This window comes from Ursus arctos, unplaced genomic scaffold (assembly GCF_023065955.2).
Source record: "Ursus arctos isolate Adak ecotype North America unplaced genomic scaffold, UrsArc2.0 scaffold_17, whole genome shotgun sequence".
In the NCBI taxonomy this organism is placed as follows: Eukaryota; Metazoa; Chordata; class Mammalia; order Carnivora; family Ursidae; genus Ursus; species Ursus arctos.
Genome location: NW_026622841.1, coordinates 32,559,042 through 33,135,757, shown reverse-complemented (window position 1 = coordinate 33,135,757; position 576,716 = coordinate 32,559,042). Strand labels below are relative to the sequence as shown.

The following is a 576,716-nucleotide window of genomic DNA, read 5'->3' as shown; positions in this document are numbered from 1 at the left end:
GGCAGAATTCTCTAAACTCAGCTGGATAGGTTACTTTGCAGAAAAATAACAGTGTTCCCTGTTTAAATAAGTTTGTGAAATGCTGGTTAAACAAAGATGAATGAATTTCTTTTCCAAAGAACTCCTCAGAGTCTTTGAAGAGTGATTTTCAATGTATATTTTCTTTCAGTCACTATGGTCCCTAGGTTACTTCTTAGGGTCTCATGGTTAATTTTACTTATCCATGGAGGACTTGTTCTGTTAGAGTGGACAAATGTTGACCTTAACTACTTTATGCGAAAGACTATCTTTCCCACATTACTTTCCTCAAGAGTTTCAGAGATAAAAATTTTTCTTTTCTCCCCCTCCTTGTGAACTCTGTACTTCCTCACATTTTGCTCAATTGTGTAAGGTGGGCTTTGGTACTAGGCTGCCTCAGGTGGTGCAACTATCCTACTACCTAAGTTTTTAGAAACTTCAATTTGAAGAGTCAAAGTATAGAGCTTGTCTCTGAAAATTTAAGATGATATCTCATCCCATCCCTAAAAATAAGAAATATTTGCTTTTACCTTTTGAAATGTCTCTTTAAAGATTTACTTCACTGTTTCTCGTGAAAATAGCTGAGCATTTACCTTTTCCCATATTGTCAGTAGCAAATATCTTTTCGAGTAAAATTTATCAATTCTTTAAATATTTGTGTATTTTATTATCTAAAATATTTAGAAATGTCTATATCCAACATAGATTGGGCCACCTGAAATAAAATAACACTTTATTCTATGGACATAAGGTAGATGGCTAGAAAAGAAATCACTGCTTACACTCTTGAGAGAGGGGATGTTAGGTAGGGTGAGGAGGATAGAGACTATATGAAAATGTCAAATAGCACATCACCTGATAAAGAACAAAGAGCTGTGTGTGGTTTTGTGACACTACTGAAGAACAGTTAGTTCATGTTAATTGTGAAAGGAGTAAAGAATTGGGGCTGGACCCTGAGAATGAATAGAGCATGGTCTGGGTGTAGGAGGGTATTTCAGGCAGTGGAAATAGCTGGAATGAAATAACGCCCAGAGGTGTGAAGATCTATGGTATGTTTGAAGAATTTCAAGAAGTCTGGTTGGGGTAAAATAGCATATATACCGGGATAGTGGGGTTAAAATATGGAGTTCCAGTCCTAAAAGCTGAATTCAGGGCATAATGTGAAAGCAATGGATTGCTGAGAGAATTGGCTTTTATTCTGCAGGTGGAGTTAAACAAAATGAGTATGGAGGCAGGCAGGTTTCATGTGCAGATGCATATCTGACTGAGGGTTCTGAAGTGGAAACAATAAAAAAATGAATTGAGACTAACTTATTAGAGCAAGAATAAGATATTGAAGTTCTTTAAATTATTATAAACCTTGATTTATTTGTGACCTGGATAACTCCTTTATGTTGCATTGCATTCTTTTGTCTTGAGATGTCCCCATATTTAATATGTTAGTTTTATGAAATTTTAGTCCTAATATGATGTATTTATATTGGACATTTAGGGAGGCTTGCATGAATCTAAGCAATATATTGGGTTCCGTGATGTCAGAAACATCTAGTATATCTCAGAACTTTCCAGGACAGTTGGTTTATGTCATAAGAAACTAAAACACCACAGGACGAAGGTAAAATAGTTAGATGAGCTCTCTCAGAATAAGCATCTCTGAACTGGTAGTGAACATCACATTTGGCATGTATATTGCTTGTGAGAATTATACAATACTCTCTCCAATTATCATGCAGTGAGGAAGCACAGAATTGGAAGAAGGAAGGAAATGAACTAGTGATGCAATGGAAAAACTTCAATATATCTGAGATTTTTGTCATCAAAATGTGTGTCATGAAGATGAGCATCTTGCCGTGAACCAAATTTTCTGTGAATCTGAAAGCCAAGCTAGTCTCAGTCCTCTTTATGTCATACCTAATAAAGGAGGATCATCATGTCTTATCTGTTTTATAGCGGAAATCTTAGGCAATAAAGAGAGGGAAGAAAACAAAGACTGTAAGATCAGTTGAGATCTGGGGCAGGAGTCATCAACTAATTCTATTAAGTTACTTGACAACTGTTTCTTAGTTCGTGATGGTGTGTTGTTATTACTGGTATTTCTTTGAACTTTTGGGGGCTGGCATTTCTATGAAATTGTAACAGAAGGTGGAGAGTGTACATTCAGAAATATTCAGAGTGAATATTCAGAAAGCAATGGGAAAATAATGGAAAAACCAACTGCTTTGCATCACAGAAAATGACATTTGTACTGAAATTTAAAATACGAATTGAGTTTTTCCAGATGGACAAAGGGAGGGAATAGTGAATTTCCTGAAGGTTTAACGTGGTGTTTTCTAAAAAGGATGCATAATGGGAAGTCTGGGTGGTTCAGTCAGTTAAGTGTTCAACTCTTGATCTTAGCTCAGGTCTTGATCTCGGGATCATGAGTTCAAGTCCCACACTGGGTTCCACCCTGGGCATGGAGCCTACTTTAAAAAAATAAAAATAAAAATAAAAAGGCTGTATAACAACAATGGGGCAGCTAAGCAAGGCTTAAAAAAATTAGGTGGGAGCCATGTTAAGAAGAGCCATGTCTGCTAACACGAAGACTTGGAATGTTTCTCTGGAAGCCATAGGAAGGCCTTAGAGATTTTAACCACTAATGTGACATGGTAGCAAATTTTTGTAGAGTGTGGAACGGTTGCACAGAACTATAGAAACACTAACTGTTTGATATACACAATTATAAATACAGCACCATCATTTATCTGATAGAATCTTCTCTTCTTCCAGACCTACTACAAGATAAAACAATAAGAGCACCACTTGACAAAAACAAAACAAATCAATCATGCTGCTAACTGTCATAGTCTATGGGTTCTTGAAGTGAAAATGATGATTTTAGAGTATCTCAGAATATACATAACATTCTTTCAATACATTAAATTTGATTAAATTCAACATACTTTTGAGTGTGTTACCATATGATGGGCACTGTGCTGCAGACTCCCAATAAAATACTGAACAGGACACAGCCCTTGCCACCAAAGAGCTTCAATGTATTGGTGCAACTAGGTGAGTGATGAGGAAATCTTCAACCCCGTGTAGTCAGTGCTGTAATAAGGATGAATAAAGGGAACCCCAGGGAGAATTGTGCATCCCTGTTTTCTTTACTTTTTTGTGGGGAAAGGGAGCCGGCAAAGTGAGACTTGCTGAAGGAAGGATAATTCTAAAGACCGGTAACACTAATGTATTAATAATAAAATTATAAAGTACATTAGTTTGCTAGGGGTGTCATAACAAAATACAACAGACTGGGTGGCTTAAACAATAGAAATGTATTTTCTCACAGTTCTGGAGGCTGGAAGTCCAAAATCAAGATGTCCACAGGTTTGGTCTCTCCTGAGGCTCCTCCTCTTCTTAGAAGGACTTTGGTCCTCTTGGTTTAGAGGCCCACCTTTATGATCTTATTTAACTTTAATTACCTCTTTAAAATCCATACCTCCAAAGACAGTTACATTATGAGGTAAGGCTTCAGCATATGAATTTCTTTGGAACACAATTCATAACAAAGAAATCAGATACTTCTTTTTTATATATCTCATTTCACTAAAGTTTAACTCAGTGATTGGACACCTAAGTTGATAAACTAATTCACGGGAAGGTGTTAACAGGTAACACAAATTTAATGTATAATCTCTCCTGGCAGTATTTTCTAAAAAATGGGGTTCTTTACATTTGATGTCTAATATGAGAGCTCCTGGTTTTAGGACAAACTGAGGCAGAAGGCAGTTTAAGACAAAGGATGGATTCTGATGATACCCCAAGTTATACCCACCTTATGAGCAATCACCTGAGAGTTTATGCAAAGGGCCAGTCCTACACACATGTGCTGTTCTGACAAAAAAGAGAATTACAACACATAGGCTCCATGCTTAACCTATTCTGAGGTGTTGTGACTGCCTGTACACTATTTACTCAGAGATTTGAAATGGAAAAACATATACACAAATACACACATAGACATGAACAACAAGAGCTGAAGGCAGATTATCTGTGCTTCCTTTCTAGGCGTTAGGTTGTCACAAACTCACAAAAAATACTCCTAGGCTAAAGAGCTAGGTAGAGGGCTGGCTCTGTGGGTGGAAAGAGCTGTATATGGTGAAGGGGGGAGAGACAGAACCAGACTTTCTCACCTGCTTACAGACAACAGCTATCCCTCAGACTGATCTTGGAGGGTCACTGAGGTTCTGGGAACCTGTTCAGGGTGTATCACAAAGCCGTGCTAGTTTGTTTCAGTCAGAGCACAGGTTTCCATTGATTTACCAGTTAGGTGTCTGGCTTCAGTGTCATTTGAATACAGACTAAAGTCTTCTCAATCACGAGTTATAAAACCAGGTTCTCAGGAATTGGGGATTAACTGAGTTAGGTAAACTCACAGGTGTTCTGAGAAGTAGTTAAGGGGACAAATGGAAAGAGGAGTGGTCTGTTCCATGGATTGCCCCTCCACTCTGGCAATTTAAAACCTGCCCATCAACTCAAGATTCACTTAGGACCCGCCTCCATTAATATGCCTCATCTTCATAGCCTCTGAATCTGCAGTACAGCTCTTAAACCCTAATCACCCACAAACTACTTAATTTCCAGTATGAATCTGCCTCCACAATCAGACATAGTTTTCTGTGAGGCAGGAGTCATATGTTTCTTTTGTTGGTATCCCCACTGGGCATAATATTTTGCCTGACATGTGGCAATCCATTCATTTATACAGGCATTTAACATATATTTATTAGGCACTTACTATTTGTCAAGCACTCTTCTAGAGTCTGGGTTTCTAAAGTTGAATAAAATGTTCAAATTTCCCCTTCTCATGGAACTTACTAAGAATGCTTGACTAATTGATATTTATGAGGTTTCCTGTGTAATAATATCAGTGTTGCATCCTATAAAATCTAAAGTTTACAATTTATAGCTAAGAAAGTAAGCAAAGGATAGCAAGACTCGCTTTCTGATGTTTGCACAACCCAATTCCTGCCTTCTTTCCTTTAGCACATGACAAAACTAAGGGGCCTCCCAGGGGCAGAAAGAATCCATCACAAGGGACCTGGAGTTATGTTGGAAAGAATTCCGACCAAAGAGATTTATGAAGCAGTATAGTCACTGCTCAGGGGAGGGGACGGCAGTGCTATAGCTTAAGATGTTTAAAACCTGGCTGCAAGAGAAGAAGGAAAATGCACCACGGGGAACAATTCCCTGCCAGGTTCTGAGGGATGGAAAAATGACTTAATGGCACTTTCACTGTCTTAACTTAGGTGATTTTTTTTCTAGTAAGCAGACATCTTCTATAATTCCCTTTGTAAATAGACTCATAAGATATAGATGTGCCTTTTTCTTATGTGACTTATACAAACCACTGTTTTTGTTGTTGTTGGCTCACAAAGAGTTGGAAGTTCATGATTAAGTGATGAAATAGGCTACATAGGCTAAACTGAAAATTATTTCTTCACCCAAGTCCTGGGTCAAATCATGCCCAATTCCAGAGGCCAACAGACACTCTGGGGCTTTAGAAACTCAAAGGCTCAAAGAGTCAAAAATTTGGAGGGGACCCTGCAGGTTATCTATTTGAACCTTTGACGTTATACGTGAAAGGGCTGGCGGTCTCCATTAAAGCATGTATGGATGGAAATAGGTTATTGGAGAGGGAAGAATTGTATATATTACAGGTTCCCTGGGCATCTGACTCCAGTCTTTCATTCTAACATTGTACCCCTCAAGTGCTTTTTCAGTCTTGTCAGAATGTCCTTTATTGCCTCTAGTCAATATCCCAACAGCAGTTCATACTTACAGCTAAGGTGCTCTTAGTACTTCTCAGCTAGGCTAGCCTGAGATTAAGCTCAAATCCTCCTCGTTCAGAGAAAGCAGAACAAAACAAAACAAGGAACAACAACAAAAAACTTTCCAAGCCGAAGAGGCCAATACTATTAGCTAATTCTTTTCAATTCCAATAAAATGCATTGTGTGTCCCACCCATTTGGGCTTAGAATAAATTGCTTTGTACACCATCTTTTTTATGTGGACCTTCTATGACCATTTCCTATGTCTCTCTAGTGAATTCAGCATGGTAGAGGCTTGATGGTACTTAGTAGATTATGGGGAGAAAGTAGTTTTTAATCCTGGAGAAACTGATTAGAAATACAAAACTCTGGGAAACAAACTGAGGGCTTCAGAGGGGAGGAGGGTAGGGGACAGGGATAGGCCGGTGATGGGTATTAAGGAGGGCACATATTGCATGGTGCACTGGGTGTTATACGCAAATAATGAATCATGGAACACTACATCAAAAACTAAGGATCTACTGTATGGTGACTAACTTAATAAAAAATTATTATTAAAAAAAAAGAAATACAAAGCAATTTGGTTGAGAGTACTGTGAGTTGATTTATCAAATCTTCAAGGGACAGCAATATTTTCATGAAATCTAAATTGTTCCAGATTACAGAGAAAAATGCATTTTTTCCAGTTCATTTTATGTAGCAGGAATAAACCTGACACCATGCTTGGTAGAGAGCATGTGTGTATGCAAACACATATGCATGCACACACAGATTGCAGAATAATCACACCTATAAGTATAGCTGCAAAAATGCTAAGCAAAACTTTAGCAAATTAAATTCTGTGCCATATCAAAAGAATAATATACCATGGTCAAACAACATTTTCTTCAGGTGTGCAAGTTAGGTTCCCCGAGGGTGCCTGGGTGACTCAGTCAGTTAAGCGTCTGACTCTGGACTTCGGCTCAGGTCATGATCTCTGAGCATGGAGCCAGTTAAGATTCTCTCTCCCTCTTCCTCCCACACCTCCCCCCAAAAAATGGGTTCACCTATTAGGACAGCAATAAATATAATTTTTTCCATCAATAGGTCAAAAGAGAGACAAAAACATGATTAACCTAATAGATGCCAAAGTACATTTCAAAGTACATTTCACAAAGTTCAAATCTATTTCTGTTTTTAAAATAAACAGATTAAAGTGAAAAAAAAAAGAAACTTCAGAATGAACAAGGAATATGGATAAAAACTTGTTTTTGAAACTATGTGTACCTTATTTGACTACACAACTCCAGAGGCATTCCCAATAAATTCTGGGAAAAAACGGAGATGCCTGCTAGCACTGTTATTATTCAAAAGTTTCCGAAGTTCTACCTGATGAAATAGGATAATAAAAACATAGAGCTATAAATACTGTAAAGGAAGTGACAAAATACCATTACTTACAGATTATAAGAATGTCTACTCCAAAAACTGAGTGAATCAAAGAAAAATTATTTTGAGCTAACAGTGAAATACACTAAGGTTTACAGTTACAAAATAAGTAGAGAACTCGAAAGCTTTCCTATACAGTGGCAATAACCACTTAGAACATGTAAAGGGAAAAAAAAAGATTCTTTTTTACATTGCAAACAAAATAAAACATATCAAGAAGTAAGCAAAAATGTATTAGTCAAAGAAGTCTATAAAACTTTACTTAGGTATATATTTACATATCTACATGCATGTGTTTGTGTGTGTGCATGAATAAATAAATAGAGTGATATCCTATGTTCCTGGAGGGAAAGATACAATACTGTAAAAAACTTATTCTTCTGAATTAAACTTTAACGGTTTCAGTTAGTTTTGCAAATATTTAACTTGAATAAAAACATACTATATTTTTGGGCGCCTGGGTAGCGCAGTCGTTGGGCGTCTGCCTTGGGCTCAGGGCGTGATCCTGGCGTTGCGGGATCGAGTCCCACATCGGGCTCCTCGGCTGGGAGCCTGCTTCTTCCTCTCCCACTCCCCCTGCTGTGTTCCCTCTCTCGCTGCCTGTCTCTCTGTCACATAAATAAGTAAAATCTTTAAAAAAAAAAAAAAAAACATACTATATTTCTTCTAACTAAATGACAGAGTAGCTCATTTTGGAAAAAAAAAAGACATAATTAGTTCATTGTCTTATTATTTTTTACAACTTCAAAAATTAAAATAGTATGATGCTGGTACAGAAACAGTCTAATAGATCAATAAAAAAGAGTCTAGAAATCAGCCATACTTCATATCAGAACTTAGTACATGATACAGAAGCAATCTCAAAAAAGTAGGAATGCATTATGTTTATAAATGCAGATGGCAAAAAACCAAACAAACAAATGCAAAATTGGAATATACTTCACATACTACACCAAAATGAATCAAATAATTTACACACAGATTTCTTAAACTTCAAATAGCAGAAGAAATATTAGTGACCAGTCATGTAATTTTAAAGTGTTTTATATGATCCTATCACCAAAGAAGGGAATCAAACAGGAAATACTGGTAGATTTTACCAAATAAAATTTTAAGAGATCTGTAGAGAGAAGGAAAGTAACCTCAAAAAATGTAGATAAACTAGTACAAATATTTTCAATATGTGCAACAATCACACATATAAAGGTTAACCTTTGTTATATAAAGTATGTTTTCTAATCAAGAAAAAAGTAAGAGAGAAATGGGATATAGGCATGAGTAGACAGTTCATTAAAGAAGATGTAAAAACAGTTCACTATCTGAAGTATATAATAATTTCCCTCGGAACTTCCACTCCTATGGTTTTGTTTGTTTGTTTGTTTGTTTGTTTGTTTGTTTTTCCTGAGAGAATACAGATGCATACATCTGTGCTCACAGGCTGATGCAGGTTTAGGACAGCATGGTTTGCATTAGTAAACAACCATGGAAAGCCTGAATTCCATAGGCAAGAGGGCCCCTGAACAAGTGATGGGTTGTTCTATCATGGATTAAGATTTTATTTTAGATGAAAATTAGTGTTATGAAAGTTGTCTATGATTTATTTTGAGTAAAAGTGCAGGTGGCAGAACCACCTATAGTAACAGGCCATATTTTTGTTAAAAGTTGTATATGTTCACACATACATATATGCATATAATTCTTAAAGATTATAGTTCATAATATTAACAATGACTAGATCTCTGTGGAATTATTGAATTATAGATGTTCTTTTTATTATCTGCATTGTTTACTATTATTGCTTTTAAATAAATACATTACTTTTATATATTTGTTTTTACTTTGGAAAAAGAAGTTTGATTTGGACAAATTCGATTTTGGACAAAAGCCTGAAACCAAAGAATACTCTGTTTTTGTCAAACTTTCTGAATCCCTTCTCTAAACTACTACTCCCTTCCTCTAGTCTAATTCCTTGTAAGATTTCGAAGGCTTAGCCTTGACCCTAGGCATGCACTGGGCTCCAGCCAAATTTCCAAACAGTTCTGCTACCCACACCCACTATGGTATCTCTAAAAAACAACCAACCACAAAATTTGTACTATTAGCTCAGAGAAGTGGATACAACTATATAAGCTAATCTTCATTATTCTAGAAATTCGATAGAACATGTTTTCTACTCATAAAAGAAAAGGAGACCGTTCTTTCATCTGTGAATTACAAAGTATACTTTGCCTTAAAATTAGGGTATCTAGACAAACTGTTCATCCAGATGATAGGCACAGTATCCAGTCCCTACTATACAGTTAGTAGTTCATGAAATGTTGAAAGAGCTTATTGAAAAAATGAGACCACCAGTTGACCAACAAGCTGGCCCAGGAGAATCAGATACTCTTTGCCCCCACCCCTTTCCTCGAAATATACTTTCTGCCCACTATTCCCATACTAGATGCTATTTGAAGGACTTGGCCTTGAGAGACTAATGTGTTGTTGACACCATCTGAACTAAATATATGCGTGAACCCAGTTAAGGCCTCTATATAAACTTGAGATTCTGGCTGGTGGGTGTAGAGATCTACTCATCTTGGAGCTGCCCCAAGATAAGCCTCATATGTAAATTCACTTCCTATTTAAAAGTGCCAACTACCAATTTGGAGTGGCTTGCCTCTTCGGTCTCTCCTTGCCCTCTGTCTACAGAGGGCCACTTGGCAAACTAACATGAAAGTATTTCAATTTTAGTTTCTTTCACAATTAGAAGATAAAAGCAAATATAATAAATAATTATAATCATTCCATCATCAATCCAGCCTGGATTATATTTGTCTTTATAACAACACAGTCATTAGATAGATAGACAGAGATGTGTAAATGTATATATTGAGAGAGGGACCTATGAAGGAAAGTGCCTAAGATCCTCCAAAGTCATAATATGGTTCTGAGTTATCCCTAGTTTGAGTAAAATGCTGAGGTTCCAGAGGACTTCAAAACTATCTGAAGGCTAAAGAATGTCACTACCTCCAGAAGGCTCAGTGGCTGGCTACTCCCTTGGCAGACCTAAGTAATCGACTCCTGTCTGCCTTCCACTGGAGTCTGAGCTCAGCCTCAGAATCCTTCCCAGAATATGGCAGCCACTAACAACTTCTACTTCACCACCAGGCAGGGTTTTCAGTTTGCCTGTTGTAAACCATTAACGATGGAAGTTCATTTAGTATTTCTTAAATGGATCGAAAATATCAGAGAATGTGACTTACAACTAAGATTTTTTTTAAGATTTTATTTATTTGACAGAGAGAGAGAGACAGCCAGCAAGAGAGGGAACAGAAGCAGGGGGGTGGGAGAGGGAGGAGCAAGCTCCCAGCAGAGGAGCCTGATGTGGGGCTCGATCCCAGAATGCCAGGATCACGTCCTGGGCCAAAAGCAGACGCTTAAGGACTGAGCCACCCAGGCACCCCTGTTTTTGTTTTTGTTGTTGTTCATTGTTATTATTTTGGTGATAGCTGCTTAGGATTTTTGAGAACTCAGAGGTGAAAATGCTGTGTTTAGAGTTGAATAAAAGGAGTTGAAAATTCAAGAAAACTGAATCCTCATCTAATGAAATATGATTTCAGTGAGATTCCATGTAAAAAATTAAATTTGAGGGGTGCCTGGGTGGCTCAGTTGGTTAAGCTTCTGCCTTTAGCTCCTATCCTGATTCCAGGGTCCTGGGATCATGGAGCCCTGAGTTAGACTCTCCCTGCTCAGAGGGGAGTCTGCTTCTCCCTCTCCCTCTGCACCCCCCATGCTCTCTCTTAAATAAATAAAACCTTAAAAAAAATAAATTTGCTAAAGGCCAATATCAGAAGATAGATTCAAAGTCAGTATTTTGGAAGGAGGAAATGTATAAAGGAAAAAAAAATGTATAAATTGTCCAATAAAGTACAAACTTTTATCAAAAAATGAGTGTATGTGTGTGTTTCTGTGTGTTTACATGCTGGGTCTCAATGTAAAATGTATTTCATACTGTGGGCCATGGTCAAATAAAGTTTGATAAAAGCACTATCAGGGAAAGACCCCATTCAAACTCAGGCCTTTGTCCTGCCCCAGAGGAAGAAAAAGCAGGGGAGTGGGGGAGGAGAAGGAAGAGGAGGAGATAAATGACAAATGTCAGGGCTTCTTCTGATCAAAACATCTGTTTAAAAAAAAAAAATTAATCCAGTGTCATTTTTCTTGAGAATAAAACCAAAGCAGACCCTGAAATGGCACTGACATTGGTGGCCCAAGTGTCCCCTACTGCTTTCTATTAAGTCTGAAAGAAGAGGAATAAAAGCTCCATGAGAGACTTCAGTTTCATTATGTTCCCTGCAGTCTAAAAAGCAATGGTAAGTGGCGTCAAGGTCTTTAAAGAAATCTGAACAATCACAACAGTTTCCAAAATGTTTACTTTGAAGGAAGGAACATGTATTTTTCTCCACATGAAAACAACAACAAAAGAAGCCATCATTCCCAAATCTGAGTGCACAGATGAGGAAATGTGGGAAATGGGCTGTCAAGGCCTTGACCCCTCCCCCTCGGAGGACTATGTTGGTGATGAAGCAGATAAGCCCTCACCTTCTCTGAAAACACCTGTCCTGTTTCACACCAGCTCCCATGTTACACATAAAAACCTAAAATGTGTGCATGTGTGTTTTTAATTCACTATTTAAAATGCATCTGTGATAATCTCTTTGGAATTCCTGTTCACGTTTTATAGTTTTTGTTTATAAGACAATGTAGTTTCTGCATCCAGACTATAAAGTCCCAGTGAGATGAGGCTATTTATGGCTGGCTTTCTTCAGTGCATGACACTATAACGTGGGGGCTCAAGAAGATGCTACTGAATGAATGAATGAATGAATGAGAATTCCATTAAAAAACCACCACAAGCATTCTTGTTGGCCTTAATTCTTTATGTTTGTTAATTCCAATTAAACTCTATCTAGGTCTCATTTTCCTGAATGAAATGGGGAGTAATTCATATATATATATATATATTTTTTTTTAATTTTTATTATTATTTTCTTTTTTGCAGAGGGAGAGGAGAAAGCAAAGTCAGAGGGAGAAACAGACTCTTCACTGAGCAGGAAGCCTGATGCGGGGCTTGATCCCAGGACCCCGAGATCATGACCTGAGGTGAAGGCAGACGCTTAACCGACTGAGCCACCCAGGTACCCCAGGGAGTGATATTTGATCATCTCTAGTCTCTCCATCCTATTAAATGTTACGAGTCCTACTTCATGCCACATGAAAGGTTTCTATGTGATTGGGGCAGAGGATGCCCTAAACACATTTGAACTTTATTGTCTACAGCATTATTTCTCAAAGTGTGGTCTGAGGACAGGTTTCAGCAATATCACCTGGAACACTTATTACAATGGGGGCAGATATCTGCATTTATAATAGGCAGTATAGAGGACTGTTGAACAAAAAGTTAATTAATGCATTAGAACACAAATTTAGGGAAACCTAGACAGTAATGGATCTGGGGGAAGAACAGCAACACAGGAAATGGAGGTATTGGAGTTCAAAGTAAACATGTCTGGTCCTCTGAGTTACAGTGAATTTATTTCACTAAAGGAATGGGCAGATGGGTCCACAGTAGGGCTGGGGGTATGTTTTCCTTATGTCTAGCTTAACAAAGTTCTCCTATTATTTAGGACAGTCCAAGGAATAAATTCCTGAGAGTCTGAAGAACATCACAGGCTTTGGAGTCAGACTGGTTATTTGAAGGTAGCCTGCACAGCTTCAGGTATACAGTCAGTATTCTTAGAATACAAAGTTACAGGGAGAACTCTATTAAATCTATGAAAAGCATCTAGTGAAGAGCTGATGCTCCTGTTCTAGTGTCTACTTACATGTACTGCTATCTTTATTCATTTATTTATGTATCTGGATGCATTATCAATTAAAAATTGAGAAAATATAAATTATACCTAATACTTAGAACTCTACACAGTTTTACAAACATTATCTTCTTTACTCTTCATAATGCCCCAAGACAGAAAAATTATCATCCACATTTCATGCGCAAGGGAATTGGAACACTGATAGGTGACATAACTTTCCCAGTGTTATCTGGATTTACAACATACAGTCTCCGACTTAAAATTGTTTGACTTGATGATGGTGGGAAAGCAATACACATTCAGTAGAAAACATACTCTGACTTTTGAATTTTGATCTTTCCCCAGGCAAGCAATATGTGGTATGGTCCTCTCTTGTGATGCTGGGCAGCTGCTCAGTACAGTCACACGATCATAAGGGTAAACGACCAACACACTTACAATCATTCTACACCCACATGGTCATTCTGTTTTTCATTTTCAGTACAGTATTCAATAAATTACCTGCGATACCTTCATTATCAAACAGGCTTGGTGTTAGATGATTCTGCCCAGCTGTAGTCTAACGTAAGTGTTCTGAGTATGTTTTAAGGTGGGCCAGGCTAAGCTGTGATATTCAGTAGGTTAGGTGTATTAAATGCATTTTTGGTTCACGATATTTTCAAACTACAACAGGTTTATCAGGACACAACCACATCGTAAGTCAAGAAGATCTGTATAATTAATACAAAATAATATTAGTATGTTCCAAGGGTTATGAATAGAAAACTATAAAAGTTCTGGGGAGGAAGAAGTCATTTTCAAATATAGTAATAGGGAAGATTTCAAGAAAGAGATGCCTTTGAAATGAAGCCTTGAAAAATTTTTCTGGTAGGGTCTGGCAGGTAAAGTTGTAGAAAAGGTCCATTAAAGGAAAGGGCACAGCAAAAAATAAAGTTGCAGAAATGGAAAAGCACAGAGTATAATGGAAGAGGAATAAAAATTCCAAAAGTAGAAAATGTATGGGCAACAAGGTGAAGAAAAAACAAAATGACATTCAATAGACACCCTAAATATTTATGAAATGAATACAGAGTTAATTTGAAGCCACTTGAGAAAACCTTGAATGTCAGGCTAGGGTTTAGACTTTACTAGCAGGCACTGGGTAACCACTCCAGATTTTTGAGTCAGAAATGACATGCTGAGAGCATACTATAACTTTGGAGGCAGTTTTAGAATCGCCCAAAGAGTCGGGAGAGACAAGAGTAGTGATGAATCGGAAGCAATCCTACAATTACAGATAAAGGTAAGTTTTAGACATACAATGGTACTGGAGGTCATTGAGAGTAAAGAATGAATGGTAATTTAAGATTTTTTCTTACATTTAGCATATTAACTTATTTATACACAAAAACACAGACACACACACACCTCTACATTACAGCTTCTTAACACAGGACTCAAGAAGATAAATACATTCTCCCCTCGGGAAAGTCAGACCAATGCATACCTTCTTTTTTTTTTTTCTTCATTTTCCCATTAATTTTAATTACAGAAATGGAATGTATTATGTTACCTTTAAAACTGCATATCATGGATGCATGCTGAGATCCCTTTCAAACTGCATTTCAAACAATTCAATTTCTAAGGTCTGTGTTAAACGAGATAGGAAGGAACTGACACTATATAGTTTACATATCTGCATTTTAATATGAATTTTCTTAAAGCCACCCCCCCAACAAATTACATCTTTTGAATCCTTTAAATAAACATTTTTGGGGTTTGTGTCCTAGGGGAGAAACCTGCTTGGCTAGAAAGACAATAGACTAAAAGCACCAGGCCTTACTGTCAGCTTTCTAAACTTCCCCAGTGTTTGCAAAGTATTGGGCTATTTCTGAACCAGTAGGTTTTGTAGGCTCCAACTGTCACCAGCTGGGAAATGTGTTGCTCACCTTCCCTTCCCTGTCCCTGAACACCTTGTCCTGCAGCATAGATTTCTCCAGCACAGACAGAAAATACAAAATGCATAAGTCCTAGTAATCATACAGAGGAAGGGCTCCCCATTTGCATACCCTTCATAATTCAATTTAATCTTTTTTTTTTTTTGTCAAGAGTTCTGAATGCTTTGTGTTTGCTTTAATCAGAATGTTGACATTTACACTGAAGCCAATTTCTCTTTTTCTCCTCCGTGTTTTGTTTAACCACGACAAGTGACAGCAAACTGGAAAGAACAGACTTTTTAAATTGGCTCCTTGCCCGGAATGCATCATTTCTCTTGTAGCTTTTCCCCCCTTCCTATGCATCGCAAGAGGCAATGTGAAAACATACTCTACGAACACAAGAGTGAGGTGTTACTGCTTTTAGATAAAGATTTGTGTTGTATTTTAAAACTAGATTGCTGTACAGTTTCAAGCTATTAGCAGGAGCCTATTACATCGTGGCTCTGGGTCCTTGGAGAGATACGCTTAGTATATTTCAGAATTCAAGGCAAATAGGAAACTACATATGAAAATATTTAATAGCAAAAGCATCAACTGCTGAAGGTTGCAGGAAGCAATGAGCAAACATGGCACCTGCCATTAACTCTTTCCAACAATATTTTCTCTGATCTTTTCCTGTCATGCCCCAAATGGTGGAGGGAAGCACCAATGTGAAAACGAATCTCTGGATGTCAGCCATTCAGAAAAGCCTCAGTGTAACAAACACCCTGTCTCCTTAGCAGAACATGCTATTTTTGGGTTTCACACTTGATGTCGAGCAGTTCTATGAGAATGTAGCTTATATTTGAATTAGAATTTGTCTATATATTTGATTTGATGGTTTAAACCAAAACAAAGTTTATAAGTGGCTTTTATCAAACACAGAAAAAAAATAGCACCAAAGATCCAACTGGTTGAAATAAAATGTGCCCCTTTATGAAATTTAATTCTGTCTCAACAAAAGGACAGCAAACACTGGGTTTCAAATAATGAACTAATAGATTGCTCTCATATAGTGTAATTTGAGGAGACAAAAACCCCTTCAATAAATCCCTGACAATATGTCTTCTTCCTGTGTTACCAGAAATCTGAACTAAACAAATAAATTTCAGAGAATTAACTGAAGGGAATTAAAAGTTCTAATGAGAGAGTAATGCACTCTTCTTGACTTTCTACTGCTTACCGAACGTGAGAGATCCCACACAACAGTCATCAGAAAGTAATCAAAAAGAACACAAGTCACCTGCACAGTAATCTTCAAACTGTGGATGATGATTTCTTACGTGAATTTATTTAATTGCTCATGAACATTGTACTCTTAACTATAAAACACAGAATAGAATAGAAAATAACAAGATTTACATCTTAGTAAACTAAGCATTGTTGCAGGAAACTATTTTTTTTTCTTTTTTTCCAATTAGATCTGTGTGTATATGTAAGTGAATTTGGTCATGATGTAAAAAATACTTCTTACTATCAGTTAGCAGTTGAAAAAAGTTACAAAAACACTAAAAATGCAAACATACCCAATTATACCTAACCTGTCCACTTGCTATTGTGCCTCAGAATTCAACACTGCAATTTGTTGAAAATGAGAGGAAGTCTATTCCTGAACACTAAATATGAGTTTACTAAATACTTCTTTTTCCATCAGAGGTTCCTAGAAGAACATAAGATCGCTTGGTACTTTAGCTAAGATATGAAATAGTCCCTGGTCTATACAAAATAAAAAAATGAGTGAATAACTGTTAATATGGAGGACAGATAAGAAAGGAAAGGTAAGAGTAAAAGAAAATCATCCCAAATGTTACTAGTTGCTGACAAGGAATCTTTTAAATGTCTGTGAAAGGGCTACGAGGTTAATATGACTGGAAGGAGAGAGGCCATGGTCAATTGAGAAACCTAGGATTTTTGAGAAGTTATTTCAGGCTAAGGGTGGAATATATTAGTTTCCTAGGGCTGTCATAACATAGTACCATAAACTGGGTGGCTTAAAACAATAGAAATTCACTCTCTTACATTTTTGGAGGCTGGAAAAAAATCAAGGTGTCAGCAGGACCATGCTCTCTCCAAAGTCTATAGGGAAGAATCTGTTCCATGGTATTCTCTTAGTTTATGATTTTCTTGGCACTCCTTGGCTTATAGATGCACCAGTTTAATTTCTGCCTCCATTGTCACAGGGCACTCACACTGTGTTCCTGTGTCTGTTTCTATTCTCTTCTTATAAGGATACTAGTCATATAGAATTAGGACCCACCCTAATGGCTTTATATTCATTTGATTACATCCTTAAAGCCCCTATTTCCAAATAAGGTCACGTTCAAAGATACTAGGGTTAGAATTTCAACATACCTTTTCAGAGACACAATTCAACCCATAACAGGGGGAATGATTAAAATATTTTCATACCTAACCATTTTCTGAGAAGAGGAGGAGGAGAAGAAGGAGGAGATGGAGGAGGAGCAGGAGGAGTAGAGAGAGTTGTGTATTTACAATGAAAATTGTCTGTCAACATGAAAGCCATATGCAAGACTGTGGAAAACAAAAGTATTCTTAGAATGGAAGTCTAGGTAATGGAGAGCAAAACAAGTAAGGCTGGGAAAAAAGTATTTTAAATAAAATGTTTGAAATCATCTGTTTACAAAGAAATGGAGAGTTATTACAGCAAGAACTGAATGAAGAAAGAAACCCAGAATTGAGATTGGTATTTGAGGTTGCTTTTCTTCATAGTGTATCTGCCACTTCTAGAAGAGGAACTAGAAGGCTAAGAGGCTAAAATCTTGAAAATTGCTTATGGTGGACTCAGGGAGCTTAGGATAATTGGAATTCAAAGCCTACCAATAGAGTCCTTGGTAAATTAAGCCCACCGAAACTTTCAGTTGAATTCCTAAGTGCTTCAATTTAGGAATAGGAAGTGAACAGAATAGCCATTGGGGATATTAGAGTTCAGCTTTAAATCATCTTAATGCCCAGTTAGATTAAGGTGCTGTAGGATTGTTAGTTCTACCACGACCTGCCAGAAGTAAATATAACACTCCATGTAAGAAGGAAACATAATCCATGGTTTCAACAATCTCTAAATTTTATAGGCATAACATCGAGCACTCAATGGAAAATAACCAGGTATAAAAAAAAAATGCAAGAAAATGTGACTGAAAAATAAGAGCAACCATGTACAATGAAAAAGCCAATGATCAACACAATGGAGTTATTACACATAAACTTTAAAATGGTTAAATACAGTAGGTTCAAAGAAATAAAAGGAAAGATGAAGAACTTAGACAAGAAGAAACTATGAAAAATAAATGTACATTTTAATTAAAAGAAATGAAAATTAATTAAGTATTCTATGGATGGAAAAGAAACTACAGAACTAGAATAGATTAAAAAAAATATTCAGAAACAAAAACAACGTAGAATGTTTTCATAAAAATGTGAAAGAGATTGAAGCCATAGAGAATTCAGCAAAAAAGTTCTAATGGAAGTATAATTTGAGATCCACAGGAGACAAGGGGGAAAAGAAGTTTAAAGAGATCATGGCTGAGAATTTTCCAAATTGATGAAAAACATCAATGTACATATTCTAAAAATGCAACAAAAACTAAACTGGATTAATAAAACAAAATCTTACTTAGATACATCACAGTAAAATGGCTTGAAAACAAACAAAAAGAATCTTAAAAGCAGGAAGGGTGGAAAGAAAGGGCATATTTTCTCGAAAAGAGCAACAATAAACACTAAGACTAAAAATAAATGTCTACAGAACAAGGAAGCTAGGAAGAAAGATGGAGTCATGTCATAAAAGTATTAAAACAAACACAAAACCTCTTAAACTAGAGTTCTACAACCAACTAAAACATATGTTAAGAATGCATGAACTCTATGGGGCGCCTGGGTGGCGCAGTCGTTAAGCGTCTGCCTTCGGCTCAGGGCGTGATCCCAGAGTTCTGGGATCGAGCCCCACATCAGGCTCTTCCACTGGGAGCCTGCTTCTTCCTCTCCCACTCCCCCTGCTTGTGTTCCCTCTCTGGCTGGCTGTCTCTCTCTGTTAAATAAATAAAATCTTAAAAAAAAAAAAAAAAGAATGCATTAACTCTAAATGGAATAAATACCTCATATGAGACAAAGATTTTCAAACTGAACCAAAAAAAGGGCTCATTAAATGTTGCCATTTTACAAAAATACATATTAAAATGTAAATATGAAAATATTAATATTAAAAGTGGAAAATTATGGCATGGATATACTAAAAGAGAGAACTGTTATACCTATAGTGCTATAGATGAAGTAAGTTTAAAAAACATTACTAGAGAAAAAGATCTTTCATAATGATTATGTGTATGTGTGTATGTGTGTGTATATTCATATAGAGTTTTAACATACCAAATCATAGTAATTGAAAGAACAAATGATGAAAAATAGAATAGAAATTTGAAAAGAATATTAACAAAGTTCACCTAATGAACATGTATAAAATACAAAAACTGCATAATAAAAGATTATTTTTAGAAACACTGGGGAAAAATTAATCAAAATTAACTATATACTAGGTGGCAAAGTGAGTCTCAACAAAATTCAAAGGATTAAAATCAGACTAAATTTATTCCTCTGACCACAGCTAAATTAAGCTAGAAATTAATTTAAAAATAGATGGTTAAAATAAATAAATAAGTCTTCATGTAATGAAAGTTTAGTAATATACTTCTAAGTAATCCAAAATCAAAGACAAAGTCACCACGGTATTTAGAAAGTATCTTCAATTGAATAACAATAAAAAATGGACATATCAAAATTTGTGAGTTGCATTATAAGCCACGATTAGAAGAAATTTATAGCTTTCAGTTACTATATTTGAAAGGGAAAAAAGTACCTAAAATCTAATAATTGAAGCATCCATCTTAGAAAATTAGTTAAACTGAGAAAATAAAGAATGAAGCAAATATTAAAGATAGAATAGCAATTAATAAAATGAAAAAACAGATCTGAAATAGAGAGCATCAACAAAAATAAAAGTTAATTCTTTAAAAATAAAATTTTAAAAAAACATTCCAGTGAAATACATTAAGAAAAAAAGAGAAAATGCACAAATAACCAATGTCAGAGTTGTAACTCAAAACTTAAAACTATAGATCCTACAGAAATCACAAAGATCATAAGAAGATATGATAAGTATTTTTAAACAAATTTCAGGAGCACCTGGGTGGCTCAGTCAGTTAAGCCACTGACTCTTAGGGTTTAGGCTCAGGTCATGATTTGATGGGCTTATGGGCTGGACTCAGTGAGGAGTCTACTTGAGATTCTCTCCCTCTGCGCCCCTCCCACCGCCCACTGCATGCTCATTCTCAAATAAATAAATAAATAAATCTTTTTTTAAAAAGACAAATTTCAAAATTCAGAATAATACTTAGAAAAACACAGTAAATCAAAAGACATTCAGAAAGTATAAATACTCTCATAAGCACTAAAATAATGGAATCTATAATTTAAAATCTTCCACAAAGAATAATCCAGGCCCAATTAACTTCACCTTGAATTTTATCAAAGATTTAAAATAGAAATAACATTAATCCTACAAAAAAATGAGTTCAAGGGAAGACTTCAGTCATGAGGAAGTGAAAAACTTGAAAAATCCTTACCCAAATAAGCAATGGTAAAAATAGAAAAACTTTATTTAGAAATCCACCATATTTTAGAAATCAACTAAAGGCATACTACAAATTGAGAGATGTTTATTTAAGAACAGTAGGAGTCTCTGGAGTTTTAGCCTGAGATTGCTTCCTTCTATTAACTCCATCAACATAGAAATTCAAGTATGGCAGGGAAAGCTGTGAAAACCAGCAGCTTCCCTGCTAAAAGAGGCTAATGGGAAATGGAACAGAAAGAAGAACCCCACACCCAGAGGCATTGTTGAAAACAAAATTAATCTCATTGTCAAATAAATGGAGAAGACCAATGTCCTTGCATGTAGCCTGAGGTTGGGGCCAGCAACACAATGACAGAATGGCCAGAATTTTAATATGGAGTGCTAGGAAATGAAAGCCATCCAAGGCCTTGAAAAACACTCATATATTTCTGGCAATCTGGAAAGCTCACACATGTGCAAGCCTGCAAAATCTCAGAAGAGATAAAAGATGGCCCTTGCTATTTATAAGTTGCTTGCTGAATGCAAGGGCTTATGCATGTGTAGATGAGACACCACAAGGCCCTGCAGAAAGTAAAAGCTGGGGAAGATTTCTAAAGTGCTTGAACACTGAATGAGTTCCAAATAAAACTCAGCTCTCTAGGCAAAGGACCGAAGTCTTATTTGTTCAATGTGTTTGAGCACAACCCCTGACCAATCATTAGCTGACTACAAAACTATGTTTATCCATGAGTTATATCTAGGGAGCCCAACTTAAAAATGAAAATGAGTAAAAAAAGACAATTTGGTGACTGAAGACTGGGATAAGTAGGATCTACAGAATGAGTCCAGACAAATCATTAAACAAACAAACCAAAAAGCAGCAACAACAAGAATTCTGGAAATGGGGAACGGAAATCTATAATTGCTACAATATATTATGTAAAGTGTCCAGTTTTCATAAAAAAAGTGTATGACATGCAGATTTGAATTTCTGACCTGTATACTTTTGTTCTCTTTGAAGAATTCTTTTAATATTTCCTGCAAGGCAGATCTACTGGTGATAAATCCCTTTAGTTTTTGTTTGAGAAAGTCTTTATTACTCTTTCACTTTTGGAAGATAATTTCACTAGATGGTGTTTTTTTTTTTTTTTCTTTTTTCTTTTCCTTTTAGTACTGGTGTCATCATTTTACAAATTTGAGTGAAGTAGATAAAGCTTAGCTCCTTTATGTTCCTTTACACTTTATACTATTACAGGAGTATAATATTTAAGTATTTTCTCTACATACATGTAAAACCACATTGGACATTGTTATGATAGTTACTTTAACCAATTTCAGAAGTTTACTTATGATGTGTCTTATGTCTTGGCATGGATTTCTTTGGGATTAACCTCTAGGGTTCACTGAGCTTCAATCTATAAATTTGTGTCCCTTGCCAAATCTGTGAAAATTTCAGCCATTATTTCTTCAAATACTTTTTCAGTCATGCCATATTTCTCCTCTACTTCCAGAACTCTGATGACATAAATGTTAGATCTTCGTTGAGATTTTCTGTTTTCATTTGCTTCAAGTATGTTTTTCCTTGTTGAAGAATTTTTGTAATGGTTGCTTTAAAATCTTTGTCAGATCATTCTAATATGATTCCAGAGTATTCTTCATTCGATGTGAGATCTTCCTCATTTTGGTATGACTAGTGAGTTTTGATTAAAACTCAGATCTTCTTTGTATTATGTTGAGACTATTCAGCCTTCCTATTTAAACCGTTTTGCTTTAGCTGGCTTTTTTTTTTTTTTTTTTTTTTTTTTTTTTGGCAACACCATTCCAGCAAGTACTGCCTTCTTACTCCCAGGTGGAGATAAAGTCCCACTCAGCCTACATTAACAACTGAGGGAAGGTTCTCTTCATTATTGACTGCTGGGGAGGATGGGAGTCCAGTGCCCATGTGCTCTTCACAGATAATGCATGTAGAGGTGGGTGTGGCCTTGTTTATTGCTCAGTGATGGTCAGTGTCTTCACTCTCTGCTAGGCCTCCTTTGGCCTCATCTCATCCTGAAATGAGGGGTGTATTATTAATGTCGAGTGGAGGTGAAAGTCCAGACTCTTCATGTGGTCTCAAGTGATACCACTGTCAGGGGTGCTCATTACTAGCCAGCCAAAGGACATAAAAGTCCAAGCTCCTTACTTGATCTTCTCTGACACCACCCCAGTAGGAGTTTTAGGGTTCCTTGTTACAGTCTCATGAGTTTGGAAATGGAGGTTTCCCACTCAGGCTTTGCTGACCTGGTTGGAGACCCAACAATAGTTCTGGGTGATTTGTTTCTGTGGTATTTGGCTGGAGTAGCGCACTTACTATCTAAAAGTTTCCTCTCTTGCTAGGTTTCCCGTTTTTCGGTCCTTTGGCTAAAGAGAGCAAGCTTTTGTTGGGACATTTCTGTGTGTGTCTGCATGTGTTGGTATTTATGATTTGTTAGTTTCTTCAGCCCCAAGTCTAGAATGCATGAGGCAGAAATAGAAAATTGAGGCAACTCACCATTCTATTGTTACTCAAGTCCTGAGTTCCTTAATCTATCTTATCCTCTCTACATTTCAGAACCATCTTATGTTCACCGTATTTAAAATGTCCATGGTTATTAGTCATACTTGGCAGGAATAAAAGTAAAAAGTATGTCTATTCCAGCTTCCTGGAAGGAGAAATCTTCCTGGTCTTTTTGTTGTTGTCATTCCTCAAATAAACCAACCTGTATCTCTCTCATGGATTTCTAGTTGATATTTTCTCTACCTAAAACTCTTTCCATGTCGTTATAGGGATGGACTCTCAGCTTAAATGTGACCTTCTTGGATGACCACAATAAATTAAGCAATCTAACGCTGTCTTTTGCAATACTAGTCTTCACAACATAATACTGTTTAATTTTATTCATACTGATTAGATTTATTCATGTTAGGTTTCTTTTTTTATTTTGGTACCTATTTCTGGTCACTGCAATATAAAATTCGTGAAAGCAGAAACCTGGTCTATGTTGATAACTACTGTCTCTACATATTTCTAAAATAGTCCCTGGCACAGAGTAAGGATTCAACAGAGATTTGTTATATTTGAATGAATGATACAATTGTTTTCATCTTACACTTTCCTGAGTTAGTCTCTCATTATGTTGAAGAAGAAATGTATTTCATCACATCAATAATGGGAACTCCTCTTTGCCTTTCTTGATAATCCAAAGTTACTGGCAAGCAGGAGCAAAGGCCTGAGTGACAGGCTTATGGCTTTGTGGTTACATCCTGAGGATAATTAACTCTCCTAGGCCAGCTGTGACCCCTGCTGGGAGTCAGCCTGTGCCTAACATGATGACAGAACTGGCCCCAAATGAGGCCACTACACTTGAGGCTCTGTAGTGACTCCTGAGATTTTAATGAACCTAAGGTCCTGCCAAATATGAAAACTAAGGCAGAATTTAGGGACCGATTGACTCCCTAGAGAGCCCTGCAAATGATTTGAATTTTAGAGAGCAGATTCTGCGGTCCCTCTTGCCAGTTTGAATGATTCCCAACAGTGATAATATAGCCCTTTCATATTTCCTTGCACTTTTTTTTTTCATATTTCAGTATTTCACTATGTCTGAGTTCAACAAATAGAAACTTATTATCTCAGTTTTAGGCTTTTCTCACCTTTTAAAATACAAATACTTCAGGGAAGGGGAACAGCTGGTCAGTCATTTTGATCTGAATATAATGAGTTTATTAGAGCCAGTCTGGAGAGGGAATTCTGACACAGTGCATACTATCTATCCCACAAACATGGCTCTCTTTTGAAGCTTGCCAGCACTGCAACATTTCCCTACGGGAGAATTTCTCATACATGTAGCAATGTGGTAGCTCTAACACATGCAGATGGAAGGCATAGCATGGGATATGAGTAACTGGATCTCAGAAGAAACTTCCACTATAGATAACTGCGTTATTTTTTGAGAGGTGCAGGAACCCTAAATCTTCATCGCGCTGGATTTCACATAATGAATGGCCAATGAGTCCAATGAAAATCTTGCTTAAAATCATATCATTTTAGATAGCAAAGTCCTATCATTTAAATATCAGATTCATTGTATAAATAAAATAAAAATGGACATTGCAGTTGAGAATGACATGGTAAGCGATAACATTAGTTTGCTTAGACAGGGATGGCTACCCAAAAAAGGTGATATATTAACTAAAATCCAAGGCCATTCCTATGAAGATGTAGGAAAGCAGAGAAAATAGCAAACAGAAATCCATGAGGTAGAAACCAGTTTAGTCTGTCAGAAGAATAAAATGAAAGGATAAGAATATTGAAGGTAGGAGTTTTTAGAGTTGTATGATCCTTAAACTGTATTTTCCAAAAATAGTAAGTGCAAATGAGTATTTGGAGGGATAACTGAACAGACAATAACAGAGGGGTAAAATCTTGATTATAAGAAGTCCCAATTTGGAGTTTTGTGAATGCCATTGCTAATATGAATATTATAAATTTTTGTGCTTAAAAATAATTGTTTACTAGAAAAAATTTTATTTACTTAAATAACTCCTGAACAGAATGATAGCTGATGTCAGGAGCCATATCTATCATCTTTGGCTCTGGAAATTTAAAACAGTGTGTAGATCTCGGCTTTAACAAATGAAAATGGGCAAACCTAATTTTTGTGGGGAAGAAAATTAGAATACCAATAAAAATAACCTTGATTTAAAATTAACTCCCTTTTCCTTACTTTCAAGTCTTATTTCCTTGATAGGTGAGCAGCTAAATGTTCTCCATCATCCTCTTAACCTGGAAATCTATCACAGGTACAAACCACAGATGGTTTTCCATATCACAAGAGTGTAGAAACACTTGCCTCCAAGCCCTTTGATGGGGCACCGAAATGTAACTACATGAGACACTTCAGTTTATGGGGAAGGAGATAAGACAACAACGTGAAAACTTCTCTGTAATTAGCCTAACCAATTGATGGATGGCTGCTGAAGGGTTTAAGCATCCTTTTCCATTTGCCGAGTATGGAAGGGGGAATAAACATTTGTCTAAATACCTGTCTGATGGAGCTTTTCCATCTTAATAAAAATACAGAGGTCCAAAAATGACAATATTTTAAGTAGGCAAAAGCATACTTTTCCAAATGTTATTATTATAAGATGTATGTTAGGACCTGGAAAATAACATGAGAATAAGGCCCACATTACACTCCCATCTCCTTCTCCATCAGAGAGGCTGGGTAAATGGGAATCAATCCAGCTTGAGCCTTATGGGACCCAGGCATCCTATCAGCATTAGTACAGGGATGTAACAGCAGGATACACAAGAGACTGAGCAAAGGCAGTGCAGAGAGGTCCTCCCACTCAGTTGGCATATCTTGGGCTCTATGGTAGGTAGTGGAAGCCTGAGAGTAAAGCCCAGAAATTGAGGATCAGGGATATTGATTCAAAAGTGATGGGCCACAGAGGAGTAGTGAAGCCAATGCCAGGCAATTGTTCCTTCTGTGGAGCTTTTACAAGATACACAGATAAGTCATTATGTAAATATAGGAGACAAACTACTATCTTTTCCTCTCTCACCCTACCTCTTCTCCATCCCTCCACTCAGCCGTATTGCATTCTGAGAGGTTGCTGGAGTCAGCAGCAATGGAGGGATTACTTCTAATGAAGACATTCCGCCAACACTTAAGTCCTAAAATAGCCCAAATATTGTTCTCTATCCAGTAGGACTTCCATAAAGTACTCAGGTCCTTGAAAAGAGAGTAGAGTAATATATAGGATATATATGCTTAGGTTTGGAGCACATAAAGCAGGGACTTGAGCTAAATCTGTGATTAGGTCAGTAGGTACCAAAAAGCAAGAGCAAACATGCTTGGTAGGATAAAAGACATGGTACTATCTCCTTTACCTGGGTTTCTGTGAATGGACAGGTGAGTCAGGAGACACCTTTCTTGTCTTTAGCTTTCAGTCAGAGAGGCTTCTCGATCTATTCTCCATGCTCCCTACCCTCTCCAGAGGTCAGACTGGCTTAAAGCCCTAGCCTTGTAATGAAATGTTTGGTCTTCCTGGTGACCAGCCCATCCTGAATAATCTCATCACTTCGCATAAACTCAGGTGTGATCTAAGGGGCTCAGGAATAACAAAAACGCTTTTATCACTCCAGAAATTCCAAGGATTTAGAGTCTCCCTGCCAGAAACCAGTGACAAAAGCCAATTCATGACATAACAAACTGAAAGAGAGAAAAGAGAGTAAATGCCTAGATCTGCTGATCCAGGACCCACTTTCAGATCAGGAATTACAAGAGGTCCACGTCATTCTTGGCCAAGATTACAGTTTTACCAAGAAGTTAAAGATAAAAAACAAGTAAATATTAGTAGTTTGGAAGATTTTGTTCTGGTGCATTTTCTTCTGTAAGGTCCCATGGCCTTGAATTTGCAAACTTAAGCAGCCTTTCTCATAGCATGAGACTTATTTGAAAAACACCTTATTATTTGTACTGACTTCTTTTTTGTTCGCATTATGTTCTCGCATTTAATAAGTGTTTCTTTATATTTTCACAATCATGCTAAAAAGGAGTGCAATAGAGTAGGCAGTTAATTCTTCGTGGTATTATGTTAATTATCTAAAATCATACGGGTGGGGAATAGCAAACTTGAGCCATATTATTACTCAAAGTTCAGTGTTTGTTCCCTGAAAGCCTTCAGTTTGTGCCTCCTTACCTGATTTCAGGACAGGTTTAGTCTTTTATTTATTTATTTTTTTCTTTTTAACATTAGTCTCTAATCTTTAAAATGGGAATCAATTAACGGCGGCGCAAAGCAAACCTCAGCCCTGGACGTAAAACCCGCGATCCGGATGTAAAACCGAAGCCCAGACACAAACCGCGTCAGGAGGAAAAACCAAGGTCCCAAACGTTAAACCAGAACCTCAGGAGTAAAACCCCGGCCCAGACGCAAAACCGGGGCCCAGTAGCAAACTGGGGCCACAGAAGCAAAACCAAAGTCTCAGCAGTAAAACACAGGACCCCGTTTCAAACTGGGACCCAGACAGAAACCGGCTCGCAGGCACAATTCTCACAAGTAAAACTGGGCAACTCCAGCCGAGCCGCGTGGGAAGCCCCGCCATGACGCGGCCCTGGAGCAGGAACAGCGCAAGGACTCTGGACCTGTGAGCCCTGCAGGAGCCCTCAGTCACTGCTCTGCCAGCAGATACCACCCACCGCCGCCTGGTGAGTCCCCCGGGGTTGGGGTCTCGGGGAGAGGCCTGGGGTCTCAGGCGCCGTCCCGGGTTTGCGGAGCTAGAGGTTTGGGGGCTCATTCCTCAGGCGCAGGTCTTAAAAGCTGGGGAGGCCGAGTGGGCTCCCAGCCTTGCGTCTCACGGCCTCAGTTCCCTCCTGCCCCAGCCGCAGGGCTCACGGGCACCAGCTCCTACCTGCTTCCAGGCGCCCTCAGGCCGCTCCAGGTGCTCCAGTCCCCGTCGTTCCACACAGAGCAGAGGCCTCGTGGCCCCGAGCGCTGCCATCTTGAGTCGCAGCTGCGGAAGTGGGTCGGAGCCCTTGGTCCGGTGTGCAGGGCGGCCCTGGCCCGCTGCAGAGGGTCCGGGCGCAAGGACCCCTCCGGTCGGGCGCTGTGGAGTCCTGGCATTCTCACGCTCCGGGTGCTCAGATTTTCTAACCTAATGTTGGATTGTGTGTCCCCTGTATGTATCGGAGTTAGCAAAAGGGGGGCCAAACCTTACTGAGGACGAGCGTGCGGGCCAAGGTGGGCCTTGAGCCCCCTGGAAACTAAAGGCGGCCTCGGGGTGCACTTTAACGGTGTAACGAAGAAATAATCTCAAGAGTCTCTGAGAAATGACTGTACAATCATAGTTTTATCAAGTGAAAACTGCCTTACGATATGATCCTATTATGATCTTTTTCTGAGGGTTCTTAGATTAACCAAAGAATATTTTTGATCTAGATTTCTTAGGATAAGAACTACTATTTATCGGTTGTAGAGCAAAACCCGTGTAGTAAAGACCAGTAGAATTTTAGCTGGTGGAGAGCGGGGGTCGGGCTGCCCTTTCACAGCTGTTAACCTGCAGCCGGAACACTGTATGTCGACGAATCGGGGACTAGCTCCTTTGGGTACTTGATATGGGACAGCCTCTGCAGGTAACACACGTTCCGCCTGTCCAAGTTCCCTCACGCTGCACTAGAAGTAGATGTGAGCCTGCTTTCAAAGTCATGAGGAAACCGATTCCAGGGTTCTGAGTCATTTGCCTGAGATCATCCAATTAGTGAGAGTTAGATAAAGGCTGCGTGGGAATCTTCACCTAAATGCCTCACCTCATGGCCACTGTGAGAAGGTTCCCCGACACAGCTTAGAAGTCACCCTCTCCCGCTGGGACATGTGCCTTGTGATTCCGTTTTTATAGATCCTGTTCCATTTGATCTATTTTGAAGTGTTACCTAATGGACACTTCTCTGTTACTGATGTGTATCCTTGCCGTGGTGTATTTGAAATCTTTGAAAAGGTAATACCTGGATCATTGGAAGATGGAAAGATGGGAGTGAACAGCTGAGAAAAGATGGCTGAGCTGCACTTCCTGCTCCACTGGGAGCTCTTTCCAAATGGGCTGATAGGTGAAGGTGGAACAAAAGTCTGCTCTTCGAAGACTCTGCCCCACGTGGAGGGCAGATTCACCCCTGTTTTTATCTTAGAGATTGTGGTGTGTTCATATTTATTTAGGGAGGAGCTCTTAAGCAAAAGCAGTCGTCAAATATCTAATTGGGGAAAATATATTGACATCCCTACTCTAAGTCAAGTGATGTATTTGATATCATTTTCTGTAGGATTATTACAAAGCAGAGTGTGCAGTGTGTGAAGTCAATTGACACATTATTCTAGCTTTGTTTAGTGTTTACATGAAACATGCCAACTATAAGAATAACTCCCGGTTTGAAAACATATTATTTTTTACTTGGCGGTACACTAATTTTTTTTTTCAGATTGCAAAGTATATTTATTTTAGTAAATTTGGGAAATACAGAAAGGAAAAAGTAATAAAAACTGCTTGAAGACCCAGAATCCACAGGTGGCTTCTATGAATATTTGGTTGTATTTCTTCCTATGCCTATATGTCTATTATACTTGAATTCAATTTAGGTCATGATTTTTTTCCCCTGAACATTAGATCATGGGATAGTCCAATTTTATGTTAGCACTGTCCAGACGCTATTCAGTATAGCTGTAAAATGTACAGGAGCTGGATTTCAGATTTGTTTTTTCTAGAAAGTAATTAACATTCTTGTTGAGAAATTAGACAATGAAGTTAAGGAGAAGAAATTAACATGTCTTATTCCGTCATTTAGACATGAGGACTGTTGTTTTTATTTGTTTATGTGTATATACATTCTCTTTCTGTGCATATGTGGGTATTTTTGTTCTTTAATGACATCATTTTATTACAAGACAATATATCATGGAATAACTTTATATACCAAATAATTATATCCGACTTTCACTTTTTTCTTCTAGAAGCATTTATTTTTAATAACAAAGCAATGAAAGCATCTTTCTTTTCATTTAATAAGAAGTCTAATGGCATAAAAATGATTACTGAAGAAAAAACAGTTCCCTTAGTTTATCAGAGAAAAAATAAGCTAATATAAAATTCCACCATTCTAGTATTTTTCCCATATATTGTATGCATATATTTTTTCTCACAAAAATAGGACTATAATAGATACTATTCTGTTACCAGCCAGATACTAACAATAAACATACTTGAAGTTAAAAGTAAAATAAAGTAAAATAGGATGCAATAATACTCTGAACCCTTCTTATTGCTCTTAAAACCTCTGTGATGGTACATGAAGCATGTAGAACATTTTTCATAGAGCTTGGCATATAATAAACCTTCAATAAACACTGCAAATTAGCTATTATCCACTGATAGTTAATAAAACCCACAACTGATATCTAAAGATTTTTCCCAATTCACTGCCGTTGAAAAGAAAAATATATGAATATTATTGAGGAATTACTGGGCTGGTAGGTTCTTGTTCTTTTACCTCTTAAAAAGGTAAAGACATGTGAATATCCTTATTGTTTGATTTCATAGATCCTCCACTTTGAGGCACTATGTCCAGAGAAGGAAATCAGAAAATTGTTTGTCTGTTTGTTCCCAGACATCAGATTTGCTGAATGTGACAACTCAAGAACACCTCAGATCAGCTGCACATGAAATCTTCATTTTGGAGCTTTTTGAGTCTTGCAATTTTCAGTTTATGCCACCTCTTCACAGCGACTAATTCCAAATTCCTATGAGCAATAGTAAAGTCGGACAGCCTTATATTTTTCTTCCTATCACTAGTGCTTTCTCCACTTGAGATGTTTTGGGATCTGACCACCCAAGTTGTGGTTTTCTCTTTTGTTTAAGGATCTTATAAATTTTGTTCTGTGCCCTACTAGCCATGTAAACTTTTTTCTTGAAACCACTTAACCTTTTATTTCTGTAAATGTGTTTTTATTGAGCTTTAAAAATATCTTCCAAGAGGTGTTTGGCCTGAATCCAGTCCATGCAGATTCTTTGAAACAATTAGCAAATGAATCAGAATACTTATGAATGAGATAGTTCCTTCAGAAAGGCACTGACAACTATTTTAAGGATAAAAGAAGAAAGCATGGATGAATGTTTTTTAACTACAGAGAAATTCTTAACTTGATATAAAACCCTAAACCCCACAGAGCACCAATAAAGTTGAAGATAGGAAAATTAGAAGGAAAAAAAAAAAAGGTGTGATGAAAAACACCATAGGCAAAATCAGATGAGAAAAAACACAACACAGTACTCAAATTACAAAAGGCTAATTTCCCTATTGTATGAAAAACATTCTCAATCAGTAAGTGAAAGACCAATAGAAAAGTGGACAAACTATATATTCTACAAAAAGAAATGTAAGTGGCTTTTAATGTATTAAATAATGATAAACATAGCTCATAATAGAGAAATGCAACTATAACAGCTTTGAGATACCATGCTCAGTCTATTAGATTAGCAACGATGTAACAAAACAAAAAAAAAAAAAAAAAAAAAAGAGAGAGAGAAAAAAGTCATGACATGCTGCACTGTGAAAGTATGGGGGAATTCTCATTGCTTGTGAGCATAAATTGCTACAACCTGTATGAAGAAGAATTTGGCATTAGCTGTCAAAATTACAAATACACTTACTTTTTGAGGAAGCAATTCCATTGCTCGGGCTATATCCTGTGGGCACTTGTTATTAATTGCAGTTTGCCTCTAATAGCAAAAATTTGTAACAATTTTAATGTGCATCAAAGAGAAAACAAATAATCATCGTAGACCTATAAAGGAAATAGTGTGTAGCACTAAAAAAAAAAAAAAAAAAAAAAAAAAAAAAAAACTGTAAAAATAAAAAAAAATAAAAAAGTCTCTGTACTGGTGGAAATGATCTCTAAAATACCTTCTTAATTGAAGAAAGGAAGGTGCAGAAGTATCGGAAAAATACTATAGTCAGCTATCTCTATATAACAAGATAGCAAATGGAAGATGTTTATTTATACATTTTTTTTATATAACTAACTTAAATTTGCATGACCTGTCACTGGAAGGATGCCCAAGGGCCTGAGATCATAGGCTTTTGTGGTGGAGGGAACTAGTTTTTGGCACATGAGTTCACATGGAGACTATTCACTGTACTTTTATTTGTGTCTTTGATTTTTGATCCGTTTTAATCTCTTGCCTACATAAAATGTTTTAATTAAACTTAAAAATAGACAATAAAGATGTCTGTAGTTATTTAAAAAAATTTTTTTAGTTAAAAAATAATAATCTTCTGCATTATTTTGATGACTATTCTGATAAATGAATAAAATACTGGATACAGAGAGAGGTAGGGCAAGCAAAAGAGAACATAAATCAGCCTTATAAGACACTCTTTAAAGAGTTAGTAGAAACAAATATTTATCAAAAGGTTATCTAAATTAAAATGAGAATTCCGTTTACCCACCTTCTGCAGAACAGAGCCTCCCTGCATACTGAAGAGTCCAGATTGTCTACACAGAGCATCTGAGGAGGCAAGTCCAGGTCCTGTTAGGAGCTGGTGCCTGGATATCTCTCTACTAGGTGACCTTGAACAATTTACTGAATTTTCCTAATTTTTCACTTTGGGTTCCTAATGGGAACCTTTCATATGGGGAATTTTAATAGGAAAAAAAGGATCATATATTATTTTAGGAAAGAAGACCTCTTCCTCATTTACCTGTTTCTTAAAGGGAGGGGTAGAAGGGCCATCCATTAGGATAATAGGCTAGAACGCTTTGTAGCACTCCATTCATTTACTCACTAATTTATTTTTCCATTCCTGGCATCTCTCTTCTTCCCTGGGCTTCTGAGGGCTGGGAAAATAATGCATGTAAGTCGTGTCACAGGCACACAGAGACCTAGAGCTTCTTTCCTTATTCTCCTTATGAGTGACATAGCAATACCAATGACATTTTCCCTGTCCTATGCTATTTTTCATCTCCCAGGTACTGCATGTGGGAGAATCAGGTTCAGTCTTCTAGAATCTCACTTATTGCATCTAAATAGTTAACTATTTTGCATTCTTTTTTATTTTATTTTATTGAGGAATAATTTGGAATATCTGACAGGTATTATTGTATATATTTTAAAATATTTTCCATTCTTATTGTCATTATTAATGAAGTAAGAGGGCAAAGAAGATACAACCCAAAGCAATATTTTAGGAGCTCTTTGGAGCAGAAAGCTATATACAAATGGAGAAGTAGGTGACAGTGCAGAAGGAGGGGTTGGAGAATTACAAGAGAGCTGCTCATTTCATCCAGAAAAGTTAGGGACATTGGCAAGTTGGATAGCTAGTGAATTGGTTATGGGGCCAGCATAAAGTCACGAAAATCTAGTTCTCTCTGATTCTGGAGATGGTACTAAGGCTCCAACAAAACAAAGGACAGAAGAATGTTTTGCAAATATGATGCAGAATATGCCTTAGCATTTTAGGAGTGTCTGGAATGATGGGTGCTGCCAGTTAGGTTCCTTGGGAAACCCACTCTGAGACAGAGATTGACACAGTTACAGTCCCCTGGAGAGTGCTCTCAGGAGCAACACTTGTGGGAGGGACGAATGAAGGATGCAAGGTTGGCCAGAAGGAGAAGTTGGGCTGCAGTGCAATAGCAACAGAAGACTAAGCAGATTCTGTGCAGTCTGGCATTGGCCCCTGAAGAGTTATCTGAAATTAGGGCAAAGGTGCCCAGTTTTTATCCCCTTCAGTGTTTTACTCTTACCTCCAGATAGTAAAGGAGAACTGTCCCCTGGGAAGCCAGTACGATCTTGGACAAAGCTGCTCTCTTCAGCCAAAAGCTAATTATGGAAAAGGACAGACTGGGCTGAGAGCTGTCCACACTAATACTCCCGGCACTTAGGACCTGGGGAAATAATGCTTCAGTTCTGACGGTGGGCACCTGGTCAACTGCCACAGCATCCAGTTCAAATGGGGGCTGACCAGGTTAAGGATGTGATTTTACTCACCAGCTGCGACATCTAACAAAAATTCAGTTCAGACGAAACACCTTTCTCTAAGAATGATGTGGATAGACCCATTGCATCTCTTCTCTGAGAAAGAACACCATGTGACCGCTGTGAGTTATTCTTACAGTCATTTCCAGGATTTCTCCAGAATCTGATAGAGGAGGATTTGTGTTTGGCACTGGCATTAACCTATATTCCTGGCACAGGTCTTCATCCCCTCAAACATGCACCTGAGAACTCAAATGGCTCACAGTTGGAACTGCCTGCAGTCTTACTAGTGATAACAAAATGGAAAGGTTCAAGCCAAGAAAATTTTAAAAAGACATACGGCATGACAGATGATGCCTCACACCAAGAATGCCAAGGGCAAGTTAATCCACCCTTACCTGAGGGCATTCAGATATGAGGAAAAGTGTGTACAAAATCACAGCTGAGCTCTTCCCAGTCAGCAGGACCAGAAGCAGGGCTGGCCGTATGCATAGGTGGAGAAAGTGACTGCCTATACAGTGATTTTGAGGGCCCAGCAAAGCTTTACGTTTTCAAAATACTTCAGATGTAGTTGATTTCCTGAAATTCTATCATACCTTACTTATGACTCTGATTTTTGTTAAAAATGTAACTGTGTTTATAATCATCAATCCTAAAAAGGTAGGGACAATGAGAAGTGGGTTCATTCTAACCATACTTGTGACCTTCTGTAAGACTATTCTCTTTGGGACTTGGATTCTGTGATTTGGTGCAGTGTCTGTAGTAATGATGCCTTTGTTTTTTCTTAGTGTATGTGTGACTTCTGGCTATTGCTCATTCCAGGCCATCTTTGTCATTATCACCACCTACTTTGAAAATTCTGTTTTGGTTCCATTGCTGCTAATGGATATCTGACAACTGTCTTAAATGTGACAAATAAATGTCTTCTATCTTAAACGCAACAAAATTTTTGGGTCATGGAAACAGTATACTCAGGTCAGGAAAAGTTCTCTGCCTTTTCCAGGAACCCTTCCATTAGATTTAGTGTTTATCTATATGCGTGTGTGTGAGTGTATGTGTGCTGGGGGAGAGAGGGTAGAATATGTAGGTGTCGCCTCTAAGTGTGAGTTCTAATCCCATTCTCTACAGTCTCTCTGCATATTCCCTTGTAACTCCACCAAGGCAGCTGATCCAGAAACCCTCATGCAGACAGGAAGGCTGGTAGTCTCTTTGGGTATTCAGTAGTTCCAGAGTGTGGTGCAGCCTGGGCCATGTTACAGTCCTTTCAGTTCCCCTTCTTATTTGCACCTCAATGTCCCAGCATAGTGACTGGTATGTTTTAATTTGAATAGATGGTTAAATTAATAGCTGAATGGGCAAAAAGATTGAATGAAAGTGAAAGACAATTAGCCAGCTTCCCTGCAGAAACCAACAGGCATGGGATTCTAAGGAATATTATTTACTGAACAAGAGTAAGGAAATCAGCAAGGGGTGTTGAGGCCACTGGGAATTAATGAGAGCAAGAAGCCACTACCTTTCTTCAGGCTGAAGGGGAAGGAGGAGAACCCCTGGGCAGGGTCTGTGGAGAGAGGTACTGCCACTACCAGACCCTGATGACAAAGCAGGGAGGGAGCAGAGGAAGACCCGCCCTGGAGTCTTTCTCCTTTTTTCCTTCTATTTCTTGCTGGTGCCTCCTACTGTCCAAACCTAACTAGAAGCCAGAATGAAAAGGGCAATACCCAGGATTTAATCTTTAGAGACCAGCCCCCAGAGTCCTAGAGGACAGATAAAGGGGATTGTAAATGGGGGATACAAATGGAGAATGGTAGCCCAAAGGATATAAGATGATTTTTCATGGAGGGGAAAATGCAAGCAGGCATAATGTCCTAGAGGGAGAAGAAGGATTCATTAGGAGAAGGGGAAAAAAGTATGTGAAGATGCTGGAGACAATGACAACTAATTCTAGTTATGTGGGATTTGGAAGTGAACAGTCCTTATGCCTTTAAAGAATCTTGGTTCTTGGGGTGCCTGGGTGGCTCAGTCGTTAGGCGTCTGCCTTCGGCTCAGGGCATGATCCCAGGGTCCTGGGATCGAGGCCCACGTCGGGCTCCCTGCTCTGCTGGGAGCCTGCTTCTTCCTCTCCCACTCCCCTTGCTTGTGTTCCCTCTCTCACTGGCTGTCTCTCTCTCTGTCAAATAAATAAATAAAATCTTTAAAAAAAAGAAAAACTTGGTTCTTTTTCTACCCAAGATTTTCTGAAGTAGTATTCCTTTTTTTTGAGAGAGAGAAAGAGGGGGGGGAGGATGAGCTGGGGGAAGGGGCAGAGGGAGAAGGAGTGAGAGAATCTTAAGCCAGCTCCATGCTCAGCATGGTGTCCAACTCAGGGTTCAATCTCATGACCCTGAGATCATGACCTGAGTAGGAATTAAGAGGTGGACGCTTAACTGACTGAGCCACCCAGGCGCCCCTCAAGTAGTACTCTTTAGGGTAGTTGTGTTCTCAAAATAGATAAACTTGGTGCACGTTTTAGAATAAATAATTTAAAGAACTGTAATAATCATTTCCTAGCTACTTTATTTTTATCAGGTGTTGTGCCAAAAGCTTTATATAATGATCTAATTTCATTCTCACAAAATCTATGAGATATACTATATATTATAATCTTTATTTCATAGTTGAAGAAACTGAGGATAATGGTAGAACAACTTGCCCAAAGCTGTATTGGTAGGAAATGAGAGAGGGAGGCAGGTCTGTGTGACTTCAAAGCCCATTCTCCTAAGCACTGGTTAGCTACTTTGCCATGCGGGTTCGTGAGTAGAGCATGTGCAGGGACTTTTCTTTTCTTTTCTTTTTAAAGATTTTATTTATTTATTTTTTTTATTTATTTGAAGAGATAGAGACAGCCAGCGAGAGAGGGAACAGAAGCAGGGGGAGTGGGAAAGGAAGAAGCAGGCTCATAGTGGAGGAGCCTGATGTGGGGCTCGATCCCACAACACCAGGATCACGACGCTTAACGACTGCGCCACCCAGGCGCCCCATGCATGGACTTTTCTTAAACTTGAATTTGAGCTCGAGGTTTCAGCTAGGTTTGTTCTTGCTGGCTACTATAGGCAGTTAACAAGTGGTATTTTAAAGCTCTGTTAGAGGGCCAAGAAGGAAACTCAAGTGATTCACATAACTGTTGAGAAGATCAATATGATCAATCAATTCAGAAAACCAAGTTTGTTATTTATTACTCTAATGATGTAGAGATGGTGGTACCCCAGATACCCTAGGATCCTATGTTGCATATGAAGTTATTTAGAACCTAACCTATACTACAGCTTCAGAACGAGGCCACGGAATAGGGGCCAAAACTGCAGGAAGGGGAAAAAACTGTGAAGGGAACTGAGGTGAGTAAATTTCACTCTTTGCTTGTATCATCCAGAAGGGTGTCCTTTCCACCATTCAGCGTTCTCTTGCTGCCCACAGGTAACCTCCTTTGTGTTTCCTTTGTATTGCTCTCTACCTTTATGATGGGTATTAAAAGATAAACTAAGATGTATTAAAATTTTAAGAGTTTATTTAAGCAAAAATGAATTTGAATCAGGCAGCATCCAGTCTAGCAGAGAGAAGGGAGCTCCAAGGAGTTTTACAAAATGAAAGATTTTTATAGCCAGAAGGGAGGAGGAACAAGGGAATTACACGAGGCAAAAAACATGTGTTGGTTATTGCAAAGTTACTTTCCTTTAGGGGATGGCAGGGGTCTATCAGGCAGGTTACCTAACTGGTGTTGATCATTTGATTCCAGAAAGACTGGTTGAAAATTCCATTGCTGAAAGAGCCGGAACTATAATTAAGTTTGGGTTTGGTGATTGGGACTTAGATAAACAACTCCATTTTGGGCCTTTTGTCTTGTTCTCAACACAGGACATTATCACACTGTGTTCTAAATATTTACCTCACTTTCTTTGTTATTAGAACATAAGCTTCTTGAAAGCACAGCTTGTGTCTTTTACTATCTTTGAATTTTTAACCCTGGCACCCTATTTTTATCTTCAGAAGGCAATCTTTAATTGGATGGTGATGATTGATTAAAATCAATTGATTTTAAAGCCTTATAGGCTTTAAAAAAATCAAAATCCCTATTCAGATGTAAGTTATTGACCTTGTGTCATTTAAAAGCATAGTTGAACTCCTTCAACTTTCTTTGTGGACTGAATTTTTGTATGTCACATTATCATTTAAATGCAGAGGAGAAACTAGGTATTTTTAAGGAACATTTTGGTGAATACTCTTGTAAAGGAAAGAATCACCTTGGAGTTTAAGAGAATTCTGATTTCTATACATCAGGTTTGCTTCAAGCAGTGAGGATCTGTATGTGGCAAGATGGAGAAAAGCTGGGAAACATAGTTTTGGGGACTGGAATAGAATTTAATATGTATTTTAAAATACAAATTGCATCTTCACATGGTGAAGTCCATGTTGCAATGATGGAAAGCAAATCTGTATTTTTGTAGCCAGGTTTCCACTACAATAATCTTAAAACTACTATAAATTGGAGGTGCCGATAACCATGTGGGTATAACAGGAAGAAAAATAAAATCACACGTAACTTCTCATTTTCTTGATAATGACATCCTTATTTTTCTGAGTTTATTCCCCTTTAACTTGGCTTGAATAATATTACATATGAATGTTTTAGGGATGAGGGTTTTGTTTTGTTTTATTTTCTTATCCCCTCCACTATCACACCAGACCGTAAAAGTGAAGTGGTGGAAGGCATAGGACTGGTTTGTAGGGGAATGGATTCAGAATTGGGGGCGGGGGTTAGAAAGGAGACCAATCATAACAATATTCAAGTCTAATGGAACAGACATGCAACACTGGTAGAAAAAAAAATATCTGCATCAGTTGTTTTTGTGGGGTTTTTTTTGTTTTGTGTATGTGGTTTTTTTTTTTTTTTTTGGAGTGAGGAGTTTGATATATAAGATAATTATTCTCTGATTCAGTGACTTAACAAATAATCAATTACTGAATAATCACTTGTTTGGGGCAGTGGGAATAGAAAAGTGAGCAACACTCAGGCATGGTCTTGTGATGTTTAATGTCAGCCTATGAAGGGAGATTCCTCCTTTCTGGTAGGTGCTGAGTGTCGTTCTACAGCATTGTCTAATCAATTTATTCAGCTGCTGTATCTGTGAGTCCTCATACACGACTTATGAAGGGTGAGGTAGGGTAAGAGATGAGCTGCCCCTGGGGTAAATCCTGGAAGGGAGGGCACGTGCACCTGGCCAAGTACCATAGCAGGAGTTCCCTAAATCCAAGACACGGCATGGGAACTTCGTGGGAAACACGCGTACATCCTGACTGATGCTGTTCTAGTTTAGTCTGACTATTTGCTCACATTTGATAGGTAGGGAAACAGAATCACCATCTTCTCATATTATAAAGTCATTGTATTAATATTATATAATTCTCTTTGCATACTAATGATTAGTGTATTACATTAAATTCTGTTTGACTGTAGAAATGACTGGTTCATGCACCTTTATCACACTTCCAGATCTTTCATAAAGACATAAAAACCACAGCGTTCCTCTTCGCTATTGTCTCTTGTGGTTCCACCTGCAGTCTCAATCAAAAGAAAAACTTCTGAAAGGGTATATACCTCGAAGCCTTGAGAATCTGATGTGCTCACAGTGACAAGCTTTAGTTTGCTATTCTATTTTTCGTACTTAGCTAAACCCACTGCCCTCTTTCTGACATCTGCCCCGGTAACATACTGCTGAGTATTTTCTATTCACAGTGTCCACAGCCCTCCTCAAGCTCACTGACAAGCACCTCAGACATGGGAGCCGATCTGGCCCTTTTCTGCCCCTTCAGGCCCTGTTCCCAAATTTCTCCAAAGCACAGTTACTCTGAACACAGACAGTAGCTGCTGCCGCACCAGGAAGCATTTCCTTCCCAGCTACCAGAGGCTCTAGTCCCGTTTTCTCGCCAGCTGGTGACAAATGTTATCATAAGACCCTTCTGCTCACTACATTTGACTTTACCTTGACTCTTAAAATATCCATCAAGGATTACTTTTTTTTTTTTTCTTTTTTTTTTAATGAGAGTGACTTGATGCCTCATTGTTCTTAAAGGTGGTAATGTTGATTCCTGAGCCAATGGGAACTGAGTAATGGTGCGGAGGAGAGGGTGCCGTCACAGCTCATTAAAATTATTACGCATTTCAAGCGTTTTTTCCTGAGCGTGATTGGATATCTCCAGTTGACAAGGAATCAGTGCAGGGTTCATTTTCTTGCTGTCTTTGTTCTAGCTGTTCCTAGTCTCCTGACATTTCTCCAATAGGATATAATTCCAGAGCTCTTATGTTTGATCATATTTGTTCCCCTATATACCCAGTTTTTAAATTCCCCCAGAGAGGTTGATCTGAGTTCAAAGTGAAATATGGATGACTTAACCATATTCCCTGTTGCTCTCAAATTAATGCTGCTGGCTGCTGAACAACATGGGGCTTTTCTGGTGGTATCACAGAATCAGATTGTATTCTATAGGAGACCATAAGAATCAGTGCCTCCAATAGCAACATGTTTATATAATGAGAAAACTGAGGCCTCCACATGCTAAAATATTAGACCAAGATTATACAGCTACTGGGTGGTAGTCCCAGGAAGGTAAGCACCTGACCCCTAAACCAGGGCATCTCCTAGCTCATCGTTCTATCTTTCTCTTCCTTTTATTTCATATCACACTGAATTCTAACTGTCGCATTCACTCGTGATAACAGCAGAAGGAGGGGAAAACATATACTTATGATTCAACTGAGAAATATTAACTTATGCCTCATGTGACTCACATATGAAGAGTATTTTATTATATGCCTAGGGCGGTGTAATTAAGACCACAGTCGGTCCAGTCAGGCTGCCTGGGACTGCAGGCTAGCTCCACCAATTACTAGCTGTGTAACCTTGGGCAAGGTGCTCACCTTCCCTGTTTGCTCATCTGTAAAATGGGGATAATAATAATACTTCTCTCATGGGTTGTTGCCAGGACTAAGTGAAATAATCCACATAAAGAGTGAGAACAATGTTTGGCATGTGGTAAGAGCAGGATACAAATTGATTATAATTACTATCTGATAAGTACTTTCACATTGAGAAAACTCTAGGTAGAAAAAGTCAGAAGAAAATATCTGAAATATCACAATTGCATTCAATTTCTGTCTTCATTCTGGCAATTATCTGCCTTGTACTCTTCAACTGTTATTTCTCTTTACCTAGGTTTGAACCCTGGAATCCATGTTTATCTTTCTTTTTTTTTTTTAAAACCTGTTCATGTACTTAGGACCAAGACTGCTCTCTCATAAAGCGTGTGCTCAGAAGATGTGTGGTCAATCAGAGACTGTGGCTGGGGAGATGCTAGGTATATGTGATTTAAGGTCGATAGAACAAAGCTTGAATACAAAACAGCATATTCATCTCATTTGGGCATTACCTTTCTGTTATAATGATATTCGAAGACATTGGTTTGACAATTATTAAGTATCTAGCATGTACTAGGCATTCTTTCACAACAGTGAACTATGCAGATCAAAATCTCTGCTCTCGTAGTGCTTACAGTCTAGTATGGGAAGATATACAACAGAATAAATTAGAGGTATGCCAAAAAAAAAGTGCAAAGTGCTATGAGAGAAAATAGAGAAGAAGAGGTGTGGAGGGTTTTAGGGGAGTTGGCCTTAGCCAGGATGAGAAAGGAGGGCCTCCCTGCAGAGGTGGCAATTGAGCAGTCTTGCAAGGAGCCTAGGGAACAGGCAATGCAGGGCAAGAGAAGAGAAAGTGAGGAAGCCTGGGGGGAAAAGAGCTTGGTATGTTTAAAGGTTAGCAAGTAATACTAGTGGCTGAAACTCAGCAAGTAGGGGTAAGAGTGGTCTGTGGTCTGAGGTACCAAAGCGTACCAGGGGCCCAGGTCATGTTGGGACTCACAGGACATTGCCAGGCAAATGGGTTGTTTTGAGCAGGTGAGTAATGTGATCTGACTTACATATAACAGAATCACTCTGGTGGCTATTTTGAAAATACACTATGCTAAGTACTTTGTGAGCAACATCTCATTTACTTACATAACAGCCCTGCAAGGATTATTTTTTTCTGAGATGAAAACCGAGGTTTAAAGAGACTTAGAGTGGCACATCCGTGATTCAAAATCAGATATGCCTACCTCCAAACTCTATGTTCTTAACCATTAATTCTTGTTTGTCTCCTATATTCTGTTAAACCTTAGTCGCATTATGGCTGTAGAGGAGCTTTTACTCTTTATTTTTCAACAATCTCCTTTTCCTTGTTTCCCTTAGTATTTGTGAATTACAGAAGATCTGTGTGTTTCCCCCACCACATATGAACCTGGGGAAAGCCTGTGTGGAAACCAGATGTCAGGTCTCCAGGTGCATGCGTTAGCCTGACAAACTGACATGAATCACATGAGTTGATGTGGGCTATCCTGAGATTATCCCGAATATAGATAAACATCGAGAGGACAGGTTGAGGCAAAGTGAGGGCTTAGGGACATACCAAATTCATCTTCTCCAGCGAGGGCATCTCTGATGAGAGCCTCATCTTAGAAATAGGCTCCAAAATCAGTTATTTGCTTGTAACTTAGAGGAGAGTATCCCCTAGACAAGGTGTTAGGTGTGTGCACAGAAGCAGTCTGTTTAATTAATAACACCTCTGTGTTGTAGCGGCCTTCACTGTAGCTTCTTGAGTCACCCCTTCTCCTTCACCCCAAAAGTCTGTTGTCAAGTCAAGTAAATTTTTGTGCTTTTCAGTATTTTTTCTTTTTTTTTAAAGATTTTTTTTTAAGATTATTTATTCATTTGAGAGCGAGAGAGAGATCAAGAGCACACGCAGTGGGGAGGGTTAGAGGGAGAGAGAAGCAGACTCCCCATGAGCAGGTAGCCTGATGTGGGGCTCAATTCCAGGACCCTGAGATCATGACCTGACCCAAAGGCGGATGCTTAACCAACTGAGCCACCCAGGCGCCCTTCAGTATTTTTTTCTATAAATATATTTCCTATTTTATTTTTCTTCTATCTCCAGTCTTTTATAGATATTATTATTCTTACCTAAACTCATTTAAAAATCACCCATTTTTTTTCTCCTAGCCTCTTCTCACTTTAATTCCTCCCCTTAATATGTTCTTCAATAGATGATTATCTATTGCCAACAGGATTAAGTATGAATCCAGTGTTAACATTCTAATCTATGTCTTCTGGCTTATTATCTACTTCTTACTATATTCTTGTCAAATTTAATTGTTCATTTCATCCCCAATGAAAATGACACTTTTCCACTTTTATGATTTTGCCTGTGCTTTTTTTTTTCCTTTAAAAATTTTCCTACCTCTATCCGCTATCAAGATCTTTTTGTAAAAACAATACCTCACAACACCTCTTTCATTGTTTTAGTTAGAGCAGGCTTATAATGCAGACAAAAAAAAAAAAAAATCAGTTGCTAAACACAATTTATTCCTCATTCATGCGAAGTCTGTTGTGGGTGTGGGCCACTCTTTAGGGCACTATCCTTGTGATGTCTCAGTATCCAGGGAAGAACTTGTTGAAATGACGCCTCCATATCAACAAGGACTTCCACAATTGCATTGACAGAGAGGCTGTCACGTGGGCAACTACATACTCTGGCCTGAAAGTGACACACAGCAATTCTATCCATAACACACTGACTAGAGCTAGCCACTTGGCTCCACCCAGATAATGTAGAGTCATCTCAGAAATGGGTCCTCTCATTAGTTTAGAAGAAGAGAAGACCAAATATGGGTAAGCACTAAGCTTCTGTTACATCCATAGAGGCTTTCTATGTCTCTTTAAATAGTAATAATAATAGAGTTATTTGTGAATATGTCCTCTACTAATAGGAAGGCAGTACCTTTTAGTTGCATTTAGGTGAACCTCAAGGAGGTATATCCAAGATTATTAGGAAGGCCCTACTTTTTCTCTCACCTGACCAGATATGCAATAACATCCGTAGAGATGGCAGTTTCTGTTTCTGAACTCCATTCTTAAACCTGTTACCTGGATATGTTCATGGCTTTAGAAACTGATACGGAAATATGATTAATGCTTTGTCTTACAGGGATCCTCAGAGACATTTTGTTAATTGGAAAGCTTCCATATAGACTCTCCTGTGAAAGTAAGAATATACTTTTTTCTGTGTTTTGCCTCAATTATGAATTGTGAAAGAGCTTAGCTCTTTATGATATGGTGGACAAACAGCCTTTCCTAAGATAGAATCCCAAATATTCACAGAAATAACATAGAAAATGGGAAAGGTACCATAAATAACAACTTGGGAAACATTTCTAACTCCAGAGCCCTTTCCTGTGTGAAGTGAACTAAGAAGCAACTTTACTCTGACTGTTATAGAAGTTATTCATCCAGCTAGATTATTTTTGGAACTATTATGCTGAGAGCATTTCTGGCAAAGTGGGTTTTTGAATATGAGAAAACAATGGGATAATATTTAGCCCAGATACTCCAGACAGAATTTCTGATGGAAGCTTCCTTGTCCTTGTACCATCTTGGAACAGAACTCCAGATAAGCTGTTGTGGTTTCCAGAGTACACAATGTTTGAGATTTATATTGGATTTGGGCCTTTAGACCGAGTTATAACCCACTTGTCCTAAACCTCTCTCCAATTAACTAAACTATGAATCTTAACATCAATTTTGCATTTTGAGAGACATCTTCAAGCAAAATGTCAACAGAGTATAAATAGCAAGTATTTACTCAATAAGGATTCTCCAAGATGCTCTAGAAGCAGTTAATACAGATTTTAAGATGTGGTCTTAGACTCCTCATTTAATACTAATACATGTGTCTTCAATTATTACTTTCACTTTATTGCATCTCATAGGAAACAGTCGTATGGTCTCTGGAATACAAATAAGACAAACTGAGGGCTTCAGAGGGGAGGGGGGTGGGGTACTGGGATAGGCTGGTGATGGGTATTAAGGAGGGCACATATTGCATGTTGCACTGGGTGTTCTACACAAATAATCATGGAACTCTACATCAAAAACTAAGGATATACTGTATGGTGACTAATATAACATAATAAAAAATTATTATAAAAAAAAGATTCCTTGTGTCTACACCATTGGATTTTAAACATTTTTAGATCATAGCTTTTTAATTTTTTAAACATATTTATTTATTTATTTATTTATTTGAGAGGGGGAGAGAGAGAAGGTGTGAGAGCACGAGATGGGGAAGCACACAGGGAGAGAATCCTCAAGCAGACTCCCCACTGAGCCTGGAGCCTGACATGGGGCTTGATCCCAAGACCCATGAGATCATGACCTGAACCAAAACCAAGAATCTGATACTCAACTGACTGAGCCACACACAGAATCTTTAAGGAGATTCTTTAAAGAACTATTAAGATCTTTTTGGATCTTATAGGTCTTCTGAGAAGATGTTATGGATCTCCTACGTAGAAATGTGCAGACAATTTGAATACATTTTTGAGAGGTTTATAACCATCTGAAGCACCAACCGAGGTCCATGGAACTAAGATTAAAGACATTAACATCCACCAACAGCCAGTCCCAACAATCAGTCTCATGATGGTACATACAGAAATAAATCTATCCTGCAAATAGGTACAGTGGGAAAAATGAGATACTGCTCTTTCCTACACTCCCCTAAAGGTCGCAGAGGAATAGACAATGTCATTGCCAAATGTGTGCCTTCCCCAGCTTCTCATAACTAATGCCCACAACCTATGGACTCAAAGCCATTTCAATTCATTGATTCAAACTTAACTGCATCAGAAAATCCTCTAAAGGGACTTAGTTAATTTTTTAAAATCTTTTTTTCAAACGTGTTTTTCTGCCAATCAATTCTTGCCTTCTGATGACTTGAAATGAGTAAGCTATGTTAATTCAAGGGTTGGTAAATTTCGTGCCAGCCACCGTGGTCATACGATTAACCCGAGTCTTGAAATTTTAGCTCTCAGATCCCACTAAAGCATTGTTTTGTTCTGCCTCAGTTTGTAAGATTGGGCTTTTGCTTTGGTCTCAGCTTCTTTTATTTCTACCCTATGTTGAGCTTCAGTTCTTCTCCAGATGTGCAGTCCAGTGGTGAGATCCAGCCAATTGGTCCTCCAACAAGGATGTTCAGGCTAAGATATAATGATACCAACCTGTTTATTGTGCTCTAAACAGGTCTGTATGTCTTTGCTTCATTGTAACTCTGTCTAGAATGCCTCTCTCAGCACCCTTGTTTTCAGAATCATACTCTTTACCCCCTTAATAACATTGTGGAGTAGCTGGTGTATTTAAGCCAAAGAATTTTTCCTGAGATTAACTCATCAAAATTACTTTGGCTCTACTGTATTCTTTTATAATCTCTCTACACCTTGATCATAGCACTTGCTGCGCCATATTTAAATGACCTCTTTATGTGCCTGTCATGCTTTTAGATGATGGCCTCCCATTTACATGAATCATGACTTAGTCTTCCTTTTGTCCTGAACTTATTATGATAATGTGCACTTCTAGGTGCATCTAGGTGTTTAGAACAAAACGATGCAACAGACAGCTGGACATCTCTAGGCATCTGTTTCCTATACCCCCAGATTTGGTTCTCTATCCACCAGTATATGCTGCTTGATGATGATGTCCCAATTGGTGATAGAGATATTATGATCCTTCGTACACTGTGTCTTTTGTGGTCAGCACTTCCTTCAGGGAACCTCTTTATAACTTGAAAATTTACCTCAGTCATGAATAATTGAAAGTGGCTGCCTTGAGTATATGGTGGAAAAGGCTCAGAAGAAAGAAGAGTTGAGATTCGTCAGTAATGTCACCTGGGGGCTCTAAAGTGTAAACCAACAAGCCACATGCCAATATTAATCCTCCCACAAAGTGAAAGAGTTTTATGATAATCCCAACACTGTTTTCTGTTCATCGTGTTTTGCTGCTGTGAATAGCCCAAGCTATCCTATGTGAAAATTATCTTCAGTCAGGACATCAGTGAGAGCAGTGTTAGTGCTAGGAGAACCAAAGGAAGAATGTGGTGAAGCCACAGGTGAGGGGGGACCTGCAGATTTCCACTGTCTGTTATCTTCTCACAAGTACTGGTCTTCTCTCCATAAACCTTAACCATCACCAGGGAGGATTGGGGCTGGACAGAGCTATCCCTGCACTGCACAGTTCTAGGAAGTACCATTCACAAATGTGGTTAGAAAATAACAAGGTGTTCCCAAGTAGCTGCTTTAATATAATGCTTATAAGGTAAAGGGAATGTTAGTTAGGGACTTCCCAAATATCATGGATAAGGAATTTGTCATGGGACCCATTTTTTCTTCCTTCTTATTCCCCCAGTCATCTTTAGAAATTCAGTCTCATCCCGTCATATTTCACCAATCCTCAGAAGGTCAGCGATTCACTAAATATTTGCTATGTGTGGCTCGCTAGTCCATGGTCTAGCAGTGTACTTTTAAAGACAACGCATGTAGTTTTTTTTGTCTGAAATTGCCTACAGTCTCATTGTAATGTTGATACATACAAATAATACCATGACTGTAACACAGTGGCAGTATTCAGTGACATTATAATTTTTATGGCACAGATTCTTACTGCTGTGAGAATTCCAGGGAGGAAGGAAACCATGTAATAGAGAAGGTTCTAGAAAACTAGGTGGCACTTGACCTGCAACTGCAATATGAGAGAGAATTGCCCTGATATAGGCTACCATACTTCATGGTGAGATTTTAAAGGCGTATGGACCTATATAACTGGGTTCAAATTCTGTCTCTGCTCTGAAACTTTAAACAAAGAACAAAAGCTTATTTTCATCTGCAAATAGTTCTAATAATAATATAGAAAGATGAACTGTGAAAACAAATGGGTTATCATATGTAAGATTTATAACATGGTTTTTGACAAATAGCTGATGCTCAGTCAAATTAATGTAATTTCTCCTCTTTTTTTTTTTTTTTTCTTTTATAACCTGTGGGAAAAATATCTATCATTAGCCTGAGGATATCCCTGGGAGTAGGAAAACATTAATTTGCATTGACAATGAAATATAATTATTGATATTAGATCTTTTCTTCATAGACAAAGAGGTGGTAAAGGAGAAGGGTATGTTGGCACTGAGCACCCAGAGGGGATGGGATACCATAGGGAGACAAAATGACATGGATACGGGGAGAATACTGACTTTCCAGTCTTGCCTGTGGCCATGATTTCTTAGAGAATGAATGATGGTCACACTAGGAAAAAAAGGGGTTGGGGCATTTCTACCACAAATAGAGCCCACAGTGCTTAGAGGTAGCAGGAAACTAATTGGGCTGGAGTGTTAGGTAGCATATTTTGAATCAAAATATTTCAGTAGAAATAAAGAGGCAAATAAAATAGCCCTAACTGAAAGCAAGACACATGGGTTCCTAAAGTGAATAGTTACCCATTAGAACCAAGTGGAGGTGGGGGAGTTCAATAGAGTAAGGACATTTTAAATTTCACTGGAAGGTTGAGTACTTTGTCCAATATATTTACAAAGCCAGGTCATGCAATGGTCTCCTAAAATCAAGGCTTAAAGCTCTAGCAGTTTCATATCAGAAAAATCAAAAAGAGAATCATAGTCCTTGAGAGGGGAAAGGAAAAGGAAGGGAAGGAGGAATGGGAAGGGGAGGGGAGGAGAAAGGCCAGGGGAGGGGAGGAGAAAGGAAAGGGGGGGAAGAGAAAGGGAAGGGGAGAGGAGGAGAAAGGGAAGGGGGGGGAGAAAGGGAAGGGGAGGAGAAAAGAAAGGAGAGGAGAAAGGAAAGGAAATAAAGAGAAGAGAAAGACAGAGGGAGGAAGGGAAGCAGTAAGGAAGGAAGATGGATGGGAGAAAGGAAGGGAGGAAAATTTCTCCAGGCAATGACACTTTCCAACATCGTTGTAAATTTTCCTCTCAAGAAAGTTGACTTAGTAAGTCTACAGAACTTTTTTCCAGCATCTGAGTATTGTGTGCCAATAAGCATCTCTCACCATGAAAGGAATTCTTGCCCTCACTCCTGCAGATATCACAAACTAATTTTATATACAGCTAGGAACACAAACAAGGAGAGAATGTCTCCCATCTCTTAAGACCTGTACTGTCATCAGTGCTCCAGCAGCTACAGTGGCTGTGATAAAGTCGGATGGAAACTTCCTGGCAGGTCTGGGGTATTGAAGAACATAATGATGTATGGACGAGGGGAGATCAGCTCTTCTTGAAAGATTTACCTGCCCCTAACCACCAAGTGTTAGAATATGACATTTACCTCTCAGGCTTGGCAATAGTGGAATTTCTTAATCAGAGCATGGCAGTCGTATAGGGGTTACTGGGTGATGATTTTGAGTGGTGTGCCCATTAATAATATAAACAGTGGCTCAAAAGGGGGCTAGAGGCATGTGTCTAGGTCAGCCTGGATCTGCAGGTATAACAGATGCTGATAAGCTGGGAAGGAACAGGGACCTTTGGTCCTTATGTAGGTTCATGCTCTGACAGTGAGGAAGAGAGAAGAGGGGATTAATCGAGTTGGTCTGCTCTTCTGGATTGCCTGTCTTCAGCTGTTTCATAGGACTCCTCCTCAATAGATGCTTTGTGAGTGCCTACTCTAGGATAGATATGATGCAAGTCTTTGGGATACAGAGTGAGACAAAATAGGTAAGGTCCCTATCCTCTATAACTTTATCAGCTTCATAGTTTGGTTTATTTGTTGCTTACAGTTAGCAGACTATAAGCAACAACACTTTCTGAAATGTTTTGTTTTCTAAAACTTAATTTTCTTCCTTATGCTTTTCTGCATACCATTTTTCACACTTTGAAATCAGTAGGCAAGTGACTATGTAGGACGTGCCTGAGTCCCTGGTATAGCCTATACTTCCTGAGGGCAAGCCCTGAATCTGTTTTTTATCCCCGAGACCGGTACATACAAATTCACTCCTTTAAGTAAATGAGGAAGAATTTCATTTGAGTCTCTATTAAAACTCAGCCCTCCCCCATACAGAATGTAATGCAGCTGTGTCTAAAAGCACACAATCTGGGACCAAGAGTGCCGGATTTGAATTCTGAATGACTCATAGCAGCTCTCTAACTCTTTGGTGCCTCAGTTTTCTCATTTGTAAAAAAGAATGAAAGTAGTGCCTACTTCATAAGCCGTTCCTGGAAGAGCGGATGGCACCTAGTCAGGGCCATAGAGGTGATTGCTATCAATATTATATTATTATTATCATTTGCATGACATCCCTTCTCTTATCCAAGCTGACACACACGGGACTTGAGATGCATGTTATCCATACACTTAATATTTTTCAGGGAACTCTGTTTCAAATAACCTGTTCTCTTATCTCCTTAAAAATTTAGAATTTTATGTGTGCCCGTATATGGTTGAGAAAATGTGGCAATGGTAACCATGTAACATAGCAACAGTGCCTTCCTTTTCTAGATCATATGGCCTTTTCTGTACAAATATTGACCAACTTCTGACTATACGAGTATCTCCAAACCATATTTTTGGAAACAGTAGGGGAGTTATAACAAAAATAGCAAGTCACTAATGATGGTTTTACATATAATTTCTGATAGTTAGGAATTGACCATTGCTCTGGAGTTACCTTAACTATAGCCAAATGATTCTCTCCATTTTGTGGATGGAGACAATGGGCACTCAAGGGGTCGTCATAGAGGTAATCAGTTCTTAAAATTCTGTTTTTTCTGCAGTATTAAAACGTGTCTGTACTTTCTTTTAAAAATTCCAAACTGCAGAGAACTGAAAACACAGCCATAGGACAAAACAGATTATGACTATGGTCTTGCTCCAGATCACATCAAAATGAATTTAATTGCAGTCTCCAACAATGAGATTTCATTTGGCATGGAAGTGGTCTTGTCACTTTTGTGATTTTAACAAACACTAATTACAATTTTGTAGCTAGTGAATGATAATGGAAAGTTATAATATTTCATTGTTTTAGTAAATATATTATGAAATTCTCTATGTTTAAATGTCTAGCTCTATTTATGCAATCCTGGAAAAAGGGTCAGATTTTATATTTCAACTCCCCATCCTACAAAAATAGTAGAATACATCCTTGGGGCCAATATATACCTAGAGGAATGCAGATTAGAATTTAGATATAAGGTGTTCCAGCCCACTTTCTACCTGAGCCTTTCCTAATTTATACTAATATTTCAAGATCATTCAAGTACTTAAAACACATTAAAAGCTTATAGTTATATTGAACTTATTATATGCTGGGCAATATTCTGAGGACCGTACATCTATTATCCCATTTAACCATGTGATTCTCATGATACCCCTATGAAGTAGATATTGGTATTACTAGTATTTTGTGCATAAGGAAAGAGAGACACAGAACAGTTAAGTAACATTGCCAAAGTCACACAGCTCCTCAGTGGCAGAGTTCAGAAACAAACTTTGGCCAGCTGGCTTCAGAGTCTGTGCTTTACAGCCGTGCTTTACTACTTCTTAAAATGAAGATCAACATAATCATCAACTATATTCTGATAATCATTTTCAGCATATTTTACTTTAGAAAAGTATTTTTTAAAAGTTAAATTGAGCCAGCTTTCAGGTAAGCTGTAAATTGGATTTTTTTGGTTGACAAGCTTATGTTTCTGGAACGGCTGAGTTAAATTCAGTTTACTGCCCCTTATTGTATTTTCCTAGCCTTTATCATCCCTCCTTTTTCATAAAATTTTCCTTAATTCCCCCCCCCCCAAGATTTTCTTAGGCTTCTCGCCTTCACTCAAATCTCCTCGTATAGATTTCAGAACTGTGAATTAATTTCAACATTAACCTACAACCTAAATGATAAATAAATTCAAGGGTGCATGTGATTAAGTTCCAACATAGAGCAGCAAGAGACTTCTCTGTTCAGGAAAAGGAAAGGTGGCATAATCTGGAATTCTTTGGGAATGCTTCCTGGAGGAATCCAGATACACATAGAAGCCTGAAAAGTGGATAGGATCTAGATTTGGAAGAGTGAGAGAGGGTGCCACATATAGACAGATCCAAGCTCACAGACCATTCTTCATGGACACCGAGATGACCACTGGACTGCTGGAGCTGATGGCCACTGTTGAAAAGCAGTGGATAACTCTAGCCCATATTTTTCCCTCTCCTCTAACCTACTCTGTCTCTCCACAACACAATCTAGAATCTTATAATGCCTGTTCTACAGTTACCTTGCATTTTAGCACCAATAACACTGTTAACCTATGCCATGGCCTAGTTTTCAAAATATAAATAAATAAATAAATAAATAAATAAATAAATAAATAAATAAATTCTGGGTTGCAGAATTAAGATCTTTGTGGACATGGGCAGTGGTGGTGGTAAATTCATGCTTGGCACATACTAGCTATCAAAGCTCACATCTCTGAATTCTGAGATAAATGGATGACTACAGCAGGTAGAGACTGACAAAGTGTAGAATGCTTACTAACAAATTCTGTTTTCTATAGTGCAAAGAGGCCTTGAGTCATCTTGAAGATGGATCTACATGCCAGATGATTTTCTGAAATATTCCCATGATATGTGGGTGTTTCTTATGGTCCATTCTTCTCCATATAGTCCCTGGATTCAAACTGAGGTCTTTTAGATACTCTGGGTACTGAGAGTAAAGGAATTTGACAGCTTAATTCATTGTAATAATTTATTTGTTTAATCTTTCTTTTTAAATGAGCCCCGGGGTTCTGCAACTGGTGTATACAGTATTTATAAACACGATTAATATGGTGTCCACTTTCTGGAGTGGGATCAGACAGAACAAGAGAAAAAAAAAAAAAACACAACATTGAGTCAAGCAAAAGCAGCTGGCTGGACTCTGTTGATGAGTAACTGGGGCTTTGTTGCCTTCATTCAATAGATATGTGGAGTCAGAAAATCATGAAACCTTTGGGACTCAGCTGGCCCAGATCTGTACTTTTAGATAGGTGAATGTCTGTCCAAAAGGAATAGTCTGGAGTTCTAGTCATTCAGGTGTGATAAGCTCTTTTAGATAGAGCTGACATTGCTTCAGATATCAAGATTATTTTGTATTCTATACATGTATGGTATTGAGACAGCCCTGTGGTAGGTGAATGCAATTATACATTGTATCATCATCCTTTCTTTTGAAATGCTTGAAATTTAGAGTTTGAGGTATGGTAGGAACGGAGTGTACACTCCCCTATATGACCCCAAAACTAGCAGGATAAAGTAGCGATAGTTGTTCCCAAATGACTGGTAAAGGCATTTCTCATATTGAGAGGGCTGTGAGTGCTGACCTGTAGAAAGAGGCCAACACCAGGTGATGGAGAGCTACCATCAAATCTGTTTTGGTGCAGTATGAATAAAACCCCAGACTCTGGCCACCAACATCCCCAGCATGGAGAGGCATCTTTTGGCCTGAACCAGGAGCATCTATTTCAAAATAACCCGGTTCTACATAAGCTGAGTTTTAAGCCTCATGAAGTGTACAAGGACCATCATAGAGGAAAAGAGTGTGGAAAGAGCAGAGTGAGGAGGGAAAGGAGTTAGTGATGAGAGCTGGGCAAATCACACTTTACATCTCCCATCAATCCGATTTCCTCCAACATCTGGTCATCTTCAAGGGGAAGAAAAACTTCATACAAAGCCTTGAAGTATGTGTAATCAAATGTCAACATGCAGCTAACGCTTCACAAAGCGTATTTAGTAGATAAAAAAGAAAAAGTTCAATGCCATCACGGATAACCATGAAAAATACATTCATAACCTTGGAAAAATATAAAATAGATAAAAAAAAATTATGAGCAAGTTACACTACCTTGTTAAGCAGACAAACATAAATGTAAGCATTTTAGCTGATAGCTGCCATTTCAGAAATTAGGAACATCTAGACCTAACAGTTGAATCCTTTAGAATGAGGATACAAATTAAGTAGCTACCTATAAATGTAAATCTTGAGGGGATGTAATGAATAACCAATAAATACCTAAAACTCTAGTTATAAGGCAAATAGCACTTTTTCTTTTTTCTTTTTTTCTTTTTTTCCTCTGACCATTGGGCTTTCTACTATACCACAGTGGTGAGCTAAGAAGATTCACAGGGGGAGTTGAATGAAATAAGAATAATTCGACCTAAGAGTGGCCAGGATTCATAAGAGATAGTGACTCATGACATTGAAAATCATAACGAAATGGCCCTTTATTATAGTAAGAAAATTTTGACCAGATAGAAGGAGGTGGTTTCTGGGAATGAGACTCTGCAGTAAACCTATTCCACGGGAATACGTTTTACATAATAGAACTGGTTATCCAGTCACCAGTCCCGAACGATTAAATCTAATCCTGCCTAAAAACAATGTAAAGAATTGGTTGAGATTGTGAGCTGGAAAGAATGAAAACATACGCACTTCATGAAAATCCCTGTTTCTTTTCCCCCTTTTCACTGGCGATGGGACCCTGGAGGACTAGGACACATGTTCCAACAGAAGTTATGCTGATGGCATTTCTATAGAATTTTTTCTCCTTAAAGAATCCGAGATACAAGCACTAGAACAGACCTATCGCTCCCTTCTTCTGTTCCCCAGAGGCCTTTGCAGAATTGCTTCCAAAGTCCTTTCCTGCGATGTCATCAAGTATTAAATAAACCAAGAAACAGAGCATCCTTGGGGGCTGCTGGCGAGCTCTTTTGACATCTAATAGATCTTCTATTTAGAATATTTTCCTCAAAACAAACCCGTTGCAGAAGAAAACCATCCCATTCCTCTTACCAGTCTCCCCTGAATTGCTCACTAACTTCTTCCGCATCATTGGCCAGGGTTACCAAAGGAATCTAATCATGTTGATGGTCTTGTCAGCCATCTAGTTCACAAATGGAGTTTTATCCATTTTGATTTTTCAGCCATCCTCTCTAGGTGGCCTCTTTGGCACCATTTCTCTGAGGCATGTGGATTCCTACAACATGGCCAATGCCACTTGGTAACGCTGGGCTGTGACCTGGATGGATTAAGGGAGGTGTGAAGGAAGAGGTGCTGCACTTGGCATCAGCTGATTCTCTGTTTTCAGGCAGATGACACAATCCAGACTGCCTTTCCTGCACCCACAGGGACTGTTGCTGTTGCATCTCTTTAAATAAATATTTTGTAATAAGTAAGAGAAAAAAAATCAGTCCTATTAATTTCTTTGTGCTCAGATGAACCTAGCTGATCATTACAGCCTGTGTGCTGTGTATGTGTGTGTGTGGAGTTATAGTTATATATAGTTATATATTTTGTTTCTTACTAAAGGAACGGTTGAATAGAACTATCTGGTTTAAAGGATGAGCCTGACTGATTACTGTAATTCATAGGGCCTTAATTAGCTGCACAAACCATTAGCTACAATTAGACTATTATAAAACACTTGATGCGCTATGTCAACCACGGGGCCTCATTTATTCTTGTGGCAGGGATCAGGAGGGGGGAGGGCAGGCACACTATACTGCCAAGCATGCTAATAAAGAATGATTTTTGATTTAAGATGTTGCCGATAGTGCCTCAAAATTAATCTCAATAGCTGTCTAATTTGTGTCGGTGGATGGTATATTTATTGTAAAATGACACCAAAGCTAAATGAGTTACCTGAAGCAGGAGTGTTAATGTCAGTGCCTGGAGATTCCACTCCATATGCTGGGATACTGCGAGACGCTGGTACCGAGTGCTCCCAGCGGACCACTTGGCCTCATCTGTCTCAGAAAGCTCAGCAACCTGACTTCCACTTTATGATCCTTAAATAATAATAATAAAAGAGAAAGAGGGTGAAATGGACAGACACTATCTAGAACAGGAAGAGACAAAGAGAGGTGAGAAAAGGAGAGAGAGGGAAAAAAATCCCCCAGCAGAGAGGCATTGTTACAATACAGTTTCCTAGGGCAAAGTTTAGCTCTAGATAATTATGGAAATGAAGGAGATAGCAGAGCCCAAGGTGTCCTTCAGGAGGGTTTCCATTAAAAAAGAAGAAATGAAAGGCCAGGCTAGTGGGTAATAGTCTCCCAGAAGGCGGAAGTGGAGCAGAAGATATCCTCTTCCACTGGAAGACTATTTGATGGGAATTCATTTTATAAGAGCTCTGAAGCTTCATGCCTCGTCCCCGTGCATTAGAGCTTCCCAACAAGTGTGGGAGTCAGTTATGGTGAAGAAGCTTTGACTGGGGGGACAGAGGGGGCATGCACCGTCACAGTTACATGGGCAGCCACAAACAGCAGCGGGACGAGAATTCAGATTCCTAAGTGGGTGCTCTTTGCAGAATATATTCTCACGGTGGTTCCCAAACCTGACAAATCTTCAAAATTCTTTAAAAAAAATACATGAATAAAAAGTTTTTCTCAACCTTCCTCAGACTTTCTGGATTAGAAACTGGAAGCATCAGTGAAGCTGAGGAATTTCTATTTCCAGAAATTTCCCCACATAATTCTGATGATCAGACTGGGAAACCACTGCCTGGACCAGTGGTTCTTAAACATGGGCATGTCTCAGATTCAGTCTGCTGCTGGACCCCACACCAACCATTCCCAATTCAGAAGTTTTGGGGATCTGAAAATTTACATTTCTAATAAGTTTCCAGGTAATGCTCAAGTTGCTGGTGTGAGGGCCAGATTTCAAGATGATTTTCAACACTGCCCGCATATTAGAATCATCTAGGAATCTTTAAAATATCTAATGCCTAAACTTGCCTCCATCCCAGTAAGAAACTGGGGTAGAACTCAGGTATCTGTTTTTTATCAAGCTCTCCAACTGATTCCAGTGTGTAGCTAAGCTGAGAACTGCCTTTGTACTAAACCATCTTTAGTTAATTCAATTCAGTTAGCATCTGTTATGGGCAAGACATGTATTGATGTCTTCTACATAATGACCCATGTTATACATTACTCCTTAAGTTTAGTTATAGGGACTTTAAAAAGTTTTGCTGGTTAATAAATACACTTTTTTTGGGCAGAAAATAAAAATGATAGAACTCAAAATGCCAGCCTCAGCCCCTAAATTGGCCTTTTTCGACAAAATAATTAGCATTTTTTTCCCATACTTGTCAATGGAACACTTGAATCAGAATATCCTCTGGAAATCAAAATGCAGATTAATAGGCTGTGTCTCAAATTGTGTGAATCAAAATTTGTCACATATGGCCCCCAAAGTCTGCATTTTTGAGGAGCACATGACTGGTTTAAATACCAAATGCTGCAATTCGATGAACTCAACTTCTGGAAATATCTCTTTTTGTATCTTGGAGGTGCCTGTTTTAAAAATCAAGTTTATCTGTAATATACCTTTACTATCTAAGGTATCCCCAGATACATTCTTTTTCTGTGGATCATGGACCTTAGAGGTAATTCAGACTGGAGTTCTTTATTGCCATATGTTACAGAGTATTCACTGGATCTGGGATCTGGCTAGCTGCTGTAACAAGGAAGCCCCAAAATGTATAATAATCCGAACACGATAAAGATTATTTCATACTATCTCTATAATTCAAGCAGGCGTTGCTAGTCAGTGTGAAGTTTTCCTCCATTCATGATTCAGTAAGGAGGACTCATTACAGCTTGTAGTACCATCCCCTGGGGCTTCTGCATTATTTCCCTCTAGTCAGAGGGAGAGCAAGAAAGCAAAGAGTATGAAGGGGTCATGCCCACTTACAACCATTGGCCTAGAATTGGCACCAACACTCTATTCATATTCTAAAGGCTAGAACACAATCACATACCATATTCAACTACAGTAGGGGCCAGGAAATGTTATATCACACTGTGTTCAAGAAGATAAGAAAATAGATTTTTGATGAGCAACGTTCACTTATGACCACAGTTAGCCTCTTTGAAGACATCATAAGCAGTTGGAGAGAATGAGGCAAACACACCAAAAGAGACTGAGTCAAAAGGAAAGGATAAAGAGAATTAATTCAGACATAATGTTTTGACTTTAGGAAGGTATGCCTGGGGGTGCCTGGGTGGCTCAGTTGGTTAAGTGTCTGACTCTTTGATTTTGACTCAGGTCATGCTGTCAGGGTCGTGAGATAGAGCCCCACAGCCTGCTTAAGATTCCTTCTGCACCCGTCCCCCATCTGCCCCCCGTTAAAAAAAAAAGTTATGCCTAAAATTAGATTTGCCTTTGAACTTCAGAGCCACTTGAACCATTTTCCTTTTTTTATGTAAGCTAGGTTACTTTAATTCTTTAAAATATTTTATTTATTTATTTGTTTATTTGAGAGAAGAAACCGTGCATGAATACAAGCTGGGGGAGGAGCAGAGGGAAAGGAAAAAGCAGACTCCCCACTGAGTAGGGAGCCAATGAGGGGCTTGATCCCAGGACCCTGAGATCATGACCTGAGCTGAAGGCAAACACTTGACCACTCAGGCACCCCAATAAGGTTACTTTTCTGTCAACTAAAATGATACCTGATAAAGTAGAAGAAGGGAATACTTTGTTTTCTGGGAAGATGATATAGAATAAATATCAATGATATAAAATAATAGTCATTCTTTAAAATTTCCTTTTCTGTCAGTCTGCTGATAATGATGGTGTATGCTCATTATGGCAAGACTGTAAACTAAACAGTCAAATCTCTTAGAAGTCTGTGTGATATAACGTCAGAAGTTCCTCTGCCCTGGGTGAGGCCAAAGAAGATATGCCCCAAAGCCAAGAAGATATCCTAAATCTCCTAGGATCTCACAAGCAATTCTGGTCACAGCACTTAAATGTAGTAGAACTAGAGAGGTTTCAAGAAATGGACATGGAGACCATTAAGGGGAGTTTGAGGGAATCATTGCTTGATAAAGACTGAGATATGTAAGGAATGCTTAGATAGGAAAGAGAGAGACATATGGAGAAGGGCAGCATGTTTGAAGGCCATATAGTGATGAAGGGGATGCTTAGCAGTTCACTTACAATTCAAAAATACTTAATGGATAATACCATGTGCCAGGCAGCGGGCCAGATGTTGGAAGGTACTGTGATGACTCCTCTACTGGCCCTGGCCTCCCTTTCCCAGGGAAGATGTTACGGTGTGCCAGACCACAGAGTTTGGTGTTTTCTTCAGACATCTGGAGCTGACTTTTGAAATCTAGCCCTACCCCCACTGGTTAACACACTTAAGAAGTTTTAACTGCCATGAAAAGACTTTTTTTTCATCTGTAAAATTGGAGATAAAAGTAAATATGTCATATGACATATGCGTCAGTGTTATGAATGCTGATCCTTACAAGAGGATTAAATTCTATTATAAGTATGGCAGTAACCCTTGAAGCTTGAGGTTTAAAGTTGTTATAATCTTACTAAACAAAGAGAGAGATAAACTGATGAGATGTGGTGGTCAAAATGACAGATGAGAGGGCAGGAAATATATAAACATTGCTTTTCACATTATACAAATGGATGGATTCTTAAGAAAAACAATGTGTCTTGTCCTATCATAACACTTTAATGATGTTCCTTGATAAAAGACATTTTTGGGAACAATTGTCAATAAGAGTCACAAAACAAAATTTAGATTTTAATAGTGTGTTGTTAAACACATTTATGAAATTTACTAAACCATATCCAAATCCCCTTTTCTCTCAAGTTTATAAATAAAATCTGTGGTAGAGGTAGATGTGGACTGGCCCCTCTGATGTCTATTAATATACAGGGAAGACCCATGAGACCCTTAAATAGGAATCTATTTCTTTTACTCCAATCCACTTAATAGGTATATTGGGCATAATCTGCCTCTTTCCAACTTTCTCTCTGAATATTTTGTTTTATGTCATATAATAAGCAGCATATATTTATATAAAATAAAATATGTATGGAATATGTATTATATTTTACCCTTTGTTTAATCTACATGCCCAACAGTGGCAAAAATCATCACTGGAGATCCAATTCTGGGATTGGCATGTTAGCCTACTTTTGGAGGATCTCTATGCTGTGAAATAGTGGGACAACTCTGTGTGCATCTGCTTGAGACAGTTTTCATGAAAAGATTCCAAACCAGTGAGTTAAGGGAATAAAGTTAATCAACAAAAATACGGTACATTTAATCACCTTAGTCATTATATATGGAGATGAATATGAGTTTGAGACACAGAAATGCTGCTAGAATGGGATTGGAAAGTAACTTTGAGGAGATCATCCAAAGAAATCAAAACTGGAAAGGACCTTAGAAGTTGTCTAGTCCGCTACCCTGTTTTAGAACTGAGTAAACTAAGCCCTAGAGAGAACACTGAGGGGCTCTAAGGCTCAGTTTCCTCAGTGGCAAAACAACACAGTAAGTTAACACTGAAGTCATGATGATCTGTAATGGGAGAGTGACTTAGATATGATACCTCAGTTTATATACACCTAGTGGAAGAAATTTCTAGATGTCCTGTCCGTTGTATTGACCAATTTTCATATATGTCACAGAAGCTTAGTGATTCTTACATTAAATAAATAGGTGTAAATTATAATTTATAAAAAAGGAATTAAAGGGTAATTTTTGTTTGTTTTACAAATTGGCACATGACAGAAGTTTTTTCATTTGTTTGTTTGTTTGTTTTTAAGTAGCAAACTCAGAGGCACCTGGGTGGCTCAGTCAGTTAAGCATCTGCCTTCAGCTCAGGTCATGATCCCAGGGTCCTGGGATCAAGCCCCACATCAGGCTCCTGCTCAGTGGGGAGCTTGCTTTTCCTTCTCCCTCTGCCTGCTGCTCCCCCTGCTTGTGCTCTCTCTTTCTGTGTCAAATAAATAAAATCTTAGAAAAAAAATAGCACACTCCTCTCATATTTGCAGAAAATTTAGTTGCATATGAATTTTTAGCAATGTAGTAATTCTGTAAAATTTAGATAGTCTCTGGAATGTAGGAAGCAATTTATATTCTGTGAGGCAAACAAGAAGAAACTCCTGATACAAAATTGTCCCTCTCTTGCTAATCTTTCAAGTATGAAAGTCACCATACTTAAAGAAATCCCAATTCTATAATATTTCCTTTCTCCTCTAACCTCCCCAAATGAAAAAAAAACGCTAAACAAGATAGTGGAACGTGTCAAATCAGCATTAATTTTTGGCCTCTGCTCATACACGATGGCACCACTCTATAATTACAACTAAGAACATAATCCCAACTTCAAGAGATAACATTTAGAAATAATACTTCACTGGAAGAGGTCGTCTCAGCTGTAAATCCAGGTTTATCGAGGGCCACCCCACAACCATCACACAACGTAGGCGCCTCTGTCGATGAACTGCAGAGATACTGCCAAAGATGGGGAATTATCAGGATTCTTCTGTGCAGTGCCAGGCGATCTGCCACTTTTAAGTTCTAATACCTGCAACTGTTAAGCAAAGAAAGGGCAGGTAAAAAGGCCGCAGGAGGAAAATAACACTGGTGTTCTTTGTTTGAGGGACTGGGCTCAATGCTCATAAGTTCCTTTAATGCAATATTTTTGCTCCTTCTTGTTCTGAAAGAAAAAAGATCCCTTGGATCCAAATTTATCACAATCGAAATAAAAAATGTAAAAGATCAGTATAAAACATTTAACAGCAACAGTTAATAATGTATATGATAACATATTGCACTAATATATTGACAAATGTGGCAATAAAGTATTAATGTGATTATGTATCATCAAATATACCAGCCATTCATCCTCTCTTCTGTTTCAGTTTAAAAACAAAGCAAATCCTAAGACTATAAAGTGGAGATAGAATCTCCAAGTGTGATTTCAATTAAGCACATCTCTGAGAAACTCTACCCACAAGCTCCTAAACAGGCAGGTTGTTAGTTTGATTATGACAAAGTGTCTTTAAGAGTGGTGACCAAAGCCACAAGAAAATGACTTCCATATTTCAATCCAAATTTGAAATCAGATCTGGCCGGCCTTGGGCAAAGCTGAGATGTCAGTAAAGTTTGTTTTCACAGCCTCTCTTCCCTATTTAGGGCCTGTTTTCTCCATCCCTAGGGTCGCTGTGTATGATGGTCGGTTTTATGTATCAAATTAGCTGGGCTCTGGACCCCTTCAGCAATCAAACACTAATCTAGATGTTGCTGGGAAAGTATTTTGAAGATATGATTAAAGTTCATAATCAATTGACTTTAAGTAAGGCAAATTATTCTAAATAATCTCGGGGGACCTCATTCCATCGGCTGTAAGGCCTTAAGTACCCAACTGAAGTTCTCTGACAAAGAAGAGGAGATTTTGCCAGTGGTCTGCAGCTTCAGCTCATGCTTGAGAGTTTCAGCATGCCCTTCTTGACATTCTGCTCTACAGATGTGATGCTTGCCTGGCCAGCCCCCATAATCAATAAGCCGATTCCTTATAAACGCCTTAAATGTGTATCTCCTACTGTTTCTGTTTGTCCAGTTGAACTTTCTGGATACACAAGGTTTCAGAAACTCATTGTTACACTTAACTGCCCCCCAAAAAGGACTTCAATTATCAGGGAATAATTTATCCCCAGTTACCTTGATATCTGGGCTTTTATGAAATCAATACTTTTGTTATGTGCAAAATATAATTGCAAGCATCCATGAACAAGTAATGGGTAAAGGATAGAAGTTACAAGCATTACATCATTCTACCTACAATTTAGGTCTATAGGTAGCCCTCTAGTTTGTTTATAGGTCAGGCTAGACCTGAAATCATATTTTTAAAGGGATTTCCAATATTTTATTAATTTTCTTTTCTTTCTGGGATTTTCTTCATACAGAGGTATATTATTAAGGATTCTGAAATATACAATACCATTTGGAATTATATTACTTGTATATTCCTTTAGATTTTAGCCAGGATGGCAATGTCCTAGTAGTCAGACCCTTGACCTATGAAAAAGTCTATGTCAAATCATATAAATTATATAAATAATAGAATAATAATATGTAGTCTGATTTTAAGATATGAATTAAAATTACTATGGTAGATTGTTGTTTCAAATTCTTCAGTCCCTCTGTTATAGCATTAAATATCCACCTTCTTTGCCGTGTAACTTCGGAGTACCTTCCACCAGAGAGGAAGAGTGTATTTTTTCCACCTGTTGGTAGTGATTAGGCAATGTGACTTGCTTTGCCATACGGAATTTTAACAGATTTGATAAGAGCAGTGACACTAAATGGGCTTTAATGATTTACTTTTGTCTCTTATGCTTCTGAGATCCACTCTGAGAACATGTCCTAGGTCACATTGGAACAAGGAGAAGAATAGGATACATGTAGAAGTTCTATATTTATTGTGCTTCTTGGAGCCATGTTTAAATGTGTCTAGTTGAATCCAGCCAAGCCCAGTTGAGATCAGGTATTCAACAGCAAGAAAAATAAATATATTTTTTAAATTTTAAGCCACTAAGATTTTAGTGTTGTTTGTTACTCATTTTTCAGCAGCAAAGGACTATGCCTACATAAACTACTTTTCTTCATACTGTAAATTACACAATTTTTTTTTAATTTTAGTTTTGCGTCATTGTTTTGGTTTTGGTCAGTTTTAGTCAGAATTTGGCCCCTAAGACCATTTTAAAATAAATTTTTGGGAAGGTAGATAATAAATAATATAAATATAGTTTCAAAAATTAAATGATAAAGGACAAAATAGATTAGATCAATTCATCCATTAGAAACTAATCCTAAATGCATTGAAATTTTAGGTTAGACAGATTGATTTCCTAGTGGATAGGCAATCTCTAGTTGACAATTTAAATATCTCATTAGTTTGACCAAAATTCACCCAATGGTGCAAAACTCTGTGTATAACCCTGTCTGATACACCTTTCTTTAGCCATTCTCCTACCTAGATTCTTGCCTAAAGTGGTATTTTCTTATTCTCTTTGTAGGAAGACACATTGGTCTGCTGATTTTTTAGAGTAATTTGACAGAGGTTGCCAAAATGTAGAGTGCACATGAACTTTGACTTAGCCAAACCACTAAAAATTATTCTGTATGTATACTCAAGGAAGGTACCAAAATCGTAGTGCCCATCAAGATGAAACTAAATTAATTATTAATAATATGTATGTTGGAACATCTTGTGGTCCACAAAAGGAGCAAGATCTGTATGTAGTGCTACGGGAAGGTTACCTAGATACAGTGTCATGGAAAAACAATGTGTAAAAAGTGTTTGAACAGTATGACTTCTTTGGTGTGTGCGTATATTTAATATATACGCATAGAGTTATGTGTGTCAGCGCTTCACTCTAAAGAGCTCCACAATCTCATTTGTGACTGTTGCTGGGGAGAATAATGTGTGTGTGTGTGTTTTTTTTTTCCTCTTTGTATCTTTCTGTATTCATATTGCATCTTCTTCCCTTCTATTTCCCACTTTCTTTTTTCCTCCCTCCCTCTTTTCCTTCAGTTATTTCTTTTCTTTTTAAGGGAGTTGTTTAGCAAAAGGGAATTAATGATACTTCTGCTGTTGTTGCGTGTCTGCTTATACTTTGAGTTTTATACAGCATGAATACATAAAATAAGTAACAAGGCCCCTCATTTTGAAGACTTATTTCAAGACGCTTCCTCTGTCCCTAACTTCCCAAAGCAAAAGTTCTCCCTTTCATGTTCTCTCTACCATTACTACCTGCCCGTGATTAAGTTATCGTGTCTGTTATTTCGTAGATGTCCTATTGGGGTTAACAACATTATTCATAGGATTTAGAAAACACTGGGAATTGGTTCTGAATTAGCTGACAACCAACTGCTTAACTCGGAAAATTTTTTCTACTTCTCTGAGCTTTAACATTTCACCGGAAAAAGAAAAAAAAAAATAGAACAAGGGCAAGCAAAGTTTTAACAGCTTACTACAAAACCAAGGACAGTATGTATTGAGTGTCTGTTATATGCCAGGTACTTCCACACATATGAACTAATTTAATGCCTTTAATAAACTTTTTTCTGCTATTTGTAGAAAAGCACATTGAAGCTTAGTAACTGTTAAAAGTCAATCAGCAAGCAAGGTCCTGGGATAGGGTTCAACCCTACATTTCTTTGAATCTTATGGGTATGTTTGTTTTTTTCCCCCACTATTCCCATCACCTTTTTCATTATAATATAATAGGCTTTGCCCCTATTTAATATGATTTATGGCGGGAATAAGTGGCTTAGGTAGAGGTAAGAGGTAAGAGTAGGGACCCTGAAGTCACTAGACATGAGGATATAGTTGCCTCCTTTGGCCACTTACCTTTAATATCTACTGTGAGTGATGGGGAGTTTCCAGACAGTAAACTCAATAATCTACCACTTTGAAGTATATGTGTGCTTCAAGTATAGGATCTGGTTAATTCACCATCATTAAAAAAAAAAAAAAGGGAAGAAGATCATGGACTGATCCTTAGGCTGAGCATTTCTTTCCACTCGTATGTTAAAATATTCTTCTCTACAGACAGTTTGATGGTTAAATTGCCTCCAAACATGAGTGAAGGCATCTCTAGCTGCTTTATCAGTTTAGCCATTAACCCTTTACTTACACTAAAAAAGATAGTTTAAAGCTTTATCATCTAAGAAGTTATATGCCTATTTCAGCCATGTTGACGGTACCTTGAAAATTTCAAGGTACTTGCTGAAAAGTAGCCTTGGACTTCCACAGCAGCTATTTTTTTCTGGAAGGTCTAAAACTTCAACAAGTTTCAAATGTTTATTTAATCCAGAAAACAATAAAGTCTAATCCTAAAAGTAGAGTGTGGGTTATAGAAAGGCCAGTTAATAACAAACATTGTTTTCTTCTAGCATTCTCAAGATGGTGGTGCATATATTGGAGAAGACAGTCAGGATATGGAACAAAGAAAACTGGGCTCAGTGTCAGAAATCACAAATTGTTGTCAGGGCTCCATCATTTATTTTTCTCTGTGATACTGCGAAAATATCCTCCTTCCTCATTCTCAGTCTGGTTATAATGGCAGCTTTGCATTCTTGTAGAAAATATTGCTTAGAGAGCAAACAATAATAATACTTAAGATCTCATTGTCTTTGCAAAGTCCTATCATAAACATTGTTCCTAGGGCAGCTTCCTTTTTTTTTTTAAACTTCTACTTTAAAGTGTGACTCAGACATTGAAAGATTTGCCCAAAACGTCACTAGAATTAGTGATGTAGGCAGATGTAAACCCCAGATATGTTGCCTCATACTTGGTCCTTGCCACATAGCCCTTTTTTTTTTTTTTTTTAGTTTTTGTTTTTTTTTTTTTTAAGATTTTATTTAAAATAAACAGAGAGACTGCCAGCAAGAGAGGGAACACAAGCAGGGGGAGTGGGAAAGGGAGAAGCAGGATCCCAGCGGAGCAAGGAGTCCAATGTGGGACTCGATCCCAGGACCCTGGGATCACGCCCTGAGCAGAAGGCAGACGCTTAACAACTGAGCCACGCAGACGCCCCGCCCATTCTTTTTTTCTTACCAAAGAACATTTCATTTTGTTCTTCCGAATATGCTTTCAGTAGATTTATTTCCCTCCTCAGTTCTTCAATCAAAAATGAGTAGGGGAGGGTTTTAATCCAAGGATTCCATAGAATCAGTTGGTATATATTTTTTTATCTGTTTGTTCTTTGTCAGAATATCAATATCATGAAGTATAATGCAACTCATACACTGTGAGGCAAGTCACCCATCGTTAGTCATCCATAGTTCCAGTTACTGCTTTGTTCCTTCTGACATGGATGCTTCCCTGAAAAGATATGGAACCAATAGTTTATAGCTTTAAAGAAAGACATTTTGCCAGTTCTCTGTTTCACTCTTGAAGTGACCTGCAGATTGTTGCCTTATTCCAAGGAGCCAACAAGAGATCTCTACCAACATAGGGTTGACGTGAATAATTTGTGGTCTCTTTTCTCTATGTTGGCAAGATGAATAGGTCTTGTCAGGAGTTAAAAGAGAAAAATGCCAGGCAAGAACAACTTATTTAGCTTGGTAAATGGAGGGAATAGGAATAACTTATATATACATTTTAAATATGTAAATACTTATTATCAGAGTGAAGGAGGCACATTTTTTACCATATTCACTGAATCTGTTGCAATTTTAAATCAATTTTTTATTTAACAGGACTAAAATTATCAAGAGATTTTATTAGTGATAGGAAATTTATAATATGTTACAGTAATGTTTGGAATTTGACAGCAAAGATGTAGATGTCTCATGTAAGAGAGGTGCTCCTTATACACTCAGTACCCTCTTTGTGTTTTAGCTGCAAAAGGTATCCAGAAATTCTTTAGTTAGTGTCATTTTTTTTGTTATCATATGAGAAAATAAGGATGAGGAGAGTTAATGTACCCGAGATCCTAGTAGGCAATGTGATCAGTGTACCCTTGCCTTATCCCTCCAGGAAGCTTACATTTGGTGTTAGATATAAATTCGAATCTTCCCACTTATGGGATCTTGAGCAAGCTATTTAGTATCTTGTCACCTCAGTTTTCTACGTCTTTAAGATTAGTATAATAATGATACCTACCTCATAGACAATGGATTTTAAATAAGGGATAATGTGTGATAAGTGCTTATTATATACGATGTGACAGCAAATAAGGGCTTGTTGCCTGGTTGCTCTTAAGGTTTATCTGTTTTTCTGATTATCCCAGGCCAACTTAGATGCTTCATCTACCTTCTTGCTGCATTCAACACATACAACCATTTTATTTATTTATTTTTATAATTTTTTTTTCTTTCTGCCTTCTCTTTATTTAAAATCTATTCCCTAATATTAGACAATGCCAACAAGTACTTCTCAGAAACAGTTTTTTTAGGTACAATTATTGTGAAATGTCACAAATATTCTACAAAACACTAATTACATAGTCCAATTGGAAAGGACACATACATAAAACCTCTTTTTTTAAAATTTTAAGATTTTATTTATGTATTTGTTTATTATTATTTTTTTAATTTTAATTAACACACAGTGTAATATTGGTTTCTGGAGTAGAATTCAGTCAGTCATTCATCACTTACGTACAATACCCAGTGCTAATCACAAGCGTCCTCTTTAATACCCATCACCCATCTAGTGCATTCCCCCCCCACCTCCCTCCATCAACCCTCAGTTTGTTCTTTGTCATTAAGAGTCTTATATGGTTTGTTTCCTTCTCTATCTTTTTTTTCACCCTTCCCATGTATTTGTCTGTTTTCTTTCTTAAAATTCACATATGAGTGAAATCATATGGATATTTGTCTTTTTCTGACTTACTTCACTTAGCATAATACACTCTAACTCCATTCACGTTATAGCCAATGGCAAGATTACATTCTTTTTGGGGAACCTGGGTGGCTCAGCTGGTTAAGTGTCTGCCTTCAGCTCAGGTCATGAGCTCAGGATTCTGGGATCAAGCCCCGTGTCAGGCTTCCTGCTCACAGAGAGCCTGCTTCTCCCTCTCTTCCCTGCTTATGCTATCTCTTGCTATCTCTCTCTCTCAAATAAATAAATAAAATCTTAAAAAAAAATTACATTTCTTTTTGATGACTGAGTAATATTCCAGTATTACATTATATATTTATGTATTAATTTTACACTTACTTACTATAATTTATATATATATTTATATATGTATATTTTATATATACCACATGTTCTTTATCCATTCATCAGTCAATGGATATTCATCTCTCATTCTCTAATCTAAAATAGGCCTTATGTCAGGGTAAGTGACAGGAAGAACAGAGCCTTTCAATCTATGGAAAACTGCTCCACATACAAGGGGATGATCTTGCACTATGACCTTCAGAGAACAGTTTAATCAAAATGTCATAGCTTCAAATTGGTGTGTTCTGAGCTATGTGTTCACAAATATAAAAGTATATTCATTCATTCATTCATTCATTCATCCATCCATTCATTCATCCATTCAATCATCAAAATAATATTTATTGAGAACCTAATACCTACACCTCTTCACCTTGGGTGGCACATAGTAGCTGCTCTATAGATACTGAGTTTATTGAATGAACTTTCACTTAGATAAGCTGGTGGTTTGTTAAGAGAACTATCTTTGGAGTCAGATAACTTGAGTTCAAACCATGATCTTATCCTCTTATGAGTGACCTCCCACAAGTTACCTAACTGCCCTAAGAGATACCTGAGAGATACTAGCTGTGGGTCTTTCATATATGGCCTTTATGATGCTGAGGTATGTTCCATCTCTCTCTACTTTGTTGAGAGGTTTTATCAAGAATGCATGCTGTATTTTGTCAGATGCTTTTTCTGCATCTATTGATAGTATCATATTGTTCTTATCCTTTCTTTTATTAATGTGGTATATCACGTTGATTGTTTTGTGAATATTGAACCACCCCTACAGCCTAGGAATAAATCCTACTTGGTCGTGGTGAATAATCCTTTTAATGTATTGTTGAATTCAACTTGCTAGTATTTTATTGAGAATTTTCATATCCATGTTCATCAGGGATATTGGCCTGTAATTCTCCTTTTTAGTGGGGCCTTGGTTTTGGAATCAAGGTAATGCTGGCTTTGTAGAGTAAGTTTGGAAGTTTTCCTTCCATTTCACTTTTTTGGAACAGTTTGTGAAGAATAGGTATTAACTCTTCTTTAAATGTCTGGTAGAATTCCCCTGGGAAGCCATCTGGTACAAGACTTTTGTTTGTTGGAAGATTTTTGATTACTAATTCAATTTCTTTGTTGATTATGGGTCTCTTCAAATTTTCTATTTCTTCATGTTTTGGTAGTTTGTAAGTTTCTAGGAATTTGTCCATTTGTAAGTTTCAGTTTTGGTAGTTTGTAAGTTTCTAGGAATTTGTCCATTTCCTCCAGATTGTCCAGTTTGTTGGCATATAATTTTTCATAGTATTCTCTTATAATCGTTTGTATTTCTGTGGTGTTGGTTGCGATCTCTCCTCTTTAATTCACGATTTTATCTATTTGGGTCCTTTCTCTTTTCTTTTTGATAAGTCTGGCTAGGGGTTTATCAGTTTTATTGTTTCTTTTGAAGAACCAGTTCTTAGTTTAGTTGATCTGTTCTACTGTTTTTGTTGTTTCTGTATTGTTTATTTCTGCTCTAATCTTTATTATTTCCCTTCTTCTTCTGGCCTTAGGCTTTATTTGCTGTTCCTTTTCTAGCTTCTTAAGGTGCAGGGTTAGGTTGTGTATTTCAAACTTTTCTTCCTTCTTGAGGTAGGCCTATATTGCAATATACTTCCCTCTTAGCCTTTGCTACATCCCAGAGGTTTTGGACTGTTTTCATTTTCATTTGCTTCCATGTACTTTTTAATTTCTTCTTTAATATCTGGTTAACCCATTCATTCTTTAGTAGGATATTCTTTAACCTCCATACATTTGTGTTCTTTCTAATTTTTTTCTTATGGTTGACTTCATGTTTCATAGTGTTGTGGTCTGAAAATATGCATGGTATGATCTTGATCTTTTTGTACTTGTTGAGTGCTAATTTGTGACCCAATATGTGATCTCTTCTGGAGAATGTTCCATGTGCACTCCAAAAGAATGTGTATTCTGCTGCTTTAGGATGAAATGTTCAGAATGTATCTCTTAAGTCCATCTGGTCCAGTGTGTCATTGAAAGCCATTGTTTCCTTGCTGATTTTCTACATAGGTGATCTATTGCTGTAAGTGGGGTGTTAAAGTACCCTAATATTATTGTATTATTATCCATGAGTTTCTTTAGGTTTATTATTAATCGATTTATATATTTAGCTGCTCCCAAGTTAGGGCATAAATTATGTACAATTGCTAGATCTTCTTGATGGATAGACACCTTAATTATAATATAATGTCTTTCTTCATCTCTTGTTATAGCCTTTGTTTTAAAATCTAGTTTGTCTGATATAAGTATGGCTACTCTGGCTTTCTTTTGACATCCATTAGCATGTAGATGGTTCTCCATCCCCTCACTTTCAATCTGCAAATGTATTTAGGTCTAAAATGAGTCTCTCATAGGCAGCATATAGATGGCTCTTGTTTTTTTTTTTTGTTGTTTTTTTTTTTTTCTTTTTTTCTTTTTTTCTTTTTTTCTTTTTTTCTTTTTTTGGTTGTTTGTTTGCTTGTTTTTAAGCCATTCTGATACCCTATGTCTTTTGATTGGAGCGTTTAGTCCATTTACATTCAAAGTGATTATTGAAAGATATGAATTTAGTGCCATTGTATTACCTATAGAGTTGGTGTTTCTAGTGATGTTCTTTGGTCCATTATAGTCTGTTGCTTTTGGTCTTTTTTTCTCCACTCAGAGTCCCCCTTAATATTTTTTGCAAGGCTGGTTCAGTGGTCACAAACTCCTTCAGTTTTTGTTTGTCTGGGAAAATCTATCTTTCCTTCTGTTCTGAATGACAGCTTTGCTGGATAAAGTATTCTAGGCTGCATATTTTTCCCATTTAGCATGTTGAATATATCTGCCACTTTCTTCTGACCTGCCAAGTTTCTGTGGACAGATCTGCTGAGGATGTGGTCTGTATTCCCTTGTAAGTTAAGGATTTTTTTTTTTTTTTTTTCTGCTTTCAGGATTCTTTCCCTTCTGTGTATTTTGTGAATTTGACTATGATATGCCTTGGTGATGGTTGGATTTTGTTAAATTTAACAGGAATTCTCTGTACTTCTTAAACTTTGATGACTATATCCTTCCCCAGATTAGGGAAGTCTTCAGCTATAATTTGCTCAAATAAACCTTCTGCCCCTTTTTCTCTCTTTTCATTTTCTGGGACTCCTATGATAAATGGATGTTATTCTGTTTTAATAAGTCGCTGAGTCCCCTAAGTCTACCTTCATAATCCATTACCTTTGTTTCCCTCTTCTTTTCAGCTTCATTATTTTCCATAATTTTATTTTCTACATCACTGATTTGTTCTTCTGCTTCGTCCATCCTCATTTTAATGGCATCCATTCAAGTTTGCATCTCAGATATAGGATTTTTAATTTTGGCCTGACTAGATTTTAGCTATTTTATCTCTGCAGTAAGGGATTCTTTAGTATTATGTATGCTTTTTTCAAGCCCAGGTAGTATCCTTGTAATTGTTGTTTTAAATTCTAGTTCAGACATCTTACTTATATGTGTATTGATTAAATCTCTGGCTGTCATTTCTTCCTGTTCTTTCCTTTGGTGTGAATTTCTCTGTCTTGTCATTTCAGAGTGGAGAAAAGCAAAATAAAATAAACTAAAAAAAAAAAAATTAACAAAATAAAATAAAATAGTAAAATTAAGTTAAATTAACAAATGCATAAAGGAAGCTAGATCCTAGGTGTGTTTTGGTCTCCTTGTTACTAGAAGTCTGATAGAACAAAGGTAGAAAGAAAGAAAAAAAAATTAAAAATTAAAAAAATACATAAAGTAAAATAAAAAAATTGCTCTTTCTGTATCCAAAAAAACAGAACAAAACAAGAAACCCCACAAAGACAAAAACAAAAAAGTAAAAAGAAACAATAACAACAACAACAACAAAAAAACCCTAAAGGACACTGAATCCTGTTTTCCCTAGAGCTCAGGCTTTGCAGCACTCTATGATCAATCAACTTTGAGTGGGCAAGGGGTTTGTGCTGGTCTTCTGGGGGAGGGGCCTGCTGCTCTGATTCTGAGGTGTGACTTGTCCTAGTGGATATGCACCTGCGGAACAGGGCTTGGTGTCGCAGCTCCATTCTCCACTTGGTGGTGCTGTTTAGCTCACTGGGGTGGATCAAACTGGTGGGAATGGGGAGAAAATGGCTACACCCCTTTTCTCCACAGGGGAGTGGGAAATGTGAGTCACCGCTCTTCAGGAAGTCCGCACAGACCCGCAAACAATGATCCCTCCTCTGTGCCTGGTTTCCATCAGATCCCCACTTTTACCCTGCCTGTGTCCAAGCTGTCCACCAGCCAAACGGTGTAGCACTCCAGTGTTTTATCTTAGGCATGGCTGTGTTTCAAAGTCCCACACTTAAGAGACCCCCTGCCCACAAGAGTAGACCCACAGTAATTCTCAGGGTGAGGTTCCTCCTGCACTGTGACAGGTTCGGCTTGTCCCAGAAGGCAGTTGCCTGACTGTGCACCAGTTCAGAGTTTATGATAAATCGCAACACACAACCAGCACCACGGTTTGCTGTCCTCAGCCAGGATCTTTGTTTCTATACTGGTGAGCAGGACAAGCTAGATGGTGCCTACAGGATCCTTTGCCCAGGAGAGGCCCTATCACCTCTCCCAAATGCACTCCAAGCAGGGGAACGTCTTTGCCCCATGTGACCCTGGGGATCCTCAGGCTGCCCAGTGCTGGGGTTCCACCTTGCTCTTCTACCAGAGCACTGCTCAGATCCCCAGGTGCAAACCTGGCAATGTCTTAGGCCTCTGAAACTTCAGACTCTGTGCTCCACTATTTATAGAAAACTGGCAGTATTATAACCCTCTCTCCTTTCCCCCCGTAAATGGTTTGGGGAATAGTTTTCTAATATGGTCACCTGCATGTGTTTTCCCTCTTTTTTCTTTTCCCTCATGCTTTCTCTCTATTCCTCCTCCTCTTTCGCTACTCCCTCCATGATCAGGGTTCATTCCCCTGGGCAATGCCTGGGGCTCTTTTCTTCCACGAATCAACTATCTGTAGTTCCTACCTTCCACAGGTCATTTTTCCACTTTGTAGATGTGCAGCTTTGCTTCTAAGACTTTGGATGGGTTTCTTGGGTGTTCAGAATGATTTGATATTTATCTAGCTGTGTTTGAGGAAAGAAGCAGCTTAGGGTCACCCAATTCCTCCACCATATTACCTTTCTCCCCTAACCATTTTATTTGCCATCTTTTCATATTGCAAGTGTCTGTGTCCTCAGTACCCTAGAGGTAGGTGGTCACTTATAGGCAGGGACCATCTTTTTTCGTTCTTTGCTTGCTGAATAAGTAGCATTCTGGAGTTGAATGTATGAATGTAGCAATGACGCAATGAATTGACTCTCAGTTTCAAATCCAAATAAATTTTTTTGTACATAAATCAATGAAAAGTGTTACATTTGCCTGTGGGTCCATATTCTTAATATAATTTTATATTGCCTATTTTTTCCAAGCAAAATTGGCACATGGTAGGCCCTTAATTAATGTAGACTGAATGAATGAAAGAATCAATTAATGCATGGCATCCATAGGCTCCTGTCCCTTGAAGCTATTTTTAGGAAGTAACACTAGACAATAAATATTATTTTTTTAAAAGTTTTAATATTTTTTTCATTATGGTAAATGTACTCTTTAATGCCCATCCCCTTATCTACCTCTTCTCTGGTAACCATCAGTTTGTTCTTTATAGTTAAGTGTTTGTTTCTTGGTTTGTCTCTCTCTCTCTCTTTTTTCCCCTTTGCTCATTTGTTTTGTTTCTTAAATTCCATGTAGGAGTGAGATTTGTCTTTCTCTGACTGACTTATTTCACTTAGCATTATACTCTCTAGCTCTATCCATGTTATTATAAATGGCAAGTTTTCATTCTTTTTTAATGGCTGAATAATACTATGTCATATATACACCCACACACACATAGACACACCATATGTTCTTTATGCATTCCTGTATTGATGGGTATTTGGACTACCTCCATAGTTTGGCTATTATAAATAATGCTGCAGTAAACATAGGGGCACATGTATCCCTTTGAATTAATGTTTTTGTATTAATTGGGTAAATACCTAGTAACGTGATTATTGGGTCATAAGGTAGTTCTATTTTTAAGTTTTTGAGGAACCTCCATACTGTTTTCCACAGTGGATGCACCAGTTTTAATTCCCACCAACAGTGCAAGAGGATTCCTTTTTCTCACATCCTTGCCAACACTTGTTTCTTGTGTTTTTGGTTTTAGCCATTCTAACAAGTGTAAGGTGATATCTCATTATAGTTTTGATTTGCATTTCTCTTATGATGAGTGATATTGAACATCTTTTCATGTGTCTGTTGGTCATCTAGACATCTTCTTTGGAGAAATGTCTGTTCATGTCTTCTGCCCATTTTTTTAAATTGGATTATTTGTTTTTTGGGTATTGAGTTGTATCAGTTTATTTTATTTTGGATAGTAACCCTTTATCAGATATGTCATTTGCAAATATTTTCTCCCATTCAGTAGGCTGCCTTTTAGTTTTGTTGATTATTTCCTTCACTGCGAAGAAACATTTGATGTAGTCCCAGTATTTTTTGTTTTTATTTCCCTTGCCTCAGGAGACATATCTAGAGAAATGTTGCTATGGCCAATTCAGAGAAGATTACTGCCTGTGCTCTTTTCAAGGATTTTTATGGTATTAGGTCTCACATAAGTCTTTAATGTATTTTGAGTTTGTTTGTTTGTTTGTTTATTTATCTATTTATTTATTTATTTTGTATATTGAAAGAAAATGGTCTAGTTTTATTATTTTGCATGTGGCTGGCCAGTTTCCCCAACACCTTTTGTTGAAGAGACTTTTTCCCATTGTATATTCATTCCTTCTTTGTCAAAGATTAATTGACCATTTAATTGTGGGTTTATTTCTGGGTTTTCTGTTCTACTCCATTGATTTTTCTGTCTGTTTTTATGCCAGTACCCTACCGTTTTAATTATTACCACTTGGTAATATAATTTGAGATCTGTAATTGTGATCCCTTCAGTTTTGTTTTTCTTTTTCAAAATTGCTTTGGCTATTCAAGGTCTTTTGTGGTTTCATACAAATTTTAGGATTGTTTGTTCTAGTTCTGTGAAAAATGCTTTTGATATTTCATTAAGGATTGCATTAAATCTGTGGATTGCTTTTGGTAGTATAGACATTTTAACAATATTTGTTCTCCCAACCCATGAGCATAGGATGTCTCCATTTCTTTGCATTGTTTTGAATTTCCTTGATCAGTGTTTTGTAGTTTTCAGAGTACAGGTCTTTCACCTCTTTGATTAAATTTATTCCTAGATATTTTATTGATTTTGCTGAAGTTGTAAATGGGATTGTTTTCTTAATTTCTTTTTCTGCTGCTTCATTATTAGTGTATTGGAATGCAACAGATTTCTGTACATTGATTTTGTATCCTGCAACTTTACTGAATTCATTCATCAGTTCTAGTAGTTTTTTGGTGGAGTCTTTAGGGTTTTCTATGTATAGTATCATGTCATCTGCTAATAGTGAGAATTTTATTTCTTCCTTACCAATCTGGATGCCTTGATTCTGTTGTTGTTGCTGTTGTTGTTGTTCTTGTTATTGTCTGATTGCTGTGGCTAGGACTTCCAGTACTATGTTGAATAAACGTAGTGAGAGTGGACATCTGCTTGTCTTGTTCCTGACCTTAGGGAAAAAGCTTTCAGATTTTCACCATTGAGTATCATGTTGGCTGTGGGTTTTTCGTATAAGGCCTCTGTTATATTGAAGTATGTTCCCTCTAGACCTACTTTGTTGGGGTTTTTTATCATGAATATGTCAAATGCTCTTTCTGCATCTATTGAAATGATCATATGGCTTTTATCCTTTCTCTTACTGATGTGACATATCTCATTGATTGTTTTGCAAACATTGAAACACCCTTGCATCCTGGGAATAAATCCCACTTGGTTGTGGTGAATGATTTTTTTAAGGTATCGTTGGATTCAGTTTGCTAATATTTTGTTGAGGATTTTTACGTTTATATTCATGAGAAATATTGGCCTGTAGTTCTCTTTTTTTGTGGTGTCTTTATCTGGTTTTGGTATCAGGGTGATACTGGCCTCATAGAATGAATTTGGATGTTTTCCTTCCTCTTGTATTTTTTGGAATAGTTTGAGAAAAATAGGAATTAACTCTTCTTTTAATGTTTGGTGGAATTCTCCTGTGAGCCCATCTGCTCCGGGACTTTTGTTTTTGCGAAGCTTTTTTATTACTGATTCAATTTTATTGCTGATAATTGGTCTGTTCAACTTTTCTATTTCTTCCTGCTTTAGTTTTGGTAGGTTGTATGTTTTTAGGAATTTATCAACTTCTTCTAAGTTGGCTAATTTGTTGGCATATAGGTTTTAATGATATTCTTTTACAATTATTTTTGTTTTTGTGGTGTTTGTTGTTATTTCGCCTCTTTCATTAGTGACTTTGTTTGGGTCCTCTCCCTCTCTCTCCCTCTTTTTGATGAGTTTTGCTAGAGGTTTATCAATTTTGTTGATCTTTTCAAAGAACCATTTCCTGGTTTTGTTGATCTGTTCTATTGTTTTGTTGTAGTTGTTGTTTTGGTGTGTTTTAGTTTCTATTAGACAGTAAATATTCTTGAGCAGAAAGAAAAATCTAGAAATAAATCAGTGCATTCTATGAACTCGGGCTATTCCAATGCTACTTTAGAGAACTTCAGCAATTGGCTAGTACATAAAGGTTGAGACAAAATCATTAGGCAACCCTTTGTTTTAAAACATTCAGTTTAATTGTGTGTTACTATAGTTATAGTTCTCAATCAGTGCATCGTAACTAAAGAAATCCAAGAGGCCAAAATTCCCCTATGAGGAATATTTCAGAATGATTTGACATATTTCAGAGGGCCCTGGGTTATCATCATCCTTAGCACATTTCATGCTAATGAATAGATATATTATAAATATTATTTAAAATTATTTAATCCCGTTCTACTTCATTATTGATGACATTGCCACACAAAGCCACAAAAACTCTTATTTAGCATAGAAAATGTGTATGGATACAGAAATTGAAAGCATCTTTTTCCTTCTATTTATGGTTCTTGACATACCCTTTCTTCTTTGCTACCACAGTTTTGCCACGATGGCCCCAGCTGATTGAAACAAGCACATTTTCTCTCCCCAGTGATGGATTGAACCACAATTCTTCACATTTTAACCATTGTTTACATGCAATACCAGCACCACTCATATTCAAAATACACAGAAGGCTTGTGATAGAATTTGAAAAAAACTGAATATGTCTAAGAATATGTCTCTACTGTTAGACGTGCCAACTGGCAATACACCTTTAGAAAAGGTACCTAATTTTCAAAGGTTTCCCAGGCAGGAAGAAACCCCTGTTGAGAGATGGCTACTTTTAGGGGAGGGTTAACACTTTAAGCCATTATCAAGCATTAACATTCCAGCCCAAACTATTTTAGCCAGTGCTTTCCACAGTGGGAACATCAGAGAAGATCAAAGCCCTGTAGGAGAGCAAGACAGAATAAATAGCACTGATGGGGGCACTATCTAGTGCAAAGAGCCTGCTGAGTGCTGGATGGACAGAGCTGTTCTGAAGACTGTCTTTCTAGTTTGCAGTTATGTTGGGATCTGGCCAGATGAGCAAAATTGTACTTGTCTTCTCAGAAGGGGGATGTATAAGTCACATCTTAACAATAAACTTAAAAAAAAACAAAGTCGTCTCTTCTCTATCCTTAGCCTTTATAGGTTTCTAAATCAGAACTTCAATTTCATCTTCACAGCAAAATAAGAAAAAAAAAAAAAAGTTTGATGAAGAACCGAGATAGTCATGCAAGTAACTAAAGATGCCAAGTCTACATGTTCAGAATGAATGGAAATGGGAAACTAAAATCAACTATACTAAGTAAAACTGGCCAAAGAAACACTTTGTTTAATAGATATGAAATATTACTTAGTCTGAATTATCTGAATAATTACTTCTCTGTGTTTTTCACTTAATTCGCCAATACCGAAAAGACCTTAGGGTGGTTATACTTAGAGTCTCAATGATCCAGTTTGGATGTCTTCCTTAATCAAATTTTCTGGATAATTACTCAACTACCCAGCTCCTTTTAGCCCACAGATACTGCCTCTGCACTCCTCTGGGACACAGTTATTATACCAGAGATCTTTTCTGTAGGTTCTGTTCTCATGGAGAGAAAATAAAAGGCAAAACATATCTACTAGTTTATGGATACTTTTTCAGAGACTTTTTAGAGCAGATGTGCCTTTTAGTTGAAGGCTATCTGAAATCTCCAAATCAACATTAAACTTTCCATATTGGAACAGCCCAGCTGTGTTCCAGAATGGAGACCACCAAGGGCTCCCTGACAAACAGAACCATCATCCTCTTGTTTTGTTGAAAGAGGTATGCAAGCTGAGGGCAGGAACTGGACAGTTGCTCCTCCCTTCAATAAAGGAAACTTTTTGGAGGGGACATCGAGGGTAAGTTTTAAGAGAAAGACAAGTTGTTGGAGTGATTGAGTAATTTGGCCACAAAGATACTGCAGTAACTCTGACAACAGAGATATTTATGAAATATTTGTTGTTGTCCCACCAGCCCTTATGCAAGACATCCATTTCTCTAGAATGTGCCGTGGTCTTGGAACTCTGCTAGTATGGAAGCACTGAAGGCTGCTGTAGCATGAGCACCATATAGAAGAAGGGCTGCCATTTTAAGAGGTGGTAATAACTGGGTCTCATTAGCTTTGATTCAGTTCTATTCTCAGCCATTGTCACCTCCTCGGTCTGCCCCATTAAAAACCCATATTTTATTCATCTTTATAGCACCATCATGCTTTGCATACTTATTTTCAAAACTGTAAATATCCAGTGGATTTTTGGCAAAGTGAATCTCCTAATGGACAAAGACACCATACTCTGTACATAAACTTCACTTATATGGAGTTTATGGCATTGTGTTTTCTGGGTTGAGGGCTAATCAAGCATTAAGTGCTCAATAAAAGTGACTTAAACGTTGCCTTATTTTTATATGTCTTTGATTGGCTACAAAAGGCTTCAACTCCTCTCTCATTTGCCAGCACCATTTTGAAAGCCATGCAGATCGCTTCCTATGCAATTCCAGGTGACACAGTTCTCAAGGTCATGAGGTGAGCAGTGCTCCCTTACCACTGACTGTAAAATGTACTAGCTCTGTACTTCTGGAAGTAAATGACACCAAGGCAGTTATTGGAAAGTAATAACCTCAACCTCCTGGTTTCTTAATAAAAGACATCCTTTGGATTCCCTCGCAGCTTCATTAATATATAAGATTTGCTGTTTCTTTTCAGATGTTCCATCTATATGTAAGACCCTAGAACAGTGGTATCTGAAACAAGGCATTTGTCTGACAGCAGATACACATGACTATCAGGAGGAATGCAGAAAATAGAACCTATCTTTGTAATCATTTCAGCTGACAAAAAGAAGGAAAATAAGCTTTGCAAATATTTACTATACAAATTGCCACTTGTTCCTTTAGTCTGTCCATATAGCAGATGGTCACATGTCATATAGAGTAGGTGATGTGTCCTAAGGGAAAAATGGAATTCTGCAACTCAGCAGGGATAATGGTGACCTCCTCAGTGCTTTACCTTTACTACCTTTCATCATACTGTGATGGATTATGGTTCACATCTATCTGGTTATGTGGATTTAGAAATTTTACTTTTGATATTAATTAAACTAAGTTTCACCAAATGGATAAAAGGTTTAAAATAATTCCAGAAAAGTAGCTGCAGACTGAAGATAGTATCAATGATGCATGTATACTAACTGAAATCTCCATGCCTAGTGAATAATCTTCTTCAGATATATGCAAAGGAACAACACGAAGAAGTTAATCAAATATGATTTTAAAAATGGGTCCAAACTTTAAAATTATCAATACCTATTGAAAATATGGATTTATTTCTAGTATCTTTAACAAAGAACCTTACTCTAAGTATATCTTATCTTTTGAGAGATGAACAACCGATCATAAATATATGAAAACAAGTCATCTATGATAGGAAATCAAGCCTCTATAATTTTTCAGCAATATTTTAAATAAACTCCTTTACAAAATATCTCTTGAAGCACTTGTAAAGAATACATATATAAATGAATACATAAATGCATACAAGTAAATATGCATATGTTGGAACTACATGTTCACAAATGTTTTAAAATATTCCATTTTGCTTTCAAACCAAACTTAAATTCTCTCTCCCTTGTGTGTGATAAGGCATATTTAACAAACATTACCTGAACTACTTTTAATCCAGGTTGTCCCCTCTATAATAATGTTCTGTTATGACTTTTTAATCTTGCACATTAAGGACTTTTCATTAAAGTGAGCTCAGGTTACCATTTTTTAACCTGCTCTAAAATGTTAACATGAGCCACAGTGGGCTACCAGCTCAATAATCTTCCAATTGTCCCAAGCTCCAAATGGCCCATCGAGGCTCTATTTGTTCCAGTCTATTGGTTAAGTATGCATTTGCATGGTTTTTAAAAACATTTAGTTATTTACCTAAGAGGCCTGAACATCTGGTCTACTAGGTAAAGGCATTAGAAGACAGTTGAATGTTAGACCCATTCAATTTAAATACATATTTTATAATGAAAAAATTTTAAACGAAAAATCTCTTACCTTTAGTTCTGTTTTCCTCTATTGTGTAAATGTAAATTACAGCACATGCTCTGCCTAGTAAAGTCTGTTCTAAGAAGTTCATATAGAAAATCATATTTGCTCATGCTGTGGGTCAGTGACCATATCCAAGGTATAAGATTTCAATGATATTTCATTATTTTTTCTTTTCTTTTAATATCAAAAGTAGTTAGACCATATTATAAAGCCATTCCAAAGCTATAGACACTACTTTTTGAGTTCACTATGTTTAATTACGTTTTTATATATACTGATAAAACTAAGACACTCTAATAACAAGTATGAATTTTATATATTTAATATGCTCTGCCAAGATATTCACTATAGATCTCGATTCCTCCAGCCATCATTTTTTAAACTTCTGAAAGAATTTAGATTTTTATGTTAATGCATACACACACCTCCACACAAACATAACACTCCATATTCTAAAGATGTGATGTTGAACTAATCCTGGAATATCGTCAGAAGAAACCAGGAGGAACGAGTCCCCTGAACAAAGTATTCCTTCAGGACCTAGGTAAGCTATATACCATGCTAAAAATGCTTTAGCTATGCTGAAAGAATAAGAACAAATGGTTATATAATACTATGGGTTTAAAGAACTCTGATTTTATGCTCCTTCTGAAGCACAATAAATATTTTATGTACTTTATTTCATCTCCTTAAATGTAAACTTCTTGTAGACAGTGACATTTCTTTTAGCTCCTCCTAAACATTTTATTGATTAAGGACAAGGGCACCACATATTCTTATACTAATATTTGAAAGTTATAAATAAGACTAACAAAATATTTAATACATTGTTATAACTTACCTTGGCAAGTGTGCCTTCATAACAATCTGGAAGGCTAAGTAGGTTTTAAAATTGTGACTCCTCAGTGCTCTGTATAAACATGAAGGTGTAGGGAAAGTGGGTTCCTTATCTCATCTGCCTTTTCTTCCCATCCTCAGTCTCATGCTGAAAGAGAACCTCCCAGTCTGCATGCCTGCCCTCTTAGAAACTTTCCTCTTAAATGCCCCTCTGCTATGCTTCAGGCTAGAGGTTTGAACACCAAAGATGCTGTCCAGCCCCTGAGAACAGCCCTGGGAAAAAGCCCATGCAGTTCCTAAAAGTGGACTTAGGGCCATTTAGAAAGGGAATTCGAGGATCTCCAGAATCCAGAACAGGGTCTAGATGGGAGAGCAGACTCCATGTGGGCATGTTATTTTAGGCCCATGGAGTTTCTGTCCTTGCCCAGGTGTTTACTATTTAAGGTCTTTACTATTTATTCATATCTCTCATGGTACTTAGTATGGAGTCTTACAAAGTACCACTTAGTAAATATTGATTGATTGATGGTTATTTGGTTAATGTTAAGTGAATTTTATAGCTTATTTATCCACCATAACCACCACTCTGGAAAATGAAACCCATGAGATAAAGATTGTATTGATTAACCTCTCTGCAATCATCTAATAAAACAAATAATTCACTTTATCTCATTGCTACATGTTAGCCTAAAATCATAACTTCTTTTTAGAATAGACTTGAAATTTCCACACAGTTAAGCATAGGAAGTAATGCAAAATCTCCTGAATTTCAGGTTTATATCTAGCTGGACTCTTAGTATATTGGTGATACTGCCTGACCACTTAGTTGTCCAGAACGATTGGTAGGGGCCCCATCACTCAGTGCCTGATGGTTTATCTGAAGTAGCTGTTACCATATTGATTGTAATGCCAGTGCTTTTACATCTCATAAAGATGACTTCTAAGAAGACAAAAGTATCCTTTAGACCATGAATTTAAAAAGTTACTGAATTTCATCATATGTTAAAAAAAAAGAAAATTTCAAACTCGATCATCTCTTCTCTGTTTGGTCTAGCAGCTGCCTTGGACATTTTGCAAAAACATTTTTTAAAATATGATCTGCAATTTTAGACACTGGATCTTTCCTATAAGAATCACAAACAGTTTTGGAGTTCGATTCTCTGTGCTCCAGCTTTTACTCAATCTTGGTCAAAGCCCAGGATGAGAGAGGGAGATGTGTGAAAAACGAAAACTCAGACTCCTCTTCTGAAAAATTAAAATGAATAAATCCAACAGGAAAAGTGTGTCATTTTGAATTTAATGTCTTTAAATCAATAGTTGCATTTTAATGTTTCATATGATTAGCACATTATAGACATGTCATGGATAAATAAATTAAAACTTATTAATATCTATTTCTAGGAATCCCAAATAAGTAGCAGCCTCATGCATGGTGAATTCTAATTCTGCTTACATTTGTATTTCTAAGTCTGGTTCTAAGGCCCAGGACAAATCAATAAACCACTAGTACAGACTGTAGATTGCCTAAAAGATACCATATAGAGAACTAAACTATCACCAGAAGCGATTTAAACAGAATGGGGACTTATAAGTTAGATAGAAATGAAACATAAATAGATGAAATGAGAGAAGAACAACAATGTTTAATTGTTGCTGTAGGTCAACTGGGTTGTGTTTGTTTTTCACTAAAGTTGTTATGCTTCAAGCTGCACTATGACTATGTCAATGTATCTAACAACGATGTCCAATATAACAGCGTTTCAGTAAAAACTCAAATTTTGATTATGTGTTAGGGTGTCAATATTCTACCTGAGTCTCATACCTGTGTGAAATTGAAAACTTGTATAAACTTTTTTTAAGATTTTATTTATGTATTTGAGAGAAAGAGACAGAGAGAGAGCACAAGTGGTGGGGAGGGGCTGAGAGGCAGGGAAAAGGAGACGCAGACTCCCCACTGAGCAGGGAGCCTGATGTGGGGCTTGATCCCAGGACCCCGAGATCATGACCTGAGCCAAAAGCAGACACTGAACTGACTAAGCCCAGCCAGGTGCCCCAAAACTTATATAAACTTTAAATGCTTGAATTTTCTAATTGATTTAATACTGTTATAACTTCTTCCTTCCACAAAGTGGTTTTTTTTTTCAGTTTTTGAAGTAGAAGTATGTATAAGTGTGATATGTTTGTTATCTATTTTTCTTCACTAAAGATTAGCAACATTCATTTCATACATAACATTGTTTAAGTTTCTAGTGTTATGCAAGGTAAAATTTCCTAAGGTTGAAAAAAAGGATTCTCAGACCTTTAAAAAAAAAATGTGTAAGTGCTGGGTTTTTTAGATGTTTTATTGGCACATGTCATTTCTCCCCTGTTTATGTAGCTTTGCATGTCTCACTTTCCCCATCATCCTTTGCTACGTAACAATAGCTAAAGGGTTTCCTACAATCCCTGACTTCTGAAAGACACATTCCTTTCTTTCTTTTCCCTATCAGTTCTAGAAGCTCAAACATTTGACCATGTTCACACATTTCCCCCAGGGATGCCACAAGAAACAGGAGGATGAGATAGTTTTGTCTTTGTTGCTGCAAGTGTGGCAAATCCCTTTCTGGCAAAGAAAATGAGTGGAAAGATAAGTGAAATGTCAGGATAACTTGCTGCTTAACTCAGGTCATCTGTTGAGAGAGAAAAAGAGAGAGTGGGAGAGAGAGAAGGGAAGGGAAATGGAGGGAAAAGATACACATTCATAAGCTTTGAGCCTTTCCTGAAGTTTATATAAATCCATATATAGTCATTCCTTAGTTAAAGCTGTTAGTGATAATATACATTTTCTGCATATGAATGAAACAACTCAGACTTTATTTGGCTTCTATAGGGAATATATTTTATAGTTTTCCAGGTCATAGAGAGTTTACTTGGTGGAGCTGAAAGTGGACCTCACTTGATCTTGAATCAAGACTGACTCTTCGTCTGCCTTTGACTTATCCACATATAAGTTGGTCATCCCTCATCTAGATGACATGATGCGGTTTCAGAAGAGAGCAGGACATGCAACACTGTACTCCAGCTCAATTCTATTATCAAACCTTTCCTTTGGAATGAAAAAACCTTACTTAACTTAAAGAACTATCTGCTGAGGTGCTTTCAAAAGTGTCCTCTTCTCAACACTGGTTCCTGGAAGCACTAGTTTACTTTAAGCCCTAAATAATTTGATTATTCATTCTCTGGGTACAATTTTCTTTTTATGTATATGACTTCCTACTATTAAAATTAGGCAAATTAAGCACACAGTTCCATTTTCTATACATAAATAGGCAAATAATGAATTTCCACATGTGGTCCTGGGCATAGGTAAATTAGGTGGAGACAATGAGATGGTATTTCTTTTTTTTTTTTTTTTTAAAGATTTTATTTATTTATTTGACAGAGAGAGACAGCCAGCGAGAGAGGGAACACAAGCAGGGGGAATGGGAGAGGAAGAACCAGGCTCCTAGCGGAGGAGCCTGATGTGGGGCTCGATCCCATAATGCCGGGATCACGCCCTGAGCCGAAGGCAGATGCTTAACCGCTGTGCCACCCAGGCGCCCCGTTTGAGATGGTATTTCTGACTTAATCAAAGGTCTTATTGCCAAAATTTCTCTACCCATGGGTATCCAAAACGTATATTGTTAAACTTTGGGTTGTGACACTATCTGGGAAAGACAAATCCTAATAAAATGTAGTCCTTTACTCAGCAATTAACTTGTTACTGCCTTCAACATGTGTGAGCCAATTAACATGGATACATTAAAGATATGGATATTTATCTAGAATGACCAATAAAAGGAAGGACGTTGAGTCTGCCTACCCCACACTGGACCTATTGAGAGACCCAGAACACACCAGCCAGAGTGCAGGGGCAATCTTGAGGTGAATAGAAATGGTAGGAGGTGGGGAGAGAAAAGGGAAAGCAGCTGAGGGGCACCATCTTGCTTTTTCCGGAGGAGTGAACGTGACTCAGCTTTCCAAGTGTTCTGGGCTTAGAAGTGACCTCAGTGAAGGTCCTATAACTGTGGGAGTTGGGACAGTACTGCTCTGAGGAACATGCCTTTTCAAAGGGTAGGCACTTACAGAGGCACTAGCTACTACAAAGGAGGTGCCAAGGGACCAGAGGCAGTAGCAGCATCAGGCAAAGCTTATGGAGATGAGGCACTCAATAATGTGGATGTAGAAGTTAAAGAATAATGGGGAAAAAAAGTTTTGAACATTCTTCTACACTCAGTACTCTGTTGGAGAACAAATGGAAGCTAGAATGGCAGAGCCTAGACTTCAACAATTGTATCAAGGTGGATCTCTCCATTCAAAAAATAACTTTAAAAGGGGTCTAGTGTGTATTAACATACCAGGAGCATTGGATAGAATTCCTCTCTGGTTAGAGCTCACATTCTAATAGAAGAGACAGACAAATAGCAAACACAGATGGGTAACCCCCCTCCCTCCCCCACACACAGTAGTTAAAAAGGACTGTAGATTGAAAAAGAGAGAGAGAGAGAATAATAGAAAAATAATTGTCCCTAAGTTGAAGTGAGCTTGACAGAGGGAGGAATGGAAAGAGCGAGACATTTAAAGAGCAGCAGGGGAGAGCGTGAGTACTTCAGGCGAGGTTGAAGGGGGTTCAGGGCCACAGCACTAGGTAAAAGGTTTGGAGTCACACTAAATACAAAGTCACTGCAGCTATTAAAAGGGTGTGACAAGATCAAATTTACATTTAAAAATAGAACACTTTTATGAGAACCCAGGACAGAGCAAGGAAGCAGAAAGGGGCCGGTTAGAGGTATTGTTGTCATCCAAGGGAAACGACACATCCAGGACGAATGTGGTGGAAGTGGGCAAAGGACTGGCTGCTGGTTAGATGTTTATAAATAAACCAAAGGGGAGGGGACAGAGAATGAAGGGACAGGCAAAAGAGGTTTGGGGAAAATTATGAGTTTAGTTTATACATGTTTAGATAGAGATGTAAGCTAAGCAGTTGCGGATGAAATTTGGGAGGAAAGACATGAATAATGATAGTCTTTTGTTTGTGTGTTGTCACTTTGAAGTTTCTTCTGTATGCCTGTGGCCTTGAAGAAGCAGCTTTTGCTGTCACCGTTATTCATTCACACATTCATTCATTCCACAAAAAAGAAATATTATTCAAAGTATTGAGCCAGGTGCTGTGAGGGTATGAACATGAGTAATGTATGCTTAGAAGTTAGGCTGTACCCGCAGAGTGAGCACGCCTGACTGTAGGACCTGTGTGGGCTTCGTCACATGGTCCTGGGTTCAACATTACTTTGTCCATTAACTGAGCTTGGGCCACGTGCTTGACTGCATGTCTCTCATCTCTAAAAAGAAGGACCCAGACACTTAGTTCTTGGCCCTTTGGGAAATGTTAATGTGGTAAACTTGAGAGAATAGTAACCAACACACAGTCAGTTTTTAATAAATCACAGTTAATGTTGTTCGTAGTAACATTTGCTTATATTAAATTTAAGGTGTGACAAATATAGACCGTAGCAAACCAGAAGTTACCCTGAAGAAAAAAGACCAGGATGCCAAAGAATCTTCAAGTGTAGCATGTCAAAGAACCCAAAAGAGACTAGATGTTCAGCTTTGAAGAAAGGTTTCAGGGATATTTCATGACTGCATGAAAGTGGAATTCTGATACAAAAAAGATTAGGTGCTCTCATTTTGGAAGCAGAATTAACCTGGATGGTTTTCCTTATTGGTTAGTGAACTCCGTAGTAGGACAGTGTTCAAGCTGAGCCTAAATGATCTTTGATTGAAGGGAAAGTAGAGGGCCAAATACTCATATAAGGGGAGGCTGAAAAGGATGACCTCCTGGTTCCTTTGCTTTAATCCCAGTGCCACTTCTATCAAGGAATTTATAATCTATTAGAGTATTTAAGACATAGGAGAAATGAACTGTCTTGCAAACCAGCAAGGGGTATGGTGTTTCAGAAAAATTTCTTTCAAATGCAGCAAAAGTCTTTTTTCGAGGAATTCTTTCAAAAACTCAAGGTGCTAAATGTGAGCCCTTTTGGTAAAGTCTGGCCCATGCCAGATATTTAGTCGTACTTAATTTGTGATTTAACTTTCAACATTTTAGTATTGTCTTCTTGACTAGATTTTTATATTCAGGAAAACTTAAATGGACAATTCAGTGGGCCAAGTTCTTTGAATTTAATATTTGGATATGTCACCTAACAAACAGTATTCGCCCCTCCAGTTCCTAAGGCAGATTCTTAAAAGTGCATCATCATAATTAAATTTATAGCCATGATAACGACTTATGAAGTTAATAGAAAATAACATTGACATTGAGATAATTCAGGATATAGACCCCTCACTTTGCATTTTGTTACAGACTGACTACAGAAATGAATCAAGTTAGGGTGTGTTTTTTTAACACAGGTACAAGCTATGAACTCAGCTCCCTGTCAGTTTTGTGGAAGGTTTTCCCAATTCCATGCTGCAACAAAACTTACAAGAGGACCAGCTTATAATGAAGTCCCAGTGCTGCCTCCTCTTGTCCTCTAGGAATTCAGATCCTGGGCAGAGGCCATTATCTTCTTGAACTATCACCCAGTATTCAGAATGGAAGGTTCAGGACACATGAATAATGCCACATGAGGAGGGGAGTATCTGTGTTCCCAAGCTTACCAATTCCCATATGCCTGCCTATCTACCTGTTGTGGCAGGACTGCAGCAAGAAGCCAATTATTTCAGAAGGCTTTTGTTTTGCAGTAAGGCAGGTTCGCTGACTGCTGCACGTTAATTCCCAGCTCTAGATATAATGGCCACCCGGTTAGTTTTGCCTGCAAATTTCAGCCCACAGCAAACAACTCTAATCTACAACTCTACCACTATTAAGCAGAAAAGAGATTGAAGCTCATGTTGGACTTGATTTGAGAGTAATTATGATGTAACCTACTGGAAGTCTTCCTCCTAGGACCATTCACCTGCCTCCGTGGTACAAAAAGAAGCTTCTTGTAGTATGAGAACTGGAACAATGGGCAGACCTCACTGACAGAGATCCATGTGGGGTCTTGATGGTCCAAGAGAAAGAGTCTTTGCTCAAATAACATCTTATAGAAAGAATGCTTGTAGGGAAGGGGATGGAGGCTTAGAATCCTGGAGAAGAAGAAATACAGCTAGTTTTAAAATATTATTAATATTATAAATATTCCAACTTGTTTATAGCCACTGAATTTATCAGGCTCCAACTAAGAAAACCAAAAGCATGCTGGTGATTTCAACAGTAGAATGTAGCCTCACAAGTTAGTTAAAGAAATGTGGGAGACACTGCAAAAAGAGAAAGGGATCCCTGAGGTAACAGAAGTTGATACTACAGGAAGCAGCTTCCACTCCTGGGCCCCAGGAAAAGAGTCTGCAGTCATCAGACAATTGGAGGAAAGCACAGAGCTGGAACCAAGCTTCTGAGGAGGGAACACTGCCCCGCTGCTGCCTCAGAAGCTGGAAGGAGGGCCCCTGTAAGGCTGGGACATAGTCCTCTGAGGAGGCACAATGGGCCTGGTCCTGGGAGTGGAGATAAAATTTCTCAAGTTGGATTCATCTGCTGTTTGGAACCAAACAGAACTTCCACAGTAAGAAGCATGTATGAACAAAAATACATGCAGGAGCCTCTTCCTCCTCCAGCCTTTATGTTCCCCTCTAGGTGTCACTTGGGAGAATAAGAAGATGCATTTAGAGCTGAGAGACAGTAGCCTAATAACCAGCATAGATACAGTGTTAAATTTACTCTGAAACTTCGTTTAACACTTCCTTGGGTATCTTCTGACGTGGGCGCTTCACCCTATCCATAGGGAAAACAAGGCGGAGAAATGTAAAGTGACTGGGATTCCAAACTTGAGCCCCAGTCTCCTCACATCAGCCTGCAGCTCTTTCCTCTCAGGCAAACATCTTTTCAGAAGTCCTTTGTTCGGTGGAAATTAATGTGATAAGGTTCAAGAAGAAACAGTCCACCTTGCATTTTGCAAGCAGATGTCAAGTCCTCAAGCCTTCTGCCTCTTTTATAGGTCCTCGTTGCTAGTTAATCTGGTGCCTTCCATCCTGCTAACAGTAAAAACTTGCTTTCTCTTTTGAGAAATTAAAAAAATAAATGATTCTGAAATAGTCATCAATGTGCTTTCATACATGTCACCGTTTGTATCGTTGAGGCAGGAAGGCTGAGAGCTAGCTTCCTGCCCCTTCAGTTTGATAAGTAGGGAACTTGGGTCTCTAACATTCTGGCCACTTACATGAATCACTTAAAAAGTACATGAGAAGGAGATGGAGAGTAAATAGCCTATCAGAGGATCAATCCATACATTTAGTTCTCATGCCATTGCACTAAAATTATTCTTTTGTTTTTGACATTCTATTTAAAAAGTCTATTAAATCATAATGCTCAAAGTAGAAAAAAATATCCCTCTGTGCTCTTGTGTAAAGTGCAGAAAAATACAAAAGGTGTTTAAGATGTCTGACTGGATTTTCTTTTTCCATTTCTGGTAGAAAATTATATCCGTAAAAGTTTAGAGATACTGAAGAGAACTTACTGGGGGAAAAAAATAGAAGGGACATGTTGGAAAAGAAGCATGTGAATCCAATAACAAGGACAGTAGTGTTATTCTAAAATCTGTCCTTTCCTTCTGCTTATACTATTTACATATTCACAAATTTTACAATGGAGACCTTTTAAACATATCAATGGGTCAATAGATCCATGATGTTAATGGGACCATATTTAACTCAGTCTTGATGGGAGGGTTTCCTTGGATGGTGTATTATATTGCTATAAAAGTTGGTACTGAAGAGATTTATAAATGACTTTTAGCGTGTCGGTCAAATGGATAAGGTAGTGTTGCAGACTTGGGAACAGCCTGAATCCATTCAAAATAAGGAATTATATGGGATAAGCTTTCTGGATTCCTGAGATTCAGACCATCCTTGCCATCTTCTTTCCCTTTCTATGCTCCCTGACGTGCTGTTTCCCATCTCTGGGCTTTTCCACCCTTTCTCTTCTACCTGCAGTGTCTCCGCCAACACTCTATATAACAACAAACCATCCTTTTTTGAAGGCCCACTTACAGCCCAGTTCCTTTACCATGTCCTCCCACGTAATCCACTGTTCATTATTCTCTCCCTTCTTAGCAATCCTTAGGAATGATACACTTTGCCAGTCATCGAACCTTTTATCTCGAGGCTATTTAATGTATCTTGCTCCTGGACTATGAGCTCCTCAGGGAAGGTTTTCACCTCATCTTTACCATCCATCCACCTCCCACTGCACCAGCTGACCAGAGAGTAAACTGCAGGTGTATTCTGAATGCTTCCTTGCTTGGATACAGCAGTTTCCAATTTCTAAAACACTTTTACAAATATTATTTTTCTGGATAATGTGGGAACCATGGGACCTAGATATTGTCATTTCCTTGTAATTAAAGACACTGAGACTCTGATTGGTTAAGGGGATATCTCAGTGAAAGTCAGCCAATGAAGACCTAGGACTAGATACTAGAGTCTCCAAAAATAAGTTCAAAGGTCTTTTGGTTACGAATTTTAAGGTATTTTTCTCCATACTTTATTCTGGGAGAAATTCAAAATAAAAGGGGTGTGGGGAGTAAAACAAGGCTGTAATTATTCTCAAAGTGTGGTTTTGCATGTTTATTTTACCAGAATATATTCTAGATTATTTTGTTTAAAATTCAGATGATCAGGGCCCCACTGCAACATGATGAATCAGATATCTTGGTGCAAGCCTAAGAATCAAACTGTATTTCAAAATGTACTGATACAGAAAACAGAGCAATCGAGGCAAACTGTCTGGGTGGTTATATTTTGTTACCCTATGAGTTCAAAGAATGAAAGAACACTTTCCTTTGCAACTCTATCACTTAGAACAAACTCTGAATTTTTAGTTTCCTAATATTCTATCTCCTTCATCACTTGCAATGTCACTTTCATGGAGTGAATATAAGATAGGTATAAAACCTCCATAAAACATCCATCAATACATTTAACTGTATCTGTCAACCCCTGGGGTATGTTTAAAGGTGAGAGGTTGGGACAGAAAACCATAGGTAGCAGAACATTATATTTTGCCAGCACCATTGACAGGCAAAGATCATTTCGTTTTTAAAGCACATACTCATTTTTAATGGACACTGTTCTCTGTTTTCTCTTAGTCTACACGTGTGCAAAGGCAATCTGGAACAAGACTAGCAATGTTACTAGAAATATAGTTCCTGAGACATGGGAACTTTTCTCTTTGAGAACAACTTCAGAGAGAAATCTTTGCCACGACTGTGGATGCTTGAAAACTGTGTTTTTTGACTGAAAGTAGATTGAGGGTGCATGGGATGGAATACACGTAGAATGAAGAGAGTTCAGGGTATAGCCCACTACAGTGCAAAGGGAAGACAACACCAGGAGAGAGAAAGATGAAGACTACAACAGGGGTCTTTGTGTATCTTGAATATCTTAGCATACGGTAATTAATTCATCAACAATGCCAACCCTGTATGTGAATGCATTTGCAGTATCTCTACTATGTCATCTTTCTTTTTATATATATGTGTGTGTATATATATATATACACACACATATATATGCGTATATATGTGTGTATATATATATACATATATACACACACACATACGCATATATATGTACATATATATATACACACACATATATACATGTGCAAATGTAATTTTATTTCAAAAGTTATGTTACTCAACAACTATTAACTGAGTGCCTTTAGAGAGCTCACAAATACACAATTTCCTTCATGTTTAGCCCATTCTCTTTCATTTATTCCTCCTTTCCTGTTTTGTTTCTGAATCGTATGGCATGCTGTATGGACTAAAGCAGGTTGTATTGGACTTAATAACTCATTCTAGTTCCAGCCATGTGTACAGTGCTTATTATTTGGGAGGGTTCCACCCACTAACAGCTCTGGCTTCAGAATATATTGTTTTCAGAGCTCTTCTGACATCACTCAGGCGTGCTGATTGTACACAAACAAATATGTCTGGGCTTGATAAGCCTAAATTGCATATAAGCTCAAGTTCTTCTTTGCTATTATGTTAAAACAAAAATAACTATGTTATTTCCAGATCCAGTCAGACCGCAAGAAAAGCTACCAGCTCTTGCCAAATATCAAAGGATAGATTGGTAAGAACAGAGGGGAATAAGACAAAACTTATTTTCCTTCTTAGAACAAATAAAGCAAAGAGTCCAATTGGAAGGCTAGAGGCGTTGTTTGATGGACTGGCCAGGGGCTGAAGCCAGCTTCCTCATGCCTTCATTCCCTCCAGTCAGAAAGCAGCACTTTCTAAAACAGGCAATACTGACTGTATTAGTCAAGGTTCTCCAGAGAAACAGAACCAATGGGATCACACATACACACACACACACACACACACACACACATATATATTATAATGCACACATTCATACCTACATATAGGTATATGTATATGCATGTGTGTGTGTGTGTGTGTGTGTGTGAAGAGAGAGAGATAGGTTCATTAATAAGGAATCGGCTCACATGATTATAGAAGCTGACAAGACCTTCAGATCTGCAGTTGGAAAATTGAAGATCAGGAGAGCGGATGGTATAGTTCTAGTTTGAGTCTGAAGGCCTGAAGACTAGGAAAGCCAGTGATGGAGGTTCCAGTCTACAAACTAGCAGGCTTGAGACCCAAGAAGAGCTAATGTCTCTGTCTGAGTTCAAAGGCCAGAAAATACCAATGTCCCAGCTCAATCAATCAGGCAGGCAAAGTTCCTTCTTATTCAGACTTTTTGCTCTATTCAGGTCTTCATTTGGTTGCATAAGGCCCACCCCATCATGGAGGGCAATTTGCATTACTTTGCCTACTGATTCAAATGTTAATCTAATCTAGAAATACACTTACGTACATATCCAGAATAATATTGGCCAAATGTTTGGGCTGTCCATGGCCCAGTCGAGTTGACACATAAGATTAACCATCACACTGACCTTGAATTCAAGAACTCCAGCAGACTGGGGACTTGAAGCTCATGCGGTCTAAACCCCTACTTAGGACAGGTATCCCCTCTTCCACCTCTTCACTTGTCATCCAGATTCTGCATGTGCATCTCAAATTATATTTTCCCTGGATGGCCAACTCTGTTGTTGGAAATTTAGACTGAAACATTTATTTGTATCTGATCAGGGCACTTGATTATGCCTACATCTTTGATCAAGTCCTTCCTCAGCTTGGAATGCTTCCTTAAGTAGGTCTTTCCCTTTAAGTCTTCTTATATTTTGTCAGACATATACCAAGGTTTCTACCTCCAGGACGTTCACTCTCGTAAGAAAGGGCTAGCAATCATAGAACAGGGAAAAGCTAGTAAATGAGCAAATATGTGCAAACAGCTAATGGAGGACTGTGAGAGACATAATGATCAGAGTTCCTACACCTCGTTGTTGCTGTAAGCAAACGGACTAGAACTAATCAGTCATGCCATGGACCAGCACCCTCGGTGTTTCTTATATTGCACTAGACGCTATACAGAAACACGAATTCTGAACCTGTATGATTATGACACAGGTGGAGAGGCAGAGAAAGGACATGTACAAATGCAGCAAAAGGTACCAAGCAATATATGAGAAGCGGTCAGAGGGTGGTCAGGCTGAAAGAGCTCAGAGGAGGAAGTAATCATTGGAAGCAGGTGGCTGAGAAGGGCTTTGTGCTTTGGATGGGTATTGTTTATCTTCTCCAGAAGGGAAGAGAAGAGTCCCTAGGAAAAGGAAGGCGTCTGTGTAAAGGAATGAAGGTGGGAATGAGCATTTCTATTCAGGAATCATTGGTTGAGTGGTCATACTCACTGAGATGCAGGCTCCTGAGCTTTCCAAGGTAAATTACTCACAATTAGAAAATGCCTTAGGCCCAGACACCATCGGACTCCGTAAGATTAGGAGAAAATCCTAAAGAAGTTTGTTGGCTCTAGGGATTTAAGGTATTTATTTACCCAGACTGTAGGAGCTGTTCAGACAGATATGAAACTTGCCTGCACGCATCTGTCCCCCTAATGGGCTGCATCGAGTCCCCGGTGGCTACCTCTTGGGATGAACAGAAATTTCAGTCTCTCTCCACACCAATTTTCACACCCCAGCTGCCAAGAAGGGGGGCAATTAATGTTGCTTCTGACAGTTATTCCAGTTTGGGTCCAGGCCCTTGGGATGAAAAAAATCTCACTGGAATAACTAAAAGTTGTATCTAGACTTGCAGTAAAAAGCTGCTTACAAAAAATGAATTAAAATTTTTTAAACAGCTGCTAAGCGATGGTGTCTTGGCGAGTCTTTGGGATTAGAAAAATTATATCTCTTTTATCCTTTAATTTGTTTTAAAATAATTATTGGATATCTAACATATGCCTAGGCATGTGCTAGCTGCTATACTGTGAATATAAGGAAAAAAAGAAGAAGAAGAAGAAAATACAGAGTCTGGCTTTAGTGAATTAGACATCCAGTTGGAGGAACAAGTTACTGATCATGGCACAGCGTCTCAAACAAGGTAGTTGCTCTAAAAGCCTTTTTTGAATAAGTCAGTAAGATAGGAAGGAAGTGCAGGAAAATAAAACTTTTGATAAGATAAGAAAGATCCACAATAATTTATTTAATACCAAACTGTTGACATTCCCTCCCATGCTGTCAGATTTTTCCTAGTACTAGTTCTCTTTGATTACATGAAATTTTAAGGGAGTAGAATGTTGTGCACACCCTTTCTTCCCACTGCAGCACCTGCGTGTATGCAGTTTTTGCTATGAGAAACAGGTACGTACAATTAGTTTGTACCTCACGTCTAGTTATCACTCAGCAGAGCTGGCTGCTGAAGCTTTACATTTCCACGTAACACTCCTGTACATATCTCCCTTTTTAATTATTTCTACAGGTTTTAATTTGTAAACTGTCATGTGAGATTTGGGGTTGCATTTTGCCAGAGTAACTGATATGATTGCAGAAGCAAATTACCGTTTTACCTGAAGCTTTTTTCAGACACAGAATTATTACATAGTTCTAGTGTTGGGTGGGGGGGGGGCTCTCTAGAACAAGCTTCTAAGCAAACACAACAATTCTGGTCTCCTGAAAATTGATATATTCAATTAAATGCTCACAATCTGGTTAGCTTTCAATAAATACCATTTAAAACCGAAAGCCTCCCTGTTATAAGCATGACACCAGGTAATGAAGCTTGTATCATTGTTGCTCTCAAGATTTTCATCCAGTAATATGTAGCTTCAAAACTCTTATCTTTGAGCTCCAAAGGCAATTTGACTCACATTATAGGTCTCTTGCAATAAATATCATCATTATTTTAACTTGATACTCCTTTGTAGTAAAACCTTTTAATTTAGGTCCCACCAAATTGAGAAGAGGTGGAACTGAAATTTGAATTAAAAAAAAAATCCTTTTTCTTTATAGAGAGATGGAGGGGTGTGACATAGTTACAGAAAACCTCCATAAAAGCAGGAAGGAACAAAATATTTTAAGAAATGCTAATAGTTAATAAGCTCTGAAAACCCAAAACACAGTCACAAACACATATATAATTAAAAATTACTTTTAGCAATAATTATGAATATAGATTTACCATAAACACAACACACATGTATATGTATATATGTATGTGCATATGTATATAAATGTGTGTGGTTGTATATATATTTGCAAGTTACGAATGACTTTAGGTGATCAATATCATATGTGCTAAATTATACTAAGGATCTCTATGTTGAAAGGATTAAGGTCCAGTTATCATAAGTACTTGAAAGTAATAGAATTGAATCAAAATGGCCACAGATCTGACTTCATTAATTCGCGATGTCTTGCCCTCTAACGAGAGTGAATTGATGTTTTCGTTCTAGTGTATTTAATCAAATATTGGAGGAGCAAGAAAGAGGAGAGGGTGGAGGAGAAAGGAGTGCAGGCAACTTTTACTTAATATTTTAACTGAGAAGTCACAGTTGTCAATTCTCATTGACATTTTCCCATACTCTGCTTAATTAATGCCTTTATTGCCATAAACTGAGTGTTTCTGCTTGCTAAGTAAAAACGGAGAAAGGAAGCCCTTTAATCTGACATTCTGCCTCCTCCAAGAAGATATTAACCAGCAAGTTTAGCTAGCTCTCTTTTCTGATCACGATCTGGTAACCATTTGAGCATGTAAATATCTGTTCTGGGTAGGATATCATGAAAGACCTTGAATTTCATACCATGGAATTAGTACCAAAGAGGAACCATTAGGAGTGTCTAGCAAGGCCATAGATCAATTTCACTGTCATTTTAACAAGGCATCTCTGGTAACAACATGGTAAGAATGGATTGAAGTGTATGGGAGTGCCTGGCATAAGTAACTTTTCTAATGGTCCAGAGTAGAACTGATGAACTGACCCAGGAGAGGACATTGAGTATGATGGTGAAAAAACATATTCAATCTAGATTTAAGATATATAACTAAGAAGTGCCTGAGTATGTACTGTGCTTGAGGTTTGGGAAATTACTTGTGATGTTCCTGAGTGTTCTACCTTGAGACACCACATAGACATCAATGTCGTACTTATATGAGGAATTAGGAACTTGTCGGGAAGACTACCTAAACCCTCTGTTCCAGTAAGATTGCAGTGTTGACTCTGGAGGCAAGTTCAAGTACAGAATTTAACCATTGAGGACTTACTATTTGCTAGAGACTGTGCTATGGAATTGATCTTAATGCAACAGTGACCAGAAAATGTAGAAGTTGACTTAGGCACAAAACTGTATGGTAAAAATTAAAAGAATTGGAGAAACTCAACGAAGAGGTGCCAGAGTCAGTAGGAGCTTCACTCGGACTGAGTTACGAGTTGGTTCTCAATATGCTTAGAAGTGAAGAGCGGCCTCCTGGGTAAAGATGGGACTCATAAGCAAAGGCACTGGGGGAGGGGCAGAAAAGAAATCAGACTTTTAGAAAAGAGTACACCTGGGCATGAAATCTGGCCATTACTCTCTGGGTGCTCTTGCCTTTGTGCCTGTTATGAACAGCAGCTCTCTAAGTGGAAGTGGGTCAGTGGTATTGTTACTATGGTTGTTACATAGAGCACGCATGCCAGACAGAGGGAAAGGTAGGTTAGTTTTTCTCAGTAGACAGATTGGTAAGTCAGTGAACAGAGGAGAAAGAGGCATGAGGTTGTATAATTATGATATATGCACTTCTTGGTATGTAGATTATATTTCAATAGAAAGATTTTTAAAAAGTATCCCAGTGAGATGATAAATTACATGGTCTTTCAGGAGGTCAGGGACCAGCACTCACAGATCACCATATAGTTTAGTACTTAATGGAATAGGCTAATTCTCCTAACAGACTGGCATGTTTTTTACCATTTCTAACCTCCACATATGCCCTATAATGTCCTGTATGGTTCAAATCATATTCTGTGGCTAGAATTCAGTAAATGCCTATTGAATTGAATTTTACAAGTTAGAGAAAAATTTAAAAAGCCTAGAAAAATAAGAAAGAGGACGAGATAGAAATATACTAAAAACAAATTAATTTACACATTAACCATGGAGCTGCTTTTTTAAAGTGCTGAATTCTGGAATTTTGCTGAAATGTCCATGGGGCAACAGTTTGCTTCTTATTCCATCCGTGTCTCTCTGCTTATATCAACAGTACTAGAAAAGTCTCAAAAAAGTGCATTTTGTGAGTTTCCAATGACTTACTTGCTCACTCATCTCATTATCTGGCAGGCCGTTTGTCTTTCTTTTTTTCTTCCATCTAACAAATGTAAAACCTCCAGGGTTTTCTATACATATCCTTTTTGAAAATGTTTGTTTCTGTTTGTATGTGGGTGTGTGTTTCTCTAAAATACAGCCAGAACCCATTAGAATATGCTGTCAGAGTCAGTGGTAGGATTTTGTGTCATTTCCCTTTCGACTTGAAAAATAGCATTTTAAAAAAATATTTTTCATACACGACATTTTTCTCCCTATTCACTTTGATAGCACCACCTGCTTCGGGAAATATATATTTTCCACAAACCACTCAAATGAACTAATCCATTTTCACTATGTGTCCTTTTTGGCAAAATATCTACAGAATTTGCTTTCATAAAGATAAATTCTGTTGCTTTGCTTCTGTCTTATTTTTTCTTTTTACTCTCTCTCTCTCTCTTTATGAAAGGAAAATGATTCCTTGTTTTCTTCCTTGTGGGGGAAATGCATACAGAAATGAAATTCTAGAAACAATTAAAACCAATGAATGAAACTCTGGTTTTGGACAAATTTATTTTAACCTCTCTGTTTTTCCTTCTCATTTGTAAAATGAGAATTTTGGAGCAGATGTCTTTCAAGTTTTATTTGCCAAAGATTCTGTGATTTTTGTCATAATCTTTTACCTGGAATTAGAGGCGGATGTAATGTGGGTTTCTCGGTGTGCTGTGTGGCACATCAAGTATCCTGATTTGTAGAATTAGTGGTTCTTGGTGACAGTTTTCCCATGTGGGGGAAAAAAAAGAGGTTGGAATCATCTTTGGAATTATATATTAATTGCCTAAAAGGAGCAAGGGACCAAGGAAAGGAAGGCAGAATGGGACCCAAATAGACTCTGTTTCTTATAGACCACTCAAAAAGATTAGCCGTCAACAACTTCTCTTTGACAGGATGTTCAGATATGTTCCCCATGAGCCTGCTTCCCAGCTTGGGTTCCCAATACTGGAAGTTTGCCCAGAAGTATCCTAGTAGAAGTGTCAGGATGTTAAAATGAAAAGAAGCATGTGTCTCAGTGTGGACCTAACATCTCTGAGCTTTAAGTTCTGTATTTAAAAAGGTGGCAAATCTCCACTTACAGCTGAGATTCAGGAAGGTTAATATCATTGAAACTACTCTCCATGATACAGTACGTGAGCATGGGTGTATATATGGGGACACACATACACATGTGTACATACACATAATACATATGTATCTATATCTATTCTATATCTATCTATCTATCTATCTATCTATCTATCTATCTATCTATCTATCTAAATTTTAGTGCATATCTTTTGACGAAGATAGCTAGACCAGACATCCTCTACATGTGTAGAGCAGAAATTATAAGATCCGGACAGATCTAAACTGAGAATGTCATATTACACTTGAAGAGTCCACCTTGAGAATCATCTCATGTTAAAGCACTCAGCATCTCTTGGCATTTGGATGCTTTTAATTCTGGAATCCCAGTCAGTGCTTTGAAAAAGTCATAAGTGCCCATCTTTTAATCTAACTTAATCATGCCAGTATTTTGTGTTGTGGTGACATGGTCAGCAGCACTGCTGATATTGTCCCAGTTTCCTGGGAAGGATGGTGGAGAAGAAAAGGGAGAAGGAAGCAAGAGAGGAAAAATGTGCACTGAGCATTCATTATGTGCTAAGCCTGTTGAAAGTACTGCTGTTTAAAGATATCATTACCTCAGGAGGTAGATATTATTGTTAACCCCACTTGAAGAATGAAGAATTATAAATCCTAAATGACTTGCTCAAGGTCACATAAGTACTGAGAATGTCAGACCCAGGATTCAAACACAGGCAGCTTGACTGCAAAACCTGAGGCATCAACCACTTTTCTAAATAGCTTCTCTTCTCTCGATTTCCTGAGCCAAATTCATTGCAAGGGAGAGTGACTTCTAATCAGGATTTTAAAGCTAATTTCAACATGGGTACCATTAATCCCTTCATTGGACAACTTCATGCCCACTCGCTCACTCAATGTTTTTGGCAGCCAGTGAAGTAAGGCCCCAGCTGTGGTACAATGCAACTGTTCAGTGATAGGGCTCTGTGTGAATCGTGATGATGGTACATTTAAGAGTGCACTGGGCCAGGCACTGGAAGGCCGGGGCTCTCTCTTATCCATTGCTGCAGTGAGCTACTTTCATAGAGTTAAGCAAGTCATCTCATCTCTCTAGGAACATGGATAATATCTGTTCTAGTGTTGTTTTTAAATGAGATATTGCAAAGAAGTCACACAGAATGTGCATAATCAAATATAGCAATTACTGTTAGTTACCAATCCCTATTTTAACCAACAGGATAACATGTGGCCAGAGAAGTAACTGGCAGACAGAATATCAATGCTAAATAACAGTATAAGCGCAGGAGAAAAGGTGGTGAGGGATGACAAAGACCAATTTGTTTGGACTTTAGTCCAGTGCTTTGCCACCACCTCATGCTAATCCCTGATGCCTGTTTTATTTCTATGGGTTTAAGTAAGAAAATTCACAAAATCTCTGTCCCAACCAACTACTTGCAGTCCCTTCCCTTCTCAAAATAGTTAAGAAATGTTAGGAAATATGTCTGTCCAAAGCAGCATGATTTTGATTCTTGTGTGTGGAAAGCCCAAGGTACTGCCCACCAGAGCTGAGCCTGAACCATTTCTTGCCTCACACTCCTTTGTTTAGCGTGGACTCAGGTTGGCTTCGTCCTGAGAGGAAGAAGCCATTGCTACTTGCTGTTCTTGAATGTCCCTGTAAGCAGGATTTTCCCAAGAGCTTTCCTCTGAAAAAAAGCAGAGCAGGAGGCAGGTTTTCGAAGTGACTACCACATGGAGGAATCACAGCCTCTGGGGAAAGAAAGGTCTCACCACAGGCTATTATTAGAACAGAGCTCCAAGTTTGCAAATGGAAAGTGAGACTCCACTTGCACATGCATGCATGCTGGAGGTGCTGGGTGCCAGTGAGTGGAAGGACTCAGAGACGCCTCCTCAGATGGCATCTGTCTTCCTCTGTTCACTAGGAAGGTGTGCAGTCACGCTCTTCTCTGTGCCGAGCTTGAGAAGGAAATCGTGTCAGAGCAGGCAGTTGCTGGGATGCCAAAGATAGGAGCAGGAGCCCCTCTCAGGGTGAATTTCCACCGACATAAAGCAGAAGAATGGTGAGGTGGAAAGAAAATTGAATGGGCAGCCGGGACAACTGGGTTCTTATCCAAGGGTCAAATGGCCAGATAACGAAGTCTCTGGGTCTGTTGATTCATCTGGAAAATTAACACAGTGACCTTCCAGAACTTTCAAGTTCCTTCCTTGGGCTAAAATGATAAGTTCATAGATTCCTTCTCTATATATCAGCCTTTAGACATTCAGACTTATCTACCAGTACTGCTGCGGAGACCTCCTGATGCAGTACTTATTAACCCATTATGCCTCTTTATTGCACCATTTGTATCTTTTTAATGTCTGGGAAAGTACCTTCCAAATTTCTAAGACTCTTTAGTCCATAATTTGTCAATTGTGCATACATTGTATTTCAATAGAGACAGTTCTGCCTCCCTCCTTAGTCTTTACTTCACAACAGTTGGATCCCCTGTGTACCCTCACCTATAAGTTCATACTTGTCCCTCTGAGCTTCACATCTTACTATAAAAGCCCTCCATCCTTGTTCTCATTGATGGTCTCTTTTGCATCAGTTTAACTTACATTGACAAATTACAGTGTATAAGTGCTTCCAAAAGGTCTAAAAATGTTAATTATCATAATTCCTGTGGTAATAATAATGATAGACACAATAATCTACATTTTTAAATTATTTTTTTTTTTTAATTCTGTCTCTGCTACCTAATAGCTGTGTGACTCTTGGTAAGTTACCTAACCTCTCTGGACTTCAGCTTCTTTTTTGTAAAATAGTGATAATGAAAGTACTTAATTCGTACAAGATTCTGGAATACGTATGTGCACATAAACACAAGCACGCATACTACAAACCACCACATCTTTATGCCTTTCTTTTTTCATCATTTTTACACCTGGGAGCATATACACTTTCCTAGACACATTTGTTAAATAGCAAACTCAATAATCATAGATGTGAAGCATAGTATAAGCCACAAGCTACAGCGTCATCACTAATAATGTCTAGTTATCATCAGTAATGCTAACTGTGATGCACATACTTGACCAAAAAAGGAAAAGTAATATTAAGGGCCAAAGAAACCATGAGAAAGTGGAAAACAAGCAAAACACGAATCAAAATTGCCATTGATTGAATAAAAATGTCAATAGCCAGAGAACTATCCAAGCACCAAAAATATCACCAGAAATGTCATGCACTAAAAATCTAAGGAAATAAGATGGGCCAAACTGGGACATTTTTGGGCAGACTAGGAAAAAAACAAATTATTCACAGATTCTCAGAGCTAGTAGGGGATGCTCAGAAGTTACCTGGTTCAGCCTCTAGCCATCATGAGGGAGTTGACTGGGCATGGCAATTATTCATTATTATTATTATTAGCCAGGTTACGCATTTTATCCGTTGGTAACAAGTTTTTTGTTGATTGTCAAATTATTGAAAAGACTGCTAGAAAAATCTACTGACCAAGCAAATGTAAGGTTATTAGACTTACTAAAGTAAAGGCAAACACCACCTTAACAGAGTTTTAACACTAGCACCATACTCATCAAAGCAATCATCTTTTAGAGTATTCAGAGTCATTTCTGGAAAAAGGGACATGAATTTGCACTGTCCAGAGAAAGGAGGAATTTGTAATTCTAAAATAAAAAGATGTAACTTTGAATACCCTTACTGTTTAAGTGTTATATATTTGCCAAGTGATAAGGAGGGACTAGATACTCACTTGTTGGATAATTCGCTGAAGAACCACCCCAGATCCATGCTTAATAGTATAAGATAGATACACATTTTTAAAAAAGGTGCAGAAATACTCCAGGTGGGCCATTTCAGACGCTTCCCAAATGAAGGTTGAACCCCTGTCTGCCCATCTGATCATTATGAATCTACAGGAAGAACAATACTGTTAGCATCAACTTTCCTTCTCATCTGTTTTTGCATTAAAATTGGAAGTATGTCCTGTACCCATGATGGAATTTAATACTGCCTGGTATGAGATATCAATATACAGCACTATCATTGGTTTTTTAAACATGCAGATAGATGTTGTACTTCCAAATAGTAACAATAAGGGGACATATGCTTAATTCTTAAGATGCTGTCATCCTCAAAATATGCTCTGTACCTCTATGGAAAAGGATTCAGAATTGTGTTATGATATAGAAGAAAGAGCTATCCTGTCACTATCTCTTCGTAAATAAATAAATATTTTTATCCAAATTCTTTAGATTTGTCTGTAAAACGACTCTTAAGTGTTTCTCAAAAAATAAATCCATCCTTCTAGGTGAAAATTTATTAGCATAGAGGGTATTCTAGCAAATGTGACACATTTTCCCAGAGTAAAACTATCTGAATGTTCTGAATAAGAACAGCATTTTTGGAAATTACATATGAATTTCCGCAGCAATTTTGTTGAGATTTCCTTTGGTTTATTTGTAAGTAGTAGTATAATTGTTAGATATCAGTCTTATCTTATACTATAATAAAATAATTTGGTAGTTTGTCTCAGAAGCTAGAACATGAGTTTTCCTATGAGAACAATTGCATATTATGTCTCTAATAATATCTACCATACCATATGACATAAATAGAAACTTACTGAGTACTTCTTTTTTAAAAATTTTTATTTATGTTAGTTACCATACAGTACTTCATTAGTTTTTAATATAGTGTTCCATACTTCATTGTTTGCATATAACACCCAGTGCTCACTACAATACATGCCCTCCTTAATACCCATCACCATGCTAACCCATCCCTGCACCCCACTCCCCTCTGAAACCCTCAGTTTGTTTCCCAGAGTCCATAGTCTCTCATGGTTCTTCTCCCCCTCTGATTTCCACCCCCTTCATTTTTCCCTTCTTTCTCCTGATGTCCTCCATGCTATTCTTTATGTTCCACATATAAGTGAAACCATATGATAATTCTTTCTCTGCTTGCTTTATTTCACTTAGCATAATCCCCTCCAGTTCCATCCTTATCGATGCAAATGGTGGGTATTTATCCTTTCTAATGGCTGAGTAATAGTCCATTGTATATGTGGAACACATCTTCTTTATTTATTCGTCTGTTGAAGGACATCTCAGCTCCTTCCACAGTTTGGCTATTGTGGACATTGCTGCTATGAACATTGGGGTGCATGTGCCCCTTCTTTTCACTACATATATATCTTTGGGGTAAATACCGCATAGTGCAATTGTTGGGTTATAGGATAGCTCTATTTTTAACTTTCTGAGGAATCTCCATACTGTTTTCCAAAGTGGCTGTACCAGCTTGTATTCCCATCAACAGTGTAAGAGGGTTCCCCTTTCTCCACACCCTCTCCAACATTTGTTGTTTCCTTTTTTATTAATTTTTGCCTTTCTAACTGGCGTAAGGTGGTATCTCAATGTGGTTTTGATTTGAATTTCCCTGATGGCTAATGATGTTGAACAATATTTTCATGTGTCTGTTAGCCATTCTTATGTCTTCTTGGAGAAGTGTCTGTTCATGTCTTCTGCCCATTTTATGACTTGATTTCACCTTGCACTCCTTGATTTCACCTTCCTTTAAACAAGCTCTTCCTAATGTCTTTGAGTCCCCCATTGCTTAGCATCTGGCCTGGTTCACCTTGAGAACTGAAGAATGTTTATTGAATTAAATAACAAAAGAAGGAACGAATGCATTTATTGTTTTGGAATTCAGGTAATTGAAGGCTCCTATCTTCCCTTAATACACATTATCCCTAGAAACTTCACAGCAGAATGTAATTAGAGTTGGAAATAATAAATACTCCAGGGATATGATATAGGTACTTACTTGGTCTTTCTTGCCAGGTTCATCAATCTTGAACCTATCTTTTTCCTGTTTCTCCCTCTGTTAAAAAAGAAAAAAAAAAATTCTGTTTTTGCTCTTTGACATTTGCATTGACATTGCATTGGTATTCAGTCTCCTAGCCTTGGATTTTTTCCACATGGATTTAGCTCATCTATAAGGAACTCCATTGGTTAGAATAAGTCTCTATTACAGTTTGAAACTAAAGCCAACAGGGTCTTCTTGGTTTAACATTATAAGGAGATACCAGCACTCAGAAATTCTGGAAAATTGAGCACATTTTCTTAACTGGCACCCTTAATATTTGTAATAATAGCATATTCTTAGTGTATTCTAGGATCAGAGGCTTAAGCAAAGCTACTTGGGTAATTCCACTTGGGTAACTCCAGCAACCCAGGATCTATCAGATTTATCTCTCTGACATTGCCATAGATTACTCTTTTCCTTCCATGTCCAACTGCTTTATTTATTAAGAAAACAAGGAAAATTCATATTATAGAAATGTGAAAAGTTTAGCCTACTCCTAGACTAAAAAGATAAAATACTATTTAATATTATTTAAAACTTGTGAAATTAATCTCATTTTTCATCACATTAAAAGTATTCTCTTATCTAAATTTGTTTTAACAATCTAGACATTTTGGGCTTCTAATTAATTTACATGCAGTCTTTTTCTCTACAGAAAACAACCAGAACCGACATTGAGCCGGTATACACAGGATATGGCTTAATGGACTGCTTATGACCAACATCCATTTTGACTGGTTGAGCATCCCTTATGATTATTAAGTGTTTTGACTATCACTCCTATAAATGCCAATCAACAAGTAGGTCTGTTAAACATCACCGTGTGCAGAATACTGAGCTATTCTCAGAAGTGAATATAAACTAGTTTAAGGCCTGGCAGCTGTCCTTGATGAGAGTACCAATTAGAAGTAGATAATGGATCTAAACACATGTGCACATACCACATGTGTGTGAGTACACACGCAGACACACACACACACACACACACACACACACACAACGCAGTGAAAGACATGAGGTAGCAGATGTATCATCTAAATGAAGGTGGAAGCAATCAGTTCAATGCCATTCCAATATAGAAATACTTTCTGAGCCCCTGCTAGGTAAATGGCAGTCAGGATGGTGGGTCTCTGAATGGTGAGACCCAGTCCTTTTTATCATGGAGCTCAGCATATGATAGGGCAATAAGAGGGCACTGGCTATAGAATGAGCACAGGCTGGAGTGTCAAGGACAGATGAGTGAACAGCAAAAATCTTTAACTGGGTCTTGAGAATGGATGGGAATTGCATGAAAAGGAAGTTATGCCAAAAGACTTATAGGGAAAGAACAGCTTAGTCAGAGGAGTTAAAATAAGAAACTATAAGTCTTGGTTGGATAAAGTGGCTATTTAGATGACATCAGGGGTACTAGTTTGGTTTCAGGTACGAGATGACATGCAAAGGGAAGCCAGTGTATGGGTGGTTCTCGAAATTAGGCTAAGTTGTAGTTGCAAAGGGAAACCTCTAGAAATAGGGCCAGACTTGAGATTTAAAAATAAATAAATAAATAAATTCCCTATTGAAAACAATGCCCATCAATAGTAGACTGGCTTAATAATTTATGGTGCATTCATAAAATGGAATGCTGTGGATCCATAGAAAGAAAAAAAAACAACTATAAAAAGAATGAAAAATATCTTAGAAAAATTATATGAATGAAAAATAATCATTAAAAACCTCTCACAATAAATTTTAAGTGAACAAAAGCATACTGCAGAACTTGGAGTTTAAAAAAAAAAAAGACCATTTCCAAAGGTTGTGCAAAAGTTAGTTTTAGCATCTTTTTCACTAGAATAGAGTCCTAGAACTCTTCACAGAATGATCCCTGAAGTCGGCATGATGAGCTCCAGATGGCAAAAATGGAGAGATAGCAATAACTGCTGTGAGACTTTCAAGTCTGGTTTTAGGATATTTGGCACATCACTGAATGTGCTAATGTATAACTCAATGTTTAAATTGTCATTTGCTATCCTTAATTTTTAAGGACAAAATGAGGATCTGAAGCAGGAGATTTTAGAAGGAATATGTGGAGTTGACAGACAAAGAAAGAGAACATTAGCCTGGCATGGATAACTTATGTATCACAAGTTACATATTTTAAGTAAATGTTCACTGGATCATTTAACTTGGCATTTATAACTTGTGTCAAAAATAGAAACTTTGTTCAGTGTGCAAGGTACGAGACTTATCATCTTCTATGGAGAGATAGAGAAAAACCTCATCTAGGCAAGAGCAGAAATCTGCCAAACTTCTTTGACTTTCAGAAGGTTACAGACAAGGTTGACAGTGTCAATGCATACAGCATGATTTATCATGAGCTTCAGAAGGCCCTCAATAAAGTTCCACATGACAGCCGTCCATTGAAGGCAAGAGCTAAGGAGATCCAGGGTAGAGCATGGAAGTGAATAAAGAACTAGTTGGGGAAAAAAAAAAAAAAAATCTGAGGACAGAAACGCTGCCGACATGTTGAGCTACATTGCCTTCCAGATAAGTTTGATAATGGCTAAGCTCTTTATATAATTGTGTTAGTTTTTGGAGTTGAGAGCGGCATCTCAAAATGTTTATTGTGATAGAATTGCAGAAACCAGAAAAACTAGGTGCTTAATAGCCTAGATAAGATTAATTTCAAGTTAAACTGCCCCTAGCCTGGTTATGTTTTTACAGATTGCCGCAGTATTTGATCAGGAAGGAGGCAGAAAATAAACACTCCCAATGAACCAGCAAGTTGGCTTTTTAAACACTAGAAATAACTTCAACAGCTAAGATGGAGCTAATGAGCCTCAAGATACGATGGAACATATATTAGGCTAGGAAGCAGGATACCTGAGTTCCATCCACCTGTGAGCACTTGAACAAGCCACTTTACCTTTCGAAGCCAACTTTTAATCTATAAATGAACAAATTGGAGCAAATAATTTCTGAGGTTTAAGAATAACCTTATATGATAGGTGATGATAATGATGACAGAAAAGGTTTAGTATTTACCTTCAGTGGCCAGAGGATGTAGGGATGTCTGGATAATTTCATTTCACGCTTAGAGTAGAAAGAGACCCCCTCCTGTCCCAAATCAGTATAAACTGCACATAATAGAAATAATAGTGAAAAAAATACCAAGCATTTTCTGTAAATTAAAGTTGTTTTTACTAAATTATTGGGCCATATTTTTTGGATGTGTGCTCTCAAACAAATTAATACTACTTGCAAGGAGAAAAAAAAGGAGATGCAAGTGTCTCAAATATATTGGATACATAAAAGCTGGAGTATGCATAATCGTCTTGCAAGAGTTCTTAAATCTCTGTATATAAACTGTTTAAAAGTAAATTAAAATTATTCGTTAATGAAATACAAATCTGAAGTCACTTGAATAACTAATCATTTTATGACCCATGCAGTGAATTTTTAATGCCTACTTCTACCTGATTATTTTAGATATGTCTGTGTTGTAAATTAAAAGCTACATAAATCATTAATGTGTTGATGCAGATCAGTGAACTGCTTACACTATATGTGATTCCTTAGGACATACAATGTCTGATTCACCTCCCTCCCTTTCAATTATATAACTGCCAGGCGCTTTTCCTCTGTTCATCTTCTGCGAGGTCTTATTTGGTAGAACTGCATGCCAAAGCTTTTATCACCTTCCCAACATAGTCTGATGCTTGCAATCAAAGGGGTCTCACAGTGTAAAACTGAATAGGTCCAAAACCCAATAATGTGGAGATAGAATTCTATGATGGGATAGACTTTTTTCTTCTTCTTTTTTTAAAATCCGTGTTCCTAGGAAACTGTAGCAAGAAGACATAACCTCTGCACTTTTCTTAGATAAGTGTACCCTCTTTACCTTCCTTAAAAATGTCACATTCTTTCTGTACCATGAGTTAGAGTTCCTGTTGCCTTGTAGGAGGGTCCTCATTTTATCCCTCCATCAGTCTAATAATTAAACCTCCTTCAGAAGCCAACTTAAAATCTGTGTCATTTGTGATGCTGATTAAAGCCACCCATAATTAAAAGAAGTTCAATCCACTTTAGAGTAGTACTGAATTAAGTTTATAAAGTCTCCACTATGAGACATTATTTCTTTGAGATGCTTTGGTGAGGTAAAGATGAGCAAGATATGGCCACTGTAGTATAATGGTGAATAGCAAAATACACAAAAAATAGTCAAAAAGTGGTATATGCTATGAAAGAACGACAATCAAACTGTTATAGGTATTTAATCAAGCAAGAATTCACATAGAATTTGAAGGATGAATAAGGAATAGTCACAGATATATCAGAGGAGTCAAAAACCAAAAACAAACAAAACAAAATAAACAAAAAACCCAAACCAAAACACAAAACAAAACAAAACAAACATGTTCAGGTTAAGGCAGGAAGTTGGATGGTCAAATGTGACTCTAGTGCAGGGCTTATAAATTAAAAAAAAAGGGGGGGGGAGAGAGAGAGAGTTTAAGTAAAGTTGGTCTGAAATATCCCAGATATTGGGGTTTATAATTTTTTTAATCTGAAATGTAAAATGGTCATTCAAATTTTTGAATAGAGACCTAACGTGAGCAACCATGGAAGGTAGATGAAATGGATTAGGCCAAAATGATAAGACCACTTAGACTTAGAAGAAAATCATCCATTCCATTTTCATTTGACAGTTGTCTATTAGGTGTCTGTTAGATACCAGATTCTAGGCCCAGAGCTGAGTAGTTAAAAAAAAAAAAAAAAAAAAAAAAAAAAAGCCCTTACATCAATGGGGCATCATTCAAGTAGATGGAAACAAATATTATAAACAAGTAATAAATACATATTTTTTTCTAGTGTTAGAAGGAAAATAGTGAAGGGAGCATTGTTCCTTGGGTTTGCTATTTTGGATAAGGTAGTCAAGGAAGGCATTCCTGGAATCATTTCACATGAGCAGAGGCATAACTGAAGTGCAAAACTAAGTATACAGATATGTAGAAAATGTTGGTGCTTGTTTAAAGGGTATATAGTTTTCTTCCCCAGTATACTTCTAATATTTTTGAGACGGCATATGTTCTGTTGTCTCGTGTGTGTGTGTGTGTGTGTGTGTGTGTGTGTGTGTGGCAGAGTGACTAGTGCATTGTTGGCAATGTAACAGGAAACATATTATGGAGACAGAAAAAGCATTCTACCATGAATTCAGAATCCTTGGTATGAAAAGGGAGTGTCCCAGAATTGCCTACAGCCCTTTTGCTCAGGATTGTGTAAGAAACTTTAGCTATTGTGGAAAGCTGCCAGATACCTTGAATAAAGGAAGCAAATTATAAATTTCTTTCCAGTAAAGTGAAGGAAAGTATAACCTCATTAATGTACAAAAAAAGTAAGAAATATATACTTTTAAATGAAGAAACAGAAAGGAAGGGAATTACAAGAAACTATAGGAAAAAGGGGACATGAGAAATAAAAGAGGAAAATAGGATAGCATGGAATGAGGTTAGGAGAGAGAAAATTATTAGGGAACTAATGACAAACAATGTGAGAGATAATGAACTGGAAAGAAAGCCATAGGGAAGTAGGGCCAGATTCCTGCTTCTAGATAGTGGACATAGCTGTTTAAATAATCTGTCTTACTCATTTGAATACTGATGTGCAAGGACTAGTGAGATATGAAAGCCTAAGAATTTTAGGTGATATTACTGGAACCTTTACAATAAACAGGTATCTTTACTAGGTATATTGCAACTGAAAATCAAACAAGGTAACTATTTGGGACAGGAGCAAAAGACAAAAGGCAATTGACAACAAATTGCTGCCAGGAAATGGTGTTTGTAATTTTCGGATTGTCTAAAGGGTAAAGAAGAAATTCCAGAGAGGAGGAAGCCACAGATGGGACAGCCAAAAAAATTACATATAAACTCTACCCAATAACTTACCTGACAATTATACTATACTATGTATGGGCAGAGTATATTTTAGGCCACCTGACAGAAAACAACATCAAGAAGGCTGAAAAAAAAAAAATAGTGCAAAATTCATCTGATGTCCACTACTAATAGATAGTCTTTGAAGTGTTAAACAAAATTAACTGTTATGAGAACTAAAACTCCCTTCAGAAAGATAGAAGAAAATAAATAAATGTCACAAATTTGTCAATCATAATATCTATTAGAAAACATACAAAAAATTGCTACACATAGTAAAGAGAAAAAACAATCAATAGAAGCCAACTGTAAGATGACAAAGATAAGCTAACAACTATAGCAGACAAAGATTTTAAAGCAGCTATTGTAAATATGTTAAAATCTTAAAGGAAAAATATCTCCTTTCAAATCTAAAGGAAAAGGAAAATTATGAATAAAGAGAATATCAGCAGAGAAATAAAAATGGTAAAAAACAAACCACATTAAAATTCTACCAATGAAAAGTATAGTGTCTGAAATAAAAATTTCATGATGACTTAACAGCATATTGAATACAAGAATAGAGCAAAACCAACATTTAAGAATAATAAAGTTAGCGCAGTCTCAGTGACCTATGGGACAGTATCTCCCAGTCTAACATAGAGGAGAGAAACATACCAGGAAGCTCTGGCCTGACAGAAAGTGCAGCCAGGTTTCTTTCTTTTGAAATGTGTGACTTTGAGGACAAGTGTAATTAAATTAAAAAGTAGCATAGCATTTGAAGGTAGAACTAAAGACCACTACGCAGAAAAGAAAGGTGGAAGGAGAGCTCAGGTCAGATTTTTCTTGAGTCCCGCAAGCTGATAGATATGTTTTCAGAGAGAGGACAAGATCAGCTACTTGAAAAGGGTATCTGTGGCTTCCTTCCCAGGGAAGAGCTGATCCAAACAACCACATTAATGTCTTAGTCTTCTTCATTCTGCCATTCACCATGGATCACCTGCTTTTCAAACTGTACCTTGTGTTGGGAGGAAAGTAGCCTGCATTTTCTGGAACTATGGTTTTCACAGTTCCGCCTTGAATCATGAAATACATATGTATATATTCTATTTATAGGGATTGATTTTGAATGAAGAAGTCCTGGATCTTTAAGCCAGAATATTGCCAACCCCAATCTCATAAATACTATATTATGTGCAAAGTTTGGCCCAGATGGCCTTCCACCTCTGTTTCATTTTATTATTTAGTTTTCCTCTCCCATCTTTCTAGAACCTGAAAATGCATTAGTGCTACATTTCCTGTTGTCACCATGAAAACGAACTCACTCAAGCATTGCTCCAAACCAGTTCAATGTAATCATGAATTACTAACCTAGGATCCATGGCTGGGCTTCATGTATTCTGTGACTCCCCTAAAACTGGGTCAATGTTTTGATATTTGGTGCTTGAGAGATGGGTTCTGGAGGTGACTGCATGGTTCAAATCACAGCTCCATCCCTTACTAGGTAGGCGATCTAGGGCAGGTGACTTCATAGGTGCCATGTTAGTTTTCTCAACTCCAAAATAGGAATAATAATAATGAGTACCTCATAGATTTGATGTGAAGATCATGTTAATATGTGGAGAGTAATTAGAACAGTGGCTAGCAAATAAACTCTAAATAAATGTTAGTTCTTTATTATATTTTCATTTTATTAATATCTTACAGGGATCCAAGATGAATAAATAGTTATGAGTCATTGATTTGAATGGAAAAATAATACATTCATTCCCCAAATGTCCCTTAAGTTCCTAATAGATGCAAGGGATTAAGATTGAGGAAAGAACTTGTGCATTTCTTTTAAAGCAAGTACCTATTTATCATCTCATTTTATTTCCAAAACTTCTGGAGAACTGATAGCATTTAACCCATTTAGAGGAGAGAAGTGTCCTGAAGATAATTTATGCATTGACTTCCTTTCCTCCTAGCAGTCAGTTAGTTATGACAAAAGCCTGGGGTTTGTTTTCCTTATCAAAAAATTGAATGAGGGGTGCCTGGGTGGCTTAGTTGGTTAAGCATCTGCCTTTGGCTGGGGTCCTGATACCAGGGTCCTGGGATCAAGCCCTGCGTCAGGCTCCCTGCTCAGCTGGAAGCCTGCTTCTCCCTCTCTCTCTGCCTGCCACTCCCCCTGCTTGTGCTCTCTCTCTTTCTCTCTCTCTCTGTCAAATACATAAATACAACATTTAAAAAAAGAAAGATTTGAATGGTACTGTTCAGCTTTGATGACAGCAGTGAAAACACTTCTAATGTAGCAATTTAAGAAGATAATGGAAAATTATTAATAAGAAAAATACATTGATTATCAAAAACTTTCTGCATGTCTACTTTATTATTTTTATTTTATTTTATTTTATTTTATTTCATTTCATTTTATTTTATTTTATTTTATTTTATTTTATTTTATTTTATTTTATTTTATTTTATTTTTCTGTGTGTCTATTTTAGATTAACCACTCTCAGAAGCAGCATGAGGGATGACTTGGAATGGGATCATTCTAGTTATGTCAGAATAGTGACGTGCATGCACACACACGCACCCACACACACACAGAGTGATTGGCAAAGACAATAAAAAACAGTTGAATTATAGTAAAGTCACAGTTAGTTTGATGAGGACATTCTCTACAGAAAAACACTTTATCTGTATTGTGTAGCCAGGTGAATGCCTATTTAAACCTCTGTCAGTGTGGTTCTCAGCACAGTCCATAGAGGAAGATGGAGAGGTAAAGGGAACTGGGTGAGGCACTACTTTATAGTACTAATTCACCTATTGCCCATTCCAGGTTCTGTACCCACATTCAAAAAGTGAAATATGAAACTCATATTGACTGATATTCTATAACCAAGAGAAAGGAAGAGATGAAGGAAGAAAGGAGAAAAAGAAGGGGATAATAGGAAAGGAAGGAAGGAAGGAAGGAAGGAAGGAAGGAAGGAAGGAAGGAAGCTCCCTCTTGGGTGCTTAGATGGTGGCTGGCATGGGGTACAGGGGCGTCTCAATTTTTGTGGAGGATTGCTGGGCTTTTCCTCATGCTGGAAACAAAGGCCTACTGGCCTAGCCTTTAGGGAGCCCAGAAAGGGTGCAAGGGCTTCACATGGAGAGGGATAAGAAGTCCTGGCTGGAAGGAAGAACCACTGCCCTGATTCAGCCACTAACCTAGGTTCATGGGCCTTGGTGATGGTCAGACTTTCCCTCCTCCCTGCCTTAGTTTCATCTCTGCTAAAATGGGAGGCCCCGTGACCTCTTCCTGAACAGGTCTGTAGATAGTTGGGGCAGACATGATTATCTGTTTCCTGAAACCTTAGCAAGAAATGGGGAAAATGAGTTAAAATCCTCAGAGAGAGAAACCGAGCACTGCCATTTTCCCTCTTTCTCTGTTTCTCATTCTCTCCTTTATTCCTTTTGTTGAGTCCATCAATCTTTCATCAGTGGTTGTCTTTACAAAGTAAGGACTGAACTAGACATTGCACTAGAAACTAAACATTGAAATTTGAATGATACACGAGTCCAAAACCAAAGGGGTGGAACCAAACAAAAGATATATCCATTAAGGAGGATTTCAGGGTAAACCTAGGAGGCCTAGGCAGCCTGGAGCAACAGAGGCCTAAATGGCCATAAAGCATGATGTTATCGTCTTTCTGTTTTATCTCTGCCTCAGTCCTCTACCAGTCTACAAAATAAATTTTGTCTGTTTTATTTAATGCCTGATGATAGGTGTTGACCTCTCTATTTCTTTGAATTAAAAAAAAAAAATGTTTAAATCTGTAGAAACACACCAAACACAGTGGGATTTCAGTTATGATGAGAAGACATACCTGATTCTTCTGAGAAGGTAGGTCTAACAGAATAGTTCCAGATGCATTTCCTTTCTTACAAAGAAAAATAATTCCCAAGTCTTCACAAATTATAGTGTCGTACAGTTGTTTACTTTCACAAGGGATCCTGCTGCTAATCTTCTACATAAAATATTTTCTTAAATAAGTTTAATGCTGTGGAAGGCAGCACGGTAGCCCTCAAAATGGTGGGAACATTCTAGAACATTACAAACCCAATATGATGATCATGTGGGGGTAGGAGGGAAGTTAGCCTCAGGCATCCTAGATTAAGGGAGTAGAATATTAAATAGTTTAAATGGGGTAAAAGTTTTCTAAGGTGAAGGAAAATAAAAAGACTTCTTTGAAAAAGGGTATAGTAGGGAATTAGAATATCTAATAAACGACATGTTATTTTTTGTATTACCATCTCTTTTTAGACATTTGGGGTGGGCCAGCCTGACACCATCTGTAGACATTACCTGTTGCTTTAAGGGCCAGTGCTGGGGACACTGGAGCTACCTGTTGCCTGGCACCTAGGCCATCTCCTCACTGGGGAAGTGGCAGAGCCTTGTTTGGGAATTAGTGGAAAGCTCAGCTTTCATCTTGATACTTCGCAGTCTAATGACACAAAAACATGGAGTACGACTTCTATTTGGAAAAATAGTTTGTAAAATAGGTACTATTTAAATACATGTGAATACACTAATTCTCAAAACAACAGTATCGCTTATTGTTTCCATTTCCATGAATGACACCCCTGGTGTGTCATGGAAGAACTAACATCAAAGAGAGGGACTTGGGATTTAAAGTTGAGTGAAGAGTTCTGTGAACTCAGCCAGTTGCATATTTTCTAAGCTCTGGTTTCCTGATCTGCAAAATGAAGGTGTTGTCTGGGTGCCTTACAGCATGTTTTTGAGTCTTAAATAAGGTGGTATATGTGGACATACCTAACATTTTGCCCAAATATTAAGTGTCAATGAATGCTGGATTACCTTTTCCTTGATATGACTAAGGTAGAAGGAAACAGTATCTACTCTGTGGATTTTTCTCTGTGCTTTGCAATTAATTTTCTCATGCTAGGCTCTCAGAAATGATTTTTGCATCAAGGAAAGGACTAACAAGGAGAATGAAGTAGTTCTAGGCTTCTCAGAGTAAACCACATCTCTTTCTGACCAATAAAGTGAAGCAGAAAATGAAGGTAATTTTCTGATTTTGTTGTCCACATTTCTAATATTTGAAGACGAGTAGGATTTTGCTTCACCTTGATTCATTTACATGGTTATGCACCTTGAAATAACTAGTTAATAGCTTATGTGTGTGCCTGTGTATACAGAGCTTAGCAAAATGCTGAAAGCAAACTAGTTGAAGGTAGATTAAAATTAGAAAAGTATTCAAAATTATTGGATTACTGACAGAATATTATAAATTCTTCATTGTAGATTTAAAATCTTCTCTGATTTTCTCATTTCCAGTCTTTTAAAATTCAGAATTGTATCATATTTTATGCTTGTGAGGTTTTCTCTCAATAAGTACAGCCTTTCGCATTGGTTTCTTGTTCTGTTCCTCCGCATCTGGTTGGTTATGTCCCCAATTAAATTGCATTCCAATTTTTCTTATAATAGTAATAATAATACAACTTTTTCAGATCAGATAAAACCTCCCCAAGGCGTTGTTTCTCTTATATCGTGGCTAAAGTGAAGCTCATTCTGAACAGTCAATAATTATTTGAATCTACTATATTTTACGCATAAGGCCTAAAGCTCATTTTTAAAAAAGGAAAAAAAAAAAAAAAAGAAAATGGGAAGAAAAAAATTGCTTGGCATTAAAAAATGTTCTCAATTGAGAGACTGGCAAAAAATATCATTTCAAAGTAGCATTTCTCTCTTTTACTCATTCATTGAACAAGAACTAAAACACCTGTGCATGCAGACCTTTGTGTTCAACTATATGGCATGGGAATTTGGACCATATAATAATAGGATTTGAGGAGGGGGGCATAGTTGATTTTGTTGTGTTTGTTTATTTGTTTTTTAATGAATGGAAGATAACTTCTATACCTATGTGAGTATTTTCCCTTTTAGTCAGTCTTTAATTTGATAGACTCGTGTATTCCAAAGCACCCTTCTTATTTCTTATTTATTTATTTATTTGTTTGTTTATGGTTTTGGAAGCAGTCAGCTCTCAAGCATTACTTGGTGCCAAGAAGAGAGGTATGGAGTTTTAGACCTGTAAGGGACCACAGAAATGGTGTTGGTAAAATACTTAATCATATTGTGGGTAAATACTACATTTGGCCAGAAATCCAAATGAGCAGGAGCATGAGCAGCATGAAAGAAGGAAAGGATAAGGTCAAGGGGCTTTAAAAAAAAAAAAAAAAAAAAGAGGGTGGGACTTGCGCTGGGCTTTGAAGTGTGGCTGCAACTAAGGAGTAGACAGAGGCTACTATGTGAGCAGGATTTTGTAAATAGAGTCATAGAGGTAAGAGGAAGAGAATGAGAATGAAGAATGAGGAGACTGGAGGCCCTTAACGCACATTTTTTTGGTTTGTTTGAATCATGCTCTGCACAGCACTCTGAGAGCATATGCATGTCCAAAACCAAATCGAACCAAGTAGCAGTGTTAGCAGCCAATTAGAAGTGGACGGAAGGAGAAACAGACACATGATCACACACTTGTCTCAGGTCTGAGAAAGCAGGAGTGGTCTGTGTAGGTAGTATTTCACCGATTCAGCATAGCCCTTTGCCTCTCCCTTGGTCTTTATTGTATTTGTGATGGTTAATTTTATGTGTCAAATTGGCTAGACTGTGGTGCCCATTTGTTTGGTCAAATACTAGTTTAGATGTTGTTGTAAAGTATTTTTAAAATGTGAGTAATATTTAAATCAGTAGACTTGGAGTAAAGCACATTATCCTCCATAATATTGGTGGGCCTCATCCAAACAATTGAAGGCCTTAAAACAAAGATGGAAGTCCCCAGAGGAAGAAGGCACTCTGTCTCCAGACCACCTTTGGACACAGAGACAACTCTTACTGGAATTTCTTTCTAGTCTCCCAGCTTGCCCTGAACGTGCCAGCCCCCCAACAATTGCATGAGCCAATTCTTTAACACTTCTCTCTCTCTCTCTCTCTCTCTCTCTCACACACACACACACATACACACACACACCACAGTAGCAGCCCTGAGATGGAAGCCGCCAGCAGGTCTGTTTCTGTACTCCCACCTTTTATATGGGGACCACCTTCCACCTCCACTTCACATGGAGAATGTGAAGTCTAGAAACATTAAAGGCCAGTTCTAGGAAACAGAATGTCTCACCTCCAGAAGGCAGTGGTAGAGGTCTGGTAAGAGCTGGCCGAGGGTTGAGCAAACATTTGGAGAACAATGCAACTTGGCATTCACCCTGGAGTATCTGGCTTCTTCTGCACAGCTGCAGAGCATAATGACTTTTAGCTCCTGCAGTGTATCTGTCTCTACCTATCCCTCTCTCTGGAGTACAGGATTTGCCCTCTGGAGCCAGCATCTTCAGTGAGGAGCATCCCAGGCGTGTGGGATTAGAGCAATAGCTCAGGTCCCTGCTCCACTCTCTGGCCCAGCTTTCCCCAAGCACGATCTCAGCTCATTAACTACATTGCATGAACCATTTTCTCCTCAGTTGTGATCCCTTTTCTGACCTCACCCTCACTGAATTAAAAACCCATTTTCAAGTCAGTTGTTGACTGCAGTTTCAGATGTTGACTGAAAAAATAGGGAAAGGAAGGGTGTCAGTAAAGGGAGAGAAGGAGGATGCAAAGGAATAGGGAAATGTTTAAGCAGCAAAACCTCCTGAGCAGGAGGAATTAATGGGGTTAATGTGGTGGTTGAGGCCACACCTTGAAGAACCTTCTACATGTGCTACACTTAGCCACTTCTGTGTGACTTAGCAAACGGTTTCCTCACCCAGGAATTTAGACATCTGTGGCTTCAGGTCATTGGGCTGGAGAATTGAGTTGAATATTATAGAGAAAAAAAGGGGGAGTTGGGATGTTTTGTTTGATTGTGTCTGAGGGGTGGTAAAGGAAAAGAAAGAGCTCTAACGCTGGCATTTGTTACAGTGGTAGTAATAGCCAAACAGTGTAAAGCTTAGGATGAGAGAATGAACAAAGGTGCCCTGGGTAATGGTCTGAATACTTCAGTTTCAGCATCAAACGAAGCTAATGGGAGACCCCCAAAATTGGTTTGCTGCTTACAGAAAGGTGGCCTTCGTTGATTTTTTTTCACATATTACATCATGATTTGTTCCCAGTCAAGAGCTGATGGTGCATATGTACCTGTTAACTAAGTGCATTAGTTATACGCTCAATAATGAGAACCTACTGTAAGATAAAATTTATTTGAAAATTTTGAAGAATGTTGTTTTCCTAGTCTACCTGACATCTGCCATCCCAAGCTGTTTAAAGACTTTATTGGGCACTCAAAAGACTTTCAGTGGATATTTGTCTGCTTATGTGATATTCATTCATTTATTCATTCACTCATTTATCTATCAAACATTTACATATTGTTTGCTGCATGCCTGCCCCAAGCACTGTGCTAGGTGCTGAGAATTAATGTCTGACTGGGTACATGCCATTATGCTGGTACACCCAACTTTCCATAATGAATATGCTCCTGAAAATTGGTGTGCAAATTGAGTCATATTTAAATGAACTAACAGAGCCTGATGTTTAAGGGGAACCCTAAGGAAAATCCTTTTGTTATGTAGAGAATCTTTTTGTGATGAAAATCATCATATTCTAATGTGTCTGCTCTGTAAACCTGCATTTCCATATGCTAGCTTTTCCTAAATAGGAGTGCCACCTGTATTTTATATTCCCAGTTTGTGGGGGTAGTAACATTTCAATTGGCTGCAGAGTCTTAAATTAATCATTTCCTTTCTCAACATTAAAAAATGTTGAATGGCCAAACACTCATCAAAAATGTCAAAAATGTTTTCATTTTTGAAAAACTACTCTAAATGTTGAAGTGGCTTGATTAGGTTAGAGTGGTTTTTATATCATTTTCTATAACCACTTAACTTAAGGGTAACTTTTAATGACATCCTACCAAGAGCTTATAGAATTTTAAAGCAATCAGGACTTTTTCCTTCCAGTATAGCAAGAAGAAAATTAAACCAATTTATGCTACATAGAAGCCCTTATACTGTGTTCTATATTTATGTTATTAAGTTAAGAATATGTGATATGATTTTTTTAGCCATATGATGTTAATTTATATTTGTAAATCATTTTTTATTTTTTCAGAGTGTTCAATGGGTATCTGTTTTGAAACTTTTCTAGCAACAGCCTGGAGTATAACTTAGTTCCCTGTTCTAGAAATTAAGGTATAAGGTTATCCAAAGTCATTAAACTAGGACTTGTTTTAATTTTCATTTCATGTTTGAGGCTCTATTCTCTTTGCATCATAGGAAGAATTAGGACCAGAGGTAGAAGAAAAGTCTTAACTCCACTATTTAATTATTTTCAGTTCAAGGAGAGATTTGAAGTAACCATTTTTTCATTATATAATGCATATATTAAGTCCTGTGTGGCACATTTGTCCCCCCTGAGGAGAAAGAGCCTAGACAAACCACTCTCAGTTTGGGAGTAATGCATGATAATGCATGAGGGTTCCTGTTTCTCCATATCCTCACCAATATTTTTATTGTCTTTTTTTATTACAGCTATTCTACTAAGTACAAAGTGGCAGTTCATTGTGGTTTTAATTTGTATTTCCCTAATGACTAATAATATTAAGCATCTTTTCATGTTCTTATATGCTAGTCATATATCTTCTTTGGTAATATGAACAGAGAGTTCTCTAAAATGTTCTTCACTCTCTATAATTCGTTATTTTTTATAATGCAGAACATACTACCTGATCTAAGAGAGTCTGAATTCTTGGGGAAGTGATGTAACCTCAGCTTTTTATCTGTCTATACAGGTGGAAATAGTTGTGAGTCCATTGGAGTGGAGACACAGGTTCTTTTTTTAACCTAAAATTATCCCTAACCTCCTTCATCATAAAGGTAGGGAAGAAACTCTGGCCAGCCCTTTCATAAAAACCTGTAAGTTCCTGTTAGAATGTGCATGGACTCTATTTCCATTTCATAGCATTTTCTGGCATTTGGGGCATGCTATGGGGAGGACCAAGGTTCGTAAAAAGACTTGATACCTGGAATTCCACTTACCGCCATTCTGTCTGCATGAAATGTTCATAAACTGACATATACACTAAAGTGAGAACAGCCTAAAATACCCATTTCTGAATTTATCACGTTGTTAACTTTTGCCTTTTGGGCAGAACAGAACATTTTCTTTCTTAATTAGAAGATAAGGTTCATATTCATCTAAAGAGAGGTCTCATCTCGCACAAAACCAAGGCACAAGTTTCCCTGGAGCACTTTGTATGAAGAGAGAGAGAGACTAACATATCAGCTGTTTGATTTTACGGGACCTACCCCGGCCTGGACAGCCACTTTTGTTTAATATTAAATAAAGCCACAGGCTTTGCAGAGAACTTCTCCGTGAGCTCATCCAGGAGTCAATGCCATTTTCCATGATCTGGCAAATCTTGAGATAACCACAGCTTTCTGAATAAACTTTGCTTTAAAAAATTGCATAGTCTACTTAAAAAATCTAATTCCCAAAAAGGTACTGCGTTCATCCTAACCAGCTCCAAGGCAAACAGTGTGATTGGAAACACATTCATAATTCAACATGGTTAAATGCCAAGGGCCGAAGAGATAGCACCCTGCTCGCCAGTGTGGAATGGGATGACATTCATGGTTGATTCAGCTCCTCGCAGCAAGCTGTGTAATTGGAGAAACCAAGGGAAGTGACCCGGCTATGTGTCCTGTTAGAATGAAAACACATTCTTATCAGTCTGACAAGTGCCCAGTTTGGGAGGGTCTTTTGAATCATAGTAAAAGTGATAAGTCACAATTTTTAAGATTTTCTGAAATATTAAATCTAAAGTGAGAGTGAGGGAGTGGACTAGGAGAGAAATATCTTTGTAGTAACTATAAACACAACTAGTATCTCTTTATAGCTCACAAATTTCTTTCTTTTATGCAATTTCATTCAAGTCATAGAGTGTATGAGGTAGAAGTTGTTATATGCATTTTCAGATGAGGAACCTGAAGCAAGAAGCAGTTAAGTGTGAAGTATTGTAGTGTGGTGACTTGAAATAGAGTATTTGGTGTCAGGCCTATCAGGTATGAGTCCTGTCTGTGCTGCAACCCAGAGGAGTGAACTGTGACAGATCACCTAATGGCTCTGTTTTAATCCGCAAAATGTTGATTAAAATGGTCACACTCTGCCATCAGGTTGTTGCGGGGATTAAATAAAACACTGCATGTAATCCACTTACTTCAGTGGACAGCACATAGTAAGTGCTTGGTACATTTTAGCTTCTTCTTCCAACTGTTAAGGTCAGTCAAGTCAAGGCACAAATTTAAATTAGGACCCACCTACATGAAGGAACTCACATGTACTGATTCTGTATCATAGTTTGTTCCCTCCACCTCATTCTGCCTACTCTGTTGTGTAATACTCTTTATACAATTATAGTGATCCCCTGGTATGCTCACAGAATTATGATAGATGCTTGGAAGAGTTTAGATGCAGAATATTTATTCCACAAAAACCTGCAACTTTGTATGGAGAACAACTATACACGTATGAGACAAATGTCATCATAAAGCTTGTTAAAGACTCAGGTGAGTCATATTGAGAATAGGTGTCGTTGAGGTTCAGGAAAAGGAGACCGATGACTTGAAATAGGGAAGAATGGTTTTTGTCATAGTTATTTTTATTGTTGTTCTTATTGATTTTTAAGGATGTGGACAGATTTAAGCTAAGCCTTGAAGTTGTAACTTGGATGACTGAGGAGGGGAGGAATTGCAGGACAGATAGGATGAGAAAAAGAACAAGTCAGAAAAAACCTTGGGAAGAAAGTTAAGAAAAAGAGAAGATAGTGGGCTCAGGAGTGGCTACTTCATGTTGAAAGGGATGTGAGACTGGACTCACAAAGCTGAGATCAATGGGTCAAAGGCTTCGACGCTAGTGGTGGGTGCTCTCCCCTTACCGCTGGTGAGTTGCCATGCATCTGGGAGTGCACTGGCTCTGAGTTAAGTGACTTCTTCGGGCCTGAAAGAGGCTTCATTCTGTTCACTGTAACTGACATATAAGAAAACAAAATCATCCATACTTTGTACCATACTCTGATTTGATCCTTAGCTAAAGATAAAACTTTTCTGGATGTGCGTGTGTATGTGCATGCATGTGTGTGTACGTTTCCTTCCAGGAACAGTTTTAACTCTGATGCTCCCATTTCTTGCAATTCATTGTTTATAGAGCTGGCCCCAGTTTAAGGAACAGCTGGGAAGCTGGCTCCCTAGCCTTCAGGCCACTATTGACTACAAGTCTTCCAGCACAACCAGATTAATGGGATTGGATACAACTATAGTAGGTTGCACTAATTAATCAATTTTATTTTACTTTATATACTTGTAGTTGAAGCTTTTACATTTAGTATGCAAATTTATGCAAATTAAAATTCAAATACATGCAAACTGATATGCAAATGTGTGTCCCTAGATTTGCTAGGGAACAAAAATCTGGTAGCCCTACTGTAAGTTCCTAAAACACAGTTGGGGGAGGGGAGAGAGAACTTGAACTACTGTTGCAGCTTGATCTGCCTTTAATTTGTTAATATATGCAAGTTGAAAATGAAAATAAAAACATGTTTTACTTCAGCTGCTCCTTATGTTATAAAATAGAAAGCTGAAAATCTGCAACAATAACAGGAACAAAATCTGTGAGTCTCTCATCAAGATAAGAATTTCAAAGTTTTATTTATTCCAAAAATCATCTGCCTTTAGGCAGCAAGTCTCATAAGTGTAGGTTTCTTACTTTTAATTGATCGGATTGAAGCTATAACCAAACCCAGAGGAAATGCTCTTAGAGCCCTAAAACACAAGCCCTTAAAATATACGCTTTGAGTTGTACATAAACTGCCTAGGAATCCACAGTGGAAAGTGGGAAAGTCAGAGGAAAATTAAATAACGAAAATTACAATTTGATTAATTCATATTGAACAAATATTTTATTTAAAAGATCATTATTTCCAAGTGAGCTTAAGTTAAGGGATAGGAGTATTTTTCTATGAGCATCCAAAGGGAAACTTCCTGAAGGAAAACAGGCTAGCAGCTTAATTGAAAGTATATTGCGGTAGAGGAGATAGGTATCTGATACTTATAATGTCACATATTACAGTTATTCGCAAGCAGTTCTAATGACTGGGAAAATGGTAAATGAGTGAGCAATAAATACTAGAATAAGCCGTGGCCCAAGCGTCTGAAGAACTGAATTTACTGCTGGCCCTGCTGCATCAGAAATATGACATTTGGCCATAAAAGCAATCTAGGCCTCAATTTTATCATTGGTAAAATAAGATAATAATAATTGCCTGACCTTCTCAAAAGATTGCCATGCCTTTCAAATGAGAAACAGCAAAGTACTAAACAGATGTTAATTACTTTTTCAAAAGTTTATCTGTGGTCACTGCCCAGTTTTCCTTTCTGGGAGGCCTTTAAGCACTTGCGACTTGGTTATAGATTCAATTTGATCAATTAAAGATTTAAAAAAACCTACAAACTTAATGTCTCAAAACATGATTTTGTGGTAGGTACAACCTGGAGTTATGTCGGCAAGGAGACACGATGTAATGGAATAGTAAAAGGAGGCTATTTCTTAAATTTGTGATCATTTTCTCCTCTGTACAATGAGACTCTGCAGTTTATGAATTAACTGGTCCTTTGGACTGCTAGATACTGTGATTCCAGTGCCCATAGACTCCCATCTTGATATCCACGGTCCTCTATTTTGTGTCTCAGGCCAGCCTGCACTGGGTGGTTTTACACACCCCTGACATATATCTCTCTTGTCAGTTGCCACCAATTCTTAGCACCATGGCCTTTTTGTCAATTGATTGATGAAATCATTTGCACTAAAAAATGCTACCTGCTGAAAGTCTTTTTTTTAAACTTTATTTACTTATTGTTGAATATTCACCTTGTGAATATTGTTGGATAATCAGTATAAATAAGACATGATCCTCGAAGATAAAAATTTAAAGTCTGATGGTAGAGAGAAGCCATATGCATGTCTACCTGATCAAAACTTTCTCTCACTCACTGGGAGAGAGTAGAAGAGTATTCTGTGGTCAGAAAGGCAAGGTCTCCAAAGGGTAGGCTCAATAGCATTTGATTTGGTCAGCGAGTGCCAATATAAATGTTTCCTGAGAGCAGACTCTTAGGATCAGGTGGCTGCTTTAAGGAAATTAATCTTGCAAGTACTGGCCTGAGGAGCAGAGGCAAGGGCATACGTGTGTGTGTGTGATGTGTGAGGCACCTTTGCTATGCCTTAAGTGACAAAAAACGAAGGGGTAACAGTGAAAATATCACACACTGGAATGCCATTCACAGGGAGTCTTGCCAAGTGCTTTGTTATGGCAGACAAAAGGAAAAATAAGGCGTGCATGAATTCAAAGTTTTCAGCCCATGTTTACTGGTAGAATGGGGTTATCGTTAACAGAGAAATGTACTGACAATTCTGTGATGGGTGGTACCGGAGCAAAGAAAATGAACACAGTTTAGAATCTGTCTTGCTACAAAGGCCATTTGGCAGACGTGTTTTTTAGGGATTAGGAAAAGCCAAAGCAGAACCTAGAAGAGAGGGAATGGCTTTATCAGCACAGAGGAGTTAGCTGAAATCCTGGATGATGGTGAGTTCATGGAGGAGAGTGGGAGGAGAAAAGAGGTGGGTTGCTGTGAATACCTACACGTAGAGGCCTGGGAAAAGAGGTGGGCACTTAGCAATCTGGAAGTTGGTAAGACTCAGTAAACCAAAGTGCTTAAGAAAGAGTTTCAAAAAGGATGAGCTGATGGGCAGTGGGCAGTGTTTTCATTAACATCTAATACAACAAAGTAGTCAAGCATGATGAGTCAGCGTGTCCAGCAGTGAGAGGATATTGTTGATACATTCTTGATTGAGTATTATATAACTATTAAGAGTAATGCCTTGGAAACTATGAAGCAACGTGGAAAATTTGTTTATAATATTAAGTTAAAAAAGTAAGTATACTCGTTCTAAAGAAAACCAGTTGGAGGAGCGGAAGGGAGGAGAAAGGGTAAGGAATTATGAGAAGATACTCATCAGTAATTATGTATAATTAGTAGAGATATGAATGATTTCAGTGCCCACTTTGGCATTTATATTTTTTATCACATTGGCTATGCAACTGAATAATATTGGTGCTAAGTATTGGTACTTTGATTTTTTGTTGGTGAGAACAGAATTGAGACTTTAAATGAAGCATTGTTTTGAGAAGAGGCTAAATGAAATCCTGAAATGTCCCTGTGGGGAGGAAGATTTGCAGTGGGTCAAACCTAAAATTGTCATTTTATTTTGTACAGAGATATTTAGCTTAAGCAAAATATCAACAAAATATTCAAATAATGCTAATTCACATTTTATTTGCTTTATATTTATTTAAACAACTTGTTTTGATTTCATTATAGTATGAGTTAAAAGTATAAGAAGTTTGTACCTAGTTTTACAGTTTTGAAGTTCTATCTACATTTATATCTGTATATCTATGTCTATATAAATATATATATTTTTTCCTTTTAAAAGGAGGTCCTGCACTGCTTAAGTTTGGCTATGATCCTGGCCTACTGAGATTTGAGATGTGGTTGGTCCCAATTGAAGTGTGCTCTAAATATAAATTCACTCTGAATTTTGAAGACTTTTTTATGGAAAAAAAATGTAAAATATCTCATTAACAAATTTTTATATTGTTTACACACTGGAATGATATTTTGGATATACTGAATTAAATTATATGTATTTTTTAAATTTTTTTAAAAGATATATTTATTTGAGAGAGAGAGAGCGAGGACATGAGTGGGGTGAGGGCAGAGGGAGAAGCAGACTCTCTGTCAAGCAGGGAGCCCAACATGGGACTTGATGCCGGGGATTGCGGCCTGAGCCAAAGGCAGACGTTTAACCGACTGAGCCACCCAGGTACCCGAAATTATAAGCTTCACCTCTTTTTTCTTACTCTTTTATATGTGGCTGCTAAAAAAATTAAAATTCCATGTATGGCTCTCATGATCTTTTCACCAGACAGTATGTCCGACCTGGCATCTGGGCCTGCCTGCCACCGATAACTGTTCTGTGTCCACTGCCAGATACTGACCCTGTTTACTTGAGTGTCAGAGACCAAGAGGATAAGGGCCCTAAGACTGAGATGTAGATGTAGCAGTGGCTTAATATGCCTTTCTGACCACAGTGTCTCAGAAGGCACTTCTGTGCACAAATCAAGTGGGGCTAGTTGGTAGTGCGGTAAAGGGATCTGACAGTGAGTTATTTGTGAGTAAAGTATACGGACCACATTATATTAGACATCCGCTATGTGTGTTGGGGTAACACAAGGGAGGATATCAGACTCTTCTTTACACAGGTCTCTTGGGAGTATTCCAGTCCCTTTCAATATTCAGATTTTTGGCTACTGCCCAACTAAATCCAGTCTGTCCTCTAAGGGCTTCCTGTTGCCCAGAAGAACTTTACCCTCTGAAAGTTCCACACTATTCAGGAACTTATCCTCTGCACCAATAATTCTGGCCTCTTATTTTATTTAAATACTTTTTGTGCATTAGCTTACTCATCTGCCAACCCATTCAGTGTCTGATACCTTGAATCCACCAGCAGAGAATTGGCTTCTTGTGGTGGCCACTCAGTAATTAAATTGAATCAAATGTAATCTTTTAATTGTGAGAGTCCATGTTCATATACACACATTTTGCAAGGAATAATATATGTGCATATGTAATATCAGTTGATATGCAAATGTCTATTAAGGTAATGCACTTGAGAAACAGAAACATTTTATTCCACTTTTCATCACTCAGATTAATTCCTTCACAGGCATAAGTATTCTACTTCCTATAGGATATAAAAAGTGCTGGTAAAACAAATTATTGTCTTAAATGGGTCTTCCTTGGATAAACGGGAGGTGGTTACTCACTGTGTACAGCTCCCTTAGTTTTATCCAGAATCACTACAGTTTAATAAAACATTCTGATTTTGGACAAAGGCCAAGAGTACTTTAAAAACAACAACTAAACAAAAGCACCATAGCAAGTTAAAAAGAGAAAAGAAAAATCATAGCACAACATAGTATTAAGGTCTGTTAATCCTCTCAGATATGTTTTATTATTTATTTACTTTACAAATGGGTACCACCTCAGATAATTTTTGTTTCATAAAATCAACTATAAACACTTTCTGCAGGAAAGCTGATATTGGATAATGAAATTCTGAAAATGCCCTTGCAAATAAATTTCTAATGTCTTTTTGTATATTCTAGAAGGAAGAGGCATATCTTGTGTATTAGTCTGCTTGGGCTACCATTACAAAATATCACTGACTGGGTGGTTTAAGCAATAGCAATTTATTTTCTCACAGTTCTAGAAGCTGAGAAATCCAAGATGAAGGTGCCAGCCAGTTCAGTTCCTAGTGTGAACTCTCATCCAAGGTTGCAGATGGCCACCTTCTCATTGTGTCCTCACAAGACAGAGTTCTCTTCTTATAAGGATTGAATGACCCTATTGGATTAGGGCCCCGCCCTTATGACCTCATTTAGCCTTTATCCCTCTTTATAGGCCTTATCTTCCAATATGGTCACATTGAGGATTAGGACTTCAACATATGACCCTGGCGTGGTGGTGGAGAGCACAGACATCCAGTCCATAAAACCCTACTTATTTTAACCCTACATCCAATTTTAAGGATGAGTGGGCACATGATCGTTTATGTTGTTAAAGACAAGTGGGTTTACTCCTTTAACTAGCACATTCCCTAAAGATGGCCTGATATAGAATTATAGACGATCAGCTTTGCCTAGGAGCCAAAGGGTAGTTTAGGCTTTAGTCATGGCTTCAGCACTGTGTAACCCTAAGAACATCCTCAAGTTCTCTGGATCTTAGTTTCCTTAATCAGTAGGTCAGGAAAAGAAAGGTAGAGAATGCAGGGAAAGGGGATCTCCTTCATTTCTTCAGCTTCGGTTTCTATATGTGTTCCAGATGTGTAAGTATATTTCTAAAAAGATCAGTCTGGTTGCTGAGCACAAATGAACTGCAAATGTTCAATAGCAGAAGAACAGAAGAATGGATACAAGTAAATAGTGTTCTTGCAGGAGTCTAGGCGATCTGTGTTGGTAGCCTAGAGCAGAGCAATGAAGGAATGAGAAAGGAAAAAAGAAAATCAAGAATGACTTATAGGTACCTTTAGCCCAGGCAGTTGGATGGATGATGGTGTGGTTTATTGAGATAGAAAAGTCTCGTAAAGTAAAAGATTTGAGGTGAAGGAGACAAGACACTTTGGGGGGGGGGGGAAGACAAAAGAGCAGGTGGTAAAATAAACTCAGTTCTTGCAGTGTGTCAGCATCCACAATTATTACAGACTAGACGTGAGCTTGGGAACCAAGAGGCTGTGAGTTCAAATCCTAAAACACTAATGGTTCTCTTGCCTTGGGCAATTTACTTTTCTAACTTCAATCCCTTCTTCTGGAAACTATGATAAAAATACCTATTGCATGTGGATGCTTTAAGGATTAGATAATATAATGAATGTAAATCACATAGCAAATGTTTGGGAAATAATAAAATATCACAACTTTATTTTCTGTGCCCATTGACAAATTAGATACCCTAAAGAACTATGCCACATAAAGCAACTAAAAATTCTAAATAAAACATAAGTATAATTTTTAAAAATGCATTTTAAAATGCATACTAAGCTGGAAAAAAAATTAAGACAAATTCAGAACCCCAAAACCAAAATAAAAACTAGGCTCCACCAAAGTAAGTTTACTCACAAACAGACTTTTGTCAAACCTTGGTGTCTTGAACTTCCATTTTGATCTTGTGAGGAAAGCAGGCAACGGAGATATTGCCTAGAGCCCATTGAGCAAGTGTGATCTATGCCTTCTGCATAAAACTAGAACCCCAAAGGCTTAGAAATAGACCCATTCTGCAGGGATGTTCAGCAAGGAAAAGTTCTCAGTTCCAATTTCATGCTAACAAAAATCTCCCCTGATAATCCGTAATGCCACATTAATCTTTCTGTGAGTTTGTGAATTGTTGTCCAAATTTCCTGTGCCTGTGTGATCTAAAATAACTCAAGTTAGACTTCTGTTTTAAGGGTACCAAGTTGGTTTGGGTCAACTAGCAAAAGCAAAGATAAATCTTCTGTGACAGCATGTGTTCAGTCAACTTCAGGAATTCTCATAGATAAACATTCAGAGGACACGAGGTCCCAGTCAAAAATCGTAATCGATTGTAATGCTTATCATTATTACGATGACAACAAAAAGAGATGTTTTCAGACTTAGCCACAGGTTCCAACCCACACGTGGAACTGCTCTCCTGACCCCATGTTTAGATGTCTCTTCAGTACCACAGATGGAGCATAGTTAAAACCTAACCCATGGTTCCTCCTTCCAGCCCTATCTTCTTCCACTTGCTCTGCCTCAGTGAGTTCTGCCTGCAACCTTCAAGTTGTACAGCTTAGAAAGCTTAGCCTCATAGCTCATGCAGCACTGCTATCCCACTCCCTCACGGGACATTATGAAATTCTCTCCAAAAATCTATTCCTTCACACCTGTTCTACTTGCCACTGTACACTGATAGCATAGTGAGTGCGTGGTCCATAACAAATTTTCAAGAAAGATTTGCCCAAGATATGAAAGAAATTCCTGAGGTGTGGGAGATGGAAAACTAACAAAACATGAAGAATCAGTGTGTGACTACCCAATGACTAAAACAGGGTTAATTAATAGTATAGACTGAGGTGTCTTTAGAGAACTGTGTTAGCCGCAGAGTTCGGAAGGAGCTGCCTTGAGGGAAGGACTTCATTTTGTGCCTCTAAATATTCATAAAACCTGAGTCAATGACTGAATTGATCCCTTACTTAGAGTCTCTAGAGAATCACGTTTCAACTCTTCCCTTGATGAGAATTTGCCATTGATACTCTTTTATTTTGGAAGTAGCGGACCCTGTCAGCTACACCTTGAGTTAGGATCTGTCTTTCACTGACTTGTTTACAGAAGTAAAGCTCCTCAGGGCAAGAACTTTGTTGTTATTCAGTACTGTTGAAGCTAAACTCTTTCGTGCTGAGTATACTAGTGACACCTTACAACAAATAGCAACAAAAAAACATATCAGGTCACCCTAGCTAATTAGTCTGTTTCCATTAATAATTAATTTTAATTTTGTTTAATTAAAGTTATAAAATGGGCTGAGCTGAAGACACAATGTGATTGGTTTAAACCAAGAAAGTTTCGAGCACCACCGGACACCTGAGGTGCCCACGACTAGAATCCTCAAATGTGTTCTTCCTTTATTAATTTCTTTGGCAATATTATTAAGCTCTGCTTAATTTTATGACCAAATTGCCAGATTTCTTGCAGAAATTTAAACTTCTTGAAGTTCAAAATTAAAAGTTATTTGGCTGAAATATGAAAAACTTTTACCCAGACACAGACTTGAACCTTTATCCATATTTTCTAATGCCTGTGTCCAGTTAGGAAGAGGGTCACTCCAAAGTCAAATTGGGCAAGGTAAGCAGTGGCTGGAATATGTGTCTGAACACTGTTTTCTGGTTTACATTTTAAATGAGATGCACATCTCCTTATCTATTCCCTTTTTCCCATTGCAGAGTTTTTCGTGTTTATAAGTAAGTGGTCTATTTTCAGACCAACCTATAAAAGTTCTGGCCAAATCTATACGTAGGCAAATACTTCTACACTTGTGAAGATGTTGTCCTTGCAGTCAGAATGACAGACACCTTCTATTTAACTCTCCCTTTGTGCTTTCCAAAGGGTTTTTCCTTTCTTACATCAGTTGTTGCAAGAGCGTTGTCATATTACTGGTTTCATTGAATGTACATATATTCATGGACAAAGAATCACGAAGAAGGTAAGTAGAATGCAGGCAGGCAGTTCAGTTAGTAGTTTGACTTCTGCGTTGTGTGAATCCTGGTCATCACTGTAGAATTGCATCTTACTCCAAGGAAGTTTCAGTCCAGGGACATTACTTTTGGAGGATGCTTCTGTGCCCCTCCCTCGATGCTCAGTGTGAGAACCCCTGTTTCTCTTCTTTCTCTTCTGCCAAGGTGCCCACAATCACTGGTAAATATGTTGTCTTCTTAGTCAAATGCCCATTCTGGCTCTCTTCCCTGCCAGTCCATTACCTTGAACCTCACCAGTCCCAAACAAACAAGCATATGCAAATACACGTGCACACACACACACACACACACACACACACACACTCTTATAGCCCTGGATGCATAACCAGAATTTTAAGTGTAAACTCCAAATTTCCACTTCATCTTCCAGATACACAAATTGAATAAAGAAGTCCAGAAACTTCTCTGTTTATGTAACACTGAAATAGATAAAGTGAGCACTTAGATATGCAATTGGGTAACATCTTGCCTTTGTGAAACTCTTTCAATTAACTGCCTGGGTAGACCCCTTTAACGTGTCGGTGTGAACTTATGCAGAAGTAAATCCCAGCAGAGGCTTTGAGGTGTGGCAGGGAATGAACTTAACTGGACATCACAGCCTTCCCTCTGTGATAACTGGCTGTGTGCTTCTTTCCTTCATTTCCTCTCTCAGAGGAAAATAAAAAGAAAGAAGAAAAAGAGAAAATAAAAGAAATTTAAACTAGGTGACCTCTAAGGTCTATTCCAGCCATAATATTCTCTGATTCAACGAGGAAATGCTTTAGATTCCCCCACAGAATGGGAGACACATTCCTTGAGAGGCTCTAAATGGATCGGAAAGCTGTTCTCGGAAATAGAGTCCGTATATTCACAGTCCTGCCTGAGGGCAGAATAGGTCTTTTTGCATCTTGAAAGAGGTGATTTTGGACTAGGTGGCCCTTGAAGCTGACACAGCCACCATACACACGGTATTCCATGCAGTTGGCAACTCAAGAGAAAGTGATTCCTGGAGTGTTCTGCTCTTTGTACTGAAATTCTTTTTATAAATTCCCTGGTTTTTCAAACCTTGCCCTTTAAAAGAAGCAAAAATAAAACAATAGAACCATAACAGCTGCTTGCCAGAGTTGCAGACTTTGGACAGCAAGGCCCTTTTCAAAGGCTCTCCAACTCTGCTGATTTCCCGGTAGACTTGATCTTAATCACAAGCCTGATTTGGCACAGTGGGTCCTGGATAAAGAGCAAATCTAATGCAATGTACGAAAAGAAGCAGCACCCTGTGCATCCGAGCAGCTCCAACTTCTTCACCCCGGCACCCATTTCAACACACTTAATTCTCTTCTTTCAGGTTCTGCTCTTTTAATTAAGTTAAATTCAGATGATTTGTTTAGCAGCTTAGTAAGTGCCAGATACAGAGGCCCTGGGGATAGGAAGTGATTGTGAAGGACCCTGCCTTCAACAAGTTCATAGTCTCTTTGGGGAAAATGGCTTTACTACAATAACCAGAGGATAGGGTGTTATCTACAGTGGTACAGTGATGTATAGTTCACATTACTATGGGGGTACAGAAGGAGAAATTACTTTTTCTGAGGGTAATAAAAGTTCGATTCAGGTATATGAAGACCACAGGAAAAGAGATGATATTTTGTCTCATCCACTGAATCAGTCAGCTAAATAGAAGGTATTTAATACCTTTTAAATACCAAGTCTAATTTTGAAAACACAGCTTAGCCCAGTCCTGCAAAGAATTAATCATATAGGAGATTTACAATTAAAAAATTGTCAGGTTCTAAACAATGTGGCACCACCTGTGGCAGGATTTAGGCAGAGAAAGAGAGTATTCCAGGCTAGGGAAGTTAGGGAAGATTTATTATTGATAGAGCTAAGGAAAAGAAGAGACCAAAATCCCTCTTATATATTTACTGGGTGCTTATCATTCTTTCTAGTGCATGTGTGTGTGTGTGTGTGTGTGTGTGTGTGTGTGTGTTGTGGGGAAGCATACCTAATGGTATCAAAACAGATGTGGGTGACCATGTTCAGAGGACAGTGATGACATTTGTCTGACTGAGGCAGGGAAGGATGTTGGGAGGGCAAAGTGAAGTACAGGATTTGAAGTTGGATCTATTTAACAGAAGGGGTGCTTTGAAGATTCTTGAAGGCAGGGCAGGTGGGATCTTCTGGCAGCCTTGTATAGGAAGGGCTTAAAGTAACAGAGAATGTGGGAAGGCAGGATATGTGGCAATAACCCAGAATCGGAGAATCAGGGTCTGACTAGGCTGTTGGGCATAGATGGGGTAGGAATAGAAGGGAGATATTTTTGCTTGTTTCCTATTTGTCTCAAATGAAATGTAGGTGACTTTTGGCTAGAAATATGAATACTAACATATTTTTATCCTCACCACCTGCTTCTCTTTGCGAGTTTACAGCAATGAAAGATGGCATACAAAAGACAACTCTGAACAAGATGAACAGCTCAATTTTTACCAAGATCTTTTCTTGGGCTTTAACATAATGAAAGAGAGAGTTGTAAAAGTTGAAGTTATTACAGGGAGACAAGAGTAGTAACTTAAAACAATGTGTTTGAAATTAACAATGGAAGCTAAAATGCTGATCTTCAGGAAACTAATTATTGATGAACAAGGTCCTTCTTACCTCGACAGCCTGTTTATACCAGTCAGTGCACAATGTGCCTGACCAGCCTACTTACAGAGGAATGAGGATCCCAGCAGGAGGGTACAGTGATTGGCATTCAGTCTCCAAACCAGCGACCTGCATGCGAATCCCGCCTCTGATAAGCCGAGTGACCTTTGACAAAACCCTTCTGTTACCAAATGAAGGTAATAGTAATACTTAGTTCACAGAAGCATTGGAAGGATTAATATATGAAAAGGTCTGGGGAATAGTGCCAGGCATTAGAAGACTATGAAATGATAGTTCTTATTGTTATGTCCTTCTTCTATGTAGGAGGCATTCTCATATAGTGCACCTTAAGCCTTTTCCTGCTTTCATATGCTCCTGCTCCTCTCCTTCTTGTAAGATTACATCTTGTTAAGATCAACTAATACTTTTGATCCTCAACTATGTGCCATGTACTTTTGTGTATTATTTAATTTGCTTCATGCAGTCCACTGAGATTATTTGTCTCCGTGCATTAACTAGGTCTTAGGGACTTGAAAGAACTTTCTCATTGCCACACCGCTATTATGGGTTGGAGTATGGTTTGATCCCATTGGTAGAACATATCGTAACATCATATTCCACTACTTTTTGAGGAGGAAACCTACACCCAGAGAAGACACACGGCAGCTCACTTCATTGTTACTGCAGGAGTAAGAAGACTTCTGCTGGAGTGTATGGTCTATCCCTTTTGGGAAAGACTAAAGGATGAAGTCCCTTAAGCAAGACTGTGTGCATATGTTTCTGTGAAACTAAGTAACTGGTGATACAATACATCCAAACCATTGAACTAACTGGCCAAATGTATTTCCAGAAAAACCTGGCAAGGAATATAAAATTCCAACGTCATCAATTTGTTTGATTGTGGACAGTATATCTCTTCTGGGAGAGGTGATGGAATCAGCTCATAATGCCTCAGGGTGAATCATGTGATTAAAGGAAATGGCCAGGCATTTTTAAGGAGACAAAAATTATGTGATAATCTCTATTAATGATCTATGCATCAACTGTTGAATGGATAAACAAAAGTGGCATATCCATACAATAGAGTATTATCCAGCCATAAAGAAGAACAAAGTGCTGATTCATGCCATAAGTGGATAAACCTTGAAAACATTATGCTAATTTAAAGAAGCTAGTCACAAAAGACCACGTATTATATGATTCCATCTATATGAAATGTCCTGAATAGGCAAATCTGCAGAGATAGAAATTAAGTTGGTGTTTGGCTAGGGCTAGAAGAGGAAAGATGTGAGGTTATAAACTTTTCACTCCATGCCATAGAAGTTGTGAGGCATTCAAAGATGGTGAGAAATTAATTTACCTATATTTATAAGCCTTCTCTTAGATCACAATCAAAGTAATGATTTTATGGCCATAACTTTAGTGGAGTATTTTCCATTTTTTATTTGGCTTTGACAGGGTCGGTACATTTGTGGAGTTAGACTTATATTTTTTGAGGATTTGGGGTTGATAGAAAAGAGGTATAAGGTTTTGGGGGGGAATAGAAATATTACAAAATTGATCATGGTGATGAACGCACAAGTCTATAAATATATTAAAGCCATTGAATTATACACTATAAATGAGTGAATTATATGATATGTAAATTATATATATATATATATATATATATATATATATATATATATATATATACACACACACACACACACACACATACACACATAACTATTCTGTATCGAGTGGTCAGTATCTAGTAGACACCCCACTGGGAAAAGGAGTCAGGGAGGACAGTATTGATGGAAGGAGGGGCAAGAGAAAGGTTGAAGCCTGGGCCGCCCCTCCTTGTGATGCAGCTGAGGAACTATGGGCAGTTGACAGTGAGCAGTAGATGTGTTCTCAGTGATGATGCCCCAAGAGGGGAGGGGATGGGGAAGGCATACTTGGTTTTTTAGACCTTTTGTCCCAGGCCAGTGCAGCTTATTTTCATGTTCTCCTTTTGATCTATGACTAGTCTTACAACTGTACTGTAAAATGCTCTGATTTTAAATCAACATACTTTTAAGAAATGTCGATAACAACTAGACTCTGGTTTTGTCCTTATTTACTACTCCTTCCCAAGCCTTGGTATTTCCTCTGGCTCCCACACCACTAATTCCTTGTGCGGACTTGTCGACACTTCAAATTATATCCAACTCTGCTGCCTCCCATATATTGCTTAGCCAATGTATACACACTTAGCTTTCTTAATCTCCCTCATAAGTAAATTCCTCAGCCCCTTAATCACCCCCGCTACTCTTCCCTGAATCCTTTCCAATGTGTTGACATCTTTCTGGCACAATGGTGCCCACAGCCATATGCCTTTGGCACCAGCTCCCCTTGGCCTCCCACCAGAAATGGAACTTGGCCGACGTCAGAACAGAGAGTAAGACATATTTATTTGATTTAGCTTTTGATTATGTTCACTTCTTGGGATGGTGGTTGATTACTAGTGATGGGGTTGGCCAGGCATTGGGATTCAGGGCATGTCGGTAGGGGAGGGAGTTTATGTGTGAAGAGCAATAGCATGTAACCTGTGTTTCTCCCTGGAGTGCTCTCTGTCTAAAATAGATGAAGTCAGGAGCTTTGGGAAATGGTCATATTTTAGATTAGTATCTCAAAGATTGTTTCTTTTTCTATAGCCTGGATTTCAAAATTCAATTTAACTTTTCATAATTTTAGAATGTTGAGGTTAGGGAACCTTAAGAATTCCATGGAGAGGAGAAGACTGTCATAGCAGAATCATCTGGGGCAGAGGCTTTGAACATATAATGTTTACCCATAAATTCTAGGTTAGAAATTCTTTACTACATATGATGGAAGTTTTGAGGCATTCAAAGGTAGGGAAAAAAATCAATTTACCTGTGTTTAAAAACCACCTTTTGGATCCCAATGACAATACTCATTTGTTATGACCCTCACTTTAGGGGAGACTTCACATTTTTAGGGACTTTGACAATGTTGTTAAGTTTGTGATTTAGATTTACATTTTTATACATAGTAATATAATTTTGCTAATGATAAATCAAATGATATTCCAAGTTCTTTGAGAAAGGAAGTGTGTTTGTAAATGAGGTGTGTGAGAGCATGTCAGTAACTATAATCTGTTTAAAATTCAAGAAGTCTCTGACAAAGTGCATTTATGTATTCACCCAATATCTGCTGAGGGCTTACAGTGTCTCTGGTACTGTCTTAAACATTGGGACCACAATACACACAAGTTACAATTCTGTCTACAGGATTTAAATATTATAATGGTCCCCCTGTTATCTGTGGGGTTACAGTCCAAGATCCCCAGTTGATCCCTGGAACCACGGATAATACCAAACCTTATAAATACTGTTTTTTTTTTCCTATACGTTTTTAGCTATGATAAGGTATAACTTATAAATTAGGCATGGTGAGAGATTAATAGCACTAACCTAATAATATGATAGGGTAATTATATTAACATACTGTAATAAAGGTTATGTGAGTGTGGTCTTTCAAAATATTTTATTGTACTGTACTCATCCTTGTGATAATGTGAAATGATAAAATGCCTACATGATGAGATGAAGTGAGGTGAATTAGGTAGGCATTGTGATGTAGCATTAAGCAACTATCGACCTTCTGAGAAAAGGTCAAAAGGAGGATCATCTGTACTGCAATTGGTTGTGGGTGACTGAAACCATGGAAAGCGAAACTGTGAATAAGGATAAAAATAACCACAGATAGACTGATGCAAGGGAAATAAGGATAGAAAAAATCCATGTCACAGGAAGACAAATATGAGTGGTTTTCTTTTTACACATAGGAGAAAGACACTTGTGTAGCTCCCAGAGTATCTCACTGATGGCATTTTGTGGCATGAGCCTCACATACGAAGGATTGCATATTACCTAGACCAGTATGGACTACATATGTTTCAGTGGTATAATATGGTACAATTATCACAACTGGCAAGACAAATTCTGTTTCTGAGAGTGACACCAAGAGACCATATTGCATTTGCTCAAGTGGGATATATTAATCTTGCCAATATACAAGGCAGATGTTCAGTCTAGGATTGGGGGAAGTAAGGAAAGAACTTGCTATTAGTGACAAATTTGTGTCAAATCCAGCGGGAAGTGATGGAGTGCAGACAGATGGGCATTCCCATGAGTAGGAAGCATGGAAAGATCTTTCAGCGGTCATCAGAAAAAAATGAATCTAAGGCTAAAGCTATAAAAGGAAATAAATTAAGTAGTCAGCTGCCACTGCCCCTTTCTCCTTCAAGAACAGAAGATAGATATTCAAAAGTCAGAAGAAAACCAGCAGCAAACTGCTCAGAGTAATCTCTTGGGCTGTTGGAATGTAATTTCAGTATTCTGAACCCTATCAAAGGGGGTTCTTAATTAACCTGGACGTTTGGTTTCATTTCTCTTACTATGGGCTAGCTCCTATGTTCCTAAGTTTTGGATTTTTCCATAGATGTAGAAGACCTCCTGAGGTTCTCTCTTGAGGTCCACCAGGAGCTCAGCATGGCCTTCTTTCCAGGAAATGGGATCAGGCAGCCCCAATGGTCCTTTGTCTGTACTGTGTCCTTAGAGTCTATCAGTGCAGCCTAACAGACTGTAAGACATGTCTTTTTTTTTTTAATATTTTATTTATTTATTCGACAGAGATAGAGACAGCCAGCGAGAGAGGGAACACAAGCAGGGGGAGTGGGAGAGAAAGAAGCAGGCTCATAGCAGAAGAGCCTGATGTGGGGCTCGATCCCATAACGCCGGAATCACGCCCTGAGCCGAAGGCAGACGCTTAACCGCTGTGCCACCCAGGCGCCCCAAGACATGTCTTTACTGAAAGCTCAGAGTGCTCTCAGAGAGAACTACAGTATAAGAACAGAGGTTGAAAATCTGGTTAGCTTTCCCTTAGTCCTCCTCAAGGAAGGTATTTTAAGGTTTAGGCTTTCAGAAAGTGGGTGTTTTTTTTTGTGTGTGTGTTCCCTTCACTCCTAATCTCATTATTCCTCCCTTAATTTATAGGTCAACTCATATGAACCACCCACCATCCTGCACCTTGCCATGAGATACCCACCCTCCCCCTGCCCCTCACCATCAGAAAAACTTCACCCACTGCACAGGAGCACATATTCATTCAGTTTCCTTCATAGGCTCCGGAATGTAATAGTAGAATGAGGTGCCATGAAGCGGGCTTTGCAGTGAAACCATGTTCAAGTCTCAATCTACTGTGTGCTGGCTGGAGGCCTCAATTTCCTCATCAATAAAACAGAGATAATGCTATTTACTACATGAGGTTGAAGTGAGGCTTAAATGAGCTGATAAGTGGAAAGCAGTTAGCACAAAGCCTGCCACCTGATTAGTCTTCAATAAAATGTGGCTGTTATATTATTTCACACGGTTCCCTGACACTCACTGCTGCCCAGATAGATTCCAGGAGAAGAGGGAAGGCAGATATGAAAATGGCCCTTCAGAATTTAGTTCTCAGATGTGCAGACCGACTGTTTTAGAGGATGACCTGTTCAGCAGCCCTGATACTCCAACATTACTTCTCCTCTTAGTAATACTGTACGTGCAGTGTCTTATTAGAGAAATGAATTTTCCTGTTAGTAGCTCCTGGCCTTGTCCAATAGGAACAATATGTAGGATGTCTTTGTGTCCTTTTGCTCCAGCTGGAAACTGAATGAACAGCACCAAAAAACAAGCAAAAAATCCAAATGCACCATCAGCACAGTACTTCAACAGTCATTGGTTGTTCCCTGTTTCCAAGGTATGGTTCTGACTCTCACTTCTTTTTTTTTTTTTTTTTATTCAAGATATCCTTGTGATGAAAGAGAATGTGACGGGGTAGCATTTCTGGATTTGCATTTCCTACCTTGCCAGCTCTAAGCTGTTTTCTCTCCATCCTGTCTTCTAGTCTTGGAGTCTTGACGATCTTTACCTCTTCAGTCACCTGCAAATGTTTCCATCAAACTTGTACCCCAGCTTAACTTTCAGATTATGCCTCTACCACCTCCTATACCAGCCACACTCTTTTCACATGAGTTTCTGGATTCCTCCTGGATGAGGTTTACTTCTTCACCTACGGAGCCAACCTAGATTCTTGGACTTAACACCAAGGGTTTGGTTCTAGTCCCAGTCTAGATCTGCCCTTCAGCTGAGACTCTGTCCACCCTCAGAGTGCTCCATGGTTGGGGTGGTGGGGTTTGATGGAACTGGGTAGGGGAAACAAGGATGGCTGATTGTGGCAAGTCAGGCACGGGTGATCCTGATGAATTTTGCTGACTGATTTGTTGTTGTGGTGGCAGCTGAGGTTCTTCTGTTTAAGCACCTAATAAACACAAATAATGACAAGAATTTTTCAAAAGTTCTGTAATACTATCATTTATTAGAGAGCTCATCACATCACTCTGAATGAAAGCGAAATCTATGTACTTGTATTTTTCAGGGTCAGCTTTGAGTCATCTGATGAATAGAGTCACATTAGAATTCCACTCTTCTTTCATCCCTGCCACCTTCATAGGACTCCCGATAATATTAATTGGAAATGAGAAATATCTACAAACTTATGAATTTTCTATATGTGCAGAGTATTTTACAGTTTATAAATTGCTTTCATGCACAATACCTTATTTGAGCCACACAAAAATCCCCATGTGAGAGTTTTAATGTCCCCATTTTTCAGGTGAAGACAGTTTCAAATTTTTTTTTTTGCGATTTACCTAAGATCATTCAGAAATGGAGCTGTGAGTCCATCCCTTGTCTCTGATTATATATCTCTTGTTTACAGTATTTAGGCATGTTGAAAATATCGTTTTTTTTAATTAAACAGTGGAATCAATTAAAAGAATATTAATTAGTGAGATCATTTTTTTTTCTTTCTTGCATGTCAGTGCCACCATTTTCATTTATTATTATTTGGTTTCTTTGTTATTACATACCTACGAGGTTGTTGAGCACTCTCATTAGTATCTCATCTAAGGCCAATGATTTGTGAATATCGAACTCGAAAAAAAAAATCCCCTTACTTGACTTTAAATCAATAGAAGTGCTGTCTCACTTTTTCATTATTTCCCAAGTGTCCAAATTCTATCTCTTTATTTTTCTAGTTAAAAACCAATTTGAAAAGCATTTCAGCAACTCAGTCATTATAGAATTCTTGTTGTAATAAAATTAATAATTTAAATTTGTTGGCATCAAATGCTGGAAGTCCTCAGGGCACCTTAATGAAAATAGAAAATGATACCAATACTGCATCATGCCCTGATTACTACCCCAGAGCAAGATTGGGCAAACCTGCCAAATGACTACAAAAAGAATGATTCCAAATTAAAATTAAAAACAACAATCACATAGAAAAGGCATTAGCTTTACCCTGAAGAGTAATGGATTTCAGGTCTCTAGCTACAGATGATGGATTCAAGGAAAGGAAAAACATCATCCAAGACACTAAGACTTTCTGCTTTCAAAATTTTGGTCCTTGCAATACCTATTTCAGTCCTTCAAGTTTGCCACAAAGAAACTGACACACTGAGGGGTAAAATGACTTTCCCAAGGTCCTGTGGTTGATTAGAGCAGGACTTAACTGGTACTGGTACCCAAGCCACTTAGTATCAAGCCTGGCATTTTCTCATTGCTCTGTGATACCTGTAGTCTGTTATCAGCATGTTGTGGACCACTAATTATAGCTTGGTAGAAGTAACTGGTCTTATGCCACTAATATATAAAGTAGGAACGGGGGAAAGTATGAGAGAATGGGGCCAGGAACAGGGTTAAGAAAACAAGGTGAGTGAGGCATTTACTTCAGGTGAAAACTTTAAGGGGAGTTAAATATTTCAGTCATCAAGAAAATATTATAATGCAATATTTTTTAAAAAGCAAAATTAATGCAAAACAACAATTCTGCATTAATTGTGTTCCCCCTTAATCTCTTCCTGAGGCACGTGTCTCATAACCCCTCCTTACCTCACGTTGCCTTATCCTGGTATCAGTTCTAGGAATGATTTCTCTTTGCCTGTATGGACTGGGCTTAATTCCCCCAAATGCCAATGCTTCATTGTTTTTTGCTTTTTGTTTTGTTGTGGTTTTTTATTACGTTCAGTTAGCCACTGTTTAGTACATCATTAGTTTTTGCTATAGTGTTCAATGATTCATTAGTTATGTATAACACCCAGTGCACATCACAACTCGTGCCCTCCTTAATACCTATCACCCTGTTACCCCTCCCCCCAACCCTCTGCCCTCTGAAACCCTCAGTTTGTTGAGAAAATTATTTTTGTAATTCGAAGCAACTGGAGAGGGGGGAAAAAACAATGTAAACTAATTGGTAAATGGTGTTCTGTAAAGATTATCGTGAAGAAAACACTTATCCCATTGGTTTGAAAATCTCCAAGTCAATATGTCATATTCTCTTTCTTGGAAACTCATGGATAATTCCTATAAGTAAAGTCTTCTCTTATCTCAATTGGGCACATATTTTAAATATATTTAACAGTTATGGAAAATTTAGAGGATGAAGGAAAATTTGGAGGATGAAGCTACTTGTATTATGTAGACTTAATAGTCTTATTTATAGTCTTATTTATATATTCAGGAAATTAAATAAAATATATTTGTTGTTCCTCTACTCTCTTCTTTATAGAACATGCAAGGTTTCATAAAAAAGGAGATGGCCTAGCTTGTGTTTTCGTAATATCAATAGATATTTGATACCTGTTACTGCTTCTGTTTTTTGAGTTATAAAATCTTGCCTACTTTCATGTTTAGACAATTGTTATGATGTGCTATAAAGCAAGGAGGTACTTAGAAAGTGCTTTATTATTGAAGGACATTTTCATTTTAAAAATTGGAATTGGCTACAGTTTTTAAAATATTCCAAGAATACTTGGCTGTTCTGTAGCTTAGAAAATGTAAATTATCTATCTTTAGGTTTTTTTCTCTTTTTTCTTTTATTGAAAAAGTACAAGATTGAAAAAAATGACCTGACTGTTTATAGAGAAATAAGTCTTAAATGGTCTGTTTTAAAATATGAACACTCTAAATTAGTGAGTATTAAGGTAAAGGTTAAAATATTACATCTATTTCTTATTTGTTCTTGCAATTTTAGACACTGACTAAATAAGTTAAAACAAGACAAAGGGAAAATTGAAAATAAATACAGAACGTGACAGGGACTTTGAAGCCACAGGGGGTTGTAGGAGATGAGTGTTCGCAAGCTGTGTTGATCAGGTAGAAGAAATGAGTAAAATCAAGGAGTCGTGGGAATGGCAGAGATTAAAGTAGATTAATTGGGACATTCACTGGGTTTGGCAAAAGGTGTCAAGATAAAGGGGTGAGGAGCAGTTTAATTCATCCTCTCAGTAGATATATCAGAAATGTGTGGGATTATGGGGCTGACTAATTAAAGTGGGGCAGGCATGAGGCAGGCCTTGGAAGTAACCACCTCAGCACCGTGCTTCTTCCACTCTGATTCCCAGAGGACATAGAAATACACTAAAGGTAGGCATATCACAACTCCTGGAGTAGCTTTTGTCTGAAACTGGAAAATTAAAAATAAATGGATGGGAAGGAGGGGAGGATACAAGACTGATTACTACCACATAAGCATTTTATCATAGGCACAAGAGAAGACAGACCGATAGGCCTTTTGCAGTGACAAAGATAAAGAGGCGAAAGTTTGAAACAGAAGTTTAACCACCAAGCTTATTTATAACCTCCTGGATTCAAAGATACCACAATTTGAGGAAGCAGCACTATATTTTATGGGTGTCATTTTTGAAGAGCCCACCCACAATAAAAAAAAAAAAAAAAAAAAAAAAAAAAAAAAAAAAAAAACCTGCAGTGTGTATTGGAAGACACTTAAATAGTAATAGGCGTGGTATAGAGTTAATTTTGAGTGTATTTCTCTTCGGTGGAAAGGTTGTGGCCTGGGATCAGAAAAAGAGTCGAAGTAGTGACCTGAGTGAACCTATAGAGAAATACGTGTTATCCTTGGACCTGTCCCTCTCCTATACTAAGCAAGCCTCCTTTTTCCAAAGCCAAATATTACTGTGCCTAATCAGAAATACTAGTATGAACACTACTGAGAGAAAAGCAACAACAAAACACAGGGTCTGTAAGTGGGCAATGAAGGTTGATCAGTAAGTTGGAGAATCCCAGCATTTTCTAGTCCATCCACCAGGACTCAGGGCCCAGGACTGATTAAAAACAGATAGCACAGGGTTAGGTCCTTGGCAAAAGACTCCATTTGGTTCACAGGTAATAATACATTGGGCAAACAATGCTACCTTTTAGTCTGCATTCAGAACACAAACCTAAATAAATCGGTTCTATCAGAGTAAAACAGTTTAACTAACATTTATCTGTAGATAGCATACAAAAAAACTCAAGATCCAAGACTTTTGTTTATATGCGTGTATTTTATTTTTAAAAAATCTTGCCTTATTGTCTAAGAATATAACATGAGATCTACCATCCTAACAATATTTCAAATGTACATTATTTTTAAATATAGATATAATGTACAGCTGATCTCTAGAGTTTATGTATCTTGTGTAACTGAAAATTTATGCCTGTTCATTAGTCACTCATTTCCCCTTCCCCCAAGCCCTTTCCATTTTTACTCTTTGAGTCTATGAATTTGACTATTTTAGGTACCCCACATTGGTGGAATCATGCAGTATTTGTCTTTCTGTGTCTGCCTTATTTCACTTATCGTAAATCCTCAAAACTCATCCATGTTGTCACATATTGCAGAATTCCTGTATTTTTTAAGGCTGAGTAGTATGCCATGGTATGTATATACCACTTTTTTTTTTTTTTAATCCATTCATCTGATGATAGACTTTTAGGTCGTTGTCATATCTTGGCATTGTGATTAATGCTGTGATGAACATAGGAGTACAAATATTGCTTCCAGATTCTCATTTCAATTTCTTTTTATATATACTTAGACATGAGATTGCTGGATCATATGGTAATTCTTTTTTAAAAAAATCTAAGGAATCTTCATACTGTTTTCCATAGAGGGTATACCATCTGCATTTTTTTAAAGATTTTATTTATTTATTTGACAGAGAGAGAGAGAGAGAGAGCACAAGCAGGGGGAGCGGCAGAGGGAGAGAGAGAAGCAGGATCCCCTCTGAGAGGGAGCCCAATGTGGGGCTTGTTCCCAGGACCCTGGGATCGTGACCTGAGCCGATAGTAGATGCTTAACCCACTGAGCCACCCAGGTACCTCGAGGCTGTACCATCTTTCATTCTTACTCCACATCCTTACCAACACTTATTGAGGGGTGTGTGTGAGTGTGTGTGTGTGTGTGTGTGTGTGTGTGTGTGTGTGTGTGTGAGATAGTCATCCTGAGAAGTATGAGGTGGTAACTCATTGTGATTTTGTTTTGTAGTTTCCTGATGATTGGTGACATTGAACCTTTTTTCATAAACCTGTTGGTCATTTATATGTCTTCTTTGTAGAACTATCTATTCAGGTCCTTAGCCCATTTTTAAATTTGGTTACTATTTGCTTGTTTGTTTTTCCTTTTTATTTTTTCTTACTTTTTTTTTTTTGCTATTGTTTTCCCCCATTCCACAGGTTGCCTTTTCACTTTGTTGATTGTTTTCTTTGCTGTGTAGAAGCTTTGTGGTTTAATGTAGTCCCACTTGTTTATTTTTGGTTTTGTTGCCTTTGCTTTTGGTGTCATATTCATGACATCATCACCAAGACCAATGTCACGAAGCTTTTCAATTATGTTTCCTCCAGGAGTTTTATAATTTCAGCTCTTATGTTTAAATCTTTAATCCATTTTGAGTTGATTTTTGCTTATGGTATAGGATAAAGATCTAGTTTCATCTTTTTCATGTGGCTATCAGTTTTCCTAATGCCATTGTTGAAGGCTTTTAAATGTCCTCTTTGTTCACGGTCTGATGAGAAAGAGAGAAGAAATGTTCAGTAGAAATAAGTTTTGTCAGGTAACTGAGTCAGGGTGTATAGTGAGGGTCCTAGAGAGGGAGAAAAGTAGCTGAAGACACCGTGTGACTTGTGATGGCAGGAAGGAGTTGTCACTGAGTCACAGAGAGCTCCATCTGAACCATGGCTGAGATTCAGAACCTTTCTCTCTGCAGGAGTGGTTGACCTATTTGGAATTCTACTTTGCATGACATATTTCCATGTAGAATTTGTCTGTTGGCTGAAAGAGATGAGTGGAAGAGTGGAATTGGAAGGGATATGATAGTATCTTCCCTTTGTCCAGCCATTGGACTTGGAGATGGTGACATGCTATGCACACAAATGGTGAAAGAAGGCAGTAAAGCTCCTGGAGGGTTTCTCAGCTTTGAGATGCACTGGGAGAGTCCTAGGCTGGGAGTAGCAGCAACAATAGCAACAGGGCAGCAGAACACCAGTAGGAAACCACCAGTGCCTAGTAACCGTGGCTCACCTCGGGGACCTGCCATCCCAGAGTGAGAGAGGGGAACAATTCTGGAACATAGTTAGGATTCCTATGAGGCCTTGAGAAATATTTAAGAGGGCAAGAGAGACCTGTTGATGTTCTATAGTTATGCAGATGGGGGTTCACCAGTGCAGAAGCCTTTGTTAATTAATGGTCAGCCATTTCTTACAATTGGCCATAGCCACACTGATGGTATATTTTCAAAATAAATTGTTAATGGTTATGGTATGGTTTGTAAAATTCATAGAACTCTTATACAAGAAGCAGAGATCTGAATGTTTCACACAAAGGGTAACTGCTGTTGCAGATCTGGGGTAATCATTTCTGTTGTTTGGACATCATGTTTCTTACCTACCAACAAGCCAGTTGGAATAGAGAAACTTTAAACTCCACTTCATTTTTACATTCACCTGGGTTTTATTCTCTCTCAACTTAGTATGTATGTGCAAAATCTAATACCATCAGCGAATGGGATATTTTCCTACTGATTAGTCCCTTCTATAACTCTCTACCCATGTCATATATCAAATTGACGCATATTCACCCACACATATAATCTTTAAAAATATACTGAGGTCAGCCACACATTTCTGGTCACTTTTCCTCTAGGGCCTTAAGTTATAAAATGACTTTGGATCCCATATGTGAACCGTTGCCAAGAAAGGAGGTGGCAGGCATCACACTCTTCTCTCCCAGCAGTTTTACCTTTTACTTTGGGAATAGACAGGATCCTACCCATCTTGCTAATATTTTAATGTCACCCTGACTCCTGGAAAACCTAAAACCAGTTGGTGGTTATCTCATAACCTCAAGGCATTGGCTGAATTACCATGGATCAGATATCTGCATGATACAATATGAGGTTTCGTTTAGTATTACATTAAACATATTCAAAATAATTATTTTCACTGCCACATTGATAGATCAACCAATGGCAATTTAACAAGAATATTTTCTGTCCTTGTAAGGGATATTCCCTCTTAGCAGCAAAGGTGGGACCAGAGTGCACTGTATCACTCCGTCTTGTCAGAAGAGATGTTCTGTCACTGATTAAAGAGCTACATGCCCTCTTTAGTCACAAAAACATTTTATGGGGTAACCTTGTTTCTGTCTTAATGGATTCAGGCAATGTAATGAGAGCTACCAAAGTGGACACGAAGAAACCCTTTGAGAGAGAGAACATGTCACTTCTCACTTACTCAACTAATGGCAGTCCCTCCCGGGCTGAGCAAGCCCTCTGGACAGAGCTGGAAGAATCATTTAAAATGCACCTGCGTTCCTTTCTTCAAATGCAGCCAAAAGGCATCAAAAAGATATTTTTTTTTTCTTTATTTGAAAGACCAAATACAACTCACAGGTGTCTTAGTTTCATCAGAGCTGTCTGATGGTATAATATCAGAAAAATAATACTCGCTTAAAATTTGCTCAATGCATACTCTACCTTTTAAAAGTATATTTCCATCTCTCTGAGTTCCCCAAACCTCACAACACCTTTGGATGTTGATAAGTCCAAAATAGGTTATTTGCTTGATGATTTGTTATTGTTACAGATTAGACACCCAAGACTCAGGGGATTTATATGATATCTGTAAGATATGCAATAAATGAATGCCTGCCAAAGTAGGACCGGGACTGGGGTTCTTCAACTCTACATTTACTTCTTTCTGTTTCTCTCCCTCTCCCAACCTCTCCTGCCGGCGCTTTCTATATATGTATATGCATATGTATGTGTATATGTATGTATATACTGATGACAATTTAATACCTGCCATGACCTAGCTCAAATGAATGCAGGATATTTTACTGTTCAGGGAGAGTCAGGAAAAGAAGGACTGAGTTACTGAGAGTGCAGTTTTGTTCTATGACTTTTGCCAATTTGAAGAAGCAACTAATTCATAAACTATATGGTAAGCACATTTAACTGTTCTAGGATTTTTCTCATGCTTCATGAAAACAGAGATCATAACTGGGAAACCAACTGTAAAATTAAAAGAACTAGATGTTGCCAATAAAGACCATCATTTCAGGAAAATAAATTTGTTTCTTGGAAGCTGTTCTTGAATGTATGCTTGAGGTGCCCACAAGAAAACTAATTCAACCGAGAAACAAATTGATCTTGCTTCAGTGGTTTATATGAACAGAGTAAAATACACACCAACAAGTTATACCACTTAATAACTCCTTGTTTCCTATAACAAATCAATGGCAAGATCACCTTGAATTACCATATTTTGAAAACATATGTACAAAGTACCTAGAACTTTACATCATGCACCAAATTATGGGTTTCATTAAAAACATCTTCAGAGCTAACGGAATCAAAGTAATCACTGTTTGTGCAGTGCCTTTATCCATCATATTTGAGAATTTTGTTTCTTGAGGTTTTTAATTTTTGTTAATATATTGGTAACATCGGTGTGGAGATGAAATAAAAGTGCACGATCTGATGTTGCAGTTGTTGTCTGGAAATGTGTCAGTTTGTTCTGTAGAGGCATTTTATTGGATCTTACAGAGGAAAAAGGAGCTCATCTTTGCAAAATCAATTCTCTCAGTCCTTGAATTCTTCCTTATTGTAATTTTAAAAGTTGCTTGTAACTTTTTTATTATAACGGTGGGGAGTGGGAATTTGCAAGTTGTATCCTTCATTTCCCAATTTGCAAAAGCTAGTGTTCAGTGCATTTTTGTCACTTAATTTGGGCTATCATAGGAAACAATGGAGTACACCTTGAAAATCTTCCTATTAAGGATTTCTCTAAACTTCTTTCTCTTCTGTGCTCCAGGGGAGCAAAGCAAATCTTCTTTGACCACAGCCACACAGAAATGGTCCTCCTGAAAGGGGGATGCTATTTCCAAATACTGAATGGAATGGAAGGAGGTACACACGTTATTCCTTAACATTTTACCCCAATTAATATATCATAGTACATGGGAAATATATGTACAATGCTAACAAATAAATGCATTTTGAGCATCATTACTCTAGATTCCACAATGATGGGAAATCACAATCATTTGGAAAGATACATTTTAATGTTCTAATAGCAAAAAGTTTAATGAGCAAGTTAATAATAAAAATCCAATCTAAGAGGCATGTTTAAATGTCAGGAAGTTGACGATTTATAACCTCTCCAAAGCAACCATTTTATTACTCAAAAAACAAACCTAAAATTTTCCTTAGTTCCCTAAATGTAAGTTATTTGAAAAAAAAATACCTCAGCTATTTCGCCACTCCTAGTTTCTTTTCCTTTAAGAAATATATTTTGAATTTATATTCATCGCAAATTCAAATTTTACAAATTCAAACAGGAATTTATGCATTTGGCTTGATCACACTTCTTTAGACTTAAAGCTTCATCTTCTAATTGTGTTAAATAAATCTCACTAAAGATGGTTCTTTTTATGTCCATTTTTTTTTTTTAATTTCAGAACCATGAATCTGCCATAAGCATAAAATTGTTGACATCGGAAGAAACCCTAAAGTTCATGTGTCAGGAAGTTTTTTGCTGCTCTACTACAAAGTGACAAGTGTGCCATTTATACACTAGAGACCATTTATTTGAAGTAGTTCACATAGTCCATATTTATTATGAAGAAGTATCTACCTAACTTACTAATATTCAAAGAATGATTTCATTATGTATAAATAATATTAATACATTAAGTACAATGATGGTATATAATATTTTCATTAGCTTGTGCAGTCTCATTGCAGTATTTATTTCTGTTAACCTGTGAAATGCTGAAAATAGCTAATGGGTTCCCAACAGTCTTATAGAGTCTAAATGCAAAACCACTGATCTTCTCCAAATTCATTTACAAATTTAAAAATCCAGGATTAAAAGAGTTAGGAAATTACCTAATTTAAGTAATATATTCTGTAACCCAAGTTTTGAAGGGCTTTCTTAGCATAACACTGTGATTAGCATGGGTATGCCAATCCTCTCACTCTTCCAGTGCCTCTTGAAACTTTCTTTCCCTGCATACCATTCTCTCAGCAAAGATGAAGGGGCTCATTGAGGATGACTCTGCTTCAGGTTTAATTTTGAGACCTGGATCTTGCTTGGGAGGAAGTCCAGGGATAGGTAGTTTTGAACAGATTAGGTCTAGGCTTTGGGGGCCCTTATTTCTTTGCCACTGAAAGACTGAGTATATAAACAATCATCACACCATATGTAAAAATAAAATTCTTACCCATAACCTGCAGCAGCCAGCCCAGGAAACTAACCCATTTTCTACAGTAACCAGCCTCAGAAACCAGACTACTACCTATTTATAAGTTGAACTTGTGGGAAGTCAGACCTGTAACTGCAATAACAATCTAGGAAGTAAAAAAATAACTCCTAACACAATTGGCTCAGAGTGGCCAGGACTTGATTGATAACTGAAAGCTTCCATAATTTTTGTCCCCACTTCAGTTGAGGGCCAATCAGAGAATGCAAATATGTACCTCCAACCAATCACAAAGGATGCCCCACTTCTGGTTAGCCCACCTGCAGCTTCTCCGTGCCAGTAGCCTCTAATCAGCGCATTACCTGAAGCCTTTGCTTTGTTCTGCTGTGAAGTTTTCCCATTCACCTGCCTTTTTGAGTCTTTGCCAAACACAGGTGGTGGTGGCAGACTCCCTGGCTATAGCTCTGAATAAGTAGATTTTGCTTGTTCTCATTTGGTTGGTCTTTGTTTATGTCCACACTGATTCACAATGTAGTTAGATTCAGGTTACTTTAGGCTCAGTAAAGAAGATAACATGTTGTTGTTGTTTTCTCTTTCTTTCTTTCTTTCTTTCTTTCTTTCTTTCTTTCTTTCTTTCTCTTTCTTTCTTTCTTTCTTTCTTTCTTTCTTTCTTTCTTTCTCTCTTTTTAGTTTTTGTTTTATATTTATTTTATTTTATTTATTTATTTGAGAGAGATTGTGCACATGTGAGCTGGGAAGGGGGAGGAGAGAGAGAGAGAGGGAGAAAGAGAATCCTAAGCAGGCACCCACCCTGGGCTGGATCTCCACAGCCCTGAAATCATGACCTGAGTGATACCACATTTTTTAGATATGAAAGCAATAATTTCTTTTTGGCTAAGATTAGGAAAGTCTTCATGAAAGAGTTTACATTTGATTTGGGATAAACCAGTAAGTTTAGGAAGAAGGCTAAATAACATTTTTTTGTTGTTGTAGCTACTGTTGCTGCTGCTTTTCTATTGTCAAATTAAAGACACCTAAAATCTCATTATTCTAGCTTTGTAACTGATCAGCATTTAAATTGATCCATTCCTAAACTGGTTCCTGATTTTAGAATTTGCCCTACATTTGCATATCTTTCTATTAGCTCTTTTGAAGTGGATCTTCTGTTGCAAGGCCTTTTTGGGACATGGGGGCAGAGATACAGGGGTGATGAATACCCCTATTGGAACTATTTTTTCAAGTGTCCATGAATTCTCATAACATGAGGACTATTTTAGGTTTTTATTTGCTTTGCCCCATTGCATTGTCCATCTGTCAAAGTTCATCAAAGCCAAGAACTCAGACAACTGCAATGAATTTGAAAGAGCAGGTCCAAGAAAACTGGCCTGGAGAGAATGATATAATATTCAAACCTATTCTTTTAAAAATCAACATTCATCATATAGTCATATATACATAAACCTTAAGTATTTTTTTTTTTTTTTTGGTTCTGAGCAATAGGAATTTCAATTTCAATTTTGACTAATTTCAATTAGTAAAAGTCAAAGCATATTCTCAAGGGCTTCTGGTTTCAGCTCACAGCCGTAAAAAGCTGTGAATAACACCATTCCCACCTTTACAACAAAGAAAAAGGTAGACAAACAGTAAATTAGTGGCTTTTACTGAAATCTTCATAGAACTGAAGTTGTAGGGCAAGCAACTATCATAAAATAGAAAGAGAAACAGGCAGTTAAAGGAACAGGAAGACCTGAGTGTTTGTTTACCTGGAATCATTTAACAGCATATAGGCTTATAAATCAATTTAAATGGAAATTTTGAAAGAATAGCTAAAAGTAGAGTGGATCCTATTGTGAGAGCGTGGAAGTACTGAGGGTCACAGCTATAGGGGGATCCACACACTCTAGCAGCATTTTCCTCTGAGAACACTGCCAGGTACCTATAGAAAAGATTTGAGAGAATCCTGAAAAAGCTCCCTCATGATGCCGGTAGTAAAAAAGAAGAGCAGTTACTGCCAAAACTCTGTCAAGACCCATCCCACCTCTCACCCCTAAGGAGTAAAAACATTCATTTGGAAAGGGAATGGCATCAAAGCTTGTAACCAGAGGGCACTGGTGGAAGTTTATAGCAGTTGAGGAAGAGGAATGTAGGCTAAACATGGAAGTCTTTGCACGCTATTTCCTCTGTATTCCCTAAGGAATAAAAGCCCTAATCTGCATGGAAAGAGGATCAAATGCGTACCCTGAGAGCACTGGTGGGGCCCAATGGAAATAAGGTGATGGGAATGAAGGCAACACTGAAAAAACACCCAGATTCATTTCCCTGTTATCTTTCAGGAACAAAAGCTTTAATCTGTAGCCTGGGAGCACTTGTGAAACCCTATGGTGACTAAAGTTGGGGAATGCAGGCAACCAGTGAAAATCCTCGCAGGTCCATCTCCTGTATTATAAATAAGAATAAAAAATGCCTTACCTTAGAGTGAGGAGGGTACCACATGGAGGGGGCACTGTAAGAAACCCATTGTAACTGGGTGTGGTAGGGCAGAGATAGGAGAATTAGGTCTTAAACCTTGCTGGTAGAATGAATGCTATGTTCATCATTATATCTGGAACAGGGGCAGGAACATTTGTAAAGACTGCATCCCCAAGAACAGATTCACAATATCTGCCTAAGATGAAAAATTATGCTCCCTCCCACATCTGCCATAATCAGCTAACAAGCATTAGTTTAAATATAACAGTGTAATATTGCTGGAAGAAATGGAAAATGCAGACTCTCTCTAGGGAGCAGTGCAAAGGAAAGAACTCAATTCAGGCAGGGACACAAAAACAAAGTATCACTGGAGAAATTGGAAGACTTTGAAACACCAAAAATACCCATAACAACGCAAATTTCAAATGCAGTCCAAATCCTGACCAGATAAACGAAACCACTCCGCACAGAAGGAAACATATGCTCTACTGCAAGCATAGAATTATTTACTTCAGTATTTATCATCCTATACAACATGTCCAGCTTTGAACAAAAAATTATGAAGTATATAAAAAGACAAAACAAAACAAACCACCAACAAAACAAAACAAAACAAAACAAAACAAAAAACCAACAACAAAAACAACAAAAGCAAAACAAAAACCCACACCAGAAGAGACAAAGTAAACGTTAGAACAAGGCTCAGATATGACAAGATACTGGTACTGCCAGCCAGGGAATTTAAAATAATAAGTTAATCATTATTAAGTTATAGATTATCAAGGAAAAGGTAGATAACATGTGAGAAAAAATAGGTAATTTCAGCAGGGAGATGAAACCTAAGGAAACATCAGATATAAATGTTAGAAAACAAAATTCGCAACAAGATAAGTAAGTAACTTCTGCAATGGGCCCATTGGTAGATTTGACACATTTGAGAAAAGAATCAGAGACCATGAAGACAGGTCAAAAGAAATCACCATTTAAAATACAAGCAAAAAAAGAACAGAATCTGTAAGGGGTGCCTAGGTGGCTCAGTTGGTTAAGCATCCGACTCATGGTTTCTGCTCACATTGTGGTCTCAGGGTCGTGATCTCAGGATTGTGAGATCTAGGCCCACATCAGGGTCTGTGCTCAGCCGAGAGTCTGTTTGGGATATTCTCTTTCCCTCTCCCTCTGTCCCTCCCCTTGCTCTCTGTCTTTCAAATAAAGAAATATAATCTTATAAAGAATCTCTAGAAATTATGAGGTATTATACAGTCTACCATATGCATGTGTAATTATGAAAGGGTAAGAGAAAAATAAGAAAATTGAGGAAATAATGGAACAGAATTTTCCAAAAGTAACAACACACACTAACCACAGTTTGAAGAAAATTTAGAGAATACCAAGAGGGATACTGGTAAAAAGGTCATACTTAAGCCTGTCTCATTTATATTGCTGAAAAACAAAGACGGAAATCCTAAAGACAGTCTGAAAGGTGGGAGAGACAAATTAATTATAGAAAAAAAAAGGATAATAAGTATAGCAGACTTAATGTAAGAAAGTCTACAAGCAAGAGGAGATATAATGATGTCTTTAAGTTGGTAAAAGTAAATGTCAACTCAGAATTCCATACCTAGTAAAAATAACCTTCAAATAAAATTTGACAATGTATAAAAATAATCATACACCACAACCAAGTATGCAAGACTGGTTCAACATTTGAAAGTCAGTCATTGAAATTTATTACATCAACTAACTAATGAAAAAGAAGTAGTATCTTATCAGTTGACATAGGAAAAGCATTTGGCCAAATCTAACACACATTCATAATAAAAGAAACACATTATTAGCAAAATAGAAATACAATGAAATGTCTGTATTTTAATGATCTTTTAAAATAACTTTCAAAATTATGAAACAATGTCACTGAAGGTAGTGGGTTCTACTTTTTAGGTGCTGACCTGAGTAACTTTAGAAATGAGTGGAGTCTGTAAGAGTAAAGGCAAAAAGAACTATTCATAATCATAATATTCTAGTTATTTTTTTCTTCTTTCAGAGGTATAAGCAAATCTAAAACCAATATACATGTATACTGAAATGGAACAATTAAATAAATGGATGACAGGTGACAGAATTGAGTTTTCTTATTGTTAGAATGGAAAGTTATAGAAGAGCAAGAACTTGATGCTAGAATGACTCATCTGGTAGTAGATTAGAGTTATAGACATCAGTATGAACTAATGTTTCACTTACTAAAGATACAGGTGGATCCAAATATAAATATTTATAGATATAGATATATGTGCATGCATATATTTCCTTACTATGTCAGCTAAGATGGCCCAGGATTAAAACACTCCAGTAGCAGTGTGCATACCTAGCATCCAGACCTTGGTTTCCAGTACCATTCTTCAGTTAAAGGAACTGAAATTCTTTGAAGAAATGGCTAATCGGAGAACTTGGGTAGGAAACATCCAAGATGAGCCTGGAGCATCTTATGGTGCCAAAAACAAACAAACAAAAAACCCAAAAAGTAAGGATATATCAAAGGGCAAGTTGAAAAATCTTCCAATAGCCAAAGCTGGAACAATCTATTTACTTTCTACAAGAAGTCACCTTAAATACAAAAAAGTAGATAATCTAAAAGAAAAAAGAGGAAGAAAGATATATTATGGAAGCAGTAGTTAAAAGATAGTAGGGGAAGTGTGGTTTCCACTTCCACATGTAAAGATCATGGAAGTCACCATCCTAATAACAAATAAAAAGCTGAACAGACTGAAAAATTGACAACTTTTCTTGAATCTTTAAGAGAGGGAAGGACACAGGGAAAACCTTGCCTCCAAGATGGAGAGACATAAAGGTGAATATAGCAATCATAGCTTACCAGAGCAGACTCATGAGTGGAAATGACCACAGGAACCCGTGCCAGGTAGGGAAATCTTAACTGTAATTGAAGAATTGCTGGAGGCTTAGTGTGGACAAGTCTGAGAATTAAAAACTCCACGGGGATTTCGGTTAAGGGAGGGAGTCCACAATATTGTGAGATTTACCTCCAGGAACTTGGCCACATTCCTGTAGTAAACATTGGAGAAAAACGTCATTGCTCCAGCAGGAGAAGGGGAAAAGGAATCATTCTGAAATATGTCAGAACACTCTGTTGTTAACAAGGTCTACACTCAGGGAAAACTAGTTAACCAGAGACTAAGCTCGTAGGGTATTATCAGATCCTAACTGCCGTGGGGGAAAGGAAATAGCTATGTCTAGCCAGCGTAGCATACCATATGGGAAAATGGAAATAGTCAACTCCAGACCACTCTAGCCATCTTATCCCACCTAAAAGGAGAGAAAATGGAGAACATTTGTAATGTTCATAGTCCACACGCATAGGCTCACTAAACAACTGAGACCTAAACATAGAACCACAGAATGCTTTCCTTCCTCCCACACTTCAGCAATATATTACTAACGGCCTATTTACGGTAGTTTCTTTTGTTTTTTTTCAACCTGGTACATCATGTCCAACTATCAAGAAAAAATTATAAGACATACCAAAAGACAAACAAAAACATCACAGTTTGAGGAAACAGAACAAGAATCAGAACCAGATGTGGCAGAGATGTTGGAATTATCAGACTGGGACTTTAGAACAACTATGATTAATATGCTCAGAGTTCTAAAGGATAAAGTAAAGAACTTGCAAGACCAGATGGGCAAGAAGAGAGATGGAAATCCAAAGAAAGAGGCAGAAAGAAGTGCTTGGGATAAAAACAGTAACAGAAATGAAGAATGACTTTAACAGACTTATTAATAAACTGGACACAGTTGAGTAAAGAATCTCTGAGCTAGAAGATACATCAAAGAATTCTCAAACACTGAAAGGCAAAGAGAACAAAGATGAAAAAAGCAAAAGAGAATATCCAACAACTGTGGGACAGGTATAAAAGGTATAATATATGTGTAATGGGGCTATCAGAAGGAGAAGAAAGAAAAAGGAAAAGAAGAAATATTTGAAACAACAATGACTGAAAATTTCCCCAAATTAAAGTCAGACACCAAACCACAGATCTAGGAACGTCATAGAACAGCAAGCAGGATTAATGCCAGAAACAAAACAAAACAAAACAAAAATCTATAGCTAGGAACATCATTTTCAAGCTACAAAGATAAAGAAAATCAAAGGTAAAGAAAAAAATTCTGAGAGAAGCTAGAAGGAAGAAGTACCTTGACCTATTGAGGAACAAAGATAAGAATTACACCTAACTTCTATGAAACATCCAAACAAAAAGAGGGTGGAGTGAAATATTTAAAGTGTTGAGAGAAAAAGTCCATCAACCTAGAATACATGTAAAATTATCCTTCAAAAAGGAAGGAGAAAAAAATCTCAGACTGACAACATTGAGGTGCATATGTGTGTGTGTGTGTGTGTGTGTGTGTGTGTGAGTGTGTGTGTGTATAATTACCTGTAGACCTGTATTACAGAAAATGCTTAAAGAAGTTCTTTAGAAAGAAGGAAAATAATATAGGTCAGAAGTTCAGATCTACATTAAGGAAGGAAGAGCATCAAAGAAAGAACAGTGAAGGTAAAATTAAAAAAAAAAAAATATATATATATATATATATATATTTTTTTTTTTTTTTTCTTATTCTCAAAGCAAAAAGAAGAGACTGTGGGAGTATATACTGACAAATCAGACTTCAGAATAGAAAGACTATTAGTAGAGATAGACAAGGACTCACATAATTATAATTGTAAATGGGATATAGTCTTCAGGAAGGCATAGCAAACCTAAATGTCTATGAACCAAACAACAAAATCCGAAAGTATGTAAGGTAAAGCCACAGTTACCTTATTGATTTTCTATATGAGTGATCTATTCATTGATGTAAATGGGATGTTAAAGTTCCTTACTATTATTTGAGTACTGTCAATTTCTCCCTTTATGCCTGATAATATCTGCTTTATATATTTAGGTGTCTCTGTTGAGTGCATAGGTATTTATAATTGCTATATCCTCTTATTGGATCTAATGCCCATTTTTGTCTCTTATTACAGTCTTTATTTTAAATTATTTTTTGTCTGATGCAAGTGTAGCTAACCCAGGTTTTTTTCATTTTCATTATATGGAATATCTTTTTTCCATCCCTTTACTTTCTTTGGGTCTGAAATGAGTCTCTTGTAGGCAACATATAGATGGGTCTTATTTTTTCGTTTTTTGGCTTTTTATCCATTCAGTCACCCTGTCTTTTGACTGGAACATTTAAAGTAATTATTGATAAGTATGTACTTATTGCCATTTTGTTAATTGTTTTATGGTTGTTTTACTGTCATTTCTTCTTCTTTTGCTCTCTTGTGATTCAGTGTCGTTAGTGTTGTGCTTGGACCCATTTCTTCTAATTTTTTGTGTATGTATTATACATTTTTGGTTTGTGGTTATTATGAGGTTCATATATAACATTCTATGTATATAGCAGTCTGTTTCAAAAATGGAAATACCATATAATCCAGTAATTCTACTTCTGGGTATTAACCTGGAGAAAATGAAAATACTAATTTGAAAAAAATATATAAATATGTACCCTTATGTTTATTGCAGCATTATTTACAATAACCTGGATATGGAAGTAATGTAACCTAAGTGCCCATTAATAAACAAATGGATAAACAAATGGAATGGAATGTTGGAATGTTATTCAGCTATGAAAAAGGGTGAAATATTACAATTTACGACAACATGGAAGGACCTAGAGGGTATTATGCTAAGTAACATAAGTCAGACAGAGAAAGACAAATACCATATGATTTCACTTGTATGTGGAATCTAAAGACAAACTTACGAACAAACAAACAAAAAATAGAAACAGACTCATAAAGACAGAAAATAAACTGGTGGTTCTAGAGGGAAGGCGTGTGGGGATATGGATGAAATAGGTAAAAGGGATTAAGAGGTACAAATTTCCAATTATAAAATAAATAACTCATAGAGCGAAAAATACAGCATTGAGAATAGTCAATAATATATCAATAACTTTGTACGGCGACAAATGGTAACTGCATTTATCATGGTGAGCATTTTGTAATATATATAAACGTTGAGTGACTGTTGTAACTAATATTGTATGTCAACTATACCTCGATTAAAAAAAAAGTACATGAGGCAAAACCAGGTAGATCTGAAAGAAGGAATAAACCAAATCCAAATTTTAGATATAACTTCAGCATTACTTTCTTCATAATTGATAGAACAAGTAGGCAGAAAAATTAGAAAAGCTATATATTACCTAAAAAACTTTAGCCAACTTGACCTTGTGGATACTTATGGAACTCTCAAGCAACAACAATGGAATATACATTCTTCTCAAGTGCTAAGACAGACTTAAGAAAATTTTAAAAACAGAAATAATGCAAAGTATTTTCTCAGATCATGACATACTTAAATTAGGAATCAGAAACAGAAATAAATCTATAAAAATCTCCAAATATTTGTAAATTAAACAACACAGTACTAAATAACAATGGCACAAAGAGGAACTATCAAGGGGAAAAATTAATCTTTTGAATTAAATAAAAACTAAAATACAGGACATCAAAATTCATTTAGTAGGAAACTTAAATGTATATGTTAGAAAAGAAGAAAGTTCTAAAATCAGTAACGCAAGCTACCACATTAAGAAACTAAAGAAGGGGGGCACCAGGGTGGCTCAGATGGATAACCACCTGCCTTTGGCTCAGGTCGTGATCTCAGGGTCCTGGGATCAAGGCCCACATCAGGCTCCCTGCTTGGTGGGGAGTCTGCTTCTCCCTCTCTCTCTCCCCTTTACTTGTGCTCTCTCTATCTCAAATGAATAAATAAAAAATCTTAAAAAACAAACCTAAAGGAATAGCAATTTAAACTTAAAGCGAGCAGAAAGAATGATATACTATGATAAGAGTAGAAATAACTGAAACTGTAAATGGAGACACAATAGGGATAACCAATAAAGACAAAAGCCATTCTTTTGAAAAGAAAAATAAAAGTGAATAATCTTTAGCCAGTATGATCAAGAAAAAGATAGAGAAGACACATATTACCAATATCAGGGATGAAAATAGAAACATCACTTCTGATCTTACAGATATTAAAGGATAGTAAGAGAATAATATGAGCAATTCTATATTCATAAATTTAATAATCTAAATGGAATAGAGAACTTAATTGAACTTTACAACTATCCAAACTCACTTGAAAATAAAACATATGTTTTCAAGTAATATTACTTGAATGCCTCTATCTCTTAAAGAAATTGAGTTTTTACTTAACCAGCCACCCCCTGCCTCCCCAAAAATACACCTCAGAACCAAAAGATTTCACTGGTGAAAATGCAATGGAGATGAGCGCTCTTCCAGGGACCCAACTAAAGAACATCATGAAGGAGCCACGGGTAGCATTATGCTCTACATCGTAGACAAAATGTGGCACAGCTCTGTGGCCTGATTGTACTTTCGATTACCCCAGGGCTAAGTATTTCTCAGTATTGCTGAGTATAGGGAGATTTGGAATCTCAAACCTATCTTCTGCGATAGCATTTCTCAGGAATTGTCTAAAGAGAAAGTGACATTGCCAGGATAATTTTGAAGAACATTTTATTTAGCTACAATTCTGCTGTCATTTTATATATGTTTGGTATTTCTGTCCCCTTTTGATTAATAGAGACATTCTTATAAATAAAAGATCTTGGTCTCTTGAAACGAACTGTCTGTCTTGCTCTCTTATTTCTCCTGTGAAGTCATAATCCCCCATTTGTGACATCACAGTCTTTCCATTGCAATCAACAGTGATGTTTCAAGCTGGGGATTAAATGCTTCAGAAGAGGAAGACTTTACAAGAGCAGAGGGACTTTCAAGGAATAAAGATCCAATTAGCATGTAAATGCCCTTTTTAATTAAAAAAAAAAAGTAAGGAAAACAAGGGATGAGTAGATCTTCCTAGTGATTGGAATGGTTTTCTTTTGAAATAATGAATCTGGCCTTCCTTTTCACTCTTCTCTTCTACCCCCATGTCCCTGCCCCTACTCCACTCCCCTTGAGTGAATGAATAATTAATGTTAAGGAAACATTAAAGGTGGATAAAGGCTGTGGACTATAAATATGGGTATTGTTCCTCTGGGAGTAGTTCCTAGGCCTATTAATTTGATCAGAATTGAGGCAAAATTAGAGAATGGGCTGCTACAAGAATCAGTTGTGGTCCCGGATATACATGATTTGGCCTCGTCCTCCCACTCCAATATCACTTTGTACTAACCCTCATGTCCATTACTAGTTTCCATCATGTTTTGTTAGACATCCTTCCATTTCTTAAAATCTCAAAGCTCTTTTCTACTTCAGAACTTCACTATGTGCTATTTCTTCATCCAGGAACACTCTTCCTCCACACTCTTTGCAAACATTGTCCTATTGATCTTCCAAGTCCAAACATCAATTCTACTTCCCCTAAGAGGCCTACATTGACCCCTTGTCACTTCCATCTACATTAGAACCTTGATATTTGATCTCATTGAAACTTCACACTTCCCTAACATCATAATTCTATCATATGCTTATGTGTGTGATGTTTTTGTGTACTGGCTCCTCCACTAAGTTCTGTGTGTATCATGAATACAAGTAACACATCTGGTCCAGTCACCACTGCATTTTAGCCCTTAGGAAAAAGACTGCCAGACACATATAGATGTAATGAATTCAAAAAGAAACTAAGGATATATAGCCATTTTGAGGGATTTTGAAGAAGAATCCCTGCTTTGAATAGAAGATTAAATGGCTTCTAAATTAATATCAAGCAATACATATTTATAATTTTTTTAAGTAATTCTCTGGTTGTCCATATGACATGCCCTCTGCTCTCTGGAGTTCCATGACAAAAATGAGTATAGACACAGAACTCAATCAAAGGAGGGGGTCTTATTTGGGGGATTCATCATTTACAAGTACTTATGGGGAACCTATATGTATAAGTAGGTTGGCCAAATAATTTATCATCTAATGAGAACTCTTTTACGTGTGAAAGGGATGCTAGTTATAATTATTTTAGGACCACGGGCATAAAACAGAACTATCTTAGGCTAATTGGGACAGATGGTCAACTTATGTATCAGATAATAGTAGTAGATCTTAGAGAGCATGCATATAAAAGAAATATTTCTGGGGCGCCTTGGTGGCACAGCGGTTAAGCGTCTGCCTTCGGCTCAGGGCATGATCCCGGAGTTCTGGGATTGAGCCCCACGTCAGGCTCTTCCGCTGTGAGCCTGCTTCTTCCTCTCCCACTCCCCCTGCTTGTGTTCCCTCTCTCGCTGGCTGTCTCTATCTCTGTTGAATAAATAATAAAATCTTAAAAAAAAAAAAGAAATATTTCTTACCCTTAAATTTCATATAGTGTATTAGAAAGGTAGTATGTATAAACTCATAACTACAAAGTGATGTTATTTTTCTCAAGAGGATTATAGACACAGAGCTATAGATGTAGAATAAATATCTATAAAGAGATCAATGGTTATTTCCAAAGAATGCAAAAATATGTTAATCATGAGCCAATAATATAGTTCTTCAAATGACCACACTACAATATGATACAGAAAACATTATACTATTCTACACCAATGCCCTAAACTGACTATGTATGTCTACAAGATCTACCTGCAATATAAAGAAAGAGAAGGGAGTTAAGGACTATGAATACTTTCATATATTTAAGTCTTGTCTATCAAATAAGTACCATATAGGAAAATACTTTCCTTTTCTCTCACTCTTATGCACGATCAATAATTTTTAGGGTCCCTGCACATTCTCAGTCACATTATGTTGATGAATTAGTTGTTCAAATGCTTAGGCACAAAAGATTGCTTTGTCATGTTCTAGTGATTAGAATGAGGGCAGTAATATTCTTCCTCCTTGTTTTCTATAGAATCCGATATCACAAAACTTTTAATTCTAACAATGGGGTTGATGCTACAAAAACATCGGTCCATTATTGGAAATATCTATGGTATTAAGCAGCACAAAATTTGCCCAAATTTGGTCTGAAACTATTAAATTTCATCCAAAGATATCATTTTCCAGAACTTTAAACCTAAAAGCAACTAAGTCAAGCTGGACTCCAAATGATTGCTGATGAGGAAACTGGCTCAAAAAGAAGAAATAATTTGTCTGTCACATACTCAGCAGTAGACTCTGACAGAACTCTTGATATCTTGAGCTGTCAGTTAAGAATATTTTTATGCTGCCTCTCATGAGTGAGTGCCCTCATCATAACAAGATATAAGACTTGTTGCTCCTAATTTAGCATCTAAAGTTTCCAGCAATTCTAGATGCAAGAAAGGATATTTCTGGTACCAATGTGTGATGGAAAAGGAAGACCGTATTCCACCTGTCACCCACCTCACCATATCTATGCATGTAGAAGTCTTAAAAATGTATAAGGATCAAATACTTTTTAAAAGTCTGAAAATGTCACTGATCTTCAACTCTTATTATCTATGAACCAAAGGTATAAGAAATCAGAACCCTAAAGCAAACCAGTGAAAGCTTAACTGCTCTAGAGTGTACATCTTATTGTATTTTTCAATTTGGCTCTGAGAAATTCAGGCAATCTCAAGTATTCAGGGAATTAAGAAATGGAATTCTCCTTATAAAAGGATGAAGAAGCCCTTAGCTTAATTATTTCTTTACTTTCTATCATGTCCGTATTAGGAATAGAATTTGGGGATTTAGTCAGCAATCCTCCAGAAGAAAATTTTTCACTTCCCCAAGCATCATCATTATCATTATCATCATCAACAACAAATAATATAATAATTACTAAGAATAATAGAGAGCTTACTATGTGTCAAACAATGCTTTAGGTTGATATGTATATATAAAACTCAATCTTCATAAATATCTTGCAAAATAGGTAATATTATTAGTCCCCTTTTGCATATAAGGAAACTGTGACTAAAGACTCAGTTCTAGTTGCCAAGGACACGAAGAAGTAGGTATGAGTCAGGCTCCTCTGTCATGCCTAGGCTGCATGTATTATTCATTGACTTTGTAGATGGATGACTTAAGTGATAGAGCGGTTAGGTGCTACTCAGTTCCAAAGAACAAGAGATTATGTTTGCAAGGGCAGTCGGGGAAGGCCGTAGGGATGGAGATGTCCTTAGGATGTTCATGAAGCTAGGTAAATATTATTGAGAAATATGAGGGAATCCCAGAAAGGTGGTAAATTTTGGGAAAATATCTTAGAAGGATTATAATATTGGTGGCTGGGGTACGGATGAGTTGACTAGATTTATAGGAATGGAAGACTTCTATGAAGCAAAAATGATGAGAGCAATAATGTGAAAATACACATGTCAGTAATTAAGACAGCTGGGTGCTTATTCAAAATATTTTACTAACTGGGGCGCCTAGTTAGCTCAGTCAGTTAAGCGTCAGACTCTTTGGTTTTGGCTCAGATCATGATCTCAGGGTGGTGAGATCGAGCCTCGCCTTCCAGCTCCATGCTCAGTGTGGAGTCTCCTTGAAAGAGTCTCTCCCTCTGTCCCTCCACCCACTTGAACTCTCTCTGTCTCTCCATCTCTCTGTCTCTCTCTCAAATAGATAAATAAATCTTGAAAAAAAATATTCTACTAACCAACTGTGAGACCCGGTAACTTTCTCATTTGTAAATATAATTAATTAAATGACCTCTAAAATTCTTCAAGTTTTAACTAATGCTAAAGAAAAAAAATATTTTAATTCTCAATTTAATGTAGAATCTGAGGTCCTGTAGAAGTTAAGTGACTTGCCAATGTACCTACCACACACCAATAAACAGCAGAACTAGGTCTAAAACTCAGGTTTTCAGACATCTAGCTCTCAAATGGAGAATATCAAAGCAGAGTTTGGGGACATTATTTACCACATTCATTATTATAAAAGGTTGTATGACTAAATATTTAAATAGGTTTAATAAAAACTTGTTACACTTAATAAACAATAGTTTCATATAAAATCACTCACTTAAAATAAGGGTTTTTTGGGTTGTTTTTGTTCTTAAGTAAGCGTAACATATCAACGGCTAGTTTTTAATGTTTGTCTGCTCCTCCCCCAGATTTTTTTTCCTTTTTCTTTCTTTAAGACAGAATTCTGGACTAGCTAGACCATGGCAATAACCCAGGCTCAGAATTTGTTATTATGTATCTAAAATGGCAACTTTCTTTCTTTCTGTTTCTTCCATACTATGGGAAAGGAGAATCGTATTGCTCAAAGCTGATGTGGCTTGGGCTATATTTGAAAAAAGAAAATGAAAGAAAGAAAAAAAAACAAAAAACAAAACAACACTGATCCTGCAGTTGTTCACAGTGAGGTTCACCCATCAGAGCTGAAAATAACCTATATTTTATTTCCCTTATTTTTAGAAAACTGCCATGGACACAGGGGTGGCCGAGTGGCCAGCTGTGCCCTGAAATGCCTGAAGCCATTGCAATCAGTGCTCCACTGTCTGAGGCTTCCAAAATGAAACACTTTGAACACTCATTCAAAGGTGTGAAAGCATGAAATTGGCACAATGGCCAGCTACCGCAGCACTTCCCATTTTTTTGCACTGCCTTCTGCTTCCCTTGTCTGCTCTTTCGGCTCTCTGTCCCTTGATTCTGACAGTTCTTCAAATGTCTGCTTAAAGAGCTGTGGCAGCCTGGGAGGGAGAACTGGAATGTGTTCTTAGGGAGTCTCTATCTTGAAGTGAAGAAAGCTGAGGGAAAAAACAACTGCATGCAAAAATCATGAGAAAGTTGGCTTAGACAACAGACAAGATGGATCTGACAAAGAGGACGTGTACACATAGATGCATTAGTGGGCAGATCAGTTACTGGTTGCAATCAAAGTACCTCAGCCTTGAATCCACTTTCTTAGATGTTCTCTATACCATTTCAATCCTATCACTCATTCCCTGTCACCCAGCTTGATTCAATTAGGGCATTCTGCATAGGGCTTTGGGATGATCTATCTCACTGAATCTTTGTGTACATAGGAGAATCTAGGCCAGTTGCTGCCATATTGATGTCTCAGTATTTTTACCTGGATGTATTGTTGCATAAAATTAAGGCATAGCAAGTTGATACATTACTCAGCAGCTATTTTCAGAGAAGTTGCTCAAAATGAGCCTGTGTACACTAACTGTTCCTAAGTGGTCATAGGAAATTTACCTGATTTCCGCACCTTCCACCATTCTTCCAAGCATATATTCTTGTCTTCTTTTCTACCAGTCTTTATTCAAGATTCTGCTCGACACAGTTCCTCCAGGACATTTCCCCTGTGTCGCTAGCTCATTTTCTCCTATGCCTTTTCCCTCTGTGTAAAGATATGGTATTTTGCATCCTCCTATGTGTTTCTTATTGCACGAAATTCTTTTTTTTTTTTTTTTCTCATAAACTTTCCCTACCCCCCTTTTCTTTCTTGTAGTGTCCAGCATCATGTGTGTTTTCTGCCTCAGGGATAGAAAGTCACAGTAAAACAATGAAGGACAAAAAGTCAATTCTCAGCTTTTTAGTTTAAAAAGAAGATTTTCAAAATTCAAGGTGGAAATAAGAGGTTTTGAATCTTAAACCCACTCTACACCATAAACATTAGATGTAGGAAGAATGTCTGGAGGTAAGAGCCAGTGTGTCTGTTCTGGACTTCATATATAATAAATGAGCTGAACATCAGAGGGCAAATAAGAATTAGATGTTGGTGATTGTACCCAAGAAGAGGCAATGTTTCTATCACACTAAATCTACTAATTATAATGCCAAGTGCACAGAACGTGAACGCTTATTATTTGCAATAAAAATGGATCCTTCCACTGTCAAAGACCATGACCTGCCTCTGGTGCTCTCTCCTTTCTCAGCCTTATGCCTCTTCTAAGACAGATACTATATCCAGCCTTGGATGATAGTTGTTTATGTACTTACTCTCTGTGTTTGGTTATAAGTCAGTTGAGAGAAAACACTATTTTATTCATCTTTGTACAACCCATGATCACTTACCGTAGCAGTCTCTTAGTCCATCACAGCCAAATAAAATAAAATGAATTTTTATTTAATAGGCTGACCGTTCAGTAGGGTCAGACATTGGACTGGCCTTCCTGTATGTTAGCCTTATTCTTTTGTGTGCGTGTGTGCGTATGTGTGTGTGTGTGTCTGTGTTTGTGTGAGTTTATGTCTTTATATATATCTGTGTATGTGTGTTTATATGTGGAAGAAATGGGGCCAAGAGAAAAACATAAATTTATTTAATAAAATATCATTTAGGATGCTTGAGAATGCAGGAAGTAGAAAATATTCTTTAAATTATCATTTAAAATAAAGAAAATTAAGTTTCTCAATAACAAAAAGTACTCAGCTCCATTAATAGGTTAATTCAGTGGCTCCATGTTGGCATATGAAGAAGATTGCTTCTGTCTTTTACGTGTTTCTTCCTCTGCGTGTTGCTTTTTTCTTTGCCCAGTGTCCTTCATTGTCCCACATGGTTATCTCGGTTCTAAGTGTCATATGCAGGAATGCAACATGTAAGAAAAGAGGGACTATCTTTCATGTCCCTTTGTAGGAGTAAAAGAACCTTTCAAAGAAGTTCCCCTGTAGGCTTCCCCTCATTCTTCGTTGGCCAGAAGCAAATGGTAAATTGTCTCTGGCAAAGTCACTGGGACTACTACAAGCTGCTTAAATTATCAGGGTTTTTCTGAGTCACACTGAGGAGGATTGGACGTAGGGTCCTTCAAAGAAGAAAAGTGTAAGGGCAAGTGTCTGAGAGAAGTAATAATACTAGTAACAATAATACTGAGAATAGTAACTAACATTTGTTGAATGGTTACTCTATTTGAGGCACTGTGCTGAACAGTTCAGTATACTACAGCATTTAATAAACATGGCGACCCTGTAACAGATAACTATACAGAAACCCAAAGGATAGAATTGATATGTCCAAGGTTACACAGATAATAAACGACAAGGAGGAGAGTAGAGATTTAAAGCTACTGCTGTCTGTCTCCAAAGCTATTACTGTTTCCCGTGTTCCACAGTGAACACTATGAAAGAGTATATCCTTTCGAAGCTGAGATAGAGATGTGTTTCACAAACCCAGTGAACTATTTGCTAGAACCACCATGGCCACTTTCTAAAACATGCAATAGGCTTATCTAAACATAGTACTTGCTGATTGCAAACTTTCTTGTAATAGGAATATAAAAGCTGCTTTCAAGTCTTTCTCCCAGCCCTCTCTTAATGATCTGTTTTAGGGTCACTCAAAATCTGGATTTGTCAATTAAACTGAGTTAGAGGAGGCTAGAAGCTGGACATAGCGGATGATTCAGTCAATCTAATGCATGAACTTGTGAAATTTGACCATGAGTCATTTCTTCTCCTTAAAGACAAATATAATCATTAAGGAACAGCCACACTGCATCCTCAGACAGTTCTTTGCAAATTGCCGAAGGCAGCTTCCACTGAATTACCCATCACTGGAGCTTCAAACTAGAGCTCAGATCTCATTTTAAGAAGAGACAGTCATTATATGTGTGTGTTATCTTTTTAATGGCCAAACTCGTATGGCTTCATAAAGTGTTTGAGAGAGTTTCAGGCTGATCTCTCCTCCGTAGCCCTCCCTCCAAATCCAAATTGCAAGGATGATCGCATGTCTCTGCCTAGCCGTGCCATGGCCTTCTCCTCGCTTTGAAACTTACCAGCAGTTGAAAACGAACTTCCCCTTCCTGACTTCTTCCATCTCTAAGTCCTCTAGCAAGTCCAGAATTTGTATAAAGACACAAGTCAATTCTTGATTCGACACTGCCACATTGCTGTATGACTATTTACTGTGTGGAAGACTGTGCTTATCTAAACCTCCAGAACATTGAGGCGAGGGACAAGTTGACACTTCTCTTCTAATTATTACCAACAATAGTGCCTGATCAATGACTAGGCCCATAGTAGGTGTTCTGTAGAAATATCTTCAAATTTGTATTCATTTACCTTTTACTTAATTCAACATTCCCAATCATGATCTTAGAATACATTCTGAGGAAGACCGTGTAGCTGTTTGGTCAGTGAGGGTGTGATGGGTGAGTTGGACATGCTCAGGGCTGCTGGATAACCGACAGCCCGGAAGAGTAAATGATTAAACAGTTACCGGTCATCTTCTATAGGACCAAATTTTGCTCATTACTTTCACTTGTCTGATGTTCTTTCTTCTTTTTATTTTTCCGTTTCTTTTCTTATTTATTTTTAGCCCAATTACAGACATTGCCCTCTATTCAGAAAGGAAACTAATAAAGATTCTTAAAATGCAAGCAAATCTGCCAAAATACACACATTATTTCACTGAACTAAAATACTAAAAGATGCAAGTGAAGAATATATCCATCAGCTACTGGATGCATTGATGAGATAAAAAATTCAACATATTCACTCGCCTCCATTTACTCTTTTCAGTGGTTCTGTGGCCTCAAGCTGCTTACTGCAAATTAGATTTTGCCTTAATATGCTAATGTTGAATAAGGGAATTGGACTCTAAATAATTAAGTTGTGAGAAGTACAAAACTAAAGCAATCTATTAATGCAATATGAACATCCCTTGATTATATTTGCAGAATGAATTTACCTGCTTTAAATGGTGAATTACAATGAAAAGGTAAATTGAAATTTAGAAGAAAATACAATAATAAACCACCACTATCCATTTTCCCCCTTCTGCTGTTGTCGATGTCAGAGGCTTCACTCAGTCATACTACTCCCAAAAGGGCACATTATGATCACTGAGCCACAAAGTGTCTCTTGACTGATAGACTGGCTTTTGCTACTATTACCCATTCTCACCCCTCTTTCTGCCCCCACCAGAGGCAACAATTCCATTGCAATTAGTGGGTTTTGTTTTGTTTGTAATTGTTCTTGTAAAATTGTGAACTGTTTTTATTTCATGAAATTTGAAATCATGTATAAGGTATTGTTGGAATATTTACATGTTCATTCCTTGCTGTTTTTTTCACTTGGTGGCCCTTTTGGTAAAACTGGAAGCTTCAAGGTCAGTAGCCCTTCCTTTTGCAGCCCTTTGATGGGAATTCCCATGGGCATATCTTGTCTAACGTGCCAATGAAGAGTTTTATGAGAAATTTTCCAGTCCCCATGAAAAGGGGTTGGAAAAAATAAAGAGCACAACCCTTTACTAGAATAAGATCCCTAGGCATAAGCCGAAGCAGAAGGTCAGTCCAAGTGTGAAGACCAGACAGGAAATCAGACTTGGGCACCTAGGGTCAAGAATTCCATTCTCAGATCCAGGATACTGCAGGGTAAGGCTCCATTGGATTGGAGGAGTAATAGGGAAGTTCAGGGTGGAGTTCTGTCTATTAATTTTCAGGTTGATCTTACAGTGATGATGGCTGTATCTTGAAGATCACCCAACAGGAGGCCCAGAGACAGGCCTGACTTGCCCAGGATTGGGGCTGAGATTGCAGGTAGGAAGACTGAGATAGGAGCTGCGAGAAAGCAGGGCCCTGAAAGCAAAGAGAGCCAAAGATGGACACGGTACAGGGGCAAGGAAACCTGGCTGTCTTGGGAACGCAAGTCAGGCCTCCTCTGATGGGCATATGAATATATTTACGCTGAAAATTCTGACTGTGAGAAGGTTAAGGGAGGGGACAGCAAAGTGAAAAACAACCAAATAAATAAAAGTCAACCAAATAAAAAGTCATAAATATTTTTTGAATTCCTCATAGTCTCCACACTATCTATTCTGTATCCTTGAAAAATTGAATTATGATTCTTGAAAATCACAGCCTTATTGTATTTTTCCATGGCCTTGCCTTAATAGATGATGAATCGTTAAGTAGCACCTGTCACAGGCAGGCACCTTTGCAGTCGTGGTGCATTTTCACCCTGTGAACTGCAATTAAGCCTCTGTTTTTGCTTCCCAATCTATCTCATTAGCTAACTAACATAGAAAAGTTTCCCATTTGCATGCAGAGACCTAATAAATTTACCTTTCCTGACTTGGAAATCGGAAATTATGAGTGCGAAGAATAGATTCTTGGAATCCGAAGGCCTGGATTAGCACGCCGTCCCTGCCACATGGTTCTGTTTGGTTTCTTTAACTTGAGCTACTTAGGCTCTCCTTAACCTCCTCGATAAAACGGAGTTAATATTAACCACTTCACAGCATTGTGGGCGTAAAATAAAATACAGAAACATTCTCCAGTAAACCGAGACCCAAGGGCATGCACACAGTGTTTTCATATACCATTCATGTGTAGTTTCCACACACAAGCCACGTGTCCTTTAAGGCTTTGGAGAGTTCTCTAATGACAGGCACATGGGCCGCTTCCTGCATCTACTTGGAGTGCTCGCTCTCGGTTCTCAATCGATACTAATTTTTATGATTTGAGACTCTGCTGGTCCCATAATCCAAAGGACACCACATAGCCCCATCGTACCAAGAAGGCAGCCTTCCACAAATCTCCATTTATTCTCCTACCCACTGGTACTCAGATGCAACAACTCCAAGTTAATCTCACTAAATCACCACTTCTAACATAGTATACCTCTGCTTAAAAACTTCTTCAGTTCCTCATTTTCTACAGAATAAGGTTCAGATAAAAATCTCACTCCTTCCATGAAACCATCTCTGAATACCCCATGCACATGCTGTTTTGTTCCACTCTGAATTCATATTTGTAGCATTTTCTTCTCTCCTCCAGCTTTGTGTTCCTGTGTATTTTCCTTGGGGAGCTAGGTAGGGGGGAACAGAAATTCTGTCTTCCTCTTATGTATCTCCCACAGCACCTACTCTTGCCTTGTAATTAAAAGCCCCTCTCCCATTTTTATCGATATTGATATTAATGAGAATTCCACGTAAGGCCCAAACTACACATAGTTCTGTGCACCTCTCTCAAGTGCTTAGTTAATCCTGTGATATTGCTGGAAGAGTTATTCAGGTAAATTATCCATTGAGCAAACAGATTATTTTCTCTTACTTCCAAACATAGGTACATAGGTTCTTTACATTTATTTCAAAAAGAGACACAGAGACAGATATATATACCTATATATCCCTCTATCTTCTCTGCATACCTGTCTATGTATGTATTTGTGTATCTAGCTATAGAGAGAAGAGAGAGGAGAGAGAGAGAGAGAGAGAGATAACACCTTAACACAGATTCCTGCTGTGCTGGCCCTATCATCTGTAAAATGAAGGGAGGCCCTTTCAGCTAATAAAGGTTTTTCTTTTTTAATTTGATGTCATCATTACCAGTTTCTACTCTGTAAGACTTTCTTACTTACAAGGAAATGAGGGAAATAGATATCCAATGATCTCAAACCCACATACATTGATGCCTAAAATTTTCCACCTTGGAATCAGTGAAATGGTCTGAATATGCAACCAGAAAAGGTCAGATTGCCCAAGAATATAATTGGACCCAACATCACATTGTAATTAAAGCCGCAAAAGGTTCATACATGCCACCTCTCTGTCTCTCAAATGCAGAGGGAAACACAGGCTTCACAGACCACAGGAAAATGCACTGATTAATTACACGGTGATGTGATATTATTCCTGCCAGGATAGTCCCTCTGAAATGTCAGAAGGATTAGAAGTGCCACATCTTCCTCCCAGACTCTAATCTTAAAGGGCCCTAGGATGAAAACAGAGCAATTACGTTCATAGACTGTGTCAATTTTACAATAGAAAAAAGAGCGTTCCCAACAGCAAATAATTATAGCACTGCTTAATGATTGATTTAACATAGAAAACCCATCTAATTCCTTTTGTCATTACAATCTACAGTACTAACAATCTAACAATGCTGCCTTCGTGGATAGACATTACATTAGCATTAAGAATAATGCTAATACAACACGCAGTTTAACTTGTTATATTGTGAGTCGGCAACGCTCCCCCATACACAGTTATTAGTGTAGCACACCTTCTGAGTGAGACCTACCAGCTGAGAATTTGCTTTTCAGCATCTGTGCTAATGCAAAAGAGCATTGTAACCCAAAGTAGTCTCCTGCATATTTCATACAGCAGGAGAGAATGTGTTTTCTGTTTTCCTAGGATATAATTCCAAAGTCTGAAAAACGCAAACTCTTAGCAAATCGATTCATGATGATTCTAAATGGATCCCTATGTGGATGACATGCAAATGCAACTCTTGCAGAAGATTACCTATGGAAATCTAGCTAGTCTACAAGTCAATAAGCATATTACAGTCTAAAGAAAAACAAAACAAAACAATCATGAGCGCTCTGAGGCTTTCTCGTGCTGAGTGATTAGGTGACAATAAGATCATTCCAGAACATTTAGAGTAAAATTAGGAAAAAGAAAAAGAAAAAAAATATGGAAAGTTATCTTTCTTTATGGTGTTCCACAGGAAATTATATGGGTGATTAAGGAGTTTTCAAACTCGTTTCCCAACCCCGGAGGCTTTAGGGAATAGCTTCAGATAAACTCCAGTTGCTTAACAACCTGATCCAATCAGTGGCATTACTGATTCACTAACTGCATAAGTTGCAAATATTTAAGCCTACCTGTGTTAGGTGATGGGCAAACAAATGCAAAACACAAAAACCGGGTTTCCTGTTCTGGACAGCAGTGGCGGATGGGCCCCAGTTCAGTGGACATTAATACACACACATCATTGTATCGCTCTGCAAGAACCATCTGGGGGATATGTTAAGATATGGAGTTTCAGGTTTCATTTTGTCAGGTGGAGACTCAGTTTTGCAGTTAGTAGAGAGATCGGTGTGCACACAGAATTTTTAGATAGACCATCTACATTAAATTCAGGCTCATTCACTTATTCTGTGTCTCTCATTCTGCAGGTGAGCTAATCTCTTTGTACCTCATTTACTCGTATGTAAAATGAGGGTAACAGTTGAATCCCCAAGTAGGCTGTTTGTCAAAGATAAAAGAGTTATTCATAGGAAAACCTTGGACCAGTGCTTTGCACCCTCAGGGTTAGTTATACTGTTCCTATCACCCATGATAGGTCTGATCTTGTAGTGCTTCAGTGTACCTGAATCTCTTTGTTCTGACTTTATTTAATGAGTCTTTTGGATTTCAGTATATTGATAATGTATATTTTCATTGAGAAGAGAATGAATAGATGTATCAGTTCACTTATTAATTCCATTAAATCTGTATCGTTTATTGAAAGTAGATAATTCAAATTCTGTTTTTCATTTGTTCTTCAGTAAAAATAGTTGATGATAGTCTGTTTCTGATAGCTTGATATTCTCTGGATGTGTCCGTATTTTGAATCTTTTGAGTCTGGGACAAGAATATGGACCTACCAAGTCATTCATGGAAGAACCATGACTCAGTTTCCTGTCATTCTCTCATCACTGCTCTCAAATTACAACTTCATCTTTAGTGATGTTAATAAAAATAGAAATAATAATTTATCTTTAGGTTAGTGATCTCATTGTGGTAGAGCCTCCTCTTCTGTCTCAGAGGGAACTCATTGGTAGCTTGGTAGCGTGGGCAATAGTACTGGTGGAATCAGGAAACCCAGTCTTACTTACTAAGGCTGCCTACTAAGCAATGATCTGACTGGAGAAATACATGTGAATTTTTTCTTCTTTGGACTACAGCTGTCTCCTTCCTTTCCCCTCTTTCAATTTCTCTCTCCCTCTCTTTTTCTTTTGCACATAGAACTTTCTTTAAATCTACACAATCTCTTCCTAAGAAAATTCCACACCTTCTCACAGGAGAGGAGGAAGCTGGTCCTTAGATAGCTCCTTGATTCTAATAAATTTGGTCTCAAATTTTTGCCAAATGCTAATAGAGGGATTTGGAAGATTAAGTTCTATATCCTTGTGAAATCAGGCTCTTTATCCTTGATATTCCTATATATAAGCATAGGGTACATATTATAATTTCAGTTCTGTTTCTATATCAGAAACAACAATGGGTGATTTTAATTCTCCAGATATGCAACATTGGTTTTTCTGAGAATACATCATATTTGATTAAAATATAGTCACCTATTAGTATGATTTTATGTTGCCCCTTTCAATAAAATAAGAAAGATAAGAAAACTCCATTATATTGAGAATTTGACTCTTTGTGTCTTTAAAACTAGTTTTATTTTCCCTCTAAGGATGGTGATGTCACTTTTGACATTATAATATTTGAAAATCAAAATCCTCCCCTTTCTTTGGAGAGAGCTAGGAGTATGGGTTCCCAGTTCATACTACTATTCTTTCTGAATTGGAATTTCTAATGTGATTTCACACACACACACATCTCAATAAATCCCCACCTTAACCATGTAACAGAGTTTAGACAGGGCTAGTTATGTCATTATATGGACACTTCCTCCCATCCCTACTTCTCACCATCTTAGCTGGATTGTTTTGGGAAGTGTCATCTTAGACTGTAGGCTGGGTGGAACTAGGATAGGGATCAAGGGATTTTTCTTATTGGTAACCGAATCTCTCATACACACAACCCAAGGAGACATAGTAACCAACCAATGATGTGGGACCGTGGGATTGGGATGGAGGTTTCCGGAGTGAACAATGTACTTGTGCCTGCCACTGTACTCTTGCTAGGATGAAAGTAATACTCTGACTTTCCAGTGTATAGCAATTACATACGCAGTAAAGAGAATGAAAAAATATACAAAATGAAAGTTTTTGGTTTGATCTCTGAAATGTTTTTTTTTTTTTTTTATTAGCGATGGTAATAAATGCATAGGCTTCTTTTGACACACATTTCTTATCATGTGACCTTTGTTTTCCTCTCTACATAGAGTATTAGATTTAGAGCTTGCCCATCTGTACTTGGTCCCATGTCTGTGTAAACAAACGTGATTCATTTTTTCTCTTTTTTTCCCCCTCTAATCCAGACTATCCACCTTCCCAAGATTTATTTAGGTGACAGGATGAGATGATGCCCTGAAAACCCTTTGAGAAGATAAAGATGCATATCTATCTATCTATCTATCTATCTATCTATATCTCATTATCAATAATCTTTACTAATAATGCATATTTCACTTTAGGTCACTGAGTTAAAAGCAAAGTGAATGAGAATTAGATTTTTAAAAATTCTGATAAGGTAAATGGTGGTGAAATTTCAGTGGGAGAAGTATCAAATCTCAGATCTTCTGCAATATGACTCTGACTTCTTACAAACGTAACTTTTGCCCATCTCAGCAATGAATTCTCTATCCCAGCAATTTTCCAAGTTCATCTCGTTTATTCATTTCCACATGTGTGGTCTGCTTGCAGTGCCCTCCTCCTCCTCTGTCTGGTTAACCAAGTGATACCCATCTTTTAAGACCCAGTACACACCCTCCTATTCTTGAAGACTTCAACTGCATCTGTTCTTATTACACTCTGCCTGGAGCAAGGGACTCTGGCACTTTCTTCCCAAATAAATGAAGAAGGACCTAGCCTGTTAAACTCTTGGTATCTTAGAATGCCTGTAATTATTTTTCATATACTGTTCGTTTAACAATTAAACCCATAAATTTAGTTGTTTTATTATGTTCAATTCTGCTTTAACTAAATTGTGAAAAAAAATTTTTGGCTTTTTAAGTTTTTATTTAAATTCCACTCTTAACATAGACTATTATTATATTAGTTTCAGGTGTACAATATAGTGATTCAATAATTCCATACATCACCCAGTGCTTATCTCAACAAGGACACACTTTAATGCCTATCACCTATTTCACCCATCCCCCCACTGATCTCCCCTCTGGTAACCATCAGTTTGTTCTTTACAGTTAAGGGTCTATTTCTTGATTTATCTCTCTCTCTCTCTCTCTCTTCCCCCTTCCCTAAATTATGAACATTTTGAAGACAAAACTGGGGGAGGACCATTGCTCTCATCTTGTAACAGACAGTATGTACAGTACTCAATAAATATTTTGAATTCATCGAAATTTGAAAATATGGATGTTGGTTTGAGATATTTCAGGCATTTGCATTGAAAACTTTGCCTAAAAATGTTCAAGGGTGGAATTTCATTCATTATTAGTTTCTGTATTCCCTGCTTCAGTATATAGTTGTTGTAAATTAAAGATTAAGTATTTCCAGAAGAATCAGGAATAGTTGTATGTATGCATGTGTGTGTGTGTTTATGTAGGACTTGAAGACCAGTCCCCTAGACACCAGCTGTATGCCTAAGTTACTTATTTCTTCAGTTTGTCCTTGTGATAGGAGATATTTAAGGAACACTAGATTCTTTCCATGTTTTAGTAGGTCACTCCATTAGACATAAAAAAATGGCCTCAACTTTCAAGAAAGGTAGGGTATAGTTAGTGTTGTATACAGATTTAATTATTTCAAAAACTTTGATTTACTCATAACATACATTAGCTGTTTTATTTATTTTATTATTATTTTTTTTCCCAAGCATAGGACTCTAGTGCAGATAGTTAAGTACAGAGGTGTGAAATCATTAGGATTTATGTCTCAGCATGTCTACAAGGTTTGGCTTGGTTTTCTTCCTAGTTTACTTCCTGTTTAACATATCGACCTGCGTGGCACTTGACCACACTATTGGATTTTTGCTGAATTTTATGCTGCTGGAAGGACACTAAGTAACACATTTTCCTCTGGGCTCCACCCTTCTCTATATTCAAATTTACTGTAAACTTCAAGAACACTGGAACCCCATGTAAATACATGTAATCAATTATATTCTCTTTCTGTCAGTATGTGGGCACACATTTTGAAAATGAAGTATCCTTAAAAGTTACTAACATCAACAAAGAATTTTAGTAGTGAGAAACATTTAAATAAATGAGAGAATGAATAGAAGAAGACAGGAAGGAAAAAGACAAAGCTTTCACTTAGAATCATACTAGAACTGTATCCTGCATTCCAAGGTGGACAAATTGGCAGATCCCAGACTGAATCTAGCCCACAAACATGCTTTGACCAACAAAGTGTATTTTTTTTTAAATTTCTTTTGTGTTTTTAACTGAATGTGCATACTAAAATGATTGGCACAGTTCCTGCCATTCCCTGCTTTTTATCTATCATTTAAGAGACACATGCATAGCACCTGGACGGCCCCTGTAGGCAAATGCCTGTACTCCATGAATCTGTTGAGGAATGGAAGTAAATTATGAAATCTGAAGTGGTCCCGTGCAGTGAGAAGAATGTGAGTCTAAGACATAAAGCCTCCAAGTTCATGTCCCTGGTTGCTATTAACTGTGTCACTTAGGGTTAAATTCCTTAAGTTTTACTTTCTTCTCCAGATACACAGTAAGTATTTGATAAATGTCTAGGATTGAGTTAATATCCCATCTGGAAAAAGAAGCGTCTGGGGCCTGCCTGGGTTATATGAATCAGTCTTCATTCACTAAAACACATGTGCTTCCTAGGTGAGTCCATTTATGTTACTACTTAGATGACAACATTTTTATGTAAGGCAATAGGAGAAAGGATTAAGAGTTCTGTTTGAGGTCATTGCTATGGGGCTAAGTTGAACTGTGCCCATATGCTTCAATTAGAAAGAGTCATTTAATTTGAGGTAACTAAGTTTCTTTTTAAAATTTAATTGTTTTAACCAGTGGAAATAGATTAAAACATAATCATTACTTTAATCAAAGTCCAAGTAAGAACATTTTTTTTGTTTTGTATATCTCAATGTTTTAAATAAAGAATTTTGCATTAGGAAAAGCAGTTAACATGAAAGTCATAACTGAAAAAGGTGCTATGAAACCAGCTCATCTATTCATCTCCACAGCGATCTCTTTCAAAAGTGCTTATCTCTGTTGCTATTATTACAATCGCAGAACATGACAGCATGCCGCCGATCAGAGATAAAACCCAAAGCTTCAGAGGCAGCTGGAAATAACACAGCTTATAGTGTCATGGTCTCTATCCACCTTCCCCTCACCTCGGCCAGCCAGCTCTAGAAAACATTGTGAGCACGAGAAAATGACGTTTGCTTTTGGTTTCTGTTTCTGTTCTTTCTGTACTCTGTCTCATTGCTCCCTTTGAGCACTAGCTTCCTTCTTCCCCGTGATCCTAGATTTTCTTTTCTCCTCTCCGTTGAAATTCACATCCCTCCAGTGACACGTTCTTTAATATCAGCATTATAAGTATCAGAGGTAATATTTTGCATGCTACATGGTTTGCTCCATGGATATCTTCCATTTGTTCTTCTTGCCTATTTTCTAACTTCCATCTTTGCTCTCTGTCTAGGTCTCCCTTATCTAAGGGTTTCCAGTTGGATTAGACCTGTGGGAAGCACCAGCATAAGATCAAAGGGTAGGAGACAGGAGAAGATGGGTATTTGTTCCCCTGCTCCCTGCTTCCTGCTGGGCTACCAGTTGACCATAGTGACATCCCTGTATTGAAGACCACAGCTCCTATCCAGCAGTCCTCTCCTGCCTCAGACCCTAGAGACCCAAGGGTGGTGTGGCTTACTGCTGTTGCCGGCCCTGCCGTGGTCAACGTGTTGCTGCTTGTCTTTAATCACTCCACACATGTGTTAGTAGCCCCTTCATCAAAATAGCTTTGAGTACCCAGTTAAGAGTGCCACATCCTTCCTGCCAGATTGCTGACTCATACGCTGAACAACTTTTAATTGGTTCTGAACTTGGATGGGGAGAGAAGTCCTGTTTGCAGGGCTCTTTGGAATACCAGAAGTTTGTGCCCTCCGTTTTACTCAGCTCCCTCCTCAAATGTTACCTTTTCTCAGGAGACTTTCCTGATCACCCTCATCAGCCCTTATCTGCTCACCCTGCTGTGATTTCTTTATAGCATTTGTCATTAATTTTCATCAGTTGTCTTTCCCATTAAAGTATATGCCACATGAGGGCAAGTCTCGCATCTGCTTGATGATCCTGGCAGTTCATCCTCAGTGTTCAGGACAATTTCCAGAATGTACTGAGTACTTAATTAAGAACTTCTATTGCCTCCTCTTTCCCTAAATATTATTTACTCCCTTGTAAATTGCCCTTCTTGAGGGGAGCTCCACTTAGGCAATGTTTGCTGAAAATCATAACCCAGCCTGAGGCCATACTATGCTCAGTAGCTCCTGGCTATGCTGGGTAAAGGCCAGTGTTCTGGAACCCCATCTGCATATATATGACTCCCACATGCAAAAATAAGGCGAGACCTGGTGCCACCACTTCCTATAATGCTAAAACCTTAATCTCTGCAATCCTAATGAAAACCAGTTTTCCATCAGTTCACCTTAAGACTGACTCTCTCCAAAATGATTGTGAGGATAAAATGGGGAAAAATTCAAATACATTCCAGAGAGTAGGATGGGAAGTGGCAGCGTTTCCCACGTAGTCACATCTGCTGGCATTGGCTCACTCTTCCCCCTCTACAGGTGCTTATATTTTCATCCATCATATTACCAGAGCTACCCATTCTGCTTCATTCTCTCCATCTCTGGCCCAACTCATCTCCTACATTGGCCGTCCTGGTCCCACCTTTCATTCTTCGCAAACACTATTTTTTCTTTGCCTGTCACTAACGGTGTGAGGCTAATGATTGGTCTCCTACTTTTTATTTTCTCTGTGTCTTTTTCTTGTATTTTCTGCGCGGTCAGAGAAAGGACAGTCAAGTCTGTAATCTGAGAACAACATCCTCAAGGTAAGGCAGGGACACGTCTGGATAACAACTCTGTGAGTGACCAGAAGCAGTGTCTGTGTATTTATAAGAGTCCCGTGTATTTTTAACCAGCAGGCATCAAGGTCTATAACCACATTTTTCTAGGGGCTGTACTCAGCCCCGTGCCGGCCACACTAAAAAGCTCATAAATAACTTGGATCAGAGGAAATTGGAAAATGATGACTACACAAATACAAGGAGAATTTTAATGTTTTCCAAAACCCAGACGGCATTGACAGTTACTTTCTCCTTGGCCATAAGTCACCATTCCTCAGAGAGCTATCAGAACTTTGTGATAGGGGTAAGAGAAGTCTGATTTGGGGAAGGGCAAGTCTTATAGCATAGAACAAAGTTGTGCAGTTTGCTTTTGCCTCTCCTATATCTCATTTTTAATACTCCTCTTATATGCCAACATTTCTCCCCCTGCCCCTTTCAGTTCACTGATCCTAAATCCTGTTGGCCTGCAAGAAGATTCCCTCCATGATACTTCACCCTGGCAGGCCTGGGTAGCATCCAAAAGTATCACAGGCTTCAAAGTGAGGTCTCGTTCCTAGTCTCCAGCAATGAACCACTTTCCGCCCTGATATTAACTAAGCAGATGATCAGATGAATTCCCAGTGTGTCTGGAGTGACTGATGGGTGTGCCCTACATCAGCATGCAGGGTTAATGATTTAAAAAGTGAGCCTGGTAGGGCACCTGCATGGCTCAGTCAGTTAAGCATCTGACTATTGATTTCAGCTCAGGTCATAATCTCAGGGTTGCGGGATCAAGCCCTGCATCGGGACTCCAAGTTCAATGGGGAGTCTGCTTCAGATTCTCTCCCTTTCCCTTTGCCCCTTCTCCCGCTCATGCACTCTTGCTCTGTCTCTCTCTCTAAAATAAATAAATAAATCTTAAAAAAAATAGAAAGTGAGCCTAGTAAAACAAATACCTTTCTAATTCATATTTGAGGCAGACAGATGGAGTAAAATTTATACTTTAGGAAGAGGGGAATTTTCTCATTAGGGAGTTTATTTGACATCATGAAGGTGAGCACCTGTTTCCCTCCTTGGAAGCCTTACTTGGTGCTGGGTTGGGCAATGTTACAGTGTCTATGTAAAAAATCATGAATGGTCCCAGTGGAGGAAATTTCTGATTTGGTGGAGGTTAAATAAGAAATATTTTCCTCAAAGTCACAAATCAGTCATTTTGAAAACAAACCAACTCTTGAGCACCTAGACTGATCATGTTTTCTTTCCCCCACCATATCCCCCATGCTAACCTTGTCATCGCAAACACTCTGGCCTGGCCAATGGCTGGAAATAACACAACCATCTAATCACATAGATGCAAATATTTTGAAAATAGCATTAGAGCAGTCCTTTGAATAGATTTTTTTCCCTCATAGTTTATAGAAACTCCATGAACATTTAAAATATTAATCTGTTTGTCATCTGCCTTTTTCCTAATCTGTTATTTTTGTTTTGCTGTCATTTATGGTATCTTTGACCACACACACACAAAATTTAATTGTTATAAGTTCAATATGTTTTTCTTTTTCCTTTTAGTTTCTTAGCTTTCTGTCAAAAAATGGTTTTAATCCGTCTGGATATTACCTTTATAATGACCCTCTTTCTATTAAAATTTGGAATTATTTAAACTTTTAAATATTTCTGTAAGGTTTTCCTTTTCTAATTGGTAATGTTTGCCTCTTTCAGTAGCCCTTACTAGGCCAAAAGTGTACTGAGAATTAATGAATTAATAAGGAAATGAATGAATGTGTGAATGAAAGCATTTCAGGGGATGAATATAGATGTACGGACTAAAACTGGGACACTGGCATTTATCTGTGACCATTTTTAAGATATTTGGTGCAAAGTTTGATAGTCTTCTCTGTAAAGAACACTACACTTTCCTTGTTTCAGAAAAAAAAAATCAAAAAGCAAGGATTAACCTCAGTCAAAATTATTTCTTTAAATTTTGAAACAAAATGGGTGCAATCATGTGTGACTAAGTCTGAGCGATATTTTCAGGATTAAAAATATTCATTAATAATGGTAAAAGAACTTCCTTGCATAAGAATGAACTAGTGCCCCTTCCTGTGATGGGGAGCCTGCCTTCCCTAACATGCCTCAGTGCATCTGTTTATAGTCTGATGCTGCTCTAAGCTGGGATGAGGCTATGCTTTCTAAGCCCCCACATTCTTAAGTCACATTCAAAACTAGACACTGTCTTTAAAGATGGATTAAAAAATAAATCAATCTTAGACACCAGATCCATTAGTAAAATTAAACACCGACAGAATAGGTTATAATTGGCTAACCACAAAAAGGTCTTCAGTCTCCCAGCCCCGTAGGACTCTGAAGGTGTTTGGAGTTCCACCATTAAAATCCAGTACTTTTGGGTTCAAGAATTGAAATCCTTTTAAATTCTCTTGAGAGATATCACATATTACACCATAATCATTTAATAAAAATAATGATGCTGGCTAACATTTATTGAGGCTTTAAAATGTGCAAGAAACTCTTGTAAGCATTAGTAATACCTCCTTTAATCCTTACGATAGCCCAGTGAGGTAGGTATTACCATCATCCTACTTTACAGAGAAGGAAAAGGAAATTTCCTCCTTGTGGTTAAAGAACTGCCTGATGTCACAGCTGGTGTGTGATGGAGCAAGGACTCTGTCCTGACATATTATGCTCACTTAAATGCCTATGTTGGTATATCCAATAAGTCACTCAATGGGCCCCATGTAGTAGGCACTCTTATCCTGGTCTTGCCAATGAACATGAGGCAACTGTGTGAGCTGGGGTTGAAGAAAGGGCACAGTCAGGAGATGAAGCCTGGATAGAAGACTCTGGGCAATTCTAGGTCCAGAAAGAGAAGAGAGGGGAATACCACACGTGGGTTTTACAGTCTGCACAGGTTTACTCCAACACAGCCTTACTGGGCCCATCAGAACTTCCAGAAGGTGCAGCTCGGCTCCATCAGTCTCCTGCACATACCGCCCTCCATCTCCTTAAATGCTCAGAATTCCCTCTGGAGCTCTTCTCTCTGCCCCAGGGAGACACAGATACTCTTCAGTGGGAAACTATACTTTTCCTTCTCTGTTTTCCTTCTGTAATTTGGGTCCTGGTGACCATCTTAGAGCCTTTCCTGCCTGGGAAGTGTACTAGGGTACACAAGCAACTCTGCTCAGGCAAAAGGATGGCATTTATTATTTATCAAAATATAAGTGACTTCAGATCTTGAGAACCACTAGGAGACTGGGTAGCCAAGTGGGTATAGCTGTTTTGTCCTCAAAAGTTTTAGAAAAATAGCTGAACAAACAAAACAAAACAAACAAACAAAAACTTTGGGGAAAAATAGTTAATGAGGGTCATTTTCACAGCATTTTCCCCTTGTCTCTTTCTTCTTTGTCCCCTCTAGGAATAAAGAGAATCCCAAAGCTTATCTTTTTCACTGCAGAATGGGGTGGGGAGGGGTCTGCAGAGATAAGGCCAGTGTCTCTTCTCCAGCCTGGACCTGTGCAAGACCCGTACACCTGTTCTTGGTCCCAGTGCACCTGTGCAACTGGTCTCTCCTAAGAGTACACAGCTATGGTAACATGAGTCAGGACTTGTCCTCAAGAGTCATACTTAAAATGCCACTTATTTTCTTTGGGTCTGGGAAATCAGGAATTCTTAGGTTTTCAATGGGCTTGACGAGTTTACAGTAAAATGTATGGGTAGGAGTAGGACATCATCCTAAGAAGTTTCTTGATGGAGCAAAAGGGATCTTTTATAACTGGTTATTGGTTGGGGGCAGGCATTATATCAAAAGTAGCCTCTGACCTGACAGGAGTGGGCTGGGGTGTGGAAACAGCAGTGGAGAGTCCTGTGTACTCAACCTCCATCATCGAGGGGCCAATCCAAAGATCTGATTCGGGCTGGGTCCTGAAAGCAAAGTTCATGTCACTTACTACTACTTAGTAGAGTATGTGGAAGTGGTGTCTTATTGCTTCTTTTCAGGTATGGAGTAATATAGAAAAATAAATAAAGAATAAGCCTACGACTTGGCCTGTGCAGTCTTTGTTCTATAACAAGACCCAGATTAGCTGGCATTTAAAAGAATCTCCTATAGTCAAATGCATTCTTCTGTTTGCACAGAGAAACAGAAGCTTTAAATGGCTCATTAAAATAGCACAGAATTTTAGGGGGCCCTGAACAGCTTCCACTAAACAACAATTTGATGGGTTAAGGGTAAATGAATCTGCAATGTATAGGTTATATCGCCTCTAACAAAGATGCAAGTTTACAGAAGTTCACTGGGCAGTGATGTTTTGGGGCATCCCCAAGCTCTGGGCACTTGAAAGATTAATCAGGATATTTTGAAAGAAAAAGCTTATCTGAGTGTCTGCAGCAGCCATGGAAAGCATTTCTTTTGTTTTGGAAAGTCTTGGATGGGAAGACCAGAGTCTGTTTATTATATTTTGCTATTTGCCGCATCTATCCAATGACCCAAATGTTCCATTTCATGCAGTTTAATCTCAGACCAAATGCCGTTAACTATTTGAGAATGACTTCTTCTGATTTTTCCACAGTTTCCAATTGAAGCTATAATAGCTCCTTATTCCAAGTCTCTGACCAGGTACTGTGAGAAATCACCACGCTTCACTGTAGGAGAGAGAGAACCGAGAAGAGGGCCAAAGCAGTGACATTGGAAGCTCCTATCAATGAAAAGAGATGATAAAAATGAACAGTGGTGGGAAGCAGCATAAAGTGCATTAAAAACAAAAAGCCAAACAAACAAACAAACAAAAATAACAGTGGTCATTGCAATTCAATAGCCAAACCCACAGGAAAAAAAGAATAGCAAAAAGCTTATCCTCTGCATTCAGTGAGTTTGTTTATGGCTTTGAAGATGACTGCTCCCTTAGAGTATTCCAACACGTAACAGAGCCCAAATTCAGGAAAAACGTGTGTGCTGGGCTTTACAGTAAAGGAACTGACTTTTATTTTAGGGAAATGAAATTACTTCTCCTAAGATAAAGGAAGGTTTTTATGATTCCTATTTGCTTTGAGTGACTTTAGTACCACATTAGGAAATATATAAAATTTAAAACAAACAAACAAAAAATAACAGAGGGTCAGCGGGTTTTTTTGAAAAGGAATTTCGGATTTTATAAGCAGTTATAAGATCACAGTTCCCAAGAAAGGAAAACCAAGGACCCAATTTCAGTATGAGCAAAGTAATAGATAATTTGATTCAGTCCTATGTACAAAACTAAAGATGGGTGGTACTCCTGGTTACTGGCTCCCACATGGGTGTTCATCCATCAGCAGCATCCATCCACACAGGGATAAACAGGGTTGGGGGTGGAACTGGACCTCCTGGCTCATGACTTGTTCTAAACGGCTAACTTGATATTCAGGATCAGCCATGGAGGCTTGTTTTCCCAAAGCTACCAAAACTCATCCCCTCTTTTTTTTTTTTTTTTTTTTTTCTGGCATAGATGTGATGAGACTCTGCATTAGGAGTAGGAGTAAGATCTGGTTGTCCCCCCTCCTATACCCTTCCACCAGTTAGCTAAGTAGTCCTCCAGTGATTAGCTTGATTCTTACAATTAGGATTCTACCCATATAAGAACTCAACTGGCCATATACAGATACATTATCTTCCCTCCCAAAGTCTTGGTGACCTTCAAACAGAAAGCAGAAATAGCTGAATGGATTCAGGGTCATCTGTGGTTACCTCAGGTGTAGATGCGTCCTAAGCCATACTTCGACCACGTCCAGGGAGATTTCAGCCAATGCAATTGGTTTCTTGCCACAAACCTTCTTAGTATTTTGAAGCTCCCAAAGTGTTCATGGATAAAACTAAAATTTGAAAATACTAGATTTCCTTGCCAGTCCTAAGCATTTTATTTCAGATATTTTGAAGTATTGTTCTGAGAAGAGGTCAAAGACTGCAAGTGGAGTGAATGTCGAAACTCCAGCTAGGCCTTCCTAGTTTAGGGCCTGCTCTGCCAGCTCTTCCATGGAAGCTGCTGCATGATGTGGAGACAGGCTGTAGGGGACCTTGGTTTCTGATCCCAGTAGAACTGGTGAATCCCAATATTGGAAATTTCCCGGTGGGCAGGACTGTGAGCTGTGTTCTACAAGGCATCCAGGAATCTGCTATAATTCTAATTCTTTGGGGGGCACTTCCAGAAAGTAAAATGAAGTCTTGTCCTTGCTTGATTTCTCTGACTTCAAGAGACTAGGATCTCTACTTCCTTCTGGAAGTAGACTCTTCAGTGGACTGTGGACTCTCTTCTCATTGTGTAACTAACTTACCTATACAGAGGGAAGGTGGATTTTGTCCACTTTCCAAGTTCATTTGCCTTTCAGGAGTCAGAACAACAAATTTCAGGTCTGACCTAAGCCTTGGGTGACTATTTGCAAAGACAGAATCAAAGCCTCTGCCAAAGTTCTGTTAGCTGTCCTTCAGCCTACACTGCCCACTGTATGGCATGGAGCATGGCTGGTGCCTGTCCAAAGCCACCAGGTGTCTTACATAAGTGTGGGCCTCAGAAACCTTGGTTTGGGGGATACCCCAAATCCTGTTCTACTGTCTGTGGACTCCAGAGCTCATCTAACCTCATTTCTTCAGGCCATTCTTTTTGCCTGTTCTCTGGGTGTTTGAGTTGTTACAAAGTCTACACAGTTCAACTGTTGTTGGTCTCAAGGGATATCTGCATTGTTGTGCATTCTCCTCAGCCCCAAGTGTTACATTGGAACTCAACAAGTGAATTATAACCAGAAAGAAAAAGCTCCATTTGGTGTTTCTTACTGTGATAGGAACTCCCAAACTCCATCACCTCTGAGATGCAGGAACTCACACTAACCTTTAATTGGGTTGAGGGTTCAAAATCCCTTATATAATTTCCTGTTTACAAACATTTTTACAAATCTCAGAGGCAATAGAAATACGTGTTAGATTTTTAGTTGTTCCTCAAGTCTCTGTTTTTGCTTGTATTATTACAGAACCCTAACATGTTTGTAAAGGCTAGCTCTCCCAGCAGTCCCTGTAGAGACAACATTCTATAATGCAACATTTCTGAACCCATTTGAGGGGGTTGGGTAAGTTACCACAATCATATGTGGAGCCTTTTCAAATTTCACTTCTTGTCCCAATTGTCATTTCCCCTTGTTTGTAGTAGAAAATAGATTAGTAGGATACTGGTAAGTTCAGATCACCAGGATAGTTTGTCAGTGGAGTGTAGGGAAAACAGAGAGAGAAGGAAATGAGGGTCGTGCTCAGGTGTCCAATTTGGGTGCTGTATAAAACATAATACCATTGACCAAAATGTAGAAAGTGGAGAAGAAGCCAGCTCAGGGCACACACATGAAAGGTTTGGTATTTGTCCATCTGAATAATATCCAGGCACATCTGCCTGCTGGCCAGGCTGTTGACTTTCTCATGTCTGAACTGATATACTCAGCAGGGACTAGTCTCATTCAGTTAGTAATCACCGAAACTTCCATTTCCTGACTCAGAAACTGTGCTTCTGGTGTCATTTCTGCTCCTAACTGCCACTACACAGCTCCAAGCAGTGCTGGCACTCCCGGGCTATGACCTTTTGAAATGCACTTCAAAGGACAATTCAATCTGCAAATGATCAAGTGATGAGGATGCTGAACAGGTCAAGGCCAAGGGCAGAACTCATTGTCAGGCCACTAGAGATCTATCTTCAGGTTAATGCCGATCTGTTGATTAGCTGCCCTTGTGTGTGGTCATCTAGCTAGCTACAAGCCAGTTCATATTTATACAAAATAATACAAGGGTAGCCAAAGACAGAGTCGAAATCCAGGTACTGTGTTTTTAGGGCATCCCCCTTTTGATACACCTGTCTCGTGTCTATGTCAAAAACCCTACTATAGTTCAGTATTTGGGGCTGAAATAGGATTCTTATGGCAAAGACAAAACGACAGGAAAGTTGCAGAATTGTGGGTGGGTCTGAAGCTGAAGGCAAGCATGATAATACAAGTTGCTGCTGCTCTGAGAACAGAAGCAGCAAGTTCCATGAGACACCCTTCTAGGAATTGAATACAAGTATATTGGGGCTGTAAATCGACTGACAGTGAGTAGGGGAGTTCATGCTGAGTCCACTGGAAGGTCACTGGAGAGTGAAAGTTTCATTTCCCCAGACTCCTAATCAGTGTCAGTCAGACCACTCCAGGATTGAACTTCGTTGTGCAAGGAGCACTGTGAAGATGGCTGTGGAAAGAAGAGGCTTGTTCTCAGCACCTGCCCTCCAACCAGTGGGAGGGCCACTGTTACCTGACATGTAGGGAGTATGCATGCATGAATGCCTGCAACAAATGTTACTAGCACCTTTCTAATGGGGAAGGGGTTAATGCCAAGGCCTGCCAAAGGAGAGGACACTTTCAATGGGAGATGGGTGCCAAGTGAAGATTCATTTAAGGGTAGATATTGGAGAAATGGAATATGAAACAAATTGTGTTTTCTTACATTTATTGGCTAGTTAACTTTCATTAAATTCCTAAGTCCTTCCCCATTCACAGATATTTCAAATGTGGTTCACAAAAATGCAGCATAAAAAGATAAAAAGGCAGAAACAAGGCCCCCAGAATTCTAGTCCCACATACTCCTTCCCTTGAGTAAGTCACCAAGGTTCTTTGAACTCTAGATCCCTCATTTGTCAATAGGTATAATAGGTTCCACCATGCTTATATGAAAATGAATGTTAGCAGGATCCAGCTGCTTATTTGATTGGTAGTGCCACACAAAGCTGAAAGTACGTACGGTTACAAAATAGAAGATCAGCCTTCTTAGCTGCCTGGAATTCCCCAATTCCCAATGAATATACTGCTCCTGTTTTTAGATCCATAAGCACTGAATGTTACTATTTTCTCACCAAGGATCTGGCAAAAACCTCTGTATCCCAATGGACCATCAGAAAGCATCTTAGTAACTCCTCTTCTTGCTATTGTCTGCTACCTGCACAAGGCTATGCAGGTAGTAGACATTCAAAAACATTTGTTGATGCCTCATGGTATCTTGAACTGAGAGAAGTCCATGGATTTTATAATACTTTTAAAGCTTTCTACCATTCATGGGAGAATTGGAGAGTAGCAGTGTGGTGTGTGTGTGTGTGTGTGTGAGAGAGAGAGAGAGAGAGACAGAGACAGAGAGAGAGACAGAGAGGTTTATTGTTCATTATGGAAGCCCCTTTGTCCTTTGTTTTTCTTCTAATTTGGAAACCTTTAGTATCTGTGATTGTTGAGAGCCCTTGGTTGAAGTGGAGATGGAAAAGAATGTAAAAGGAACAGTCACAGAGCTATTCATACTAAGGGGAAATAACTGAAACCTGTGAGTACTGATGAAATCTCAGGTCCAATATGTAAGACAGGTAGGTTAAACAAACACATTAAACAAAAAACACAACAAATAAGCAAACAAATCAGACTGTGGCATTTCTTCCATAAGAGGCTATCATCTGAGATTGTGCTGCCCAGTACAGCAGCAATAAGCCCCAAGAGGCTGCACACCCCACAGAGTGAGACAGGTGCACAATGAGATTGCTGTTAAGTGTAAGTATAAAAAGACACCAAATTTTAAAGACTGCCTTTAAAAAGGATGTAATGTATTTCACTGATTTATTAATTACATGTTAAAATTAAAATACTTTAGATATATTGAGCTAAAAATATATTCAAATTAATTTTACTAGTTTTTTTTTTTTTTTTTTTTGCTTTTTGTTTTTTACTTTTTAAATGTAACTATGAGAAAATTTGAAATTGGGTATATGGCTGACATTATATTCCTGTTGAGCAGAACCGATCTAAAACATCCCAAATATGACAAAGCTTTGATTGTACAAATGTCCTTAATAAGTAAGTCTTCTTACAAGTGAGATACAAAGGTCAGAGATGCAGCCCCAATTCACCAGCGGCTTAAAGAACATTGCAGACAGATCTGGGGGAATAGAGAATAAGGACAGTTTAGTTGTAAAGAGAAACTATGTAAAATTACCAAAAGAGCCATTTCAAAAAAAGCCACTTTGTCATGAGGTATGGCATGATGTGGGACACTTTTACATATTGGGTGAAATTTTAAATTTTCTATAAAAAAAGTAAGTGTGCCTGCCTTGGAGAATTGAATTACTCTTTTTTTTTTTAATAATATAACTTAAAATTATACTTTAAATTGCATCATTATTTTTACTTTATAAAATAGGACTGGTAAGATGAACAGCTATTTTAATTGCATTCTGCTCCAGTGAAATCCAGGACTTAAAAATATATATTTTTTAAAAGCTATAGCTCTAGCATTTTTATTGGTCTGACTAGTGAAAAATGATGTTTTTGCTTTTTGCAGGAATATCGTGAGCAGAGCAATAATGATCAATCCCTGATGAATATAACAATGGCTCCAGGCCATCACTGGGGAATGGCAAGAACCTCATTTTTATAACTATGTTTAAACACAATATAGGGGATTTTGTTTGTTTGCCGGCTTTTTATAGAAATTATTCCAGTAAACCTAATGAAAAATTGAGGCAGATTCATCAAATGTGTATTTCAGACTGAAGGTCAGGATTCTATGGCTCCTGTTTTCTGTGCAACTTTAAAATAAGCAAACTTCCCTGTCTCTTAGTTCAACAATATTTCCCTGCCTGTCTTGTATTAGTAGGAAGAACATACGGACCAATAAGATATGGACTTTCAATTTTAAGAACAGTGAATTTCTATTTTAAAGCAACTTTAACGGATCTTAAAGAATATGTCTAATTTTACCACTGTTTTTTTTTTATTATTATTTTTTAACATGAGAAAGAACAGAGACGCAGAATGTAAAATGACTTATTCAGGGTCACAGAAGCTGTTTTAGGAAAAGCCAGTAGTAGAAGCCATGCATTTTGATTCCCAGTCTAATTCTTTTGTATTGCAATATGTTGCTTTAGTTTAGACAACTTCTTCAAAGACCAGATTCTTCTTCTTCTTCTTTTTTTCTTTTTCCTGTCCCTGGCTCTTCTGATGCATATCACTTACTTTTTTCCAAGAAATGCCTCGTTGCAGTGAAGGCAATAATTGTATTTGGAGGATTACTCTAAACAGAACAAACCCAAGCAGAGAGCAGCCCTGGGCCCTCTCCATAGATCACAGCTTATGGCAGCTCCCCTGGGGAACAGAGAAGCGCTTGGACCAGCTTTAAGTTTAAGTGCATGTCACCATGATGTACGGTGTCTTTGGTGTCCGTATATCATGGAGTGGAAGGGGTGTCGCCCATGGACGGAGAGCATCCATTCTCCTCTCCTGACACTGTGCCTTTTCCCCAAACAAGACATATCTGTGCGATTATAATCTTATCCAGGCTGGCTTGCTTCCACCAGAGCTCATCTGCAGTGAAGGGGAGAGTCAGTCAGCATTTTGTAGAGAGAAGTTTTGGGGGACATTCTTTGAGAAACAATGAAAGAGATGTAGAATTGAGAAAATATAAGGTTCTTCTAACTACATTGTTTTCAGCTTCTTGTTAACATCTCAAAGGGCCTAATTCCTGCGTGCAGAGAATATATAAGAGCAAGTTCTCAAAAGTCATCCTTTTCTTGATTAACCTTACTAACCACTTTCTGTCTGGATGACTCAGAAAAGTTACCAACAATTCTTTGCTTTAGTTTCCTTACTGGAAAAATAGGGATTATATGAAAATACTGCTTATGTCATGGAATTATTGTGAAGAATAAATAGATAAATATAATGAAACCCTTAGTCTCAAACCCAGTGATTGCATTGTCTTCAATACCAGGTAATTGTCATTACCATCTTTTCTTTCCTAAGACATGGTCTTAGGTATCCTAGGTAAAGTTATAACTTTAAAGAATTATTCTTTTAATAAACAAAGATCCTCTCAAGCAAAAGGTACCTCAGGACTCACCTTTCCATATTAGCTGGAGAACAGGAAGTAAAGCTCAGAAAGAGACAACCCACGAGCAAATAGATCCATTCAGTCTTTTTTCCCCTCTCATCCATTCATCCATCCGTCCATCCATTTATTTACCCATCTGTCTCTTCATTCACCAACTGTCTTACTGTCTTGGAGTTTGGTAGTATAATTGAATGTGCTTGAGGACTCTTGTTTCCTTGGTGTAATGATAGATCTGCTTCTTCCTCATTGTCAAGGCTTAAAGGGAAATGGGAGGTTGGCTTGTACCGAAAGGCAGAGATTCTTCACTCAGATTCCTGTTGTTTGAGTGGGCATCTGGCCTGAATTTGTGTTTCATCAGACCTTTACTATATTATATGCATGTATATAATATATTACATAATGCATGCATATAATATATGATATATTATAGCATGTATAGGTCTTGGTTTCACTCTAGAAGAATGTAATCATGAGGTTATCAAGGGGGTCAGCTGGAGAAAGGTAGTAGGACATCTTTTCTCTAGTTGTGCATGGTACAGAAAGAGGACCTTGAGCACTACCCTAAGCTTAGATTCCTGCACAGATCCCAGAGAGTTTGGTCCTGTCTCCTTTTTACTGTCCCCTTCTCAAACAAACAATGTGGCTGTTGCCTGGAAATAACCATGTAATACTACTTGGTGTGGGGCGGGGGGGGGGCAGTGCTCATCGAAGTGAGCTAAGCCCTTGAGCCACCTCTCCTCTATGACTTGACCCAATGGGAAACTTTCTAAGGAGGAGCTATCACTGTGTCTCAGTAGTGTGACAGACGTTTCCTAACTGACCCTGGGCCTCCTTTCCTTACATGATGTTCTAAATCACCATATTTAGGATTTCTGTACCGCTCTGAATTTAACAATACTCTTAATGTATGTTGTTCATCTCTGCCTAGTAAGACTGTAAATCCCAAAGTTGGAATACCAGTGCTTCCCAGTGTTTTGTTTAATCCAATGACTAGCACAGGCTGAGAATACAGTAGAGGATTATTCAGTGGTAGGTGAATAGTCTGAATGTTGAAATCAGAAGTTTGGAAAATCAGAAGAGTCTACTAATTCTTTATCTTACGTCCAATTTATATGGTCTAATTATCATCCTTATTATCATAATCACCACAACAGCCTCTCCTCCTTGCATGTGAAAATGGTGTTTGTGATTTTCTTTCTTTGTGATTTTTTTTCCTTTTGATTGCTACGTCACTTCCTGTTGACTTCATTCACCTGCAAACATTCAGAATAACAAATACAGCGCATAAACCTAAGCTACCACATATAGTAAAATGCCAACTGTTTTCTACAGGATAGACTCAAGGAAGTGAACCAACAATTACTGATGCTATAAAGTCACCCAAACAATCCTTCAAACTACTTTATTCTTTTGTAAGGGAAAAAACAAACCAACAAACAACATGGCTCCTCTCAATAGGATGATGCTGAAAAGAGCATTGACGTTTGTTTTCTGAATGATGTTTGACTGTGAGTGCTCAATAATTAGAAATATTTAATGGAGGCAAACATCAGCAAGTTAAAATTGTTTTCTGCTTAAGTCTTGTCATTTGCCAGAAAGGAAATGATATGTTAGACATGTTGCACTGTTTCTCAGTATGATAGCAACTAAAGTGGCTTAAAATTGGATTCATTTATAAAGCTGGACACTATTAATATCATTCCCTGCATGATGGTAATTCATTTTACTCTGCTTTGTCTCAGAAGCAGTAGGGGCTCCATTCCTTATATTCGGTTTGCAGTCCTAATTAAGTATTCATTATAGAATACATATTTTTTCATTTAGATTGATTATCAAACATTTATGTGGTGTATTATGCTTGTTTACTATTAGGTCAATGTAGTCAATATAGTGAGGTATTGAACATCTAGTAGTTATGTGTCTTCAACCTGTAAAATTAAGGTTGGGAGGAACTCAGCTGGAGCAAAAACTTGTCTCCCTCAGGGTTCTTATTTCACTGGCATTGCACCAAATAAGCTGAAAACCTAACTAAATGTAACTACTCTGGTTCCCCCATTGAGAATAAAAAGATGCTCCGTGGATTCAGTGTAAAGTTGACATGGCACGAACAGAAATTTCATATGAGATTCTGTAGAACCATGATCCTGCAAACTTTTACTATTGGCAGTTGAAGGGGCTAGACATCAGGAAAGGAAAAGAACAAGGAGAGGTTTAATGAAATAAAATTAAGCTAAATAAAATATAACTAGAACATGAGGAGATGTCATCTGGTGAGATATTAAATTATGCTCATATAAGATAATTGTTCTGGCAAGAAGTGGGTTTACAACCCTAATAGTTGAATCCTTCATATTTGACTGTATAAGCAATGGCACTGATAATATATATCAGGATGTATTTTGCATTTACATTATGCTTTCTCTTTGGGAGTTCAAACAACCAGAGAGAATTTGCATTATTCAAAATCACATTCTAATCAACAATTACTTTCAAAGGTTGAGTTTAAAATTCACAAGCAAGGGGTCCCTGGGTGGCACAGTTGGCTAAGCACCTGACTCTTGATTTTGGCTCAGGTCATGATCTCAGGGTTGTGGGATTGAGCCCCACTGTGGGCTCACAGTGCAGAGTCCGCTTAAGACTCTCTCTCCCTCTGCCCCTCCCCACCGTGAGCTATCTCTCTCTCTTTCTTTCTCTCTCAAATAAATAAATAAATAAATATTAAAAAAATAAAAAATAAAACTCATAAGCAAACACATATAAGCAAAAACAACCACAGTAACAAATAAATTATCAAATTGGAATCACTCAAAAACTCTGTGAGTCTCAGGGCCCCTATGAGTGGCTCAGTTTGTTAAGCATTCAACTCTTGGTTTTAGCTTAGGTGATGATCTCAGGGTTCTGAAATCAAGCCCCATGTGGGGCTCCATGCTTAGCATGGAGTCTGCTTGAGATTCTTTCCCCCTCCTTGTCCCTCCCACTCTGCTCCTCCCCCTGCTTGTGCACTCTCTCTAAAATAAATAAATAAATAAATAAATAAATAAATAAATAAATAAATCCTTTTAAAAAAATCTGTGAGTCTCCTTAGGATTCATATAGAAATGACCCAAATGAAGCCATAATGGGAACTTGAACCCATAACACTTATTAATGAATTGTCAGATATTTCCTGAGTGTCGATTACGTTCAGTCTTTTGTTTGTAGCTGTAAATGAAGAAGGAGGAGGGACAGGAAGAAAAGAACAAGTAATAATTCTTAGTTGTTAATCACAATCATATTGGACAAGCAAGCTATAAACATAGGTTAATTAAATAATAATTGAAGGTTCTGTATACAATGGCACAGGGCAAGGTATGTTCCATTGGTAAGAACAATGGCTTGTACAGCTTATAGGAGGGAGAGATTATATTTATCATGAATGAACTAAGGCAGCTGCTTAGAAAAGGGAGCTCTTTATCTGGGCCTTGAAGGATTGTTTGAAATGAGAGCAAATGCATTTAGGTAAGAGAGGTAAGTATGAAGAAAGGAAGGGAAGTAAGATAATGCAGGGATTGTTGGAGCACCAAATCTAGATTGACTTACTAGCAGCTAAGGGCATAGAAGAGTAAAATGGAAGATGGATTGGTTGTTTTGTAGAAGGTGTGAATAGCATGCTAAGAATTTAAGAGTTTATCCTCTAGGAAATGAAAAGAAACTGAGAGTTTTGCAACCAGAATTAAAGTGTTATATTCAAGACTTAGCTTGCTGTAGATTTAATTAATTTGATAAGGAAGAGACTGAAGGAAAGGAGATGGGGGACTGTTGCTGTAGCGCTGAACAGGACAGTGAGAGCCTAAAGTGAATTTGTGGCGGCAACAAAAGAAAAGAATTGCTGTGTGACACGGAAGGAGGAACCCACTGGACATGGAGACTCAAGGAGTTTTGTTAGGTCAAGGCATCAAATGTCCCAAACTGATACTAAATAAAAATAATAAGGTAATGTTTTTTTTTTTTATTTGCTTCTTTATTAATTACTGGTTTGTTGACATTTTTTCCCATTAGACTATATCATGGTGCCAATATATGAGGCCAAAATAAAAATATTTCCCCACCAACTCTGTTTTCCCATTGACTAATGACTAAGCTTAGTCACTGAAAATTCCTAATTTCTCTCTCTCTCTTTCTCTCTCTCTCTCTCTCTCGTGTGTGTGTGTATTTTATATATGTGTGTGTGTGTATATATATATATATATATATATATATTTTTTTTTTTTTTTTTTTTTCACAGAAGGAAAGGATTCTCTATTTACCCATTGTCTGGTCTTTAGAAGTCTGTATCCAAAGAAAGATCAAAACATCAGAGCTATGTTGGCGAGAATTTTCCTCTTCCAAACCATGTAGCAGAACAAGGTTTCTAGGACTGACAAAGCTTTCTGTAGATGAGATCATCTACTTTTGGGACTTCTAACATTCCTTTCCTCTCTTCAGAATCGACGGACTGTATACACATCTGTTCAAAGGCTTGCAGTATCTTCCATTGGGCCTTTTGATTTTTTTGGTTTGTTTGCTTCAAGTTTTCTAATCTTCCTCTTGCTTTAAAACATTTTGAAATTTCAAATGAGTAAATATGGGCCATTACAGAGGTATCTAATCTAAACAACTGCTTGAACATCACATATGATGCCATGTAATTCTCTTAGAAAACCTCCTCCTGTCTTCGTCATATAAGAAATGCTCCTGTGTAATTCATGGAAGATTCCCAACACTGCCAAAAAAGTCCCTCTGGCACCAGTGACTATCCTGCCCCATTTTTCACCTCTCGAGGTCTTTACACACATCAGCTAAATTCGTTCTCCAGGGCCTCTGTGAAGATGGTGACTTTACAAATTCCTCCTTTGACAAATTCCTCCCTGGGGAGATATTATGGATGTTGATGGGGAAAATGCATCTTGCCAAGATTAGTACCTACTCAAAATGTGGAGCCTGAGTTTGGAAGCTGAGTGGTGCCTTTTAGGGCTAGAGATTTACTTAAGATTCAACGGAAAATGGTTAGCTAATGTTTACAGCAGGGGTGCACAATTAATAAATGCAAAATTTTGCTTCACTTCTATTTCCAAAGTGAATAGGATGTTTGTCAAAGCGAGAAACTTTGCTTTGATTATAAGCTACAGATAATGAAAATGTGTTTGTGTTTCACAAATACATTTGATTCTAGTGGATTGTATTTCCCATCAGGGAATCAGGTTCAGCAAATATTTTCACATGCTAACTCCTTAAATCAGGCAGAAGGTTTTAGTTGACTAGAAATACAATAAGCTTAGAGAATAGAGGTTTGCACAGAAACTAAGTAATAGAGTTTATAATTGTTCTTCACTAGAATTTATAAGAACCAGCATTAGATTCCTAACTGTAAAATAAGCGTACCACTACTTTTTTTGGCAAGGGGAAGCCTCATGAAAACATCATCTCCAGTTTTCCTTTTAACAAATCAAAGATAATAATTCCAAACATATCATCCCTTTATGATGGACATGAAGGACCCATACTGAAACATTTTTGAACAACAACAAAAAAACTACTTGCAAGTAGGAAATAGACATCTGGAATAGGGGGGATTTAGAAGTAGAAGACTGTCTGAACATGATGTAAAGAACCGAGTCACTGTAAAGGGATTCTAGCTAGGAAGCCAGGCACAGAGGGGTTAAAGGCTTGTTACTCAGCCCCTTAGAGCATATCTTTCGATAGAGTCAAGAAGAAATTGGCTACCAGAACTAGGAAGATATATTTTACTCTTGATCAGGGGAGTGAGATGAATTTTCCAGGGTTAGATTCCAGAATGATCTGAAATATCCTACTAACATATACCAGAGAGAGAGAAGGTCTGTCTGGAATAAAACTGAATTAAGAATGAGGGCTACCTCTCTCAGCAAAAGCAAAAATGCATTGCCGGCAAAACTTAGCATTGATGGTCACAGTCTTAATACTGAAAATTCTCACATTGTGAGGACGATAATTAAAACAAAGAAAGAAGAAACGTCATTGTGTATTTTAATTCCTGAATGTTTTCTCAAATCTTTCCTGGAACTAGTTCTTTGTAGAGGAAGGAATAACCTAAAGAGCAAAATTTCTGTCTCCAAGAAGAAAGAGTTGAGGGGATGATGCTGGATGATAAACAGGGGTTATGGATAAGACTGAGCTTAACTCTAAGAAGTGCTTCTCTTCTGGTGTCTTGGCTGTTGCTTGTTTGTTCTCTTGAGGCTGTTAGCAGAAGTGCAACAGATTTTACCTGTTAGGAAATTTCAGCTCAACTTTGCACTTTGACCAAGGACACTAGTCTAAGACTTTAAGAAAAGTAAAAGAATCAAAAAGTACAGACAAACAAGCTGTTAGTCCACTTCTTTCTCAGATATGGTGCTTTCTCAGGGCCTGAAAATCACACCTCATAACTGAATTATAATCACCTAATTTCCTTCATGATCGCAGTCAGTCATGTGTTGGGACAGGAACGATCTCTGTTAATCCCTGACTCTCCTTGACATTCCGTGGGTTCCAGGGCTGTTTGCTTACAAGCCCTCAGTATTATTATTTATATATCCTCTAAACCATAGTCTGAAAGATTGAAAGACATGGTTTTCCATCACTTTTACTTTTTACCTCAAAGACAGTTCTTCCTAAATCTGTGTCTTTTTCTTATATTTCTCTCCCAATATTGATTTATTCACTATTTCTACTTATTCTCTCAACTTTTCACTTTTCTAAATTCCCATATTCCATGGATGGATGCAATCAGTTCATGGATTTAGTTCCCATGACTTTTTAAATACTCTCCCCAAATTCCCTGAGAGTATTATGACTTTAATCCAGTGGGGAATGAAGAGTGTGGTTCATTGCAGATACCTAACAAATACTTGTTCTCAAAGTTAATCATCCTAGAACTCATCTTGTCTCTAAAGAAGGAGACAGTGGTGCCTGCTGTTCAGGAGGCCTGAGAATAGTAGTCTAAAAGCTTTCTTAGAATTTGCTGTTGGTAGTTTAACTCCTTCTCCATTCACCAAGCCAACTAAAAAACGAACAGACAAAAACAAACAAACAAACAAGGACAGTTTAGTAGAGTCTCACTTCCCTGTGAGTATACTGGAAACATGAGGCTCTGAGATGATAGACTCTCATGGTGCTTCTTAGAGTCAGTATTTGGGGGAGAAACCACCCAGGTTTGGAAGGGCCTCCAAACCTGCATCTACTTGTGAAGTAAATGAGAAATAAGCTTTGATTATGTTAAGTTTGTGTTGGTTTCTTACCACAGAAAAGCCTAGCCCCACCTCACTAATATGGATCTTAAACTGTATGGTTGGGAACTGGGAAGTACTCCTAAACCTGAGATGTGTTTATGTATAGATAAATAGATGTGTGTTTATGCCCGTTTTTGTGTGTACTTACATGCCACGGGCCAACTCTTTGACCTCTTCCCACAGTTTCAGTATTTTCATCTGTAAGATAATGGTGGGGTTAGATGTTCCTTTAGCTTGAAATTTCTTTGGAATATTGCTTGATGCTTATCCAAAAACAATCTTGCATTTATTCAGGTCTTAACATTTTCTGTAGTCTTTTTAACCCAAGAACAAAGCTCAGGGCTTGGACAGACTCTGATTTTAAGTTCATCCAAACCATCCCTTTTGTGCCTTTGCCCCCTTTAAGAAAATTCCAGATGAAAGCATAAATCTGCCACATGAACTGATTTGCTGCACAGCAAGATAATTCTTTTAAGTAGTTTCTATTATAGGAAAATTAATTTCAAGGCACTTCATACAGTTCTAGTAAAATCCTTCCGCTCCACGGGGGTCCATGAGCAACATTAACTGTGCAGCATTTGCTGGGTATGCCTCGTTATGACTTGGTGCAGTGAAGGATGTTTTTAAATTTTTTTTTAAGTTGGGCTGTTTGAAAATGCATTATGGTTTTTTTAATCCCTGCATGAACATTTAAAGAAAGCTAGAATTTGAGATATTTTTAACAAGGACAAAATATCTTTTCCTAACTTATTAAGGAAACAGAAATTATTTTCCTGATAAAACATTGTAGCTTATTTTTTTTTTTTTAGGTGTCATTGTGTTTGTGTCATACAACATGGATTCATTTGAGGAGGTTATCGAAAACAAATACAGAACCCGATGTGCCAATAAGCACTCTTTAAGTTTGAATGGTTAACAAAGAAGACATGATCCAGCTCTCACTTGTCCAGCTTTCTTCATTCCCTCATAGGTGTTCTCAACAGAACTCCATGCACTGTGTGCACGTAATTTTTCCTCTTGGTGTCTGTTTCCTGGAGAGCCTGAGAGACATGTGACATGCTGAATCATGTGGCATTCAAAGTCTTTTATGAACTGGCTTCATTATATCTACTTTCTGCTCTAGCAAACTTCTTAACTCACTCTCATACAAATACTTTTAGCTCCTCCTCCTCTCGTCCTTCTTGCTTTGTTCACAACATTCCCTCTGCTTCAAACATCTTTCTGTCATTGCTTCTCTAGCTCATAAGAACTGCATGTCCATACTTCAAGGACCAATTTATATGCTAAATTTTATGTCTCCTATCTCCAGATGAACTTCTTGTCATATCACCTCCTAATGGTCTCTCCTTCCTGTGAACTGTGTTAGAAATGGTATTGCTGTTATTTCACTTTTTCATAATCTGCACTGTGGCATAGACTGTAAGCTCCTTGGAGCAGACTGAGATTTTTCTTGTTTTCCTCTCCCATGACAACTGTTACAGTGCTGAGATCGTAGTGATCCTTCAATATATGGTTTGCTTGTTTGTTTCCATAGGGCTTATCAAACGGTGCTGTAGCCCATGAGCACTGTATTCTCATGAAATGATCAGAGACAAATATTTTCAGGTGTATGTGAGCAAAGAATATATTCTTATATTGTCAATTATTTATATTAACAAGTTATGTATTTATATTCTACAAACGAATTGATAATATATAGCAAATACTGCAGTAATTTTTATACCGCTGATGGTGTTAGACATTCAACAACAGTCCTCAGTTTTGATAACTCTCCCAGCGAAGTTATGTAATCTCAGGTGGTCTTCCACAGGCACGGCAGCAGGAGGACATGAGGTTTGGCACCTCAAGATCTCCTTAACACCAAATCTAAATCTCTATTGGGTACATTGATTTACTTTCTTATGGAACATGAAGTAGTAATAATTCGATTAAAAATTTAGCATTTGAAAAATACTTCTTTAATCCTTTTTGATGTGATTTAGTTTGGCAGAAATCAAAAAAGATCTTCTCTCTTACATTCCATTGCACAGCAGTCAATAAGAAACCAAAGTAAGGGCACAGGAGCTCATTGTTCCTGGAAGAACTCGTAATGTTTCAAATATACTCCATTTACCATTCCATCTGGAACCTAGAAAGCATCAGTTACTTTCAGCCAATGACTGTTCTTTTCTTTATGGCCAAGATTTCCTCATCTCACCCAGCATTTTTTTACTGCCAGCATTTCCCTCCCATTGACTAGTGCCAGTGATGATACTTCAGAGTCCTCTTTAGATATAACACATCATGGTTCTATTTGAAGGTACTGCCTCTAACTCTTGGGCCCTTCTGATCTGGGAAACATTTTAAATAGCGCTAGCTACTGCAGAATCACAGTCATCCTTACCAAAGTAATGAATGTTAGTAGATTTGATTGATTAATATAAAAAATTGAGAAATAAATTCTGCAGCTGTCATAGAGACCAACCTTCAACATAGCTGGAGACATTTACTAACAGATTTTCTTTGTGTTTAAAGTGGAACCAGTAATTATGACATGGAGATCAAACTTCATTTGCCCTACAGCAGATCCTAAGAGTGACCTTAGGTTGCCTTTTTTTCAGGACTTTGAGTCCAGATTGACTCATCTAGACAGCTATCTCTATGCACCAACTGGATGTATGATTTTTTACCAGTTGGTTATAATTCACTTGACCAGGCTTCTGATTTCTCTGTTACAGAAAGGCCAGCTTTACCTTGTTTACAAGAACTTTTTCAATTCTACGCTTTATTATTTTTATATCTGTGGGCTCAAGAAGAGGAAAATCATGTGATCCAAATGGGACACAGATATTAGCCTATTAATTTGCATAGATGTATTATCCCCATCCCACTCCCATACTTTGTCTTTTCCATCTCAAGTAATAGAGCCAGACAAAAAGAAATGTCTTCTCCTGTTTGTCGAATTGATTTCTGGTTAGGTTTTTCCGTTGGATTTACCATGTGCAAATGTATGTCTTTCAGACTTGTATAGTTTGTTGAATGGAGATGATCTGATATTCTTTGCAGGTCTTTTAGGAACAGGCCATGCTTTTAAGCCCCCTCCTCCCACCTCTATTCATTCATCCTTCCTAAGGAAAAAGCTATAAGGCTTTTAAAATGATCAGCTTAGGTCAGTGTGACTGTCCTGTGCTAGAAGGCACGGAGATTCCCAAATCAAGCAACCTGACCCAGAACCAATAAAACACCAAAAAAGACAAGTAGAAACGTCTCTTTAGTTCTTAGTTAACCTTGTGGGATTTTTCTCTTAACATTTTTTCCTCCTTTCCGTGGGACATGGGTTAAAAGTTGTTTGTAAATAAAAAGAATAATTCATTATTTATATTGCATATATAATCTCATGAGTTATATTTTGGTGTTTTTTTCCATAATTTTTTAAATGAGGAAAACAATAATAAAGATTAGAATTGTCAGAACTTTTATTTTCATTACCCAAGGTTCAATTCTAGATCACAGATACTTTAAGGAAGCAATCATAATTAAAGCAAAGAGCAATGGACTAGGAGTCGTAACACAAGAAATCTAGTTTTAGGGGTCACCAATCAAATATGGCTAGGGCAAACCATTCCATGGTTCTTCTTTCAGCTTCAAATTCCCTAACTGTGTGAAGAGGGCTTTAGGTCCGGAACTCTTTACAGCTTTTACTCGGCCATAATTGTGATCTCACCCCAATTCTGTGGATTGATATGATGATGAATGGTCAGCAGCGCTGCTGAATTGGTGGTACTCAACTTTGATGTCTCTCACCTGGATTAAGGGAAATATGTGACATTAGTCATTCTACCTGAGATGAACCTTGGGCACCATGTTCCTTTTCACTGGGTTCTCTGCCTTTTTATCCTCTGCGTATAATAAGAAAAATATAGATACAATTTTATAGGAACTCTAGGTATAAGAAAGCTGATAGGGGCACTTGTACAAGGGTGTCTTTCTGTGCTTTGGGGTGGGGTTCTTCTTTTGGGGCCCCTGATAATACTCCATGCTTACATACTCTTGGGATGCCTCTGACATGAGTGTAGTTACACTAACAGTTCTGATTTCCTGTGGCTATCCCAAATCTGGGGGGAAAAAAAGTCAACTAGTAATCATGTTGTTCATAAAATCCTTGATGTTTGTAGTTGTGTCCATCAAAATAATGGGGTGTTCACCAATTGGAGACACTTCTCTTTTCTCTCCCATTCCACATGCTACTGCTGAAGTTAGATAATTCTCATCCCACTTTAGGTTTGGTGTAGAAATCAAAGAGAGCTGAACAGATATGGGGAGAGAGAATCTTATCCACAACTTTAGGAAGCCCTGAGGAGCACTGTGGAGGGAGGACTATTATCCACTATACCACAGCCTTACTTCCTAATGCCCTGCCCCCTCCTGGCCATTTTTGATATTTATAAAAATGTCACACCCCTACTGCCCATCAAGCTGTTTCTGATTATTCAGGGTCATGCTTTCAGACAATTTGTTACATTTTAGATCTTTATCTTTCTCTGCCTGTACATCAGAAAAAGCCCTACCACTTTCTGGCATATTCAGAAATGTGCATTGATATGACTCATTCACAGTATGACAACAGCAGCCAGATGAATATTTCTGTGTAAGATTTCTTTCTCCCTTCTTCCTTTCTTTCCTCCTTCACCCCCTCCTTTCCTGTTTTTCTTCCTTATAATATGAATTTGGAAGGAATTTCCTTCCTTATTCTTTCTTTTTTCCTCTCTTCTGCAAACATACATTGACTCTCTTAGAGCAAGGTCACTGTGGCAGCAAAATGGGAAGATCCTGAGCTTCACCTTTGAGGAAATGGCAGTCCAGTGGAGAGGTAGAGGTGGTGTCTGACATTGGACTGTATGACAGCACCACGTGATAAGAGCTACAGTGGCAGCCAGGAAGAAGCAGATCTAAAGCTACATGGGAAGTCAAAGGTGGGTTCACAGAAGTGACAACCCTTGGACCAATAGCAGGGTTTTGCCATGTGAACAAATTGAGGAAATGGTCCCCGAAGGAAGAAATGTCATATGCAGAAAGCAAGAGGGAAAATGTCAAGATCTTGTAGAAGAGGTGGTTCCTATTGTTAGAGCAAAATGATAGGAGGTATGAGAGCAGAAAATGGGATTGAAGAACTATACTTAGGGTAGATATTTCTCTTTGAACAGGCACTTCCAATAGGTTATCACAAATGGGGGATCAGAAAACCCTTGTAACAGAGTATTCAAGTCAGGGGCCCCATTGCTTTTCTAATCACCTCACACCAACTACTGCCATATAAGTCCAAAAAAAAAAAACCCACAAAAAAACAAAAAAACAAAACAAAACAAAAACCATTGTGATATAAGGATACTCTTGGTTTTCTTATTTGAGCCAGAATCCTTGACTCCATCTAAGACAAACTGGACCTAGGCTGACTGCTATATGCCAATTCATTTCTATTTTAGGAAGTATAGAATTTCTGTGTGTGTGTGTGTGTGTGTTTGTGTTATGAAATATGTCATTGTTACAAAAATATTTACATAATAATATATGTATGTGTAAAAAAAAGATAACGTAACGAACATCCATGTGGCCAGTACTGATGTGCTTTAATACAATACTATTATCTAGAGGTGATGTTTAAATTTTTTTATTTGAATGTAGTTGATACACAATGCTACATTAATGTCAGGTGTACAACATAGTGATTGGGCAAGTTTATACATTATATTATGCTCACCACAGGAGTAGCTACCATCTGTCACCACACAACACTATTACAATATCATTGACTATATTCCTTATGCTGTGCCTTTTATTTAGGGAAAGTTGTTTCTAAACCATCTTTCACAAAGAGATCATTAATGGGAACAGAGGTCCAGATGAGAAACAGTCACATTGCTGACCCTCTGTGCATCCAGAGTACCTCATCAGGACTGGAAATCAGTGACTTGGCTGCAATAATCATCCATTCAACCAACATGCATACAGTGAAAGTCTGGTAGCATGCCCAGTATTGGGTTCTCCAGGGTGACTAGGACATTTAGAAACCCAAACTGGTCGAATCCATGGCTAAAATTTCTGTGATAATATGCTCTTGTAAAAACTATTCAAGTGTTTTGCTTTCTCCTAGATCTTTTATTACTCTCAATCAAATAATATTCTGTTAGGATTGAGCATGCACAAACACTATAAACATACATCTTTAAAACAATGAAATTCTACCTCACTCTTCTTGCCAAGATGCTTGAACAAGCGAGGAGTTTATTCTGTAATATGAATTTGGTCGGGCTCATGCTCAGTGGGGAGTCTGCTTCTCCCTCTCCCTATTCCCACTCCCCCCCCACTCATTCTGTCTCTCTCTCCCACTGTCTCTTAAATAAATAAATACAATCTTTAAAAAAAAAAAAAGGGGGACACCATATTGACTTTGCCTTAGTAACGCTAGGATACTAATAACCACTTAAACATTCCCCTTCATAAAGACATAGCTCTATCAAAAGCACTAAGGAAAAAAAAAAAGTTTTTTTCTAAGTATTATTTAACAGTGGAACCATTTCATCAGGAGAAAATGTAAATGAAAGACAAGTTTTTAAGGCAAACAAATATGTGATTGCTTCAGGTGAGGTAGAAAAATGAGTCAGGAGACTCACTAGGTCACCAATTCCAGTGGCCTAGGAGGTATCTCAGGACTTGATGCAATCTATGTAAAAAGGACTGTATTATACCTCTCACTATTCCATCTGGGTTCAGCTGTACCTATAGACAAATCTTGCATTTATTTAACCATAATTTGCCTCCCTAACTTCTTCTAGATCTTTTAAATCCAGAATTATAAATCCATGTCTTCGCTGTGTGATGTTTTCATTCTGAATGAAATAAATTTCAAATTAGTTTCTAATGGAGAAAATAGGTTTAAGGATTGGAGACAAGTTTTTAGGACATGGTATTTGGAAGAGGGGTTGTATGGTACTATGAAATCACATCGTATGGGTGGCTATATCTTCTGCCTTCGTGTAACACTGACTGGAAATTACAAAATGAGAGGACATAGTGGAAAACCAAATATGATTTAAGGAAAAAAGAATGAGCAAGAGAGCTAGTGAATAAAAGGAAAATAAAATTGGAATTTAAGACTGTGAATCCCATCCTTAAACTTTTCTTTAACACCTAGATATGGAGGAAGTCTCCTCATTAATTTGTCTCCAGTCTGGTTGCCTACCCCAAGGGGACTGGAGTGAAGCACATTCTGAGGAGTTCGAGGTGAGAAGCTCATTCCCCAGGTCCAAGTCACTGAGACATGAATGAGACATTCAGTTCCCCATCCCCAGGCTTCTGAATCCAACAGCACACAGTGTATAAAGAACATAGAACATTTCCCTTAATCATTCCTTATCAAACTCAGCCAGTTTATTGGTATATCTGTCAGAGGTGATTTGATAACCTGTCTTCCCTCCCAGAGCTATGAGTCCACAACATCAGACCTCCCTGTGTATTTATGAAGCCAAATGGGGTGGCAACAACCCTAATGGGGTAAGGTTACAAATGTGAATGACTCTAAGACAGCCTTTCAGTTAATAGAGTGAGAGCATAGGTATTATTTTCCAGCTTGAAGAGATAACTCTAGTAGCACTTCGTAAAGTGTGTCAACCTGAGGTTCATAACCCCTTTTCCTAATTCTAATTCTCGGTGGGAAATCGCTGACAATTACCTCACAAAAACAAGGGAACATAGGAATGTGGGTAGATATGTACATATGCTTCAAAACATGGGAGAAACCTGTAAAAAGCTCATGTGATTGTGGAATGGCTGCTTCATCATTAGATATAAAGAGCATGGTACCATGAATCTCCATGTCTAAAGGTGTGTGTGTGGTCTTGTAATGATGCCTACCCCTCACATTCCTATGTGGACGTTTGCTGTGTTTCCCATGGTGGTGTGTTATAATTTGTGATAATGGGGGCAATATCAATAGTGCAGGGATGAGCGTATGACCATCAGTGCTGAGAGAGCCAGCAGTATGGAACTCATTGTTAGAATAGAGGTCTGTGACCTGGGCAGAAAAGTCTGACATGAAATGTCAACCAGTTATCAGAGTAGACGACTACAAAACAAAATTTTGCTTGTGTGGTCCATTTGCATAAAGGGTTAGCACAGCAACAGCTTTAGAAAAAATTTACTTAAGTTCCCAGAGATAGAAAAAAAAAAATCTATGAGGCAAACTTCTCCATCAAAGAATCTTTCATATAATTTTTTTCTGACTCTACATATGGAGTGCTGCCCATGCCCAAATCCTCCTGAGAAATACTAAGAGAAGGAGGATGTTAGCTACAAACTTTTCCATCTTCAATGAACAGCTTCCCTTGGAACTAGATTGCTGTTATTAATGATGATGATTTTCATTTACAACACAATGTTTGACTGTAATTATTCCCTGGTACGAATTGCTTACTCACTTCTTCCCCCCAATTAGTTGATGTATTACTTCCTACATATTTTTGTTGTTACTTCAATATTCTGGATAAACAGCTTGCTTGTAGACAGAACTGTTCTTCAGCAGTTCTGATAGTTTTTTTTTTTTTCCTTTCTCTTATAAATTGCTCAATAAAATTCAGGAACATAAAAAGGGCACCAGAGGTGATTAAGTGTGATATTTTCTCAAACTGTATTTGATTGCCTAGTGGTTTACATTAAGATAAAAGCTCTTGTAATAGCTTAACAAACAGTAAGCTTGATTGCTTGCTGTTTTGAGAGACTGGCTCACGGCATGCTCAGGGGCTCAATATGGAATCTGTTAGTGGGAAGAGAGTGAGGGTACACACTTTGTACTCTCCCTGGGTAATTATTGGCCCATTCCTCAAAATTAGGGGAAAAATGTTTTCAAAGTCCCCTTCTCTAGCTTCTACATGCATGCCCATTTAGAGCATGGGTAGAGGAAGAGATGTCCATGTCCAATCAACAAACCTACAAAACATCAGTTAGTAATGAGTCTTCAATGACACACCTGTTGTTTGGTCCACTTTTTGCCAGTCACTGTGTAAATACCTGAAGAAAAATACAAAATCCTTTTCCAAGAGGAGATACAATAGTATATGGCAGGATGCTACAAAACAATATAAGGTATTATAATTTAGAACTAGGATGAGTGCTTCAGATTTAAAGTGCTACAGTAATTTAGAAGGGCACAAGGGAACAAAAATGGAAGTCTTCTTGGAGGAGAGAGTTTAGGAAAGATGGATGGAATTTAGTTACACAAGGAGGGAAAGAAAGGCAGGTGAAGCTGGCAGGAAAACATAAGTAAATCTGTACCCCCTACTTCTTACTGGTGGCACTGCCATAGTTAAATCATATCTCCATTAGTTTTTTCTTGTTCTTACTTCAAGTCCTCCTTGTGCTGGGTGAGTGAACAGGGTTCTATTTGCTGAATTCATTCTGTGTAATAATAAAATAATCTTGATCCTTAATGTGAATTTAAAAAAAAAGAAGAAATTGATTTTTAGCTTCAGAAATCTCGATTAATTGAGACCACTTGCAACTGCCTGGCAGCCCGAGATTTAAAAAACCCTCAGGCAAAAATATGCAGGGATATTGGAAGGTGGCATTGCCTCCATTCCTCCATCTGAGGGCATAGTCTTTCTCCTTGACTCACCCACCCAATTCTACCACTTATGAAAATAAATTAATGCTTTATTGAATTGTGCACTAACAGAGAAAGAGAAAATAAAAACTCAAAGAACAGGAGATAAGTCAGAGTACAATTAAAACCCTGAGTCCTAGAGTGTGAACCAACACATGGAAAACAAACAGTAAACAGACAAAAAAACAAAAACCATAGAGTAGACCATCAAATTATCACTATTATTTTGTAGGTTTTGATCATAGTTATAGATGAAAATAGAGCTCCTGTTAGAAAGAAGATAGAGCATGGCTTTGTATCTGTCAGATCATAGTGTGTACAAACTCTCATATACTTGCTGCTGTTTTCTCATGCATATATGCTATCATCATTCAAGAGAATTTTATTGATATTTACTATGCATCAGATAATGTGCCAGAGATACTTGGAATAGAAAAATAAATCTGACAGAGTCACTGTGTAGTAAAGAGACTATAACTACAATGCATTGTTTAAGATCTAGGAAAGTAGTAGGTAGGAAGGTACAAAGCAAGCATAAAGAAAGAGGTAATACAGCTTATTATGGTTTACAGGAGGTTGATGACAGTATTGGTCATAGAAACTTTAGGATGGTCAAATGGGTAGAGTTTCAACAGAAAGGAAGCAGATAGGAGAAAAGGACTTCAAAATACATCTCACATAAAAGTGTATGTATCATGAGCAGAGGTAAAGAAGCCCAAAACACAAATGTATTGGGAAGACTTCAAGTGGTCAGGATGGCTGAACTCTGTAATATGCTCAAACTTACAAAATCAAGTAGACACAGATAATTAAAGGCAGTTAATATCACACTAAAAAGCCAGTTATTTTCAAACCATTTCAGGTAGTGGAACTTTGTCTCTCTCTCTTTCTCTCTCTCTCTCTTTTTTGTCAAAACAATTATTTGATGAGTTTTAGTGAATAAAAGAGATAATAGAAACATAACAGGGCTTAGGCTAGAGCACCAAAAACACAAGACTCTTTTCTACCCATCCTCATTTTCCCTGTCTCATGGTTGTTTTAGATACATTAGGATGTTTTAAAAATGATACATTTACATTCATTTATATATCTTTGTATATATCCATCCATCTTTCTACTATCATGTTTTTTAAAGGTCTTATTTTTAAACAATAATAATTTTCTAATAATAATAATACTTAACCTTGGGAACTTCTCCTTTTGTGTAGTTGAAATAACACACTGGGTCTAGCTTAATGCATGAAACAAACCTCAAACCAAAATACATACAATGACAATATTCAAGGCATCAGACATTGGGCAGTGAAGAATGGTGATCCATGGTAGATTGGAAACAAAGAGGTGAGGCCTATAATTGTCCTACCTTACTGCTTTGAGAGAGTTTTCAGATCACATTACCAGGGAAAGGGAAATGAGGCAGATCACAGAATCGTGCAGACCGTGTTGAGAATCTGAGGAAGCCAAGGTAGGTAACTTCATAAAACAGAGTACTGAAAAGGACACAGATGGGCAGAGAGAGAATCCTGGAGATCTACAAAGAACTGGCCTCAAGGATTCAGCTGCTTACTGATCAGCAAATGCATGTGGAGAAACTACCTGAGACAAGGGAAAAATAAATCATCCAAAAGAATCAGTGAGCCTAGCACTCACACAGGGCAGGTAATAGTCTGTTTCCACCAGTTAGACTGGAAAAATTTATGGGGCATTAAGGAAAATACTCATGAAGATCATGTCTCAGTAGTACGAAATAATTAACTCTATACGGAGCACTACTCCAGACCCACTGAACAAACTACAGAAGCAAGACCTGAAAGAATCAAACTATTTTTGAGTAACAGTTGGATTCCAGATCAAAAGTTTAAGTATATTTTTAGGAATATATGTATGTCCAGAATTTAGCAAGGTAAAATTCACAATGTCAGGCAGCCAAACAAAAATACCCAGGCATGCGAAGAAGCAAGAATATAGATTATAGGATGAGAATGATCAATTAACTGAAATCAACCCAGATTGACGCAAATTTAATAACTAGCCAACCAGGACAATAAGAGAGTTATGTTCAAAGGTTAATTAAAGACATGGATGATATTACAAAATGTCCCAAATTAAACTTCTAGAGCTGAAAACTTCATGTTTGGAATGAAAAATGCTTTGGATGGGTCCTACACATTACAGAAGAAATAATTAACAAACTTGAAGACATAGGGAAACTATCCAAAATGATTCATAAAAAATAATTTAAAAAATGTAGACAGCTTATTGCAGGTCTAATAGAAGTCCTCAAAGGAGAGGAGAAATAGAGGGAACAGGGAAAGGAGAGTTATATAAAAATAATAGTGAAAAATTTGCAGAGCTGATAGAAATTATAAGCCCACAGATCTTAACAAGCTTAACAAATATCAAGCAAAAGAAACTGAAGAAAACAATACCAAAGCACATCATAATCAAATTGCTCAAAATCAGAGCTGAAGATAAAATCTTTACCCAGAGAAAGAAGACATGTTATGTATGAAGTAAAAAGATAAGATGATATATATATATATATATATATATATATATATATATATATATATAGCAACATTATATGCATGTATCTTTTTATGAAGATATGTATACCTTTTTATAAAGGTACAAAGGCTGTTCAGTAGAAAAAGTATAGTCTTCTCAATAAATGTTGCTAGAACAACTGGAAATCCATTTACAAAACAATGAACTTAAATTCACACTTCACACTATATGCAAAAAGTAATTCAAAATATATTATAGATTTAAATATAAAGCCTAGGATTATTAAAGTTCTAGTTTAAAAAAAAGAGAGGAGGTGTTTGTGCCTTAGAGGTAGGTAAATTTCTTAGATACGATACCAAAACATGACCCATAAAAGAACAAACTGACAAATTGGACTTGATTAAAATTAGAACCTATTCTTCAAAAGACACTGTTAAAGGAATAAAAAGACAAACCATAGATAAGGAATAAATATTTGCAAATCCTATTTCTGAGAAAGCAATTGTATTCAGAAGTCTCAAAATTAAATAATAATAAAAAACTAACTCAATTAAAAAATGGGCAAAAGTTTTGAACACAGTTTAACAGAGTGATGACAGATAAACACATGAAAAGGGGCTCAACAACATTCGTCATGAGAGAAATGCAAACTGAAGCTACAATATAGCAACTCTATACACTTATGGGATGACTAGAATTAAAAAGACTGAACATTGCTAGTTTTGGTAAATATTTGAAGGAAGGAAAATTCTCTAACACCAATATTTGGAATGTAAGTGGCACAACCATATTAGAAAATAGCTAGGCAGATTCTTAAGAAGTTAAACATATATTGATTATGTGACTCCACCATTCTACTTATAAGTATTTACGTAAGAAAAACAAAAGCTTACACACTAACTTGTATACCACATTTGTACACAAATATTCATAACAATTTCATTTAAAATAGCTAAAACCTGAAAACCACCCAAATATTCTTTAACAGATAACTGGATAAACAATTTATAGAGTACATAGAATACTATTCAGCAATAAAAATGAACTAAAAATGAATGAGCACACAACAACATGGAAGGATCTTGAAATAATTATACTGAATGAAATAAGCCAGACAAAAAAATAAGAGTACATGCTATGTAATTCTATTTATAAATAACTCTAGAAAATGTAAACTAATCTATACTAACAGAAAGCAGATCAGTGGTTGCCTGTGAAGGTGTGTGAAGGGAAAGACAGGAAGAAGGAATTGCAAAGGAGCACAAGGGAATCTTTGGAAATGATAATTATGTTCAGTACTTTGATTGGGTTGATGGTTTCAGGGATGTAAATGTCAAGATTTATCAAATTGTTCTCTTAACATATGCAAAGTTTATTTTCTGTTAAAGATTTTTCAAAATTTATTTTTGTGAGAAAGAGAAAGAGAGCACAAGCCTGGGGAGAAGTGGAGGGAGAGGGAGAAGCAGGCTCCCCTCTGAGCAGGGAGCCAAATACAGACTGGATCCCAGGTCGCTGGGATCATGACCTGAGCCAAAGCAGATGCTTAACCCACTGAGCCACCCAGGCGCCCCCTTCTGATAATTTAGTAAAGCTGTTAATACTTTAATGTGTTGTGCTTTATTATTTAAAAGTATTTTTTATACATACCATCTCATCTAATGATTCCATGAAACCTTTGGTTATTTTAAATGCTATCACAGCTTGCAAGTGACAGAAATATTCACATCCTCATCTCCAATGTATCTCCATCAATGTCTAGTCCTGTTTAGAACCGAAGTGCACGCAGAAAAACCAGTTCAGTGAGTTGGTGTTACTAGTGATTTGTCACATTCATGTGCCTATACAGTTTGGAGAGATTGGCTAGCTCCATGAAATGAACTTTGAATGACCTTTGCTACCCAGCTTTCCCAGGTTTTGTCTTGATTGCTGCTACACATTTTCACTGAATTTGCATGAGGCCAAGTATTATTAACAGAAATGACATCTGATTCGAGTTTCCTGAGGCCTTCCTAGGTCTTTAAACTTATAGTACTTATCACTGCTTGTCGTTTAACAATTCATTGTCTGTTTCCCCCCAACATCTTTCGTAGTGCCTCTTTTATGGTTATGCAACTCCTTTTTGTTTGTTTTGCTTTTTGATGTCCCACATCATCAATTTGGTTTTATATTCCTTGAAGATGGGAACAGTGGATATGCTATTATAAAATATTCCAGCGGATCCCAATGCATTTTTCTTTTTTTTTACTTTTAATGGATGGGCAAATATTTTTGTTGTTGTGGACACTGATCTTTCCAGTACCTATCCAGATATTTCCTAGCCTTGAACTTTCCCTTGCCTCATTCTTTCCTCATGAATTCCCAAGCTGATTATTTCTTACTCTTCATACAAAATAATTAATATTTTCAGTTATGGGTTTAATTTTTATCTCATATTTCATTTTTTAAAAATTTAAAAATTATTAAATTTTTTACTTTAATTCCAGTCTAGTTAACATACAGTGCTATATTAGTTTCAGGTGTACAATGGAGTGATTCAAAAATCCTATACATTATTCAGTGCTCATGATGATAAATGTACTCTTTAAACTCCTTCACCTGTTTCACCCATCCCCTACCCCCTCCCCTCTGGTATCCATCAGTCTGTTCTCTATACTTAAAAGTCTGTTTCCTGATTTGTCTCACTCTCTTAAAAACAAAACAAAACAAAAGTTAAAAAAATAAAACTCAAAAACTAGAGAGAAAATAATTTTCTGGAATAAGGCTAAACTGATATCTGTTAGAAAGGGAGATAAAGAGAATTTATGTATTAGCCAATTCTAACTGTAACAAGTAAAACAGAAATTGTAGAAGTTAATGTGAGAAAAAAAAAACTGGAAATTGATCTTGTTTTTTGTTTGTTTGTTTTGTTTTGCTTACTAAAGAACTTTTATTTTTATTAAGGATCTGGGAACTTCAAAATAGTTACTGTAGAAAATGGAAGTTTTTGTTCAGGTTATGTTTTCAAAATGGGTAGTTGGTAGCATGAACAATAGCGCAAACAAGCAACAATGATTGGGTTTACTAATCGAGGTGATCAACTTGGGGTCAGGATTGAGAGGGACTAGCACAGCCCCTTCCTCTCAGCATTAAATCCTAAACCAGCAGAGGGAAGAGTTCCTGTCAATCTTCCTGCTCCATCATTAACCCTTGCACACTTAGGAGCTGTGCTTCCATGCTCAAGTCTCTTAGCTCAAGTCCTTTAGAGAAAGCTCTATGAAGGAAACAACACAGATTTATCATTTATGAATTATTCATCATTATCGTTATTAGCTCTCATAATTCCAGCCACGCTGCTCATGTGGCTCTGTCTTTTTGCTTAAGTCATATAAAACTCAGCTGACAAAACATTAGCAGGCATACCATGGGGAATTGCTGGGGCCTCGTTTGGCTGATTATAGCTGCCTCCAATTCTACTTCCAGTGATTCTGTGTACACATACTTTGTTTGCAATTTTCAAGCACAAAGTTTCCAAAAAACTATAGTGTATCAAAGCAATAGCTTGGAGCCAATGAGTGTTCTCACTCCAAGAATGTGGTATCTGAGCAGGGCCAGCTTCTCAAATACCAATAACACCCACTGTATATCCATAGCCTATAGTGCAGTGGGCACAGTGATACAGGTGGCTAACGTATAATAGTATAATAGGCCATTTCTTATGACCTCTCAAGCATTCAAGAGATATATGGTATAAAATCATCTCTCCTAATGATATCCTAAATGTCACTAATACTGACCAATTTTTTTTTTTTTTGAATTTTGGGCTAACCTCATAAAAATGCAAATATCTAAGTAAGAGTTTTTATCCCAGCCCCTGGCCCCTTATGATAAGTCTGTTCATCAAATTCTTCTCTCCAAGCCAACTGGAAAGGGAATGGATTGAGAGCACAGCCTTTCTGCTTGGGGGAGAGAAGTTGGCAACCAAGGGATCCAGAATTGTTGGCCTGGCAGCAAGTCTGATGCGGGCTGCTTGCTGCTCTGTGTGTCTGTCTCCTGGAGTCCCACTGCGATTCTTATAGATTTGAAACTGATCTGTCAGGCTACAGGGAAAAGCAAGTCTCTCCACAGTAGTGTAAGCTTACCCTTATGGTTATCTCTTTCTCTACCATCAGTACCTGCCAAAGCTCTAAGAAAAACCATTTCCAGGGTGCTATTAATTGGGGGGAAAATGTTTCTCAGGCCTTTTTATTTTGGAAGAAAGGGAAAGAAGGTTGTTACTACTTACAGAGCTTCATGTCTGTTTTATTCCATTCAACTACACAAAAACCTTGTAAACTAAATATTATTGAACTCGTTTTAATGTATGAGGTGTAGAAGAGGAAACAGCTGTCCTGACTTTCTTATGGTCCCTGGCTGAATCTGAAAATTAAGGTGAAAGAACAGATGGACAGGAGAGAAGTTTTACATGACGTGAAAACCTTCATAAGGAAATGAAGACCCAAAGGAACAGTTAGACCTGAGCATTTTGTGCTGGGTTTGTTGAAGAGTGGGCAGTCGTGGAGGAATATGGTGGGTTAAAGAGTGTGAGGTCAGTGTAGTGAACTGGGGAGAAGTCAGCACAGCCTGTTTGTTACGAGTCTTCTTGGTGTCCCATTGTTTTCAGAGCTAAGGATGCTCCCTTCCTCTGTGTGTAGGGAGGACACCTGTCACATGACGTATTATGATGTGTTTTAGTGAAGAACAGCAACCAGGGTGGGGGTGAGGGATAGTGGGGAAGTGATAGTGACCTTCCTGCTTCTGCTGTTTTCTCAAACTCCTTCTGCTTCAATATGCCAACGTGCCATATTTTGGGGTGGCATATTCTGAAACTCATCAGAAGAAACAGAGACTCAAGAAAGCCTGTCTTGCTTGCTTGATTGATTGATTGATTCATTCATTCATTCATTTGACAAATATTTATTGTTCTCTTACTACATAGGCACTGTTTTGTGTGCTACAGATACACTGGTGGAAAAAGAGAGAGAGAGAGAGAGAGAGAGAGAGAGAGAGAGAGAGAGAATCCTCTACCTTCAGGAATTTACCTGTCACGGGGAAAGCCACCAGTTATAGTCAGTAGCTCTGCTTTAAACCTGGTTCTGTCACCCACATCCCCCTCATTATATATGGTTATCAATCACTGAGGGATAAAGAAGTGTATTTATTAGAAATTCATAATTAAACTAAGATTCATAATTAAACTAAGGCAATATGAGGAAAAACTATATGCATCTGCTTCTCTAACTCTGTAGGTCTTTCAGTTTGAGCTTCCTCTGGAAGATGTTCTGAATATTCAGGCTAACTTGCTACACTCAAATGAAGGGGGCTATAAGGTGAAAAAGCCTGTGTTGAGATGTTGCAGGTCCTCCAGTTTCTGGGAATAATGCAGGGACTGTGCTTTGGTAGGGCATGGTTTCCCCACCTGAATGGATGCCCCAGACTTGAACTTCTTTGCAGTCCATTTGGTGCAGGGACGCCTTTTCCTTTACTTCTGAGCGGCAGCATTGTCTGACTGAACGACATGCCAGGGAAAGGAAAGACTATGTCCTGCCACTCTGTAAAGCTAGCCTGAGTGCCTTCCAAAGCCCAGATTTCCTCTGAATTGGGGTGAAGCAGAACTAAGATTGCCAGTAAACCAGGGTGGGGTTGGAGTCTTTAAATATTGGTAAACCTGTTGGCAGGACTTACAGACACAGTAGTGCTCATACACACTCACACCTACACACACACTTGCACACCCAACCCCAGGTGGAGTGGGGAATTAGTCAGCGGAGGCCTGACAAAGTGCTTCCTACACATGCTGTTCTGTCAGGCGGCACAGCTTCTCGGGCTTCAGAGGTAATTACATGGATTTTCTGTCTTGTACTTGCAAAAACACAGCCCAGCACTGCACCGCCGCTGCTGGCTCGTCACTGACAACGCCTTTGGCTCTGGCAGGCAGCAGGCTGCGGGAGAATGTTTACATGCTCTCTTCTAAGAATTCAAACCCTAAGAAGACACAGGGGGCACCAGTGGAAAGAAAAGGGGCGAGAGTTTACATAAGGGTGAGAAGGGTGTAGAGAGGTTTCTCTTGGATAACCAAGCAAGACCTTCCACAGGAGGTGGGGGTGTACAAGATGGAGAAATTGCTCCAGAGAAGTCGACGATAATACTTGTATTAATGAGTTTTATTATCTTTCCCTTCATCCGTCAGCGAAATTACTTGGCCAGTTGTATCCATTTTGCTTTCAATTGATCCATCCATCAGTCAAAGTTATCAGACCCTGCATGCCCCCAATTCTCGTCTAGGCAATCTGTGTTTACCTGGGGTGGGGATAGGGTACAAACCACAGTCCCTGCACACAGGGAGCTTACATGGGAGGTGGGAAAATGATTACTTATTTTAGGAAAACTGAAAGGAGAAGGCAGTCAGTGATTTGTGCCTAATTTGGGATATGGAATACAGACCCTGATATACAGACCCACTCTTTGTGGATGTTCCCTCTTCTAGACTTTATCTTTTTTTTTTTTTTTTTTTAAGATTTTATTTATTTATTTGACAGAGAGAGAGAGACAGCCAGCGAGAGAGGGAACATAAGCAGGGGGAGTGGGAGAGGAAGAAGCAGGCTCCCAGCGGAGCAGGGAGCCCGATGGGAGGCTCGATCCCAGTACCCTGGGATCAGGCCCTGAGCCGAAGGCAGACGCTTAACAACTAAGCCACCCAGGCGCCCCAGTCTTCTAGTCTTTATCTTAATGGGGATTATAAGCAAGATGTAGAATCCAGAAACATGAATAAATAGATGAGAAAATGTGCTTGGGTACTTGACCCTATTAAGAGCAAAAAGAGTCAGGGAATAGATCAGAACAAGGAGAAAACATCCAAGAGATTTGTTGTGGGCCTAAGAGGTGCCCAGTATAACGCTGCGAGGAGCAGGGCCTGAGCAAGAAGTGTTGTATGCAATATTTCATGTGCAACTCCTCTGCATACTGCATGGGGGTCTGTTCGAGATGGGATGTCTAAGTTATATGAATAGAAAACCCCAGATCTGAAGCCGGCTTATATTCAGGCTGGAGAAAAAAACCCTGGCTGTTATATCAAGGCAAGGTAATAATTGCCAATATTGACCATGCATGGGTTTCTGAGCTCCCTATTCCTATGGATTAAGTTTGGTTGTTTCTGTGTATTTTCACTGATACCTGGATTACTAACTCAAACCTTTAGGGACCTTGGAGTCTTTAGTAGCATAAAGAATTGCAAATAAGCCTAGACTAAAAGATGTATTTAGACTTGGCTACTAATTGACTCTGTGGCCTTGAACAAGTCACTTCACTTCCCTGAACTTCTGTTATGTCCTCAAATCCTTTGGACATTCTTATGCCCACTCCAGTAGTTCACCATGGCTGGTGGTTTTTTCCAACCTAACAACCCATCAGTCATTTCCATGCTCATGCCCCTCTCTGGGTCTTAACTCAAACTATTCTCCTTCTCTAATGCTTCCCACATTCCCCTCAGTCTATCAAAACCTGGTTTTGTTTCTAGACCTGACTCAGGACACCACCTACATGCAAGCTCACCATCTTTGCCTTTCTGTGTTTCCCTTCTTCCTTTGAACCCCTGGAAAAATGCATAAGATCCAAGTGGTCAAGCTCTAGAGACTGTATGATTTTATTCTGTATTACTTAACATTTATGTTTTTCTTCTGTGCTTCTAAGAGGTATATGGCATATTAGGATGCTTGATAGAGATGGACAAAATTATTGTTGACATTGTTTGATGCATCTCTCAGGGGGCTGGATATGATTGGGAAAAGCAGTCAGATTCAGTTTGGGAGATATTTGTGGTCTGTACCAAAAAAAATTAATAATAATAATAATAATAATAATAATAATAATACAAAGACAGGACTCAGTAGGGAATATTTGTTAAATGATACTTCCCCAATGAGACCTAACAACAAGTTCAGACCCTTTCCATTCTGTTTCTCTGGTAATTGTCTTTCTCCCTAGGGATTTCAAAGCCAGCTGTATTGATTACATGCATTTAAAATAAATATCATTGAATCCTAAAGGTTCATCAAAAGATAGATTTCTTTTCTATCTTTTGACTGTCTGTCTGTCTTCTGTCTATCTATCCATCCATCCATCCATCCATGCTTGCAAATTAATGCATAGAAAATCGGGTACTGCATTCATTTATCAAATATGGTTCATGGCTGCCTAATAAAATAAAATAAAATTTTACTCCCATTATAGAATTGAAGCTCGGGGAGATCAGGTTACTGGTTCAAAATCATATGGCTGGTAGGTAAGGCTAACTTCAAGTCTTAATCTATCTGATCTCAGTCTCTTTCCATCACTCAACCTTCATAAATAAATTTAATATATGTATAAAGCAGAGTTAAATAATTGCTGAAATGCACAAAAACATGAGTTGGGGAATTAGTGGGTAGGATTTGGAAAAGTGAATTGGAGTGGACAGAATGCCTTTGGTGATTTGGAAAGACTTGCAAAAGTTAAATTTAGGCACTCTATGCTACCTAAAACAATTTCATCAATGATCCATTTGTGTAATATAGTGATGTCTTTAATATATTTAAAGCATATAGGACATTCTCTCAAGTTAAAACAAGAAAAGAAGCAGCAGAAATTTCCAAGGGGACATAGCACATGCAAAGGTTCATAGAGAGGAAATGATTTCCTTTGCATGCCACAATCACTCTTCCAACTCACTAGGGTCCCCTTGGTAGTACTGAAGAGGTAACCTGAAATAGGCTGTGATAGTAACTGCCTCTTCTACAGAAAAAATTTTCACAGATATGCTCATTGTTTGCAATAGCAATGTTCTAAGAAATTGTGGCATTTCAGGCTCTCTTTCTCTCCCTTCCGGTTCATAAGAATTTCTGTGTGTACTTAGCAGCTAGGAAACATTTATCTCTTCTCTTTCTTAAAATTCCTTTGAAATGACAACTCAGGAATAAAAAAAAAATAAGCCCATAAAAAAGAAAATTAAATGGAAGAAAACCTCAAACTAGAGCTGTTAACAAAATTTCTGAATAAACAGGTAGATGGTTAATAACTGATTCAATAGGTTGAAGAATGATAAAACCTGCTTCCTTGTAGAGAGAAAGCATGGAAAGAAATAAGATTCACTCTGCAAAGCCCAGTTAGAAATTGGGGGTACCAGATAATTTTGAGGCTGAGGTTTCAGGTTGGGTTTGAGAATTGAGTGGATTTTTTGAAATTCATAAAATGAACAGTCAGAAACCAAGTTTCCATTTCAAAGTCCATGCTGTCAAGAAAATTCCCCTCCTCCATCCTCTTGAGAGAAGATGCACAATAATACACTTGACTCAGAGACAGCAGCAAAGCTGAAGGATGGGGTAACATGCCATCCTGAAAATGGGAGAAGCTATTTTAAAATCCAAATATAGAGCGGAGTTTTCCACTTCCACAGCTCTCTTCCCCTAATAAGCTTCCCAAATTAGGAAAGCCAGGATTACAGCCCCTAGAAGAAAGACTGGGATGTTATTCTGCAAAGGAAACTTCCCAGCGTGAGAGAAAGGATCTACAGATATTGGCAAAGATAAAGAGACGGAGATAGCCAGCTCCCCATCATACCATATTGAGACAAAGTGCACCATTCAGCAAGCCTTACCCATGCCACAGAGAGTTTCTGGTCAGTTTATTTGGGCCTCACCCTTAAGTATAGATAATATCCAAGGTTCACCCCTTCCTAGTTTTATTTTGTTGTTAAGTTTTTTCGTGAAAGACAAGGACACAGAAAGAAAACAATCAAACAACATGACAAACTAAATAAAATAGAGACAAAGTTGGAGTCAGAAGAAAATTTTAATAAAACTACAACTGAGTGCTTCAGGGAGCATCATTTATTCATTCATCCATTCATTCGTTTAGTAAATATTCATGAAGCAGGAGCATAAAGCTTCTCTGCCGGTCACTGTTCCAGGTACTTGGGATATGTGGATAAACAGCCCTTTGCCTTTTTGAACCTTGTGTTTGGTGGATGAGAGAAAATATTTTACCCATGAAAATAAGAAGAGGATATTATAGACAGGAGTATTTAGAAAATAATCAAGCAATTTTAAAAATGCATTTTTAAATGCGTAATAGAATTAAAAGTGAATAGAAGAGTTGGAATTAAAGTTAAGAAAAATCTCTTAGACACTTGAAGAAAGTTATAGAGAGAGAGAAAATAAGGAAGAAAATATAAGATAATTAAGATTCAAACCAGAAGGCCTGGTAGTCAATGGGAATACAGAAAGAGAGGAAAGAGAAAAGGAAGAGTGGCAGGAAGAAGGAGTTATCAAAGTTACAATAAAATAAAATGTCCCAGAACTGAAGGACATAGGTTTTCTGTTCTATGGAATCACTTGCAACGGCTGAAAATCCCCACAATTTCTCTACCTTCTTGCCTTGCACTTGCTGGTTTCTTGGCCTAGAACCTACCTCTCCCCTTCCTAAACGATACCTGTGTATCTATCAAGACCAAGCTAAGCATCTCCCCAGGAAGCCTTCTCTCTCCCTCAGCCTCACCATCCCTGATGATGGCAGGTGCTCCCCCTTATGCTCTCATAACAGACATGTTTCTGTCTTTCATAGATGAACAAACTCACTCAATGTCAGTATATTTTTCTTCCTCTTCCCCAAAAATGTGATCTTCTGGAAGGTAGGAATCATGTCCTATCCATTGATATATTCTCAGTTCTTAGCAAAACACTTCTGCTTCTAATAACTTCTTATTTAATCTTCAAAACAATCTTAAGAAAGGAGGATTTTTTTTTTTTTTTTAACACATGAAGAGCACGAGGCTCAGAGAGGATAAGTGACTTGTAGATCATACCTTCTGTAAATGGAAGGGCCGCATTAAAGCCAGACCCTTAGGAACCTAAAGTTTTTCCTACACTGTACTGGGACACACTGGATGTTTGAGTAATGAGCCTCTACCAAAGCGGTCTAAGGGTGGGAGACTTCAGGCCTTGCTCTAATCTGATCAGCCAGCTATGTGATCTTCAGCAAATTACTGTTTTCCTTTTGCAAGTCTCCTTCCCAGTTCTGACAGCCACATTTCTCCAGCACAGGCACCCGTATCTTGTCAGTGGCATGCTCCTTCAGGTAGTGGGTGCAGAAGCTTTGTGAAGCATCCAAAGCACACAGATATGAGGTGATAGGTTTTCATTGCAACCTGCTGTATTTTTGGAGATGGATTTTCCTAAATGTGGACTTCATGCTTGCATTCTTCCAAATGATTCATACTTTACCTCTCTCTACATCTGCTCCCTATCCTGCCACACACTGAAATTGCATGAAGATAATGGTATGTTCATGTATATTACTTCTTGACAGTTTGGGTGAAAATAAAGACTGATATTAATGTTATTAAAGTCATTGAAATTACATACCCATCCTAAACATTACACAGTATAAGTGGAGACAATCAATATTAGAAAATGGCAAGAAACAAAACTAGTGAGGCAAGATGTTGTATTTGAAAACTTTTAACAAAGAATCTCTAATAGGTGGGAACTGGAAAAAAATTAAGTCTTGTTTTGACAGTATTCATTTAATAGGGAGAAATATGTTGGAGAGTATAGAAAAGACATTTTTTAAAGACAAAGGAAATTTGACACCATATAGTTTAAAAAGATTTATTTTGTTAAAAAATAGATTTCTCTCTATATTATAGCTGTACCTCCTATTACTTCCATTTGATACTGAAAAATGGAAAAAGATAACTCATATCTAAAGAAACATTGATTCCAGTGCATTTTCAATTCAAATAAACAGTCTTCACTCAACAATGAAATTCATATAAAAAAGAAGTGCATTTTTTCTCTTTTCCTCCTTTTATTTATATATCCACAATCAGACAAGCCATAACACTATCTAAATAGCTATATGTATTAACAAACAAACATAGATCAATAGCTATAATTTGACACACATGCACCGTTCTCTATGAAAACATCAATAGTCTAAAAGCTGAGTGGGCATAGCTGGAAAAAATATGCTTCACAGACACAATGTTGGCAGAAGATTAAATAACCAGATGTCAGGGAAAAAAAAATTCAATGAAGCTGAATGCATATTGGAAATGTACAGGTATTCTGTAGAACTAAACTGTTCAGGATTAATAATAAGAAAATTATCTTCTACTTGCAGTCATTCAATTACTGTGTGTGCAAATATTTTGGATTGGATGTTTCCTATTCAAATATATTATTATCTACCTAAGGAGTCCTGTTGGGAGTCAAGGCAGAACTACGATATGAGTTGCACAATGCAGTCCAATCTGAAAACAATATCTTAAGTTGCTATAGAGCCTTTCATAAGCGAAACCACAGATGACTTGTGTCATTCAAATCTACAGCACTGTGATGGAGCAATGAAAAGGGAATATATAACCTAGTAATGGGCTCAGGCAGCTGAGAGAAGCCAAGTTTATGTAGAGCATTTGATTGAAAATAGATGAAATTCAAGAGTGTGTCAACTCAGGCAGCACCTACACAAACCAAAAAGCAAATAAGCCATTTGCCGTTTTATTATAAGGCAATATGGATGTGGATAGGGCAGTGCACTAGGGACAGAGGCCATACAACATTTTTATCATTTTCCAATGTTATTATATAAAATAATGCATTGTAATTATATGCAATGGAAGACAATGTGTCTCTTAGGACTAATATTTTTTAAGGGGTGACTCTTGGCTTCACAGAATACTCAAATGGTCAGGACTGACCATGGCCAGAGAAAATACCAATTTATCACAGAAAACTTGTAATTCACTTCTTAAAAATCGCCATAATGTAGTTCTACAAGCATTGTCTCACAAACATCCATAGTTCTATAATTCCTGAAATTGCTTAAAGAATGCAATCTCATTGTTTCTGTGATCTTCACAAAAATAGGAAAGGAACACAGTATGTTAAACCAATTCACTTGCTTACTTAAATGTTATATGTTAGATTCTGTCTAGAAAATAAGAGAATGAAAAGAGGATATGTACTGTGGGATAGGGTTTAATATTGGATGAAATTACATAGGTAGAAGAAGATACAGAATAGAGAGGTTATCTTCCCGGAGAAAAACAACCAAGAAAAAAACAAAACCTGTCATTTAGAAACAAAGATATTAAAATAAATTTGAAGACTTCTGACCAGAACATGGAAAAACGAGAGATGTATCAGGGATGTATCAGGAAAGAGGCAAAGCAAAGTTTTAAAGTGATGAGTCACAGATTTAAGAGTGGAGATCAAGACAAAAAAAAAAAACAAAAGACTGAGACAATTGCATGATATAAAGGGGGAATATGAAGACTAGACTACATTTTAAAACTTACCCTAATATGCACTTAGATTTTTTCTAAAGAATATCATGAGCAAAAGATTGATAGATATAAGTAGATAGATGCTGATGAGAGATGACAGATGATAGATAGATAGATAGATAGATAGATGATAGATAGATAGATAGATAGATAGATAGATAGAGTTTTTTTTTTTAAAGATTTTATTTATTTATTCGACAGAGATAGAGACAGCCAGCGAGAGAGGGAACACAAGCAGGGGGAGTGGGAGAGGAAGAAGCAGGCTCCTAGCGGAGGAGCCTGATGTGGGGCTCGATCCCATAACACCGGGATCACGCCCTGAGCCGAAGGCAGACGCTTAACCGCTGTGCCATCCAGGCGCCCCATAAGTAGAGTTTTTTAAACATAAATCAGGAAGAGAAGTATACAAATATAATAAACTGACAAAGGGCAGGTTCAAATATCCAGCTATCCAATAAGCATATGTAACAATACTCAACCTCATTAGTAATCAAAAAATACTAAATACGAAATAAAAATACAAATAAACTATATTTTTAATCCAACAAATTGGTTATTTTATATATATTATTTATTTATTTATTTATTTATTTATTTATTTATTTATTTATTTATTTTAGGTAGGCTCTACACCCAGTGTGGAGCGCAATATGGGGCTCAAACTCACGAACATGAGATCAAGATCTGAGCCGAGATCAGTCGTCTTATGCTCAACCAGCTGAACCACTCAGGCGCCCCAGTTAATGTTAACACATTAAAGAAAATACACCACTGTAGCAAGCCTGTGATGATACAGGCACTTTTTCTATCAGTATGATGCTTTAGAACTTTTTAAGAGAAGTCTTAGAATTTTGTATTCCTATTAATAATTTCAAGCAATTCATTCTGTATAAATAATTATGTGGTTATGCAAATATTCAATCCTATGTATTTTAACACATACACACAAACACACCCTAACACGTAAACCATGCACACACATTCGTTAGCATGGTTCAGAGAAGCTTCACCTGAGATTTAAGTCTCTTCCCAAAAATTGGTGAAGTGTCATCTGCTCCTGATCATCTTCTTCGCAGTGTTTTGAGAACATGGAGGGAGAGAAGTTGGAGAGTGTGCCCCATGGGCCAGGTTGGAGTGCTGAGAGAAAGTAGTCTATGAAGACATGTCATGACATTGACTTGAAGAAGAATTTTGTGAGACCCTGACTTGACACTACACTGTTCTGGGCCCCTAGAGACAAAGTCCAGTCAACATTTACAGTGACTGTGAGGACTGCTTTTCACTTACTGGTGCTTTAAACACAGCTAGAAGTTTTAGAAATTTTGAGATCCAGGAGAAAGGCAGCCCTAGAAAAGGGGGACCGTGTTGAGAGTGGAGGACTGGCAGCAGTGGCAGCACTAAGGCATTACCCCCATGAGGCCATCAAGAAACATGTACCACCTGAAATGAAATCATGAAAGAACTTTCCATGTGGTTATGTGTGACACACCTGGGAATCTGGGGACAACTGGGAGACTTGAACGTAATGGTGCTAAAAGACATTGGCCAAAAACATTGTCAAAATCAGCAAAGAAATTCCCTCACAGCAACCCCAAAGAAGCACAGCCTAATACCATATTACTTCTAAACTGAGGCCAGGAAAGAAATGGAAGATTCTGGAATAAAGTAGAAGTAGTAATTCTGAGAATTCGTATGGATGTCCTTAATTACGGAGCACACTGACTCTACGCTAAGCTTTCCCTCTTCCAACTGACATGTTGTAGCAACAGCTACTAGGGAAATTAGGGAGCATGAGTGATAGAGCTCTGTCTCTGATGGAAAGTAATACTTTGGCCCAGACATTCAGTGGAAGTAACAATTCAGTCTATGGAAATGGTGAGCCCCTAATAACTAGGTGAAGTGAATCTTCCTATGGGACAAGTAAGGCCATTCGGAAATATTAGCATCTCAAAGGCAGAGGAGGAGTTGAATCAGGAATGCTGGTAAACCTACTGAATCCAGCTGCCTGGAGTGGGGCCAGGGCTAGAATAAAATCTCGGTAAAGATTTTTAGCTAGTTTACTCCTGCTGATATTTACATTTTTTCCCACCTATAGGAACCAGGTATCGGTTCCCTGAAGAACATACTGAACACCATTTTATCGGAGCTCATGCCCAACCCCAGATGCATCCTCAGCATATATAAAATATAGGTAAGCAAATAAATACCAAATTCCAAATTATAGCTCAGAGAGGAAAGCAACCAGGTTTCATATCTTATGGAAGGGAGTAAGAAGTCTCTCTCTCTCCCTCTCTCTCTCTCTCTCTCTCTCTCTCTCTCACACACACACACACACACACATACACACTATGAGAGAAAACAAAGTCTAGACGTGCTGCCTAAGCAAGAGGTTATATATAAATGAACAGAGGCAGAAGAAAAGGGAATTGAGAAATAATATGATAAGGATAGGGATATACATTTCAAAAGTTCAAATTACAGACAAGGAAAGAAAGATTGAGAAACTCCCAATGAGGTCATGTAAGAAAAACAAAACACAAGGAGATTAAAGCAGAGCGAGAGGGAGTACTTGATATACAGGTGAGAAAGATGAGGATATTGTGTCTCCTTAAAGTAGGGGACTCAACAAAAATGACAAAGGACACTCAAAGATAATAGCAAATCAGTTCCTCAGCATAAGAAATAACTCTTTAAATCAAAATATGCATCGAGTTGTAGGAAGAGTTAAAATAGAGTATTCAACACTGAAAAATACCTTGAGTTAATAATTTTTGAAATTCAAGGATAAAGGTAAAAATATTTGAGCTATTCAGAGAGGAGAAGCAAATTGCAGGCTAGGAAGGCAGGGTTGGGCTAGTCTGACACAGCTCCACAGTCACACATTTGAGACAAGAAGCCTGTGAAACAGCACTTCCAACTTGTGAAGGAAAGAAAGCAATATTAGATGCCAAGATCTGGCTTCAGTAAGAAAGCAACAGGCAGCTTTTCAAACATGAAAGAATTCAGGGAGCTTATTGCTCACGAGCCCTTCTTGAAAACAAAAACAACTACTGCAACAACGACGAAATGTCCTCAATATTAATCCCAACAAAAGATTGAGACAAATATTTCAGTAAGTATAGTACCTATGATTTTTAAAAAGTGTCTTGGTTTCATTAAAGCTACTTAAATACAGAAATAATACTAGGAGCTTTTTGAATTTTTTTTTTCAAAAGCAGATAGCAATTACTCTAAATGTTAATAAATATAAAATAAAATTAAAATGTCACATAAACGTGGAAAGGAGGTAAAGGGAGGTGTGATAAATGAGAGTGTTAGTGCCCTTTTCTTTGTTGGCATGGAGCAAATCACTACTACCATAAACTGAAACATGGAATTTAAAAATCTCTGTTTTTCTTAAGCTTAACATCTTTTGGAAAAATGGTATCTTTTCATCAAATATTAAAAAAAAAAACCAGCTATGCTTGCTGTTCAATTGTACATTTTTTGCTTCTGCTAAATTCATGAAAAATAAGATTTCATCCTTTTCATTGAAAAAATTGTAGGTATTAGGGGCTCATGGATGGCTCAGTGGGTTAAGTATCTGCCTTTGGCTCAGGTCATAATCTTAGGGTCCTGGGATTGAGCTCAGTGTAGGGCTTCTTGCTCAGTGGGGAGTCTGCTACTCCCTGTCCTTCTGCCCCTCCCCCAACTACTGTGCACTCTCTCTCTCTCTCTCTCAAATAAGTAAAATCTTAATTTTTTTTAATTGTAGGTATTGATGAGGACCCAGATTAATGAAACCAGTACTGTCTTACCCATTCTCTCTCTCTGTCTCTGTCTCCCTTGCCTCTTCCCTCCCTCACTGCCTCCCAGCCTTCCTCCCTTCATCACAGGGCATACATATTAGGTGGTTCCTTTTAGGAAAGTTGCTGTTATTTCTTTCAATTTCTTATTTTTGTATTATTTCACATTTATAGTATGTATGTATTTGTATGTATATATATGCGTGACATGTGTGTATATGTGTATTATCAAATAAAACCAAATTTGCCTAGGAATGTAGTCAATAATATCACAGTAACATTGTATGGTGACAGATGGTGACTGTGCTTATCATGATCAGCATGGAATAATGTATAGAATTGTCAAATCACTATGTTGTACACCTGAAACTAACATAACATTGTATGTCAACTACAATTAAAAAGACAAAAAACAAAAACTGGACTTAGTAAGGAGAGACTTTTTTCAAAATGATTATTGGTGAGGGGAGGGGGGCCAATAAGGGATGGAGACTATTGCAATGCAGAGAGCTCTGAACCTGAGATCTGAAAGTTTCTCAGGGGTTAGGCCTTTTCTTTTTTAAAGAGGCATAAACAGGATAGAAAGAACTGGATGTGAACCAGTGGCTTGGTTGGGCAGTGGATCAGAGAATGTTTTACCTTGAGAACGGCTTATCTCAAGAGATGCTATGTGTGCTGCTCAGGGTGAAGAGATGGTTAGAGTTCAAGGAACTGGGGGAAGCAGAAAATCTTAACCAAAGTTTGCTTAACAAGCAGTGTGTTCAGAATGATCAGTGGGTACAGAAGTTCAGCTAAATCTTTTATGAGACAAAGAGTGGGAATTTGGAGGATCTGTATCTGTCCTGGTCACAGGTAAGCAAGTGGGGCCATCCATGATTCTTATCAAGTTGTATAAGGAAGGGTGGCACTTTGTAGTAAGCCATTTTTTCTGAAATATAAAAGGATGAGGCTATTTCTTGACCTTTATTGTTTTCTTGGATCACAGAGCTCAGGTAAAATGGAACATTGTCTATGTATGTGTGTGGGTGGTGGGGGTAGATGTATATTATTTATGTTGTGTGTGTGTGTGTGTGTGTGTGTGTGTGTGTGTATAATATATGTAAAATTTTATACTAGGGGAAAAAAAGGACAGAATATGAGCTACTTTAGAGCAGTCAGTATGAGAATAAGGCAACCAAATAATCAGTCATTAAACCAAAGCAGACTCCTTTGTTTGGGGGCTCATTTTGAGCATTGTAATACCCAATCACCAATCTCACAGGTGGAGTTTGAAGGACTTGATATTGACATTGCTTCAATATTTCTAACTTCTTTGTGAAGATATAACTAAAAGAGTTGCAACATGAAGTTCTTAGTGTCCAAAACATGGGCTCTGGCAGAGTTGAGGAGTACAGCCCCCTCTCACTGTTTCCCTGTGGCTCGTCTCAGGAGTTAAATGCACATGGAAGTTTACCATCCTGCTCCATAGTGAAGAACAAAATATTTTCATTTCCTCATTCAGTCTTTCAATCTTTCAAGAAATACTTAAGACAACCTCCTTTCCCTTGTGTCCAGTGGAGAGTATAAAAACAGATACAATATAAGCTGATCCCTCTAGGGCTTCTTTACCTCCCTTATGACTATAAGCTCCTGTGTGTTAATGATTGAATAACAATACAAGAAAATCAACATAAAAATGCCAGAAGATAATATAGGACACAGTGTGTAGAAAATATGTACTATTAGGTTGGGGTAATAAAGAGAAGTGTGCAGTGTGAGACCAGCCAGTATGGATTCTGTATCATTTACCTAGATGCATGGATGGGTTGATAGAAGGAATGCCCATGTAACTCTAGATTGTTAGGAGGTAAAACCAAAATCATGGTAAATGTAATAGTTAATGGGTCTGTCTTCTATATAAGAAGGGATTTCAGACTATTATCCGTCTTGGTTCATACTTTTCCTGATGCTACCATGTCATTTCCTTTCTTTGATTCACACATGCCTTCATGGCTATCCACAGCTGGAGGCAACTGCGTGCCCATTCATCTCGGCTAGCTCTTTTCTTTCTCCTACCTCAGAGGGCCCAGGACAGACTCATTATCAAGTGGTAGCCACAGACATTTTATCACAATATGGCCCTGCCAATTCCTGCCTGGCTCCAGGATGAAATAGCCATCATATTCACTGTGTAACTATCTTCATTTCAAGGAAAGTTGAAGCTGTTATTCTTTACTTTGTCATTTGGCTGAGCCTTCATGCCTTTTACCTTGGCATTCCAAGTAATCCATTCTTCACCTTCATGGTAAGACCTCTTACTTTCATTTACTGATGCAACTATGTGCATGTTCACAAGGCAAACTGGAGTTAACTGCAAATAGAAATACACAGCTTCTAGAAGGTCAGATAAAGGCTCTCTAACTTAATCAATATCTAATTAAACGTATCTCCTTACACTTGTTACTCATTTATATAGGATTTTATATCAACCAAACCATTTACAGTCATGTTTTTTTCTTCTTTCCAGCATTGTCTCATGGGTAATTAACTCAAAGCGCAGAGAGGTTTGATGACTAAGCTCAAGTCACACAGCAAAAAAATAAAAAAATAAATAAAAATAAATAAATTAATTAATTTAAAAAATCGTCTGTGCGTCATCCATTTTTCCAACAAATCTCTCTTTATGCTTTTACATTTTTGCTGCTCCTGTCTTGACCCCAGAATGTCTCTGCCCTGCCAGCCTATGAACATACCAGGTTTCCTCAATTTTAAAAATATCGTTGATGTTTAAATGCTGAGTAAATTTAAATATAGCTTCTTGAGGCTAATGGGAGATAGAAATATATTTACTGAGTTAAATGTACACTTTTATTAGTCATTCACATGTGATTTGGGCAATGTTAAATGTTGAAAACCCAATACAGAAATTGAAAAATATGGTATATCCTCATCCCCCTAACTACCAATCTTTCAAGGCCAAGTTCAAATATCAGCATATCTAGGAAGCATTTCCTATTTGCCTTACCTGGAAAGGACTGTTCCCTCCCTAAAACTCCAATCGTACTTGTTCATTCCTCACACGGCATTTAACTGCACTGCTTATCTAGCAGCCTATGCTCTTTTCATAGGAACTTTAGCATAGAATATGTTAGAATTTCTTAACATCCCCAAGCACTTTTATGTGAATGCAATAGGTACTCAATAAATAATTTCTTTCTTGTCTACCTAGAACCAAAATGACAGATGAATTTCTGTCAGTTAAGTAAAAACAATTACAGTGTCATAGATCTTTTCTACTGATGGGACTTTTTGGGTGCTGTCAAGGTTTGGTCATACCAAAGGTTTTTTAATTGGTTACTGTTCATTATGTTCTCACAAGACTTGTGGATTCTCACAGATATGCAGGAATTGTAAGTTTAGAGCTATCTTTAATCAGATTCCTCTTCATCAGACTGTCTTCCTTTCAGATGGCCTCACTGTCCTCTAATCCCAAGGGGTAGCGAGCAGAGGGAAAGCTTTGGATCCTCTGTAGCAGCCACGGAAGGTTAGTGAAGACAGACAAGTGAAGTTTCATAGTCCTAGTTTGCAGCACATTATTTACATGGGGAAAAAAGTGCTTGGCACATCCTTTAGGGGGCTCTTCTTGCTTTAACCCCACAAGTGGCCAGTACCACTGACTTCCCAATTGTGCACACCTGGTTTTAGCAGTTGTGTTATCTTCCCCCCCCCTTTCCGTATATCCACTTCTTGCAGATGTTATTGTACCTTTCTCTAGCATCATCCTTTCACATACACAGGCTGGGTGGAAACGAGAAAATCAAGCTTTTTAAATAAGCAAAGTAAGAGTACATCTAAGAGGATTTTGAGGCTTGGGGGTAGATATATGGGCCTCTCCCCTACGGGTAGTGGTGCATTTAGATGATGAAGTTTGTGTCACCTGGTATTTGTTTTCCCCTTTCTTTTTGATACTCTTTGCCCCACATCAGCCTAATGCCTACCACCAGAGTGTTCCTACTGGACCTGATACTCTCAGTATCTCTGGGGAGCTTGGTGTTTACTAATTTAAATGGGCATCTTCCACTAAGTATCTCAGTCTGCTTTGGTTTAATGACTGTGATTTGTATCTGTTAAAGATTTTTATCCCCTTTTCATGAATCATTATGTCCTGGCCTTGTGTCTCACCCCTTTTGCACCCCTAGCTAACTGATATGATAAACACGCTCTTGCAAACAACACTAATTTATTAGTGCAATAACACATGAAATGCATTTTGGAAGGTCTTAAGGGCCTTCACATAAGGATGGAGTTCAAACTGAATCATTTTGGATACGGAGTTAATCCTCTTTGCCCCTTGGTTCCCACCTCATCCAGCAGTCCATGAATCTGTCCTGTTATGAGTGTAATAGAAGGGAAATGACAGATCAAACGTAATCTAGGTGAATCAGCAGAGAAGCTGTTAACTTCATGCAATGGCGTGCACACAATCTTTGTATGTATAGAGGAGAGCAAGTTTATTGTTTTTCGGCAAGTCTTTAAAAGAGTTATTTATAAAGTTACAGATTTATTTTACCCAATTAATCATTGCTCTGTTCTGTCTTGGAACCACAGGTGTCCACTCTGCATTCCTTTAGCACAAAGTGCTACTCATATATTCCTGATTTACTTTTGTTTAAATGAATCATGATTTCTGATTTTTGTTCCCTTTAGTGTTTCATAGGTCTTACTTCCATTCGCATTCATTAACTCGTGGAATTTTAAAGCTGAAAGGAACCTATAGACCATTTGGTTCAATGTCCTTCTTTTGCAAACCAGAACAGGCATATTAAGTGGTTATTTCAAGGTCACCTACTAATTAAATAAACAAATCAGGATGAAACTAGTGGATACATTTCTGGGTTCTGTAAATTACTAGATGTCATTTTCTTTTGAAGTATGTTTTTCTTAAGCAGTTGCCTTCAATGATTCATATGTAACATTACATCAAGTATTTTAATAACTTTCTGCTTCTTATCCTTCTAAAATTTACAGGTTATTGCAAATATTAATGGAAAAGAATTCCAAACTTGGGTACCAACTTTTTCGAAGGCAAAACCATCTACATATTCATGCTGGCTTTGATAGCCTGGCATATCTCCAGCACACAGTAAACAGACAGATAGAGAAGACCTTTATTCCAAATGCTGCATTTAGCAGGGTGGTATCTAATACATTAGAGATGTTTTCCCAAGTTTCTCCCTGTTAAAATAATTCATAATGATACCAAGGTCAGTGCAAGCTGAGGCTATTTGTTCTGTAGATACCAGACATGCAAGGTAAAGCTCCTAGGAGACTATTACAAGCCATCAACAAAACACCCGCTAAGGATGTAAATTTTCATTCTTTCTGTAAATCTTCAGCTTACATCTCTCATGGCAACTTCTGCCCATTCATACCCAACACTTCCTGACTCAGTCCTTGCATGGGACTTCAGCAAAGAGCATTAACTATATAATTTACAAAGCTGTTTAGGACTCAGATCCACCTAGGAATTTCTGCAAAGCTAGAAAATAAATGTTTCTTCCATTAAACAAATATAATATGCCAGACTCAAGGGTTCTTTTTGATCAGAAGTTTCAAAGCAAAGGAATTTCTACTAATTGGAGTATGTATAATAAAACTTGTTATCCATTCTCCTTGAGATTAATTTTTATGCCCTTATAAATTGGAGAGAATTAAGTCCATCTGATAAACTTCATACAATATGCCCTTTCTCCAGAGTCTGATCCTTCAGAGCCATACCTACTATAAAAGTTTTAAAATCAAATGAAATCATTTGGAATTTAATAAGTGTCTGACATTGCATGTGGCAGTATTGGGAATGAAAATACATGCATATTTTCTGTAAATATCATATTGTATATCCCATATACAAATTAAGTGTATTTTACATATATGATGGCATTTTCAATCCACTCATCTATTTACATGAGACTGTGTACATGACACTAAGTAATCTGTGGGCTCTGAGAGGAGAGCCAGGAAGGTTTGAACAGTGGTGAGGCTGGCCTAGTATCCAGTCCATGACCAGTCTTTTGCAGAAAAGAGGCCAGCTATAATTAACTATAAGTGCAGGTAAAATGATTGTTTTCATGAGCCGTGTGAGACCAGAGGGACTCCAGGTGACAAAGTGTAGCATAAAGTTGCTGTTCCAGAAGGCTATGCTGCCCCCGGGTCTGTGGTGTGATAACAGAATGAGTAGTAAGTGAATTGCTGCACTATTGGAGGCAACGATGTACCCCGGGCAGAAACAAGGTAGGCAAAGGCAGCTCTGCTGAATCTCCATCCCCAACTGGGGGGCAAGCAGATGCATGCATAAGACGCAAGGGCAGAGATTTGAGAGGGAAGCTTGTGACTTTTTTGAATCATCCCTGTGGACCCCCCAAAAGGACTGGGGAACATTTTGACTGTGGTGGGCCATGTAACTATGATCTCATTCATAATCCACTGGCAGTGCAAGAGTACTGGATAAATTGTTTCCATTTATTTCAGTCCTCATTCTTCCTTCCCTTGACTAGTGCCTAGAATCTATATCACTAGTGACATTTGACACACTCTGAGATCCCTCCCAGTTGTTTCGTGCAAACAAAACTTTACCCTTAAACCATCTTTAAGTTGTGATTTTTATTTTTGTTTTATTTTTTTAAATTTTTTTAAAGATTTTATTTATTTATTTGACAGAGACAGCCAGCGAGAGAGGGAACACAGCAGGGGGAGTGGGTGAGGGAGAAGCAGGCTCCTAGCAGAGGAGCCTGATGTGGGGCTTGATCCCAGAACGCTGGGATCACACCCTGAGCCGAAGGCAGACGCTTAACGACTGCGCCACCCAGGCGCCCCATAGTTTTGTTTTAAAATAGGTAAATCAGGGGTTGCCTGGGTGGCTCAGTCAGTTAAGCATCCGACTCTTGGTTTTGGCTCAGGTCGTGATCTCAGGATTGTAAGATCGAGCCCCATATGGGGCGCCATGCTCAGCGCAAGGTCTGCTTGAGATTCTTTCCTCCTCTTTTTCTCTCCCCTTCTGCTCCTCCCCCCACCAAATAAATAAATAAAATCTTAAAATATTAAAAAATAAAAAACAAAATAGGCAGATCAATCACATGTACAAGTTCAGACGGTATCGAAAGGTAAATAGTGAAAAGTAATCCTTTCCTTCTTCCCTTTACTTCTTCAGAGGCATCTACTGTCACCGGTTTCTTATGTATCCTTCCAGAGAAGTTCTGTGACTCTCATAAGCTTTACAGCCTCTCTTGAGAGCACCAATCATATGTCATATTTCTTAAATGCAGCCTGAACATATATATGGTGCTCAATAAATATGTATTGATTATTTGAAAAGATAGATTATTTCAGTGTTTGTCAGAATCCTAGAATCCCAAGGATGGATGAAAATGCACAGGGAGACTCTCGAGGAATACAGAGTCATACGCATTGATACGTAGTTCCCGTGCTACTGAGCGTAAAGAGTTAACACTGCTGGAGAATTTAAGATAAATTATGCTATGGAGAGTAACAGACCCTGAAAAAGGAAGCTGAGCTCTGGCATTTTACACCTTGCAAAGACAAATGCTTTGCAATGTGTGTTAAAAGCACTCTTTGCGATCAAAAGATTTGGCAAGTCACCCAGAATTCTTAACTTTCCCACCACGGCAGAAATCTCATTATGTATAACCTTTTAAATGGGACCAGAGAAACATTTTCAACTTGATTCTCATTGAGCACAACCTCTACCTGGAAGTACAGTCCAAATGGAGACAAAATGTGTATTATTTTTACATTGGACATGTAGTGCCAAGAGCACTGTTCCACTCTCCCTTTTTATTTAAGAGCCAAGTAGCTCGCTCTCTCTCCCCCCACCCCAGTCCCTACCTCACAGGTATGCACTTGCATACACACATGCACACACACACACAGACACACACACACACACACACACACACACACACACACACATCTAGAGGCTCTGTATACACAAGTTGGGCGATAGTACTTCCAAGCTTGACCCCACCCCTCAGTCTGACCACAGTGGATGTGGTCAATTTCAGTTCTTGTCTCCTGTGGGCTTAAAACATGTTACTTAAAAATATACAAGGCCAGCCCCAAGATAAATTTCGGTGATAGTTTGTGTGATTGTTTGTGAATTTATACTGCTTACCATCCTAGATTATCTCATATGCTTATGCTAATTTATAAATAGGCCTATACTTCTGTTCTAATGTTGAGCTACCATTGTATTCTTTCACTGTAATAGTCTTGCAGACTGCCAGCAGCTACTCTGTCCAGGCCTTTTTCTAGGTGCTATACATATAATATTCAAATAATCACCACAATGAGAGATACGGTTATGACCATTTTACACATGAGAAAAGCAAGAATCAAAAAAGATAAGATTACTTGATATGATGTAATACGTCTTAGGATTTTCACTCAGTTCTAACTCCTAGAAGGAAAAAGAACTGATGAAGTCAAACCCTTGTTGTTCAGAAAGTGCTATATATGTGAGTATATCTCTTTATACACAAAGATGTGTGTACATGCTATTTCATTTAATATATGTAACACTAGTCATCTTCACACCTTAAAATTTTGTACTGACTCACCATACACAGATAATTAGATGTTTTTACTTGTTTGTTGTAACCATTTGAGTTAGTAGGTAAGCAAAGGATTAAAGATTTCCTGGATTGGTTGATTTTAGAATTATTTAATCACTTCAACAAATTTTTATTCAGTATATACCATTTGCTAGGCAGTTAATATGGGTGCTATCAGTGCTAGAGATTCAGTGGTGGAAAAAAAAAAAAAAAGAAAAAAGAAAAAAGAAAAAGAAAAAGCTCCATCCATCATAGAGCTTACGGGCAGGACTAGACCAGGAATTGGCAAACATTTTCAATAAAAAGGCCAGATAAATATTTTTGGCTTTGTGGACCATATGGTTTCTGCCACGACTACTCAACTCTGTCCTTGTAGTACAAAAGCAGCCTTATACAATGTGGAAAGGAATGAGCATGGCTGGGTTCCAATAAAAAGGTAGTTATGAACATTGAGTTTAATTTCATATAATGTTCATGTGTCATAAAACATTATTTTCCTTTTGATTTTTTTCAGACATTTTAAAATGTAAAAAGCAAGGGCACTTTCTCAACGTGATAAAGTCCATTTATGAAAAACTCTTGGCTAACATCATTCTCAATGGTGAAAGAAGTAAAGATTTTCCACTAAGATCAGGAGCAAGGCAGTGATGCTCATTTCACCACTGCTATTCAACATTGCACTGAAAGTTCTAGCCAGAACAATTAGGCAACGTAAAGAAATGTAGGGTATCCAAATTGGAAAGCAAGAGGTAAAGCTATCTCTATTCCCAGATGCCATGATTCTATATATAGAAAATCCCAAAGAATACATACACAAAAAGCTACATATTCAGCAGTTTCAGGATACAAGACCAACACACTCAAACCAGGAATGTTTCTATACCTATTAGCAATCTGAATGGAATTTAAGGAAATGATTTCATTTATAATAGCATTCAAAAGAATGAAATACTTAAGAATAAATTTAACCAGGAGGGTGAAAGACTTGTGTGATGAAAACTGCTGACAGAAAGTAAAGAAGACCTAAATCAATGAAAAGAGAGACTGTATTCATGGATTGGAAGACTTAATAGTAAGATGTCAAAACTACTCAAAGTGATTATAGATTTGAAACAATCCCTATCAAAATTCCAATGGCCTTTTTTTTTTTTTCAGAGTTGGAAAATCCAGTCCTCAAATTCATATAGAATTGCGTGTGGCCCTGAATTGCCAAAACATTATTGAAAAAGAAGAGCCAAATCCCACTTCCCTGCTTCAAAACTTACCACAGGCCGTAGTAGTCAGAGCAGAGTAGTATTGGCAATAGAAGAGTCCAATAGAGTAGAAATGAGAGTTCAGGAATAAATCCATATATCTATGGCCGATTGCCCCAACAGCTCAACAGCAAAATGATAAACAACCCAAGTAAAAACAGGCAAAGAATTTGAAGAGGCAAAGGACTTCTTTATCCAAAAAAGATATACAAAGGGCCAACAAGCACATGAAAAAAATGCCAACATCATTAGTCATTTGGGTAATGCAAAACAAAAACACAGTGAAATACCCCTTCACAACCTACTGAGATGGCTATAATATATTTTTTAATAAGTCACAAATATTGGAGAATATGTAGAGAAATGAGAACTGTTGTACTTTACTGATGGGAATAGAAGATGGTTCAGCTCCTGTGGAAAACAATTTGGCAGTTCCTCAAAAAGTTAAATATGGAATTACCATATGAGCCCGTAATTTTACTCCTAGGCATTTGCATGCAAGAATTAAAAACAGATATTCAAACAAATTCATTTGTATGCATGTTTATAATAGCACTATTCACAATAGCTAAAAGGTGGAAACAGCTCAGATATCCATGAATGGATGGATGGATAAATTGTGACATTAATTAATTAATGCATAGGCATTATATTTTATTTTAAATATATATTTTATATTTTATATAAATATAAAAATTATATAGACACAAATAATATTCCAGTGTGTGTGTGTATGTATATATATGTGTATATATATGTATATATGTGTGTATATGTGTGTGTATGCACACACACACACACACAGAGTGATAATTGCAAATGCACTGAAATGCACCAGATCACCTGGCCTTCATGGGAAGAAGGGTTGGCACAGCTCTCATGCAGTGCTTTATCTTTTTATTGATTGGTAAGCTTTTAGTATATGGTAATCACAGTACAGGTATGTAATTAAATCACAGGCTTTCAAAATTGGAAAGCATGTAATAGATTATTGGCTTTAAAACTTTAATCTGTGGTACCTTTAGGTAGGGGTAGAGGATGTTGTCGGTACATCAGCTGTGTTGGAGAAGAGGAAAGGAGGCAGAGGAGAAAAAGAAAAGAGGAAAGGAAAGGAAGCCAGACGGTGAGACCCTAGGTCATTTACACTCATTTACCTAGATGAGATCTCCTTTGCCCTAGGTTGTGGAGGGCATCCTCGCTAAAATCTGGGTAAAGAATGGGTTCCTTGTCAAGGAGAAAAAGGAAGTTTAAATATATCTGTGAGTATGAATGTATGTATGTGTGTGCATTTTAAATATATACGCATACATTATTACAATTATTTCAACTTACAGGTGGGTACAAAAACAGTATGGACCAGTGGGTTTCAACCTCCACCATTACGCTCAATTGTGGCACATTGAAACTGATATTCCAAGCAAACCTATTTGGTCCAGGTTGGGCCTAAGCATGGTTATTTTTTACACATGTGTCAGGAGATTCTCATGTGTAGTCTTGGGTAGAGACTCCTGGTAAACGCCAGGGCTCTCTCTCGGGAGTGTGAATGGACATGGTTGAGGAAGGTGTCCCAAAACCCAGGAACACTGAGCTAACCTTCAAAGTCTAGAAAATCACAGAGAGAACAGGAAAGAAAGAAGAGAGAATCTGAACAAAGCCTTTTGAACAAAGGAACAGATCTGGCAACATACAAGGTTCGTTTGAAGGTTGAAGTCAGTTGGTCTGACCAAAGGAGAGCAATAGCATGGGGAAGAAGAAACACAGGTTTTAAAAGGTAAATAGGGGAGGTATTTTTTTAAACCGCATTTTGAGAATACAACCGTAATACAACTGTCTTCAAAGCCCTGTGCTATGAAAGCTTGTGGAACGACTCTCCTGCCGTTGGAACGTCTGATACCCATTTTCTTGCAATGTTTTTGACAGAGCCAGGAGCCTGTAGATGACTTCCCTCCAGTCCTGTGGTGATTTAGGAACTTGGAATAAACACAGGACTTTAGTTTCCTATCTGGCGCTTTTCATAGGCATGACATTCATTTTGAGATCTAAAAAGAAAAACAAAATAATAGGAGCTATAAATTAAACTCCCCAGAAAACCAGCTTGAAAGGAGCATACAACTGATAAATCTGTCAAGATATAAACATTATTTTTTTGCCTTCAAATTAAGTGAAGATTACAGAATTTTTTCAGTAATTTCTAAAATTAGATTAATTCTATTTTTTTTCCGCTGTGTGGTGGATTTTAGTAATCTAAGGAGCTTCCACAGAATGAAAATGAAAAAAAAAATATGATTTGACATTAAAAATTCACTCTCGGGGGACCTATGTGGCTCAGTCGGTTGAGAGTCTGACTCTTGACCTCACAGTTGTGAATTCAACCCCCATGTTGGGCTCTGCACTGGGTGTGGAGCCAATTTAAAAAAAAAAAAAAAGGGAAGTTCGCTCTTAAGTTGTTGAGTGCACTTACTGATTCTCTCTCTAAGTGAGAGCCCCTGGAGCCTTTAAGGTATTTCTATCATAATGGACAGGGGGAGGATCCTTTCAAAAAGTTTAACAGATACCATACTCATGATGGAGTTACACAGAATTAGCATAGTTTAGTTACTTTTACTTAAGGCCGAGATTTTGTCATTTCATTGTCTAAGTAAATGCATCTGAGAGTTCAGAAATAAACCCATATATCTAAGGCCAATTGCCTCAACAACAAAATGATAAATTCTGAGTACGATTTGTATTTTTAAGCTAGATAGAAGATCTGGTTAGTTGCTGATGCTCAGATATATGGGGTCATATGGAAATAAAATAAGGAGAGGTGTCTGGTATTTAAAAAGTTTGGATAATGATTATAACTACACATATTTCTTTGATGTAAATGGCTAAATTTACAAAATTTAAACACTGACTCTTTTTAAATCTGATCCTTTTTGGAAATGGGGAGACTGCTTAATGGCAACTCAGTGATCCTTTAGAATCTGAGAATCTATCTACCAAGTTTTCTAATAATGAATGCTCCTGAGAAATTATGTGCTAGTCACAGATTAATGGAATCATAGGAAATGTACCATAGAAGATACCCATGGACATCATGAGAACCACAGGAAGTATATGGCACAAAACTCCCTTATTCAGTACTCACTCATTCACCCATCCACTTATTCCTTATGAATACTTTTTAACCAGTCCTCCATCAGAGGCATTCTACTATGCCCCCAGGGGGTACGAAGATTGCAAGACACGTTGGCTCTCCTTGAGTTCATAGCCTTCAGGAAGCCTGATATTGCTCATTTAGTTTACACATCACACTCTTCAAGTCTTGTTTACGTGAATTACTAGACCTTAAGGGTGGTAAGATTAACTAGAGCAAAACAGGATTTGAATCTAAAGGAAATGGGAGAAGAGACTAGGAAACCAACTGGAGTAGAAACTCCTACCTAGGGTCAATAAGGTGAGATTCATCAGAAAGAATGAACCAAGAATTTCCACATCCTAGAATTCACACATCCTATCTGTATCTAACTAGTAGTATCTCAGGTACTGCTTAGATTTTGACTTTTGGTTTGTTGCTCCAAAACTGTTTCTTATTGGGGACAGCATTTTTCTAGAATCTGGGATGGAATGAGTCCTAAAACTATTGGCTAAACAAAACACAGGTCATTGCAAAGTTTGATGTGGTAGACAGAACACCAGGTGACAGAGGAGAGAGGTTTGCAGCGTTAGCTTTGTGCTGTGGCTGAGTAACTTTACCCTTCATGGCCTGAGTTGGAATTTAGTTTAACTAAAATTGCATATACTTTATCCAGCAAAGATAGAAAAAAGTGGGAAAGGCCGACTCATTATCACTAGCCCAAACCTGGTCACATGGTAGACGTTAAATAAATATAAGGTATCATCACATAGCTGTGAGTGTATTTAGAAGAATTGTATCAGATTAATTATGTAAGCTGTACAAACAAAATTTTCCAGTTCTGGCCCCCAAATGCAATCAAAATGCTGTGAACTCCTTAAACAATAAAATAACATTGTTCTTCCATCAAATTCTAGAAAGTCAGGGAAATGGCTTTGAATATTTTAGAAATATTTGAATGAGCAAAGACAAATTTTCTGGTTTGAGGCATAGTTATATTTGAATGTAATTAACCAGAAGTCCCATTTCTTGGACATTCTAATTATTTGCGTTTCGGTTTATAGAGGTAGTTTATGCTTAACTATGCCCTGAAGAAAAGGGAGTATTTGGTTACTGTGAGAGAAGGCAAAGTAGTAGATAGACATATGACTCAATGTCCAAATTGTATAAGCCACATTCTTAAGTAGAGCGTTCAATGCGTCTCCTCTTTGCCAAGGCACATGAGGCATATGGGTAAGTGCTCAATTCTCTATTTCATCAGGTATTTAAAAAAAACTAGGAACATTTTTCGTTTACAGCTATGAGAATCCCCAAGAGGTTTTGTGAATATTTGTGCTGGTTGGGAATGCATTTCCAGAGACCACTCCAACGTGCCTCTCTGAATTCAGCAGCCGTCCATTCTGCTTCATGATCACAGAAGAAAAGAACCTCTTCTCCTGGCCTGGGGCTTAGGGGTACCAGAGCAGACAGTCACAGGGACCAGGCCTGTTCCCTTGCATCAGATCAGAAACATTGCCCATCCCCCTTCGTCTTTCACTTTGAGGGCATAGAAGGCAGTTTTGCACTTGAACCTTGAAGAAAATTCAGTGGGCATAACCTCCCTTCTTTCTCTCTCCTAGGGCTTTGCTCAAGACCTCCAACATCCCACGAACTGGAAGGACAAGAAGTGTAAAGGTGTCAGCTTATCGAACACCTAATGAAAGAGAAATGCAAATAAACGAACAAATAAAACCTTTTGTCACCATCCTAAGAAGTGAAGAGGAAAACAGAAGCTACAAGCATTTCCTACAATGGCAAGAGCAAAGCCAGGTGAAGGTCACTCCTCAGATCTTACTTTTGCTTTAAAAGCAGTGTTTAATTGTTAGTCACGATGCACTGTGGGCAGAACAATTAGTTGTATCTATATTAGATCTAAGCTGTAATTATTTGTTACATTAATCATGACTAGAGTGAGAATTTAATTAGTCACGAACATTAAGTGAATTTTTCTGAAGCAGGGAAAAAATGTTTTCTGTTGTTTGGTGCATCTGATTAAAGAGAGGGCACCACAGCTGGCTGGTGAGCGGGAAGGGGCAGAACCTTTAAGCTTTGCTGTCTATGGACTAAGAAATCTGGATCCAGGTGATGTCACTTCACTACACTTGTGTTTTATATCCAAATGGCAAATCTGTGGGCAGGTTCCTCAAGACACATAAGAGAAGATTCTGGACATTGAATGTCATCTAGTAATTCAGAAGGGCCATCTGATGTCAATTGTACCCAATTCTTCTTTATTTCCCTTATTTATTCTCTATCTCTGTTTTCATGATGGCAAAGATGTTACCAGAAAAATCCTAAGAGATAGGGAAGGCAGTGCCCAGGGAGAAGTTCACATGGAGTTAGATTAGTATTTATCTCTGTGTAGTGTTTTGAAAGGAGCAAAGAAACATTTGGCATTAATCTAATCACACACAGCTAACATCCAGTGCCTTAAAGCTCTGAAATCTGTACTCTTTTCAAATTAGAAATATAAAGATTTTGGGGGGCATTTGGGGGAGGAAACAAAACATAAATGTGGTGGCTGCGATAGTGTGGGCCACAATGTTTGATAATGTGACACATTTAATGAGTCACATACGTAGAGCTGTTATCGCCCCAAACAGCTCTACCCTGCTGATTCGAGTGAAAACTTTTAGACAAACTCAGCGTTCTTTTGCTCATTACACTGACCTGTCAGAAATGACAACTTGGCCCAGTCTGGTTATTCCATGCTGACAAGGTACCATTCAGGCTTTGCGGCAATAATGTCAGCTTTTAAAGGTGCAATGTACTTAAGGAAGCTCATTTCTATGATTTGGCCAAAAAGAGCCATTTTCCTTGTCAGTGGTGAGGAATGCCTTAGTTTTCTTTAAATTAGGAGTCGTTTTCATGGAGATTGTTCCTAGGAAAACCTGCAGAAAGGAGAGAAGCTATTTTTTGAAAGGTTTAAAATAATTTAGCCTACTGAGCAGTGGTGTGATTACCTGGTGTGTTGAAGACAGCCAGGGATGCTTTGCTCTGTCCAAAGCATACTTCAAAACTACCAATAATGCAACAAATAAAACTTCAATTTGGTCATGAACAGTATGCACCATCCGCAGCAAGCAGAGAGCACTGAGTTGGAAAGTTTTTTCTATGCAGTTTGGGACTACAATATGCAGAATCTGGGGTAAGGCCAAAGTAACAATATGACATTGTGGTAGACCTGATCCAGAAGCAAATTTTTCCTTGCCTGGGAAGAAGGGACGGAGAGAATACTAAGGCTAGCATTGGGTTTTACAATAGAGTCAGGAGAAATGTAAAGAAAACTAGTGATGAGCTAGTAAACTGGGACAGAAGACAGGAAAAACAGGAGTAAACTAACACTTCCTTCTTTTACTTTTCATGTTAATAGAGTATTGTAGTTGAGTCCACTCAATGCCATATTCTTGGCAGGACTGGAATTACATTTTGATGTTTAATTCTGAGTTGTCTACACTCCATTATTTTAACATACTAGTTCCAAAGATAGATTGGATAGATAGATAGATAGATAGATAGATAGATAGATAGACAGATGAATGGATGGATAGACAGATAAAATTGGTTTTGTATCAACCATGAGGATACCTAAGCTATGTTCACCAAGACTAGTGATTTCAAATCCAATTCTACTAGACTTACGGGTTTCTGGTCCTTGTTTCAAGCTCCCTGGTACATTCTAGGACTGACTATTGACTATATCTAATCAACTCCTGTAGCAAGCTACACTAAGAGCACAAAGAAGACTATGGAATCTCCGTGTTTTTATAATTTTTTAATAATTTTTTTAATACCAACTCTATTTTAACGTATGATCCCTTTGGGTGGGCTTTAGATTAGATTCATATCATACTCAGACTCCAAATTTCTGAGTATTGCCAGCCAGCTGTTTCCATGTGAGGAAATGCAGGATGACCCGAAACAGTTTGATTGCCCGTCCTTTCTTCTACTTTTTTCTTATGTTAAGGAAGTAGAATCTTTCTGAAATATTCAAGACCAAAATATAGGTGTCCAAATTTCCACAAATACACATCCTGAGGTTAAATTAATACCTGGATAACTGAAGCTAGATTTAATCTGAAAAATGAGGTGCTGTGATTAATTATACTTCTAAAAATTATCATCTGGACCTAGTCATCAATTGACCAGTAGATTTTTAGTAAGCCGTTAGGACACTTGTGCTATAGTAAAGGTATCTTATCCTCAAAGACCTTACAGCTGAGCAGGGAAACAGCAAAACAGCAAAAATCTAGGGGATAACAGAATATTTTTGTTTGTTTGTTTGTTTTAGAGAGAGGGAGAGATAGAGAGCAGGGGGGAGGGGCAGAGGGAGAGGGAGAGAGAGATTTTTAAGCAGGCTCCTCGTGGGGCTTGCTCTCACAACCCTGAGATCATGACCTGAGCCGAAATCAAGAATAAGACACTTACCTGACTGAGCCACCCAGACAGCCCATTTTTTTTTTATAACAATACTTGAAGAATAAGTGCCTGTATATGCTATAAGCTTCTGTGAACCAGAGGAGGTTAAAAAAAAAAAAAAAAAAAAAAAACCTAAGTAAAGACAGCGGTGTTAGTGACTGCCCTAGAAAGTCAAGTAGATCTGCACACAGGGACTCAGAAAGCCGTTACAAGAAAGAGTTTTTATGAGTAAAAACTCATGCAAAAATATGTTTGAGGAGAGAGTGAACTTTGGTTAAGAGGTCTGCCACAGTTGTGAGATAGATCATATTGAGAGGACAATGTAGCGAGCCTTGAATGACAGGTAAAGGCGGTTAACAGAGCCATTGCCCTGTACTTACTCTGTTTACTTTTCCCCGCATTGGTGACAGTAAGGAGAGTTTATGCTTAATTATTTCTAATACATTGCCACTGCAAATTTACAATTCTTGTGGCTCAACACAAAGTAGCAACTTTCATTTTGTGTATTTGTTTCTGTTTAATTTCATTCATTTCAGTTCAATTTTTTTTGGGGGGGGGTTAAGATTTTATTTATTTATTTGACAGAGAGAGATAGCCAGCGAGAGAGGGAACACAAGCAGGGGGAGTGGGAGAGGAAGAAGCAGGCTCCTAGTGGAGAAGTCTGATGTGGGGCTCGATCCCAGAATGCTGGGATCACGCCCTGAGCCGAAGGCAGACACTTAACGACTGCGCCACCCAGGCGCCCCTCAGTTCAATCTTTTTTATTCAGTACCGCTAAATGCTTAGCGTAGTGGAAGGCTGCGATGGTGATGCTGAAATAAATTTTGTTTTTTATTCACTGGGAGCTCACAGTGTAGTTACCCTGGAAAACTTTGTCTCTATTAGTGTTTTGTTGGAGAGCTGTCCTCAGACACACAAGTCAGGCCAGCAGTATTAAGAAACCAACTTGTGGGGGTGCCTGGGCAGCTCAATCAGTTCAGCATCTGCCTTTGGCTCAGGTCATGAGCTTAAGGTCCTGGGATTGAGCCCTGCATTGGACTCCCTGCTAGGTGGGGAGCCTGCTTCTTCCTCTCTCTCTCTGCCTGCCCCTCCCCCTGCTCGTGCTCTCTCTCTCTCTCAAATAAATGGATGAAATCTTAAAAAAAAAAAAAAAAAAAGAAAGAAAGAAAGAAAGAAAGAAAGAAAGAAAGAAAGAAAAAAAAGAAAAGAAAAAAGAAACCAACTTGTGATCTCCCAAAGGTATTCCCCCTGCTTTGTGGAGGATCATGAGATTAATACTACTTGTTAGTTCTACCATTAATAATAACAATGCTTCTTTATATGTATGCAGGGATTTATGAATGAGAAGACGTTTTCACATATTTCACTTCCTTTGTGCCTGTGTGTGTGGCCTTGTGGAGAGGAGGTCGCTATCATCTCGAGGCCTTGTTCTTCTGGTTCCTAACTGCCTCTTGGGCCACGTGTCTGTGTTGTGTATGTCTCACAGATGGGAAAAAGAGTGTTTCGATAGTTCACAAGAGAGTTTAGGGTTTCAGATCACAGTGCATTCCCTTTATGAATCATGCATTTAACTTATTCAGCACACTTCCACATTCTTTCTCTCATTTGATCCTTATAAGTTTATTTTTGTCATAAAGTATATTTACATATTATTCATATTTACAGTTCTTCTCTCATCAAATGAAACCAACAAAACTTCCACAGGCATTGCATACCAATTTCCTATAACCCAATACTGTCAAAATCATTGCTTCCCCTCACCTATCTCCCCTAGTTTTGCAATAATAGTTCACCATTCTGGTTCCTTCCTCTGACACTTTCTCACGTATCTGCATCAGTGATTCTCAGATAATCTGTCCCAAAGATGGTGCTTCTTCCTTTTCTCTTTTAGTGAGAAATATAAAGCTTTTCTTCCTGCTAGTAACCTGACCACTTTTTTAAATTTTTTAAATAATTTTTGCTGCTGATTTTAAGCTTAAAAAAAAAAAAAAGGACCACTCAGAGACTAAGTATGGATTTATCTTCCATTGGACAGGCACAGTTTTTTCTGACACAGAACTTCCCTTAGCTAGATATCGTAGCTCTGCTTTCTTCAATTTCTTCTGCTTTCTTCAACCCTTAAAGAACTTTATATTTTTCAATATCTTTTCTCCCAGGGGTGGGGATGGACATGTCCATTCTATCAGGGACAGAGGAAATCCTAGATATTATCCTTTTCCATCTTCAGGTTAAAAACTAAAATATTAACTATTAAATAACTGAATCTTATGCTTTATCCTTTTTCTCCTATAGGTGATTCATATGATGTTTTCTAAATTTATCCTAGTGTTCCATACATATGAAATGTTCCCTTTATGACCTGTACTAAACCCAATGGTGGAAATCATAATATGCATTTTTTTTTTTAAAAGCTAAATTCAATTCTTACCACACACAGTGATATTATATAATATCCCTATATGGGTTTCTTTTTATGCTTTGTTCTTTAAGTTTCATTTCTCAATTTTTCTTTACAACTTTATATTTGAAAATGTATCCCAGAAGTTCTCGTTTACCACACATACTATATTTTACCTGAAGTCCTACATTTCCTCTGAAAGGCTACTGTATTCTACCCTCGCCTCTCTTCTCTCCTTCTTCCTATTCCTTTTCTTTCTCCTTTCCATGTCTCCCTCTTGTCTATTAATTTTTATATAGAATTCTGCCCATTCACCCCTGCTTTTTACTCTCTTCGTCACTCTATCATTGTTACACGGTAGTATCTTTTCCTCTACGTCCACTGGGAACAGTATTGCCCCCAAATGGCATTTGGCGATGTCAAGACATTCATGGCTGTCATAGCTAGGAGTAGGGGGCTGCTCCTGGAGTCTCATGTATAAAGACCAGGAAGCCCCTGGAACAAAGAATTACCTGGTTCAAAATGTCAATAGTGCCAAGATCGAGAAATGCAGCTTTACTCCCACTGCTGTTCTAATGCCTTACGCATGAACCACAGCTCGCTCTAGCTAATACCATAGTTCTTTTTAAACATCTCACTGTCATTTTCTCAAAATGTGGTATCTCTGTGATGAGAGAGCCTACTACAGACCACACATAAAGTAAAAAATTCCATGAAATGTTCAGGTTGGCATAAAGATTTTATTTTTACGTATCATGTCTGTTCTCCTGAACCTGTCCAGGGAACCTAACGGGGATCAGGCCACTTGTCGGTATGGGATATAAAAGAGGGCCTGCCATACCATAAAATAAATGTGTCAAGTAAAATGGAAAAGTTTAGAAATTTCATGCTTAGCCCTGATGAACTCCCCTTGTCCCCTGAATTGTGAGAGCTCACGTGCTGGTATTATTTGGGGATAAACCTGTCTGTCTCTCTGAAGGTAAGAATGCTTTGATCTCAATGCTTTGAGATCTCATTTATCTTTTGATCCTCTAGCTCTGTGCCCAGCATAGGGCTTCACAACAATAATTCTGAATAAATATGTTTTTAAGTAACATACCAGGTCACCTCTGGCTCATTCTTCTTTTTGACCTAATGTCTTTCCTAACCGATTACTGATTATAGTATGAAACATTTTACACCTGACACACCATATATTTAGAAGGTTTAATGAGAAAATTATCTATCCAAATAAAATTTTGTCTTTTCCAAATAAATACCCACATCACTTCCCTCTTTTATTGTCTTCCATGATTTATATCTTGGGGCCCGATTGAAATTTTCCACCTCTTTTTGACTTACCGCTGGGCCTTCTCAGCATTTCCAGAATTTTTATCAGTATTTGTTGTTTCCAATTTCTAACATTCTCTTCACTATAAAATATAATTGTTAATCTATTTATTTTGATGTACTGGTTATTCCATTTTTTCCCCACATGCAGCTGCAAAGAGACATCAAAATTTTTCTCTATGTTCTTTCAAAGATTTTTACAATGCCATTAAATCAGCAGCACTTTCCCTTCACCAACAACATAATATTTGATTTTTGAGTGTGATTTTTAAATTTCTCAGATAGGTTTTCAGTATGAGTCCATAATTTTATCCTTTTCCATATAGCCTTTCTTCCTACTATAAATAAATAATTTCAGCAGTATTTTAACCTAGCCATTTCTTACCTCAAATCCAAAAATCCTTTGTTTTACCATGGTTGCATTCTCTAAACTTTTCAGATAGTGGCTTTGCTTTGTCTTTCTTTCCTTTCCTTTCTTTTTAAAAAATCCTGACCCTATCTACACAAATTTCCTCATTTTTTTTTCTATCCCCCCTAGCCCTACCTAGGTTTTATCTATGTTCTCCATGTAATAATTCCAAAGCTTGGAATATTTACTTTATTCAGTAAAACCTCTGTTTTAATCTCTTACCTTTGCAAGTTTCTTTCCAATTCAACACAAACTTATTTAAGCATCTTTTCAAATTATTAAAAATTGATAGATGTCATCAAATACCAAGGCTTCATTTTCTATTACAAAATACAGACATTGTTGCTTGTCCATTCAAAAATCATTCCCATCAAAATTCAAATCAAAACCACACTAAGATACCACCTTACGCCAGTTAGATGGCAAAAATAGACAAGGCAAGAAACAACAATTGCTGGAGAGGATGTGGAGAAAGGGGATCCCTCCTACATTGTTGGTGGGAATGCAAGTTGGTACAGCCACTCTGGAAAACAGTGTGGAGATCCCTTAAAAAGTTAAAAATTGAGCTACCCTATGACCCAGCCATTGCACTACTGGGTATTTACCCCAAAGATACAGACGTAGTGAAGAGAAGGGCCATATGCACCCCAATGTTCATAGTAGCATTGTCCACAATAGCTAAATCATGGAAGGAACCGAGATGCCCTTCAACAGATGAATGGATTAAGAAGTTGTGGTCCATATATACAATGGAATATTACTCAGCTATCAGAAAGAACGAGTTCTCAACATTTGCTGCAACATGGACGGCACTGGAGGAGATAATGCTAACTGAAATAAGTCAAGCAGAGAAAGACAACTATCATATGATTTCTCTCATCTATGGAACATAAGAACTAGGAAGATCAGTAGGGGAAGAAAGGGATAAAGAAAGGGGGGTAATCAGAAGGGGGAATGAAGCATGAGAGACTATGGACTCTGAGAAACAAACTGAGGGCTTCAGAAGGGAGGAGGGTGGGGGAATGGGATAGACTGGTGATGGGTAGTAAGGAGGGCACGTATTGCATGGTGCACTGGGTGTTATACGCAACTAATGAATCATCGAACTTTACATCAGAAACCAGGGATGTACTGTATGGTGACTAACATAATATAATAAAAGAACATTTAAAAAAATCATTCCCATCTTTTTTCCTCCTTAATGGCGGTGTCTGCCTCTAGAATGGTACTGAAAATGCCAAATGCTTGCTGTTTCAGTCTCCCTTGAAGCTAAGGCTGCTTCATAAGTCATTTCTAGCCCAAAAGAGATACGAGGTAGTCATCTGAGAAGTTTCTGGGAAAGATCATCTTCTCTAATGAGAGGGAGATTATGAGGAAATCCTTCTCATTGTCACTCTTCTGATTCTGGATATCACCTAGTGAAGAAATGAAGCTTGGGACTAATGCTCCCTTAGCCACCGGGAGACTGTGGGTACTCGAAACCAGCAGGATAAATTGGTGTGAAAAACTCGGTCCTTAACGGCATTATTATGCCTCAGAGCCAGTAACATATGATGAGAGCTATGATGCTAATAATAATGGCAGACATTGTTGGAGGGCTTACTGATTGCCAAGCATTTTATACTCTTCACATGTATCAAAAAACCCTCAGTGTTTTTAAGAGCTATTTCCCCTTTTACCTTTGAAGAAAGCAAGAACAAAGGGAATAAGTGGCTTGCCCATGGTCACACAGCTCGTCAATGGCACAGCTAGAATTGGAGCGCTGACAGGCTGGTTCCATCGTTTATGTTCTTACCATTAAGTTAGACTTTCTCATCAACCCAGAGGTCGCCTGCTCCAGACCTCATGGTACGTGAGATCATTGTGTCTGAGCTGTATAAGACACTGTCGCCTAACATTCTCCTACTTCTATGTGAAAGCTCCTTAACACCGTCATTCTTCGGTCTATTGCAGAAATCAATTGTCCTGGCCCACTCACCTTAATTAATTAATTAGTTAATTAATTAATTGGTAATCCTATCCCCCTAATATAGAATTGCATAGGTGAGCCATCTTAAATCCTGTATTCCTAACTCTTCCTGTCATGTTTGCTGTCTGCTACTCACCCACTTCTCTCCTCTTCCTCTTTCTGGTTCCTGGTTTCATCTACTTGAGGACAGTTGTTTTTACTCTCTTTTTCCCTGCTATGTATTCATTTCTATGAATATTTTCCCTTATTTCTTCATCCTTAAAGTTCAGACCAGCTGCCTCTCTGAGAGGAAAGAAGGAGGGGACTCTTTCTCCATCACCAGCTCTCTCCAGGTTTTTACATTTGTTTGTCTCTAACTACTCTGCCTTTTCTCTCTTCTTTTACTTCTCAACTTCATCCTCATTACCTTCCCTCCTATTTTCTGAAACTCTCATCAGCTGTTTTTAGTAGCATGTTATTACTGAAGGTAAGGTCCTTAAATGCAAGGACTATTTACTTACTTTTTTGTTATTTAGGGGAGAGAGTTTTGCACCCCTAGAGGCTATCACAGAACCCAACACCTGCTAGGAGCTCAAAAATGCCCATTAAAGAAAAGAATACGTAAGTGAATATGTTAACAAGACTTCGAGAAATTTTCCTGCATTAATTTGAGCAGATGCTACCAACTCCATGGCTCTTTTTTCCTCCTGTCAGGAGTCCTGGAGTCTGTCTCTTGTCCTTGGTCCCCTTTTATTACTTCATTTTCTTGTGCAGTTTGGATAGATGTGTCCTTTTTGTCCCCAGAAGCTATCCAGAGTTCCCTTTACAAATGGTACTTATTCTCTGGACCTAAAACCTTTTACCTGATTGTACCTTTTACTTAAATGATTTCCTGAGCTTCATCAGTAGCTGATCTTTAGATGTCCTCTGTGCAGCTATAACTCATCTCCGTTCTTAAACGAAAAGTGCCCATAGGCACTGCTTCATCGTCAAGTGAGCAAGCAGGGTCTTTAGCCTTGGCCTGTTCAGTGGAATCATCACAAAGTTCTCGGAACAGTATTGGTCCTTTTTATTTCTGACACTGTCTCTATAATAAATTCAATTTATCTTCTCATCTAATGCTCATATCAAATTTCTTGCGTCCTGGATTTTGAATTACAGCAAATATGTCCCTTGGTATATCCAATAGAATTAATAATCAGGGTCCCCATGATGTGAGCTCTTGCCAGGCCTCTGTTCACGTCTCTGGGGTCACTATTGCCCACAAATCTTCCCATGAAATGATACTTCTCACTGCTGGAGATACACATGTATGTTGATCCCTTCTTCCTCTTCCTCTTCTATGGAAATATTCGCAAAGCTTGTTTTCTCTCTTTCTCCACACTGCCGTCTTTTTCTTCTTCCTATTCCCTGTCCACTTTTCTCTCTTATCCCAGTTATTTGTTTCTTCTGCTTGTTTTCCCCCCACTATTATCAATAGCTTTGCTCTATAATAATTATTTATGTTAATACTGCTTTTGGTTAAACACCTATGAGTCAGGTACTCTACCTGGCATGCCTTTGTGTGGTCGTGTACATGCATGTGTCTGTGTATTTTAATACTCATAATAGCTAAATGAATTTTTAAAATGAGAAAACTGAGACTTTGTTTTTAAGTGAGTGGCTCCAGATCACTTATGATGTTAATTGGTATTAATGAAGCTAACGCCATTTACTTACACTTTTGGTAAATGAGGTGCTATATAATCTGTGGGAATTTATACATCTCATTTCATGCTCATATGTATCTCATATGTATGTATCTCAACTGCCCAATGAGGTTTGGTATTTTACCCCTTTTTTTAAATGAGAAAACTGAGATTTGGTGAGATTAAGAAGGTTGACTCTAGTCATATAGATAGTAAATTTCAGAAGAATGACTGGATATTTGTAATTATTTTCAGAACTTATTTATATTATCTGACTCTCGATCCTTGTGCTTAACCTTAGCCAAGACTTGGCATTGCTAATATTCCTATAATATAGCCAAGTAGAGACACGAACATAAGTCAGGACCCCCTTCTATGTGTAATACGTCTTTACTCACCAGCATTTTGCTTCTGCTGTGGCTGATTTTACAGTTTTAGTGTGTGTGTATGTGTGTGTGTGTGTGTGTTTCTTTCTCCATTACTTCTTCTTGGCATATGCTCATATGACACCCTCTCATATAAGTTCTGTTCCATTCATCAGCTTTACCTCCACACTCTTCCTATGCCCCAGGATCTTTCCCAGAATGCATTGCTCACTCACATAAACATAGTACATTTATTATTGGCCAGATAGCTAATTGGTAGTCCAGGCAAGGCCTCACCCACAATGACTGCTGAGCATTCAAAGGCCCAGTGAGTGTTAGTGACTTGTTCAAGGTTACATTGTGAGTTAATTGCATAGGCTAGTCTAGAAGTAGATTTTATGATTCCCATTCTGGGTTTGACTCCTTGGTCTCATGTTCCACTGTACCATATTGCCAATGGCTGTGAATTCATCTCAAGAGTTGGCTCTCCTATGTAATTCTGAGTTGCTTCAACTATTTTTCCCAAAATGGATTAAAACTGCTTTTCCCTTCCACCCTCCTTCACCTATAATATAGTCAATGATATTGTAATAGTGTTGTATGGTGACAGATGGTAGCTACCCTTGTGGTGAGCATAGCATAATGTGTAGATATATTGAATCACTGTGTTGCACATGAGACTAACGTAACATTGTGTGTCAAGTATACTCAAAAAAATAATTAAAAAAAAAAAAAAAAACCTGCTTTTTCCAAGATAACCAGTGATAGACGTGTTGCTAAATCCTAGAGTCATTTCTCAACTTTTATTTTAGTTAGTATTTGCTTCTCTTCCTTTGCAACCCTCTTTTCACTTGGCTTCAGAGTCACTGTCCTCTCTTAGCTCCTCTTCTCCACCTCTCTGGCTGTCCGTCTTCAGTGTCCTTTGGGGACTGCACTTCTTCAGCTCATGGTTCTGTTCTAGATTCTCTTCTCTTCCCATTTTACCCGGTTACCAGGTTTCATTGACCACCATGTCTCCAGTTACCATCTATATATTGAGTAAATGTGCTGTCTATTTCTAGTTTAGAAATCTCTCCCAAGATTCAGACTCATATGCAGTTTATAGACTACTGAGAATAACTTGGATGTTCTCTGGGCAACTCACATTTGACATATGCAAAAATGAATTGATAATTTCCCTAAAAATCATATTTCTTATCTTTGTGACTGGAGTGTCATCCTTCTATGTGCCCTATTCATTACTTTTAGTCTTATCCTTAATCCTTTCTTACTATTACCTTCATATCTAATCAATTATGGAGTCTTATTGCAATCATCTGCTAGTTGTCTCCCAACTCTATCACTTCTCTCTATCCTCACCACTGCTACCATAATTTAGGTCTACTACTTGAAGAGTCCGACTCCTGACCAAAAACCTTGTGTGTGATTTTTCTGACCGGTCCATAATTTTAAAGACTTTCCTAGCAAGCCTTATGGGGGAAAGCTGCCCTTCCCATAGCAGACTTGGTGTGTGGCAGAGGGAGTTGCAGTCAAAGACCCTCCAACTGGTCATACTCTTTGCTTAGCCATGCTTTCCAAAACACTTTTGTTTTCTCTTATTTCTTTTCTTGTAGCTAACATTCACAATTTATATCTCAGTTTAGACACCTTTCCTTCAGAAAACCTTTTTTTCTAAATCCCCAGTCTTAACTTGAAATCCCCTTCAGTGTGCCCCTACATGGTTTGGTATTTCTCCCATATTAGTACCTGTTACCCATTATTGTGATTGTCTTTTATATGTTCATAGCCCCCATTCAATGGTGGGCTCCACAAGACCAGGGCACCATTTATCAGGTTATGGTATATTCCCAGTGCCCAACCTAATACTGGCACGATAAATACATGTAGAAAGTATTCTGAAAATGGGAGAAATGCAAAAAAAAATATGATCATATGGAGTCCAAGATATTTAATTTTTAGCCAAAGCTTAAGGATACACACTATAGACGTCCACTCCCATCTCATGCCTCCCTCTACCCCTTATGAGTCTGAAAGTCAGATATGCAAACACTGAGTTTGCTTTTTCTTGGAATTCTGAAAAGTGAAGACATTCCAGTCAGCACCCTAGGTGAGCCTTGAACTGATACGGTCTGAATGGTACCATAATTACACAATAGTGTCTGTTTACTTAGAAGAGACTGCAGTGGTACCTTGCCTGCTTCTCACTCACTTGCTCTGGGGTTGGTGGGGCAGTGGTTGTTAAATGGTACTTTATGGACTTTATGTGCTTCTTCACAAACTGCAACAACAAAATTCCAAATGGTAACACACTGGAGAAGCCAGAGTACAATAATAAAATTTGATATGTTCATTTGTCAAAGCAGTCCAGGAAATAAGGTGATAGGAACAAAAGGTTGCAGAGAGGAAAATAGGTCTGGAAGTAGCATGAAAGTTTCTGTATGGTTTACATTTTCATTATTAGAAAAGATAAGTGTCTGGATTTGAGAACTTACTTATGATCTATATGGAGTCTCACCTCTACTTGGTACCAGGTTTCACTGTATCTGATCCTCCTAACCATTTCCAAGATGAACTTAGCATTATATTATAAGTCATTTGAAATTGTTGCTTACTGACTTTTTTTTAGTGTATATTGCTGAGATAGGAAAAAATCTGGCTGCAGAATACATACTCTTAAATAAAATGTTGAGTCTGGAATTCCATCTAAAACAACATCCATTGTGTTAATATGTGGGGTAAGGCCTTTCACCTGGACATTTGGCATACCGTGCTTTCAGTGCCTTCTGTACCCTAACTTGTTTTTCTGGATTTGGGAATACTGGATGCAATACTGACCCATAGGGAGAGCCTGGGACACTTGTCCTGGGGTCCCAAAGATAGAACAGTAACTAGTGGATAAACATCAATATTACCATTTCACGTTGGATGCTCTGAAGGTTCCCACTAAACTTAAGTTTTTTTTTGCATTGCCTCGTCAACCATGGAGTATCTCCTAAATGGGTTTGACTGTGTGATATTTCTCTAAGATATTATCTTAATAATTAAGATTTGCATAATTGAAATGTATGGTGAAGCCTTAACACTATTTAGTCCTCTCTATATATATCATAGATAGGAAATTTAAATCCGGGGAGGAGAGATTATTTATTAAGAATCACACAAAATTTTGGTGGTGATCTTCTCAACATGGTTGAAGGAGTACTTTCTCCAGGTAGTAAGACTCACCTTCATTTCTTGAACAGTTGGATAAGCTTAATTTTTCTCTTAAAGAAAAAAAAAAATATTTCTCCAAAGTCTTCTGAATTGGTGCCTGTCAGAGAGATACAAGAAAAAGATGAAAACATAAAAAGAGTCACAAAGATACAGTCATCACAGCTATCTAGGTTTCTCTGTCTACTAGGAGTTCCTGGTTATGACATGGAATGGTAGTGGTGATAATATTCAGCTTGGACATAGAACAGGAAAGCATCAAAGTTTATAAGAATAAGGCCACTAGTCAAAAACAAAACTTTTGGAATCAATCTACCTCTTTATCTATCTACCTATCCATCCATCCATCTAGCTATGCACCTATCTATATCTTTAATGCATTTATGAGCTGACAAGCAAGTAAGGGAGTCTTTGGAGTGATGAGAGATAACCAGTCACAAATTCAAGAAACGAGAAGAATATCAAGCGCTATATATAATGAGAAATCCCCTGCTAGACAATGACTTATAAAACGATAGATCACAAAGGCAAAGGAGAAGATTTGAGGGGGAGAGAGAAAACGATTACCTTTGTAGATGAGCAAGAATTCCTGTTCCCGTCAAGGTCCTTCTAGCTGGACCAAGAATCAAGTTGAAATGAGGAAGATTAACAGGAGAAAATCAAATTTAACTTTGTATATATGGGGAATCCACACAGACATGGAAATTCCAAAGGCAGTCAGTCAAAATGAGGTATATATGTCATCCTAAACTAAGGAGATGGGGGTAAGGATCTGGGACTTCAGAGGGAAGAAATGCAATTCACAAGCAATAAGAAGAACAGATGTTTGGTAATTAGATGTTTGCCCTGCCATGTAGATGGATCACTCAAAGATAATTTATCTCTGCCAATAACCGTTATTCCGGGAAAGATCCCCAATTTAGAATCTTCAATAGTTCTCTTGATCCCACAAGGTCTCTATTGCCTTCAGCTCTAAATAATTTTTTTGCCAAAATGGTCCACCTTGGGGTGGTCTGCCCTTGGTAACTACACCTTCAAAGGAACAAAAATGATAAGTGACTTCTTATTACCACAGTAGAAGTCAGGAAAAAGGAGAATGAGGTACTGAGAGAACATAACTTTCACATCTGACAAATGCAAAGATATGAACAGAGGAAGTTTGAGTTCAAAGCACACACTTTGAGTTCAACCACAGTGCTATTATGCCTTTACTTCAGCCAGAACCAGATATCAAGCTGACTGATGAAGGAAGGGATGACCACTGTCATCACTGGTTCTAAGATGTTAACACTGCGTTTATCCTGTTTTCTACAAAATTGACATTCTCCCACCTTCACTTTTTCTGCCTGTGACATTTTCGTTTTCTGTTTCCCTTTGTTTTGGCTTTTGAGTATTCATTTACTTTTTCCTCTTTTTCATCATCATCTTTATTTATCTCAAGACTTATTAGCAATTCTTTCTCTTTAACATCAGAGATGATCTTTGTTCTTCATGTCAACAATTACTTGCCAGAATCAGTTTTATCATCTCATCTCTGGAAAAAATAAATCACAGGTAGCATATTTTATATTTCTTAGGGTCCCCACTACATGTTCTTCTAAATACTTAATCTAGTCCTTTAACTTGCAGAATAAGATAAAAATATTTAAACAGTTTTTTGGGTCCACAAATGCTTTTAAGTATGTTACCTACTCTGATCCTCATCATGACCCTGTGAACTAGATGTTGCCTTTATTCCCATTTTATAGGCGAATATTCTTACTTAGGAGAGTTAAATGATCATCCCAATCATTGAATTAAAACTGAAACCTAAACCACTTGAATAAAAATTCCATACATGTTTTAATCTGCCATTGAAACCCCTCCTATTGTTCCTGATTTATGTTCAAGTAGTTGGTATTCTATGAGGTAGTCACTGTATGAAGCCTGAGAATGATCCCAGGAGGTCACTGTGAAATTCAATGGCTGTTCCAGAGATTTAGAAATGGAACTAGTAAAGGTATTGCTGCTTTGGCTCTCCCCCTCCTGAGTTATAAATGCAACAAGCTGATTATTATAATGATACTTCATTCCAATAAGAACTGAAATAGGACAATGAAATCATGATACTTAGCACTTATATAGCACTATTCATCTTCTGAGCTCTTTACAAACAGTAATTAATTAGAGGAGGGCAACAGAGAGTTCAGCTGATCGGGTGATGCACATGAAATAAACCAACTCCTTCAGAATTAAGATCCAGAAAGAAAGTGCCTACTTGAGATCCAGACTGAATTGGGGGCAGGAGGGGAGTGGTGGTAGTGAGGAGTGAAAGGACATTTTAGAAAAACAAAACCTCTCTTCCTGAGTTGTCAATATCATCAGTCTTTGAAAACAGGCTGCTGTCATTTGAATTATAAGGGGATTTCAAATAGGGCAGGAAATGGAAGCTAGTGGAGTGAAGGGAAAGACCAAATAAGAAAAGAAAACTAAACTATATTTTGAGAATTCCACCATAAGCAGATAGTTCTTAACAGTACCAAAAAAGGGGGGCACCTGGGTGGCTCAGTTGGGTAAGTGTCTGCCTTTGGCTCAGGTCAAGATCTCAAGGTCCTGTGTCTGGCTCCCTGCTCCTGCTCAGCAGGGAGTGTGCTTCTCCCTCCCTCTGTCCCACCCTCCATGCTGGTGCATGCTCTCTCTCTCTCAAATAAATAAAATCTTAAAAAAAAAAAAAAAAAGTACAAAGTACAAAAATAATGATTTGATTGTCAAAGAAGTAAAATGTGCAGTGCAGCTCATTGGCCTTTGTTTTACTTGAAGTTTCTCCCTTGAATATGTAGTTCATCAAAATGTGTCCTGGTGACTGAATGGGCTGCTGATTACTCTTTTTTTTTTTTTTTTTTTAAGATTTATTTATTGATTTATTTTGAGAGGGAGAGAGAGAGAGAGATAGAGGGCACAACTGCATGATTGGGAGGAAGGGAAGAGGGAGAGAATCTCGAGCAGACTCCCCATTGAGCACTGAGCTGGAGTAGGGCTTGATTCCATGACGCATGAGATCCTGACCCGAGCTGAAACCAAGAGTCAGATGCTTAACTGACTGAGCCACCCAGGTGCCCCAGATTATTGTTAAGAAGAGGTATGGGGAAGGAGGGGGCAAATAATAAATAATAATAATAAAAGTAAGTAAATAAATAAAATCAACCACAGCCTCATAAAATCCTCCCTTCTTTGTGCTTCTGACTCTGTTTCAAGAAGCAGCCACAAGGTCAAGTTACTGGTGCTGTGTCTTCAGGATTATCAAATGGTTTTCATTCCCCATGATGCTATAGGGAAATGTGAAAAATAGACCTGACTGGAACCATTCAAAAATAAAGCTGGAGTGGCTAATGCAGAGAAAGTGAATTAATTGCCTTTGAGCTGGGCCAAAATCTTTGGATGGGGCAAAATGGCAATTATTTTAAGCAATTGCTTGAGAAGTCTACAGGAGAACACACATCCTAATCACAAGACTGATAGCTGCAGACTTTCTGAAGATAGCATCAATAGTCAATCGATTTTGAAAAAATTTTAAAAAATAATAAAATACTTAACAAAAATTCCATACAGCCCATTGATTCTGAAGGGTAGCAGAATTTGCCACCCTAAATATGTCTCTTTGGCATAAGGGTTATCTTGAGCTGCTATTAAGAAACAGCAGACATAAGAGAAGCTTTGAAAACAACTGGGTAGAAGTTACCATTTTCTGTGGGATACTTACATTTATAATGGGAATGTCCACTTGTAAGGGTATTTTCCATTCTATACCAGAAAGAGAAGGATGACTAAATCTGTAGAAACTCTTATTACTGAAGAAGGCAATGACAACTCTGCATAACAACCTTACCCTTATTGTTTACTGTGCTTTTCCCGGTAATCTCCCATAACTGGCCTCCCCCTCCCATCCAACATCTTTTTTTTCTCTTTAGCTTGAGATGGTATTTAAGGTGTGCCTTGGACATATCAAGGAGTTACTCAGTTTTCTTGGCTATCTCCCATGCAAAGGAGGAATACGTGTTTTTGAACTTCAGTTTGTTTTTCTCCTGGTGATCGGTCTTTTTTATTATGAGGGGAAAAGGAGGTCCTTAGCCAAGAATCTAGAAGTGCAAGGGAAAATTATTTTTCTTCCCCTACAATTCTCAGAGAATCCTGCTATTGATTTTTGTTGCCTCTTGTATCCTTAACATATATATAGAAGCATTTGATAAACTAGTATAGTTAGGATATGAATGTTGTTGGTATTTTCATTTATGTTAATAAGTAAGATGAAAGTGAAACAAAAATTTCACTTATTCATCAATGGTGTCAGTAACTTCTTTGCAAATTGAATAACAGAATAACACTGGAACCCCCCCCCCCTTTTTTTTTCAGTTTTGTGTGCTATTTACAGAACTGGCACACTTTGAAATTTATTCTGCACTCTTAACATTTTCTCAATTAGCTTCTTACTGCATGCAATCACAAAATAAAGCCCTGGTTTTTAGTATTTGCCAATGTATTTCACCTTGACCAATTTCAAGCTTCTGATATGACATCCCTGAATGCAGAGCTGGGAAGATATGTACCATAGCACATTGTTATGATATATTTATAACAAACACATATGATAGATGCCAATATTCTCAAAAACGTAGATAATGGTGAAATGTAGTAAAATATTTAGAAAATTATGAGTTTGCATATTTACTTCCATGGTTTAAAATATAGTTTATTTAATTTTAAGTTAAATTTTAACAGTGGTTGCTTAACAATAACGTAGTAGGCTCACAGATTTCTGAAGATGCAACAATTGGCTATCATGAGCCAGTATGGGTTGATTTTATCACACCATTGGTGATGAGACAAGTCTTTAAAGCATGGAGATAAGTACTGACCAGCCCACACAAGGATGACAGGAAGAATATTCCTCTGGTACAAAAATGTATGTGCAAAGAAGGAAACACTAGAGTATGGAACCTATGAGCAGCAACAAACAATACAGGGCCTACTATATGATACTTGCTAGCACCAAGATGGTTTAGTGGTATTTGGTATATGAAAGTTGCTCTCTCATGAGTATTTGGAGTTGAAGGATAATAGTAATTTTTTTTTAAATTGCACCTGTAGTATACAAAATACATGATTACAAATAACACTATAAGATTCAAACATACATTGATTTTTGTGCAAAGAAGAACATGGCCACTTCAACTACATGACTCATTTTAACACAATCTGAAATGGAGACTACCTTCTATTTATATCTGGGGAGGGTACAGATTTTAGATGTGTTGATTTTACTGCTTTCAACTCTAGTGAAGGGGTGGGTAAGGAATCACACATGTTGTAGTTACATGGTACAGTAACTGGTATTCTAAGTCTGACAGAGAGGATCAATAGTGCTCCTGAGGGTAGGGCTCAAACTGGAAATTCAGAAAAAAATAATCTCCCACAGATAAATGGTGATTCCAGAGAACAGTAGGAACCATAGGGTAGGGAAAGGAAGGGAAGACATAATGATTCATGCCAGCAATTTCATTCTTTGTAATCTTATGTAGTTTCAAACATTTGGGGTAAGTGAAAGTTTTGCAAAAGTTGGAAACACACACATATGCACACACATGTTTAAATATTTAAATGCTATATAGATATCCACAGTGTACTAAAATTTATATTAAGAAAATTCCATTGATTGACTACCTAAACCCTATTCCCAATATTGGTCTCCTTTTTTCCCTCCCATTATAGATGTTAGAATGCTTTCGCAGACTCTCTTGAAGATAGCAGTGGCTCTGTGACCCAGTTATGGTCCATGAGGTATAAACAAGTATCTGTTAGAGAGAAGAAGAAGCATCTGGAAAGCACTTATTTTTCTGATAAAAAGGGACAGATGGAGCTTGTATGGACTTTCTTTTTACTGTCTTTTTCCCTTCAATACAAACATGATGCCTGGACACCAAAGGCAATCATGTCACAAAAATGGGTACTGAATATAAGAAAGGCAAAACCAACTGACCATGAATTACCAAACTAGTACCAACAACCACCTCCCTCTCAATTTTCTATAGTGTGAGATAAACAAATCAACATTGTTTAGGCCACTATAAATAGAGATTTCTGTTCCTTGAGGGTAATCCAGATATCAATAGAGCACTATTCCTTCTTCTAACAATTAGAATTTGGGGTTAAACCATATGATAGATTGCAGATTAATCAGGTATTGAAGGTTCATGGCACATATCAGCATTAACATCTTTGCTACCTCTTCACTCCATGGGTTTTTTTAGCCCAGACTATTTGTTGTAAGTAGAGGGAAAAAATACTTAAATTAACTCCCATGGAAAGATTTCCTGAGTCAACCAGTCAGTCACTAAACCCAGAATAAGGAAGTTCAACCAGAACTCACTAAGGTTTGGAACGAAGGAGCTTCTTTCCCCATGCCTTATCATTACCCATTTCTGCTTCTCTCTAAATGCCTGCTTCATTTCTTTCTCTGTCTTCAGACTTTCTTTCATATGCCTCTTGATTCACTTCAATTAAAACAAAACAAACAAACAAAAACTAATAGATGAAAAAGTGTTGTCCCGGGATATCTTATGTGCCACCTTAGTATCAAAATGAAATATAACTTCAGCTTATAAAATAGGTTCCTCAATGTCTCAGTTTGGTAGGGCCACCATTAAAAAAAAAAAATACCACAGACTGGGTGGCATAAATAGCAGAAGTTAATTTTCTCACAGTTCTAAAGTTTAGAAGTCCAAGATCAACATGTTAGCAAGATTCCCCCCCCCCCCCCCGAAGCCTCCCTCCTCAGTTTGTAGATGGTTGCCTTCTCTCTGTGTCCTCACATGGTCTTTCCTCTATGCACACATATCCCTGATGTCTATTTTTATGTCCATATTTCCTTGTCTTTATAAAGACACCAGTTACATGGGATCAGAGCTCACCCTAACAGTCTCATTTTAATTTAGTCACCTCTTCAAAGGCCATATCTCTAAATACAGTCACATTCTGAAATACTGGGATTAAGGCTTCCACATGTAAATTCTGGGAAAACACAGTTCAGCTTATACACACAGTTTTAGCTATGTTCTCTTCTGGCTATATGGTTCACTCTATGACTTAGTTTGGAAGGGATGTGGCTAATAGCCAGCAAAGAAGGGAAAACAAAAAGGCATTCAGATAACAATCAATGAAAGAAGCAGCAACAATTTCACTCATACTTCCTTCCATATAAAAATTGCTACTGTAGGCAGAGGGGTAAATCAAGCTATTAATTAGTTGATTAGATGGAGAAGATGGATAGGTTCAGCTGGCACATTCAAGATTATATCACGTGTCCAATATGTGACATGGACAATAAGTGATGTAGCATTTTAGGGGAGGAAATGCTTTTGTTTAGCTGAATTTATAGATAATTTATTACGGGTATCTTATAGAGAAAGATACTAGAATGAGGTTGACCTGGAAGAATGATTATTAACTCAGCAAGTGGCTAAGAAGGGGAGGGCTTTTGAGAGGTCTGGAACAGCATCAGTGAAGGCAAGGACAGAAAGAAAGAATGGCTTCTTCCAAGAATAGTGAGTATATTTTTAACACAAGGGGATCTGTGCAGAGAGGAGGGACAAGCAAGGTTGGAAAGATAGCATGGGATAAGATTGTTGGGACTTTAGATGCCATTGTAATGTGTGTCTGCTCATGCAGCCTTGCAAGAGTTAAGCTGAACACTTTCCTGTTGGAATTTTATGATGTCTCTGAGTTGGCCATCTAAGCTCTCCTCCTGAATTAATACAGGGTTTGGGGTGACCTGGAAGGTCAACTTTTAAGATAATTAGTACCAAAGAGCTGCACTCTTGCCATGCTGCCATTTCAGCCTTCTCACAATCTAGCAATTTTTCATGATAAATTGAATCTAATAACATATTTTTTGCAGCCAAGATACATGGTGGATCATTGTCTTGTCACTTTGATAAAATGTTTGGGGTTTTTTTTCCTCCTGTCCAGACTTCATGATAAAGCAGGTGAAAAATCTACAGTTATGTCAAACCAAACACAAATATAACAATTTCCTGAAACATGGACTTGAAAAAATCATTAATTCTCTGAGCAAAATAATCCACAAATATTACCTGTGCCTTATGATTTGAAAAGCATTCTGTTTGTATTATTTAGTTTTTAGGGTTCCTCAAAGATGGACAGACAACTGGAATTGTGAAGAGATGTAAATAAGAGGCAACATTCTCTATGCATTGTGTCTATTCAAGTGTGTTAAATGAACACTCCTGGTATTCTTAACCTAAATCTATACCCTATATAAGTATAGGCTTCCTGTGATGCCAAAGAAAGGTTTGTAAAGTGAAGTGGATCACAACTTAGGGTTTGCAATTCAACAAATGGGGTAAGTCTTGGCTCTGTCATTTAACTCATGTAATCAGGGTTAAGTCATCTGGCCTCTCTACACCCAACTTCTGTATCTGTGTGTGTAAAATGCATAATCTAATGGTCCTGAGAATATGAAATAAACATAATACATGAAAAGAGCATGGCAGAGTGCCTGGCTCATAGTAAGTGCTCACAAATTTACATATTTATAAAATGTCTCAGGATTCAAGATACCTAGTTTAAAATGGACACTTTTTTTTTCATTGCACATAATGAGAAATTTTCATTTTTTCCTTGGAAGACGAATACTTTGAAATAATTAAAAAAAAAAACACACAAAAAAAAACAAAACAAAAACAAAACCCACAAAAAACAAAAACCAAAATTCTCCGTGACGCCACTTCTGCTGCGCCGCCTTCCAGCGTACCATTTCCGGCGCGTCATTTCCGGCGCCGAGCTAGTCAGGCAGGAAGGCCGTAGGTGAGGCTTGTGCGGCTTCGGGCCTTGCTCCCGCCAACCTGGAACGGGCTGTTCCGTCAGCCCGCGCTCCAAGTGTTGTTGTGCAAGTCTGTTAATAGGCCTTCTGTATCAGTAAGGCCGTGGTGCCTCCAGGAGGGCTGTTTTGGATTGATGGGCGCCTTTCTCATTTTCATAGGATCCTCCGTGCTGGCTGCTATAGCAGCAGAGGCGGGCCTCCAGGCTGGGCTCTTTTGGTCCAGGTCCTTGGCATCCTGGCGTTTCGGCGGGGATTTTACCACGTGTGCATTGCCAAAGATGCATGCAGTGGCTACCGGGGATAATCCTACGATGCCGTTCCTGACTTTGATGCCTAGCTCCCACTTCAGCTCCTGGGAAATGAGTCACAGATGCCAGAAACCAGCTTTAAGACATGGAGCAGAAACTATAGGTAAGGGCTAAGGAATTATGGAGTTTGCATCTGTTTGACAGAACAATGGCCAGATTTTATGGGTCCGCAGTAGAGATGTTAACTGAGCTTACAAATGAGCCAATTAGGACGTGCTCTCTTTTTCATCTCCTGACCCTGGCTAATGCTCCTGATAAGTTTTTGTACTTGGCTATGTATCATGGAAGAGTAGCAATGTTAATTGTGTGGGAAAGGGGGAGATTATTCTGCGAGGAAAATGTTGCCATCTTTTTAGAGTCGTGCGTTTCTTTTGAATAGTCATCATTGCCGATTTGTTCTTGTGGCAGATGGAAGAATACCCTATGTCAGATTTATATTACTAAGTAATTTATTTTTAAAATATCTTAGTTATTTTGTCCCCTACACTCACTTCTGACTCTGTATTCTACTTGAAGACCTTGCAATCAAATATCAGTGTGGGTGCATTTGTAATGCTTTTTATTTGTGTTATTAACAGCAACCAAGAAATTTTAAAACCTCAGAGGAAGTTTTCAAAATGTAAACACTTTCTTTGTTCATCAGTCCTTGACCAGCTCTGTTCTGTTTCTCCAGTAGATTGGCTAGCATTTAATTTGGGTTATTCTGTCTTTTGTAGATCAGGATGTTCTGTATATCATGGCTTAAGGACTGAACATTTGGCTGCTTCCTAAGGATATATGTAGATAAGTGGTTATTACTTAGAGTTTATAACCCCCCTGTTGGCATCTGCTATTATGATGTCATCTTGCTGAACATTACAAGACTCAGCCTGGATCCCTAGAGGACTAGACTGCCTTCATTTGATTCTATTTCCTACCTTGCAAAAAGTGACATATTCTAAAGAAATTAAAATATCAAAAATCTAGAACAAAAAATTAAAAAAAAAACAACAACAAAAAAGCAAAACAAAAAAACCCCAAACTGAAACAAAAATCACCAAAAAACAGTTTTATTGTAAAATAAAACACAGATACAAAACAAAATAAAACAAACCCTCAAAATGTGATTTAGTGTACTGTCATAAAGTAAATCCTTTTCTGGTTAAGAATTACAATCTTCCAGCTACCTCAGAAATACCTGCCTGTGTTTCCAACTTCAGTGTCCTTACTCCATGAGTAACTATTGGCCTGATATTTATAGTAATATTTTCCTTGCATTGTTCATAGTTTTACTACTCAAATGTGCATTAGCAGACACTGTAGTTTATCTTCCATGTATTTTTAATTTTAGTAGTTTTTTTTAATAAAGTTTCTTGTTTTGTATTGATTTCCCCACTTTGCTGAAGAACGAGGACCATGGCCCTGTAGTTTTCCCCAGTCAGAATATTGTCGATTGCACACAAATGGTGCAGTTCAACAAGTTCAGTGAGTTCTCTATAGTTGCTGCAAATTGGCAGGTAGATTAAAATAGATAGGTCAGACAATAATTCAGTCCCTTTTGCCAAACTATAGGCAGTGCTTGGCAAGACTATATGAAGTACATGATGTTTGGTTGTCTGTTTTTTGTGATCTTATCAACCATTGATGATTAATGCTATATCTGTTTATTAAATAAGAGTTACAAAAATGGTAATATTCTAATTTTATCATATATGTTTTTGTTTATAAGTTGTGATACTTTTATAAAGAGGCAAGTCTCTTATTAATTGGTTACCCAGTGTTGCAGGATTGTATAGGAAATACAGAATAGCAGGTTGATTATTTCCTGTTGTTTACCAGGTTTTAAGATAATGATTGCTTTCTTATCATGTGAAGTTGGCTAAGTTTTAAAATATAATTATGAAATCATGGATTTAAAAATACTTGATGGATTTTATCCCACTGAGGGTGTTGTAACTATTGGAATATACGATGTACTCTTTTTGGCCAGTCCTGCCTCTTCAGGTGGTATCTGGGTCCTTTTCAATTTGAGCTTTGTAGTGTTTGATGTTTACTTAACATTTAGTATTATAGGATATATAAAACTCATCTGGTACATTTGCTGCCCCAGACTGGGGATCAGCTATTTCTCCAGAAATCCCTGATAATTTCTTTTAATGAGAAATGGTATTTCAAGACCACAATATGGACACTATGGGTGTTCATTTCTAATGGACTGGTACGCGCACACACAAAATATAAAATAAATTGCATTGTGGGTCCATATCAATATTTGCAGTTAAAATTTCAGATTACAGAACCCACTATATCTGTCTCCTTTTTTGCACTCAGGGAAGAAAGGATTCTTCCTCACAAGGAATTCTGCTTCTCAGTGACAGAGAAATTAGAATTAATCTGTATCAGAATTACTATTTTTTGTGTGTGATGTATTCCAGACACAATAGTCTCAGAATAACAATACTAATACCACAATATTATTACAGGAGCCATTAAAATTATTTTTGAATATGCACTCTTCATTCTCATTTTTTTCTAATAGTTGCACTTTATTCTATCAATTTATAGTCATTAGACCCATGCTCTCTCCCTCTTAGACAATAATTATTTTTAAAAAGTTCTATAAATAACCATATATTTTTTGCTCACCATAAACCTATGTCACTGTCTCTCTGCTTATTTTGGTTGTCTAACGCTCATTCTTCTGTAGATTCCTCATGGGGACAATATTTCTTTTGTTCCTGCATGCTGATAACAGTGCATTTTATTTGTGAGAGTCAGTTTTTCTAGGTATAAAATCTTTGGCTCATGCTTTCTTTTCTCATGACTTAAATACCATTTTATTTTCTAATGGAATAAATAATTATTGCAAAATATGCTAATAATAATCTATTTTTATTTTCCATATAAATTACATGTTCTTTTTTTCTAGATGTACCCACATTTATTTATTTATTTATTTCACTTAAAATCTAGTACTTTTACTAGAATATGTTTTGGTGTTTGTTCTAGGTTGTTATACTCAGATACATGGTATACTCTTTCAATATGTGATTTCAAATATATATCTATATACACATAAATATTGGTATTTTGTTCCCTTTATTATATTTTTTTCAACTAGTGTTTCCTATTACAGTTGAACCTTGAACATTGTGGGGTTAGGGGCCCTCCACACAGTTGAAAATCTAAGTATAACTTTAGACTCCTCAAAAACTTTACTTACTGCCTACTGTTGACTGAAGCTTTGCTGATGACATAAACAGCTGTATAACACATATTATGTATGTTACACATGTTACATGTTTTATCCTTACTATAAATTAAGTTGAAGAAAAGAAACTGTTACCAAGGAAATCGTAAGAGGAAGTATAGTTACAACATTGTACTGTATCAAAAAAATCTGCTTATAAGTGGACACACACAATTTGAAGCCATGTTACTTAAGGGTCAACTGTGTGTGCTCAGTCTTCTTCTCAGTATTAGAGAGTAGTCACTGGAATACTTTTTGTCACATCTTCATTTAAAAAATTAAGTTTACTGCACGATAGTATGAGCTGGGACATATGTATAGATCCCTTTAATAACCACCACAGTCAGTATCTAGATACTGGATGCCGTGATGCCACAGAACTCCTTTGTGTTGCCCCTTTGTAGGTAAACACTCTCCCTAACACCAATCCCTGGCTACCCTGATCTTTTCTCATCATTTTCACCCCAGCATGTGATTCCGTGAAATCATATAGCATGCAACTCATTGATATTGGTTTCCTTCATTTATGCCTTTGAGATCCTTCCAATGTCTAGGCATTCTTGCATGTGTGTGTGTATGTGTGTGTGTGTGTGTGTGTGTGTATGAGTGTATATGTGTGTCTGTGAGTAGATACCATCAGTTTTTCTATAATGATGTTCATGTCATCTGTGAAGGACATTTTTATGTCTCCCTATCTAATCTGTCATCTTTTTAATTTCTTTTTCTTGCCTTATTGCCCTGGATAGGCTTCCCATTAATATTTGAATAGGAATGGTACGAGTTGACATCCTTGCTTTGACCCCAGTCTTAGGGGAAAATATTCAGTCTCTTCCCTCTAATGTAATGTTACCTATAGATTTTTGTGGGTGATCATTTGTTAAGTTAAGAAGTTCCCTTCCATCCTAGTTGGGAGTTTTTATCATGGTTTGATGTTGAATTTTATAAATTGCTTCAGTTAATATAATTATGTAGTTTTTCTTCTTTAGTCCTTTATTGTGGATTTCACCTACTGATTTTTTTAATGCTGACTCAGACTCATATTCATAAGATAAAACCCAATTGATTGAGAAGTTATTATTATTTTACATATTCCTGGGTACAATTTACTAATATATTTTTTTGAGAATTTGTATATGTATACTCATGGGGGATATTGGTCTTTAGTATCAAAAACCTTTTTTTTTTTTTTTTTTTAATAAGCTGTAGCTTAATCCTGATGGCCTTGTGTATGTTTAGAGATAAATCCTATGTGCTCCACTCAGAAGTGAGCCCCGGTCATTAAAGCACTTTGAGGAATTACAGTATTGAAATCTCTATTCTCTCCAATCTTCCAGATACTTTCTGCATCTTAGGATCACCTTTTTCAGTTCACTGGCTAGAGAGATGGGCCTTTCCTACAACTTCCTTTGCAGTAAGACTCAAGAACCATCCTGTTCCTTGGAAGTTCTTAGATTAAGGGCCAGAGTCAGGGCTTTGAAAAGTTACAGTACAAAACAAATGACAAAGATAAATGCAAAGTGGCTAGTGTTGTACAAAATCATCCATTTTACTGATGTGGAAAAGAGTAAGGAAAGGAAAATTAATTCAGAGCCACTTTGATTAAGACTGTTTGGCCAAGGCTGAATTAAACTCTCCTAGATTTACTTCTCCAAGTGTCTACTTCCTTAGACCACTGCACATAAGTTTTCAGTCATCTCTTTAGTCACATGCAATTTATGGGCCAAGTTTAAGTTTTCAGGAGTAATACAAAAAGCATTAAGTCGAAAACCATCAAATTTTCTTATTCCTTATTTTCTGCATGTATGACAAGAATGTTTTAAGAGATAGTCTATCGAAACCATTAGAGGCTCATTTACTGTGCTGTGCACCTGTGCTAATTATAGAGTTTATCATACTCCCCAGTAAATGTGTAGTGTAGCAGTCATTTTTATTAAAATAATCCTTTCTCTGTCTCTGTCTCTCTCTCTCTTTCTTTTGTGATAGCTGGAGATTTTGGAAAGCATAAACACCTAATCCTGAATCTTGATATAGCAAAAAATAAGAGACATAGGATTCTGGGAGTGCTTCAACGTTTTTTCAGCATAAACACTGAACTGTCATGGGAAAAACTGTCAATAGGGTAGGGTTTCATTCTTGACTCTGATTTTTTTTTTTTTTTTTTTTTGGTCACTCTGGTCAAGTCACTTTATCTTAGCCTGTTTCATTATCTTTCAACTAGAGGTAATCCATGTCAAAACTTATCTTTCAGTATAGAATAATGGATGTAAATAACTCTTTGGATAAGTATAAAAGACATTTGGAATTTATGTGGAAATGATTAAGGATTATATTACAGTAATTATTCACAATAGCACAACAACAAAAAAGGGATAGAGAAAACTTGATTTGCCTATAGTGACCAGTTCATTCAAGCCTGAGCCTTGTTTCTAGGTATAATCCCACACTATCTGCTTAGTTTAGAAGATAGAGGAGTGAGTCTGTATATCTACTATTTTCCAGAAGGAGAACTATCTCTCCCATACAATTTACTGACAGTAGATCTCTAAGTAAGAATGAAAGACATCACACATAAGGTATGGTAGAGGAAAATGCTCATTCATACTACCTTTTTGTCTTTGGAATGCCTTGCCCTTTTTCATTATCAAATTTCTGTTCCTCCTTCAAAATAGATCTCATATTCCACCCATTTTTTAACAATCCAAGTTCATTGGTTCAGTTTGACTGCTTTTATGGATTCCTCAGGTCAATATCCTATCGTTTATAGTATTATTTGCTAAAAATTAAATTAGTTGTCTTTCATTTTTTATACCCTACCCATATTGAAAACATATAGCATTTTTAATTCTCAGTGACTTTGCACACAGGCCTCTTCCTAGTTTGGAAGGCCCTCCATCTGTCTGTCTACTTGGAAAATTTTTGTTTCTCTCTTAAGTCTTCTGTGTTTCTGTGACTCCTCCGCAGACTCATCCAAGTGTCTACTAGGTGACTACCGAGTCACTAACTGTGTGACTTTATCCTTCTGCCATTAGTAATATTCCTCAACTATATGTTCCTTCAGCACAGGAAATAATGCCTTTTCATCATATTCATGCCTTTAGCATATCAAATGTGCCTTTACAATGAGCAGTTCATTGTAAAGTTGATGCCACGTAACAGGTGATCAGTACATATATTTAATTGCTTTATTAGGAATAATTGATATATAATAAGCTGTACATATTTAAAGTACATACTTCAATGAGTTATGATGTATGTATACTCCTGTGAAACCATCGCCGCAATCAAGATCATGACCATATTCATCAAATAAATATTTGCTTAATGAAAAATATGGTTTAGTCTTAAATGCTGATAACATTTATTCTCAATTTTATATCCTACATAAAACCAAATTCAGAAATGAATATGCTGAGTATATGCCCCATGCCAGTCACTGCAGAGATTGGGGGTATGCAGAGATGAATAGTGGCTACTCCTGCTCTTAAGAGACTTGGTCTCTGGTTCTGATTCTAGAATAGAAATGAATTTTTATATTCACCAAATATTGTCCATTGCCTCTCAAATCTTGTCTGTGTATGTGGTTTAGAACAGGATGAAAGACTATCCTCAGAAGCAGTTCATAGAATGAGGGGCTGGAGATCACAGAGACCCTGAAGAGTGAGGATGAAGAGTCTCAGGAGGTTTGCACATGAATGCAGTCATCGTCAGGTGACAGAAATGAGGCCAGGAGTAGAACCAAGGTTAGAGCTGAAGTCAGGATGAATTAAAATGTGGAAGATGGATCAGTAATGGAAAAATTAGAGTATTAGAAGAACCAAAAGAATAGAATTAAAAAAAAAAGATGTATAGAATGGAATTGATTGAAAAACAAAATTAAGTCCACAGATACTGGTCAAGAGATAGCATGAACTTTTTATATATAGACTTTCATACATTTCTGTGTCAAACCTTGGGTAGAGAGGATAAGATGAGGCTTCATAGAAGCATCTAAATGGTTTGGATGCCCTATATTTATGGTTAACTGATTTTGATTTCAACCTACAATTTTCCCTGTTCTATTAGAATGTATCCAGACTTTCAACTTAAAATTCAGTGCAACCCAGAACAGTTATAAAACTTTTTACTCTATTCCTCCATTCAACTGATTGGTCTCCTTCCACTATATTTACCAATTCAAGCTCCATGATATTTTAGTTGCATTCTCAAATTGCTCTCTTGTAATGTTCTCCCTATCCTGGTTACATTTCTTGCTGTTTATTTCCTTCTGCTCCCTATCCTGGTTACATTTCTTACTGTTTATTTCTTTCTGCCGTACTAGTTATTATTTAAAGCATAACACTGGTCTGAAACCTCTGTTGATGCCTTCTACAAGCTCTCTAACCATCAGTGTCCTCTGTCTTCTTTCTCTCTACACCTAGCACTGAGTATTTGGGCCATACATTTGTCTCTTTGTTTTCATATTATTCCAAAGGCTGTTTATTCCAAACTCTTCTTGCATTGGTTATAGTTGGATTCATGCATATTAGTTTCCTTCTACAACAGGATTTATGAGCACCTAAAGTACAGAAAAAAGATCTCAGCAGAGTCTCACATAACAGTAAGGCTAGATGTTTACGGAGGCCTTGTTAATTACAGATATTTGCAATCTCATATTTTTCTATGTCTGGGTTGATAATAGATTAGTGATTTCTCATGACTTCCCAACAAGTAGTACTCTCCCTCCTGAGAGAGGTGAATCTTTGAAAGAAGTGGGCAAGGAACTCAAGTTTAAAGTGCAAGGTAGATGGACCTTGAGTGAAAACAGGAAGATTTAGGATACCTGTAGAAAGACAAGTCAGCATTATATAGAGACGAATTAATACTTTGGGATTAAACTGTCTGTGAAGGATAGAAGCATGGCAGACTAAAAATAGGCACGAAGTAATTCAGAAGCTAATCAGCCTCTGTCACAGATAAAATTAATAAGTAAAAAAGTTTTAACAAGACATTAGCCGTCTGAACAGCCCAGAAGGCCTGGGGAGGGAGATGAGAATATTATGGCTGCAGCATTAACATCACTGTTATTAGGTTGGTGATGATTAACAGGATGTGGTCCCACAGGGAGCAAGGTGAGCCTTCATAGGACAGCACTATGTCAGGAGATGATGGTCTCAAATTGGATAGCAAAGGTGAACTGTCTTTCAGGAGGGACATCAGGCCCAAGGACACAAAAATGAGGCTGGGCCAGCCTGGGCAGTTATATCAGGAAGAAAATACAAGTGATGTAAAATTAAATTTATGATAAATAGCCACACATGTTAGTCTTTGCTTTCCATTCCGTTCATATTTTGGGACTATTGGGTCAATGTTTCTTTTGGATCCATTCCATTCAGATTTTATGATAATGAATTAATTGAATCTGTGAAGCAGAAAACCAAGGAACTTCATAAGTTCTTAACCCGTGTAACCATAGGAATGTTTTCTGTCATTCATTATCAGGAGAAATTGATTAAATCTCCTTGCATTTAGAGTCTAGTGATAGGTGCTGTGGGAAATGAAAAGAAAGCTTTAAGCCTTGCTTTCATAGGAGTTGACAGTGTAGTAGAAGAGGAAACACCACAGATGAAAAACAGTGATTAAATAAATATATAACTATAACTGGTGACAGCTATATGGAACTATAATGGTACAGTCTTTGGGAATGAATATGAGTATATCTAAAGTGGGATGAATATGTTGTTGTGGAAGACTTTTGCACAGATGAAGGTTTTGAAGTATAAAGGGGAAGGGACATAATTTGGTGGGAAGGAATGATGAATTCAAAGGCTGGATAAAAGGCTGGAAGTTCAGAGGAATTATGCTGATTGATAAAATGTGTGTGTATTTATCAGACATCACCTTATGCTTTATAAAGTTGGACATATGCTCTCAGAAACAAAATATTATCATATCAGGTTTCTGTAACTTGTATTAAAACATCCTTCTGGTATAATACCTATTTTATCACCAGCATAAAACCTATGAACTTACAGAAAGATTTTTTAATACATGTTATGGAAACCTATTTAAAATGGACTTAAGGTGTAAGGAATAGTACATTCTTACATAACAAATTTAGGAAGTGGAGAATCTTCAGATCTCATACGGTCAAGACTCCAACTCTGTTTTTCTGTTTTAGCAATGCCCCATTCCGTGCATTCACTTAGTCTTCTTTCATGCTTTCAAGGCTGCTGCCAAATGCACGTACTGTAAGAGAGAACCTTACTTCCCAGTTATCTCTTAAGATAAAGGAAATATATTCTTAGAAGTACCCAGAAACCTTATTTTTTAGAGAATAAGTGGTTCGCATGCCCATTTCTACCCCAAAAAATAGCATAGAGTATAGTGTTACTATGCTGTACTTCGACAAATAGGAGCCTATTCCTGGACCTGCGGTGAGATCAACAACCCCTCAATCAACATGAGTAATAGTGGGAAAAGGAAAGATTCCCAAATGCCTTCAAGTTTCTGATAGGAAGCATAAAGGAGGGAAAGCATACTGTTGGGCAGTCAACAACGACTATTAACAATATCTAGAATCAACTATCAGATTCCATCAAGTAGATTCCTATTTTAGTTTCTTATAGGGAGAAAGAATATTGAGCTAGAAGTAAGGAGACCTTGAGGTCAAACCTTGTAACAAATTAAAGAGTTGTGTTTTATCTGTGCCTTACGTTTCTATTTATTTATTTATATTTGAGGGAGAGCTTGTGAAAGAGAGAGTGAGTGTGCACCAGTGCGGTGGGGGGGGGGGGTTAGAGGGAGAGGGAGAAGCGGACTCCCCACTGAGTAGGGAGCCCAACATGAGCCTAGATCCCAGGACCCTGAGCCTAAGGCAGACACTTAACCAACCCAGGCTCCCCTGTTTGTCATCTTTTAAACAGGGATAATTCTGGTAGCAGCTAAGTCTTTGAGTAGTTATGAGGGTAAAAGGTGATAAAGTGTGAGGAGCACTTTAAAGTCTGTCCAGTCTGTGAGGCTCTGTTCTTACTGCCTCTTTGTGCTCTTTCATTCCTCTGTGCTTTTAGAATGCCTATATGGTCTTTCAGACAGTGAAGAGTTGATTGCAGTTATATTTATCTGCCTTTTTCCTTTACTTGGCATCTTTTGATAAACTTTGGGTGTCCAAAGCACTCCCATCTTCACTGGGCGATGTTCCAGGCCAAACCTATGTTGTTTCTGGAAAACTGCAACATGCAACTGTTTTTGTAACCATGTAAACATCTTTTTCATTTGAAATTTGCAGCTGTTTACATGTTTTACTCTGTCAAAGAATCAAAGAAAGTACTGATGATGAAAGAAATACAGACACCTTAATAGTGAATAAACAAATATTCCAATTGAAAATGGGCAGGAGACATGAATAGACATTTCTCCAAAGAAGACATACAGGTGGCCACATGAAAAGATGCTCAATATCACTCACTATCAGGGAAATACAAATCAAAGCTACAATGAGATATCACCTCACATCTGTCAAAATGACTAAAATCAGAAACACAAGAAAAAGAAATGTTGGTGAAGATGTGGAGAAAAAGGAATGCTTGTGCACTGTTGGTGGAAGTGCAAACTGGTGCAGCTACTATGGAAAACAGTATAGAGATTCCTCATGAAGTTAGGAATAGAGCTCTCCTATGATCCAGTAATCACATTACTGGGTATTTGCCCCCAAAATACAAAAACACTAACTCAAAGGGATACATACACCTCTGTGTTTGTTGCAACATTACTTATCATAGCCAAATTATGGAAGCAGCCCAAGTGTCCATCGACAGATGAATGAATAAAGATATGATTTATATGTATGATGGAATGTTATTCAGCCACAAAAAAGAATGAAATCTTGCCATTTGGAACAACATGGAGCTAGAGAGTATATGTTAAAGTGAAATAAGTCAGAAAAAGGCAAATACCATATGATTTCACTTATATGTGGAATTTAAGAAACAAAACAGATGAGCAAAGGAAAAAGAGACCAAGAAACACTCTTAAATATAGAGAACAAACTGATGATGACCAGAGGCAGGTGGGTGGAGGGATGGGTGAAATAGGTGATGACTATTAAAGAGTATACTTACCATGATGAGCGCTGAGTAATATATGGAATTGTTGAATTACTGTATTGTACACCTGAAACTAAGCACTGTATTTTACTGTAATTAAAAGAAACAAACAAAAACCAAAAAACAATTTAAAGAACATATGGGCCCCAGGGGCTTTCATTATTTACTTTCGTCTTGGAAAATTTACCATTTTAGGATTTGCTGGTATAGGGCCATCAGTGGGCTTCTGAAGGGTCTGATTTTCTAAACCCTGATGGAGGAGAAAATAGCCAACCTAGTATCTTCAAACAAGAAAAAATGTTTTATTTAAATATTTACAGCACTTACAGAGATAGCTCCTGCTAAGTAGAACATATACATGTCCTACAAGGTATTTGTTTCCTGGGTTTTAACTTTCCTGCTTGTAATTTCAGCACATTTACATAATTTTAGATTCTTAGTTCAATGCTATCCTCCATCTGCACCTATAGAAACGTATTTAATCTCTTAATAAAATTGAGCTTTGATACTCAAAAATATGAGCAAAGGATTGAATTCTCCACATGGTGGAAAAAGGAAATTGGGTGGCCTTTCTTGGCAATTCTGCTCTACTTTTGTGTTTGATTGTTTTGAGTTTCTTATAGCCAGTTTGGAACAATTTAATGTTCCTAAGAGAATATTTTGGAACAGTTTCACTCATTTTGTGCTTATTTCAGTATGCCAAACTCAGTTTCCAAGAAAGATGAATATTATCCTCTATAAAACATACCTGAAGAGATGGGTTGCAGATTGGACCTTGTACAGCTTTGGGAAGGTAACACACATAATCTGTCCATTGCAAAGGAGAGGATATGATCAGTGGCCATAACTTCTGATCTTGATGAAAGACAAAATACAGAGACAGACACAAACTCTGTTAAGGTAGAGATAGCTTCTTTGCATCAGTGTATTAGTTAAGTAGTTGAGATTGTTGATAAACAGCAGCAAGCAATTGTTAAATTAAGGCTTATTTCAGGTATAAAAGAAAAAGAAAAATGGCACCCAAATAACTGTTCTTTTAAAAGGTACTGATCATGCCTAGAGAAAAAAAAAAACAACAAATTAAATAAAATTAATAATTAAGAGAACTATGTGACACTAAATGTAAAGTGATAAAGGGTGAAGTAAGCTGTTTACTTCTCAAGTGATTTTGCTTTGCATCCCACAGAGGATGCTTTAAAGGTATGAGGGAAGGAGACCTTTCCATTTCAGTTTCCTGGGAATTGAAAACTTATTCCAATAATTCTAGATCATTCAAGACATTTCTAGAACTTCTTATTGTACCTTTCCACTACAGCCAGTTTATAACCTAGAAAGTAACCAGTGCATATGTGGGTATCATTAAATTATAACCATATTCCCCTTATGTATTTTGTCCAGTATATGCAGATGAAATTCTTTTCTCTTTCCCTGAAGTTTTACACCAGATTTAGGATGTACTTAGCTCCAGGAGAGTTTTCCTTATTAAAAAATCAAGTACCCTCAATTTAAAGATTATTCTTAACCTTACTTTGGTTCAGGCTTATACAAAAATATTCACAGAAAATTGCCACCCATACTAAATTATAATATGATAAAAATTAATAATGAGATTAAACCAACTAGTTGAGTGTCTATATCTGTTTTGTTTTTTTTAAGAATCGTGGTTAATTTAGAACATTTGCTTAGTCCACATTATTTGTGAAGCAATTCTTTTGGCCTATAATCATATTCTGCCAAGGGACAAGATTAAAACTCTATATATTATTTCAACTCTGACATATAAAGAGCTTAGAAATCATCCTTACAACAAGAAAAAGCTGAACAAACCAGAAATCTATGACTTTTCTTGGATGTGTTCAACCCAAAGAGAATTGAGGTTGCAAGGCAAACTGCCACACCAAAACTTGAAGAGAGTCAGATGCAGAGAAATAGTTGAGATCAGCTTACCTCAGTGCAGAAACCACTGGAGACATAAACTGGTAGGAACACTTGAAAGGTAATTTTGAGGAATTGCTGGAAGATGAATGTGTGAGTAGCTAAAGAGTGAAACTTCTGGGGACTGCAGACCTAAGAAGGACTCACACTTTTGTGGGTTTTACCTCCAGGTATCTCACCAAGTTATCATGGTGAAAAGTCGAGAACAATCATCTATTTTTTTTTTTTTTTTTTTGCAAGGGAAAAAGAGAAATAATCATTTTGAAATATACTCATTATCTACTTCATAACAAACACGTACTTTCTAGTGAAAAATACTCTGTGAGAGTCCTATTTTGCTTAGGTGGGCAGTCCAGTTATCCAACTACAGCCCCGGATAGTTTTCCTCTCTTATCTAAGGGAAAGAGAAAGAAACACTTATGACAAGGGACATAGGTCCACTAAAAGGTTTAATCATAATATTACAGAAAGCCTCCATTCACCATTCCTTCTTACCATATTAACAGGACTTTAGTATAAAATAGTGAACTATAGCTGATGTGCCTGCAAGGCTCAGACTCAACTAAGGTAGAATTCTCATGAATATATGAAGGAAACAAAAGTAAGAACACCAAATGAATTTGAGGCCTTTGACATGTACAACTATAGTTAACATTAAAGACAGCTCAGTTTCCAGCCAGATTACATAAAAGGACCTAGTTATCTCAGTTCCTATTATCCAATATATTATATAATATAATATAATATATATATTCATATTTTATGCTTATCTTTCAATAAAAATTTACCAGGAATGCTATAGGCAGTAAAGTTATACTATCTGAAGAGACCCGAAAAGATCAGAAATAATCTCAAATATGACAGAGTTGTTGGAATTAGCAGAAGGGAATTTAAAATATCTCTAATTGGTAGTTAAGGGCACTAACTGAAAAGGCAAACAACATAGAAAACAAATGGGTAATATATGCAGAGAGATTGAAACAAAAAAGGAAATGCTGAAAATCAAAAATACTGCAACAGAAATAAAGAATACCTTTGATGGGCTCATCAGAAGCCTTGATATGGCTAAGTAAAGAATTAAAGAACTTAAAGATACGTCAATAGAAATCTTCCAAACTGAAATGAATTTTAAAAAAATTTAAAGAGGTAGAAAATAATGTACAACTGTAAGAAAATTTCAAAAGCATAACATCAGTATAACTGGTATACCAGGAGAAGAAAGAAGAAACAAAGCAGGAGAAATATTTGAAGCAATAATTGCTTTGAACTTTCTAAAATTAATGAGAGAAACCAAATTATAAAATCAGCATATTCATAGACCATCAGGCAAGATAAATACCAAAAAATGTATGCTTAGGCATGTAATACTCAAACTGTGGAAGATCAAAGACAAAGAGAAAATACTGGAAGAGGCTAGAGGCAAAAATCACCTTACATATAGAGGAAAAAGAATAAAATTAATAGAACATTTTTTCTCAGAAATTATGCAAACAAGGGGAGAGTGGAATAAAATATATAACATGTTAAAAAACAAACAAATAAACCTAGATTTTTGTATCCAGAAAAATATCCTTCAAAAGTGAAGGTAAAATAAAGATATTCTCAGACAAAAACTGAAGGGATTAATTGCTAGCAGACGTGCCTTGTAAGAAATACTAAAAAGAAGATCTCCAGAGATAAGGAAAATTATATAAATGAGACACTTGGATCTACATTAAAAAAAAAGGTAAGAAAAGGTATTGGAGAAGGAATAGAATCTTTTTATTTTTACTAATAATCTAATAGGAAAAAATCTATTTTTTCTACCATCTAATTAATTAACATATCCGTCACCTTATATATTTTTTAATGTGTGAGAACATTTAAGTTTACTCCCTTAAAAAATGCTTATTTAAAGTAATAGTATGAAGTTTATTGTTATAGTGTAAGGATAAATGAAATAAATGACAATTACTTTATAAAAGATGGGCATTCTCTATTTTGAAGTACCACCACTACCTATGAGAAGTACAGTATTATTTGAGAGTAGACTTAGATTGGTTGCAAATGTATATTTCAAAGTACAGGGCAGCCACTTAAAAAAACAAAGTTATATAAAATAAGCACAATTGATAAGAGGGGAGAAAAAATATATATATATTCGTATAAATTTCTCAAAACCAGGAAAGGGAAAAAAGAAGAGGGGAAAAAACCCCATAAAACATATAAGTTCAGTAAAAAGAAACAGTTATAAGCTTGGTAGATTTAAATTCAAATATATCAACAACCACTTTCATTGTGAATAGTCTAAATCCATCAATTAAAAAAATTGGAGACTGTCAGAGCAGACTGAAGAAACAAGATCTAACTATCTGTTGTCTATAAGAAACTCACTTTGTCTAGAAAGACACATATTTACTGTCTAAGCAAAAAAGCTAAAAAGTATAGAAGTCAGAGAAAGTACTCTCCAGAACAAGAGAAATTGTCAGGGTTAGCAACAGGCATTACAAATAGATAAAGGAGTCAGGTGTGCAAGAATATACAGTAATCCTTAATATGTATTCATGTAATAACATAACTTCAAAATGCATGAGGCAAAAATTGATACTACTTCAAGGAGGAATGAACAAAACCACTACTTTAGTTGGAGATTTCTATACTGCTCTTTTAGTAATTGATAAGCAAGAAGAAAATTAGTAAGGATATAATTTATCTAAATAGCACTGTTAATCAACTTATCTAATTGCCATTTAAGAATATTCCATACAACAACAGCAGAACATTATTTTCAAACTCACATGGAACATTCAGCAATAGAGAGCATTCTGTGCCATAAAACATACCTTAACTTTAAAAAGAATAGATCATGTTCTTAGACCCCAATGGAAGTAAGCTTAGAAATCAGTAACAGAAAGATATCTGGGAAGTTCCAAAATATTTGAAGATTGAACAACACAATCCTAAACAACCAACATGGATAAAGGAATCTCTGGAGAAATTACACGGTATTTTGAACTAAATGAAAATACAACTTATCAAAATTTGTGGAATCTGAGGAAGCCGTGCTTAGAAGGAAATTAATAACATTAAATGCACATATTAGGACATAAGAAAGACTCAAATTCAATAGTCTTAAGATACTTCTACCTTCAGAATCTAGAGAAAGAAGAACCATTTAAGCATATAGCAAGCAGAAGAAAAGAAATAGTGCAAAGTGGAGCAGAAAGCAACAAAATTAAAATCAGGAAAACAGTACAGGAAATCAGTGAAACCAAAGTTTGATTTATTGGAAAGATAAAACATTTAGTAAATCTCTAGTCAGACTAACAAAATTTAAAAAAGAAGTCACAAATTAATAATAAAAGAAATGAAAGAGGCATTGTCAAAATGGTTGTCCTGAGTAAAAACGATGATAAAGTAATAATAGAAATAACCTTATGCCCACAAATTTGATGGCTTAAATGAAACGGACCCATTCTTTGTAAGGCACAAGCTACTGAAACGTAAGGAGAAATAGATAATCTGAGTAGTCCCATACCTATTATAGATATTGAATCAATAACTAGGAACCTTCCAAATAAGAAAGCACCATGCCTAGATAGTTTCACTATTGAATTCTTACAAATGCTTAGGGAAGAAATAATACCTTATTAACAATCTCTTCTAGAAAAGAGAAGCTAAGAGAATGCTTCCTAAGTCATTCTGTGAGGTCAGCATTACCCAACACCAAATCCAGACAATGACATTACAAGGCAGGGAAGCTAAGACCATTATTTCTTAAGAATCTAAATGCAAAAATCCTTAAAAGTATTTCAAAATAAATTCAGTAATGTATTAAAAATATATGACACAACAAGTTGGATTTATTCTAGGTGTGGACACCATATGAATTAATCTACCACATCAATAGGCTAAAGCAGAAAATTCAGATGTACATATGAATTAATACAAAAAGAACCTTTGGTAATAGATTAGTCTTGGAGACATCAGTATGAACTCATGTTTATATAGATGGTTACATATAGATACATTTATAGGAATTTTTATATGCATGGGTTTGTATATACAAATATATTTTCTTGTTTTTCTCAGATGAAAGGGCTAGAAGCAACAATACCTTGGTAGCAAGAGGCATACCTAATGTCCAGGTCTTGATTTCTAATACCATTCTCTGCTAAAAGGAACTAGGGCTCCTTGGAGAATGATTGATTCTAGGAATGGGACAGCAAATATGTAAGATAAACCTGAAGCATCTCGTAGCACCAGAAAAGAAAGAAGTGGGAGAAAAAAATGGCATTCTCTCCAAGGGATACAGGACCAAATTGAAAGAGCTCCCTGTAGCCATACCTGAAAAAATTTGAGGAAGAAAATGAAGTAGTAGTATTCTATAACTCGAAGTATAATGTATATATACTTAAAGTATAAAATAAATATCTACAGCTTATAATTATTTGAATAAATGCATAAATTATTAATAGGGGAGATGATATAAATCTCCCTTGCAGATGAATTCCAAATAATTTAAGTAGATACTACGCTCTAAATGAAGGGAGCATAAATCCTTACTCTTTAAGTGTGGGGTGTGCATAATGACTTTTTTCCAAAGGGTAAGGTATGGAAAGGTAGAAAAAAAAGTTTACAGTGGAGAAATGTGGTAATCACTACATCAGCCTTGTGATCACAAATCAGTATTGTCAGTGATAATTAACATTGGTAGTATGTATATACCTACAATGTGATGAAAATGGCATTTGTATGTCTTACGAAAGCTCTTAATCTCAATCTAGTTATTAAAAAAATCAGAAAAATACAAAATGAGGGGCCTTCTACAAAATAACTGGCTATTACTCCTCAAAAATATCAAAGTCATGAAAACATAGAAAGTCTAAGAAACTATCCACAGCCAAGAGGATCCTAAGGAAACATGCATAAATGGATGCCTGGAAAAGGAAGAGATACTAGGTAAAAAATAAGGAATACTGAAAACATGTATGGATTTTAGATAATATATCAGTATTGGGTGATTAACTGATCTTTCCTGCTGTTACTCTTCATCACCCCTTTGTTTCTGTAGGGTCTTACAGGCCTTAAATAAGTTGCCCTTACCTGTTTGTTGTTTATTAGCTATGATACAGGGATATCTCTTGTTCATCAAGCCCCAGGTAGGAAGACATACAAGATTATCCACCTGCAATGGCATTATGATTATGTTGAGCATAAGACATAAAGGGAGAAGAAATGTTCTGTTCACTATTTCTTTCAAGCTTAAATATACATTATAGCAAATGGCCTACATAGAAGGAGAAACTCCACTGGTACCCTTAGGAAAACTTCTTAATACCTCTTTGCTTTTGTCTTTAAGTTCTTGAGAAGAGTCTACGTCCTAGACGCTATGCATACCTTCTCTACAGATTTGTCTCAAGGTCGTCCCAACATATTGTGATTATGGGTTTCTTGTGACACAGACTATTGTTGTCTGTCTAAATTAGCCCAAATCTCCCTGAGAAACTGAGCCATTGGCTGGAAGCCGTGTTAGCAATTAATGAAATTGCCTGGCTACTTCTCAGCCTGCTATTCTTCTGCTCCCAGCCTCCCCAGCTACAAGCCTTTCTTCAGAACACTTCCCTGTGTATGTTCAATTTTGCGCTCAGTGGTTTCACTGCTGAAACTGGAGCCTATGACCTTAATTACTCTCACATATTCACAACAGTGAGATTGTTGTAGAAACACCAATGGGAGGACATATAGTAATTTAGTGTATAGTTCACAAATCTTACATTGCTGCCCCATTCTCTTCCTGCTTAAAATGTTCACTATATCATGTTGCTTTGGGTGAATGAGCAAATATCCTGTCTTCTGAATATGGGCCTCTATCTGGTAGGAAGGTCACAGATTTATCTCAACCTTAGGAGATTTGGAGAACTTTGGTAGAAGAGGAAAATATCCCAACTCTCTTATTTATGAGTGCCTTTGAACCTAAAATGGGTCTCATTTGCATACATCTAGATTATGTATATTTTTAAGTTTTCAAAGCAAGGCAGGGGAATGTAACCTTGAAAATAATATAAAATATCTGTATTGCAAAATATTGTAAATATTAGTTGAATACAATGAGACATTTGCTAGGGGCTGAGGAACCAGAAAATTGCAAGCATTTAAGAGAAACGTCTCTTATTTTAAATTCACTTGCAGTTCCTGGTGACTGAAAGCTGCTAAAAGAAAAGAGAAAATAACAGCAGCAACAAAATCCCTCATAAGTTTAATAGCCGCCCACTGATTGTAAATGTGAGGACCTCTCCAAACACAAAGCCGAAATGTAGAGGAATCCTCTTTTATTAAAGCCCCTGACCTCCTGTCCATTAATGGGCAGCCTCCGAATGCTGCAATGTTTTGTAGAATTTTATTTTCACTTCCTGGAATCAAGTCTTTGTCCTAGCCCCAATTATGTTTACATTGTTGTTGTTGTTGTTTTTCCTAATCCTGATTTCTTTCAGTCAGAATTATGCTATCTTTCAGGAAAAACAACAACAACAACAACAACAACAACAACAACAACAACAAGACAACTACTAAAGAAATGTTTGGCAATACAAGATTGAATGACTTTCTCCCCAGAAACACTGTCTACCTATTTCCCTTCCTTCCTGGAGGAGCCTGGGTTCTCAGATGTTAAAGGATCAAATGTACAGTATTTTACAGTGACACTAAATAGAAGTCAGCGTTTATTTTTTAAATGACTTTGTGACTGCAGCTGCATTTACAAAGGAACCTAGTTGAGCATGCACAGAAAAGGGAGGGTCATGTTCAGTAAATAGGGAAACTTATTCCCATGATACCTGTTTCTAAAGGCATATAATTGAAGTTAACATTTAATTGGTTCATACATAGACCATGTTTTGCTAAAACATTGTATATCTGTAGGTAAGAAAGAACAGCAGACTTGAGAAAAATTACCTAGAAGCTCACATTCTAGTCAAGAGTTATACACACAAAAATCAGCGCTACCCATATATTCTCTTATCTGTTTATTATCTGACTCCATTGTCTAGAATGTAGGCTCCCTCTGGCCAGGGACTAGGTATGTTCACCAGAACAATGCATGAAACATTGTAAATGCTCAAACATTATGTTGAAGGAATAATGGCAAGAAACCTGAGTGCCCTGTAAGCTCAGAGGACAAGGTATATATGTGTTATGGAGTGGATTATGTCCCCCCTAAAATTCATATGTTGGAGTCCTAACCTCTATTATCTTGAAACATGACAGTATTTGGAGATTAGGCCTTTAAAAAGGTAATTAAGGAGCACCTGGTTTGTTCGTTGGTTAAGTGGCCAACTCTTGATGTCAGCTCAGGTCCTGATCTCAGGGTCTGGGATTGATCCTCACCTCAGGCTTCATGCTCTGTGGGGAGTCTGCTTGAGGATTCTTTCTTCTCTCCCTCTGCTCCTCCCCCTGCTTGCGTGTGTGTGTGCATGTGTGTGTGTGCACGTATATATGTATGCACGCATGTGTGTACTGTCTTTCTCTAAAACAAATAAATCTTAAAAAAAAAAAGGTAAAGTTAAATGAGATCGTATTCCAATGTGACTGGTGTCCTTAAAGGAGTGGAGATTAGAGGGCACCTGGGTGGCTCAGATGGTTGGCATCTGCCTTCAGCTCAGATCATGATCTCCAGGTCTTGGATAGAGCCCCACACCAGACTCCTCCTGGCTGGCTTAGCAGGGAGCCTCCCTCTCCCTCTCCCTCTGCCTCTCCTCCTGCATGTGTGCTCTCTCTGTCTCTCAAATAAATAAATAAAATCTTTAAGACAAAAAAAAAAAAAAAAAAGAGAGAGAGAGAGAGATTAGAATACAATGATATACACACATAGGAAAGTCATGTGAGGTCACATAGAGAAAGTAGTCATCTGTAAGCCAAGGAGAGAGGTCTTCAGAGACACCAAACCTGCTGGCACCTTAATCTTAGACTTCAGGCCTCCAGAACTGTAGGAAAATAAATTTCTGTTGTTTAATACACCCAGCCTGTAGTACTTTTTTCTAATGGCAGCCTTAGCAAATGAATACAATACCTAAGATAGTATTACTAGATAAAATATAGGATGTCTAATTAAACCTGAATTTTAGATAGTGTTTTTTGTTTAAGTACGATGTTCCATGCAGTATTTTGGACATTCTTGCACTACAAACAAAACAAAACAAAAAACTTTATATTAAATTCAAATTGAACTGGGTAGCCTATATTTTATTCGTTCAGTCTGGCAGCCCAAACCTATGAGAGGTGGAGAAGTTTTTATAGAGGAGGTGCCATTTGAATTAGATCACAGATGATAAAACATTATTTTGGTGGGGGTGGAAGCGGCCAGAGAAGTCAATGTGAGCAAGCCCCAATGGAAATTTTCACTAATTTTGCCTACTGTGTTTGTACTGTAGCAGCTATCACAGTCCATAGCCATTTTAACTATTCAGAAATGACAATTTAATTAAAAATGAAAGGTCTAACTGCCATTGATTACTCAGTGGTTGCTAAACCTGGGAGCTTTAAAAAAATATATCAGTTCTTGGGGACTCACCCAGACTAATGGGTCACTAATTTAAGATGACTAAAAACAGCTAATCAGCTCAATGTAAAAACATCCTACACCCATAAACCAAACTGGGCAGGCCGGGATCTGTTCCATGGACAGTTTCTCTACAGTTGAACCTGAAACTTCATTAATCCTCTTCTGAAGGGAAGGCTATATTATAATGGCCCCCTAGGTATCATCTCTGCATCTCTATTTTATACAATTTTACATCAGAAACTCTTTAACATTTTCTTAACAAGCTGAATTTGTATTTGTGTGTGTGTGTAAATATGGTCATGTGTTTTCCCATAACCAAATCTTAAAATAATCACATAACACTGCCTATTTTGTTAGCGAAGTTTAAATAAATCACGAATTTTTATTTATAAATTTAAAACTTTTTCTTTGATAGTGGAGGAACCCTTTAGTCTTGATAATTAAAGCCACATGTTATTGACACAGAACACTAGTCAAAATAAATGTTATGCAACCCAGTGTCTGTTCAACTACTGCTTGCAGAATTTATTGAGTCTGGGAGACTATTTTATAACATATATTAAAATTCAGGGAGGTCAGTTAGTGAAAAGGAAAATGCCACTAGCTGCTCTTGTTGGAAGATAAAGTAATTGGCCAGCAGTGATGAATATATAAATATCTATGTCTGTTTTTCAAAGACACTGGGCTGATTCAGGGAAAGATTATGACACAAAATCATGGAGAATAAGTAACAGCAGGAGTCACAAAATGAGACCAGGAAAAAGGAAATTAGGAGAGAACTCAAGTTGAGTACAGGAGTTAAAGGGAGTCCACATAGCAACAAATATAAAGACTGGACACTTCAGGGCCATTTATATTGGCCTGAAACATCACTTAGAAGTACATTCTCTGGAACCAGACTCTTCTTTGCTGGTGGCAACTTAGTCTTATATGGGAATATGGAGGAAATTTGTTTCTGTCTGCCCAATTCCCTTTCTCCCTTCCTCTAGTGATGAACTATATTTACTGTCTTTGAAAGAGACTTCTTGTCCCAGATGAGACTGCTAGGGCTTCTGATCACAGTGACATGCTACTTTGGCCAAAAGAATGAGTGGGGGAATCAGGCAAGTCAGAACACACCATCTCTGCGGCCATACAATGGCTTGGGGATGGCAAAGGATGTATGCCAGGTCAATCAGACATCTCCTAGGAATCTTTTATACAGCCCCTGGGTGAAAAGTTATTTTTTCCCTTGAATAGCAAGCTGTAAGGCTGTGACCTCAGAGTGGTCAGTGACTGTGTTCCCTGTAATGTGCAGAGCCCAGAATGATTGAGGCCAAGACACATGCAGAATATGGAAAGATGAGTATATATAGTCTATATCATTCTCCCTCTCCCTCTGTCTCTGTCTTTCTCAGAGGTGCTCACACACACACACATACAGACTTACATATACAGAACAATTGGTGAACCTTATTCGGTTGACCTTGCTGCTGGCTCTCCTTCCATTGTGTGTGTGTGAGTGCATATGTGGTTTGGTAAATGGGCCAGCTAATTCCCCTTCTTGCTTGATGAGTTTGTGTTTGTTTCTGTCAGTCTTAACTGATTCTGAACATTACCTTCCCTTTTTGTGGCCATGAATTTATTTAAACTTTGCCACATGACATTCTAGTTGACTTAAAATTATTACAAGGAAGGAGAAGCTTCATGTTTATCTTCATGCTACCCTTCTGTATTTGGAATCATTTTTTCTTGAGCTTCTACCTTTAGCTCCAGTAAAACAGAACATAATGTTGCAGGGTTCAGATGAGGAATAGATATTCAATGAACTGCAGATTGTTCTTTCTAAAACATTACCATGCACTACTGGGCCTGTTTGTGGTCTCTTAAGGATGCTTGGAATATTTCCATATTTGGATCATTGCTCAAGCTCCAGTTACTACTCTGAAATTTACTCTTTCCTCCTCTCTTGACTGAATTCTTCCTGGCTTTCAACACCTTTCCTAAGGCTCCCATAGCAAGGTATTCTTTGACTCAAGTCACTTCTGGTTGCTTAACTTTGAAGGATATTATGTCCTTATATATCTTCAATTAAGTTAAATGTATACCATTTTTCATAAACTGAGGAAAGTCTGAATTGTCTTTAGAACTAGCCTCTACCTTTCCCCCCTCCCCCATGGAGATTAATGTGCACTTGAAATACAAGTGAAGATTTCATGGAGGAGCAACAATCCACATGGACCATAAAAGACAGTAATCAAACATGATTAGAAGCTCTAACTTCTTGATTTTCTTTTGGAATGACAGAGGCAGTTGAAGTGGAAGGTGAGATGGAGTGAGGGAAAATATGAATTTATTTATAACCACTGCCTATATTCTACAAGACTTATAGAATGCCATGCCTCCTTTCATCTTAACTCCTCATGAGTTTGATCCCTGGATGAAATGCTGCCTTTTAATCTTTAATTTGATTTAACTTTTTAAAGGATTTCTGCTTTGTGGAATGCAATTAGACTTTCCAGGACATCTGTCTGTCAAGAAGGATAATGGTATTTTCAGTGCACATTCACCGTACAGGAATCTTAGTCTAAGGCAACACCTTAGCGGTTCCCTGGAAACAACAGAAAGTCATGCTCATCTGGGCCTGGTAATTTAAGAGAAGTGGCCATCCAGCTGCAGTTAGAAGCAGCTTCTCACACAGAAGTCGGCAATTATCTCTTAGCCCAGGTGACAGATGGTAGGAAAGCATTCTTTCCTAGATCCAGCAGCTTGGCTTCTACATCTGTGAAGACATTTCTCATCAGGCTTCCTTACATATTCATAGTATGACAGGCTTCAATGTTATTGAGAGGATCAGATCTCTTCTGCCTCTGTCAGGCTTTGCTCCTCCCTTATTCCATGCATCTTCAATGTCCTTCCACCAATTTCCAGTTAAACAAATAGAATAGAATCAAACATATATGTATACACATATATACACACACACATATGTATACACACACATATATATATACTTATATATATATATACTTATGTATACTTATGTGTGTGTATATATATATATATGTATATATATATACTTATGTATACTTACACTGAATTCTAGAGGAATAATCTAGTGAAGAAAATCCTGTAAATTTAGGAAAAAACAAAACAAGCATATAATTAAGCAGTCAAAAAACACTTTCTCTTGGCTGGCCTCTGAATATGGAAATGGAATACTCCATTTATATTATTTTCACACTGGTCTTTCTCATTAAACTCTTAAGTTCCATAAAGCCATGGACTTTGTTTTATTCACACGGTCATTCTGAACAGCCATTTAATATATGCTTGCCAAATAAATGGATAAATTAACCAATTAATGGATTAATTGGTTGAGAATACAGTCCTGCCATGCTCCAAAGAGACAGAGTCTCATGGTTGAAAGAAAAGGGAGTGTTTTAATTGATTAGGACCCCCGGATCCTCCAAAGTAGAAGATAATGTTGAGAGAAATTCTGTGCTGTTTCAGTGGAAGGAATTCGTTAAAGCCAGAGGTATCTGTTACCACAGCCCAAATATTTGCCAGATTCTATTCTGACCCAAGGCCTGGAGAAGTTTTTTTCCATGAAGTGTCAGCACCTATTCCCATCCACCCCTTTGCAAGTTCCCAATCTCAGAGCATTTTCTCTTAACTCCAAGGTTTTTGCTACTTAGTTGCGAGTGCTGCTTGAAATTATCTGGACTTAACCCCCTATCCACGGCTACATTTTTACTTTGTTTGTATATTAAGCCTGCATCATGACCATGCATTTCTAAGACCTTGGCTGTATAGTTGAACCACACAGTCTTTGACAACTGCATATAACACATACACTGTATTCCATCAATATTATTTATTGGGGCTGCATGAAAATTAAATATAATTCTATTTATTAAATAACTCTTTCCACTAGTAGAGATTTATCTATAAAATAGCATATGAGTTCCATGTGACACTCTCAGTTTTAGTAGAAGCCTCTTGACATCAAAAGACTCAAGTGACTTGGGAGGTTGGTATTTCTGTAAACATCACAGGGACACACAGCTTCTCATAACTCACAAGATTCGTGTTTGGCAACTTTATGATGGTCATAATTTTGAGGCACATAGAACACTAGTGTTTTATTTGCATTTACTTTTTGGTTAAACTCATTGTCATCTTTTCCCCCAGATAATTTCAATACTTATCAATGGGGGAAAAAACTTAGTGTCTAATCCAAAACCTCATGAAACATGCTGCTTGGTACCTAAGTAGTGGTCCTTCATGAAGTATTATTCAGGCATACCCAGCCCCTCTGGCTTAATGGAAATATGATATATTCCTGAGATTTGGTAGTTTCTACCCCCTGAATTGTTTTGTCTGGTGTATGAGAGATTATGCCCTGTTCTATTACATACTAACATAATAAATTAGCACTTCAAAGCTACATCCACTATGTGTCTTTTGAAGACAACATGACATTTAGGCATTTATGAGTAGTTACCAATGTCAATGACTTGGCTAACCTTGTAATAGATGGGTGGATACCATAAAGCAGATCTAAGTTGGTAAATTCCCAGGCAGCGATGAATTTATCTTAAATTGCTCCCCCTCCAGCAGCTGGTAAGTATGTTTTGACACAGATTGTAAGAAGCATCCTGATTAAAAAAAAAAAAAAAAAAAAAGTTACAATATAAAACATAAAAGCAGAAATAGGTGTCACAGATTCAAAGAAATGATAGATCAAGAAAATGTTCATATTATTAATATTAACTTAAATGTCCCCAAATCCTCCTAGTCTATACCTATTAGGGGAATTTTGGTATGTATAACTAGGATATACCAAATCTGTCCCTCAGAATTGCCTCAGTTATTTCTGGGAACCCCTGTGTATATCTTATGCTTAGAAACTCAATTACTCATATTCTCCTCCTCCCAGAATTGCCTGTGGCCTCCTTTCTGTTCCATTAAGCATAGCTGGGTCAACCACTGGGCCATGGTTCAGTGCCACAGTTACTACTACACCTCATAACTCCTCAAGAGTGTGAATAGAGAACCCACGTCTTTATATCTCCAGTCTTGAGTACCAAAAACCCCATCATCAATACAGTTATTTCAGTTTTTATCTGTCTGTAACTTATCTCTCTATAAAAACTGAGATGTAGTCCCAAGGATTGGACCAGGAATATAGACAAAATGTTTTCCTCTGTTCTTAAATCTAACAACAGCCTGGATCTCAGATTTTTCTTTTACCAGAAGAATTTTTCAGTGCAGAAGGAAGTGGTCTACTCTGTACCCTCCTTCCCCATATCACTTCATATAGTTAGATGCCTGGGGTAGGACATTCTGGTGCTACAGATTCATCAACAGACTACATGATCATTATGTGTGAATATCTGTTGAGTGCCTACCTACTGCAGATGCTGAGGACTTCCAACACTGTGTGAAAAATTACTAAAAGCCAATCAACATGCTGAAACACAAAATTCAAGAAACACAATTTTGGTGAATATCATGAAGGTGAAGAATGTTGTGCTTTAGGAGAAAGTAATAAGAGAAATGTGCTTCATATGGGATTAGGATGGTAAGTGAAAGCAAAAGCATAGGTGAGAAAGTGATCTTCATGCAGAGACCCATGAGCTGAGTAGGAGTCAGGCAGATAGAGGATTAGGGTATGTTTTAGGCGAGGATCATCAGAGGAAAATGCTCTGGGCTGGAAATATATGTGTCATTTTCCAGAAGTGAAAGAGAGACCCTGTGGCTAGAGTTTCTGGAGCAAAGATGAGGGTGATAGTTATTTAGGTTAAAGAAGGAATTGTGATCTTGAAGGCCATATTCTATGTATTCTAATTTGTGTAGGCAATATTGAACACATTCTGCTTGATCAGATTTACTCTAAAAATGACAATCCTTAGAAAGTTGGCAAGGCTGATGTCAAATTTTTTTATTTGTGTGTGTTCTCTCTTTTCTGCTTCAGTACTTGAGTCCCAGAAAGGCACTTTTGTGAATGAGACCCAGAAGACAAAAGTAGATAATCTAGAATAAGATCACTTTGTGAACCCGGGCTAATACATGCCGTCTTTGACTGGACACTTCTTAAGTGAATATGTATTCAAGTTTAATTTGGTCTCAGACCTTTTCTTTGAAATCATGACTATGTTATGAATAAGTGTGAGCATGTCTTTGAACACCCTAAAAGAGAGCAACATGGACAAACACAGTATCATATTTTATGTGTCATTTGTACTTGAGGAATAAGGAACTAGTAAAGTTACTGGATGAATTATTTCAGGAGGGCTTCAAATGATCTAGTCTGGAATGACCTGACTTGGTTGGTAGACACTACACAGCCAGCTGATCAATGAGTCTGATTGTTAAGATTCAGTTGAACTCCCAGCTTTTGGGATACATATTGCAAGCTACTAGGAGAATACATGAGGACTGCCTGACTTTGGTATGTCAAGGCTAATGTGCACTTAATCAGAGAAGGACCTTGTGCCTCTAAACATCTGGTTGCCAAGGTGAGGTATCAACCTTGCAGTGCTCGGCCCTCAGTGACCCCACCTGTGAACTCATTTTCTGATTTTATAAAATTCCAAAGCAAGGATCCCATCAATACCTTGAATCCTAATTTTTCTATTAAAATTTACTTCTTAGTATTATGGAATAAATCTAACTACTTTGTAGTTATTAGGCTTCACTAACATTTTTTTTTTAAAGGAAAGCTCATCTTGAGTCAAGATATAAAGAAATACAAATACCTGGGTACAATGTAGTATTTTTTTTTCTTTGAACTTCAGTGTTTTCTAATAACTTTTCAACTTAACCTTGATTTTCTTTCCAATGCTAAGGAGAAAAACACCTTCAACTACTTTTTCATGAGGACAATTATTCAGGATCTCTTAGTAACATGCTGCTGTAAGAAGAACATGAAGAGAGTTAAATAGGCACTCACACTGACCTTGAGTAGTTTATGATCTAAGTAGAACATTATGATGCAGAAATATATCTTCAGGGAACGCATTAGAGACCTTACATTACTTATGTGTTTAAATTATGTGCAAGCAAAAAGGTAAGGGAATTTAATTCAGTGATGAAGAAGGGAAGAACTTCAGTTTGAGGGAAAGTATCAAAGATTAGCTATGAGCTTGGGAGGACTATTTGAAGTATAAACTGCTTTAGAAGTATCTTTCTAGAAAGAAAAGCATTTCAGTGAATTGGGACTAGAAATTTCAAGCAGGAGGATTTATCTTAGGAGAAGTCTTGGTGGCAGATATCAAATACGTGAATGATGTCTGTGAATATATTTGCCTATAAAACATGTTAGGTTGGATGATAAAGTGTACATGTTTTAGTTGTTAATAGGAAATAAGTAATGGTCTTGAAGTACATGTTACAGGATATATAGAAAATGGATCAATGTAGAAAATAGGGAGGGGCCATTAAGCAATACAATAACAGAGTGTATTTGGAGAGATTTATTGGAATGTGTAAATTTGGGTCAGGTGATGGAAAACCATAAATACTAAGAGCAAGTCAGCATAACTGTCTCATTTTAAAGCAAAAGATCTGTGAAGGGGAGTATAAGTATGTCATATGAGCTTTTTCCTTTTTCTAGTCTACAAGCCTATCTGCCTGTAAGCCCTCATTATCTTCAACTTCCTTTCTGTCCTCAGTGCTCCCCCTTCCCTTCCATGTAGTGTGTCTTTTTCAAGTTGATTTAACATTCCCATGTTCTGGATAACAGAACATAACCTGGCTTGTATTTTGTTTCTAAAATACTATTGTAATTCAACCAGTGACAATCATAAACTAATACCCTACAGATTCATGCAAAGCAGGCTGGGTGAAAGAGCTAAGGGCAAACCTCAGTTTTCACAATAATTGGTTTAGTTCTGTTCAGAGGAAGATTCCTTGTGATTTGTATCTGGAATTCCTACAGCTTACCCAGATCACCTAAACCTGAAGAACAAACACATTCAAATGCAATTTCCAGTTTTTCACATTACATAAATTATGTTTCTCTTTTGAAGCTCAGATCAACCCTTCCTCTTGTACAAAGCTTCCTCTGAGTATTTTATCTGACAACTATAAATCCCTCCTCTGAATTCCTGAGTTTATTCTGCTGAAAACTTTGAGTTATATTCTGCTCAACAGATAGGTTGCCTGGGCCTTTAGAGGGGTAACTGAGCCTTAATCTTTCCTATCTCTTCCTTAACTGTGGTTTAAACATGAGAAGGATATTGTTAATATGTTAATAGTAAGACTTCAATTAGATTTATGAGCTCTCTATCCCAGTTTTTAGTAATTAGAATCATCTTGACGTGGGTCCCGAACCACAACAATCCATGAATAAAGTGCTGCTTACATCATTCTTCCAACCCACAGCCATTTAGGAAAATCACACCAAATTTTCTGCCTTGTGCAATAAGCTGACAATTTCTGCAACTTCTTCCCTGTTTCACTCATTTAAAGAAAAAAGACAGACTAAGAAGTGAAATTCTTTGAACTGCCTCCGAGAAAAATCCCACTTAAATCTTCCATATTATTAACCAGACTCCAAACCTGAAAGGCTTAGTTTTGCTTTGAAACTTCAAATCCACATGTTCCTGGGCAATTTGAGCTTGACAAGTCATATCCTCCACCATTTCTCATTCTTGGCAACTCCTGATCCTGTTGAGGTTGTAGGGAATATGATGAGGACAGGACTGAGGAAGAAGATGGGGTGAGTGCTGTTGGCGGGGAGTGGGGGGGGGGGACTTCAAGTTTCTCAAATACTCTACAACTTCAGATTCATCCTAGAGAGAAAATGAATGAATGGTTGAAGAGGGAAAGTGATTGGTGTACTGTACCAAAAATAAAACTGTTACTAATATTTTATCAGCTTGCTCTCAGCTGGGGCTGTTTTATTCCCCTTATGGAATCTTCAGAAAATGGGCAGCCCCCAACCAGTTTCCACCTCCAATCATTGCATTTTAGGCTCTCTTCTCCATAACATGGCACTCAATGTGTCTCTATTCTAATGTGGGTAATAATATCTGTATTATGTAAACCTAATGAAAGAGTTAAAAGGAAATACAAGTAAGAATGCAAAGTTTTCTGGAGAAAATAAGAACAAAATTGTATTATTTTATTTATGAAATGACCAGTACTGTTGATTCCATTAAAAACAAATTATGTCATTTTAAACTGTTGGCCTATGCTATAATATTATCTTCCTACCTCTACCATCTCCTCTCAGAGTTTTGAAGAAGAGTGAAGGTGCCATTTTACAGAAATGAAAATGAATATTGTGTCCATCTTCCCCTTCGGCCTACAGATAAAGAGGCAGAATCTCTTACCCATGACAGGAAAAGAGATATATAAGTTTGATGACAAAGTAATTTCAAAATATTAACTTTGGTTAATTTATCTGACCTTGCTTTAAGAGGTACAGCTGTGCTGAGTCCACAGAGAGCTGCAGCCAAGCAGTGCCTTGACTAGTGACTCTAGCAAATGCAGTGGTTTGCTATAATTGTTCTTTTTTCCTATACATAGGATGATGCTTCCACTCTTCCTACTTTTCTTTGCTTACAACATAGATATGTTGTTTGCGTGGAAATATCTATGGTTCCCTCTTTCCCTTGCTAACAGGAAAACTGAGATGACAAGAACCAATTCAACCATGGACTTTCCCAGCCACTGAACTCATAATGGTTTACTAGTCCAGGTGTCTTGCACCGATGCGAATACTTTAAGAAATAAATATTGAAATATTAAAAGACCTCTATATAACCTCATCCTCTGTCAAGAGTTGTTACACCATGTTACTGAGCAAGGCCCATGTAGTGCCTTTCCCTGTCTTATCACCTTCTATGAAAAGAATTTCCCCCCCAACCGCAATCACTGTTCATAGTTCCCAATCACCTATATTCTTATTACCGTTCTAAATCCCTTTGTTGATATTTTATATTGTTAACATTTAATTATCTATTTATCTATTTAATTATCTATTTATCTATCTTCACTGACTGGTGACTCTATATGCTAAGTACTGGGAAAGACCCTAGAAATATAATGATGGGCAAAAAAACAATCTTACATGGTACTTACAGTTAAGTTTGGAAGAAAGAAATAACTTAATCACACAAACTGTATCTGAATTTAGTGCTTCAGCAAATGCATGGTACAATCAAAATACTACATTTCATCAATGCATAATGTGTTTTACAGGATGAAGTGATAATTAAACTGAGAACTAATAGGACGAGTAAGTGATACCTATGGAATTCAAGTGAGGGTGGAAGAGAAGTACAAAATGTTTCAGGCAGAGTAGAATAACTGAATTTATCAAATAAAAATATGGGATGTACTTCTGCTTCTGTAAAGATAAGGTAGACGTAATTTTCCCTGTTCTTTCTGCTAAACACAGCTAAAAACCTGTTCGTTACATATAAAACAAATATAAGGAGACTCTGAAAGATAGAAGAAGGCAGACTGATAGGGACCTTGGGACACAAAGAACAACATTGTGGTGATTTCCCTGGGATTGTTTTTTATCTCATACATTCTATATTTGGAGCTAAAGAATGAGAAACCTGGGGAATGACAATAGCACAAACAAACAAACAAAAGCCTCAAGAAAAGCCTACTCTCTCTAGCCAAAAGATCAGGGAGGGGACTGACTAGGAAGGGATAAAACCTTTAGAAAATAATTGCTCTTCTGTAGCCAAACACTGCAGAAATATTTGTGGCTCCATTCCCACTCATTCTAGCAAGAGAAAGCTGAGTGAAGAGCCTAGATTTCTATTTGACTTCTGATTACAAGAGGCTGTAATGAAGTACCTTAACGTCTTTGCCAAGGTAGTGTCAGGGATGGCCAAATATGGATCTGGGATTTCCATCCCTGATGACTGGTAATAAGGTCATTCTTTGCCCTGTCATTCCATATTATCAGTAGAGGTGATGTGGAAAGCCTGGCCCTTTACCCCAACCCACCAGTAACAAAACACACCTCCTACTGAGATTGTGTCAGGTGAGGTCTATTAGAGAGTTGGGTCTTCCACCACTTCACCTAGCAGTATAAAGACCACTCCTCACAATGTTGTCAGTAGAGACCACATAAGAAGTAAAAATTACCATTCCTGTCTACCAGTAACAAGGCACTCCTTCCCTCCTCTATGTATCTTTGATACCAATGAAGAAAGAGCGGGAAATTTGGACTTCTGTCTGTATCTGGAGGTAATAAGGTAATGCCTTTTCTTCCCTTGCTGGTACAGTGTCATAGGAAGTCAGGTAAAACAACAACAAAAAACTTTAAATATAATCCTGAGTCTCATAAAAAAAAGTCCAAGTTTCATTTGAAAATTATTTGTCATACTAAGAAGCAGGAAGATCTCAAAGTGAATAAAAAAAGACAATAGATGCAAGCACTTAAGAAGGTGGAGTTAGAGTTACCTAAAAAGATTTTAAAACAGCTATAATAATAAGGCTTTAATGAGTAGTTAATGAACACATTTGAAACAAGTGGAAAAGTGGAATGCCTCAGTAAAAAATGACTCATCAAAAAAGAAAATATGAAGAAAAACCCAATGGAAATTTTAGAATTGAATACAATAACCCTATGTGTAATGCTCAGTGAATAGGCTCAACAGCAGAATATAGGAGACAGAGGGAAAAAAAATAGTGAGCTGGAAGGTAAATAATAAAAATGGAACAACAAAGAAACCCATGCCAAGACATGTCATTATTAAGCCGATAACTAAGAGGGGAAAAAAATTGAAAGCACTCAGATAAAAATGACACCTATAGAGTAAAAACAGTTGGAATGGTTGTATTTCTCTTATCAGGGAACCAAAAAACCAAGAAGGAACTGTCTACCCAGGATAATCTACCCAGCAAAATATCCTCCAGGAATGAAGGGAAATTCAAGATAAATGGAGGAAAACCAAGAAAACTGATTGCAGCAGACATACCCTAAGAGAATGTATAAAGGAAGTTCTCTAGAGAGGAAGGAAACAATAAAAGAAGGAGCACTTGAACCTCTGGGATGAAGAAGGATCATGATAAGTAAAAATATGGGTGAATGCAATAGGCCTTCTGTCTCCTCTTTTGAGTTTTCTAAATTGTGTTTGATAGTTGAAGCAAACAACAACAAAACAATGCTGTATGATGTTGTTCTGAATATATGTGGAGGAAATATTTAAAGCTGTATAAGCAGTGAAGGCTAAGGAGGGATAAATGGGGTAATATTTCTCTTCTCTATCAAACTGGGAAAATAACACCAAAAGATTATGTTACATTTTTGTAATTTAACATCTAGAGCAAACCTAAAACTGACTCAGAGAGGTATACCCCAAATCACTACAAAGTGGAATTTTAATGTTTAGGTAACTTACACAAAAGGCAGGACAAAAGAAATCAGACACAAGAAATAGAAGACAAACAAAACACAAAAATGTAATGTCAGACTGCATAAAATTTTATTAAATGTAAATGAATTAAATACATTAAGTGAAAGGTAGAGATTGGCAGAGTCAATTAAAAATATGATCCAACTATATGCTGTCTACACAAAAATCACTTCAAATATAATGATATAGGCAGATTAAAAAAGGAAGAATGGACAAAGATGTAAAATAAAGAGTTTAATTTAAAAAAGCAGGAATGGATATTTTCCTATCAGATAAAACAGAATTCAGAACAAAGTAAATTATCCAGAGAGAGAGGAACATCATATAATGATAAAAGGTCAGTCTATGAAGAAAGTATAGCAGTTCTAACTTTGTATGCCCCAAACAACAGAGATGCCAAATATGTGAAACAGAAACTGATAAAATTGAAAAGAGAAATAGACAATCTGATAATTATATTTGGAGATCTCAACAGTTCTTTCTGAACAATTGATAAAATGGCATAAATAAATAAGGAAAAGAAATAAGACAGAAAATGAGTAAGGATATAGAAGAACTCAACATTAGTATTAACTACAGGGTCTATTTGACATTTATAGAATATGCAACAACAGCAGAATACATATTCAAGTGTCCGTGGAATATATATCAACACAGACTATATCCTGGGTCGCAAAACAAACCTTAACAAAAGGTTAAAAAAAAAAAAAAGTTCTCTGATTACAATGGAATCAAAGTGGAAATTAATAAGAGAAAGATAACTGGAAAATCTCCAAACACTTATAAATTACATAGCCTGTGGATCAAAGAAGTCTCAAGGGAAATGAAAAAAATGTATTGAATTGAATGAAAATGGAAGTACCTATCCAAATTTGTAGACTATAACTAAAGCATTCCTGTGGGGAAAATTCGTAGGACTAAATGCATACATTGGGAAAGAGGAAAAGTAGCCAGTCAATAACTTAAGCACCCAGCTTGGGAACTCAGAAAAAGAACAAACAGAAAACAAGGAAAATAAATAAATAATAAATATAAGAGTTAAAGTAAATGAAAACAGAAAAATAATACAGAAAACCAATGAAACAGTTGTTTGGAAAAAACTCAATAAAATTGACAAACCTCTAGCAAAACTGATGAAGAATAAAGAGAAGGCACAAATTACCAGTGTTGAGAATGGACTGGTGTATCATTACTAACTCTGCAAATATAAAAAGATGAAAGGGAAAACTACAAATAACTCTACACATTTACATTAGGCAACTTAAGTAGATATTTACTTTGAGAAACACAAAACTACCATAACTCACCCAATATGTAATAGATCATTTGAATGACCGTATACCTACTATTGAAACTGACTTCATAATTTTACAGTTTTCCAAATAGAACTCCTCCCATGCCCCATATGGTTTCACTGGAAAATTCTACCAAATGTTTAAGGATGAAATAGGAACTTTCTAGTATCTCTTCCAGAAAATGGAAGGAGAAGGAACACTTTCTAAGTCAATCTATGAGGCCAGCATTACTCTGACACAAAAACTGGATAATTAGAGAAAACCCTAGACCAGTATCTCTCATAAACATCAATGCAAAAATCCTCAAAAACATATTAGCAAATTAAACTCAACAGTGTGTAAAAATAATTATCCACCATGACCAAGTGAAATTTATACCATGGGTACAAGGCTGGTTCAATGTTCAAAAATAAATAAATGTAATCCAGTATTTTGACAGGCTGAAGAAAAAATATTCATGATCATATCAATTGATGCATGAAAAATATTTGACAGTGTTCAACATCCATTTATGATAAAAATTCACAGAAGAGTAAGAATGGAGAGGAATTTCCACAGCTTGATAAAGAGCATTTATAGGATATCTGTACCTAACATTATAATTATAGGTAAAAGATTGAAAACTTCCTAAGATCAGGAACAAGGCAAGGATATCTACTCTTACCATTCTTATTTAACATAATGCTGAAATAAGGAAAACAAATATGTAAAAAACAAACAAACAAAAAAAAACCCCACACACACAATAAAGAAGAAATAAAACCGTCCATATTTACATGCAACATGATTATATAGAAAATGTCAAGGTTTTAAAGAACATAAAGAAAAAGAAGGGATGCCTGGGTGGCTCAGTCAGTTGAGTGTCTGACTCCTGATTTCAGCTCAGGTCATGATCTCAGGGTTGTGGGGCTGAGCCCCGTGTTGGGCTCCGCACTCAGAATGGAATCTGCTTGTCCCTCTCCTTCTCCTCCTCCACCCCACACACTCTCTCCCTCTCTGTCTTTCAAACAAACAAACAAACAAACAAAACAAAATAAAAACTTTAAAATATAAAATAAATTTTAAATTTTTTTTAAAAAGAAAGCAAAAGAAAAAATGGTAATCCTAGAATTAGTAAAGTGAGTTCAACAAGTTCACAGGCTATAAGAAGCATACAAAAATCAATTGTATTTCTATATACTATCAATAAACCTGCAGAAACAAAAATTAGAAATTTAATGCCATTTCTAATTATTCAAAAATGAATTTCTTTTGGCACCTGGGTGGCTCAGTCAGTTGAGTGTCCTACTCTTGATTTTTGGCTCAGGTGGTGATCTCAGGGTCCTGGGATCGACCCCTGCATTGGGTTCCTTTCTCAGCAGGGAGTCTGCTTGGGATTCTCTCCCTCTCCCTTTCCTTCTCCCCTCTGCCCCTCCCTCTGCTTGCCCCCCCCAATAAATAATTAAATCTTTAAAAAAGTGCATTTCTTAAGCATAAATCTAACAAAATGTGTACAGAACTTGTATTTTGAAACCTATACAGTATTGATGAAATGAATCAAAGATCCAAATAAATAGGGAGACATGCTGTGTTCATGGATTGGAAGACTCAACATAGTAAAGATTTTAAATCTTCTCAAATAGATATACAGGTTTAATAAAATTGCTATCAAAACCCCAGCAAGACTTTTTTTTTTTGTAGATATACACAAGATTATTCTAAATTTCCTATGGAATGGCCAAGAAATTAGAATAGTTAAACATTTTTGATAAAGAAGTACAAAGTAGGAGGAATAAATTTCCTCAAATACAAGACTTACATAGCTACAGTAATCAATAGTGTATGGTATCATTGAAGTGATAAACATAGCAAAGCAGTCAAATAAAGGAAAAATGATGTGGAGAAATTGGATATCCATGTGCAAAAAATTAGTAAACCTTAATCTAGGTTTCATACTTTATACAAAAATTAACTGAAAATGGATCACAGACTTAAATGTAAATTGTAGAACTGTTAAACTCTGAGGAAAAAAATAGGAAAGCATCTTTAGGATCTAGATATAGGCAAAGAGTTCTTAGACTTGAAACTAAAAGCATGAACCATAAAAAAATTGATAAATTTGACTTCATCAAAATTGAAATCCTTTGTTCTGTGAAAGACCTTGTTAATAAGATGAAAAGACAGGGTGTAGAGTTGGAAAAAATATTTGTAAACCAAATAATCTGAAAAAGAACTACTATCTGGAATATATAAAGAACCCTCAAAATTCAACAGTGAATAAACAGTCCAATCAGAAAATGGTCAAAGAAACAAATATTTCATCAAAGAGGACATGAAGATGGCAAACAAGCATATGAAAAGAATTTCAACAACATTGGCTTAGGGAGGTGCAAATGAAAACCCCCATGAGATATTACTGCACACCTGTCAGAATGGCAAAAATAAATTTAAAAAAACTTGTGACAATACCAAATCCTGGAGAATATGCAGAGACACTGGATCATTCAAACATTGCCTGGTGAGAATGCAAAATGGTACAGCTGCTCTGAAAAACAATTTGGTAATTTCTAAAAAAAAAAAAACCTAACTACCATAAGACAAAGGAATTGCAGTTGCACTCATGGACATTTTTCTCAGAAATGAGTATTTCCATACAAAAACTCATGCACAAATATTTATAACAGCTTTATTTATAATGGCCTACAAGTGAAAAAACCCAATGTCCTTCAAGGAAAGAATGGTTAAACTGTGATACATACATATTATGGACTACTACTCAGCAATGAAAAGTAATGAGCTACTCATACATACAGCAATTGGAATGAACCTTCGGAGGATTATGCTGTGCGAAAAAAGCCAATTGTGAAAAATTACATGCTGTATTATTCCATTTATTCAACATTCGTGAAATGACATAATTATATAAGAATAGGTGATTGGTTGTTAGGAATTAAGGAGGGTTGGGGTGGGAGGAAAGTGGGTGTGACTATAAGAAGGCAACTAATGGATGTGTGTGGTGATGCAAATATTCTGTATCTTGATTGTACGGTTAATATCCTGGTTGTGATATTGTAATAATTTTGCGGGACGTTATCATTGGAGGAAACTGGGAAAAGAGCACAAGGGATCTTGCTGTATCATTTCTTACATTTTCCAGTGTATCTAAAGTTATCTTAAAATGTCTAATTAAAAATACAGGGTGACTGGTTGAATCTGAAAATTTTGTGGGACACACTTTTAATAAAAGTAGTTGTTTATCTAAAATTCAATTTTAATTGGGAACTCTATATTTTCTCTGGCATCCTTGGGACAGAAGAAATCTATGCAGTGTTTCAGTGGCATGGAGACCGTGGTGTGTTAAGAAGTGAAAATGTGGACATGTCCAGGGTACAGCAGACAAATAGGATGTGTTTAGCTGAGTTGTTTAGTCTCACCTAAACACAACATCTATTTTGAGGCTAGAGTATGTGAGTCAGACCACATACCTAATAAATATTCTTTTTCTGACAATTCTTTGCAGAAAAGGGGGAATACCATGTATGTTTATGCAAAAGCAGCATTTCATTTCAAATTATTATATTTATATTATAATGTATATATTGTATATATTTATTCTGTACATTTATATTACAGTATGTATAATTTATTTTTTAATATTAAATTATTAAATTATTTCATGTACTAACATCTTGGTCTTCCTTTTCTCTTTCTCTGTCGTTTTTGATCTTGCTCTCTTTCTAATTCTCTAAAGCACTATTCTATATGCCAGCAGAACTTAGAATTGAAGTAAAAGCTGGGTTTAAAAAATAATAATTTCTGTTTTATTCCATCTTGTGTCTTATGAATTATATATTCCTGCTTTAATATTCCAAGACTTTTCTCTTTCCCTAATTGTTTGTAAACACCCCTTCCAGAACTTTAGCTTGACCCTAAGCATTCTGGAAGATGAATCATCTAAACTTATTTTCTAGCTGTTTGCACAGAGGTCTCCTCCTAATCACAAACCTATCCCTGTGCTCTGGGAATTCTAGAGAGGGTATACTTCAGTGTTGCCAGCTCTCTGAAATCCCCACAGAAATGCTTTCACTTTGAGAAATGGAGTAGGTTCTGCTTACCGGAGAGAACACTAAGGCACATGTGGGAATGCAGAGGCATCTTCGGCTGCTGTTCATGTTCGAGGTGCCTGGGGTGTTCCTGCCCTCCCAGAAGTGCAAGGCACAAAATGTCATGTAGACATCATTAAGAATGAGACCCTGGTTTATCAGTTTTCTTTGCCATTCCTGAGTCTTCTAGGTATTGTGTGCATTGGGTATCTCTCCTATCTATTCAGCTGGGCCTTTCCTTTGTAAGAGCAACTTTTCTTTCTCTGAGCTATTGCTTGCCTAAAATTTTCATAATAAGCTTGAATCAAAATGAACAATCTGCAAAGAATATAGAATGACAATGCATTGTACTTTCTCATATTTGAGTCACACAAATAATGAAGAGTAGGAGATAACTAGTGCACACTGTTAAAGAGCTGTACAAAGGAGCCTCATAGAACTTGTGAAGTAGGGGACCAGTGAGAGTTGTGAACACTTTGTGCTGTTCTGTACCATAGCTATTTTGGAAAATTTATAGTGGGATGACCAAAAGTCTTTGTAGTGTGTTCCCACAAATAAACAAAGTGAAGAGAAACATGTTCCTCCCTTCACAATTCTAGCTGGCCAGAAGAAGCAAATCGTCTGTCCTTACTACCTCTTGGTATTGACCTTTTACAGTATACTTTTAATTGAGTTGAAAACGCTTTACCTAGGAATAACAATTTTTTTTATCATACTAAAACTTTTGCATTAATTTATTATCTACCAGGCAGAAGGCATTGATGGTAAAGAACTTGATGGATGAAAATTGGGTACAATTCTGAAGCTCGGTCAGGAGAGCCAGTGCATTGCCAAAAATGATGAAGGTGGTGTCGGATATTGGGATTGACACATGGTATAGGTACTCAATGAACATCTGCTGAGTGAATGAGTCAGAAAAGAGGATAGCTCTAAAGATACACTTCACCCACTTTATGATTTTGCCACCACCAAGCTTACATGAAATTGTAAATGCTTTTAGCTGAAAACAATGTCTTGTAGCATCTGTAACTTCTGTATTATTGACATCTGGATTCCCCTATACCTTTCTTGTGCTCTGAGGTATGTCCAGCACCTCATTATTTTATATCTGCATGACTTGATAATTTCCTAGAAATTTCCCTTATTTCATTTTTCCATCTTTCCCCCTTTTCCATCTTTTCCCCCTCTGGAATTGACTTTCATAAAGCCCAGCTTTTAACTTCTCATACAATTTCACATAAACATCAATGACTCCACATTGCCTATAGGAAATAGTCTTTAGGGTAATATTTATATGCCCTTAAATATCTGACTCAAACTACACTACTAACCGTACAATTGTTCACACATTGCTTCTAAAGCAGTATCAGTGGTCTGTTCATGGGCCCAAATTTGCTTTTCCCATCCCTGTTTAAAATCCTATACTTTTTGTAAATTTCATCTCTCACTCATCTCTCTTCTCCATTAGATCTTTTCCACTTCCAGTTCTCAGTACTTGGTGATCACTTTCCTTTAGAACTTCTGTAGTATTTATAGTTGCACTGCTAATGTGGCATATTTCACAACTTATCTTCACTGCCATGTATCTTCAAAATTCTGAATTATGGTGTCCCAACTAGATTATAAGCACCTGCTTTGAGGACTCTGCTTCATAATTTTTTTTTTAACTTCAACCCTCAGCATAATTTTGTTCATTTAATAGGGTCCCAAGAAAATGCTTTTTTTTTCTTACCCCTGCCCACTCTGTATCTCACGATTCAGTAAGACACATTCCCAGAAACATCATTGCAAATACACGGCCCACTAGTGGCCAGAAAATGATTTTTATCTTTGGATGTGCTGACAGGTGGTCAGCTCTCTGGACCTGCCACATCTGTTACCAACTGATAGTCAAGAATCCCATTTCTTGTGCCTGCCTGAGCTTTAGAGACATGGAAGAAGAGGTACCAGCTCAGAGACGCCTGAGATTCCATGTGCCAAATCATATCTTAAGTGTTGCAGTGAGCAACAGGGCTCAGCAGGGGGATTTTGTTCCCAACTGAAAGCTTGACAGCAAAGAAATCCTTCATGCTTGCGCATGCGATGCAGACCAGTGAAGCCTCAGTCGAGGTATTTATTTTCCCCTTGGAAGCCACTGCTGTTAGATTGAATAATGTAGAGCGTCTCGGTGGTCTCCATACTGATAGGAAAGCATGCTGTTGTCTGTATTCTGTAACAGAAAATAAGAAAAGGGTGCGGGAAAGACATGGCTAAAAACTGGATTTTTTTTTTTTTATTTTTGGTTAGTATAGTTTTAGACTTTTACATGAACTACATAAATTTTTATTATAGTGCTGATACATTCAGTAGACCAGTATATGTCCCAGACAGTGTCTGTGTAGAGCTATATGCTAGACAGTAGGGATGGGGGAAGATCCAGAGGGGAGAAATATCTTCTACATTTCAAACAAACAAAAAACACTTGTCAATACAGATAGAAAAGTATGAGACATTTTATAGATAACTGAAATGGGAGCCCACAGTTCTGTGCTTTAGAATCAAGAGTCTAAATTATGTTCTGACTTGAACTTACTTGGAGGCCTTTGAAGAACCAGTGACCTTCCTTGAGTCTTAGTTTCCTTAGTTCTGAAACAGAAATGATATTAACCTCCTTGAAAAAGACATAGGGTTGATATAATTTGTTGGAAGAATAGTTTGTGAACTATTATAAGTAATGTGAAAATAAGATGTTATATTTGTTGCTATTATACTAAGAGGGAGGGTCTGAGCTAGGGGTTGTCCAAACTGGGAAATGTTAGAAATAAAAGGCTTTTTGAAGCAACAATATTTAGGAAGAATTTCTGAAGATGCCAATGGTTACTGTGTCAGTAAAGAGGAGGAAGAAAGATATTTTATGCTGTAATTCCCATCACAGAATTGTCCTGAAATGGTACATTTAACCAAGGTTATGGTGGTGATTCTTAGGTATTAGAAAACAATCAACAAATATGTTTATTTGGTTTCAGTTTAGTGCTGTGTGCTAAGGATCATAATGATGTGTTAACCAAGCATAATTTGGCCTCAAGGAGTTTACAAGAGAGAAGGAAATCATTACCCTAAATGAAACAGTTGATCTAAGTTTGACCAGAGGGGTGAAAATTTGAAGATGTGCACATTTGAACTTCTCATTTCATCTTACTTCTAATCAAATATCAAATACTTCCCTTTTAATTTTATTTAAATTTAATTTATTTGATTAATATACATAATTATATGTTTAATATAATATATATAAATTTATTTAACTTAAATTTAATAATTTACTTGAATTTATTATATTTTTCTCAGTTTCCTTTTTTTTTAACCAATAGTTCTCAAAGATTATTCAGCCAGTGTGAATTTTTCTGATCAATAAATGAACATTATGTTATACGCAACTAATGAATCATGGAACTTTACATCAAAAACCAGGGATGTACTGTATGGTGACTAACATAAAATAATAAAAAAATATTATTATAAAATAAAAAATAATAAAAAAGTAAATGAACATTGTGAGAAGCCTTTATCAGCATCTGAAATCTGAAACATAGTTTTGAATTTTATAAAATATGCTCACAAATACTACTGCCAGACTTTGGATCATACCACAGAACGAATTCCGGCATTATGGAGTAGACAAGAAAAGATGAAGAAGGAGGTTCTGCCAAAAAAAGATGTTCTATACTTAGCATCTGAATGGTCTGTTGGAGGGCATGGACATGTCCAAATAGGTCAGCAGAACACCATACTGGACATTCTGGCAGATCTTTCCCAACATTTAGAGAGTCAAATGGGACAGCAGTTTGGTACAGTAGGTAGAATGCATGCCTATCATTAGGAAACTTGATCAGGCAAGGCAGGCCCAAAAGCTAGAAGGGCCAAGGTGCCAGGCAGGTCCTCTGGACCCAGGCCAGGGAATGAAGTGTAGTGAACTATGTGCCTCTCAGTTTCAAGTCTCATTCTGTGCCTTTTCTTGTGCTGTTTTTTCTACTGTCTGTCACACTGTTGTTTACCTTCCACTTTTGCCCTGCGTAACTCATTATCCAAGAAGCCTCTCAGAGCATCTGCCAGGCTGACTCAATGTCTCTTTTCTGTGGCCTCATAACATCGTGTAAATGTACCGCTTTATGTTGTCTTTTTCACTTGACTGTATCTCCCTCCTCTGCATCTCAGGACCTAATACAGTGCCTAGCATACAACGTCACTTAATTTTTATGGAATAATATCCATGGATAGATGGGTGGGTGGGTGGGTGGGTGGATGGACAGAGGAAACTAACTGAAGAGGACTAGAAAATAAACTTGGGCATAAGGGCAAAATTAGAATTTAAGCCCAATAATCATCAAAAGTGGTATTACAATAACTTTGAAAATGTTGTGGCAAGACTCAGTAAATGTATCATTCTCAGATCAGGATTGGCCTAAAGGCACCGCTGACAAGGTTAAGTGAGTTTTCGAGGTCCTAGAGCTGGTAGGTGGCAGAGAAGTATTCAAATGCAAGTTAATCTAACTCTGCATATCCATACTTTCTATTTCCCATGCCATGTAGTTTTCTTAGGACAGAGGAAGCATAGCACATTCACAATTATTAAGACTAAAAACCTCAAATTATATAAACTTGCAATTTATGATGCCGAAAATCATTTTAAGGAATATTCCTTTTTGAAAAAAATAACCATAGTAGTTCAAATAAATCAGGTAACCCAAATGTCCTTCACTAGATGAATGAGTAAATAAATTGATACATGCAGACAATGGAATATTATTCAGTGGGACGATAATGCTGGAAGTTTTGGTCAAATATACTAGGACAGTTGAGAGCCAAGTTTCTTGCTGTTGGAGAAGTTATAATTACTGAAATGGAGAAGACTTGTATGAACTCTAGTTACTAGACTAGAGATTACCATAGAGGTTTTAGAGAGGTTTACTATAGAGATTACTATTGAGACTAGAGGTTACTATAATTACTGAAATGGGGAAGACTTGTATGAACTCTAGTTACTAGACTCTAGTTACTAGAGGTTCAGTGCAATGCAATGGAGATGAGAAAGGGAGAGAGAGATGTGCACACATGGGTGTGTATACGGGAGATGTGTGTGAATTTCCTAGTTCTGTTCACTGAAATGACATGGAAAAAGTAATAATGCAATAGCATGAGAGCCAATATCTTGGGCTTCTAACTACTATTCTACCACCAAAAGAACCAGGGATATTTGTAGAAATGCCTGATTCTAGGACTGGAGCAAGGGTAGTATGGAAGGAGCCTGAACAATCTTCTGCCACAAAGAGAAGATGTACTCAAAGAATGATGGGGACAGGTGAAAAAGGCAGAGAAGCCAACTCCACTGAGCCTCCACTGGGCAATCTGGGGCAATTTGAGTATCAAAATAAATGATGGTAAGAGACTGTAACCTCTTAAGTAAAATAGGTGACCACAAGTCTCTTGCGGTATTAATTAATTAATTAATAGATTGCTGTTGGATGGGATATTAATATAGTTTCAAATAAACTCCCTTCAAAATACTTATTTACAGAAGAATAATAGTATCTTCATAGTGGAAAAGCTTGGCAGACTCTAATTAAAGGGTCAACATGAATATCATCATTATTGGTACAAATTGAAATGATATGGTACCTGATAGGCTGTTAAGAGAACACAGCATCACTTTCTCATTGTCCAGTCAGTGATGCATAACCTCACCTAATCATGACATGAGGAAGCTTCACGTGTACTCTGACTGAGGAATATACTACAAAATATCTGCCCTATAGTCGTCAAATTGTTGAGTTCACAAATATCAGGGCTAAAGTAAGGAACTATTTCAGACACCGATAGCTAAAGAGACATGAAAACTAATGCGATGTGTGATTCTGAACTGGATCTTTTTGCTATTAAGGACATTATTAGGACAATCCATGAAAGTTGAATGAGGTCAATATGAGATAGTAGCACCGTATCAATGTTAATTCTTTGATTTTAATTGCTGTGTTTTGGTTATGTAGGAGAATTTCCTTGTTGCAGGAAATACATACTGACATATTGAGGGATGATGTAGCATCTCTTTGGCAGCCTATTTTGAAATGGTTCAGGAAAAAAGTTCTTTGTACTCGCAAATTTCAATAAGTTTGAAATTATTTAAAAAAAAAATTTTTAAAGCAAATTGCCTTCAGTCTCCAAACCAGACACATTTAAAACCTTGACAGGTGTGAAAAGTTTATGAGCCATTTAACTGGCTCTGGTCTACATTTCTAAAAGTTTGTATTTTGATCTGTAACGTCACATTAGTACCTGATATTTTAGGATCTTGGGAGAAATTATATCTTATCATGCTTTTACACTCAAATAATAAATCCAAAACTTAATAAATCTAGACAGAAATGAAAATCGTTAAGCATTTTAAAACATCAATTTAGGCTCAGTCAGTCACTTGGTGGGCTTTTGCCTGGCAACTGTGTGTTCAGTTGTGAATTAATAGAACAATGTAAAGAAGGTGTACAAAATACTGGGAATGTAGCACTGACTGACAGATGCTCAGGATGGTATTATTGTTCAGAATGCACAATCTGAGTTTTTACACACACACACACACACCTCTGTAACTTATACCACAGTCAAGATAATGAACATATCCGTCATCCCCCAGAGTTTCCCCTTTCCCCTTGGTAATGCTTCCCTCCTACCCTTCCCCACTCTCAGTCTTCTCTTCTTGGGTGTCCATGACCTGAAGGCAAAAATAGGAACTGTGTAACTACGGAAGAAGTAGGGGATAAAATTGGGAAAATAATGAGCAATTAGCAGTTAAAGGCAACAGGAATTTTCTTGGTATGCTTGAGTGTGCTGATCTCAATTTTTCCTCAGTTTTGGGGGGTGTGAGAAATGTAGTGAGGTAGAAAAGATCCACCTAAGTCCTTAAACATAAATTTTGAGCTCCAAATTTAACCATTAGTCTATAGAGCCCAGTGCTCAGAATAGTGTTGTGATTCCCTATCTTCTACCCATCCTTGTTCAGGAAACTTGACTGGAGGAATGGTGATTGAAACAGCAAGATACAGGCATTTCTAGGTCCCAAGTAACATCATCAGAATAAAGATAAAACCTACACTGGAATTCCTAGTATGTGTTATACAGCTGGACGTCCAACTGATCACTAAATCAGAGTTCACTGATTTGGCTTTCAGGTTTTTATTTAGAATTATAAAACTTCAACATCAATCAACTGATAGGTTATAAAGGAATTACCCATTTACAACACATATTATGATTATTTTATATTTAAAATTTTTCTTTTGAACATTGAAAAAAATATGCTTCTTGTACACACAAATAATGGAATGTATGGGTTCAGAGAGATTCTTGCCAAGGGGGAGACATCTTTAAACATTTAAACAAATGTATCTATATGCTGAGACATCTGGAAGGAAACAGCTTGAGAATCGCTTTGCCCAGAAATCTAGTATGGAGTTTGAATATATGGAATAGGCATTGAAATCTTAGAACTGCCCTCATGCTTGAAATGGGTCATGTTCTGACATGTTTCTGGTATATTTTAGCACAGATGGGGAATTATGGAAACCCAGAATATCATAACAGACACCACAGTGCTCAAACTAATATATTTTGGTGTTGGCAAAAGAGTTTATGAATTGTTTTGTTGTTTACTCCCATCTAGATAAATTTAAGTATATGTCACAAGTTGTACTTTGCCTTTTCTGATTCCTATCAAGATTTCTTTGCTTGGGAAAACTCTATTTTAGACCCCTTGCTTTTCCTATCAGATGAGATCTTAGAGACTACCAAGCCCCGGTTACTCATTTTATAGATGTTCTTTCCCTTGCATTTTGTAAATGGAGTTAAATTGCATATTTGTTTCTTCCTAATCCTAATATAGCAAATTATTGAAGGGAGCACCTTAGGTCAGGGCTTGAAATTTCAGGGTGCTCCATAATGTATATTGTTGTCAGTAAGTCCTTTTACTCAACTATAGACTAGAAATAGGCAAGACCACTTAACTCATGTTCTAACTAAAAATCATTGTGCTTATTTTTCACACTTTCTTGAGGCACTGAAGAAGACTATAATGACTGGAACATTCCAACCAGCAGAACAGAAGAGCTGTGATAACAAAATGCCTAGTGACCACACCCCACACATCCCCTTGCCTGCCCAAGGTCCTGGGCTAAACACATACCAACAACTCCCATCCGTAATCACGTGCTCTCTGCCTGCTCTCTTGCACATACCCCCCGCTGAACCTCTCCTTATAAAACTCTAGGTGTCCATCTCGTGTGTGGACAGGTCAGTTGTTAAGGCTTGATTGAGCCTGCCACCTCTTCTGGCTCCTGGCACCTGAAATAATTTTCCCCTTTCTCTTTTCCAAACTCTAATTTCTTGAGTTACTGGCTTCTCTTGTGATGAGTTTGTCCCAGTTTGTTCAGCAACAGCATTGGCAAACCCAGACAGGAGGTATGCTTTCAATTTGTCCATCCCCCTTGGGATTCCCTGGGACTGAGCAGTTGTAGCATAGTGTCTGACCTGTTCCTTTCTAGAGTTAACGGTTATGGCAGTGATAGATTGATCAGTAACATTGTCAGGGAGCCAGAATGTCCCGTCCCTTTTTTGCAGAGCAAGAATTCCTGTCCCCTTTAAGGTCCTTCATACTGGACTAAAAATAAAATTGACATGGCACAGATTAATAGGAAAAACTCAAATTTAATAGTGTACATAAAGGGAATCTACATGACATGGAAATTTCAAAGACAGGCAAACTGAGGTATATATGTCATTCTGAATTAGGGAAAAGGGGATAGGAGTCTGGGACTTCAAAGGGAAGGAATGCAATTCACAGGAAAATTAAAAAAAAAAAAGTAATGTTTGGTAAACAAATGTTTGCCCTGCCATATAGATAGCTTACTCAGATCAAATTTATCTCTCATCATAAGCCTTATTCTGGAAAGACCCTCCAGTTTAGATTATTCTGTGTAGTTAAGGGAGGGAAAAAAGTTTCTCTTGAGCCAGTAGGGCCTCTATTGCCTTCAGCTCAAAATAATCCACATGCCAAAATGGCCCATTTTCAAGCGGCCTGCCCTCAGCCCATACAGCATAATAAAGATTGAAAGAATGACCTAAAGAAGGTTTAGCGATATGCCCGAGAAGGTTACAGAGAGGGTTCATAGTAAAATTCATCTTGTATTTGGTTTTAACTGCTTTGGGGAAACTTCTCTCCATCCTTGGGTTAATATAGTTCCATGTCTTTTCACAATTCCTACTGTAACCAAAAGAATGTGAGTTTTCTCCTTGGTGAGTCACAGATAGAAATTATACCAGGTTGAGCTGTCACACAAAGTAAACTTTATTTGCAGCAAATAAGGAGATCACAGGGAATAACTTCCAGAGCTGTGACTCCCCGAGCAAGGGTGAATGGATTCCTTTCATTTAGGGTTAGGATGAATATTTAGATAGAGAAGCCTTGTCATCATATAGAGAGGAGGGCATGAGGTTGCTCCTGGGCCTTAAGAAAACATGTCTATACATACATTGCATATTACGTAAATGAGGCTTGTGCTCCTCCTTGGGCAGAGATTTTAGTATCATAATGAGGTAAAGGTGATTGTTGGTTATTCCAGAGGTCACTCCATGGTGCAAGCTGGGGGTTTAGCTCAAACTGGTCTGTGTTGTCTGGGCCACAGGAGCTCTTCCTCTGGGCAGCCATTATTGCTTAAGGGGTAGTTTTGATTTCCATCCTGGGGTGTTATGCCCATAGGGTCTTTTGTGTGAGTTAAGAGCTAAACTGGAAAGAAGAGCTTAAGGAAAAATAAGGGACTAAGGTGAGTGGATACAAGCAGGTGAGCAGTGAAAGTCAGGTCTTGAGCTCTAGCTGGTCACACTACCATTCAGTTTTGAAGAACCTTTAGTCCCTCAGTTTTGTCTTTCAAAATATTGTGTCCAGGGCTGAACTACAGTGTCCTGGGCATGGTTGGACCTAAAAGGAGAAGTTGGTCCTGTGCTTACTTACCTCCCTTCTAAAAAGCCTCTCCCTTTGTCCCCTGCCCTAGAATCATGATATTGGATGAGACATCTTGACTCATCTCTCATTAACAAACAACTCAGCATTCTGCTTAGAAAGGACCTCTTGTTTGTGGTATGATTCTCAAGGTCCAGAGTGACAGTGGTTAGAGGATTTGTAAATGGATTTTTAATAGAGTCTGGGGAATGCTATAGATGTTGTGTATTTTTAGCGAAGTATGTTTCCTAGCTGGTCTGTTTTGCATGTGTAGGGGAACAAAATTTGTCACTCTAAAATATATCTCTTTGGCATAAGGATTATTTCAGGCTGATTATTTTTAAGAAACTACAAACATAGGAGAAGCTCTGAAAACCAAGAAGTTATTCTTTTGTAAGAGACATTTACACATAAAAGGGAAATCTCCATTTGTAAGGCTGTCTCCTTCGCTATACCAGAAAGAAGGAAGGGAGTGACTCTGAATTCTAGAAACTCTTATCAGAGGAAAAGACAACAGCTTAAATCTGTATAACAACATTACCCTTGTTTGCTGTCTTTTCTTAATAACCTCCCTCAACTAACCCCCTACCACCAACATCTTTTGTCTTTAGCTGAAGATGGTATTTAAGGTGATGGCTTGGCCATTTTGGAGTGACTCAGTTTTCCTAGGATTCTTCCCTGTATATCGTAGATATACATGTTAATTAAAGTTCTGTTTGGTTTTCTCCTGTTAATCTGTCTTTTATCAGTTTAATTATTAGATCAGCCATAGAACACTTCAAAGAAAGAAGGAAAAACTTTTCATCCCTACAATTGTTTTTATAGATTTGTTTCAGCAGCAGAAGAGAGGGGCTTGTCAACTTGGATAGAAAATTTAAGTATAAGACAGAGACTTCCAGAGCCATTCTTATGTTCATTTTAGCCCAGAATGTGTTTATAAATTGATGTGATCAGCTTTTACAGCTTTGTCTTCCCAGATATCAGCATAAAATGATTAGGGCCAAAACCTCCAAAGGTACATCTTTCATTATCAACCCAGAGAGTTGCCATCATGACTGAATTTGTATGAATCTTTCTAGAAACTTAAGTGTATTTTCCTTTGCCTGCCCTTCCCCAGGGTTGGAGTTTAGTGCCCCCTGAGTTGTTAACATAGATCTTCTCTTGATTTAACAAAAAAACGACTTCTTTCACATTTCAACAGGTTCCTCTGAGACCTAGTGTTGGAGATTTGTTGAGCAAGCTTGTGCTTAATCTTCTGCCCCTTTTCTGATATTTTAGATTTTAATTTTAGATTCTATTCCTTTTCCATTTTTGCTTCCCACCCTTTCTCCTTTTTCTTTTTCTTTCTTTTTTTTTTCTTTTGATCCCTCTCTGTCTCTATTCCATTCCATGTAAAGGACATTGCACATAACATTATAGGAGCAGACACACAGTTTTAATCCAATGTGCATTCACCTGCCCATTTCTAGATTAAAGAAGCCCACTGGGCCTCATACTCCCTCTGGCCACCAAAAGTAGGGGACTGGTTTACTGCTTTCTGACTCAGGACTATGGAGGGTTAAATGAAATTAGAGTTGGACTCACTTCAAGCTTTGACAACTTCTTCACCTATGACCAAATATAATCTGTGATATTAAAAAGCATGCTCTATGGAATCCTGACAAAGATAATTTGAGAAATAAAAATCTTTGACAGTTTTCTCTTTGTCCTTGTGGTTATTTGCAATCTCTAAGACTTGTGAGTGAGTCAGATGGATCTATTGTCTTGTTTTTTAATAAGTGTACTCTGAGGTCTTCCCTTTTCTCACAGATTTTTTTTTTCAGCCTCTACTCCTCATGCATGCTTCATGTATTCTCCTAGGGAACATTTCTTGTCTTAGTGTCATCATGTTGGGGTAGAGGGTATGTTTCACAGTTTCAGAGGGGATATGTTTTGAAAGATCTATTTCCCCAACACCTAATACCAGAGGTTCTGATATTTCCATGGGCACATGTTTATCATCCTCTCCACAGTCCATTGTTCTCAGCTAAGAATTTCTGCTCTTAAAAACCACAAAATAGTAAGATGTTAGGAGGTCTTCGAGAAACTATCTTGTGATATTTTTATCCTGCAGGAGCTTATATTCTTTCTAGATATTGTTACGATGAAATAAAAAGTGATTTAATTTTGTAACTTATAATCCCTTAACTATTTTTAAGATCAACTTATGAATTAGAGGCTTTGTTGTGAGTGGACCCTTTCCATTAATGTAAGATGGACCCTTTCCATTAATGTAGAAATTTAGAAAGACTTTTAAGATGCTGAGAAATAAAAATTTCCTCATTTTCATGTAAGCATGGTAAACATGGACTCAAGTACGATATGATCATAATTAGGGAGGAGTTTCTGAAGAATGTCTGCTTCTGTACTTATTTATGTGCTTTTGTTCTGTCTTCAGCTAAAAGATAAGTTTTTAGACTTCATTCCTGGAAGAAAAGGATAGTTAGACTAGAAGGAGCCTTATAGTTAAATTGAATTTCACAAGTGATGATGAGCCTGAGACCCCAAAGCACCCCACCCACCCACCCCAGCAAGGCTACAGATCACTGTAACCAGGTCTTCTTTTTCCAGAGTCCTGGGCTTCCATTCTGTACCACCACTTTTCTGCCTTGGAGAAAGTGGCCTGCTGAAGGAAAAGTGTCACTTTCATTGTGACTTCAGCTAATTCCCTTCTTCTAGGCTACCTTTGTTTTGTAAAGGAAGGTGAAACAAGTAAGCAAAGAGTTATCTCAGTATTTCAGAAGCTTATAAAACGTTTGGGGTCTAGCATAGTTATAAAAATGGATTAACATTTGAGCGCTTTCTTATGTAAACCTTTCCTGTTTTTGCAGCTTTCGCCTGCTGACAGTGGGACAAAAGATGGATTTTGCTTTGTGGTGGTGTTGTTCCAGCCCAGCAAAAGGTCTTTTGCCTCAAAATGCACAGACTAGATCTGTGCTTGGCATTTTTCATTGCCACCAAAACCAGCAAAATAGCAGGTCGTGCTTGGGAGATGTCACTTGAAAGAGAAAAGGCACAATAGGTTTCACTTTTTCCGTCAAAATTTCCTTGGAAATGAAAGCTGAGTTTTTAGAGGCAGAGACCCAGTTTGTTTTGGGTAACTGTGAGGCTGCTTAGTGTGAAGTCATGCCGAGCATATGGCTTGGTACTTATTGGACATTTGGTCATTTCTTTTTAAGCTCCTTTGCTTGTCAGTCATCTCTCTCCAGTCCTAACCTACCCCATTCCACTCTGAACAGGTGTACAACAAAGTGAGGGGATGAAGAAAGAGGGCTAGTGGGCAGTCTGAAGACTGAAGTTTCAGGGAATAGGGCAGAAAGAAGCGAGGATCTGAGTACTGAGGCAGTAACTGAGGTCACATACACTTATGGTCAGATCAGGAGGAGAGGTGCCAGCAAGCAACAGCCACCCCAGCACCCTTGTAGAGATGAAGTTGATGGGGGTTCTGATTTATCTGCTTTAAAGATTTTTATTTATTTTATTTTAGAGAGAGAGTGCATGTAAGTGGGGGTGGACAGAGAGGCAGAGGGAGAGAATCTCAAGCAGACTCTACACTGAGCATGGAGCCTGATGTGGGGCTTGATCTCAGGACCCATGAGATCATGACCTGAGTTGAAACCAAGAGTCAGATGCTTAACTGACTGAGCCACCCAGACACCCCTCTAATTTATCTGCTTTATTTCATAATACAGGTAGGGCTGAATGACTGGTGCAGGTAGGGTCAGGCCAGTGTATGGGGGAAAATTAAATAATGCAGAGTCAATTCAGTTGCTCACAATCATGTGACTTCATCTAGAATGCAAGGTGCTTTTTTCATTACATTGTTTTTCAGGGGAGGAAAAATTTTTTGTCGCCCTTCTATATTCTTTGGCTGGTCTAATAATTAAATTGACATAAGACAGATTAACAGAGGCTAACATGGCGTGGCTCAGTTGGTTAAGGATCTGCCTTCGGCTCAGGTCATGATCCCAGGGTCCTGGGATCGAGCCCCACATTGGGTTCCCTCCCTGGTGGGGAGCCTTCTTCTCCCTCTTCCTCTACCTGCCTCCACTTGTGCTCGCTCGCTCTCACTCTCTCTCGTCCTCTCAAATAAATAAATAAAATCTTTAAAAAAAAAGACAGATTAACAAGAGAAAAAAAATTAATTTTATATGTATGGGAGACCCGTGAAAATATGAGACCCAAGGGCAAGTCAGGCAGTTGATGATTATATGCCATCTTGAGTTAAGGAATGGGTTAAGGACCTGGGGCTTCAAAGTTGGGGTGATGGTGGTGGTAATTCACAGGACAATAAGAAGAGCAGGTGTTGGTAATTAGATGTTTGTCCTGCCATACAGATAGGTCATTCTGTTAATAGTTCTCTTTCTGGGTCTGGCTGCCCGTCTGAATTCTTTTAGGTAATTAAGGGAGAGGTATTTTTTTTTTTTCCTTGAGTCTGCTGGGTTTTGATTGCCTTAAGCTCAAAATAATCCACATGCCAAAGTGGCATATTTTGAGGTCACATATTCTGATCCCCTTCAGTTTTCATACATTTAAACATCAGTCAATGCATATGAAAATGGCTTTACTAAAGAAAGTGTTTTTAAATATTTTCTTTAGTATGTTGTGTGAAGTGTGTTGTATTATGCAATGAGGTGGACAATTGTTTATAATAACTATGCGGGCACAACTGGATATGAACAAACAAAACTTGATAAGAAATATATACACATCTAAGCAATTTTTATATGCAAGAAAAATAGCATTTAATTTGGATTACCTCACAATCATAATGTCTGCGTAATTAGAGGACACTGTTATAAAGTGAGAATAGAATAATAAGGGAGACCCAGCCAAGGGAAATTGAAATAAATAATGGATAGTTTGTGTAACTTGTAGTTCATGGACTAGCAGCACTGACATAATTTGGGAACTTCTTAGAATCTTTGGCTTCACCTCAGATTCAGTGAATAGGAATCTGCATTTTAACAGGATCCCAGATCATGCATATGCACATTAAAGCTTAAGAAGCACTTATTTAAATGACCAAATGAATCGAAGAAATGCTGAAATGACAGTTTTGTCTTTTTTAATGAGAATTTTATTAGGATTCAATGCATATAGTATTACATCCTGAAGTTAGAGAGCTATGTACAGATCCACCCCGGATACAGTGTTAAGGATAGACAGTCCCACTGGGAGTTGGGGTAGTGATGACATGTGGAAGGTATTGTCTGAAAAGCTTTTTATAGTATCATGATAAACAATCACATTATAAAAAAATGGATTATAGACGGGTGGTCAGTAGTACTAAGCACATCACAAGCTGTAAGGGAGTGGTTCAAGAATGCAGTAGGTACAGTTGTACTATTGATTTGATTGTTTAGGAGGATCATAGAATTAACATGAAGTTTAGGGTGGTCAAATTCAGTCTAGGTCACTATCCTCATCTTTGAAATCCAGACACATGGTGGAGTCTTCACTGGGAAAAGAGTAGCTCCAGAATGTGGCCAAATAGAGCCATGAGCATCAGAGAGTTGTCTAATTCCAAACTATGAAAGCTGGGCTCTATGTCCATGGGATAAGAATATTTGTGATTTAGGTCAACAAATAATACTGTCCAGCTTTGCAATTCAAAGTTGAATCTAAAATTCATGCTGCAAAGTCTGTGGTAGAAAATTTATATGGAGGCCAAATTGCTTATTCCAAAACTAGAGTTTTGAGGTAGAATTTATTACACGAGACGTTTACACAGTAAAGCCTATGTAGGTCTCAGTGTCTGTACCAAAAAATCCCGAATGGCAAGGTTGTGGGAAACAGAAGAGTAGAAGGGAGTTAAGAACTCTTCCTGGCAGGGGACGGCAGAGGGTGCCTGGGTGGCTCAGTCAGTTAAGTGTCTGCCTTCACCTCAGGTCATCATCTCAGAGTCCTGGGATCTAGCTAGCCTGGCTTTGGGCTCCCTGCTCAGCAGGAGGCCTGCTTCTCCCTCTCCCTCTGCTGCTCCCCCTGCTTGTGCTCCCTTTCTCTCTCTCTCCCTTTCTCTCTCTCAAATAAGTAAACACATAAAATCTTGAAAGGAAGGAAGGAAGGACAGAAGGAAGGACTCTGCCTGGGGTGCAGTAGTGGTTGGTGAGGGTGAGAGTAAAGTAGGAGAGGAGAGGGAGAGTTTATAGAACCATGGGATTAACTCTCAGTGATTAAGGCTTCTTACCTTTCTGAGACTGTCATGGAGAAAGCATCAGGACGTCTTGCATTAAAAATGAGACAGCCAAACAGATTGGAAAGGCAGCTGGGCTGTCTTGGGAGAGAGAAAGAGAAGGAAAGAGGGAGAGTGCAAGAGAGCGAGAGAGGGAATGGGAGATAGGTTTGGTTTTCAATGACGCTTGAGAGCATAGAGAATTTGTAAGAAATATCTGTGAATCCATCATGAGAGTTTAAGGAAGCTGAGAGCTAAGTCTCTGCTATGGTGTCTGGTGAGGAGGCTTCTTAGAATGTACTGAGTGAAGAAGCCAGGCCTTAGAAGATGAATAACAAAAGACAAACTGTATGGATGAGTCAGCTGCCCCAAGTTTCACTCATAAGAAATTACCAGGTACTACTATGCTGAAAAACTAGTGCATATGCATAGGGCTCTTACCAGTAGTACCAACCAGTGTAACAGTGATCAGAGGTTAATGGCCCTCCCCTTAAAACACCTACCCTCCAATCCAAGAAGACGGGAAGTGAAGGAGTAAGTATAATTTAGCTGGAAAATTAAAATTTCCACCATTTTCATGGATGAGGCTCAAGAGCAAAGCTAATGTTGATTGTAGAGAAATAAATTTTAATTTTTATACCAATGACTTTTGTTACCATAAATATTGAGCCTGCTACAAGTATATTTTGGAGATATAAAAGTTATTAAGATTCTATATTAGTGAGGTTTCTCCAGAGAAACAGAACTGATATATGAGGAGATTTTATTATAGGAAGTCGCTCATGTGGTTATGGAGGACAAAAATCCCACAATCTGCCTTCTATATTCTGGAGAACTAGGAAATCTGGTAGTAAAATTCAGTCTGAGTGCAAAATCCTGTGAACCAAGAGCTCTACTATTTCAGGGCAGGAAAAAGGGACATCCCAGATCAAGAAGAGAAAAGAGAATTTTCCTTTTCTCTGTCTTCTTTTTTTTTTTTTTTTTTTTTTTCCCATTTGGGCCCTAGACACACTGAAGGATGCCTGCCCACATTGGTGAGGACAGATCTCTTTACTCAATCTACTGAACCAAATGCTAATCTCTTCCAGAAATACCCTCACAGACGTACCCAGAAATAATGTTTTATCAGCTAGCTGGGCATCCCTTAGCCCAGTCAAGTTGACACATCAAATTAACCATCACAGGCCTCTTGAACACTCTGTAGTCCTTAGATTTTCAGGCTACGTTCATGGCCATTTAGAGCTCCATGGGATGATCACCATAAGCAGGGAGGTGGGCCAAGAAAGTGGGATGCTGCCTAGTCTTCCTTCTGATCTTGTAGTAACTTCACTTCCAATACTGGAAAACTTCTAATCTTTTGTAAATACCACCTTGTTTGAAGATAATGTGTCTGTCACACATGTCCAACAACTCCTTCGTGTCAGAAGTATACCTGATAGCTGTGTTTCTTCCCCCTTGAGCCAGTGCTCTCTTTACTTTACTGTTTGCTGGACTTGGCACTTATGAGAAATGCCTAGGATAGCACCACTTTTCAGAGCTATTCTTGAGAGTCTTACATCCTCATGTAGACAACTCTGTATGTTGCAAACTGACTGTGTTCCTTATTCTGACCCAGTGCTCTGACCCATACCACCACCATTATGGGGGGATGACTGCTGGGCTGGCCTCCTCAGCGCAGGATCTAAATTCTGGTTCTCTCAGGGAGATAGGCTTATTGCAAATCAACTTATTCTGAACTGTCAAGTATCACCACCCCTCAAAAAGGACCCAATGACAATTCAAAAATAAAAGCCAGTGGCATTGAAGGGAATGTGTCCACATAATTTAAAATTCTTTCATTGACTGTGATGAATCATCTTCTGCTCTTTAAGACCTTAGGTCTCTATGGGGTCTGCAGAGACAATAGGTCTTTATTCCATGGTGACTAGAACGGAGGTTAAAACACAAATTGCAAAGGAATAGAAGGGGTATTTACAGGGAATGAGTAAAAAAAAGAACAAGATGAAGTTGAAGTCATGGGAATTAATTTCATAGGAAGGTTGTTATTGCCCCCTTTAGCAGCTAAAATTCACATACAGGCACATCTTAAGTAATGTGTCGAGCTGTCCGAAAGATAATTTGAATCCTGTCAAGGCAAACAAGAATATGCTCACAAATTCAAGAGCAATATATGTGCAATTTGCACAACATCAATTTCTTTGGTTGTTTTTGGATGGAGCCATCACCATCAATTAAGTTAGTGACTCTTTGATTCAAATTACTTTTTGACATGTAGTCAACTAAATGGCTCACACAAGCATTATTTTCTGCAGGGTTCCCTAGGCAGCCATATAGTAAATGTAAACAGGTGGGAAGGCAGAAAAGCACTGCTGCAGAAGCAGCCTCCTCCCACTGCAGCAGGGAGAATAATAACATGAAAAAATATGGAGACATTATTAGATGGCCTGGAATAAGGCTTCTGAAAGGAGAGATTTGCATATTTATTATATTTTGCTCCTGAGTCAATATTTCTCCACTTGAGTTTGTCTCTTAACCTTGCACTGGACTGTCATAATCAGGTATCAGAGGTTAAGAAAGGGTCAGGCTGCCTCTTGGACCATAGGAGGATGGCATTCCGTGGTATGGACTTGGATTTGGTAGGAATGTTGATGGAGAAGAGTGATATCATTGACAGTATCACTGGAACAGTTTCAGGAGTCAACATGTTTTTAGAGACATGGATGTTAGCATTCTTTCAGAGGATAGTGATATTTAATGTTCAGTGAAGAAGTATACAGAATTGGAGATCACCCTCCACCATGATTTTCATTATCATAGTCAACATCAGCATCACAATTAAGGCCAGTGTCATCCATTTCAGGCCAGGCCTGGTTGAGGATTCTAAAAGATTGAACAAATTCTCAGATATTAGGAATTACTCAGTCCCATGCTTAGCATCCTCCACATTGAGACTAAGGTCAGGGATTCATCTGTTTTTTTCCTAGCACCATTCCCAGACCCTATAACATATCTGGCACATGACAGATGAAAAAGTATACCACAAACAAAACTGTTGGATAAACGTGTGAAAATCATTTATCATAAATCAAGTAATGAATTAACTTTACATCTAATGATCGGCATGAAGGAAACCTAAATTCTGATTATGGCTTCATATTAACCAGCTGCATGACCTTTGGAATCACTTCAGTTCTGTGGGGGCTCTGTTGAATCTCTCTATAAAATGATATATAGCAGACCTTGACCACCGTGGACCACTGGAAAGATAACATGATAGAATCCATAATAGAATCCATAGCTAGTTAGCTGGACAGTCTGGAAACACTGAACAAAGTAAATCACTGTTTTTGTTCTATCATCACTTTCCACAAACATTGGTTCTTAAATAAGAACATTTCTAAAGGGAGGAAGCAGCACAAATCCCTTAGCTGCCTATATCATAGTCCAATTTGATATTTCTTATGCACAAGATAAAATGTTTCATGCTAAGATCTACAATTCCAATACCTTTGTGTTTACTGGCTTATAAAATTCAGGAGCATAAAATCCCAAGTTTCCCTGGGTTTTTGCCAAGCACAGAATACAGATGGAAAGCTGAACATTAAGCCTGTTATGCCAAACTTAAATTTGGCCATAAATTGCTGGACAGTTTCAGTTCAAAGAAACATGGCAGTATTATCTTTAAAGTAAATTACTACTGAAAACCAGAAACCAGAGTAGGAAAAAATTACCAGGGAGGAGAGAAAATGTTTTGAAAGAAACAAGGACAAAGCAGGGTCCATTTTCAGCTCAATCTGAATGCTCATTTATGTTGTCTCATCTTTCCTCTTCTGCTAAAATAACTTTTATTCAATCACTCATTAAATAAATATTTATACAATGCTCGCTAGGCCCAAGGCCTGTAGAGGTCATAATTAAAAAGGCATACTTACCGCTTTGTATCAGTTAGGGTTTCTTTGTTACAAGCAAACAAAAATAGAGAAAACAACTCAGCTAACTTTCACAAAAAGAGAACTTGCTGTTAGGCTACAGGAACGTTCTGGAATTTGCTTAAAGACCATGAGGAAGCTCCAGATTTTAGAGAGGTTACAGAATGTGTTTAGAACAGATGGGAATCTGGAAGCCTGGTAGTAGAAATTGCTCTCCATTTGCAACCAGATCCTGCTGTTGGAATGAACATGTCACAACCATGGCGTCCTATTTTTGTGGTATTCTTTTTAAGGTCTAAAATCATGAGAAAAAGAGAGTAACTTAAAGCTTCAGTGTCTTTACCCCTTAACTAAACCTGGGCAATGAACAGGGGAGTGTCTGGTGGAAGGGACCAGTAGGAATATTAGCTTTTATAGCAGAAAGACAGCCTTTGGATGGACAGATGTGCTGAGTGTTCACACAAAAGCAGAATGGTAATAATTCCTTGAAACTAATGTGCCGTCAGGACAAGGGAAGTGCCCAAGCAGTGAATGTACTGCTTGCCCTCACAGATCCTGTGCCTTATTCAAACAGATGAGTCTAACACACAGGCAGCAATAGTCATAAGTAAAGCAGATCCAAAACAGTGAAGCCTAGATAGAGCAGAGTGGGATTCTGGAGTTTAGAGAACAGAGAAGGAAAGTTTCATTGTGAAGGGTGATAGTTAACATCAGAAAATTTTAGTCTCGACATTGAAAATCATCTTTGTTTATTCTCATTTTGCTGGTTTTGTGAGTTCTGACAGTCTGTGAAGATCATTCTACTCACAGTCAGAAGCAGCTCATTCCTAAGCTGTCAGATGGGAAATGGGACCGTTTTGGCACAGCCCTCCCTTTACAGATTGCTTTTGATGGGGTTCTAGAGTGGGACTGCTATCCAGTGGAGTCTAACATGTGAAAAGGTGGTCTCAGAATCAAGGTATGTAAGGTGATGAGAAGTGCTCATTTTATTTTAATTTTACTTTATCTTTCCTTAAGCTTAAGGACAAATGTTACATACCTTCAGAGAATTTTTAAATTCAGGATGTTTACGTTGGACCAATACCCTTTGAGACATGTGAGGTAGAAATAGACTGGAAATGATGGCCTTTAAAAGCCAGTGAAATCAAATACTACAGCTAAGGAGTAAAGAGGAGTCCCTAATATAAATTCTGTTACCACCCAAGATGAACTCAAAGACTTGGAATGTTAAGATTCATTTATTCAACAAATGTGTAGTGACCACCTGCTAAGTGCAAAGCCCATGAAGAAAAATGAAGAGGTACAGTTGATAACATCTAGAGTCATTCTGCCTAGGGATAAAAACTTAATGTGCTGAAGGCATTAATGAAAGTAGTAGCGGCTTCTGGGGGGTTGCTGGCCATCAGCAAAGAACATTGGGAATGTGAGATGTCTTGAAGTAAATTCTTGAGAAGTAATGATTGTTTGGGGATTTTTTTCAGTCTCACTTCAGAGTAAGTAATAACCTGAACCCTTTTTGTTTGGGGGACTGAGAAAGAGTGGTGTGGATTACAGAATGGCTCCAGAGAAGTTGGCAATATCCAGAGAAGTTTCAATGTAGCAAGGAGGCAGAGAGGGAAACTACATGCAGAAGTTAGAAGTGGGTGAGCAAAGCTTGGGGACTGGGGGGCCTACTCCTGGTAGGTGTGGGAGATGGAAGGTGTATGGAGGGGTGAGGAAAAAAGGCATATCTGACGAGAGGCAGAAGCGAGAGGGTGAATGCTGGTGTTATGAGCAAATAAGATAAAAAATGTTTTTTAGGGCGCCTGGGTGGCTCAGCCTTTAAGCGTCTGCCTTCGGCTCAGGTCATGATCCTAGGGTCCTGGGATCGAGCCCTGCATCGAGCTCCCTGTTCTGCGGGAAGCCTGCTTCTCCCTCTCACACTCCCCTTGCTTGTGTTCCCTCTCTCGCTGTCTCTCTCTGTCAAATAAATAAATAAAATCTTAAAAAAAAAATGTTTTTTACATTTTACAAACAAGAAAGCCAAGACTCAGAGGTTTCTTAAAATGTCTAGGCTCCTAGACTGAAAAAATAGTATTTGCTCATTTGGGGCTACATGGGTTCTTTTTTCATTCTACTATCACATTGCATTTTTATTCTCCCTTAGTAGATATCATCTCCTTAAGGAAACTGTTCGTGTTTTACTGTTACTCATATATTTAGAATATAGTATAACATTTTGTTTTTTGTGTTTTTTTTTCCCTAGGAGTTGTTTTTGTAAGGGTCTAGGAGACCTCTGAGTTTTCTTCCAAACTTGCTCTGATTCTAAAACTTCTGCCGTCCAGTGTACCTTTAACCATCTGTTGTCATCTTTTCTCTTCTTGGTCTTACATACCACACCTTGTCAGTCCACCATGGCCATTGTCACCGTCTGGTACAATTTATTACTACCATCCTTCTCCTGATTACTGCCAAAGCTTCCAAACTGGTCTCCTGTTGTCTCTGTGTAGTCTAGTCTCAACTCAGCATCAGGAATGATCAAATGAAATATGCCAGATTGTGGCACCTCTCTGCTCAAAACCCTTCAGTGTTTCAAGTCACTTAGGTTCAAAGTCCATACTTTGGCTTAGAAGGCCTTACATCATTGACCTCATTCCCCGCTTTTCTTTCTCATCATTAGATGTTTCCTCGTGCTAAAAGGTAACTACCACCAGGGAAGAAATTTTATTTTATTTTTTGTTTCTTTTCTTGTTTTTCCTACTATAATCCAGGTGCCTAGATTACTGCTTAGTGCATATTAGGTGATCATGAATTTCAGATGAATGAATGAATGGATGGGTTCTTTCTTTGGAATAAATTAAAATAAATTTCTGTTCTCTTCCAAATGACAACTTATGGATTCTGAAGAAGACATCATAGACTTATTACTGTCTAAGCACTTCTGTCTCCTCCCTTATTCTTTATATGAGGTAGCTTTCAAGCATTTTTGTCTGAAGATTCACTCTAGATTTCCCATGTCCCCTCTCCATGTGGCTCTTCAAAATAAACGCTTCGAGTGTGACATAACCATTTTAGAACTCATCAGAGCTTGGCTGACTGACTTAAAAAAAATCAGTTATATGCTACAGTATTAATCACCTGGATAAAAAATTAAAATTGTTAACTAATTTTTGAGGGGCATCTGGGTGGCTCAGTCGTTAAACGTCTGCATTCGGCTCAGGGTGTGATCCTGGAGTTCTGGGATCGAGCCCCACGTCAGGCTCTTCCACTGGGAGCCTGCTTCTTTCTCTCCCACTACTCCTGCTTGTGTTCCCTCTCTCACTGGCTGTCTCTCTGTCAAATGAATAAATAAAATCTTAAAAAAAAATTTACATTAACTAATTTTTGAATCTATTGTGTATTAATTCTACAAAATTATTATTATAATTTTTTAGAAATAGTTTAATTGCCACCCAAATGCTGACTCGAGCCTATTTGCTGGAAAGGTTTTACCTCTGACTTGGTGAGGAAGAAGACCTTATATATAGATACCAGTTCGTATATACCAGTTCTGTATTCCTCATTGCAGTGTGCTGTATTCATCATTAACATGATTCAACAAAGCAGTAGCTGCATGAGGGTCCAGGACAGGCTTGGTGGGGTCAGTGTAGAAATTTTAAGATTCCGTGGGGTGAAAGCCCTTAGGGAAACCCAGGCACTATTAGAGGGGCCACTCAGCAGCCAAACCTTTTGACACATGACTGACAGGCAGTGAAACCAAAGGGAAGATCTATACGGTACACACACGTGCACTGATTGATTAGAATCAAATGGATGAGAAACGGCATGAAATCTGAGAAGCAATTGTATCCAGTTCTACCCACTCCCCAAAGATGGCCTTGACTGAAGGAAATGGTACATGTGGAAATGGTAAGTGATCGTAGACCACTGGCAGGAGGCCGTGTACCTGAGATTCAGAGGAGATGAAAAGCTTTTTAGTTTTTTCCCCAGCTATGATGGACTAATCAAAGGAGAGAGCATTAATTAAAAAAGAAATGTAAATTGCCTTCATAAAGACAGAGCACCACATATGGAATCACTAGGGCACAATACACAAATGTTGTGAGAGCAGACTCTTAACAACCATGGAAGCAGAAGTTGTTCTGGACCGTTTTGGGGATGGAGCCAAATCTTACATGTGATCAGTATAAGATTAATCATAATACATTCAGATAAGAAATGTTCCTTAAGGGGCACCTGGGTAGCGCAGTCCTTAAGCGTCTGCCTTTGGCTCAGGGCGTGATCCTGGCCTTCTGGGATGGAGCCCCACATCAGGCTCCTCCTCTGGAAGCCTGCTTCTTCCTCTCCCACTCCCCCTGCTTGTGTTCCCTCTCTCGCTGGCTGGCTCTCTGTCAAATAAATAAATATAATCTTAAAAAAAAAAAAAAGAAAAGAAAAGAAACCTTCCTTAAGGTGTATGTGAGGAAATACCATCTCAAAAAGTTAATGCGCTTTCTAAAAGTTTAGTTTTAAGAATGCAAAATATGCCATAGGCTGAAGCAAGTAGAACATTATCAACATAGTCATGAAAATCTCCTACTATGAAAAACTAGAAAATACTGCATCTAATTGGCAGATGTGAGAAATGCATGCTAACTATAGTCATCCTAAATGAATCCCAGGATTCAAAACCACACAGAGACAGGAGATGGAGGAGTGCAAACAGTAAGGTGTATCTCTCAAGTACTTGAAAATTTCGAAGGATGTGGGTGGACTAGAAATACAAGAAGGATATCTAGCGCTTGCAGAAATAAATGGAATGAAATTACTTTAAAAAATAATTCTCCCATGTATCACACTTCTTGATGTCTTTACACAGTTAAAAATCATGTGATGATGAAGTTGACAATGAACATGATGGATGTTCTCTCGTTTCAATGGTAACACAGGTAGATTATGGTTTATTAACTAAATATGTTCCCCTTTGGTAGAAATTTGGCCCCTTCTGGAGGAATCACATGGAAACATGGAATGACTAAATCTCTTGACTAGAGTCTGTTTCATTTTAAATTGAGGCTTTGTATTTAACAGTGAGTCTGTTATCTTGCCTTGCCTTATCCCTCTATTCAAATTATAATTCAAATATATACCTGAAGCTTTACTTCCTTTGAAAAGCCTTCCTACTATTAACCTTTATGGTTTATGTTCATAAGATGAGCTCCCTCACACATGTATACACACACAACACATCCACACATACTAATAAGCATACATATGTCTACTCCTTACATGTTTTTCATCCCCATCATACACCTTCTGTTCATTTTTCATGCCCCATGTAATAATGCATTCTCATGAGAGCTTCTGTTGATACCGTTAAAACATAATTCTTTCTGCACAAACCCCCCAACAGTTTCTCATTTCACTCAGAGGAAGACTCTTACAGGGACTCACAAGACCCTATTCAGTCTTCACACTGATCATTCTGTACCCCATTATCCTTTCTGATCTCCTCTGTATCCTACTCTAGTTTTTGTATTCCTTAAGTGTCCTAGACACGTCCTTGTCTCAGGGCCTTTGCCAGTAACACTCTTCTCCCAGATATTTACAAATTTTCTTCTCTTTTTTTTCGGTCATTGCTCAAATGTCACCTTCTCAGTGATAGCATCCCTGACAAACTAATTTAACATAATCTTTTTCCCAACACTCCAAACCTGCCTTTTTTGCTCCATCTCTCTCCTTAGCCCTTCCCTAACATTCCGTATGTGTTTCTTATATATAATGTACTGTATTTTTTGCTTATTCTCTTATGTTCTCCCACCTACTCCCTTCCCCTTTGTGCTACTAGAATGCAACTCCATAATGACATGCATTTTGTCTGCTGTGTTGACTGCTGTATCTCCAGTGCTTAGATGAGTACATATTCATTGAGTTAAATCCACCTCCCTGCTCACACACGAACATACAACATTATGAGAAGGTGGTATAATCTGCTTTTCACAGATTAAGAAAGATGACCTAGAATATAAATAATTGGCCTCAGATCACAAGGGGAAAATTGAAATTGAAGTTTGAAGTACAAACTTAGAAATTGTACTTAACGTTTGTCAACATGCGTGTCCTAGATTGTTTGTAGCAATAATATTTGTAGTAGCTCCAAACTGGACATTCAAATGTCTATCAACAGTAGAGTGAAAATATTCACACAATAGAATACTGTAACAGTAATGAGCTTGTTTTGAGGAAAAGAAGCCAGAAATAGAGCCCATATTGTGTGATTCAAATTATATATGTATTTACATGTATAAACAAACAAAAGAAAAGGCAAAGCCAATTCCTTTTTTTAGAGGTCAGGATGGCAGTTACTTACCCTGGGGGTGATGGTAGAAAACAGAAGGGAACAAAAGATGAGTTTTTGGGGTGCTGCTCATATTCTTTTTTTGATGTGGGTGTGAGTACATGTGTGTTTAGTTTGTAAAAATTCATTGATTTGTGCCCTTATGATATATGGGCACAATACTGTGTGTATTTGTGATAGGAAGAATTCTAAGATGTCTCTGAAGATTCCAGACCCTTGTTGCACATGCCCTGTAGAATTCTCTCCCTTTGAGTGTAAGTGGGACCTGTGAATATGATAGTCATTCAATTGTTTGGGTTAAGACAGGTTAAGATACCTGACAAAGGTGATGGGATAGTTAACCCCATGATTGTGTTTTGTTATATAAGACTCTGTTATATCTGACTGGAGAAAGATTCTTCAACTGACTTTGAATTAGTAGCTGCCACACTCTTAAGAGCGCCATGTGCCTAGGATCTGAGAGCTGAGAGTGAGACCTAGCCACTAGTCAGCAAGAAAATGGTGACCTCAGTCCTATAGCTATAAGTAACTTAATTTTGCCAACAACCGGAATGAGTGATAATGGTAGGAGCTCAGGCCTATGGGAGTCAGTTACTAATGCCAGGAAACAAATATCACTGATCCTTTCTCACCCACATTGGAATTTTTAAAGTAAGATCTTTGTATTTAGAGAAAATCAGTCACTTGAATATAAGAATGCAAATGAAGCTGATACGTGGAGTAAGAATAGGGATTTTCCCAATAAATAAAATTGGGATTTGATGTTATTACTTAAGATTTACTAAGAAATCTGACTTTATTTTGTATTCCAAATTATTGAATGGAAACACTTACAAATTATTGAATTATATTCATTAATATAATACCTCCACGACCCAATAAAGTAGTCTGAGAATTCTATGTAGTTGATGAGAGTCAGATTTAAATTTTGAATTAAGAAATGGTGTGGTCCATTACAAGCTTCATGGATCCAGTGACAAATCAATGAGAGCTCATGGCTCATTAACGTGAGCAAGATGGGCTTTATCCTGTTGTTCAGAATCACGAAAATTTAGACTATGACTGATAAGAGCACTGAACATAGTATGTGGCTAGTTAAAGAGAGAGATGTCCATGTTCTTTCCTGACCTCTCAAACCGAAATTTTGGGTCTTTCTACTTCGTATTGCGCTATGTTAATTCTCTGCCTGCATAACATTATCTGAGATTATTTGTGCATCTCTTCCTTCCTTTTGCTTCCCTTTCTTTTCTTTTTGTTTCTTTTTTTCTTACTTGCTTTTTCTTTTTTCTCTTTTCTCACTGTTTCTTAGTACCCTCAGTGGAATGGGGGTGCTGTAAGGGAAGCTCCTAATGCACGGGGTCCTTTACTGTGTCATCCTCTGCTGTACAGATAGGATGTGACACTTTGCTATCTGTGGGACAGACAGAGGAAGGGGTGAATAAATGAATGAATGTATGACCTATCTCCTCTGCTAATAAGACTTGGGTCTGTTTAGGGGGATAGCAGCTCCATCCAATGCTGCCCATCTGTTCAGATTCCAGGTGGCTGACAGGTCTCCTTTCCTGATTGCCTTACCTCAGCCCCCCTGGTGACAGTGATGGAGTTGACAAGATGCCAGCCGACCCTTATTGATTATGTATGATCTCATTAGTAAAACCTCGGCCCAGTGTGACCTAATCCTTGCTGGGAAAGACTGTGATATATGAGGACCAGCACTTTGTCACTTGAGGTTAGGCAAACAGGAAAGATCACTTAGTACCAGTGGTACCCAAAGACACATCCCCTCATGCTTTGGGAAAGCAGCTAGGAGAGCAAAGCACGCGGAAGCTATGTGGATCAGACAAGTCACCGAGAGCCCATCCTGGCTGTGAAACTAGTTATTTATTTATGTTTTGTTTGCTAAAAATGCATCTGCTCTGGTAGTCCTGGGACACTTGTCCCAGTAAGTAGCAAAGTTAGAAATGGGGCAGAGGTAGGCATGCTTGGACCAAACCTGCTGAGTTCCTTGAGGTCTAAGACTTTTATTCCCTTCAATAGAAGAGGCATGTTCTAACCTGCCATTTTCCTGCTCCTGTTCTCTGCCCCTCAGAAAAGCAGCCTTGCAACCATGGGCTGGTGAGAGAAATCACTTAACACATGAGAACTCTGAGGACTATGGAACAGGAGTAGCATAGAGCTCCCTGAGTGACCAGATCAGGGCCACTGCTAGCACCTCCAGTGCCATTGTGTGAATTACAAAAAAACAAAACAAAACAAAAAAAAAAATCCATCTTCCTCCATATGGAAGATCTATAAAAAGGTACCCCTTTCTCTAGACTGAAACAACTCATTGTCTGCCCCAGTTGTGCTCTCTTGGGGACCACCTTGGTGCATGGCACAAACTGTGCAATCTTGGTTTCCAGTTCTGAGTTCTGAGCACAGTGTGCCTGGTCCAGTCTTATCCTGGGGAGCTTACAGTTATATACAGGCCATCTGAATGAATGGCTGAGAATGCTGAACCACTGTGGACTGTGACTCTGGAAACATAGTATCTTGAAACTGGAATATTTCATCTGGAAGTAGACACGTGGTGCCATCTCTGCTGTGTGAGGAAACAGAGAAAGGAGTTGTCCCTTTTAAGTTACTAAAAGAGGAATAGGGTAGCCTGAACAAATTCACCTCGAAAGTGCTTGGCTAGACCAAAGGAAAAAATGTGTATCCAGGAATAGGTGGTTTTCCCACTCTAACCACAACCATTTAATGTTATTAGAGAAAACAATCCTCCCTTGTTTCAGTCATCCTCTTTATTAGTACTCTTCTCTGACTGTAGCAGTCAGGGAAGAATCATCACTAAATATTGCTTATTAAATACTTGGATCAGGTTGTCTGCATGTCAAGTGGAGGGGGTGGGCATGCATTGGGGCCATTCCTGCTGAGTGAGCGTTCTTGGCCTTTCTGTGTATACCTCAGCAATACCCAGCCTTTAATAAGCATTGTGTTTGATGCCCTTTTTAAAATCATTGAATCATGGCTTTTTATGGCTCTATAAAAGCCTTTTTTAATTTTGGGAAGCTCCTGTATCTTCCAATCCTGTCCAGTCCCTGATGGGAGGTTAAATTATTCATGTGGCTCCCAATTGGCTATGTTGATTGTGTTCTCAAAGGAACAACAAGGAGGACTCTGTTTTCCATGAAGGTGGGGGGGAAGATTATAGGGGGAGGCAGGAAGAGTATGGGTATCCTGAGGGCCTCACCTGAAGGGCCTCCTGGGGTGAGATGAGGTAGACCTCATAGTGGTCAAGATGTGTCCATATGTTTATACGCACATATATGCATGTGTGCTAGATTCTCCACTGTAGTTTTCTGTTGATGCTTCTGAATATGAGAATAAAATAATTGTTTTTATAGAGCTCTTTCTAACCTATAGTATACTCTGAAACATACTATCTCATTTTTATATGAACTCCCTTATAATTGCATGCACTGCTGAAATAACTACTTTCCCATGTTTATGTCATGGGTCATAGGATGTGTTAGGAAAGTGGTATCGCCAAATGCTGTGTAGCTCCTAAGCGGCCACTCTGAAAAGCAACTAGATCTTGTGGTTCCAAGGCTAGTGCTATTTCCATGATCACTCTGGTCTCTGCTTTGCTGCCAACTGAAGAATTTGTCAAAGGGATGCTGTTCTGGGACCTTTCCCAATACCATCCCTAACAAATTCTCCCCAGCCTCATACATATGTGCACACACACATACACAAATGCACTTAGAAGTTAGATTTATCTACTCTCATCTCTTCCCACTTTCCCAACAATCCCAAACTCCCAAAAGGTTGCCCCTCCACCATACTTGTTATTCTCAGACCCTGCAGCCTGCTAATTACTTCCTTTCCTGTCTATGCTGCTATCCCACTTAGGCTGTTCTATTGATTCCATCAAGGACCTGCTTGAAAGTCACCCCTCCCATGCCCCTTCCCTAGGTAACCTCATCCTATGTTGTGACCCTTCCTGAATCAGAAGAGACAGAGTCGAGCAGGGTCAGAAAAAACATGTGCTAAAGTTGACTAAGTCACTTCCCCACCATGAGGATATAATCCATGAGTGGGAATATCATCATTGCCCAGCCCACTTCCCAAGGATGTTATTAGGGACAAATGAGACTACATTGAGAAAAGGATACAAACCATTATGAACATTTTATACAATTGTGACCCTTTGCTATGAGAAATAGAAAATAAATAATAGCGATCAAGAAATCAGATTTTGTCAGCAAAGACCCTGATAGCTCTGCTGGCTTTGGAAGAATGAAGGGTTGTTCAGGGTTTTGGCAAGGAGCAGGCTGCAAGTGAAGGAGCAGAGGTGGGAGTTAGCGTGGCTTTTCACTGAGAGACTGGCAGTTAACAGGAGACACAGTGATAAGTTTCAAGGATGTTGGGAAGCTACAGCTGACTCTCAAGAGAAGCTTCTGAGCACAGGATTTGAGTGAGAAGCAATGGAACAAGGGTCTGGATATAGTAAATTGGAAGAGCCCTTGGCCTGGGGACTAGGAAAAATCTTGTTACCAGGACTAACATAAAAGAGGTAAGGCTGGCTTGGTGCTGAGTTGAGCATTGTGCTGATTTAGGGCTCCTCAGATATTCTACCAACCTAGGAGGAGTATTGGTTTTAGATGAGAGCAAAACTGTAGAGGTAGGGTAATTTTATAATGTGTGGGCTGCAGAATGACCATGCGGCAAAGACAGGCCCTTCATCAGCATAGTTCCATAGAGATCACAATACAAAGAGAGCCATTTTGCCTGAGTGTGTTCTGTCCAACCCTCCATACACACACACGCACATGCACACACACTCAATAGAGAAACGCCGCAGAGTGAAAGGAAACCTGGAGATGTGAGAGCTTTAGAGAACACAGGGTCAGTTTTAAAATGATATTTTCAGTGCTTACTAGGTGCTAGTTCTAAAAATTTTCAGCCTTATTTCCAGCTACTTTCTAGAACAACTGCTTTAGAGGGACTGTAATTTCTTCCAACACTGCCAAGGCCTGTATTTCTTCCTCCTGTTTCCATTTGTCTTCTCTCTCTTTCCCAACTTAGTCCACGGTTATACTTGCTATTACTTCTATGTATAACATTTCAGTTGGACTACCTGCTTTTTAACCCCTACCCTTTATGTGACCTGAATACTACTCAAAAGCTACTGCCTTCCTTAGTAACACTGAGAAGTTGGTCACTCTGTCTCTGCAATCTGCCACTTGTGTGTGATCTGTAGCCCTTTACCAGCATCCAGTTTCATCCTGTGACAGCAGCCCTGGTTTCACCTGCAGAGATGAAAGGTATGGAACAAACCTCTTCACATTAGAGTATTTAGTACAAAGAAGTGTTGTTCAGGGATAATTAACATATGAAAAAAAACCACCTAATTTTCCCCCTCCAGTGTTTACTGAAGTCTAAATTATGCCAGGCAATAGGGACATAGAAGTGTTGCAAAAGCTCGCATTTTCATGGTGTTTAGATTCTAGTGTGAGAAGACAGACAGTAAAATGACAAATACATCAAATCTCAAATGACGATATTTCTGACATCAGGGCAGAAATCAAGCATTTCAGGCTTGTAGAGAAATCCTTTTTGTTTCATTATGGTATTCTTCACATGGGCATAGTTGAGTAAGGAAGTGGGGGGATTATTGGGCCAGAGACTTTCCTAAGATTGAGGACATAAGCTACACCATCGTCTTGCTCCTTACCCAGTTCTGCTGGTTACTCATTTATAGATGTGTTTTCTGTCAAATTGAGCCCTGAGAGAAGGCTAAAGCTTCAGCATAAAATGTGTATGTAGCATCACAGTAACAGTGTTTTGAGATTATGAAATCCAGAATGATTGTATGTAGAACTGGTCAGGTAAAGGGTAAAGTTGTCTAGTCAGTGACCACTTAGAGGCTTCCCCATATATCCTTCCCATGTTTCTGAAATTTGGAAAATAACAGGGTGTTTGGAAAGTCAAATATTTTGAGTCTGCTTACCAAAATCTTGTCCTAGGTCCTTTTGTGAAGCAGTCATGCAGAGGAACATGGAGCTGTAAAGGTCAGGTTGAGACTTGAAGGACAGGGAGGCCATGATGGCACTACATGAACACTGAACATCTGCCAACTAAAGCCAAAAGAAAGTATTTCTTTCTAAAATGATCTAAGTCCTTGGGGAAAAAGAAGATTCATTTAAAGTCATTTTATTCAAAATACTCAATTTTAAAATTAATGGACACTGTGAGATAACACTCCTCAGTCACTCTCTTTGTCCTCCAGAAAGTCTCTGTAGATACAGCAAAGCCTGTGAGAACTGTTCTGCAAGTGGAAAAGTCCAGAGCTGGACAAGGTCTGCTGGCAACACCTTTCAGAGGAGACACCAGAAGGAAAGGCACATTGAGAGAGAGCAAAGGACACAACCCCTTTTTCTTTACGCATGGCAAATCAATTCAGTGTCTTTCATTACCACCTGAAAACCGAATGCACATGCGAACAATAAACTTTAATCTGGTTGACAACAGTTTTTTAAAAAACGCACTGAAAGCAAGTTTCAGCAGCCTGACATACTTTATGACACTTATTAAAAAGACACACTTGTAAGTCAATTAACCTGGCCAATGGTACCTTTTAACTTGTTTTCTAAGAGGAAAGGCAGCAGCAAAAGGGCAAAGTTTCCATCTAGAAGGTTCTAAGTTGATTTCTTTTCCCCTAAAGTAAAGGCGGCTGGCCTGAGTTCCAACTAATATATGTAAGTCTGCAGTTCATGCACCTCCAACACCTGTAAAGTTAAAAGGAAAAGCTTGTGGGTGCCTTTCTTGGTTTTCACATTTTATTCAAAGAAAAATTGAGGCCTTACCAATAAAGAAATAAATGTATGGTAAAACAAGTTAAATACGGGAGTTAAAATAGAAGCATGATGCACATTATTTAGTCATGAAACATTTCCTGAGTTTGTACTAGAAATGTTTATGGGGGGGGTGAATCTATGCACTTTTTAAAATTGCTTCTAAAAACATGACCCATGTCCTCCCAACCCCCAGTAAGTAAGTAAATACGATCTTTTCTGATTTCTTGTACTTTTTTGTTTTGTTTCTCATTTCCTTAAACTTCATGACGTAAAATATTACAAATTTACTGTCTAGTCCTAACTTTGAAAATGATTGTATTGAAAGTGCAAATACCTTAAAAGATCAATTTGTTATAATTATTTAAATTTCATTGCTCTGGCACCACAAAAATAGTAGCTTCCCAAAAATGCTTGCTAAGAGTATTTTAGTGGAATACAGTTCTTTAACACAAATTCAAATATATTTTGGCCTTCGGGGAGCACTATCTATATCTGTCTATCTGCCTATTGTCTATCAATTTTTTTTTTGTACAAAAATGAGAAAAAGAGTTTTAGTACTTTTTTTGCTAGTGAGCTTTGTGTTCTTGACTTTAATCTAGTCTTGTCCTTCTGACTTAACCTTAAGGAATTGAGATTGGAAAGACTCTGGCAGAGGAAATGGTTTATTCCCACAGAGATTAAAAACAAGGGGGTATTGGCCTACTTATTTAATAGTTGAGGCCTAAAAAATAATGAGTTTAAACAATGTAGCATTTGAAGAGGAATTGGGTCCCACCCCATGACCCTGTGATCAGAAACAGATGTCAGAATGCACACTAGTTGACCATAAGGTGGTCGTGTCTATAAGCCTGGGCCCCCTCTACATTTACATTTATCTGAATTGAGGATATAAAACACTTCAGCTGCATTCACATTTTTTTTTCACATAACCTTTGTAAACTATAATTGAATTCCTACTAACATAAGGTTTTGTGACAAAATCACTTGCCTGCAGGGATGCAGTGTTGTGGACAGTTAACCCTGAGGGGAAGCCAACACTAAATGCGTTCATCCGATAGCCTAATGTTTATAGTCAAGCCGGCCACCAAACCAGGTTTCCCTCCTCTCCCCTCCTAGCAGCAAAATAGAGGAGTTGTTTTTGGGTCAAGCAGTGTTTCAGTTACAAATTATTTTCAGTTTTTAGTGTATAGAAATACATTCTTGTAGACTTCAAGTTATTGTGGAAAAGGAAAAAAAAAGCAATTTTCAAAATCCTGCCTATTGAAATGTATATTTTTAACTATTACTAGGATGGACTCTATTTCTGGGTTGTCTACAGAAGCCATAAAGGAAAAGATTGACTAATACAAATAGAAATTTCAGGATGGCAACACTAAAAGCAAAGTTCAACAACAAATGACGGATTTGGAAAAAATGCATGCAACAGTTTTTAATAGTTTTAAATGATGAATATCTCTAATATGCACAGGCTCACACAAATGAATTATAAAAGAAAAAACCTCAAGGAATAAAAATTAATATGAAGAGGTATTTCAAAGGAAAAATAAGTACAAATGTGCATTAAATATATAGCTAAGATAGTCACAAAACAAAAATAATAAGATAGCATTTTAAATCTTAGATTGTCAAAAATTAAAAGAACAATAATATTTGATTTTGTCGAATAAACACCTATTGCATCATTGGCAGGACAGTAAATTGTCAAGCCTTTTTTGAAAGCCATTTATAGTATCTATAAAAATCTTAAATACATGTAAAAATTGGCTGTATAATTGTACTTTCAGATGTCTGTCATAGAAGTATCTACAGAAATGGGCAAGACTTTTCAACTCTGCATTCTTTGAAATAATGCACAATTAGAGATAACCTATTTGCCCATCAGTATGGGAAGAGAAATCTCCATTAGAGCACATCCCCAGTGCGGAATGGTCTAAAGCCACATAACAAAAGGAAGAGAGTTCTGTGTGTTATAGTGAAAGATTTTCATTATATTCTGCCAATCTAAAAATTAACAAGACCATTTTCTCAACAGTATGCATGATATGAACTATTTCTTTTGGAAAAATATAAGTGAATAAACGTGTTTGAAAAGCTATGGAAGGTACTCTTAATATCTGTCTCTTCAAATATTCAGGGTTGTAAATGGGCATTTCAGCAGGGTGATGGAAGATTACTATTCTCTATTGCTTGAATGTTTTCTTGACCCCATACTACATTTGTAATAAAAAAAATACTATTAAACTTTTCTTTTTTCGGGGATGTGCAAACTACTGTGAAAAAAAAAATCTAAGTTACTAACTCCACTGTTTTTAAATCCAGAAATCTCCTTCTAGAACTGCTTTTGTAATTCTAGCAATACAAATATCTATTCAATCAACACTCTTCAATGCTTGGATATTATCCAATATGCTCTCGTTAGATCTCTCATTATTTTTTCATGTAGAAAATATAATACCTGAAGATGAAAATAAAAAAAAAAAAACTTATCCAGCTCTTAGAGCACTGTAGGTTTTGGAATATCCTAATAAATGACTGAAATATAAACTAAACAGTAGTTTCTATAACTCTGTGAGCTTTCTTACCATTTTCCAGTGGACATATTGTAGGTCATGCTCTTTTAGATACAAAATATGAATAGGTTAAGGAGTCTGCATGAGAAACTCAGTGAAATGCTGTGTCCTACACTCTTTAAGGATGGATGAACAAATGTCCAGTGAAAAGAAATTATAACCTGGGATAAATGTCCCATGAGGTTTTAACAGAAAAACTGACTCAAGAGAGAGGGAAAATTCTGTAATGTAATGAAATTTTGCTCAAATAGCTGATATATTTTAATCAAAATATCTGGTGTTTTATGGGATAGTGATAGTGATAAAACATTTGTTTTGCTGACTAACTCAGGCAAAGAAGCATGAAAGAACTCTCATAGATAGTAAAAGATAAATGTCTGTGTGCTTTTACAAAAAAAGAGTTTACAAATACTGCCTCATGATATTACATTAGACACCTTTTCAAGGAGTTGTAGAAAAGTTAAAAAGTAAAGTACCTAGTGTTGAAGCTGCTGCTTTAAAGAAGAAGAGAGAAACTAAGGACAGTGAAGTGGCAACTACAGAAATATTGGATGGGATGGAATGACGTTTTGAAAATTTATTTTTTAAAAATCTACAGAATCGACTGTTAATAGAAGAAATGAAAAATGTCCAGAGTTGTAGATAATATTATACATACCCTACAGAAATCCCCAAATAATGAAAAACTGAGTTCCGGATCAGACAATATATAAACTCTTTCTCCCTTCAGAATGTTTACTTACAACTACAGAACAAAATAAATTGGAAATCTTTACTTTAAAATGGAAAGAATTTTGTTGTCAGTCAGTTCATGCTGCTGCATATATTCAGATCAGAAGGCAAAAAAAGTCTACGGGCTAGGGGCCCTATTATAGTATTTGACTAAACTGAAAAATAAAGTGCTCAATTAGAATTGGTTGTCAGGACAGGTTTCAGAAATGCTGCAGCATACAGACTGTTAATAGGACTTGGTCCAGGTGGCCACTGTTTTAAGGCTCCTTGTGTAGCTCTCAGCAAGAGGTCATCTATATTGACATACTTTGTGTTTCTTTTTATAAAGTTTTGGTTTCTCTATTTTTTAAAAAGTTTATTTATTTATCCTTTTTTGCTATCTTGATGAAAGTTGAGTTGAGAGCTTTTTACTGATTCTGAGGCTTTTGTCCCTCTCATGCTTAGACAGGGTCACTAGTCATTCTCTGATGCTGATGGGTCATGCCTTCCTGCCCCAAATATGCTGAAACAGCATGTTTTGTGAGATCATCTAATGAACCAGAGCCAGGTGGTAGGCTTTGAATCACTTTGCAAGGGTAGGGGTGACTCTCTAGGAAGGTCTTTCCAGGAACAGCAATTTAAAATGCATTAAGAAATGAATTTGTATACATATTTAAATACTTTTGTTTGATTCACAACAACTTGCCAGATGCTAAGTAAGCCTATAGTGACTGGAACCTCTGACCTTTGGGAACAAGAAAATCAGGGACCACACAGTTTCAAAAGCGCTTCAGCTAAATTTATTGCTGGAAAAAATAAGTGGTGATGTCATTCAGAACCAAACAGGGCCACTGAAGAATGGTTGGAGCAGGCGTGGAGCAGGTGTGAAGAAAAATGACAGTCCTGATTTCTGACTTCTAAGCTTAGAGAGCCTTTCTCCCTTTAGAAACAAGAAACAGCTCACCAGGTGGATTTTCTAAGCCCTAGTTTAAGGGGGAAATAACCACAAACAAATAGCAGCAAACATTTCTGACAAATGGATGGCTCTGGCGCCTGAGGTACACAGGAAGGGAAGGGAAGGATAAAAATGGACACAAAAGTAGAAAGGGACCCAAAATGAATAATGAAGAATGAAAGCAATCTGAAGAGAACACCTGCTAGACTGACAACAGAAGAGGAACAGGAGAGCAAAGTAAGATAAATGCTCATCTTGGAGATATGTAAGATCGAAGGAAGGGAAGAAGAGGCAGGTATGAGCCAGTGATACAAACGAATTACACAGTAGCAGCCTTGTTTCAACACACACTTGAATCAATGCTATGCAAAGATCTATGATAACAGCCCCACCGTTTTGTCGATGCTCAAAATAAGCAAGAGTAATCAGGAGGAGTGATGGTAAGGCCTAGAAGTTGGGTCCATCCATCTTTTCCTTTGCCAGCACTGTGGTTATTATTATTACAGTAAAGCTGTCACTATTCAAAGTCCACAGGCGTATGTCATTCTGTATAGCCGAGTTTCCTGATAGATGAAGGTCCGCCAGTTTAAGGGCTGACACTTTATGTTAAATCTTTAAATTGAATCTTTTGTTTTAATGGATTACAAGCTACTTCATTGTTATTTATATTCATCACTTTTCTTTGGGCCTTGGCCAAATTAGACCCCAGTGTAGACCCTAATATGTAAGTCTGTTTTAGACAGTTACTAAATTGCTGTAGATTCTGTGCCTTTCTGTTTTGTCCTCCATTCACTGCTGACTTAAGACTCATCTGTTCTCATTTTTTCTTATTTTTTAAGGATTTTTTTTTTTTAGATTTATTTGTTTATTTGAGAGAGAGAGAGAGAATGAGCAGGAGGGGCAGAGTGAGAGGGAGAGAGAATCTCAAGCAGGCTTCATGTTGAGCATGGAGCCCAACTCTGGGGCTCAGTCCTAGGACTCTGAGATCATGACCTGAGCTGAAACGAAGAGTCAGACACTTAACCAACTGAGCTGCCCAGAGGCCCCTTTTATGGGATTTTTTAAAAGATTTTATTTATTTAGAGAGAGTGAGAGTGTGAGTGGGGGGAGGGGCAGAGGGAGAGTGTGAAAAAGAATCTTCAAGCAGACTCCCCAGTGAGCACAGAGTCTGACTCGGGCCTCGATCTCAGGGCCCTGAGATCATGACCTGACCTGAAATTGGAACACCCAACCAACTGAGCCACCTAGATGCCCCTCATTTTTATTTTTCAAATCACTCCACTTATCCTAGGTCTCTTTGCAGTCTTTATTTCAGGATCTCTTATTTAGCCCTTAATTATATGATAAATTGTTACTGTTATTTCTTTGCTAAACCTTCTTTCTCTCAAAAGATTGTTGCATCTTTGAGGAGAGAGATCACTAATTCATGGAATTTTGCAAAAAAAAAAAAAAGGAATTTAGCAGTCATCTAATAGAACCAGATTTTTTCACAAATGAGGAAAATGGGCTCAAGGAGGTGTTTAATTTGCTGAATGCCACACAGCTAATTAAAGACAGATCAGAAACTAGTATACAGATATCCTGAAAACTTCCCTAGTGGGTACTTTCTACTATAAAATAGTAGTTGATATCCTGCAACTTTTCCGTTTTACTTTAGAAGGAAGGCAATGTGAAGTGTAAGAATGATTTTAAGGTGTGGAGATATGTTCATTATCCCTATTTATAAGATGAAGACTATAGAGTACATGACTCCTGAGATTTGTAATGAATGCACCATGAGCTTATTTCGAGCCTAATCTATATTCACCCTTACAACTTTTCTAGAGGTTTGGAGAGGATCACGTTTGCCTTAAAAGGAGTGAGATTTTTTTTTTTTTTTTAAAGTAGCTCCGCACCCAGCATGGACATGCCCAACACAGGGCTAGAACTCATGACCATGAGATCAAGACCTAAGCTGAGATGGAGTCAGATGCTTAACAAACTGAGCCACCTAGATGCCCCTAATAGGAGTGAGAATTTAGTTCCATTTGGTAATAAATCTGATATCTTCGTAGTAAAAACTCATTTTAGGAAGAAAAAGATGGGGCCTTCAAGAGAGATACAAGGATTACTAAGAGGAGAAATGATCTGCAAATTATTTTACATCTGTCACTCTGCTATTCTCTATTCCAGGTTCCATTTACCCGTTTCTGAATTATAAGGAGGGGAGGAAACAGGGAGATAAAAGTTCTGTTTAACTGAAGTTCTTTTGAGGCAGGTCTGGCATGTGCTAGGCAACGTGAGAAGATTCCCAGCTTAGTGTCCACCACAGTGGTGGTGGGGGTACCAACTGCTTTGCAAGTGTTACACATTCAGTTTTGGGCATCACTGTTCCCCGTGCCAATGTCATGGCATTATCATCCTCTACAGGAACATCATTTCCATTGGTAGAGGCACTGGCATCATTACCACTGGTAGAGTCATCTCCTTGGTAACAGATACCATTACTTTACATTATTCATTCATTCTTCTGATATCAACTGAGTATCCTTTATAGGCCAGGCACTTGTAAGATGTTGATGATGACTTCTGCCTCATTATTTTACATGAGGTAGATAAAGCCAAGTAGACAGTTGCACATGGTGCAGTGTAGGAACTGGTAATGGATGTACCAGGTGCTGTGGAAACACATAGGAAGCACATCTTATGCAGGCTTGGGAGTGGGCTGTAAGGGTAGAATACCTCTGTGAAATAACTTAGTTGAAGGTGAAACCTTAGGATGGCAGGAGACAGTCCATAGGGAAGGCTATTCTAGATGGAGGAAAGAAATGTATACTGATGCAAAAGAAAAGAGAATATAGCATCTGTAGGTAACTTAAGGAAGCTTAGCATGGGTAGCAAATGGACTATGTGGTGGTGGCATGATGAAATATAAGGCTAGAAGGACAGTCAAGGGCAAAAAATTTAAACTCTATCCTCAAAAAAACAAAACAAAAACAAAAACCCAAGGCATCACTAAAAGGCTTTAAGAGAATGCAAGGCATAGTCAGATTGTTTTTAAAAATTGTATAAATGTCATGTGGGCAAAATAGATTGGCAAACTATTGAGGACTGTTGCAATCATCAAATTTGAGAGATGCCCATTTAGGAAGCCTTAGCAGTGGTTCAGAACATAAAAAATGGTGATGTGAGGCACAGTTGTGGTGAAGAGGGTTTGGGGAGGTTATGGTATATATCTCATACATCATATATGTATGTAAGATTGGGTGGTCCATTGGATGCAGGTTGTGAAGGGAATCTAGGAGTCAAAGAACATGCTGAAGATTGGAATCGACCTCTTAGATAAGGTTGAGAGGATAAGAGGTAGAATGATGGACTAACAAGAATAAACCAGATAAAGAGGAAAGTAATGTCAAGAGTGTGATTGTAGATAAAGAGCTTAAAATAATCAGAAGTCTTATTGTGAAGAGGCAATCAAAAGTAGAAGAGAAACTGAGAAGACAGAAGTCTGGTCACCATAGTCTGAGGGGCCAAAATGGGGTGATGGGCAAAATGAAAGGTGCTTGCCCAGAAGATGAGTCACTATCAGAAATTCTCAAAACTACCTGGGAGTGCAATTTAAAAGAGGAAATTTGAGCTCTTCTGGTTTTTATTGAGGCAGGGCCAGAGAAAATCGATGCATGTTATCATGGCCTTATGTTAACTCTCTTCTAGAATGGCCCATAGAACAGTTATCCATAAGTAAATTTTCTGGCACAAGTGATCAATAACTGTTAGATTCTTTCCTCCCTTTCCACTCCTTACCTCACAAGTTCAAGGCTAAAATTTCAGTAGGCATTCAGTAGATCATTTTGTTTTATGATTCATTGGTTGATTGATTTATTTATTTTTTAAAAGATTTTATTTATTTATTTGACAGAGAGAGAGACAGCCAGGGAGAGAGGGAACACAAGCAGGGGGAGTGGGAGAGGAAGCAGCAGGCTCCTAGCAGATGAGCCTGATGTGGGGGCTCGATCCCAGAACGCTGGGATCACACCCTGAGCCGAAGGCAGACGCTTAACGACTGCGCCACCCAGGCACCCCTCATTGGTTGATTTAAAGTCAGAAATGAATCTGTATTTCTGTGGCTTGAAAAAGTGATGAATTTTCTTAGTCTGGTATTTGGGTTGGTTATTTTGTGTCAAAGTTTTTGTATGTGTGTCAAAAATTTTTTTATTTTTTATTTTTTTAGTCTTTTCTGGGAGTCTCACTTTTTTGGGGTGGGTTAAAAACAGTCTTGGTAAGATATCAAAAGCTGAATAGATCTTGATTTTTCATTTGGAGATTTTCCTGTCAAAGTTATCTGTGTGTGCAGATTGAATGACAAGGCCATTGAAACAGAAGCCAACTTACACCTCTTCCTGTTGCATCTTTAGTAACACAGAATAACTAGAAAACAATTCAAAATAAATAAAACAAGGAGAAAACACTAAGCCATATTTTAAGATTCTAGGAAGCAAAAGAAATGCTGACACACGTGCATACGTCATAACACATGTTTGTACATATCCTTCCTGAAATGCATATGAGAAAACTTTATATAAAGTCTAATCTCAAATGCTCTTTGGAAGTTCAGCAAAAAGAGTATCCATTTTCATCTCCAGTCTTTTTATCAGATTCACTAGGGGTGGGAGTTGAACACAGACATAGACTCTGAGGTGTTCAACACTTTTTTAAATTTTGTTTTGTTTTCTGTGTCTGGCTTTTTCACTCTGGGACCCTCCAGCAAACTCTGCCATGCCACATGAGGAGATTTCTTCCGTGTGGAAAAGTTACCTAGGAAGAGATGATGGCGTATTAAATTTCTCCACTGCATAAAGAATGGAAATGTCTCCAAAGGCCTGAGAATGATGATGATAGTTAATATTTTTGATCACTTACCTGTCAGGCACAGTTCTAGGTGCTTTGCCTAAATCTTCTCATTTAATCCTCAAAACAACATAATAGGTATTATTATTTTATCCATTTTATATATGAAAATCTGAGGCATCAAGCATGTAAATCCCTTGCTCAAAGTCTTAAACCTACAATGGGTTAGAGTCAGAGTTAGGAGTCAGATTGTCAATGTCTAGAGCTAGAGGGTACTCTCTAATTCACTCTCCTAAAAGAACATCTCTAATTTAAGAAACCACTAACCTAATTCAGATGTGTTCGAAGTATGGTTTCTTAAAGTCCCAGTTATTTCTGGGTGTAAAATGATAGAGATATTTATTACAAGATTCAATTGTTAAATTCAAACTCAGTTACTCTGATGAAATACCAAGATATATGAGGCATTGACTCAAACATCACAGAATTCATAACTTAGCTGTGGAGGCTCCGGAACTCAGTATTAAGAACATAGACTTGGATGTAGTACACACCTACTTTTGAACTCATGGATATATTACCATCAAGCTATGTTGAGCCCATTCCTTTTTCTTATTAAGTCCATTTTTTAAAAGATTTATTTATTTTAAGGCGGGGGGGGGGAACAGAGGGAGAGAATCTCAAGCAGACTCCATGCTAAGCACAGAGCTCAATCCCACAAGCCCGAGATCATGACCTGAGCTGAAACCAAGAGTTGGACACTTAACCAACTGAGCCACCCAGGCTTTTTAAGCCAAATTTCTTTTAGGTAGGTTTTAGAAAAACTAACCTCAAAATGTTGATGCAAGATTAAATGAGATTGTGTATATAGAACCTTCCGTATACTGTCTGGCTCTTATGAACTGTAGCTATTATTTAACAATTATTATTGCTGCTGTTGTATTGTTTACACTTCTAAAAATATAAGCAGCAGCACAAGGCATTCTATGATAAACACCAAGCTAATGGTTTGTGTAGTACATGTTCTAGGGATCTGAGCTCTAATCCTCTTTCTTCTGTAAAGTTTTACCCCAGGGAGTACATGGTACAATTTTAAGAAACACTTGCAAAGGGTGAATGGATTGAACACACTCCATCTGAAATGATTTTTCAAACCTCTGAACTTGCATCTACTTGGTGCCCGTAGTGTCTTGTTCTCTAGGCCTTAGAGTCCTATTTTGCTTTGTAACTAATCTTCTGTAGGTAACCTTCTAATACTATTTAACTATTCACCTATTTAGGTTCAATCTCCCAAGTGATTTATTCATTCCCAGTGGAAAGGACTGTAAATTCATATTTGTATATTTTACAATGTTTAGTACATGGCACTGAACATTGTAGGTACTAAAAATATACTTGTTATTTTTTTTCTATTTAATTTATTTGCCTGGATTTGATTTTATAATAGGTCTAGGAGGATTTTCATAGGCAGATAATGCCTTCGTTCTTTTATAAATATAATTACACAATTCCATCATATTTTTCCTGCTGGAGATTTAAAAGGAGTGAATTGTTCTAGAATGGCATGAGCTGGCTTTAAAAGAGAAATGAACTATTTAACATAGGTGATTACTTACTACTTAAGAAAAAGAAAAAAAACTTAGAAAAATGTCATATTTAAAAATCTTTACTTTTTCTGTAAAATAGTCGAAGATACTATTAAGAAAAACAATTTTGAAGCCCTTTTTTTTTTTTTTTTTTAAAGATTTACTTGAGAGAGTGGAGCGTGTGTGCAGGGGTGGGGGACAGAGGAAGAGACACTTCAAACAGACTTCCTGCTGATCGGGGAGCCCCTCCGGGGCTAGATCTCATGATGTATGAGATCATGGCCTGAGCTGAAACCAAGAGTAGGATGCTTAACCGACTGAGCCACTCAGGTGCCCCTAATTTTGAAGCCTTTTAAAAGCTTCTTATATAAAGTCATTGGTAGAAGTAAATACCTTATGCTTTGTCCACCATTTTTCCTTTGAAATTGGCTGTTCTGGGAGAAAAAGCACATCAGGATATTTACATATTGAATGGAAAATCTTGAGGCTCTGTCTACATAAGGAAGAAATAATGAAAAAGAAATTAGCCAGCAAGATAACAGTGTAGACTGCTCATCTCTGTCAGTTAAGCCGAAATAAACTTAGTTTTATTTGATTATTTTTATTACTAGCATTGTTTTGGTGTTAGCAATCATTTAACAAATATTTTTTGTCATTAATAGCTATAATAACCCTATCAAAGACAGTGAGGTGGAGAGTGGTAGAGAGTGGATACAGGAGACATGGAACCCGGCCCTGACTTCAGAGTTTACAGGCAAATTGGGAAGGTGACTTTCGGGACAGAGACATGTATGCTTGTGATTGATAAGGAAATAGTGCTGGTGTGGATTATGAGGCAGTGGTTTGTTGGAATATCTACTTAGAACAGCTAAGACATAAACTGAGCTTCACTTAAATAATTTGTCAACTTGTTTGACTAATTCCTCTACTTGATTTGTCAAAAGAGACTGAAGTCAAACAGACCAGATCGAAAAGATTGCTCCATTTCCTATATGGTCCATGGGCAGAGCTTTTACCATTTATTTGCCATTAAAGCAGCCTACAACAAATTGGATAGAAAGGAAATTTTAATTCTTTACCCAATTTATCCGAACTATGTAAACACTTAGCTTTTCAGAGTAATAGTTTTTTAGTCTATTTCATTAATTCCAAAGGGTGCTGAACTGTTTCAGGATGAACCTGGGGAGAAATTGTGCTGCTTATGGGGATTTTCTGTTTTCCTGTAAACAGAATACACAAGAGGGAGCAAACCCAGTGGTGACTGGTGATATTACAGACATCCACAGGTCCATGCAACTGAGGGTGCTTTGTGGCAAGTGCTGTAGTGTCTTTGCTACACATAGTCATACTACGAAGCGTTTAGATATTTTCCGCTCCCTTAGTAAGGAAAGTTTTCCAAGAATTAGTGCTTTGAAAGGGAACAGCATATTCAGTTGTAGAACATGCATCCATGCACGCAAATATATAAAAGAGAATTTATTTAAAATTACTCTTTTGACGGGGGCCTGGGTGGCTTAGTCTGTTAAGCGTCTGCCTTTGGCTCAGGTAATGATCCCGGGGTCCTGGGATCAAGCCCCCTGTTGGGCTCTGTGCTCAGCAGGAAGTCTGCTTCTCCTTCTCCGTCTGTCCCTCTACCGTGCTTGTGCTCTCTGTATTGCTCTCTCTCGCTATCTCCCTCTCTCTCAAGTAAATTTAAAAAAATCTTAAAAAATAAAATTACTATTTTTTTTTCCCCTTGAGAGAGTGCACTCTGGGCACCAGGCTGGGGAGGGCCAAGGGAGTGGGAGAGAGAGAATCTTAAGCAGGCTCCATGCCCAGTGCAGAGCCTGAGGTGGGGCTTGATCTCAGAACCCTAAGATCATGACCTGAGCTGAAACCAAAAGTCAGATGCTTAACCTTAACTGAGCCACCTAGGTGCCCCCAGATGTAAGTTTTAATGAGCACTTAAGTTATGATATTTTCAAGGTACTAACTCTGGCTCTGGGAGTAAATTTCTGCGCTTGTTTTAGACACAGCTGGGGACAGTAGCATCTTGCTACTTTGGTAGTTAGTATTAGAATTGAAATTTGGGCCAAACTGACCCATACTCCTTCTGTGTTTCTCTTTGTGTTTCTCAGGTTACTTACAATTAAAGTGAGGAGGTTAAAAATGCAATCAAAATACAAATAACAATAAATCATGTCACGGCTTATAGTCTGTTAAAAAGCTAGAGAAGGGTATATAATTTGATGCAGAGGTGCTTAACTAAGTGTGAGATGAAGGCTTAGATTTTGAAACCCAGATTCTACAATAGGCTAGAATGCCAGAAAATGTAATTATTTTGCTCTCTCTTCTCACTTCTTTGGGCATGATTAGCAATTGTAGAATTTATCGTATATACCATAAGTGCTCGGCCATTAAGTGGATTACTTGTGGAAAAGACAAATGTGAATATAAAATACGATGGGAGAAGTCAATGGGAATTTGGAAACTGGAATCAGCATTTTATCCTTTCTCCATTGAGATCACATTAAAATGAGTAAGCACATCCTGCTTTTCCCTTTCTCTGCATCCTGTCTTAGCAACATAAATACTAATTGGTTGCTATGGTGATCTCAAGCTTGTAACTAAAACTGAGGTATCATGGTAACAGTGTCTGAAGGTGAGAATGATGAATGCTTCAACTCTGGAGTTTTGTAGGGAGATGGTGCTGGAGTATAAAAACTGGCAAATGTAGCCTCAGCTCCAAAAGATTGGTAAATTTGTTAATTTTATCCCCATCATTTCTGACTACATCAATTCATCTACCTACAGAGGCTGGATTGCCTTCATATAAGTTGGTCTCTGAAGTTGACAACTTCCATAAACTTGCAGTCAATGAGAAATACCAGTTATGGGCAGAATTTAGCACTTAATACACTTTTTATTTTATTGCTGAAAAGGGTTCAGTGGCACTAAGATGATTTAAGCCATCAATGAGATGCAGTGGAAACAGCCTAGTAAAATCATAGTCAGTCTTTGCCTCTCCTCTGTGACTCATGGGTTTATTAAGAAATCTCATTCTTTAGGGCCCAAAGGATGAACAACATTCCTCCAAGTCAAGACCTCTGTGCTTTAAGCGGTGGCTGCCACCAATCATTCCCGTAAGATGTCATGCAACCTTTCCAGGTTTCTGCTTCTTCATTCATGAAGGGGATGATAACTGGGTCCACCTACTAGGGCTGTTATGGAGATTAGGGATTGAATTATTATTCTAAAGCTTTTTGGAAATACAAGTGTTATATAAATTCTAAATACCAACCTATGGCTTATTTATTTCATTAGCTCTTCAAAGTTATAAGGACAGCTTAATAGTTCTAACAGTTCAGGGGCGCCTGGGTGGCACAGCGGTTGGGCGTCTGCCTTCGGCTCAGGGCGTGATCCCGGCATTATGGGATCGAGCCCCACATTGGGCTCCTCCGCTGTGAGCCTGCTTCTTCCTCTCCCACTCCCCCTGCTTGTGTTCCCTCTCTCGCTGGCTGTCTCTATCTCTGTCGAATAAATAAATAAAATCTTTAAAAAAAAAATAGTTCTAACAGTTCAAAGGAGAACTTGTTTCTGTAAAAAAATTATATATATATATATGTATATATATATATGTGTATGTAGGTATACTTATATATCTATCTAATGGTATATAGGATGTAATGTTTATTGTTTAGTGACCATAAGAATGTTGAGTAAGAGTTTCTATCATCTTAAAATTGGCAAGTAGTTTCAAGGGGACTGACACAATTGTCATGTGACAATTACGAGGTTGGAAACTTTTCTTGTTTAGAAGCGGAACAAGTTCAGCTACCCCCATCACACTGCCTCCCCTCTCCTTCCTCAGCCTATCAGAAGAAGACATGGGGATTATCTAGGATGTAGAAGAGAGCGCAGTCATTCTTCTGTTTTTACCTTAAGTCAAGGGAAATGGGGAGGACGTGCATCTGCCCCAATGAAACTTAAGTATGATGCTTAAAGGCTCAAAGAGAGTTGATTACAGTGGCACATAGCAGGAAGAGAAGACTTCCCTTTCTTTTTATCTTGTTGGAAATACATATGAGCTGGGTCTTCTATGACTATTTAAACAAGGAAAAATAGAATTGGAGAGGACAGAATGTAGAAAAGGGCCTCACTGAACAGTCTGTATCTCCAGTCCTACTGTTTGACTTGGCAAAGGTGTATGTATTTACCTTGGCAGAAGTGGATGAATGAAAGCTACTTATATTTGAGCCGTCTTGCCAGTAAAAGAGCTGACCACTGAGCAAGGGGATTCCAGCAGCAAGAGGCTGAGTGGGAGACTCACAGGGCCTACAGCAGAGGAGGTCTGGTGAGGTTACATCTCATTGGATCATTCACAGCAGGGATCTCTACAGTGAGGAGTTCCCGTAGAATACCCCAGAGATAGAAGTAGAAAACTCCAAATAAAAAGTTAATCCCATTTTTCAAATCAGAATATACATTACAGAATACAAGAAACAAACATACGTATATACTGTGATAACTGGGATATATTAGGCGTGGAACTTATTAAGTAAAGTAAGGGATGATCAAAATGGAATTGGTATGGAGTCAGAGTGAAATATGGCCTGGAAATTTAAAAAACTGAAGTGAGTGCAGCAAAGAAACAAATGTCACAAATCAGCAAATCAGATATATATTCCTAGTACATTGCAATGGATATTTTGAACGTGCTTCTAACCCAGTTACATACACTGGCACTCTCATCTCTTAAGTGTTTAACCAGTTTGATTATCTTTATTATATCTCTGAGAAATAAAATGGCCAGTAGTCTGCGTGTAAGTAAAAAAATTTTTTTGAAAAGTGTAATGATAAATGCTTAGTATATAAGAGATACCACAGTCAGAACTTTACAGAGATTATGTTATTTAATGTTCACAAAAATCATATGAGATTAGTGCTATTGTTCCCATGTCATAGAGGAAGAAACTGAGACCCTGAAAATTTAAGTGACTCATTAAGATCACAGTGATAGTAAGAATGATAGGGTTACTTGTTTTGCTGTCTAATTGAATAGATCTTTTTGAATTCCATTGTTTAAGAACAGATCATTAAAATGGAGACATCATTTTGCTTTTTCCTAAGATGTATGTCTGTGGAACTTGCTCACAATGTATTGCTCGTCTCATTTCCTTAATTCTGAGGCAACTGCGGCTACTGATTAAAGTCAAAATAACACATCAAGGCAGATTGGTATAAATTTGTGCTCATGGAACCTCATCCAGGCCTTCAGTGCTTCCGGAAAGTCCTATTTTTTTTTTAAATAAATTTAATCCTTAGAAATATGACATCTTTTTTTTTTAACTGATATATAGCATTTACAGTTCCTTAAAACTTTCTTCCCCTGCAGAACGTGAGAGGATCTGACAAATATGTTTGCCAAAGGAGTTACCATTTTGCCATGTGCTGATTTCTCTTTGCATCATTGTTAGGGACTTTGAGCTGGGTTATTCAGGACAGATGGATACAAAGCACTGGAAAAAAGCTATGTAGCACCCTACTTCTCAGATTGGGGTCATTTTACTCTCTTGTATGCCATATAATGTGTGTGGTTAATCCTAAATCCACAGCTTTAATTTATGATATACATAAAGATAGAAGATACTCATTTGGTGTTTAATGATTTAAAACAGTATATATTAATTGCAGAGCATAAAACAAAAGCATGTTAAAGAAAATAAAAATTACTTTTATAAGCCTTATATCTGGAGATAACCAGCATTAGGAGCTATAGAGTGCAAGGATGGTTATGGTACTTCCTTTAAGGAGAGGTACTTGGTAGCAAATGGATAGTGGGATTGATAAAAGAGCCACATGGACAAACAACTGTAATAGATGCTTTTGACTTTGTGATTAATACAAGCATCGTGTTTCAAGTGATCATAAGATAAGTGATTTCTTCTCTGTTGTGTGTGTGCGTGTGTGTGTGTGTGTTATGTGTCCAAAGATATTTGAAACTTTGAATATCTGTCCCTATCTGTCCCTGTCTGCTTCTAGTGTCAATAGAGAGGGGAAGACATGTGACTAGTAAAAGCAATATCAAAAGCATTTGAAAAGGCCTAGTTCTGTGGAATTGCCAACTAGATAACTGGTGATATCCTAAGCATGCCAATTTGGACTGTAACTTTTCTTATTGGAAAAAATATATATATATATTCCAACTGAACAGAAGCCATTTCTTCAGGAAACCAAAATAATATCATACCACAACTGAAAAAAATAGTCTCAAAAATATTTCCAATGTGCTTCCCCTAAGTACAGTCAGTAAACAGTAGAAAAATTCATTTGGTCACACCAAGCTTAGACAAACTAAGCAGGCTCCTTTACTGCAGGCCTTCTCAGGGCATTTAAAATGTAATGTGCATTTCAAGTCTTCTAGACAGGCTATGCTGCTTTTCAGTGTGCTTCTTGTTCAGTTATTATTCATTCAGCAAATATGCAGAGTGCCCATTACATGCTAGGTGCCACTCTGTGCTTTGGGGTAGAGCAGGAAGCAAGACAGACAGACTGCCTCATGAAACCCACTCTAGTGATAAGAAAGATGCCTGACCTTAGAGAAGGGAATTGGACAGCTGCTTATCTTTCTGTATTGTTTCAAGCCAAGGAAAATGTTAACTAGAGAAACATTTGTGAGATGAAGAGTGGGATTATCAGCAGGAAGCCAGGCATCTGCCTACCTTTCTCCTTTCTGATAATTAACCATCATCTCTGCACTTTCTCATCTTCTTTGTATTGATCTTTCATCATATAATGGCCACAAATAGCAAAAGGAAGGCTTAATAACAAACATTAAAATGAATAAATAATTACAGCCACTTATCTTCCTCAACCAACTGATTATTTGTTCAGTGACACTATTACATAAAATGAGGTTTACATAATTTAAAAGGACATTGTCATGCCGTTTTTATAGCTTTTTTCTATTTGTCCTTGCTTCAGATATCCTTTAAGAGCAATATAAAGATATAATTATTGCTGCATATGTAGGGACAGAGGTAATGGCTTTACACAGAGGGAGGAATAATTTAAACCCAAAATACACATCAATTTAGAATATCAGATGCAAGTTTTATACTTTAAATTTCAGTGTTTTAACCCATTTTATAATGAGTGTGGTAATAAGTCTGATCTTATCACAAAACACCCCATTTGTGTCTACATTTGGTGCTACTTTGTAATCTATTTTTAGTCGTCGTATGGTTGTATTTGATACCCATTGTCTGTACACTTTATCTTTGATTGTTATCTATTTTTTTGGTATTGTGAGATTAAATTTTTTTACCATATTATTACAGGACACTTTCAAAAACAATTCTAGTGACTGTTCTTCAAGGATTGCTTGTATCCTTGAAGTGGAGCCTGAGTGGACAGAGATACAGCCCTGTAGCTCCTACATTCGGCTTGAACTGGCCATGATTACCTGAGTGAGATCAAGAAGAATACTGCTAATCTGGGGACTACCTTTAGAAATACTTGATAAGGCAAAGTAGGAATCAAATTGTTGAAATAGCTGTCTTAAGATCCTAGAGTTCACTTTTGCAATATACATATAATAGACTGTGAAAAAGGTATAAACAACTGACATTCAGTGTTAAAAATCAACACATTTATTGAGTACCTACTGTGTGCCAGGCACTTTCACTATGTCATATGTTTCTCTCTCAGTATGTTCCCTCTGCCTTTACTCTCTCCCTCTTTTGGCTAGCCACCATTGATTTTTCATAGCCTATAATCTCATGTAACTCCAGTGTGAATGAAGGTAAACCATTTTAGCTCTCTTAGCCCCAAATTTACATGACATTTCAGCTGACCTTATAGCTGAGCATCCTGATTTTCCCAATTCTAAATTCCTGCCAGGGGAATTTGATTGGAAGAACACTTTTTTTTTTTTCCTTATTCTGTTCATAGGCCCCAAGGATGGTGCTATAGATATACATATATTTACTGACCACTGATGATGGCCAGAGAGCTCTGAGCAGGAATTCTCCCAGAAAAGGATGGGAGAATTAACACGAGTCAGCTAGGGTGCTTGGACTGCAAGTAACAGAAAGACCAGTGGAAAATTAGCTATGCCCTTAGGCACACAGCAAAATGGCTTCATCTATTCCAGTCTTTCAAGCTAGAACCAACAAGGAGAGAGATCATGTTTTTTTATATAACTCTTTTTTAGAAGCAAGGACAGCTTTGCCAATTTTCTCTCAGGTGTCATTGGATTTTCTTTCACGTGTCATTGACCAGAAGTGGGTCAGAAGAACATATTTAACCTGGCCACTGATATGAAAATATCAGTTAAGAGGCCAAATACCAACTCAGTGTATGTTCTTGGGCTGATAGAGAGGTTCCATTACCCTTGTCATTTTGGGAAGGGGTGGATGTAAACAGCAGTGGGATTCTGTTAGAATACATGGGTTAAAGTAAATCTAGTACATTTTAACCATGTTATTCTACTATTAACTTTTCTCTTCCTAAGACAACACCAAAATACTACTTACTGAATTCCTCAGGTGAACTGAGAGCCATGGAAAGCTGGCCCAATAAGACATAGCCCAAGCTTCATAATCATTTAGATAATGATCCATAATAAATAGATTAATAACTGATTCATAGTAAATAGTACTCATTGGGAGTGTGTGTGAATTTGTGTATGCATAAGTACATGTGCTTATTTAACAACCTAGAGACCTTGGGAAGTTCACTTTATCCCTCTTGAAAGACTCTCTGGCCAAAGGGGGAGGGAAAGGTCACAGGATTCACCCAGTACCCTCACTGGACTCTTATTAGGAGAAATGAATCTTGTAGAAGGATTTTGAAGCTGTGAAGTAGTATGCAAATACAGGGCATTATCATGCCCCTTTCTCATTAACACTCTAAAATCCCTCATGCAGCTACAAAATATCCACAGGAAAAAAATATTTTCATATAATAAATAAAAATATGTAAAAGAATGGTTTGAATAAAAACTAGATGGCTTGAGATTTGGTCTTATTTTGAAATGAGGTCAGCCTGGTTGGGTTTTGAATTTCAATCGAGGAATTTTGCATGGCTGTCTGAGTTATACAAAGATATTTTAAATGTTGGGAAGAAGAAAGCCCCTCACAGATAGCAGCAGGAATCACAGTGGTAGAGTTGAAGGAAGTAGAGAAACAAATGCAAAATGAGGAGAACAAATACATATTTTCTCTCGGTGTGTTCAAAGAGCAAGGAGAATAAAAGAAACAAAGGGAGATGGTCATAGAAGGCAGCTAATACAGCACCTCCAGAGACAGCAGGGCTCCTGTTGAAACATAAGAGAAAGGAGCAGGCATAGGAAGGGTGCTCAGGTGCTCATGGGGACTGTGTGGAGCAGTGACAAGAACAATGTGCTGAGAATCTGATCTCCCGGGGTTTTGTCCTGGCCCGATTATCATCAACTCTTTTGACTTTTGGATATGTCATGGCATATTTAGTAGGACTCAGGTTTTTTCAGTTGTGAAATGAGGGATTTGGGTGAGGATAGGATGTCTCTCAGCAAGCCTGGTTCATGACAGACACTGGGTCAAGGATTATGTGTGCCTTACTCTTGATGTATACCACAGTTGCCACTGAGGCTTTAACATACATAAAATGTGGTCATGCGTGCCAGGTTGTCTTACAAAAAAAAAAAAAAAAGTTGGAAACCAAGGTCTTTATTAAGCAAATAGAACATTACCCTACCTTAACACAAATGTAAAGTTTATATGTTCCAACTCAATGGCACCTGGAGAGAAATATATCCTTTTATAAATACCTGATTGGAAAGTGGGTCTTCAGAAATACCTGGAAAGATATTTGAAGTTGCTGAAGCATGACCCTTACTGAAGGTTGTGATTCAGTAGGGTCTAGACTAGAGCACTGAATTTACAAAGATCTCCCCATGCAATTCTTCTCTTTTTATTTTATTTTTTTAAGTATGGGCTCCATGAAGGACTTGAACTCAGGACCCTGAGATCAAGACCTGAGCTGAGATCAAGAGTTGGATACTTAACCAACTGAGCTACACAGAGCTCCATCCAATTCTTACGTGCTCTTCAGATGGGAGTCAAAACCTAAAGGAAAAGAGGATTAATGTGATCCAGTTCTCCAAAAATTTGTCATCATTGACATTATCCATCACTTTGCTCCGTAAAGGCACAGTGAAAATTCTTTTAAAATTCAAGACCAGGTTATAAAGCATTCGGTATAACTTTAGCTAATACCCTATCTATTTTGCATAAACATTATAAGGTTAAAAAACATACACCAGTATTTTAAAACTATGTTTCATTGGTGTTAAGATTATAAGTAATTTCATTTTTTTTTCATATTTACCTTAGTTTCAGGATATCTCAAAGTCAAATTTGACCTCAGTCATGGCAACAATATGGAAAAGTTTGGGTTCATATTTTGTCTTTCACCTTTTCTTGAGGCTGATTTGTTACTAGGGTGTTATTATTTCAAATATACATTTTACTATGTATTTCTTTGTTGCCTTAGTGGCAAACATGGGGGAGATAAGGAAGAAGAAAAGGCATAAGGGCAATGAGGGAAGTGAAAGATGTATTCAAAAAGGTGAAGGAGAAGGACGATGGGAAAGCAGGAAGCAAGAAGAAATAGATAGGCAGACTCATTTGAAGAGAAACTCCTCAGAGCCTGGTGTTCCAGTGAATTTGGAAACACATCTGTTTGGAAGGAGAGGAGCAAGTCATTTTGGGCAAAAAGGAAGGGAACTTCACGGATGAGAACCACAGAATATGGGGTCAGAGGATGCTTCATGTTCTAAGTTATAAAATTTTCAACACAGTTTTTCATAATGTTTATTGAACAGGCATGCTCAGATTTGTCCAGAGTAACCATTCCAATCAAGAATTACAATATATTTTAATTTCAGATAAGGCAAAGTTTAAGAAACACATAGGTTGGTATGCCTGGAACAGTTGTCTCCTAGAAATGTATCTTTCATTTACTGAAATGATTATGAATTAAGCCTGGGAGCTGCTTATCAACTAAATTTTGTGGTTCACCACATCAGTATTGCTTTATTCATTAAAAAAAAATTTATCTGGGGGAGAGAAAAGTCAAAAATCAGATTTCCTACTATTATGTAAGTAATGAGTGCAAAACAGCTTGATTTGCAAGATGACAGGCTGTGGAAACTTTTCTAACACCTCTCACTTGTGTAGTTTCCCCAAATCAATTTTACATAAAGATATGCAATCTGCCAGTTAATATTAATGTGCTCATTTGTGGGTGAGTTGAAATAACATGACACATCTGGGACTGGCCTCATTGACCCCTTTGGTAGTGGTGATTCATTAAGTGGTCACTTCTTGAGACAGCAATATCTGCTTGAACAGCTATTAACATTTTGAGACCTTACCTAGGTATTTATTGCTCTTGAATAGAAATCTGCATCATGGTTAGCTAAAGACAGGTTGTGTGTGTGTGTGTGTGTGTGTGTGTGTGTGTGTGTGTGTAGAGTAAAAATGGGGTGACTTGAGCTGAAATAAATAAATTTGGAATTAGCTTATGTAAGAATGTAGGAAAGTTTGAATTGAGGGTAAGGCAGGTTTTCATTTGAATTGTTAAGGGCATTCTTGTATAGAGCTTAAAATCTACTCCACATTCACTCGGTTCAACACATTTTGGGCAACACACACCACATTCCAGGACTATTTTAGGCACTGGTACAATAATGCAGAGAACAAAAGAAAACAATCTCTGTTGTCTTAGAGACAGACGATAAACAGGTGAGACAGTAAATGCATAGAGTGCCTGGGCATGAGGGTGTGTTGGGTAAAGAGGGGCAGAGTAAGACAGAGGTGACTTGGGTACTTTAGATAGGGTAGTCAGGGTGGCATAGCTGATAGGGGAAATCTGAGAGAGACCTAAGAAAGAGAGGGAATGAGTGATGCAGTTACCTGGGGAAGAACATTCCAGGAGAAAAAGCAGTAAGGGAGTAGCCCAGGAGGGAGAGTGTGTTAGGCTTTTCTTGAGGAAGAGCAAGAAGGCCCAGCCTAGGTAGAGAAAAGTGTGTGTGTGTGTGTGTGTGTGTGTGTGTGTGTGTGTGTGTGTGTGTTGAGGGTGGGTGTGTGAAACGATGTGGAAGGGACTCTCCTAGGCCCTGGTAGACTACTGTAAGGACTTTGGCATTGTTCCTTTAGGCAGTTTTGAGAGGAGAATGGACAAATTCTGAGTTTTGTTTTTGGAGGGCCACTTTTCTGTTGTGTGAAGAACAGCTCTGGAGGTCAAAGGAAAGACATACACAGAGCAATTAGAGAAAGCATTAAAATAAAAATTGGGGAAGCGTGGAGATAGGGAGCATGGATGGGTTTTGGATATATTTTAAGAGTAATGCCAAAGGATTTGCTATTAGATTGGATGTGAGATATGAGATAAAAAGAGCAGACAAGGTAATTAGATAACTCCCAAATTTTTGCCTTTCTTTTTCCTTTCTCCTCTTAGGCTGTTGTATTAGAATTGGCATATGGGTAAACTTTTCATGTTCTATTTGAGCATTATTTTCCTTGTGAAGTATCTTGATGATTTTTTTAATACATTTCTACCCAACACAGGAATCCTCATTCACACACTCCTGATAGATGTTCATTTAAGTATGTCCTTGACTGCGATAACCAGGTTTAAATGGAGTCTAGATTTTACCCATCTTTTAGCCTGTACCTTAACTCACCTCTTTTTCCCTTTTATTTTCGCAATTATGAAGAATTTTTCACCTATGTGAAGAATTATTTTAGTAGCATTGAGTATTTGCCATATGTCAGGTAATTTATCTCATTCACATCTCCTAAAAACCTTAGGAAGTAGTCCTTATTGCCCCCATATTATATAGGAGAAATTCACGGTTCACAGAGCCTTCCACCATATAGAGCTTTTAATTTTTTCTTTAAATTTTGTGTATGTGTGAGTTATAATAGATACACAGAAAGTCATTCAAAAACATGAATAGTTTTATCATAATATGATAGATTTATCACAACATAATTGTCCATGGGACTGCCACACAGATCAAGTCAAGAGAAAGAACAGTACCCGCAGCATAGAGCCCCCATATCCCTCCCAGTCACTGTGCCTTTCCTCTTCTGAGATTACCATTAGCCTGATATCACATAGTTACTTTATCATTTTAATCACACAAGCTCAGACCAGTAAGCACTAAAGTTCTGTACGTTTATGTTTTAATATTTCCATGGGTCATATCTTACAACATGAACTCTTTTGTGTTTGGTGTCTCTGCTGCAGCATTATATTTGTAAGGTTCACCCATGTTGTTGGATGTAGCTATGGTCCATTTATTTTCTGTGCTGCCTATTAGATATTTGTCCATTAACCATTAAAGGATGGTTGGGCTTTTCCCATTTTCAACTATTGTGAAAATGCTGCTCCAGACATGTATATGTATTTTGTTGCAAGCATGCACTAATTTCTGCTGGGCTTAAACCTAATAGTGGAATTGTCAAGTTGCAGGGAATGTACATTTCCAGTTTTACTAAATGATGCCAGAAAGTTTGACAATGGATTTGTACTAATTTACACTCTCCCACTAGCACTATAGGAGAATTCTATATGCACCAGATCTGTTTTTCATTTTAGATATTATGTAAGAACACGGTAGTATCTCATTTTGATTTTAACTCTCATTTTCCCGACATTAATGAGGTTCAACACTTTTTTTTTTAATTTCTGTATTCTCTTTTCTCAAATACCAATTTAAATCCCTAGCAGCCTTTCTTTTAGATTGTTAGTATTGTTCTTATTGATTTTTAGGATATATTTTGGATTTTTTAATATATTATAAAATCAAGATCTTCAGTTATCATCTTCCATGCAGCTGCTTGCCTTTTAATCTTTTAATAATGCCTTTTAATCAAGTTTATCAATATTTTCCTTTAGGGTAGAGCTTTTGAATCCTGTTAAGAAGTCAGACATTATTTCTTTATTAAGTGTTTGGTAGAATTAAATTATGAAGCCGTCTGAATTTTGAGTTTTCTTAAAGTATTTCTTGTGTCCATTTGGGTGAGTTGTATTTTTCTGTGATTTTTTTTTTCTATTTCATCTAAATTTTAAAATATATTGGCACAAATGTAATATTTTCACATAAGATCATTTTACTATTTTTGGAATCTATATTGGTGTTCTCTGTTATTTCTGACATTGATTATTGATTCTTTCCCTCTTTTTTTCCTTGATCAGATTCTCAAGATATATTTAGGTTAGTTTTGTCCTTTACACACACACACACACACACACACACACACACACACACACACACACACACACAGTCTTGCCTTTTACTATCCCAAAAGTTTAGCTTTACTTCTCAAACCTTTTAGTCATTCCTCCCAGGACTGGAAAATGCCTTAATGGAAGGGCTCTAAATGCCAGAATCAGCACTCCCCTTTATTCTATCTGGTAATTCTGCAGTTTCTTATTCACATCCCACCACTTTGACACACACAGACACACACAGACACACACACACACACACACACAGTTGAAGTAATCTAGTTATTCTCATGGGAATCACAATTATTGAGAGCTAATGTTTAATTCTAAATCTGTGTATTCCAAAACTTGTTCACTTTCTGTCCTTTACCCTACACACTCAACCAATGCCAAGATCAAATCAATGTTTACCTTATTATGTTATTATTTTTGTTATTACTTTATCTCCCAATGTATTCTTGTGATTCTGTGGGTGGTGTAAGTCTTCTTTGGTAGGACCGCTCCCAAACCACTGAGCCCTACCCCACAGACACAGATGCAGAGCTGTACATACAGTAGTCAGTAACCCTTACTGAATAAAAATGGATCAAACTTAATAAAGGAGGAAATATTTTTACCATTTTTTTCTAGTCATGCAAGCCATTCAACTGTTTCACAACGTGGGTCTCCAATAGTCAACTGATTTTTGTATTGTGTGAACACTGCTTGAAAATCCAGAGTCTGAGGAAATCCTCCACACTGGACATTTGAAAATTGCTTCTATCCTAAATCCACAAGCATCCCCCAAAACCATCAGTCTGAACAACCCCAAGTGAATGGAGAATGGGGGTTGGGGAGAGAGCCACATTCTCCTCTGTGATGTTCTTTGTGTAAGTTGTGTGAATATTATGCGTAAGGAGCAGTCTTAAAAGTCCTCCTTTTAATATACAGCTCCCCCCCCCCATATTATATCCTTTCTGACTAGGTTTCTAAGCTACAGCTTTGGCTTTTGATGATTATTCATATCATTATTATTCCAGACTAAAAGCCTTTAAGTAAATAACCAAGACTTGAAACATTGTAGAGGATCATTCTTACATAACACAAACTTCATTATATGGTTCTGTCATCCTCCCCTCCTTCCTCCAATCCCTTTTACTCTCATTTTTTTGTCTACTTAGTAACATTATTTCTTGTGTACTTTTACACCATGTTCAGTATAAATGGTATAATTAGCAGTGGAAAATATTTTGTTGTCTTCCTGCATTTATTTATGTTCAAAGGATCATGTAAAGTTCTGCTACATTAAAATTTAATTCGAAAGAAAACGAGTTTTGTTCATTTCTCAATGTAATGCCCATTTCTGTTCAGCTTGTATGAATGATAAAATATTATCAGCCCATGTTTTTCTATTTGGTTTCTAGGCATTTGTGTAAACTAGTTAGGAAAAGCAAGTGTTGCTTTGTTAGGCATGTGTTCAAAGGAGTATTGTAGAGACATATTTTATTCTGGGCACCCTGTCACCATGTCGACAGGGCCCAATCCATTATTTAGCAGTTAATTTGTTAATCGATTGACCAATTGGTTCAGGGATTTTTTTACTCTTAGATTACCAAAAAGAAAAATAAAAAGAAAGGAAAGAAAGGAGAGAAGGAAACAACAACAAAAAAGCCTCCTCTGTACGGTAAATTTAAGGAAATTGCATCAGAATCGAAAATGTACTGGTGTTTACAGATCTAGATTAAATCTGACACAGATTGGCAAACAATGAAAAAGGTTCTCTTGCTTGGAGCATAAACATTTTGAATCTCACCAGCCTGATGTTAAATCTCAGAAAATAAGTAAACTGAATTGCCCTTCTGGGGTGGATGTGGAGGCACTAGGAGGGAGGGAGATATACCCCTAGGTTTGCTGAAAGTCGATTTTCTCACCAAGGTCAGGAAAAGGGCAGGATGGTTTCTACTCTTCTAAGTCCTCTTACAGATCTCAGTCCCCCCATCTTTCTCCCAGTCTGTAGCTTGGAAGTAGAAATGAGTGGAGAAATGCACTACGAATATATATACACTGATACCAAGGGTGTCCATAGTATCTTAATAAGGGGGGGAGGATTGTGAAATTCACAGTTAAAATTAATTTATGTGGGTGATCAGATGATTCTGTATACAAAGCAATAAATCAATTGATTGCAATTGCCATTAATGAATATTTTAATAGAGAAATATGAGTCAAGCCAATTAATTTTTATGTAGCGAGTTCATTCTTCTCTCTAGGTTAACTTGCATTTATTTTCAACTACATTTTTTCAAGTATGTATTAGGGCATGCGTGTGTGTGTGTGTGTGTGTGTGTGTGTGTGTGTGTGTAAAAGATAATAGTATTCTTTTCTTCCTTCATTTATTTTTCCATAAATCCTTATTGATACATTGTGTCTTTTACATGCCATTTCTTCCTTGTCCGCTTCGAGGGAATCTTATTTGTAAAATATATTACCTTTTCTCAAGATTGTGATTTCATATCATGCCAAAGATAAAATTTGAAACCTAACTACATGAAAAAGACCCCAGGTGTTCTGTTAACCCATGGTGCTGGTCCAGATAGTCACCTCTGCGCCGATTTGTTCTTCACCCATTTCTCTCTATAAAGATGGGGTAAGGCTGCCTGAGTCCACCTCCACATCCAGACTTCATCCTCAATTCTGCCAATAGGGGATGCCTGCAGAAAGCTTTCAGAAATACAAGAGTTCAGTACTTGCCTCCTCTCTCTTAAATCATGATTCACACAAGGAATCGGAATACTGAGTTTATGCTAAGTGGAAGCGCTCATTTACTCATTGTTCCATTGAGTTCTAAATATCCTCAGGGCTAAGAACAGCCCCTTCACCTGCAGTCGCACTACTAATCTCAGATAAGAATGGTGTGAGTAAATACTTTAGGAAGTATGACCCAGTATGGCAATGCAGGGCATCCTGTCCAAGAGAAAAGCAAAAAGCATGCTTAGCATAATCATCTAAGGGTGATGGGCAAGGCCTTTGTCACTTGAGCCCAAGAATGTCAGCAGCTTCCTCTCCAGAAACATTATTTGCTTTAGCTCTCAAATGCCATTTTTAAAATTATATTCCTCTGTTCACTCTGTTCCTGTTTTCTAACATGCAACTCTCCCCCTGACATCAGTTTGACCTCCCCCTCCCTCACTGCTCTGTAAACTCTTGTAAGGAAGCCTCTCTGAAGTGCTGCTCCTTTGTTATAGGCATTTCTAATATTACCAGAATTATGCTGTAATTTGTTATTGTCTAAGTCTCTTGTCCCCTGTCTTTATCATTTGTTCTACAAAACCAAACTCAGGAGTTCTTTGAGGCTAGGGCTCCAATATGTTATCTGTCTAGCTCCAGTCTCTCTGAATTCCTGGTATGTAGTAGAGACAAATGTCTGCTGAGAGAAATTACAAAGTTCAGAACTGTTTAAGGAATTCCCTTAAATCAGTAAAGAGTACATATATTGGCAAATGCCCTGTGACAAAAGTTGCCCTCTTGCAGCAAGTTCAGGATATCCATTTAAGTCTTGTTCTTTTCTTGGTACTATTCAAATTTCTTTAGTTAACTTGCATTACCAAGTTGAAATAGCAAAAAAACAAACAATACTCTAGATTCTAGAGTCTAGAAAAGTGGTGATCAGAGGTGGCATTCATCATCATCTCCTAGAAGACTTATTAAATAAATAAAGCACAGGTTGCTGGGCCCAGCCCCAGAGATTCTCATTCTGTAACTTGAGGTTAGGGTCTGAGAATTTGCATTTCAGATGATGAAAGAGATGCTGATCCTGTCTGTCCCCAGACTCCTGTTGAGAATCACTGTTCTATAACACAACTAGCTGCAGCTTCCAGTTATAGGCAGACATTAGGGTTATGCCTGTGCCTCATTGCTAGGCAGAGTCTGGATGGATATTTTAATTTACTCTTCACACTCTGGTTTGGTGATGTTCCCAGTCATTGACCCATTTTGCTAGGGCATAGCAGGGTTGGAGTAGGCAAACAGCTAAAGTAGAGGGGTAGGGTCTATGTTTTGTTAACCTTTTGTAAGTTAAGTTCACAAAAGATTGTTTTCCTAGGCTTCTTCCCCCTAGGACTTCTTCCATCAAACCTAACCCACAAGGTTACAGCAGGATGACTCCTGGTGGCTCTTTTTGTAACAAAGGACATCATTCCCATGGACATACTGGATCGGTCCAGGAGTGAACATGGTTAAAACTAGAGTTGAATAATCTTTCTCTTCTGAGAGGATCTGAAATTGGCCTACGAGACTCCTTTATCCATGTGGCTTTATTTTGAATAGAGAAGATCAAACCATAGAGCTATTACCAGCCTTTTTCTATAGGTAGACTGGGATACAAACCAGACAGTCTAGGGCAAGAAAGGTGAGAAAGGCAAATGACAGCAGAGCAGATGTGAGAGGGGGCCAGAGAGTAGTAATAAAATCTCAGACCCTGGGCCTGGTGCATTCCTGGGACCCAGCTCTGTGCCTACCCTTGTGTCCCATGGTGCCTTCTGTGCATTTATAGTGCTTAATCAACCTTATTTTGGTTCTTTTTCAATGAACATACTAAATAATACATCATCCCAGGACATCCTTAACTCATAAATTAGAATATACAAGAATTAATTCTGATGTTTGGAAACCTGTGGAAAAAGTATCTGTCAATCTTTTTTTTTTTTTTTTAATTGGTTATTTTGTGATAGGAGAACTCTGTGATCTTCATGAATTTTCTTCAGAATTTCTTAGGACTTTCTCATGATTCCATTGTCGGAATTTTTACTGCATAATAGTAGATTACATGGAGTATGTCCAAATAAACAAAAATGTCTTATTCCTCACATTTCACTCTAAGAAAGAGTATTTTGACATAAAGTCTGAATTGAACTACAGGAATAAAAAAAACATGAAAGGATTGGAGACAGTAATTCATTTAGAGTAAGAACAGGAGAAAGATGATTAAAGGTTGCAAGACTTGAAGAAGTTATCAATGGCATTTGAGGTAAGTGGGAGTAGAGAGGTATATGGATACCAGCCTGAGTCTGCAACCCAATGATGGGTAGGTGACATAGTCCATCTCTCAAAATTGCACTGGAGTGGGTTTTCATAACTAAGAGACATGTCTTCTGCCCTGGCCCATTCCATTTGATCTTCAAGACCTAGCTTCCTTCTTACTTTCTCCAAGAAATATTCCCTAATTTTCCCAGTTCAGTCTAATTATAATCTCAAATATCTGCAGTCATTCCTGCGCATTTCTGCCATCAGGCTGGGAATCCTAGCCATCTCATAACATTTCCATTATTGTTTTCTCCTGGCATTTGGTGTTTTGTTTTAGAGTCAATTGTTAATTGTCTGTTCAATGAGTCAGCAAATACTTAAAAGTCAATGTCTCAGTATTTTACTACTATCATTGCAAACTTCACAGATACCCCCAACACAGAAGTACAAATACTTGAATTATGGAAGAATTACAATGATGTAATATAAATTATTAGGACAGAGTCCTAATAAACACATACACATGCGCGCGCATGCACACACACACACACACACACACACACACAAGGATGGGGTAAATTTAAAGCATTATTTTCATATTAAATATATATAGGTATGTGTATATATAGGTATGTGTATATACATGTATATATACACATACACATATATGTAGAGAGAGATGCATTACTTAGGGGAGTTTAAGTCAGATATGCACACATTCTCTCACTATGTTGAAATTCTTGGATCACGTAATTTCACATGTCCCCCATATATAGATGATGCAGCACAGCAAATACAATTATAATTACCTGCAATCAATACAAGCAATTCCAAATGGTGAATACGATCTATGAAAAATGGTGATTTAGGATACTCCCACAAACCACAATTACAGAGACATAAAACCCTCCAGGAAAGAAACATTTATCCCAACAACCTGTTTATTACCACAGAGGAAACCTGAATTGAGTTTCATAAACTTTGCATCAAAATTGAGTCTCTTATCTAAAGTGAAAGGAAAACAGTAGTTAATCCTTATTTAGCCTCAGCTCCTGGGAAGTCAAAATTACAATGGCGGTTTTCAGCTGGGCAAACTGAGCCCCACAGAGTACAGCCATTACCCTAATGCCATGTTGAGCCAAGACTTGACCTCCTTCTTGACCTGGGCCCTTGACTTTTCCTCTAGGGCAAATGGAGAGTCTGCCAGACATCATTAAGCATGATTTCTTCTTCTAACAGTCTTTCGATCTAAGCTGTATTTTACTTAGAATCCACACACAGGGGAAAGCAGCGGCTCAGTGCCCCGCTAGAAATGAGCAATAACATTCAAACGAAAATTGGAAGCTGAAGATCTAATCATTAACAACAGATGGTTCAACTTGAATCCGATAAACAAGTTTTGTTGTTTGCTTTCGTTTCCCTCCTCATGCACTTGAACTTAGTGCGAGCCTGCTTGCATGTAAAAGTGCTGGTCCCTAAGTCAGCAGCATGGATGGCTCACCTGATGGAAAGAAAGCTTTTATGGCCAAGTTGGAATCTTTTCAACTTGAAACACACTTGATAGTCTGATGTTGAAAGCATGTCCGAGTCTGTAGCATGACTGCCCTATTTGTTTTCTTTGTGAGAATTTAGCGACTATAGTGTCATTTAATGTGCTCCAACAAAGCCTTTTCATCTGGTCATATTGCTGTTCTTTGTCTGGTCTTCAGCCAGGGCACTTGCCTTCCTAAAATCACAAACCCAAAGGGTATTTGTTATGCCTGCCTTAAATCCTCCTCTTCTTTGTGTTCTGTTTTAAAGAACTAGAGGATAGGATATGAAAAACACCACACCAGAGAATATAATGAGCACTGGGTGTCTCTATCAGAAAGCTTCATAGGCATAATAAGCATGTGCATGTGCTCCCCCAGTTGTAGCTCCTGAGAAGCAGATAATCAAGCTTTAGATTTTTCTCCACTGTCTATAGTGGGTATATATTTAATACTTTGCCAGGGAAATACCCTTCAAAGCATGTAGATAAATAGTTTCAATGTTATTTTATGTGTAATCCATTACTGTATCCTTAACCTCCAAATGAGTGGAGGTAGGTTGCAGAAACAGTACAGTTTATTTTTAAAAATGTAACTTATTATTAACTAATCATCACACAAAAGTCCAGAAGACCATGAAGAACAATTTTTCATCAGACTTTCCACAACAACCATAGGGGAGAACTCAGCAGAGGAATGTCTCGCTTTATTTAGATGAGCTCACCTCTTACTCTCTTTAGCTTGAGAAAGGTGATCTGATCCCCTTTATAAATCTTCCAGTTGCTCACTGGTCATGCACCCAGAGCCCCTTATGATATCTGTTTTCATTATGGAGTCTTTCTCAATTCATTACTGATGCAGAGGACATGGATTTTTCAAACTCCTGTGTTGGCATCTCTCTTTTCTTTCATGGACTTTAGCCCTAATTGTCAAGCACTTATTTACAGAAAGTTTTTCTTTCTATAAAGCCATGAAGGTACATGAGGCAGAAGAAAAATGAAATCTGAAACTGTTTCTATCTAGCCTCATGATCATAGCAAATATGAAATAACTTATTTTGCATTGCCAGAGTTAATCTTAGTATAATGTTTCTGTTGTATTACTCAAAGGCTGTGCGGTTGTTGTTGCCATCTTCTTCTTTTATTTTAGCTTTAGTCACATTGCAGAGGAGTAAATTCTGCAAACAACAGACTGGGTGGAGATCTTCGTAATACATATATCCATAAAAAGACCCCTATTCAGATATATAGGTATAATTTATCTATATTATAATATCATAATATTATACATTATATGTATGTGTGAGAGAGAGAAAGAGAGGGATCAAGATCTTCAAATTAGCAAGGAAATGACAATCCAGTCAAAAGTATGCAAAAGACATGAAGAGGCATTTGACAAAAAATAAATAAATAAATAAATAATAATAACAGTACTCAAAAATCCGATAAGTATGTGGAAGAAGTCACTAGGGAAATCCATTTTAAAACTATATTTATGAAAGGACTAAGATTAAAGACTGACCACATCAAGGGTTGACAAGGATGTGGAGTAAATGGAAACTGTTGACAATGCTAGTGTATCAATTGAACAAACACTTTGGAAGATTGGTAATATCTACCAAAGCTAAATACATGCCTCCTTTTATCCCATTTCTAGGAGTCCCGTTTCTAGGTATATTTCATTTTTATATATTTGTACTTTTAGGTATCCTTACCCATTTCTGGATATACTTCTAGGTATAGTTCAAGGAAAAGTTAGATTTTCTGATGCCTTCCTTTCAGGAATTATGTGAAAAGTACAGTGTCAGTGCCGGCACAGTCCTAGAATGAGACATTCTTGGAGCTCTGGTTTTAAAGAAAGAGTAATGCAGGTCACTGGGTATTATGGGGAAAGGAAGAAGAGAACTGATTTGGACAGAAGCCTCATCCAATCTGAATAATCAAGTGGGACTCAAGTTTTGATGTGCGAAGGTGGAAATAGTAATCATTCTCGTCCAGTGTCAAAAGCCAAGGGCACAATTATTTGGCAGTTGTGGAAAGTACATACCCAGAAGATCTGGGTAGTTCTCATTATCAGAAAGATTTCTTAGCCCTGTGCAGGGAAGTACACCAAAATCAAGGTCCATCAACAAAGAGAAGAAATTAAGAAAAATAACACAGGTTATTTGAAGGTCAGGATGTGTTAGCTTCAGGGACAGGCTTTGACTGTACGAAGTTGCTAGTACAGGTACTGGGTTACAGGTAGAAGCTCCTGAGAAGGTACAATATTTAGCCAGATGGTCATTTGGGCATCCATGGGAGGGAGTCCAACTGAGACTTTCTAGAACCCAGGAGTAGAAATTGCAGACTACCATCCCCATTTTCACTAATGGGGAAGAAAAGTTTATCACATCTAGTCAGACTGAGTTCTTCTAATTAGTTTGGCAATCAGGCAAAGCTCATATAGTAGATGGTAGGCTTTTAGTTGGCACACTTGGCAGGGAAAGCAGGGACAGTCAGGAGCTGACCCTGGGGAAAAAGTCTTTGCTCTATCTCCATGCAGAGTTAATACAGTAGATTAAAAGTATCTCCCAAGAGTTGGTCTGCTTTTTTATTTACTGGTCATATGCAACTCCAGTTGATTGGCTTGAATGCACTGATCTTTGTTGAGCTGGATTAAGTTATCATCCGGTACTGTTGAACCATCCCATAAGTCTCTGATAATGTCTATATATGTCACTGATATCACTGATTCAGTTTAACTCAAGAACACAAACTAGAATACCTTCAATGGTAGAGGGACTCAATGGTTAGAACCGTTTACAGTTATTTATATTTCCACTTATTATTATTCTTGGAGTAAATTGTGCATTACCAAGGTTACTTAAGGTTAACTGCTATACTTAAAAAAATATATATTTTTGAAAAAGCTATACCGGCTAGAGGTTTGCCATACTACTCAATCACTTGGTGAGCTATTAGTTATCAATAATCAAAAACAAGGGGAACTTGACTGGGAGATTCCCAGAGGACTTTTTGTTTTGTTTTATTATTGTCTTTTTTCTTTTATTTCTTAGTAACAATCAAGGTGTCTAACTTCAATTTTCAATAATGATAATTTTTATGCTTTTGAGCAATAATCAAATATTGCACACTTAAACATTGGTGGCTAAAGTTCAGTGATTCGTTAAAATCACTCCTTTTTTTTTCCATTTTTTGTAGATATTTGGATAATCTTAATACTAAATTTTGAATGCCTTGAGGAAAGGAGGCAAGTCATTTGCATAGTTTTACTTCTAACTCCAACATGTTGACTGAAACATCAAAGTTTTTCAAGGGTAATGAAAAGGATAACTAAATTATTGTTTCCAACTCTTCCTGCTGCCTTCAAGCAAGAAGATTGTGTATTTCTGCTTGCATTACTTTCACTGCACTTGTAATGCTGGGACTGGCCATAAATCTAGCTTTGGCCAATAAAATGTGGACAGACATGACATATATCATACCTGAGCAGAAGCTCTGAGAGATACTGTGGGGTTTCACTAACTCCCATCCCAAAAAGAACCCCTCAGAGTCAAACAAGATCCCAAGCAGCCTGAAGTAAGAGATCTGCTGTGCTGGTGTGTAACTTGAGCAGAATATAGATCTTTGCTGTTGAAAGCCACTAGGATTTTACAGAGCTGATGAATATACTCAATTATCAATTGAATGGGCAGGTGAAGTGTGTCACCGGTTGAATGCTTATAAGCTTAACCAAAGTTGTGTTTATCTGCAGTATAAGAAACTGATTAGGCAATTGAATAGACACGTCCTACTTGCAGCAAATTCAGGAGAGGATCTTTCTTACCCAAGTGAACAAAGCTTATGACCCAACATCAAGAACTGGGTCAACTTTCCAGGGCTTAGAATACAGAGTAGGTTTGCACAAAGAAGGGAAGAAAAGGAATAGGACCTGTGTTAATTCTGTCAACTAGGAAGTTTATGTTTAGAGTTTGGTTATTACTGGGTAAGAGACTGTGCAGTATGCTATGAAAATCTGTACGTTTTTCTTATTTACCAGTTGATTTCTTGGTTGACATAGTTTGTTGTGTTTCATAGCTTCTTAGCAAAGTTGCTCTACAAAAGCATTACCCACTCCCCTGCCATTTTGCTTCAACCACAGTGATAAGCTTTTCATTTCAGCCTGATTTACTGTTGACAGTGGTAGTTCCATTGAAATTCCTGGAGAGGGCGCCTGGGTGACTCAGCCGTTAAGCATCTGCCTTCGGCTCAGGTCCTGATCCCAGAGTCCTGGGATCGAGCCCCACATCAGGCTCCCTGGTCAGCAGGAAGCCTGCTTCTGCCTCTCACATTCCCCTTGCATGTGTTCCCTCTCTCGCTGTCTTTCTCTGTCAAATAAGTAAATAAAATCTTAAAAAAAAAAAAAAAAAGAAAGAAATTCCTGGAGAAATTTGGGTCTTTATAGATGGAATGCTTTGGTCTGCAAGTAACAAAAAGCTCAGTTCAACACAGCATTAAAATTAAGGGCTATATAAGTTTATGTAGCTGAATGACTAAAGTCAGGTAGGGTCAATATTTCCCTTTTCTTTCATGTTTTCAGTTCTGCTGCATTCGTGTATGTGTTCTAGACTGAAACTTGTTTTCATCATGTTTATTTTTTTTAATGGCATTAAACAAAGACTAGGACAATATTTCTTATATGAAATTGAAAAGAAAAAGAAAATGCTGCCCTCTAATATTGGGATAGATTTCTCCCTCATCTAACTGGTATAATTTTGGTATTTTTCTCTTAGTCTCATGCATGGGAACACCATACACTAATTAGCTTAAGCCTGGATGCCTGAACCTGTTATTGAGGGATGGGATTGTGGTCAGCTTCTCCTGAAATGATGGGCTATGTAAATTATCAAACATTATTGGGGACTAGGTTGGTGTAGGAGATGGGTTCATGGATGCTGAGTCCATGGGTCCATTCCACTGGTATAGAGCCTAAATGCTGGGGTGTGGAAAATCAAATGAGTGTAGTAATAATTTTTACTTTCTTCCTCTGAAGTTCTTTTGTTTGTCTTTAGAATTACACATTCATAAATCAACACTCAATTTGTCTCTTTACTGCCCCTTAGTACAGACATTTTCATACCTTTGTGTTTATATTATTGCCTCTGCCAGAGATGACTTTCTGTAACACATCTACTTATTGAAGTTCTACATATCCCTCAAGACCTAGTTATCTCCTCCTTGGAATTGGTCCCGATCAGTTTGGACCACAGTTACCTCATCTTCCTATGACCCGTATAGTACTTGTCAAACTACTAATTAATTAATTAATTAATTATATACTATCTTATGACATTATTGGTACCTGACATTGCTGTTGCTTACCATTTCGTTAATCTTTGTGTTCTAAGCCTTGTATTTCACATTTTATTATAAGATTTGACTTCTAAAGGAAGAGACCGTGTCTTTTTCATTTCATATAGTTTTTAATAATCCTCCACTAAACACAGATTGATTGCATAGTAAACTTATATATAATTTGTTTTCTCAGTAAATATTGAATGGTAGAACTATTAACTTTTTTTTGAGGGATAACAAATATTGCTTTCAAAATTATATTAACACTACAACTTACATAAGTGCAAATTTACTTTACCTATATATAAGCAAACCTTTTTTATACCAGCCTGGACAAACAGAATTGGAAAGTGAAAATGATTATCCTTCATCGCCTAAGATGATATAACCAGCAATGGCGGTTTATAGGAAGGCCTTCTCCTTGTACAAAAGGATTCATTTTAAGATTTACTCAAGTCTGGTTATTTCTACAATACAGGTTTAGTTTGAATCAAGTATAATAGACCAGGATTTGGGAACTGAATTTGAAGAGTATCAGGGTCTCTCTTATTGAGCTTTGTCCTCTAGCCCTGTTCCCATGGATCACAACTGACTCCTAGAGATGCCTGGAATGAAAACAAAAAAGAGATTACTTTTTTTTTTTTTCCCCCCCCTGGTAATACTTGAAGCAAGAATTCACAACTTGGACTCCATTAATTCATTCATCAAATATGTATTGAGCATCTGATTACTCATTTTCTAATTTTAAATAAGCAAGCTATATTCTAAATGTAAGTTTCTGTCTAGCTTCAAATCATGCTGTTTCCCAAGTTCATACAGGGATGCAATATCAAGAACAGAACTTGAATTTCAGATTTTTTAATTGATGGTTTTATACACACTGCCTCTGTGGACCACCCTTCCCCCCCTTCCCTGGGTCCTCACAAGTTTCCCAGATTTCCTGAAGACTTGGGATTTGATTGTTCATGACATGATGGCTGGTGAGAAATGGCCTGAGTCTGTGGCAATGAAGGCAAGGTTTGTGCCCCATCTGCCTTTCCTCTCCACTATGTATGCTTATTGAATGGAGATGCTTACCTGTTTTCATTAGCTAATGTACTTCTGGCAGTGCTCATCCCACTGACTGACAGAAAGGCTGCCATTCTTGTCCTAACTCCCCTGACCTGCCTATTAACATATCCTTCCCCATACCCAAATGTTCTTCTAGGCACTCTTTGAATCCAATGACCCACTGTGGGAGGACTCTGTAGTTTGTTTCCAGTATTAATTTGATATAATTGATCTTGGAAAAGGCAATTAGGCACTATAAATTATTCTTTTTCAATTAAATATTTAACTACAACAGAAACAAAGAAGAACCTAAGTGCATTAATTTAAAATCTTTCTCCATGCAGAGAGCCAAAAGAAATGCGGGATTATTTTTCCTAGAAGTGAGAAATTATCTGTAAAGAATGCAATAAAATTAAGAAATATTTTAACTTAATTTGTCAACAAAACAATAGATATGACTGTATTCCTCTGTTACAAATCAATTATAGTAATAGTGAAACTTTATACAAGTTTACTTTTATTTAATTAGTTGCATCAGTATGTGCTGTAATTGTTAATGCATCAAACTATAAATGATGAAATAAGGTTAAACGGCAGTTCTCAAAACATGTGTATTTTACACTGTGGGGGAAAATCACAGCAAAATATCATAAATAATGTAAACGATAATCTAAAATGTTAGGTCTGTTAGAAATCATTTTTGGATGAGGAGAGTGGAATAAAAAAATAATTATTCCAGAAGAGTTCTCCCCTTCCCCCCAGTTAACAGGCATTTACATCATAGAAAGCTTCCAAGCAGTAATTAATTTACCCCCAAATTTCTCTTTCTTTCTTTCTTTCTTTCTTTCTTTCTTTCTTTCTTTCTTTCTTTCTTTTTTTTTTTTATAAGGATCCTGATGCCTCCAAGAAGTGAAGAGATTTGCTCAAGGCCAGCCTCGGACCTAGTTTATTAGAGAACTAGAATTAGAACCTTGATTTTATGAAGTCTCAGACAAAGCAGAGCTCTTCGACTTCATAATGCTTCCTTCCATTCTCCAGTAATGATTATGAAACATACATTTCTCTTTGATTCTCAGAATTTCCCCCTATGGCTAACACAATTTACTTGATATGTGAGAACATAGCACAAAATAAAAGTTGCATTGAGTCACAGGGAAATAAAAATTTTACCCTATTTTGTGCTACTAAGTACAGCTGATACTTTGGATGCTGAAGGGCAATAATTTAAACAAAATTGACACTGTGCTGGTTTTATGGATTTCTAATGCATTTCATCCTGGATGCATTGGACATATTGCTGCCTTGGCTTCTGCTGCATCTAATACTGAGGTTTGGAAATTTATACAAATGAAAAACTGCAGGCTTCCTTTTTGAAAAGGCAGGCAGACACAAATACTGTTTGGTTTTTGTTTTTGTTTTGTTTTTTAAGGTTTTTGTTTTGTTTTGTTTTGTTTTGTAGTTTTTTCCCTCCCATACTTAACTTGGTTACTTATTAAAAACTACACATTTCAGGAAGAAAAGAAAACACTTGGTTAAAAAATTGATTTAATATCCTCTTAGTCTTTATTTTATGGTTTATCAAGTGATTTATTTTCTTAATTTTTGACATTTTGATTAAATTGTTCTCTCCGTATTTGTAAACTTATAAAATTGGCCTGTTTTTTAGTGGAACTTCAGATCTAAGTCCAGTGAAATGTCGTATCTAGAAAAAAACGCAAAAAACAAAGCAAACAGCAACAAAACAAACCCACAGCCCCTAAAACAAAGACAAAAAGAATAAAAACTCTATAGTACAATGTAAGTGAAGTAGAAGAGGAATGTAGAGCTTTATTCAAGTTTTCTTGGATCCCTTGAATATCTTGCCCACTGGATATTGCTGCCATATTTTCTTTTAAGTAGAAAACAAGAAAATGACCCTGTTTTCCCCTTGGCAGGTTGGTGTAGAGAAGGAGGTAAATAAATGTACGTATATCTCTCCATGACTGTCCCTGTCTCTGTATATCTGTCTTCTTGCTGTTATCATTTCTCCTCTTCTAGAAAACTTTATATTTTCTTTAGAACATGCAGTGCAGAAGTGTGTCTATCTTTGGAATTTTCTGAACAAAGAAAATGACCACATTTTAGAGACTGCAAACCAGATCACATGGTCTAACTACAGATTTGTTTTTCGTAATTTGTGAATCTGTTGACATTAAAATTCCCTCAGGCATATAAACATTGAGAGTTAGACTTTTAATGATCCGCGTATATTGGAAGAAATAAAAATGCATCCTGTAATGTAAGTATTTCATCAGTTGTGTGGATGGAACAGCCATGTTTAGGCTCCCATGGCAGGAGCATCCCAAAATAGACATGAAGTGATCTTGGATCCAGCATTAGGTAAATATGCTTCTGCTTCTAGTGGATATGCACAGTACTTCCTAACAAGGTCTCATCTTTATGAGAAAACCCAATATATTTTTGTCTATAGTTCTCTGTCATCTTTTGTTACTTTTGATATTTAGAAGCTAATGTAAATTTTAATTATAATGCTTACCGTCACGATTCATTTAATTATTTATAAAATAGTGGTCTCCCATAGTTATTTTGATACCTTGTAGGAAAAAATGGGTCAGAATATTTTAAACTGGGATTAGCTAAGGAAAATCTGAGTTGTATAGTCACTAATTTTATGTATCCAAAACTGGATATTAGTTCCACCAAAGATCTAAGAATCATAAGTGAGTAAAAATAAATAAAGGTAGTTGGAATAAAGAAAAATGAAGTATACACAATGACCTTCTAATGTTTTCAGAGAAGGTGGTCACATTTGACTCTAAGCTTCCATGCAGACAGTAGGCACAGTATATATGATGCAGACTTATTTGTTGACTTGATGGGATTGCTGATTCATGAATCATGGTTCAAATATTTGCAACATTGTAACAAAAGTAAAAGAATTGGATCAAATAGTTTTGTATGGTGTTTGAATATGTCAAAGATGGTGCATTCCTTGATCTGTCCTCATTAAGTTCTGAATGCAATACTGAGTTTAGGAGACCAGTACTGCATCTGGAAAGGCCATTTGTTGCATTAAAAAATGAGATAAATAGCTAAAATCAAAGACTTCTTAGAAACCCAAGTATTTATTTAAGTACCTGAAAATCTGTCTTCTTAGAATAATTTAAAAAATGTTTTCAGAAAGTAAAAATAAGCAATTTAAAAATAAAACATTATAACCAATATAAATTGCAAATAGATTTTCTTTCACTCATTGTGTCTTAATTCTCAAATGGATTGAGTATTTCAATTGAATTGACCTATCAAGGACATTTCAAAGAGCTAATATTTCTCTGTAGTTAGGCAGAACTTACTTGAAGGTGATCACCCCATTTTTCTGATGTTGTATTATTATAACAGCCTTTCTTTCCTGGAGCGTTATAATTTTTTGGGAGGGTGACCTGTAAACTTTCAGATTAACTTGGAAGAGAAGGAAAACAACCTGACGCAGCAAAAAGTTAGCTCTTAGGGAAGGTTTTCTTCATTTTCTGATCTCTTTTGCTCTTAAAAAAAATAAGTTCTGGAGCAATACCATGCACCTGAGAACTCAGAGATTGGTAAATTCTCCTATGTTTATGTTTTGGTTTCAACTTGTTCGTTAACCAGCCTGACATATGTAGGTAATCACCAATTATCTGTCTCTTTGGGAAAAAGTCTCATAATCTTGGAATCTTCATTTCCATATTTGTAAATTTAGGATTTAGAGAAGAAACTAAATTTCCTTCCAACATTAGTATCTGAGTTATTCAGTAGAATAAATGCGGCGGTAAAAGTAGAATCTGGCATCAAAGTATGTGATCATAGCCTGTTTGGACAGATCCGTATTCTAGAAATTGGGAACCCTTCATTTGTAGTTGTGGTATTTAAGAACACCTCAAGGAGAGTTCGAGTTTATTTTTTCCTAATGTTTAGTGTAACAAAGAATCCAAATGAATTGAATGGTAAACTTTTTAAGGGGCATTTTTGAATGACTGCTTTATCAAAAATTTGTAAACTAATTATATACATGTCCTTTTTAGCTTTCCTATTCAATTAGTAAATACTTATTGAGGAAGTAGACTGCTCAAAGCTCTCTGCTTAGTGGTAGTGACAGAAGAGTCTGCTCTCCATGAGTTTGCATGATTGTAGGGTACATGGTCTTTTAACAAATAATTACTTTATTGATTATTTAATTATAGTTGGGGTAATGAAAAGAAAATGCAGAGTTATGAAAATGAATAATAGAGGAGTATAATAAAGTCTGGGGGTTAGAGATAGGTTCTTAGGGAAATGATAGTAAAGCAGAGTAGTAGAACTCAGCTCTTCAAGGGAGGTCCTTTCAAAAGCAGTTGTGTTATTCTCTGCTAGTGTTGCAAGAGGCACTGCTACTTTACTGTAGTTGGGGTGGGAGGAGTGGGTAGCAGTGGGCAAGAATCAGTTGCAAACTACTTCCCCAGATCTTCTCCCAGATTCTTCCATTCCAGCCCAGAAGAGAAGAGAAGAGAGAGAGAGAGAGAGAGAGAGAGAGAAATTGCTGTATATTTCATCATTCATCAGACTTTCAGCTCCTTGATGATAGAACTGTGCTCTGAACGCACATCACGCCCTCCTTAAAATGTTTCAGAGCCTTGCACATAAAAGGTGCTCATTTAATGACTATTGAGTGAATGAATCTTCCTATAGATTTTGGGTAAGCCTGTCTTCTAAATCATACAAGACAGGAATATCAGAGTTCCAAGAAACGTGAGAATAGAAGTTTATGTTGTTGGTATCATTTAAACATTGGTTGTGGAGAATGGGGTAATGTGTTAAATCCTCTTTGAAAGATGATTATTATCTCATTCATCTAGGTTTGATCATTTATTATGTGCTATAGCTTATTTTGTTATGTATATCTGATTGCTCCATGTGCATTTGGTCTCTGCAACTAGATTACATGTCTTTCTAGTTCAGGGATCACATCTACCATCATTGCATTCAGCACAGGACCAACTCCTTACACATCTCTTGATGTGTAGGTGTGGGGATGCTGAGGAGGTGACCTGAATATAATAGTTGAGTCTTCTTATTTCTCAGTTTTTGCACTACTTTCTTTTTTTGATCACATAAGATAAATGAATTATCAGTCAGTTGCTATGTCTTTGTAACAATCCTGAAAATGATGGAGCTGTGTGTGTCCTGGATGTTCATTTGCTAGTTTAAAATCAGGAAGCTCTTAGTTGCAGATGTCATGAATATGTATGAGTGGTCCAACTGTTGCTCCTTCTTCCCTTCCTGCCTGGTGGGTGACTCCTTCTGAGAGTACTACATCTGCCTTCCAAAGCCTTTGTGGAGTAGATAGGGAGAGGGAAGGAGTGCTCTGTTATTTTGCATTGTCAGGTAGCAGGATATTTTTTTTTCTAATGAATCTTAGGAAAATAGCAGTCTTTACCTTTCTTTCTGTCTGTCTGCCTTTCCTCTTTTTTCCCCCCAACTCCTCTCTCCACCCTTACATAAGCACAGACTGCCTCTCTTCTCTTTTTTCAAAAAGCAAAAGTATGAGAACGGGAGGCAGGAATTTGCAGTGGCAGATTTTTGAAAGAATACATGTCTCTGCTTTCTTTCTTTCTATACTCCAAAGACATCCCACATACACAGATGTGACAACTTTTTTTTTTTTTTTTTCTAAAGCTAATTTGAGCGAATGCCTGTCTGGCAACTTACTCTTGGAATAGTTACACTTGCCCAAACTGAAGTTCTGCCTTTATAGAGGTGACACTGACGGCATGTTATTACTGCGCACTCAGAGCAGAGACACTAGGAGAAGGAAAAAGAAAAATAAAAGACATGAAAATGAAGTACATGTGGCTGTGTTTTTGAGAATCTTTGTTAATGGGACTAGAATAGAGGTGTTTGCCTAAAAGTGATGCGGCTTTTGTAAAAACTTGCTATCTGGGAGGCATCTGGAATTGCTGAACTTCTTTGTTTTCCTTAATAAAGACTTTTCTCAAATACAGCAAAAAAAAAAAAAGGGAGCAAATATAGGGGTTTCTGCTAAAGATTTTGATGTGGGGGAGCTGGGAGAGGGAAGTGGTTCCTACTGCCAAATTTATTCCTAAATTTTACCTTTTTCACTTAATGTGTAATTATTTGTATCTAATTTGTCACATTGTTTTTTTTTTTTTTTTTTTTTTCAAAATAGCTGTTGGGCAATTGAACTCATGCTATATTGGGTGATAGATAAAGTTATTGCCAAACTGTTTGAGGAGGGCAGGTGAAAGCATTTGTGGATAGAGGAGAAAGCAAGCTCTCCTTTTTCTGGACTGTGTGTTCCAATTTCATGTCATTCACTGGATGACTACATTCCTTTCTTCCTTCCCATCCCTTTTCTTCCTTTATTTCCCTTTCTTTCCTTTATCTTCTTGTGTTTATCCTTTAATCAATGCAGCTTATATTTATATTTCTACTTATTTAAGGCATTGGGGGATATGGGGAATGCATAATGCATTTGTGGGGAACGTAAAGAAGATTATATGCCGCTCTTGCCCTCAGGAGTTTGCTGCTATTTGGGAAGACATGATATATATGCATGAAATGTTGAATATAGATTCAAGATTTGAATGGCAATATAAGAATATAAATCAGATGAGCAATAAGTACTATCAGCTCTTAGTTGGGAGATCAGTGCAGACTGGATGGTCAGAAAAAGCTCTGTTAAGTTCTTTCACCCTTCTGGAACACGCAATGCTCACATACACTTTCAAGTTTTATCAGGTTAGTTACTGTATAGTGCCTTGCCTGTTTATCTTCCCAAATGTTTCCCAAATATTACTCAGCCCTTGAAGTTCTCATTAAATTTTATCTTCTTTATGAGGAAATCTGTAGTCTTTGCAGCTCACCAGCATCTCCCCTTTTTCTGAACCCCTCTACATCCGCAAGTACCACCACACGCCAACCAGTGGACAGCACATTATCTAAGTCATACTTTGTTTTGTGTGTCTAAATTTAGTCTCACCTTTCTCTCAAAATTTCTGTTGTTTTGAGAAAAGGGCTTCATTTTGTGCTTCATATAGAGCTCGTAGCACCAAACGCATCATCTGATACACGCTGTTGTTCAGTAAGTATTTACTGAGTTGATTTATAGCCTAGAGACCTTGAACAAATTCCTCTTTTTGACGTATCTCACATCTCTTCCAGATCTAACATCCAGTGTGACTTTGTTTCTGTGACTTGAAGCCAAATCATTCTTACAAATATTTGAGGAACATTTCCTCATTTGGAATGGTCACATTAGGGATGAAGACAAGTTCTCATGGAGTTTAATGCCCAACAGAAGTGGACAGTGCTCACAGCAGCAGAGCTGCCACGCAGTATACACTTTTAGGAGTAACTACTTTTGCAACATGTGGGACCACCTCAGCTCTCTGAGGAGATTGTGCCTTTAAGATTTATTTTTTATTATTTTATTTTAAAGCCACTTTAAAAACCATTCAGTAGAGGGCGTGACAAGACAATGTTGATGCTTCTCTAGGCTCTGTCATTCTAGAATTCTAAATATCAACATACATACACATTCATATACACAAACACGTTGGATTCAATGAAAGGTGACTGAGTTCAGCTTTTCCTTACTGACCCCCTGTCTTTCAGCACCCCAGGTTTTTCCTTCTCTGTGTCTCATGGGCTCAAGCTCTGTTTGGCAAAGGAACCAGCCCGATTGTGATCCCTGGGAGAGTATCTAAAATGACAGTTGCTGAAAGGTTACAGCAAAATCTATTAGAAAAGAAAAGTTGAGGGAAATCAGGTGAGCTTATAGAAGAAAATAAGGAAAGATTGGCTCCCTTTTGGGATTAGGTCTAATTAAGGTGAGCAAGCAGCTGGGCCTGTTTGGAATAACAATTGTGCTAGCATGTCACTTTTTTCTGCTTAGTTGAAATTTATATAGTTTGGGAATGGTGGATATAAGAAAATTAGAGCTCATTTAGAATCTGTTGAAAGGACAGTGTGCCTTCATTATTAGTTTTGCATCTGAATTTTCCTGGGGCAGTCCTCTCTCTGTTATAGGTAATGGATTTTTCCCCAGATGTAATTGGATGAGTTTAATTTTTTCTTTCATTACCTGTCGAGGAGGCCTATGCCCCTACTTCCCTTTGTGTTTTATTAGGACTGTAACCCCTATTTAAATAAAGGCTTTGATTGTGCTTATATATGTTCAATCAGCACTTTCTGATTGAATAGTTCTGGTCACACAATACTCTCGCCTAGCATTTTTTACTAATTGCATTTTCGCCCTGGCTGGGTATGGGAAAACCTCTGATGGTATTTGTTTGCTGCTTTTGATTATGCTGGTGATTTGGTCTATCTATGGTAGCACAAGGCTGGGAAAATATATCTTCAGACTATAATCTTACTGCTCTTAAAGGGTAACTTGATTTGATCTTTTTTTTTTTTTTTTAATTTTTTTCTTTCTTTCTTTCTAATTGAAGGGCTAGAAAGCCTAGTCCTATGCTGGTAAATGCTTAGCAAGCAGTTCTATAAAAAGTAAAAAAAACAAAACACATCTTGGATTTGTAGCTTTACTGATTTCCATGGTGTAAATACTTCAACCTTGGGTAATTTCAATACGACATGATTGGATATGGAATTAGGAAGAGATACATGCAGTCCAGTCTTCAAAGAGCTGGTGCATGTGGCTCTTGCACACATTGAAAAGTCTCAGTCACATTTCTGCCATTGAGGCCATGTACTTCAGCATTTTCACATTACAATTAAGATGGATACTGGTTGTTAAGCTCATTTAATTAGAGTGTGATTTCAGTGATTTATATGTGGGCACTATATTCATGTTTTGTAGCCAAAGGCATTTTAAGGTGATTCTCATGCCTGTGTTGAGAACTCAGAAATATATTGGCTAAGCCATATTATGTTAAATGAAATGTACATGTTTCCCAAGAAATTCTTTAAATGTTTATATATTTTATTTTTTCTAGTATATTAACAAGAATGTTAGTAGATGTATTATTCTAGGAGTCAGAAGACCTTAGATTTTGTCTCAGCCATCATTAATGTAATATGAGGACATCACCAATTTACTCATCACTTAAGGAAAGGGAACAGTGGTTCAGTTATAGGCTCACCTATAAACCTTCTCATTTCTATCTGGATAGCATTACTTTTTCTTTTCATTAGGCATTTGTGATATTCTATCTTTGTCTTCAAGTAGATTTTTAACTAAAAACTTAAGTAATAATATGTTTACATACATTATATCTACAATATAACTTATGTTGATGGATCTTAAGAGTCTGGAAGGCAGACTCATGCTTTATTCATATATATATATATATATATATCCCTCAATATTTAGCCCAGGAACCTGAACAGACTATGGTAGAATGACTTTAGTCACTGATTGCCTTCCCTGTTAGATAAGGATATTAGTATGATACCATGAAATAATTCAAACTAAAGCTTTAAAAGAAATTAAAAGCATGTTACCAATGATAAATATTAATTTTATTTTTCATACTACAAGTTTCTAAGACTGATTAATGACTAGAATGAGGTATACTATTGGGGTTGAATTGGTTAAAGAAAGGTTAAATTTCATTTTATTTGTGTATTTTCTTTCTTTTTTTTTTTTTTTTTAAAGATTTTATTTATTTATTCGACAGAGATAGAGACAGCCAGCGAGAGAGGGAACACAAGCAGGGGGAGTGGGAGAGGAAGAAGCAGGCTCATAGCGGAAGAGCCTGATGTGGGGCTCGATCCCAGAATGCCGGGATCACGCCCTGAGCCGAAGGCAGACGCTTAACCACTGTGCCACCCAGGCGCCCCTATTTGTATATTTTCTATAACTACATTTTAATTGAGAATTTCCCAAATATGTGACAATAAAATAAAATAAAATCAGTTCAATAAAGTTCAGTAACTATTAAGCCTTAACTAATTGTACTGTAAACGCAGAAGTTCAGAAAGACATTTCTCCTACATTGGAGAGGTATCTCACTGGATTGAGATGTTGTTTTCAACCTTCAAGCCAACTCACCATTGCATCATGGCCTCCAGAGTTGGTACAGACAGTATAGACACTCTTGGCTCAGTCTTATGTGCAATGAAGTGTAGTATGCTAGCAGTGTTCTGTAGTGATGAGATCTGACTAAGAAATGAGGAAACTGGGGATTCTCTTCTGAATCTTATCCCTCTACCTTTGTAAGTTTCCATATTTTTTTTTTTTTAAGATTTTATTTACTTGACAGAGACAGCCAGCAAGAGAGGGAACACAAGCAGGGGGGTGGGAGAGGAAGAAGCAGGCTCCCAGCAGAGGAGCCTGATGTGGGGCTCGATCCCAGAACGCCGGGATCACGCCCCGAACCGAAGGCAGACGCTTAACCGCTGTGCCACCCAGGCGCCCCTCCATATTTTTTTTTAATAAAATAGGACAGATAAGGGCACCTGGGCGGCTCATTCGGTTAAGCGTCTGCCTTTGGCTCAGGTCATGATCCTGGGGTCCTGGGATCAAACCCCTCGTTGGCAGGCACTCTGCTTAGTACAGAGTCTGTTTCTCCCTCTCCCTCTGCCCCACCCCTTGCTTGTGCTGTCTCACTCTCTCTCTCTCTCTCAAATAAATGAACAATAAAATCTTAAAAAAAAAAAAAAGACAGATCATAGCTACTTTGCCTCCCTGCATCAAGTAGAGTATGCTCAAGAAAAGAGCCTTAAAATATAAAAGTGCTATAAGATAAAAATAATCTCAGGCTTTTAATTGTTCATTTTTAACCCAGTGACTAATTTTCAGCCAGTACATCTAACTAGAGATGGTCAGTATAATTTAGGAGACTGTGGATAATTTCAAAATGGAACTGGGTCTCGAGTGGTCAATTTCTAGAAAAATAGTGGACTAAAATAGTGCTGATATCCTCCCACTGCAAGAATGTCAAGTGAAATAAACTGAAACATGACCAACAGTTACTTAACACGTGGCTCAGTTTTAAAAAGAAAGAGAAGTACTTTACCAAAACAACAACAACAGAAAAGCAGTGGTAATAACAGGGCCAGGACCAGCTCAGGTCTTGGATTATAATCTATTTACAGAGAGAGGAGACAATGTCATGGGCTTTGGGGAAGAATTGAAATTTTCTAATTCAAAACTAGGACCTGTCTGCTACAACCCAAGGAAGAATTTTTTTCATGTTATTTATATGACTGAAATGTAAAATAAAAATAAGCAAGATAAAATTTCAAAGTAATCTAAAAGATTTGTACTGGTAAATACTAGCCAAAAACAATCTGGTGTAACTTCCTTAATATCAGCCAAAACACTTCGTAAGAAAAAAAAAAAAAATTAGTAGGTTAAAAAAGTTCATTGTATATGCTTCTAAAATATTCAAGTCATAAGGAATATAGTCCTGAACAACATAGCCTCAAAGTATATTATTCAAAAATTGACAGAAATATAAGGGAAAACAGACAAATCCAAAATTAAAGTTGGAGATTTTAAACATAATTCTCTGAGAAATCGATAGGTCATCAGACCGAAAATAAAGTAAATATATAGATGATTTATATCAAGCAGTTTTTGAGTTGATGTGAATAACTGAAGTCTGCAGTGCTTCTATTAATTTTAACTGGAAGACCTGGCTAGTACAAAAAGAGAGTTATTTGTAAAATAAAAATTATATAAGTAGTTTGAAGATGAAACAACATATTTATTATTCAAAGACACTATAATTATTAGTGTAAAATAGTCAACAGATAAGAATATATAAGCAATAACATAATTATTGAAATTAAAAACATTAATATAAGAAAAATTGGTGGTGTTTCTGTGTACCAGTGATGATTAGTACTTTAATCTTTAAAGCAGTAACAATCTGTAATTGATTCTATGAAGTACCTAAAAATAAATCTAGTAAGATATATATTTGAGAAATTTATAAAAACAATTTTGAAAAGTTATTGAAGAAGATCAAATAGTACTAAAATCACCAGAGAGATATGCCAGGTTCATAAATGGAAATTTTTAATATTATAAAGATGGAGATTCTCCTGTAAATTAATCCATTAGTAGCACACAATTTCCATCAAAAGTCCAAAACATCCTTTCAGTGGACTCTGACAAGCTGATCGTTGTATTTACTTGAAAAGGGAAAGGACAAAATATAGCCAAGACTATTTTGAAAAAAATAAAAATAATGTTAGGGGCTTAATCCACAAAGATTTAGTACAAAGCAATAGTTATTAGAAGAGTTTGGTAGATAATTAGATAGTAGAACATAATAAAGAGTGCCAAAGCATAACCACATATAGAATGGGAACTCGTTATTTGACAAAGGAGGCATTACAAGTCAGCAGGGAAATGTCAATCAGTAGGGAAATGATAGATTAATTCAATAATTGTGTTGTAAAAATTGACTTTCCTAATTGAAAAATTTAATCCCATCCTGATGGATTAAAATACAAAAAAAATGAAAAAATATTTTTAAGAGAAAACCTAGGAGGACATTTTTTTTTTATTTAAATGATATCCGTGTTTGGTAATATTTTAAATAAAAACTTAAAAAATCTTACATTGGAAGAGAACAGATTGATGGTTTTGTCTACATTACAATAACAAAATATTCCCACATGACTGTCCAATTAATTGATATGATTAGTACCCAGAATACATAAAAGTATTCCAAAACTCCTAAGAAAGGTGTTTTATAAGTGAGTGAAGGGTTTAAATAGGCAATTTGTAGAAAACAAATATCTGCAGGGGCGCCTGGGTGGCTCAGTTAATTAAGCTTCTGCCTTTGGCTCAAGTCCTAATACCGGGGTCCTGGGATCTAGCCCTGCCTCAGGCTCCCTGCTCAACAGGGAGTCTGCTTCTCCCTCTCCCTCTGCCCCTTCACCTGCTTGTGCTCTCTGTCTCAAATAAATAAATAAAATCTTAAGAAAAAAAAAAAAAGAAAAACAAGAAAATAACTATCTGCAAAGAATTGAAAAAAATCTCACGCAGCTTCACTAGTAATAAGGGAGATTCAAATCAAATGAAATTTAGAATTTCTTACCTACCAGATGAGCAGAATTAGATAATTATGATAACCATCTTTGGGAGAAAATATTAGGAATATAAAGTATAAATTATAAATGACAGTATAATTTGGTACCACCATTTTGGAGAATAATTGGATAAAATGCAGAAAAGTCAAAACTGCCTATACTTTATGATATATATGTTCTATTCCCTGGTTTCTTACATTAGAAAATATTTATTTGTGATAGTGTTCAAGGAGATTCATACAAACAGATTTACTGTAACAGTATGTAATAATGAAAAAAAATGGGAGAGTCCTTTGTTTATTAATCTGGTAAGGGAAAAATATCTATCATTATGCTTTTTTTTTTCTTCTAGTATTATTCTTCTAATGAAGCAATATGCAAGTGATCTAGATCAACTTGTATCAGTATGAATAAACCTTAAAAACAAAATATTCAGTAAAATAAATAGAAAATTTACATATACTTTTAAAACAAATAAATTAATACTATATATTATTTATAGAAATATACATATGAAGGAAAACTATAAAACACACGTAATGAAATACAGAGAGAGACATACTAACTTCAGAATAGTGATTACCTTCAGAGAATGGAGAAGCAGAAATGAAAGCAATGGGTAGTTGGGCTTGCTTCCCCCCCCCCCATTAAAATTAAGAAAGGAAATTTTAGTTTAGACCTTGAAATTCATATTTTTTTAGTGTTCTACAATGAAAAGTTCAACAATGACCGACTCTATACTTTTGTTTTCCTCGTCCTGAAGAATGGTCCTCAGAATGCCAGTGAGTGTGGACACCATTGGGGTTCTTCAGAGAGTTACATTGTAGGGTGCTCTTACTTACCTGAAGCAAAAATCATTCCGGAGCTTCTATGTCAAGAGATCATATCTGGGAGCCATTTGAATGGCTAACATTCAGGGTACTAATAGAGGGCTCACCATTCACATAATATCTGCTCAATCTTGTATAGATTGTTAGACTGTATTTTTCTGGCAGAATATCCGTTTTGTGTTCTTTTTTCAGATTTCTCATACTTTCTGGAGAAAAACAAGGCTAAATATTACATGTGACGTCTATGTCCTTTAGTGTTTTTTCCAATCCTTTTCAACAGACTCATACTCCTACTTTCAGGTCCCTCAGTACCCACTGCCCTTCATTATTATGAGCTCTTTCTGGAAGAGGGAAAGAATTCCTATGCAGAGGGGTATATGGCACTAACCTTTATAACGTATACCCTTCTCACACTTTACTATCTAAAACAACATCTCTGGCAGAGAAAGTTGATATTTTGGCTCTGATACTTTTTCATCTATCATGTCATTACAAAATGACTTAGCAGTGGGTGGTTATGGGAGATAACTAGGAGAAAAGCTTTAGCCATTGCCATCCTATTGTGCATACAAACAGCCTACATCCCTCCATACATATTTATATAGGCAGGAGACTGGGTGATTTTTTTTTTTTTCAGATCATGAATAATTTTAACACTACAGACGTTTGACTTTGAATCAACAACCAGTTCGGATGAATGTAATTGCAGCCAAAGAAAGTTTCTAACTAAAATTAGTTACTTTTCATATTTAACAAACTACTGCCTGCTACATTTCCTGTGATCTCGCTTTCATCTTCCTCTCATATGGTCACATGTAACAATGACTCCTTCACTTCCATCTCTATTTTCTTCTTGGCTTCTCTAAGTATAAAACTTGCAGTTTCTCCTGCCAAATGACTTTGCAAGGCTGTGCCTAGAAGATGCCAACCCAACTCATGCTCACACTCTTCCATATTCTCCTCAGATTTCAATGGTTGTGAGTCCCTTTGCCCTTTCCATGTATCCAAGAGTGGAATATGAATTTCACATAAAAACAAACAAACAAATATAAACACTGTCAGAATAAAAATTTAAACAAGATCTCTGGGTACAGCCTCAGGCAGACTATGTGTTGTGTGTTTTCAAAAATTTTATCTCATTTAATCTTTATAAAATCTATTGTGGTAGATATAAGTATTCATATTTTGTAAATGAAGAGCTTAAGCAACTTGCTCATGGCTTACGAATAAATCCTCAAATGCAATTATTTTATTTGACTCCTTGGAAATTCCTTGGAAATTCAACCACTGTCTTAGTACGCTTGACTACTGTAACAAACTACCATAAAATAGATGACTTAAGCAAAATACATTTAATTCTCATAGTTCTGGAGGCTGGGAAGCCCAAGATCAAAGTGACAGCAGATCTGGCTCTTGATGAGGGACTTCTTTCTGACTTGCAGATGGCCACCTTCTGCTGTATCCTCACATAATGGAGAGAGGAACTTATATTACCTCTTCTTATAATGTTATTAACCTCATCTTGGGGGCTCCACTCTTAAAACCTCATTGAAACCTAATTACCTCCCAAAGTACCCTCCCAGTACCATCACATTGGAGTTAGGGCTTCAACACATGAATTTGGAGTGGGCACAGCATACTTAACTATACAGTATACTAACTCTTAATAGGAACTGCCCTACTTTGCATGAATCACCTGTTATCAGGCTGAAAATGCAAAGAGTAAGCACTGAGCTAATTGAACTGACAGCATCCTGCTCTATAAATAAGCTTTCCATGACTATGGTTGGTGGGTGACAGAGACATGTTGGGGATTTTATTAAGGAAACTTTTCTTTCAGACTCTAATACTCCTTCCTCTGTCTTATTATCCAGCTTCAGAACTCCTGTGTTCTCAGCACCAAATGGCCATTGGCAAACAATTTCTCTCCAAGTGTTAAACCAACTTTTGGAGGCTACGTGGTACTGAGTTTAAAATATGGGCTCTGGGGGGGCGCCTGGGTGGCACAGCGGTTAAGCGTCTGCCTTCGGCTCAGGGCGTGATCCCGGCGTTATGGGATCGAGCCCCACATCAGGCTCCTCCACTATGAGCCTGCTTCTTCCTCTCCCACTCCCCCTGCTTGTGTTCCCTCTCTCGCTGGCTGTCTCTATCTCTGTCGAATAAATAAATTAAAAATCTTAAAAAAAAATAATAAAATAAAATAAAATAAATAAAATAAAATAAAATAAAATAAAATAAAATAAAATAAAATGTGGGCTCTGGAATCTAAGAATCTTCCCTCAAATTCCAGTTCTACCACATGCTAGATCCATGACTTTGCACATTGCCTCATCTAGGGCCTTAGTTTCCTCATCTGTTAATTGGGGATACTAATAGCATCTACTTCACATAGTTGTGGGGAGGATAAGATGTATAAAGCTCTTAATTTAGTTTGAAATAATAATTTATTTTGAGTAGAAGCTATACTTCGAGCTTGCCTGTTAACCATAAGGTTCTTTCTCCTGTACTTTCTCATGGTTCTTACAAAGCTATAAATGCTTGACATTTTATAACATCTCATTTTATTTGCATGTTAAGCAGTAATCAGGTTTTCCATACAATTGTGTACTATTGAAATGGATCTTTTCTTTCTAGAAGGTAATGCTAATTATGGTACATTCATAGACTACACGGAAATAATAATCAGAAATACTGAAATACTCATCTGGCTCAATATTTTTGCCTTCTTATTCTCTCCTGTGTGCAAAGGGAAATTTTATTTTACAGAAGTTGGGGCTGAGCAAATAACCACACTGACAAAAATCCTAGTATTTTCTTGACCTCAATTTCCTCATCTGTCTTTGAAGGAGTCGAATTAGAACCTTAATAGAACATACGTAAGTTTTCTACTGCTCTAAATTTAAGTCTCTATGACTATGATTATGTTTCTCGTCTTATTCAGATTAAAAAATAATAACCTTATTTTGTCATAATTTAAAAAAAAATTCTAGGTTTACATGATTAATTTAGGCTTAATTTAAAAATGCTTTCAAAGACAAATAAAAGTTGAGAAGTGTTTCACTTCAGATTTGAGTTATTTTACAGTGTAAATCATGGTTTCTGGTTAATTTAATATTGGTGCTAAGACCATGTCCTTGGATCACTTTCACAGAAGCATGTGAGACGGCTGATATGTGGGAGTGAATGAACTTCCTGCTAGGCAGTTGTTCTCATGGAAGACATGGATCCCTGGGTATACTTAAAGGTTTTGCAAAGTGCCTATTATGCCAGGGACTGGGGATTGCTGGGGAAGAGTACAGGAGCTCCAACCATTACTGTGACCATGATGATTTGTACACTATTGGCCAAGCGCAGAATCTTGCCTCATTAAATTCTCTCTTTTGATTCTATTTGCTTAGCTCTTCAACTATGTCATTTTTTCTTAATTTATGTACCTACTTAATTCTCACCTATGATCTAAAAATAGAAAACATAATAATTTCTACTACTCTGCTACCTCCACAAGCTACCATACTCTCTCTTTCTGATCTAACCATCAAAGCTCTTGCCTGCCCTGTAGCACCAGAACTCACTGCTGAAGAGGCAATTATTTTCTTCACATGATTTCATTCTTAGAACAACCCACACACAAGAACTTCCTCCCCATTGTAAGTATTGAGAAGACATCTTCTGCCTCCATCTTCTCATTGACCTTTCCACAACAGAGTAAAAGTAAGAAACCCAGACATCTAGTGAGCAGAATTAATGCATTAATAGGTTGATGCTCACCTTAGCCCCTCACTTTGCATGGGCAGGAGTAGAGTGGAGGTGTGGGTGTGGGATCAATGTTTGCTCCACATATTCACTCTCCTCAAAAGGATCCCAAAATCTGGACTTAAAACTGAGCAGGGAATAGGCTAGGAGTATTCAGTCTGGTATTTAAAAATCTCTAAGAAATGACCTTGAACTGCATTAAAATCTATCACACTTGTGCCCTTTAAGGAATTTTGTGTTTGAGTCAGCAAACTATGGTGCCCTAAAGACATCCAATGCTTTCCTTGTATTTTGCCTTTATTTAAGGTATTTTTCCTTATACTGTTCCACTTCCAAACCTGATTTCTAGACATAATCCCCCAGTCTTCTGAACTATAGTACTGTAAACTCTTTCTCATTTTTGTCAGAATTACCACTGTAATTCTGTATTGCAATTGCATAACTCTTTTTAATCTCTCCCACAAGATTGCAAGCTTCCTTTTGTTTTTGTTTGTTTCTTTGTTGCAAGCTTCTTGAATACAGAGACTACAACTTGTTCACTTTTTATACTCAAAAATGCCTAACTTAGTGCCTTCCATGTGGTAAAAATTCACAACTCACTACTTAATTGCTAACTGGGGCAATGAAACATTAATGTATTGGAGTTCATGGGAGTCTGTAGTCATGGCTGACAGAGATGTGGGTCAGTAAATGCTTTGAGAATTGCTGCCTTTCTTTAGACTAAGCAGTTTAAGTTTTGGTGAGCCATCTCGGTTTTCCTGACCAGTCCTTCTGCTAATGTATAACCAAATTCTATCAATTTCAGTATTCCCAAGCTGGGATATCATCTATAGATGAAATTAAAGCTATGTTAAAGGAAAAAAACAACTTAAGGACATGTTAACCTGTTTCTCACCTTCAGGGATAAAACATGTTTGTCAGGTCTTCTCTGGTCAGAAAAAATTCTGCTAGCATGAGTTTTCTACCTTCTCCACTCTGCACTTCCTCTCAGCATTTTCTCTCCATTCCCCTGGTGCTTTGAGTCCATATATTGACCCTTATTTTTCAGTGTCTCCCATTGCAGTGACTGTCAAGGGCTATGCTTCTTGGGCATTCTGGTCCACTCTGAAGCACCCTTGTTATTTTCACCTCTTTAAATCATTCTCGTCTGGAGAACATTTTCATTTCAAAATAACATGCTGTGTCTATCCTGAAAAATCTTTACCTCATGCTACATTTATAGAAATAGTAAAAAAGATTAATAAAAAGAAAATTAAATCTAAAACACACTAGAATTGGTATAGTAATCTTAGAGGAGTGGAAACCATGTAGGATATTTGAATGGAGAAAAGCAGAGGATAGGACAAAAGGGGAAGCCACAGCCCTTGGCCAGCAGGAGAAGCACCTAGATCAGAGACATGAAGTGATCTGTTTCCTGAGTGGTGGAGCTTGGAGCAAGAGAGGAACCAAAGCAGCAAACACTGTGATGAGTGTAGGTGCCAGAGTGATAGTAGTCAGACATGCTGGTCACCGATCACTCCTACTGCTCTAAGTGCTGTGAGTAGTAACTGGACTGATTGTCTGCTGGAGGCAGTATTCAGTCCAGGATCTTTGATGACAGAGTAGCTCTCCAGGTGCTGGTGATGTTTTGTGGGAAATTAATGGACACCCATACCATTAATATTGAGTTTAATCTGTTCTTTCCCTTTCTGATTCCTTCTGAATACATTAAAGAATAGAAGGCAAGGGGGACCTCTGAACAATTTCCCCAAGAGGGCAGCCTGATCCAAAGATGTAAGCAAATAGATGTGCAAGGTATCTCCACTACAAAAGTGGTGACAAAATCAAGGCTCACTATAATTCATGAAAGAATGCAAACACACTGCCACAAATAAAATATATTATAGCCAATGAAAAAGTCAGTGAATACTAGACACAATGTTCTCGCAGGGATTGTGGATAATGTTTCATCTAAAAAAATGGGTTCAAGAAAATAGAACTAATTAGAGAGCTTGTATGAAAAAACGTAATTGATAAAAAACAAAACAATAAAAGTTAAGTACTCAGTAGATGTCATGATATAAAAGATGGGCACAGAAGACACGAAAATTAATAATATGCAGTCTTGCTAAGTAATTTTTCAAGAAAGTTTCACAGAAGGTTAAAGAGAAAGTATACAAATAAGATCATCAAGAGCTATAAAGGAACCGTTATCATTAGAGTAGGTAATATGGGCCATTACTCACATTTAGAAAAAAATAAAAATCTAGAAATTTTACATAGGTATCTTACATATATGTATACATATTATATATTATAATAATGTAGAGGGAGATTCTTTACTATCTTGTTATTTGTATAGATTTTATATTTTATGATATACTTAAATTACAAGATAGTTAAGTATCACTAGACCTTACCCAGGTATTTGGACCACAATTTTCCACTAGAGAAAATGCTTGCCAATTTTAGGGGAAGCAGCAGAGAGTTTGAGAAGTGCTTTTGACATTCATGGGAGGATACACAATCAAAACATTAACAGTTGGCATGTAAAACTCATCATGGGTAGAATTCCTGGTAAAATCCCAATACATTAAATTATTCATAAACCAAATCTCAAAAAAATCTGAGGGGCTGAAATCATATACAATATGTTCTCTGTCATAATAAAATTAAGCTGGAAATGAACATCAAAGAGATAATTAGATATATTGAGAAAATAAGGCATATACATTGAAGTGTCCACAAAAATCAATGAGTAACTAAGAATGAATACCAGAAACCATTTTAAGCTGAATGATAATGAAATATTATGTACTGGAATTTTCAGGGTACAGTTAAATCAGTGATCAAGGGAAGTTTTATATAGTCAAATGCATATATTTTTAAGATTTTTCTCCGTCTCCCACCTTTATTGAGATATAATTGACATATATAACATTATGTAAGTTTAAGGTGTACAGTATTTTGATTTGCTACACTTAATATACTGTGAAATGATTACCACCATAGAGTTAGCTAGCACCTTCATCATATCACATAAATTACGATTTCTTTTTTTGTTTTTAAAGATGTATTTATTTATTTTAGAGAGAAAAAGTATGCAAGCAGAGGGGAGGGAGAGAGGGAGAGGAAGAGAAGCAGACTCCCTGCAGAGAGTGGAGCCCGAAGTGGGGCTTCGTCTCAGGACCCTGAGATCATGACCTGAGCCAAAATCAAGAGTTAGATGCTTAACCAACTGAGCCACCCAAGTGCCCCTACCATTTCTTTTTTCTGGTGAGAACATTTAAGATCTACTTTCTTAGCAACTTTAAAGTATATAATACATATTGTTAACTATAAAGTATTAAGTATAATGATCATGTTGTGCATTAGCTACCCAAAGCATATTCATATTGTAACTGAAAGTTTGTACCCTTTGATCCACACCTCCCCATTTCCCCTCACGTCCCAACCTCTAGTAACTCCATGAGTTGGCTTTTTTAGATTATACATACAATTATAGTGATATCAAACAGTATTTGTCTTTCTTTGTCTGACTTATTTTACATAGTGCAGTACCCTTGAGGTTTTTCCATGTTGTTGCAAATGACAGTATTTCCTCTTTCTCATGGCTGAATAATATATATATATATATATACACACACACACACACACACACACACACACACACACACATTTTTTCCCCCTACATCTTCTTTACACATTAATCTGTTGATGGACATTTAGGTTTTTTCCATATGTGAGTAATGTTGAATGAACATTAATGCAGCGGTAATGTTGCAGTGAACATAAGAATACAGATATCTCTTCAACATCATGAATTCATTTCTTTTGGCTATATATCCAGAAGTGGGATTGTTGGATCATACACTAGTTCTATATTTAACTTTTTGAGGAGCCTGCCTACTGGAAGTGGTATCTAATTGTGGTTCTGATTTGCGTTTCCCTGATGATTTGTGAAGTTGAGCGATATCATTGTATAAGCTAAAAAAAAATCAGATAAATTCTATAGCTCATCTATTGGAATTAGAAATGAGTTTAGCAAGGTTGCTGGATGCAAGGCTAATATACGAAATATAGTGGTATTTCTACATACTGAGCAGCACACAGATAATCAAATTAACAACAAGCCTATTCACTTTTTTGTGCAGAGTGACTTTAAGAATATCTATTTATGAAACATTAAATGAGTGGGATTCAAGTTGTACTGTGGGAAAAGATATTGGAAGCACATAAAACTGAAAAAAATTATAATATATATATATATATTATACACACACACACACATATATATATCCAAAAACTATTAAGATAATAAAGAAAATTATGTACAGCTAATAGAAAAATGGCAGGAGACTTGAATACCTACTTACAAAAGAGAATATTAAAATGGTAAGTGAACATATGAAATGATGTTCAAATTCATTAGTAATAAAGGAAATGCAATGAAAACCATAGCAAGGTATCATTAAATACGATCTACATGGTCTAAAACTAAAAATATAATATATATATATATATATATATATATATATATATATATATATATATATATATATATATATAACGGTGCTTTCTCTATTTGTTTCTGTTCAGATTAAGGTGTATACGTGAAAATTTTCAGGACATTTGTTTGGTTTTGATTTTGGTTCGTCTGTATTTCCCTAGAATGGAAACAACTTCTGGAGGTTTAACATCCATCAGAATCTCTTGTTCCATTTAGTTACTGATGTTAAGGGTAATAGCAAGAGATATGTCTATCCATTTTCTGCTGGGGAAACTTTCTATTTTTTTTTTAATTTATATTCATTAGCAAAAATGGTTAGCTTTTGAAGAAGAGGTATCCTGTTGTCCAGATTGAACATGATATTAACATTTTACTTTTGATAATTGTTTTAGAGAAATATGTTAAGAGTTGATATGGTAGAATTTGCCATCACTGTTAATCAGTTCTAAACACTCCATGGTAATAATGGGTAAATAATCGATTAACTTAGTCCTCTTAACCACTCAGTCCTTTCTTCCAATTAAAAAAGGTTACAAATTTTTCGCCTATTATTACTTTTTTTTCTGTTGCTAATGAAATGTGAATATTTGTTGTCATCATGTAGTTATTACCTATATATATCCAGATGATGCATGCATGAAAGGAAAGCATTTGTTAGTGTAGCCTAACTTTGGAGGTCCACATTTTTTGGTATGGAGATAGATGGAGAAAACTTGTGTTGTTAACATTTTTGATTTGCCAAAGAGTTCACAAAATTATATGTGAATTCAACTTACTTTCTACCTTGTGCCAACAATAAATGTCACAACCAACCAGAATACCCAATTTTTTATCAGCCTACCACATCTTTGGGTTTAAAACTGACTTTCCCTATTATGCATCACTTATTAAATAACATCAGTAACCTCCAAATATACTTACTGTGTACCAGTCATCTCACTCCCAGCCCTCTGCTGAGTTCATTTATATGAATCTATGGTTATTTTTTCTTGTTACAAAAGTGTACAAGTAGAATTAACTAATTTAGAAGTGGGAATGATTGGGACTTCTGAGTGTCTCAGTCGGTTAAGCATCTGCCTTCTGCTCAGGTCATGATCCCAAGGTCCTGGGATTGAGTCCCGCATTGGGCACCTTGCTCAGCAGGGAGCCTGCTTCCCCCTCTGCCTGCCACTCCTCCTGCTTGTGCACTATCTTCTCTCTCTCTCTGACAAATAAAATCTTAAAAAAAAAAAAAAAAGAAGTGAGAATGATTGGTCCAGCCATCCTAAATTGTGAAATTTTATATAGACCTGGATTGGCAAGATTTTACACTAATTTATTTGAGTGTTAGATATTATATAACAAAAGCCCTTTATTTGATGTTTATATATTTCTAATAAGATATGCTAATGTGTATCTTAATTTATTAGACTTTATAGGTGAAATCTATGGTCAACATTGCATAATCCCAAAAGATTGAGCTGAATCATGGAGATTTTGGCCACTCTCTAGATATCTATACCAGCTACTTTCAGCCCTGATATCCTGACATTTGTCATGATGAGTTCTGAGACATGTTGTTAGTAACAGATTTAAGGCACTAAAACTTGTCAAAACTTAGAGCAAAACGAAGGTCATATGTCCTGATTTATGATGATATGTTCACTAACTTGCCCCTGAATGATTTTTTTTGGAGTAGAAATCATATAACAGATATGAGCCCAGAACTGTACTGCTTTAGGGGGGAATACAAAAGGATTGAAAATGGAAGGATAATGCAGAGGAAATATTTGAATGAATAACAGGTGTATGCCTGTTTGTTATTGTATATACTCAGAGCTCATGTTTTCCCACTTTTTCTTATCTTTTCCTCCCAGAGTATAGGTAAGTGCATACTGATGTCTGACCTGTTGTCTAACTTGCATTTCACATAATTTATGTAACTCAATCATAGATGCGAATAATTAGAATAAGAACAGTGCAATCAGTAATTGTTTACCATATTCACAAACATTTCTTAACTTGGAACATCAAGATAATCTTAACTTTCATTCTGTCTTTTACTCAAAATGATTTATTCTTAAAATCTAGACAAGAGCTATCTTGGAACATGGTGACTGTAGTTCCAGAAAATTATGGTGAGGTAATATTAATTTTTTCAATCAAGATCCTTGTATCTTGTTAGTAATATCTTACCACATTAACATATTAGCAGTATCCCATTGCATTGTATTAATATTCATATCATATCAGAATTTATTGTTGCTTATACAGTGTTAAAGTCATATCGCATTAGTGACTTTCATATCAGATTAGTGAAAGTGGATCCTAATAAGACTTTCATATTCAATTACTAAGGTAACAGTTTTGTCTTTCCAAGTCACTTCTAACTCGAGCCCAGAGTACAAATTGATGAATGTGGTAATAAAGCAATCTTTCTGGCTGAAGATGGATGGCACCTGGGGCCGATGGGGCTGTGAAAAGAGGACTTAAATAAAGGAGTAGAGTCACAACTGGCTGGAAAAAAGTTCCACCTTTTGCCTGCATGGCAGTACTTCTGAAGTCAAGACTTCATAAACTTAAGAAGCTAGAAATAAAACCTATACCTTGGTTATTTATACCCCACCCCCATCATCCTGTTCCAGTCCAATGATTTGGGCCACTGGGGAGAGAGAAGCAGAAATGAAAACTGCTCATGAAAGTGATAAGTGGCTTCTATTCCTTACTATGTTATCTCAGAAATTATTTGAATTTAGAGGACTTTTACCTGCCATTTGGATGAGTAGGTAAGATGATCTTGCTGGGACATATAAGTGATTTCAGAGAATCTTCCAATAGTGCTATGTAATTACTCAAATTAGTAGATTAACCTTAATCTTGATACTTGTTGCAGGATATAGAAGAGATAGAAACTGTGAACATATATCCTTGATAGGAAAGGCCAGTATTTCTCCATCAGCTGAGAAAACTTTTATAGCTACATATATAAATGTGTGTATGTGCATATTTGTGTGATATATATAGATATATAATTGTTTTATATGTCTCTTCTTAAGTCATTCAACGTCTAGTGTATTGGACAAACTTCCTAAAATCTCTCCTACATTACCTCTTTTTAAACCACGATGGTCTTCTTTCCTGGAGTCCAAACCCCTTTCCTCAGTTTCTTCTCTCAGTATATTAATTTACTTAAATTCTTTATAGTTTAAGGGTGGGGGAATACCCTCCTCTTCCTTGACTCAGTACTTCCCTTTCATTATCAACTTCCTATTTCTTTTGAAGCCATGTGTTTAACTACTTAGACATTTATGGTCTGTATGTCATTGCTATCAACCTACCACAGTCTAACTTGTATTCTAAGCACTTCATTAAATGTTTCCTCTTGGAATCAACAATGTTCCCCAAAGTGCTAAAACAAAGGAACATTTTTTCAGTCTGTAAGTTCTGACCTTTCAGTTCATTTGACACTTGTTCAGACTCAACCTCCTTATTTGAACGTTGATCTCTTAGGTTTGTGGCACCACTTTATGTTGGCCTCCTTTTCATTCTGCTTTGGGGTCACATCTCCAAATTCTCTTTTTCTCTACACAGGCCAACCTAACTGGTTGGGCACAATTCCTTTCATTTGATGTTATCAAACTTTAGTGTGGATGAAAATCACTCGGGACTTATTAATCACCAGATTGCTAGACCCCACCCCAGCAATTTGAACTAGTATCCCAAGACTCATTCTTGTTTATCTTTTTCCTTGCATTTGTACCTTCCTCTTTTATTCAGTCCTCAAGATGTCCCATTGGTTTTAACCTATGACTGAGGAAGTCTCCTTTCTCCTGGTCTCTTAGACCACTGCTTTCCTGGATTAAGCAACAGTGTCCTCTTATAATGTCTTCTTACATCTAGGAAGACTGATTAAAATTCTTGCTTATTTTTTTTAATTCACAGATCTTTTGATAATCCTTTTTTTTTCTAAATTTATTCTAAATCTGTTTAAAAGAAAATGCTAGAGAATGGGTAACTTAATATGATTCCTCACAAAGAAGAGGTTATGTTATTTTCCAGGACGACAGAAGAATTTAGCACGTCATTTAGCTACATCATCTACGGCTAGGAATCACTCTGGGTTTCTTAGGGAGAGGATGGAAATAGTAAAGTGATACTGAGAAGAACACTGTAATTTTAATATGTAATTATTACTTTCTGCATAAACTTATATGCTAGATAGTTTATATACATAGAGGTAGAGCCACATTTTGTGAGGCCTGAAACTTACACAAATTGGGAAGACTACTTTGATTAAGTAGATGCAACATTACAGATACAAAATTTCTGGGGCTTCTCCCAGGGTCATGGAGAAAATGAGGGACCCTTGCATTAGCTTTATGATCTTCACAGCAGGTCTGCCTCTGTAGATACGTTTTCACCCTACCCCCTAAAAAATATGGTGGCTATTAGTCCCAGGTTACATATTAGGCAATTGAGGTTTAGTAAGATTAAGTAACTAAGGATTTCACTGTGAGAAGAGGTAGGATTGAGGTTAAAACGAAGTTATGGCTAACTCCAGAATCTGTTCTTAATCGCTTCACTTTACCATCCCCACTGTGAGATAAAATTAACCCATCCTCCTTGTAAATACTTACTAATGACAGTCTCCTTGTCTCTCAATTATAGCATTGAAATTTGAATTTTTACTCAGAGCCTTAAAATGTTCTTCACATTAGCAACAGGTGCCAACTGTAGATCTTGCTCCTCACCTACATAACATAAACTCCTCTTCCAGCGTGGGCTAATCCTATACGCAAAACAAAGTTACCTTGTACTGTGCTCCATATCCAGGAGTTCTCCCTCTGCTCCTAGGCAGGATCAAGCCACAGTCTGGTGTCCAGGCCAAACCTCTTCTTTATCCATTATTAAGCACTCCTTTATGCCTTCATGGCTCATAAGTCATGATTTCCTTTTTCTCACTGTCTTTTAAGGGCATGTTGGTCTAGATATTCATTCCTTTTTCAATGTAACAGTAGTTACACTTTGACCAGTTCAGAGCTTCACCTATAGCTGTATAATAAGCAATCTGAGCGTAATAGCTGCTTCCTCCTTCTGTTCTTGGTGTCGTCATGCAGTGCCTGAGCCAGGAGGAATCACAAATAGGTACTCAGAAAGGCCATGCTGGTTAGATAGATTTGCTTCTTGGTGTTAGGGATCATTATACATTTACATTTTCCTGAGAAAGTTGTAATTAAAAAGTCTTGTCAAATCGTTCAAGTCACTAAAGAACCTAGAGTAGAGGTTCATTTTATTTTGAAATAAAAGTAAATCTGTTTGCCTATTCAGTTGGGAAACTCATGACTCCATTTGATTGAGCAGCTTTTTTTTAACCAATGTGACTCTTTTTCTTAGCTCATATTTTGAGGACTACTGGAGTGTGTCTCCCACTTGCTAAGCACTTTTTCTTTGGTGGAAAAATAAAAAAGTAGTATTGAGTCTGAGATGGAGGGTTAATCATTTCACCTGTATGACAGCAGAGATCTCTCAGAAATTTCCCTTGTTTTCTGTGTTAATGAACTGGTTTCCTCCTCTTCTCGCACAGACCTGACCCTGTCGCTTTTGGTGAGGTGGTAGATCTGGTGATCTGGTCATATGGAATCAAAATCCCCTTTAGTGCAACACATGGTGGAGATTTAGAGACTATCTTTAGGGCCCAACAAAGATGCCAGAATCTCAGTTGATAACATTATCTTTCTTTTTAATTTCTTTTCAGAACACTTTCTGAAAATTGAAATCCTTTGTCTTAGAGCCGGCGATCTTAGTTTTGACCTAGTTCCCCTTTAGATATGAGTAAGAGCTGGTGTTGAATGCTACCTGTCTTATATTTGCCTGGTCTACTTGACTGCATAATATTTTGTGGTGCTGTTCTTGAAAGACAGCTTTCTTCTCTTATCCTCAGTGAATAATTTCCTTTGCAGCTTACGGGAGTTTAGAGAGACATAGGTTCCTTTTCTTTTCTTTTCTTTTCTTTTCTTTTCTTTTCTTTTCTTTTCTTTCTCTTTCTCTTTCTCTTTCTCTTTCTCTTTCTTTCTTTTTTTTTTCCATCTTCCTGGTTAGGTTGAAATTATAGAGGTTATCAGAATTACAATTTGGATTCATTTCATGTATTTTGGTTAGAAGAGCATTATTTGAATTATCAAAAATAGGTGTTTACATTATAGTTTCACTCCCCTGTAGTATTTAATCAAGGACTCTTCTTGTCAATCAATCAGTTTATTTGCATTTATGTTAAACTGTTCAGGCAGGGGCGTGTGATTGTGTAACACACACACACACACACAAACACACACACACACAAAGACAGTCCTCCTGCCACTTCCTATCCTGTCAATAGGCCTAAAAATGCCAGAGCACATGTGGAAGTGAACACACACCCATGTGTCTACTTTAAGAATTAGCAACATCAAACACTAAAAGACATTTATTGAATGTGAGCTAGGATTAGCACCAATGGCCTCCATTATGAACATTTACTTGTACAATGTGATGTTTTGAAGCTACTTTTTAGCTTGAATTAAAGAGTGTTGATTGGTATGCTTACTGTTTAGGAGGGTTCAAAGAAGTTCTGCCCACAGAATTTACCAGACAGGTATGCATGAAATAGTAAGCATCTGCTATGAATTGAACAGTGTGCACCCCCCCCCCATTTATATGCTGAAGCCATGGTTTATGGCTTCATGTGACTACTGGAGATAAGGCCTTTAAGGAGGAGATTCAGGTTAGGTGAGGTCCTAAGGATAGAGCCTTGATCTAATAAAACTAGTTACCTTAAAAGAAAAATAAGAGATACCAAAGCTCTCAATCTCTGTATCTCTCTCTAAGATACAGCAGGAAGGCGGCCATCTGCAAGCCAGGAAGATTGCTCTCACCAGAACCTGACCATCCAGGCACCCTGGCCTCAGACGTCCAACCTGCAGAACTGTGAGAAAATTAATTTTTGTTGTTTAAGCCACCCAGTCTATAGTATTTTGTTATGGCAACCTGAACTGATTAGTATGCCATAATATATAGAAAAAATTATAATAATTTCCAGACACCGGGAAGACATAATCAAAAAAGTAGAACTGAATGTGTCCTGAGCAGTCTGTAATCTCAAAGCTAGCTGGAGTATTATTCTGGAGTTAAAAGATGGATGGAATTTGGATAGGTGGACATAAAATCCTTGAAAAAGCAAGAGGATGGAAAAGTATAAGATTTATGTGATAACAATTATGAAGTTGATATGCTCAGACAAAACTGTTTATCTAGAGACATAAGATATAAAGACATAAACAGTAATAAAGGACCTTGAGTGACTAACCAGAGGCTAGTACTCCCCCACTTGACATCCTGGTGATTAGATAAGAAGTAGAAAGATTGGTAGGAGAAGAAAGGGAAGAAGAAAGGGGAGGTAAACAGAAGGGGGAATGAACCATGACAGACTATGGACTCTGGGAAACAAACTGAGGGCTTCAGAGGGGAGGGGGGTGGGGGAATGGGATAGGCTAGTGATGAGTATTAAGGAGGGCACGTATTGCATGGTGCACTGGGTGTTATACGCGAGTAATGAATCATGGAACTTTACATCAAAAACTAGGGATGTACTGTATGGTGACTAGCATAATATAATAAAAAAAAAAAAAAAAAGGAGGGAGCTGGGAGGAGCCGAGGAGGGAATAACGAGGGGAAAAAAAAGAAGAAAGAAAGAAAGAAAAGAAAAGAAACTGGAGAATGTAAAGAAAAGGAAATAGTGGATATTTGACTACACTCAGACGTAGGCAGGCGGTACCTGGCCAGCTAGACTAACTGTTGTTGCCTCCCTGGAGTTATGGCAATAAAGGAATGTGAGATTTTACCCAAGCTGGGCAGGAGAGTCTCCAAGCTGTGCCTCTTACAGGAGATGCTAAGAAGAGGATTGACACACACATCACTTTGGGAGGAAAGCCTGTGTTGCTTCCAGACATTGTTAGAGGAATTGGAGACACCTGGCTTGATATTTGTTCTCTTCTTTGGTCCTGTGTTTTATGTTCTGAGACTTGTCTGGCAGTGGAGAGAATAGATGTGAGGAATGGCATGCATGTTCCCTTGTTCTCACACAGGAGAACAGTTTTAATCTCACTAGAGCATGTAGGTACAGAATGTAATAATGGAAAGAACATCGGGTTTAAAGCCAGAAGAACCAGTGTGCAAAGGTTGGATGGGCTACATACATAGCAGCTCTGCGATCTTGGGCTAGTTTTTTAACCTCTCTGAGTTCAGGTTTCCTTCTCCAAAAAGATATCAGGTTAGCTTGATTACATGAGCTAACATACATTAATGAAGTAAAGTCATAATTGCCCGATAGACATTACACAAATGTAAGGGAGTTTTAAAAATTCCTCTGCATGCCACCTCCACTTTGATGTATGGGGTGGTGACAGAACTCCATTTAATGGAAGAGGCTGGATTTATTTTGGAGTATCTTTCTCCCAAAAAGACAACTCATCCAAAGCATCCTTCCAAATGGTTAAGTAAATTTTGTTATAAACATGAAATGACTTTCAGGCATTAAAATGAAAATCTTAATTATTGATAATGGAGATAATAATACATATCTATTATTTTGAAAAATGTAAATTCCCCCAAAATGTCAAGTGCTGTGATTTAATTATTTTTAATAGCATGGTTTCTTCTGAGAATATAAATATGTTAAAATCAATAGTGGCACACATAAATACATTGTTACTATTAACATCCATTTTTAGAAGTGTCAGTGATCCCTTATAGTCCCACTGCCTTTTTATGAAAAGCATCTCCATTAGATACGAAGTTCCCAGACCTAGCCTTCCAGCTTTGTGACTATTCCCCTACGTCCCACTTTGTAAATGTTCATTTGCTTGTAATGGCAATTTATGTCACTGTGCATTATACGGATGGCCTAATTCAAGGCCAGTCATCCAGTGGAGATGTCTTCACTTCGAGGGAAGTTGGTTAATGTTTGGAACCACGATGTTTTATTGTACCATATCATTGAACTGTATTTTCTACAATGTCTTTTTACTGACTGCACCTAAAAACATTTCATTATGTTCAATCATATACACTCATTCTCATTAGAAGGTTATCATTTCCCCTGTAGTTATACCTGTCCAATTCCAGTGATGCCTCAGGTTTCTTATACTGCAATAAGATAAGTGTTGGTTTCAAAATGAGAAATCCTTATTACTCATTAGGTGTCCAGTGGTTTAAGTAAATGAAATGTGCCATCTTTCATTGAAAGACTGCCCCTGGTCAGGGCCTAAAATAGACTGGAGTGCAGGAGGCCAGCTATAGGATTTTAGGAGCTCCAGCAGGCCTCTCCTGGGTTTCTCCCACACAAGTCTCCAAGTCCACCTGCAGCTCTTTCTTATGGGAAAGTTGATTCTTGTCATTCCTTAAAAATATCTCGCTGACTTTCGTTTGATTGATTGATTCATTCTTTTATTTTTATAAAAACCTTGGAGCACCAGTCATGTGGTATGGTTTCTGTTTGGTTCTGCACATTCAAAAATTAATTACTTAGTGTCGCTAACATTAAAGTGAGGAACGCATACTGGAGATACAGTATACAAGCAATTACGATGTAAGATTTTAGAACCTTCAAAGCCATATAAACAAAGTGCTATGGGAGCACAAGGAAATGCCAGAGACTTCACTGAGAAAGTAACAGATGCACTTGAGAAGGTTAGCAAAGGTGGCCAACTTGACAGGAAAAGCACTGAAGACAGTCATATGAGTAGCATGTGGAAAGGAGGTGTGAGAGATCCTGACATGTTCAAATAAGAGCGAATAGGTATAAATGGATTTAGCAGCTCTGTGGAAGGAGAATTTAAAGGCTATGTGGTAGGTCATTGTGGGGTGGGATCAAAGATGGGCTGAGGCTCTGGGATGGAGAATGAGTCAGAATTGGATTGAAGTTTCTATTGTGACTGTTGTTCGGTAATGATAACAATAAAGGTTGCTGTATTTTTGGAGCAATGATATTATTATAAATATCAAAGTTTCCTGCATCAAAATGGCATCGTTAAAATGACTGTCTTGATGTGTAATGCATCTACTGCATACATACTAAGCCTCTGTTTTCCTTCCTTCCTTTTATCAAGCTATCAAAAGCGTTAATTGTTCCCATCCAAACTGATGATACAGTATTACTGTCATCAACTAAAATCATCTGGAAGAATGATTTCTTATAATATCAGTTTCCTGTCCTGAAAGAACAGCTTGAGATTAAATACTGAAAAACCCAAATCAAACTTTCTGTTAAATTTCCTCCAAAATGTATTAGGCTTATGTCTCAAATCTACATAGCATAGAATAATTTATTCATTTAATTACTGAGGGATAAAGTTTGCATAAAATTTACCAAGGATTCGCCAAGAAGTTATTTCTTAAAAAAATACAGATTTTCTGGGTACATACTTGAGATTATTCTAAGACCAAATCGGTTTACTTGGAAATTTTTTTTCATTCTAAAATTCTTGTGATCACTTACTGTTGCTTTTATTTTAAGGTCCATATCATACTTTTATTTTTAATTTTTATTGTTTTTATGTATTGAAGCCAGCACAGCAGTATCTTATGAGGAAACCATAGTTGCTCCTTTTGATTCTACCTAGGTTCTTGAGAGGTGGACTGACTGTCTTATTTCATTTTCAAATTCTCCATCCAGTATGATATTACTCTTCACCTTTCCTGCTTTCCTACTAGTAGTGCAGAGATAAATTTATCATGTTTTTCCAGAAGTTTTGCAGATTCTCATTGTACATATTTCAGAATTCCAATTTTATACATTGTGTCTTTTTTTTTTCTGTGTCATTTGTTACTTTTCACCTTGGCTTCTTTAGATGTTTATTTTTATTTTATTGTTCCTAAACCCAACACTTATTTTATCATGTATTTTACAGGCTGCCTAAAATCTATTTGGTAATGAAATGTGATGAATACAAACACAGGGAACTCTGTTCCTCACATAACACTAAGCGTAAGCAAATAAGACACTGTGCCTTTCCATTTTCTGGATAAGGTATTGAGGCTGAGTGAGATAACTTGATTGGAGATGCTGCCTAACCAGAATTGAAGTTGAGTGCTAGCAGGTAACAGATGGGCGTGTGCTTATCAGCTGGTACCTTGTTCGCAAAGCCCTTTGTTCTATGTATAAGCAGTGCTGCAGAATTTAATAAATAGTATCAATAATGATGACAGACAGGAGAAGAAAACTATAACCAATCATGAAAAAAATGCTACCTGTGTTCAGTAAAATCAGGACAGAGAATCTGGCTTTGCCATCCACCAGAGAGTGCTGGGAGTTTAACAATTAAAGGCTGCTTCTCTAGAGACTAGAGGCCGTGTCTCCCTCCACATTGCTAATGAAGTATAATTCATTTTACCTCGCCCCCACCTTTAGAAATCAAAGTTCAAGCATCCGTATCAGACGCATTTGAAAGGCGAGGTCTTCTCTCCCCTTGCAATACTGTGTCTCCTCTTCAGGGAGCATTCTCCTGTTTTATTAATTATTGTGCTTCGATGACATTATTATTCATGGACTAGCATCTCAAAATACTTGACTTACCACTGGGTCTGGAACTAATACTAATAAGTACAGGGCTGAGTACTGGATGAAGTTTTTTTTTTTTTTTTTCCTTTTTCTCTTCTGCACACAAAGAAAGGGGATACTTTTATTCATAATTGGCTGCCTTGCACTTCTAAACAGAATTTAGCCTTTTGATTCATTAGGGGCAGTGCCATAGAGAAATGCACCTCCAGGGCATTTCTAAGAAATGGAAAAAAACGATTTCAAATTTCCATGGACCACCAAAAGAAAAGGCGTAAAAATAAGGACTTGTTTAATTTGTTATAATTTTAATAAAACTTACAAAAATGTTTATTTTGGAGGGCAGAGAGTCTTTGTTCACTGGTATGGAGTCAGTAATTGCAAACATGGTACTGTTTTGGTAAAAGGGATATTGGGATTTGAGGCTAAGCTTATAATGTAATGAGACTGATTGTTTTAAGCAAAATGAATATATTCATTCAAAGAAGACAAGTCCTCTTCAAAGTAGCCAGCATGAAAATCTATGTCACTCGAGAGTATATTCCCAATTTTCAGCTGTTAATAGCAAACAAACAACAAACTACCAATATTATCAAGAAATAGGTTTGATTTCATAACAAAAAATCGGCTGGCATTTGGTTACCTGTTCAATGACAATAAAAACAAAGCCACTCTTTATTTTTTTGCTCTGCTATCCAGATCACAATTACTCTTGACATTATTGGTTGGCCCAACATCATATACTGGCTGACTCACCTTCAGTATAACTTGATATTTAAGGTAGAGGAAGGGGGAAAGAGGTAGGACCAGGAAGCTTCCTCTTGTTTCTTTTCTTCTTATCAAGAAATTAAAGAGCCTCAGACATATATTCTTTTAGGTTCTTACAAGGAGTTCAGTCTCATACCTCTTTTAGCTGCAAAGAGGTTGGAAGACAGGGTATATGATTTTATATTCCTAAATGTGGGAGGTGAGCAAAGGAGAAGGGCACTGAGATTGGAAATGGTGCTGACCAAAGAAAAGTGTCTACCATAAGCATAGAGTTATTTCAACAAGGTTTCATTTTTTTAAAGCTTTTCTTTGTTATCTGACTTCATTTTCAAATACAGGTTTTCCTTGTAGCAGACACCGTGTCTGCCTTTGTGGGGCATTGTTTAGCAGCTAGCATAATGCTTCTGAATATATTTATTGAATGAATGAATTCATGAGTTAGTAAATGAACCCACATAGTTTCTCCGCTAGGTACCTATAGGTGTATTGTATGTGACTTTCAAGTAAAGAGAGGGTAGATGATAGGCATATAACAAAACTGGCAGCTGAAAATGTTAAGCAGAGGGAACACTCTCTTTTCAGTGGATGAGGTGGTACAAACTATTATGGAAGGTAGATCAGAGATGGACTTAATAAACCATGCAAACTACTCCAGTCCATGCCCTCCCTCTGTTCCCACGAACAAGGGACACATGCTCCTCACAGTTACCAGAGGCTTGAGCTGGATTCAGGGGCTTGATCCTGTATCCTATTGATCTGTCCCCTGATCACATCTTTTATTGCTTCCTGAAAGCCCCTTCATACTGTTCTGTCTCTAGGTCTGAATACTGGCAGTTCCAGCTGAGGGGAAAGTTTCCTATAAAACTTTAATTAGTTTTTCATTAATTCCTTTTTTTAATAAAGATTTTTTTTTGTTCCTTTCACCTAATACTTATAAGCTACATGTCAATCTCCAAAACAATACCTCCATCACCGAAATTGGTTGAGCTGCCTGTGAGTTTATTGAAACTCCTGACTTTCAGGAGTTCTCAGTGATTTAATTTTTGAGAAGCTGGGGTTGCCTTTGTATTTTATGTCTGGGAAGCATCCTGGCTGGAGTTCCTTCTACCTACGGCTTAATTGAACATCTGGAGAATGATGGGGAAGATGCTGATGTGAATAAAGGAAGGAGTATGACGAAAATTCTCCTGAAGCAGTAATTCTACCACCAGCAATTAAAAAAAAAAAAAAATAGGTGGACTAATTCACCTCTGGCCCTGGATTTGTGGTTATTTTCTGTCCTTCAACTTGCACTTCCTCTAATCTCCCCACCTCACCCCCTGCCTCACCTGTTTTCTCAGGTTCACCAGTGTTTCCTCTCCCCATTGTCCAAACAAATTATTTAAATTACTGCTGCATGTTATACATTTAGAGCTGTCATAATCATTATTGGGGTTAATCAGTTGAGTGATACTATGAATAGGATGACTACGATTACTTCCCTTTAATCAAGTTAAAGTAAACTGGGAAACGATGAGGTTAAATGGGATCAAGCCAGCAGTGGAGCCAAAACTAACACCCAGGTTTTCTCAGTCGTAAATAATGATTTTTCCTATATGTACCAAGCCACAGAGAATCCAAAAAATGTACTGTAGTTATTATTTGAAAAGAGTGCCCCCTCCTAAAAAACTGCTTAAATCTCGTGTATTTAGGTTCAGTCCCAGTTGAGCTTAATCTATTCTCTGTCCTCTGCAGGGATTAAGACTTTTCTAGGCATGTCTGGTAAACTGGTGAAACATATTCAAGAAGACATTTTGGGGCTGCCTAAACTCTAAGGAGTCTAATAGAAATATTTTTCTTAAGGCAGTTTCCTTAAAATTAAGTCGAAAACTTTTTTTTTTAAAACCACTAGTAGGAAACTATAAGATTTTCACAGTAAATACTGAAGGAAATCATTTAATAGATTCAGCATAAATTCATGATTAAAAACTTTTAGAAAAGTATGATTAGATGAAAATTTCCTTAAGTTGGTTCAAAAAAAGTTTATCTATAAAAACTCCAAACATCTTAAAGGGGGAAAACTTGTAAACATATACTTTAAAATAGGGAAGAAGGGGCGCCTGGGTGGTGCAGCCGTTAAGTGTCTGCCTTCAGCTCAGGGCGTGATCCCAGGGTTCTGGGATCAAGCCCCGCATCAGGCTCCTCCACTGAGAGCCCGCTTCTTCCTCTCCCACTCCCCCTGCTTGTGTTCCCTCTCTCGCTGGCTGTCTCTCTCTCTGTCAAATGAATAAATAAAATCTTTAAAAAAAAACAAAAATAAATAAAAAATAAAATAAAATAGGGAAGAAGATAAAAATAGCATCTATCATTACTTCAACATTGTATGGAGACACTAGCCAGCACAGTAAGACAAGAAACAGAAAACCATAGTCCTTGAAAAGGTGGAAATACTACTTTTGTTATTTTACATCATTTAATTGTCTAAATAGAAAATACCTCAGTGTCCTTAGCAAAATTAAAAATGCTAGGAATTTGGTTAGGTGGCAGTATATGAGGTCAATACACAAAAGTCAACTGCATTTCTACACAACAGCCTAAAGTTTTTAGAAAATGTAAAGATTAGGTAAAGTACTAGTGAAAATCGTTAAGTTTCTCCACCAATCCCCCATCCACTAAATCAGAATTTCTGTGAGTGGAGCCCTGGAATCTGCATTTTAATTAGTTTTGCAAACAGTGCTTTTTGTTGTTGTTAACCCACTAAAGTTATTTTTTTAAATAAAGATCCATTTATTTATTTTAGAGAAAGAGAGAGCAGTCACACACATGCACGTGCATGCCAGCAAATAAAGGGAGGGGCAGAGGGAGAGCGAATGCTCAAGCAGACTCCCTGTTGAGCAACCCATGAGATCATGACCTGAGCCGAAACCAAGAGTCAGAAGCTTAACCAACTGAGCCACCCAGGCGCCCCAACCCATTAAAGGTTTTATATTACCATTTCAGGGAAGAGAGAATCAGACATGTTTTTGAACAGTACCAAAGTTTTAATCACTAAAGAGAGATGAATCTAAGCAAATCTGGACCCTGTACCTCAGGGGTTTTTGTTACTTTGTTTCTTTGATGACACAATTAAACTGATTTCTTAATGTTAAACTTCTCTGACATTTCTAAACAACATCCAAATTGGATATCGGGAACTTTTCTTTTCATACGTTGTTGGATTGTAGGTGTTAATGTTTTGTTAATAGTTTTGCACCAAGATGTAAGATTAAAATTGGCCTATGTTATCTGTCCTCATTTTGTCTTTATCATAACTTTTCATATCAAGGTCACTTAAGCATCATAAAATGAGTTGAGGAGAGAATCCTTTTATCCTATACCAAATAATTTTTGTAAGATTTAAAGAGATATGTTCGTGATAAGACGGGTAAAGCATGACTGGAGTGTGGCAGTGTTTCCTTCCGCTGGTGAGATTTTAGTATTGCCCTCTGGTAAAGTCCTTTCTCCTGGAGATGAAGTCTTTGTCTGGGAGAAAAGTCTGGGGGTGGAGATTGTTTTGCAATGGCTTCTCTTCCTCTTTTCCTGTCAGGGTCACATTTTCTTTGGATCCTACCTAAGCAAGCTTGATGGGTTTCTAGGAGAAGAAGCCTGTGAAAGTGTGGGGCCACTAGAATTGTATAGTGTCTGGGAATTTCTTTCATGTTAGTTCACACTCAGGCTCCAGTGATTCCTCAGAATTGCTAGTTAAGTGTCTACCAGCTTATGACGTCTGGCCATTTTTGCTCTAGGTAAGCAAATCCTCAGATCCAGTACTTCTCTGAAGGCAGCTTTTCTCTAGATTGTGGGATGGCAGTTTGCCCTGTGGCTTCAGTTCTCTGAGGGGTCTGAGGAGACTTGTTAATATTCAGTTTTTCCAGCTTTTTCTTGTTTTAAGGATGGGGATGATGGCTCCCAAGATCTTTAAATGTTGAACCAGACACTGAAAATCTGAACATATATTTCTTAATATTCAAGCATATGTAAATTTTCCTTTTGTGTGCAGTTTAAACTTAGCTTCATTGTGCATAGAGTATGTTAAAATTTGCCTTTGTTAAAGTGCATGATTTTTTTGGCAAATTTTCCATATATGCCAGGTAAAAATTACTTTCTAGCTGTATGGTAAAATGTCATATATATGCCATGTATGTAATATATATATGTCACACATACATAAATGTTGTATAAGACACTTCACCTATCAACCAGAAATAATTTTATATCCATATACACATGCACACATGTATGTGGGTATACATTATATACACATGTATATGTACATGCATTTATGATATATATGTGTGTGAATATTTATATAGATAAGTAATTCTCCTTAAGACCAAGCCTGTTAAAATCTATATTCTTAATGATTTTATTTCTTATTAATCCATCAGTTACACACATTTTAGACATTCACGCTCCATATCACTTAGGCTTTCTCTCATATCTCACTTTCATGTCCCCACACTACATTCTGAAAAACATCTCCAGGTCTTTATTTCATTTCATGACTTTACACTAATTCTGTCTTTAGCTGTATTTAATATTGCTATTAAGTCTGTCTGTTAAATATATCATTTTGCTTTCACATCTAACATTTTTAGAAGTTATATTTGCTTGTTTGCTTTGTCATTCCTTGCGGCTTTTTTCTTTGCTGCAAATATTTTCAAGCTTATAATTTATATATTTAGACATAATAATTTTAATTATTTTATAATTCCTTGAATAAAAATTTAATATTTGAAAACTTTGCAATTTTTTTGTTATATACAAGTATGACATAAACCCATTTTACAATAGAAACAAAAGAGATTAAACACTTAGAAATAAAATTAGTGAAAATGCACAAGTCGATACAAAGAACAATTTTAAAAATTCTAAAACACAAAAGTTGTGTTTGTTTTAGGATAGGATGACTCAACATTATAAAGATGTCAGTTCTTTCTAATTAATTTGTAAAATCCATGCAATTTCAGTTAAAAATACCAATAAGCCATCTTATGGGAAAATTGATATTAAAGTTTATATTGGAAAAACAAATATAGAAGAATAGCTAGGAAAGCACTGGAAAGAAAACTATGGGGGGTATATTAGTTTCTCAAAACTACTATAAAAAATTGCCTAAAACTAGATGGCTTAAAACAAAACAACAGAAATTTATTATTTCACAGTTCTGGAGGACAGAAGATTGAAATCAATGTACCAACAGGAATGTACTCTCCAGGAAGTTTCAAGAGAAAATCAGATCCTTGAATCATACGGTGTCTGTTGGCTGTCAGAATTCTTTGGCTTTTGGTAGCATCTCTCTCTGCTTTTTCTTCATATTACCTTCTCCTCTGTGTCTATCTTACAAATCCCTCTGTTGCTTTCTTATAAAAATACTGTAATATCATTTAGGGCCACTCAGATAACCCAGTGTAAGCTCCTCCCCTCAATATCCTTAATTTAATTATGACTTTTGTCAAGTAAGGCTGTATTCAGTCTTTGTTCATAGAAGGTAATAGTCACAGGTTCTGGGGATTAGGATATGGTCATATATTTTTTGGGGCCGCCATTTGGCTAACTACAAGGTTTGAATAGCCTTTTTAGACATTAAAACATATTATTAAGCCTCTAATTAAGTCACATGACACTGGTACATGAATAGACATACAGACCAATAAATAGAATGAAAGGTCTGATACTAGCCCCAACTACATATGGAGATTTATTGTGTGACAAAGATGTCACTTCAAATCATTCAGATAAAGGGAACTTTCTAATAACAATGCTGGGACAACTGAGTAGCCAATTGGAAAAAACTAAAATTAGATCCAAATCTTATACTTTATGTGAAATTCAGTTCCATGTTGATTAGAGATCTAATGTATAAAAAGAAGCCATTAAAGTAGTATTATAAAATGTCAGTACATTCCTTTTTAATTATGTTCAGGAAAATGCTTTCTATGACTGAAAATCAAAGATGATAAAAGAAAAAATTCGATAAATTTGAACTTATGAAATAAAACCGTGAATGACAAAAGATACCATCAACAAGTAAAAAATCAAATGACAGACGGGGGTAAAATATTCACAATATATATCATCTATAGAGAGCCAATGTCCCCACTATATAAAACTTACATAAAATTGAAAAACAGATAACCAAAACCAAACAGGAAAATGAGAAAAAAGACACGAACAGATAATTCAGAAAAAAAAGAGATGAAATTGACCCTGGGGCTCATGATATAAATGTTCGTTGTTATAGTTAGAGAAATGTATTTAAAATAATACAGATACCATTTCTTTGACATCCATCTGACAGAAATTAAAAACAAGACAGCACATTTGGTTGGCAAAGCTGAAGGGAACAGGTACTCTTCGTTATGTCTGTTTGGTACACCAATTGATATAGCCTTTCGGGAGGCAATTTGATGATAAGTAATAGAACGTAATATGCACTCAGGTTTTGGCCCAGAAAACCCATTTTTAGCTATCTCTGAATATATACTTTTGCAAATATGAAAATATATATGTATGAAGATTTTCCTTGCAGCATCATTTGCAATTGATTACAAGATATTGTAACCAACCTAAATGCCCCTATGTCCATACATTAGAGAATGGTTGAATAATTGTGATATATTCACACCATGGAGTACTACACCACTGTAAAAAAAAAAACAAAATTGAAGATCTCTGTGAACCAGAGAGTGAGTTCTAGGACATGTTTATAATTGGGGGGAGAAGCATAAAATAATATACTGTTATTTCTGTAGGAAAAGCGATATACTCACTCATAAAACAGCAGTACAAGAAAGATAAAGCAAACAATAAAGAAACTGGCTACCTCCAGGGGGGATGGGAGCAAAAGGGGTGGAAAGAAGCAAAAGGGAGGATGCAACTGACACCGCAGAGATGAGGAGTACCTGAGACTTCTCTGATTACATCTTTTTTAATAGCTGTTACTCTTAGAAGCAGAGTTATCTCAATTTCATATATCTCCAAATAAATAACTCTAACCAGAATGTGGTGGTAGTGCTGGGCTGTAGGCAACGGCAGTATAAACTCCTGATCAGATGCTGTAAGGATAAAGGCAAGATGAACTGTACATAAAGGTAAGTATTTAATCACTAACTGTGTTTCTTATGGGAATATAGATTAACAATCATGACACTAATGTGTACAGTACAATTGAACAAATAAATACATCAAAGCTAATGAGAATGAGTTTTTTTCTGTTGGAGAAAGAAGTTACAAAAAATGAACAAAGGGGTTAAAAGAAACCTTGTGATATTGGTTTAGAATCCAAGGTATAAGCATGAATGCATAGTGATAGATATCGGTACAGACACAGATACCAGTAAGGATAAAGACATAGACATATATCTGTAGTCATTTCTATAATATAGATGCAGCTATGTAGATATGTATGCATATAGATAGATATATCTATGTATATATGTATATAGATACAGATACATCTGCCCGTGTGATCTGTGTGTGTATATGTGTATGTGTGTGTACAGAGAGAGAGAGAGAGAGAGAAATGTGTGCATATGCATGGGGTTAGTATACATATATGTATATATTGACTCTAAGGGTTGCCAGGAGACATATAAAACATGTATATATACATATACATACATACATATGTATGTATAAATACATACACATACATATATGTGTATATATACATATACATGCATATATATTTATTACATATGTGTATATATATTACATATTTATTACATTTATTTACAATAAATAAATATATTTATTACATGTATATGCATGTATATGTATATATACATGTTTTATATGTCTCCTGGCAATGCTTAGAGTCAATTATACCCTAAAAGCAGTGAGCACAGCTAACATACATCTTGCTTCCTGAACACCAGTCTCCGATAAAAAGAAATGAGTTCTCTTTGGAGAAGTGGTTGATTCCAGATCTTGGGCAGAGCAATTCAAGGTAAGCCTGGAGTATCTTGTAGTACTAGAAAGTAAGGAAGTTCTCAAGAAAGAATAGGCACTTATTTAAACAATATAGAAACCAACTTGAAGGAGCCACTAATGGCCAAAGCTGGAACAGTTTGGACAACAAATAACTGAATTTTAACCCATAGAATAAAATAGTTATGAATTTGTTTTAATATAAATAATCAAATAAGTGGGAGAGAAGAGATCATTCCTTCTTATAGATTTCCTGTTAATCTGTTAATTCTGTTTATCTAAATTTTTCTGTTAGTAAATGTAGAAGAAAATCAGCATTAACTAAATAGCAGAGCAATGGATGTTTGCAGACAAAGTCCCTTGATGGATGCTCATATTAGTGGGTGAAAGCTTGAGGAGAAATACATATATTTCTTGTATATTCTCAAAGCACTTGTATATTCTCAAAGTATCTACCTCCAAATATTTGTTAATTAGAAAGGCAAAGTTTGTATCTTTATAGTGCAGAAACTCAGGAGAAACCAAGTGATTAAAGTTAATGTCACCAAAAGTAAGACAAATGCTATTGTGAACCCCTTGGTATGATGAACTGAGAACACAGTATCATTTCTGTGATTTTCTTGCAAAAAATACATAATTTCAGTCTAATCATGAGAACATATTAAACCCTAACTTAGGGATATTCTACACAGCAATTGACAAATATTCTTCAAGTGTCAATAACATTGAAAGAAAAGGAAATACTGAAGAAATGTTATAGATTAGAGGTGACCAACAAGAAATAACTTCTAAATGCAAAGAACACAAACATGAACATGAAAAAATTATGAAATCCGAATAAGGGGGATAGTTTCATTACTAGCATTGTGCCAGTGTTAATTCCTGGTTTTGATGCTTCTATATTTACCTATGGTGTTAACATTAGAGGAAGCTGGGTGAGGTACATAAGCACTGTTTTATTATTTTTGCAACTTTTCTACAAATCTAAAGTCAGTTTAAAATGAAGAGAAAAAAACTGATTATTTTCATCTCTGGGTCACATTTTTTGATTTATCAACTTGTCACTTTTTTTTTTTTTTACTTTCTCAGAATATTTTTCCTACTAACTTGTCATTTACAGTGCCTTGTTTTAATTATGAGTTAAATACTTACAACATCTAAAACACAAAATGCATGAAATATCATTAGAAAGTCTTCCATAAATTCCCAGAGCTCCTATCTAGAAGTAGAGTTGTCTTTTGAAGTATTTATTTATTCTGCTTACGAACCATTTATTCTAGAGCATAATCAAATATGTCTTAATAATTTTTTATTGTTAAAATATGTGATTAGCTTTGGCAGTATGTACTATCTATGAATGATTTAGGTGGAAAGACAATCTTAGCACGTATAAAGTTGCTAGAACTATTCCACTTAAATATATGATTGTTAAGATTTAATTTAGTCCTTCCTGATTCCTTTGGGACATTTCTCCTAAGAATGCAAAGCATAGGAATAGGGTTCCAGTTCTACAATTCATTTGTCCTGTCATCTTAAATAAGTTGCTCGACTGCTGTAGTTCTCAATTTATCTGCCAATAAAATGGGTAAATTCTCACCAGTCCTTTAACTCTAAAATGTTATAATTCCACAATAAATATTTAACAGTATAATTTCAAATAATGGGAAAGATGGTGGAGGACATGCTCTTCAGGAGGCTCATTTATTAGTCTCTAAGATCATATTTCTGGCCAATCTATGCTTATTCTTTATATTTAATTTCTTACTATGGCTTCTTAGTTTCCAAGCATAGCAGAAGTGGTTAAAACGGATTCTAGAACCAAGTATCTGTGTTCAGGTGAGATTCTGTGACTCCCTACCCATGTGGACTTGGAAAAGCTATTTAACCCCTTTACCCTAGATTCCTCACAGGAGGATAGTAATCACTTCTCCTATAATGGCTTCATAAGGATTAAATGAGTCATAGTTGGTAAAGGCTTAGAACACAGGGTGTCCTGGTATCTTGTAAGTACTGAGCAAGGTTTGTTAACTAACATACATCGATTCCTCTGGCTACAGTGGTTCACATGATAATGTAAGGATGTCGTTTATTTTTATTCGTAGAAAAGAAAAACAACAACAATGGAGAAATCAGAGTACCTTAAATCAGGATTTGCTTAAAAGTGTGTTACTTTTAGGAAATTCGTCAAGTTTCTAGGCAATTATAGAAATGCTAGAAGAGTTAATGTAGCCTTCCCCAAAGAACAAACTCCATCCAAATATGAGGAAGTGGCATAAGTCATGGAACATTTCATTTGTATGTATGTATAAGTGTATATGTATATGTGTATATATATATATACACATTTTTTTTTCCAGCACACTGATGTTCTGGTCAGAGACTGTCAGTGGCCATTGGAGAACTGGCAGCTCTTTTCTCCTCTTCATTCTCCATTGTCATTGTTAGTGGCATTGTTATAATTTATATTCATCAGATTATCAGAGTGTGTCGAGGCCGACATGTCCAGGAGAGCTGGGTTGAGCACAAGAGCTGCTTTTGAAGTGAGATAAACAAACAACAAACAAAAAGACTTTTCGATTCAGCAGTTCCCTGAAGTGTGTGATTCATATATGAGTCATTCTCATGAAGTGGATAAAATTCCCATTTACAAAGTCAGAAATGAAAATAAAGTTGTTTTTAATTTAGGAGACCGAGGAGTGGGATGAAATATCTAGCTCAAGAGGCTCCTTCTGAAAATGGATTTCTAGCAGGAAAATCTCACCCCTCTAAGCATAGACATGCAAATTTTGCCTTCTATAAGCTAATCAAGACTTTTTCTATTTTGGAAAGAAAACAAAGGAAAACCAGCCTAATCCTGAGTAAACCTGGCTTTTTCCTTACTTATTGGGTCTCACAGGAAAAGCAGATTGCAATGTTTAACTCTCTAATATATGCAATAAAAGATTTCAGCGATACTGTCAAGCTGACTACTTAGCCATTCAACTCCTTTCATATTATACACATTGCTATGCACTGTCGCTTGAGATTACTTTGTGCAAGAAAGCTTTGTTAGGACAGAGTAATTTGATGAATGTCAAAGCCAAATGTATATAGAGAGATATAGATATAAGGAATGGGGCCAATCTGATTTCTATTTGACTCCCACGCAAATCAAATTTCCAACACATTTCAATGAATCACCGTTTGATGCCAGGTTGGCAGACATGACACATTCTGGACATGGTTAGAAGTATAGATTTGGGATATTTCAAACATGGCCCTGTGAAGGGCATTTTTGTTGTTGGTGGTGGTTTGTTGTTGTTGTTGTTGTTTTTTTTTTTTTTTGCAAAAACATCAGAGTACAATACTGTATTATTTTTGTAGTATATTTTAACTGAAAGATTTAAATGAAAATTGCACTATATCTAATGGTTCCATGTAAACATACTGTCTTTTTCTGATTCTTTGCCAAGAGGGGCCATTCTTCATGACATCTTTTTCATATTTCTAGAAGATATGTTCAGTAAGTCTGTCGAGAGATGGTTTCTGCCTCATGAGAGTGTTTATTTATGATTGGGTTGAGGAGCAACCATAGGAGAAATCCTCTTCAACTGCACCATGTGGGGAAGAGCTCTCAAGTACACACATTCTGCCTGTGTAGCCTGCCTTGTATGCAAAAGAGGAGAAAAGGGCTTGCAAGTAGCGTGGCACTTATTGGACTGTTGAGATTGGCTAAGTTATTGGCCTAGGTCTCTTTATATTTAGTTTACATCTCTTTGGATAGAAAGTGCCCCATCTTTACTATTGCAGCTATTATTCTGGAAGAGCTGTGGACAGATGAAATAGAGTCACTATGATACTAAGAATGAATGTAAAGAGTCCTTGACTTAAGATTATTTATGGTTACCAATTCTCTCTTAGTATGATCCCTAGGTTTTGAGAAATACACTTAGGTGGTAGTATTTGGGTTCTGTCAGTGTTACTGAACTTTTCTGAGCATCTCCTTTCAGGAGAAGGAAAACGTAGCAATAATTTTAAAAAACCAGAGTGATTAGAAATTTTATTAGATTTTTATCTTTATAAAGTACCTGGATAGTACTTGGCACTCTGTAGCTGCTCAGATGCATTGGTTCTTTCTCTCCTGCATCCCCTGTACCATGAGTCTTAAAAGGGCATCTTCAGGCAGGACTGTGCCAAGATGAATAACTCAGAACCACATGGCATACTAGCTTGCTCATGCCACTTTATGTTACACTTGGTCCAGCCACCAAGGCTGCTAGGGTCTTCACGTTGAGGCCAGGATGAGAGTGGGAGTAAGAAACATTGGAAGAGCACTGACTGCATCCTACAGAGTCATCAGAGATGAAGGAGCAAAATAAAACCCTGGGAGAGCAGGTGGGTTACTGTAAGTTACAACTGGTCAATAAAACATAGTTTAACTCTTGTTTTTATTGAGACCTACAGGTCCATATTTCATTACCTTGTCTTTCTCTTCAGTTTCACAACTAGGAGAAAGGGGTGGTTGGTTGCTCTGTCCAAAAAATGGCAGTTCCTTTCCCTCCCCCTCCCTTCTGTGAGCTTTCCTGGATTGTGATTTCATTCTGTCCTCAGTCAGTAGTTTAGACTTTAATGGAGTTTAAGGTTTGAGTTTGGGAAGCTGGGTAAACTGTGGACCAGCTGGTAAGACTAGGAAGCTTGTCTCAGTGACCTCCAGCATGTCTCTGCTCCCTGCAGCCCACGGATACAGCCTCTGAGACTGCTTTTGTACACACGTGTGACTAGGGTAGAAGATGGAAAGATCTCTTAGAGGGTGAGCGTGGGTGCAATTTATACTAGTCAATTGGGATGAATTTAGGCAATAGCCAAAATATGGAAGTGAATTCTCAAAGCAGGTAATTAATAAATATAGTCATGTCTTTCCAGCTTTTTATACACCCACTCACTAGCTACCTTCAGGAGAAATGGGACTGAACGCTTTTAATAGCAGAAAGTCCTAAGAACTTAAATATTCTTAGTTATAATGTATACATTTTTATCTTCTTTAACTCTTGCTGCCAAATATTCCTTGTACTATTTTAGCTCACAATTTGGTTTATTAAAAGACTTTAAGATAGTCAAAGTTGCTCAAGACAACCTTACTCAACCCCTCACTTTATAAATGAGTAAACAGACCAGAAGGGACTTATCTAATTTCAAACCCGACTTGGCCACAGAGCAAGATCTGATTTTATCCCTACTTTGTAGCAATATTTTTATTTTTCCTTTTAGTCTTAGTCTTATAAACCTAACATGGAAGCTATCTGTAGTCAGAGGCCATCTCTCCTCCTTTGGAGAGGAGCCTTAGTGTGAAACTAGCTTTGTGGTGATTCAGCAGATGATTGGAGGATTCCTTTCTCTCCGCCAACTATTAGACAACGGTAAGTCAGGTTTTCACAGATACAAGTCAGCAGCTACCATCTCTTGGCTGGAGAGGCTTGCACAGCTTCTTTTCCTGGTCCTTCTGCAGTTGGCAGTATGGCCAGGAACATCCCAGCTTCCGGAACAAAGCTGTTGCTCATTCAAATGCTGGAGAGGTATATAAAGAAAGTGGGCTTTGATGACTCAGTTCAGAGGAGGGGCTCCCCAGCATCAGAGGTAAAACCATATAGATAACCTCCTTGCCCCAATCCAGTTCATATGTCACCCCAACTCCTGGGAGCTGGTCGAGAATAGAGCTGCTGCAAGTTCCTTCTAAGCCTCTATGTCTTCATGCACACCTCCCATGCCACTTGAGTTTACGCTAGCTTCTCTTGAACTAACTTATTTCCTCTTCCACTCATTCATCAAGGAAGTAGTCATTAAGGGATGTGTTCTTTTATCTTCTGTTTTTTACTTTTTGTTGACTCCCTGACTAGGCTATAAGCTTACTGGCACTACAGATGGTTATTATTTATTTATTTGTTCTATTCATCTTAAGGTACCTTATACAAGAGTGTCAATAAATATGTTAACTAATAATGATCATTGAAACTGTTTTGCATCTGATTTGAACAGACAGTACCTCGTTTTAACATATTTTAGGCTACATATTATTTTCTTTGCATACGAAGAGGGAAAAACTTTTCTCTCTTAAATACCCAGTTCCTTTTCTCCCTGATGTGTCATGGAAGATGAGAAAATTAAATTAAATTAGCTACTATATGTTAAGTACTTATAGTATGTCAGATAATATAATTAGAGTTGTGTATACATTACTAACATCAACTTTAAGATGAACAGATTTATTGTGGTTTCACTGTTTTATTGTGAGGATTGAATGACTTAATATCCTGTGAACGGTAAAGCATGATTGAGATATGGATTGTAATTATGAGTTAGTTTATCAGAATGGTTGGATTTCACTTTGCAATGCTGAGAGACCTATGGGATAAGATACTTAAAAGAATATGTTTCAATGAGGGAAAATATGCTTTAGGAAAAAGTCAGGGGTACCAGGGATAGGACACAGATATTGGCCAGAGAGGGTAGAACAAAACCAGTGAAGGGTCCCAAAAATGTATTTTAGATTGCTGGTAAGGGCTAACCACTTTCCATTTCTGCCTAAAGCCACTCTTGTTCTTTCTCTAAAATTGTGAACAATATGCCTTTGATCTTGCATATTTTTCTTGATCCAATCATTGTTTTCTTTTCAGTATACTTCCACTTATCCTGAGGGCTGCTGATTCAACAATAGGTTTAAATACTCAAGTTTAAATGATATATATTTCAACTTGTTTTTAAAGGAAAGCTTTGTAATTCCTACAAGAAATGAATCATTAATTCTGCCATGACATTATATATGAAATCTACCCAGGAGCTCCCAAATACTCTCCAATTCAGAGGAGTCTAAAGTTCAGCTAACCAAGCTGATGTAGTATTATATTTGCCCTTTAAAAAAGGTCAGAATATTGTTCAATTGATGCCAACATCCATGAACTGAATGAAAGGGGCTTGAGAAGATTGCATGTGGTTAAGGGTTTTCTGGAATTCATGAGGCTCCTTAGTCACTGTAAAGTAAAACTCCCAGGCAAGCCTTCTTGAGAGTAAATCTGCAAGTATTTTGACATTGGATATGGGCAATCAGTAGGAATGCTGTCATTGAGTTTAGATGTGCAAAACTATTTTTCACTTTTCAAAATTCATGGCTCATCATCATGCCCCACTATGCTACTATTATTTATTTATTTATTTATTTATTTATTTATTTATTTTATGGAGCCAAGAAAGAAATGAGACTTGGGTTAGACTGAAGCCCATCACAGAGCCAGGGTTAATACTCAGGATCTGGGGGGAGGTTTGGCATTGATGAGACAATTGTATGAATATTTACATTTGCCTTGCTACTTTTGGCAAGGCTAGAATATATCTTGCAACCCCAAAGTGGTCATCACTGCACCTCTCCTCAACTGTAATGCCTTAGAAATTTTCTACATCTTATTTTGCCTTTCTTTAACAGAGTAGTTTGAAACAACTAATGTATTTCGATAACTTTTTTTTAAAAGATTTTATTTATTTTTTTGAGAGAGAGACAGAGATAGTGACAGAAAGCACAAGCAAGGAGGAGAGGGAGAAGCAGGCTCCCCGCTGAGCAGGGAGCCCAATTTGGGACTGGATCCCAGGACCCTGGGATCATGACCTGAGCTAAAGGCAGCTACTTAACTGACTGAGTCACCCACGCGCCCATATTTAGATAACTTTTTAAAGTCATAGTACAAGATTCATAATGTGAAATGGTAGACTGCTTTGTTTCCCCTTCTCATACCCGGGGCAGCAGATTCCTGCCCTTTTAGCTGTACTTTCCTTAACTCACATACTTCCAAATCATCTGTTTATCCTGCTTAATTTTGATGACGTTTTTTGCTGTGACGATTGGCCCTCTTCGCCTGGAGGTGGGGATTCAGTGCTATTACATGCTTCATGCTTGTACTTTCCCTTTCTCCCACTACCCAACATCATCCTAGCACTAGGCCAGATTTCTCCTATGTACTCTATTCTGTAAGAATTGTTAATGACTGAGTCATGAATGCACTGTGAGCACATTTTCTTTCTTATTCAGTGTTTTGTCACTGCAGGAGGTAGTTATTAGTTCTTTGGTAACTTCATCACTAGTAGGGAAAATTTTTCAGCTCTTAGCCTAGAATGGATGCACATCTCTTTCACCTGCATTCCATAAGCCAGAACACAAGAACACAGCCATTTCTAACTGGAAGGCTGGAAGGTAGAATTGGGAAAAAGGGATCTGTTGAAACTTTCAGCAGTTGTCATATCCTCTTCCTATTTGCTTTTCTTTACTTGTTTTAGTTGTTTAGCTAGATTTGGAAGAGAAAAGAAATACATTGAGAGGCCTGCCTTCCTTCCTTCTTTCCTTCTTTCCTTCCTTCCTTCCTCCCTCCCTCCCTCCCTCCCTCCCTCCCTCCCTCCCTCCCTTCTCTCTTTTAGAGATCTTCTAGGAAAAAAAGTTTTATTTTATTTCTTAACAACATGTTCTGTTAGTAGGAAGATATTGATATCATTCCTGTGCTTATTTTCCATGTACTATACTGTAATTCAAAATGGTTGAGTAGTTTTTTTCCCCAGTTAACACAGAAAGGGAGCTGATATTCATGCAAAAAATAAAAATTCTGATCTTGCCTACCTGATTGTGACTTCCCTTCTACTCTTTTCCAGTAGGGTATGAGTTTGTATGCATTTTCCCCCCTAAAGACCAGAGAAAAAGCAAGAGGGACTGGTATCAGAAGTGCAATTTATTGACCAAAAATACTACCCCTGTTACTTTCAGGAAATTTCTGTTAGGCTTGACTAAGCACCATACCTCCTAAAGCCCTTTTGATTGTTCTCATTACCACTTGATGGGTGAGCTTCAGTGTCAGATTCAGAGAACAGCCTGGCTTATGTCCCATAGTTCTTGCTAAGGAAAGCTCTCCTCTTCCATAATGTTTGAAAAATTAAGAAATTAAAAAAAAAAAAAAAAAAGGAAAGAAAGTTCTCAAGCTAGCACATCAAATACCCACTAACAGAACACAAATTGAGATCTTACATGCTGAAGGAGCAGATAAGCAAGTGTAGCCACGAGATCCATGTGCTATTATAGACATATCAGGACCAAAAACAAATTAAATCTAGCAACAGTAGTGCTAGAAAAGAGATTCGAAATAGAATAGAATTGACTTCTATCTCTTATTGCATAAAGAATATTAATTATATGTCAGTATAATGGACTGTCTGATAGCCTCATTACTATGCATTAACCACAACATCTTAAGAAAACAAGTGTATTTTTTGAGCCAGAAACTGCATCAGCATCAAGCTTTATGCAGCTTAACTCAATGTTCATAACTCACTGTGTAGGTTTCATACTTTCTTATTTAAAAAAGATAAAGCCAAGAATAGGAGAGGTTAAAGAAACCTGGCATCACCTTTTGAGAGAGGCATGGACCAAAGCCTAATAAAGAAGGAGACCAGGAATAAGTGACAAAGAGAAGCCATGTGCAAAAGACAGCAGGGAGAACAGATCCTTAAGAACAATGGCTTGTTTAAGGGAGAAATGAAATGAGACTGGTCAGAAGAACTGAGCTAATTGTAGCTGTTGATGAAAGTCATCGATGACTAAACTGAAGAGTTGGTATTTGAAACAACACCACCACCAACAACAAAACAGGGTTTGCAATGGAGAAAGGTCTTTAATCAGTGTCAGGGAAGACCTTGTGCTAAGGTCATGACTCGAGGTTTGGTCTGCACAGTGCTCGTCTCTCATGGTAAAAGGGAAAATGAAGTCAATTGTATGGATGTTTGTCTATGCTTCCTCAGTATACAGACATTTCTCAGTACCTGGATGCTAAGATTGCATTAAGAAGAGCCCGTGGTTCTGATGCTGGCAAACAAGACTTGCTGCCTTTCCTTATCCTCCCATCATTGAATTTTAATGGAGAAAAACATGTATATCAATAATTCACACTCTTTTCTGGCCCAACTGTGCCTATGTTCGTAACAAAAATTTCCAAGACTGCTTCTTTTATTTGTGCTTTACCTCTTGGATCTTCTACCCTCCTAGCTGAATGCTCTGTTTTTATTAAGAGTGGCTGCTTTAAAAAATGCCCTTTTCTTAATGAAATCCACCCAACTAGTTTTTTATTGCCCTATGTCTTCTCATTTTCTTTCCTCTCTGGCACATAATCTACCTGGTATCCATAACTGCCATTTTGCCTTGCTGTCATTTAACCCACAGTTCATTATTTGCTCTTCTTTCAAATGCATCTGTGTTAATTTCCTCAGAATGTCCTCATTGCCAGCTGGCCTGTTCCCTGCAGATTTCCTGTGGCAAAATGTCACACCTAAGCTCCTGCACCTTTGGTGATTTCTCCCAGCATTTGTTTAGACCCTATCAATCATTATCTCCCAATAAACAACAGCTTTGCAAATGGAGAGCAAGGCTGGCCCAGTGATTGATGCTTCTGGATGCCTGTCTTTTCTCCTTGTGAGAATCACAAGGACCCTCTCCCTTTATTTTGAGGGGTCTGGCTGTACCTGCCATGGTTTATAGGAAAACAAGACTAAACTGCCAATAGCAGAGCCTCTCTTCTTTTTCTCTTACTGCATTTCCTTATCGGTTGTGACAATATGCCACAATTAATGATAGCAGAAATACCCATGTTTGATACCGCATGCATCACACTTAGGCGTGATGGATTAGCAATCAAGGAAATTAATTCTGCCATTACAAAGTAACATCTGAACTTTGAAGTTAGGCAATTGCATTGTATAAGGTTCAGTTATGAATTCAGCCATAAATATAACATTAGGCAAGCTTATTTAGGAGCAGAATAGTTTCAATATTGTTAGCTTTTTAGTTTTCCAAGCAGTGGTTTGCAATTCTTTTTACCAACCTCTATTTCAGAGGGATATAAGGATTATCAGATTTCAAGGTCAGAAAGACATTCAATTATGTTATGTATTTTTGACCAAGTAAATAATATTTCTGATAGACTGTTCATGATCTTAGATTCTTCAAAAATCAGTCCTTTCTGGAATGAGTAGTTTAGTTTTAACAGAAGGCATCGGGCCTTCTGTAGTATGCTTATTGTAATGTGTTTCTTTGGTTTGAGAGCCCTTGGAATCACCAAAGTCAACCCCATTGCCTATATTTCCTACAATATTTCACCCTCACAGTTGTTTACACGCTTCTACACCAGAAGTACAGCTTTGAGGCTCTCTTTCACTTGCTTCACAGACTCTGTTCCCATGTCTCCCGTACATGTTCAGTTTTAGCCAATATACACCAACCCTGAGATTGCTTAGGCTGCCAGATCAAGCAAAGTATAGTAAAATACATTTAAAAAAAAACACGAAAACCTAAACACTTTAAAATACAGTAAATAATCAAGACACATAAAAGTCTTCCACTAAGTGCAGTAATGTATTTCATAGGGAGGTAATTTTATGTTAACCCTCGGTTTTCACTGACAAACTCATACTTCTATAGCTTTTGTGGACACAGACTCAACCAACATCGATAGGTCTATTAGTCCCACTGTTTATTTCATTTAAGCCAATCTGCATGGGGTCAATGTGGTAAATAGACATTTCACAGCTGTCTGCTGATCTGGTTTGGTCCACAGGTGGATTGTAGATTTGAGTCTCTAGAGACTCAAATGAGAGGCAGAATGTTCCTGTACAGGATGGAGGAATCCCTAGGTGAGAACATCGGGAAAAAAAGAGAAGGTCAGGAACAGTGTTGACTTTTTTCCCACATCATCCACAAGGTGACTTCATCCGCTGATCTTTGGGGTCTTCTCCTTGCTATAAGGCACCGCAATTTTGATGGAAATACCAAACAAGCAGAACGCTGTGAAGTCTGCTAAATATCATCTTCATTGATACCTTCAGTATTTTAGAATTAATGTAGTGATAGTCTAAATCAGAGATTCACCTAAAACATGTGATACAAAAAGGATTTGCTCAGTATATTCATAGTCTAATTAAGTTCTGAGAGGAATGTCTGAAAAACTTCAGAGAATCATTTCCAAATGTTTTAGACACACCAATTTTCATTGTATTGGTTTGATTTATTAATTGTGAAATATTATTTATTCTTAAGATGGTTTCACCGGAATAAATACTTGATAATACTGTGTTAAATCTATTATTGAATGTGTTAGAAATTCTGCATTTCTTTAAAAACATCCTGATAATTACACTTCACAATTTAAACTGTCATTTCATCTAGGTAGTTTAAGTGAACGTGCTGTTTCTAAATTATTTGAATTTTTGTTGTTTACATAGTTTCATTCCATTCAGTTAAACACATACTTATTGGCAATTTCTGTATGCCAGTAACTGCTGGTTTCTAGGAATTAAGGACAACAACAATTAGAGATTACTACTTTTGTCACGCCTAGTGTATTATAAAATGGATCCGTCGGTGTTGAGCCCATGCTCACAATGGCTGTCCTAGTCAAAGAGCAGGCTTATCAGCTTCATTTGAGTAAACTGAAGTGTAGAAACCAATAGCCTCTACTTTCTGCCCAGTGTACTGCTGTATTTTTCACTTCTTATATTTGTTTTAAGGGCCACAAAATCAAAATGGATGCCCTACATACAATGAATCATTTAAAATGTATCGGATAAAGGAAGATCTACATCACGTGTCAAAAATTGAAGAGAGCTTTCCCATAAATAAAATTTGAGCTCTCATATGACTAATTCCTTTTTAACAACTGCTTCCCTGACCTTTTTCCTGTGATTTTGATATTTAGAGAATACTTTTGTTTCAAATGAGAGGAACCAAATTCTGCATTTCTGTAAGATACAAGCTACTCCAGAAATTAGACATACAGAGTCTTCTGTTGTGGGCCTCTTATTTTTGTGTTCACCCATTTTTAGCTACTTGAAGTCCCACTGTAAATTGAAAACCTGTCATCAAATAAATGAGATTTGAGGACAAAAGTAAGGTAAATAACTGAAAATATATGTAAGTCTTGTTTCCTAATTGCTCAATCATGTGACCATGATTATACTGTCATGGTCTTCACAGTTGTTTGGTCAAGATGGTGATGAAGAAGGAAGGAGCGTGTTCACTGCATTTACAAAATGCAATTTTTATTCCCTAGAATGACGACAGCATGATTTATGTCCATGGAGTTAGGTGAAGTTCTGGATGTTAGTTTCAGATAGTGATATGCTTCCTTAAAAGCTCACATAGAATCACTCTCCCCATACAGAGTGTATTGTCCAGACCATAAAAGAATCCTGTTGTGTTAATACCAATTCTGCAGTATTATTTATATTTTGAAAAACATATTTTTTAAGTTATTTTATTTTAACTTATAATAATTGCATATTGTAAGTAGGATGTGTGTGTATGTGTACCTAAGCTTAAAATAAGATGTTTAAGTTCTTCGTTATGCCTTGCCTTTTTCCTCAAAAGCAAAATTTAAATTCAATGTAAATATATAGTGCAATCATTAATTAATTAAATTAGCCTCCCCTTTCTTTCAAAACATAAACCAGACATCATTTATATGAAGAGATATCATTGAAAGGAAGAATTAGGTGTCCATGAAGCATCAAGTTTATTGATCATTTTTTGTACCATGACATAGATGGGGGAGAGAGAAGGTTGTAAAGGTCAACCTACAATGACTCAAGATAATAGTAAGACAACAATGACTAATGAGGAACCTTACATTCCCAGAAAATCTTTCACTCCCTTGTCTTTCCCCATGCCTATCCAATCTGTTTACTTCACGTTTCTGTCTGAGGACGGTTCGAGAGTGCCCCTGCCTCCCCTTCACACACTGTCTTCAGACTGTAAATCTACTATTTATTTTTCTTTTAGCCATCCTTTTTTCCACTTTCAACTTGTCTGTCTCCTGCTCCTCACAACATGTTATCGAAGGGCAGGCTTGGAATCTCTATCAGATGGTGTTCAATCCCCTTTGGCTCAAGTCTTAGGCTCTTCAAGAAAACAGCAGACCAGCATAACAAAAACTTCCAGCAAGTCACAAGAGAGGTGAAGGTAACATGATAGAACGGACTTCTTTTTTCTCCCCATGTAATATAACAATTAATTACCAGAAAAAAAAAAATTACTCAGCATTCTCCTAATTATAGTATAGATGGATGGGTTAAGTATAGGTTCCAGAATCACACTACTTGAGTTCAAATCTAGACTAAATCTTGAGATTCAGATTCAGATATCTACTTCCTAGCCATATGCCTTTAAACAAGTTAGTTAACTTCTGTGCCTCAGTTCCCCTAGGTATAAAATGTAGGTGTCAGTGGTACCCACTTTATAGGGACATTATAGGGTTCAATTTCTCAATATATAAATGACTTAGAACAATGCCTGATGTAAGTGCAAAGTGCATGTTGGGCTTACTGATACTAGTGTACACATTAAATATTTTCATCCCAAACAATCCTATTGATGGGTATTAAATTGCTTGCATGTGATCAAAAACTAGAAAATGTTTGAGTCAGCACTTGAACTCAGGCTGTCTTTAGAAACTGCGTCTTTTTATGATGATTTTAATCATTTGAAGACAATGCTTCCTTCTATATGGAGAAGGCCTAATGTAATACCTAACAAACTGAGATTATTTTGAAAATAGCCTCATGACCAAAAGGTATTCAGGAACAGGTGTAATCATGCTAGCATCCCTCCATCTACATTGTGCAGAGAGTTGTCTTGTTTTTGTGAACATGAGTTCAATTCCTTTTTCTAAAGTGTAGGCATATGTCTTTTGTATCACCAACCTCCTAAGATGCCCAAAACTGATGAATCATGTGCAGAGATTACTCTTACAGTAATCCTGTCTCATGTGAATATAAATCCATATCTAGAAATAAAAAAAATTCTCTGACAACACAAGTTAATTGTCATAAAAACTGCACCATAAAAGGCGAGTACTTGGGCTCTTCTTTCAACACCTAACAGCTTCAATTTAACATATTGCACTTGATTATCTGCTTATCTATAGCAGAGGTATTTTGAGTTTCAAATTAGGGAAGGGACAGAAGTTTTGTTTGAATCAGGCAGACTGGCATTTGCAAGAAATTATAGTTAAGAACAATAAAGTGTTATGCAAAAAAGTCATGCTAAAGATAAAGTATATATTTCCAGATAGCACAGAAATAATCATAGTGGTGATTTATCAAGAAATGGTTAAATGATGTTTAGCATTTTCTGTGATCAGACAGCTTAGAAAGATCTCCATCACACTATATTGAAATAAGCTTAGTTTTGACTTGTGAAACTAGGGTCTGGTTATCTGGAAAATACCTGTCCCTTTATAATGCCAGATAAATTAAATGATAATTTAATATATTCTGTATAGAACACAGATGTTCTATGGTGATCATTAAGCATACACATTTTCTTGTTAAACTGAGTACTCATTCAAATAGAGATTGAAATTTCTCAAAGAGGCTATTCACAAGAAACATTGGCCACTCTTGATAATATGCATCATAATTAGTTTTATAGATATTACACTTAATGTTCAGAGTAAAGAAGGAACATACCAGAAATCTGGAGGCCTGCAGATATTGCATCCAGTACAGAAAATAACTCCTGAAATTGCATTCCGTTCTTCTGCTTCCTTAGCTCATAATTGGGTTCTGATTGAGAAAGAAAGAAAAAAAAAAAACAAACTCAGAAGATTCAGAGGTTCAAATCACATTAGCACTCAAAAGTTTGGATGTGTCTTCAAATCTCCTGGGCCTGAAAATGTTGGCTGGAAAAGCCATGAAAAACACGGTTTCCTCACAGCATTTCTGGCAGGTCGGCTCCTGCTCCTGGCTGGAAGTTCAAGTGCAGAGACGCATGAAATTGAACAATGATAATAATAAAAACTTTTCTGAAACCATTTTGAAGCTGCAAAAAGTGGGACTTTAGGTCTATCTAATCTGGGGAAATGGCTCAGGTACAATTTTATAGTCAAATGGGTTCATCTTCTTTGCTTCTTTCTCATTTGGTTCCCATCGCATGATAATTTTACCCCTTTATTAAGGAATTCAAACTTCAGCACCACTGAACTGATACCTGCTAATTATTTGGAGTCTGATTAGTTCATTTGTTGGCTAGCAAGACCCCTTTGTTCTGTCCTTTTTTTTATGAGCAATGGGAACTTCAATTCAGTGAATCCTGCTCTTCTCTCACATGTATGCTTGAAAATGCTGTGAGAGGACTGGTGAAAGGTACTGGGTGAAGTACAATGAATTTGGAAGATTGTCTCCACATTTCATTACTTTCATACCTTCTCCTTGTCTTATTAGTGGGGAACACAATGTTGGAACCTATACCCAAACACTCCCTGGGGCCATTGTCGTTTCTGGAAAAAGAATCTCTGTGTAAAAAAACAAAACAAAAAAAACCCAAATACTACTACTTTAGTAGTAAAATTTTCATGTGAAGCTTAAAATACTTTCCTAACACAGGAGTCTGTGAAAAAGAAAATGGATTTAACCTTATTTGTTCCCTTTTCAACCTGGTTTCTTTCTCACCTTCTTAAATGGTCTAAGTATTGTTTTAGAATATGAAAAGAAAGTTCTCTTGGACAAATAGTGAAGGTGAATGAATGAGCTGTTAAAAATCATCATCTTACAAGACAGTTTATGGTACCTTAACATAAGCAGATATTAAACATTACCTATTTGTTACTCTTTTTAACAAAGAAGGGGACCCTCCTTAGAAGCAAATTCTAATATGCCAACATAACCAAGAGATTCCCTGGAGACATCTTGGTGCAGAGCCTCTTGGCTATGCCTGATCCATGATTAAAATTGGTACAGATGGGAAGTGATGAACAGAGACTATATTTATTCATTTAAGTATCTATGATTTAATGCAGGAGTTACCAAAAGACCTAACATTATTTTCTAAAGTCAGTATTCATTCATTCATTCGCAGGGCAATATGGTCAGGCTCTATAAAAGGTTCATTTGGGGTTTTTTTGAAGCTGCAAAATATTGAAAACCCTTTAATAATTTGCACATGGCATTTTGTGTGGTCATATAAATGCCCTGTTCATTTTTCCTTCCAGACATATTCATTTAGTCAAGGATTATTTTTATACAGACGGATTATGGTGATTAGAAGTTTCCAAAGGAGTTTGCATTCACAATAAATACTGGTGATTTTAGCCTACTGAGAAGTTGTTTATAGCAGTTTGTTTTCTTAGCTCGAGATCATAAGTCTAGCTTTAGAAGCGGCAGGACCAATAGACCACAAAAGAACTATTTTATGGGTGATCCAGTAATTCAAATTACTAGAAAAAAGAGAAAGTAAAGAATTTGAAGAAATGACCACTATTGACTGGTTCATATGGTGGGTGGCATTTGCCTTCATCTGTGGGCTAATTGGACCAGGGGACTACAAATCCATAGCAATCCAAGGCTTTCCTTATAAGAGCGTTAATGCACCATCAATCAGCTAGTAGGAATAGTTTCTGTGTTGCAGCCTAAGTATGTTTTCATTCAGCTCATTTGCACTTCAAAGCTGAAGTCGATAATTCAGGCCCAACTAGGTGCAATTTGGACCATTTCCCTTTTGTAGCATATGAACACAAGCTGAGAAAATCTCTAAATTCATTTGCACGGGACATTACTGGCCAGAGTTGGCAAAGCAGAGAAGCGGCTAGTTTCCTATAGGTAAGTATTATTGCTATGAATAAATCCTTTGAGAGCAAGGATCTTCAGATAAACATGGTTTGCTCTCTATTGGTGATCAATGATTTTATTACATAAAACATAAGGATACTCTTTGTTTTACAACATATCTTGGGATCTTCAGCAAAACACATGTGTGGTGAATTAACAAGCCCTACCAATCACCTTCATGGATTAAGAAATGTTTGGTGAATGAGGAGGAAGGGAAATGTGATGGGAAAGGTGAGCTCTGTCTAGGTCTGCAACAAAGTGGCTCGATTATTATCAGAAAGCACCAGAAAGGTGGTAGGAAAAAAGGCAGTTACAACTCTTTTTGTTCAAATGGCATTTAATAAAAACTCAATGACCATAATAGTACCATGCAACATGTACAGAACACTATTTTTTTGAATTCCAGATTCTACTGAAACATGAGAAACACCTGCTTGGTGTACTAAGATTGAGTATCCTGAATTTCACAGGGCAAAGCAGCAAAGTTGGCCCCACCATCATTTTATCTTCACATTCCTGCTACAAGCAACACAATCACTGTTGTTAGAGGATTTCACAAGCTTTGTTTTATGGGCTACTCATGGAGTTCTATGAGAGATGATCCCATTTAAGTGGTTCAAACCATTGAACTAGGGTTTTTGTTTGTTTGTATGTATTATTTTTTAAACCAATACTGAGTGCTTCCTTTGTGCCCAGAACTAGGCAAAAACACTTTGCATACACAAAACAACATCATCTAATAATCACAACGTCCTTATGGGCTGTGTACTAGCATTGTGCCCATTTCACATATGAAAACATTGCGGCAAAGAGAGATTAGGTGATTTAAGTTTTATTTGTCCAGGTTTTTCTGGCTGAGCAAAGATCTTAACTCTGATTTCCTGATTCAAGTATAGAGCTTTTATAGTATACATACTGCTGTTTATCCTGTGACACAGGGTAATACTTATGATATTTGGGATGCACACCAGTGTCGTTTTTACAGAAAATAGGAGCATTTTCAAAAGGGGCCACTCAGCTTGCAATGATAGCTGCTTGGCTTCTCGTATTCTCCCTGTTCTGGCCTTTCCCCACCTATTCCTTCCATCTTTCTGTCCATTCATTCTCCAGTATTCATCTTTGTTTAAATCAGATTGTTTGCTTATTGCTCCTTGAATACTCCGTTCTCAGTTTAACATACCATGTGTTCCCTTGCCTGAAATGCCACCTCCTTTATTCTCCCACCATTGAATACCAAGATTGAGATTTCTGGGACACCCCCCAATCATTTTGCTCCTAAATGAGCTCCCTTCCCTTAGTTTCATGCAAATTCACAATTAATTACATTTGTCTGTTATCACCTGCTTTCAGTCATCTTGAAACATTTTCAATAAATCTTTCCTAAATCTCATACTTATATCTGTAATAATCTTATTCACACCAAAAAGGGAATGATTATTTATAATCTTTATTGAGTGGTAGACTTCTGCCTTTATATTATGCTAAGGTCTTCTCAAAAAATGCCTTGCAACTGTTCTGTGAAGTATGGGTTATTGTGACCATTTTATAGGACAAAAATTGAGGCTTCAAAAGATGAGTAAAGTGTCTAAGGCAATGCTAGTGGCACAGCCAGGACCCACAAGTCACTGTCCCCAAAGTCTGTGTTTATCTCCCAGTACAGTGATTGTTGCCCTCAGAGTGGTATTTTCTTTTTCATTCATCCTCTTATTGGTTTATATAATAACTTTCAAAGATATTGTAGTAAAAAAAAAAAAAGGTCTAGAAAGGTCTATAATGAATTTCTGCAGATGATATCAGGCACATTGGCCTGATTTGGGTAGGCAGGCAACCTTTCTTTGTATCCCTCTAATCACAGTCTCAGGTGTAGAAATATGTCCGTCAGGGCAAGGTGAGCTCCAAGAATCCTTCCTGTTTGGGAAACCTCACTTCTCTAGAGGTTGTTTGAACAATAATTATGCCCTGTGTTCCTGCAAAAATAAGATATGTTAAGCAGAAATTTCCACAATGACTTTTTTCAAATTTGCATGCTTTCCTTTGTTTCGAAATTACTGCCATATCTAATGAAGAGAAATAGGTTAAATTAATCAAAGGAAAATTTTAGAACTGAATATAAAAAAAATCTGCTAATAGTGAGATCCATTAGACTTTATTAGAAGCCCCATTGATTGAGTCATTTAAAAGAAGACTGACGATCCCCTGAGATGATTCTGAGACTACCCCAGGCCAGGGGAGAGAGGAGCAGATGGAACCCACAGGCCCCTCAGTCTCTAATGTGGGTGATTTTTTCTGAATTCCCTCATTTTGCCTTCTTGTCAACAAATCCTGCCATCATTTCACTCACATCTTTGCAGCCTCTTTTCCAGAGCTGTTAACAGAAATCATTTCACAGAGAGTGGGAAAGAATGTCATTTTGTCATTTTCTTGGGGGAGTGGATGGGAAGAACAGGCGGTCTCTGCTTCCTAAGGCTTTCATGATGAAAACAGAAGAGGAGAGTGAGGCCTGCCAGCTTGTGGGGTATAAGAAACAACTTTACTTCGCAGCACTGTGTGGAAATAGTAACTGGAAACTCCCTAGTCAGCCTCTCTCCTTATTAACTAGAAGGAAGGACAATTTGGGACCACACGACACCCCAAACTTGCTGGCACTAATGAGCTGCATGAACTTAATCATTACATTATATCTGAAAAGTAAGAGGGAACTTAATGATCATCAGGTATAACCATCTTCTTAATGCAGGAACTCCTTTTAATTACAGAATTCCTATGAGATGGCCATTGGAAGCTCATTATTTCATTGAACTTTCCATCCCATGGTTAGTTGTTTCATTTGTTAAGAAAGTCACCCTTTTATTTATCTAGGACATTTTTCCATTAGTATTTGCTTTCCCATTTGGAATAATAAGAATAATGTACGATAAAAACAGTAATAATGATAATTATGATGATGATGATTCAGAGATTTTTTTCCTATATATTAGGCATGTAATAAAATTGCATATATATTTATGTTCATTTATTATCACAAACATTTTACATTCTAAGCATTAATATTTGCTCCCATTTTACAGAAAACGGAATCAAGACCTAGAGTGCTAAAGTAACCTTGCTGAGAGTCGCACTAGTAATAAATGGAAAGTTAAAATTTGCGCCCAAGTCTGTTAGATTGCAGAGCTCAAGCTCTTACGCACTCTGCATACTGGACACACAAAGAGCTTCTAGCCCCTCATTTTATACGTTATCTTCTTACTCCTTTTTTTCTGGGTTGCACATCTCTGTGTCCTTAAGAATTCCTTAAGTAATATGACTTTCAGTCACCACATGATCATAGCTGATGTTATTTTATAGGTTTCCAGCTTTCTTTCCTAATGTATGGAACTTTGAGCTGGAAATAATGCTGAAATGTTTGACAAATGCAGCATACAGAAGATTCTATGGCCACCCTTCTTCATCACTTTTCCAAATCAAGTTTCTGCATCCGAAAAAGTTATTAAACTAAAGATAATAACTGATATCAGAATAATACCAAAGTACAAAACTTAAAGAAGATAGAAAATATTTACAATTGAGAAGACCCTATTTTCAGATCAGAAGGATTCTTTTAATTTATTTGAAACCTCACCATTTTCTCTGTAAAACTGAATACAAAACTTAGTTTGGGGGTGCCTGGGTGGCTCAGTCGGTTGAGCGTCTGCCTTCTGCTTGGGTCATGATCTCAGGGTCCTGGGATTGAGCCCCGCAATGGGCTCCCTGCTCATCAGGGAGTCTGCTTCTTCCCCTCTCCCTTCCCCTTCCCTTCCTGTGCTCGCTTGCTCACTCTCTCTCACACTCTCTCAAATAAGTAAATAAATTCTTAAAAACAACAACTTAGTTTAAATGATTTCTTACTTGATTTGAGGACATGGAACTACATCATCTTCCTCCATCAGCTGAAATTTGGAGTGAATATCCTTTCATCTCAGCCTCGTCAGGTGCAACCACACAGGAGGTGCATCATTCTGGTGGATTAAAGAGTTCCACTGTAAACTTCTGGCCAAGGTAATGGTGCTAACAGCTCAGGCTTTCAGATTAGTCAGGAAGAGAAATGAGAAGTAAGTTGGACTGGCTTTGGGTGGTTAAGGAAAATCAAAGAACAGGAATGGGGAGGCATTACTTCCATAGCTATAGTGGAAGTTGGGGCTACTACAGAAGTTTCTGGCTGCTGATGCCTTTGCCTGGAACTCTCAAGAAAGTTCAGATGCTGATGAAGAAATTGTGCTGAAAAAGAATCTTTGAGAAAATTCCTGGGGTGTGTAGGAGAAGTAAGCTAGTATGCTTTCAAGAACTCATACACATGCCAGGTAAGTAGCAAAACCAGTGCCAAAAGAAGCAGATAGACCTTGTTAAAAAAAGAAAATAGTAGTAAAAGTGGTATTTAGAGTAATAAAATTCTATATAAAATAGAATAATATCAGTAATATATGAAGTCAATCATGGAAATAAGGAGAAAAGAAGGCCTTTGGAGTTAGGCCATTGTTACGCCTTTCAACATCCTTTTCCATGTGACTTAATGGTGTCCCTGGCAATAGGCTCTCCAAGAAAGTGTCACGGGAGAGGTAACCTATTGAAATGAAAAGTAGATACTATTAAATGTCAGGAGTTTTGGGTTACAGTTCTGGTCATTAAGTAGTACTGTTGTTGGGGTACTTTTTATTATTAGATTATTATATGTAAAGTTTTAAAAACAACAACAGCCAACAACAGTAATGCAGTGATGCTTAAAATAACTTCCCTCTCTCTCTACCTCTCCAATTACCTAGTCCTTATTCTTGTTAGTTTTAAAATTTTTGCTTCCTGTGGAGTTTACATCCATAGCTGTAAATAAGGTATTGGTATGACTTTTTCTTGATTTATGGAACATAAGCATTATCATTTTCTGTCTATTAAAGATGAAGACCTGGCTTACTTATATGAACCCAACTTCCCTTCCTCTACTCAACTCTTAGTTAATATTTTAGTTTTCCAGTTGGCTAAATCTTTAGTACTTGCTTCAGTAGCACATATGCTAAAATTGGAAAGAGATTAGCATGGCCCCTGCTCAAGGATGACATGCAAATTCATGAAGCATTGCATATTTTTATGGAATATTGTTCAGCTTTAAAAAAGATTGGACTTCAAGGGAAGACCCTTGAAGACGTTAGGCTAAGTGAAATAAGCCAGAGACAAAAGGACAAATATTCTATGATTCTACTTATATGAGATACCTATAGTAATGAAATCATAGAGACAGAAAGTAGAATGGTGATTGCCAGGGGCTGGGGAGTGGGGGCAATAGGAGTTGGTGTTTAATGACTACAGAGTTTTAGTTTGGGAAGATGAAAAAGTTCTGGAGATGAATGATGATGATGCCTATGTCACAATGTGAATATACTTAATACCACTGAACTGCATATACTTAAAAATTCTTAAAATGGTAAATTTTGTTATGTATGTTTTACCACAATAAAAAATATAAAAGTATCTCCTATTCAACTTATCTTTTGACCTTCATATAAATTAATATGTTTCTGCACATCTCAATTTTCACCCTCATTGTACTAGAATAATTTCATAGACAAACTATTCATAAAGGTTTGTAGAAGCAATTGTTGCAGACATCGGTGCTGTTCACAAATAATTTTTCCTCCTCTCTGCCTTTTTTGTACATGGGATTATTGAACTTTGTACCCCTTGTGGCTGATGAAGCCAAGGGGTTTGGCCAATTAATTGAGCAGCAGGGAAGTAATTCTCAGATCTGGGCACCTGGCTGTACAGCTGTCAGTCCTCTGCCACAGCAATTGGCAAAACTTTAGATGGCTGGTTTTTTTTTTTTTTCTTTTTCTTTTTATGTTCTCAGATTTCCTAATGTTATGTTTAGAGTAGGTATTTTTTTTCACCCATTCTTGTATGTAAGCAGGGTACCCTTTAAATAGATTCATGTGCAGAATTTTCCTGTGTTTTATTTTGCTTATTTCTTCCCCTTCTCTTTTCTGTTTTCTCCTTCTAGAACTCACGTTTGTTGGATATCTGGATTAGGTGATTATCCTCTTACGCCTTTTATATCTTATCACATATTTTGTTTCTTTGTCCTTTTTGCTCTATACTTATGTAGAGTTCTTTGACTTTACCTTATTGTATTATTGTGTTTTGTTTTTGTTTTTTTTTGGTATAATCTTTCAAATCTCTCTGAGAATACTAATTAGTTTTTTTCAAGTTTCTTCTCTTCAATGAGTTATTTCTGTTTCCCCTGGGATTGTTTTGTTTATTTTGCCATTTTAATGCTGCTAATTTTCTTTATATGCGTGAGTGATTATAAGTTATTTGTGCATTTTTAAAACAGGAAATATGGAGTTGGCTTTTCCAGGGAGTGGATTGGATCCTGTCTGCTGCCAAATTTGCATGCTTGTTCTTACAAGATTTTTTCTTCACTGAGGAGGCTGACCTGGCCAGGTCTGCACTTAAATCACTGAGGAGCCAGGTTTTTGATAAGGGATTACTAAAATGGGAAGAAATTTATTCTGTGGTGCTAGCACCCAGCTAGTAGTCCTAATTCTCCCCATGCAATTCATTACATTTCTTAACAACGTAGGGGTCATTGTTTTTGTTACGGTAATTATTATTTGCTTTGTTTTCTTTTACCTTGAAGCCCTGGGAGGTTTCTGGTACTGTTGCTATATCCAGATAGAAATGTGGGGGAGAGAGGAGAGGAGTAGGGAAGTGATTGGCTTCTTGTTCTAGAAACAGAATTTCAGTCAGACTTTCTATTTTTCTCTACCAGTTTTGGCTCACTTTCATAATCCTACCCTCTATTCTTTTTAATTTTATTCCAGAAGTTTTGGGGTTCTGCCTAGCAAATTAGCTCCTTCTTTCCCTACCATCCTTTCCTATGTTAATTTTGGACTGCAGATTCCTCAGTCTTCCTTGTTCAGTTGTATGGTTCTCATTCATTTTTCATCTCCCAGAAATGCTTTGACATATAATGTTGAATGATGGCCCTTCTCCCATTCTCTTTCCTATTGGCTTTATGGGTTTAATTCTGTTTTTATGCTCACTTATTTTAATGAGAAGTAGAGGCAAATGCAGGTGCTTGATCACCATATCAAACCAGAGATCACCCTGTGCACTTGCAAGAAGACCAAGGAGTGGATTGCACTTTGCACTTTTGCAGTGTCATCCGTAAGTACTCATTGAGGGCCGTAGGAGATGAGTCTGGATGGTGCGAACACAGGTGGATATTTTTTATTGTTTCCTGGACACAGGCGATTGACATCTTTTCATGGTTCTTAAGCTGTTTGAAAAGAACGTTATAGGAAAATAGAAGGCAGATGAAAGTCATGATTTGAATGAATAGCCCTTTCTCTTGCCATATCTTTTTCCCCCCACTGGGTCTTGGAAAAAGTTGGATATGACCAATGCTAAATTCCATTATTAAACTAGCAGTTCTGTTTTTTAGTGTACCCAGTTGCAGTCACTTAATTAAAAAAAAAAAACTAAAAAATAATAAAAGTAGTAATATCAGAAAAGCTAAAACATTTTAGGTTTTCTGTTTGCATTTTAGAAGATGTCGTATCAAAGAATCTTGAATTCAGGCTTTATTCTTATACTTTCCTGCATCAATAATTATCCTCCAAGTTGTTTTCCTCAGTTCTTGTAAGAATACATCTGGTTCTTCTGAAAAATATTTTCACAAGTGCTCTTGGTGATTTATTGGTGCTTACATCTATCCTGTGTTGGGTGTATAAGATCGTGCCTACTCCAAATGTCCAGTGTTGACAGTAGCATGGTTTTCATAATCCATCCAAATCTCCCTTCTGTCCACCTGCTTTTATTAACTCACCCTGCTTTTGCCCTCTCTAAACTTCCAGGCTATTCATGATGTACTCTGGGGTCTGTTACACACTTCAGCATCCTCCTCCTTCTGATAACTGATTTGAACCTTCTCATTTTTACTAACCTTGTCTGTCTTATTCACATGTCCAAACCTCTTCTGACTGCATATTTCTTAATGTTTTTTCTTTTCTTTGCTTTGTTTCTTTTTTTCCTTTTTTTTTTTTTTTTTTTTTTTGAAAGAGTGTACCAATGGGTACGGTCCAATGTAGATGGGGAGAAGAAGGAGCAAAAGAGGTTTCTCCAGTTTGAGTTCTGTGCTGTGTATCAAGCTGGAGTCAAATACTAGATTGCATCTACCGAGAAAAACTGTTGGTCAGAGCTAAAGTATTTGTAGGACAAGGTGTGTGAAGTGCTGGAGAATACCGAAGCAGGGAGAAATAGATTGGAAAAAGTCACCTGAAAGTGGCCTACATGCTTATCAGAGTTAAAGCCTAGCGTTCTCAGCTGTGCTTTTGTGCACAATGATACTTTATAAAATAGAATATATGAAAGTAAAATCTGAGTCTCATCCTAATTTTATCCATTGAAAACCGAACATGAATGATTTATGTGCTTATCAAAGATCTAATAGACATAAACTATGCAATGCATTATAGTAAAAATTATGGGAAATTTGATAGTGACTAAGGCATTACCCTCAAAGAAACCTGTTATAAGGCAGGAGAGAGATAAGTGCACATTTAATGGAGTGATGGGAAAGAAGAAAGAAATGACAGTATGTTCTAAGTGGCAGTATCAGTTGTTTAGAACTGAAAGGATACAATGTATTTATTGCTGTGGTTTAAAATTTTTTTCCATCCTAGCCCTTGGACCCACAAAGTCAAGGTAACACTGGGGAGCACGTGTTAGGATGAGAAATAAAGACAGCTTGCCAGCCAGTTCTATCATGGCCATGGAGGACATAGTTTCCATTTATTGAAAGTGTGCTAAAGGTGGCCAAAAGTTCCTGTTAATCACTCTTTCTTGCCTATAAAATGCAAATACTTCCTTAATAAAAATATTAAATTATGCCATCTGGTAAGTCATCTTGCCTAATTACAATTCCAGATCTTTCCATTGATTTTCTCACAGGAGAACTTGAAGATATTTTTCTACTCTTCCAATCCTCTTTCAGAAGTAACAAAAAACATGAATCACCACTGACCTTTCAGTTCAGCACTTGATGTTTCTTTAGATAACTATACCTTTTAAAGTATTTTGTTCGCCAGTGTGTTTGTTTATACACCTACACTGTATTTAATTTACAGTAAAGTCTTCCATTTAGCCATTTTGCCAAAGGAGAGGTCATTCAGTGGTTAAAGTCACTCATGTTATTAGAGAGAATACCCCAAACTATTGCTCTGTATGGCTTAGTTATTCTACTCAGCAGGGCTGTGTTTTATTTTGTTTTGTTTTCATCGTCATCACCTTCAGTGTTCTAAGAATCTGTTAAATTCTAACTTCCAAGTGCACTGAGTGAGAGAAGGAAATGTCTTCCTATAACAATAGCAAGCAACATAGGTTGCAATGTTCATAACACAGATAGGTCAACTGGAACCTGCTTGGTCTTTGAATTGCGAGGTTGGATGAATTGTAAGGAAAGGGAAGACACTGCAGCCAGGGCTGTCAGCCTGAGCACTCCACAACTTTTAGGAGTGGTACTTGCAAAGACGGCAGTGAATAGGACTTAGCAATCAGGTGGAGGCCTTACACCATCTATTCTTTGGTCTAAAACAGTAAAACTTAATGTTCAGTTTGTTTAGACAAAGGTAACATCGCATTGTTACATAAAACAGAGTGTAGCATCCAGTATTATATATAACATATATACCATGTTAGTAACATTAGTATACTTATAGGAAAAGTAGAAAAGAATGTTTCAAGTTGAAATTTCAGTCTCCTCCCATCCATTGAAATCAGACACAAATGATTCATTAATTTATCAAAGCTACAATAGGCATATGTTATATACAATTCATTCTGCTAATGTTATAGAAAATTCAGTAATGAATAAAGCAGTACCCTCAGAGGAACCAAGGACCTGGCAGAAGAATAAGGAAAATACACATTTGACGGAGTGATGAAAAAGAAAAGGAGCCTCATGAGTTGATCACAGAGGTATCTAGCCTCAGGATTATAAAACAGAAACACAGTTTTTATGATTATGATGTAGACCGTATATGATACAGACCAGCAACACAACTGATGACAAATATCCTTGTATTCACAGAGTATTCAGATATCTTTGCATGGATAAGTCTTTGTGTCTTTAGAGGTGTTATTGTGTGACTTTAGACAGATAGACACCAAAATGTATTTTTAAAATACATAAATATGAATGGTAAAAGAGTATGTTTTTAGAAATGTGAATAAATTATGATGAAAAATAAAGGATGAATGGATAGATGGATGGATGGATAGGTAGACAGACAATAGAGAGTTAGCTGGGGTAAATGATGAAAGCCCAGTTTTAATCTTAGGGTTATATTCACAAATATGAAACAAAATTGATTGAGTAAATGTAATTTTATTTCATCTTTTCACATCAAGAATAATAATATTTGTTTGGACCAAAAGCCCATTTTAATCTCTGATGTTGTCAGTGATGTGTTGAATTTCATTAGAGGTAAATTTCCTTGTAGAACTTCCAGGTGCCTAATGAATGTCATGGTGGCAATTCTACCAGTCTCCATTAAACTAGCTTTTTTTTGAAAATTTTTAAAAAAAGGGAAAATAGAATCCTGATTAATTTGTGTGCTCACCATTCTTTCAGTTAACAGAAATTTGCTCTTACTCTAATTCATAATATGTGAAAAATAGAGACCAAGTTTTCTTAAGTATTTTCATAAAGACATTTGTATTATAGGCAAAGAAATACATATTGATAAAAGTAAAAGTACAAATCATTTTTTTAATTGGCATCTAACCTTGTTTTCCCCCCATTCTTTAGTCCTCTCTTCAGGAGAGCTCCAGAATTTGATTCAATCTGGAATCATGTTCCGCTACACTAGCTCCCCGAGCGAGCCAATTATCTATGAAGGTTTCTTCTTGGATGCCCTCAGTTAGCTCTGTTCATTCAATGGAAAACTTGTGGTACTGAATTCATTCTAAATGACAGGCAGAAAAATCTTTACTATTTGAATGGCAACTTAAATATACAAAGCAAGGTATTTGATTTAACTTAACTTAAATTAATCTAATTTAGCTGTCAAAGACCTAACAAAGATGCTTAGTGTTTCTTGTGGTATCTATTTGATATATAGAGGTGTGTGTGTGTGTGTGTGTGTGTGTGTGTCCATGTGTGTGTCCGTGTGTGTGTCCGTGTCCAAATGTGTGTGTATAGGAAACTGTACAATCTTCCTGTGTCTTTGCAATGAAAGGTTTTTTTTTTTATTATTGTTTTATTGTAACAGTAAGAGGAAAACACAAATTTATATTAATTTACATGAGGTTATAAAATATGATAGAAACTGTTTTCATTGTAATTACAAATTACATCATATAACATCCAGTATTATTCCTTAGATGTCTTTCTCTCAGAATTCTTTTCCTCAGAATTCTATTGTAATTATATTTAGGCTATCTATACCAAGCTCACAACAACAAATTGAAAGAACAATTGTCTCTGCTACAGTCTCTACCATAAAGATTCAGCCAGTCAATAAATCTGTCAATCAGATATTATATAAAATCTGATCATCTCTAATATACCTAGTTCTGTGCCAGTAATGGCAGAAGATATGAAAGCATACAACACAGGTCCTGTCCTCAAGAAAATTTTCCAAGATTGACATTTACCTTCTTGGAAAATCCAGAGTATTTACTAGGATACATATCTTTAAAATGACAATCTGAGAATGACCAGGAGTGCTTTAGGAATTTAAGAAAGAGGATAAAACTGAGGAGACTACATAAGAGATATGAGAAGTAAAATATCCAGCAGTTCAATATAGTTGATTTCCCTCTGGAAGGAAACATCCTTACTACAAAATTGTAAAATGGATGTCATAATATGGGTGAAAGATCTTATTTAGTAGGAAACACGAGTGTGGTGATAATGAGTTGAGGAAGAGGAGAAAAAATGTAGAGCAAAAGGAGGTGGCTATTAAGGTAGTCAAAAAATTCACCTCAAACTAGAACAATGTTTTCCACAAAAACAAAATTCCAGAGAATCTCTAATAACTTTATTTTAAAATAATTTCTCTGTAGTAGTTGAGACATAATTTTATCATTTACAGGTAACTTCTTGGATGACATTTTGAGTTAGCTTCCCCCATCCTCTTCAACTGCCCCTCGTTACCCCACAGATGGGTTCCCTGAGGTAACTGTGTTGTCAGGCCCTGCTGGATGACCATGGCATATAGCTTGTGAATTTCAGAGTGTGTCTGAAAGGCCTTCATAGGGAGACACCAAACCAAAAAGAAATGAATGTTTATTTAAATGCTTATTTTAGAGAAATTCACTTTTTAATCAACAGGCTGAATGTGTGGGAAACCAAAGAAAAGCAAGGAAATTGAAGTAGAAGTGATAGACAGTGAAGAGATGCCAAGCATTTCCCAAAGGATATTTGCAATAAATGTTTGGAGGAGTGGGAAGGTAGCCATTGAAACCACCCAGCTGGTATAGGAAGTTGCATCGAACATTATAACAGGATAGGTAAGGTAAAGGCAGAAAAATAAGCTTAATAGTATTGTTTTCATCATGTACAGTTATTTGAGTTGGCCTTAGGACCTAACTTGTTTTATATAAATAAACTTCATTCCATAATTCTGTACTAAATATGGGGCATTAAAATCCTTCAAAATAGTTAAGTTGGAAATTCTCCTTCTGGCTTCCCATGCATCTGTGGCATTAATGTTAGAATTTAGCTGTAGACTGCCTTGTATTATTTTCTGTCTCTTTTATATTGATCAATCAGCCATAGTCCATTCTGAGTGTATCTTTGGCAATATGCACAAGTATTAATCCAAGAACCGGCCCCTTGTTTAAGCAACTAGTTATCTGGTAGATGAGATAAAATTTACAAATTTGAAAAAAAATAAATGATTATCTCATTACAGTTGTATTCCCAACATGTAGAATTTTCATTTACCTGTCACATGGTAATAAATGAATGGTGTCTTAGACCACAAAATATTGCTGGTCACAAAGGAAGCATACTTAGCTCTTGGCAAACTCTTTAAATTGCCTATATGGAAATGACTGTACAGGTTACTTGCTTCCTTCAGAATCAGTTTTCTATCAAGGGTCATGTGCTCTCTCGGCCTATATAACTACCTTTAAATTTTTCAGCTACTTTTTTTCTCTTATGTGTGAAAGCTTTATAACTAAATATATAATATAGCATGTGTGTGTGTGTATGTGTGTGTGTGTGTGTGTGTGTGTGTATATATATACATATATATATATATATATATATATATATATATATATATATATATATATAATTGTCTGGAAATAATTGAGTATGTGATAAAGAATGGAGCAAAGCCCCATGGAGATGGCAAAATAGTGGACAGTGCAAAATAGCTAACTCTAAAATTAGAAAACCAAGAAGCCCTCTTGGGATTTGATCTCAGTGATGCCAGCTATTTGGACATTTTAAATATTTTAATTATTTGTTGAGTTTTTTTAAAACTTCTCTTTCCACTGGCACACCCTCAAACACAATTGGAAGTAACACACCATGCATATGGACTGCTAAAAAATATATATGGTGGTGAAGATTGAAACGTAGCATTCAAGAAATAAAGAAGCATGTTTTTGAGTTCCAGTTAATATGCAAAGTAGGTTCCCAAGTGATACAAATAGATATGATGTGGAGGCTAAAGGCAACATTTACACTTTATATAAAAAGAAACTGGGTTAATTTGTTTTTCATTAATTTATTCATTCAAAACTTTGTTACTGAGCTCCTACTCTATGGATACTGTGCTTAGTGTTAACTATTAAGTGTAGTTTCTTTTTATCTGATGCCTGAATTTTGATTCTAATGCATAGCTTCACTGCTCACTAAGTGTAGAAATTCTTTCCAGTCATGTATATAGAACTGGCAGTATTTTTAAATAATAAGATACTAAACACAAGCATAAAGTCTGAAATTCCCACATGGCAATAGTGGCTGGAGAAGGCAATTAAGAGGGTGAAATCATGGTAGTAGTCAGTACTTGATTGTAAAAGAGGCAACTTCAAGATGGCAGCATCACCTCCTCTGATTATTAATAAATAAATATTGACGTTAATTTAGCACTTGCCATCTTCAAAGCACTTTACAATTATTAATTAGTCCTCTTAGGACTATTTGAAATATAATTTCTGAAGTTTGCATTTAAATAGGGTATTCATGATGCTGTTTTTTGGCTTCAAGTAAAAGAGTATTTTTTTTTCAATTATCAGAATTTTAATTCTTCTGGAATCAAAGACAGTAGGATGAATGTAGCTAAACAGACATTCCAGGAAAGATTATCTCAGGACATTGAGTATGGAGTCAGGAGGAGCTGCATTTACATATTCCCACAGCGATGGACCAAGGTCATGGTGCAGGTTCCTCAAAGGCCTTCCAAATGGAGAGGTATTTTCAGATTGTCAAATGAACCTGCTTTTGCACCCAGACCTTTGTACAGTGTGTCATCTCTGTCTGGAACTCACTCAAACTGCTGCCATTCTTCTTTTGCCTGCTAATTCCTAAGCATCTCAGTCTTATATTTTATAACAGAGAAGCATTTCCTAAACCCTAGATTTCTTTTTATCATGCAACATTTTTTATTAAGTTACCAAATAGAAAATTTAAAGAATACAAACATCTCGTAGCTTATAGACTAAGAAGAAGACCAAGATTATATGAATAACCACTATATAGTGTAACAAGTATTTTTTTTAAATATACTTTTTAAGCAGTTTTATGTTTACAACAAATTGCAGGAAAAGTATAGAGAGTTCTCTCATATACTCCCTCAGCACCCACCCCATTTCCTCTATTATTAACATCCTGCATTAATGTGGTACATTTGTTAGAATTGATGAGCCAGTATTAATAGATTATTATTAACTAATGTCTATAGTTTCCATTAGGTTTCACTCTTTATGCTGTATATTCTGTGGGTTTTGACAAATGTGTATGACCTGTGTCCACCATTACAGTATCATACAGAATAGCTTCTCTTATATGTTCTGTGTGCCAGTTAATAAGAGTTTGACTTCTCTGTGACCACTCACTTTTGTCCCTGACACACCTGCAATTCAAAGAGGTTGTGTCCCTTTGGTGACTGCTTGTACGAACACTGAGACATCAGCTTTCTTAGCTCCACTGAGCACCGAGTCTGTTTGCCCCCAAAGAAATGCATTTCATTCATCCTGACTTAAAGATAAGAAAGATCAGGGCCTAAGGGTTGGTGATGAAAGGAGGACATTTGCAATTTAATTCTGTTTGGCTTATAAGAAGCCTCCTGAAATATATGTCTGTCATGCATCTTGTGTACTTAGGGAGCATTCTGGTACCTTCTTTTTGTTTGCCACCCCTATCACCTCCCTCACTTCTCACTGTTCAGGATCATCACAGGATCCACAGTAGCACCTACCCTATCTGTAAAGCTACACATGGTTCTACTATTTATCAGTGGAGAATTACCTCTATATTTTGGAAAGGCAGCTTACAACTTATTTAACAAAAACAGGTATACTGACTTACGCCTATTTTTTTAAAGGTCCATGAATTTTTGCTGTACCACAATTCCCCACTTAGTATACAGGGTCCGTCTTCCCATTTCATCATAGGCATCATATTGCTTTGTGATTATTTGTCTACGTCTCTCTCCCCTTCTAGACTACAGGTTACATAATGGAGAGAAACTCTTGTTTTTATTTATTCTTGGGTCCCTCAATATTTGAACTTGGCCTGCTACATGATAGATTCTCGATTTTTGAATGAATTTAAAACAAAAATAAAAACAAATGTAAAAAATAGATATGGGGAGAATAAATACTAGAAAATCAACTTTCTGTAATGCTTGGGGGAGATGGTTTGGAAAAATTTCTAACTTTACTACCCAGTCTAGTTGTAAGAATTTGTAATGGCAGAGAAGATGAAGGAGAAGGTATGCTTATGTCTTGCAATATCATGACACAAAACCTTGATCAGACTATTACATGTGCCTCAAATTCAGCCCCTTTCTGTCCTTAAAGAACTCCTCTAAATGCCATGTTAAATAACAGGATAAAGACACTGATGGCAGTAAGGGTAATTTTCCATCTGCCCCAGCAAGGAGACCCATTCTAGTGGCTGATAGAGAAGCTTTCAGGCTCCGCTCAGAGAACTTGAAATCTACCCAGAGGTTCATGGCTCCCTAGAGGATCAATGGTAAAGACTTCCTGTTTACCTTTGGGGCTCCTCTGGAAAGCTCTTCCTGTTACCTTCCTATGTCTGGACCAGGTGCCCCTATTAGGGCCCCATTAGCATGTTGCAGCCTCTCTCATTTTCCTCTCATATTGGATTGTAATTGCCTGGATACTTGCCCATTTTCTCCACCAGGCTTTAGACTACATTATGACAAGAAGCCTGTTGGCCTTGCTTAGTGTTTCATTGCTTATGCCTGGTTCAACGTCTGGAACATAATATGGGAGAGAGGGAGGGAGGGAGGATTAAAAAAAAAAAAAAGAAGGGGGAAGGAAGGCAAGTCTCATATCTAGAAATAAACTTTCTCTAACAAGTCCTGATACATTAAGGTTTAAGTGTTTCTTCTAGAATCTTGACTCATAAAAGAGCCCTGAACTTTTCAAGAAAAACAAAATGCCTACTTAGCAAGGGAAACTAGCTGGCCCATAGCTCCTTTGGAACCATCTTTGACACTATGATTAGCCTTGATTTTGCCTTCCCATCTGTCTGACTTATATTGGATGACAATGGATTAACTGACCTCCAGCTATAATTTACTGCTGTGTTCCATGGGATACCTAATCACTACAGCCAGATATGGAGGTGTTCCTAGCACTAACAAACAGTGTGATCCTGTTTTTGCATGCACTGTTACCTTGATACCTTTTCCTTGGTTGATTCCAGACCATATATGGTTTTATGTCTGTTCTATCATCTGAGATGACTTTAACTCACTTATGTCTTGTGGGCATTGTTATCCATACTAGGAAGACTGTCTCCTTTCAGTTACTACATATTTCCTAATTTTATACTTACCATACATGTGTCTTATTGCTCAAATTAACTGAGGCAGGGATCATGCCATATATTGCTTTATTATATCCTTAATAAGTAGCAATATTATGTTGAACATAATAGGTATTCAATATTCTCAAAAATGATGAAATGCATAAAAGATAAGGGGAATTATCTTATCACTAATAGAAATAGTTCTAATTCAATTCATATGTACTCCTTCCAAACCTCTAAGATTCTAGGATTTATATTATGAATTTAAGAAATTCAAGAAGTAGTTTTCAGAAACCAGTAGCTACATGTGTATGTATGTCATCTGTGTTTCCACTGGGTCAAAAAAAAACATAAAATGCTTGTCCAGTTTCTTTTTATGTTAGACGCTGAACTCTGCAGTTAAAAGATGACATCACAAACCGTGTCCTCTCCTTCTCTGTCACCACCCACACAGACCTTCTAGGCTCCACCCTCATTGATGTCCCAAATGGCAGTGAGCAGCAGAAAGGTCAGAAACAAAAAACTCCCAAGTTTGAAAGATTTAAAGGCAAGTTATCAGAAGTTGGACTGGAGCCCCAGACCATATAGGCTGTAAGGTCAGAGCTTAACTGTTTTTCCATTTTATTGCTCAAGGACAAGGGAACGTGATACATGAGACTCCAGCCCTGTAAACCGTCTACTGAGGTAGCCATTTCATCACGTATGGTTGCGGGTTGAGTACTGACCACACAATTTAAATCGACAGTAGCAGGGCCCTGGTGGGGAGGTGAGAAGCAATGTCACACACAGCATTCTTTTCCTAATTATTGGGACCTAGACAGGTGGCAGGAAGGGAATGAGGGGTGAGGTAGGGGGAGAGGGAGGGGCGGGGAGCCACAGTGACATTTCCCATCTCAGGAGTACAAGATTCATTACCTCTGATGAAAAGTCACCAGGCTGCGGTGAGTCCTGACATACTCCGTGACAGGAGAAAGTGACATGGCCGTTTGACATTCAGGGCTAGAAGGTTGCCGGTCTGTAATCACTAGTTAAAATTGAATCTTGTACATTGCACCCTGCCAGCAGAGCTCAACTCTTGATAATTATTTGGATGCTACTGTATTTGGATTTTATTTCCCCAGCAGAGAGGGGAAGTTGGATTTATAGTTTACTGCTGGGTTAAGATTGGAACAGGCTAGATCTTTTTTATGGTTAATATGGCAGAGCCAAATAAATCTAGAGACTTTTTTTGTCCCCATTTTAATTCTAAACCACTTGGGGGTGGGGGTGGGGAGCCACAAAGGAATCAAAGGGTGCATCTTCTAATTTTCCAAGAATAAGCTACAATTCTGTCTGCTAATGTTTTCCTCTTTTTTTTTTTCATTTCACTTCATGATGCTTTAAACTAGCCATCTGGACACAGGGCTGGGACATACCATTTTGCAACAGTGATAGCCTGAGCTGCCTCATGGATGAGGACATAGATGGTCAATGCCACTTAACAACCACTTCTTCTTTACCTGAGGGTCAAGAAAAGGACAAGAGAAATTTTTAACAGTGGGTCATTTTAGCGTAATTACAGAGTAGCCTTTAACTGTTGATTTGCATACAGGCATGCTGTGATTCCAATCAGAATATTCTTTCCCTTCACTTCTACCCCAAAGCACAGAAACATCTAGTTGTTGCAGGAGCACAGACTGTATATTTACCCCATTAAGTGCAGAAGGATCCCCAATGTCCAGCTTGACACGCTCAATGTAACATTTTGAAGAGTCACAAGCCACATGTACATAGAAGAGTAAAATTATCACCAGGGATAACTTTATACACAGAATAAGTGTTGCCTGTGCACTAGGGTTTAGCTGGGCCCCAGGGAAGCAGGTGCACTGGCCCAATCAAAGTATCTTTTTTTTTTTTTTTTAAGATTTTATTTATTTATTTATTTGACAGAGAGACAGCCAGCGAGAGAGGGAACACAGGCAGGGGGAGTGGGAGAGGAAGAAGCAGGCTCCCAGCGGAGTAGCCTGATGTAGGGCTCGATCCCAGAACACTGGGATCACGCCCTGAGCCAAAAGCAGACGCTTAACGACTGCGCCACCCAGGCGCCCCTCAATCAAAGTATCTTTACCACTAATCTCCCTCATTGTCTAAAAGTCCATTATTAGGAAATCATAAATTTAAATGAAAACATTGTATTTCCAAGGGCTCCAAAATAATATTTTCTATTATTTCTTGGAGAAAAGAATATATGCTCTCAAACACAACCAAAGATATAAAACATGGTAGAAATTATGTTGGGAAAGGCCAGTAAGGTCTGGTCCATGAGGACTCAAGGATTGGCCTCATTGTTCTGGGCCATTCACTCTGGACCTGGGGTGGACTCTCAGCCTTATTGGTGCTGAAACCTAATTTATATTAGTTGATTGTGGTCCTGTCACTTACAGAGACATACCGTCACTTGCATATGCACTAAGTTTGTGGGATTGTTTTACTAGATCAGAGTGCTGATTTATGTAATTCACAGTGAGAAATAATAATACAACAGGATTTGGAACATGCAGGGTCACATGACTAATGTAGACATCATAGGTAAACCAGCAAAATCCTAAACCAAAGCTTGTGCTCATGATCAAGGAATCCCCAGGGAAGTAAAGGTGAATTCAACTCTTCACCTTCTTACTGATAGAGTAGGTATAGCCAAGACTATCTTCCCCAAATCCAGGACTGCCTTAAGGAGCTGAGATAGCCAGCATCCTTAGAGTAAATCTCCTTTTCTCTTGAATAGTGCCGGGATAAGCACAGCCAACCATTGCTTCTTCTCTTTTCTTTTGTTCAGTCTTCAATAGTAAGACTGCCTTCCCCTTCATACCAGAGAGATCCTGTTCCTCGCAGACCTCAGCTTTCTGAAGGCAGCCTCCTGTTTTCTGGGGTTTTTTTAGTCATTTTTAGACATAAACAACTTCATGTGAATAAATTCATTATTTGCTTTCATTTTCCTAAAAAATACACTGATAGAACAGGGCACCTTAACAAGAGGGGGTTTTGTCCAAAGGAGGAATTTCTAAACAGGGAAAGGTCTAGGCAAGTAAATGAGTTTTGAGAAAGTCAGCAGTAACAGGATGAGAATACATGAGGGAAGGACATGAGCAATTAAAGGAACAAAACAAAACAAAACAAAAAAAAAAAGGAAGAAAGAAAGAAAGAAAAAGACAATCCAGATATAGCAAGAGGGCTGAAGTTATGCATACAACCTCATGGTGGAGATAGATTGAGGAGTCACTTGAAGGCTGGGGTTGCTGAAATGATGATCTCATCAATAATGAAAGGGAGATATCTGGGTTGGTTAGATGGGGTGTGGTTAAAGGATTCAACTAACTTTTTAGTAATATCACACTTCAACTAATCCTAATTGTAGAGACTGAATTAAGAATAGTTTCCCTTTTCCTATGGGCATCAATCGCCTTTACTTTTGAAAAATAACCTCCATTATTCCTTGTCTAGGCCACAAGGCAAAAAAGGTAAAGCTGCAGTTATTACAGGTTTTCATCAACAGTATTGCTCATGGCAAACTCAAGGGCAGGCTTCATGTTCTGATCCTTGGGAAAGGACCACCTCCTTTTCTCCCCAAAATGAAATCCCATATATCATGTGTGGTTCATGGCAGGGCCCCCTCTTCCATGAAGTCTGCCCTGACTGACCAGCACAATTAATATTTCCTTCTCTAAATTTCTGTGGAATTTGTCCTTCTTGTATAAGTGTATTTCCTGTGCTTGATTGTAAAGTTTTTTCTGTGTTTCCTATTTGTACATCTTGCTTGAATGAGCAATTACAGCCTGGAGGTAAGAAGTTTCAGAGACCTAAAGTTAGTCTTTTAACCTCCTAGAAACTCAATTTTCTTATCTATTAAGATGAAGAAATGGGAATATGGATCTCAAAGGTCAGTTCCTGTTCTATTATCCTGTGAAACTATGTTGTGCTTCACTTGTCCTTCTCCCAGAAGGGAAATCTATTTTTCTCTGTTTAGTTTGCACAACCCAATGTTCAATCCAGTTTAAGCAGAACACCAGAAGAGCAATGCTTGGTACTAGACTCCAGGCATGCCATGGGCATGTACAAATGTCAGCCCTCCAAATGCAGCAATGCCAGCAAGAGCTCAGACCAGTACAGTCATCTCATGAAGTGGCTCTGCTGGTTCTGCAGCTAGAACATAAGAACTCTACATTTTGTTCAGTCAAATTGTATTTTTTTTAATGTTTTCAATTTAAAATGTTGTATGGCCAAACTCTTTCCAGCCTCATCCTGTTTATGTATGTTTCTGAGAAGATCAAGCTCTCTGGAGCTTTCTACTCATACAGCTCCCAGTTGTGAGCTTTTCCCACAGCTCTTGATGCAATTAACATCCTGGAATATTGAACAGAAGTAATTTTATCATGCAATCAAGAATACTTCAGCTAAAGCTAGATGTTAGTTATTGCTGAACACTGAAAGAAAGGAAAAATATGAGAAGTAACATTGCTTGCAGGTAAAAAGAACATAAGCCTGCAAACACCCAGGAAAAGTGGCTTATATTTTGATATTATTATTATTTTAACATGCATGCTAGTGTTCTTTTGAAGAATATTGATTATATTCATTGGCATTACACAATTGGAGATAAAATCATCAATATCCCATTGAACAGGGGAGATGAAGAGAGAGTTTGTGGAGCCTCCGGTGAAGCCCAGAGATTGGACCAGTGGATTCTGATGGATTTTCTTTACTTCCCTCAGAATCTGTATGTTCCCCAAGAAGGAAGATTTTTTTTTTTTTTTTTAAGATTTTATTTGTTTATTTGACAGAGATAGAGACAGCCAGCGAGAGAGGGAACACAAGCAGGGAGAGTGGGAGAGGAAGAAGCAGGCTCACAGCGGAGGAGCCTGATGTGGGGCTCGATCCCAGGACTCCAGGATCATGCCCTGAGCTGAAGGCAGACGCTTAAGGACTGAGCCACCCAGGCGCCCCAAGAAGGAAGATTTTTGTTGCTGAGCAGAGTTGGAGCTTATTCTCATTTTAGGAATGCGAGGAACTGAGTCTCTTTTTTCCCCAAATGTCCCCTGGCAATGCCATCCGATAATTAAGCAGCAAACACTCTCCCTTCCCCCTCCGGGGGCTGTGGATTCAAATGCAGGAGGGAGGTGTGGGCTTGCCATTTGTGCCACTCTCTTAATCAGACTGACTTTCTGAGATGCGGCTGTAGAAAACGGACTCTTAGTCCAGTATCAACAGCAGTTTTACAATGTCAGGCAAACCTGAGCCCCTCCTTAAAATGTCAGGAAAACAAAATCCATCCCCACCTGAAAGGCCTCCTCACTTGTCTTGAAAGGATTTTTTCGGCTGTTTCCCTTAAGCTGCTTTCTCCTTCTGTGCAACTTCCCAGTCCCATTCACAAACTGTTGCCATGGTAAATAATTATATCACAGATGAATTGTGTACGCTTCCTTTTCATAGCTGGAAGAGAAATTGTAGAGGAAAGGGGAAAAAATCAAAATCCTTTAAAATTACAGTGGAGATAGCTGAGGAAAGATTGCCTTCTCGTTAACATAATTAGCTCCATGAATTATAAATTGGTATTAGAACTTGCTCTTCATGACAAAAGGAGTAATTATATTTACTCATGTAAAATTAAACAATACCAAAAAAATTAATGGAACTCACCAGAAGCTCTCTTGACATTATCATAAAATTCAGAGATCTGAATATCCTGCAATCTGAAGTGATTTAAGCAGCATAAACTTTAATGCTGCTCAAATTTGCTGTGTCGAAATATATTTCCTGGCTAGTTTATAATTGAACTCCCATGTTCTAGTAAAAAAACAAATAAGCGCAACATACATATACACACCAAATCACAACAAACAACTCTTAATTTTATATATATATAAAATATATAAATATATATAAAATATATACAATTATATATATATATAAAAACTAATTTACGGAAAGGCCAGATTTTCTGTACCCAAGTGGGATGAGGAAGTGCTTTTTGCAGAAGGATATATTTTTTTAAATTGACTCTCCTAAAGTCAAAGCCTCCAGAAGAGAGGGTGACCTCTTTATTTAAACAGCTCTCAAATGTATCTGAAAGTGGGGTTGATGTGAGAAAAGGTTGATTGGTCTAACTAGCTTTGCACTCTTGGAAAGATCCCCTGTTGGGAGAATGGCAGTGTGGTGGAATGGCAATGTGGTGATGTCTCTGCATTTCTGATCCATGCACCCAAAGACCAATGATTACCAGAATTTCACACCAGTATATGCCTGGCCCAGATTAAGGAAGAGAGAGCAAGTAGAGAGGAGACACACTTTGCACCCAATTCTGTATAAGCCATTATGGATATTCAAAGGCAGTTTTGGTCCCTTATAAGATTGTGCAGTACTATTTTCTATTCTTTACATCCTTTAAAAAAATTTTTTTTGAAGGGAGTAGGGGAGTTCTAGGTTTTCTAACTAACAAAATCAAATTACCCCTTAGAGTTTTTTACTCTGTTGATTGCTCTTATCTTTCTTTATGGTTTAATGTCAGTGTTGTATTGCCTGCAACCCCTATCTCTTACCAGACTCTGACGCAGTGGACTCGAGTTCCACTGTGTACTAGGTGCAGGTTTAATGAAGTCAGTCACATTTTACCCAGAAACCATTTTTCACTGGATCTGACAACCATCCAGTATGCTATGAAAGCTCCCAAAATATCTATTCACTTCTAACTGCCATGTGTGTGTAACTCCTTACACTGCTCACTCCTGTAAGGTAAGTCACAGGAGCCTCTTTTAAAATATACGGCTTAACCTAGATTGGATCCCTCATGAAGCTATTGACTCAACTGTATGAAACCAAGTGAAGAAGATACTTGCATCCTAGGTAGAGGGGCTAAGATGAATACAGGCATCTTTGGGAAAAACCTGAGTTTATACATTCATTCAGCCATAGAGTTCCTTTGGGAAGTTCTACAACATGCGCAACTGGACACTGCATTGTAGGAATGGGAGAAGGAGAATAGCAAATAAAATTGAAAGATGTTTCTTATACTTCCATAATTTATGAATCTTAGAAACCCAGCCTTTAATTTGGAATAATATGTAGCCAAAATGATGTTTACAATGAAGCCTTAAGAATATGACAAAATGATTAAATCATACATTAAATTAAAAAGCAAGTTATAAAATTGCTATTCTTATGATGCCTGGTATGAGCATATGGAATGACAATCTGTCACTGCTTTTCCTCCTGGCCATCCTTCCTAGCCTAGGACCTTCTAGAGCCTAGACTAATTCACATTGCTATTGGAAGTTTCTTCTAGTCTGTCCCTCACTTTGTATCTGAGAATGTTAATGTAGGCCAGTCAATAGAACAACCTGGGTGGGGGAAGCTACACCTAAGGGAAGAACCAGCATCTTCTATTTCAAGGTACCACTCAACGTCTCATCAAGAAGTAGATGGTGTACTCAAATGGAGTAATTGAGGAGAAATTAATAAGGAACCTTTAGAAAATATACAGGCAGGATTAAGAGAAACCGATAATGAATGACGCTGTATTCCAAGACTAGTGATGGTGAAGAATCTTCACCACCCCTGAAAGGTCAAGAGGAGTAAGTGGAAAGAGGAGCTGTAGGGGAGGAATATCGAACAGAAATTGTGGCTTTTGGTAGAGGCACACAACCAACCTGTGGCATCTTGGCTAGACAAGAGCAAGAAGAATGAATACCCCAACTCAACATTCCTGTCTTTTAGTCTTCTACAGGTATCCTCCTTAGGCCAAACCCAATAGGAAGCCAGAAGAAGTTACCCTTGAGTTTATGAAGATTGGTCTCTTGGGGCATAAACATGATGGAAAAGGGTGAGAAGTAGGTCCAGAGAGACAAATAAATAGCCAATACTACTCAGTGAGTAATTGACATGAGACAACTTTAGAAAGATTTTTCAGTCTAGGAAATTATATATTTCCAAATGAAAAATTTTGTCATTAAATTTAAAAATTATGATGTTGAAAATGCGGTCTGAATCTTTACTGTGAACTATCTCTTTGATTTCACTTTGAAATTAAATGCATTTTTGAACCATATGAATCATTTAGTTTAATCAAATATATTTTGACCAGTTTTTTGAGATCTGAGTTGCCTCACTAATAAAACATTTGAACAGTTTTGTTATATGAATATATGAATGAGAGAATGAATGGTGGAATTCCCTAGGAAAATTCTCGATCACTGGTGACATCTTTGACTGGATTTTGCTGTGTTTTTGGTTCATAATCTTAACTTTCTTCATCACCGTAGTCTCCACTTTCAGCATCTAAGGAGATCAGTCTTGTTTTTCTCTCAAAAAATGTGCCTTGAGCCTCATGCTAAGTTTTACATTAAGGCTATTGGGTAGAAAAAGTATTTTCAGATGATGTGGCATAGTTGGTTTTTATTTAGAATTACTGTGTTATTTATAAATAACTCATTAAATATATGTGCAATGATCATTAATGCAGAAAAAATCGATACTTCTTTTTTTCAGTTTAACATAATAATATTAAACATGTAATGGCAGAAACTTTTTTTGTAGGTCATATTAAATTTTGTTTTTTTTAAAAAGCACTCCTTCTGCATTTGTTTCCTAATACTATTTATCTACTATATTCTCTAAATCTCTCTCTTTTAGCATATAGTTCTGATTTTATTAATACCACATAATCATATAAAGATTTTTAATGATGAAAATTAGTCTTTGTCACTTATAGAAACCAATGTCTTCTTAATGCAGTAGATATCAAGGGCCACTAGAAAAGAGGAGCTAAAGAGAAAGAAAAATAAAATGAGAAACCATGGTTTATTTTTAGGTAGTGTGTATGGTGAAAGTCTGATGATACACAGTCAAAACCAGGTCAAACCAGAGACAGAAAAGGCATGGCATCTATGCTGTCACATATGTCCCTCTCCCATGAAAGACACCGCAGCTAGATCACAGCCCTGCTTGTACTCTACATCTTATTGTACTTTTACTGCCTTGCTCATTCTGGTGCTATCACCCCCCCAGTCCCAATGGATCAGAGTCAATCATGACTTCTAAAAGTGCCCCAAATATCGGAACTGTTGGTTCAGTACCTTATTTTCCAGTGGAAATTACATTTGAAAATTGTACATTAATACTCTGTAAATAAGTTAAATGAATACGCTTTCTTTTCTGTTATGGTTACCTTAAAAACGTACTGTATGCTGTGATTTGGAAATGCAGAATTTAAACATGAAACTTTACTCACTGCTTACTCGTGTTCACTGACAGTTATCAAACAAGGAGATTTGGAGTGATAAAATACAATTTTATAATAATAATAATTAAATCTTTTATAATTATTGTCAGATACTGTTATTAACTAATTAACAGACATAACTTGATTCTTTTAAAAACTGTAAGGGGCATTATTATTCCCATTTTACAGCTAAGGAAACTAAGGTTCATAGGATCCTGTAAGTTACCCAGGATCACCTAGCTAGTACCCTGCACATATTCTGTATTCATAATGTATACCCATTATTAAGGATATAATTTTCACAATAATTTTATAAAAGAAGTATCACATTAGTAAGTAAACTAAATTCAGCGAAGATAGTCACATAGGTGCCAAAGTTACAGCTGAGAATTTAATCCAAGGTTGCCAGGCTGTTGAGTTAAGTCATGATTTCTCCCACCCCCATCCAAAGGTCTGCCTAATGAATTCATGAATTTAACAGTTCATTATCTGTCTAACTCCTCAATGAAAACTTCGAGAGTATTTAACTATACACTTTCTAGGTTCAGAACCTGCTTCTTCTTCACAACTTTCAGATAATTCCCAATTTGGGCAGTAAAAGTAAGCATTCCATGTGCATTTTATCCATCTGAAGGTGAAAGGAGGAAGCTCAGCTGATTCAAAGTTGTGTGTGCGTCTGGAAATAGTTATAGGTCAAAAATGTAGTCAAAATCAGATCACACTATAAATAAGCAAACAATGGGGGAGCAACATTTGAAATAAAAGCCACATTCACATCACAGGTCTCCATCAGCTGGGTGCTGAGAAACTACCTCAGTAACAAATGTCGCTGGAGGTCTGAGTGGCATTCAGAATGGCTCCTTGCCTGCTGGCTGAAATCCTCATCAGGGCAAACTCCAAAAAGAAGTTATTTCACCTAACGCCTGTCGACTTCCATTAGATCACCCTGGGCATTAATTTCAATTTTCATGTTTCTGCACCATAAAAAAAAAAAAAGGAAGAAAAAAAAACTTTGTATGTGCCAAAGCTTAGCTGCCAACTGTTGGGAAAAAAAAAAAAATTTGATTTCTATTGAATACTGCACTTTGGAATGAAAGAAAACATTGTCTAAATGAAGCTGAGGCTCTCAGTCACCTATGCCTATATTACTGTGAAATCAATTATGTGGGCTCTTTCGAAAGTTACTGATTGTAGCAAATTGAATGGCCTTCATTTCAGCATAATTTGGAGAGGTTGATGTAATCAGAGACCTTACACCACAGTGAGATACAAGATTCGTGATATTCAGATGGGAAAAAAGCTACAGTGGTTAAGCTTGTTCCGTACCTTCCGCTTACCGGCTGTAACGCTTTCATAAGTACAAATGAAATTGTTTTGATGAAGGCAGTGATGGTTCTGAAGGGATGTGTGAGGGGGTAAGGGGGTGGAAATAAGGTTGCTGGAAATCGCACTATTGTCCTGATATGCAAGGAGGCTGCAAAATCTAATCCTAGGCCTAATTGGCTGCAAATGAAACACTTTAATATCAAATCTTGAGTTATGCCCCAGAGCTGAGGTTCAACCTTAGATGTGAGGAGAGGTGAAATGCTTGATTTTTCTTGCTGTGAATGTTTGTTCCACTACACTCTTTTGGAAGACTAGAGGCCCAAATAATTGCTCTTCAAATTATAAATTGATTATCTCCAACCCCAGGATGATTTTTGTCTTGAGAAAATTCCTGGCAGGTTTGGTTTCATTACATTTGACAAAATGAAAAGTATTGTATGCATTTATATATGGGAAACAGCATGTTTGCAATCAAGTGTTTCTGCTTTGTAATAGGTCAGTTGGCATTACCCAATGCTGAGACAATATGGTTTGTTCTGAATTAACAGCAAAGCGACTATACCCCATCAAGGGTCTGTGAGTTTTATGAGCACACGTTACTTGGCCTTTGGGAGGTACAAGATGCTAAACAATAATGTACTTCTTGCAAGGTGCTTGGGACACAGTCTAGCTTTGAGAATTAGTGTGGCTTTGACTTAGAGAGACAGGCAGTAGGGCTCTTTCCTTTGTATAAAGAAGTCAGCATTATGTTCTTTCTGTACTGATTTCAAAAAATCCCAGCCCAAGAACAGAAACTTGGTGACTGTTTTCTCTGAACACTGAAGATAGTTCCCTCATTTGGAACTGACTCTTAGTCATTGAGAGACCTTGATGTAGTGAGAGGAAAAGGACCTGGGTTCAGTCTTAAATCCTTTGCGTTGAATCCACAGTTTACCTGACTGACTGAACTTCAGGGTCTTCCCATGTATATGGGATCTACTTTGTAGGTTAATCGAAGGATTACATTGCAAAATACATGTATGTTAGTGGACATGTAATAAGGAAGACAAAGTATCAGTTATATTATCCACTCAACCAGATTGTAAGACCTGAAAAGCAATAGTCACACTTTTGTCTTTGCATAGAATAACATCTAATACATATTAGGTGTTCAGTTATTTCTTGCTTGATACAACATATTTGAGAAAGAAAACTGATTAGATTTCAAAAGCTTTTAGTTCAATCCCAAGATCTAACAGTGCACTCTTGGAAAAGACATTTATTTTTCTGGATCTGTCTAATCTAATATATAAATAAAAGATATATTTAAAAGCATTTATAAGACTTCCTTTAAAACTAAATAGTGAAATAAAAAATTTACTTTATAAACTGAAATTCAACAATATTTTAATGTAAATGTGTGTATGTATGGAATTATATATTAATACATGTATGTATATCATGTTTTTGGATGCCCATCATCAACTGGACCAGCTTCCATGTATGGTCTAACACACACACACACACACACGCACACACACACACACACACTCCCACATGAAAACTTTCCCTACTATTAAGCTACTTGAGGCAAGATATCTCTGTAATATTCTACCCTAATTTAAAAATGTAATATAATAAGTTTTGTTGAGAAAAACATTAATCATCAGCTAAAGAAACAATAGAAATTAAAGACCAGTGAAAGGTTAAGACACCAAGAAGGAAATAAAGGAAATTTATTTAGGATTTGGGGTTAGAAAATGACTTTTTCGGATAGAAGTACTACTAAAGAGGCAGAAGAGCTCAAGGCTTTCTCTCTTGATCCTCAGACATACATGCTGGTAAGTACCAACCCCTGGGGCAGTTAGCCTCTAGCCCCAGGGAAGTTAGTTTGGGCTTTGGTTTAGTTGGAATCAGTATGTATTAGATATTAGTCTGGGTTCCCCAAGAAACAGAGCCAATAAAAAATGTGGAGACATACCTATCTATATCTTTATCTATGTCTAGTGAGGGAGAGAGATGGAGAGATAGAGTTTTATTATAAGAAATTGGCCCACACAATTATGGAGGTTAGGAAGTTCCAAGATCTGCAGTTGGCTTGTTATAGACCCAGGAGAGCTGATAGTGTAATTTCAGTCCAAATCCAAAGGCCTGAGAACCAGGAGAGCCAATGATGTTAAGTTCCAGTCCAGATTCAAAGGTAGGAGAAGACCAATATCTCAGCTAAAAGACAATCACACAGAGAGAGAATTCTTTTTTATTCAGCATTTTTTCCTATTCAGGCCTTCCACGGATTGAATGAGGTCTGCCTTGGAAGAGGGCAATCTGCTTTATTCAGTCTGCGTATTGAATCATTAATTTCATCCAGAAACCTCATAGTAAGAACAAACTGCTGTCCCTTCTGTAATGGAAGACTCCAATGTAATCCATTTGCTACAAGGTAGCTGGTTGATCACCTTGAGTAATGATGCCATATTAGTTTCTGGTACAAGCAAATTGGGCACTCAGAAGTGGTTGTATCCAGGTTGATTTTGATGAATGGAAGTCTGTGTTGTTGAGTCCACGCATAATATCCATCCCCGTCACCATGGCCTCTTTTTTAATGAGCCCATTGGGCAGTGGCAGAGGTGGCTAGAGAGAGGCTGACTGATATCCGCAGAGTAGGGTCATCCTATCCACTTGATTATTAAAATCCTCTTCTTTGGTGAGCATCCACATGAGACACAAATATCTTCATATTTTTTGCCCATTCAGAGATGTCTCTCCATATACCTCTTCCCCAAATTTCCTTGTCACTGGTTGTCTAATCCTGTTCCTTCCAAGGCCCTAACCACCCGTTGGTCACAGCTCATAAATCAGTATACAGTTACATGGCTGGTCATTTCTCCTTTCAAGTAAAGTAAACAACCAGGTTCACTGCTCAAAGTTCTACCCACTGGGAGGATTTCTCTTCACCACTATCCTCTAGGGACACCCATGGCCTAGTCAAGTTAATACATAATATTAACCATCTCACAGCATTCCTCTGCAGAAGGAAAAATGATATTACCACAGAGCTGGAATTCCATGCTCTCATCACTCCTTCTATTGGGAACTAGACTCATGCCCAATCACAGCCGTAAAAGACTACCATAATTCTAGTTATTGTCATGTGCACATGGGTTGAAATAAATGCTAATGTCATTCCTATGAGAAAAAATTTAAACAAAACCCAGAAATATGAATAAAACAACATTATAGGGGAGATTTTTTACTTCTTCAAGATAAAATTATTTTAAAAATAAAACCTAGCAATATGCACATTTTTACAAAGTGTATACTAACTATACTGACCCTATCTCTCTACTGTAATAGGTTTTAGTGGATTTCTACTTTGCCCTATATTTTTTAGCTTATATACTGAGAAATTAAACACACACATATGCACAATTTCAATCCACCAATTCTATCATTCAATCAAATATTTACTGAAACAAGTGAAAAAGCATAAGACATAACTTTTGCTTAAGATTTTTTTATAATCATCTAGGGAAGAAAATCAAACACAAATAGTGGAGAGAAATTCAACTCTGTTTAATGCACTGCTAAATTTTGTGGAAGAGACAATAAGTGTCATAAAGAGGAGAGTCAGATAGGGTGTGGAATATTTAACAAAGGAGAGATTGGGGCATGAAATGAACCTTGGGGAATACCTGGAAGAGCTAAGAAGGCAGGAAAACATCCTTGGCATGGATAAAACACACATTTAGACTAGATGATGAAAGTGGGCATAGTATATATTAATGCTATTTTAAGATTCTGTCAGAAGAAACTTATGTCTTGGATAAAAAACACAATTTAACTACATTCTAGCTCCTTTATCTCCTTTATCTGAACATCTTTCATAGCACATACAGTTCATCTGATAGTCTAATACATAAAACGTCTAAGCATATTTCTTCATGTAAATCCAAAAGTTGCCATTCTGCTTTTCTCCCTCTTACTTCATATAAGCAGTGTTATTATGATCATTCTTTCTGAAAATAACTATTTTGGCTGCAATTATTCCATCCCATAATACCACACTCATTATCTGTGTTCACTCAAAAATAAATGCTATCCACATTATCCAGATAAATTTATTTCACTTTAAAATCCATTAACATGTCCTGCTCCATATGAGTCACACGATAGCCTCTACCAGTCTGGTAACAAGAATTCACCCCTGAACTGTCAGGGCTTTTTCCTAACATAAGACTGAAAAGATCAGAGAAAGAACCTAAAATAATTGGAGAAATATTATTTCTAAAACTAGTATTTTTAAAAAACCAGAACCCTTCAGCTATAGAATAAATCACCTCATGAATGACCTGTTAGTGAAGACGTTCAAAGAGATATGGGGTGACCTGTTTGTTCCCAGGCTGCCGGAAGAGAAATTGTGATTTAGACCAGGATTTGGACACTTCAATACTCCTGTTAGCCATACCACCCTAGCTTCTCACTACTCCCACTGACTTTACAGACTTTCAGTTTCCTCATCTTAAAGATAGGCATAATCAAACATATCTCATTCTTTTGCCATGAGGATTAAATTACATAGTATCCTTACAGGACTTAGTTCAGCATCTGGAATCCATTATAATCCACCCCCCACCCTGGTATCACCCACTGTTACTAGCTTCGCTGAAAAGATAATCACTCCCAAATGCCAAGATACAGTTAAATGCTAACACCTCCAAGATCCTTTCCCTGATTCCCCTAGTTGTACGTTTTGCTTCCTAAATGTAATGCATAATTATATTTGTACCTCTCTGTTAATATTTATCACTATCTAAACATGTATTTAATTTCCTCTGCTTCATTGTCACCTTCTTGAGAACAGGGACCACAGTGCAATTCATCTGTGCATCCTCAGGAAATGAATAGGGCAATAACAATAATGCATGGTTATTGAGGACTGATATGTGTCAGGTACTCTCTCTTTGGCTCTTTTACTCTTCTCAGTGATCCTATGTGAAAGGTAGTAGTATTATTACTCGTTTGTAAGAAAAACAAAAACAAGAAGCCCTGGTGTTTAGGCAGGTTCAGCAACTTGCTGAAATCACATAGCTACTAAGAGCTTGAGCTAGGTTTTGAAACAAGATTGTCTAATTCCAGAACTCATCTCTTAACCTTTGTATTATAAATGTAGCGGTCTTGACCTGAATCTAGCCTTTGGCAGTGGAGATTCATTTTGCTATTTCTGTAGTAATAAACCTGCTTATCTTAACTAGGCGATGGAGAGAGTCCTAGATGGAAGTTAGCATAGCATTTTCACATTGGGGGTTAGTGACAAAAGATCTAGCCAAAACAGAGCAGTGTCAGCTGGGAAAGGCTAAGTCCAGACATAAACACTGTGGAGGCCTAGTGGTGGAGACAGGCTTTACTATAGGAGATAGGCAGGAAGATCGGACACTGAGTCCAGAAAGAAGAGTTTCAGACATCGTGTCCAGAGAAGCAGCCACTATCAGGCAAATCCAACAAGGAGAAGGGGAGTATCTTAACTGGCAGATGAAGCATGAACGTATTTCAGAAATAGAACCATATGCAGAAATCCGATAAGATAGTATTTGAAGTTCAGTTCTATGGCTGATCTATGGCTCTTTCTCTCAGAGGAACTTGTTAGAGGAAGGTACATTTCTGGTCCTAGAGGAACTATATATTAAGACAGGGACAGAGATTGAGAATATAAGGCAGGGATCTAGTAACCACAAAAGAGAAAGAAGTTGCTGATTGCATCTCAGGATCAAGGCAGACATCTTGTGTGCTAGAAAGGGTTACAAGGTCAGAGACAAACTAGAACCCCTGTTAACATGATGCTGAACCAATTGAGCTATTTGCATTGTAAAGCCAAGCTTTTGGTAGAGCTGAAATTATGTTCAGTATATATCACTGTAGACTTTTGAGGAAATATAACAGTAGATTCTGATGGGCATATTTTGTAGCAAGAGCCAAACTTATCGAATCTTACTGAAATTAAAGCCATATTAAAATTTAAATGTCAATACCTAAAAGAGTTTTCTAGCAAGCCCATAACCAAGATTTTATCTCTGACAGATAGCAAAAGACAGACTATACAGAAATAATGACTGCATTTCTATTAGTATTTCAATTATAGCTTTGTTTTTCAAACTTTGGTATTTCTCAGAATTACCCAGAGAGCTTGTTAAAGCACAGGTTTCTGGCTCCACCTCCAGAGTTTCCAATTCGGTGTATTTATGGGGAGGGCTGATAATTTGCATTTCTAACAAATTTCCACGTGATACTGATGATGTAGGTCAGAGATCACAATTTGAGAGCCCTGAATCAGAGTAAAACTTTTCTGAACTGTCACTAATAAGAACTGATCCAAAGTCACCAATGCTAAACAGGGAGTAAAAAATACAACAGAGAAAAAAAAAAAACAGATTTATTCAAATATGAGATTCCTTCATGGGATTTGAGAAGTCTGGAACTTTACTAGATTAATGAATTCTCAGATACTGAAACTTCCTTGTCCATATCTAGGATACCTGCTACACCTCCCAGTTTTAGTGGTGAAACTATAGTATCTTCCAGATATATCCTCAGATGGGCTTTTACTCCAGCACTGTTTTGTTTCCACCCACATGGTAACACGATATTATTAAATTATCTTGAAATCAGTAAGATGTCCTTCCAAACATCTCTGATTTTCTAATTATGCATCTGAATTTACCTAAAATTTTTGAATCATACATTTGATATGAAGAAAAATATTGGCAAATAAAATGGTTTTGAACAGAGATATGAAGAAGAGAAGTGAGGCATAATCACATTTCCACAAGGATTAAGTCAGGACTCACAGCAATGGCAGACTTGGGGAGCAGGTGTCCAGCATTAATCCACATAGCCTCATGACATTAATGGGAGTCCTGTGGCTTCATTCCCAAGCACCACTTTGAACATTCATCCCAAGATATGAATTAGTACAATGTAGTTCCTGCACTGCTGGGTCTTATTGCTTAATTAATGTGATCATAATGACAGCGGTGGACTCTAAATTTTCCATGTCACTTCATGTCCTATAAAGTTTCAATAAAGTAATGAGCTTCAATAGTAGATGAGTCATTTGCATGTGAGTGTTTAAGTGAGAAGCTTAGAGGCAGTGTCCACCATTAAAAAGAGGTTATGCAAAGATATTGGCTGAGAAAGACATATGATGTATACTAAGTTTTAGTATTGATGGATATGCATCTCAGAGCTAAATTCCAAGAATTAACTTATCACTTATTTGTACCATATCTCCATTGAGGAGAGAAACAATATGTTACCTGGATATACCATCGACTATCAATTTTTCCTTTAAACATGTAGTTATAAACACTATATAAGATATTGCCTTATAACAAAATGGGTGTGGTGGAGTTGGGGGGTGGGAATAAGTAAAGGATGTATACTATATCTTCCTACAATTACATACAGAAACAATTTCCTCCATGTTCTTAGATTTACTGTCCTTTTCCTGCCTTTATATCCTTCTTACCATCTGTAACATTTCAGACTGTTGACTGTCTCTTCTCCTTCTCAAATATTTCCTCTTGCCAGTCTGTAATGTTATTAAAGTGTTTTTGTCCTCCATCTATAACCCTGACATTACTCTTATCTTTTGTTCCTCATTAACACAACACTTCAGTATAAGGAACCCCCAGGGTTATGATCTTGACTTTCTTCTCTGCCTCTTCTTTACTGTTTCTTTGGTTCACTCATGTATTTACACAACTTGAACTATCACTACAAGCAGAAGGGATTTTTAAAGAGTGTATTGGAGAGCTTGAGAATGAAATGCGTGGCTAAAATACGTAGAATGTGTAATATTCCATCCCAACCCCATGTTATATTTGAGCGAAACTGCCTCTGCTCTAGTGTTTAATAAGGTAGCAACAGTGTTTAATTTAATGTAAGGTAACAACTACCTCTGCACTCGTGTTTAATAAGGTAGCAACAAAATAAAACTAATAAAAGTAAATAATTCTACTCTTTTGTATGCTGCACCATGTCCAATCATATGTGAAGTTATGAATTAGCAGTACATGAAGCTATTTGGAAATGCATACTTTCAGTTTCTGCACTAGAATGCCTACTTGTTGGTATAGGAACTTATTTCTCTGAATTTTTACCGTGTCTGTGGTCTAGGACGCTGTTTATGTCTTCTCTTTCTAAGTTCAGTGTGCTTCAAAGAAGGAAGGCTATTCATTTTCCTCAATGTATAAATGTATGCCACAGTGAAAATCGTGGACTGCTTTAATTACATGGGCTGACAAGAAATGACAGTCTCAGGACCTCGAGTTTTTTTTTTTTTTTTTAAAGATTTTATTTATGTATTTGACAGAGATAGAGACAGCCAGCGAGAGAGGGAACACAGGCAGGGGGAGTGGGAGAGGAAGAAGCAGGCTCCCAGCGGAGCAGCCTGATGTGGGGCTCGATCCCATAACGCCGGGATCACGCCCTGAGCCGAAGGCAGACGCTTAACCGCTGTGCCACCCAAGCGCCCCAAGGACCTTGAGTTTTTGAGGTTTAAGAGTCACGGGGAAGCTTTATAAATAACATTTCATATTATCTTCCTAATTATCTGAACATAAGATCTTAAAATTCACAAGAATAAATAAATAATCTACCCCCTGTGGTTATGATTTTGGTGCCACAAGTTTTTGAAATATGGATCTTATATTTAGATAATCTTTAGACAAGCCAGATACAAAGCAGGAAAATGTACATCATCATTGAGACTTGAGTACCAAAAATTATCTAGTCTCCAATATGTATCAAATATCAGGAATGGAGTGCATAAAAATCTGAAGGACCAACATGTATACCAGGAAGGAGAGGCCTAGGTTTGCAAGAAGAGTCAGAAAATTAAAAGGAAAACTGAAAGAAATCAGGAAGACACTTGTTTTGGGTGGTTTTAATTACAGAGTTAACCCAAACACTTATATAAGTAATTGCAGGCCAAGAAGAATATAGATATTCAACATAAAGGAATAGGATCAAGGGTATTTGAATATTCCAGAAAGTTGCTTCCCTAATCTTTCACCTAGTTCTTATGGGGCAGAAACCAACCCTACTAAATAGAACTGGTTCTTAGCCTACAAGTAGGAATAAACAAAGGGAATCAAAGCACGACAGAATACTAGAATAGAAGACCTCCAAGAACACCAGCGTCAACAATCTTCATTTTATTCAGGGTGAACCTGACTCCCAGACAAGGAAAAACCTGTGCCTATAAAAACATAAAATGTTAAAGTCATAGCTGGAACAAAACCATACCATCTAATTTCCAGCCCCAGTTATCTGTCATCTGAGGTTAGTGGTGATGAAATCCAAAGAGCTAATATTAAATGTGCGTGTATGTATAAACCCATTTTAGGAGGTTTATACTATTTACCCTTCTCAAGACCTTGATTGTCCAAAGGACATTAAATTACAGACCTTAGATATACAAGAACAGGAGCAATATTATGAGGTCATAGACCACATTTGCTTACTCATTTCTGCCTCATGATTCACTTAACCTAACTTTGATCCCTTACCCAATATATTATTTATTTCTAAAGGTTCTTTCTGTTTTCCGAGCAAGAATACCACTGAAATCTTGCCTCCAAATTAAGACAAACGGTCATTTGATGAGGCATTCACCTTGGGAAGAAATTTTGCTCTGAACTGCAGTGAATTAAGATCACCACTTATACCACTGACAATCAATAACAGTTTGGTTTCTTAAATCCCTGTCCCATGTATTTCTTTTTTGCAGTAAAAGATCTAACTCAAAGATGGAGTATATGTTATTTAACAGAGTAATGTACAATTTCAAAAATTGCCATTTCTGTTATTCCTTGCAGCTCTTTAAAACCATTTAAAATCCCATGCATTTCTTTGTAACTGTTGTCAAACCAAATGTTAATCTGTAGGCCAGTTTCTGAAGCTGTTTTGTAGTCTCACAAGTTCCTTGGAAGTGCCTAAAGGGACCCCAAGTATATTTAGGTTTTAACTGAATTCCTATATTAAAGACACTTTGTGAGAATATTTCAATTAGCAAAATATAGGCCCAGCAGAATGCTAATGGCTGGTATGTGTCAATGTCTTATGTCCCCTGAGAGGTACTAAATTTTGTACATTACCTCAAGTCCAGGTACTAATTACTGTTGTAAGGTCTAAGGCCTGAGTATATAGGATTGATGACCAGTTGGAAGATTGCACAGAAACATATTTTTTTATAGAAAAATTGAAAAATCTACCTAGTTGGAGATCATCTGAAGGGAAGAAGTCCACCCTGATTAGCTGACACAGGAACAAAGCTTTGGCTTCAAATAAACTGATGGACTAGGACCCAAAGGCTTAAAGTCCAAAATCTTAGGAGCCTATGGCAGGATCCCTAAGAAACAAGAAAGAGTGGTTTTGTCAAAAGTTCTGAGGGGTTTTGAAGTATAAGTGTTATATTCTTGAGATTCCTCTAAATGAATGTAATGAAAAGTTGAGAGAGGTGGACCCCACTTTACCTTGGAAATAGGTGGAGGTTGAACATCTTAGGCTTCTATGAGTTTAGATTCTCACCAGCAGTGTACATTGAAACATTCCAGAAGATAGTGGTGTCCAGCAGAGGTGTGGCTAAAACCACATTGCCCAGTGTTGCAATGAGAATGCCTATAATGAGACTTTGGAGCTGGAGAGAGAGTAGCAAAACTTAGAGAAGCAACAGTTTCGCTAAAGGTATGTTCTTTAATGCCTGATACAGTGGTGATTATAGACATTGGTGAAATGCCACCTATAGAATCTTAGATGTACTCTAGGAAAATTTGCAGGAGACTTCAACTTGAATTAGGCAGAAGAAAGAAACCTATTGTATAGGCATTATTGCTATTGATGAGATCTCCTTTATATTCACAGGTTGATAGGACCAGAGAAATTTCAGGTGACATACTTGTAAGTTTTGTCTCTTACTATTCACTAGCCAGCCATGGGTATTTATACATCCTGTAGTATCTGTTTGAGTTACTTTTTATCAAAATTCCAGGTTTTTTATCGCCGACAACGAAAGCCAATATTCTAAAGTGAACACTTTCTTGGCTGTCTGAGTCCACTATGATCTGATTCTTCTCTGAATTTGGCATTTTAGTTGTCATCTGTACCATTTACTTAGTGATAATTTTTAAAAATCAATTAATTTTTTAAATTGAAGTATAATTGGTATTTGCGAACACCATTATGGATTCATTTGTGTCATTCCTGTGTTATCCTGAATGCTGAAAACTGCAGAGATGCTCTTTTAGTTTTCGTAGGAGTGGATTCTATCTCCCTCTCTAGACTGCAAACACTGAGATTGTTGGGACTGGTCTTTATTTAGCTGAGAGTAGGTTCTACTGTGTTGTAGCAGTGGTAGATACTCAGAAGCACTTGAATGAGTGCGTGAATGAAATGTTTAATTTTCCATGACTAAGGCTATGATAGTCTTATAGAAGGACATGCCCAGTTGCTGTTACATGGTTTGGTTCATCTATTTATACTATATTGTAGCCAGTAATAAATAAATGGTTGAATTCTTCCTCTCAGTAGGGTATAGTGATTCCCTGGGACAATTTCTCATTTGTCAGAATTGCATTTTGATAAAAGTACAAAGAGGGTGGTAAAAAAAATGGACAAAAATCTGCTGATAAATTTAAAAATTTTCACTAAAAACACAGCAGTAAAACAGCTGAAGCTCAAATGTAGAGAGAATCATGTCTCCTGAAAATAAATATCCCCCAAGCTCATAAACACCAAGGCTAGTGGTCAGGAATGAACAGATGTTTATTGCCTCATGCACCCTCTGCTACTCTGGGATAATCTCTTAAATATCCCAAATCCAGTTTGAATTTAAATTAGATTCATATTTTCCTTCACGATTATTCCATTAAAAATATCATATGATTAGCCAATTAAATGGAGGAAAAAAATCAGTAGGAGAGCAATCCCCTTTAATATTTTCAATTAAGATGTAGTGTGGCCAATAAAAACGGCTTACATTTTCATTTTATGGGTACCTATGGAGAGCATTATGACACAAATGACTCAGAAGAAGGTAATCGTTTCAAAATATATTGTAGTGGAAGACTGTAAACAGTGCAGTGTGTTAGCTTACAGGGGATGTGATGAAAATATAAAGTTTTTTTCAAAGGGGATTCATGTTTATTTTATAGTCTTTTAGGGTGCTTGTGCCTGCCAATTTGCAGCACATATTTCTAAAATGCCATGAACTGTTCTCTCCTAGGGAAGGGTTGGAAGGTGAGGATATACCCATTAGGGGATAATATGTTTTTAAGGAGAAGAGAGTCATGTAGCAACTCCATCCTGTCTGCTGCCTGGATTTGAAATGAAACTTCACCAGGGCATACTATAAAGCCTTACTTCCTTATAGGACAATAAGGAGGAGGCCAAAAGGCTTGGGCTACGGGATGTCAAATGCCGCAAGGCATATGGAAAATTTCTAACTCCTCACACAGCATCAGACATTTTGAGATCTATAACCACTGAAAGTTAGACTGAATTATTTTATTTTGTCTGATTTCTTGAGATTGTTCTTAATGGTTATAGTATGTCATAGCATGTTGGGGTTTGTTTGTTTGTTTGTTTTACAAGTTTTTCTGTTCCTATGATTTCACTGAATTAGGCCAGCAATAACAAAATTCTCATGGACTAGGGAGAGTCCTCAGTCCCCTATATTAAAATTTTTTAACCTAGTTTGATTTAGAATTTATATACTTGATTTTGACTGGGAAAGAGTTTATCAAGACCATATTGGTTAAGGATAGTTCCTTGCACATAGAGATTTAATAAATATTTACTTAGTCTTCTATGTAAAAGCAGACTAATAATATTGAGAACTCTTCTCAACAACCTGAAGCAGTAATGCAAAAAATCAAAGCATTTGGGGATTAAATGCATGCTTCTAATAATATAAAAGTTGATTTTTTAAAAAAAAATTCTTAAATTAAAAATAATTGTGCTTATAATGTGTAAGATCCTGTAGTTATTATTTAATATATATCCCTCAGTCTTTATCACAATCCAGTGAGATTGGTATTATCATCAGACTCAGCAAAGACCACACAGTTTGCAAGTGGCAGCACATTAGAGCATCATCACAGTATCTAGGGCCATATTAGAACATAGTTCGTCTCATGGTTACATATACTTGACACTTCTCTAAACACAGGAAATACTGGAATAAACAGAGGTGAGCAAGTCAATCATAATCCCTTCCCTCATGAAATTTACATTCTATCTTATTTTGTGTGTAATTGAAGTGTATTTCCCAATCTATTTGATAAGGTTTCTACCGTTTTTAATGTCTTTGATGAATAATTTAAAATGTGAAGCAGAATACTGAACCCAAGCCTTTTCTTTATTGGTAGCTCATGTTCACATAGAATGAGCCTTATGTTTTCTATTTTTGTGTTTACCCAGTAGTTATATGAACTACATCAGCAATTAATTCAAGTCCCTGACTTCTGGAATGAATCAGATTTATTCTTTGCATGCAAGAACATTAATAATAACACTATGATTGTTTTTGGCCACAGGCAAAAATGAAGTCTAGAAGTTTGTTGTGTTCATTACTTCACCCCTATACAACTAATTCTGATATCTTGATCCATCGTGGATTTTGTTGTTGTTGTTTTCAAAATTGTCTTATAGAAAGTATCTTATACATATTCATCTTAGAGAGCTGAACATCACTCATTTGGGGAAGGTTTTAATTTTCCTTATGATCAGGTTTTAAGTGGAAGTGTATCACACTCTGAAACTGAAATTTCAGGGCTCACACTGTGAGTGAAAGACATCTATAGGTCTGGATTTCTTCAGTGCTGTCCCTAACATCATATCACATACAGTTAATGCCACTACCCACATACATACAACTTTGATAGATATATGCTTTGCCTGTCTCCTTCCATCACTTCTCAGTTTACTCATCTGTATAATTTGAACAAAAATATCTATCTTTTAGAAAACTCTACTTTGTAGATATTATAATGGTGGATACATGTCATTGCACATTTATGCAAACCCACAGAATGTGCAACACCAAGAATGAACCCTAAAGTAAACTATGGACTTTGGGTGATTATGATGTGCCAGTGTAGATTCATTAGCTGTAGTAAATGTACCACTGTGCTGGGGGATGTTGATAGAGAGGCTGTGCATGTTTGGAAGCATAGGTTATATGGGAAATCTCTGTATCTTCCTCTCAATTTTGCTGTGAACCTACTAGTCTAAAAAATAATGTCTTAAAAAATGATTGTCAATTTCAACTGGTGATGAGGATGTAGAGCAAGTCTAACTCTCATATACTCCTGTTGGAACAAAATTTTACAGACACATTAAAAATCTGTTTAAAGTCAAACATGCATTTATCACATAACTCAGCAATCCACTCTTAGATATTTGTCTAAGAGAATTGAAAAAGTATGTGCTTTGAAGTGTACAGAAACTTTATTTATCATCACGAAAAACTGGAAACAACCCTAATATCCTTCAACAGGTAAATGCATAAACATTTTGTGTACATAATAGCAGTGGAATGCCACTCAGTGATAAAAAGAAATGTACTAATGACTCACCTGGCATCCATGAATCTTAAGCACATTTTGCTAATTGAAAGAAGTCAAATGAAAAGAAAAAAAAAAAAAACTATGTACTATGTGTTTTTGTTTTTGTTTTTAGCTTAAGTAGCATTCTATAAAGAGTGAAACTATGAGAAATCAGTGGTTGCCAAGGTTTGGGGTTGGAGAATTTATTGTCTTCAAGGGATAGCATGAGGACATTTTGTGGGTAAGGGAGTTGATCTCTATAGTACTGTGATGATATATGGATGACTATATGCATTTATCCAAACCTGTAGAACTGTACAGCACAAATGATAAATTTTATATATTTTTTTAAGATTTACTTATGTATTTTAGAGGGGCAGAGGCAGAGAGAGAGGGAGAGAGAAACTTAAGCAGACTCTGCACCGAGCTCCTGATGTGGGGCTCTATCTCACGACCCTGAGATCATGACTTGAGCCGAAATCAAGAGTTGGATGCTTAAGCAACTGTGCCACCAGGCACCCCAACAAATGATAAATTTTATTGTATGAAAGTCAAAAGAAAAGATCAACCAAGATTTTGGAAGAGCTCAAGATGGAATGCAGATTGTGACAACTCTGATAGTACTACAAATGAGTAAAATAACTGTACTGAAGGAAGTACATAAGAAAGGAGCTGATCTTATAAACTTTGGGAAAATTTGTTCTAATTTTTTTTCTAAAATTTAAATAAGTAAAAAAGAGAAAAATATATTCATACTATTCATATATTTATAAATATTTATACTATTTGTAACATACATAGTATATTATTCATTTATATATAAATAATATAAAATATTTTTATTTTTTTCTTTGTGGCATACGTAGTGTAGAAGTGTGTTGCTTACTTTCTAAGCAATAGATCAATGGCAGTTATCTTTTTTAAATTGATTTCTAGCTTAAATCCATTGTAATATGATATCAAATGATGAATATGTTCAATTTAAAAAATATATATATATTGAGCTTTGCTTTACAAAACAATGTATGGTAAATTTTTCTGAATACTCCAGGCACATTTGAAGCAAAGGCACATTCTATCATTGTTTGGTGCGATGTCTATATATGTCAGTTAGGTCCTGCTTGTTATTCGGTATTGTTCAAGTCTCCTATATAACTTCACTGATTTTTATTTGTTTGGTTTTTCTATTGGGTACTGAAAGAAGTATGTTAAAATAGCCTATTATAATCATGGGTTTATTTCATTTATTCTTTGAGTTTTGTACATTGTAATTTGCTTTATGTATTTTGACACCGTTACTGGGACATGGAGATTTAGCATTGTGATATGTTCCTACTGGACTGACTCTAACCATTATGAATTGTCCTCTAAATAATTGCTTTGGCAGCATGTCACAGATATTTACATGTTGTGTTTTCCTTTTAAATCAGATGTAAGTACTCTCAATTTTTCTTCTTTATTTTTTTTTACCATGAGTTATTATCTAAAAGTGTATTATGTAGTTTCCAAATATTTATGAATTTTCCAGAAATATTTCTATTAATTCCTAATTTAAGTCCATTGTGATTAGAAAATGACTTCAAACTTTTAAAATCCATTGAAAAGTTTATTTATTTTTATTGCCCCAGGATATGGTCTATCTTGGAAAACGCTCTGCATGTACTTATAAAGAACGCGTGCATTCTGGGGGTGCCTGGGTAGCGCAGTCGTTAAGCGTCTGCCTTCGGCTCATGGCGTGATCCTGGCGTTCCGGGATCAAGTCCCACATCGGACTCCTCTGCTAGGAGCCTGCTTCTTCCTCTCCCACTCCCCTGCTGTGTTCCCTCTCTCGCTGGCTGTCTCTCTGTCACATAAATAAATAAAATCTTTAAAAAAAAAAAAAAAGAATGCATGCATTCTGATGTTGGTCGGCATGTTCTATAAATGTCAGTTAAGACAACTTGATCAATATTCACATTTCTATTTCTTTACAGATTTTCTATCAATTCTATCAGTTTGAGAGAGGAATATTAAAATATCCAAGTGTAATTGTATCTATTTCTTCTTGAGGTTCCTTTAGCTTTGTTTTGAAATTTTGAAATTCTATTATTAGATGCATAAGCATTTAGGACCATTATATCCTCCTGATGTGAGACCTTGTTATCATTATGAAATGACCTTCTTTATCCCTAGTAACTTTTGTTTTTAACTGTTATTAATAAAGGTACTTCAGCTTTATTTTCATTAATGTTAGCTTGTCATGTTTTTCCCATCCCTACTTTTATTTTATTTTAATCTGGCAGTGTCTTACATTTAGAGTATATTTCTAGTAAGCAGCATATAGTTGGGTCTTAAATTGGTAATACCTTTAAATTATTTATAATTAATGTGATTATATGGTAGGTTTAAATCTCTTATCTTATTATTGGTTATTTACTACATCTATTATTTGTTCCTATTTTCTTTCCTTTTTTGAATTACTTATTATTTTTTTAATTTTCCATTATATCTTATTTTTTTGGCTTCTTAGTTATGCCACTTTTATTTGACAGTTCCTTTAGTATTTATGGTGTGCATTTTTAACTTATCACTGTCTGTCTTGTGGTGGTATTATACCATTTCCCATAAATATAAGAACTATACAGTTATAAACTTCCATTTCTTACTCTCCATCCTTTGTGTTATCAGACATTTTACTTTATATATCTATAAAATCTTCAATAACTACAATTAAGTTTAATCAATTGAAATAATTTCTGAATGATAAATCACATAGTGGATCCATACAGCAGATCATGTTCCTTTGTATAAACTTAATTCTGCATCTGATAGAATTTCCCTTCTTCCTAAAGGTCTTCCTTTAACATTTATGATTGTGAGGTTCTGCTATTTATAAATTCTTTCAGGTTTTGTTTATTTGAATGAGTGTTCATTTGCTTTCACTTTTAAGCAAAAATTTTATTGGATATGGAACTCCAGATTGATAGCTCATTTGTTTTAGTCCCTTTAGCACTTTAAAGATGTTGCACTATTATCCTGTGGCTTGCATTGTATTTGAGATATCCACTAACATCCTGTACTTTGTTTTCTGTATGTAATATTTCTTTTTTCTTCTTAGTTCTTTTAAGATTTTCTCTGTTACTGATTTTGAGAAATGTGGTTATCAGTATAGTTTTTTTGTGTGGGTATGTGTGTAATTTTGTGCTTGGTCATTGAGTTTGTTAAATATGCAGGTTTATGATTTTTATTATATCTGGATAAATTTCAACAATATACAAGTATTTTTTTCTCCCTTCCCCTTCTCTCGTTTGTAGACTCCAATTACACATGTAATAGTATATTTGAAGTACCATCTCAATGATACTTTATTTATTTATCTTTATTCTTTTTTCCCCCTCTGTTTTCCATTTTTGATAGTTTCTATTGTAATATCTTCAAGTTCACTTATCCTTTTATCTACAGTAGTCTTCCATTAATCTCTTCCAATGTATTTTTTTGTCTCAGCCATTTAATTTTTATCTCTAGCAGCCTGATTTGCATCTTTTTCAAAAAGATATCTTACCTATCTCTGCTTAACTTTTAAACATACATGGTACAATTATATTAGCTGTTTCAACGTTTCTGCTAATTTTAATTCAGGTGAATTTTGATTGGTATTTCTTCTCACCATGGGTCATAATTTCCTGTTTCCTTATGTGCCTAGTAATTTTTGATTGGATGGTAGCTACTATTAATTTTACCTTTTTGGATGGTGGATATTTTTGATTCCTTGTATTTTGGAGCTTTCTTTTAACACACAGTTAAGTTACTTGTACACAGTTTAGTTATTTCAGACTTTACTTCTAAAATGTGAAGTGGGACCAGAGTTGTGTTTGATTACTTCCTGTTACTGAGGCCAGACCATTCTGATTGCCCTACACAACATGAATTATTCCAGTGTCATATGAATTATGAAGTTTTCTAGTCAGGCTGGTGAGAATAGGCACTATGCCAAGCTCTGTGTTAATGTTACTTTTGGTCTTCTGGTTCTTTATGTCTTTCCTGGGACTCAGATAATTGCCTCACATGCGTATGTTGTTCTGTACCATGCTGAATACTCACATCTGAAGATGTTGGAATTCTCTCACTGCTCAAATTCAGTTCTCAGGTACTTATCCTGCAAAATCTGGCTGGTTCGATTTCCCTGGACTTTCACTCAGAATGTCTGTCTGGCTTTGTCTAGATTCCACCTTGCTGTGCTGCAGCCTAGACATTCTCTCAAGGCAGTAATCTGGGATAATCACAGGTCTCACTTTGTTTTTCTTTTGTCTCTCAGGAATCACTGTCCTCAATTTCTTGATGTCTAGTATCTTAAAACCTGTTTTTTCCTAAATTTTGGTTTTTGTTTTGTTTTGCTTTGTTGGTGGGGGGAGGGAAAGGAGAGCTCGGGTGGCAGCGTAATCTAGCTATTGTTTTTCCATATTGGTCAGAATCAGAAGTGCAGATAACTGGGCTATTTTAAGTTTCTAACTGACATAATTCCGTTGGAACATCAATACAACATTTAACTTATTTTGGGACATTTCTAAAGTCACCTTTTAGGAAAGTGGCTTTTATTTTTTATGTACTTAGGATGCTTTTGTCTTACAACTTAGAGTTTCTTATCTATATCTCCATTCTCCTTCCTTTAAATCCTGATAATTGTTAAAGCATCCCTTAAACTGTCCCTTGTGTATATTCCGGTTTATATGGGGACCCTATGACCTTATACAATTAAATTTGATTTTATGGTCTTAAAATTTCTATAATATTGACATTATGTGTTACACTTTTCTACCATTCTACTACATTCTACCATAGCACCTAGCTTATTTTATATGTGTAGTAAATGCTCTGTAAATAAACGTGTAGTTTTATTCCCAATGAAAAACATAGATTAAGATTTGTCATTAGACCACATGACATTAAATGATATCTGATTCTTACTGCTTCAATTTTAAATTCTATGAAATTGCAAGATTTACCACACTGATAAAATATATACAATACTTAAAAAAAAAATTACAACCTTAAATAATAGTTCAGAAATATGTAAATGAAAAATACCTCCTGGGGATTTCACATAAGGATGGTAGGCCTTATACCATGTGACAGGCATACTTTATGAACTTGTCTTTCTCAGAGGAGAATATGAATGTAATTCTGAGCTTCTCAAGAGAAAAAAATATTGGCATTTAATTAACACCATAAGGCAGACAAACATAGCTCAAGTGATCTTTATCTCTGATGTATGCCTTGGATGCTTTCAGGAATAGAAAGCTTTCAACAATTTCATGCTTTTTGTAGTACCCCTTTAAGGTACCTTCAGGCATCATGCACATAAGCTACATGCATAATATGGCTTTATTTATGGGGACACTTGCTGGGCTTGTAAGAAGCTGTTTTCATATTATTATTCAAATATCAAAATGATTATACTGTGTTACTTATGTAAGCACCTCTGGGAGAATACACGTTTCTTCTATGAAAAATAAAGTTCAAGTCATCCACATGAAAAATCCTGTAGTAACTCTTCCAAAAGCCTTGATACAGTTCTATAGGATTTTCAGAAACAAGCTGACCTGACCCTGCGGTAATTGTTGACCTTTTGACTTTGTTATTTTGGTACCATAAAAATAAAGTCCTAAAGTTAGAATCTTCAATACAATATAGGAAAAATAACAATTGCTAATTTGATAGATATTCCAGGAAATATTTTTGATCTCTTGCTATGACCCAGGTTGTAATAAAAATCCAAGGGATAAAGCAGCCAACAAAACTTGAGATCATTTTATTAGAACTCATGGGAGACATAGAGTAAGCAGATAAATAAGTAAATGAACCTGAAAAATATCAGACAAAGACATTGGGAGAATTTTTGAAAGAGTGGCATTATGTAGAATGCCAGGTAGATGCATCTAATTTCAATCGTGTTATCATCATATGTATTTCTGATGAGATGTTATTTAAACTAAAAACTAAATGACAAGAAGTAGTATTTAATGATAAAAGAAGACGGTTGTGTTTTTTTTTGTTGTTGTTGTTGTTGTTGTTGTTGTTTTAATGAAAAGATAATAGTTCATTCAAAGCCCCTAAGTTGATTCATTAGTTAGGAAAGGCTAATTTTACCATTATTATTTACCATTATTTTACCAAAAGGCTATTCTACCATTATTTTACCATCATAAAAGGCAAATTTTACCAAATTTTTACCATAAATTTACCATAAATAATGGTAAAATATAGAAGATTACTTCTAAAGGTGCTTATTCAGCAGGGGATGGCAAGTTTTCTATTTCATCAAGCCTGTTAGGATCTCAGGCTTAGATGTCCCCTGAGTGAGATCCCACCATATTTTGGCTGTGCCATGTGCAACACAAGACTTTTATGGTTGGTAAAGCGAGGAAAGAAAGACTAGAGACTCATATATAGGCTTTCCACTGACTTAGCCTAGAAATGACATGCCTCTCCTGCTTACACTTTATTAGCCAGGTCTTATCAAACATCCTGCTAAATTGAAAGGAGGGCCATAGAAGTGAAACTTCACATGACTAGAGTTTGAAGAAGAACTAGGATATTGGTGAATCTGCTACAAGAGTAGTACCCCCTTATCCACAGCTTCCCCTTCTGTGGTTTCAGTTACCTGAGGTCCCTTGCTGTCTGGTAGCAGATGATCCTCCTTCTGATGAATTGTCAGAAAGTTCATAGTAGCCTAACGCTACTTTGAGTGCTTACATCATTCACCTCACTTCATCTCATCATTGAGACATTTTATCATCACAAGAAAAAGGGTGCATACAGTGCAATAAAATATTTTGAGAAAGAGAGAGAGACCACATTCATATAACTTTTATCACAGTATATTGTTTTAATCATTCTATTTTATTATTGTTATTAATCTCTTACTGTGCCTAATTTGTAAATTAAACACCATATGTATAATATATAGAGAAAAATATGGTATATATAGGGTTCGGTACCATCCACAGTTTTAGGCATCCACTGGGAATCTTGGAACATATCCCTTGTGGATATGGGGAGACTACTCTATCTCTCCTAGGTAGGAAACAGCTTGCAAAATTTACAGAACACAATAAAATGAACAGTGGTAAAATGTAGAAATAAGGAGAAAGTCCTGTGAGGTGAGATTAGAGATAGAAGTCAGGATTTTTAAAGGATTTTCTAAGCCAAGAGTAAGTTGTTTGGATTTTATACAAGTTGCAATTGGAAGCTATTGCATGCTTTAAAGTGATCTGATTTTCATCTTTAAAAGATATGTATGGACGGTATATGGAAAATGAGTATTAAGTACAAGAGAGGAGAAAGCCAGCAGGAGGCAATTGAAATCTTTTAGGAGATCGGTTGATTTCAAAGTTAGTAGTAAAGATTGAGAGAAGTGGATTCATTAAAAATATGTTTTGGAGGTAAAACTGACAGAATCTCCTGATGCATTGATTATGGAGAGAAGGGTAATGTTTAGATTTTTGTCTTGAGCCATGACACAATGCGTATTTACTGAGACGGGGAAGATATGTGTGGGGTACAGGTTTATGGTATAAATCTAGAGCTGTCTTTTGAGTCTGTTTGAGAGATATATTAGAGGCCATTAAGGATATATCAAATAGATGTTGTTCCGGGTGATTCAGGAAGTCATTGAGAATGGACATATAGATTTCGGAGCCTTCAGCATTATAGATAGGGTTTTTCAACCATAGGCAGGAATTTACCTAGGGAGACCCAATGGGTGTTATGCAATAGGTTCATTGTTGATGTGAGGCTAGAAAGAAAGCAAGTGTCTGGGGGCTCCTGGCTGGCTCAGTCCGTTAAGCAGCTGCCTTCAGCTCAGGTCATGATCCCAGGGTCCTGGGATTGAGCCCCACATTGGGCTCCCTGCTCAGCTTGGGGGTCTCCTTCTCCCTCTCCCTCTGCCCCTCCTCCCTGCTTATGTTCTCTCTCTCTCTCTCTCAAATAAATAAAAATCTTTAAAAAAAAAACGAAAGAAAGAAAGCAAGAAAGCAAGCAAGTGTCTGGATTCTTAATCTTAACTTTTCTTCCATTATTACATATATTTTTCTGGAAAAAAACTATACACGTTTTCATGGTGACAAACAACATGGTAAAGTTTCCAAGGGAGTGAGCCTTAAAAATGGCCTGCCTTACTCTCTAATCAATAAGAAACTGTTTTTAAGACAGCTGCTATTTTCTGGTGCAGAATGCATCTCAGCATTTCCTGGCTGAATGGTTCTGGAGGCTACTTCATGATTGCATTTTATGTTACTTATTGAGGGGCCCACAATTACTATGCCCATTTTTCACAGCAAACCATGATTCTGTTGACCCTCCATTGGCAAAACATGTGAATTAGAGAATGGGTTTTATATAAGTGTCCAAATTATCTTGCTTTGTTTCTTTTTTTTTTTTTAAGATTTTATTTATTTATTTTTAGAGAGACAGCAAGCAAGCAAGCACAAGTGGGGGGAGGAGCAGAGGGAGAGGGACAAGCAGACTCCATGCTGAGCGTGGAGTCCCACACAAGGCTTAATCTCATGACCCTGAGATCACGACCTGAGCCGAAATCAAGAGTCAGGGACACTTAACCAACTGAGCCACCCAGGCACCCCAAAATTATCTTGCTTAGTTTGTTAAGGAACTAACCAAGTACATGTGTTAGGAAGTCTTTAAAATCTTTACTTAATCCAAATCCTATTTTTCAGAGACAAACTCAGGTCTAAAGTTCAGTAAAACCTCTCCATGATGATATCTTTATATCCCATTTTGGTATGAAAATATGTAAAATTTAAATTAATATTTAAAGTTTTGCATATATATGCTTCATCTTTTCTAATAAATTATTAAAACTGTAACTTCTGTTTTAGGTTCCTCTTTGAATTTCCTAAAAAAATCTAGCCTAGCTTTGAGCACATAGGAGTTCAGTGAATTCTGTTTTCTGCATATGTTGTTTGTGCATGCATGTGTGTGTGTGTTGTGTATGTTTGAGGGAGAGAGGAAGAGAGAGGGCAGATGTCAAAATATTAATGAGTTCTTTTTGAAACAGGGTTAAGTATTTTAAATTCTTTTTCTAACATAAAAATAATAAATGTATTTTTGAACAATTTGAAACCGGAGAAATATCCTAATAATTAAGTTTTAAATAGCTCTAAATATTATGGAATTTCTGCATGGATCTGTAAATCATGCTATTATTAAATTGAATCTTATATTACCATTTTTAGATCAAAACCAGCGAGATATTGACAATTTCAAATGGCTTAATCTAATCTATTTAAATTTTTACATATTGATTTCCCATAATATATTGTGATCATGTTTTATGTTTATAAATGGTTCTCATGTATGTTTTTCATTAACTGTTAAGCAATCTCTGATTTAAATATCAATGTATTCAGTACTTCAATATTGTTCATCATTTGTTTCCCTTTTCTATTGTTAATAAATATAAAATTTGCTATTTTTGTACATTAATCCTTGCCTATATGTGTTTCTGTTATTTTTGTATAATCCTGATATGGAATCACTAGTTTGAATGGTATCATCTTCTATAAGTTTCGTAATTCATCCTGACAAATAGACATCTTGAAATAGTGTATTAATTTACTCTTACATTGGAAAGGGATGAAATAGCCTTGGCAGACATTTTTCATATTGTATTAGGCATTTCCATTTGTTCCGGAAATATCTACACCATTTACTATTTTTTCTTTTGTATAAACCTAAGAGTTTTCTCACTAATTCTTAAAATCTCTTAAACTATGAAAGATATTAACCTTCTCTCAATTATATTAAAATATTTCCAATTTTTTTCATTTATGCTTTAATTCTTTTGTCAAATTTTAAAGTACAAACAAAATTTGAGGTGGTAAAACATATTACTATTTTCCTATAAGTATCTTTTTTTCCTAACATTTGTCAATCTTAAAATCAGTTTTTACCTATAGATTAAAATGTTTATTTTTCATATAATTTTGTGACTTTTTTATCTTATTAATCTACCACAAATTTGTTTTCTAATATAGTATGAGCTAAGACTCTAACTTGACTTTTTAATTGAACACTTTCTTGATTTTTAAATTCTGTTTCTCAGTTGTAGGGAATGTTACCTTTATTGTATATGATGCTATACACACAAATACACAAGTCTGTTTCAGATAAAACACTTTTATTCTACATTAATTTTTTTATTATTTTCCTTTTTTATATCAAAAGAAAATTCAGAGGGCTTTACTTGATATGAATATTTTATTGAGCAGGAAAGAAACTGTTCACAGACAGGGGTATTTCACCCTTGAAACAGGGAAGAAGCTAAGAGACTGATGTCACAGTATGGCTTCTAAAGTGAAAATAAGGAAGTATTTAACCTTTACAATGATTGCTTAATGCAGGGGTTTCCGGATGGCAGGGGATTGCCTAAAAGTGATTTTCTTATGCCATTTTAGGAAGATGACTTAAATTTCATTTGTGAATATCAGAACCATTTACAAGGTATAACTAAGTTAAGTTTTGCTCATGTTAATGAAATAAACTTGAATAAATTTTGCTTACTTGGCTTCACCGGTTTTGTCTGCTCGGGGGATCGTCAAACGTGATTTTCATGTTATTTTATTTTAATAATTATGACCCATTTGGTATCCTAAATATTCACATTATTAGTCCTTAATTATTTTTATATTTATGTTTAGAAAATTTCAAAATCAGTCCATCAAAATCAACCCAACATTTACCACTGCCATTCTTGTTCCATAAATAAACATATTAATCTATAATTATTGTGATGAGCTATACATTTATTTCAGAAGACGGCCTTAATTATGATATAAATTATATGAAGTGTTTTGCCAAACATTTGTTTCACAGCATTGTTAAATGTTTTAGCTGTTTATTTATTTATGGTACATAGACATGCCCACTGGTTGAGACACTAAATTATATTATTAATTTTATACTTATTTCTGTATACTATATTTTATTTTTAATATATCTAACTTAGAAAAATATGCAATGATAATCTATCTCCTGTTTTTTCACTAATTATTACCTTTAACAAATATTTTATGTCTTATTGAATTGACCAAAATTTCTTGAAAGAGATTTTATGATCACAAATTTATTGAGAATTCTAGTATTGCATGGTTACTGTTAAGTCTGTAACAAATTTATATATATTTTATTGCATTATGAAGCACACTTCTATTTTTATTTACAAATATTTAAATACTATTTAGAATAATAATGTGTTTTTGAAATCTGTTGTATCATATTTCTCCTATTGACCCTTTTTGTGCAATATGCTTACAGAATTTCTCATGATTAAAGTATACATTTTCTAATATTAAATCACAATTGTGGGATAAGGATTCTTTCTTTAGAATGATTTAACTGATACATTGTTAAAATTACTCAATATTTTATTTAAGATTTTTAATACACGTATACACCAAAAAATAAGACAGAAATGATCATTTGTAATATAAATTTCAAAAATTATTTGGAAAGCTTGAGATTTTCTTGTCTTCTCAAACAAACTATAGCTTGTGGAAATTATTTGCTATTCACCTTTTCTATTCCTGTGGTAATTTATTTTTATATTTTCCCAGAAAATCATGTATTTTAAAAAAATCAAATTTTCAGCAAGTGCATTATAAAATATATATATAGTTTTATAAAACCCTTTTAAACTCCATGCCTTGCGGGGTGCCTCGGAGGCTCAGTCAGTTAAACATCTGCTTCAGGCTCAGGTCATAATCCTAGGGTCCTGGGATCAAGAGCCCTGAGTCAGGGCATCCTGCTCAGCAGGGAGTCTGCTTCTCCCTCTCTCTCTCTGCCCCTCCCCCCTGCTCAGGCTTTCTCTCTCTCTCTCTCTCTCAAATAACTAAATAAAATCTTAAAAAAAAAAAAAAAAAAACTCCTCATCTTAGATATTTTTCTTTTGTCTTGCATTAAAGTATGATTTTTGTGTATTTTTATTTTATTTTAAATGAAGTTTTTGAATTTAATTTACATAGTCTATGTTTTAACTTTACATATTCATTCATTATTTTTCCCGTGTATTGGGTTGTCCTTATGTAGCTATTACTTTCCAAACTGCCTGGTATAAAGATATATTTCAGTACTTTTTCTGTTTTTAATAATGAAAATATGTGAAGCTGTAAATGTACTTAGGCAAAGCCCTATGTATTTTGATCTATGTTTATTTTCAGTTTGTTTGACATTTAAAAATTAGTAATATTTATTATGCATTTTATTTGGACTATGTTCTGGGTCTTGTTGTGTGTGCTCAATGTATTTTAATCAGTCAATAATCCCATTTTAGAGATGATGAGAGAATTTAGATGAAGAAAAGTTGCATAACTCTGCCAAGGTTATAACTAGAAGTGATATGCCTGGAATTTTAAGCTAAGCAGTTTACATGTACTTACCCAGAATCCTCTCTTTTAGAAAAAGACCAGTCACCCAGGAATAATTGTTACTTTGTTTGTTTTTTATTTTTTTGTCCATTATTTGTTTATTTATTGCAAATTATACAGAATTAAAATGAATGCATTTTAAGCATGCTGTTTGATGAGTTTTGACAAATGCATAAACAAGTGTAACCACCAGCTCAACCAACCATGATGGAAATACGGAAATTTCTGTCAACCCAGATGGAACACTTGAACACTTTTCGGGCAATTCACATCCCTCAAACACTATGCTGATTTATATCAGCATAGAATTTTATCTGTTCTAAGACTTTATATAACAGTATTTTTTTGTGTGTTTGGCTTCCTTAGCTGAACTCAAAAATTGACATTCCTACATTTGGTTGCATTTAGCCTCAGTTCTCTTTATTCATTTTTTTTCTTTAACTTCTGAACTTCAGCTAAAAGCATTCTCTTTCAGGACATAAGTTTTCATTTTTCTTGGATAACTGTCTAAGAGCAGAATTGTTGCATTACAAGTCTATTTTTAACTTTATAAAAATACCTGATTTCCAAAGTGGTTGCTGCATTTGTAATTTACACCAAAAAATTATGAGATTTTAGTTGTTCTGTTTCTGTAAGAATATTTGGTAATAAGATTTCAGTATTTATCAATACTAGTGGCTGTGAAGTGGTATTTCATAGTTTGAATTTACTATGGCAATCTCTTTTAAATGTGCTTGTTGGTTATTATTTTGTCTTACTTTGTGAAGTCATAAGTGTTTTGTATTTTTCAATTGTTATCTTTTTAAATTGATCTGTAGAAGTGATCAATATATTCTGATAAAGTCTATCAGATATATTTAGGGAAATATTTTTTCTCGATCTGGCTTATAGTTTTTTTCTTTTTTTAAAAAATGATTTATTTAAAAGAGAAGATGTATTTAATTATAATATAGTCTGCCCTATTTTTTTTCCTTTTATTCTTACTCATTCTTTGTCTTATTTTAAAAAATCTGTGTATCACAGGGTTACATAATATTTTCTATACTTTATTTCTTATACTTTAGCTTTTATTTGTGTATGATGTCAGAAGGCTGAGGGTTTTTGTTTTTGTTTTTGTTTTTCCTTTCATTCAGATACTCAAGTTATTCCAGCATCCTGTGTTGAAACTTTCATTTGTTCCAGGTATTTATTTGCCTTGATACCTTTGTCAAAAAGTAACAAAGTTTGGACAAATAAAGACATGGATTAGTTTGCAAATCTTTTGAGATGAATTGTATTCATGAGGTTTATTGGTATTAAATACAATTTTCTTATAATATAGTTTACAGATTTTTAGTAATATTTCCACTTTCATTTCTAATCTTGGAAGTCTTTATTTTCTGTCTTCTATTCTTTATCCTTCTTCCTGGTTTTATCAATTTTCTTTATATATATATATAGAGAGAGAGAGAGAGAGAGATAAATCATTTGGCTTTTGTTGCTTTTCCTTTTTGCCTTTCCATTTTCTGTTATGCCAATTTTTTTCTCTTATTTTTATTATTTATCATCTTCTACTTACTTTGGGTTTATTTGTGCAAAATTTTCTAGTTTTTCAGGTTGGAAACGTAGATTATTAATGGTAAAACTTCCTTCTGTTCTAATAAAAGCATTTTAAAATAGAAATTTCTAATAACTGCTTTAGCTGCATTCCTCAAATGATACTATGCTGTGTTTTATTATTATTCATATTGAGCTATTTTTAAAATTTTCATAGTAATTTCTTCTCTGACCCATAGTTATTGTTGCTATATTTTCAAATATTTGTTAACGTAAACCATACTGCATATGATTTCATTATTTTGAAATTTGTTGAAATTTGTTTTATCACCCAGTATATGGTTTGTGTCAGTTACTCTTTTTTTTCTGCACTTAAAAAGGTGTGTGTTTGCATTGTTAGTATTGTATAAGTGTCCGTTGGGTACATTTTTTTTTTCATATTGCTGTTCATATATTCTATAACCTTACTGAATGTGTTATCAATTACTGACAGAGGTGTATTAAACATTAAAAACCAAAATTATAATATACCTCCTTATGCCCTTAGTTCTGTCAACATTTTGTCTGTTGTAAAATAATCTCCCTTATTTTGGTTAGTGTGTGTGTGTGTGTGTATGTGTATATGTGTATATATATATATGTATATATATGTGTATATGTGTATATATATATATGTGTATATATATATACATATATACACATACACACACACACACACACACACACACACACACACACAGAATATATATATTATTTTTGCCTTATTGCCCTGCATAGGACTCAAATGCAGTGTTGTGTAGAAATTCTGTCAGACATCCTTGCCTTCTTCAGTCTTAAATGGAAAACTTTCATTCTTTTACCAAGTATATTACCCCTGGATATTCTTTGATCAGCTTTGTGGAGTTTTACTCTGTTTACTCATGTCTTTCTACTTAGCAAAACTCAACAGTACCTCCTGGTGATTTTTGGAGGTCTTTCTCTGAATAGTCCATCCTTTCTGTATTTCTTCTCCACAACTTGCAACTTCCTTAGCTTCCCTGAACTCCAATCTCCATCTCCTCAATACAGCAGAGTCACTAGGTTCAGTGTGAGTCCTTCCTCCTTTTGGAAATGTTGTGGGTTCTTCCACAGTTTGGAAATTTTCTCCACAGAGAAAGTTCAAGTGACTACTGAGCTCACTTCATTTGTTTTCCTCCACTCATAATCCTAGTACTATGTTGCCTGTCGCCCAATACTTAAAAATAATTCCATATATTTTGTCCAGGTCTCCAGCTGTTTTATAGTTGGGTAGTCAAAGCCAGTACCTTTTACTCTGTCATGTCTAGAAATCTTTTCAGTCTTTAAATTACTATATTAAAGTAGTTCCACACTGAATATTTGTTGCATTTACTTTTTATGTCCAATGCTGATAGATGTAGTTTAGAGGCTTCATAAACAATGTGAGCTTCTTAGTTTCTTCTTCTATTTTAGACAGTTAAATATACATATATAGTTGAGAAATGAATTGGTATGGAAAATTGTGTGACCATTCTGTATGAAAGCTGTATATATTCTGAATAAACTTTATTGCTCTTTGAAGGAACTTGCATTAATTTTACTTTGTCTAAAAAATAAGATTCCTACTTTAATCTTTGAATCTTCTTTAGTAGAGACTGAAAGAGAAAAACCCTAAGCAATAAACATCCCTGAATCTGGTCTGGAACCATCTCTGGATAATGTAATTATGTAAGGTGGGGCAGGGCTAAGTGGCAAGTTTTTTTTTCTATAAATGACCAGGTAGTAATTATTTTAGGTATTGAGGGCCAGACAGTCTCTATCTCAGTTATTGAGTTCAGCTGTTGTAGTATGAGAACACTGATAATCAATACATAAAGGAATGATTGTGACTTTGTTCCTGGGAAGCTTTATTTATAAAAATAGACAGTGGCTATAGGCCATGTTTTGCTGACCCTTGCTATAAAATAATAAATTCTGTCTCTTTTTTTCTTTAGTGAGAATTGGATATATGCCATTTGCTGTCATAAGGTGTTTGATTTAGAGAAAAACTTTCAGTGTGTTCTTTGTGGAAAGTATACCTTCCATGGCATATCCTTCCCAATCACTCACCCTGCCTTTTCTGCCCTACTTCCTACTGTTTTTCAAATAAATGCAGTATTAAAAATGGACATAAGATAAAAATGATATTATGGTTTGGCAAGGGGACATTTTAATCTGTCCATTTAAAAAAAGCAGTGCCCTGGCAGTGGACAGAAACTGCTTTGTTCTCTTACTGTTACGTTTCCTGGTTTTGGGGGAGAGATACTTTCTCTCCATTTTATTTCCAGGAGAGTAGTCTGTTCCCCTTAAGGAAGTGAACAACAGGAGAGCCACCTATTATTTTCTCAACCCAGCTCAGTTGTCTTTATACATAGTGTCAGATCTTTTCAGATAATAGCAAAAGATTTTCTGTCAGTTGAATTTTGGGGGGTGGTGAGTTTTTAATGCTTTTCTGTCTTCTTACTTCAAAAGTGTTTCAGCAGAAAATGTAAACTATCTGTAGTCAAAGCTGATGGCCCAATGCTGTTTTGGACCAGGACATTGTTCCATATTGAAATAAACACACTACACAGCTTTGGGGCATTATTTTTAGTCTGAAGTTACGGAAAATAAAAAAGAGAGGAAAGGGCAGACTCTGGCAGTAATTAAACTTTCCCAGAAGCCTATGGGTTCCCCAAACTCTCAGCAAACATATTAGAAAGGATCTGATTCAGAAACAGGTGCCAGGCCCGGTAATTCAGGAGCATATGCATTATCTCAACCTGGGGAATAGAAATAAAAAAAGAAGCATTAATCAGAACTCTAATCAGTGAGTGATACAATAAGGTTGATCTCACCTTATTTAGTTAGAAAAGCTCACATTGAGGCAATATCCAGGTAGTCACCATTTTCATACTGATTATATCAGGAAAAATGAGGGTAATGATTCAGATTTGGCAGCTGTGGTGTTCTCTTGTAAGAGAAACTAATAAAGGGATACTAAATCTTGATATACTTATCACATTTGGGCTGTCAGGAGTATATAATCTTCTCCAAAGTTTCTTGGATTTGTTCAGTGCAGCATATTTCATCAGGAAGAAAAGTTCACCTCACCTCGCCTTTTAGAGTATTGCCTAAAGGAACAAACCTACATCTTTCAAGAAAAGTAAAAAGTCATTGCTTTGTAGACAATGTATTTATTAAAGGGTTTTAAAAATAAAACCCACTCAGACCCATATACACACATCATCTACACACTGATAGATCCCAATATTAGTTACTTGGGAACAAAGCAGCTTCACATTTGTAAAAATGTTTATGAAACATATATTATATGTAAAAGTATATGTTTTTAACCCATTGTCCATTATCACCTTTATTCTGAGATTACATTGAGAAAGACAGGTGAACAGATAGCAAGGAATATTTTATCTAAAGTGCAATACAGAGATAAACGTGTGTGCAAGTGTGTGTGTGCCCACATATGTGTTCAGAAAAATTCATATATTAAGCTGAAGTTGATGCAGACAAATATGGTCAGTTTTACCTTTTGCTCTGAGTTGGTTCCGTTTACCAACGACTGAGCATAGCAGACCATGATGAGGACTGCAGATAGAATTTATTGTTATTGTTGATGCACTTGTAGAGTGATTGATTGGGCTGCTAATGGTCCATCTTCCTAACAACACAAATAGAATGTAACAACTAGTTGTACTTTTTACTGCATTGTCCTTTCATCGGTTTCAGGACATCTGAATGTGGAACCTCTCACTATGTAAGAGCTGTTATGTCGCTACAGATGGTCTCTTTGGAGTAAACTTTTTCACTCTAAGTCCTAGACATTGTGTAATGCATTCCCTCCAAGGTGTCCAGTGGTCCTTGGCTCTCTACCCCATCAAGTTTCCTTTGTGGGACTCTTTGTTTTCTAGTATTTGAAATGATAAATAATCTGAAGTCCTTTTTTCCTTAAAAATTATGTGTTGTTTTCATCAGGACTTATCTTTCTTTGAGTTCTTCCCAATCCATATATTATTTGATGAATGCCCCTCTTTTGAGGGCTCTTTTAAATATTTCAGATTTTTTTCTGTATCTATGTATTAATGTGTGACTGTTTTCATGAACATGTATGTATTTTATATATACTGTTTGAAAATAAATTCTTAAAGATATAGACTTCGAAAGTTGGGAGGAATCTACCAAGTATTAGTATGACCTTCTGAACAGAGATGTGTACAGTATGGGGAAAAGTACTAAGGCAATAAACTTAGCTTTGAGCTTTACCATTTTCCCACCAACAGCTTGAACAACAGAACTAAATACCTGAATCTTGATTTTTACATCTGAAAATGGAGGACAATATCTATGATACCTACTGCACTAGATTATCATAAACATAAATTAGATGATAAGATGAAAATTTTTTGTAATATGTAATGGATTATTAGAATTTGCATTGGAATAATGAATTTTGTTCACTGAGCTCACTTCAGTCACCATCTTCCTATTTTACAAAAATCCCAAGAACACTTTTAGAGTCCTGAAGGGTGTTGTTTGTTCATTCATTTGTTGTTGTTGTTGTTGTTATTATTATTATTATTTTACAAAATACTCTTCTCAGATATCTGCTCACTTTCTCTAGGTCTCTGCCAAAGTTGTCCCAACTTTCCTAAGATTACTTCCTTTTTCCTATCTTCACTACACTCCATTCCCTTGTCATGCTTTATTTTCCTTTCTACCCTGTTTATTTCCTTCCTTCCTATTTATCATCACCTGATGTATTATATATTTGTGTTTCTGTATTTATTTTGTCTCCCCGTACTTGAGTTTTCTGTTTATTGCTATAACTCCTAGTCTACAGTAATGAATTTCATTAATGGGTATTTAATAAATGTTAGATAAAATATATAATAATATATTCATAATATAGCAAAAGTAATCATAATCCAAAAGGGTCACTGTAGTACAAAAAATGAAAACTTCAGTTTTATTACTGTGGATGAAAATCTAGTTTTACGGCCAGTGGAGCCTACAAACACTCCATCAAAGTGCTTGCTCCAGCAACATGTAGAGTTGCCTTAAATCCATAGATGTTTGATTTCTTTCCTTTATTTATTTATTTTTAAATATCTTATTCATTCATTTGTCAGAGAGAGAGAGGGAGATTGAGACTGAGCAAGCAGGAGAGTGGCAGGCAGAGGCAGAGGGTAAATCAGCCTCCCAGCTGAGCAGGGAGACTGATGCGGGGCTTGATCCCAGGACCCTGGGATCATGACCTGAGCTGAAGGCAGATACTGAACGGACTGATCCAACCAGGCATCCTGACCTCTTTCCTTTAGTAGCAATGCATACTTATGTTCCTGCTTGAGAAAGATATGCCAAATGTGTAAGGAAAATTTACCGTATATAGTGTAGCTGCTAACAGATTCATGCAAATCTTCAAATTATATATTTATTAGTTTCAACCAGAAGATGAGTCATAAGCATCAGTGGAGATGTGTCTGAGTTTATAGTGCTTTCACTATGTAAGCCATTCTTATGGCATCATATTCTCGTATTGTTCTGTGGTTGCCAGTATCATCTCACCAGTACCCAGGCGAGAAAGAGAACTCAACCCACTGCTCTTATGATGAAATGAGATATGTATCATTAATTTCTGTGTTCAATCACTAAATTTTCTTTGTCTGGTTTAGCATTATAGTGTCTGTAGAACTGGAAACTTTTGTGTAAAAACCCACTGTGTGTATTTTCACTTCTTAAAGAATTCCATTGAGTTTCTTTTTGGTAGTTTGCAATGTGGGAAAAAATAGAGAAGTCAACTATTTGTTCAAATTTAGGAAAGAAGGAGATACTGTGATTACTCTCTCCATTGCTGAATGTAATGGCATAACAAGGCAAGGAGGTAAAGATTTTACCTAAAGTTAGATATTTAAGTAATATCCAAAGAACACAATGAAGCTTGGGAATGATACATCCCTATCGATTGTTCTTGTTATCATTATTGTTGTTATTGGGTAGCATGCATATTTGGTCTGATTTTTATTGAATTCCTCTCCAACATATTTTTGAAATGAGGATAAGGACCAATGGTGCCCCCTCTTTCCAAAAACATGAGAATGAGGATGACATGGCATCCAGAGCAGTCAGGAGGGCAGACTCTGTTTATTTGTGAACTTGAGTGTCTGCTATGTGGTTGAAACAGAGTTTGTGAATATTATAGTAAAGAATAGTTTTCTTGAGTTTAACTTGGAAATTAGGCTTAAAAGAAAATAAGACTGTTGTAGTTCTTGGGGGATAAGTTCATCTTGTAATGTTGTGTTTACTGGTTTAGGTGGAAAAGTGGCATGCTTATGGCTTCTGAAGTCTTAACACAAAATTGGTATCCTTCAGTCTCCTTTGCTTCAATAAAGGTCTTTTGAAGTGTGCCTAGTAATGTTTGAAATGTATCATGGAACACAGGGTCATTTTACCTCTGACACTGTCATCAGCTATAAGTATTAACAAAATAATGAAGCTATAAGCACTATATTTATATGGTATTTCAATAGTTATGATATTTAGCATCTCCTACCACAGTTTCTCTCTAAAAATGCAGATTCTATTATCAGAGTAAGGACACAATCAGGGATTAAATATTGTAAAAATGTTAGAATGGTAAGTAATGTTAGGAACAACTAATATTTGTATTGATCCACTTTCAAGTCATTTGAATATTCTTATTTTGTTCTTCCTCACAACACCCTAGGAGACAGCACTCTTTTTTCTATGATGAGCAGTATCCTTCCCATTTGACAGCTAGAGAAACAGAGGCACACAGAAGGGAAAGAAAATTACACTGAAACTACACAGAAACTGAGCCAAACAGTAATATGAAAGTTTTAATATATTTCATAGGCAATGTTGTTGTGTATGCTTACAACTCACCCAATTTTTTCCTACATTCTGAGCTGGCCTGCTACATTTTAAGGGATAGATTTGAGAAGGCTGTTGTTTTTAATACAATTTTGTTTTGTTTGATACTTATGTGTTTAATCATTATTGCTGCTGGCTATTGTTCCTTTTCATGTATTTTAATACTTTAATCAATGGGAATTTTATTGGTACGTGTACCCTGAGGCTATTGAAAGTGGAGGGTGCAATTTTATAAATATACAATTGAAATAAGGAAAAATAAAACAGATGGGCATGGAGACCATGGGAGTAATAAAGCGATAAAATTCTTCAGGAGCTAGATAAAGAGGTAGGGTTCTTCCCAGATGAATGTTTGTACTAGGACTCCCTGAGTTAAAGAAGTTGGCTCAGCTTTTCTTCATTGTATTTTTTCACCTAAAACGTCTTTCTCCTGCTTCTTCAAAAATCATTTCAAGTCTAAAATTACATATGGGGCATTAATTTGAATAGTAATAACTTCTTGAATATCTTGACTGTATATTGCAAACATAAGCTTTATACTTTATTTTCGTGCTTGATTATATTAAATGTAGTACCTACCTTTATGCTGCTTTATAGTTCCTGTTTGTTTCACATTCAACTATAAATGTTGTTCTTTATATGTGCTTGTCTCCTCTTATCCGAATAGATTTCAGAATAGATTTCCTGAGATGTCATATCAGATGTTTCTTTGATACATTCCCCAGGAAGTGATAGAGCTGAATTCCTGTAACTTCTTGATAAGCACCTGTGGGATTAACAAGAAACCAAACCTAATATTAAAAAAAAAAAAAACTTAAGTTATTCATTTACCATTAAATTTATGTTTCTTATTCTTCAGTAACCTGACAGCATAACGGTCAGTCTTCTGTCCTCACTTCAACCTCTTTGCCACATTTGCCCAAGTTTTATTTCTTATATTTTGGTTCTAATAAAGATAATCCCAAACTGACCATTTATCACTCTGTTACCACAAGACTGAGGGTTAAGGAGATATTGAAGAAACTGATCCCCAATATTTAATTGTAGTAAATGCCAAAATATGTTCTGGGAAATATTGGAATTTTACCTGTATCTAAAAAAGTAGGAACAACCATTACTTTTCTAAAATTTAGTTTATTCTTCCCCCTCCCCCAAGTGCTGGGAGAAAAAAAAAGACATAATGGTCTTAAGAGACTCTTTAACAATAAGAATTACTGGATTTCTTCATCATGATTAAATGGGTGGAAGTAGACAGGGAAAATGTTTGGTGGAGCTGACCTTCAGATGAAGAAGTTTCCACCCTTTCCCAATAGTGCTGAAAGTTGCATTTCTTTTAATGACTCCACTTAGAGCAGCAGGAAGCAAAGTGATCATCACCAGCAGGTACTTAGACAAGAGTGAGAGGTTGGATGTGGACTGCTCTATTAAAGCATCCCCGTCTAAACAGGGCTTCCTGGAGCTTAAGTGCCCATTGCTGCAGAAGCCAGGATACCATCTGTGAGTGCACAGCAAAGCTCACAGCTTTGTCTAATGAGAGGAATTGCATCAAGGAGACATTCTTAAATAGATGAAAGATCTATGGCATCTAATGGACAATTAGTTAACTTCATTCTTCAGAGTTTTTAAGCATCTGATAAATGACGAAATAAAGCAAAATGCTTCAAATGAAACACTGAAGGGAATTAAAAGCAGTCTAAAAAGAAATGACTTTCAGGTTTTATATATATTTTAACATAATTCTGTGTTTGAACATAAAATGCCTAGTAATCCAATATCGTTTGCTATTTTGTTTCTTTGTTTAAAATTGTGAAGACTATGACCAGTGTCATTATTTGTAGTTAGAACATATGCTAGGCCAGTACTTTGAAAGGTGTGTTGAAATTAGTGAATGCATTACAAACATTGTCAAATTCAGTAAAATAATAATAGTCAATCTGGAATGGATCTTAAGGTCACCTGCTAAATTTTGTTATTTAACAGATCGTGAAACTGAGGCCCAGAGAGGATAAATGGTTTTTCTAGAAATTAATTCTAAACTGCAAGTTTGAAGATTTTTTGAGCTTGGTATATTGCCTCTCCATCACACTATTCAATTTAAGGGTGTAGGGAAGACAAGTAGAATGATGGTATTGTAAATTTAGTCTATGTAAATTAATTTTATGTTGTTTTAAGGTAAAATATCATAAGTGAGTTTTAATTTCTTGCTTCACACTGGACTAGGTTGCTTCAGAAGCCTGTGAAAAAATATGTAGCGTATACTTTCACTAAAGGAATTTGGGACAGAAAGGTTCATATACACAATGATAGAATACATTGTATGATGAAGTACCAAAATGTGTGGGATGGGTAAGAAGTGCTTTCAATGGCCCAGGGAGAGAGAGGTGGCTAGGAGCTGGTCCAACAGAGATGATTCAGTAGGAAGTAAGGACAGTTCCCTCTGCATGGTCAGTCAGCACTTGATGGTACAGAAGGACATAGGGATGACTGCCTTTGGTTGCAGAGTTGGGATTTATGGGTATATTTAACTGACTGATTTAAATGTAGAGTATTTTTTAAATTGTCTCCATTTGGGGGGGGGCAATCAGTAGAGCTGCTTTCCTTATTTAGAGAGTTTGATTTTGATTTACTGAATAGAACATCAAATACAGTGGACATCATTAGTTAAATACTAATAACAGTATATTTTTCTATTCTTTATCTTCTTGAATATGTAATACAGCCCTGTGAGTTGGGAACACTCTTTTTTTTCCCCACACTATGATGAGAGTAAGAGAGAAAAGCAGATCGATTCCAAGAATGTGTGGCTCAAAACCACAGGCTCTTAACTGTTATATTTGATTCAGAAAATTCAGAAATACTACAAATAATATACACTATTTAAAAAGCTAAGATTAAAATATTAAAATAAAAATTCGTTTCTTATCATCATGTAGTCTTTTTCCAGTATGAACAGGAGATTCCACAGGAAATCAAATTTTCCCTAAGATTTCAAGATTTTAATACTAACATAGAATTTACTCTATTAATGTCTCCTTTCAGCTCAGCCCCAGAGGTTGGTATTGATGGTGACTGCTCCTAAATCTGGAGACGTGTGTAAGCCCTGAAGAACAGTGTCTGTCATTAAAAAGTTGCCATCTGTCTTTTTTTGATATCTGCTGTGCCGCAGTAAGTCACAGTATTTCCCTATCCTTTCAATGACAGCTCATGGTAAGATAAACTTGCCATGATAAGATAAATGGCAACTTTTTTAATGAAAACCACTATGTGTGAGCTGCTTGGTTAGGTTACAGTTCCTCAAAGTGCATCTCATACCTTATTCCCTAATATCAAAACCAATGACCTATTCTTCAAAGGATTTTCTTTTCACTTCTATAACCAACATGATTTACAAAGTTCTCCTCCCCCCTCCCTTTTTATATCCTCTCAGAATGAGACCTTGAGTGACCCTGTAACCTTAACTTCTTTTACCAATTTTTTTGGAAATGTTTGTTTAGAAGACAAAGATATTCTTTTACTGTTTTGAAAATCATCTTTGAGGAAGGTTAGCAAAGTAAGTGGAATAAACTATTTTTATTTATTTGAATTACTTCCCTCTTCATAGAAATAGAGGTACTTTATATATTGGTTAAGAATTGGATCTCGAAGTGGTCACAGTCCATCATAGTTATCCTACAGCTGGCTGAATCCTGATTTTCCCTAGTCTCTGACCACCTACCTGTCAGATAAACCTAATATTGATAAACCTGATATTGATGCCAAATCAGTGTGGGGTGCTGATTTGTCAGAGACACCTCCTTCAAGCCCATTTTTATTGCTGCTGGGGTCCCTGGATTTTTTTCCATTTAGAAGGTAAAAAAAATGACCTTATATGGTATTTGTAGTACTTTATACAACTGTTAAAATCGTTTAGAGAACAGTTAATAATTTGCAAGCTTACTATAGGAGAACCATAAAATTATTACAAGTGTATTTGTTTTACTTCTGACCATCAAAGACCATTTCTAAGTTCCCAGATACTCAGACCAGTCAAAGGATCAAAACAAAAGTGTTTCCTCACTTTGAATTTCACAAAGGATCAGGGTCATCATTGTGAACATTTCTAGATTTTTCACAGGAAGAGATGGAGAATGTATAGATAAACCAACTCAGTTTGAGCTAAACAAAACAGGTAGAATTAAATTTATTTTCTTAATACTTTATTAAATTACTATATAGGTGTATGGTGCTATTTGCCACTTTTTTCTCTAAAATTCACATTTTATTTAAATCAGGAGATTATTATATCTATGTTTTTACTTAATTCAGAGTTCTGATTAAGCCAGGTTTTGTTATATTTGGTTTACCAAGGAAATTCCTTATGCAGTGAGTGACTGAATGGTTAATATGTAAATATATATTTATGTAAATATAATATCTCAACATACAAAAACACATATATATTCATATTATTTATTGAGCACCTCTTGTATACAGGCACTAATCTGGGTGATGGGGATTCAGTGTTTAATAGGAGAAAAGTCTCTGCTCTCATGGTGGGCACAGTTATAATTGGGTTGTTTGGGTTGACCAATAATAAGTACTGTGGGTTTAGAAAGCAATGAAGTCAGAAAACAATAAAGTAGAATATAATAGTAAATGGTATGGGATGGTAATGGTTGATTTGCTCCTACAGTCAGTGAAGTTGCAATCTGTATTAAAATCTAATGATGGGGGGAGATCTAGGGAAGATGATTCCAGACAGAGAGCCCAGGATATGTAAATGATAATGCTACACATAAGGGGGAATGTCTGTGAACTAGAACTTTGCCAATAAGGAGCATAGTCTTAGGAAATTATGTTGGAGAAGTGTGCAAGAATAAAATCATATATGGCCATTAAGGCCAGGGCAAGAAGTTTAGATTTATTCTAAGCATGATTGGAAGCCATAGAAGGATTTTAAGTATGAAAATAGCATGATCTTAAGTAAAAAGAAATCAGACTGGCTTTTGGGTTGAGAATGGACCACATAGGTGTAAGTGTAGATCCGATACATTAAAGCCAAGGCTATACAGTAGTCTCTGAGCAGTGCTAGTGTTTTATTCAGAGGTGATAGTGGTGAAAATGGAAAAGATTTGTGATTATAATGAAAATTCTGAAGCCAGTATCAACCAGATTTGCTGATGGCTAAGATAATGAGGGAAGTGGCATGAGGAAAGACAAGATAGCACTTAGGTTTTTGGCCTGAGCAACTATTTGAAATGTAAGTCTGAAGAATAGGAAGTGTATTTGGAGAAAATATCTTTTTGTTTGTTTATTATTTACTTACATATGAAATTTGAGATGCTTGGATGGCCAAGTAGAAATGATTAGAGTTCAGGGGAGAGCTAAACATTAACAATAGAAATTTGTATTCAGAACGTGCTTTGGTGGCTAAATAAATGGGATTGCATGAGTTCACCTAGGAAATGTATGTATATAGAGGGCATATAGAGGTCAGAATGAGAAAATGGAGCCAGTTAAGTTGACTGAGTCAGAATAACCAATAAAGTAGGAGGAGAACCAGAGGAGTATGCTTTCACAGAGCCTGGAAAAAATATTTCAGGCATGAAAGAGTAGTTAAATATGTAAAATGATATTAAAAAGTCAAAGAAAAGGAAGACTGAAAACTGACCTTGTTAGTTGGCAAGTAGATGCTTATACAAGATGCACATGTATGTGCTTACACACATATACACACAAAACAAACTATTCATGATTCTAAACTGTAGTGCTTGCTCATGACTCTAGCCATGAAATAATCAAATGCTAGTTCCTTATGTGATTGATAATTGAATCACCTGACTTATACTATCTTCTGCTATGTATTCATGACTAGGGTTATAATTTTACAGACTTTTACAGAGACTGCCTGCCCATTAAATTGGTTTCAAACAGGTAAGTTATGTTTCATGTGTCTAGCACCACTGGGATGACCTTATAAATTTTCCAAGCAACCATATTTTAATTGAGGAAGAAGTAAACAACAGGAAGCTTACGCTTACAAATGCTAAGTGAAATAGGGAAAGTAATGGTTTTTGCCTTTTCCTCTAAATTGTATAAACCTTTATGTCTGTAATAAAAAGGGATAAGAAAGCAGTCCAAATTTTAGTAATTTTTGTTATTGAAGCTCTTTTTCAATAGGGTGTCTGTTAATTCTTTGCAAATCATCTCACATTTCACAGTGATGGGTTCTAAAAATTAGAAGGTGAAGTTAAAAAAGATCATCTTCTATTTCTCTCTAGTTAGCCAATATATATTGACACATTTTATCAATAGGTTTTCTATAGAATTATGTTTTTATTATATAACTTAATTTTGGAGTTGCTTTAGAACTACCTTCAAAAAAGCCAATTTGTCATAGTTGCCTCTGTAAAGAAAAGAGAGTTTTAAATAATAATTCTTAACACAACATTTGCAAATGATAAACAATTGTATTAATAATAGAGGATACAGACTTTTGAACATTTGGAAGCATTGAGTTTCCAGAATTTCTCTCCAGCCCTTTCTGTCTCCTTTTTTCCCTCTTTCTCTTTCCTTTCCTTTTCTTCTTTTTAATTTTTTTTTTTGGGGGGGGTGGGGGCTGCCACTAGCACACTATTCAGGAGAGACCAGCCCTCTTGTAGAAGGAGCAGTTACTTGTAATCAGTCATGGACACTTACTGTATCAATTGAGACCTATTTCCTCTCTCTCTCACCCTCTCTCTATTTTTTGTGATACAATAGTGCTGGATTAGACCAGTCTGTTTTGGGAGGATTATGAGAATGCAGTGAAATCTATGGATCCTTTCTACAGGAAAAAAATGCATAATCGCAAATTCACAATCATTTTGCATGCAGCCTCAGACGGATTAGAACTTATGGACTGGAAGGTAGCCAACCTTAATGTTTATTACTTCAGATGCCGTGAAGAAGACTGCAGGAGTACAGGCAGGGAAAGAGATGTTCATGTCCTCATGAAGTTAATGAAAATCTGTTTTCCTATACTAATAGGTAGAGCAAAAGGATGACTTCAAAAAATCATAAGAGTTTCCAGCAATCCATGTTCGTATTCTGGAAGAACAGAGACCCAACTCACATTGATTTACAGATCTCGTTGCGCCTTTGCTTAGTCAAGTGTGAATTTTTGTTCTTCTTCCTGCAGTAATACAATAGATACCCCTGACTGCATTTGGTAGTCATTCCTGAAGCATGCAAGAGATTAGTTTCAATCAATAGAGAGTATGAAGTCCCTTCGGCCATCATAGACTTCTGTGGCAGTTAGGGCATTGCTGTCTAAACGTAAAGTTCTTTGGAGGTCTTCTTTTCACCTTCCTTTAATTAACTATGATTCAGCACCACAACCAAAAGTATCTTATATATCATTACCTCAAATGTCATCATAAACATTAAGCTTTATCTTTGCATTTAGAATTCACTAAATGATGTAAATTCTTAATCCTTAGAACAAAATCATGGCACAATATTATAGCTTACTACCTGATAATTAATTCATATTTTTAAACTTTTTTCATAACCACCAGACAAAAGTCAAAGAGAAAATTAGCTGTTTTACCATAAATTATTTAAATTACCCTTAGGCAAAAGCTGAAAGAAATCACATATTTAAAACAACACTTATGACTGTTTTACATTGCCGTGTCCCATAGCAGGACTGATAAATACATATGATGGATTTTGACAAACAGTCGGACTCTCTAGAATAGAGTGGTGATGCACTTCTTTTTCATGACCAAAAACTAAGTCAGTTTTTTGTAAGTGAGTGAGAATTAAGTGAGACAATAAACTGCAAGTGAAATCTGAGGTGCTAGTCTTTGGTAAGAGCAGTGAGAACATAATCTTTAAAATTCCAAGTAATTACGTTTCTCAAGGCTTGATAATTATGGGCTCAATAAATGGATGGGGGGGCGCCTGGGTGGCTCAGTCATTAAGTGTGTGCCTTCGGCTCAGGGCGTGGTCCCAGCATTCTGGGATCAAGCCCCACATCAGGCTCCTCCACTGGAAGGCTGCTTCTTCCTCTCCCACTCCCCCTGCTTGTGTTCTCTCTCTCGCTGGCTGTCTCTATCTCTGTCAAATAAATAAATAAATAAACTTTAAAAAATAAAAATAAAAAAAAAATAAATGGATGGGGGGCTCTTTGGGATAGCTGGATACTAGTTTAATAAATGTTGATGAGGTAAAGTTAGTTTTACTTTGTCAAGGACTACAGGGGCACTTTTAATCCCCAAAATTTTTGAAAATATATTTTACTACTTCAAAGGAAGACTGGAACAGAGGCCATGAATGACAGAGAAAATGATTTTCTCATTAGCAAGGCAAAGGAAATAATGGCCCCTGACAAACAAAAAACAAATCCCAAATATTGAGGGCATTTTCTTCATGAAGGTGGTACTTTGAGGGGAAGATAGATTAATTAATATTGAGTCCTATTGAAACTGTCATTTACAGAGAAATGTGGAGCCTAGATGCCCAGTTCTAACGGTGGCAGTTATTTTCTCTCAGTCGTCAAGTTGTGCCCACAGCTTCTTCATTCACGCTGCTTCTTTCTGTTACCAAGTAAATGCAGCATCATTTCAGAGAGAACTGATGTTAATAAAATTAGCCAGTCACACATTGAAGCATTTATTGAGATCCTCTGGTTGTACATTTCCAGATCACAGTTGAGAAAGAAAACAACCTGTAGACCAATGAGCAAGTGCATCAAAAGCTGCAAGGGCAGCACATTTTTTTTTTTTCTAATATCATCTCTTCTGGGAAACATTACCCTCCTGTGCTCTTCCAGACCATTGATTCCATTCTGAACCCATAAAAAAGAGATTATAAATCAAGAGAAGGAGGTACTGGTAGAATACTATGAATGGTTTATAAGTTATTTTGTGAACAAAATTGAGACCATTAGAGCTGCTGAGCAGCTTCTACCTCTAATCATTTTTTCCATTAACTAAGTTTTTTGCCCACTCTAAAGAGAGTGGTATGATTTTTATAGCAGTATCATATAGAATTTGAATGCGTCAAATAGGCAGTGCTTACAAGTTGTTACCCACTTCATATATCTTGTAAAGGTATTGATACCTAACATGGTACCCCTTCCTCCTGACATTTTCCCAGGATATGAACCATGGGTTAGATCTTTCTAATACAGTAAAGTGATGTCATGAAAGTGATCCAAGATTAAAAGTTAGTAGACACTGATTCCAATCTTAATTTATCTTCAAGCTATTTGCATAGCCTTAGAGAAAATTGCTTAAGAAAACTGAGCCTCAGTTTCCTTCAAAGTACAAAGCTGAAGATGCCCATGGGTATTTTATAGGATATTGTGCAGAAAAAGTGAGATCACATATGTGGAATTCTTTCAAAAGCGAAGAACACTTTTAAATGTAAAAGCAAAATAGAGTACCCATTATCATTTATTATGTTATTATTTTTGTCATCATTTCTATAGTGTTTTAAATTTCTGTTATCTTGTGCTAATGAACTACACACATATACTGATTATGATCTTATATCTAGGTGGTTATGTTCTTACTCCTAGGTTGTCAGGGACATCAACTGTTTTTGCAGCCTAGCAGCTATTTATCTTCTTCTGGGTAATAGTTCCCCAATTTCAGTCTAGGACCATGCTTTTCTTCTCCTGTGTCCAACTCAGTTCATATGTTTCCAAAGGTCTTAACTCTACCTTAGGGGCAGATAACATGAATTAGGTATAAGTATGCGTTTATTTGGCTTCCAGTATTGGTTCAAGGATTGGCCTCCAGTAAAGTTTTAGCTGGAAATGCTGGAACATGGTCTTCTACTCTTTTCCACTTGATCTCAGCTGGGAAGGATAGAGCCCTGAGAACTACCAGCAGCCATCTTGTGACTATATTCAATACATGTTTGAGAATAAAGTCTTCACAGAGGATGGAGACCTAAGATAATGGGAAACAAAAGCAGATTTTGATGAGATTATTTAAAACCCTATGTCAAGCTGTGACTCTCTGCCATGTACTAATCAGTTATATGACCCAGTAAATATACTTCTTTTCTCTAAGTCAGTTTTAATTGTCTTCTGTCATTTGCAAACAACATAACTCAAATACAGAAACAAAATATAATTTTTTAAATTATATTTTGAAAATCTAATCTTTTGAGTGTTTCTGTGTGTTTTTAGTTCTCATAAGATTTTTTATACCTTTATAAATGTGACCCTCTTAGACAGCTGAGATAGATATTATGTTTATTCCCAGATTAAAGATGAAGGAATCCAGGTGCAATTGCTCAAAGTCACACAACTAGTAAGAGGAGGAGCCAGTATTCAATTACAGTCTGCCAACAGAAACCATACTTTCTATTATGCAATAAGGGTACCATTTTTGGGTTTTTTCAATGGAAAAATTCTTAACAATCCATAATCAAGGGGCAAGAATATTATATGGGTAATTGAAATTTATGAGCAGTTTGAGTAGTTTTAACTATACCAGCTTTATCTCCATCATGCCTTCTTCATGAGAATCTGTGGAAACCAGGAAAAGAGAGACTCAATGAAGAATGGAAATTTACCTTAAAACAAAGATTAGGCTAGTGGAAACCAGTCTGGAATTGAAGATATCCATGGTGGCAAGAGAAGAGAATACTTTTCTTCTGATTATATTCAAAGATTCCACAATAACCTAGTTTGCCTCTGAATGGAATATGAAACTTTGGAACTTAAAAATTCTAGAGTTTGCTGCCCTGGATTCTACTCAGTCAATCTGTGAGTAAATTTCTGCTCAGTTTTGCTGATACATGAGATACTGTGGTAGAGAACTCAGAGGAATAGGAGAGCTGCACGCTGCTTGGTCTTCACACTTGTACCTGGTGGAAAGTTAAATCTAGAAGAGAATGAATTATAATCAAAAAGTATTATTTTCTATCATTGTGATTCTTGATGACTTTAAGGTATGTGGAACTTTATGTTACTGCATTAGGCCACTTTCAGAAAAGTTTGGGGACTTATTTTATGCAGGGCACACAAAATGCAATCATGGCTCAGTTCTTCTAATAGTTACAAATGTGCAGCATAGTCCGATAGGGTTCACGTCTTTGTTCCCAGGTGGTTACATATCATCACTCAAAGGAATCACTTAAGATAACATTGATATATGAATTATTTTCCCTGACCAAAAGGAAGCTCTTTCCAGTCAATTGACACTCAGTCTTGAGTGTCTGAATGTCTTACAGTTAAATTATTAGAAAATGACATTGAATGTAGGGAAGATTTTTTTTTCCCCTTTTCCCATCTCCTAAGTAACTTTAGTACACAGGTGAATGTATTTTCAGCTACTTACTAAACTTGAAATAAATACTTAAAAAGAATTTTCATTAAAAATTCAGAATAATTTTCAATGTCAAGTTCTAATTCCAATAGTCATTGTTGCTCCATTTTAAATAACAATAGTTAATTCTCACTCCCTTCCTCTCTGGAGCACAAAACCAATGCTGCCTTCAAGGGGAGAATGAGGCACTAATTCATGTCCCCATTACCTCTTGGCTGGATTGCTGCAGTTCATTATAGGCTTTCTTGACTGTTTACTTAGGCAATAAATCTTGTCATTACATATACTACATCTGTCAGGTTCAAGACAACTGCACAAAGGCCCTATTGCTATTATAAACCTTTAATTTAAAAATCTATAATTAAAGAAGGGCAAATATGTTATTTGAGGCTTGAAGCCTTGGTGATTTGGAGACACTCCAACATTTAACTGTACTTGCTCAAAGTAATAATTTCAGAGGTGAGGTAAGTGAAGTGATCAGGCAATGGGTCCAGCTAAAACAAAATCCCCTGAGAGACATTGCCTCATATTTAGGGCCTCATTTCTTTGCTTCCTCCTAACCACACTGGTAGAATTTGTGTCTCTAAGAACGAAGTCTACAAAACTCAAGTAGAAATGGCTTAGGAGATAGAAAGCATCTCAACAGACATTTTTTAATGACCCTTGAATGCTGATTCTGGTTCCCTTGGAATTCTTCAAATTAACCTACTCAATTTTTATCATCAAAATTAATCAAGAGCAGTTATCAAGGGAATCAAAGTCTAATATCTCTCACTTTCTCTACACTTCTGTCTTTTAAAATGAATATTAAAAATGGCTATCATTTATTCAGTGACTATTAGGTGCTAGTCACTCTGCTAAGCACTTTACTTATCCTTGGCAAGAGTCCCTTAAAATAGGAAAATAATCACCTTATTTTAAATATAAATGAATTAAGTATGACAGTTTAAGTTACTCTCTGGATTTGAAATGGAGATCAAATTTAGATAATGTGTCTGCAGTCTTTAAAGCTGCACCATGACCATGATGTTCTCAAACATACAGATAGAGATTTTTGAAACTTCAATTTGCTGAAATCCTAAAAGGAGCTGGTAGTTCAGAAGAGTGGACTTCTAATTCTTCTTTCTCAAAACCATGCATACTCCACCTGGGTGATCTATTTTCTCTTCCTCCAAGCTTCAACTTCTGTCTCTTCAACAGCAACTTCCAAATGTATATTTCTAGCTCTGATCTTTCTTCTGTCTTCTAGAATTATGTTGGCAATTTTATTTTTATCTTTTGGGTTTTTTTTTTTTTACGTTTTTTTTAAATTTTCAAATTAAACTTATAGAAGAGTTTCAAAGATAGTACAGAGAGGCGCCAGGTACCATTCACCCAGTTTTCCCTGATGTTGGCATTGTATTTGTAGTTCAATGACGACAACTGAGAAATTAGCATCGATAATTAAACACTATTAAATAAACAATAGATTTTATTTGTATTTCAGCAGGTTTTCACTAATGTCCTTTCTCTATAAGAATCTAATTGAGGACACAACACTCCAGACAGTTTCTCAATCTTCATTTATTGTGACATTCACAATTTTGATCAATTAGAGAATGCCTGTTTTTTGTCTCATGTTTTCTCATGGTTAGGTGGAGTTTATGAACATGTGGAAAAAAACAGCATTGAAATGAAGTGCCTTTCTCATATCATTTTATGTCTTATTATTCATGAAGTTCACCTTGATCATTTGGTGAAGGGAATGTCTCCCAGGTTTCTCCTCTATGAACTTACTATTTTTCTCTTCCCATATACCATTTTTTAGAAGTAAGTCCCTAAGACTACTTAAGGGAAGGGTAATTAAACTTCATTTCCTGAAGGGAGAACTCTGAAAGAATTTTTGAATATATGTTAAAAGTTCCACAGCAATTAAAAATATTTGGGGAAGATACTTTGAATCTATGAAGATATCCTGTTTTGTTTTGTTTTGAAGTCTTACCCACTAATTTTAGTATTCACAGTGGGTCTTGCCTGCAACAATTACCACTGTATTGTAGTAATAGTTTTTTTTTTTTAATTATTTCCCACATCCTTTTTTCATTAACTGGCTGTAATTCTGTAAGGAAGAATTATCATACTTTATTTATTTATTTATTTATTTATTCACTCATTCATTCAAGCATTCATTTTTCAATTATGTATATTGGGGTACACTTGTAGATATATATTTTTTGGGTAAAAATTTTATGCTATCATTATTTTATTGGTCAAATTGTTTCAGCTTTGGCCATTGGGTACTCTTCCATTGATGGTTCCTGGTGTCTTTTAACATGCACTCATCCTTTCTTTTTCTCTACTTTCTAGCCACACAAGATTCTCCAGAGCCTTCTGGTATTTCCCTGCTCAAGTTCAAGATTCAAATATTTCTCCAAGGAGCCCTAGATGCTTCTTGGAAAATAGTCTTTAGAGACCAAGAGGTATACTCATTACTTTTGAAGTTTTACCAATTTTAGACCCTCTTGGCAAACACACTAGGAGTTCTCTTCATACTAACCATGTACCTACATAAATCTGTATTTACTTTATCTATCTGTCATTTATCTACCATCTGTCTAGTCTATCAGTCAGAAGAAATATGAGTTCATGCTGATATCTCTCACTCTAACATACCACCTCAGGGTGCATTCTAGCCTTTTCTACTTTGCTTATTTTTAAGTTTTTTCTTTACAAGGAGCAACCTGGATCTCATTATCTATAACATATTTGGTTGTCCAAATTTTGTATACATATAAAGTAGTCAGAATTGCTGACTTGGACTTCTGTGAGGAAAAAAAAAAAAACAACCAGAGTAAATTGCTTGTGTACAGTTTTCTTTTTTTCTTTTTAGCCTAACAGTATTTAGTCAAAACACTGTTTTACAAATTTTTTTAGGTTAGTTTATTCCTTCCCCATCCTTTTCAGTGTGCATATGTTATATATCTGTAATATAGTTAGATTCCTTCTTCACAGTCTGTATATTTCCTCTTGGGTTCTTCTACCATCCTTGTTCTTTTATCCTTTCTATTTTTTAAAAGATTTATGTATAGCAGATTTATGTAAAATGTATAAATTATGAGTACATCTCAATGACTTTTTTACAATGTATACATAGATATAATTTCAGTCCATTCAAGATATAAAATATCACTGGCACACACACAGTCCTCCTTAGGACTCTCCCAGTCATTACTTACCAAAAAGTAATCTTTTTTTTTCTTTTTTTCCATTTCTGTAACCATGGGCTAGCTTTGTATTTTTCTTTAAGATTTTTTATTTATTTATTTGAGACAGAGAGAGACAGAGATAGCAACAGAGATAGCAAGAGAGAGCTTTGTGTGTTTTTGAACATGCTGTAGATTTCTTTTTTTTCCCCTCAATATTATGTTTATATAATCCATTAATGTTGTGATGTGTAAGAGTATTTTGTTCTTTTTAATTTCCTTATAGGATTCTTTAATCAAAGTTATTGAGGTATAATTCACAAACAATAAAATGCACCTATTTTTAAACAAATGTTTAAGTTTTGACATATATGTGCTTTCATGTGATCCTCACCCTACTCAAGATACAAAACACTTATATCCTCACAAGAAGTTCCCTCTTGCCACCTTCCCCCTCCATTCTATACTTCATTAATCTCATTTCTTACCAAATTGGTCATTTAGTAACATTGATTTCTTCATGCTCCCCCCTGACTCTCAAATCTTTCAGTACTTCTACATTGCTTTCAAGATAAAAAGGGATCTTTTGAATGACCTTTTATGTTCTACCTGAGTTAACCTTTGCTTGCTGTCACTTGTTGCTCTCGTATTCACTGTCATGTCCTTCCAGCTACTTACAATTCCATGAATGTCCTGAGATCTTTATTTCATGCCTTTTTACATGCATGAAGCTACTTATGTCAAAAGTATCTGTCCTCTCCTTCCCCATCCCTGATGATTCAGTTGGATGATTTTGTTTACCCCTTAGAACTAAATGGCTATCCTTTCTTATACTTCTGTCAGATCATGGCCCTCAGATAGACACCCATAACACTCATCTTTTTCATAAAGCTCATTGGAGGATATTTTTGTCAATTTAAATTTTATATTCTATATTATACCGTAAAATTTACTTTTTAGGACGTTTATTTCTAAGAATATTTACACATGTATAGATTCATATATTACTACCATAATGAAGATACAAAAGCTTTCAATTTCCTCAAAAAAACTCCCTCATAGGATCACTTTATAGTCACTCTCTTTCTTCCTCTAGGCCCTAGCAATAACTGATCTGTCCTCAATAATATTACTTGTCTTTATGAGAATGTTATATAAGTGAATCCTACACTATGTAATCTTTTTAGTTTGGCTTTGAAACTCATCCAAGTTAGTGCGTGTATGTTCATTAAATTTGTATATAAATCCTGCAATAAAATTTTAAAAAATATTGTTTTATACAAAGTCTTTTAAATAAGAGAAGAAAACAGAAAAAAAATACATGTATGTATCCTTTATAATTGCCTAGTCATTTTTACTAATATTTTATATTCTTTATAGAATCAAGTCATCATCTAGAATTAATTACTGTATAATTAGAGAACTATATCTAGTATTTGACTTCCAGTAACAAATTCTCTAGTGTTTTTTTATATGGAAATATTATTTTGCCTTTTTTTTTTTTTTTTAAGAGAGAGAGAGGGAATGTTGGGGAGGGGCAGAAGGAGAGTTAAAAAGTCTTAAGCAGGCTTCACCCCCATCCCAGAGCCAGACATGGAGCTGAGCTGAAATCATGAAATCATGACCTGAGCTGAAATGAGGAGTCAGACACTTAACCACCTGAGCCACCCAGGGACCCTTTTCCTTCATTTGTGAAGTATAGTTTTTCTGGTAATAGAATTGTTGGTTGAAACTTTAGTTTCCTTTCTTTCGATACTTGATCTTTGCCTTTGCATTGATCACTAATTTTGATGAGAAATCAGATATTAATCTTATTATGGTTTTTCCTTGTATATAATGAGCCATTTTGCTGTGGCTGGTTGCAAGATTTTCTCTTTGTCTTTCAATGCTTTAATTACGATGTATCTAGGTGTGAATATCTTTGTGTTTACCCTACTTGGAGTTCATTGAACTTCTTTCATATTAGACTAATGTTTTTCATCAAATTAGGGAAGTTTTGGTCATTATTCCTTAGATTAATTTTTCTGTTTCCTTCTGGGGAAGAATCTATTTACATGTTCGTTCAGGTTGTTAGAATTCAGGTACTTGTGCTTGTTGAACTGAAGTCCCTATTTCATTGTTGGCTGCCAGCTGAGGGCCACTTTCAGTTCACAGGGCCACCCACATTCCTTGCCATATACTCCCTACCATTTTTAAAGCCAGCAATGGATAATATCTCTTGTATCAAATCATTCTCATGCTTCACATCTGACCATTTCTGTTTCTGACTGCTACTTCCAAATTTAGAGGACTCGTGTTATTAAGTAGGGCTGCCTTTTACATTTCTTAAAGTCTACTGTTCCATATAAAATAACCTAATCATGGAATTAAAATCTATCATATTCATATTCTTAGGGACTATGCAGGGTTTGTATACCAGAGATTGGGATCTTGGTGGCCATTTTAGGATTCTTCTTACCACCATATCCTTACTGATTATAACTACTTATCTTATAATTATAAGAGGAGTATTAAAGTATATAATATATGAAATGGATTTGTCTATTACTCTTTTCATTTCCTTCAGTATTTGTCACATATATTTTGATGCACTAGTATTAGTTACATACACATTTAGAATTTTTGTTTCTTGGAGAATCAATGCAGTTATTATTATATAATATGCCTCCTTATCCCTGATGTTCCTTGTTTTAAAGTTTAGTTTAATATAAGTATGATCAATCTAGTGTTATTTTAGTTAGTATTTGCATAATCTGCATTTCTCCATTTCTTAATTTTTTAATTACCCATATTTTTATATTTAATGCATGTTTCCACAGACTGTATAAATTTTGGTCCTTGGTTTATTTTTTCAAGATGACATAGCTATCTCATAACTTGTATGTTTAGACAATTCACATTCAAAGTCATTATGCATATGTTTGAATTAAAATTTTAGGTTCTAAAAGAATTTTTTTTCTTTTTTTCTGCTTTATCTTGGGTTAATTGAATACTTTTTATTATTACAATTGATTTCTTCTATTTCCTTATTTATTATACATCTATTTAAAATAAACTCTTACATTGTTCACTTAGGGATTATAGTATACATTTTGATTAATATACCTACCTTAAATTAACATTATACCACTTCACAAGTAGTGTAAGGGCTTTACAGTGTATATTCATAATTCTTCGCTCTTTACATCTGTGCAATTATTGTTTTTTAACTTTTATCTATGTTATAAAATACACACACTAACTTCCTACTATCTTGCTTTTGAACGCCATTTTTCTATTAAATCAATTAAAAATAGAAAAGAAAATGAATTTTGTATTTATTTTACATTGACTCATTCTTTTTCCATTGTTCATTGTTTTTAGTTGTAGAACAAATTTCTGATGGGTGTCATATACTGTATCCTTTAACCTTGAATAAAGAGTAGATCAGTAAAAAAGAAAGTATTCCTCTTAGTTTTTGAAGGATATTTTTACTGGTTATAGAATTCTGGATTAACAAGTTTTTTTGTTATTCTGTTTTGCTTTGTTTTGTTTTGGTTTCTTTGTTTATTTTTCCTTTCCGTTATTTTTCCTTTCGTTTCTTTTGAAGTTGTACCTCCATCATCCTCTGGGTTGCATGGGTTTTCATGAGAAATTTGTTATAATTCTTATCTTTGTTCCTTTTGTAATAGTTCTTTTTTCTCTATCTGCTCTCAATATTTTCTCTTTGTGACTTCCAGCAGTTTGAATTTGATAACAGCTAATAATGTTTTTTACAGTGTGAAAGTTTGTTCACTTTTGTTTCATTATGTTTTTGTTTTGGTTTTTAACTTCTTTGATATTCTCTAAGCTACTTGGATCTCTGGTTTACTGACTGGAACTAATTTTGGTAGATCCTTGGATGTTATTTTTCAAACAATTCTTTCTCATTCTCTTTCTTGCCCCACTTTCTGGCTCTAATTATACATATGTTTGAAGATTTGCCATGGTCCCAAAACTCTTGGGAGTTCTATTATTATAATGTTTTTAGTCTTTTATCTCTTTGTGATTTAATTTGGGTTATTTTTATTGACCTATCTTTAAGTTCACTTATTCTTTCCTTAACTGAGATGAGTTTACTGACAATCTCATTGAAGAAATTCTTTATCACTATTATGGTATTAATCATAGATAGTTTAAATTTCTTCTCTTTCTGTTTTACAAGATTAGTTCCAAGCATGAATCATCTATTATGGTATTCATCATCGATAGTTTAAATTTGTTCTCTTTCTGTTTTACAAGATTAGTTCCAAGCATGAATCATGTTCTTCTAATTGTTTTGTCTCTTTTGAGAGTATTTGTTATGACCGTACTCCTATGCCTCCTAGTTTGTTGAAAGCCAGACATCTTGTGTAGGATCATAGGTATTTGGAGGTGAACATGCCTTTCCTTCTGCTAGCCCTTCAGTGTAAATCTTTGTATTAATCAAGTCAGAAATGTAATTAAATTCTATATTTAATGTTGCTGTGATTGTCTTCAGTCTATCACATGTTTCCAGGTCCTCTAGTACAGTGAATCTCAACCAGGGAAGAATCCCCCCTCTCCCCGACCTCCCGCACATACCCAGGGAACATTGGACAATGTGTGGAGACATTTTTTGTTTTATTCTGGTTTGAGGGTTCTGTTGGCATCTAGTAAGAGGAGTCCAGGGATGCTGTTCAACATTCTGCAATGCACAAGACATCCCACCTTCCACATACACACAACAAAGAATTATTCAGCCCAAAATACCAGTAGTGCTGAGGCTGAGAAACCTTGCATTGGTGAGAACTTATGTTTAGGCTGTGGGTTTGTTTTCTCAACATTATTTCCTCAATATCTGTCCTCTTTTCCTTTGGTTTTTGTATTAGCATTCTGATCTATTAGCATTCTGATCCCATATACTTCCTTAGCTATGCTCCAGAACAAATCTCTCTCTTGTAGTTTTTCAACTATATTCAACTGTTGTTAGAGAGCTTATGCTTGTTAGCTTGCCAGTGGGCAAGAGAGAGGAAAACCTTCTCTGATGATCTGAGTATGCTTTCGTCTTAGTAAGGCACTCTGTCCTGGATCATGAAGATATGGCCCTCACAATTGACCTTGAACCTCCTCTAAGGGTTGTGCTCGTTTTGTTTGCTTGTTTGCTTTTCTTTTCTGTTTCTGTAACTACAGTGAGAAAGATACTCTAAGGCAAGAGTTTCTGCTGCTCTACTCACTGTTTATTAGACATTTGTTCTTTAGGAGAAGTAGAGTGGATGGGTCTAGTTGGCAGTGGATATGATTCTCCTACCTGTGCAGCCCTGCAAGGGGGCTCCTTCTTAGCATTTTCCCTAGTATTCTCTGTGAGTCCTGGTTGGATTTGTGGAAGAAAGGTATGAAAAATAGTGCAACTTCCCTTCCCCCTATATCTTTGGTGTCCATTACTTTATACTTTCATGCTAGCTCACATTCAGCCTTTAGCAAGAAATTTTTTTTTTTTTTTACTATTAGCTATAACTTCTTACTTATTTATATGCCATCTAGTGCTTTCTTCCCAAGTCAGTGAATGCACAGGTCTTTTTCACCTTGCAAGAGTCTCTCTCCAAATTTCAGTTTACTTAGTTATCCTGTAATCTCAGTTCTTGATAGGCTAAATAAAAGTCATTAATGTGTAAGTTGTTCAGTCTTTTCTTTTTGTTTACAAAATAGAAATACTGATTTTTCCATCTCTTTACATTTCTAAACTGAAATTGGAAATCTATGTCCCAAATTCTTATAGGACTGTACTTGGATGTACTATAAGTATCTCAAACTTAACATGATCCAACCACATTTTATTTTATTTTTGTTATCTACAAAGTGTTCTTCCCTCAGTTTCCTTATTACTTAAATGCTGCCTATTTGTGCCACCTAGTCTCACAAACCAAAAATCTAGAAGGCCACCTTGCTTTACATGGTGTCTCATTCTCTAAAACTCAGTGATGCTTATATAATGGTAAACGTCGAAGAAAATAGAGAGAGAAGAAACATTCAAGTGTCTCTTGTTTGCATCAATTTTTATACTATCATTTTGGCCAAAAAAACTCCTATGCCAAATCACAGAATCAAGTAGAAAGGACTACCAAAGGATGTGCATACTGAGAGGTACAAAAGTAAGACCCATTAGTGCAATAAATCTACCACCCACATTAAAGTTTGAAAAACACTGATCTAATTGCCTTCTACTTTTTTTTTTTTTTTTTGGAAGTTCTACATTGTGATCTATATTTATTGCCCATGTAGTGAGTATAAAACCATAAATACTACATGGTGCTATTTGAAAAGCAAAACTTACAACACAAGTGTGGTATGAGTCTCTCCTAGCAATCCCCTGGAAAGATTTGCTTGAGCCAGGCACACCACGACTCACTGTGAGTTATACTGCAGAACAGAGACCATGGGCTCCTGCTATATTGCATATTTACAGAGGCTTTAGGAGAGGGCAGTTCACTCTAATGTCCGAGCTCATAATTGACTACCCAGGGAAGATCTACCAGTATCACAAATTAAATTTGAAACATGGTATCTATTAACTTCATTCCTCAGCTAAAATTGAGACAATGAGAAGTTATTTTAAAAAAAAAGTTATTTTAATACTCTGTTAAATGAAGGAAGGGTCAAGCTAGGTATCAAAAGAATCTATGGGGTTGGATCAAAATTCTTCTGTAAGATATAAATCATTTGAGTTTATCTTATTTATATCATGCATTTAGTTCTTAATTTCTTGAGTCACATATTGTCATCATTTCACCTTCTTTTTTTTTTTTTAATGGTTAGGTGTAGAAAGTATGATTAAGTGCATCTGAACGAAGACATTGATATATGTGTGTGTGCCTGTGTGTGTGTTTCTATTAGCATTCTGATCCCATCATGGCTTATAGGATCCTAAATCTCTCTATTCCCTGGTCATATCAATTGCCCAAGTCAAACAGACTTTGATAGAAGTGTTGAATCTAAGCCAGCAAATAAACTACTAGTAGAATGGACCTCTGTATTATTGGAGAGACCAGATTAGAACTTCTTTTCCTGCTACCTCCAAGTTTATATGATTCCTCAAATTTTATCTTTTCCCTTTCCCTTTATAAGGCATGGTACAAGGGAAAGACAAAGTTCATTAGGAGAAGCTTAGGTTGCTATTCCCAAAATATCTCATACTCTGTGATAAAATGCAAAAATTTATTTTTTTGTAAACTATAGTTCCACTCCTCTGTATTAAGGGAAATATTAATATCTTGAGATTGTGAAATGAGATAATGTATGCAAAAGAGTAGTTTTTAAATAATAATGATTGAACAAGTTCAAGACACTATTATAGTTTATCACAGACCATATGTACATATTTCTTAACATTTCAGGAACTCTGAAGTTAAGACTGAGATGTGTTGGAGTTTAAGCAGCAATTCTTCCCACTCTTCTTCTTGGTATAGCATGAAATAATAATGCATCTTACAATTGGTAGTATGTTTGAATCATTGAAAAAAAAGTTAAGTATTAGGGGTGACTGTGTGTCTCAGTCCATTGAGTGTCTGACTCTTGATTTCACCTCAAGTCATTATCTCAGGGTTGTGGGACCAAGTCCCACGTCAGGCTCTGCACTCAGCACAGGCTGCTTAAGACTCTCCCTCTCCATCTGCCCTCCCTCATTTGCATGCACTTGCATGCACACACTCTCTCTCTAAATATATAAATAAACAAAATCTTTAAAAAAGTATAATTATTATAAATGCCAGTATTTCAAAGTGCAGTTTCTCATGAAAGAAGTCTTTATAAAAACTGAATGTAAAAAGCATTCCTATTTAGAAATCATAGGGTAAGAAGCCCCTTAAAATTGAAATGAGCACCCATACATGCAAGTATAGCCAGTCTTATTTCTTGGCAAGTACTGTATGATTCAATACATTTAATAGCATGATATAAAATAAAAGGTTGACATTCTCATTTTGCTTTAAGATACTAAACATCTCACGGTAATATGTCCTATAAACATAAATATACTTATTAATATCATTTTTCAACTTTTCATTACTTTATTTCTATTTTATTTTCTATTCTCATCAGGGCCCTAATATATATGCAGGGCAAATGTAAATTAGTGTATATTAGTGTATATTAACCCTCTTCACAGATAGTGAAACTGAGGCCCCCCAAAATGAAGTTACGTACCTTAGTTTATAGTGTGTTAACATGAGTTTAGAATCTGAAATAGGATTTGATTCCTAAATCCATTTTCTTTCTACTAGACCAGGCCTAATTTTTTCCTACTGGACTCCAGAGGCACTCAAGGTCTAAATCAGAGACTTCTGAGCAATAACAACCAAAAGTTCAAGGGAAGAAGAAACAATAATGCTTCATGTAGGTGAAAATTTGGAACTCTCTTCCCGATCTGCCTTTTTTACCCATCGGTCTTTTCTTCGTATGGAATCAGTTAAAATCCTTGCATCCTAGTAAGGCAGTCAGCATCCTTCAGTAATCCATAACTACTGATGCTGTATCAGTTATTGGCCCATGGCCATGGAATCGGCAAAAATCCCAAGAAAAGTCCGCTGATATTTACTAAAGTGTTCACTTTAAATCAGGCTGTGTGTTTTACAATGTTAACCTCATTTTACCCACCCAAAAATCAAATGTCAGACTAGATTTCAACCCCCATCTACATGTCTGGAAAGACAGAGCTGTTTCTGTGGCACAGTGCTGCTCTCATTAGAATAATAAGGAAGTACAAACAAAAAGTACACTTCATAGATGTTTAAGTCATGAAGAGATAAGATTGTTTCATGTACAGTATATTATAAAATTGATTATCTATAACCAAGTTATGATCAAATCAAATAAGAATGTAAATCTAATATTCCACCAACTTTCTCTAGGCAGTATCATCTGCTCTTGTGGCTTCAACCACTATGTAGATAAAATGCCTTAATAATTTATATTTTGGCTAACTTTTAAGATCCTGATACTTCTCCAGTTAGTTTCCCACCAGTATCCCAAATAAAATGCATCCTCCTCAGTGCTGTGAATGATACCACATTTAGAGTTTCCTAAGCCAGACACCAGAAATTCACCCTCCCTTCCCTGCCTTGCCCTCCCCTTAAAATTGGTTGCTGTGTTTTGTAATTCCTCTTGTTTTCAAGCTCATTGAATCTGTCTCCTTTCCTAACCCCTTTGCTCCTTCCTTGGTTCAACTCCTCCTAATTTCCTCCTGGGTTACTGAAATCTAACTGCTCCTTGTGCCTTATGCCTCCCTCTTTGTAATCTATAGTCCACTTACATACCCATGCTGATTTCTCTTCAATGCCTAGGATTCTGTCACTACACCGATTGAAATTGTCGGTGAATTTTAGCAAAGAAACCTAAGCTATTAGCAGGGTCCATGAAGCCTCTGAATACGCCTCTCTTGAATTTTGTCCCTTAAATTCCATCGTACACTTGCCCATCATGCTCTAGGCATTTTGAAATACACTGTAGATAGGCATTCCACAAAATACGAGACTCAAAATGCAACACATTTAGCAACAATTGATGCATTGTCAAAATCTCCTCTGAAAATTATCATGAAGTGCAACACTGATATTTTACGTATACTGTATTTTCCTTCCACAAAAATCCAATGCAGCCAAATTTCCCTCAATAATTGAAACAAATTTTTTGTTGGCTTTTGCGACACATTTATTTTGATTTCATATATGTTAACTGCGTTTATGGTGTGACTCCCATGTACTGCCCTTCAGTGAATACATAGGCACTTTCTTTCTGTTTTGTTAACAAATGTTTACTTGACTTTCAAAATGCAGCCCTGCATCCATGTCATTCAGACTTCCCTGATCACTCCTTCTGTGCACTGTGAGTTAGGTTTCCTTCTTTTGTGATTCCATAATATTTAGGTAATCATCTTATCATTATTTGTCATACTTTTCTTGTATAATATTATGTTTGTTTAGGTTTCTAAAGGGGTATGAGCTAAACCATTGGCAGGGTTCCAGTTCTATGTGTCTTTAAACTTTATTCTTAGGATATTGCCTGATACATAGTAGGTAATCAGTAAATATTTATTTCACAAGTGAGTAAATAGCAAATATTATTATGTACAAGTTTTGCTATACCACATGGTCATAAAGAATCAAATGTTTAGGTGAGAATCTCAATGGGCGTATTTTTTGTGCCTAATTTGTAGAAAGAAAAGGGATAGAAAAGAAATCTGACCTAAATATAAAGTCACTTTGAGGTAGAGATTGTGTGGAGTTATCCTTATTTAAAACCTATGGGTATCCAGAATTTTCATTTTTTAGGAGAGAGCAGATATGAAACCATTTAGTTTGGCCAGGATATCAGAAAACAATTCAGGTGAGGATATTATTGTTCTCCTTGATATTGCCTGTAAATAATGCTCTGCCTTACCGCTCATTCCCAGCCCTCACAGATAGAAACATGTCCAGCTCCAAGTTCTTTTCCTATGCTTCCTACAGGAGTTTTCATCCCTGAATTGATAGACTTTAATGTCAACTTAGCTTTTCTGGAGCCATCTTTTAATCTAGTACTCCAGTATTTATGTGGGCTGTATTTCATTCCTTCTATTCAGTACTCTTTTTTAAAACTTCTGTTCTTTTTGTTTTTGTCCCCTAACATAATGCCAATAATTTTGTGTTCAATCTAGTGATCCTGCAGTAATAAAATTAACAATATTTATGAGGATGTCAACTCAATTTTAAAAACTGCTTGCATCTTTAAATTGAATACATGTCTCAATAACATAATAGAACTGTCTGTACACCTTTGATCATCAGCTTTTAACTTTTAATCTCCAATTTGAGAGTTGATTTTTTATGAAATTCCTTATTTATGATACGCACTCACCATTGGTCTATACAAAGCCTCTTTTTGTGTTTTACTTTTTATTGTCTTTACCTAATCTTCATTTTTATTCTATCCTCTTTCATTGGCTCTTTCATGTCAAATGTCTTTTATATATATATATGCCTTCTAAAATATATAGTAATCCTTTATATATTTAATTCATAAAAATTTTATTGAGCTCTTGATAGAATTTTCTTTTTTAAAAAAAGATTTTGTTTATTTGAGAGATCGAGAAAGCACAAGCAGGGGGAGTGGCAGAGAGAGAGGGAGAAGCAGGCTCCCTACTGAGCAGGGAGCCCAATGCCATGTGGGGCTTGATCCCAGGACCCTGGGATCGTGACCTGAGCCAAAGGCAGACGCTTAACCAACTGAGCCACCCAGGCACCTTTAGAATGATGTGTCTTACTTTTTTTATTTTACAAGACTTTTCAAATTCTGTCCAGGTTGCTATATATATTTTTAGGGTTTTAATGTTCACTGTTCTGTGGTGTTATGGACTGAATTGTGTCCCCAAACAAACATTTATATTTTGAAGTCTCCACCCCTAGTATCTCAGAATGTAACCATATTTGGAGAGCGTTTTTTTTTTTTAATTGTGATATAATTGACATGTAGCATTGTATTAGTTTCAGTTGTACAATGTAATAAGTCAATGTATGTGTTGTGAGATGATCACCACAATAAATCTAAGTAACAAACCATCACCATACATGATTACAATATTTTTTCTTCTTGTGATAAGAACTTTTAAGATCTATTCCCTTAGTTACTTCTAAATATACAATACAGAATTATTAACTGTAGTCATTAAGAAAGTCTCTAAAGAGATTATCGAGTTAAATGAGATCCTTAAGATAGGGTCCTCGTAATATGACCAGTGATCTTATAGGAAGAGGAAGAAATAATCAAGAGCATGTAGGCACAGAGCTACATAAAGAACCAGCAAGAGGGTGGCTGTCTTCAATCCAAGGAGAAAGGCCTTGGAGAAACCAACCCTGCTGGCACCTTGGACTTCCAGGTTCCAAAACTGTGAGACAGTAAGGTTCTGTTTAACCCACAAGTCTGTGATGTTTTGTTATAGCAGCTCTAGGAAACATTCTGATATGTATGGATTCTACACACATATGCACCGAAACACATATCTAATGTTACTCATAGCTCCTACTCTAATAATAATGGTCACTTCAATTATAACCAACTCTCTGTAACCACAAATAGTGCTGTAACAAATTCATATATAGCCTCCCTGCAGGGGGTTCTCTAGGGCATATTTCCAAGAAATGAAAAGCAGAATACTAAGTATGCACAATCTATGTTTCACTAAGTATGGCTGGTTGGCTCACTTGAATGGAAGCATCATGTTAGTCTCCTTCCAGAAGCACATGAGATTCCTTTTCTCTCCATAAGATAGCCAGATTAGTAATGTTTGGGAACACAATCCAGAACAATCCAAAGGATGTCAAAATGTGATGTCCATTTTGATCTCATTGTTTTAATGTGTATTTCTCTGATTATTAGTGAGAATGCTCATATCCTTCAATACTTTTGACTCTTTGGTGGTAATTACATTCAAGTAGTTTGTTTGTTTGTTTTTGGTTTGTTTTCCCTTTTTCTGATTCATTTGCAGCTGTTCATTTTATTTTTCAGAGATGTACACTTTATTGAGTTTATGCATTGGAAATACCTTCTTTCAGCCTATCAGTTGTATGTTGACTCTGAATATTTTATCCACTAAATCCATTATGTCTGCTATAGTTGAGTCTATTGAATTTTTCACTCATGGTTTATGATTTAATTTATGTCTTTATCTACCCTCAAATTCCGGAGATACTATACCATTTTTCTGTTATATTTTGAATTTTATCTTTCACATCTAGGGCTTAATTAAACTGAATTTGAGCTTCATAAATGAGAAAAGGAGAAATCAGTATTTATTTTTCCACATACACCATGGCAACAATTCCAACAACATCCATTAAACATCCCACTGTATGTATACATATATGCATACATATGCACATACTGCATTCTCCCTTTGATTCCATTACCTATGAATCATGTTTGCACTGTGCGTGTGTTTGTGTGTGCACGCTTTTACAACAGCTTTGTATATTAATATTGTTAAGGTAGAATGAGGTCTACATTTTTTCTCATCTATTTTAAAATTGACTTAGCTATTCATGGACCTTTATTCTTTCACATAAAGTTTAGTATAAGTTCCTCAAATTCTTCAAAAGTCAATTGTAATTTCTTTTAAGAAGTATTAAATTTATGCATTAATATCTTTATGATCTTAAGTTATCATCTCCAAACCTATATATCTGCATTTAGTGATGTCTTTTATATCCTTTAATATACTTTAATATGTTCTCTATAAAAATCTATGCATTATTTGTTAACTTAATTTTCAGCAACTTTATTTTCTATTATATTATCTATCTAGTTAGCTTTTCCTTGTGTAGATACTTTCTATACACTTTTACAAATCGATCTTGCAATCAACTACCTTAATACAGTTTTTCTTAGTTCTAATAGGTTTTTGATTCCATTGTATCTTATATGTAAATGATAATGTCATTTAAAAGTAATATGTATTTTTCTTTTGCAATCATTAATGGACATATATAAAAATATATAAATTGTGCATATATATATATATATATACACCTCAGTATTTCAAAAGGATCTTAAATTTATCCATTCTATATATGTTTATGTATATGTAATAGATATGGACATAGATAGATAAATGCATGCATACATAGAGATAGATCTGTAGATAGCTGTATCTGAATCAATATTTATCTATTAGAGAGATAGAGAGGGATGCCTGGGTGGCTCAGTCAGTTAAGCATCTGCCTTTGGCTCAGGTCATGACCCTGGGATTGAGTCCCACATCAGGCTTCCTTGCTCAGTGGGGAGCCTGCTTCTCTCTCTGCCTGATGCTCCCCCTGCTTGTGCTCTCTCTCACACACAAATAAATAAATAAAATCTTTTAAATAAAGAGAAAGAGAGATATAAGCATATATGTGGATTTATACAGATAAAAATATATTCATGCATGTATATATATACATACATGTAGATAGATAAATATTATACATCTTGATAGAGATAGATATATTGACTTTTTATTATTTTTTATATATATGTTTTTAGGATATAAAGCAGTTCGTCTTGGTATGTTGTTTTTAGTACAAAATTGTATTATTTTAGGGATATATTATTTAGGAATTTTTGCATATATCATATCAGAAATAAAACAAGTTTTTAATCTGCTTTCTCTGAATTGTTCTTATATAATACTGTAAACAAAGTTATATTAGCCTCACAAAAAGGATGGGCAACCTTTGCCTCTCTGGGAACAACTTGTATAAGGAAAAATTATTATTCCTTAAATTGGCAGAATTCAACCCTACAATCATCTGTAGCATGGCTTTTACTAGAGAAATATAATTGATTAAAATGTTAATTTCTTTAATTTTCGATATATCTAAGTTTTATTGTTCCTCTTTTTTTTAGTTAACATTTTATACCTTATGACAAATTTATCTATTTTTTCTCAGTCTGAAAATGTATTGGGTGTCATTATAATATTTCAATTATTTGTTACTATGATGGCATGTGAAGTTATTTCTCATTTTATTTTGAATTTGTTTCATTTGCATCATCTCTTTTTTTTTTTTCCCCTCCTTTTACTTGGCAGTGGTGCCTCTAGATTTTCTAAATCATTTTTAATGACATGTTTGGCTTTGAAATCGTCAATCTTTTGTTTTCTTCTTTATTGATTCCTGCCTTTATCTTATGATCTCCTTTCTTCCTTTTGGTTTTATTTAGGTTCTCTCTCTCTAGGTATTTTAGTTTCTTTTTTAATTTTAGTTTATTTTTAATTTTTTGTTTACTTATAACTAAATTTGAAGTGTCCTGTAAGTACTACTAGTTTAGCTGTGTTTTCATAGATTTTAGCCATTAGTAATTTTATGTCATTTGATGCTAAGATTTTCACGATTATTTTTATTTGTTTTATTTTTTTAAAGATTTATTTATCTATTTGAGAGAGAGAGAGCACATGAGAGTGCATGCAAGCTGTGGGAGGGGCAGAGGGAGAGAATCCTCTCCCTCTCCACCGACACCCCAACAAGGCTGGAGCCTGAGGGGAGCAATTGTGGGTGGACTGGACCCAAATAGCAGGATCCCAAGATCATGACCTGAGCTGAAATCAGGAGTCTGATGCTCAGTCGACTGAGCCACCCACGGACCCCTCACAATTTAGTTTTAAATTCCTCTTTCACTCAGAAATTATTTAGTAGTAATATTTAGATTTAAATTCATGTACATATTAAATGCTAGATTATGCTTACTAATAATCCCATTGCATGTTGGTTAGAGAACATACTTTAATTTTTGACCTATTTGCTATATTATTTATGACTGAAGACATGATCAGTGTTCATAAAGGATCCATGTATTTTGGAAATAATGAGCAATCTCTTAGGTAAACATTTTCTATATGTATACATATGCCTACATAAATATAGTGTGGTAAAATTATATTAGTTTGTTGCCAACATATATGAAGAATGTGTTTCTTAATCGCTGTTCCACTAATCAATGTACTTAATGTTTTCTCTCTTAATGTTTCTTAATGTATTTAATCTGTCAGGTTCTGAAAATTTTATGACTAAATATCAGACTAGAATTGCTGATTTGTTTGTTTCCTCTACAACTCTGTCAGATTTTTGGTTTCTGTTTTTAAGTTATTTTGTTAGATATTTATATATTCATAATGATTATATCTTTCTGATTGTATTTTTCATATTACCACTATTTAATACCCTTTCATGGTTACATTTTTAATAAAAAATTTTTCATTTTAAATACAATTTAATGCATTTTGTTGTTTGCTTCTTATATTTTATTCCAATATATAATTTTCTGGGTTTTGTAGCATTTTTATTTGGAGTAATTCTCAGTAATTCTCAAAATTTCAGATTTTTCCCATTAATCCAAATATAGTTCTCCAGCTTTTGTTCAGGACCTATCCCCTATTTTTATTTAATAGCATTAGTGTTACACCAGGACTTATTTCTACCTTCTACTTATTATAAATATTAACTATTCATCTTTCTTCTAATTTCTTCCACCAGACAAACCAAATTCGTTTCTTGAGAGTAACCATTCAATGTTCGAAGCTTCTGTGAGTTTATTTCAGTTGTTTGATTCTTTTGATTTTATGGGTATCTAGTATCTCCAGTTGATTTTTCTTTCTACCTAGGTAGCTTCTTGGCTTAATTCATGTTTACATATCCTTCTCTGTCTTTCTATAGGTAATGACTACTCAAATTTTTGTTTATTCGTCCCATTGATTGTACTTTATATGGCATAGTTATTCAGTTTGATGATATTATTATCCAGCAGTTGCATCTTTCAGCTGTCATAACAATTTCTCTGGAAATATCAACTCCGTTGGCTGGAAAATGTCCGTCAGGTTCTAGGGAGTGAGCTTTACTGCTGCACATTTAGCAACCCACTCCAGCCACCTTCTCCAACACATACCATATAATGCTGGCCTTCAGGAAGTTAAGAGTACTCATTTTCAAAAAATAATAAAAGTAAAAATAAGCAAAAATTCCTGCCTTGCACCATAAGGTATATTTTCTAGGGACAAGAAAACTCAAGAACTGGAATATTTTTCTGAATCTATAGAAATCTGTACCCCAATTCAGCCAGTCCGGGAGGACATCCCTGACCTGATCTAAGTTGATACTGCTCTTTCTAGGATATTGGGGCAAATGGTGACACACTAATAGCAATTTGGGGGCAAGACATGAGCACAGCTGTAAAGCTCGTCCTTTTCTTATTCTCTGACTACAAGTTGCTGTTGATAGACTTCATATTTGTCACCTCTTTTCCTTCCATCTCTCAGTGGCAAGCAACCACCTCAAGCCTACACAGAGATTTCATATTTTCTTTCTCATATCTCAAAATCAGTTTTCTTCTATGCAGTTTCAAGGTTGATTTTAGAGAAAGCCAGCAACTCATGATATGTTTCCCTTATCAGGAATGTGAGCCTGGCAAAAACTTCTGCAGGAGCCATCCTTTCTGTATGAGTGTGTGTGTGTGTGTGTGTGTGTGTGTGTGTGTGTGTGTGTGTTTCTGCCATAGCTTTCAGCTTTAAGTGTCACTATCAACTCATCTTTGTTGATGTATTTCATGGTAACATGAGAACGAATCTAAATACATAACATTTTTTTCTCCTGACATATGTGTCAGATTTTTTCTTAACTATGGGTTTTCCTTGATTTTCCAACATGTACATACCAAACAAAAGTAAAGCAAGATGTAAACATTCTTAGTTTTACTCTCTCCAAGCAGGATGGAGAGATCTCCCCCAATCCCTGCCTTCTGCTAGCTCACAAATAGTTGCATGTACATACTTGATTCTGTTCTGAACTGTATTGTCAGAACATCCTATTAATAATATTATCAAAGTAACCTGACTATGTAACAAACATTTTAATGTCAGTACGTCAGAGTTACTCCAGAAATGTGAGTCTCTCCTTTATGTGTAATGTAACAATCAATTTTAGTGATGTTATAAATACATTTTATTGTCATATTTTAATTTTATTTGCTTAATTTTAGTGATAAATTTAAGGTCCTAAATAAACTTTGAAAGAAGATAATTAATTTCCCTTTAGAATGATTCTCTTTTGTTTCAAAATACAGAAATGTTTTGTAAAATTCTACTACCTCCCATATATTGAGGACTTGGTAATATCTTATTGCCAAATAGATCTCATCCCACTTAAGAAAACAAAACAACAACAAAGACACTCACTATGTGAGAAATTTCAGCGTATTACTTTCATTCTGTATCTTTGTCAGTATATTTGAGTTAGTGAAGAAACAACTGTGCTAAGGTAAGACAGTGTGCTAAATGTGCCAATTTGACCTTTGAACCTAGGTTTAAATCTAGATGACAGAAAGCAAAAACAAAAAACCAAACATGTCCTACTAATTGTGTGTATATGGGGTCAAAAATAACTCAAAATAGCTGAATTTAGGCAGAAAGTTACATCTGTAAGGAGACAAGAAAGGAAGAAAGGAAGAAATGTTAGGTTGGGATACTATGTGTCAGAAACAGAGCCAGTAATTACTTCTCAAAGGTAAGATTCTTTTTGTTTATTTGTTTTTTAAGTAGGCTCCACATGAACTTGAACTTGAACTCATGACCCTAACATCAAAACCCAAGCTGAATACAAGAGTCAGAAGCCTAACCAACTGAGCCACCCAAGTACCCTGGTAAGGTTCCTACCTCAGCTGGCTGACTGGAATTGAACAAGATGTGAATGCAGGGATGATTTGGAATTAGGAGAAATGCAGAGTCCAAGGACAGAGAAAAGGAAGGAGGGGCATTGTCCCTTGGCACAAGCAGCCAGTGAAAGAAAGGAAGGGCCCAAATATTGGTGGCAGAATGTATTCTGAGTCAGATTAGATCCTGGGGCAAAGGAGTTGATGCTAGTCATAGGGACCATAATTCAAGAAAATGGCCATCCCTGTATTTACATGGGAGGACAACCTTGAATGGAGAAATCTTGGCTACTTCTCTGATTCCTTGTCCTTTTCATAGGGACTATCTACATTTGGTTGTTATGGGGGAAAAACCTCATTTCATTGAAATGTAAGCATTACAAAAAATGAGTTAACCAACCATGAAAAGATACATACTAGCATAAGAAAAATGGGGGGAAATTAGAAAATATAGCCATATGTGGCTATATTTATAAACTATATATAACACATTATAAACTATATATGCTATACATGAGAAAGGTAAGCATACTAAAACAGAAGTAAAGAAAGAAGGTAAAGAAAGTAAGGGAAAATGCCAGGTGTTTAAGACAGAAGACAGCATTCAATGTGTGCATAAGAGGAATACATGAGTCTAAAACAATAAAGCAGAATGAAATCCTTAAATGTGTAATTTAAGAAATCTTTCCTGCAATGAAAGAAGACTTTCACCTATAAGTTGAATGTTGATATCATATTCCAGGGAAATTAGGCTCAGAATAGCTCATACCAGCATATTAGTAATATTTTTTAAATATTAGATTCAAAAATAAAGAACACATCTTGTGTGCAACTACAGAGAAAACAAAGATTAAGGGCCTCCCAGGAAAACAGTCAGGATTGCAATTATCTACAGCAGTAGTCAATGCGGAAGGCGACAAAGAGTGCCTATAAGGTACTCCAGAGGGGCAAAATGGAGGCCCAAATTTTTATATTCCAACAAACTCTTTTTCCAGCATAAAGACTTACAATAGTTTTGAACCTGAAAGACCTGACAGAATATTGCTTAGATGAATTCTAAGAAACTCGTAGAAGGTGAAAGCGAAAGAACTGGCAGATCAAAACAAAAACTTAGATGGGAAAAAGGATGACAGAATAGAATATAAATGCCAGTGATCTGCAAATGCAGAAATGACACAGCTAACAAAATGGGGGAAGGGATTGGAAAGATGAAAAGCAGAATTAAGATTTTCCATTGCCTCATTTATAATAGCTAAAAGTCAAAGATACCACTAGAAGCTGATTAATTAAATAGTAGACTTTTAAGCATATTTAAAAATACAGAGTTAAAGACTAAGAAAAATGATTTTACTTACTAAGATTGAGTTGGGAAGGAGAGAATGAGAGTGTGAAGAAGAGAATAAAGCACATTTTGCATTATTTATTCTAAGAAACTGAAGGGTACTCTCTAAAGAAAGAGAAAGCTAAGGATATTATATTAAAGTCACCACTAGGCAAATCTCTCTAAATTTCAAAATAACTATAAGAGGTGGGAGACTCAGAATGGTAGAGTTAAATGTATTTACAAACAACAAATATGAGAGGAAGAATCAAAGCTTTTGTCTTATCAATACATGAGAATAGATACACCTTATCTCTATTTTTGCTTATACCTCATCTCTTACAAAGATTTTTTTATTGGATCACTAAGCAAAATGCCAGTTTGTATTGTAGAATAAGAGGCATTCCTAAAGTAAAATTAAAAAGAAAATAAAAATAATAAGTAAGAATATGAAAGCATAGTTCTATTTTTAACTTTTTGAGGAAACTCCATACTGTTTTCCACAGTGGCTGCAAGAGATTGCATTCCCACCAGCAGTGCAAGAGGGTTCCTTTTTTTCCACATCCTTGCCAACACCTGTGGTTTCATGTGTTGTTGAATTTAGCCATTACAACAGGTCTGAGGTGATCTCTCATTGTAGTTTTGATTTGCATTTCCCTGATGATGAGTGATGTTGAGCATCTTTTCCTGTCTGTTGGTTATCTGTATGTCTTCTTTGGAGAAATATCTATTCATTTATTTTGCCCATTTTTAATTGGATTATTTGGGTTTTGGGTGTTGAGTTTTATAAGTTCTTTATGTATTTGGGATACTAACCCTTTATTGGATATGTCATTTGTAAATATCTTCTTCCATTCAGTAGTTTGCCTTGTAGTTTTGTTAATCTGCTGTCCTTATTTTGATGTAGTCCCAGTAGTCTATTTTTGCTTTTATTTTCCTAGCCTCAGGAGACAGAGCTAGAAAAAATGTTGCTACAGCCAATGTCAGAGAAATTACTGCCTGTGCTCTCTTCTAGGATTTTTATGGCTTCAGGTCTCCCGTATTTAGTCTTTAACCCATTTTGAATTTATTTTTGTGTATGGTGTAAGAAAGTGATCTAGTTTCATTCTTCTGCATGAGCTGTCCAGTTTTCCCAACACCATTTGTTGGAGACATTCTTTTTCCCTTTGGATATTCTTTCCTGCTTTGTCAAGGATTAATTCACCATATAATTGTGGGTTTACTTCTATGTTTTCTGTTCTGTTCCATTGATCTCTGTGTCTGTTTTTATGCCAGTACCATACTCTTTTGACTCTCTAACTTGAAGTCTGGAACAGCGATACCTCCAGCTTTGCTTTTCTTTTTCAAAATTGCTTTGGCTATTTAGGGTCTTTGGTGGTTTCACATAAATTTTAAGATTTTTTTGTTCTAGTTCTGTGAAAAATACTGTTAGGATTTTAATAGGGATTGCATTAAATGTGTAGATTGCTTTGGGTAGTGTAGACAATTTAACAATACTACCCTAACGATCCAGTAATCACATTACTAAGTATTTACCCAAAAAATACAAAAACACTCATTCAAACATATATATGCATCCCTGTTTTATAGCAGCATTACTTGTTATAGCCAAATTATGGAAGCAGCCAAAGAGTCCATAGATAGGTTAATGGATAAAGAAGATGTGGTATATATACACAATGGAATATTATTCAGCTATAAAAAAAAATGAAATCTTCCTGTTTGCAATGGCATTGGATGAAGCTAGAGAGTATAATACTAAGTGAAATAAGTCAGAGAAAGATAAAACCATATAATTTCACTCATATATTAAAAAGTTAAAAGAGAGAGAGACACACACACACACTAAGAAAAAGACTTTTAGGGGCGCCTGGGTGGCGCAGTCGTTAAGCGTCTGCCTTGGGCTCAGGGCGTGATCCTGGCGTTCTGGGATCGAGCCGCACATCAGGCTTCTCCGCTGGGAGCCTGCTTCTTCCTCTCCCACTCCCCCTGCCTGTGTTCCCTCTCTCGCTGGCTGTCTCTGTCAAATAAATAAATAAAATCTTAAAAAAAAAAAAAAAGAGAGAAAGAAAAAGACTTTTAACTATAGCAATCAAACTGATGGTTACCAGAGGGGAGGTAGAGGTGGGGGGGATGGGTGAAATAGGTGATGGTGACTAAGGAGTGGACTTGTTGTGATGAGCACTGGGTGATGTATGGAAGAGTTGACTCACTATATTGTACACCTGAAACTAATATTACATCCAGTTAGTATGTTAACTAACTGGAATTAAAATCAAATAAAATGAAATTTAAAAATTAAATGGTATATGAAAGCATAGACATGACAGAATTTCTATCAGGTAAATGAGAAGAAAATAAAAGAAGAAATTATGTTCTTAAAGTGAAGTAAGGTAGAATACAGACAAAAACACATAAAATAAGATGAGGAAGGGTATAATGTCAAGTTTGTCACATTTAAGAATAAGTATGTGCTTAATAGCCCTAGCATCAACTCTCACAAAAGAAACAAAACAAAAAAACAAATTTTTTTTCAATCCAAACACATCCAGGGACAAAACATAATTGAAGATATAGAAGACTTAAACAATATAATAAATGAGAAATATTTGGTCAATGTATAGGTTAAACACTAATCATCATATCAGAGAACATGCCGTTGCTTCATGTGACAAAGGAACATTCTGAAAAATTGACCAAATATTAAGTTATAAAGTAAATAATAGAATTTAAAATGTTAAAAAAGTAAAGCCAATTGATTCTGTTTTTAATGCAATAAAACACATAATCAATTATATAATCAGAAATCAATTACAAAAATCTACCGGGGAAAAAGGAGCCTTCTCTGAACACTAATGCCAATGGGGAAATAAAAACTGAAAAAGAAAACCTGTTTAAATGACAATGATACTGAAATCACTAAACATTAGAATTTATAGGGTTCAGCCCAAAAGAGAAGAAAATTTATATACTAATATCAATAATGTTTTAAAAAGGAAAATAAATTACAAAACTCCTTTTTTTGTGTATATGTAACTTTATTTTATGGTTTACATAAAACATTTGTGCTTAATGCTGCTTGAATACTAGAGTTAACTCGGAAAGTTTTTAAAAATGTTAATACTTGAAAGGAAAATACATAAAAAATGTTAATACCTGGTTGAAAACTGTGGACATTAGAAGGTGTGAGCTGTTCCACATGTAATGAAGCAGTTCCACTTTGGCTCCACCTAGCCAAAGTCATGACACTGTATGATTAGGTAAACCCAGACTCTGCCTAGATACGGTGGATTCTCGTATCCATGAATTTGAGCCTCTGCTCTGCCAAGTGGGCAGTAAATTGTTATGTAGAAGACAGCCTGAAAGGAAGTGTGTTCCACTAGATAGAATTAAACACTGTAATGACAGGAACATGAATTATGTTCATAATGTAGTAACTTACTTTCTGTTCAACTTTGAAAAAGTAATTTAACTTATGTGTTTCAGTTCCCATTAAATTGATGGTAATAATCTTTCTTTGTTAACAAAGTGCTTTGAAATCACTGTGTGACAAGTAATATATTACCAGAAAGTATTCTTATTTCACTCTGCATTGTAACCTCTCAGGAAAAGGATCTATGCATCATTGTGAGTATTTCAATGTACAATGTTGGAAAAAAATGAGGATATGATTGAGAATGATATAGAAAATACTGTAATGCTCTTCTGTAAGTCAGCGTTATGAACTCACCTTGAATGTTGAATTGACTAATAGTACGTTTACATCAATGAAATGACAAATGCAAGGAAGTTTCAGAGAAAGCACAATGGTACCCTATTTATGAAGGAGGCAGGGAAAAATAGAGGGTAATAGAACTTAGTACGCAAAAATAGGACTATATTTCAAAATAGGCAACAGAATTGCAGGAAATACATATAAGTGAAGAGAAAGAAAGCTATTTCTATCCTGTGAGGACTTGAAGTTTGATTGAGGAACTTTCAGTATAAATAAGTGGGGTTGCCATTTTACCAAGTTAGTTCCCAGCTTTTGAAACTTGTTGTTCAGAAGGTGGCAGAGAGAAAAAAATAATAAATTGTAGGGAAAGCTTAAAACATACAGGTGTACACAAATTTGTCTGTATCCCTTATTTGAGTTGCTAGTGGTACAAACTTCTCCCTATGACATGAAAGTCAATGAAGCGGAGTCATGTTTTTTATCAAGTCATTAATTGCTTTGGTACGTTGGTAGAAAAAGCCCCCGATCCAGAAGAACTATAAAATTGAGCAGAAACATATTCCTGAATTAACTACATATTCTTATTGCTCCATTGGGGACTTCTGTTTTATAAGGAATAAAATAAAAGCTAATAAATACTTATTCATCATATGTGAAAACATAGGACAAACAATACAGCTTATCTGCAAAAGATCTGTAAACCCTAAAACACTGTATGAGTATTTCTATATTCTCACACAATCTCTTTTGGAAATTTGAAGGTCACTTTTTTTTTTTTTTTTTCCCCGAAGAACGTTTTTTTTCTTGGCTTGGTGAGGGAGCTACACCTAACATTATGAATCTAAAACATCTGTCCCACTACAGTTCTCAAAAATTTAGGAAATAGTATTTCCTTCTCATTCATTTGTGTAGCATATAGTGCGACATAGTGTCCCAGTGAATTCTGATAGATTTGACTTCAAATCCCACCATTTACTATTTTATGAATAATTTTCAGAATTTTTCTAAAACTCTGTTACATCAAATATAACATGAAAATAAGACACCAGACTTAAAGTCTGCTTGGAGAAGTAAATAAGGTGATATATGTATAAATGGCTAACAAAGTTTGAGGCATTTAAGATCTGTCAATAAGTATCACATTCATCAGCAAATAGGCAATTTAGTGGTTCATCACTGAATAGTGTGCAGCTAATTACAAAACTGTCAAAGCGTCAGATTCCCTCATATGTATCATCAGGATAATAATAGCAAATTCATATGTTGCTGAGATTATTGCAGATAAATCAGGGATCATCAATAACATTCATTCCCACCTTTCTTCCCACCCACATTCTTCACTAGTTGTACCATTAAAGACAACAGCACCATGTTGAACGTTTATAGATCGAATTAGTCACCAACTGCTTAAATGCTCAATCTGCCTTGTTTATTTTAATATCTGAAATCATAAGACTTGGCAGTTTTATGCAAGTAAATTACATGAACCATTTAATGTGGATATAGTGTTTAGTGATCAACTTTTATATAATAAGGTATACTGAACTCTCATATACCTCCTCAACATTGTGTTTTATAATTTACATGTCTGTGGTTGAAGGAATAAAAACAACAATTTTGAGAGACTTCCAGTTTCTTGTTCTGCATGTAAGGAGCTTGAATATCACCATTCTGCCTTAACAACAAATAAAAAGCTGAACAGATGGAAAAATCAACCATTGTTCTTGGATCCATAAGAGAGAAGAGGACATAGGGCAGAGTGCTACTGCAGAGCTTGGAAGGACAGACAGGCACATTTAGGTCATCATAGCTTACCAAAGCAGAGACTCACAGTGGAGACAGCCATAGGAACCAGTGCCAGGAAAACCTAAAATATAACTGATGAATTGTTGGAGGCTCAGTGTGGACCCAACTAAGATTTAAAAACAGCAGGAAGACCCAGTCATAAGAAGATCACCACAATATTGTGAGATTGCCTCCAGAATCTCAACCAGTTTCCCACAGTAAATATTGGAGAAAAGTCCCTTGATTCTCCTGGCAGGGGGAGGAAGAAGAGAACCATTTTGAAATACTCCAGAGCATTGTGTTCTTCTTAACAAGGCTTGCCTTCAGGGGCACCTCTGTGGCTCAATTGGTTAAGCATCTGCCTTTGGCTCAGGTCATGATCCCACGGGTCCTGGGATCGAGTCCCACATCAAGTCCCACATGGAGCTCCCTGCTCAGTGGGGAGTCTGCTTCTCCCTCTGACTCTCCCCACTCTCGTGCTCTCTCTCTCTCTGTGTCAAATAAATAAATAAAATCTTAAAAAAAAAAAAAAAAAAAAGGCCTGCTCTCAGAGGAAACTATTTAGCCAGAGCCCAACTTGCTTGGGTGTTATCAGAGCCTAACTGATATGGGGGAAGGGAAATACCCAACTCTTCCCAGCTCTAGCCTCCCACAAGGGAGGAGGGAAATACTAAATATGAGCCTATTCCAGCCATTCCATTCCACCTAAGGAGGGGAGGAAAATAATAACCTGAGAAGCAGTTGTGAAATTTACAGTCCAGAGGCACATAGGCTCGCTAAAAGACTGAAACCCAACTGTAGACTGTACAATGCCTCCTCTCCTCCCCCGTGTAACCACCACATTACTAAAGGACTATTTACAACAGTTATTTTTACCAGGGACAATATGTCCAGGTATCAGGAAAAATCACAAGTTATGCCAAAAGACACAAAACACAATTAGAAGAGACAGAACAAATATTAGAACCAGGGGATATTAGAATAATCAGACAGGTAATTTAAAGTACTATGATGAATATGCTAAGGACTCTAATGGATAAAGTAGACAGCATGCAAGAACAGATGGGCAGTGTAAGCAGAGAGACGGAAATCCTAAGAAAGAACAAAAAAGAAATGCTAGAGATTAAAAAAAACAACACTGTAACAGAAATGAAGTATAATTTTAATGGGCTTATTAGCAAGAACACGGCTGAAGAAGTAATCTCTGAGATAGAGGATGTATCAGTAGAATCCTTGAAAACTGAAAAGCAAAGAGAATAAAGACTGAAAAATACAGAACAATATCCAAGGACTATGGGACAACTGCAAAAGGTGTGATGTGTAAATGGGGAGACCAGAGGGAAAGAAAAGAGAAAGGAACAGACAAAAAATATTTCAAACAAGAATGACAGATAATTTCCCTAAATTAATGTCAGACATGAAACCACAGATCCAGGAAGCTCAGAGAACACTAAGCCAGATAAAAGCAAGCAAACAAAAACTCTGTAACTAGCATATCATCTTCAAACTACAGACACTCAAGGAAAAAGAAGAAAATCCTGAAAGAAACCAGAAGAGAAAACACCTTACCTTTAGAGGAACAAAGATAAAAATTATATCTGACTTCTCAGAAACCATGTGAGCAAGAAGAGATTAGAGTGGAATATTTGAAGTGTTGAGAGGAAGTAAACACCAATCTAGAATCCTGAACTTTGTGAAATTATCCTTCAAAAATAAAAGAGAAAGATTTTTTCAGACTAACGAAAATTGATGGAATTTGTTGCCAGTGTACCTTCCTCACAAGAAATGTTAAATGAGCTTTAGAAGAAAGGAAAATTATAAAGGTCAGAAACAAGGATCTCCATAAAATAAGGAAGAGCATGGGAAGAAGGAGGACGTGAAGTTAAAAAAAAACTTTTATTTTTCTTATTCTTAATAGTTCAAAATAATAATGCCAACAGTATATTAGATCCTATGCTTGTATAAATGGAATGTATAACAGCAGTGATACAAGGGATAAGAGGGAGAAATTAGGATAATTTTGTTATAATAAGGTATTCACACTACCTGTGAAGTGGTATAGTGTTGTTTGAAAGTGAATTTGGATCAGTTGTAAGTGTATGTGGTAAACTCTAGAGAAACTACAAAGAAATGTTTAAAAAGAAGGGCAAATGATATGCTAAGAATGGATAAAAGAAGGAATCATAAAAAAAATGTTCAGTTAAATCCACAAAAGGCAGAAAAAGAGAGGAAGAAATAAATAGGACTAAGTAAACAGGACAACAAGCAGAAAACAGTAACAAATATGATAGATATTAACCCAACTATATCAATAATCAATTTGAACATCAATGGTCTAAATGCACTCATAAAAAGGCTAAGATTGTCAGAATGGATCAAAAAATAAAACACACCTTAACAAATTTTAAAAGAATAGAAATCATACAGTGTCTGTTCTGAGACCTCAATAGAATTAAGCTAAAATTAAATAACAGAAAGATAAATGGAAAATTCCCCAATACAAGGAGATTAAATGCACACAATAAGAACACAGACAACCCAGTTAAAAAATTGGCCAAATACCTTAACAAACATGTGACCAAAGAAGATTTACAGATGACAAAAATACGTGTGAAAGATGCTCCACATCATATGTCATCAGGGAAATGCAAATTAAACAACAATGCAATAACACTGAACATCTGTTAGAATGGCCAAAATCTGGAATACCGTCAACACCAAATGCAGGCATATTTGTGGAGCAATAAAAACTCTCATTCATTGCTGGTAGGAGTGCACAAAGATACAGCCACTTTGAAAGACAATGTAACATTTTGTTATAAAACTAAGCATATACTAATACAATCTAGCAATTGCACTCCTTGGTATTTACCCAGGGGAGTTGAAAATTCCTATCTATACAAAAACCTGCACATGGATGTTTATCACAGCTTTATTCATGATTGCCAAAACTTGGAAGCAACCAAGATGTTCCTCAATAGACTAATGGATAGATAAACTATGGTACATCCAGACAAGGAAATATTATTCAGCACTAAAAAGAAATGAGCTGACAAGCCATGAAAAGACATGAGGAAACTTAAGTAATATTACTAAGTGAAACAAGCTAAACTGAAAATGTTATTCAACTGAATATGACTGAAATGTATTATTCAACTATTTGGTAGTCTGGAAAATGCAACTATTTGATAGTCTGGAAAACTTTGGAGACAGTAAAAAGATCAGTGGTTACCTGTGGTTGCCAGTTGGGAGAATGATGGACAGGTAGAGCATGGAGGATTTTTAGAACTTGAAAATACTCTGTATGAAACTATAGTGCAGATGCTTGTCATTCTACATTTGTCCATACCCATAGAATGTACAGCACCTAGAGTAAACCATAATGTAAACTATGGACTTTGGGTGACTGTGGTGTGTCAGTGCAGGTTCATCGTTGTAATAAATATACCACTCTGGTGGGGAATGTTGATAATGAGGAAGTTTTGCATGTGTGAGGCTGGGGATATATGGGAAATCTCTGTATCTTCTGTTCAATTTTTCAGTGAACCTGAAACTGTTCTTTAAAATTGTCTTATTAAAAATTTCAACAGTTTATGTGGAGTGAACATAAGTTTGCTTTTAAAACCATAGACAAAGTTGAATAACAATTTTGGCTGCAACACAAGGTATGAATTGATTATCAAAACACCAAGTTATTCTAGGTCTACCTAGATTTGGTCTATGGTTGAAAAAGACCCTTGGATATCACAGGAAACTTTGAAGAACTTTTCAGAAATCTTCTTTCAGATATTAAGTATAAACCATTTCAAATTAGAAAGCTATTTTAATGTTACAGGGTATTGCATTTTGAAATTCAACAATTCTTCCTGGGGCATCTAACTCGATCACTGTTCGAAAAATAAACACCAAATTGTTACAGAATGGAAAATGTGCTTTAAAAGAGACCAGCAGATAGAGTTTTACTAATGACCCGATACTGTTTAGTGCAGCGTAAGGTGAGCCTCCATATAAACCTGTTTCATATTCCAGCAGAATATGTCACAGAAGGAACAGGTATGGTGTAAATGGCTGCCCTGTGCTTTGGTGTAAATAAGATTATTAGAGTTGTAAGAAAGAAAATTACTTCCTTATAAATTGTGTAGTGTCATTTTCTTCTATCATAATACTCAGAGACTGTTGTTTCATGCTAGAGAGATCTACTTTGAACCAAACATATTTTAATGTAAGTTACAATCCATACTTGCTTTTACAAGACTTAAGATTTTTTTTTTTTACTGTGGATCTCTTCCCAATTGTGTGCTCTGCTTTATTCATCAGAAGGTGAATCAGTGCAAAGAAAATGAAGTTATCTAAAAAAAGAACTCAACACTAGTCCAAAGAGTTTTGAATTAACACTCTAAATAAAGGTTTCCTAGAATCACCAAAAGTTTAGGCTGCCCAAGTTGTTGGGTAGACAGCTCCTGTGCAACTGGATTTCTGTTGTAACAAAGTGTCCCAATTAAAAACAAAATCTGTCTGAAACTTCTACCATTACTTCTCTGATTGAGTGGCTACGTCACTGTATTACCTAGAAAGGACAACTTATTTCACATATTGCAGAAATTAGTTTCTCTGTTTTCAGGCAGAGTAGAAGGTGTAAGAAGGTGAAAGAATCTGAGAAGGGATTCAGGAAGATACCAATAGATGAATGAAATTTTGTGGGAGAAGGAGAGAGAGGTCACTGGGAACTCAGACTGTGTGAGGGCATTTGAGTTAGAAAAGGAAAATTGCCAGCCCATTTCTGGCTCTAAAAGGCAAATGAAAATGATTCAAAGGAATGTGATCGTATTTCATTGCATTCAGACATAATAGTTATTAAAAAGAAATAACAACCTTGCTTTATGACTACAGGAATTTATGATCCACCACCCTTTCTCTCAAGGAATTTAAAACTTAGCTGAATTCTCAAGCATACACAGAGTTAAAAACGAATGAAAGGGTTAAAGAGAATGTAAGATATTCGCACATGTCACTCCATAATTAATGACAAATGAGTACAGAATACATGGGCTCTGACTTCATTATTTGGTGGCAAAGGTCAGGGCAGTCTTCAGGGAAGTGGCATTCCTTTCGGCTCCTCTTAGAAAGTCAGCAACTGTAGCAGCTAAAAATAAAAGAAGAATAAACAGAAGAAATGTATTTTAAAATTAATATTCAAATGATTTTGAAATATTCAAGTTGAGCTACTGTGAGCATCAGTAATTACACCAAAAAATGAGTAAATGTTATAATTATAACTGCAGTAAAAATTATCCAGCAGTTTCAAGGAGAAGCTCTGCACAGCATATTGATCAGCAGTTATAGGGCTTTTCTTAAGGATGAAAGCAACCTGAAGATAACTTAAATTCCATTTGTTCACATAGTGGATGTTCCAGTGGCTGAGCCACAAGACCATACAGGTAGCTAGCTTCACAAATTCTGGCCCCTACTGTTTACATCAACTGTAATAATCTTATATTAATACTTTCCTGGATTATACCATGGGGAGAAAAACTGCTCTCCATAGTTCTCTAAATTTCTTAGTTCAAACCAGTTAGCTAAGGAATTTTGGGTTAGAATCACTGTTCTCCATTTATTAGCCCCAATACAATTCTAAAACATGTTAATCACATTGCAAGTATTACATCTAGGATTATAAATTCACGCTTATCATAGTGATTGGGAGAAGGAAGAACAAAACCGCCTGGTAACTCTGCCTCCATTTACTACCACTTTCTGCACCTTGACCCCACCTGAATCCTGAGACTCACCCTAATTTCTAGACCCAACCCTGATCTTAAAGATATCTAGGTTGTTTTGTTTGTTTGCTCATTCGTTTTTTAGATTCCACATGTAAGTGAGATCATAAGTAAGAGAACTGGTGGTTGCCAGAAGGAAGGGGTCGGGGAATAAACAAAATAGGTGAAGGGGCTTAAGAGGTACAGACTTCCAGTTATAAAATAAATAAGTCATGGGGATGAAAAGTACAGCTTAGAGAATACAGTCAATAATACTGTAGTAACATTGTATGGTGACAGATGGTGACTACATTTATCATGGTGAGCATTCTGTAATGTAGATAATTGTCAAATCAGTTTGTTGTTCACCTGAAACTAGTATAACATATGCCAACTATACTTTAATTAAAACAACAACAAAACCTAGGCTGGCTGCTAGTGGTCTCTGCCTATTCACTCTATCCCAGTCCTACATTTCATGTCTTTCTTTAGAAGGTGGTACACAGTTTCCTCACAGGTTAAGTCAGACTCCTCAGCACTGTATTCTAAGTTCTCCCCCATCAGACCCTACAAATACCTAATGATTTTCTTTCAGATACCCTCAGATATCATTATTGGCCCTGTTTACTTATTCTACATATGTCCTCCAGCCAAACCAGTCAACTCCCTATACCCTCCTCACATTCTATGCCTCGGTGGCTGCTTCCCTGATAACCACACACCTGATCAACCCATGGTCTTGAAAAGCTACCGCCATGTGTAAATACAACTTCATTCTCTAATGTACGCCTTCTTCTCAGCTAATTTATTGAATTCTATCTTGTCTCCCCAGCTCTGATTTTATGTTCTTTGGAAAAACTATTTCTAAGGTATGTTTGAAGTCCCCACACCACCCACCATACTGCAATGTGTGTGAAGTTGAATATATATTTATTGAGTGAATAAATGGAGAAATGAGCAATTGAATTATTGAGTCTCAGAACCTCAGAGCTGCTTGGAAATTTAGATGTCTAATAATAAACATTGATGGATTGGGAAAATTTGCTTTTTGTATTTTATAATTGTTAGCCTGATTTAATGCAGCATAACTATAAATGCACTAATTTTTGCTGGATTTTAATGGGGCTTGTAATTTAGTGGAAGGAGAGAGAAAATAAACAAACACCCAAATAAACAAGATGATTTATCATTATTTTTTGTATATATATATATATATATATATATATATATACACACACACACACACACACACACATAATACATGTTATATATTATATACATGTTATATATTACCAGCTTATTGATGATTCTGAATTATGCAGTAAGATTTCAATACGAATCTTTTCCCCAACCACTAGTTTCAATGCTGCTCTGCTAAATCTCCCTTTCCTGCCCTATAATGACATCTTGGGCAGAAACCACAACTTTCTAGTTGATCTAGCTATGAAAACTCAAGCCCTTTAAAACTTTAATCTATTTTTTTAAGTTTTTATTTAAATTTCAATTAACTTACAGTGTAATATTAGTTTCAGGTATCCAGTATAGTGATTCAACACTTCTGTACATCACCCAGTGCTCATCTCAAGTGCCCTCCTTAGTCCCCATCACCTATTTCACCTGTCCCCCCCTACCCACCTCCCCTGTGGTAACCAGCAGTTTGTTCTCTATAGTTAAGAGTTTGTTTCTTGATTTGCTTCTCTCTCTCTCTTTCCTCTCTCTTTTTTCCCCTTTGCTTTTTGTTTTGTTTCTTAAATTCCACATATGAGTGAAATCATATGGTATTTGTCTTTCTCTGACTAACATTGAACTTAGCATAATACACTCTAGCTCCATCCATGTCATGTCAAATGGTAAGATTTCATTCTTTTTTATGGCTAAATAGTGTTCCATTAGATAGATATATGGATAGGTATAGATATAGATGTAGATGTAGATAAAGATAGATATAGATGTAGATATCACCCACGTCTTCTTTATCTATTTTTCAATCAATGGACATTTGGGCTGTTTCCATAATTTGGCTATTGTAAATAATGCTACTGTAAACATCTGGGTGCATGTATCCCTTTGAACTTGTACTTTTGTTTTCCTAGTAGTGCAACTGCTGGATCATAGGGTAGTTCTATTTTTAACTTTTTGAGGAACCTCCATACTGTTGTCCAGAATGGCCATACCGGTTTACATTCCCAGCAACAGTGTGAGAGAGTTCCCCTTTCTCCACATCCTTGCCAACACCTGTTGTTTCTTGTGTTATTGATTTAGCCATTCTGACAAGTGTGAGATTATATCTTATTGTAGTTTTGGTTTTCATTTCCCTGATGATGAGTGATAAGCATCTTTTCATGTGTCTGTTGGCCATCTGCAGGTCTTCTTTGGAGAAATATCTATTCATATCTTCTGCCCATTTTTAATTGGATTATTTGTTTTGGGGGTGTTGAGTTTTATGAGTTCTTAATGTATTTTGGATACTAATCCTTTGTCAGATATGTCATTTGCAAATATCTTCTCCTACTCTGTAGGTTGCCTTTTAGTTTTGTTGATTGTTTCCTCTGCTGTGCAGAAGGTTTTTTTTTTTTCCTTTGTCCCAATGGTTTATTTTTTTATTTTATTTCCCTTGTCTCAGGAGACATATCTGGGAAAATGTTGATACTGCTAATGTCAAAGCAGTTAACTGCCTGTGTTCTCTTCTAGGATTTTTTTTTTAAAGGTTTATTTATTTATTTGAGAGAGAGGCAGAGAGAGCACAAGTGGGAAGGGAAGAGGGAGAGAGAATCCCAAGCAGACTGTGCTGAGCACAGAGCCTGATGTGGGGCTGGATTTCACCACCTTGAGATCATGACCTGAGCTGAAACCAAGAGTCTGGCACTTAACTGACTGTGCTACCCAGGTGTCCCTCTTCTAGGATTTTAATGGTTTCATGTCTCACATTTAGGCCTTTAATCCATTTTGAATTTATTTTTGTGTATGCTATAAGAAAGTGGTTCAATTTCATTCTGTTGCATGTTGCTGTCCAGTCTTCCCAACATTTGTTGAAAAGACATTCTTTTTTCCATTGGATATTCTTTCCTGCTTTGTCAAAGATTAATTCACCATATAATTGTGGGTTCATTTCTGGATTTTCTCTTCTGTTCTGTTGATCTATGTGTCTATTTTTGTGCCAATACCATACTGTCTTGATCACTACAGCATCGAAGTCTGGAACTATGATGCCTCCAGTTTTGTTTTTCTTTGTCAAAGTTGCTTTGGCTATTTGGGGTCTTTAATGGTTGCATATAAATTTTAAGATTGTGTGTTCTAGCTCTGTGAAAAATGCTGTTAGTATTTTGATAAGGATTGCATTAAATGTGTAGATTGCTTTGAGTAGTAGAGATATTTAAGCAATTTATTTTTAACAATCCATGAGCATGGAATGTCTTTCTATTTCTTTGTGTTGTCTTCCATTTCTTTCATCAGTGTTTTACAGTTTTCAGAGCACAGTTCTGTCACCTCTTTGGTTAGGCTTATTCCTAGGTATCTCATTGTTTTTAGTGCAATTGTAAATGGAACTGATTCCTTAATTTCTCTTTCTGCTACTTCATTATTGGTGTATAGAAATGCAAAAGGTTTCTGTATGTTGATTTTGTATCCTGTGACTACTGAATTCTAGCAATGCTAGCAGTTTTTTGGTGGAGTCTTTTAGGTTCTCTATATATAGTATCGTGTCATCTGCAAATAGTGAAAGTTTTATTTCTTCCTTGCCAATTTGGATAGCTTTTATTTCTTTTTGTTGTCTGATTGCTGTGGCTGGGACTTCCAGTACTATGTTGAATAAAAGTGGTGAGAGTGGACATCCCTGTCTTGTTACTGACCATAGAGGAAAAACTCTCTTTGTTTCCCCATTTAGGATGATATTAGCTGTGGGTTTTTCGTATATGGCCTATATATGTGCCCTCTAAGCCTACTTTGTTGAGGGTTTTTATCATGAGTGGATGTTGAACTTTGTCAGATGCTTTTTCTGCGTCTATTAAAATGATCGTGTGGTTCTTGCCCTTTCTTTTATTAATGTGCTGTAACACACTGATTGATTTATAAATATTGAACCACCCTTGCAACCCAGGAATAAATCCCACTTCATCAAAACTTTAATCTTAAACTCAGTTTACATCCCACTTCTTTCCCTCCCTCCCATACGATCTTGAGCTTGGTGGGGATCTAGATTCAAAGAGTGGAGGAGGGCAAATGTATGATATGGCTCGGATAGCCCTCGGCCTGTTCTGTTGCTGAGGTGGGGGATGGCTCAATCCTGGATACATTTTCAAGTATAGCCTTGCCTTAGTGAAATTTCTCATTCTTGCATGGTGAAGAAGCCTGCTCCCTCTCTTGGCTCTGCCATTTCTTTCCAATTGTCTCCTCTGCTCATTTAGGCACAGGGGCAGCTCTCAAGTCTGTTGCCTAAGCATACATTCACAAAGTAAACAACATGTCCTCCATTTTATAAGACAGGTGCTTTGGAGTCTCTTTGGTATCTGAGAGGGAAGACTCTTTTCCACTTTTAACATGTCATTCTTCTTTAAGAGCAACCATCTCAGGGTTAAGTGGCTGACTCTTGATTTCACTCAGCTCATGATCCTGGGGTCGTGGGATTAGCCCTCTGTGGGGCTCTACACTCAGGTGTTAGGTCTGCTTAAAAGATTCTCTCTTCCTCTCTCTCTCTCTCTGACACTCCCCCCTGCACTTGCACATGCTCGCTCTCTCTCTCTCTCTCTCAAATAAATAAATAAATCTCAAAAAAAAAAAAAAAAAAAGCAGCCATCTCTGTGATTCTCATCCAAACTTGTCCTTTTTCTACTGTATCACCTCTCCATCTTTCAGTTCTAATTTCATCTAGTCTTTGCATGTAGGGAAAAAAAAAATCTTGCCATATAAGTATGCATTCAAATATTTCCATCTTGTGCTTTATAGTTTCTTTTAGCTGGAATGCCCTTGGTGTGCTTGACAATCTTTTCTTGAGTTTTGGGCACTAGTCCTCAATTCTTATGCATCAGGAAATGCCCAAATCATCACATCTAGCTTTCTTTCTCCATCCTCCTTCTCTGTGAAGTTAACAAAGTTTAAATTTATTTTCAGTGTTGCTATTTGCATGGCTATCACCATGCAAATAATCTGTAATCCAAGACAGAAAGATACCAGTATATGCAAACAAGAGATATAGAGTGATTCAAGACCATAACTGCATAAAATTTTCTACAAAAGGAGTCTCAGCCATACCTCCCACCATCCCCCTAGACCCATGGAAGCATCACTCTGCAGATAGACAGCCTGATTGGGAGTAAGAATCCTCCTGGGTCTTTGGAGAAACTTTCTGTTTTTTTGGACACTTGTAGCTTCAGAGATGTTAATTGCCCAACAGCCTGCCCATAGTAGTTCCAAGTAACTGATAAAATCCTGAGTTATCATAACGAAGGTGAGTATGTTGAAATGCAGTCCTAGCCAGATTGCCTGGCTTTCCATCCATACCGCTGCCTCTTCTGTAGTCCTATGTACCTTTACCATTTGCTTGCAGTCAGTCTCATGATTGGTTTGGCAAATACATTGTTCTTGGCACATGAAAAAAAACAATGATGAACTTTTCAATAGTGGCAATAGGCCGGCATTAAAGTGCAATTTTCAGAGTGCAACTGTAACAGCTTCAGCCTGGGAAGGGATGACTTCTTTTGCTATTTGTTACAAGTAAAAACCAAGCAAGGAGCAGGTTTGTTTCTCTTTTACTTATTTCCTCTCTGGATCTCTTTGCAAGATCATAAGGTGATATAAATGACATCATGTCTACCAACAAAGGGAGTAAAATGAAGTGAGTTACACATATATTAGTTACACATGAGAATTATCCAAGGTAGAAAAATTGTTTTTCCTCAAGTGCATGAGCAATTAAAGTAAAAACGTGTGTGTTTGCCTGACTTTCATGATAATACCAATTTTGTAGATGAGCACTGGATATTTTGCATTTCGGGAGACTAGTAAGTGATTTAAGCAGCTGAAGTCAAAATTGACATAGAAAAACAGTGAAAGGACACAGTCAAATGAACAATTAATTTTCATGTACACTTGAAAAATATCTGAATGAATGAACCCATCAAAGTAATATTTGCACAGGGATTTCAATATCTAGCATGCCTTGAAATTTTTATTTTATTAACAAACACGCATATCATTCTATGTATGAGTCATACTTATTTTGAGGTGAGGATTTATAAATGTAACTCATTTAACCTTTATATCAACCAAATGTGTTCGGTATTATCATTACCGTCCCCATCGTACAAAATCAGAAACCAAGGCAATAAATGGTAAATAATTCCCAAGGTTCACCCAGAGAGAGAAGCATGGAGGCTGTACTTGAACACAGATAGTCCAGCTCAGAAATGCAGGCTTTAACTTGTACAGTAAGCTACAAAGAGACCAGCCTCTCAGCCGCAGTCTGACATTGCTGCCTACCACAGTGTATGGTGAGCTTGTGGCCTCTGAAGCCAGACAGGCATGAGTTTAAAATCCTGGCTCAGGCACATACCAGCTGTGTGACCTTGGGCAAGTACCTGTAGTGCTCCATTATCTGTCTGCCATTTTTTTCCCTGAAAACCAGTTTTATTTAAATGAGAGTTTAAATACATTATGTAATGTTAAAGCTGAAGAAAAAAAAAATGAAGCAAAAACCAATCTGTTATTTCACAAGGCATTGGGCAGCAGTAGCTAGTAAGTTGAAAACTCTACAGCTAGCTACATGACTGTAGCTAGTCTGAAGCTTGTTCCCTTGTCAAAGTTTAACTCTTATAGAAGGTTGGCCTCACATTCTGGTGTTTGGACATTGATTAGCTAGGATATGTCTGGCCAAAAAGACCTTGATGGCAAGCCAGATGTCCTATCACATCTCACTGGAGGGAAGATGGCCGCTCGAAGCTCTGCCTACCTGGTCAGGTTGGAGACACTAGGTTCTTTTCTTTGACTTCCTATAGCAGCACATCTGCTGTTGCTGTCTTGTCCCATCCTGTCCTCTCAGCTTCACTGTGGGTTGTTCAGGTGGTGACGTTCTCTTAGGGCAGGGAACTCTAAAGAAAGAGAGCGAGGAGCTTCTAGCCACACATAGCCATCTGTGATCTTGGGGCTCTGGGTTTGACCGAAAGAAACATCACATTACTCCTTGGTTTCAGGCCGGGCACTGCCATGTTCCTACTGCTTGACCTCTGTTTAAATGAGGGACTTTAAGACTAGACAGCGTGAATCTTTTCAGTTTATTTCATGAAGGAGTTACACTAGTCACAGTTAAAAGCAAACCCCAAATGGTTACATTATACAAGCTGTGAGGTTTTAAACTCATTACAAGGGACAGAAGGAAAATTCTACTCATTGCAAGGAAATCCTCACTTAAGCTTCAGAGAGCCAAAAGCACGTAAAACCCATGAACCTTCAGCTGGTCACCCTTAGCCAGTCCAGTCTCTACAAGGAACTGGCATATGTTCTTGCACTGGTCACCCTGTAGCGGAATTACTTCATATTCTGGATGGTCAATTACAGGACCATTGCAGGCAAATTTCTTCTTCCTTTTTTTTTTTTTTTTTTTAAGATTTTATGTATTTATTTGAGAGAGAGTGAGAGAGAGGACGACCAGGGAGGAGGGGCAGAGGGAGAGGGAGAAGCAGGCTCTCAGCTGAGCAGGGAGCCTGATGCTGGACTCGATCCCAGGATTCTGGGATCCTGACCTGAGCTGAAGGCAGATGCTTAACCGACTGAGCCACCCAGGTGTCCTGGCAAATTTCTTCTTAAACACCTTCACTAGTTTCTTTTTATTGTAACCATCAGTGATCCCTTAGACAGTATTAAGGGTCTTCCTGCTATTTCTCTGTTGAATTCTCATATGGATATAATCCTCATTGCCAGCAGGAAGCAGATCATCACCCTTACTTGCATCAGCCAAGGGCTCGAAAGAGTGGAGGTTCTGGATAACAGGACATGCTATACAATTCCTTTTCCTTGGTAGAAACGGCCTACCAGAAGGCCAGGGCTGGAGAAGGTGGGCAGGAGCTGGAAGGGTCGGGGGGAACAGAGTGTCGGGAAGTGAGGGGGCATAAGGGGGAAGCTGCTGAGTCCTTGGTGGTGGCTCAGTGACTGGGCTGTATGCCATTTAATTCACAGGTTTAGCGGGGAGGATATAAATACATAATACAGATAAGACAAAGCACTTAGAATTATATTTGGCACAGAGACAGCAATAAAATGGGTTATTTGTTACTATTTCTATTAGATAATAATAAAGAACATGGAATATGGCAATCACCACCACCAGTCCTGTCTAAGCAATCACATCTGTTGCCTAGACTACTGCTCTTGACTTCTAGTCTGACTCCCCACCTTCAGCCCTACCTCTGGCCCAAAGCGTATCGTTTTTAAACTGCAAATTTGATTTTGCCTATGTAAGTCTACATCATTCAGTGATTCTCAAGATTCCTATGTTAAAATACAGAAGCCTTAACAGGGGTTGCATGATCTGGTACCTCCCCACATTTCAGTCCCATTTCGATCATTCTCCTTCTCGAACTTTGTGCTTATGGTTAAGAGACTAATGACTGACCGCCCCCACCAAAATGAACAATCTCAGTACTGCTCATTAATTCCAAAGGCATTTGTGGAATGCCTACTCAAGTTGCAGATGCAAAAAGAGCACAAAGTGGAAAGATTCAGGGATCCTTTCCTATACATATCAACATTAATCGAAATTTACACAACATCCATTTGTTTGGCCCCATCTCTCCTTTGCTTCAAGCAAACTTCCTGCCCACGTCTGCTTTTACCACATCCTCCTCTTCCAGTTGGCCCTTTTCTGACTTAATTTTGACTTTTGCCTCAACTCCACCTCTGCAACTATTCTTACTCAGATTATAAATGACATCTGTGGCAGATTCTGATAGTTGTCTTTCTAATACCCATTTCTGTTTTCTTTTTTTTTACTAAGAGAAGAGTATTTATAAGAATGAGCCAGCTTAATTTTAAAAAACTACATTACCCACATTCCTTAGCAGCTTTGGAGCTGTAATTGGCAGTCTACAGAAGATTTTTGGGAAAGATGTGTTTTGCTGATTGAAAAAAAAAAAAAAGCTACACTTTTCTCCTTGTTATTTGTTCCTTCCTCCTTTCTACTTGTAATGTAGATGTGAGGCTGGAGATGGACCAGCCATGTTGTGATCATAATATACCCATAAAGATGAAAAGCCCTTTGAGTAGAAAAGAAAAATGAAGACACCTGGGATGTTGATGAGGTTGTGAAGCCCCTACAGGACTCCTGAAACTTTCTCTTTCTGGACTTTGTTACATGAACAACAGGTTTCTGTCATATACAGTCAAACACAGTCTGTAACTGACACACAATCCCAGTAACCAAGTTCACTAGCCAATGTTTGCTTTTATATTTCTGAAGCATTTTAAGGTATTTGTTGCTGCTAATTATGTTTTTTCCCCACTTGAATCCATTTGTACATCTGATTTTTGTGTTACAACTCCTTCCTAGTTCTTTCCTTCCACCTTCCTGTGGCTTCTTTTAGCCTCTACCCTGGGTTCCTCTTCTTCTGACCATCTATTGGAGGTTGACACTTCCCATTTTTCTATATACTTTTTATTCTCTGCAATTCTATCTGAAAGATGTCACCTACATCAAGACTTTTACTACAAAATGTATGCTCCCAAACTTACAAATCTTTGTGTTTCTGGTCCAGTGCTCTTTTCTTACCTCTAGACTTAAATAACAAATGACCTGCAGAACACTTAGACCTGGATATTCCATAGTGACTTCAAGCTTAGGACTTCTAAGACTAATATTGAAATCTCAAGTTCTTCCCACAATTCTGGAAAGAATTACCTTCCTTTGTGTACCCTCATTATACCATGTGATTTTTATTGCAGCATTTACCAGATTTACAGTAGCATTTTATTATAGCATTTACCAGATTTACAGTTTATGGCACACATAAGAAGAAAATGCAAGTCAGCATGGCTTAAACAAAAGGAAATGTATTATCCCTCATAGCAAGTAGCTAAAGGTTGGGAGCTCGAGAGTTAGTTAATTCAGCAGGTCAGTAATGGTAGCAAAAACCCTGGTCATTTCAGTCTTTTCTTTCTCCCATCTTTGTTGTACCACCAGATGATTGACATGGGTTCAGGCATCAAATTCAAACATGTACAAGTCTAGAAGAAGAGAACGTCTTTTCCTTTTTTAGAACAAAGAGAATATTTTCATAGAAGATGCCAAGCAGACTCACCTTCATTATCCAGAATTATAAATCATGTCCTTTTCTAAAGAAATCTTTAAAAAGGAGGATGGGATCACTGTGAATGGCTCAATGAAACATAGGGTTGAATAGAGCATGGGGGGTTAGCCAAATATAATTGGATTTGGAGTTAGGCACTGCATTAGTTAGGATTCTCCAGAGAAACAGAACAAATAAGATATGTAGATAGATAGATAGATAGATAGATATAGATACAAGAGGATACACATACATATACATGTGTACATGCACATATTACATATAATATACAATATAACATATAAATATATAGTATATATAATAGGATGTACATATAAAGAATATATGAAGAGATTCCTTGTAAAGAATTGGTTCATGTGATTATAGAAGCTGAGAAGTCCCAAGATCTGTAGTTGCCAAAAGACAGACCCAGAAGATCTAATGGTGTAGTTCCAGTCTGAATCCAAAGGCTTGAGAACCAGGAGAACTAATGGTGAAAGTTCCAGCCTTAAGGCCTGGTAGGCTTGAGATCTAAGAAGAGCCAGTGTTTGAGTCTGAATCCAAAGGCAGGAAAAGACTGAGGCCCCAGTTCAGTGCAGTCAGGCAGAAGGAGTTCCCTCTTACTCAGCCTTTTTATTCTCTTCAGATCTTCAGCGAATCTGGAGACGCCTACTCACATTGGTAAGGGCAATGTGCTTTACAGAGCCCTGTGATTCCAGTGTTGATCTCATCCAGAGATACTCTCACAGACATATCCAGATTAACATTTGACTAAATATCTGGGCACCCATAGCTTAGTTAAATGATACATAGAGTTGACCATTAATGATATTAACAGTATCTGCTCCCTATTCTATGCTTCTCTTGTGTATTTATGTATTTATATGTTCTTCCTATTGAATTTTGAGTGTCTTATGGCTAATTTTTATTTTTGTCTCTATCACATCTTGCGGTGTTTCCAGACATAGTAGATATTTGGCAAATGTTGAATGAATTAATTTTGGTCTGGAGATCCAAAGAATAATCTGACCTAAAGAAATTGACTTTGGAAATATATATACCTGTTATCTGAAATGGAACATTAACAAACTCAATTCACAAATAAAGCAGTGATTTAGGACTCTTCTAAAGTAGTCTTACCATAAAGAATCATAGAAGATGATCTTACACTGTGTGATATTGGTGAGATGTCAGAAACTACAAAATCTTTCATGGAATAGAGTACATTCTGACTAGTTATTCTGCAGTTCCACGGATGGGAAAAATGTAAAATAAACTTAATTTCAGGATATCAATCAATATGTATTTAGTGAGTACCTATTATTTTTCACTGTTGTATGCAGAATACCATTTGTCCTTATTAAGTGGTCCCTTTCTTCATTAAACTTATTTGTTGGAGTGACAGGATTGAAGCAAAAGTAAAAAGTTGGGTGATGACATCAATTATTGATACATATTTATCAAAAATTTCTAGGTACAAAACATTGCACTAGGAGCTGTGGAAGTCCTAATGGGATGAGGAGGTTGACTTTGGACTTAGAAAGCTTGCTTATCACTAGACCTTTGCCCTTGGTCAAGTTTCTCAACATTTCCAAACCTCAATCTGTCATCTATAAAATAAGTGTAATAATATAGGTTTTATAACCTTTCAACAAGTGCCATTTATATCTACTTTCCGTCTATGTGCCAGAACCTCTCAGATGTGCATTTCGGGCACCATGAAGATAGCTCAGAGGCATCTCAAACTAAATAGAGGTGTAAAAATGAGCTTTTGAGCTGGCTTCACAATTTTATCCCTCCATTGCTTCCTTACCTCTGTACATTTTGCTACTAGATGTCAGCATTGGAATATGTCACTCTATCATTCTTCATAGTCAATCTATAATCAATACTATATATTCTTGTGCTCAAATATATCTGGTCTCAGTTGACACTTCTCCATCTTCTCCACCAGAGAATCAGAAAGTAGATTGGCATTTTAGTCTACATAAATATTCTGTCATTTTTATTGATGGAAAGGCCTTTGTTAGCTCCTGCCTAGACTTCTGTAAAATATCCCTTGCCAGATAAGACAACCTCTCCCTCCACTACCACCTTCTATCTCCAGACTACATAAGTCTTTATTTAATACAGTTTTCCTCTGATTATTCCTTATGGGTTTTTATTTCATCAAAGGCAAAATTCAAAGCCCTTGGTGTGTTTTCATTAAGGCAGCCTCTCCTTACCTTCATGGGCTAGCCTTGACTCCAAGCCCCTGTCTGCTCAGACCTTTCACACCTGCTGTTTCATCACTCCCACATGACTGACTCCTCCTACTGTTAAATTTCCCATTTTCAGATTAGCCTTTTCTCACCAATCCTCTCTCTCTCTTGTTCTAATTTTACCAGACATTCAGTTTTCCTTGTCTCAGCCAACCTTTTAGTCTCTCCGAGCAGTACTTATAATGATAAGAGTTTAAATATTTATTTGGTTGTTTAACTGTTTCTCCCCTGGATCTAGTGTATCAGGGAGACAGACTGTGTCTATTTGTTCACAGCTATATTAGCAATGTTAGGAGAGTGCCTGGCACAGAGTATTAACACATAATAAATATTCATTAAATAAATGCATTAACATAGAGAAATCAGTGATTTTATTACAGATTGGAAAAACCAGACTCTCCATTCAGATAATTGTGACTTACAGAAGCCAGCAAAGCTCTATCTTGACTGTGCATTGGTGATTCCAAGCATGCCACATAACTGGGAAGGCACACAAACAAATAAAAAAATTATTTATCTGTATTTACCTAAAACAAAAGCTACTGGGAAATAGCCAAGGTAGTTTAGCAAAGATCACACTACACCAGAAAAATTTAATTTTTACAGTTAAAAACTTGAAATACTACATTGAGCCATGCACTCATATTTTAACATGTAACACTTCAAAGTAGAACAATTTATATCTTGGGCAAACTGCTTAAAGCAGTGTTTCACCATTCCAGTGGAAAGTGATCATTTTACTATGCATTAATAATTACAATAACAAATACAATTCAAATAACAATTATTAGCATATGTGTGATATGTTACAGTTCACATAGCATTTTTATTCCCATTATCTCATTTACAAGCAGGGTATTTTTCTGATTAAATTTCCTTTTCAAAGAATAATGTATTCTCATTCTGGCACTTCAAAATAAACATTCTTGTGTAGGTATGTTTGCATGTAAACAAAATACATACATATATATATATATATACACATACACACACACACACACAAATAAAGTATATACCATCTATCAGTAGCTGGCAGAGTGCTAGGTTGGCATTTTCATTTATATGAATACTGTTCCCTTTTATTAGTAGTTCTTGTCCTCATTAAAAGTTCTTGGACCCTATCTTCCCATTTCTCTGATATACACAAAAATACGTTTTTTTTTTTTTAATCTCTGGCAAAATGTTAAACAATGCTTGCACTTACATTTTTGTTTATCAAATATTTTTTATAATGGCAATATACATATTTTGATTAAATAAGTCAGTTGACTACTCTTACACAAATATTTAAGCACATAAACAAACCATTATTTATATAAAATATAATTAATTGGAAACCAGAAGATCATATGCCCTACGCCAGGGGGATACTGAGGGACATTAGCCAGTTAATGCACATCAACCGTAATTTATAACTGCAAACTGAAAGCACAAAATGGCAATTTCCTCTAACATTAATCTGAAGAATTTCTTCTCCCAGAGTTTCAACATTACCATAGGCCAATTTGGGATGTTTAAAAGTTTCTGTATTGAGTGGAAGGGGGGATGGATCACTCCACTTCCTTAGTACAGGAGGTAGAGATATTCTCAGAAGGCAGTCTCTGGCTTTTGGGTAATGTGATGATTGATAACAGCTCTGAGTTGTCCTCCTTTTGGGTGAGCTGGGAACCCCAAGGCCAGTGGACAGTTGTGTTTCAGTGAATCAATTATTTCAAGACCCAAAGTCCTGGGAGAAGCTTGCTTCAAGTTTAATGATTGGGAGTCTGGTGCTTTTTTAAGTGTTTGGGGAAAAAGTCGAAATTACAATTCTTCACTCTCTTCTCTCATTTACCATTATATGTAGGTGAGTGGGGGATAGTGAACAATAAATTGCACTACTTAGAGATATAGGCTAAGCTGTTTTTTGGGCAGCTGTGTCAATAACATACACATATAACATCAGTTTCCTATTACACACATCATTCAGAGTCATATATTACTCAGTATAATGGAAAAAAGGGAGACCAAAATCTAAAATGAAAAGAGAAATTGAAGTACAACCAGAGCAAGTAGCAGCTGAGCCAACAGCAGCCAGCACAGTGAAACATTTAGTCAGTTCTCTGGAAAACAAGTGCTTCTGGCATTAATGACCCTCCATGTCACGTCTCAGAAAGCTGACGAGCAGCTGGGGTGCAAGAATATTGGAAGCAAATTTTTCTTGCTATTCTCAGGTAATTGGAAATAAATAGACGACTGCCCCCACACATCGCCCTGCAGATTGTGATTTAGTTCAAGAGTTTTGAAGGTGAATTTTTCTGTCTGTTTGCATTGACTTTGATGTGGATTTTTCAAAGTGGGTGTGATAGGACAGTCATCATGAAGGTATGTCATGGGTGCAAAAACGAGTGTTTCTTGAGTCTCAGATTGGTGATGGTGGGGAGGGTCATCTGCTCATCCTTCCACTTCTCTCTACACCCAAATCTAATCACACTTCTGCTCAGTTGTTGTCAGAGGCTGACACTGGTTCCAAGATGGCTGTTCAGTCAGCCCTAGAACCAACACCCCAAGCATGGTGAGGGTTCATTCTGCTTTACTCAATAGATAGATTTCCAAATAGTTGCAATTACATATTTATTTTCTAACTATAAACAGTCCAGTTTTTATTGCCCTGAGAAGGCCAGCTAAGAAAAGCATCTTTTTACAGAGAAAGATTTATTCTTGATGCATACACAAAATATGCACACAAGATACTCATTTTGAGGGATTGCTAAACTTTTAAGTTTACAAAAGGGTTTGCAAAAGGTGGCCCTAGTCAGGGATTATTTTGCCAGATCTGTCACATAAATTTGAAAAGAGCTCACCTTCCATTGTTTGTGAAAGCTTTGATTTTTATAATTAGATTAAGAAGGGTCCTAATAAATTGAATTCTTATTTTCTAAAGGATTTTTCTTATAAAATTTAATTTTTATTACACTTCTAGTTTTCAGTGTTTCTTAACACATAAATGTCACTATAATATGTGTTTTCTCTTGTTTTATACTTGTGTATTTTCAATCTGTTCCTTTTCATTTGTAACTTTAATATTTCTTTTTATCAAGGAATATTTATTAGCACCCAAACACGAATGACAAGGGATTATAATTTCATTTATTCCCACGTTCCCCACCCTCCAAAATCAGTATTGTCATAGATTACATGAAGTTTAATGAGTTTATATGAAAGCAATGGTAAGGATTTTACAATATGCCATTAGAAAATATTCTCATGCCTCTGACTTTGTTTTTAAATTTTATCAGTAATTATTGAGACCCCATACCATGAAACAGAGGGAAGTAAACCATTCTTTTCATTCTCACAGCCTTTTTTCTTCCTTCATCTGAAAATTTATATATATATATATAATTAATATATTGTATATATTAATTATATATGTTATATATATGTTTTTGTAAATATTTGAGTCATTATACTTATAACTTTTAATAATATACCCATATTACTTAGTTATAAGATTTTAAAAATGTCTATTGACTGTCACTTATCAAAAATAACAAAGGAGTCAACCTACTTACACAAAATCTGACCATTTCACACCTCTCTTCCTTTATTAGTTATACTTTTATTTCTACCTTGCCATCATTTGTATTACATAAGATGTATTTTTCTCTAAGCCAGGGACAGATCTGGGTTTGGTAGGTCCCAGAGCTTCAACAATTTGGCTCTCTTTAATTAAAATAATATAAAACTATAATTGGAAAATAGTTTAAAGAAAACTATTTCTATTATTTCTTTCTATTTCTACTATTTCTTTTGACTGCGAAATCACAACAAATTAGAAGTGTCAAAAAGCAAATAAATAAAGGCTTCCCAAAATCTAGGGACATTGCATATTTTTATTAACAGTCAGATACAGCTTTATAATACATCTGTTACTTTATTTTTTGACTGCATACTTTGATCACCTTTTCCTGTGATATTGATTTTATAGTATTTTCTATACTATCAACAAAAATATAATTCGGTCTCTTTTCTAGAATGGTCAGTTGATTTTTTTTAAGCTACAAAAGTTTCTGGCAGCTTCATATTTTGTTTTTGGTAATGGTATACAAATTTATATTATACTTATAAAATTTGGGATAATCTTTATCGGGTTATCTTTCATAATAAACTGTACAATTTCAGAGCATTTACATTTTCTTGCACCATGAGTAAGCACTCTTAAATAATAAAGTCACTTACTAATCCATGTTTTGTTTGTGTTTTATTTACTGCACCAGTGGCTATTTTCCACACAATTTCACCTGGAGCCCTCAGAGATCAGGGCAAGATATGTCACTGTGAACACTAAGACATAATCCAGTGTCTGAGTTCCCACACAAACAGGTTTACTGATTTGACATTGATACAGATTAATGCTCTACATGACAAGATTTCTCTTTTACACAATTCCCATCAAAAATGTTAATAATGAATATAGTACACTTATATATGCTTTATGAGAAAACGTGCATTTTTTGAGTGGGTGATGGTGAGAAAATGTTTGATGATTGATAAGATTTTTCAGTAACTAGGTCCAGCTCCATCTTTTTCAAAACCTTGTTCTCTTCTGCTACTCACAGCCTTCTCGGTGCTTAGGCATTTACATTGACAAAAGACCTTTACCTTTACAACATTGTAACTTGACGCTAGTAACACTGAGTGGTGGGAGTTAGACAGTTCTACCATAGTCCATGGAAATAACAGTGAATCACGTGAAAGTATCACATTAAACTCCAACTAAAAAATATTCGCAAATCAGTTTTCCTTTGGCTGGTTCCAAAAAATGCCAGTAGCATTCCCAACGGAAGGGGAAAGAGGTTAGAATGGGAAACTGAAGTAGGGACCAAAGTTCTGCCTATTGTTCCTTATATAGCTTTTGTTTGCAAAATATAAATTCTGTGACCACACGGGAATACAAGACTTGAAAGTCCTGACCCCAGAATGCATGCACCTGGCTTAGAAAGTTCATGAGCAAGTAAAGGGTCCTGAGTCAGGTGCTGATTGTCTTCAGGCAGTTGTTCCCATGTTCATGTTACTTTTAAATGGATTCTGTGTTCACCATCTATCCTTTTACGTGTTTATCTATTTACTTCTTGGTTGGATAAACGTTTATTTTTTAGTTGTTCTTTAATAAGACTTCATTGACTAAACTGCTTAAAGTTTGAAAATATCTGTTAGCTGACTAAACCTATATGATAGGCTGGCTGAAAAGAAAGCATAAACAATGTATTTTCTGAAAAGAAAATATAAATAACACTGTCTCTAACTTTGAATGTATCTGAGGAGAAGTTTGCAGGCTGTCTACTATTTCTGCCTTTACAGATGAGTTGATTTTTAAAATTTTTTTGGCTTATATGCCCTTAGGTATCTTTCTTTACCACTGAAGTCCAGTAATATTACCAGGATATATATCTGGGATGATACATACCAGGTTTCCCTGGGATATAATTTTCCTTTTCAACTTGCATATTTTAGTCTTTACTTTTCTTCTGAAAATTTTCTTGAATTATATCTTTTTTTTTTTTAATTCATTGGTTGCCATTCTACCAGGACACCAATTATGTCTATAGTCCTTTACTTCACCTGTATTCATATCTAGCTTTATATCACAAATCCTTTTGACTATTTTTTTTAATTTAATTTAATTTTAATCCCCCTTTCTGGCTTATGTTCATGTCCTTCGCTGTGTTTTCAATAGCCGTCATTCCCCTGTGTTGTAGCTTCTAATATATTCTTAATTTTATTTTTTCCCATACCTTTCTAAGTTATTAAATCTATTTATATTGTCTTAATACTTTGTCCTTGAAATCATTTATATCTTCCTCAAGAGTTTGTTCCATAGAGGGTGTTTGTTTTGTTAAAAAAAATCTTCAGATTTTTTTCAAAATATGTCTTCACAAATTTATCTGCTCTGTGGAAATGTTTTAACTCTTATTCTCATCTGTTTTCAATGGATTGAATACCTGTCCTTTGTAGAAGTCATGTGAATATGAACAGATCTTAGTGTAAAGGTCATTCTTCCTTGGCCAGGTATCTGGTGAGGGAACAGTGAGCCTCTGAGCCAGGTCTGTCTGTGCACATGTGTCTGACTGCTTGTATAAGAAAATGTGGGAGACTGATGAGAGACAGAGAGAGGCAGAAAGAGAGGGTTGTTTTGCCACTTTTCTTCAATAACTAAATGTGGTAGTGAGGAGGGTCCTCATAAAACCCTGCTGTAGAGACAGCGACAGTTTTCATATCATATTGGTACACTGTGTCTTTCTTCCTCAGGTATTCCATAGTGCCAAGTGGCACCCCAAGAATCTTTAACAATCAGCCTGTGTATGCCCAAACCCCTTATTTCAAAGACAGAGCTGTTCTTCCAGTGACTGCATTGTACCATTTCTGGAAAAAATGCTCTGTTCTTCAGCTCTTTGGGATACACAGTTATAGGTATCCTCTCATAGCATCTTGCCCCACCCCAGTCCAGGCAGTGCAAGGCTTATGGTAGCCATTTCTCCTACACTGATTTGGGTTTACAGGTCACTCTTAGATTCATTACACAGATGCTCATTTTTCCTGTGGTTTTCATTTGTTTTGAAGAGGTAGAAGGGGAGGGAGCAGGTATGTTCTTACTCTGCCAAAATAAAGCCAGAATTCTAAATGGAATATTTTTGGAAACAGCCAGAAGGCTGTGCTCTGGATCAAAATTTATAGGGAAACCTATGTTCTCCTTCGTTCATTTTTATCTGAGAGCATAGATGTAATCACTTGATCTTCTCATTCATTTTGCAATAGCTAACTAGAAAATATTACAGTGTTTGCAGGTTCTTTTTTTTTCCTTTAAAAAATATTGCTGTATGTCTAAAATAACTTAGAATGTCTCTTTCTCTCATACACTTTTGTTTTTGTCTACAGATTCTTATTCTCATCATTAAGATCTTTTCAAAGAAACTGAGAAACGACTTTATTTTGTACATCGAGAAAGGTAAGTTCCATTTTATCAAATGTGGAAAAGCACTTTTTTTTCAGTTTAAAATAACAGTAATAAGTTAAGAAAACCTCAGAACTGTTATAATGGATTTAAATTCAATGATGTCTTCTGAACATGAGCAATGGAGACTTCAAGAAGCATTTGTGAGAAAACTTGAATACTCAGACTTTGGAAATAAGTGGTTAGATGTATGGTTTAAGAAATTTAGTTTATATTTATTAAGCAATTACATATGAAAAGTAACTAGAATACTGTCTAATTTAGAGTATTTGATCAAGACAAGTTAGTTCCTTTCCCTACTCAGTAAAGCCTGGGCTAGCCTTTGCCCTTGGTGGGCAAAAAATGAAGAATGCCAGAATTGGGTGATAATGTCCTAGGATATATGATCAGATTTCAATATGATTAAAGAATTCTGCAATACCAGCAAGAACAGGGAGTGCAGAAGAATGTTTCTTCTTTCTTCTTACTCAGTCAGTACTTCAGTAATCTGTTGTGAACCTCTGAGCTCTCACTCCTGTATGCCAATTGCCAATTCACAGGCAATATTAGGGTTGATGCTAAGAAGACCTGACAGCACAGAGCAAAAAGGCACCAAAATAATCCTATGCCCCTGAGTGGCCCTGTGGACATAGACACAATAAGATGTAGAAATGAGGCCATAGAGCAAGAAGGTATCATTTCAGTGTCCCTGGGGCCTGTAGGAGTCAAAATAAAGCAACTGTCAGAACAAAAGGTCTTTCTCTATTGGCTTGCATGGGATGCCATGGCAATTTTTATTGTAATTTTATGCCATTCCTGTGTATTGCAAAGGAAAAAAATATGTAACTACCTTCTCCTAGTATATGTGATTTTTTTTATCTAAAACCCTCCTTTTCTTCCACTACAACCCTGCACCCTTATAGAAGTTACATACAGTGTTAAAATACTTTTTGTGGGTGTGTTTTACTAAAGGTTGAGGCTGGGTGAGTAGAACCAGTAGACGGGAGAAGAAGAAATACCAATCCATCTAACATCAGATGACATTAAATGGGTTTAAGCCTAATATCTGAAAATATCTTCCATGTAGGGGTGTCCGTTAAGGAAATGTGTGTGACAATGAACAAATACTTGGACACATATTCTCTCCCTGTTAAGTATCTGCAGTAGCACCAGGTCATGGTAAAAAGACAAAGATCTTAAAAATTTAAAAAATTGAAGGTCATAACTCTTCTTCAGTGAGTTTTCAAACGATCAGGAAAGTCTAGATTAAGTATACAAAATGATTACAAACAATATTGGGTAACTACTTCTCAGAACTATTTGATTCTCAACCATACAGACAAAAATGAAATTACTACTGACGTTAGCTTGACATACACACTGCATTTGCCTATTTTTTTGACAGTTTTAATGACCATTGTTATATAATCAGAGAACCTAAGATTTCTAAAGGGTCCAGGAATGTGGAACCAATAACCACAGTAACCCAAGATTATGGAAACATTCTTTGAAGAACAATCAGTCATTTAGATATCACAAATCTCTGCTTACATGAGTCTAATGACTTGTTTGAAAAGTTTAAACAAATGACCTGTTTAATATTAAATAGGTTTTAGTCTTGTCAGTCCTGCCAATCCAGTGCCTATAATTACCTAAATAATTTTTTGAAGTTTTCATGTGTTCTTCAGATAATTTAATGTGTTATAGATATTCTTGCAGTTGATATAATAGGCAGCTGTTCATCAGCCCACAAATGGTATGGATTTAAACTTGAAAGTGTGTGAAAAATAGGTCCTCAGTAACACCATTGTAGTGTACCCCCAACACTTGCTGGGTGGTCTGTGAAATGAGCAAGTGGCTTTTTAGTTGAAAAATCTATTCATGATCTAACGAGATGCATACACCAGGTAAAAATGTCGTTTCAGATTACATAGATTCTAATTCAATGAGTTAAGTGGGTTAGGGACATAAGCAAAGCATGCCATCCTGTGCTTTCTGCATTTCATGGAGGTTGAGGAGAGGAAAGGAGGGAGGAATAGTGCAAATTGAGTTCTATTTCTAACTAATTGTAATACAAACTGGGTTGTATCACCCTTGATTTTATAAATACTTTGAAATAAAGTGTGGTGATTGCATAATAGCCCATCAAATGGGTGGTTGATTAGTTCAGTCAGTTTTACATGCAGTTTAGCTATTATTTTCTACGAGAATGGAAGAAACTGAGCAAAACTGTCACCATCATGGAGATGCTTGGCAGATGGGAACCAAGGATCAAACCCACTTGTAATATGCAAAATCTGAAGAAAGTAATAATTAATTCTTTCATCTGATCCCTGATTCTCACGTCAGTATAATTTTAGAACCATATTTCCTCAATTCTTCCAAGTCTGACCTATGGGGAACTTGATGATTCTACCTGCCCCTCCTCACTTGAGTCATTGTGTCATGTGGGTTCCTTTATCTTTTATCACACAGACTATTTTGGATATTATAACATTTCTGTTCTGAGAATTTTCTTTTAAATGCAATTTTTTATTTTCCTTGAACTTCAGTGTTTCTAGAAAATGGTCTCCTCTCATTCCAACACACACACCCACCCAAAATTCTTTTCCTCAGTAAAAGCCTTTAAGGTTCATGTCGTTAGTGTATGTTGCTTGCTTCTGCTGAACAAGGGACAGAAAAAGTAGTGACTAATATCAGAATCATGAGTGAAGATATGTTTTATTCATAAACTTTGTACCTCCAGTGAAATTAAAAGCAAAGTAAAGGGTCGAAGCTGCGAACCCTTTTTCCTGGAGCCTGTAAACCAATAAAGGCTTTATGTTAGCTATCGATATCTATCTCTGAGTTGCCTTAATAACATCTTATTCCCTGTTTTCACCAGCCATCAATAATATTTCTGCCTGCCCGCTCAGGCCCCTATCTCTGCATGCAATTGCATTATAAGGGTCTATAAGCCCAATTTGCTTCACATTCTTATATTTGGAAAAGGCTGGCTGGCTTTTGTAATGAGAGCAGCTGCCAAGAAGGCTTGACAGAATTTGTGGCCCATCTGGCTTATAATCTTCACTCAATATCGCAGAGGCCTAAACTCTGAGACCTGCTGATAAGCCCAGGCGTCCAGGCAAGCGATGGCAGCCTTCTCTGTGATTTCTCATTAAGGGCAGGGACATCTCTCTGGGAATCTCTCATATCCTGGGTATCACATAATTCCTTTTTTCATTTTCTAATAAGTACAAGAGAGTTTTTCTTTTTTTCCTTTTTTTCTTTTTTTTTTTTTTTTTTTTTTACACTATAGTATCTTCATGTACCCAGATATGAGTGAACTTTCCTTTGGAAAATTTTGACATTTGAATATTTGAGTTTCCTAAAATATTTGTTGTTATTAAAAAAAAAAAAAACTAAAGAAATGCCATTAAATAGATCAGCATATATTAAATAACCATGTATACATTTTAGTATTTACAGGTGATTCTTTGATCCACTATATATTTATATACATTTTCTATCACAGTGCTATGTCGTGTGGCACCAGTAGTTTATGGCAAAAGGGAAGAAAATCAATAACATAGCCGCTGACTTACCCAGCATTGATTGGCCTGTTTTCTTGGTGATTGAACAAAAAGAGAGAAAGATAAAAGAGGAGGCTGTTGAGGGTGGGGGAGTGAATGGGAGTTGCACTGAAAGCACCCTCCTCTACCTCCTTCCTTAACTTGCCTATTGAAGATGAATTTTAGAAATAATGTACAGTAATGTACTATATAATAATAATCCTGCCTATCCTGCATTTTTTTCTGATCTTTCGTATTGTGTTTATTATCATTTGTGATACATTGCTAAGTATGACAGAAGAAAAAGGTGACATACCCCCTGTCCCTAGAAGTTTGCTGCTAGTGGGTCTGAGTTGGGGAAACTGTAATCTCGTCCAGTAGGGCTGCAGAAAGGGATTCTGTCCTGTCGGGGATCTGCATCTCCATTGCGGTTCTGTTTGGAAGATTGGCAAGGCTTTATTTACTATGCTATTTATCTTCTCTCCCTTGCAGAAATTGCTTTTCTATATTTACTATATTTTACAAGTATTTTTGATAAACTGGAGATGGTAGTGACAATATTCTAAACAAAAAAGCTCCCATGAGAAGAATCTGAATAATAACTCATCACAACGAAATCTGGGCAAGGAGCAGGACTAGTTACTTATAGGACAGAAGACTGGATCATTCCTAGAGTCAAGATATATCAGTCAATTTTTTTTTATCAATTATTCAACAAATATTGATTAAGCACAGACTCTGTGTCAGGTGTTATAAATGCCCTGAAGGAATGCAGATTTGCATGAGGTAGGAAAACAACCACCTGTTTTGCCAAAATGAAAGAAAAAGGGGAATGGAAGCTTAGAAGCTCTGGTGAAGTGGGAAACTACCCTTAACAAAATGCTGATGGGAACATATCAAACAAAACAAAACAAAAGCTCTGAAGAGTGTATGCAAGACATTCAAATTGAGAGTGGCTGCATGTCAGTCAGTAAATTGTGTCCTGAGACCACATGTGGACCTATGTATGTCAAAGAGGACCTGAGGACACCAAATGAAGAAAGAATGACCCACCTCCTGAGTCACAGCCAGAAACAACTTCAAGGAAGGACTAAGGATTCTGTCATCCTAGTACTGGAACCAATTCACGTATAGCAGCTCATTACCTTAGTACAAATGGAGCTGGAGAAAACCTGACTGCTGAGTGGCAGAGCTCACAGGGGCTTCAATTAGGTATTAGTGGAACTTAAAGCCAGAAATCTTTGCCACTGAGAACCAGTTTCTACACCTCCTAGTTTTATTTTACTCTTCCTTTTAAATTACTCTGTAAAAATAACTTCTAAAACATTAATAACTTGTCTTAGCTGAACTAAAAAGGAATGTTACCCAGTGTTATGTTAGGAAAAACCAGTTGAAGCTGTTATGGTTGCTGACATCATTCATAGGTTAATCTTTCACCTTTTACACCAACATCCACATTCTCAAAAGCCTGGTTCAGATGTCATTAATTCCTGATGTTCCAAACCATCAGGTGCTCCTCTGTTTCTCTGAATAGGAACAGCTTATTTTATTGGAATGATTCATTTTCATGTCCCTTGAAAATAAGCTATTATTTAAAATTTTCTGTCATTTGAAAAATATATTATTAGATTTTTTTCTCCATGTATCCCCTTTATATTCTCAATTAGACCATTATCTGTAGTTAGTAACTCGGTATTTTGCACTTAGTAGATATGCTGGAAGAACTATCAGGCCATCATTAATTCATTGATTATTTAACAAATGCAGAGTATTCAATTTTTAGAGCTTTAAACCTAGTAATTGAAGTGTCCAACCACAAAGAGTCCTGAATCCTCTATTGTAAAAGAACAGCTTTCTAATAATAACCACCTGCAAAGTTACTAAATATAATTAGAATGACTCCGACATTTTACTGAATAGGCTGTGTAAATAGTATGTTTATGGAAATATCCTTCTATATGTAGCACAATTTGTATCATGCTCATATATATTCTACCCTGTTTTCTGATGTGGACGTGAATGACATGGAAACTTTTGAACAAAGTAAAATGTGAAGAGCCTGAATGAAGGAGTATGTGAGAGAATGTCTCCTCCTCTGTGTGTGTATGAGTAAAATCCAGTAGCATTTGGCTGCTCAACCTCATGCCCAAGCATTAATTTCACACTTTATTTACCAGAAATTGAAGACAGTTAATTGGCTTTTTACAACTGGTATTGAAACTTTTTTCTACTTCATGCCTCATGGGATGGGAAAACTGTGCTGTTAGTGGGGCTCAATGGCTTGTCCAAGAAGAGGTGACAACTCAGTAAATAGAAGACCCACATTAGATTCTATGCTTTATAATGCCCTGTTTTCGTTTCTGTAGAGATTTATTGCAGTTAAAAGGACTTCAATAAAGATCACAATTTAGCTATTTTTTTCAGTGATGTAAATTTTCTTAAATTCACAAAAATGTTGGAGCTAGAAAGGGCTTTAGGAAGTGAAATTCAGAGAAATCATCTGTTCTTGTAGTAAAATTATCAAATTAGAATTCAAGAAAAAGTCTTACGATCTTTAACCTTTTTCAAGATAAAACATAGAAAAGAAAGAAGGAAAGGGAAGAGTCAAACTAGAGATCTATTCTGATACTCACCATTTGCCTACTGTGTGCCAGGCCCCACATTAGCCATTTGCATGTTTTGTAGATGATTTTATTCTTATCTTCTAGCTACAAGTTAAGTCCTAGGGTTGCCATTATTCAAATGAGGAAATTGTCAGGGCTGTGTATATTACAGGTAGGACCCAACACAACTGATACAGAAATCCATAAGCCAGCCTCCACTTACTCAATTAGTCTGAAAAGATTTCCCAAATAGAGTAAACTTTAGGAACTTACTGAGTGAAATAAAAGAAGCATTTTTCAGACAAGTATTGTAAGAGTTTCAGAAACAAGTTGTATTTTGACAAAACACTTAAAGCATGATGGGTTTCATAAGGAATTTTTTTTTAAACAAATATTCTAGCTCTCCTTTCCCTCTAGGCATGTGTCAATTTACAATTCCCCATGCCACTGAAGACAAGAGTGGCCATGGGACTTGCTTCTCCCCATTAAATACAGTAACATAAAGCAAGTCTAGGCAGAAGATCTCAGAGGTAGTATACCTTACCACCTCCCTTTTTCCTGCCTTGGCCATGGAAAAGTTACATGCTGTGAAGGAGCATGTAAGCTTAGGTCTTTGAAATGACTATGATAAGTAGAGCTTAGCTTGACCTGACTCATCTGGTGAGCATTCAGAAACTTGCCTTGATGGAGCAGGCTTTCCTAGTTGAAATAATGTAAATATAAGGGGCACAATTTGGGTCCTAGAGAGTTTTGGCTTTTAATACCCATTTCTGCCCTTTATTGGCGGGTTGACCATGGAAAATTGGTTCTCTATCAGTTTCCTCACCTACAATGTGGTCACAGTGACCTCTATTTCACAGGCTTGCCCCAAATTAAATGTGGTGATGTTGATAAATTGTTCAGTTGCATGCCTGTCGCATGCCATTGAAAGTTTAGAAGTATCAGGAGTAGCGACATCATTAGCATCAGCATCATCCAGAAAGGAAAGAAATATTCTTTCCCACCATATTTTCATAAGGGGCTTTGAAACGAAGGAGAAAGATTTCCGTGTGATGCAGAGACTAAGGGGAGTCCACAGTAATATCCTCAGAATGAAAGGACAAGAAGAGTGACATGTGAAGGCCATGGACTCCATGTGCAGGACAGACTCTTCGAGCACTCAGCCAATGAGAGATAAACCGCAGGCTCAACTGAGGCCAGGACAGGAGGTGGTGAACATTTTCAGAAAAATATGTGAAGTCCAAAGTAACTTATAAGCATTATTTAGTTAAAGTACTGTCCTCTTGGAAAAAAAACAAGGAAGGAAGGAAGGGAGGAAGGAAAGAAAGAAGGAGTGTTTCCCTTAAGATGAACTAAAAATAAAGTGCCCATACGTTCCTTTGTCTTTTCTTCCTAAGCAGTTTCAGTCTTGGGAATGACTTGAAGCTGCTTCAGTTGGATTGAGCTGAAGACACAGACATCTGGATATGAATCCTTGTTTGACTTTATGAAACACTAACGGAGGAAGATGTTACTAAAACAGAAAACAATAACAACAATATCATCAAGGAACAAGTGCCCTGCAATTGAATGTCAGAGATTTTTTTCAGAGTTCTCAGCAGGAAACCTCCCACCAACAAGCACAGCCTGAAATCACTTCCCAGGAGAGTGGCTCTTAGAACCTGGATGTGTTCTGAACAGGTGTTCCAGCAAGTGCTGCCAACTGTATTCTTCAAGTCCGGAGAAAGTCTCTGCAATTATTCTAAAACCTTTAAAAATAAGGCATTCGACTGGGAACTGGGAGAAGAACAGCATATACAGAGAAAGAGGAAAAAACAAATCCCAGCTTTCATAAACTAATAGACTACATGTATATGTATTCATGTTCTCCATGTAATTATGATTTATTACTATCATTGTACTCCCTATTGTTTTTTAAAATCTCTCCCATTCTTTAGGTTTTTACTAGTGGACCTATAGCATAGAATAATTAAATGTCATGTTAAATTCTCGAAAGGAATATATCTCTACAGCTATAGAATTATTTGATCCAGTCAACAACTGATCTCCTAAAGCAAACTCCATCTTTGATTACAAACCACGAAAGGTAACCTCTTCCTATAGATGGAATAATATGAGCCAGTCCAGAAAGGTTTGGTCACTTCCAATTGAATTACATAGAGCAGTAGTAGGAGCAAACAGGATGCGACTTACCAAGAGGACTTTTATTCCAGTCTATCTCCTAGTTACTTATCTGTATCATAGAGATCACCAAACTGTCCTGAGAATCAATGTCTTCATCGGTTAAAAAAAAAAAAAAAAGGACCTGTTGTACCTAAATTACACTTCGGTTAAAAGAATCAAGTAGAATGATGTGCAATAAAGCTTTTAAAAGCTCTAAAACACTATTATTATCACTACAGTCCATTTTGAAATAAATGAAACCACATTGAATCTGCATCACCCCTATACTGCATTTACTCCCCTACTCCTCTGTACATGTATAGTCTGTGGTATACAATTATCAACTTCTTGCAGCGTAAGTCTGTAAAATTCCCTGCTGCATAAAGCAAGGGTGAATTGCACTGTGTTTTGTTCCCTAATTTTATATATATATATATAAGCTTTCCTACCTTGTGTTCAGAGGGTGCTCTCCATTAGTTATTTTAAACTAAAAAATAAGAAGAATATTGAGAAGATAAGGTAGAAATATGTAGAAAATATACAAATATAATAGAAAAAGTTCCCCACTTGTCTGGATATAACAGGGTGAAATAGAAGCTGCTCCCAAAAGAATATCTAGTTTTGAGTTTCTAGCTATCCTCCAGTATTGGGTATCTTCATAATAAAGTTGCAAAACGTGACAATTTATAGTCAAGAATTTTACTGATTGTTAATGGCTATCAAAATGCATGGGGTCAGTTGGAGTGTAATATAATGTATGTGTCATATAGAAAGACTGTGATATCTTTCTTGGAAGACATAATAGATGAGGTAAATATCTATTCACTATTCATGATTTGCTGTTATCTCCCTATCCAGAAACAGAAAATTAGAATAAATAAAAAAAACCTTCTCTATTGCCCTCTTTTACACACACACACACACACACACACACACACACACAGAAACTCCCTTTCAACTCTTTAATTTGATGATTCTAATTTCTGAATCAAACCCCTTTCTTCCTGGATTCTCTCACAAACACCAATCTGTAGCCCTTTTAACACTAAGATGTAATATTTACAAGAATGAATGTTCCCTGTGCAACTCTGTCTGTTTCACATTCTCAAGTCTTTTACTGATGGCTATGTCAGTTATTAGGCAAATGTGGAATAACAGGGACTTGGTGACCTTGGATCAAAGCTAAGGGTAGAACAAGCAGTGTAACTGTAACCTTAGCCAAGCTTAATGAGAGACCAGCCCAGACCTAATTGCCAGGTACCTCTCTGCAGCATAAACTTGGCTGGGTGTGGTAGTAGTAACTGGTCAGGGAGGGCTCCTAGCTCAGTTGCTACAC

General features: G+C 36.9%; 2 pseudogenes; one reads left to right on the top strand and one right to left on the bottom strand.

The window, feature by feature from the left end:
* The first annotated feature begins 444,249 nt into the window (after window positions 1-444,249).
* On the top strand, window positions 444,250-444,347 carry LOC113253591 (U6 spliceosomal RNA; annotated as a pseudogene).
* A 110,591-nt stretch (window positions 444,348-554,938) lies between these two features.
* On the bottom strand, window positions 554,939-555,716 carry LOC123000912 (eukaryotic translation initiation factor 1-like; annotated as a pseudogene).
* Between the last annotated feature and the right edge of the window lie 21,000 nt (window positions 555,717-576,716).